The sequence below is a fragment of the Jaculus jaculus genome, chromosome 8 (genome assembly GCF_020740685.1).
Source record: "Jaculus jaculus isolate mJacJac1 chromosome 8, mJacJac1.mat.Y.cur, whole genome shotgun sequence".
Taxonomy (NCBI): domain Eukaryota; kingdom Metazoa; phylum Chordata; class Mammalia; order Rodentia; family Dipodidae; genus Jaculus; species Jaculus jaculus.
This window is the reverse complement of record NC_059109.1, coordinates 116,421,955-116,919,845: the sequence shown is the minus strand read 5'-3', so window position 1 is coordinate 116,919,845 and position 497,891 is coordinate 116,421,955. Positions and strand designations below refer to the sequence as shown.

At 46.0% G+C, this 497,891-nt stretch overlaps 9 protein-coding genes, 4 non-coding genes and 1 pseudogene across 33 annotated transcripts; 9 read left to right on the top strand and 5 right to left on the bottom strand.

Annotated features, from left to right (window-relative positions):
• Positions 1 to 14,754: 14,754 nt before the first annotated feature.
• Positions 14,755 to 77,125, top strand: Samhd1 (SAM and HD domain containing deoxynucleoside triphosphate triphosphohydrolase 1). 4 transcript variants are annotated; one of them, XM_045156508.1, is made up of 16 exons: positions 14,755 to 14,986; positions 28,224 to 28,290; positions 35,669 to 35,741; positions 41,200 to 41,360; positions 42,297 to 42,412; positions 44,993 to 45,063; positions 48,271 to 48,426; positions 50,096 to 50,196; positions 52,577 to 52,685; positions 54,808 to 54,899; positions 58,750 to 58,865; positions 65,178 to 65,317; positions 68,473 to 68,568; positions 71,644 to 71,748; positions 74,430 to 74,567; positions 76,910 to 77,125. In XM_045156508.1, the coding sequence occupies exons 1-16, from the start codon at positions 14,785 to 14,787 to the stop codon at positions 77,030 to 77,032; spliced, it is 1,866 nt and encodes a 621-aa protein (XP_045012443.1). In that variant the 5' UTR covers positions 14,755 to 14,784; the 3' UTR covers positions 77,033 to 77,125. The 4 variants fall into 4 exon arrangements, with proteins under 4 accessions (XP_045012443.1, XP_045012444.1, XP_045012445.1 ...); XM_045156509.1 differs by lacking the exon at positions 76,910 to 77,125 and adding an exon at positions 76,508 to 76,872; XM_045156511.1 differs by having other exon boundaries at positions 14,789 to 14,925.
• A 3,757-nt stretch (positions 77,126 to 80,882) lies between these two features.
• Tldc2 (TBC/LysM-associated domain containing 2) lies at positions 80,883 to 98,403 on the bottom strand. 9 transcript variants are annotated; one of them, XM_045157338.1, is made up of 7 exons: positions 98,298 to 98,395; positions 95,918 to 95,987; positions 93,991 to 94,149; positions 93,134 to 93,298; positions 89,437 to 89,532; positions 82,887 to 82,960; positions 80,883 to 81,480 (listed from the first exon to the last, which is right to left on the bottom strand). In XM_045157338.1, the coding sequence occupies exons 2-7, from the start codon at positions 95,948 to 95,950 to the stop codon at positions 81,345 to 81,347; spliced, it is 663 nt and encodes a 220-aa protein (XP_045013273.1). In that variant the 5' UTR covers positions 95,951 to 95,987; positions 98,298 to 98,395; the 3' UTR covers positions 80,883 to 81,344. The 9 variants fall into 9 exon arrangements, with proteins under 9 accessions (XP_045013273.1, XP_045013271.1, XP_045013275.1 ...); XM_045157336.1 differs by having other exon boundaries at positions 95,918 to 96,017; positions 98,294 to 98,390; XM_045157340.1 differs by having other exon boundaries at positions 93,134 to 93,286; positions 95,918 to 96,017; positions 98,294 to 98,390.
• LOC123463288 lies at positions 85,744 to 85,934 on the top strand. The gene has a single exon (XR_006638868.1). It is a non-coding gene; the product is annotated as a U2 spliceosomal RNA (small nuclear RNA).
• A 7,716-nt stretch (positions 98,404 to 106,119) lies between the features above and the next one.
• On the top strand, positions 106,120 to 195,183 carry Soga1 (suppressor of glucose, autophagy associated 1). Its single transcript, XM_045155966.1, has 15 exons — positions 106,120 to 106,782; positions 128,890 to 129,114; positions 138,701 to 138,859; positions 160,064 to 160,126; positions 160,911 to 162,104; positions 166,330 to 166,470; positions 170,725 to 170,850; positions 171,778 to 172,008; positions 174,581 to 174,685; positions 176,126 to 176,293; positions 177,912 to 178,163; positions 182,574 to 182,645; positions 184,530 to 184,600; positions 185,691 to 187,041; positions 192,477 to 195,183. Exons 1-15 carry the CDS (start codon positions 106,120 to 106,122, stop codon positions 192,621 to 192,623), a joined length of 4,968 nt encoding a protein of 1,655 aa, XP_045011901.1. The 3' UTR covers positions 192,624 to 195,183.
• On the bottom strand, positions 187,948 to 188,084 carry LOC123463220. Its single transcript, XR_006638811.1, has one exon. It is a non-coding gene; the product is annotated as a small nucleolar RNA SNORA2/SNORA34 family (small nucleolar RNA).
• Positions 195,184 to 207,363: 12,180 nt separating the features above from the next.
• Dsn1 (DSN1 component of MIS12 kinetochore complex) lies at positions 207,364 to 226,043 on the top strand. Of its 5 annotated transcripts, none has more exons than XM_004666668.2 (11): positions 207,364 to 207,481; positions 209,613 to 209,649; positions 210,017 to 210,340; positions 212,788 to 212,861; positions 213,666 to 213,738; positions 217,892 to 217,979; positions 221,853 to 221,912; positions 222,546 to 222,620; positions 223,304 to 223,451; positions 224,804 to 224,891; positions 225,414 to 226,041. In XM_004666668.2, the coding sequence occupies exons 2-11, from the start codon at positions 209,625 to 209,627 to the stop codon at positions 225,497 to 225,499; spliced, it is 1,041 nt and encodes a 346-aa protein (XP_004666725.1). In that variant the 5' UTR covers positions 207,364 to 207,481; positions 209,613 to 209,624; the 3' UTR covers positions 225,500 to 226,041. The 5 variants fall into 5 exon arrangements, with proteins under 5 accessions (XP_004666725.1, XP_045013780.1, XP_045013779.1 ...); XM_045157844.1 differs by lacking the exon at positions 207,364 to 207,481 and adding an exon at positions 207,528 to 207,546; XM_045157843.1 differs by lacking the exon at positions 207,364 to 207,481 and adding an exon at positions 208,273 to 208,332.
• A 1,995-nt stretch (positions 226,044 to 228,038) lies between these two features.
• On the top strand, positions 228,039 to 345,878 carry LOC101598719 (protein NDRG3). 2 transcript variants are annotated; one of them, XM_045156015.1, is made up of 17 exons: positions 228,039 to 228,111; positions 254,355 to 254,456; positions 281,087 to 281,122; positions 305,251 to 305,356; positions 307,037 to 307,157; positions 308,896 to 308,958; positions 312,271 to 312,331; positions 314,297 to 314,383; positions 319,252 to 319,308; positions 325,798 to 325,901; positions 328,192 to 328,257; positions 328,375 to 328,426; positions 332,463 to 332,510; positions 341,751 to 341,786; positions 341,905 to 341,956; positions 343,118 to 343,156; positions 344,268 to 345,878. In XM_045156015.1, the coding sequence occupies exons 2-17, from the start codon at positions 254,400 to 254,402 to the stop codon at positions 344,447 to 344,449; spliced, it is 1,167 nt and encodes a 388-aa protein (XP_045011950.1). In that variant the 5' UTR covers positions 228,039 to 228,111; positions 254,355 to 254,399; the 3' UTR covers positions 344,450 to 345,878. The 2 variants fall into 2 exon arrangements, with proteins under 2 accessions (XP_045011950.1, XP_045011951.1); XM_045156016.1 differs by lacking the exon at positions 343,118 to 343,156.
• On the top strand, positions 271,592 to 271,672 carry LOC123463207. The gene has a single exon (XR_006638798.1).
• Positions 345,879 to 357,775: 11,897 nt separating the features above from the next.
• On the top strand, positions 357,776 to 398,786 carry LOC101598416 (protein NDRG3). The gene is made up of 13 exons (XM_045156018.1): positions 357,776 to 357,875; positions 360,192 to 360,312; positions 363,279 to 363,341; positions 365,950 to 366,010; positions 367,592 to 367,678; positions 377,494 to 377,550; positions 385,593 to 385,696; positions 387,488 to 387,553; positions 387,670 to 387,721; positions 390,912 to 390,959; positions 396,952 to 396,987; positions 397,110 to 397,161; positions 398,182 to 398,786. Exons 1-13 carry the CDS (start codon positions 357,797 to 357,799, stop codon positions 398,361 to 398,363), a joined length of 1,008 nt encoding a protein of 335 aa, XP_045011953.1. The 5' UTR covers positions 357,776 to 357,796; the 3' UTR covers positions 398,364 to 398,786.
• Positions 381,756 to 381,859, bottom strand: LOC123463084. Its single transcript, XR_006638696.1, has one exon. It is a non-coding gene; the product is annotated as a U6 spliceosomal RNA (small nuclear RNA).
• Positions 398,787 to 424,473: 25,687 nt separating the features above from the next.
• Sla2 (Src like adaptor 2) lies at positions 424,474 to 440,862 on the top strand. Its single transcript, XM_045157614.1, has 6 exons — positions 424,474 to 424,564; positions 431,871 to 431,970; positions 432,263 to 432,349; positions 433,026 to 433,129; positions 440,048 to 440,197; positions 440,843 to 440,862. The coding sequence occupies exons 1-6, from the start codon at positions 424,474 to 424,476 to the stop codon at positions 440,860 to 440,862; spliced, it is 552 nt and encodes a 183-aa protein (XP_045013549.1).
• Positions 436,039 to 438,065, top strand: LOC105944635 (annotated as a pseudogene).
• Positions 440,863 to 442,909: 2,047 nt separating the features above from the next.
• On the bottom strand, positions 442,910 to 454,158 carry LOC101610076 (respirasome Complex Assembly Factor 1). The gene is made up of 4 exons (XM_004666667.3): positions 453,829 to 454,158; positions 452,036 to 452,139; positions 445,930 to 446,059; positions 442,910 to 443,111 (listed from the first exon to the last, which is right to left on the bottom strand). The coding sequence occupies exons 1-4, from the start codon at positions 453,940 to 453,942 to the stop codon at positions 443,070 to 443,072; spliced, it is 390 nt and encodes a 129-aa protein (XP_004666724.1). The 5' UTR covers positions 453,943 to 454,158; the 3' UTR covers positions 442,910 to 443,069.
• Positions 454,159 to 464,785: 10,627 nt separating this feature from the next.
• Positions 464,786 to 488,467, bottom strand: Tgif2 (TGFB induced factor homeobox 2). 5 transcript variants are annotated; one of them, XM_045156864.1, is made up of 3 exons: positions 488,396 to 488,467; positions 482,303 to 482,528; positions 464,786 to 467,381 (listed from the first exon to the last, which is right to left on the bottom strand). In XM_045156864.1, the coding sequence occupies exons 2-3, from the start codon at positions 482,492 to 482,494 to the stop codon at positions 466,857 to 466,859; spliced, it is 717 nt and encodes a 238-aa protein (XP_045012799.1). In that variant the 5' UTR covers positions 482,495 to 482,528; positions 488,396 to 488,467; the 3' UTR covers positions 464,786 to 466,856. The 5 variants fall into 5 exon arrangements, with proteins under 5 accessions (XP_045012799.1, XP_045012800.1, XP_045012802.1 ...); XM_045156865.1 differs by lacking the exon at positions 488,396 to 488,467 and adding an exon at positions 488,250 to 488,301; XM_045156867.1 differs by lacking the exon at positions 488,396 to 488,467 and adding an exon at positions 487,917 to 487,939.
• Between the last annotated feature and the right edge of the window lie 9,424 nt (positions 488,468 to 497,891).

Below are 497,891 nucleotides of genomic sequence, written 5' to 3'. Positions count from 1 at the left end.
TGCCCATTCCTTCATTTTCTATTTCTGTCCAATTGCGAACAAATAAATAGAAAATTTTAAATTCCTTAGTACAGATTAAAAGTTTCTTGTCCGGCTGAAGACCTCATTGTGTGGTTAAGGCACTTGCCTGCAAAACCTAAAGACCTGGTTCAGTTCCCCAGGACCCACATAAAGCCAGGTGCACAAAGTAGCACATACATCTGGAGTTCATTTGCACTGGCTGGAGGCCCTGGCACAACCATTCTACCTCCCTCCCGCCCCCGCTCCTCTTTCTCCTTCAAATAAATAAAAGTTTTTTAAAATATTTTATTTCTTTATTTTGCAAGCAGAGAGACTGAGAGAGAGAGAGAGAATGGGTGTGCCAGGGCCTCCAGCCATTGCAAACAAACTCCAGGTGTGTGCACCCCCTTGTGCAGCTGGCTAACAAGGGTCCTGGGTAAGCAAATCTGGGTCCTTTAGCTTTGTAGGAAAAACACCTTTACCACTAAACCATCCCTCCAGCCCAGAAATATATTTTTTTAAGTTGCCTGTAGTTTCCAGGGTCTAGGTGAGAATGTGAAATGACTGCTTAATGGGCACAGGGTTTTCTTTTGGGGTCATGACAGTATTTTAGGACATAAAAATGATAGCTGTGCTGTGTGTGATGGCACACACCTTTAAACCCAGAACTTGGGAGGTTGAGGAAGGGAGGGAAGAAAGACATCTTTAATACCCCCTCCAAGACTCAGGGAACATTGCAGAAGAAGAGGTAGAAAAAATGTAAGATCCAGAGGATAGGTAGGAAGGTAATGAGAAGGTATTATGATTAAAATACATTATATGTATACAAAAATTGCCAATAAAGGGGGCTGGAGAAATGGCTTAGTGGTTAAGGCACTTGCCTATGAAACCTAAGGACCCAGGTTCTGTTCCTTAGTACCCACATAAGCCAGATGCAGAAGGTGGCATGTGTGTCTGGACTTAGTTTGCAGTGGCTAGAGGCCTTGGCATGTTCATTCTCTACCCACCACTCTCTTAAATAAATAGATAAATAAAAATTTTTTTAAAGTTGCCAATAAAAAAAATTAGACCAAACCGGTGTGGTGGCACTTGATTTAATCCCAGGATTTAGGAGTCAAAGGCAGAGAGATTGCCATTTGAAGTCACCCTGAGTCTACAGAGTGGATTCCAGGTCAGTCTGGACTAGAGTGAGATCCTACGTCAAAAAAAAAAAAAATTAAGCCAGGCATGGTGGTGCATGCCTTTAATCCCAGCACTAGGGAGACAGAGGTAGGAGGATCACCACGAGTTGGAGGCCACCCTGAGACTCCATAGTGAATTCCAGGTCAGCCTGAGCTATAGTGAGACCCTATCTCAAAAAACTAAAAAAATAAATAAAAATACCACTAGTCCATAAAAGTTTTAAATAAAAATGAAATTCTCCAAATATGGTCTTTAGGCTCTAAAATAAATCTGGCCCTCAAGTTATCTTTGTCAATAAAGGATACAGGAAGCCTTTAGAACCCCAGCCAGACAAAACCTGGAAAGAACCTCTCCTTGCCATATTATAATCAAACTACCAAACACACAAACCAAAGAAAAAATAGTGAAAGCAGTTAGAGAGAAAAATCAAGTTACCTACAAAGGCAAGCCCATCAGGATTACAGCAGATTATTCAACACAAACTTTAAAAGCCAGAAGGGGGGCTGGAGAGATGGCTTAGCAGTTAAGCGCTTGCCTGTGAAGCCTAAGGACCCTGGTTCAAGGCTCGGTTCCCCAGGTCCCACGTTAGCCAGAAAATAAATTAAAAAAAAAAAAAATTTTAAAGTCAGAAGGGCTTGGAGTGATATATTCCAAGTTTTGAAAGATAACAACTGTTAACCAAGGTTACTTTATCCTGCAAAGCTATCCATTCAAATAGACAGAGAAATAAGGACATTCCATGACAAAAGCAGGTTAAAGGAGCATTTGAAGACAAAACCAGCTCTACAGAAAATACTTGATAGGATCCTCCATGCTGAAGAAAAGGGAACGCACACATATAAGGAACCTAGAAAAAACAAGCAATACTCAAGTACTAGTTAACACAAGAGAGCAAAGGTAGAACCAGAACCACAAAAAAAATGGCAAACATAAATACACACCTTTCAATAATATCTCTTAATATCAACGGCCTCAATGCCCCAACCAAAAGACATAGGTTTGGGTTAAAAAGCAGGATCCTACAATTTGTTGTCTCCAAGAAACTCACCTTTCTTCAAAGGATGGACATTATCTTAGGGTGAAAGGTTGGAAGACGGTGTTTCAAGCATATGGGCCTAGAAAACAAGCAGGGGTTGCTATCCTAATATCTGACAAGGTAGACTTCAGTCCAACGTTAGTCAAAAAAATAAGGAAGGTCACTTTATATTGATTAAGGGCACATTCCAACAGGAGGATATTACAATCTTAAACATATATGCACCTAACATGGGGCCTCCCAAATTCATCACACAAACACTATTAGAACTAAGGTCACAGATAACACCAAACACAGTGGTAGTGGGTGACTTTAACACCCCATTCTCATCAATTGACAGCTCATCCCAAGAAAAAACAAACAGAGAGGCATCTGGACTAAATGAAGTCATAGAAGGAATGGACCTAACAGATATATACAGGACATTTCATCCAAAGGCTGCAGAATATACATTCTTTTCGGCAGCACATGGAACATTCTCTAAAATAGACCATATATTAGGACACAAAGCAAATCTTAACAAATTCAGGAAAATTGAAATAATTCCTTGCATTCTATCTGACCACAATAGAATTAAACTACAAATCAGTAGCAAGAAAGGCTATATAGCATACACAAAATCATGGATACTAAACAATACACTACTAAATGATGAATGGGCCAATGAGGAAATCAAGAAGGAAATCAAAAAATTTATAGAGTCAAACGATAATGAGAACACAACATACCAAAATCTCTGGGACACAATGAAGGCAGTTCTAAGAGGTAAATGTATAGCCTTAAGTGCCTATATTAAGAAACTAGAAAGGTCGCAAGTAAATGACCTAATGCTTCACCTTAAAGCCTTGGAAAAAGAAGAACAAGGCAAACCAAAAATCAATAGACAGGAAGAAATAATAAAGATTAGAACAGCGTGGTACTGGCACAAAAACAGGCATGTAGATCAGTGGAACAGAATAGAGGATCCAGATGTAAGTCCAGGTAGCTATAGCCACCTGATATTCAATAAAAGTGCCAAAAATACTCATTGGAGAAAAGACAGCCTCTTCAGCAAATGGTGTTGGGAAAACTGGATATATTATCTGTAGAAGGATGAAAATAGATTCTTCTCTTTCTCCATGCACAAGAATTAAGTCCAAATGGATTAAAGACCTTAACATCAGACCTGAAACTCTGAAACTGCTAGAGGAAAAAATAGGAGAAACCCTTCAACATATTGGTCTTGGAAAAGACTTTCTGAATACAACCCCAATTGCTCAGGCAATAAAACCACAGATTAATCACTGGGACCTCATGAAATTACAAAGATTTTGCACTGCAAAGGACACAGTGAAAAAAGCAAAGAGGCAACCTACAGAAAGGGAAAAAATCTTCGCCAGCTATATATCTGATAGAGGATTAATATCTAGGATATACAAAGAACTCAAAAAGTTAAATAATAAGGAATCAAACAAGCCAATCAAAAAATGGGCTATGGAGCTAAATAGAGCATTGTCAAAGGAAGAAATACGAATGGCATATAAGCATCTAAAAAGATGTTCTACATCACTAGTCATCAGGGAAATTTAGATTAAAACTACATTGAGATTCCATCTCATTCCTGTCAGATTGGCCACCATCATGAAAACAAATGATCATAAATGCTGGCGGGGATGTGGAAAAAGAGGAACCCTTCTACACTGCTGGTGGGAATGCAATCTGGTCCAGCCATTGTGGAAATCAGTGTGGAGGTTCCTAAAACAGCTAAAGATTGATTTACCATATGACCCAGCTATAGCACTCCTAGGCATATATCCTAAGAACTCATCTCATTTCCTTAGAAGTACGTGCTCAACCATGTTTATTGCTGCTCAATTTATAATAGCTGGGAAATGGAACCAGCCTAGATATTCCTCAACTGATGAGTGGATAATGAAGATGTGGCACATTTATACAATGGAGTTCTACTCAGCGGTAAGGAAAATTGAAGTTATGAAATTTGCAGAAAAATGGATGGACCTGGAAAGGATTATACTAAGTGAGGTAACCCAGGCCCAGAAAGCCAAGCGCCACATGTTCTCCCTCATATGTGGATCCTAGCTACAGATGACTGGGCTTCTGTGTGAGAAGGAAAATACTTAGTAGCAGAGGCCAGTAAGTTAAAAAGGAGATATAAAGGGAAGAGAAAGGAAGGGAGAAGGGTACTTAATAGGTTGATATTGTATATATGTAAGTACAATGATTGAGATGGGGAGGTAATATGATGAAGAATGGAATTTCAAAGGGGAAAGTGCTGGAGGGGGAGGTATTACCATGGGATATTTTTTATAACTAATGAAAATGTTAATAAAAATTGTGAAAATAAAAAAAAAAAAGAGAGAGAAGCCAGGCATGGTGGCACACGCCTTTAATCCCAGCACTTGGGAGGCAAAGGTAGGAGGATCACTGAGAGTTCGAGGCCACGCTGAGACTATATAGCAAGTTCCAGGTCAGCCTGGACTAGTGTGAGACCCTACCTTGAAACACCAAAAATAAAAAAAGAGAAGAAGCTGGGTAACCCAAGGGCATCAGTGCTGTGGATGGGGCACAGGTGACAGGGGTTCTTCTGGGACTGGGCATTGTTGCGCTGGCCACTTCACCCCGTGATTCATGGCCTCTCCATGTATCTGTTGTGCCCTCAAGTCCTGGTGGGTCAATAAAGCACCATCCACAAGCTACAGGTTTCCATTTGTAGTCAGCTGCACAGAGTTCTGGGTTCGTTTTGCAAACATTATCATGGGATCAGTGATCAAGTCTACTTAGTGACCTTTCCTCCTCTTCCCCTCTTCTCCTTCCTTCTTCTCCCTCCTCCTCCTTCATGCCAAACTTTGGTAACCCTCTGGGTCCCGACTTTGAACTTGCCTGCAAGCATTTAGTGTTGGAAAGGGCCAAGTCCTGGGTGTGTTTCTGCAGTCCACGCTGTCTAGGGAGCCTTGGGTTGCTTGGGAGGAAGGAGCACTTCATTATCTAACCCTCCAGTGGATCCCAACAGGCTGCTTACCTGTCAGCCACACCAAGAGGCCAAGTCCATGTTCGTGGTAATAAAAGTGTTTTCACCGTTGGCACCATACATTGCTGACTGAGATTCTGTCCTGTGTTGATATAAACCACTGGGAGATACATAACAGAAACCCAGTGCAGGAAGGGAAGAATAGAAGTGCATGCCCGGAAGTTTGCACAAGAGCTACAAGCAGGCTGCTAATCTCGGGTCGGTATGTCCTTGGCTGTGCCAGTGTGCTATTTCCTGCCTTCCCACAGTGTTATGGCAAGACCATGACAGGCTTCTTGTGGACCTCAGCTTCAAGCAGGAGCAGCGGCTGTTGGTGGCGGCTGGCGGGGGTGTGTGGGGGGAACGGGACTGGTCTCTTCCCGGAAAAGAGTGACAGCGTGTGAAACAACATGGTCAAGTTTATGGTCTCTCCTTGGCAAATGTTACTTTTCTGGAGTGACCAACTCATCTCTGACAGTCAGTAGCTGTGCTCTGCAAGAAAGTGTTTGTTTTGTTTTTTTCTCAAGGTAGGGTCTCACTCTAGCCCAGGCTGACCTAGCATTCACTATGTAGTCTCGGCTGGCCTTGAACTCATGGCGATCCTCTGGAGTGCTGGAATTAAAGGCATGCAACATCACACCCTGCTTACAAAATATTTGTATTGAGGGCTGGAGAGATGGCTTAGCAACTAAGGCACTTGCCTGCAAAGCCAAAGCACCCAGGTTCAACTCCCCAGGACCCATGTTAAGCCAGATGCACAAGGGGGCGCATGTGTCTGGAGTTTGTTCGCTGTGGCTAGAGGCCCTGGCATGGCCACTCCCCCCCCCCCACGTATTTCTGTATCTCTCTCAAATAAATAAAAATAAAATATTTTTTTAAAGTACTATTGGGAATGTGTGTAGAGTGGGAGAAGCTCACAGCTTTCACCATAGACACCAGGGTTTTGACTCATACCCCAGCAGGCTTGGAGTTGGTCTTAGAAGTATACATAAAGGGCTGGAGAGATGGATGGCTTAGCAGTTAGGGCACATGCCTGTGAAGCCTAAGGACACAGGTTCAATTCTCCAGGTCCCATGTAAGCCAGATGCACAAGGTGGCACATGCATCTGGAGTTAATTTGCAGTGGCTAGATGCCCTAGAGTGTCCATTATCTCTCTCTCTCTCCCCCCTTCTCTCTATCTCAAATAAAAATAAATTTTAAAAAACATACAGGGCTGGAGAGATGGCTTAGTGGTTGGCATTTGCCTGCAAAGCCAAAGGATCCTGGTTCAGTTCTCCAGGACCCATGAAAGCCATATGCACAAGGGGGCACATGCATCTGGAGTTCGTTTGCAGTGGATGGAGGCCCTGGTTTACCCATTCTCTCTGTCAATCTCTCTCTTTCTCAAATACATAAAATATATTTTTAATAAATAAATAAATGTATTTTTAAGATACAGCAAGGGCTGAAGGGATAGCTTAATGGTGAAAGCATTTGAGAGAAAAGGACCCAGGTTCGATTCCTCAGGACCCACGTTAGCCAGATGCACAAGTAGGCGCATGCATCTGGAATTCATTTGCAACCGTTGGAGGCCCTGGTGCTCTCTCTCTCTCTCTCTCTCTCTCTCTCTCTCTCTCTCTCTTTCTTTCTCTCTCTCCCTCCCTCTTTCTCTGTCAAATAAATAGGTAAAAAATAAGATATTAAAGTATACGTCAAGAGTAAACCGTAAGCTGGGCGTGGTGGCACACACCTTTAATCCCAGCACTTGGGAGGCAGAGATAGAAGTATCACCATGAGTTTGAGGCCACCCTGAGATTCTGTAGTGAATTCCAGGTCAGCCTGGGCTAGAACGAAACTCTACCTCAAAAAAAAAAAAAAAAAAGAGTAAACCTTAGAGTTGGAGAGATGGTTCAGCAGTTAAGGCATTTGCCTGCAAAGCCAAAGGACCTTGGTTCGATTCCCCAGGACCCACATTAGCCAGATGCACAAGGTGACATATGTATCTGGAGTTCATTTTCAGTGGCTGAAGACCCTGGCACGCTCATTCTCCCTCTCTCTGACTCTTTCTCTCTCAAATAAATAAATTTAAAAAAAATAGGGCTTGAGAGATTGATTAATGGTTAAGGCACTTGCCTGCAAAGCCCAATGACCCAGGTTCAACTCCCCAGTACCCATGTAAAGCCAGATGCACAGTGGCACATGCATCTGGAGTTTGTTTGCAGTGGCTAGAGGTCCTGGTGCACCGTTTCTTCTTCCTACTCTCTCTCTCTCTATCTCCTTCCCACCCTCCCTTCTATCTCTCTCTACTTACAAATAAATTTTAATTTTTATTAACATTTTCCATGATTATAAAATATATCCCATGGTAATTCCCTCCCTCCCCACCCCCACACTTTCCCATTTATAAATTTTAAAAAAAAATTTTTTTTTTTTTTGGTTTTTCGAGGTATGGTCTTTCTCTAGCCCAGGCTGACCTGGAATTCACTATGGAATCTCAGGGTGGCCTTGAACTCACAGGGATCCTCCTACCAGTGCCTTCTGAGTGCTGAGATTAAAGGTGTATGCCACCACACCTGGCTAATAAAAATGGTCTTTTAAAAAGAGTACACATATAAAAATAAAATAAAAAGAGCTCAGAAAGATCCCTGATGCCTCTGAAACATTACAGACCATCGCCAAGGCTCTTGGTTTCCACCAGGAATAGATGGTAAGACCCTATTGCTGAAGACTCCACACACTTAGGCTACAAGGCCACTGTGAAATCCTGCTGGAGCTGAGTTGAAAACCTCCTCCATGTAGATCAGGTGACAGAAAGCTGGAAAAAGCCAAGCTGCATGCAGCTCCTTGGGAGAGAAAGAAATCACCAGTGGAGATAAAACAACAGTGGAAACTGCAAGCCTGAAATTTGGACAGCCAGACCAAATGAGCCAACAGGTGCAATAGTAGCATGTCTGTTATGGGGGAAGCCAACTGCTAATTGGACTGGAGGCCTGCTCCATGGGAGGCAATACATGCCTGACACTGAAAACCTATGATGGGGAAAGTCATGAGCCCTAGAGGTGTAATGTCTGCTAAATGTATATCCTGTGTTCACTCTGTTGGTTTGATTCAGGTGCCCCCATAAACTTAGGTGTTCTGGGCTGGAGAAATGGCTTAGTGGTAAAAGTGTTTACCTGCAAAGCCAAAGGACCCAGGTTTGATTCCTACGACCCATGTAAGCCAGATGCACAAGGGGATGCATGCATCCAGAGTTCACTTGCTATGGCTAGAGGCCTTGGCACGCCCATTCTTTCTGTCTCTCTCTCTCTCTCTCAAATAAATAAATAAAAAATTTTAAATTAAAAAAAAAAAACTTAGGTGTTCTGAATGCTAGGTTCCTGGCTGATGGAGATTTGGGAATTAATGCCTCCTGGAGGCGGTGTATTGTTGGGAGCAGACTTATGGGTGTTATAGCCAGTTTTCCTTTGCCAGTGTTTGGCACACTCTCCTGTTGCTGTTGTCTATCTGATGTTGGCAAGGAGGGGATGTCCACCCTCTGCTCACGCCATCATTTCCCCCTGCCATCATGGAGCTTCCTCTTGAGTCTGTAACCCAAAATGAACCTGTTTTCCCCACAAGCTGCTCTTGGTCAGGTGATTTCTGCCAGCAATGCGAACATGGGGGTGCACGCGTCTGGAGTTCGTTTGCAAAGGCTGGAAGCCCTGGCGCGCCCATTCTCTCTCTCTCCCTCTATCTGTCTTTCTCTCTGTGTCTGTCACTCTCAAATAAATAAATAAATAAATAATTGAAAAAATATATTAAAGAAAACCAAAAAAGAAAAAAAAAAGAAACTACATGAATAAATGGTATGGGTTGGGACTGGTACTAGGTAGTAGTAGAGCACTCTATGAATATTTGAGGTTATTGTGAAACAGACCTTAAAAGAGTTGCGCTTACTGCCTTTCTACTTCAAATGGTGGCAAGATCAACTTCAGAAGCAGAGAGCTTGAGCAATGTCTGCGAACGGCCAAGGCCCGGGTCTGATAGGTACTGGTTCCCGAGCTGTGGAATAGGTACCTGGACAGGATGATCTTAAGCTTGGAATCAGATCGACCTGTCAGCTGACACCTTTTCTCAGCTGAATCACAACTCTGTTACCACTCCTGTGAGAAATGAAAATACTTTGAAAGTTCAGGAGCTCCGAGAAAGGGCTGGAAAGATGACTCAGCGGTTAAGGCGCTAATGCCCCAGTACCCACGTAAAGCCAGGTGTGCAAAGTGGTGCATGCATTGAGTTCATTTGCAGTGGCTAGAAGCCTTGGTGCACCTATTCTCTCTCTCTCTCCTTGGAAATAGATAAATATTTTTTTGTTAAAAAAAAGGGGGAAGGGTCTCGTGAGGTAAAGCCTCACTCTAATCCAAGCTGATGTGGAATTCACTATATAGCCTCAGAGTGGCCTTGAACTCACAGCAGTCCTCCTACCTCTGCTGAGATTAAAGGTGTGCGCCACCACACCTGGCTATTTTTTGGTTTTGTGAGGTAGGGTAATCACCTTAGCAGAGGCTCACCTGGAATTCACTATGTACTCTCAGGGTGGCCTTGAACTCTCAACAATCACCCTACCTCTGCCTTCTGAATGCTGGGATTAAAGGCGTGTGTCACCATGACCTGCCTCCTCCTCCTCCTCCCTCCTCTTCCTTCTTCCTTTCTCCCTCCTTCTTTCCCCTCCTCCTCTTCCTTCCTCCTCCTCCCTCCTCTTCCTCCTTCCTTCTCCTCCTTCCTTCCTCCTTTCTCCCTCCTTCCTTCTCCTCCTCCTTTCCTCCCTCCTACTCCCCTCCCCCTCCTCCTCTTCCTCCTCCTCCTCCTTCCCCCTCTTCCTCCTTCTTCCTTCCTCTTTCTTCTTCCTTCTTCTTCCTCTTTCCTCTTCTTCTTCTTCCTCTTTCCTCTTCCTCTTTCTTCTTCCTTCTTCTCTTTCCTCCCTCTTCTTCCTCCTTCTTCCTTCTTCTTCTTCTTATATTTTATTTTTATTTATTTATTTGAGAGAGAGATACAGAAATAGGCAGAGAGAGAAAGAATGGATGTGCCGGGGCCTGCAGCCACTGCAAACAACCTCCAGATGCGTGCACCACCTTGTGTATATGGCTAACGTGGGTCCTGGGGAATTGAGCCTCGAACTGGGATCCTTAAAAAAAAAAAGAGAGAGAGAACCCACATGTAAATCTGGGTAGCTATAGCCACCTGGTCTTTGGGTCTTTGACAAAAATGTCAAAAATACTCATTGGAGAAAAGACAGCCTCTTCAGCAAATGGTGCTGGGAAAACTGGATATGTATCTGTAGAAGGATGAAAATAGATCCTTATCTCCCTCCATGCATAAGAATTAAGTCCAAATGGATCAAAGACTTTCATATTAGACCTGAAACTTCTAGAGGAAAAAGTAGGGGAAATCCTTTAACATATTGGTCTTGGCAAAGACTTTCTGAATATAACCCTAATTGCTCAGGAAATAAAACCACAGATCAACCGCTGGGACCGCATGAAATTACAAAGCTTCTGTACAGCAAAGGGCACTGTGAATAGAGCAAAGAGGCAAACTACAGAATGGGAGAAAATCTTTGCCAGCTATACATCGGACAGAGAATTAATATTTAGGATATACAAAGATCTCAAAACACTAAATAATAAGAAATCAAACAACCCAATTAAAAATTGGGCTATGGGGCTGGAGAGATGGCTTAGCGGTTAAGCGCTTGCCTGTGAAGCCTAAGGACCCCGGTTCGAGGCTCGGTTCCCCAGGTCCCACGTTAGTCAGATGCACAAGGGGGCGCACGCGTCTGGAGTTCGTTTGCAGTGGCTGGAGGCCCTGGCGCGCCCATTCTCTCTCTCTCCCTCTATCTGTCTTTCTCTCTATGTCTGTTGCTCTCAAATAAATAAAAAAAATGAACAAAAAAAAATTTTTTTTAAATAAAAATAAAAATAAAAAAAAAATTGGGCTATGGCTGGGTGTGGTGGGGCACACCTTTAATCCCATCACTGAGGAGGCAGAGGTTGGAGGATCACTGTGAGTTAAAGTTCAAGGCCACCCTGAGACTACATAGTGAATTTCAGGTCAGTCTGGGCTAGAGAGAAACCCAAAAAATGTTCCCTTTGTCTATGGATATTTGGCAAATCATTGATCAGACCTGAGTGGAAGCTATAGTAAAAACAGTAGACTCCCTTTTCTCAAAAGAAATAGAATGAGTGCTATCTCCATCTTTTTTTTTTAAATTGGTTTAATTTTATTTATTTATTTGAGAGCTACAGACAGAGAAAGAGGCAGAGAGAGAGAGAGAGAAAGAGAATGGGCGTGCCAGGGCTTCCAGCCACTGCAGACGAATTCCAGATGCGTGTGCCCCCTTGTGCATCTGGCTAACGTGGGTCCTGGGGAATCGAGCCTCGAACCAGGGTCCTTAGGCTTGACAGGCAAGCACTTAACCGCTAAGCCATCTCTCCAGTATCTCCATCTTTTTTTTAAAATTTATTTTTATTTATTTGAGAGAGACATACAGAAACAGGCAGGGAGAGAGCAAGAAAGAATAGGCGTGCTAGGGCCTCCAGCCACTGCAAACAAACTCCAGATGCTTCCACCCCCTTGTGCATCTGGTTTACATGGGTCCTGGAAAATCGAACCTGGGTCCTTTGACTTTGCAGGCAAGTGCCTTAATCACTAGGCCATTTCTTCAGCACCTCCCCCCATCCCCGCATCATCTTTATACCTCTCTTTCCTACATTCTTTAGTTATTGTGAGAATTAAATGAATGGATATTCACAAAGCCTTTAGAACAAGATTTGGCACATGACAGAACTGTTTGTCAAGTGTACTTTGGTTTGTATATTTATATTTTGCTTATTTTGGTGCAGGGAATTGAACCTTGGGCCTCATGCTGGTGCTGTCTATCCTAGACCTGCTCCTTCAGCAGTGTGGCTCACCTTGGCATCACCTTCTAGTTAGTGTCACTTAATGATAAACTGATCTCTTTTATTCATCCTTTGGCTCCTAGATGTATATTGAAATGTTAATAGCCTTCCCTCAAAACTAAAGGGAACCAAAGAGTTAACAACTGTCCCTAAAGTTTGCAGGCGATAAAAAAGCAACAGAGGTATTCAGCCTCATTAAGTTTGACATCTTCCCTGATTGATGTACTCCCCTTGCCTAGATGGCCTTGAAGCACCAGGCCCATCTGGGTGTCCCCTCTTATACATTCTTGGCTGAAGAAGACTATTCTGAATAAGGACACAAACAGCTACAAGTTCCTGCACCTGGTTCAGTCTTTCTTAGGATCCTCCTTATAAGTTTGAATCCCAGTCTTGTTCAGTGCTTCAGCCTTCATCCTGCGGCAGGGCTGCTGCCCCTTGCTCTTACTCTCAATAAACAGTCTGTCTGTAGAGATCAAGTCCCATGTTCTCTTTTGCTTTTCTTACAGATGTATGGCTTGCTTGGGTGGAAGGTGTGTTGGCTTTAGTAGGAACAGATTTTTTTTTTTCTGGGTTTTTGAGGCAGGGTTTCACTCTGGCCCAGGCTGACCTGGAATTCACTATGTAGTCTCACTCAAGGTGGCCTTGAACTCATGGGATCCACCTACCTCTGCCCCTGGAGTGCAAGGATCAAAGGCATGCACCACTATGCCTGGCTGTTTTATTTTTTAATTAGTAATGCATGGACTAGGATTTATGAGGAAGTTTGGGCCTTGACCCAAAGTGACTAAAGCAAACATGAAATGCCAGATTAAAAAAAAAATGTGTGTGTGTGTGGGAGGGGCGCTGGAGAGATGGGTTAACGGTTAAGGTGCTTGCCTGTAGAGCCTAAGGACCCAGGTTTGACTTTGCAGTATCCACATAAGCCAGATGCACAATGTGGCACAGGCATCTAGTTTGTTTGCAGTGGCTGGAGGTGCTGGCATGCCCATTCTATCTTTCTCTATTTGCCCCCCTCTCTCTCTGTCTGGCAAATAAATAATAATAAAAATATTAAAAAATTTGGGGCTGGAGAGTTGGCTTAGCTGTTAAGGCACTTGCCTGCGTAGCCTGCGGACCCATGTTGGACTTTCCAGATCCCAAGTAAGCCAGTCCCACAATGGTGACCCAAGCACAAGGTCACACATGTGCACAAGGGGGCTCACACGTCTGGAGTTTGTTTTCAGTGGCTGGAGGCCCTGGCTTGCCCTTGCCCCGGCCAGCGGGTAGTCAAACAAGGACCAGAGGGGAAATTAACCTGGATGAGAGACAAGAGACACAAAGGAGACCAAGTCTATGTTCTGATCAAGGTCTTCAGATTTTTATTTTTTACACAGTGGTTATATAGGGGAAGAAAGCGGGGAGTTAAGCTGGCTTGATTTAGGGCTGAGGTATTGTTAGGGAACCTAGAGGAGATGTAACCGAGTGTTTATCTAACTTTGCCTTAATGGCTTAACAGCCAGACCTTAATGGCTTAACCGCCTGACCGTAAACTGGCCTTTTGCAAAAGATAAGGTTCTGCAAGCAGTCTGCTGACCAACATTCATAATTGCAAGCTGGATGGACCAGCTTTCTAACAAATGCGTCACCTTAAGAACAGGCCCAGGGGAAAAAAAAAGTCAATCTGTTGGGCTTGCCTCAAAAAAAGAATTCTTGAGAGAGAATGGGCTGCAAGCCACTGAAAACAAACTCCAGAAGTATGCGCAACTGGTTTACATGAGTTCTGGGGAATCGAACCTGGGTCCTTTGGCTTCACGGCCAAAAGCCACTGCTAAGGCATCCCTCCAGCCCACAGTTGCTTTTCTGACAGGTTACTACCAGATACAGGGTAAATGGTACGGTCAGATTGGCCACTTTCTTTTCTCTGGGAAGGGGGTTGGGATGGGGAGAGAAGTGGATGGAACATTCTTCTTTCCAGGGATGTGTCCATTTGGAAAGATGTGTGACCTCTGTTCTTGTGTGGAAACCTAAAAATGGGTATTCCCAGGGCCCTCTATTGCTCAGCCATGCTGTGAACTTATGAATGCAAAAAGACAACCCGGTAGCAAGGCTCAGTCATTTCAGGGTTTTTCCGCTCCGGCAGTCTCTTGCTCGTTTTTTCTCCTCATTGTGAAGGAAGGTGCTGGCAGCTTCATTCATGGCTTTTTAGATTTCTTCTAATTTGCTATATCTGAGACTTGGTCCTTGCTTAAAGAACGGTAACTGCAGTCCACCAGAAGACCTCCCCATCTCCCAACAGGAAGCGTGGTGGGAGTTGATTGCTCCACGCCTATCCTGGCATCTCAGCCCGGGGATTTCTGCTTCAAACTCTGCCTTTTCGCGGAAGCGGGGGCGGGAGGGGAGGGAGGACCTGGGCACAGCGCATGCCCCTGCGCGGAGGGCCGACCGGACGAATTCCCCGGGCCCACGCTTAGTGCGCGTGCGCGGAAGGCGGCTTCTCCAGGGCGCTGTTAAAGGAACCCGGGGTGGGCGGGGGCGGGGGCGGGGGCGGGGGCGGGCTGTCAGTGCGCCTGCGCGGGAGCGGGAGCGCCGCGGTGCTTGACTGACTTGTGCGCGCGCGCGGCGGCGGCGGCGGCGGCTCGGTGTGTGTGTGTGTGGCCTCTTAGCTATGGAGAGAGGCGATTCGGAGCAGCCCTGCAAGCGGCCCCGCTGCGATGGCAGCCCCAGAACCCCACCCAGCACGTCTCCTGCGGGGACACCCAGCTCTCCGGATCTCCACTCGGACCACCGGACCTGGGGCCCTGAGCAGGTGTGCTACTTCTTGCGGCGCGGTGGCTTCGGAGACGCGGGACTGCTGGGGAGCTTCCGAGGTAGCGGGACGGAGGGGGACGGGGACTTTCGGGGCGGAGTGTGTGTGTGTGTGGGGGGGGATGCTCATCGCGCCCGAGAGAGGGAGGGAGACGGGGGAGGGACCGGGGCCTCCCGGAGGGGAGGGCCGGCGCGGGAGGCACCCGGCGGCGGGTGGACCCCGGGCGTGCGATGGGGGTAGGGGGCGCCGGGGGAAGGCGATCCTTAGCGGAGAGCCCGCGGGAGAAGGAGCCCCGGGACCGGGACCTGAAGTCCGGGGTGGACCTGGGGCGGGAGACATGCATTGTGCCAAGCCCGAGGCTGGAGGAAGGAGAAATGGGAGCCCCTAGGGTTGGAGATTCCTAGGAAGGTAGCAGGCTCTGGGAGGGACCGGGGACCTGCGAGGGGCAAGATGACTTAGGTGTCCCAGCCTCTGCGAGGGAATTTGTCAAATCTCCTGCACCGGACAGGCGAGCCCTGAGGGCCCCCCCTCTTTTTTGACCTTTCCCCAGAACTTTCTGGTCTATGGCTTTGCTGTCATTCAGACTCCGCGGACCCCCTCCGTGCTAACCGCAACTCCCTGAACACTTGCCACATGAGAGCTAACCCTGGCGCTTTGAAGTTTCCGTCCCCATTCCGTTCCCCCCTTCCCCCGGAATTTGGGGGTTTCCTATAAGGAAAGGGAACTTGCCTTGTTAATCTCCTGAATTCTCACTGGCCACCATCCACACTCAGTATGTGTGTGTGTGGACTGTGTTTGCAAAGCGTGGTGGGTGATGATCATGATGTCTTCTTCTGTTTTTTTTTTAATTAAAAATTTGTTGTTGTTGTTTTCGCGAGGTAGGGTCTCACTCTAGCGCAGGCCGACCTGGAATTCAGTGTGTAAAAGTGTAGTCTCAGGCTGGCCTCGAACTCGTACCTCTGCCTCCCAAGTGCTGGGATTAAAGGCGGGCGCCATCACGCCTGGCTTCCTCTTTCTAAGTAGTTTCTCTTCCTAAATCTGAACAAGGGGCTTGTTCAGTTGAACACTGAAACCGAGCATTCCACATCTTACCCACCCGAGGGGCGGTGTGTGGGTTGAGAGGATGAAGTGACTTTACCGGTTCATGCTCAAACATCCACCATACACTTGAAATCTGCTCAACCTTGAGTGGTGGCTGCGAGCCTTAACCCTTGCTTGATTGAAGTGTCCAGTTCAGGAAAGTGGTTCTGGGGGTTGTGAATATGCAAAGTTAGTGAACTTTAGTTCTTGTAGGGTGGGGCCACTGGACCTAGGTTGAAGGCTGGAGTGGGAGGAAGTAATATGACATATGAACTAAAGAGAGCTTAAATGTAGGAACTTATGCTTCTCTTTTAACCTTTCCCACCTTCCCCCACCCTAGGGATGTACTCCCATGCATAGCAACACATGGGATGAAGATTTTTTAAAAAATTGTTTTTTGTTATTTTTATTTATTTGAGAGTGACAAAGAGAGAAAGAGGCAGATAGAGGGAGAGAGAATGGGTGCGCCAGGGCCTCCAGCCACTGCAAACGAACTCCAGACACCTGTGTCCCCTTGTGCACCTGGCTAACATGGGTCCTGGGGAATCTGGCCTCGAACTGGGGTCCTTAGGCTTCACAGGCAAGTGCTTAACTGCTAAGCCATCTCTCCAGCCGAAGACTTTTTAAAAAATATATATTTCATATATTTATTTGAGAGAGAGAATGGGCGCACTAGGGCCTCCAGCCCCTGCAAACGAACTCCAGATGCTCGTACCTCCTTGTACATCTGGCTTACGTGGGTCCTGGAGAATCGAACCGGATCCTTTGGCTTTGTAGGCAAATGCCTTAACTACAAAGCCATATTGCCAGTCCTGGATGAATATGTTTTATATTGTCTATTTTCAAAATGCTGTTGGCATGCCGGGCATGGTGGCACATGCCTTTAATCCCAGCACTTAGGAGGCAGGGGTAGGAGGATTGCTGTGAGTTCAAGGCCACCCTGAGATGCTGGGGTCCAGCCCTGGCTTGAAGGAGGGTCCCCGAAGAGAGGTGTGAAAGGGAGCGGTGAAATAACGACTCGAAGTCAAGTTCTGGTGCAAGCTGACAGGCTAATGCTGAAGGCAGCTGAGTTTTCTTATCTTTTTCTCTCTGCCTCCTTTTCTGTTTGTATTTTTTTATTTTTCTCTTTCTATTTTTCTATTTTTTTCTTGTTTGTTCTTTTTCTGTTTTTTTTGTCTTTTTTTCTGTTTTCTGTTTTTCCCTGTTTCTATGCTTCCATGCTTCTATATTTCTCTGCTTCTCTGCTGCCACAGCTCTTAGCCTCAGTCTTTTATTTTCTGATCACTTCATGCAAGAACAAACTTCAAGAAAGGTACAATTTTACAGAATTCATAGAAACTTTTTGTTATTCCTTATCATCAGTCAATTCCATAATTATTCACCTCAAGTAAAGTCATCAGGCACCTGTAATGATTAACTGTTTGCACATTTTCCCCATGTATGTGCGGTCAAGCACTTGTGATTTCCTGGACTTCTACTTTCAATTACTCTATTAAAGGTGAGAGGCAAAACAACCACAAATGGGGCTTCCCATCATTAATCACTGATCCAGTAGATCCATTTATCCTTTAATTATTTATTTTGAATTTTCCTGTTCATGTCCCTCCAATACTTAGACTTTGGTCCCCCCCCCCCCCAATGAACTATTTCTGACTTCGGTTGTTTTTCTGTAAGGATTCCTGGTAAAGAGTCAATTGCAGTTGCCACCATTAGAAAAATTAGTCATATAACAATTTTTACATTGTTCCAGGAGGTTCATTGTTTCCTCCTAAGTGTACTGTACTCCATGCCTGACTTTCTTTAAGGCCTTTAAGGAAAACAATTATCTCTGACCCATTTTCTTGTTTTTCCAATTCTATGCCAGAGCCTCTTTCAGATACACTGACCAACACCTCACCAACACCAATTTTTACTGGAAAAGTAAACTTAGAGATTGGGACACCAAGTGAAAGACAGAGAAAGACAAACATTATACAGAAAACCACATATTTCTGTAGCGTAGAGAGCCAAAGATTTTTCTACAGAGGGGCCACATCGGACTTCAAGGAAGAGACAGCTGGGCTGGAACTGTGTCAAGCAGCTCTTCAGCACTCGATTCTTCATGATCCTGAAATGGCATGCTTGCCATCTCCAGCACTGAGACTAAATAGTTAATTCCAGGTCAGCCTGGGCCAGAGTGAGACCCTACCTCGAAAAACAAAAAAACAAAAAATGCTGTTGGCTATGTGATTGGCTGTTTCCCTGGTGTTCTGTAGATTTCAGTCTTCATTCTTCAGCCTCCAGATTCTTTTCAGTCCACAGTCTAGTGTTAACAGAAGATACTCCTTGCATTCAATTGATAAAAACTAGCCAAGTGCTCTCACCTGTTCATACCTTAACTGTTTTGTCTTGAACAAACACATTTTTGTTGTTTGTTAAAGGCTCCTGGATTTTTGTTCTAAGTTAGCACTGAAAAGGTAGAATATGCCATCTTGGTCAGCTACTCTTGGAATTTGTCCTGTCAGTGACCACTGATCATTGTTTTGCATGTCCAGCTTCCCCTCCAAAGGTTTTTCTTCTTCTTCTTCTTATTTATTTATTTATTTATTTTTTGTTTTTTTGAGGTAGAGTCTCACTCTAGCGCAGGAGGCAGACCTGGAATTCACTATGTAGTCTCAGGGTGACCTCAAACTCACAGAGATCCTGTTACCTCTGCCTCCTGAGTGCTGGGATTAAAGGGGTGTGCCACCACACCTGGCTCACTTCATTTTTTAAATATATTTTATTTATTTATTTATTTATTTATTTGAGAGGGAGAAAGAGGTAGAAAAAGAGAGAGAGAGAGAATAGGCGTGCCAGAGCCTCCAGCCACTGCAAAGGAACTCCAGATGCATGTTCCCCCTTGTGCATCTGGTTTACGTGGGTCCTGGAGAATTGAACTGGGATCCTTTGGCTTTACAGGCAAACGCCGTAACTGCTAAGCCATCTGTCCAGCCCCAAAGGTTTTTCTTAAACTTCTGTGCTTGCTTTTCGTTTGTCCTAAAAATGAAAGCATTTTTCAGCTTGGATTTTTTTTTTTTTTTTTTGAGGCAGGGCCTCAGTCTATCCCAGACTAACCAGGAACTCACTGTAAAACCCCAGGCTGGCCTCAAACTCACAGATATCCTACCTCAGCCTCTGTAGTGCTAGGATTAAAGGTATGCACCACTATGCCAGACTACTCCCCACCCATCCTCCCAGTCAGTTTGATTCTGAGACACTTACAGATTTCTGAAATTGTCTTTTTTGTGCATATTTGTGTGTGGGGTATAGGTATGTGGGTGCATGTGGAGGCCAGAGGACAACCTGGGTATCATTCCTTAGGTGTGGTCTAGCAAGCCCCAGGGATCTACTTTTCTCTGCTTCTCCAGTACTGATATTACAAGGGAGTATCCATGCCTGGCTTTTTTTTTTGAAGTGTGCATTCAGCTAATGTGGGTCCAGGGGGATTGAACCTGGGTCCTTCGGCTTTGCAAGCAAACACCTTAACTGCTAAGCTATCCCTCCAGCCCTGAAGTCTTTTTTAAATATATATTTTATTTATTTATTTGCAAGAGAGAGAAGAAAAGACACACAGAGAGACAGAGAGAAAGTATGGGTGTGGCACAGGCCTCCAGCCACTGCAGCTGAACTCCACACACATGTGATGCTCTGTGTATCTGGCTTACATGGGTACTAGGGATTTGAAATCGGGTCCTTAGGCTTGGCAGGCAAGGGCCTTAACTGCCAAGCCATCTCTCCAGCCACCTTCCCCCTCCTCTTTTTTTTTTTTTTAACATAGGCACTCAGGTCCTCATGTTTGCTAGGTAAGCTGTACCAACTGAGTTAATTCCATACCCCGTTTGTCATTATTTCTGATTAAAACTCTCTTGGGCCAGGCATGATGGTGCATGCCTTTAATCCTAATACTTGGGATGCAGAAGTAGGAGGATTACTATGAGATCACTATAGAGTGAGTTTCAGGTCAGGCTGGGCTACAGCAAGCCCCTATCTTGAAGAAAAAAAAAAATTAAAAACAACAACAACAAACCTCCTGGCTAGGGATATGGCCCGATTAATCTGTATCTGTACAGATAATGTTTGTGATGTCTAAAAATAAGTAACTTTCTAGAAGTCACAACACTAGAAAAAAAATAGGGGGCTGATTTTTTTTTTTTTCCCAAGGTAGGGTCTTGCTCCAGTCTAATCTGGCCTGGAATTCACTCTGCAGTCTCAGGCTGGCCTCAAATTGTAATTCTACCTCTGCCTGTGGAGTGCTGGGGTTAAAGGTGTGTACCACCATGCCCAGCTTGATTTTTTTTCAAGGTAGGGTCTCACTAGCCCAGGCTGACCTGGAATTCACTATGGAGTCTCAGGCTGACTTCCAGCTCACAGTGATCCTCCTATACCTCTGCCTCCCAGAGTACTGGGATTAAAGGTATATGCCACCACATCTGGCCTGATTTTTTTGATTTTTGAGTTAAGTATTTGAACTGTAGAACTCATTCCAGATATTCTTTGACAAGTACCCTTGTTAAAAACTACTGGGGAGGGCTGGAGGGATGTCTTAACAGTTGAGGCATTTGTAAAGCCAGAAGACCCAGGTTTGATTCCCCCAGACTCACGTTAGCCAGATGCACAAGGAGGCACACATGTCTGGAGTTCATTTGCAGTTGCTGGAGGTCCTGTAATGCCCATTCATTCTCTCCCCGCCCTTTTTCTGTCAAATAAATAAATAAATAAATAAATAAATAAAATAAAAACTACTGGGGAACCTGTACTTGTAATCCTATCACTTGGGAGTCTGAAGCAGGAGAATCAAACAAAAGTCAGGGCCAACCGGTGCTACTTTCATGAGTTGGAGACCAGCGTGGGTCTTATATCATCAAACCAAATGAAAAACAAAACACTTGTGTCAAGCATAATCAAAGTTAGAAGATGAACCAAGAGCAAGGAAAAAGTAACCAGTTAAAAAAAAAAAAAAGAGCTGGAATGATGGCTCTGTGGTTAAGACACTTGCTAGCAAAGCCAAAGGACCCAGGTTCCATTACCCAGTACCCATATAAAGCCAGATGCACAAGGTGTTGCATGTGTCTGGAGTTCATTTGCAGTGGCTGGAAACCTTGGAACACCCTTTCTTTCTCCCTCCCTCCCTCCCTCCCTCCCTCCCTCCCTCCCTTTCTTTCAAATTAAATAAAATATTGGCCAGGTGTGGTGGCGCATGCCTTTAATCCTAGCACTTGTGTAACAGACAGCTTCAGGTTTGCTGAGATGAACTTCCAGACCAGGCATAGTTATGGAGAAAGGGGTTTATTGAAGCTTACAGATCCAGGGGACGTTCCATAATGGCAGAAGCTGGCCTGCTGAAGGCCAAAAGCCACACAGCACTGCACACTTGAGGAACTCCAGCTAGGCACACTTTACATGTCTTTAGATTGAAATCTTAAACCCACCACCACACCTTAAGATCTGCACAGTGACACCATCTCCAGACAGGTGGCTACAGATGCAAACTACCAGCTAATCAAACACTGAGTATATTGGGGGCCATCTATTCAAACCACCACATTCTGCCCCTACCCCCCAGTAGATTGATAACCATCACATGTTGTAAATTGTACTCAGTTCAATTGCAAAGGTCCCACAGTCTTGACTAAGTTAAGATAGTAAGTCCTGTAAAATCAAACAAGTTAAATACCTCTAACATAAAGGCACAGAGTAAACATTTTCAGCTGGTATAAGGCATAGCAAGGGGAGACTAGAACAAAGCAAACTCAGCCACCACCAAACAAATATCAAACTTTTGCAGTTCAAGTTCAATATTAACCAGAGACTGGCAGTCTCCAGATTTTCCAATTTTGCCCCTCCAGCTTGGCAAAGTAGCCAGGGAAACTTCCATCGCAGGCCAACAGTGCACTCTATGGTAGCCCTTGTATAGTCCTGGTATATCCAAAACATCTTTAGGTCTTCATAGAAACCACGGTCCATCTTCCAAAGGCTCTTTCAGCCTATCAGGGCATCAGGCCCTGCATCATGTCACATCTCAGCAGCGGTTCCACCGTGTATAATTCACAACCATTCCATACATTTTTCATGCTTCTGAAACAAATACCAGCTGTGCAGGACACAGCCATAATCTTAATTCAGGGACCAAGTAAATTGTAACCTTGAGAAGCAGATTCCTTCTCCAGTCAACTCTTTCTGAAAGAGTTTGCATTTCTATGATAGTCTTTCCTCAGGCATCCTTTCCATTGTTTTAATATAAAGCAGTTGGGCCATCTTCCTTAGATTGCTAATACATTTGACAATAGCAGCTTTAGTAACCTAAAGCCAGTCCCTGTGCCAGTAAATTTTAAACTTTGAGTTTTAACAACTTAAAGTCTTAAATCTCTCAGTCACATATCTTTAGCCAAGCACATCAATCAGTCCATAACAAATTTAACCTTGATCAAACTCTCTGGGCCTGGGCCGCAGAACACAGCCAGCCCTTATGCCAGTAGCCCAGTTCCAACAAAGTCCTCTGTAGTCTTTCTTTCCCCTTAGAAAGCTCATAACAGCTGGGCGTGGTGGCGCACACCTTTAATCCCAGCACTCGGGAGGCAGAGGTAGGAGGATCGCCATGAGTTCAAGGCCACCCTGAGATGACAGAGTTAATTCCAGGTCAGCCTGGACCAGAGTGAGACCCTACCTCGAAAAACAAAAAAAAAAGAAAGCTCATAAGCCAAGCCCTGAAGTTCAATACTGTCTGCACTTAGCATTCTCAAATTCTTATCAAAATAGTCCATAAAACTTGGCTTACCACTCCGGAAGGCATCTTCAGTTGCAAGTGCCAAGTCCATGCCCATTCCTCCAAAACAAAGGTTCCAAAAGACCAACATCCACATGGTCAGGTTCATCTCACCCCACTCCTCAGTACCAACTTCTGTAGTAGACAGCTTCAGGTTTGCTGAGATCAACTTCCAGTCCAGGCACAGTTATGGAGGAAGAGATTTACTGAAGTTTACAGATCCAGGGAAAGTTTTAGAATGGCAGAAGAAGCTGACCTACCTTCACAGGTCCAAGGAGAGAGAGAGATTGAGAGAGAAAAGAAAGAGAGAGGCAGGTAGGCAGGCATAGCCAAAAGTCAAAAGCCACACAGCACAGCACACTTCAGGAACTGCAGCTAGGCACACTTCGCATATATTTCCATTGAAATCTCAAACCTACCTCCACACCTTAAGATCCACCCAGTGACACTGCCTCTAGCTAGGTGGCTGCAGATGCAAACTACAGACTAATAAAACATTGCCTATATTGGGGGCCATCTATTCAAACCACCACACAAAGGTAAGAGGATAGCCATGAATTCGAGGCCACCCTGAGACTACATAGTGAATTCCAGGTCAGCCTGAGCTAGAGTGTGACCCTACCTCGAAAAAACAAAAACACAAAAACAAAGCAAAATAAATAAATTAATTAATTAAAATTTTTTGGAGGTAGGGTCTCACTCTAGCCCAGGCTGATCTGAAATTTCCTATATAGTCTCAGGCTAGCCTCAAGCTCTCAGTGATCCTCCTACCTCTGCCTCCCCAGTGCTAGGATTAAAGGCGTGCACCTCCACACCCAGCTAGAAATAAAATATTTTTCAAAATGAGTAAAACAGAAGAATAGACTGTTGACAACCAACCAGGAAACATAAGTAAAGCTGTTCTATTCAAATAGGAATTTTGTTTTAATATTTTATTTATTTATTTCCAAGAAGAGAGAGAGAAAACATGCCAGGTCTTCTAGCCACCGTAAATGAACTCAAGATGCATGAATCACTTTGTGCTGCGGAATCAAGCCCAGGTGGTTAGGCTTGCAGGCAAGTGCCTTAACTGCTCAGCCATTTTGCCAGTCCTCAAATGGGAACTTTTAAAAGGCTGGTGTCTAATTTAGATCGGAAATGATGTCAAAAGATTTATGGCAGGTGAAGTGGAGACTCCATCAAGGTTTATAGAAGTATCTGTTAGCTCAACCATTGACTTTGGTAATGCTTTCTTTCCTCTTTTTAAAATTAAATTGATTTATTTATTCAAGGGGAGAAAACAATAGGTGCACTAGGGCTTCTAACCACTGCAGATGAACTCCAGATGCATGCATCACCATGTGCATCTGGCTTATGTGGGTACTGGGGAGTCGAACTTGAGTCCTTAGGCTTTGCGGGCAAGAACTGTAACCGTTAAGCCATCTCTCCATCCATGGCATTGCTTTTTGACCTCTAGGAATCTATTGGTATAGTTGGACCAGTGTCCAAAGAAATAAATCCAAGAAGATTCTTCTAACCATTGATTGTAAATAGCAAAAATAATAAATAAAGTAGATAAAGGTAACCCAAATATCCATCAATATGATGGCTAACATTGACTTGAGTATATATACTCTGTGTAAAGTACTGTTTTGTGTAAAGTACTTTACATGATTTTATGGGGAGGGTTAATTTTTTGTGTCAGTGCCTGAGGTATTGAGGACCAGACTCAGGTCTTTGTATACGCTAAGCATCATGTCCCCATGCATACATGTTTTATTTTTAAAGTCTTTTCAACAGCTCTGTCACATATATCCAATTGTACTCATTTTAGAAGAGAGTAAGGCCTTTTTTAAAAATAGCAGTTACATGTATTAATGAAACATTTATATTGTGAAATAAAAAATACACAATAAAATGATAAAGAGTTTATAATTAACAAGAAAGATGTTTAGAACATTGGGTGGAAAAATCGGTTACATGCTAGTCTCCTTTATGTGAAATTATATCATTATATAGATAAATGTATTTGCACAGTGGATATCAGGAGAAAATAAATTGGTATTTTATACCTTTTTTAAAAATATTGTTTGGACTTTTTACATTGAAATACTATTTTTCATGACAGAAAAATACAAAAGAGGCTGGGTATGGTGGGTCATGTCTTTAATCCCAGCATTTCAGAGACAGAGGTAGAAGGACACCATGAGTTCGAGGCCAGCCTGAGACTACATAGTGAATTCCAGGACAGCCTGGGCTAGAATGAGACCCTACCTCCAAAAACAATCTCTTTCTCTCTCTCTGTATGTATGTGTATGTGTGTGTGTGTGTGTGTTCATGTGTGTGTGTGTGTGTATATATATATATATAAAATATTTTTTTGTTTTTGTTTTTTATTTTCGAGGTAGGGTCTCACCCTAGCCCAGGCTGACCTGGAATTCACTATGGAGCCTCATGGTGGCCTCAAACTCACAGCAACTCTCCTACCTCTGCCTCCCGAGTGCTGGGATTAAAGGCGTGTGCCACCACACCCGGCTTTATATCTATCATTTTCATGTCAACATGTTTTCTCTTTAGAAAACCCCTTTCTCACTTCCTCTTACCACCTTCAGAAAAGTTTTTGTTTGTGTTCGAATAGTCTAAAGTTCTAGAATCTGAGATCTGGAAGAACTAGAATTAAGTATATGAAAAGGCAAGAAAAAAAAATATGTGTACTTGGCTCGGTGTGATGCCACACACCTTTAATGAGGTAGGAAAATCACTGTGAGTTCAGGCCAACCTGTGGCTACAGAGTTAATTCCAGGTTAGCCTGGGCTAGAGTGAGTTTCTACTTTAAAAAACAAATGCACCCCCCCCCGCAAAAAAAAAAAAAAAAACTTTTATAAGCTGGATATGGTAGTACTCTTTTTAAAAAAAAATTTTGTTTAATTATTTATTTATTTGAGAGTGACAGAGGGAGAAAGAGAGAGAGAATGGGCTCACTTTGCCCTCCAGCCATTGCAAACAAACTTCCAAATAACATGTGCTACCTTATGCATTTGGCTTACGTGGGTCCTGGGGAATCAAACCTCGAACTAGGGTCCTTAGGCTTCATAGGCAAGTGCTTAACTGCTAAACCATCTCTCCTGCCCCAATCCCAGCACTGTTAATCCCAGCACTCGGAAGGCAGAGATAGGAGGATAACCTTGAGTTTGTGGTCACCCTGAGAGTACAGGGTAAATCCCAGGTCAGCCTGGGGTAGAACAAGACCCTACCTTGAAAAGCCAAACAAGCAAAAACAAAAAGTGTATGTGTTGGGGGGAGGGGGCCATGGCCTAGGGATGTATATTCATTGGTAGAGTGCTTACCTAACATGCACACAGCCCTGGGTTTAATCATCAGTACCTCATAAACCAGGAGGCATAGTGGTTCACACCTGTCATCTCTGTACTTAGGCAGTGAAGAGGCTGGAAATCAGAAGTTCAAGGTCATCCTTAGCTACATACTGAGTTGGTAGTCAGCCAGGGAGATGAGATCCATATATATACATATGTTTCAAAAGAAAAAGTTGTGTGTTCTTTCCAAGGAATTTTAGAGATATATCATAACTTTAGATACTCCTCTGCAATGGCCTTAATAGACTAGTTTCCTTCCCTAACCCTCACCCCACGTCTTGTCTTTTAAAAAAAAAAAAAAAAAGGAAACTAAAGCCACCCTGAGACTTCATAGTGAATTTCAGATCAGCTTGAGCTAGAGTGAGACCCTACCTCCAAAAGCCTAAGGACCCAGATTTGATTCCCAGTACTCAAGTGAACCAGATGCACAATGTGGCAGATGCATCTGGAGTTCGTTTGCAGTGGCTAGAGGCCCTGGCTTGACTGCTTGCTCTCTCTCTCATAAGTAAGTAAATAAAAATAATTTTTTTGAAGTTATGGTACAGTTTCTTAGCATCTGAGCAGCATTGGTTTCAGGGCCCAAACAGATAACCAAAATCCCTCATATAAATTGGTGTAGTGTCTGCAGATAGCTTATTATTTATTTGCTTTTATTAGTATACAAAGAATTAGGATTCATTATGGCCCTTTTTCTTTCTTTCTTTCTTTCTTTTGGTTTTTCAAGGTTGGGTCTCGCTCTAGCTGAGGCTGACCTGGAATTCACTATATAGTCTCAGGGTGGCCTTGAACTACCTCTGCCTCCTGAATACTGGGATTAAAGGCATGCACCACAACGCCCAGCCATTATGGCCTTTTTCAAGCAAAATTTGTTTTTGTTCTCCCCTCTCCCTTTTCTTTGCATATAACCCATGCACATCCACATCTATATACTTTACTTTTTTTTAAAATTAATTTTGTTGTTTTTGAGGTAGGTTCTCACCCTAGCCTAGGCTGACCTGGAACTCTGCAGTCCTAGGCTGGCCTCAAACTCACAGTGATTCTTCCCACCTCTGCCTCCCAAGTGCTGGGATTAAAGGGTTTTCTGTTAATTTTATTTGTGCCTGGGTTTGCCAGGGCCTCTTGCCACTGCAAATGAATATCAGATACTTGTGCCATTTTTTTTTTTACATCTGTCTTAATGTGGGTTGCTTAGGAATTGAACCCTGGGCACCAAGCTTTGCTAGCAAGCACCTTTAGTTGCTGATCCATCTTCCCAGCCCCCACATCTATATATGTTAAATCATTATTATGTTACTTATGATAGCTATACATTGTGAATGCTATGTCCATAGTTGTTATGCTACCAGACTTGTTAGGGCCCTGGCATCCCTAACAAACTACGCTAGACCACAAAGCTCAATGGCACATTAAACATATAGAAGGCAAAAGCAGAAAAAGGAGATTTATTCAATATGGCCATGTTGGTAAGGGAAGCAAAGGGGCCCAGTGGCACCCCTAAGCCTATCTTCCTGGTCCCAACATGATGTTTAGGTTTAAACAGAGGTTGGAGGTAATGTGGAACTCAGCAGTGTTGTCAAGGTGGGGCCCTGCCCATCACTCCTTGTCTCACCGAGATCCCTTCTCTCCTGGAAGGTGGTCTGAGAAGTTGTCAGAACTGTGTGAAATATCTTTCCTGGAGACCCATTTTTTTCTCTGGCTAGTATCTGGGCCTCAGCCTTTTCCTTCTTTCAGCATGAGACTCATGTCTTTTTCTCAGTAGTCTCATAGCCTAAGGGAGAGGCACCTGTGTCTCTGTAGAATGCCTTCATTCCTGTCAGGATGGTTACAATGATATTTTTAGGGGATAATGACAAGAAAAAGAAGTCTACCTGTACAGTTATAGATGTAGTTTTTTTTTTCTGAATATTTTCCACTGATGCTATAGGTGTGTAATCCAGGCATACAAAGGGCGGCCTGTATGTTGCATGGCTTCTAGTGGTTTCTCAGTAGATAGTGATCTGAACAAATATGGTGGGTTCAAATGGAAAGAAATTGAAAAACACATGTTGTAAATACTGAGTTTGTTTTTTCCTCTTCTGTAGAAAATAAAATCACTGGTTCATTACTGCCCTTTCTTGATGAGTCTCTTCTTGAAAATCTTGGAGTAAGGTAAGAATGACAAAATTCACTCTGTCACCAGACACACTTGATTCACCTTCGAGGGACAGAGCTCAAGATCTGTGACATGTTTGAGAACATGTTACTATTTGTTTCCTCATGCTTTGTTGCTTTTATATGCTTTGTTCATTTCATTTTACAAATGGTTCCTATTTCAAAGAATTTGGCTGACAAACCTGAAGTTTGTAGTGACCAACTTTTCACTCCCAAATTCAAAACAGTTGAATTATACACACCAGAAAATGTATAGGAACCAATAGAAAGAAAGAAAAAAACCCATACTAAATCTACACCCTTATCTTGAATATGTTTCTGTGTCTTTTTAAAGCTGTCTTAAGACTGGAATGTATTATCTTTTTTTTTTTTTGTTTTACATTTATATTTGGTTCTGAAAATGTTTGACTTTTTACTATCCCTATGGCAAAATTCATTTTGCTAAACCCCATTTAAGCTTTGATTTTTAAAAATATCCAAGTCTTTGAAATTACTTAACTCTAAAACATCTGACACTTCTTGCCTTAACAATTTTTAAAACCACACACACAAAACTCCGTAATTATACAGTAGGCCAAGTGTTCACCTGCACTCTGCAGTTGACCCATCTGAGCTGTGTAACTATGTGCTTCTGTCACCTAAAATATATTACCAAGCCTAACTTTTACATTTCAAAAATCATCTTCAGTAGTAACTAAGTATATTTTCTGTGGTGTTACTTATGAGAATATTTTTCAGAATATGGGAATATATATGACATTTATAATCTTGTGAGCTTAAAATGTTTTCTGATATATCATGTATATGTGTATATATATATATATATATATATAATATATATATATATATAAATTTTGTATGATTTTGTGATAATGTAGTCCCCCCCAAAAAAATTATTTAAAAAGCATATATTAATAGTAAATGAAAGCATTTTAAGGACTTGCTCATACTTTTTGTATTTGTCTGGAATGTATTATCTTGTATGTGATATGTTAAAACACATGATTGGCTCTTTACAGATTTGTACACACACAAATGAAAATGTCTATATGTGTTGCTGGAGGTCCTATAGTCTAAGTTAGGGCTACTTTAAAGATAGTGGGTATCTAGTTGAATATCCTTAAAATAGAGCTTTTGTTCTTAGGGAGTTGGCAACCTTGATAAAATCTGTTTTTTTTTTTTTTCTTCTTCTTCAGGAATGTCACTTAGTGAAATGTTTGTGGCAACAGTAACCAAAGAATCAAAACAAAGGATTATACTGAATTACTTCATGCACTGTTGCTTAGAATTTGATAATAGAAATGGATTATCTATGGATGCTAGATGGGCAGGCTTCTTTCATTTGATAAAAGCCCACTGGGGCCTTGGATTGTCCAGCTCTGGAGTCCCCCCTTCCATGAAGAGTCTGTGTTCTCTGCTGTCTTTATTAGGATTAAAGGCATGTGCCACTATGCCCAGCACACTTTTTACTCTTTAAAAAAACAAAATAGGAGAGGGGCTGGAGAGATGGCTTGGCTTAGTTGTTAAGGCACTTGCCTGTAAAACCAAAGGACCCAGGTTCAGTTCTCCAGGACCCACGCAAGCCAGATGCACAAGGTGGCACATGTGTCTGGAGTTTGCTGTGGCCCCAACACTCCATTCTCTCTCTCTTTCTCTGTCTCTCTCTCTCTTAAATAAATAAATAAATACAAATAAAACAGTAAAAAGAAATTGTGAAAGAAGATTCCCATAGGACCTGTATCTGACTTTCAGGAGGTATCATTTGGCTCACAATCTTCACAGGGCTCTCTCTCCTTGGCGCTTTTATAAGCGCCTTGCAGCCACCCCAGTCCTCTCAAAGCCATTCTGATTACTTGTATCCTAATGGAATCTGTTCCAATCTTTCTTTTTCTTTTTCTTTCTTTTTATTTTTATTTATTTATTTGAGAGCAACAGACAGAGAGGCAAAGAGAGAGACAGAATGGGCACGGCAGGGCCTCCAGCCTCTGCAAATGAACTCCAGATATATGCGTACCACCTTATGCATTTGGCTTACATGGGTCCTGGAGAATCAAGCCTTGAACCGGGGTCCTTAGGCTTCACAGGCAAGCACTTAACCACTAAGCCATCTCTCCAGCCCCAATCTATCTATTTTTTTTTTTTTTTTTTTGAGGTAGGGTCTCACTCTGTCCAGGCTAACTTAGAATTAACTATGTAGTCTCAGCGTGGCCTCGAACTCACGGTGATCTTCTTACCTCTGCCTCCCGAGTGCTGAGATTAAAGGTGTGCACCACCATGCCCAGCTCAATCTTTCTTTTTAAAAATTTTTTTATTTATTTCTTTGAGAGCGAGAAAGGAAGACAGAGAGAATGGGTGTGCCAGGGCCTTCAGCCACTGCAAACAAACTGCAGACCTACACAGTACTTTGTGCAGCTTGGCTTTATGTGGGTATTGGGGAATTGAACTCAGGTCCTTAGGCTTTGCAGGCAAGTGCCTTAACCACTAAGCCATCTCTCCAGCCCTCCATTTATTTATTTATTTATTTATTGATTGATTGATTGATTGAAGCAAGCCCAGCAGACTGGCCTTTTTTTTTCTTTTTCCTATGCCAGAGAGTGAGAGTAAGAGAGAGAAAGACAGAATTAGCATGCCAGGGCCTCCAACCACTGTAATCAAACTCCAGATGTGTGTGCCACCTTGTTTGCAAGTGCAACTTGTGCACTTGCATCACCTTGTGTGTCTGGCTTACATGGAATCTAAAGAGTTAAACATGGGTCCTTAGGCTTCGCAGGCAAGCACCATAACCACTAAGTCATCTCTCTAGCACATGGATTCTCCATTTCATGAGGAATCTAAGTTACACAAGTGCTTCTTGTATTACCTCATATTTATGGTTGAACTACTGATTTGTGAAAATTTTTCTAGAAAAGGAACATTGTTACATTTAACAGATAGGTCAAGCTGGGTGTGGTGACTCATGTCCGTAATCCCAGGATTTTGGGAATGGAGGCAGGAGGACTGCCTGCCATGAATTCAGGGCTAGCCTGGGCTACATACTGAGTTCCAAGTCAGACTGGCTACAAAATGAGATGCTATCTCTAAGTAAAAAGAAATAAATGTTTGGGCTGGAAAGATGGTTCCGTACTTAAGGCACTTACTTGTCTGCAAAGCCTAATGACCTAGGTTTGATTCCCCAGTACACAAAGTAGAATATGTGTCTTGAGTTTGCAGCAGCTGGAGGCCCTGGCATACCCATTCTCTTTCTGCCTGTTTCTCTTCTCTCTGTCTCTCTCCGTTTGAAAGTAAATAAATAAAAATTCAAAAGACTAAATAAATGTACCTATTGTGTTGTAAGATACCTTGAATTTTAGAAATGTTAAAGAAATAGAATCCAGATTCTATTTCTAAGAAATAGAGCCCAGTGTGATGGCACACACCTTTAATCCCAGCATTCTGGGAGGCAGAGGTAGGAGGAGCGCCATGAGTTCAAGGCCACCTGTGAGTACATAGTGAATTCCAGGTCACCCTGGGCTAGAGCAAGACCCTATCTCAAACCCCTCCCCCCAAAAGAAAAAAGAAATATAATCCCTTTGGTGGGGCTATACAGATGGTTTAGTGGCTAAGGCACTTGCCTGCAAAGCCAAAACACCCAGGTTCAATTCCCCAAGACCCAAGTAAGCCAGGTGCACAAAGTCTGGAGTTTGTTTGCAGCAGCTGTAAGTCTGGTATGCCCCCCCCCCCACTTTTTCTTCCTCTTCTCTCTCTCAAATAAATAAATAAAATAATTTTTTAAACAAATCCCTTTTGTGGTCTACATATCTGGCTTGCTCATAACTGTTTAAAATTTCTATTTAATGTGATAGAGGGGAAAATGAAAAATAATCCCAGGATTTGGGTGGTTGTTTTAATATATTTTATATGTTTTTAATTTTTTAATATTTATTTTAAAAATAGTTTATTGATTTATTTGAGAGAGAGAGACCAGGAAGAGGCAGATAGATAGATAGATAGATAGATAGATAGATAGATAGATAGATAGATAGATAGATAGGTAGATAGATAGGAAGGAAGGAAGGAAGGAAGGAAGGAAGGAAGGAAGGAAAGAAGGAAGAAAAAAAGAATGGGCATGCCATGGCCTCTAGCTCCTGCAAATAAACTCCAGATGTCTGTTCCATCTTGTGCTTCTGGCTTACGTGAGTCCTGGGGAATTGAATCTGGGTTCTTGGGCTTTGCTGGCAAGCACCTTAACCACTAAACCATCTCTCCAACCTTGTTTTTTTTTTAATATTTAATATTTATTTATTTATTTATTTAAGAGAGTGAGAAAGGGGCAGATAGAAAGGGAATGGGCGTGCCAGTGCCTCCAGCCACTGCAAACGAACTTCAGACACATGTGCCACCTTGTGCGTCTGGCTTACATGAGCACTAGGGAATGGAACCTGTGTCCTTAGGCTTCATAGGCAGTGCCTTAACTACTAAGCCATCTATCCGTTTTTTTTTTTTTTTTTTACGATTTTATTTATTTTCTTATTTACATGAGAGAGAGAGATAAAGAGGCAGATAGAAAGATAATTGGCGCACCAGGGCCTCTAGCCACTGCAAACAAACTCCAGATACATGTGCCAGCTTGTGCATCTGGCTTACGTGGGTCCTGGGGAACCGAGCCTCAATTCAGGGTCCCTAGGCTTCACAAGCAAGTGTTTAAGTGCTAAGCCATCTCTCTCTCCAGCCTGGGTTTTTTGTCTTTTTGAGGTAGGACTTCGCTGTAGCTCAGACTGACCTGGAATTCACTATGTAGTCTCAGGGTGGCCTTGAGCTCATGATGATTCTCCTGCCTCTGCCTCCCTAGTGTTGGGATTAAAGGGGTGTGCCACCACGCCTGGCACCAGCCCTGTTATTTATTAATTTATTTACAAGCAGAAAGAGAATGGGCCTCCCACCACTGCAATGAACTCTGGATGCATGTGCTACTCCATGTATCTGGCTTTATTTGGGTACTGAGGAACTCAGACCTTGCAAGCAGATGCCTTTAACCCTTGAGCCATCTCTTCAGCCCTGTTCAGTGTTTGTGTGTGTGTGTGTTTTATTTTTTAATTTTTTTTTTTTTGTTTTTCGAGGTGGGGTCTCTCTAGCCTAGGCTGACCTGGAATTCACAATGTAGTCTTGGGTGGCCTTGAACTCAGGGCAGTCCTCCTACCTCTGCCTCACAAGTGCTGGGGTTAAAGGCATGCATCACCACGCCTTGTATTTTAATCAGTGACTTGTATATAAATAGCTTTGAGCTTCAAACCAAGTCACGAATATGGAGTATCCACCAGTTCTGGAAAAGATTGGGGTTATAGTGAGGTTAGGTCACATTTGGTACTCGGTGCTGTGACTTCTTGCTATGCTTAGCAATGTGACTGCGCTCAGCTTGATTCATTGAAAGCAGTATTTGAAGACTGGCTTTGTGCCATGTTTGTTATGGCAAAATGAGGAGGAGGAAGCTAGGCATAGCAGCCTGCACTCATGAGTCCTAGCAGGTTGAGATAGGCAGATCATGACTTCAAGGCTAGCCTAGCTTACTTCTTAATGAGATCCATCCTCCCTTAACAAAAATAAAACAAACAACCCAGCATGGTGTGTTGCTGTATATGTCACCTGTAGTAATGTCTCTAAATCCCAAGAAAATCACCTCAAGGTTCTGTCATGGCCGAATCTCAGTACAACAAGAGGTCAGTTGTAGTGCTTTTTGTTTGTTTGTTTGTTTGCTTGCTTGCTTGCTTTTTCAAGGCAGGGTCTCACTTTTGCCCAGGCTGACCTGGAATTCACTATGTAGTCTCAGGCTGGCCTCAAATTCTTGGCGATCCTCCTACCTCTGCCTCTTGAGTGGGGGGATTAAAGGTGTGTGCCACCTCGTCTGGCTAGTTGTGGTGCTTTTGAGCTCACCTCTATGAAGTCTTTTAGCAAAAGTTTGTATGTTGGGTTGGGGAGCTGGTTCAGCTGTTTTAAGGAGCTTTGCTTGCAAAGCCTGTCAGCCTGTGTTCTCCAGTACCCATATAAAGCCAGACTCAGAAAGTGACACATGTATCTGGAATTCATTTGCAGTGGCAAAAGACTCTTATCATGCCCATATACCCACCCACTCTCCCTTCTTTCCTTTCTCCCTCACTCCTCCTCTCTCTCTCTCTCTCAAATAAATAAAAATAAAATTTTAAAACGATGCTTTTTTAAAATCCCAATTAGCTAGTAGATCAGTAAAGGCCAGGTAGCCTGTACCTACTGTTCTTATTAATGTTCAACCAGGTATGGTTCATAGTCCTCAACCAATGAGCAATTGTAGATACAGCAGGATACTAAATTATAAATTAAATTTTTTTTTTTTTTTCCCCGAGGTAGGGTCTCACTCTGGCCCAGGCTGACCTGGAATTAACTATGTAGTCTCAGGGTGGCCTCAAAGTCATGGCAACCCTCCTACCTCTGCCTCCCAAGTGCTGGGATTAAAAGTGTGCGCCACCATGCCCGGCTAAACAATATTTTTACTTATTTATTTGGAAGCAGAGAGATTGAGAGAGAGAGAGAGAGAGAGGAAGAAGAAGAAGAAGACAGACAGAGTAAGAGGATGGGCACATCAGGGCCTCCAGCCACTGCAAAGGATCTCCAGGTGCATGTGCCACCTAATGCATCTGGCTTTACATGGGTGCTGGGGAATCAAACCTGCTCGTTAGGCTTTGCAGGCAAGTGCCTTAACTGCTGAGCCATCTCTCCAGCCCCAAAATTTTATGATTTTGAGCTGTTCAAATTCCTGTTCATTCCCAAGGGAATGAACGTTACGAGGGATTATAGATAATGGAAGGTGTGTATAAAGCTCCAGCCCTCACCCTGGATTCATACTGGGAGCTCATAAACTAGTCCAGGGTTGTGAAGGGCCCTGTTGACTGTGGTTTAGTTAAAGTAGATTGGAAGTATAGACAGAGCTTTTGGGAGTGAAGACGTTGGCGTTTGAGTTTGTCAAGGGAACAGAGGATCAAGGGCAGAAATCCAGAGCAGGCCTTCCATGACTCAGAAAAAACTCATGGGAACAAAGAAAGGAAGTTTCTATGAGTATGTTTAATTTTACAATTGTTCTTTTGAATCTGTTGTCTCTTTCCATTAGCATTGATAATCTAGAGCTTATCATATGCTATTTTACACTTCCGGGGTTATTCTTAAGAAGTCATGGTCGCTGGGCATGGTGGCGCATGCCTTTAATCCCAGCACTTGGGAGGCAGAGGTAGGAGGATTACCGTGAGTTCGAGGACACTCTAAGACTCTATAGTGAATTCCAGGTCAGCCTGGGCTAGAGTGAGAACCTACCTCGAAAAACCAAAAAAAAAAAGTAGTCATGGTCTATTTGCTTATATTATTTCAATTTTAGTTCCTTGGGAGAGAGAAAGAAGCTCATTAGCTACATCCAACGACTGAGTCAATCTCCAGCTGAGCTAATGAAGGTAAGAGGATCCTGCGTTTGTCACAGTTTTTGTTTTGGTGTATATGTGGTGCATGTGATTGTGATTTTTATTTACTTATTCATTTTTGTTTTGTTTTGTTTTTTGGTGTAGGGTCTCGCTCTAGCCCAGGCTAACCTGGAATTCACTATGTAGTCTCAGGGTGGCCTCGAACTCATGGCAATCCTCCTACCTCTGCCTCCAGAATGCTGGGTTTAAAGGTGTGCGCTCAATGTCTGGCCATGACTGTTTTCATATGTGTGTGAATGTATGTGTGTTCAGGAGTGCATAATTGTGGGGGCATGCATGTGGAGATAGAGGTCATTGTGAATTGTTTTCCTCAGTTCCTTTTTTAAAACTTACTTAACAGAGGGAGAGAGAGAATGGTGTGCCAGGGCCTACAGCTGCTGCAAACAAACTCCAAAAACATGCACTACCTTATGCATCTGGCTTACATGAATCCTGGGGAATCAAACCTGCATTCTTTGGCTTTGTAGGCAAGCACCTAAACCACAAAGCCATTCCTCCAGCCCTGTTTGCTTCAATTCTTGCACGCGCTCTCGCGCTCTCTCTCTCCATATATATATGTACGTACATACATACACACGGGCACGCCAAGGCCTCCAGCCACTGCAAGCAAACTCCAGACACGTGCGCCCCCTTGTGCATCTGGCTTATGTTTGTCATAGGGAATTGAACCAGGGTCCTTAGGCTTCACAGGCAAATGCCTTAACTGCCAAGTCATTTCCCTAGCCAATAATTTTTTTAATTAATTTAATTTAATTTATTTATTTTTATTGACAGCTTCCATAATTGTAAAAAATATCCCATGGTAAGTTCCTCCCTCCCTCTACTTTCCCCTTTGAAACTCCACTCTCCATCATATCCTCTGCCCCTCTCAGTCTCTCTTTTCTTTTGATGTTACGATCTTTTTTTCCTTTTTTTTTTTTTTTTTCCAAGGTAGGGTCTCACTCTGGCTCAGGCTGACCTGAAATTCACTCTGTAGTCTCAGGGTGGGCTCGAACTCTCAGCAATCCTCCTACCTCTGCCTCCCGAGTGCTGGGATTAAAGGCATGCGCCACCACGCCCGGCTTTTTTTTTTCCTATTATGATGGTTTTGTGTAGGTAGTGTCAGGCACTATGAGGTCATGGATATCCAGGCCATTTTGTGTCTTTACTCATTCTCTTTCCCGACCTCACTTAGATAATGTGTTTTTTTTTTCCCCCTAAGGTAGGGGCTTGCTGTATCCCAGGCTGACCTGGAATTCACTATGTAGTCTCAGGGTGGCCTTGAACTCATGGTGATCCTCCTACCTCTGCCTCTCCAGAGTGCTGGAATTAAAGGAGTGTACCATCACGACTGGCTCAAATAAATTTTTAAAAATGAAGAAAAAAATAGAATGAAAGTTGGGCATGGTGGAACACGCCTTTAATCCCAGCACTCAGGAAATAGAAGTAAGGAGGATCACTCATAAATTAGACCCTGCCTCAAAAAATAAAAAAATTAAAAAAAAAGAATGAAGTCTCCTTTTGCTATACTTTCTCAACTTAGTAGTTGTATGTCACACACTTCCTATATCTGGTTCTCTTTCAGATGTCTTCTCTTCCCCTTTCTTCTGGTAGAACTCACCATTTCTTTTCATTTTTTTCTACTCATTGCCTTTCCTCTTCTGGGCATAGATTCTCTTGCTTTCCCCAGAGGCCAGAAAAAATTTATTTCTCATCCGTCTGCGTGGCATATGCAGTGGACAGTAAGCAGTGCCATCCTGCTGAGTAGGATATCCTACAGCCTTTCCAGGTGATAAACGGACCATATGACTGGACAAGGAATAATTTACAATAAACAATACTTGAGAAACAGGTTTTTATAATGTATATATTTTTGCATCTTGGAATAATTTAATGGTTGGATTTTCTAGTTAGCTGCAGCATTATTAGATGTATCAATCAATCTGATGTTATATATCTTCAGGGTAGGATCTTAAGGTGCTAGGTGTGGCTCTCAAGACTCTCACAGTGTCTACAAAAGTGACCCTAGAAGTTGGGTTTCCCTGCTATGAGAGTATTCAAGAAGGCTGAGTGGAACAAAATTTAGGCAGATTGTAAAATTTAACCAAACAATGTACACATTCAATGAAAAACAGCACAGAGTATTTATGCAAGAGTAGATATTATGACAACCAGATCCTCTAACAAAGTCACTGTCCCTTAGGGTGTATGGTGCCCCACACCCTTAATCCTGTCAACCAGGAGGTTAAGATTTCTGGTCTGTTGAGGGTTCCAAGTCAGTTTGTGACCATGTGAGACCCTTCCCTAATGTACAACAGAAGAGGAAACAAAGCCACTGTAAATCAAGAAGCAACAAATAACAAGCCCAAAATATAGCTTATTTAAGAACGGCAAATCCAATTATCCATCAGATTTAACCTATAATTTATTCTGATATGGAAAGTGCAATTAGCACTTCCGGTTCAGGTCTATATACCAGGCTTATTTGGCAGGTACTGACCTGGTGTAATCCCAGTTACCTTTTGGGATGATTTTGGTCTCAGTTATGCTGTGCTCCCATTTGGGTCCCTCCTTGGTGCACTGTGGGTTCTAGTAGGCTGGCTGGGTCGTTGGATCGCTGCTGTCATCACTGGTGCTGTGTGCTATGATCTCCCTTCTCCTGTCTCTGGTGCTTGCTGGCGCTTGTGGTGGCGGTGGGGTGGGGGTGGTGAGGAGGCTGTGGATGGTGGCTGTAGTTCTCCTGCTGGTCCACGTGATCCTCTAACTCTTGATTTGCTCCTCCATTTTTCACTGTGGTTCTCCACGTTTCTTGAGTTTGCGAAGAGCTTTAGTGTGAGTGGAAAATCCCCTCACCTGGCTTTCCCTGCGGCTCTGGTCGAGCCTTGCAGCTGTGGCCCCGTGGACCTGGTGCTGCTGCTGCTGGAGCCACTACGCCTCACTTTTTAGTAGGAGAGGGTATTTTGTTAGTTTTTTGTTTTTTTGGTTTTTTTCCTCCCCTAGGCTGCTTTGGCATGGTTCCTACACTGCCATTTTAACCCAGGAAACAGGTTTAAAATTTTTATTTATTTATTTGAGAATTGGATTTTAATGGGTTCTGGGGAATTGAACCTGGGTGTGTAAAACATTTGTTAGAAAGGTATAAAAAAGCTGGGCATGGTGGCGCACGCCTTTAATCCCAGCCCTTGGGAGGCAGAAGTAGGATTGCCCTGAGTTTGGGGCTACCCTGAGACTACATACTGAATTCCAGGTCAGGCTGGGCTAGAAAGAGACCCTATCTTGAAAAACAAAAATAAATAAATAGATAAATACACACACACAGACACATATATACATACATGTGTGTGTGTGTGTGTGTGTGTATTGGGCTAGAGACATGGCTTACTGGTTAAGGCACTTGCGTGAGAAGCCAAAGGACCCATGTTTGACTCTTAAGATTCCACATAAGCCAGATGCATAAGGTGATGCATGCAAGGTCGCACATGAGCACAAGGTGGGGCATGCATCTGGAGTTCAATTATAGTGGCTGGTGGCCCTGGCCTGCCATTTCCTTCTTACTTTCACTCTCACTCTCTCACATAAATAAAAGGCCAGTATGTTGGGCTTGCCTCAAAAAAAAAAAAAAAAAAAAAAAATATATATATATATATATATATATATATATATATATATATATATATACGTACATAGAGGGTAGGGCCTGGAAAGATGGCTTCGTGGTTAAGGCATTTGCCTGCAAAGCAAAGGACTTCGTTTCAGGTTCCCAGGACCCACGTAAGCCAGATGCACAAGGTGGTGCATGTGTCTGGAGTTCGTTTGCAACAGCTGGAGGCCCTGGCATGCCCATTTGCCATTTTCTCTGTCTGTCTTTGTCCCTGTGTCTTTTTCTCAAATAATATGTTTTTTAAAAAAGAGGGTACATAAATAAAAATAAATAAGCAAATAAATTTCAGGCTGGAGAGATGGCTTGGTGGTAAAGCACTTGCCTGTGAAGCCTAGGGATCCCCATTCAAGATTTGATTGCTCGGTACCCACATAAGCCAGATGCACAAGGTGGTGCATGCTTCTGGAGTTCATTTGCTTGGCTGGAGGCCCTGATGTGCCCATTCTCTCTCTTTCTCTCTGCCTTTTTCTCTGTTGCTCTCAAATAATTAAAAATAAAAAATAAAAGAGGGATGGGGGGCTGAAGAGATGGTTCAGTGGTTAAGGTGCTTGCCTGCCTGCAAAGCCTAACAACCAAGGTTCAATTCCCTAGTACCCACGTAATGCTGGGTACCCAGTGACTCATGCATCTTTAGTTCATTTGTAGCAGCTGGAGGCATTGGCACATCCATTGTCTCTGTCTCTTTCTCTGTCTTCTATCTCTTTGCTTATAAATACTGAATGTTAAAAAAAAAAATGTGGTCTGGAAAAATGGCTTAGCACTTAAAGGCATTTGCTTACACTCATATAAAGCCAGATGCGCAAAGTAGAACATGCATCTGGAGTTCTGTCACAGTGGCAAAAGGCCCTTCCACATCTATACACGCTCTCTCTCTCTGCCTCATTGTCAAATAAAAGTATTTAAAGGGCTGAAATGATGGCTTGGCAGTCAAGACACTTGCCTGCAAAGCCTAAGGACCCAAGTTCAACTTCCCAGCACCCACATAAACCAGATGCACAAGATGGCGCATGCATCCGGAGTTGATATGCAATGGCTGGAAGCCCTGGTGCACCCATTCTCTCTCTCTCTCTCCGCCTCCTCCCCTCTGTAATAAATAAGTAAATAAAAATAATTTTAAAAGTTTAAAATATTTAAAGAGTACAAAAATATGCAAGCACTCTACCCACTGAGCTGTATACTTTGCTCAGTGAAATAAATACCAGATTTATTTATGTGTCTACATGTATGTGTATAGGTGTACTGTGGAGGTCAGCGGAATTGTCTGTGTTAAACCTTCTTTTGAAACAGGGTCTCTTGGCACTCAGCTGAGTCTGGCCCACAAGTAACTATCTGTGTGCTGGAGAAATGAACTTGAATTGTGTCTGGCCAGCAGGCTTTGGATATTTATTTTCTTAAGAGAACATTGAAGCTCTTGATCTGTCTCCCCATCCTCATGAAATCAACAGTTTTAAAAATACTTTATTTATTTGAGAGAAGCAGATAGAGAAAGAGAGAATGGGTGCGCCTAGGCCTCTAGCCGCTGGAAATGAACTCCAGATGCATATGCCACCTTGTGCATTTGGCTTTATGTGGGTACTGGGGAATCAAACCTGGGTCCTTTGGCTTTGCAGGCAAGTACTTTAAAGGCTTAAGCCACCTCCCCAGTCTCAAGACCTTGTCATTTTTCTTAGGCTTCTTCTTGAGCTGCCTTCATCAGCTCTGACTTTGTACTGTAGTTATGTTTAACTGCACGGAAATTAAGGTACAGTTTATGTACTACCTGCTGATACAAATTCAAACATAATTTTCCAGGTCATTAATGACCCCATCCACGGCCACATTGAGTTCCACCCTCTCCTTATCCGAATCATTGACACACCTCAGTTTCAGCGGCTTCGATACATAAAACAGCTGGGAGGCGGTTACTATGTTTTTCCAGGAGCTTCCCACAATCGATTTGAACATAGTCTAGGGTAAGAAGGGAAGGAGGGTGGGGCAATTGCAGCCTTGAATATTCTCTGTCTCATGAAGTAGTTGTCTCATTTTGCCTCTTAGAAAATGTTTTTATAAAATGGTTATAACATCCTTATTTTCTTAAGAGAACATTGAAGCTCTTGATTTACCCTACTACATTTGTTTATTTTATGTAGGTTTTAAAATACCTCACATCCTTTCTGGAAATGCAGTGACCATCTGTTGGCTGGTTAATTAGAGTAAATATTTGATTTGAAATATTTTAAAGCTAATACAATTAGTTATGACCTTTGTAATGTAAATAGTTAATTTTCCTCTCATATGTATATAGTCCTTTCATTTATTTTCTTTTGACATAGACACTCCCCATGTAGCTCAGGCTGGCCCCATAGTTGCTGTGGAAAGTACTGGGATAACAGCCATGTTCCACCACACCTGGCTCCTCATCTATAGATTCACTCTTTGAAATGAGATAATTATTTATCAGGAAACATGTAAGCTGGGAAAGCACTCGTCAACATAGAGAGGCTTAGCTTCTCTGTTATGTGCAATAAAGTTGAGACATTGGTGTATTTTTTCCATTATAAAATGTAGAGCCATGAGAATGTAGGCAAAATAGAACTGGAGGGTTTTCCAGCTTTTTTTTTTTGAAAGGAAATGACAATTCGCTTAGGAGTTACTTCCATTGGGAGTGCTGCAGGTACATTAACATTTGTTGGCACTATGTATTTATTTATTTTGTAGTGCTGGGTATCAGCCCCAGAGCCTTGCATGGGCTGGTCTGGGGCTATACCACTCAACCACATCCCTGCTCAGAACTCACCTTCAGTCTGTGTGGTAAATATAAAAGCAACTAAAAGAACTCTGTTTTCATGTCCCAGAGATGTCCCTCAGTTTTCAAGCCAAGTGTGACTTTGGGTCTTTTTGTTCCACAGGGTTGGGTACCTAGCAGGATGTCTAGTTCGAAGTCTATCTGAGAAGCAACCAGAGCTACAGATAAGTGAGCGAGACATGCTCTGTGTGCAGATTGCGGGGCTCTGCCACGACCTCGGTAAGCTGTACAAAATATGAAATCAGGGCTGGAGAAATGGCTTAGTGGTTAAGGCACTCGCCTGCGTACCCGAAGAATGCATGTTCCAATCTCCAGGTCCCACATGGACACAGTGACACAAGCATGTAATGTTGTACATGCACACAAGGGGCCACACTCGTCCTGAGTTCATTCACAGTGGCTGAAAGGCCCTGGAACACCCATTCTAACTTTCTCTCTCAAAAAAAAAAAAATCGTAATATATGTCACCTCTGCTTGAAATTTGAAAATAGGAATAACTACAAGAAATGTAGAAGTTGTACTTTAATTCTTCATTAATCACACAAATATAAAACGTGAAATTTCTTTATCCTAGTATGACTCACAAGCACAAAATGTTGCTATTGCTTGTAGTCTTTCTATGAATTTCCCATGTTAAACATTTTTGTTATAAACTGTATGAGAGACTTTCTTGGGCTGTAGGGATGGCTTAGCAGTTAAGGTGCACGTTTGCGAAGCCTAAGGAACCAGGTTGGATTCTCCAGGTCCCACGTAAGCCAGATGCACATGGTGGCGCATGTGTCTGGAGTTCAGTTGCAATGGCTGGAGGCCCTGTCTTGCCCATTCCACCTCCCCACCACATCTCTAATAAATAAATAGGAATAAATCTTAAAAAAAAAAAAAAAAAAAAAGGCTGGTTGTGGTGGTGCACGTGTTTAATCCCAGCACTCGGAGGCGAGGCGGAGGTAGGAGGATCACTGTGAGTTCAAGGTGTGTTTGTTTTGTTTTTTGAGGTAGGGTTTCACTGCAGCCCAGGCCAACCTGAAATTCACTATGTAGTCCTATGTAGTCGTAGTCTCAGGGCGGCCTCAAACTGTCAACAATCCTTCTGCCTCTGCCTCCTGAGTGCATTAAAGGTGTGCACCAGCATGCCCAGCTTCTCTTTCTGTTTTGTTTGTTTGTTTTGTTTTGTTTTGGTTTCAGTTTTTTGAGGTAGGGTCTCATTCTGGCCCAGGCTGACCTGGAATTCACTGTGTAGTCTTAGGGTGGCCTTGAACTCACAATGATACTCCTACCTCAGCCTCCCGAGTGCTGAGATTAAAGGTGTGCACCACCACAACCGGCTTACTTAGTTTGAGACAAGGTTTTATTGTGTGGCCCAGGTTGGCCCCAAGTTAATGGCAGTCCTCCTGCCTCAGTGCTCCTCGTGCTGGCATAGTAAGTGAGAGCCCATCCTGGCTGAAAGGGCTTTCTGATAGTGAGCTATCCTTACTCTCTTTAGGATGTGATAAATTTGATTTTGCTTTCATCCTTTTCATTGACTAAAATTGTTTTTTTTCCTTTAGTTCTTTTGTTAAATCCATTCTTATACCTAGAAGAGATTTGGAGAACACTTTCTCCATCAACTCACAGGAGGTCCGGGGTGAATTTATACCAAGTGTAAGAATGTAATCCCTTTCTTTTTGAGGAAAAGAAAAGAGGCTCATGCACTAGCTGGGCCACTGAGCTCCAACTCCAGCCTTAAGTAAATAAATATTGCTTCTATTTTTCTTTTAAAGTTTTTTGAGGTAGGGTCTTATTGTAGCCCAAGCTGACCTGGAATTCACTATGTAATCTCTGGGTGGCCTTGAACTCAGGGTGATCCTCCTACCTCTGCCTCCCGAATGCTGGGATTAAAGATGGGTGTGCCACCATACCTGGCTTTTTAAAATTTATTCTTTTAGAGAGGGAGGGAGAGAATGGGCACACCAGGGCCTCTAGCCACTGCAAATACTCCACACTCACATACCACCATTATGAGGGTTTTGGGGAATCAAACCTGGATCCTTAGCTTCATAGACAAGTGTCTTAATCGCTAAGCCATCTCTCCAGCCCCATTGCTTCTATTATCAAAAGAAAAAAGAAAAATGGTATGGCTCAGTAGTCAAGCCACTTGCTAGCAAAGCCAAAGGACTCAGGTTCAATTCTCCAGTACCCACGTAAGCTAGATGCACAAGGTGGTGCATGTATCTGGAGGATTTTTTTTAGAGGCTGAAACCTCTGATACGCTCATTTTTTCTGCTCCACCCCCTTTCTCTGCTTGCAAATAAAATAATAAAATAAAAACTTGGGCCTGGAGAGATGGCTTAGTGGTTAAGGTGCTGGGCTGTTAAGCCTAAGGACCCAGGTTCGATTCCCCAGAACCCACGTAAACCAGATGCACATGGTGGTGCATGTATCTGGAGTTTTTTTTTTTTTTTTTTTTTGCAATGGCTATAGGCCCTGGCATGCCCATTCTCTCTCTCATAAATAAAAATATATTTAAAAGAAAATACGCAACATTTCCTGGTAGTTAAATCATAGCTGTCTTGTCATCAAATTTGTGTCAGCTTTGGTGCCTGGAGATCTGTGTAAAGAGTATTTACTTTCCTGTATGGTTTTGCCCCATATTTTGTTGGTCTGAAAATTGGATAGGTAGATTTGTCTTGTTCTGTGATTTACCTACAGGTCATCAATCATTATTGATACTCAAATTAAACTGAAAAGATGTTTTTAAGAATTCAGTTTTTTTTAGCAATTTACAAATTTTTTTCTTCTTCTAAAGCTACTTTTGTTTTCAAGGTCATGGGCCATTTTCTCATATGTTTGATGGAAGATTTATCCCTCTTGCTCGCCCAGAGGTAAAATGGACGGTATGTATATATATATTCCACACTCAATAGAAAGAAAAGCATTTTAGATCAGCCTGGGCTAGAATGAGAGCCTACCTCAAAAAAAAAAAAAAGGCATTTTGGATGGTTAATGGTTTTTCAGTTAAGTTACCTATTTGTTCCCCTGCTCTGTTACTGTATTTTTCCCTGTTACAGTTTTCAGGGTGCATTCATATATTTTTGATCCTCACAACCTGTAAAGAAGGAAACCTGAGCCGGGCGTGGTGGCGCACGCCTTTAATCCCAGCACTCGGGAGGCAGAGGTAGGAGAATCACGGTGAGTTCAAGGCCACCCTGAGACTACAGAATTAATTCCAGGTCAGCCTGGACCAGAGTGAGACCCTACCTCGAAAAACCAAAAAAAGAAAACAAAAAAAAAAAAAAAAGAAGGAAACCTGGGGCTGGGATATGGCTCAGTGGTTAAAGGTTCTTTCTTGTCAAACCTGCTGACTGGGGGTTCAGTTCTCCAGAATATGCATAAAGCTAGAGGTACATGTATCTGGAGTTCATTTGTAGTGTTAAGATGCCCTGGCACACCCATGTACATGTTTTCTATCTTTGCTCACAAATAAACAAAATATTAAAAAGAATAGTAACATAGAAGGAAACTTAGCCTGGCGTGGTAGCACTGTCTCACTTTAGTTCAGGCTGACTTGGAACTCACTCTGTAGGTCCAGCCTCCTAATTGCAGTATAACCATGACGTAGTCAACTATAATAAGATTTCTTTTCAGTGTTTCGAGATAGGGTTTCACTGTAGTCCAGGCTGACCTGGAATTCACTATGTAGTCTCAGGGTGACCTCGAACTCACAGTGATCCTCCTACCTCTGCCTCCAGAGTGCTGGGATTAAAGGCATGTGCCACCATACCTGGCTCTCATAGCACTTTCTAGCACTATGAGGGCTAGCCAACAAGGAGCAGGCATTTTTCTTTTCCTTTTATTTTTATTTATTTATTTATTTTTGTTTCTTTTTATTTATTTGAGAGCGACAGACACACAGAGAGAAAGAGACAGAGAGAGAGAATGGGCGCACCAGGGCCTCCAGGTACTGCAAACAAACTCCAGACATGTGGGCCCCCTTGTGCATCTGGCTAACGTAGGTCTTGGGGAATAGAGCCTTAAATTGGGGTCCTTAGGCTACACAGGCAAACGCTTAACTGCTAAGCCATCTCTGCAGTCCTAGGCATTTTTCTAAGTTCTCCAACACAACTCTTGAGTACCTGAGTTTGCATTGCCAAACCCCTAGTAAGAGCCAAAAGCTATGGTGAGCTTCCATAATTCCAGGGTACCTAAGGCAGGAAGGGAGACAGAGACTAGAGAATTTCAACACTCACACCATCATGCAGACATCCTAAACAAACTGAAGTTGGCTTTTATTTTTCATCTTCAGCTAGTTTTTTTTTTTTTTTTTTGTTGTTGTTGTTGTTGTTTTGAGATAGGGTCTTGCTATAGCCCAGGCTGACTTGGAATTCACTGTGTAATTTCAGGCTGACCTCAAACTCATGATGATCCTCCTACTTCTGCCTTCCAAGTGCTGGGATTTTAAACACATGCACCACCACTCCCAGCTTTTGAGTTAGTTTTTATTTATTTACTTATTTTTTATTTTTGGTTTATCAAGGTAGGATTTCAGTCTAGCCCAGGCTAACCTAGAACTCACTATGTAGTCTCAGGGTGGCCTGGAGCTCATGGTGATCTACCAACCTCTGTCTCCAGAGGATTAAAGGCATGTACCACCACGCCCAGCTATTTTTTTTTTTAATTTTGTATCCTTTTAAAAATTTTAATTTGTTTTTACTTGAGAGAAAGAAAGAAACAGAGAGAGAATGGCTGTGCCAGGGTCTTCAGCCACTGCAAATGAACTCCAGAGCATGTGCCACTTTGTGTATGTGGTTTTTGTGGGTCCTGGGGAATCAAACCTAGGTCCGTTGGCTTTATAGGCAATCATCTTAATTGTTAAGCCAGCTCTCCAGCCCCATTTATTTATTTATTTATGAGAGTGAGAAAGAGAATGTGCACATCAGGACCTCCAGCTACTATAAAAGGACTCCATACACATGTGCATATGCATGTACATCTGGCTTACATGGGTTCTGGGGAGTCGAATCTAGGTCTTTAGGCTTTGCAGGCAAGCACCTTAACTGCTAAGCCATCTCTCCAGCTAGAACTAACAGACTTGTTTGTTTTGTTTTGTTTTTTCAAGGTAGGGTCTCACTCTAGTCCAGACTGACCTGGAATTCATTTTGTAGTCTCAGGGTGGTCTTGAACTCGTAGTGACCCACCTACCTCTGCCTTCCGAGTGCTCAGATTAAAGACATGTGCTGTCACACCTGGCTGACTAACAGACTTTTAAATTTCGTGTGTTCCTAGGCTGATGAAAGAAAGAAAGAAAGAAAGAAAGAAAGAAAGGAGGGAGGGAGGGAGGGAGGGAGGGAGGGAGGGAGGGAGGGAGGGAGGGAGGGAGGGAGGGACTAAATTTTAGAGTGGTGTTCATTAAAATAGAATTCTACATATATGACCTGGCAATACTTTTCTAGGTAATACAAATGATTATATAATAAAACATATTTGATGTATTTATGGAATAGTGGAGGAGACACTTTGTAAAAATGTGTAGACAGAGCTGGGCGTGGTGGCGCATGCCTTTAATCCCAGCACTCGGGAGGCAGAGGTAGGAGGACCACGTGAGTTGGAAGATACCCTGAGACAACAGTGAGTTCCAGGTCAGTCTGGGCCAGACTGAGACCCTACTTCCAAAAGCAAAAAACAAAGCAAAAAATTAAACCTCATTGCTTTGTACACTCATTTTTAAAAACCTGTGGGGGAAAAAAAAAACTTGTAGACATAAAAACTTGAAAGTGTTTAAAAGCTGTGAGAAAGCAGTTGGAAAGTAGGCAGTGGACCTAATCTCAGAATTGCATGAAATTGAGAATATTTTGTGGGCTGTGCGTGGTGGCTCACACCTTTAATCCCAGCACTTGGGAGGCAGAGGTAGGATTGCAGTGAGTTTGAGGCCACCCTGAGACTTCATAATGAATTCCAGGTTATCCTGAGCTAGAGCAAGACCCTACCTAGGAAAACCAAAAGAAAAAAGGAAAGAAAAAAAATTTAAAAAGGATACTTTGTGAAATCAGAGCCTCTGATAGGCTAGAGTCTGTAACAAGCCATGTTGTCTTGACTTTTCCTAGCATGAACAGGGCTCGGTGCAGATGTTTGAGCATCTTGTTAATTCTAATGGACTTAAAGCTGTCATGGAACAGTATGGCCTCATCCCTGAAGAAGACATTTGCTTTATCAAGGAACAAATTATAGGACCTCCAGAAACACCTATCAAAGATTGTATGGTAAGTTGTATTCAAGTTCATTGGCACTGACTAGTACTGTACATCTGGTCTATACTTGATTCCTTCAGAGCTGCATGTCTAACAATTTTACAGGGTCTAAATGGCAAAATATAAGCTGTTATATATTTGCCTTCTAATGCAAAAAAAAAATGGAAGGGTTATATTTTTACCACTTTTTGAGTTTGTCAGAAGTTACCTCCCCCTGCCAGGTATAGTGACACACACCTTTAATCCCAGCATTTGGGGGTGGGGTGGGGCAGAGATTGGAGGACCAGTGTTGGTTCAAGGCCAGCGTGGAAGTGCATAGTGAATCCTAGGTCAGTCTGGGCTAGAGTGAGACCTTATCTCAAAAAAAAAAAAAAAAAAAGCCAGGCATGGTGGCGCACGTCTTTAATCCCAGCACTCGGGAGGCAGAGGTAGGAGGATTGCTGTGACTTCGAGGCCACCCTGAGACTCCATAGTGAATTCCAGGTCAGCCTGGGCTGGAGTAAGACCCTACCTGGAAAAAAAAAAAAAAAATCTTATCTTTCCCCCCAAAAAATAGAAGTTGTCTTAGGAATATCAAAAAATAGGGGCTGGAGGGATGGCTTAGCGGTTAAGGCGTTTGCCTGCAAAGCTAAAGGACCCAGGTTGGATTTTCCAGAACCCATGTTAGCCAGATGTATAAGGGGCACACGCATCTGGAGTTCATTTGCAGTGGCTAGAGGCCCTGGTGCACCCATTCTCTTTCTCTCCCTCATTTTCTGTCAAATAAATTTTTAAAAAATATAAAAATATACATCTTGCTTATCCCTTATAATTTACATATTTTTTAAAGTTTTATTTATTAGAGAGTGATAAAAGAGAATGGGTGGCCATGGGCTCCTGTTGCTGCAAATGAACAGGATTCATGCACTACCTTTGTGAGTCTTGCTTTACATGGATACTGGGAAATTGAACCTGGAAAGTCAGACTTCTCAGACAAGCACCTTTAACCACTGAGCAATCTCCCCGGCCCAGTCTTTTGCATTTTTTTTTAAGTAAAATAGCTGAAGGGGCTGAGGATGTAGCTCAGTTAGAATGCTTGCCTAGCGTGCATGCCACCCTGGATTCTATCCCCAACTAGGTTTAGTGGTGCATGCCTATAATCCCAGCATTTGGGAAGTAGAGGCAGGAGGATCAGAGGTTCACAGTCATTCTCAGCTACTTAGTGAGTTGGAGGCCAGCTGAGGATATACAAGACCCTGTCTCAGAAAAGAAAAAAACAAATTTAGAAAATAATTTTCCCTTGAATTTTCCCCCTTTAAATACATCTAAATCGGGCTAGAGAGATGGCTTAGCGGTTAAGCACTTGCCTGTGAAGCCTAAGGACCCCGGTTCGAGGCTCGGTTCCCCAGGTCCCACATTAGCCAGATGCACAAGGGGGCGCACGCGTCTGGAGTTCGTTTGCAGAGGCTTGAAGCCCTGGTGCACCCATTCTCTTTCTCTCCCTCTATCTGTCTTTCTGTGTCTGTGGCTCTCAAATAATTAATTTAAAAAAAAAGAATCATTGAAGAAAGAACTTTCTAATTTACCTCTTCTATCCAGTTAAGTATCTTGTTTATAATTTTTAAATTAATATAGTTGCTTTTCTTATAAATGGATTTGGCACCTATCCAAAAACTTATGGTGAAGTTTTCTTTTTTTCCAGTGGCCATATAAAGGACGTCCTAAGGAGAAAAGCTTCCTTTATGAGATAGTAGCTAATAAAAGAAATGGCATCGATGTGGATAAATGGGATTACTTTGCCAGGTATGTACTGGTCACTTCAGAAAAGCTGGTCAAATCATTTATGTAAATCTAGCTGAAGGCCTGCCTTGCTTAATCAGAAGATAGGCATCAAAGCTCAGGCAGTGATTCTGGAACTAGGTTTGTGAGCATGGTAGAAATGCAACAACCTCCCTCTGGGGCCCTGAAGATGCTGGCTTTCTTTCCTGCCATCCTGCACATTTTTATTCTGTTTTTTTTTTTTTAATATTTTTTTTCACATTTTTATTCTAACCAGTCTCTCTCCTGCTTCTCGGCCCTCAAGCGGGCTCTAGGCACAAGATGATCTCATCTCCAAGGGGGAGAGCAGTTTATTTACCCCTTTTAACTTTTTTTTTTTCAAGGTAGGGTCTCACTGTAGCTCAAACTGACCTGGAATTCACTATGTAGTCTCAGACTGGCCTCGAACTCTCTGCGATCCTCCTCCCTCTGCCTCCCAAGCATTGGTATTAAAGGTGTATGCCACCATGCCCAGCTCCCTTTTCACTTCTTTTGTTCACAGTCAAGGCTTTGTTCTTAACTTATTACAGGATTTTTAATTAGAACAGTTTTAGATCTTCTAAGTACCTATGCCTCCAGTTTTAGTAATTGACAATACATGACCAGTTTTATTGTGTTTGTGACACATCTCACATAATTTTATTTTATTTTTTTAATTAATTAATTAATTTATTTGAGAGCAACAGACACAGAGAGAAAGACAGATAGAGGGAGAGAGAGAATGGGCGCGTCGGGGCTTCCAGCCTCTGCAAACAAACTCCAGACGCATGCGCCCCCTTGTGCATCTGGCTAACGTGGGACCTGGGGAACCGTGGTCCTTAGGCTTCACAGGGAAGTGCTTAACCGCTAAGCCATCTCTTCAGCCCTCACATAATTTTAAATGGCAAATCTCAGGCCATAACATTTCATCCAAAAATGTTTCTAGCCAGGTGTGGTGGTGCACGCCTTTAACCCCAGCCCTATGAAGGCTGAGGTAGGAGGATCGCTGTGAGTTTGAGGACAGCCTGAATGAATTCTAGGTCAGCCTGGGCAAGAGTGAGACCTTTTCTCAAAAAAAATTTTAAAAAGCCAGTTGTGGTGGTGCATGCCTTTAATCCCAACATGTGGGAGGCAGAGGTAGGAAGATCACAGAGAGTTTGAGGCTAGTCCAAGACTACATAGTGAATTCCAAGGTCAGCCTGGGCTAGAACAAAACCCTACCTTGAAAAACAAAACAAAAAAAAAAAACCACTAAAAATGACAAACAAAAAAGATAAGTTTTAATTATTGATTTCAGTGAGAGAAAGAGAGGCAGAGAGAGAATGGGCCCACCAGGGCTTCTAGTTGCTGCAAATTCCAGATGTACATGCCACCTTTGTGCATCTGGCTTACATGGATCCTAGAGAATCGAGCCTGGGTCCTTTGGTGTCACAGGCAAGAGGCTTAGCTGCTAAGCCATCTCTCCAGCCTCTCCCTGAACCCACCTCCCCCTTTTTATTGAGGTAGGGCCTCACTATAGCCCAAGCTGACCTGGAATTCACTGTGTAATCTCAGGGTGGCCTTGAATTTATGTAACTGTTTTTTATGTTAGCTTGTTCATGTCAGAATCCAGTATCCATCCACTCCCTGAGGGTGGTGTCTCTCTGAGTCTTTTATTCTCTGACGACTCCTTTCATTTTTCTACAGGATTTCCCCACAGACTTACTCAGTTAGTTGTGTTCTTATTGTCCTTTAATATTTTCTTTAGTCCCCTATTGGTCTACTCTATACTTATTGGTCAAAAGTTGGGTTAGGGGGGCTCTATACTTATTGGTCAAAAGTTGGGTTGGGGGGCTGGAGAGATGTTTCAGCGGTTAAGGTGTTTACCTACAAAACCTGATGACCTGGGTTCAGTTCCACAGGACCCACATAAAGCCAGATGCACAAGGTGGTGCATGGGACTGGAGTTCATTTGCTGTGGCTGGAGGCCCTGGTGTGCCCATTCGCTCTCTCAGATAAATAAATAAATAAAAATTTTTTTTTAAATGTTGGGTCAGGAAGGAAGGAAGAGAGAAAGGGGAGGTGAGGGAAGGAGAGTAAGAGCAAAAGAAAGGAAGGAGGAAAGAAAAGAAAGGGAGAAACACTGGGAATGTGGCTTAGCAGTTAAAGATGGTTGTTTGCAAAACCTGCTGGCCCAGGGATCAACTGCAAAGCTGCCATGTTAACCAGACAGAAAAAGTGGCAATATCTAGTGTTCATTTGCATAGAGGCAAGAGAGACTGGTGTCCCCCCACATACACATACTTACACACAAACAATTTTTAGAAAAAAAAAATGTTTATTTTTAATTTTAAGGAATAGTTTCTTTGCTGAAAACTTTAATTTTCTCTGCTTTTGAATTTCCTAGGGATTGCCACCATCTTGGAATCCAAAACAATTTTGATTACAAGCGCTTTATTAAGTTTGCCCGTGTCTGTGAAGTGGGTAATATGAAGCACATTTGTACTAGAGAAAAGGTAAGCTTGTGTCTAAGGAACCAAGAATGATGCTCTTGCTCTGAAACCTGGAAATAGCTATTCAGCAGTTTCGGAAAACTTGTAAATTAATTACCAAGCTTTTCTTCTTAAAAAAATATTTTTAGGGCTGGAGAGATGGCTTAGCAGTTAAGTGCTTGCCTGTGAAGCCTAAGTACCTCAGTTCGAGGCTCGATTACCCAGGACCCACGTTAGCCAGATCACAAGGGGGCACATGCGCCTGGAGTTTGTTTGCAGTGGCCACAGGCCCTGGCGTGCCCATTCCCTCTCTCTATCTGCTTCTTTCTGTCTGTAGCTCTCAAATAAATAAAAATGAACAAAAAAATTTTTTTAATAAAAAAAATTTTAGCTGGTTGTGGTGGCACGTGCTTTTTTTTACTCCTAGCACTTGGGAGGCAGAGGTAGGAGGATTGTCATGAGTTTGAGGCTACCGTCAGACTACAGAGTGCATTCAGGTCAGCCTGGGCTAGAGTGAAACCCTACCTTGGAAAACAACAACAACAAAAAAAAAACAACATTAAATTTATTTGAAGAGAGGAAACAAGGGCTCTTGCCCCATCAAATAAACTTCAGACACATGTGCCATTTTGTGTCTCTGACTTTATGTGACAACTGGGGAATCAAACCTGGTCCATCAGGCTTTGTAAGCAAGTGCCTTTAATAACTGGGCCATTAACCCAGTCCCTCAAACTTTTCTGTTTTTTTTGTTTTTGGTTTTTTTTTGAGTAGGGTTTCACTCTAGCCCTGGCTGACCTGGAATTCACTCTGTAGTCTCAGAGTAGTCTCGAACTCAGTGATCCTCCTACCTCTGCTCCCAAGTGCTAGGATTAAAGGCATGCACCACCATGCCCAGTTGACATTCTTTTTACTTTTATTGAGTTGTTTCATAATAATAACAAAACAGTTAAATCCAATATTTATTGAGTCTTATACTGGATGTGTTTTTTTAAATAATTTTTTTAAAGATTTGCTTATTTATTTATTTATTAGAGACAGAGAGAGAGAATGGGCATGCCAGGGCCTTCAGCTACTTCAAACAAACTCCAGACGCATGTGCCACCGTGTGCATCTGGTTTACATGGGACCTGGAGAATCGAGCCTGGGTCCTTAGGCTTCACAGGCATGCACTTTAACCTCTAAGCCACCTCTCCAGCCCTGGATATGTTTTAAATGCTTTCAGTAGATCAACTGAATCCTTATCACCCTGTAAGATAGACACTGCTATTCCATTTGTCTTAGTCTGGGTAATTTATGAAGAAAAGAGGTTTATTTGGTTCCTAATTCTGGAGGAAATCCAAGAGCAGGGCAGTGGCATCTGCTGTGCTTTCATAAGGTTCACGTGCAAGCCCACGCATGGGGGAAAGCCGGAGGTGTAAGCAGCAAGGTGGTAAAGAGGGAGAAGTACCAGGCTGGCTTTATATCAGCGTGCTGTCCCATAAAGCAGTCTATTTTCACAGGAACTGGATTATTCTGCTTATGAGGGTGAAGCCCCCATAACCTAATCACCTCTTAAAGATCTCACTGTATCTCAACACTCACTTTAGGGACTTAATTATGACATAAGTTTTTGTTTTTTTTTTTTTAATTTTTTTTCACCCTGTTGTGGGGCTTTTACTCACGGTGGTCCTCCTACCTCTGCCTCCTGAGTGCTGGGATTAAAGGTGTGCGCCACCACGTCTGGCTGTACTTCTAGTTTTTCTTTTTGTTTTTTAATTTTTATTTATTTATTTGAGAGTGAGAGAAAGGCAGAGAGAGAGAATGGGCACACCAGGGCCTCCAGCCACTGCAAACAAACTCCAGATCTGGCTTACGTGGGTCCTGGAGAATCGAACTAAGGTCCTTTGGCTTTGCAGGCAAACACTTTAACTGCTAAGCCATCTCTCCAGCCCACTTCTAGTTTTTTCATTTGTTTAAGTTTATTAAAATAGCATGTGGCCAGGCATGGTGCTACACGCCTTTAGTCCCAGCACTCAGGAGGCAGAGGATTGTTGTGAGTTACAGGCCACACAGCCTTCTTGTATGCCATCATCCCCTTTCCTTGTCTTGAGGACATGTTTACTAACACTAACATAATCTGACCATGTGATTCCATGTTTTTGTGCAGGAGGTTGGAAATCTTTATGACATGTTCCACACGCGCAACTGTTTACATCGCAGAGCTTATCAACACAAAGTTGGCAACATCATTGATACAATGTAAGAAATTTGATTGTTAATATCTAAAATGGCTTCCTTGAATAAACAAAGCATATATGACATTAAAGAAATTGTAGAAGGATGGGCTGGAGACATGACTTAGTGGTGAAGGCACTTGCCTGAGAAGCCTAAGGGTCCAGGTTTGAATCCCGAGGTCCCACGTAAGCCAGATGCACATGGTGTTGCACGCATCTGGAGTTCCTTTGCAGTGCCTGGAGGCCCTGGTGTGCCCATTCTCTCCCCGTCCTCTCTCTCTCTCAAATAAATAAAAATAAAATATTAAACATACAAGTTTGAGGATTTATACTCTGCTTTTGTGTGTGAGTTGTGCATTTATGTATGTACAAATGCACACGCCCTATGCATACGTGTGGAGGACACCATGTGCCCTCCTATTTTGCTTTTCTGTCTTGTTTTCCTGAGACAGTCTCTTGCTAAACTTGGAGCTCCCTGTTTTTCAGGTAGACTGGCTGACCAAGAAGCCCCAGTAACCCTCCTGTGCTTGTTCCCTCAGTGCTGGGGTGAGGGGCATGCCCAGCCACGCCTAGCTCTTTCTCGTGCGTGCTGGCGAGTGAACTCAGATCTTCATGCTTGTACAGCAAGCGCTTCTGCCAGCCAAGCAGATGGCTCCAGCCTTGATGGCTATCTTTATTCTGTCAAGTATTTATAATAATTAGTCCTCTAATTAGCCTGCACTTACATGTTCACCCATACATGTACACTGCTACATGCACATGCATACACACACACAACTGCATGTGAAACCAGACATGGTGGTACATGTTGTCTGCAATTCCAGCACTTGGGAGATAGAGACAGGAAAGTGTGGAGTTCAGGGTCATTCTTAGCTGTGGATTGTGTTAGAGGCTGCCTTTGCTACATGAGACCCTACCTCAAAGCAAGCACAGTGCCAGGAAGAGGACTCGTGGATTAAACACTTGGCTACTAGAGTCTGACCCCTCAGCATGCACGTAAAAGCCTGGTGGGCGTGGTGGCTCGCTTCCTGCACTTGGGGAAACAAATGGGATCCTCAGGGCAAGAGAGTTAGCAAGACTAGCTGAGTCCTTGGATTCCAGTGAAAGACTGTCTCAGTAAATAAGATGGAGAGTGATTGAGGAAGGCACTCAGCTTCAATCTCTGGCCTCTCCATGCATGTGTGCACACACACACATGAACAAGCACGCACACATATGAAAACTAAGTAAAGTTATTCAGATTATAGGTTATTGGTAGCATGCAGGAGACCTTTAGGCTCTATCTTCACTACTGTAAAAAAAAAAAAAAGATTGCATATGACCAAGTTAATTACATGCCTGTAACATGTCTTTAAGTTGATTTATTATAAATCTTTTTTTGTTTACTTGTTTTTTTGTTTTCCAAGGTAGGGTCTCACTCTCACTCAGGCTGACCTGGAATTCACTAGGTAGTCTCATGGTGGCCTGTAACTCAAAGCCTTCCTCCTACCTCTGTCTTGTGAGTGCCTGGATTAAAGACGTGTGCCACCATGCCAAGCTAATTATAAATCTTTTGTGTTTATTTTTCATACTATGGAAGAAGTTTCTCTTCAGTCTTTTTTTATCCTTTGGTTTTTTTGAGATAGGGTCTCACTGTAGCTCAGGCTGACCTGGAATTCACTATGTAGTCTCAGGGTGGCCTCGAACTCACAGCAATCCTCCTACCTCTGCCTCCTGAGTGCTGGGATTAAAGGCATGAGCCACCACACCAGGCTTCTTCATTATTATTTTTTGCTTTTATTATGAGAACATTAGAATCCATCCTCTTATAAGTGTGTTTGATACTTTGGTAAGAATTTTTTTTCTTTTTCTCAATTTTTATTAACATTTTCCATGATCATAAAAAATATCCCATGGTAATACCCTCCCCCCCCCCCACTTTCCCCTTTGAAATTCCATTCTCCATCATATCCCCTCCCCATCTCAATCAGTCTCTCTTATTTTGATGTCATGATCATTTCCTCCTCTTATGATGGTCTTATGTAGGTAGTGTCAGGCACTGTGAGGTCATGGATATCCAGGCCATTTTATGTCTGGAGGGAGCACGTTGTAAGGAGTCCTACCCTTCCTTTGACTCTTACGTTCTTTCTGCCACCTCTTCCTCAGTGGACCCTGAGCCTTGGAAGGTGTGATCGAGATGTTACTCAGTACTCTAGTTACTTCTTTCCAGCACAATGATACCTTCTGAGTCACCCCAAGGTCACTGCCATCTGAAACGGGAAGATTCTGTACCCAAAGTGATAGTAGCATTAATATAAGGGTATAAATATTAAGAGAAGTGCTTACTGGGCAGTTTGATAAGCGTAGTATATACATTTTTTCTAGACATCAGCAGATATTACACCCCTAGGGCTCATGACTACCCCTGTTTTAAGTTTTCAGTATCAGGGATGTATTCCCCCCCATGGAGCGGGCCTCCAGTCCAATTGGAGGGCAGTTGGTTTCCACCATGACAGACATGCCATTATTGTACCCATTGTCTCATTTGGCCTGGCTGGCCAATTATAAGGCTTGCAGTGTCCACTGTTGAGTATCTTCACTGGTGGTATCTCTCTCCCATTGAACTACATGTAGAATGGCTTCTTCCAGCTTTTTGTCAGCTGGTCTACATGGAAGAGGTTATCAGCTCAGTTCCAGCAGGATTTCTCAGTGGCCTTGCAGCCCAAGTATGTGAAGTCTTCAGCAATAGGGTCTTACCATCTATTCCTGGTGGGAAACCAAGGGCCTTGGCAATGGCCTGTAATATTTTGGGGCATCACAGATCACCCTGGCCAACGACTCACTGGAGGTATCCCATCCCTGGTGCTGAAAATTTTCTAACAACAATCTATGGCTCCTGAGTGTTCCATTGTCCGAAACCGGAGGATTCCATATGATTTATTTGCATCCTCTTAGCTTTTGATTAGCCCTCCCTCCACCTTTCCTTTACTTTGGTAGAATTTGTTCTCAGTTCAGAGTCAGGGAGGTCTAGGCTTAAAACTGTTTCTTCTGAACTTGGTTAAAGGAAAATTACATTATTTTGGTGACAGTAAGATTGGAGGTGATTATACTTATTATTGGAAACAATTACCTGAGATACCTAAAGCCTGCCATGGTGCCCAGAGCACAGTAAGCATAGCAGCCCCTGTCACTGTGCAGCCATTTCCTATCATTATGACAGTGTCAGAGCCCAAGATTTCACTTTTCTTTTTGGGGGGGTGGGGGTCATTGAGGGAGGGTCTTGTTCTAGCTCAGGCTGACCTGGAATTCACTATGTAGTCTTAGGCTGGCCTCAAACTCCTTGGCAATCCTCCTACTTCTGCCTCTCAAGTGCCAAGATTAAAGGCATGTGCCACCATGCCTGGTTAATTAATTTATTAATCATTTGAGAGAGGGAGGGAGAGAGGCAGATAGAGGAAGAATGGGCATGCCAGGGCCTCCTAGCCACTGCAAACGAACTGCAAACACATGCAACACCTTGTACATCTGGCCTTATGTGGGTTCTGGGGAATCAAACCAGGATCCTTAAGCTTTGCAGGCAAGTACCTTAACCACTTAGCCATCCCTCCAGCCCAGGATTTCATTTTCTTAAACTAAAGCAGACATTCAGAATTTCTTTAAACACTTTTTTTTTTTTTTAATTTATGAGAGAGAGAGAAAGAGAGAGGGAGGGAGGGAGGGAGAATTGGCACACCAGGGCCTTAGCAAATGAGTTCCAGATGCATGTGCAACTTTGTGCGTCTGGCTTACATGGGTTCTGGGGAGTCAAACCTGGGTCCTTTGGCTTTGCAGACAAGCACTTTAGCCACTAAGCCATCTCTCCAGCCCTAAGCCTATTTTTACAAACTGATTTTTAGGATTACAGATGCTTTCCTCAAAGCTGACCCCTACATAGAGATCATAGGAAGTGAAGGAAGAAAGTTTCATATTTCAACAGCGATCGATGACATGGAAGCCTTCACTAAGCTGACAGGTAAGAACGAGCACTAACACGCACAGTCCATGTCAGATGCCATGTAAAGCTGACCCTGGCGTGCTGATGGGTTATTTTCTATAGGTGCAAATGTATGTTAGGATGATGGTGTATGTTCATGTGCATATGGGCGTCAGGTGTTGACATTGGGCGTCTTCCTCAGTTGCTCTCCCCCTCTCTTACTGAGAAGGGAGGTTTCTGTTGTGATACTCAAATGAGGCACTGGACCTAATACAGACTTAAGTGCTCAGTATTTACTGCTAATAAAGCTAGACTATGAGTGTTTAACTCAGTACTTGGGAGGCAGAGGTAGGAGAATGAATGTGAGTTTGAGGCCACCCTGAGACCCTACCTCAAAAACAACAACAAAAAATGATCAAAGCTCTTGGGCTGGAGAGATGGTAGCTCAGCAGTTAAGGTACTTGCCTGCAAAGCCTAATCACCCAGGTCTGATTCCCCAGTACCCACATAAAGCCAGATGCACAAAGTGGTGTATGCATTTGAAGTTTGTTTGCTGTGGCATACTAATATTCTCTCTCTCTCTCTCTTTCTGTTGCTTCTATCTACTTGAAAATAAATATTTAAAAAAATAGATTAATATTAAAAAGAACTTTAAACACTATTTTCATTATAAAACCTAGCATGCTAGGAACATTTTTCAGTACTTCTGCAGAAGAAAGAAAAGTGAAGTTTTGGGCAGGTAGCCCCCCCCCCCCCAGGTAGGGTCTCACTGTGGCCAAGGCTGACCTGGAATTAACTATGTAGTCTCAGGGTGGCCTCGAACTCATGGCGATCCTCCTACCTCTGCCTCCCAAGTGCTGGGGTTAAAGGCGTGCACCACCATGTCTGGCCAGCAGCTAGTTTCTTAAACTAGGAAAGTTAAAATATATATATATTTTTTTTAGTTAGGAAAGTTACAGGTAGAAATGAGAAAAGTGAGATTCATGATAGGAAAATCCAGATCTGAGCTTTAAAATGTTAAGTTTGGCTTAAAGCTGCTCCCACACAGTTTAACTTTGGCTTAAGATTTCTCCAGATGTAGTAAACTGTAACTTAACATGAGGTAAACACTGTAACTTTTCTCTTAGGCAAGTAGTTGAGGCTCAGCCAATCACAAGCAGTCAACTGTTCAAATCTGTTCAAGCAAGTGTATTTATTTTTATTTATTTACTATTTTTTGCAAGGGGGGGGGAATTGGTGCTAGAGCCTCTGGTCTCTGCAAATGAATCCCAGATTCGCGCAGCGCTTCATTCATCTGGCTTTACATGAGTATGGAGGAAATGAACCTGGGGGGTCAGGCTTTGCAAGCAAGAGCCTTTTACCACTGAGCCATCTCCCTAGCATCCAAACTGTTTAAAGAAGATGAATGTAAGCTCTCCTCAGTCAGTCTGAGCCATATCTCCAGCCCAAGATCACTAATTTTATCCATACACGTGATCGGTTTCTCTAACAATGAAAATCCTTGGTATATGGGTATCTTTATGTAAGAACATGCCCCCCCTCTCTTTTTTGGCTTTTTGAGGTAGGGTCTCACTCTAGCTCAGGCTGACCTGGAATTCACTCTGTAGTCTCATGGTGGCCTTGAACTCATGGCGATCCTGCTACTTCTGCTCCCAGGTGCTGGGATTAAAAGGCATGCGCCACCATGCCCAACCCTAAATAAAATATTTTTTAAAGCAGATAACTTATAGATACATTGTTATTTACTCTTCTCATTGCTGCATTAAAATACTTGACAAAATCCTGATGTGGTGGCACACACCTTTAATCCCAGCACTCAGAAGGCTGAGGTAGGAGAATTACTATGAGTTCAAGGCCTGCCTGGGCCACAGTGTGAGTTCCAGGCCACCCTGATTTGGAATGAAACTCTGTCTCAAAAAAAGGGAGGATGCGAAGGAAAGAAAAAGAAAGGAAGTGAGGGAAGAAAGAAAGGGTTTCTTTGGGCTCGAGAGATGGCTTAGCGGTTAAGTGCTTGCCTGTGAAGCCTAAGGACCCCGGTTCGAGGCTCGGTTCCCCAGGTCCCACGTTAGCCAGATGCACAAGGGGGCACACGCGTCTGGAGTTCGTTTGCAGAGGCTGGAAACCCTGGCGCGCCCATTCTCTCTCTCTCCCTCTATCTGTCTTTCTCTCTGTGTCTGTCGCTCTCAAATAAATAAATAAATAAAAATTAAAAAAAAAAAAAAAAAGGGTTTCTTTTGGTCCACAGTTTGAGAGTACAGTCCAGCATGCCTGGGGCAGCGTGGAGCACGTGGCAGCAAATCACACTGCATCCACTGACTGGATGCAGAGGAAAATGAAAGCTGGTTCTTGCCTCACTTACTACTATTTTTTTTAAAGAAACCTTTATTTTTATTTTACTTTTGAGAAATATACAGAGAGAGGGAGACGGAGGCAGAGATGGAGAATGCGTAGCCAGGGCCTTTCAGTTGCTGTGAATGAACTCCAGACGCGTGCGCCACCTTGTGTGCATGTGCAATATTGCATGCTTGCTTCTGACTGCACGTGGGATGCGGAGATTGGAACAAGTGCTCTTAGGCTTCTTCTCAGGCAACCGCCTTACCTGCTAAGTCATCTCTCCAGCCCCTCAGTACTATTTTCTTTTCTTTTCTTTCTTTCTTTCTTTTCTTTTTTTTTTTTTGGTCAAAGCAGGGTCTCACTCTAGCTCAGGCTGACCTGGAATTCACTATGCATTCTCAGGGTGGCCTCAAACTCATGGTGATCCTCCCTCCTCTGCCTCCCGAGTGCTGGGATTAAAGGCGTGCGCCACCACGCCCGGCTTCACTTACTACTCTATTCATTCTGGGACCTCAGTTCATGCAGCGGTACAACTCACCATTAGGGTGGGTATTCCCACATCATTTAGCCTCATCTAGAATCTCCTTCACAGACATGCCCAGAGATTTGTGTTCTAGCTGATTCTAGATCCTGTCAAATTGATAATATTAACCATCACACATATATATACAGGTTTAGTATTAAAATGTTAACAGTTCCGGGCGTGGTGGCACGCGCCTTTAATCCCAGCACTCTGGAGACACAGGTGGGAGGATCATCATGAGTTCGAGGCCATCCTGAAACTACATAGTGAATTCCAGGTCGTCCTGGGTACAGTGAGACCCTACTTGAAAAAAAAATTCAGAGAGAGATGGCTCTGTGGTTAAAGATGCTTATTTGCAAAACCTGGTGGCTCCAGGTTTGAATTCTGAGTACCCATGTAAAGCCAGAATCAGAAAGTGGTACATGCATCTGGAGTTCATTTTCAGTGGCAGGATGTGCTCTGGTGCCCGTTCTCCCTCCCTCACCCTCTCTCTGTTTGAAAATAAATTTTATATATATATATATACACACACACACTTTTTTTGTTTGTTTTGTTTTTTCGAGGTAGGGTTTCATTCTAGTCCAGGCTGACCTGGAATTCACTATGTAGTCTCAGGGTGGCCTCGAACTCACAACCTCAGCCTCCCAAATATTAGGATTAAAGGCACGAACCACCATGCTCTGCAGTATTTTTTTTTAATTAATTAATTTATTTATTTTTTTTTATTAACATTTTCCATGATTATAAAATATATCCCATGGTAATTCCCTCCCTCCCCACCCCCACACTTTCCCGTTTGAAATTCCATTCTCGATCATATTACCTCCCCATTACAATCATTGTAATTACATATATACAATATCAACCTATTAAGTATCCTCCTCCCTTCCTTTCTCCACCCTTTATGTCTCCTTTTCAACTTACTGGCCTCTGCTACTAAGTATTTTCATTCTCACGCAAAAGCCCAGTCATCTGTAGCTAGGATCCACATATGAGAGAGAACATGTGGCGCTTGGCTTTCTGGGCCTGGGTTACCTGACTTAGTATAATACTTTCCAGGTCCATCCACTTTTCTGCAAATTTCATAACTTCATTTTTCTTTACCGCTGAGTAGAACTCCATTGTATAGATGTACCACATCTTCATTATCCACTCATCTGTTGAGGGACATCTTGGCTGGTTCCATTTCCCAGCTATTATAAATTGAGCAGCAATAAACATGGTTGAGCATGTACTTCTAAGGAAATGAGGTGAGTCCTTTGGATATATGCCTAGGAGCGCTATAGCTGGGTCATATGGTAGATCAATCTCTAGCTGCTTTAGGAACCTCCACACTGTTTTCCACAATGGCTGGACCAGATTGCATTCCCACCAGCAGTGCAGAAGGGTTCCTTTTTTTCCACATCCCCGCCAACATTTATGATCATTTGTTTTCATGATGGTGGCCAATCTGACAGGAGTGAGATGGAATCTCAATGTAGTTTTAATCTCTGCAGTATTTTTTAAAAAAAGAATTAAAGGCCATCTTCATCAATAGAGTAAATTCTAGCTACATCAAAAAACTAAAAAAAAAAAAAAAGCCCAACAAGAACATCTTCTGTGTACTTACCCCTTCCCCCAGCTCGAGTCATGAATTCTAATGGAGTTTTAGTGCAGCTCTGTCTTTCCTCACACACCTTGAAGGAAATGCAAGGTATAAATTAGAACTTTTTTTGTAAACAGCTGATTTATTTGAGAGAGAGAGAGAAAGAGGTAGATAGAAAAAATGGATGTGCCGGGGCCCCTAGCTACTGTAAGCCAATTCCAGACACATGCGCCATCGTGTGCATCTGACTTACTTGGGTACTAGGGAATGGAACCTGAGTCAAGCTTTGCAAGCAAGCACCTTAGCTGCTGAGCCATCTCTCCAGGCCAAGAATTTTTTTTTTTTAAGGTAGGGTTTCACTGTAGTCCAACTTGACCTGAAATTCACTATGTATTCTCAGGGTGGCCTTGAATTCAGTGATCCTCCTACCTCTGCCTCCTGCGTAGTGGGATTAAAGGTGTGCGCCATCACACCCTGATAGCCCAAGAAAAATGTTTGAGTGCCTATGTGTATACGTTGATGACACATGTGTATGCATGTGGGTGTGCATATTTGCACATGTGTGCAAGTCATTGTGGAGGTTAATGTGTGCTTCCTTCTTAGTTGCTCTTCATCTTAAATTTAAAAACAATTTTTTTGTTTGTTTATTTTTATTTATTTATTTGAGAGTGACAGACAGATAAAGGGGCAGAGAGAGAGAGAGAGAGGAGAGTGAGTGCACCAGGGCAGATGAACTCCAGGTGCGTGCATTTGACTAATGTGGGTCCTGGGGAATTGAGCCTTGAACCGGGGTCCTTAGACTTCACAGGCAAGCGCTTAACTGCTAAGCCATCTCTCCAGCCCTAAATTTTTTTTTGTAATTGTTACCTATTGGTTACTGAACTACATGTGTTTTGTGGCCCCTTTTATTATTGATTGATTGGCTAATTGATTGATGTGTGTGTGTGCGCACACTCTTGTGCATGTGCCGGGATCCTTTGCTGCTGCAGTTGAATGCCTTTCCAGCTTTATGTGAGTGGTGATGAATTGAACCTGGGTGGCAGGCAATGCAAGCCAGTGCCTTTGACTGGTAACTGCCTCCCCAGACTCCCTGCCATATTTTTTTAAGATGGGATCTCTCTGAACTTAGAGCTCACCATTTTAGCCCCCAGTCTGGTATTACAGATATGTACTACCATACCTAGCTTTTACGTGGCTTGTGATCTAAACTCAGGTCCTTGTGTTTGCTTGCCAACACTTGGCTGACTAAGCCATCTCCTCAGCCCCCTAAACTAGAACATTGTTCTTTGAAAGATTTAAAAAAAAAATTAGTTATGTATTTATTTATTTGAGAGAGAGAGAGAGAGAGAGGAATAGGTATGACAGCTGCTACAACCAAACTCCAGATGCATGCGCCACATTCTGCATCAGGCTTATGTGGGTCCTGGGGAATTGAACCTGGATCTTTTGGCTTTACAGGCAAATGCCTTAACTGCTAAGCCATCTCTGCAGCCCCCAATTGGAACAGCTTTATGAAGTGTTTTCCATTACTAACTTTTTTCATCCTGGAACTTCCATATGTTTTCTTTCTTAAGTTTATTTATTTATTTACATGTTGGGGAATGGGCAGGCACATAGGGCCTTTTGCCACTACAGATGAATGCCAGCTGCTTGTGCCATTTTTTGTGTCTGGCTTACATGGGTGGCTTAGGAATTGAACCTGGGCCAGAAGACTTTGAAAGCAAGCACGTTTGACCACTGAGTCATCTTCCCAGTCCCTCCATATTTTTCTTAAATTCATGTTGCTAAAATCCTAATGTGCTTCCTTAGGGAACTGCTTCTTGAAACCATTACAGAAGTACAACAGTGTATGTGTCTGTAAGTCCTGTGTTTTCATCTTAATATGACTGAAATTTCATCCCACTGACAGACAACATTTTTCTGGAGATTTTATATTCTACTGATCCCAACTTGTGTGGAGCACGAGAGATTTTAAGAAATATTGAATGCCGTAAACTATACAAGTATGTGGGTGAGACCCAGCCAAAGGGACAAGACAGAATTCAAAAGGTAAGTTGAATATCTGCAAAGCCTAAAGACCTGGGTTTGATTTCTAGTACCCACATAAGCCAGCTGCCCAAAGTGATACATGCATTTGGAGTTCGTTTGCATGGCTGTAATCCCTGGCATGCCCATACATATTAATTCATTCATTCATATTCTTTCTCTCTTTCTCTCTCTCTCTCTCTCCCTCTCTCTTTCTGCTTGCAAATAAATAAATAAAATATTTAAAAAAATTTTTTTCAAGTGAGCTTGAGTTAACAGGTATGTTGCTGTTAGTAAAAGGTTATTATAGTCTCTGCCCTCACAAAGGAACCATTGAGCTGGGAAGTTGGTTCTGTGGGTAAAATGCTTGCTATGCAAGCATGAAGACTTGAGTTCAGACCTCCAGTACCCACATAAAAGTCACTTGTAATCCTAACCTGAAGCATGGGATCCCTAGGACTTGCTAGCCACCTGGCTAGTTACCTGGTCTAGCCAAATCAGTGAGCTCTATGTTCCATGAGAGAAAATCTGCCTCAAAAAATAAAGTGGGAGCTGGGTGTGGTGGTGCATGCCTTTAATCCCAGCATTCAGAAGGCAGAGGTAGGAGGATTGACATGAGTTCAAGACCAGGTTGGGACTGCAGCGTGAGTTCCAGGTTAATCGGGGCTAGAGTGAAACCCTACCTTGAAAAAACAAACAAAAATTAGTAGGAGGGGCTGGAGAGATGGCTTAGTGGTTAAGCACTTGCCTGTGAAGCCTAAGGACCCCTGTTCGAGGCTCAATTCCCCAGGACCCACGTTAGCCAGATGCACAAGGAGGCACATGCATCTGAAGTTCGTTTGCAGTGGCTGGAAGTCCTGGCGTGCCCATTCTCTCTCTCCTCCTCCTCCTTTCTGTCTGTCACTCTCAAATAAATAAATAAAAATAAAAAAAATTAGGAGGAGGAGGAGGATGATAATAATGATCATAATATTGTGGAGAGTGACTGAAAAAGTCACCTGAGGGCTGGAGAAATGGCTTAGCAGTTGAGGCGCTTGCCTGGGAAGCCTGAGGACCCATATTCCACTCTCCAGATCCCACGTAAGTTCAAGGTCAGTGTCAGCTACATAGAAAGTTTGAGGCCAGTCTAGAATAGAGATCTAGTTTCAAGAAGCAAACCAAATAAATAAATGAAAATAAAAATACTTTTCTGGGCTGGAGAAATGGCTCAGTGGTTATAGAGCTTGCTTGCAAAGCTTAATAGCCCTGGTGTAGTGCCTTAGTACCCATGTAGAGCCAGATGCACAAAGTGGCACATGATCTGGAGTTCATTTGCAGCGGCTAGAGGCCCTGGTGTGCCCATTCCTCCCACCCTTCCTGCATTTTTTGTTTGTTTTTTGAGGTAAGGTCTCACTCTCTAGCTCAGGTAATTTTTTTTTTTTTTTTTTTTCGAGGTAGGGTCTCACTTTGGCCCAGGCTGACCTGGGATTCACTATGTAGTCGCAGGGTGGCCTCGAACTCATGGCAGTCCTCCTACCTCTGCCTCTCCCAAGTGCTGGGATTAAAGGCATGTACCACCATACCTGGCTCTGGCTTAAATTTTTAAAAATTAAAAAATAAGAGCTGGAGAGATGGCTTAGTGGTTTAAGGTGCATGCCTGCAGAGCCTGAGGACACAGGTTCATTCCATGTGCACATGGTGTTGCTTGCGGCTGGAGTTCGTTTGCAGTGGCTGAAGGCCCCGGCGTACCCATTCTGTCTCTCTTGTTTTCTCTCTCCTCCTGTCTGCCTCAAGTAAATAAAAATAAATCTTTAAAAAATTAAATTTCTGCCAGGCGTGATGGTGTATGCCTTTAATCCCAGCACTCGGGAGGCAGAGGTAGGAGGATTGCTGTGAGTTCACGGCCAGCCTGAGACTGTACAGTGAATTCCAGGTGAGCCTGGGCTAGAGTGAGACCCTACCTCAAGAAACCAAAAAAGTAAAAAATAAAAAATGAAAAAATAAAACTTCTGTGCTAAATAGCCTGCTGTTGCCCAGAAACCTTACCAATAACAAAAGTCAATTCACTATATTTTATATATTAAATATATGTAGAGAAAAATACGGGAGGACCATGGGGCTTGGGGATTGAATCTTGAGTATTCCAGCTCGAGCAGCCTATGCCATGGAGCCATTTACTGAGCTCTCTTTCTTTCCTCTCCAGTTGGTACCATATACAGTCTGTGTTTGTGCATGCACATTTTCATAAAATTTAACTTTTAGTTTGTATTACTACTGTGTATTTTATGATGGTAAGTAAAAAATAGACTTGTAGGGCTGGAAGGATGGCTTAGCAGTTAAGGTATTTGCCTGCAAAGCCAAAGGACCCAGGTTCGATTCCCCAGGACCCATGTTAGCCAGATGCACAAGGGGGCACACACATCTGGAGTTCGTCTACAGTGGCTGGAGGCCATGGTATATCCATTCTCTCTCTGTCAAATAAATAAATAAAAAAAATATTTTTAAAAATAGACTTATAGCCAGGTGTGGTGGCGCACGCCTTTAATCCCAGAACTCGGGAGGCAGAGGTAGGAGGATCGCCATGAGTTTGAGGCCACCCTGAGACTACACAGTGAATGCCAGGTCAGCCTGAGCTAGAGCAAAACCCTACCTCAAAAAACCACACCAAAAAAAAAATATGTGTGTGTGTGTGTGTGTATACTTGTAGGGTTGGAGAGATGGCTTAGCAGTTAAGGCGTTTGCCTTCAAAGCCAAAGGACCCAGTTTCAACTCCCCAAGACCCACATAAGCCAGATGCACAAGGTGGCCTTTGAACTCACGGCATTCCTCCTACCCCAGCCTCCCGAGTGCTGGGATTAAAGGCGTGCGCCAGCACACCCGGCTAGGGATAACTCCTAGCCATTTTCATACTGAAGAGGGAACCTGATCATGGCATAAGTACTTGAACATGTGTCTATGTGTATGTGTGCGTGTGGGTGTGCATGCAGGCATATGTGCCAGGATCTCTTGTCACTACAAAAAAAAAAAAAAAAAAAGCCTGGGTGGCTTTAGATGGGAGGCTGGTGGGGAATTGAACATGGGCTGGCAGGCTTTATAAGCAAGCACTTGCAACCACCGAGCCATCTCCTCAGCCCCATGGCACAAGTACTGAACAGTGAGTGCTGTGTTCTAACCTAACGTGGGAGCCTCATCTCTTTTAGGAAGAATATGAGCTCCTTCCACAAGAGGTTGCTGATGCCAAACCTAGTGAAGTTCCCCTGGAAGCTGATCTGAAGGCTAATGATTTCATAGTGGATGTAAGTAGCCCAACAATAGACTAAGTGAAGAATTGACTTAAAAAAATCTTCCCCTCAGCCGGGTGTGGTGGCGCATACCTTTAATCGGGAGGCAGAGATAGGAAGGTCGCCATGAGTTTGAGGCTGCTGTGAGACGACATAGTGAATTCCAGGTCAGCCTGAGCTAGAGTGAAACCCTACCTCAAAAAAACAAAACCAAAAAAAGGGGAGGGGGCTGGAGAGATGGCTTAGCAGTTAAGGCGCATGCCTATGAACCCTAAGGACCCAGGTTCAATTCTCTAAGTCTCATGTTGGCCAGGTGCACATGGTGGCACATGCATTTGGAGTCGTTCACAGTAGCTGGAGGCCCTGGCACACACACGTACTCTCTCTATGTCTTCCTCTCCCTCCCTCCCTCCCTCTCTCTCTGTCTCAAAAAAAAAAAAAAAAAAAAGTCTTGGGGCTGGAGAGATGCCTTCGTGGTTAAGGCACTTGCCTGCAAAGCCAAAGGACCTTGGTTCATTTTCCCAGAACCCATGTAAGCCAGATACACAAGGTGGCACATGCATCTGGAGTTCGTTTGCAGTGGCTGGAGGCCCTGGTGCGCCCATTCTCGACCTCTCTCTCTCACTGTCTGCCTCTTTCTCTCTCATAAATAAATAAATAAAATATATTTTGTAAAAAATCTTTCCTTCATTATAAAATTAGTACATGTTCATTATAAAACTTAAGAGTCAGAAGAGGCTATGTACTTCCTAAAGTCCTAGCACTCAGGGGGGTCATAAGTTCCAGGCCAGACCAGAGGTACATAGTAGAAAGACAAAAGAGAATCCTGGGTTCATCCATGGTCTCCTTGGGGCCCAAGGTGGAGCTGCTGACATTCAGGATGGCTCCTCCCTCCTTCGTTACACCTCTCCGGAAACACCACTATAGACATTCCCTCGCGTGTATCAACTCAGTGATACCCAGTCCAGCCCGGTTAAAAATGAAAATTACAAAAAAAAAAAAAGAAAAGAAAAAAGAAAGAAAGAAAGAAAGAAAGAAAGAAAGAAAGAAAATGAAGATTACTCATCACAATGACCTCACCCACTTCCCCTTAGCCAGTGCTTCAGTATATTATTCCCTGGACTTTTTCTGTGGGTCTTACTATGTAGCCTAGGCTGTCCTAAATTTCACAGTCTTCTTGCCGCAGTTTCCTCAAAGCTGGAATTACAGGCAGGTGCCATTGCACCTGGATAAATCTCATACTTACTAATATTTAAAACTATCCTGTCTTGGGCTGGAGGGACTGCTTAGCATGCGGTTAAGGTGCTTGCCTGCAAAGCCTAAGAACCTAGGTTCAACTCTCCAGTACCCATGTAAGCCGTATGCACATGGTGGTACATGCTTCTGCAACTGGTTTGCAATGGCAAGAGGCTCTGGTACGCCCAGTCTCTATCTGCCTCTTTCTCTCAAATAAATAAGTAAATAAATAAATATTTTAAAAATTTACAAAAAACTATCCTGTTTTTAAAATCAGTAATTTGGACATCCTATTTTCTGTCTACATACCCCTTTGCCCTTCATTTACTTGTTCCTGGCTCAGCCTACCAGTGTCTCCTCGCTGTCCTATATCCTGTCTTGTCTTTATTTTTATCTCAGTCACTCATAGAACTTAGATTTTGTAATTCGTTAATTTGGTTATTTTCTGCAGTCACCCTTAACTCCTTATCCTTTTTTTTTGTTTGCTTGTTTTGTTTTTTCAAAGTAGGGTCTCACTCTAGCCCAGGCTGACCTGGAATTCACCATGTAGTCTCAGGCTAGTCTCGAACTCAGAGTGATCCTCTTACCTCCGGCCCCCAAGTGCTGGGATTAAAGGCGTGCCACTGGGGGGCCAGAGGTAGGATCACCATGAGTTTGAGGCCACCTTGAGACCACAGAGTGAATTCCAGGTCAGCCTGAGCTAGAGTGAGACCCTACCTTCAAAAACCAAAATAAATAAATTAATTAAATAAAAGCCCTTGGTGGGTGGGGTGGCATGTCTGTGTATTTCCAGTTTCATAGAAGTCTGAGGCAAACAGGAGGGTCACCTGAGCTGAGCAACATAGTGAGACCCAACTCATAATAAACAGTAAACCATATGTGGCCAGTGGCTGTCATGCTGGGCGTTGAAGCTATGGATCCCATTCTGCACTCATCTCTCTTGCAGAACCTTACACTGTCAATCCTCTCCTTCCTTCTTCAGACTGTCCCAGCAGCAGTTAGTCTTGGATAGTAAGAAAAGAGACACCACACTCCTCTCTGGTCTCTGGGCCCATTTATTCTGCCTGCAAACTCCTTTCCTGGTTAATTCCTGCTCGCTTAGTCTAGTCACTTGCCCAGAAAAGCATTTCCAGTCATTCCTGGCACCTAAGGCTACTTGAAGTGTACTCTTTGAAATATTCAAAGCGTGTTCTACTTTGCCTTGACAGCTTTTAAAACAAATGCAGTGAGATAGTAACTTTCTAATTGTTTGACCTCAGACTAGGTCATATGGGCTGTGGAGGCTGGAATTGTATAAAGAACGTCATGTGGGCTGGGGAGATGTTCAGTAGATAAAGTGCTGCTGGAGTGTAAGGACCTGGGTTTGGCTTCCCAAGCCCATGTGAAGTAAATACCCATAATCGTAGCCTTCCCACAGCAAGATGGAGGCAGAGACAGGACTGCCCCAGAAGCTCAAAAGGCAGCCAGCCTGGCCTCTGCAATAGTGCCCAACAAAGAGACTGCCTCAAGCAAGGTGGAAGGCAAGGATCAGTACTATAGTCTCTTCCCTGACCTTCACATGCATCACGCATGCACACAAACATAATAATTATAAAATGTTGTATGTCTAGTGTTAGTGACCTGCTTACGTTGACCGCACGGCACACATATCCCTCCACCCAAGTCTCTAAACCAGATCACCATAGTGCGCACACAGTAGAGGTTCTTTTTATTCTGCCATGCGGAGTGCTAGGTAACTTCCTAGCATTTCGTACTTCTGAACCCGCAGAGGGCTCTCTTTTCATTTCTTGTGATGCCCTTACATCCTAAGTCAAATGTTCTTGGTTATGTGCTAACTTACTTGTTTTAATGAAGGTCATCAACATGAGTTATGGGATGAAAGACAAGAATCCGATCGATCACGTCCACTTCTACTGTAAGGCTGACCTCAGCACGGCAATCATGATTAGTAAAGATCAGGTGAGGAAACGGTGGCACTGTGGGGATGGACATGCGGCGAGCCTTAAAGGCAATTCACGTTCTCTGTACCAGTTAGGTTGTAATCATTGTACTCTAGACGGGGACATGCAGCAAGCCTTAAGGTAAATTTATATCCTCCTTACCAGTTAGGTTGTAAAGTTGGTATGTGCACTTAAAAAGGAGAAGGGAGGGGATTGAGAATTTCTGTGATTTTTGAAGCCAGCCTGGGCTACAGAGTGAAATACAGGTTAGTTTGGGCTAGAATGAGACCCTTCCTCCCCCTACCAAAAGCAAGTAACTAAATGAATAAATAGAAATATATAAAGAAAGAACAAAAGAAGGAAGGAAAAAGAAAGGAAGAGAGGGCTGGAGAGATGGCTTAGAAGTTAAGCACTTGTCTGTGAAGCCTAAGGACCCTGGTTCGAGGCTCGATTCTCCAGGACCCACATTTGCCAGATGCATAAGAGGGCACATGCATCTGGAGTTCGTTTGCAGTGGCTGGAAGCCCTGGTACGCCCATTCTCTCTCTCTCTCTCTCTCTCTCTCTGCCTCTTTCTCTCTCCATCATTCTCAAAGAAATAAATAAAAATGAACAAAAAAATAAAAAAAAAAAAAGAAGAGAAAGGGAAAACAGAAGCCAACCATGGTGATACATGCCTAATCTTAGCACTTGGGAAGTGGAGGTAGGAAGATCAAGAGTTCAAGGCCCAGCACTTGGGAGGGCAGAGGTAGGAGGATCACTGTGAGTTCGAGGCCACTCTGAGACTACATAGTGAATTCCAGGCAACCTGAGCTGGAGTGAGACCTAACCTCAAAAAACCAATGGCAGGCAGAGGTAGGAGGATTGTCATGAGTTTGAGACCACCCTAGTAAATTCCAGGTCAGCCGGGGATAGAGTGAAACCCTACCTCGAAAAACAAACAAACAAAAAAAGTTCAAGGCCAACCTGAGCTACATAGTGAGTTCAAGGCCAGCCTGAGTTATATGAAACCCTCTCTCTCTCCATATATATATATATATATATATATGAATGATAATGTTTTTTATTTTGAGACTGAGGCAGAAGGATTGCAAGTTCAAGTTATGTATGAGCTACAGAGTTGAATTCAGTGCCAGCCTGGGCATCTTAGTGATTTCTTATCTCAAAACAGGACAAAAGGGCTGGAGAGATGGCTTAGCAGTTAAAGTGCTTGCTGGCAAAGCCAATGGACCCAGGTTCTGTTCCCCAGTACCCACATAAAGCCAGATGCACAAGGTAGCACATGCGTTTGGAGTTTGTTTAGTTTGTTTATAGTGGCTAGAGACCCTGACATTCCCATTCTCTCTATCTGCCCCCCCATAAATACATAAGTAAGTAAATAAATAAATAAATGAACAAACAAACAAACAGGACAAAAAGCTGAGGAGGAGTTTGGAATGTAGCTCAGCTGTGGGGTGTTTACATAGTATCCACTGGTTTCCATTACTGGTCCACCAAAAAAAAAAAAAAAAAGACATAGTAACAGCCAGTTTCACCTGAGTGCTAAACATCATCAATGAAAGTCCAGCAGTAGTTTTAGAGGTTAGGTTACAAACTCTGGTAAGATGTGCATGCTTTATGATTGAAATCATGTAAATTAAATGTGTGTCTTTTGTGTGAGAGTCTGTGATCTATACATAACTATGTAACATAAACCTTTCAGCTTTTTGCTAATTGATACAAAGTTGTGAGGCATTTTATAATGTAACAATTCTCTCTCTCTCTCTCTCTCTCTCTCTTTTGGGTTTTTTTTTTTTTTTTTTTTTTTTTTTTTTTTTGAGGTAGGGTCTCACTCTGGTCCAGGCTGACCTGGAATTAACCCTGTAGTCTCAGAGTGGCCTTGAACTCATGGCGATCCTCCTACCTCTGCCTCCCAAGTGCTGGGATTAAAGGCGTGCGCCACCACGCCCGGCCTGTTTTTGTTTTTGTTTTTTTGAGGTAGGGTCTCAGTCTAGCCCAGGCTGACCTGGAATTCACTATGTAGTCTCAGGCTGGCCTCGAATTCACAGCAATCCTCCTACCTCTACCTTCTGAGTGCTGGGATTAAAGGTGTGCGCCACCACTCCCGGCCAATTCTCTTCTTTCTCTGGGTTATAATGTAACATAAAGAAAGGAGCTGGAGCGTGAGAATGAAAATACTTAGTAGCAGAGGCCAGTAAGTTAAAAAGGAGACATAAAGGGTAGAGAAAGGAAGAGGGGAGGATACTTAATAGGTTGATATTGTATATATGTAATTACAATGATTGTAATGGGGAGGTAATATGATGGAGAATGGAATTTCAAATGGGAAAGTGTGGGGGTGGGGAGGGAGGGAATTACCATGGGATATATTTTATAATCATGGAAAATGTTAATAAAAATTTAAAAAAAAAGAAAGGAGCTGGAGCTGGGTGTAGCGGTGCAGGCCTTTAATCCCAGCACTTGGGAGGCAGAGGTAGGAGGATCTCCCGAGTTCAAGGCCAGCCTGGGACTGACTACAGAGTGAGTTCCAGGTCTACCTGAGCTAGAGTGAGACACTACCTTGTGGGGGAGGAGAAAGGCATGTGATATTTGTAATTCAGTATCAGAAATGTTACCCAGGAGCCTGGGCAATAGCTGATTCTTCCCTGAGTTGTAAATTCAAGATGATAACATAGTTTCTTTTCTTGTTTTATTTTTAAAGGTTTCACAGCTTCTGCCAGAGAAATTTGCAGAGCAGCTGATTCGAGTATATTGTAAGAAGTCAGATGAAGAAAGTTTACATGCTGCTAGACAACATTTTGTTCATTGGTGTGTAATCAGAGACTTCACCAAACCACAGGTGGGTGGACTCTTACATACTTTGCACATTTAAGTTTTATTTATGAGAGAGAAAGGAGGCCCTAGAGAGAGAGAGTGGGCACACCAGGGCCTCCAGCCACTGCAAATGAAGTCCAGATGCATGCGCCCCTTTGTGCATCTGGCTTACGTGGGTCCTGGGGAATCGAACCCAGGTCTTTAGGCTTTGTAGGCAAATGCCTTAACCACTAAGCCATCTCTCCAGCTGTACTTTGCACATTTAAAAAATTTGAGTATGTGTGGGCACACGTGATGTATGCATGTGTGTACAGAGGATGTGTGGTGTGTGTGGGCACACGTGATGTATGCATGTATGAACAGAGGATATCAGTGTCCTCCTCTGTAACTTTCTCCCTTATTTTCTTGAGGCTGAGACTCACTGAACCAGGAGTGCACTGTTTTCAGTTTAACTGGTCACTGTGACTCCTGAGCCCCAGCAATGAATTCTGCTGCCTCTGCCCCTCAGTGCAAGGGTGGCATGCCCAGCCTTTTACATGGGTGTTGGGGAAAGAACTCAGGTTCTCTTGCTTGTGGACTAAGTGATGTTAACCACTGAGCCATCTCCCCAGCTCTGATAACAAGTTTGTTTTTTGTTTGCTTTTTATTAATTTTATTTATTTATTTGAGAGAGGGAGAGAGAATGGGTGCGCCAGGGCCTCCAGCCACCACAAATGAACTCTAAACACATACGTCACCTTGAACAGCTGGCCTACATAGGTTCTGGGGAATTGAACCTGTGTCTCCAGGCTTCACAGGCAAGCACCTTAACCACTAAGCCATCTCTCCAGCCCAAGTTTTATTTTGTTTTAATTGAGAGAAACAGAGAGAGAGAGAGAGAGAAAAAAAAAAAAAGGCACACCAGGGCCTCTAGCCACTGCGAACATACTCCAGATGCATGCACCACCTTGTGCATCTGGCTTACATGGGTCCTAGGACTCAAACCTGGGTCCTTTGGCTTTGTAGGTAAGTGCCTTAGCCACTAAGCCATCTCTCTAGCCCCAGCCTAAGTTTGTTTGTTTTGTTTTGTTTTGTTTTTTTGTTTGTTTGGTTGGTTTGGTTTGGTTTTCCAAGGTAGGGTCTCACACTAGCCCAGGCTAACCTGGAATTCACTATGGAGTCTCAGGGTGGCCTCAAACTCACAGCAATCCTCCAACCTCTGCCTCCCTTGTGCTGGGATTAAAGGCACGCACCACCACATCCAGCCCCAGCCCAAGTTTTTTACCTTACTGTTTTAAGCTAAGTAGTCCCAAATCTGCTTATTTTGATATGTTAATAAATTAAATTTTCTAGAATAAGAATAGAGGGTCAAAGGAGCCAAGGCAAAGTTACCCATCCTATAGAGAATATTTTTGCAATTGTCCCTATTAGCTGAAAGTTTGTTCAGTTGATGAATGACTGTCCTTGGCAGGTCAGTGTGCAGTAGCACTCCATTTCCTGGGCTCTCTGTCCCTCACAATGTCTGTGCACCAAACGCTAAAGGAAACAAAACAAAGGGTAACCCACATACACAGAAGGGTGGCGCAGCAAGGCAGGATGTTCTTAAGGGCTGGAGGATGAAGTAGGCTGGCTCTGACAGATTCAGAAGATTTGGTGGGTTATGGGGAAAGTGTGGAAGGAAGGAAGGAGCCACTCAACCCAGAAAGCCAGACTGTGGAGGAGGACAGACACACTTGGCAATGTAAGTGGCTTGAAGCAAGGGAGCAGAGAGGAAGGGGACCATGAGGAGACCTGGCTAACCAGCGGAGACAGTTCTTACTGCCGAGTGGTGAGGGGATAAGTGGGAAGAAAGGAACAGAGTGGAGAACCTTGGCTACTAGGTTAGATAGAGGGTCTTTTCCTCACGTACAGCGGGAGGGAGCTCCTTGAAAGCAGCTGGCCTCTATGCTGGAATGATTACTTGCTTGCTGTCTTGTGTGTTTGTAGAGTGAGACTCATGGGAATGAAGAGGTATGTCTGCCTTGAGTGCTGTAGCGTCTCAGGAAACTAAGCTGCTGGGAACTAGCTGCACAGGAACTGGAACTTGAAGAGGCTGGGGCAGAGAAAAGCTACTAAAGCAAGGGCTTGTGATAACTGCAGGGTGCTGTGTCCTGCCGCCTTGGAAAAGCAGTCTGCTGGCTCTTTCCATGAAGGCCCTTACCTGTCTAGGACTGTGGTTCTCTAAGTTGACCCAGGCACAGAGCGCATAACTTGGGAGTTTCCCAAAAGTATGTGTCTTTAGAAGCAGTTTTTCTGCAGAACACGGGTATATATGCCCAAGACTTACTCCAAAATAAAATAATGGAAACTGGCTTTTCTCTATTCCGTTTTTCTTTCTTGTCCTGATAGGATGGTGACATTGTAGCCCCACTTATAACCCCAATGAAAAAGGAGTGGCACTCCAGGAACTCAGCCTTCAGTCCAACTTCCCACCGAGAAGCTTCCAGAACCAGAACCCAGCTGAAGTTTTAAGTGAATGTCTATAGTAGGTTGCTCACATAATGTCCTTCCACTCTTAACAATGAAGTTGGGGGGTTTAATCATCAAGCTCCACAAATCTGTTAACTAGTGTTTTTTTATTTTATATTTCAAAGGAATACTGAAGGTCATTTTTATTCAAAATCAAAAAAAAAAAAAAGGTATTAGAGAAATCTTGCTACACATACTCTGAAAAGCATTAGCTTGTCTATTTTTAAACATGAGAGCCTTTCTCCTTTAGTAATCTATTTTCTTAGAATTAACAACTCTTTTTATCTACCCTGAACTGTGATGACAAATGATTGTCTTTTGTTTTTAATTTAGAAATTGAGACAAGGGTACACAGTGGTGTCCAAGGTTGGAATTGTCATGCACAGGCATGGTTAAAAACAAAGAGGTATCCACCCATCACCTGCTCCCTCTGGTGATCTAGACACCAGAAGCCACCTCCCTGTCCCCTTCTTGCTCTGGTGAGCTCCAGGTATGCGTAAGTGATGCGGGTCCACTCTCCGAGAAGATCTGAGGGCACACTGGGCACGTGCTCTGTCCCTGAGCAACAGCTCTGCTCCCCTCCTGCTTTAGGAGACTCCAGGGGCAGAGGGAACCTCAAGCCAGGCTGCTCCCTCGGTGGGTTGTAGAGCCAAACTTCAGCACATTCTTCCCCTTGTGGGCCCTTCCCGCCCAGACTCAAAGCCTTCATCACTGCCCAGCCTGCCAAGGAGGCCTTGCCTCCCCTGCTCTCTGGTCATCTGCTCAGAGGCCACCGTCGACACCACGCCCGGCTCCTCTCGCCACGGAGCCCCTTTTTGCTGCTTCACTGCATTTACGGGTTTCAGAGCATACTGGGCTGCCTTCTGTTTTTTTTCTTTCTTTTTTTTTTTTTCAAGGTAGGGTCTCGTAGCCCAGGCTGACCTGGAATTCACTATGTAGTCTCAGGGTACATAGGGCAGCGGGGACAGAGGTGGGAGCCCCCGAAATCTTAGCACTGATACTCCCCTTCAAGAGCCTGTGGTTGCAGGCTGGGGGTGAGGCAGCAGCCCTGATCATGGGCAGCTGCAGCCAGTGGGCGCAAGTTGCCCATGAGGCCACTCCCTGCCAAGTTACCAAGTTCTATTCCATTCACCCACGGGTGAGGTGTCTGCCGTCCTATATAGCCACCCCTCCACCCCAGGTAGAGAATCAGAGGTTCACTAGCATTCCCTCTCACCTTGATGTCTTGGCAGGTGGAGGTTCACCTGTGAGCTCATGGACGCACAGGGGGGACTGTGGCTCACCTCTGCCAGCCCCGGTGCCTAGGCAGCATTCAGGGCAGACAGCCAGAGCTCCCAACTCATGTGCCTAATCTCAAGGTCAAGAATGTCTTATTTTTCTGCTCAGATTGTTTTATTTTTGCCAATCTCATTTTCAGATCATTGTGGTTCACTCTGGAATGTTGTAGTACTAATTTTGTATCATTATTGGTGTCTGAATCAATTTTGTCACCATCTTTGTTGTATGTGTAAAGCCACTGCACTTTATGCTGTTTGCCACTGTTTTAATTGTGAGGGTCATGTATCATTTACAAGGCTAAACTGTTCTTCAGAAACATCTTGGCTGTATGCAATTAAAGTTTTTTGTTTTCCAAGGTAGGGTCTCACTCTAGCCCAGACTGACCTGGAACTCACTCTGTAGTCTCAAGGTGGCCTCAAACCCACAGCAATCCTCCTACCTCTGCCTCCTGAGTGCTGGGATTAAAGGCGTGGGCCACCACGCCCAGACGAATTGGAGATTTTTAACAGGTCAGTCTGTGAATATCATCACCTGAAGAACTGTAAATAGAACTGCGGGTTGAATGAATGGTGAGGGAAACAGCTACAATAAAGCTTCATGAATGTGACTCCATCTTCAAACCGGTGATATGCTCCTTAACGACTTCTGAGCAGTGCTGCGTGTGCGGGTTGACTCTTGGGGCAAACGGTGTGTCACGTGCGGGACCCACCCAGATGCTTCACCACAGTACTGTACTGGGTCTGCAGGAAAGAATGGCATTGACAAGGTGCCTGGTTGGGTTTCCTTATGAAATAAGAGCAGAATATGACATGCTCCCTCTGGCATGGACGAGAGGTGGAGCATTCCTGGTTCACAAGGCTCTTATGCCGGAACATTCACTCTTTCCTTTCTAACCCCCTCTTGGGTTCCCTCTGTGAAGGTTCAACTCCCTTGTCCGAACAGGTGCATTGTTCAGTTGCTGCTTTCATGTCTTCCTCATGAAACCAATAGATCTATCAAAACGTTGGCACACACATGTTCTAGAAAAGACCACAGGGCAAGAGAAGGAATGATACTACTAGAGTTTATTAGTGTCACTTGGCTGAGTCTTGCCATAGACTTTAAGTTGCATAATCTCTAAATCATACAAACTAGAATTGTGTGTGTGTCGAGCTCTCTAGAAAGCTTATCTGGAAGGAGATACATGAGACTGTTACTGCTGGCCAGGGGTCGGAGTAGTTTTAGTTTTGTGTGTGTGTGTGTGTGTGTGTGTGTGTGTGTCAAAGTTTTATTGGGGTAAAAAAAAAAAAAAAGAAAAGAAAAAGAAGAAAGTCTGGAGCATCAGGTCTGCACCCCAGAGGTCAGGTTCTCAGGATGCAGCCCCGAACTGGTAGGAGTGTCAACTTTTATTGGAAATAAGCACATGATGTTTATAAGTAAAAACAGGATGGGAGTTAAACCACAAAGTTACATCTATTAAACAAGGGGGGGGGGTCCTATTACAAGAAGTCACAAGGTTACATAGGTCACATAGGCAGAATTGGAGCAAGAAACATTCTATGCTATATAATCACAAAGATATTTAGAAACAAAGAGACACAGGGAGGTCATGGTACATTGCACAGAGGATCATCCCGTTCCTTACATAACAGTAAACACCTGCATTGCACAGAGGGATCATCTCATTCCTTTCATATTCCATTTTTCATTTCCCCATCTGATATGACACTATAAGTCCAGTCCTTGACTCATGAAGAACGGTGTCTAGGGTGTTTTCATCTAAGGGGGATGTATTACATCTGCAGTACCATAGGTATAACAGATTTTATTCTATTCTTTATATATCTAATCTATCAATAATGCAGGTCCTATGGTAAGGCCTAAGAGCAGTAGTATCAGGGGGCCAGCAACAGAAGAGACAAGGGAAGTTAGCCATGGAGACCAACTAGACATAAACTGAAACCAATTACTAGTGGCTTATCTCTAAAGTTCTCTTTGAGATTTTCTGAAACTAAAGCCAGTATATTTCAGGTTATTCCCGACTGATTGGCATAAAAGCAACAAGGTTTACCTAAAGCCATACATAGGCCCCCTTGTTTCATACAAACTAAGTCTAATCCTCTTCTATTTTGTCCCCTCCACTTTCATGGCCATTGGAGTAGTTAGGATAACCTGGTGGGGGCCTTTCCAATGTCCCAATTAGGTGTCTCTTGATCTGAACTCTGTCACCTGGCTGAAAGGGATGGGGGCAGACAGGGTGTGTCTGAAAGGCAACCTTGATTGTCAGAACAGTGGACTCTTGGACTCTTTGTAAGACCAATAAAGGAGGGGCTGGCAGTCCCAGGCAAAAGTTCCCCGTCAATGGCTTGCTACCAACTCCAAAACCAGAAACATGCAGACGATGGAGATCTGGCTCTCTGGCCGAGATTAGGGGTCTCTTCCTGGTTCGGTTGCCCCAGAGTCAGGGAGGGAAGTCTTGAAATGTGGATCCAGGGCGAGCTCCCAAGATGTTATGGGGTCTGGTGTTGCACAAGTAAAACCATCAACTCACAGAATGTGAGGTAAAGTCTTATTGGGTAAAAAAGAAAGAAAAAAGGGCTGGGGAGATGGCTTAGTGGTTAAGGCGTTTGCCTGCAAAGCCAAAGGAGCCAGGTTCGATTCCAGGACCCACGTAAGCCAGATGCACAAGGGGTACATGCATCTGGAGTTCATTGTCAGTGACTACAGGCCCGTGTACCGTGTCTGTACCCCAGAGGTCGGGAATCTCAGGATGCAGCCTGTTTGTTGTTGTTTTCAGCCTTCTGAGGTTTCTAGCTGTTGAAGTTCTATTAAGATAATTTTCATGCTTCTTGGGTAAGGGTGTCCTGCACACTTCACAGTCACCTCTGCAGAGAGCAGTGCCTGTCCCTGTCCCAGTTTGGGTCTGCAGGGTATGAGGAGACTGGCCAACTGCTGCCGTGCACATGGGGGTTCTTCGTCCTCCAAGGTCAGACAGAATGGCCGCCCTGTATGAGGAAGGCCTGGGCGGCCTCGGCGGAGCACCTGTGGCCAAGGGGCATCAGCTCAGAACCCAGGCCTCCAGCTCCTTGATACAGAACTGCTCCTGCCGGGCCAGGACCTCATTGTTGAAGGTGGCACAGGGGTGGCTCTCCCCGTGGTACAAGTCTCCATCAAACCACAGTCCAAAATGGCCACTAAAAGAGAAGAAGAAAGCCGGGCATGGAGACACACGCCTTTAATCCCAGCACTTGGGAGGCAGAGATAGGAGGATCGCAGTGAGTTCGAGGCCACCCTGAGACTATGTAGTGAATTTCAGGTCAGCCTAGAGTGAGACTAGAGCGAGAACCTACCTCGGAAAACAAATAAATAAAAGAGAAGAAGAAATCTTAATGTGGTTGCACTGGGTTGGGCTTCTGGAGCCTACCACCGTCATCACCCATCAGCCACACCACCAGGCAGCCTTGTTAGACTTGGTCACTTCCTTTACGTCCATTTACCCTGAAGCTGAGGGCTCTTCAATGGCACTCCCTCCAGCATTTAGAACATTTTTAAATGATACAGTAACTAATAATTACATTCAGTGGTGCAACCATCACCGTGCCACAACCCTGTCTTGGCACATCCTAACCCCCACATGTTGACAGAAAACCTAGGTCGGAGCCAGGAAGTGAATGAATGCAAGTCAGTAGTGGCTGGTATGTCCTGAACCAGGCTGCCTCTCAGTGGAGGCTTTCAGGGCAACTGGGATGACAGCATGCTAACCAAGCACAGCTTTTCTTCTTGGCTTGCAGGGCAAAGCCTCATGTGCTTGTGAAGGTCACACCAGGGGTGGGACCATCCCTCTTTTTTCTTCGCTCCCTAACTTGCTTTACCTCCTGTCTCCAAGCCAATTTTTATTTTTATTTTTATTTTTTTGGTTTTTCGAGGTAGAGTCTCACTCTAGCCCAGGCTGACCTGGAATTCACTATGTCATCTCAGGGTGGCCTCGAACTCACGGTGATCCTCCTACCTCTGCCTCCTGGGTGCTGGGATTAAAGGCGTGCACCACCACGCCCGGCTCCAAGCCAATTAAAAAAAATACTTTTATTCTATTTATTTGAGAGACAGAGTTAGTGGATGTGCCAGGGCCTCCAGCCACTGTAGATGAACTCCAGATGCATGTACCACCTTGTGCACCTGGCTTACCTGGGTCCTGGAGAATTGAACTGGGATCCTTAGGCTTTGCAGGCAGGCAGGCGCCTATAAGCCATCTCTCCAGCCCCCAAGCAAGTTCCTTGGCCTAAGCTTCCTCCTCTAGGGACTCACATCCCACCGCACTGCTGGGCTGACTAGGAATTCTGGGGCTTGCTCTCTAGATGGTAGCCTCATTCAACCACGTGGATGTTCCTAAAGTCATGTCAATTCAGACCAAGCTTCTCCTCACTCCTTGGAGTAGAGTGGGGACTGGACCCTGGGAATGATGTTCAAGTGAATAATGTTGGCCTAAAAGGGAACCACCAACCTCCCTTCCCCATTTCTCCTGGAGCAGCCACACCCAGCAGTTGAAACAGGGACCAGAACATAAGAGCACGCCAAGACCTCGGGGAACAGAGACACACACCTTCCACTGCCCATCATCAGTGAATCCAAGTCTCCTTTTACAAAGAAAGAGTTGCTTCCTGTCCACTTGAAGACCTGCAAAGGGAAGGACCTAGCATCACTTGGGTGTCTTGCGCTTGTAGTTCGGCTCTCAGCCACTTGGTGGCAGTATTGTGCAGAAAACAGCTGTCTGGGCCTAAGCGGGACTGGAAAGGACTGGCCCTTGAGATTTCCATCTCCTTGGAGTTCATCCCCCACCCCTGGTGCCCTCCAGCTTGAATTCCCACAGCCTAGTAACTCCTTCACTCTTAAAAATAGCACGCAAACCTCTAAGGCTTTCCCGAAGACGGAGAGAGAGCGGGCAAGGGGACAAGACTAGGCCAGGGGTTAGAATGACATTTCTGCTGGCCAGAGGCCACCCCCACCAAGCTGGTCTGCCCTTCAGAACTGCCTCCCAGCCCACTTACCCCATACCCTGTAGGCTCTAAAGACACACCACAACCTCCACCATCTTTGCCTGGCCCACATTGTCCCCTGGCCTCTTCCCAGCCCGTCTTGACTCCCGTCATCTACTGCCCCACAGTCCCCCACTCCTCACTGTGACCTGAATGTCTATTCCAGACCTCAACCATGCTAGCCTCTTCTGCCCAAAGCCCTCCAGCGGGGAGAAAATGGAGTTCCTCACTCCAGCCACAGCATGGCTGCCTGCTCTCTGCTTTTTCTCTGACCTCTCCTCCCCTTACCACGGGGACCTTTTTGCCCTGAACACGTGAAGCTCGCCTTAGGACCTTCACACTTTCAGATCCTGCTGTCTACACTGCTCCTCCTGCAGGTCTCCGAGGGTCACCGCATCTTCAGCCAGACTGTCATTCAATTGCAGAGAGATTACCGGCCCTCCCTGTCTAGCTCCTCCTCGCGGCCCTGTTTGATTTTCCTGACCCACTTTGAAACAGTGTCAAGCCTTGCCTAGATATATGCGCCCCACTGACATGTATGTTCTTGGAGAACTACCCTGATACCCAGCTAGATTTTTGGCGCGTGGTATGGTTCTGTGTGGAATGAGTAAATTATTTAAAAGTTGAATTGAGCAATAAAAGGACTTTTAAAGGGCCACAAAAGTAGGTCTTTAAAGGGCTACCAAAGTAGAGTATGTTACTGATTGACAATAGTGGCTGCTCTGCGGGCGCACGCCTTTAGTCCCAGCACCTGGGCAGCTGTGGTAGGAGGATTGCTGTGAGTTCGAGGCCTGCCTGAGCTAGAGTGAATTCCAGGTTAGCCTGAGCTAAAGTGAGACCCTACTTAGAAAAAATGAAAAAGGGCTATGAGCAACCAAAGGGCCTTTAGCAAGACAAGTCAAAAGATAAAATCTGGGTGTGGAGGCACATGCTTTGGGAGGACGAAGAGGTAAGCCTGAGACTACATAGTGAATTCCAGGTTAGCCCAGGCTAGAGCAAGACCTTCCCTCGAAAATTGAAAAACAAAACAAAATGATAATAAACCCCAGGCAGGGAAAGGATGAGATGACATTAATGTGACCAGAAGATAGAACTATTCTAACGTTTTCTCTACTTTCAAGGACATGTGCACAGTGCTGCTTGGAGAAGTGATTAAGTAACAGTGACTATCCGGGAACTCACGAAGAACACCGGTTGTGCCAAAAGACCAAACACAGGAAGGATTAACCAATTTTTAAAAGATTGGGATTCCCTAACGGATGGGCTGGGGGAATTGATCAGCTGAAGAGTAATTTACCTTAATAATCCTTTAGCAAGTATGCACCCGGCACAGTTAGGTACTGAGTGGGACAGTGGACACCATGGGCTGAACGTCTTCCTCAAAGAATGCATATTGTAGGAGGAGGAGGAGGCAGATAAAGAAGTAAGAGAGGGCCGGGGAAGATGGCTTAGTGGTTAAGGCACTTGCCTGCAAAGCCAAAGGACCCAGGTTCAATTCCCCAGTACCCATGTAAGCCAGATGCACAAGGTAGAGCATACATCTGGAGTCTATTCACAGCAGCTAGAGGCTCTGGCGTGCCCATTCTCTCTATCCCCGCCCCAAATAAATTTTTTAAAAATTTAATTTTTTTTCAAAGAAGTCAGTCTGGGGGCTGGAGAGAAGGCTTAGCGGTTAAGTGCTTGCCTGTGAAGCCTAAGAGTCCCTGTTTGAGGCTCAATTCCTCCAGGACCCACATAAGCCAGATGCACAAGGGGGCACATGCATCTGGAGTTCATTTTGCAATGGTTGGAGACCCTGATGTGCCTATTTTCTCCCTCTATCTCCTGTTGCTCTCAAATAAAAATAAATAAAATGTCAAAAAAAAAAATGAAGTCAGTCCGGAGAGATGGCTTAGTGGTTAAGGTACTTGCCTGAAAAACCTAACTACCCAAGTTCAATTCCCCCGTACCCATGTAAAGCCAGATGCATGTGCCACTTTGTGTTTGCAGCAACTGAAAGCCCTCGTTCATCCATTTTCTCTGTTTCTCATCTCTCCCTGCTTGCAAATAAGTAAAAATATTTATTCAGAAAGAAAGAAAGAAAGAAAGAAAGAAGGAAGGAAGGAAGGAAGGAAGGAAGGAAGGAAGGAAGGAAGGAAGGAAGGAAAGAAAGAAAGAAAGAAAGAAAGAAAGAAGGAAGGAAGGAAGGAAGGAAGGAAGGAAGGAAGGAAGGAAGGAAGGAAAGAAGGAAAGAAAGAAAGGAAAAGAAAAGAAAGTCAAGCTGGGCACTATGGCACACGACTTTAATCCCAGCACTCGGGAGGCAGAGGTAGGAGGATCGTTGTGAGTTTGAGGCCACCCTGAGACTGCATAGTGAATTCTGGGTCAGTCTGGGTTAGAGTGAGACCCTACCTCAAAAAACAAAAAGCAATAATAAAATAATAGATTGCTTCCCGGCCTTTTGGCTAAGATCAAGTGTAGTATCTGTTCTTATCGGTTTAATATCTGATACGTCCTCTTTCCAAGGACAATGTATTAAATGGGTTTTTGGAGCTAAGAGTTGGAACAGGAGCTTGCTCCGTCCACTCCACACATCGACCTGGTATTGCAGTACCTCCAGGAACGGTACAACCCCTCTGGGGAGCAATGATGGTTTAAAGTAAGAACTTAGGTGTAAGCTATATGAAAATTACTTGCTTGGTTTCATGCTTACTTAACACACTTAACGATTTTGCCCTTTTTTTTTTTTTTTTGAAACTGTACCTAGTAATTACTAACCTTTCCCATCTTCACATCCTTCAGAGGAGGGTGAAGATTACCGAGTTCATCTGTAACAGTGGTTCTGTGATGTACTGACCCTCCTTTATGCTGATTGAAAGTTATGGTACTTTTTAGGCTGTAGATGATGCAGTGGTTTAAAGTCATTTGCTTGCAAAGCCATATGCGTCTTGGGTTCGATGGCCAGTTCCCACGTAAAACCAGTCTGCATCTGGAGGCTGGGGCACACCCATACTCACTCCCTCTTTCTAGCACTCTCTCTTTCTGCCTGTCAAATAAATAAAAATAAAATAAAATAAAATATAAAGCCAGGCGTGGTGGTGCATGCCTTTAATCCCAGCATTCTGGAAGCAGAGGTAGGAGGATTGCCATGAGTTCGAGGCCACCTAGTGAATTCCAGGTCAGCCTGAGCTAGAGTGAAACCCTACCACGAAAAAACAAAATAAAATTTAAAAAACAAAACAAAACAGATAGTCAATAGAAGAGAATGAGGTCGTCAGGGTAGTCACGACAATGGCACCATTAAGACAGTCCTGAAGGAGGTGTGTGCAGACTTGGTAGAAGGGTATTTGAGCCAAAGAGCAGGAGCAAGCTTGCACATTTGACCTCCAACTCAAGCCGGTGTTGCTGGAGTGGAGTGAGGGGAGAAAGAAATAAGAACCAATATTAGAAAGAGGCCAGAAGGTATAGGGGCTTGGAGGTCATTATACACACAATGGCTTTTCTCTAAGTGAAACAGGAAGCCCAGGAGCGACATGCTGACTTCCCTTCTAGAAGCTACTGTGATGAAGCAGGGAGACGTGGGAGGAGGCCACAGCAGGAGCACGCACAGGTCATGACAAGGTGTGAGCCATGCCAGCAGAGACGTGGTTAGTGGTGGTGGCCCATCTGTGGGTTTGGAGGCCAGGGAAAGAAGCCATCCCTGTGTGGATGGCACAGGAACCCCCAAGGAAGTGGGGGCAACTACAAAAGACATGGGGGGCTGGGGAGATGGCTCGGAGGTTAAGGCACTTGCCTGCAAAGCCTCATGACCAGAGTTTGATTGCCCAGTACCCACATATAAAGCAAGATGCACAAAGTGGCACATGCATCTGGAGTTCGTTTGCAGTGGCTAGAGGCCCTGGTATGCCCATATTCATATTCTTTAATCCCAGCACTGGGAGGCAGAGATAGGAGGATCGCCATGTGTTCGAGGCCACCCTGAGACTCCATAGTGAATTCCAGGTCAGCCTGGGCTAGAGTGAAACCCTACCTCGAAAAACAAACAACAACAACAAAAAATAAATAAATTAATTAAAAAAAATATATATATCTTATTAAGAAAGAGAAAAAGGGCTGGAGAGATGGCTTAGCGATTAAGGCATTTGCCTGCAAAGCCAAAGAACCCCCGTTAGATTCCCCAGGACCCATGTATGCCAGATACACAAGGGGGTGCGTGTGTCTGTAGTTTGTGTACAGTGGCTGGAGGCCCTGGTGTGCCCATTCTTTCTCTCCTTCTCTCAAATAAATAAATATGCTAGCCGGGCATGGTGGCACACACTTTTAATTCCAGCACTTGAAAGGCAGAGGTAGGAGTATCACCGTGAGTTCAAGGTCATCCTGGACTACATACTGAACCAGGTCACCTTGGACCTTTGGCTAGAGTGAGACTGCCTAAAATAAAAGAAAAGAAAAAAAAAAAACGAAAGAAAGAAAGAAAAAAAGTACTACTGCCATGACTATTCATTGTATATAAGTTTTTGATGGAACTCTAATAAATCTTTAGGATATAGAAAAAAAGAAAGAAAAAGAGGAAGACAGAGACAGAATAGGTAAGCCAGAGCCTCTAGCCACTGCAAACGACCTCCAGACACTTGTACCAGTTTGTGCATTTGGTTCACATTGGGTACTGGGGAATCGAACCTGGCAAGCGCCTTAACTGCTATGCCATCTCACCAGCCCCTGTGCTCTCTCTCTTCTTCCTACACTATGCCACCTGATGGTCTTTGGTTGGTCCATGAAGACCCAGCTCTGTAGCAGTGCCCCCTCCAAGAAGCCTGCTTGTTCTGTGCTACCATGGAATATAAGCTGCCCTCTGTGCTTCCTCCCAGCCCTTGGTACTCTGGGTTGACACCCTCTACAGTCTATCCTGGGCCCGGGACCTTCTGTGGTCCAAGTTCAGACAGGTCACGGAGTGCCACGATTCCGGGGCCTATTTCTCTGACCCTCCTCACCACTGAGTAGCTGTGTGAGTCAGGCTTGTTTCTCAACCTCTCTGTCTCAGTGGGGACAACGGCATCAATCACCTGTGATGGGGACAATGACATCACCTGTGATGGCGGAATGTGCTGGTGTGTGAGGTGGGAAGCTAGGACCTGTGAACAGCTGCCATCTCTGTTCGTGGTAAAAGCGCAGCAGCGCTCCATGGCTTCAGTCAGTCACCAGGACAGAGCTTCTGGATGGAAGATGTCTGTGACTCTTGGTTTTCTTCCTCCTCAGTAAGACCCAACTCCTTGGCAGTTTGTGCTCTCTGAGGCCCCATCGCCTGCCCCTTGGGTCACTGATCCCTCCACCACTCATTCACTGGAGACCTGAGTGGGTCATCTTCATGGTCACATCAGAGCACGTGCCCTCACCAGCGATGGCAGAGAGCCCCTCTAATCTATTTAGATGGCTCTCCATCTTCCCACCGGGTCCTGCCCCCCACATTGTTCAGTTGCTGCCCCTGCTCCAAGTCTGACCTCAAGGAGACCCTCCTCACCAAGTCCACCCGTGTCTCATCCCTCGTCCTGTCTGGCTGCTCTGGACTCTTGTCTGGTCTAGGCCCTGTGGTCCATTTGGTATTTGTTTTTTTTCGAGGTAGGGTCTCGCTCTAGCCCAGGCTGACCTGGGATTCACTATGTAGTTTCAGGGTGGCCTCGAACTCACGACGGTCCTCCTACCTCTGCCCACCATGCGCCACCTTGCCCAGCCCATCTGGTATTTTGACTCCCCTCCCTTCCTTGTCTCTCTGTGAAAGTGTCTTGGCTTGCAAAAGCCGGGTCCTGCCGGAGGAAGGGACAGGGTGGGGTGGATGCCTTGAAACCCACCACCCCTCAACTCCCTGGGACTCCCCTTTCCATGCACAGGGACCATGGCTCCTCTCCCCTCCAGCCTCCAGGTCCCCTGAAGCCATGGGCATGTCCTGTTACCACACCTCAGGTCCCAGCCTGGCTCCCCCCCCCCATTCCCAGCCAACCCACGCTTGCTGGACAAGGTAGAGAGTGCCCGCCTGCCCATCACTGCCCCGTGCAAGCTCCCTGTGAAGAAGAGGCAGCCCAGCATAGGTGCTGGGACTAGGGACCACTGGGACCCCCAGAGCTGTGGCTTCCCGAGCCTCACCTTCAGCTGCGGGGAGAAGGAGAAGAGAAACGTCTCCCCCGTGCCATAGAACCCTTTGCTGAGCCGGAACGCCGAGGAGGAGAAGGCGCCGAACATCTGGCAAACAGGAGAGGTTCGGGAAGGGAGTCAGGCCGCCAACCGCCCCATTCACCAGGACTGGTGACGCAGGCTCAGCCTCAGGGACGCGGGGTGGGAGAAGGACTGGGGACAGAGCTGCTGGGCTGGGGTGTCCCCACAGCCAACCAGCTGGCATCCTTGACCAGTGGCCCCAGGGAAGGGCTCTTCCTGGCTGCCTCCTCTGGGTTGTCAACAAGTCTGTCCAGACAAGACTCTCCAACTCCTCCCCTCCCCTCCCCTCTCCTCCCTTCCCTTCCCTTTTCTGAGTGTTAGGGTCTCACTCTAGCTCAAGCTGACCTGGAATTTACTCAGGGTGGCCTTGAACTCTTGGTGATCTTCCTACCTCTGCCTCTTGAATGCTGGGATTAAAGGCGTGCACCACCACACCAGGGCCTCCTCCCTCCCTTTCTTTTTTCCTTAACTTTTTATTGACAACCCCCCCATATATAGACATGCTATGTCATGATCATAATCCCCCTTCATCTTTACTCTCCTAACCTCCACACCACTGGATCCTTTTTTCTTTTTATTTATTTATTTATTTATTTATTTATTTGAGAGCGACAGACACAGAGAGAAAGACAGAGGGAGAGAGAGAGAATGGGCGAGCCAGGGCTTCCAGCCTCTGCAAACGAACTCCAGATGCGTGCGCCCCCTTGTGCATCTGGCTAACGTGGGACCTGGGGAAGCGAGCCTCGAACCGGGGTCCTTAGGCTTCACAGGCAAGCGCTTAACCGCTAAGCCATCTCTCCAGCCCACATTTTTCTTTTTTTAATACTTTAATGCTTATGTATTTGAGAGAGCAAGATAGAAAGAAGCAGAGAGAGAATGGGCGTGCCAGGGCCTCTAGCTACTGCAAATGAACTCCAAATGCATGCGCCACCTTGTGCATCTGTCTTACGTGGATCCTGAGGAATAGAACCTGAGTCCTTTGGCTTCACAGGCAAATGCCTTAACCCCTGAGCCATCTCTTTTCTTTCTTTTAGTGAGACAGGATCCTACTTTGTAACCCAAGCTGGCCTGCACTCATCCAGTATCCTTTGTAGGCACGTGCCATCATGTTCCTTTCTTCTTTCCTTCCTTCCATCCTTTCTTTTTCTTTCTTTCTTTCTTTCTTTCTTTCTTTTTTTTTTTTCTTTAGACAGTGTCGTTCTGTAGCCCAAGATGTCTTGAATTCACTGTGTAGACTAGGCTGGCCTTGGACATGTGACAAGCTCCCTAGCTCCCTACCTTGACCTCTAGAATGCTGGGATCAGGTATGAACCCCCATTCTACTTTTTCTTAAATAAATCTATTTTTACATTTAGAAGGATTACAAGTAAGAACTGAAAAATATATACCAGCAGAAAGAAACAAACTAAAGCCATCCTCAAGTCCCCCTTCTTCTTCCCAAAATGACTTTCAGTTTACTACCAGTGCACAGGATTTTCTACAGAATGAGATCCCATGTAAGCTTCTGCTGTAAGTTGCTTCCCCTCACTTTTCTGTATTTTTGAATCTATAGGAAAATTCAGGGCTGGGGATATAGCTCAGTTGCTAGTGTTGCTTGGCATTGTGAGGCCCGGGTTCAATTCTGAGTACTGCAAGGAAGCAAGCAAGAAAGGAAGGAAGAAAAGACAAAGTTGGGAGCAATGGCCCGTGCTTACAATCCCAGCCCTCAGGAAGCTAAGGTGGGGGGATGGCCATGTGTTTGAAGCCAGCCTGCACTACAGAAGTAAGTTCGAGGTCATGCACGTGTATGTGGAGGCCGGGGTTGGAGCTGGGTGTCTTTCTTAATCATCCTCCACCTACTTAGTGAGACTGGCTTTCTCCTTTGAACTCAGAGCTCAGCAGTTCGACTAGACTAACTGGCCTCTTCCCTGTCTCTGCCCCCTGAGCACTGAGGGTAATTACAGACAGGCGTCCATGTCTGCCCAGCACTTTCATGGGCGCTGGGGATCGAAACTAGGGTCCTCACACTTGCGCGGCAAGCACTTTCCCCGCAGAGCCACCCCGCAGCCCACAACACATCTACTAGCTGTGGTTCTGCATCATGCTGCCTGATACCTGGCTGTTGACTGAGCCATCTTCCTTTTGCGGGGGTCCTTAGCTAGACTGTGGATCTTAAAACAGTGCTGTGAGGCAGGGGCAACATCACTTCAGGGCAGCTGAGGGGTGCAGAGTTTAGGTTTAATAACAAAAGTAATTATATCATAGTCAACAGTGCTTTGCCACAAAAGGGCTCCATCCAAAGGGAGGGAGCTTCCTGGCTCTCAAACAGGAAGTCCTTCCAATAGCATTTTGTTGTTGTTGTTGCTTTGCTTTTCTAGGTAGGGTCTCACTCTAGCACAGGCTGACCTGAAATTCACACTGCAGTCTAGTCTCAGGGTAGCCTCAAACTCACTGTGATCCTCCTACTTCTGCCTCCCAAGTGCTGGGATTAAAGGCATGTGCCGCCATGCCCGGCTCCAATAGCAATTTGAAACAGGCTCTCTCGTCTAGTGAGGGGTTCTCTGGAGCTCCAGTATATCCAAAGAAGAGCAGTTGAGACCAGCACTCAATCCACCCCTCTCCTGCATGGAGCCAGCCTCAAGTCCCACCATTTGGCATGACCACATAGACTTCTGTCTTAGCTTTGTCAAGGGTCCTCTTGTAAAACTCCAGGGCTGTGGTGGCTGCCTCCTCTGACTTTTTCTTCTTTTTTTTTTTTTTTTTTTTTAGTTTTTCAAGGTAGGGTCTCACTTAGGTTTGGGCTGACCTGGAATTCACTATGTCTCAGGCTGGCCTCAAACTCACGTTGATTCTCCTACCTCTGCCTCCCAAGTGCTGGGATTAAAGGCGTGCGCCACCACGCCTGGCTTACCTCTGACTGCTTCTGTCCGACCCTGCGATCCATTCTAACCACTAGCCAGGGGTGTTTTCAAAACATGCATGGATCATTAAGGTGAACATACATCACCTGCTTGAAATCCTTCCATGAGAGCCAGGTGTGGTGGCACCGGCCTGTAACCTCAACACACAGGAGGAGGCTAAGGCAGGCAGGCGGGGGTTCTACTTCAAGGTCAGCCTAGGCTGCATAGAGAGTTCCAAATCAGCTTAGGCTAGAGAGTGAGACCCTCTCTCAAAACGAAACAATTCTTCCATACTCTGCTTCAGAGCACAAGCTTGTGGGTTTTACACGAGCGATCAATAATCTGATTAATTCCCAACCCCTCCTCATGAAGCCATTAGCTCCAAGAGGGCTTGAGTCATTTTTGGCTTGACCCTGCTCTGCACCACATCGAACCTGGCACAAAGAAGTTACTGCAGATACGTGAGTGAGCAAATGAGGGACTTGCCAGGCATGGTGGCACACCCCTTTAATCCCAGCACTTGGGAGGCAGAGGTAGGAGAATCAACGTGGGTTTGAGGCCAGCCTGAGACTACAGAGTGAATTCCAGGTCAGCCTGGGCTAGAGTAAGACCTTACCTTGAAAAAAAAAAAAAAAAAAAAGAGGACCTGGCGCTCCACATGAGTCTGGCATCGGTGTCCATCACAGGTGATTTAGTCTGAAGGACCCACTGGTCTGGTTAAGAGCCCCTCAAGCCCCAGCCCAACTCACCTGCCCATCCTGGTCCCGCAGTACCAGCAACACAGGTCCACTGTGGCCCTCCATCTGCCGGTACAGGCTCCGCAGACTGAAGCCGTCCCTGGACGTGCAAAAGACCAGACTCCACGGGCAGCCAGTGACCCTCGGGGGGAGGTGGTCGCAGAGCTGGGGACAGTGCTGGAGGTGAGTGAAGGAATCACCTGCTGCTGCCCCCTTACCACTCACACAGGCATGGCACCTCCACTCACACCCACCAGCTACAGCCCTTGATGATAGGAGGGTTTTTAGTTTAATTTAATTAAAAATAATTTCTTTTTGAGGTAGGGTCTTACTCTAGCTCAGGCTGACCTGGAATTCACTATGTAGTCTCAGGCTGGCCTTGAGCTCACGGCCATCCTCCTACCTCTGCCTCGCAAGAGCTGGGATGAAAGGCCTGTGCCACCACATCTGACAATAGGAGTTTTGTTCCCATTTCACAGATGTGAAAACAGAGGCTCAGGGAGATGAAGAGTAGCTGGCAGATCCAGGAATTAAACCCACGGCAGGTCTGTCAGGACTCCCCTTGGTCACCTGATCCCTAGAGGCCGGACGTGGTGAACCTTTCCTCATGGCACCTCCCCTTGCCCAGCTCTGTCTTCTGTCCTTGGGACCCAGCTCTCCCTTTACTACATCCCCTGACCTTGCATGCAGGGAGGAGTGTGGTGCTAGGGTCACTGGCCATTCCACAAGAATGGAGAGAGAGGCCTGAAGAGAGGACAGGATTGGCCCAAGATGACACAGTGAGCTGGAGACATTCGGGCTGTGACTCCAAGTCCCCCGGAAGAGGCGCAAAACGGAAGTCCTAGCTCGTGCATGGGCTGTGCCCGAACCTGCCTAATCTCTGAGGTTCCCAGGACCTGGCTGGCTTCTGTTAGCTGGGGTGCCACGGGCTCTTCAGGGCCTGGGGCGGCTCCCTCCTCTTCCTGCTTCTCCTCCTCTTCTTCCTCTTCCCTTTCCCCCCCAGACAGGGTGTCCTCCATCTGGGTGGGCTGTAAAGACACAAAGGGCACTAGTGGGTCGAGGAGCACAGAAACACCGGCTGCCACCGTCTCCTGGGCCCAAAAGCCAGGGCTGCCTCCTGGCCCTTTCCCAGGGCCCTGCAAGCCCAGCCCAGCCTGGAACTGCAAAGCGCCCGCCAGACGCGACTCTGCCCTTGCCTCCAGCCCCCATCCCCCCTCAGCCAGCTGCCACCGGTGAAGGAAGGATGGAAGTATGGTCCTGGCACATTGGCACACAGTGTTGCTCAGATGGGCGCTGCAGTCTGCCAGCCTGCTCTGGCCTCAGGGTGGGTGTCAGGTTCCAAACTCTAAGTCCAAGAGCAGGACAGAGGGCAGGTGGTAGCCTAGTTCTGGGTGTGGCACAGCGTGTGTATCGAGATAGGAAATAGTGACAATATTATTCATGGTGATGGCTGATGTTGGCACAGCCCAAACTCTGTGACCAGCTCTATGTCCTAAGGCTGTACTGCTCTTTCTGTTGTTTATTTTTATTTATTTATTTGAGAGCGACAGACAGAGAAAGAGGGAGATTGAGAGAGAGAGAGAATGGGCGCACCAGGGCCTCCAACTACTGCAAACGAGCTCCAGACGCGTGCGCCCCCTTGTGCATCTGGCTAACGTGGGTCCTGGGGAATCGAGCCTCGAACCAGGATCCTTGGGCTGCACAGGCAAGTGCTTAACCACTAAGCCAGCTCTTCAGCCCCTGTGCTGCTCTTTCTCCATGGTCCAGGGAAATCCAGGGTCCCCCTTCAGCCAGTGAGGTGATGCTCACTGTTACACCTCAGGTAATTCATGAACTCAAGTGAGATGCGTGTGTATCGTGTGAGCTGTGTGCTGGCTTGAAATAGGGTTGTGTTGCCAGGTGTTTGTGCAGAATGCTGTGTTACTTGTCAGGGTGGTTTGTTTGTTTATTTTTTTTTCCAAGGTAGGGTCTCACTCTAGCCCAGGCTGACCTGGAATTCACTATGTAGTCTCAGGTGGCCTCGAACTCACTGTGATCCTCCTACCTCTGCCTCCTGAGTGCTGGGACTAAAGGCGTGCGCCACCATGCCTGGCTCGTCAGTGTGTTTTTGAGGGCGAGACAGAGTTGTACAAATGTATGTGTGTATCCGTGGGCATGTATGCTAGTAGCCATTTTCATTCATTCATCTGGGATTCCACACTTTTTCAGAGTGTGTTTGAGTATGTGCTCATGGGCTGTGTGTATTTGACAGGCAAGCATGCCCACAGTGACGTCTGAGGGTGAGAGATGCCAGGCATGTCCTGACTGGTCCCTGGGCTCAGGCCTAAGGAGAGCTCTTCACTGTGGGGCCTTGGAAGGGACAGTGACTGACAGTGACAGTGGACTGTCCCCCTGGATAGTATCAGGATCGTGAGGCTAAGAACTAGGGTCTCCGAGGCAGTCCTTGCTCCCAACCCCTAGCCAGCTGGGAAGGACTTAAGAGAGATAAACATGCATGCGCACACGTACACACACACACACACACACACACACACACACACCACGTCTCTAGCCCTTGCCCAAGCCTCTCTCTCCCCCACAGATTTCACCCTCTTCTCTTTTTATTTTTGTTTTTTAGGTAGGGTCTCACTCTAGCTCAGGCTGACCTGGAATTCACTATGGAGTCTCAGGGTGGCCTTGAACTCACGGTGATCCTCCTACCTCTGCCTCCCGAGTGCTGGGATTAAAGGCGTGCGCCACCACGCCCGGCTTTCATCCCCTTCTCAAGAGAACCCACAAGCGGGGCTGTCTCCTTACCAGCCGAGTGTAACGCCAGCGGAGACTTTTCATTCTCCTGTCATAGCCCAGCACAGAGGCACACTTCAGCCTTGGGAAAGAAAGTGCCACAAGGCAAGGCCTGGAGAGGAGAAGAAAGGACCCGGGCACGCCCTCTGGCTCCATGCCCACCCATTCGCCCTTTGCTCCTGCTCGCTTGTCACCCCTGGGCCAAGTGGCCACTGGGTGGGTCTGTGAGCAATTAGACAATTCAGAGACTCATGGGCAGTTAGTAGCTGATGCACATTAGCCATACCCGGGGTGAATCCCAGCTCGTAGTCCTGGTCACCTCTGTGCCCTTCTAACAGCCTGGCATGGGCGTGGTGGCTCTTTGGAGGACGCCTAGGACCCAAACTAGGGATCCAGGGCCTCTGGTTCCCTGAATGGCTGAGAATACATCCATTTGCATCCCTGGGCCCCAATTTCTCTGTATCTAACACATTGGACCAGATAATGTCAGAAGACCTTTGGGCCTGACAGTCCCCCTTAAAGCTGATGAATGCTCTACAACAGAAGCCTGAGGACTCGTGCCCAGACCACAACAAGCATGTTTTGCCTGAGGGCGCAGCTAAGTAGGGGGCACTTACCTAGGATGTATGAGGTCTTGGGTTCAACCTCTAATACAAGAAGAAAGGATGAAAAATGGGGTTGGAGAGACAGGTTAAGGTGCTTGCCTGCAAAGTCTAAGGACCCAGGTTTGATTCCCTAGTATCCACATAAGCCAGATGCACAAAGTGGCACATGCTGCTGGAGATTTTTTTTTTTTTTTTTTTTTGCAGTGTGTTTGCCTCTCTCTCGAATGAGTAAAATTGAGAAAAGAAAGGATAAAAAAGAAAAAAGAAAGGAAAAAAAAAAAGCAAGAAAGGGGCTGGAGAAGATGGCTTAGCAGTTAAAGCGTTTGCCTGCAAAGCACAAGGGGGCGCATGCATCTGGGGTTCATTTGCAATGGCTGGAAGCCCTGGCGCACCCATTCCCTCTCTCACTCTCTCAAGTAAATAAATTTAAAAAATATGTATTAAAAAAAAAAAAGCAGGAGGGCTGGAGGGATGGCTTAGCAGTTAAGGCATTTGCCTGTAAAGCCAAAGGACCCAGGTTTGATTCCCCAGGACCCACGTTAGCCAGATGCACAAGGGGACACATGCATTTGGAGTTCATTCGCAGTGGCTGGAGGCCCTGGTGCGCCCATTCTCTCTCTCTCATTCTCCCTCTTTCTCTGTCAAATAAATAAAAATAAAATATGTTGCTTTAAAAAGCAAGAAAGAAGGGAAGAACAGAAGGAAAGAGAGAGAGAAAGAGAGAGAGAGAAACAGGGAGAAAAAGGGAACGCACACAGGCTTGCTGGGCTGGGATCTAGCTCAGTAGTAGGGGCAAATCACCCCCCACACGCACACACATTTGTGCCTCCAGCACCAGCCCAGGCTCTCTTTGTCAGCCCAGCTTGCTCCTAATGTAGACAAGGCCCTGCTGTTGATTCCTAGAACAGTAAGAGTAAGAGAGATTTGCCACTTGGTTGCACGGCCTCAGGCAAGTCACTTCCCACCCTGTGCTTCCCGCTGTTCATCTGTAAAGTGCTATAAATGAAGATGACGCCTGGGGACCGGGATGCTAACCCTAGCCTCCATACTCTCTCTTCTTCTTCTTTTTTTTTTTTTTAATTAATTTATTTATTTGAGAGCGACAGACACAGAGAGAAAGACAGATAGAGGGAGAGAGAGAGAATGGGCGCGCCAGAGCTTCCAGCCTCTGCAAACGAACTCCAGACACGTGCGCCCCCTTGTGCATCTGGCTAACGTGGGACCTGGGGAACCGAGCCTCGAACCGGGGTCCTTAGGCTTCACAGGCAAGCGCTTAACCACTAAGCCATCTCTCCAGCCCTACTCTCTCTTCTTTATTTCAAACATTTTATTGACTTGAGGGGGAGAGAGGGAAGGAGAGAGAGAGAGGCTGGGTCCACCAGGGCTTCTAGTCACTGCAAATGAACTCTAGACACATGCATCACCTTGTACCGCTGGCTTTCCCTGGGTATTGGAGAATCGAACCTGGGTCCTTTGGCTTGGCAGGCAAGCGCCTTAACTGTTAAACCATCTCTCCAGCCCATCTATCCTCTCTCTTCTCGTCCTCAACTCCATGAGCTAACCTACTGCACCCGGCCTTTGATGTGGCTGGATAAAAGATAGTGCTTATTATCAGCCCCGCATCCCTTATCCGTGGGCTCTCAGAGAGATCCCTGAGGAAAGGCCACTCAGCCTCCACCGCGGTGCCTCTAGTCAGGCACCCCCTCAGTCACAGAGCCACACACAGGGCGAGGAGCTCAGTGGGTGAAGGGACAGGTGGAGGCATGGGGAGAAAAGTACTCACCCACCAGGCTCTGGGCCCCAGGTGATGGCCTGCAGCTCATTCAGTGCCGGTTTCCTCAGCTGTGTCCTGGATCTCCCAGAGAAGGCTACACCCAGAACCAACCTGCCCACCTGGCTATCTGTACATAGTGGCTTGGGCTCCCAACTCTTATCCCCAGTGGGTGGGTGGCACCTCTGCTCAGCCGTGGCTCCAGCCCTCCTCCCTGGCTCTTCTCCCTGCCCAAAGGCAGCTGACCCTGGCCCTGTGCCAGGCTGGTTCCAGCTGGGAAGGTCTGTCAGCGATTATCCTGTGTCAGAAACTCAAAGCCCGCAGATACACAAACAAGACCTTGGCCACCCCAAGCTCTGTCCCTATCAGCCCAAAGTGGTGGGAGACACCAGGCTTTCTGGCTCTAGCTCTGAGCTTCTTACCTTCCTACCTCTGCCCACCACGGAGGAACCCTCCCTTAAAGTTAGAATCTGTGCTGGATGTGTGGCACACACCTTTAATTCTAACACACTCGAGAGGCAGAGGTAGGAGGAATGCCGCGAGTTCAAGGCCACCCCGAGACTACATAGTGAATTCCAGGTCAGCCTGGACTAGAGTGAGACTCTACTTTGGGAAACAAAAGAAAAAGTTAGAATCTGTAATGTCCCAATAACAGAGGAAAGGGCTCCGCTCAGGGAGTCGTCACCCATTCTTCTATGGGTAGCTCTGCCCCTGCCGGCTCCCCTCCCAGCTGGGATGAACACTTTCCTTATTGGCCCACGGTGTACTCAGTAAAGCTGGGGTACAGGAAGCCCAGGGACTGGCATACAGGCACACTGCCAGTGGGGTTACTCCTCCGTCCCTGGCTCACAGAAGACCCAGAGCAAGAGGGTTCCACCCAGGGCGGGCAGCCATGTTGACCAGATGGGCTCTCTAATCTCCACTCAGCTGATGCTTAGGGAGGACTTGGACCCCATGGCCAAATGATCTGGGACATTGCTTCCAGGAAGGGTAGGATGCCAAAAATCTTGTATTATGGGAAAAACAGGTAAGATGAAGGACCCTGTTGCCACCTCAAACATGGCTGTTGCAATGTGTGTTTAAGCTGTAAACGGCTCAGGGGGGTCACGGGCCTGGCACTTCCTGTTCCCCTTCATTTCTCCCGCCTTCCTTTCTCCCACCTGACCACTGAGCATTCTGACAAGCAGTGAGATTTGCCTGGCTGTCCCAGTCTGCGTCCCTGTGTCCAGAAAACTCAATATATGATGTGACAGGAGCATCCCTTGTTTGGTAATGGCTCGTAAAGAACTGCCTTGCTAGGACTTCAGGTGCCAGGAGCCCGTCTCCCTCATAGTTCCCATCAACCTTTCTTCCCCACCAGACCTTATACTGCTTCTTTCAGAACATGACAGTCATCTCCAGGAATTGAGTGTGTGTGTGTGTGGGGGGGGGGGTGGCTAGGATTTGAATTTAGGGCCTCAACATGCTAAGCAAGGTCCTGGAAAGTCGAACCTGGGTCCTTTGACTTTGCAGGCAAGTGCCTTAACTGCTAAGCCATCTCTCCAGTACACCCCCACCTTGATATAAAAAAATTTTTTTTGAGTCACTCTGTGTAGCCCAGGCTGGCCTGGTATTAATACATTGTGTCACCTAGGCTGACCTCAAGCTCTCAATCCTCTGCCTCTGCCTCATGAGTGTTGAAATTACAGATGTGTGTCATCATGGATGATGTAAATGTCCAATAAACGGGAAAGGCGTGTGAGTGACTCATGGAGCGGCCATCCGAGATAATTTCTGAGTGTGGAAAGTGAGATTTGCAAAGAGTTTAGGAACGTGTGGGAAATGCTCCCAAGGTGAAAAACCATAGAGTCTAACATTCTCTTTTCAGCATGATTTCAACAGGGCAAAGGAAACTTGAAAACATCTCAGAGGAAAATGACTATAAAAGAACACTTCTCAGCTCACTGGACTGACTGGCTAGCTCGGCCTTGAACCTCAAATGAGTGTCCAATGGGCCTGTCCCACTCTCTGAGATCCCCAGAAGTAGGAAGTTGGATTTCCGTCTCTGAGGTCATTGTTCCACCTAGACATCTCCTTTCACGCCTCAGAAGCCCTGTCAGCTCATGTCCACACAACCCCACTGACTTGCCTCTTTACCATCCATCAGCCTTTCCCAGGGTCAGTGCAGGATGGCCAGCTCCTTTCCAAAGTCAGACTCTTCCTCCCTGCTGACCCCTTGGTTCCCTATGAGCCTCGATTTCTTTTTCTTTCTTTCTTTTTTAAATATTTTATTTATTTGAGAGAGAGAGCATGCAAGAGAGAATGGGCACGTCAGGGCCTCTAGCCACTGCAAATAAACTCCAGACGCATGCGCTACCTTGTGCATCTGACTTATTGAACCTCGGTCCTTAGGCTTTGCAGGCAAGCACCTTAACTGCTGTTTTTTTTTTTTTTGTTTGTTTGTTTGTTTTGTTTTTTTCCCAAGGATTGGTCTCACTCTAGCCCAGGCTGACCCGGAATTCACTCCGTAGTCTCAGGGTGGCCTTGAACTAACTCACAGTGATCCTCCTACCTCTGCCTCCTGAGTGCTGGGATTAAAGGCATGCACCACCACGCCCTGCTTGAACCTCCATTTCTCTTGTCCACACAGGACCCCTAGTTCCGGTTCACTCTGCAGACCTCCCGTGGCTCTGTCCCATCACCCCTACATTCCTCAAGGTCCTTACTCTGCTCCACCCTTTGGTGTCCATGTGGGCTACTCTCTCAGTTTTTGTGGCTGGTTTTTCTTCTTTTATACATTTTTTTAAAAAAATATTTTTGGAACTTACTATATAAACCAGGCTGGCCTTGAAATCATGGATGATCCTTTGGCCTCTGCCTCCTGCATGCTGGGATTATAGGTGTGGGCCACCAGGTCTGGGTTTACTCATTTTATTGAGCCAGAAATGGGATCTGGGCCAAGCTTTTTTTTTTTTTTTTTCATTTATTTCCCTTTTCCCTTCTTCCCTTTCCCTCCCTCCTTTCTTCTCCTTTTCCTCCTTATTCTTCTGCTTGTGTCAGTGTGTGTGTATGTGTGTGTATGCATGTTCATGAATGGGGGTGCATATGCATGGATGTGAGTATGTGAGCCAAAGGTCGACCTCCAGTGTTTGCTTCAATCACTCTCCACCTTGAATTTTTGTTTGTTTGTTTTGGTTTCTCGAGGTAGGGTCTCACTCTGGCCCAGGTTGACCTGGAATTCACTGTGTAGTTTCAGGGTGGTCTTGAACTCACTGCGATCCTCCTACCTTTGCCTCCCAAGTGCTGGGATTAAAGGCCTGCGCCACCTCTCCCGGCTTCTCAAAGCGAATATTTTCTAAATATTGATAACTCTTCACAGTGTCAGAGCCAGTTCTTGCTCTGGCCCACACCAACACACCACTTGAGTCTCTACATGGATGTCTCCACAGACCCTTCAAACAGGATATGTCCTCCCAAGCTTCTCTTGCCCTCTTGACGTCTCTCAGCTGCTCTTAACTTTCATAGAGCAAATGGTGCCATCTTTTATTTATTTATTTATTTTTGAGGCAGGGTCCCGCTCTAGCCCGGGCTGACCAGGATCTCACTCTGTAGCCCCAGGCTGGCCTTGAACTCACGGCGATCCTCCTACCTCTCGAGTGCTGGGGTTAAAGATGTGCACCACCATGCCTGGTAGGTCATCTTTTTTTTGCCCCCCATCCCTAAATCAGGAAATCAGGGAGCTCAACTTGACTTTATTTCTCTGATTCCTCGCTTCCAGCTCCAGGTATCTGACTCTTTGAAGCTCTAAGTACATCTCAAGGCTTCCCTCATCCTTTCCCCATTGCTTCCAGCCCCATCGGAGCCTCTGTGGCTCTCAGAGACAGGTTCCGCAGCCCCTAACGCATCTGTTCTTGTCAGCACAGTGATCCACCCCCAAAGGTGAATTAGATGGTCTCATTTTTCTGCTTAGTCTCTAGTTATTGCTGTGTCAAAATAAATACTCCCCTGCCCAGGGACAGGACTGTTGTGGCTCCTGCTTTCCACCACTCTTGTCCCCGCTCCATCTCCCGGTGTTCTAACCATGCTGAGCCCCCCTCCCTGGGCATCTGTCATGTTCGCCCTTCCTTCGGGACCTTTGTCCTTGCTCTTCTCTCTGCCTCAGATTCTCTTCACCCAACTCCTTCTATAACTCAGTTTAAAGGCTACCTCCTCAAAGAGGCTTCTCTGCTTATCCATGTTAAGCAGGTCTCTATGTCCCTCAGCCAATGGCTTGTTCCTTTCATAATTTGTATACAGAAAACAATCTCTTTTTTTTTTTGTTGTTTTTTTTTGTTTTTCGAGGTAGGGTCTCACTCTGACCCAGGCTGACCTGGAATTCACTAGGTATTTTCAGGGTGGCCTAGAACTCACGGCAATCCTCCTACCTCTGCCTCCCGAGTGCTGGGATTAAAGGCGTGTGCCACCACGCCCAACTCAATGCTGTCTTTTTTTTTTTTTAATATGTTATTTATTTATTTATCTGAGAGAGAAAGAGGGAGGGAGAAAGAGCAAGCAAGCACCAGGGCCTCTAGCCACTGCAAACAAACTCCAGATGCATGTACCACCTTGTGCAGCTGGCTCACGTGGGTACTGAGGAATTGAACCTGGGTCTTTAGGCTTCACAGGCAAGTGCATTAACTACTAAGCCATGTCTCCAGCCCCCAGTGTTGTTTTTAGTTAGAAAAAAGTCACCTAGCCAGGTGTGGTGGCGCATGCCTTTAATCCCAGCGCTAGGGAGGCAGAGGTAGGAGGATCGCTGTGAGTTTCGGGGCCACCCTGAGACTTCATAGTGAATTCCAGGTCATCCTGAGTTAGAGTGAAACCCTACCTCAAAAAAAAAAAAAAAAAAAAGTCCCCTCCTCCTGGAAGTCTTCCAGGAGTTAGTCTCCATTTGGTTTCCATCAGGTCAGTCAATTTAGCAGCTTGAATGGAGAACTGAAACTGTTTTTGCACTTGGGTAATCATCCCCGTTCACTTCCTCCAATCTGTCATGCCATTCTTAATGTCATGTCATGCTTCATCCTTTTTGACCAGTGATTTGTACAGCACACACTAATTGCCCGAAGTCAGGAGTGCAGCCTAACAGGCCCTAGAGTTGGGTGCAGTGGGTGACCCGGCATGCAAATCAACCTCCTTTGGGACACTTTCAAGCTGTATGACCTTGGTCATGCATTCCAGTTACCCATCGCTGTGTAACAATTAGCCCCAAAACTTGATGGCTTAAAACGACAATATTTGTTTTGCAGTTTGGCAGGGTCAGAGAGAAAATTCCCTTCTGCTCCACTTGTCATGGGGGTGGTCCAAAGGCTGTGACTGAATCATCCGCAGGCTCTCTCTCCTGTGTCTGGTGGTCAGGGGGAGAGCTGGACTTGTTCACTGGTACACCTTCACAGGGCCACTCCATGAGGCCTGGGCTTCTGCCCCATACGGCAGCTGGTCAGGCACGGGAGCATGTTACTTTTTTTTTTAAATGACTTAACCTTGTATGTCATGGTGTGATATTTTTGCCATACTCTGTTGGTTTAGGTAGTCACAGAGTTGAAGGTTGAAGGATAGGGAACATGGACCCAGCCCCTGATATTCAGCTGGAAGAGTGTCAGTGTCACATCATAAGAAGAACAATGGGGGGCTGGAGACATGGCTTAGCGGTCAAGGTATTTGCCTGCAAAGCCAAAGGATCTGGGTTCAATTCCCCAGGACCCACATAAGCCAGATGCACAAGGAGGCGCATGTGTCTGGAGTTCATTTGCAGTGGCTGTATGCCCTGGCACACCCATTCTCTCTCTCTCCCTGTTTCTTTCTCTCTCAAGTAAATAAATTATACACACACACACACACACACACACACACACACACACACATATATATATATATATATATATGAACAATGGGAACCAGGCATGCTGGTGCACCCTTTTTTTTAATCCCAACACTTGGGATTATTTTGACACAGCAATAAACACTGGAGACTAAGCAGAAAAATGAGACCATCTACTTTACCTTTGGGGGTGGACCACTGCATTGGCATGTGTCAGTTTGTGTGTGTGTGTGTATGCATGTTGATGAATGGGGGTGCATATGTATGGATGTGAGTGTGTGAGCTAAAGATCGACCTCTAGTGTTTGCCTCAATCACTCTCCACCTTGATTTTTTTGTTTGTTTGTTTGTTTTGGTTTCTCGAGGTAGGGTCTCACTCTAGCCCAGGCTGACCTGGAATTCACTATGTAGTCTCAGGGTGGCCTCGAATTCACCGCGATCCTTCTATCTCTGCCTCCCAAATGCTGGGATTAAAAGACTCACGTAAAGCCAGATGCACAAGGTGACGCATGCATCTGGAGTTCATTTGCAGTGGCTAGAGGTCCTGGCGCGCCCAACCTCTGTTTCTCTCTCCCCTTTTCTGAAATAAATAAATAAATTATTTTTATAAAGAAAGGAAGAAGAGGCCTCCGAGGGACACCTGGCCCTGTCCTTGCTAGTGCCAGGGGGAGCCACACTGAGGGTGTGCGCCTTTCCAAGGCCAGTCAAAGAATTTAGTATGTCTCTGCCTTGCTGTATGGCTCAAGCGGGGAGTTGCGTGCTGGGTCCCCTCTGAGAGCAGAGGCGAGGTTTATCAGGCCAATCAATGCGGTCTAGAGAAGTAGAGGCCGGCAAGGGTGGAAACCATTCCCACCAGTGCTGGACGTGTAGGAGAGGTCAGAGCAACCTCTCCCCCAAGCCCATGCCAGCCAGCTCCCCAAGCATCCACAGGTCTGACTCCCCTTTGATGGTCGCCTCCGTTTTCAGACGCGCAGAGCATCCAACTGGGATCGCAGGCGGTCCAGGTGTGCCCAGCCGGGCATGCACGCTCCCCTCCCCCCACCTCGGGGCTTCACAGTCCCTATGGCAGTGAGGACCCCGAGCCACATCCTGTTAGCTTGGGGCTTGGGTACCATGTCCGTGAGTCCGAGTCAGGCTTCATCAGTTTACACATCTGTACGATGGGACCGTTCGGGTCTCCGGGTTAGACTTAAAAGGGGGCGGAGCTCGCGCACGCTCAGCACCCGCGAGGGGCGAGCGGCGCGAGGCGAGGCGGCTGGGCGTGCATGGATGCCGGCTCCGGTGCGCTGAGGTCCGCCGGGCCTCCGCCGGGGAGTCCCCGCTCCCGCCACCCACGCGGCCCGGGCCGCGACGCCGGGCGTAGGGGCGGCTCGGCGGGCCGCGGTCCCCGCGTTCGTAGGGGAGGAGGATCGGACGACGGGGTCGATCGGGAGGAAGCCGAGGCCGCGGCTGCTCGGGCCCGCCTGACCCTCGAGGGGGTCGCTGTTGCCTCGCACATCCCTGCCTGCGTCCCTCCCCGCTGCTCCCGCCGCGTCCGCCTTTTGTTCGCGGAGCCGCGCGCCCCCGAGCCGAGGAGGAGGCGGCGGGGCGGGGAGCTGGCGGGGCTGCGCGGGGGGCGGGCCGCGCCGGGCGGAGCCGGAGCTGGAGCCGGGGCCCGGGCCGCAGCCGGACTCGGCACAGCCCGAGGCCACGATCGCCGTACCAGTGGCCGAGGCCCCGGCGCGCTCCGGGGGCGCGGCGAGGCCGAGGGGGCGGGCGCCGGGCGGAGCCGCAGCCGGAGCCGGGGTGCCTGGAGGCGATCCGGTCGCTCTCTCCGCGCTCAGAGCGGTGGAGAGGCCGTGCGGAGGGGCTCCGGGCCGAATCGCGGTCCTCGGGTCGAGGTGGGCCGGGAGGAGGAGTCTCAGCCGGAGAGGCCGGAGCCTCGCCGGGAGCCTCCCCAGAGACAACGCGGCCAGGCTGGCCCGGGCCATGCGCGCCGCTCGCTGAGGCCGAGGGAGGCCGTGATGGAGGCACCGGCTGGAGAGTCCCCGGCCCGGGGTTGCGGCCCTCCGCCCGCGCCCACCCCGGAGAGGAAGAAGAGCCACCGTGCGCCGTCGCCGGCCCGGCCCAAGGATGTGGCCGGCTGGTCACTAGCCAAAGGCCGCCGCGGCCCAGGCCCCGGTGCAGCCGCTGCCTGTAGCGCCGCGTCCTCGGCGCGTCCGGACAAGAAGGGGCGCGCAGTGGCTCCCGGGTCTCGGGGTGCAGGGGCGCGAGTGGCCGGGGTCCGCACGGGAGTCCGTGCCAAGGGTCGCCCGCGCCCAGGTGCCGGGCAGCGACCGCCACCCCCGCCACCCAGCCTTACGGACAGCAGCTCCGAGGTGTCCGACTGCGCGTCGGAAGAGGCGCGCCTGCTGGGCCTGGAGCTGGCCCTGAGCAGCGACGCCGAGTCGGCGGCCGGGGCCCGCACCGGGCAGCCACCCCAGCCCGTGCAGTCGGCTCAGCAGCCCCCGAGGCCGCCCGCCTCCCCCGATGAGCCGTCGGTGGCCGCGTCGTCGGTGGGCAGCAGCCGCCTGCCGCTCAGTGCCTCGCTCGCCTTCTCCGACCTCACCGAGGAGATGCTGGACTGCGGGCCCGGAGGCTTCGTGCGCGAGCTGGAGGAGCTGCGTTCGGAAAACGACTATCTCAAGGTGCGGGACCTGAGGGGGAGGGGGGAGGGGAAGGGAAGCTGCGGCCGAGTGGGGTGCACACCGGCTACTTTTTTTTTTTTTTTTTAACATTGAACAAGGGCCCAGGTCCGCTGAGGATCACCCAAGAGATTGGTCACACGCCCCCTTTCTCACTTTATTTATGAAGATCTCTCCCAAAGGGAAAATTTGGATAAGACAGCCAGCCAGGGGCCCCAATTTGGGAAGAGGGACCTGGCGAGAAAACAGCTTAGGAAGATGCTCATTTGGGTGGGGGGGGGGCTGGGTAGTCAGCCAGGGCTGACCTCTGCTTTGAGCTGCGCAGGACCCCGCCCCCAGGCCATCAGGCCGTCCCCATTTGCGCTCCTTTCTGGGACCAGCATGGGCGTGCTCAGCTGCCAGGGAAACCTGTAGCCATCTCCCCTGGCAAAGAGAGGCAGGAACACCATCCTGAATCCTTACCCAGGGCTTCCCCCGCCAGGCCTGTCCCCGCCTGCCTGTCTGGGCGGGTCCAGTTTGAAAGCATGACATCTGGGAACATCCCCTTGGCTCGAGTCCACTTCCGCCCAGTCTAACGGTCCCACAGCCTGGGAGGATGATGTCGTGGGAGAACCGGTTCAGAGGCCATTTCCTCAATCCCAGGATATTGTCTTCTGTCCTCTTTTCAACGGGATTGGACTCCTGGCTTCCGTGGCCATTGCCTCTGCCCTCCCTGTGCTCCCCGTAGGAGGCTGGACCCTATTCTTTTGACTAGGGGCATTCTTTCTGGATATGCCGGGCCCTGTGACCTGCCAGACGACAGCGGGCTATGCCTGAGCACCCTTAGGTGCAGGCCGGGCTCTGTCTGCCTGCTCCATTGGCACTGTGGCAGCTGTTAGGAATAGTGCCCAGCCCTGGCATGCTGATCTTGATCTGGGAGGCTAGAATCTTCGTGGGCTCTACTGCCACTGCTGGGCAGTTTTGAAAGAGGCTGCAATTTTGTCCGCACTTGTTAGTTGCTGTCCTGGCACAGCACCCAGAGTGCCCTGGCCAGCAGCCATGGAGTTCCAAGCATTTTGATGATACGCCTGCCTTGCAGCACTTAACCTGGCCTTGTGGCTCTTCTGGCTAATGGGTTTCTCCCTCCTTAGCCTGTTGGGGCCTTGTGCTCCCAACTTCCCATTTTCCTTCAAATCTGCTCAATTAAACGCCTGTGAATTAGAAGACACAGCCTGTCTGAAGCAGGATTACACTGCCACTTCAGCCTAAATCCTTCCATAGGCTAGACTTCAGTTTTCTTTCTTTCTTTTTTTGTTGTTGTTGTTGATTTTGGTTGGCAGTTGGGGCTCAGTCTGGAGAAGAGAACAAGCGGAGGGCGGAGGGTGGAAGAAGGGAATGATAGATGACACAGCCTGACTGCCTTCTGGACTCTGAGCTTCTGCTTATACTCCCTGCCTGGGCAGCTCCAAGGCCAGATCCGAGCCCCTTACTCCACTGCCCACTCTTGGCAAAAGGACTGGGCTTCGCAGCTCTTGCTTTTCATCTCCTCCTGCGTTCACCCCTGGGCTCTCAGGAAATCTTCAGGCTGAGCCCCAAAGTTCTTCTGAACCACCTGTGACTTCACAGATGGAAAAGTGGCCCCAGGAGGCCAAGGGTTGAGCTCAGGTTCTTGCCCAGCTGGAGACATGCTGGTGCCTGGGCCAGGGCTGAGCCTCTGTTTCTATCTACCATTCATCCAATGGTCCAGACTTCACAAGCACAAGCTTGTGGTGTCTGCCGGGCTGGGAGTTTGTAGCTTTCCTGACCCTGACCTTGGGAAAGTTACGTAGTATCTCTGGACCCCAGTTTTCTTATTTGTAAAATGAGACACACGTCCTTCCATCCTGAAGGGTTAAATGAGATACTGTGGGCAAACACAGCCAGAGGGCTTGGTGTGTCGTTGACCTCAGATGGCAGGGGCTTGAGGTCATTGTTGTCCTGGAGAGGTAGGGAGCACGTTTCCAAGTGCACCTGCCATGTTCTCGAGGATTCTGAGGGAGCTCTCTGTTCTCTAGAGAGCAGGCTGGGTCCTTCCTCCTGGCCTCACATCCATCCATTCGCTCATCAAGTATTTGCTTCGACTTTGCTGTGCAGCAAAGATCTGGGGGTACAGTTGTGTACCAATGTGAAAGGTCTATTCTCAGGGAGCCTTGGGGAGACCAGGATTAAACAATAGTTACACAATAAAGCACAGACAGATGGTAGGGGTGGGGAAGGCTGTCTGCCAAGAGCTCATGAAGGTGGAGGCCGGAGTTCAGAGAGGCCAAGAGCTGTCACCGAGGCAGCATGGAAGTCTGTGTGGAGACTGTGAACGTGGTTCCTTCGCTGTCCTGTTCATACCGCAGAGGGTCAACTGCGGCTTGAGCGGGGAAGGGACTTGCTCCAGGCAGTCCGCCAGGGCTTGGGAGTAAGACGGTGTCAAAGTCCTGATGTATTTCCTGCCTCTCTGGACCACTGTGCATTTGAGATCCAATAAGAAGAAAAGGAGACAGAGTATCTGCTGCAGGCTGGACCCTTGGGTTGAGGGGACTGCCCTTGACTCCAGTGGGTGGTCCCTCTTCATGCTGGTTCACCTTCCGCTTGGTGGTAGGGGTAGGATGTGGGGTCACTGTCCACCCGGAAGGACCCTTAGGTAATTTTATGTCTGTCATCCCATGAGTCGTGGCTCTGGGGGCCCAAGTGAGGAAAACATAAACAGAAAGTCTCTCCCGGTAAAAAAAGCAGGAGTGTCTCCAGGGCAGGTAGTAAGTGGGCCGTCCCTTGAATTATCCAGAATCTAGATGACCTCGCCTGCCTGAGTACGGGCATAGGGTGTGTGGCAAGCAGTTGGTAGACGCTCCGGAGTGCAGGTGGTTATGATGGTGAGATTTATGTGGTGGTGGCTTCAGTCGAGCTGGCTTTGGGTCCATTCCGGCCAAGGATGTGTAAAGGTTATTAAGGGCTGGAGAGATAGTTTAGCAGTTGAGGCACTTGCCTGTGAAGCCTAAGGACCCAGGTTCAGTTCCCCAGTACCCACGTAAGCCAGATGCACAAAGGTGGTGTATACGTCCAGAGTTCGTTTGCAATGGCTGGAGACCCTGGTGCACCCATTCTTTCTTTAGATATGCTTCTCTCTCTCTCTCTCTCTCTAAATAAGTAAATAAAATATATTTGAAAAATAGCCTGGCATGGTGGTACACACCTTTAATCCCAGCACTCAGGAGGCAGAAGTAGGAGGATTCCTATGAGTTCGAGGCCATCCTGAGACTACATAGTGAATTCCAGGTGAGTCTCTACCTTGGAAAACAAACAAATAATAAAATAAAATACAGGTTATTAATTACTGAGGTTCCAGGATCCAGAACCGACAGGCTAACTGTATTTGATCTTGAAAGCTCCAGTGGTCTGAGGTCACCCATGGTCACTAAGTTACCCATATACTGGTTAGTGAGGACAGACTGGGAACCTATAGGGCATGGGAAGAGTGTTGAAACCCTAAGATCTGGCTTTGAGATCTGACTCTGCCATTTACTGTGTGCTTATGGGCACACACTGGCCTCTGTGAACTGCTTTTTTGTTTGTTTGTTTGTTTGTTTCGTCTATATATTGGAGATGCCTTGACAACCTCCAAGGATTGTTTCCAGCAATCATGGAGATATGAATAGTCAGGAAAACATCCTGCAAGTAGAGAAACTCTGCTTACTCTTGGGGAATTGTTATGGTTCTTAGCCAATGACCAGACAGGATGTCTGTGTGTCCATTCTTAGAGGAACTGGGGGAAGCCAGGAGAGTGGGTTTCCTTAAGGCTAGAATGTTAATAAATCAGGAGCTGTGTTCCAGAGAGGACAGGAAGACATGTTCGAATTCCCTGCTGCACATGTGAGGAGGAGCCGGGTCTCCCCACCTGGGGGTTCCAGCTATAAGTGACAGATGTCTGCTAAGAGAAAACCCCTCACTGACCTCTGCTCACCATGATATCGACAGGCCAGTGGAGGCTTCAGGCGTCCAGATCCTCTGGGCTGAGCGTGGGGCCCTGTTGCTTCTGAAGTGTGGGCAGAGCAATGAGCTCTGGGTTGCCACCGGCTTGCCGCATTTGGGAGAGAGGTTGGTGAGAGGAAGCCTGCAGGGGGCCAGTGGTGGGCAAGAAGGCTCAGGGCTGAGGCTGCAGATGGGAGTGTGCCTCTGTGAGGACCGCTTCCGTAAAATGGGGTCTCAGGTGTCTGCAGGGTTGGGGTGCTCCTTAAGGACGAGGCTGCATTTTTGTTCATTACATGGTAAATGTGGGGCTGGAGAGATGGCTTAGAGGTTAAGCATTTGCCTGTGAAGCCTAAGGACCCCGGTTCGAGGCTCAATTCCCCAGGACCCACGTAAGCCAGATGCAAAAGGTGGCCCATGCATCTGGAGTTCGTTTGCAGTAGCTGGAGGCCCTGGCGTGCCCGTTCTCTCTTTCTGTGTCTGTCTCTCTGTCTGCCTCTTTCTCTGTCTGTTGCTTTCAAATAAATAAATAAAAGTAAAAGTAAATGTGTCCATCCCAGTCATCATCCTTCCTTCCTTTCCTACCTTTCTCTCTCCCCTTCTGCCCTCCCTCCCTCTGTTCACATATTTTCTGGGAGTTTCGTTAGTGCCACACTGCTTAGCAAAGCCATTTCAGACAGGTTTTCAAGGCTCCAGTCATCAGTGGATAAGGGAGGGGGCTCATCACCACATCAGCAAAACCCTTGGGTCCCCACCTTGAGTCCCAGCCTCTCCAAGGTGGCTGGGGGCTGGCCTGCAGGAGTCAGCCGCCTTTGACCAGTGTATGTGTGCGTGGGGGGCAGGAGCGGGGGTGAAACTTCAATGCGAGGGAAGATGAGGTGGAAAGTGTGAGGCAGCAGCTGGCGTGGCCTGGGGAGGCCCTGTTGCTGACACAACAGCCAGCCTGTCTCTGGTCACCCTGTTGAGAGCTCAGACCAGAGCCACTCACAGTTCATTCACATGGACATCCAGGGACACATTTATGGTGTATGTTTCTTTCCTTTTCAAAAACATTTTTATTTTTATTTGAGAGAGAGAATGGGCATACCAGGGTCTCCATCCACTGGAAACAAACTCCAGACACATGTGCCACCTTGTGCATCTGGCTTACGTGGGTCCTGAGGAATCAAACCACGGTCTTTTGGCTTTGCAGGCAAATGCCTTAACCCCTAAGCCATCTCTCCAGTCCCCTGTGGTGTATGTTTCCACAAGCTGACCCTCAGGCACCCTCATTGAGGACCTGAATAGAGAACAGCACACAGACCTGTGTAGACAGGCCACCTCTGCTCCATCGCATCACACACGATGCAAGCTCGTGCCGGCAGGAGACCCCAAGCTTGGAAGCATTCCCTCCTACCGCATCCCCCAGACACACTTGGACGGGTCTCAGAGATTGACATGCAGCTTGGAGACACCCCCAGAAGTCCACATCCACACACAGGGTGCATGCAAACCCATACAGATGTTACCCACGCGCGCCAGCATCCACGGGAACCCAGAGGTCCACCCTTATCAGGTAGAACAGACACTCACCCAGTGGTCAACAGATACCCCCAAAGGAGATACCCACAGAGACATTCACAACTATGACATGTGACCATGTATTACCATCTACGGCGATATAAGCAAAGACTATGCAAATGGCAGATAGGTTGCACTTTCCAAACCAACGTAGCCAGACACACACGCTCATGTAGACACACATGCACATGCATGGGCTGGGACACTTTACCCACATGGATAAACACAGGAAGTCTTGGTCAGTGTCCCCTGGAGCTTCTGTGTACACTCCTACTGATTCCAGCTGCTCACAAGGCTTCCTGCCACCAGGCTGGGAGCCATGAGGCCTGAGTGGAGATCAAGGCTGGGGTTTGTAACTATGTAGATCTTGGGGCACAAGGAGCCTAGCTGAGGCTGGTTGGCAGGACTTCAAGTCCAGAAAAGCTACACAAGTCCCCCAGTCCCCTGAGGCTAGGTCCAGTGGGACAGAGGGAAGTGGACACTTGTCAAGCTTGCCACCAAAGGAACACTGCCCTGGGGCAGCCTCTCCTAATCTCCTTGGAATTTCCTGCCTGCTGTGTGCCACTCTGCTGTGGGCTGTGGAGGGCCACACTGTCCCCATCTTAAGCCTAGACATGATGGAGGCCAGTGGAGGTGTGGGCACTCGGGAAGGGCCGGGGGAGCTTCCTGAGGGGCGAATTTGCCTGAGTGGCTGCCTTTGTGCTCAGCTCCTGGCACAGGGCCTGCCGCACTGGAGGCTCGGAACTGGGTGCGTAGGACTGAGAGGATGGTAGAGAACCTGGGCAGGAGGTTTCAAATGGAGAGCTGGAGCCAGAGAGCTGAGGCAGGAGGATTGAGTTCAAGGCCAGCCTGGGCTGCAGAGCGAGAATGTGTCTTAAAGAAACAAAAACAGAAGGAAAAGAGGAAGGAAGGAAAGAAGGGGAGAAAAATAAAGTGAGGGAGGGAGAAAGGAAGGAAGCAGGGAGAAAAAAGAGCAGGAAGGGGACTGAGTGAAGGGGAGTGGGCCTGCTTGGAAAGGGCTCTGAGTTCTGAGCTGAGGCACAGTTAACACCTGGCTGAAGGTGGTCCTGTCGACTTGGTGGCTGAACTTCCTGTTTGCATGAGTCCAGAGCTTGTCCTGTCCTCGGGGTCCAATGAAGGAGGGCAGTGAGGCTGGGGGGGTCTCGTTACACAAATAACATTTTTGGGATTAAGTCTGGGGCCAAGCTTCACCTTCTCAGCTCCTCCCCACACAGTCCCCTTTATCGAGGTTTGATCTTTCAGCTTGTAAAGTGGGAATTTAATTCTTGTTTTTATTTTGGAGGATGAGAGTTAAGGTACGTGGCAGCCCGGCCCTATCTAGGGTACAGAGAACCGGAGGGAGTCCCAGGTCTGGGTAAGCCTCTGGGGCAGAGGGACACCCCAGGAAAGGCCTTGGCTAAGATCAAGGGACATATAGGACCAGCAGCCAAGGTTCTTATTGTAATTATTCCTCTATTTTGTTTCGAGGTAGGATCTCACTCTAGCTCAGGCTGACCAGGAATTCACTGTGTAGTCTCAGGATGGTCTTGAACTCATGGCGATCCTCCTACCTCTGCCTCCTGAGTGCTGGGATTAAAGGCATGCGCCACCACGCCCAGCTGCTGTTCCTCTGTTTTCCAACACATGACTTCTGTCACGGTCACATCAAGCCCCTCCGGTGTCAGGAGGAGGCACACTGACTGGAGCCCCGGGGCCAGCACACATCTGCCTTTGCTGGCTGCCTCCAGGTCACGCTGAAAGGAACTGGGAGCTGCAGTCATCCCTTCCTTCTCCCAGCTTGGGGGCCTAAGAGCACATGGTCTGGAGCTTCCAAGCCTGGGCTGCAACCCTGACTGTCTTTCCATTCTGTCTTCTCTTCATGAGCCGCCGCCTTTGCCTTTGGAAACCACCCCGCAGGGCGGCTGTGAGGAGCAGGTATAAAACAGAGGAAGATGGTTCAGTGGCTAAAGTCATTTGCTTGCAAAGCCTGGAGGCCTGGGTTCAATTCCCCAGCCACCCACATAAGTCCGATGCGAGAAGGAAGCAGGTGTGGCATGAGTTGGCCCTCACCTTCGCCTCTCAGCTCAGCTCTGAGCCCTCACATTTGCTCATCACCAGGCTCTAGTCTGCCCTGGAAGCCCTGGGTCTTAGGTGGCAGGCCATCCCTGGCTGGGGGTGTGCCAGGGGTGTGCCTCTGTGGGGTCTGGCTAGGGCGGCAGTCTAGTAGGCTCGTGGAGCTCAGTTGTATTGTGGATACTCCTATACACTTCTCTGGCCGCAGTCCCTCCGTCCTCACCCCCAGACACTGCTTCCCCTAATGGCCAAATCTGTGCATCACTCCCCGCCTCCCCCCAGGCAGGCTAGCTGACTCACTCTAGCCCAGGCTGATGTGGAATTCACTATGTAGTCTCAGGGTGGCCTCGAACCCACGGCCATCCTCCTACCTCTGCCTCCCGAGTGCTGGGATTGAAGGCGTGCGCCACCATGCCCAGCTTGTGCATCACTTTTAACCTGGCGATTGTCCCCTGCTAATGGAGGACCCCCCACCTTGGGGCTCTCATTCCAAACTAGTGGGGAGTAGTCTCCCTTTCCTAGGTCACAGGCTGGGCTGGAGAGATGGCTAAGTGGTTAAGGCACTTGCCTGCGAACCCCTAGGTCACAGGCTGCAAGTGGGAGTCTAGGGTCCGTGGATCAGTGCTGACTAGCCTGGCCTTGCTTGGCTCTTCTGGGCCCTGCAGAGCACCACCAGTCTTTACCTGACCCCGCCTCTGTCCCGCTCCTTGGCTGAGCCAGGCTCCCTGTCTGTTCTCAGGGACACTGCTGGACCTCTGTCCCGGCTCTTTGCCTTGGTTTCAGCTCAGCAGCTCCTGGGACCACTCCCGGCCAGGCCCTGTGTCAGACACCAGCATTTCCCGGGAGGCTCCTGGGGTGGGGGTGGTGGGTATTCTCTCCACAGTGACTAGGTTAACCGGTAATTGTGGGTTTCTGTACAACACCAAGGACTCTCCAGTGTATTGCCCCTTCCTTCTACACAGACCTCAACTGAAGCCCAGACAGGTTCAAATGCTTACCGGTCTGTGAGCGACAAGAGGGGGGTCTTGTGTCTGGTGGGTGCTCTTCCCTGGACGACAGGCCTCAGTGTCCCAGACACAAGTCAGGCTGGGTGGGTCCCAGTCGCTGTCATTCTTCCCTGCTCTCTCCCCGTTAAAGATTTGGCTACAGCCCAGAGGCTGGGGGATGTTTTCAACACACCTAGATTCCAGGCTGCCTTCCTTCCTGTGCGCACACAGGGCAGGAGGGACACTGTCCCCTGCTTCCCTCTGAGCATGCCCCAGTGGCACAGTGCCTGCTTGGCTCCATGAGGCCTTGAATGTAGCAGTGACAAGCCAGGTATGGCCTTGGTGGACAATAGTCTCTGGGAATCTCCCCACCCCTAATGCATGCAAGCGCAGGTACACACACACACACACACACACACACACACACACACACACACACACAGCTCTCCAGCAGAGGAAGCACAGGCCACATATACAGAGCTATGCCAGACCTGGTGACCGCCTCTTGCTGAGCCTCAGTTTACCCCTTTGTGAAGTAGTGGTGGTGGGGGGAGCTAAGAATAGTATCTGCATGAAAGATCATTACTGATAGAGAGATCATGGTTATTGGTCTTTGCCTGGTGCCTGGCCCACGCTGAGACCTTATAAATGTTAGCTGTTACTGTTTTTGTTGTCCCATTCTAGAGCCTACTGTCTAGTTTATAGGACTCGGGATGACCTTGTGGACTCGCTGCGCACTTAGTGTATGTATGACCTTGGACAATGTACTTGATTCCTTTGACTTCAGGTTCCTCACCCATTGGGAACTGCTGGGAATACGGGGAGAGATGGTGTGCTGCACAGCGTGCGTCTGGCTTGGTTAGCCAATCTGATGTCTACCACGTTGGAGAGGCAGGTCAAAGGCCTTTGTCTTCACCCCCAATAATTTCCAGCCAAAGAAATGGGACCTCATACGTCTCCAGGACCAAGCAGTCTCGTGTTGTCTCATGGGCATTGAGATCTTGTGACACAGTGATGCCTGGCTAGGTGTGGCCCTCCCCCAGGACTTTTGACCCTGAATCTTCCAAAACTTCCATCCAAGGACGCGAAGTTAATTGAGCTGTGCGCTGGGCGGCAACAGGAGCTCTGCATCTCGCCCTGCCCAGCTCCAGGCCCTCCGGGGGCTGCGGGATCGCCTCTTCCCCTCTAGGCCTCAGTGCGCCTCCGTGAGGGGATGGAGTCCTTGCGTTCCCCTCGCTGTCTGGAGTGTTCGCATTTGAGCTGAGAGGGAAGTGGAGCTTTTTGTAGTTCCCTCCTCGGGGTGCAAGTGGATGATCTCATCTGGAGCCTTGACAGAGTCCTGGGGAGTCAGAGAAGGGACAGCAGATGGCTGTCCTGGCTTCTTGGGCGGGGCTGGCATGCTGCCTCTGTGGCCACTGCTGGTCATTTCTTCCAGGGCTAGGGTGGATAGCCAGGGCAGCGTGGGTGACAAGTGTCCCAGAGCCACAGTGGCAGATGGACATGCAACCTGGGCCTCAGCCCCAGAGAGGAACCATGGTGGCCAAGCGGTGTGGGAGAAGGTGGGCCAGGCGGGGCTCTCACTCCTCTGTGGAGTGCTTGGCTGCAGAGCTCAGCTTTGTCTCTCTTCTTCTTGGGTCTCCCTGTCCATTGGTCAGTGGGACCCCTGGGAGTGGGCTGGGCCTCGAAGCAGAGATCTGAAGCCTGTGTCTAAAATCAGTCTGCTGTGGGAACACAGCCTGGCTGTTCACTCAGCAACCAACCCTACCGAGCATGGTGCCGTGGTGGTAGATCTGGCCTTCCATGAGCAAGCAGGCCGAGAGGTAAAATGAATGTCACAGATAAGCCTGTGCTGTGAAAGAAAGAGGGTTAGGGATGGGCGTGTTAGTGCACGCCCCAGAGGCAGGAGGATTGCCATGAGTTCGAGGCCACCCTGAGACTACATAGTGAATTGCAGGTCAGCCTGGGCTAGAGCAAGACCCTACCTTGAAAAACAAAAGCAAAAAGAAGAAGAAAGAAACAGGGTTAAGGGGAGGTAAGATAAGGCTTCTCTGAGGAGGTGGCATTGCCAGAGGCCTTGAGCAGGAGGGGACACAGAGGAGCTAGCAGAGGGAATGGCAGATGCCAGGGCGGAGAGGTGCAGTAGACCAGGTGTCTTGCTGGGGGTAGACCCAGTGATGAGAGTGTAGCCAGCAAGAGGAGTTGGGGGTCCTGGAGGTGACGGCTGAACAGGGGTCAGGCCAGGTGGACTTTTATTTTGTGTGTGATGAAAGCCTACCACCATGGAGTTTTGCTTTTTTTTTTTTTTTTTGGTATTTGAGGTAGGGTCTCGCTCTAGCCCAGACTGACCTGCAATTTACTATGTAGTCTCAAGATGGCCTCAAACTCATGGAGATCCTCCTACCTCTGCCTCCTAAGTGCTGGGATTAAAGGTTTGGGCCACCACACCTAGCTTTTTTTTTTTTTTTTTTACATTTTTTAATATGTATTTATTCATTAGAGAGAGACAGAATGGGTGTGCCAGGGCCTCCAGCCACTGCAAACAAACTCCAGACACATGTGCCACCTTGTGCAACTGGCTTATGTGGGTCCTGGGAAATTGAACCTGGGTCCTTTGACTTTGCAGCAAACACCTTAACCACTAAGCCATCTCTCCAGCTCCCCCCCACACTTTTTTTGAGACAAGGTCTTTATGCCCAAGCTGTCATAGATCTCACTATATTGCCCACACTGGCCTAAAACTCTTGGTAATACTGCTGTTTGAGCCTCCTAATTGTTTGCTTTTTTGTTCTTGTTTTTTAAAGTATAATTTTATTTTATTTTTATATTTGAGAGATGGAAAGAGGCAGACTGAGAGAGAGAAAATGGGCGCACCAGGGCTTCCAGCCACTGCAAACGAACTCCAGATGCAGGCACTCCCTTGTGCATCTGGCTTATGTGGGTCCTAGGGAATCAAACCAACGTTCTTTGGCTTTGCAGGCAAGCACCTTAACCGCTGAGCCATCTCTCCAGCCCAATTGCTTGCTTCTTTAAATTTTGTTTTTTAAGTCAAGTATATTGAGGTATAATTTACTTTTTTTTCTTTCTTTCTTTTCATTGTCCTTCTAGTTCTGGTGATGGAACCCTTGAGCATACTAGGCAAGCCATCTACCACTGAGCTGTAAGCCCAGCCCTGTGGTACAATTTACATATAATAAAATGCCTTTTGATAACATATCAAGTTCTATAACCAGCACCTAAATAAAGATATAGAGCAAAATATAGATTGGGGTGATGGTTTGCAAAAAAGGACACATATTTTAAAACTCGTTTACTGGTCTGGAGAAATGGCTTAACGGTTAAGGCGTTTGTTTGCCTGCGAAGCCAAAGGACGCAGGTTCGATTCCCAAGGACCCACGTAAGCCAGATGTATAAGGGGCACATGCATCTGGAGTTCGTTCACAGTGGCTAGAGACCATGGCGTGCCCATTCTCCTCTCTCTCTTCTCTATTTCTGTCTGCTTGCAAATAAATAAGTAAAAATTAAAAAAAAAACTTGTTCACTGTATGTAAATTATACTTCAGGGCTGGGATGTAGCTCAGTGTCACAGCTTGTGTTGACTATATGCTTGGTGTTTGTAAAGCACTGGATTCAATCCCCGGCGCCCCTCCCCCCGCCAAAAAAAAAGACGGTGAAGAATCTATCACCTCCCCAAATCTCCCTTTACAGTCAGGCCCTCCCTGTGAACCACTGATCTGTTCTGTGTTACATTAGCCTCGTCTGTCCATGATGTCGTATATGTAGCACCCCACAGCATCTGCTGGGGCCAGCTTCTCCCGCGGAGCCCACACCCCAAGCACCCCACCTTGCTGCAGCTCCTTCCCTCTCCTCTGGATGGTTCCCTTACACAAAGGTGCAACGGTTTAGTCTTTTACCAGTCCAGGGGAATTTGGGTTTAGGGTTGTTTCCAGGTTCTGGTGGGTTGTGAACAGGAGAGACTTTCAGACAGTTTTTTTGTTGTTGTTGTTTTTTTTAAATTTTTATTTATTTATTTGAGAGCGACAGACACAGAGAGAAAGACAGAGAGAGGGAGAGAGAGAGAATGGGCGCGCCAGGGCTTCCAGCCTCTGCAAACGAACTCCAGACACCTGCGCCCCCTTGTGCATCTGGCTAACGTGGGACCTGGGGAACCGAGCCTCGAACCGGGGTCCTTAGGCTTCACAGGCAAGCGCTTAACCGCTAAGCCATCTCTCCAGCCCTTTCAGACAGTTTTATAACCACTTTCTGTTTTGAGACTGGGTCTCTTGTCGGTAGTCCAGGCTGGCCTCCTATTTACTGTGTGGTCTAGGATGATCTTGAACTCTAGATCCTCCTGCAGCCATCTTCCAGAGTGCTGGATTACAGGTGCTTGCCACCATGCCCTATTATTTAACCACGTTTTTTGTTTGTTTGAGGTAGGGTTTCACTGTAGCACAGGCTGACCTGGAATTCACCATGTAGTCTCAGGGTGGCCTTGAGCTCACTGCGATCCTCCTACCTCTATAATCTGCTGGGATTAAAGGCATGTGCCACCAGGCCCTGCTTTAAATTTTAATTTTATTTATTTGAAGGTGGGGGCGAGGCAGATAGAGAGAATGGGCGTACCAGGGCCTTCAGCAGCTGCAAATGAACTCCAGATGCATGTGCTACCTTGTGCATCTGGCTTATGTGGATCCTGGAGAATTGAACCTGGGTCCTTAACTACATCTTAAACATGTCTTTCCCCCCTTTAAATATATTTATTTATTTGCAGGGGGAGAGAGAGAAAAATGAGAATGAATGGGCACAACAGAGCCTCTAGCCACTACATATGAATTCCAGATGCATGTGCCACTTTGTGCATCTGGCTTTACATAGGTACTGGGGAATCAAACCCAGGTTGTTAGGCTTTGCAGGCAAGTGCCTTAACCTTTGGTCCATCTTTCCCTAAACATGGTTTTAAAAAAAGATCAGGGCTGGAGAGATGGCTTAGCGGTTAAGCGCTTGCCTGTGAAGCCTAAGGACCCCGGTTCGAGGCTCGGTTCCCCAGGTCCCACGTTAGCCAGATGCACAAGGGGGCGCACACGTCTGGAGTTCGTTTGCAGAGGCTGGAAGCCCTGGCGCGCCCATTCCCTCTCTCTCCCTCTATCTGTCTTTCTCTCTGTCTCTGTCGCTCTCAAATAAATAAATAAAAATTAAAAAATAAAATAAATAAAAAAAGATCACTCCTTGAGGACTGGAGTGTAGCTCAGAGCACTTGACTAACAAGTTTAAGACTGTAAATTCAATCCCCAGTATTTGTGAAGAAAGAAAGAGCTAGAGATATATTTATTCACTCCTTTGTCCTTTATCCTTTTTTTTTTTTTTTTTTTCTCAAGGTAGGGTCTCACTCTAGCCTAGGCTGACCTGGAATTCATTGTGTAAGTCTCAGGGTGGTCTTGAACTCATGGAGATCCTCCCACCTCTGCCTCCCGAGTGCTGGAATTAAAGGCATGTGCCACCACACCTGGTTCATGTTACATTTCTTTCAGAAAGGAATCCTCAGGGCTGGACCCAGGTTCAATTTCCCAGTTCACACGTGAAGCCAAATACAGAGGGTGGTGCATGCACCTGGAGTTCCTTTGCAGTGGCTAGATGCCGTGGTGCACCCATTCTCTCTCCCTGTCTGCCTCTCTCTCTCTCAAATGAATAAATAAGTAATTTTTTTTTTTAAAAGAATGCTCAAGCTGGGCATAGTGGCGCAAGCCTTTAATCCCACCACTTGGGAGGCAGAGGTAGGTGGATCTCTGAGTTTGAGGCCACCCTCAGACTACATAGTGAATTCCAGGTTAGCCTGGACTAGACTGAATCCCTACCTCGAAAAACCAAAAAAAGAATGCTCGCCAGAACATTCAAGACATGGCTTGCTTTTCCCTTTTTATTCTCCGATGGTAGAGAGAAGGGCCTGGGCTAGCAACCCAGACCCTGAAGTGAAGTGCTCCAGGCAGAACAGAGCCTCCTCCATCTTCCTTTATGCGAGGGAGCCCATTAAGTCTCTCCTAGGAATAATTCTCAGGATGATGTCTTTCAAGGAAGCTAGACACATTGAAACACAGTTAATAAAATACATCCTCCAATGATGATACAGTAATATGTGTGTTTATTAACTCATAAGTTCGGGTGACAGGTCTGTTAAGTACTGTAATTTCAAAACACTGATGAGCTTAAACAATATTTTGACATTTCTGCAACACTGCTAACGGGATATGAAAATATATGATTTCTTTTATCAGCAAAGTTCAAGAGTGCTTCTAAATACAGCCCCACTTCCATGGGGTGCCAATAGAAGATGTTGATTTTTAGTTAGAAGCTTAGGAAAATAAAATTTTTTTTTTTTTTTTTTTTTTTTTTTTTTGAGGTAAGGTCTTGCTCTAGCTCAGGCTGTAGCCTCACGGTGGCCTTGAACTCTCAGCAGTCCTCCTACCTCTGCCTCTGGAGTGGGGATTAAAGGCATGCACCACTACCGCCCAGCAATATGTGTATATATGTATATATATATATATATATATATATATATATATATATATTTTGTTGTTTTTGTTGTTGTTTTATTTTGTTTTTTTTTTTTTGAGGTAGGGTCTCACTCTAGTCCAGGCTTACCTGGAATTCACTATGTAGTCTCAGGGTGGCCTCAAACTCATGATGATCCTCCTACCTCTGCCTCCCAAGTGCTGGGATTAAAGGCGTGTGCCACCATGCCTGGCTTAGGTATGATTTTTTTCTTTTAAAAATTATTTATTTGTTTGCTTGAGAGAGACAGAGTAGGGGAGAGAGAGAGAGGCAGATATAGAGAAAGGGCTGCCAAGGCCTCTAGTCACTGCAAATGAACTCCAGATGCATGCGCCACCTTGTGAATCTGGTTTATGTGGGTACTGGGGAATCAAACCTGGGTACTTGGGCTTCACAGGCAAGTACCTTAACTGCTAAGCCATCTCTCCAGCCTCAAAGGTGTGATTTTTATGAATAGTGTCCCAAGAGGAATCCCGAGGACAGCAGTCTAAACTCGTTGGTTTCCTGACTCATGTGGGTGGGCCTGGCACAGCCCGCCCTTCCTCTCCTGTTCTGCAGCTCTCTCGTGTGTGGCACAGGGATTCCTGGCTTGCCTGACCTGGCACTTTCTGCAAAGATACATGAGATGATTCGCTAGGAATGTCTTTGTAAACTGTGGACCCCTGTGCCACTCTGCAAGCCTATTATTAGCAGCAGTGTGAGCTCATGTTGGGCCTGCTGACCCGGCTTGGACTCAGAGATTCTTCCGGGCCTGTTCCCCAGGACCCTGGGAACTGGCCATGTCTGAGAGCCTGCTTCCTGCTGGCTACCCTCTTGCGTCAGCGTAGACAGAGAGGCACTTGGTGTGTAGAGTAGATATGGGGAACAGGCTGTTCCTTGGGCAGTGGACTGGCTCATCTCCCCAGGGTGGCATCAGAGTGTGTTCAGGCTCTCTCTCTCAGCCCCCTTTGCAGCTGCCATGGAGCTGGGGTCAGGAGGGCAGACTCCAGGCTGTGGACAGAGACCGGGCAGGGCAGCAGCCATATCACTCTTTCATTCTCTCATCTGCCCATGGCCCCCAGTGGGTGCCCGCTCCATTCTGTGTACCAGGCCGTAGTGATGCTGGGCACCAGACATGGGCCAGAATTAGAATTAGCCTCTCTTCCTGCCCTTCCGCCAACTTATGGGGAAGACAAAGTAGAAAGCAGGCAAATACTGTCTTCAGTTGAGGGACCATGCAGTTCCAGTTCTGAATATGGGTTCTGAATCATGTGCGGAGGGAGGGGGTCTTCCTACAAGAATGAGGCCGTTGGGAGCTAGACTGGAGAAGGCAATCAGAGCCCAGGGAGCAGCCTGAGCAAAGTGGGACAGGCACACGGTCACAGTGTCATAGCCCAGGGTCCTCCCCCCCACACACCTTGTATGGGATTCAGCCCTGTCCCTCTCTAGCTTAAGCAGCACTGGGAAACTTCTGGGTCTCACATGCCTCCCCTGAAAAATGGGACATCTCTAGCACCTACCTCACAGGGTTGGGAAGAACTTGCAGTCAATGGCACATGGGTATGCCTGGGCCGGCCTGTGTTCGTGCGCTTCCCGGTGGGCACTGGCCAGTGTCTCTGCCCTAGTCTATTTGGGTGCTGGGGGCAGAGGAAAGGTAAGAGAAGGGAGAAGTCCAAGGGCTGGCGAGGGGTCCAGGGTGAGGGGATTGGACCCAAAGCAGAAGCCAGTGGGTCCAAGTGGGTGAGACAGAAAGCCACTTCTTTTTCTTTCTGAATTCCTCCTAAAAAGAGGCATTGCCTGCTGGAGCAAAGAGAACCTCTTTTAAATATCTGTATTTATTTTTTTGCAAGCAGAGAGAGATAGAAGAGGGACACACAGAGAGACAGAGAATGGGCGCACTAGGGCTTCTGCAAACGAACTCCAGGCGCATGTGCCCCCTTGTGCATCGGGCTTACGTGGGTCCTGGGGAATCGAAGTTGGGGCCTTAGGCTTTCCAGGCAAGCACCTTAACCACTAAACCATCTCTCCAGCCTGAGAACCTCTTCTAGAAAGAGAAGGGCTGCCTGCTGTGGCGGTAGAACGAACGGGTGCCTGTCCCTAGCCCCGTCCTCCATCTCCACTCCCCGTTCACAGTCTGGGATATTGATCGTCAGGATAAGCTTCCAGGGAGAGGAGACAGACAGTGTGAAATATCACAGTAGGGCTGATGGGATATCGACTCTGGGGCCTCTTTCCAAGCTTTAGGGAGCCTGTGATTGTGGGGTTCAGGATCCAGGTACCCTCAGACTCTGAGTTGTGCACGGCCAGGCTTCTGAGGTGGAGGATGAGATTGGAATATCCCCACATTAAGAGGAGGAAACTCCAACCATCTTGCTGTATAGCCATAGGGGCTCCTGCGTTGGAATTTGGACTCTCCCTTCCCATCTTCTTGTGTTCTTTTTTTTCTTTTCTTTCTTTCCTTCTTTTTTTTTTTTTTTTTTTTTGAGGTAGGGTCTCACTGTAGCCCAGGCTGACCTGGAATTCACTATGTAGCCTCAGGGTGACCTAGAACTTGTGGTGATCCTCCTACCTCTGCCTCCCGGGTGCTGGGATTAAAGTATGCCACCTCACCCCGGCTTCCCTCCCCACCTTCTATGCAGGGCAGGACATCTCTGGGCTGGCTGTGAAGGAGCAGGGATGCCCATGTTGGATCTGTCACCTGAACGCTTCCATGGCATAGAGCCTCAAATGCAGGACCGAGGAGGAGCACTGAAGGGTTCCTGGGCCCCATGTGGGCTCTGAACTCCAGCAGAGTCCTGCCTTCCTGAGGCCCCTCCATGCTCTGCAGCCTCTTCCCCTGCCCCCCCCCCCCCCCCCGCCTCAGGCCCCTGCGGCTCATGTCCCAGCAGGCAGCCCTGTGGGCCACAAGCCAGCCTTTGTCAACTTATGCCTCATGTGGGGGTGGGGCCGTGCCAGGAGGGGCTGGTGGGTATATTCTACTTGCAGCTGGGGCAAGCCCCCAGACGCCTGGCCCCCCAGGATCTTCTCACACACAGAGCTGGCATGACCATAACAGCCCTCCCTGTGGAAAGTGAGCAATGGCCCAGGCGGACGCGGGGGAGACAGCTGCTCACGGGAGAGAGTCATTGACCCTCTTCACTACAGGCTACTTTCAGGTCCAGGGCTCGGGATGTGCACAGAGAGGTGGTGTGCCTCATTGAGGAAACAAGGAGGGGAGGAAATGCCTGTCCCAAAAGACTGACTCAATAGATCTGGGTTTGGAATATGAGAATTTCTAACAAGTCCCCACTTTTTACAGGGTGTTGGGGGATAGAACCCAGGACCCAAAGTATGTAGGCAAGCACTCTATACCCCTCACCCCCCTGCAACCTCAGCTCCAGGACCAGGGTTTGAGACCCACTGTAATTCAGAACCAGGTGAGGAATCAAGTGTGATTTGTGTTTCCTGTAGTTTTCAAAACTATCCGTCTGATCACGGGTTATTTTCACAAATAGAAAAATCAGTCACTTAAAAGCTCAGTATGTGGTTCCCCGAGATGACTGCCAGGTGTGGGTGTGGTCCCACATGGAGGGATGTTTCCTTCCTTGTCTGGATGTCACCTGTCTTGTCAATGTAGCCCCGCAGCACGAGCTTGCGTGTGGCCCTGCGTTTTGCCCAGGTGCATTCTGAGCTTGAGGTCCACTCAGACGCCTTCACACACATCTTTGCCATCGCCAGGTCCTGGCAGTAGAACCGCAAGGGCGGTATGTGAGGTGCTACTCCATGGCGTGGCTGGATTTGAACGTGTCAGCCTGGGCTGCCTTGAGTCTGCTTGCTCTTCCTCCTCCTTCCTCCTGCTTCCTCACCCTGCCAGCTGAGCCAGCGTGCAGACTCCTCACTTCCTCATTTTCTCTCCCTGAGGGATTGTTTGCTGGCTCACTTCCTTCTTCTCCACTTCTGGACTGCCCTGTTTTGGCATGGTGTGGGGTGGTGACTGTGTGTGTGTGTGTGTGTGCGCGCGTGTGTGTGCGCGTGTGTGTTCTGGGATGGGGAGGGGTGTCCTGGTGAGGCGGCTGCCCCTCTGCAGCTAACTGGTGGGATCATCCACTTTGAAAGTACTGCCAAGCACCACCCCAGGAGAGAGGCTGGGGGTGGGTGGGAGGGATGGGAATCGGTGTTTAAACCCTTCCATTGGCAATGTGTTGTGACCATGTCTGGGGGAGGGCGGCCAGTCCATGCTCCCTCCCACAGGGAGCCTCCTTGCCTCCCTCATGAGTACTCCTTTGGCTCCTCGGGGTTGCTGTTGGCAAGGCCTCATGACTCAGTTTCCCTTCTCAGTGTTAATTAAGGGTAGGTTTTTTTTTTTTTTTTTTTTTTAAGGTAAAGTCTTCTCTAGGCCAGGCTGACCTGGAATTCACTATGTAGCCTCAGGCTGGCCTCCAACTCACGGGGATTCTCCTACCTCTCTGCCTCCTGAGAGCTGGGATGAAAGGTGCGCGCTGGCAGAGAGACAACGGGTGCACCAGAGCCTCTTAAGCTGCTGCAAGTGAACTCCGGAGGCATGCGCCACCTTGTGCATCTGGCTTATATGGATCCTGGGCACCGAACCTGGGTGTGCAGGCAAGCTCCTCAGCCGCTAAGCCGTCTCTCCAGCCCTAAATGTCCGTTCTTTGGAGATAGCCTCCTTGATCATGTTCCCTAACGTAGTAGCCCCCCCCCATCACACTGCCATAATACCCACACTGCCATGTTTTGTTTTGTTTTTGCTGTTATGGCACTTAAGGGTATCTGAATTTATTTATTTTTTGTCTACTGCTAGTTTTCTGAATATGTCTTGAAAGTGTTGGTCACCAGTGTCCCTCCCTGTTCTTGTACCTAGTTGGCATTCGTAAATGTTTGTTGAGTACTTTTCCTGTGTGTTAGTTTCCCACCGCTGCTGTAATAAGTCGGCACAAATCTAATGACTGTGTTGCCTTTACACTGCTGTGACAAAATACCTGAGGCGATCCACTTAAAAGGAGGAGGGTTATACTGGCCTATGATTCAGAGATTTCTGTCCATGGTCACCTGGTCCCCATTGCATTGTGCCTGTAATAAGGCAGAATATCATGGTAGGGAAGTTGTGGCAGAGAGACTGCTCAGCTCCATGGTGGCCAGGAAGCAAGGAGAGAAGGAAGGGATTCCAGTACCGCCTGCCGGGACATGCCCCCTCTCTCTCTCCCTCCCTCCGAGCAGTGCTGCAGGCTGGTGACCAAGCCTATAACACATGGCCTTTGAGGGACATTTAGGATCCAAACCATGGACTAGAGAGATGGCTCAGTTGTCAGTAAAGTGCCTGCCTTCAAACACAAGGACCTGAATTTCATCCCCAGTACCCACGTGAAAATGCCAGGTAGAGTGGCATGTGCTTGCAGTCCCAGTACTGTGGAGGCTGAGAGAGCAGATCCTTGGGGATCGCTGGCTGGCCAGTCTAGCCTAATCGGCCAAACCCAGATCACTGAGAGACGCTATCTCAAAAAAAAAAAAAAGGTAGATAGGGGCTGGAGAGATGGCTTAGCAGTTGCTAGATGCACGAGATGGCACAGGCACCTGGAGTTCGTTTGCATTGACTGGAGGCCCTGGCGCACCTGTTCTCTTGCTCATCTGCCTTTTTTTTTTTTCCAAACCCTTTCAAATAAAATAAATAAATAAATAGATAGATAAATAAATAAAACAGAATAAAAAGGTAGACAGACCCTGAGAAACGACATCCGAGATTCTCCTTTGGCCTCCCCACACACATGCACACATGGGCATGAGCACTTCACACACACACACACACACACACACGAAGATCTAAGCTGTAACCATGGCCTAGCTGTAGGATATGTTATAGTTCTGCTAGTCTGAAGTCTGAAACTGCCCACCACTCTAGGGGAGACCCCGCTCCTTGGCCTTTTGCCCCTTGTGGAGACTGCCTGCACTTCTTTGGCTCTTCTCCACCTGAAGACCTTACCTGTCTGGACTCAGCCCCCTCCTTACATTGCTCACTCCCACCTGCCTCCTTTACAGGGCCCTCAGGATTATACTGGGTCTACTCAGATAACCCGGGATAATGCCTGTTTCTCTGGAAATCTCTCTTTCCCTCCCTTCCTTCCTTCCTTCCTTCCTTCCTTCCTTCCTTCCTTCCTTCTTTCCTTCCTTCTTTCCTTCCTTCCTTCTTTCCTTCCTTCTTTCCTTCCTTCCTTCTTTCCTTCCTTCCTTCCTTCCTTCCTCATATATTGATTTATTTGTGAAGGGGGAGGGAACAAGGAAGTGGAGAGCTGGAGTATGAGCACACCAGAGCTTCTTGCCACCGCAAACAGCCTCCAGTCTCATATACTTTTCTCTGTGGGCACTGGGGAATCAAACCTGGGCTGGCAGACTTTGTAAGCAAATGCTTTAACCACTGAGCCATTTCTTCAGACGTCTGGTGAGCCTTCCTCCCTCTTTCTTTCTCTTTCTTTTTTTCTTCTTTCTTTTTGGTCTTTCAAGGTAGATAGTCTCACTCTAGCCCAGGCTGACCTGGAATTTACTATGTAGTCTCAGGGTGGCCTCGAACTCACAGTGATCCTCCTATCTCAGCCTCCCAAATGCTGGGATTAAAAGGCGTGCGCCATCACACCCAGCTTGGAGAGCCTTTCTTTTTTCTTTTCTTTTTTTTTTTGGTTTTTCAAGGTAAGGTCTTGCTCTGGCCCAGGCTGACCTGGAATTCACTCTGTAGTCTCAGGGTGGCCTCGAACTCACAGCAATCCTCCTCCCTCTGCCTCCCGAGTGCTGGGATTGAAGGCATGCACCACCGCGCCCAGCTTTGGAGAGCCTCTTTTCTTAGTCCCATCTGCAAGTCCCTTTGGCTGTATAAGGCATGTATTCACAGATCCCGGGAGTATGGATATGGACAGTTTTGGAAGTTGTTCAGCCCGGCAGCCTGTCGTACCAGGCCCTGATCCGCTTCCCCAGTGAGTGTGGCTGGGGTTCTGACCACTCCGCCCTCCCACAGGACGAGATCGAGGAGCTGCGGGCCGAGATGCTGGAGATGCGGGACGTGTACATGGAGGAGGACGTGTACCAGTTGCAGGAGCTGCGGCAGCAGTTAGACCAGGCCAGCAAGACCTGTCGCATCCTGCAGTACCGGCTCCGCAAAGCCGAGCGTCGGAGCCTGCGTGCCGCCCAGACTGGCCAGGTGGATGGAGAGCTCATTCGAGGCCTGGAGCAGGATGTCAAGGTCAGCCCTGGGTGGGGGGGGGGGGGCCTCACCGACCTTTATAAGTGCCCCTTGTTGGATGGTCCGGCCGTGAGCCCTAGTGTGGGCCCAGGTCTACCCTGTGACTCATGCCTGTGTGTCCTTGGGTACGTTATGCCACCTACTGGGCCTCAGTTTCCTCATCTGCAAAGTAGAGGTTGTGGTGAATCAACAGGTCCTCCATATGGGGTATCCCAAGGTGACATCATGGTATGAATTCTCCTCACAGCAGCTACTATGCTGTGCGTGTCCGCCTCTTAGCCGGTGTTGGCCTCGTTGTTAAACCCGCATAGTTTCATGGAGACCCTAAAACACTGATGAGAGGTGTAGAATTGGCCTGCGCTGCTTCATATCCAACATGCTTGCATTTTTTTTTTCCCCCGAGGTAGGGTTTCACTCTAGCTCAGGCTGACCTGGAATTTACTATGTAGTCTCAGGGTGACCTCGAATTCATGGCGATCTGGCTATTTCTGCCTCCCAAGTGGTTTTTTTTTTTTTTTTTTTTAACTTTTATTTATTTGTTAGAGAAAGAGAGAGAGAGAGAAAAAGAATGGATATGCCAGGGCCTTCAGCCAATGCAAACAATCTTCAGATGCATGCGCTTCCTTGTGCGTCTGGATTACTTGGGTCCTGGGGAATTGAAGCTGGATTGTTTAGCTTTGCAGGCAAGCGCCTTAACCACTAAGCCATCTCTCCAGCCTGGATTTATTTTTTTATAAGAGATTTTTTTTTGTTTGCTTTATTTTTTAAAATTTATTTATTAGAGAGAGAGAATGGATATGCCAGGGCCCACAGCCACTGCAAACGAACTCCAAACACTTGCACCACTTGGTGCATCAGGTTTTATGTGGGTACTGGGGAATCAAACCTGGGTTGTTCACCTTTGTAGGCCAGTGCCTTAACCACTGAGCCATTTCCCCAGCCCTGTGCTTGGATTTCATGATGTTTCTGTCTTCTCATCTGTAAAGTGGGTGTATGAACAGCTCTTATGTGGCAGGGTTCTAGGAGAGTGAAACAGAATAATGCAGACGTGATATCACGTAGGAACTAAAAACTGTCAGCTGCTGTAATTTCGGTTTCCTGAATGAGAGCTGTGAGGCTCAGAGGAGGGAAGCACGTGTCCAGGGTTGGGTGCTCCTGTGGAGGTGACAGAGGCCAGGCTGACCAGTCTCCCTAACCTCTCACTTTGGGCTCTGCTGGTGCTCTGCTGCAGGAGCAGGGTAGGGATGGTGTAAGCTGTAGTCTGCAGGCTTAAAATTTAGCGACCCGGGGCCAGCCCTGAGCTTAGCCCAGTAGGACATGGTGACTCACGCCTGTATTCTGAACATTTCAAGAGACAGAGGCAGGTTGATCTCTGTGAGTTCAAGGGCATCCTGGGCCATACAGAAAACTCTAGGCCAGGCTGGAGAGCATGCTTAGTGGTTAAGGAGCTTGTTCCCAAAGCCTAAGGACCCAGGTTTGATTCTCCAGATCCCACGTAAAGTCAGCCACACAGGGTGGTACATATATATCTGGAGTTCGTTTGCAGTGGCTAGAGGCCCTGGCATGTCCATTTTCTCTCTTTCCCTCTCTCTCTGTCTCTAGTAAATAAAAAAATTTTTTTTTAAAAGGCTCTAGGCCAGCTTGGGCTACACAGCCAGACCCTATCTCAAAAAACAGTAACAGAGGGGGCTGGAGAGATGGCTTAGCGGTTAAGACACTTGCCTGTGAAGCCTAAAGACCCAGATTCGATTCCCCAGAACCCAAGTAAGCTAGATGCACATGGTGGCGCATGCATATGGAGTTCATTTGCAATGGCTGGAGGCCCTGGCACACCCATTTTCTCTCTCTCTCTCTCTCTCTCAAATAAATAAATAAATAATATTTTAAAAAATAATGAGAACAATCCCAGTGTCAGTAGGAGCTGGGGGAATCCTCCTGCAGATGATCCTGGTGCCCAGGCCAGGGTTGAGAAGAGGGTTTGAACCAGGAGGAAGGAGGAAGGGTGCTCCAGGGAGAGGGCCCTAGGGGCCCAGGAGAATCAGCTGATGGGGAGCTGCCGGTGGGTGCTCAGTCCTGAGAGGACCATGCACCCCCCCCCCCCTCCGCTGCTGGAAGGCACCGCAATCCCAGCCCTGCAAGTAGAACATGCTGGAAAGCTGTTGGAGGACCAGGAGAGCTGATTCTGTGCCTCAGGGCCAGTGAAGTCCACCAGAGTAGCAGCAGCCTACAGGAATAGCAGCATTAAGTACTCCTTCTCCTCCTCCTCCTCACCATGACCTTGTCCATTGAGACCATGGAAGAAACTGCCAACTCTACCTGAGGGGGTATCTTGAGGAGGGAGGAGCTGTAAATGGCTGTATAAATCCTCAAATTCCACACTTGGAGGATGCCTTGACCCTCGCCCTGTTGCCAAATCTAACAACCAAATAAATAAATTCTGAAGCCGGGGGTGGTGGCACATGCCTGGGCTAGCAAAACCAAAAGAGTAAAATAAAAAATAATAAAAAAGAAAGAAACTGAGCCCCGAATCGGGAGGGGGTGAAGGAGGCTAGGAGAGAGAAGGAGATGCTTGTGCCCTGGTCTTTGAAGATTTCTGGATTGTTCTGTTTTTAAGGTAGGATCTCACTCAAGCCCAGGCTGACCTGGATTCACTATGTAGTCTCAGGCTGGCTTCGAACTGACAGCGAAACCTCTTCTCTCAGCATGCTGGGGTTACAGGCATGTGCCAGGGCCTGGGAGGTGCCCTAGAACAGCGGACTGGAGAGACTGGAGGAAGGGGTGTGTGGGATGGATGGGAGGCGGGAGAGCGGGGTGAGGGCAGCTGGGGTGGGGGGAGGGCTCTCAGGAGTCGGGCCGAGGGGAGGGGCCCTTTCTGTTGGGATTTGAACTAGCCAATCAGCTTCGCCCTGTCCCCGCTCTCCCTCCCACCTCTGCCCACCGCTGCAGCTGTGGCGCTGAGCTCATGTGCTGGCTTGGCCTGAGCTGGCCCCCCACCCTTTGCTCTAGAGTCCTGGGGGGCCTTTTTCACTTTTTTTTTTTTTTTTTTTTACTTTTGTTTCTTTTCCTTTGGCAGTCCTCAGAATGTTGACTTCCCCAGCATTTGCCTGCCAGAGCAGTTGGACCAGGCCGGGAGGGGACCCCGTAAGCTGCCTGGGAGGGTATCCCTCGGGATCCCGGACTTGCTCTTGCCAGCTCCTTGGCTCGCTTCCCGATGGACATTTAAGATTCGGGTTTCATTGTGTTATTGATGAGGAAGTCATGAAAGAAGCCTCAGGCCTTGGTCTCTCCTCTTTTCAGTGTGCCCTCCCCCAGACTGTCCCTTTTCTGCAGGTCCGCACAGCTGACAAGACCTCCAGAATCTCAATGGGGTCACTGTCCAGCATGAGGAAGGCAGGGCCAGTGGGCAGAGACCTTCTCTGCCCAATGCTAGCTGGATGGCTTTGGGTTAGTTTTTTCACATCTCTGAGTCTGTTTTCCCTGTGGAAAATGGAGACTATACCAGTTCCCTGTAGAGACGGGTGAATGTAGAATGAAATGCTTAGAGAGGAGTGCCTAGTGTGGCACTGGGTCATGTCCAGGGACTCAGAGATCCCAGTTCTCTTCTGAAGGGGCTCCTATAAGAGGCACCAGGAAGCATCAGTAAAAGGCCCCCTCCTTAGATACAGATAGATGCTCCTGGGAAAATGTTCTGGTATTGGCTTTATTTCCTCTGTGACCTGTACAGACTGTTCCCCCACCCCCCTCCGGTCCTGAGCCACATGTGTAAAATGGAGTGACAACTCCCACCCTCCTGGGATCTTTAGGAGGATTCAACCACACAGCCAGAGTGCTGCCTGGCCTGAGGTGCTCCTTAGAGTCACCATCTTTCTCCCCGAGGATACAAGTGACAGGGACATCTTGAGATCTAAGGCCCCAGGGGCCGCTGTGCCAGGGAGCTGAGGACCAGAGCCTGTTGACAGAATTTGGCAGGGGAAAGCCCCGGCACTCTTAAGTAGTGACCTCATGGCTGAGCACACTTGTTTGTGTTTTGGGTATTTGCCCTGGTTTCCGGAAGCCACAGCTGCCTTTCTTCGGTTTCTCAGTCTCCTCATTTGGGGGGAGTTGAGGGGATCAAATGAGACAGGGATTTGGGGCTCTACAGGTGCCTGGCATCGTAAACCATGCTTGGGACTAGTTAAAACTTGCGCTAGGAAGTGGGTGTGGTGACGCACGCCTTTAATCCCAGCACTAGGAAGGCAGAGGTAGGAGGATCGCCATGAGTTCAAGGCCACTCTGAGACTACATAGTGAATTCCACGTCAGCCTGAGCAGCCTAAGGACCTAGGTTCGATTTCCAAGTAACCAGGTAAGCCAAATGCACAAGGTGGTGCATGCATGTGGAGTTCATTTGCAGTTCCTAGAGGCCCTGGCATACCCATTCTCTCCCTCTCTCTCTATCTGCCACTCTCTCTTTCTCAAGTAAATAAACAAATGACACATATATTTTCTTTAAAAACCCAAAACTTGCATTGTTCGTGGTAGTATGTTTTCATGCTTACTCCCGGCAGCAAGGTCAGATAGAGAACTTGATAGTTGACTCACCTCTAGCAGCTGTGTAACCTTAAGCAAGTGACCTTTCTTTCTGACCCTCAGAATGATGATAATCAAAGCGCTTCTAGCAGGAAGGAAAGTAGCAGGTAAATGTTTAGGGAAGTGCTGATTCCTCTCCCCACCCCCATCCAGGTAGGGTCTCCCTGTAGCTCAGGCTAACCTGGAATTCCCTATGTAGTCTCAGGGTGGCCTCAAACTCACAGCGATCCACCTACCTCTGCCTCCTTCCCAAGCACCACCACATCTAGCTTGGAAGTGCTGCTTCTATAAAATACCTGTGAGGGCTCGGGGCCAGGGCCACTTAGGATCAGGGAATGGAATGTCAGGTCACTGGCCACTGTTGCCCAGTCTGGTAGATGTGGTATTCTTTGCTCTTATTGGCCTCCATGGAGACCATGAGACATTGCAGGGGTCTGGGCCTGTGGGCCTCTGTGTTCTCACTGGATTTAATTATTTGTTAGCAACAGACAGAGAGAGAAAAAGGCAGAGAGAGAGAATGGGCATGCCAGGGCCTGCAGCCACTGCACGAACTCCAGATGGTTGTGCCACCTTGTGTATCTGGCTTACGTGGGTCCTGGGGAATCAGTCCTCGAACTGGGATCCTTAGGCTTCATAGGCAAGCGCTTAACTGCTAAGCCGTCTCTCCAGCCCCCTGGATTTTATTTTTTAAATGGACTTGTGTATTCTTCCCCCCCCCCCATTTATTTGCGAGAGAGAGAGAGAGAGGGCCAGAGAGAGAAAGACAGGGATAATGGGCATGCCAGGGCCTCTAGCCACTGCAAACAAACTCCAGATGGATGTGCCACCTTGTGCATCCGGTTTACGTGGGACCCAGGAAATCAAACCTGGGTCCTTTGGCTTTGCAGGCAAGCACCTTAACTGCTAAACCATCCTTCCAGCCCCTCAGTAGATTTTTAGCCTACTTACCTAGAGTGGAAGTGGGGCACACCTGGGACAGGGCTTCCATGGAGAAGGAAGGGGGACTAGGAATTATCATGGTTTGTGACTTCTTGGTGGGGAGCAGCTGGTCTCACCAGGTGTGAGCCATGGTGGAGAAAGAGCACCTCCTCATGGGACATGTTTGGGAGAGTAGCGTTGGTCCCAGCAACCCTTTCTTGGACAGTAGGGGGGTTTACGTGGGCAGTGGAAGGGACTGTCCCCACCCCTTACCAGGGCAGATATAGCTCCACACATGTGTTTTGCTATTCACTCCTTCACTTGTTGGAGCCTGGTTGGCTTGTGTACCCAACAAGCATTTACTAGGCACTTAGTGGATGCAGATCCTGCTGTCATGTGAACACAGGTACAAGTGAGCCCAGGCATGACCTGGGGCCTTTGTCTCCCTCTGACCCCGGTGCCAAGAAAGTGAAGCAATGGTGCTAGGGAGAGATGACACAGTTGATAAAGTGAATGCTGCATAACTCTGAGTTCAGATCCTCAGATCTCACATAAAAGCTGAGATCTTCTATAGTCCTTGTGTGCTTATGGTGAAAAGGGAAGCAGAGACAGGAGAATTTCCCAGAAGCTCTTAGACAAGAGACCCTGGGGACAGACCCAACCAGTGGCTTCTAACCTCCACATGCATGCCTGAATTCACACACATGAACACACACACACACACACACACACACACACACACACACACAGAGCAAATTAAAAAGAAAACATGGAATGTGGATTAAAACAGGGCTTACTGCAAAAGCCAAGTAAAAATCTTTATATAGATACTACCTTGAACTTGTGGCCTTTGAGCAGCTCCACATGGTTCTTAAGTATTTTGTACAATCAAAAACAAGTCATGGCCAGGTGTGGTGGCACACACCTTTAATCTCAGCCCTTGGGAGGCAGAGGTAGGAGGATCACTGTGAGTTGAGACTATGTAGTGAATTCCAGATCAGCCTGGGCCAGAGTAAGACCTTGCTGCGAAGAAAACAAAAACAAAACAAACAACAAAAACAGGTCAAGTTCATGAAACTAGGAAATAAACACAACTTTTTTTCTTCTCAATTTTTATTAACATCTTCCATGATTATAAAAAATATCCCATGGTAATGCCCTTCCTCCCTCCACTTTCCCCTTTGAAATTCCATTCTTCATCATACCCCCTCCCCATCTCAATCAGTCTCTCTTTTATTTTGATGTCATGATCTTTTCCTTCTCTTATGATGGTCTTGTGTAGGTAGTGTCAGGCACTGTGAGGTCATGGATATCCAGGCCATTTTGTGTCTGGAGGGAGCATGTTGTAAGGAGTCCTACCTTTGGATACCTTCCTTTGGCTCTTACATTCTTTCCACCACCTCTTCCGCATTAGACCCTGAGCCTTGGAAGATGTGATCGAGATGTTACTCAGTACTCCAGTCACTTCTTTCCAGCACTATGATTCCTTCTGAGTCGTCCCAAGGTCACTGCCATCTGAAAAGAGAAGATTCTCTACCAAAAGTGAGAGTAGCATTAATATAAGGGTATGAATATTAAGAGAAATGCTTACTGGGAAGTTTGATAAGCGTAGTATATACATTTATCCAGACATCAGCAGACATTACCCCCCTAGGGCTCATGACTACCCCAGTTTTAAGATTTCAGTATCAGGGATGTATTGTCTCCAGTCCAATTAGAGGGCAGTTGGTTTCCCCCATGACAGATGTGCCACTAGTGCAGCCATTGGCTCATTTGGCCTGGCTGGCCAAATATAAGGCTTGTAGTGTCCACTGTTGAGTATCTTCATTGGTGATATCTCTTTCTCCCATTGAACTACATGTAGAATGGCTTCTTCCAGCTTTCTGTCAGCTGGTCTACATGGAGGAGGTTATCAGCTCAGTTCCATCAGGATTTCTCAGTGGCCTTGTAGCCCAACTATGTGCAGTCTTCAGCAATAGGGTCTTACCATCTATTCTTGGTGGGAAACCAAGGGCCTTGGCAATGGCCTATAATGTTTTGGAGGCATCAGGAACCTCTCTGGCTAACAACTCACTGGAAGGTATCCCATCCCTGGCACTGAAAATTTTCTAGCAACAATCTCCGGCTCCTGAGTGTTGCATTGTCCATAAACATAAACACAACTTTTATAATGCATTAAATAGGGTTAATTGTTGAAAAATACTAAAAAATATTCTCGTATATTTGAGCACCTTCTGTATGCTAGCACTGCCCAGGCATTATGTCATTTATTCCATGCCCAGCTTTTTTCTTTTTTTTTTTTCTAGGTAAGGTCCTGCTCTAGCTCAGGCTGTCCAGGAATTCACTATGTAGACTCAGGGTGTCCTTGAACTCACATTGATCATCTACCTCTGCCTCCTGAGTGCTGGGATTAAAGGCGTGTGCCCCCACACCCGGCCAAATTTTTTTTTTAAATGTTAAACAATTTGTCCAGAGGTCACATGACCAGTGAGTGCTGGAACCAGACTCCAATCTAGCTTTCCCCTCTGCAAAATCCTTTCTTGATATTGCTGGATTGCTTACCCACTTTATGGGTGAGGAAAATTTGGTGGCCCACAATGGTTGCAGAGGAAGCCGGTGCCTGTGGGCTGGCGTCTGGCTGTCGTTGGCAATCTCGGGCTGAGGGGCAGTGAGGAGAGGAGGGAAGGGAACTCTGCCCAGTTTCCTCCCAGGCTGTTGTTTTTCCTGGCCTGCCATGCACACTGCCAAGGGGTCTGTGCTGAGCTGGGCATGGGCCCAGGCAGAGGGTAGAGCCAGAGTCAGGGAGGGCCCTCTTCCCTTCCGGAGGGAGGAGGCATCATGTCACTTCCGATACTGGCAGGCCTGGGCACTGAGTTATCTACACCACATATAGGTCCTCTTGGAGAATCCTTTAGACCCCTGGCGGAGCCCTTACTGGGCTGGTGCTGGTTCCTCTAAACCACGGGATCGCCGCTCACCTCTGCCACACTCACTGTGTGTGATGCTGAGCAAATCTATTCTGCTCTGAGCCTCAGTAAAATGGGGGCGGGGCAGGATTATGATGTAGATGAATGAGCCTGGCACCTAGTAGGTGTTCAGCAAGCAGCAGGGCCCAGCCTTTCTGGGATGGAGCACAGTTGTAATATGCCAGCTCAGAAGGGTCTAATTCACCTCTACCCCAGATGCCCTTTCATGACTGCCCACACCCCACCAGCAGGGGAAAGGACAGAGAGGGTCTCCCAGGAAGTGGGGTGCTCTTGCTGCCATGCCTGGAGCTGAGATTCGAGACTACAGCTCTTTTAGTTGCATCCAAGGGATGACTTGGACCCCTGCCCGGCCTTTGTCATTTTAGCATGTTCTACATCCCAGACAACTAGAAATAGGCCTCAGGGTCACTGTGACCTCCAGCAAGTCATTCTATCCCTGGACATCAGTTCCTGGGAACAGGCACTGTTGGTCATCCGGCACTCAGCTGTGGTAGGCACTGGGCCGCGGCATTGTAGGCGACAGCCGATTTGATCATCCTGTCAGTCCTGAGGTTGTCCTGTTATTGCTGTGTCCGTTTTATAGCTGAGGAGACTGAGGCACAGAGCTAGGGGATGACTTGCTCAGGATCCTTAGCTGCCCGTCTTGTATTGGGCTTTCCCTCCAGATCACCGTTGCTTGAAGAAAAACTTGGTCTTGTGGATGGGACCATAGGGTGCCCCGATTTGGGGAGAAAGTAAAATACTCCAGATGGGGTTGGGAAAATAGATTAGTGGAGAGCCCTTGCCTCCTCCATGCAAGGGTGTATCCCATCACACCCTCTCAGCCCCAGGTAAGTAAGACGGCATTCCTGAGGACAGACAGAACCATCACAGCTTTTTGGGGGGTAGTTTGTTGCAAGCGGGGGTACCTGGGTTTATATCTTGGGTCTGTCACCTCCTGGATGCATGCTCCTTGGTAAGTTCCGAGGACTCCCTTGTGTGCCTCAGTTTCTTCATCTGCTAAGTAGGGATAATGAGGTGGCTCTGGCTAAGGTGGGAAGGCTAATGGAACTGGAGGTGCCGACCCCCCACCCCCCGCCTGCTCACGCCTGTCTCGCTCCCGCCCCGGCCCAGGTCTCCAAGGACATCTCCACCCGGCTGCACAAGGAGCTTGAGGTGGTGGAGAAGAAACGGCTGCGGCTGGAGGAGGAGAACGAGGAGCTCCGGCAGAGGCTCATCGAGACGGAGCTGGCCAAGCAGGTGCTGCAGACAGAGCTGGAGCGGCCGAGAGAGGTGAGCATGCGCAGCCTCTCTCACTCGGGGCTCTCTGGTTTGGAGACTGTTGCAGTCTGGTTGCTGGTAGAAATCACCCGACTAAGAGCAGCTTCTGGGAAAGAGAGATTTATTTTGGCTTACAGGCTCGAGGGGAAGCTCCACGATGGCAGGGAAAACGATGGCATGAGCAGAGGGTGGACATCACCCCCTGGCCAACGTAAGGTGGACCACAGCAACAGGAGGGTGTGCCAAACACTGGCATGGGGAAACTGGCATTCAGAACACCTAAGTTTATGGGGGACACCTGAATCAAACCACCACAGAGACTGAGATGGAGATCCTAGCTACCTCCCTGGCAGGGCCGTGCACTCATTTGTCCCTCCAGAGCCTGCTGTGTGCACTGCACTGGACACTGGACACATTGGAGAGTGAGCTTGAGAGACAGTTGCCTTCAAAGAACTGCAGGGTCTGGGAGGATCAACAGGATAGTAGTGCTCAGGGCCAGGGTCCTGGAACCCCAGCTCCTGTGCTTTAGGCACTGGTGGTGGTGCTGGGTGTGAGGGTGGTGCTAGATCATGGGACTGGATGCCTCCTGAACATGACCCCCTAAGGTCCTGTGTGCTCCCTGTATTTGCTCATATCAGCCCCTCCTCCTGGCACCTATCTTCTCCAGTTGTGTGTTAGGCAGCCCACCAGGACATTTTATCTTGGAATTTAAAGTCTCGCCCTAGCCCAGGCTGACCTATGGAGTCTCAGGGTGGCCTCGAACTCACGGCACTCCTCCTACCCCTGCCTCTCCAGTGCTGGGAATAAAGGTGTGCGCCACCATGCCCAGCTTATCTTGGAAATTTTTATAAAGGTCCATCAAGGCTATGATCCATTTTATGGATGAGCAAGTGACCCTTGCAAGGGTAAGGAATGTCTTCCAGATCGTGCAGGGGAGTCTGCAGAATGCTCATGGGAAACTGTTGGCCTGGTGACCCTTAAAGGCGAGGGCCCATGTTCCAAACGCTGGATGGCACCTAGTCCTAGAGGCACAGATGGTCCCTCAGCTGGTTGGCTGCTCATGAGGTACCCTAGGCTTGTACATTCTTCTGAGGCCTCTACCTACCTCCCCAGGGGCCTGCATACCAGCAGTCCAGGACTGAGACATTACAACTCTGGGGACAGAACCGTCCTTTCGCTGCCCTCCCCACTGGGCATGTTGGTGTGATATGCCCCACTGCTCCTTAGGGTGGAGTGGGGAGAACTTGTGCTCAGAGCTGCTCTGGAGCTCAGGCTGCTTGAGGTTCCCTCCTTTCATGCCACATAGTTCTGGGCACTGTCTTTACATCGCCTTGTTGCTGCTACTCCTGATGGGGAACAGGGAAGATGCTTCCGCAGAGTACCTTAGAACTCAGCCTATTTTGGTTGTGCAGGTGGGAAAAACTGAGGCCCACGAAGGAACAGCTTACTGAGTTTAGTCAGCCTTTCCTTGGCGGACATATGGCCGCAACCTTGAAGCCACTTGCCTGCTCCATGTCACAGTTTCTTCCTCGGTGATGTCGGGATAAAGACAGTATCCAATTGCCATGAGTTTAAGGCCACCCTGAGACTACATAGTGAATTCCAGGTCAGCCTGGGCTAGAGTGAGACCCTACCTCAAAAAAACCCAAAAAAAGAGAAACAAAAAAACAGTATCCGAGGCTGGAGAGATGGCTTAGCGGTTAAGCGCTTGCCTGTGAAGCCTAAGGACCCCGGTTCGAGGCTCGGTTCCCCAGGTCCCACGTTAGCCAGATGCACAAGGGGACGCACACGTCTGGAGTTCGTTTGCAGAGGCTGGAAGCCCTGGCGCGCCCATTCTCTCTCTCTCCTTCTGTCTTTCTCTCTGTGTCTGTCGCTCTCAAATAAATAAATAAAAAATTATTAAAAAAACAAACAAACAAAAAAACAGTATTCGGCATAAGAGACCACTTCAGGTCACTAATAAGTTTGTGTGACGAGAGGCGCTGGGGTGTAGCCCAGTGGTGAAGCACATACTTAACACATGTAAGGCCTGGGTTCAGTCCTATCATCGAGAAGACGTGAAAAGAAAAGAGGAGGGAAGGGGACAAGAGGAGAAATTTATAGCATAGTATGGAGAAGTTGGATTTTATTGTTTACATATATGTGTGTTTTTGTATGCGTGTGTGTGTGTGTGTGTGTGTGTTGGGGTGGTCGTGCCCCTGCCATGGCATGCATGTGACCATCAAAGAACAACCTCAAGGTGTCTGTGCTTCACTTACTGTGAGTCAGGGTCTCTCGCTGCAAATTAGTTTGGTCCACAAGCTTTAGAGTTCTCGCCCCACCTCCCATTGTTGTAAGGTACCCTGGAATCACAAATGCACTTCACATCTGTCTGGCTTTTACATGGGTGCTGGGGAAATTGAACCTGGGCCAGCAGGTTTCAGTAAGCAAGCCACTTAACCTCTGAGCCATCTGCCCAGTCCTCTATGGAAAAGTTAAAAAGAGATGATGTGACAACATCTCACAAAACAAGCACAAGACTGGGCATGGTGGTGCACGCCTTTAATCCCAGCACTCGGGAGGCTTTGAGATTGAGGCCAGTCTGAGACTATGTAGTGAATTCTAGGTCAGCATGGGCTAGAGTGAGACCCTACCTTGAAAAACCAAAACCAAACAAACAAACAAAAAAATGCAAACACAGATTTAGTGTAAGGACGTGGCAGTTCTAAATCCGGGTATATTCTCCAAAGAATTGAGAGCAGGGCCACAGAGATGCTTGTACATTCACATTTATAGCGGCCCTGTTCACAGTAATGAAAAGATAGAGGCACCCCAGCTGTCAGTGGACGGATAGATGAATGAAATGAGGAGTGTATGGTTAATGGAGAATATAGACGTGAAGGAGTGCGTGCTACAGCGTGGGTGGGCCTGGAAAGCATTATGGCAAGTGGAACAAGCCAGATGTGTTAAGGATAACTGTATTTCCCACTTACCATGAGATTCTAGAATAGTCCCCTTCATAGAGACAGTAGTAGGCTTCTGGGCTGGGGAGGAGGGAGTGAGGAGCTGGGGTTCAGGGTGGGCAAGGCTTCATTTGGGATGATGGGAGGATTGTGGAGGCAGAGGCTGTGTCTACCCATGATGCATGTTCTTAAACAGGAAGTGGTGGTGCACACCTGTGATCCCAGCCTTTGGCATGGAAGCAAGAGAAGCAGGAGGTGATGTCATTCTTGGCTACATAGCCAGTGTGGGGCCAACCTGAACCACATGAGACCCGGCCTCAAAAAAAAAAAAAAAAAAAAGAGCCAGGCATGGTGGTGCACGTCTTTAATCCTAGCACTGAAGCACTGAGACTACTTCCAGGTCAGCCTAGGCTAGAGTGAAACCCTACCTCAAAAACAACAACAAGGGTGGGGGAGATGGCTTAGCCATTAAGGCATTTGCTGGCAAAGCCAAAGGACCTAGGTTCGATTCCCTGGGACTCATATAAGCCAGATGCACAAGGTGGCACGTGTGTCTGGAGTTCATTTGCAGAAGCTGGAGGCCCTGGCACACCCATTCTCTCTCTATCTCTCTCCCTCTGCTTCTCTCTCTCTCGAATAAATAAAATAAAAATAAAATATTTAAAAATAAGCAAGAGCAACAATAAAAGAAGTGAAGGAAGGAAAAAAGGTAGGAAAAGAAAAAAGAAAAGCTGCTGAGCTATCTGTTAACAGTGGTTATTTGGTTATTTGTAGCTGGGGCTGTATCTTAGTGTTAGATTTTTGTTTGTTTGTTTTGTTTTGCTTTTTAGGTTGGGTCTTACCCTAGCCCAGCCTGACCTGGAATTCACTATGTAGTCTCAGAGTGGCCTTGAACTCACAGCGATCCTCCTACCTCTGCCTCCTCCTGAGTGCTGGGACTAAAGCTGTGTTCCACCACACCCAGCTAGAGTGAGTTTTTAACATGCACGAGGCCTAGGTTCAATCCCTAGCACCATAAGTATGAAAGCAAAATGTAAGAAAATTGCATATTGTACCACAATGAAAAGAAAAATGTTTAGAGCCAGGCGTGGTGGCACACACCTTTAATCCCAGCACTCGGGAGGCAGAGATAGGAGGATCGATCGCCTTGAGTTCAAGACCACCGTGAGACTACATAGTGACTTCCAGGTCAGCTTGAGCTAAAATGAGACCCTCCCTTGAAAAACCAAAAAAAAAAAAAAAAAAACCTAAAAATTTTTTATATATATGAAAAAAATCCATAGGTGTGGCAAGGGGAGTGGTTTTATTTTATTTTATTTTATTTTTTGAGGTAGGGCCTCACTCTAGCTCAGGCTGACCTGGAAATCACTCTGTAGTCTCAACATGGCCTTGAACTCACTGTGATTCTCCTACCTCTGCCTCCCAAGTGCTGACATTAAAGGCATGTGCCGCCACACCAGGCTTAAATTTCAGATCTTCACAATAAAATAAAATAAAATAAAAGAGAGAAAGAAAGAAAGAAAGAAAGAAAAAAGAAAAAGTAGATGTATATGTGTCCTGATATGAAAAGATTCAGGGGAGGAAAGTCATAGAGCGGACCAGGGAGCGGGGAGATGGCTCTTTGGATAAAGTACTTCTGCACAAGAACAAGGACCTAAATGTAGATCCCCAGGCCATACACAAGGCAGATGCAGAAGAGTGCATCTGTGATCCCAGGACTCCTGTGACAAGGCGGGAGTAGAGATGGGAAGATCCCCAAGAGCTCCAGGGCCAGCTAGTCTGGCGTATGCAGCAGTGAGCAACAGAGACCTTATATCAAATGAGGTGGAAGGTTAGGACTCACACCCAAGCCTGTCCTCTGAGCTCCATTTGTGTGCATATCCACACTCAGACACACACACACAACACACAATAAATAATGGGCTGGAGAGATGGCTCACTAGTTAAGGCACTTGCCTGCAAAGCCTAAGGACCCAGGTTCGAGTCCCCAGGACCCACGTAAGCCAGATGCACAAGGTGGTACGTGTGTCTGGAATTCGTTTGCAATGGCTAGAGGCCCCTGGCACACCCATTCTCTCTCTGTCTCCCTCTTTTTCTGCTTCTTTCTCTCCCTCTTAACTTAATAAATTTAAAAATAATAATAATAAATAAATAAATGAAAAAGCTGGATTTGGTGACTTAGGCTTGTGATCCCATCTTCTTGGTGGCTGATTACAAGTTTAAGGCCTGTCTGGGCTACAGAGTAAGTTCAAAATAAGCTTGGGCAACTTACCTAGACCCTGTCTCCAAATTATCACAATGGGCTTGGGATGTGGCTCACTGGTAGAGCATTGAGTAATGTGTGAGACTCTATGTTTGAATTCCAGTATGGCAGAAAGAAGGAAAAGAGGAAGGAAGGGACGGAGGAAAGAACTGTATATATTTTGTGATCTGACTTTTGAGAAGTCATACATACCAGAGTGGGGTTTTTTGATGCTGCTATTAGTTTTTGTTTTGTTTAAGTATTTCATTTACTTGAGAGAAAAAGAGGCAGACAGAAAAAAGAGTGAGTATGGGCACACCAGGGCCTCCTGTTACTGCAAACAAATTCCAGATGTATATGCCACTTTGTGCATCTGGCTTTATTTGGGTACTGAGGTATTGGACCAAGGCCATTAGGCTCTACAAGCAAGCACCTTTAACTGCTGAGCTATTTTCCAACTTTTTGTTGTTGCTGTTTTTGTTTTTTGAGGTAGGGTCTTGCTCTTGCCCAGGCTGACGTGGAATTCACTATGTAGCCTCAGGCTGGCCTTGAACTCATGGTGATCCTCCTACATATGCCTTTCAAGTCCTGGGATTAAAGGTGTGCACCACCATGCCCTGCTCAAGATTTTTATTTTTTTAATATTTATTTATTTATTTATTTATTTATTTATTTATTAGAGAGAGAGAGAAAATAGGCATACCAGGGCCTCCAGCCACTGCAAACAAACTCCAGATGCGTGCGCCCCCTTGTGCATATGGCTTATATGGGTTCTGGGGAGTTGAACCTGAGCCCTTAGGCTTCTCAGGCAAGAACCTTAACCACTAAGCCATTTCTCCAGCTCCCTATGGAAGAATTTATTTTCCCCCTTCCTGGTTTTTCGAGGTAGGGTTTCACTCTAGCTCAGGCTGATCTGGAATTTACTATGTAGTCTCAGGGTGGCCTCAAACTCATGGCAATCCTTCTACCTCTCCCTCTGGAGTGCTGGGATTAAAGAAAGGTATGTGCCACCACACCCAGCCTCCTGAAGTTTTTGTTTTTGTTTTTGTTTTTTTTTTGTTGTTGTTGTTTGTTTTTTGAGGCAGGGTCTCACTCCAGTCCAGGCTGACCTGGAATTCACTATGTAGTCTCAGGATGACCTCAAACTCATGGCGATCCTTCTACCTCTGCCTCCGGAGTACTAGGATTAAAGGCATGACCACCACACCCGGCTACTGAAGTTTTTTTTTTTTTTTTTTTTTTTAATATATGTTATTTAGTTATTTAAGAGAGAGTGATAGAAAGGGGTAGTGCAAATGAACCCTAGATGCATGTGCCACCTTGTGCATCTGACTTTACATGGGTACTGGGGAATCAAATCCAGGTCCTTAGGCATGGCAGGGAAATGCCTTAGCCACTGAGTCATCTCTCCAGCCCTTGTTTTATTTTTTTATACAGGGTCTCACTGTGTAGCTTATGATCCTCTTGCTTTAGCCACCCAAGTGCAGGATCACGTGTTTGGCACTGACAACACAGTGGCTTTGAAGCAACATATCTATGTGTGAGTGTACTGGAAACATCTGGAGAAAGGCTTGCCAAAATAACAAGTTAGAAATGGGGTGGAGGAGCTGGGCATGGTGGCACATGCCTTTAATGCCAGCGCTTGGAGGCAGAGGTAGGAGGACTACCATGAGTTCGAGGCCACCCTGAGACTACATAATGAGTTCCAGGTCAGTCTGAGCTAGAGTGAAACCCTACCTTGAAAAACCAAAAATAAATAAATAAATAAGAAATGGGATGGGGGAAGTAGGAGAGAATGATTTCACTTTTTATTCTGTTAATTCTGTTGTTAGGGATTTGATATATTTTAAGAAATATTTTATTAGAAAGAGACAGGGAGAGGGAGAGAGAGAGATAGAGCGAAAGAGAACGGATGTGCGAGGACCTCTAACCACTGCAAATGAACTCTAGATGTATACACCACCTTGTGCATCTGGCTTACCTGGGTACTGGGGAATTGACCCTGGATCCTTAGGCTTTGCAGGCAAGCACCTTAACCACTAAGTCTTCACTCCAGCCCAGCTATATTTTCTTTTGTTCGTGGTACTGTACATGAAACCTGATGTTTTGTGTGTGTGTTAGGCAAGTGTTCTGCATTGAGCTGCATTACCATCCTAAATTAGGGGTTTTTGAATAATGAGGTACTTAGTGCCAGAATTTTGGATGCTGAGCTAGGATTACTGCAAGTTCAGGATAGTCTGGACTATGTGGTGATTCCAGACCAACCTGGGGTATAGTGTATGACCCTGTGTAAAAAAAAAAAAAAAAAAAAAAAAAAAGAAAAGAAAAGAAAGAGGGCTGGAGAGATGGCTTAGTGGTTAAGGTGCTTGCCTGCGAGGCCTAAGGACCCCGGTTCAATTCCCCAGAACCCATGTAAGCGAGATGCACAAGGTGGCACATGTGTCTGGAGTTCGTTTGCAGTGGCTAGAGGCCCTGGCATGCCCATTCTCATTCTCTTCCTCCCTCCCTCTTTCTCTCTCCCTCTCTCCCCCTCTTAATCTTTCTCTCAAATAAATAAATCAAATATAAAAAAATAAATTACCTCTGCTAGAGCAAGACCCTACCTTGGAAAAGAAAAATTAAAAGAAAAAAAACAGAAGGAAGGAAGGAAAGAAAGGAAAAGAAAAAAGAAAAGAAATGTACTTAAGGTAGTCATGGAGGGACACTCCTATAGTCCCAGCTACTAGGGATGCTGGGGGCAGGGAGGATGGCTTTGAGTTCAGGAGTTCAAAACCAACCTGAGCAACATAGACGATGTCTAAAAAAGACCAATGTTCTTGGGGTATTATTCATGAAATTTTAAATATAAATTTTAAGTTTTTGGATGCAGAAGCCTTGGGTGGAGCCTGGCCCACAGCAGATACTAAAGAGACACTGTTTCATGTCCCTGGACGGCAGATGCCACAGGCGGATTCTCCTGACGCACTCCTGGTGTTTCAGCATCCTGTGTTTATTTGCTGTTTGCCCTCTCTTCCTCCCTCTCCTTCCTGACACGGTTTCTATGGAGACAAGGGTCCCTCAGCGATTCTTCTGCCAGAGCCGCAGCCCCATCAGCGGGATCTGCCTTGGCCATCCTGACAGGTTGCTGAGGCAATGCCGTCACCCGACTGGGAATGGGAGCCCCTGGCCTGAACTGATGCTGTTGCCATGGAGACAGCTCTTGGTGAGACAGAAGGGAGGTGACACACCCTTGCAGTGGCCCTGTGGCCCAGCTGGGCTGCTGCAGCCTCCTCCCTCTCCCCATGCACTCAGGCAGCAGGCCAGCGATAGTGTTGTCGTGACTTGTTAGGACACAGTGCTCGTCCCGGGCCAGGCATGGCCAGCCTTGTGCGGATGTCTAGATGTTCTTGAACCCTCCACAGCCTCCCCACACGCACCGTGATGTGGTCCTCACTTTTAGGTGCTACTTCTGTCTCAGCAATTTCTTTTAGATTATTTATTTATTTGCAAACAGACAGAGAAAGAGACAGACAGACAGACAGAATGGGCTCACCAGGGCCTCCACTTGCTGCAAAGGAACTCCTGGTGCACGCACCTCTTTGTGCATCTGGCTGTACGTGGGTCCTGGGGAACCAAACTCCAGTTGGTAGGCTTCGCACGCAAGTGCCTTAACCGCTGAGCCATCCCTCCAGCCCTCTCTCAGCATTTTTTTTTTTTTTTCCAGATAGGGTCTCGCTGTAGCCCAGGCTGACCTGGAATTCACTATGTAGTCTCAGGGTGGTCGTGAACCCATGACGATCCTCCTGCCTCTGCCTCCCGAGTGCATGTGCTACCATTCCCGGCTTTTCAGCAATTTTTATGTTGCACTTTAATTCACACACCACACATTTCACCATTTTATTGTTTTTTTTTTTTTGTTCAATTTTTATTTATTTATTTGAGAGCGACAGACACAGGGAGAAAGACAGATAGAGGGAGAGAGAGAGAATGGGCGCGCCAGGGCTTCCAGCCTCTGCAAACGAACTCCAGACGCGTGCGCCCCCTTGTGCATCTGGCTAATGTGGGACCTGGGGAACCGAGCCTCGAACCAGGGTCCTTAGGCTTCACAGGCAAGCGCTTAACCGCTAAGCCATCTCTGCAGCCCCATTTCACCATTTTAAAGTGTGCACTTTGGTTTAGTGAATTCATGTGTAGATCACCGCATCTCTTAGCAGTCGCCATCCCCCACGACACACAAACATTCCCTCTAGCCCCTGGCAATTGTTAGCCCACTTTCTGTCTATATGTTTATCCACTGTGTTCAAATGGAATCATACCGTGTGTGATTTCTGGGTGACTGGCATCTTCTACTTAGCAGAGGTTTTCAGACTTTAGCCATCCGTGTTAAACTTGTATTCCTTCTTGATGGCTGGGTGACAGTCCATGCTACGGGTAGAACACATTATATTTGTTCATCAGTTGATGGCATTTGGGTTTTGGCTTTCCAATTATTATGAATAATGCTGCTGTAACATTCACATGCAATTTCTGTTCTGTTTCCATTTCTTCTGGTTTATACCTAGGAGCAGGATTGTTCTAAATGGATGGGACTGGGCAAAAACAAAATTGGAATTCAAATCCAGGACCCTGGGTCTCACAAACTCACACTGAGTCCTACTGAGAGGGAGTCAGGTAGCTTTGTTAGGAAGTTAGGGTGATGGGGCCCTGACTTTGTAGTCTCTACTTTGCTAGAGATCAAAATATGATCTGGGGCTGGAGAAGATGGCTTAGCAGTTAAGGCATTTGCCTGCAAAGCCAAAAGACCCCGGTTTGATTCCCCAGGACCCACATTAGCCAGATGCACAAGGAGACCCAAGTATCTGGAGTTCATTTGCAGTGGCTGGAGGCCCTGGAGTACCCATTCTCTCTCAAATAAATAAATAAATAAAATATGGGTTTTTAAAAAATATATATATGATCTGATTTCTTATCTTTTCTCTAGATCTGCTTTTCCACAAATAACCTGAGCCCCTCCTGGGAGGGAGGTCCCCTTTCCTAGAATTTAAATCTAATCCTGATATTATGGTTGGTAAAGCTCAGCTCCCAGGATTTGGCATCATGCTGGTGTCTTCCTGAGCCAGCCCCTAACCTAGACCAATCCGCTGTCTCTCTGGCTCACCTGAGCCAGAAGGTAATGCACACTACAATAACATAAGGTTATAAATACATTTACAAGGGGAGGGCAAGCTCTTTGAGCTCTGGGCTGTCTGACCACTTCTGAACCTCCACAAGGGGAGATCCCCCTTAACCCTACTAACACGTGGGCTCTTTATCCCTTCCTGTCCTCCCCTTGCCAAGAACTCTCTGTACTTTCTTTTCTCTCCTCTCTAACTCTCTCTTTCTCTCTCTCTCTTTTTTTTTTTTTCTCTTTGAGGTAGGGTCTTACTCTAGCCTAGGCTGACCTGGAGTTCACTCAGTAGTCTCAGGGCAGCCTTGAACTGAATTCACGGCGATCCTCCTGCCTCTGCTTCCCAGGTACTGGAATTAAAGGCGTACACCACCATGCCTGGCTCTCTAACTCTTTTTATGGTTTTTCCAGGCCCACCACCTGGCCTCTCAGACCATGTGGGTGTATTCATTTTCCTTCCCTTGGTTCTGTACTTCCCTCAATAAATATAATAATTTAATAATTATCCGTCTGTTTGGTTTGCCCAATTCTTTCTTTAAAAAAAAAATATTTTTTATTTATTTATTTAAGAGAGAGAGAGAATGGGCATGCCAGGGCCTCTAGCTGCTGCAAACGAACTCCAGATACATGCACCCCCTTGTGTATCTGGCTTATGTGGGTCCTGAAGAGTAGAACCCGGATCCTTTGGCTTTGCAGGCAAATGCCTTAACCGCTAAGCCATCTCTCCAGTCCCCAATACTTTATTTAAAAAAAATTTTTTTAAATTTATTTGCAAGCAGAGAGATAGGAAACAGACAGAGAGAATGGGCAAGCCAAGGCCTCCAGTCGCTTCAAATGGACTTCAGAATCATGTGCCCCTCTGTGCACCTGGCTTTTCGTGGGTACTGAGGGATAAAACTTGGGCCCTCACGTTCAACTCTCCAGGTCCCCACGTAAGCCAGACGCACAAGGTGACGCAGGTGCAAGCACAAGGTGGTGCACACATCTGGAGTTTGACTGAAGTGGCGGAGGCCCTGGTGCACCAGTTCTCTCTCTCTTGCTCTGTCTCCCCTCCCTCTCTCACTCTCGCATAAAAAAATAAAGGCCAGGGCTGGAGAGATGGCTTAGTGGTTAAGGCACTTGCCCGCAAAGCCTAAGGATCCAGGTTCGATTCTCCAGGTCCCACATAAGCCAGATGCACATGGTGGCGTATGTGTCTGGAGTTCGTTTGCAGTGACTAGAGGCCCTGGCATGCACATTCTCACTCTCACTCTTTCTCTCTCTCTCTGTCCCTCCCTCTGCCTCATATAAAAAAATAAATAAATACAAATAAATCAGAAAAAAAAAGGTCAGTCTGTTGGGCTTGCCTCAAACTTGGGTCTTTATGCTTTACGGGCAAGCGCCTTAACCACTGACTCTTCTCTTCAGCTTCATGGTTTGCCCAGTTCATTAGCTAAATGCAAACATGAACCCAGGGTTTGGGGTCCAAGGACCTACCTCCCTTTTTCACTATGGTGATGATGCCCCTGCCCTCCTTTCCCCGCCCGGGCCTTTCCCAGGGCCCTCTTGTATTTGCAGAACCTTCAAGAATCTGTGTACCCCAATAAGACTATTCACATGGCATGCATTTCTCGTTTGGATTTCTTTCCTGGTGAGGGGGGCAAGAGTGCCGTGGCGTTAGACTGCTTGGAGTCAGGTCCCGGTCCTGCCACGGGCGGTGCAGTCTTCACCGTGGTCTGCGCGCCGCAGGTGAGCCTGGACTTGGCACTGCTCAGGCCTGGGCGTGATTCTTGGCTTTGCCACTTAACTTGAGAGGGATTGTAGCTGTGGGCAAATGGCATAACTGCTCCCGTACTCGCTTGGTCTATTTACAAAGTGGGAATATTGGGTTTTACTTCTCAGGAGTGTTTGTGAGAATTAAATGAGACAAGCTGGAAAAGGCTCAGCGGAGAATAAGGGCTGCTAAATACAGTATGTGCTATTATCGTCACTGTCCCAACCAGCCACTCCCTGGCTGTGGGCCTGGAGAAGCCTCTGCTGAATAAACATGCTTCTGCTGCTCTGGCAGGGGCACCCTCTGGGGAGCTGCCAGTTGCCTGTGGAAGGAGCAGCCGCGTTGAAAACCACCCCCCCCAACTCCCCCCAATCAGCCCTGTCTTCCCAGGAACACACGTCGAAACCCGTTTTCTCTCCCCAGGAGCCACGTGGCTTGCCTGCTTGGTGCTTTCGGCCACGCTAGAGAGAGCGCGCCCCAGTCTTGGAGGTGTACCCCAAACCCAAACCCCTGAGCAGTCAGTTCTGATGTCCCCAGAGTAAGCTTGGGATCTCAGTGAGATCTCTCTGAGCATCCTTCCATATATGGTGAGGCAGCAACAAGGAGACAGGGAGGTATTAGAGGGTTCAGGCAGCTCTCTGCTGGGCTGAGGGGGCTCCTGGGAAGGAGGGGACTTGGGCTCCTCCTGGGAACAGTTGAAACCATGATGGAAGGGCAACTTAGATGGCTCCCAGTGGCCTTGTGAGGGCCTGATGGGTGGGGAAAGCCCTGCTGTCTGGCAGCCAGAAAAATGTGCCCTTGGGCTGGGCACTACCTCTGTCTTGGCCCTGCCCTTTTCTCTGGTGTCCTGGTCTGCCCTCCAGAGGCCCAGGGCCAGAACATTTACCTCTTGGGCCAGGACTGGCCCCACCTTGGGATCGGCTCCACAAAGGGGCTCTGACAGACTCTGGCTCCCTCGAGGGGCCATGGTAGCCCCCCCAGGCGCCTGACCAGCTGCTGCTCCTCAGAGGGGAAGGAGGGCCTTGAGCTCTCTGAGCCTGCCTTGTTTTCCCTCTGGTGCCGCAGGGCAGTGTGGGAGCCCAAATGGCTTCCATGTGGTGGGGGCGAGTCCAGTCCAAGACAGAGTGACTGGAAGCGCCTCAGTCCCCAGAGAGCTGCTGCTGGGCCCCTCAGTGCTTGCCTGCCTCCTTTGTGCCAGGTGCCAGCCACTCGGCCTTCTCTGCCCGGAAGGTGTGTGACCTGTACCAGAAAGTTCCTGTTTGATTTTTTTTTTTTCCCCTGCCTCCTGACAAGTCCATGGTACATTCCTAGCAGAGAAAGGGTGGAGAACGCGCTAAGCTATGAGGAGAATTGCCATACAGGTCCTGCAATCCAGTACTTTGTGGAATTCCTGTTTGGGTGCGTGAACAAATAGCAAAGTGTTTCTGTGTCTACATACATCCATACTGTTTTAATGTGTATGTTACATGCTTTTTCTTAATGTAAAAAAAAAAAGCACTATAAACTTAATGAGGCAAGCACCTCATTGTAAAAGCGCATAAGCGCATGCCTGGCATACCTCTGGGGAAAGCTCCAGAAAGCTGTGGCTACACTGGCTGCCAGGGGGGGCAGGAGAACTGGGGACCGGGTCCCTCTCTTCCACTTGGTGCACTTTGAATGTTCGTGTGGCATCTATTCGACACGATAGAACTGCTATAAAAAGATACATAAAGTGAAAGAAAGCCTTCCCCGGCCAGTCCCACCCTCTACTCGGCAGTCCAACCTGGGACGCAGTCTGCTTTGTATTTTTCCAGGTCATTCTCTGTGCTTAACAATGCGCATTTCTATGCATTTAACAAATAAATAAATACAGGCTTGTGCTGTGCCCACTGTTTTCTGTGATGTTCAAGATTGTATCGCGTGGATAGACACTTGGAAAAATGCTGGGTTTTCTGCTGCCTACAAGTGCTTATTATAAAAATCAAAGATCACAGAACCAAATAAACATAGGAAGGAAAGAAAGGCCAAAATGGCCCTGTCTATTTCAGTCTCTTAAACACAGAGCCGGAGTTCTAAAAGGACCTCTAGAACGTTGACCAGGGTCCCCTAGGGATGGAGAAGGATGGGGGGGGTGCACAGAAAGGGGCCTTGGTGCTATCTACTTGATAAACATGCTTTAAAGCAAGAGTGGACTTTTCTGTGCTCCGGTTGGTTTTTCTTTATTTGAGACAGGCTTTTGCTAGGTAGCTTAGGTTGGTCTACAATACATCATGTAGCCCTGGTTCTTATTAAACTCTTAAATTTTTCTTTTTACATTTTATTATTAGAGAGAGAGAGAATTGGCGTGCCAGGGCCTCAGCCACTGCATTTGAACCCCAAACACTTGTGCCACCTAGTGGGCATGTGCAGCCTTGCGCTTACCTCACCTTTGTGAGTCTGGCTTATGTGGGACACGTAAAGTCGAACATGGGTCCTTAGGCTTGCAGGCAGGAACCTTAATCGCTAAGCCATCTCTCCAGCCCTAAACTCTGTTTTTTTAAAAATATTTTATTAGCTGGGTGTGGTGATACATGCCTTTAATCCCAGCACTCGGGAGGCAGGGGTAGGAGGATTGCTGTGAGTTCGAGGCCAGCCTGAGACTATATAGTGAATTCCAGGTCAGCCTGGACCCTACCTCAAAAAAAAAAAACCAAAAAAAAAATATGTAATTTATTAATTTGAGACAGAGGGAGGGAGGGAGAGAGAGAATGGGCACGGCAGGACCTGTAGCCACTGTAAACGAGCTACTACACATGCATGTGCTACTTTGTGCATCTGGCTTATGTAGGTACTAGAGAATTGAACCTGGGTCCTTAGGCTTCATAGTCAAGCACCTTAACCACTAAGCCATCTCTCCAGCCTCATCTTCAGCTCTCTTATTAAACTCTTGATTCTTCGCCCTGGTGGGACAAAACACTTGTCCAGAAGCAGCAGATGGAAGGAGAGGGTTTATTTCTGGCTTACAGTCTTAAGGGGAAGCCTCATGATGGCAGGGAAAGGATGGTAGAGCAGAGGCTGGACATCATCTCTTGCCACAGCAGCTGGCTGAAAGCAGCAAGAGGGAGCTGAGTTCTAATGGTGGGGGAGGGGAGCTGGCTATTAATACCCCTAGCAACACACCTCCTCTGGCAAGGCTCTCCACATTGCCATTATCTGGGAACCAAGCACACAGAACACATGAGTCTATGGATGACATGCGATTTACATCACCACAGCATTTTTTATTTTTTCGAGGTAGGGTCTCACTCTGGTCCAGGCTGACCTGGAATTAACTCTGTCATCTCAGGGTGCCCTTGAACTCATGGCAATCCTCCTACCTCTGCCTCCCGAGTGCTGGGATTAAAGGCGTGTGCCACCACGCCCAGCACCACAGCATTCCCTCTCCTCCCAAGGGTCTTGCTGTGTAGACCTGGCTAGTCTGGAAATTACTACGTAGACTAGGCAAGCTAGACTCAAACTTGCTATAATCCTTCTCCTTAGTCTCCTGGATGCTAGGATTCTAAGTATGTGCTACCACACCTGGCTATTTAGGTTTTTTTGTTTTTTTTTTTAATTTTTTTTTGTTCATTTTTTATTTATTTATTTGAGAGCGACAGACACAGAGAGAAAGACAGATAGAGGGAGAGAGAGAGAATGGGCGCGCCAGGGCTTCCAGCCTCTGCAAACGAACTCCAGACGCGTGCGCCCCCTTGTGCATCTGGCTAACGTGGGACCTGGGGAACCGAGCCTCGAACCGGGGTCCTTAAGCTTCACAGGCAAGCGCTTAACCGCTAAGCCATCTCTCCAGCCCTTGTTTGTTTGTTTTTAAGTAACTTTTATTAAGATGTAATTAACATACCATGTTTGCTCCCCACATCCCCACTCCTTTATTGGCAGTGCTGGGAATCACAAACCTATGTTAGGCAAATATCCAAGTTTGCCTTTTTGAAATTTTTTAAAATATTTTTTTATTTATTTGAAAGTGACAGAAAGAGGCAGACAGAGGGAGAGAGAGAGAATGGGCGCGCCAGGGCTTCCAGCCACTGCAAACGAACTCGACGTGTGTGCCCCCTTGTGCATCTGGTTACTGTGAGTCCTGGGGAATCGAGCCTCAAACCGGGGTCCTTAGGGTTCACAGCTAAGCCATGTCTCCAGCCCTAATTTTTTTTTTTTCGAGGTAGGGTCTCACTCTAGCCCAGGCTGACCTGGAATTCATGATGATCCTCCTACCTCTGCCTCCCGAGAGCTGGGATTAAAGGTGTGCGCCACCACGCCTGGCTTAAAAAAAAAAAATTATTGATTGATTTATTTGCAAGGAGATGAGAGAGAGACAGAGAATGAATGAATATGGGTATGCCAGGGTCTCTAGCCATTGCAAACGAACTCCAGATGGATGCACCGCTTTGTGCATTGGCTTTATGTCTGTCCTGGGGAATGCTGTTACACATGGCAGACAAGCACCTTAACTGTTGAGCCATCTCTCCAGTCCCCCCCCCCCAAGTTTGTCTTTCTAAGTGCACAGTTCAGTGGTTGTTAACATATCACAGTCATACGACCATCACTACCCTTCATTCCCAAGACCTTTTTGCCACCTTCCCCCGTACCCCTCACACCAACAACAGTTGCTCCCCATTCTCCTGCAGTGCTCTGGGAGGTCATTAATGTACTGTCTTTGTGGCTTTGCCTGGCCTGGACGTTTTGTGAAAACAGAACCTTACTTTGACATGGCTTGTCATGTCTGGCTGGCATGGTTCACTTCACATGATGTCCTCAGGGCACCTATGCTGTGGTGTGTCAGGACCTCTTTTCTTTCAGGGGTGAGAGGTTTTCTATTGGCTGGACGTAGTTCGTTTTTCCTCTCCTCTTTCGGTTGCCACATTTGGGTTGGAAGTTTGACTTGCGGGTTATGTCCTTTCACAAAGTGTCTCAGTACTGGGGAGATGTCTCAGTGGTTAAAGGCACTTGCTTTGCAAGCCTCCTGATTGTAATTCCGATCCCCAGCACCCAACAAAAAAGGTGGATAGAAATAGGTGCAAGGGTCTGTCATGCAGGCCTATGGCAATGGAGGTGGAGTCTGGTCTTCCCAGTGCTAAAACAATTAGACAGACACAGGCGCACAAAGCCAGGTGTGATGGCTCCTGCTTATCATCTCAGCACCCAGAAGGCTGACGTAAGAGGATCACCATGAGTTCAAGGCCAGCTCAGGCTACAGAGTGAGTTCCAGGTGAGCCTGGGCTACAGTGAGATGTGACCCTACTTCAAAACAAAACACAACCCAGGGTGTCTCAGAGACCTTAATTGTCACTGTCATGATGAGGTATCTGAGAAATCTCAGTGCCTTTGAAGACCATGTCACCTACTTGTTACTTCACTTCCTTCCTGGGGGCCAGAAAGCCTTGAAGGAGCTGTGGTCACCTAGCCCATGGCCCAGCTTCATGAATGGGGAAAAAAAATAGATGGATTTACAGGAAAAGGAAGGAGTTTCCCCAATGCCGGGTTCTTCGGAACCACTCCCAGCTGAGGCCGGGAATCTGACCCAGACCCTCTGCCTTGTCATTCCATGGGGGTCTTCCTCTGAGCACCCTCTTCAGGGCCCAGGTCCTGGTACCCCAGCTCTTCTGAAAGGTCTTGTTTTGTAACCCAGTCCTCACACCCCCTTCCGCGTTTTGAAAGATTTGGGGATCCCTGGTGGCATCTAATGCTTGTCTCCACTTTCCTGCCTCATTTGCATCTCAGAAGGTCTCTAGGATCTGAGTGGACTTCATTTTATATTTTAAAATATTTTTATTTGCTGGGTGTGGTGGCGCACGCCTTTAATCCCAGCACTTGGGAGGCAGAGGTAGAAGGATCGCCGTTAGTTCGAGGCCACCCTGAGACTACAAAGTGAATTCCAGGTCAGCCTAGGCTAGAGTGAGACCTAACCTCAAAAAACAAAACAAAACAAAACAATATATATATATATATATATATATATATATATGTTTTTAAATTTCTTTGTTTGCAAGCAGAGACAGAAAAAAGAGAGACAGAGACAATGGGTTTGCTAGAGTTTCCAGCTGCTGCAAAGTAACTCCAGATGCATGTGCCACTTGGTGCACCTGGCTTTATATGGGTACTGGGAACTCGGACCCCGGTCATTGGGCTTTTCAAAAAAACACCTTAACTATTGAGCCATCTCTTCAGCCCTTGATTAGACTTTTTTTTTTTTTCAAGGTAGGGTCTCCCTCTAGCCCAGACTGACCTAGAATTCATTCTAAATTCTCAGGGTGGCCTCAAATTTACGGTGATCCTTCTACTTTGGCCTCCCAAGTGCTGGGATTAAAGGTGTACGCCACCATACCCAGCCCCTAATTGGACTTTTTTTTTTTTTTTTTCCCCGAGGTAGGGTTTCGCTGTAGTCCAGGCTGACCTGGAACTCACTATGTAGTGTTAGGCTGGACTCAAACTCACAGCAATCCTCTTACCTCTGTCTCCCAAGTGCTGGGATTAAAGGCATGTGCCACCACGCCCGGCCTAATTGGACTTTTTTTTTTGTTGTTCATTTTTATTTATTTATTTGAGAGTGAGAGAGAGAGAGAGAGAGAGAGAGAGAGGCAAATAGACAGAGAGAGAGAGAATGGGCGCGCCAGGGCTTCCAGCCTCTGCAAACGAACTCCAGACGCGTGCGCCCCCTTGTGCATCTGGCTAACGTGGGTCCTGGGGAATCGAGCCTCGAACCGGGGTCCTTAGGCTTCACAGGCAAGTGCTTAACCGCTAAGCCATCTCTCCAGCCCCTAAATGGACTTTTTAAGATAGACTAGGAGCCCACATGGAGGTTCCTGTCTGACACAACCTGTGCTTTAAAAGCATCTGAGGAGCTACTTTCAATCTTTTATTTATTTATGAAGAGAGAGAGGAAGAATGGGCACACTAGGGTCTCTTGCTGCAAATAAACTCCAGATGCATGTGCCGGTTTGTACATTTGGCTTTATGTGGGTACTGTGGAATTGAACTCAGGCTGACAGTTATGCAAGCAAGTGACCTTAACCCTTTGAGCCAGGACCCCAGCTCCTACTTTAAATCTTGATGGTCAAGACATACCCCAGATCACTTATTCCAGAATCTTTGAAGTGGTACCTGTAGCATTGGTTTTTTTTTTTGTTTTTTTTTTTTCCTAATCCCCCCCCCCCCCCCAGGCTGAGGACTGTTGTGTTAGCTCCCTTCATCAGAGCCATACTTTCTCCTCTGAGTCTTTGGAATTTGATCAAGAGCTAAGTCAAGAACTAGTTTCTGAATTGGTTGGGGTACCTTGAACAAGTCCCTGCCCTTCTCTGTTTCAGTACTAGAGAGGGCTTGGCTTAGATCAGTGCCTCATCTACAAGGATGAGGAGTGAGAGGTGGGTAGGCATGTATCTAAGTCGTGGCAACATTTTCAGAAACACAGTACAGCAGCCCAGCTCGGAAAGTTGAGAACAACCTAAATGTTTCATAGTGGTTTCATATGCTGCCGGTGTGAGTCATCCCTCTCGGGAGGAAGTGTTCAAGGGACTCATGCGTCTAATTGAATGACTTTTTTAAACAGCAAGAGACTAAAGTACTGATTATTGTAGCATTTCCTCAAATCCCCCGTCTCGCCATGAGACTTGTGCCTTTTTGCATTCTTGCCAGTAATAAACGAAATCTTGTTTTGTCAGAGCCTCAACCAATGGAAATGTCAGATGGTTTGGATTTTCACCAGCCTGGTCAGTAAGAAATGACACTCAGTGTAGTTTCTGTTTGCATATGCCTCCATCCTGAGTGGGGCAGAATACTTTCCTGGGGTTAAGATCCACTTGCCTTTCTTTTCCTGTGAACTTTTTTCCCCCCTTGACTATTGATGGAGCCTGGGTCCTTTCATATGCTAGGCAAACATTCTACCACTGTTACATACCATCCCCAGCCCTTATTATTTTTTTTAAGGATATCTTATTTACTTTATTATTTGAGAGAGAGAAAGAGGGAAAGAAAGAGAGTGCTCCAGAGCCTTTAGCCACTGCAGACAAAGTCCAGATGCATGTACCACCTTGTGTTTTACCTGCGTCCTGGGAATCGAACCTGGGTCCTTTGGCTCTGCAGGCAAGTGCCTTAACTGCTAAGCCATCTCTCCAGTCCAGGTTCTGGATTTTGAGTCCTCCTTTGTTGGCAGTATCTTGTGATCATTTGAGTCCGCTGCATAATTGTTATTTTTGCACCCATATTCATTTTTTTTTCATTAGTATTCATTCTGAGCTCCAGTTCCCATGAAATGTCAGTTCCTCTGAGATGGAGATTTGCATGCAGAGTTTTAGGAGTGAGTCCCTAGGGCTGTGACACTATTTAGGAAGTGAGGCAGAGTGGAAGTTGAATCACACTGATGATCTCAATTGTGGAGCCAGGGTGGCCTATTTGAGCTAAGGCAAGGAGGCATGGCACAGTCCTTTATCCAGGGAGGTGGTGCTTTTCTCAGCTAGTGACCATCGCTGGGGAGAATCCTCAGCTTGGAGGTCTTTCCTGGGGAAATGAATCTCTATCCTGTGGAGGGAGCAGGCTCTAGGTAGGGCACCTCAGCATCCTTCTGACCCCTTGTCTGTGTAGTTCTCTTGGTTCTCCGCATCCTGAGGGGAACTCAGAAAGTCTCTGGTGAGTGACTGGTCGACAAGAACACAGACCAATATTTCCAGACTTGGCCTAGGCCAACTGGATCAGAGAGAGGGGGTGGCAGAGTGGGGAGGAACCCTGAGCAGGATCGTTCAAGAATCACCTCCTCCAGAGCTGGAGAGATGGCTTAGCGGTTAATGCACTTGACAACAAAGCAGGTTCAATTCCCCAGTACTCACGTAAAGTCGGTGCACAAGGTGGCACATGTGTTTGGAGTTCATTTGCAATGGCTAGAGGCCCCTGGAGTGCCCAATCTCTCTCTCTCTAATAAATAAAATAATTAATTTTTTTTTTTTTAAACTCACCTCCTCCAAAGCTTCTGACCTGTCCTCCTTTTGCAGCCCACTTGGTCACCTCTGGCTTAGCCTTGGCTGCCATTCAACATGGATGGGCCCCTCAATGGGACTCCAGGCTCTATGGCAGCCTGTTGGGTGTGGGTTATCTCTGTGAGCTTCCGGTTTGACTCCGTGTCTCCTTGCAGCACTCCTTGAAGAAAAGAGGAACCCGCTCACTGGGGAAGGTGGATAAGAAGCCTTCGGCACAGGTACCTCCAGCACCTCCTCACACCCAGGCGCGTTCCACTCTGAAGGCATTCCCTCATGCCAAGTGGCCTGGGGAGTTCCCAGAGGTGCCTGGTCTTCCTCATTGTCCACCCTACATTCCTCTGTGCCGCTTCTGGGCCTCGCTGCCAGCTGCATGTCCCCAGAGCACCCTCTGAGCCCAAGGTTCTTACACACTTAGACATCCCTGCAACAGCACACTGACTTGCCCAAAAGCGTAGTGACCAAACCCAAGGTCCAGAGTTGGAGACCTTGAACCTCTTGTTTGCTGCTTGATGGCTCCTGGGTGGGGAGAATCATTTCGATTTACTGGCCTCTGTGTCCTCACCTCTCCCTATTTTCTGGGTTTGTGGTAAGAGATAGTGTAAGCCGGGTGTGGTGGCGCACGCCTTTAATCCCAGCACTCGTGAGGCAGAGGTAGAAGGATCACCATGAGTTCGAGGCCACACTGAGACTACATAGTGAATTCCAGCTCCATGGTTGTGTGAGAGTCACATTATTGTCCCGACTTACAGATGGGGATACTGGAGTAGGAATGCTTGAAGTAGCAACAGTCACCTATCCCAGCACCCCCTTCTCCTGGACTCTCAGGCTCACAGTATCCATGGCTCTGCTTCCTGTGGCTCTCAGCTCCTTGAGGCTGGCCAGGCAGAGGCCGGATTCACTCCCGAGTACCCTAGATGTAGTTCAGTGGTTGGGAATGAGCAAGACACTAACACTAACCTTCCCTGGTCATGTCTATCCCGTGTCCATCCCACTGTCCTGCAGGAGGACAGCGCAGACCTGAAGTGCCAATTACACTTTGCCAAGGAGGAGTCGGCCCTCATGTGCAAGAAGCTCACCAAGCTGGCCAAGGAGAACGACAGCATGAAGGAGGAGCTGCTCAACTACCGCTCTCTCTACGGCGACCTGGACGCCGCCCTGTCCGCCGAGGAGCTGGCCGACGCCCCGCACTCGCGGGAGACCGAGCTCAAGGTGCACCTGAAGCTGGTCGAGGAGGAGGCCAACCTGCTGAGCCGCCGCATCGTGGAGCTGGAGGTGGAGAACCGGGGCCTGCGGGCCGAGATGGACGACATGAAGGACCACGGCGGGGGTCCCGAGGCTCGGCTGGCCTTCTCGGCGCCGGGCGGCGGCGAGTGCGGGGAGAGCCTGGCCGAGCTGCGGCGGCACCTGCAGTTCGTGGAGGAGGAGGCGGAGCTGCTGCGCCGCTCGTCGGCCGAGCTGGAGGATCAGAACAAGCTGCTGCTGGCCGAGCTGGCCAAGTACCGCTCGGAGCACGAGCTGGACGTGACGCTGTCGGAGGACAGCTGCTCGGTGCTCAGCGAGCCGTCGCAGGAGGAGCTGGCGGCCGCCAAGCTGCAGATCGGCGAGCTCAGCGGCAAGGTGAAGAAGCTGCAGTACGAGAACCGCGTGCTGCTCTCCAACCTGCAGCGCTGCGACCTCGCCTCGTGCCAGAGCACGCGCCCCGCGCTGGAGACGGACGCCGAGGCCGGGGACTCGGCGCAGTGCGTGCCCGCGCCGCCAGGGGACGCGCGCGAGCCGCACGCCGCGCGCCTCTGCCGGGCCCGCGACGCCGCCGCCGCCGCCGCCGCCGCCGCCGCCGCCGCCGCCGCCGAGGCGCTGCCCGGGCTGCGCGAGCACGCCGGCCTCGTGTGCAAGGCCATCGACGTCCTGGCGGCCGACGCCAACGGCTTCTCGGCGGGCCTCCGGCTGTGCGTGGACAACGAGTGCGCGGACTTCCGGCTGCACGAGGCCCCCGACAACAGCGAGGGCGCCCGGGACGCCAAGCTCACGCACGCCGTGCTCGTGCGCCTGGGCGTGCTGCAGCAGGAGCTGGCGGCCTTCGCGCGCAAGGCCGACGCCGCCCTGGGCGGCAGGGAGCAGCCCGAGCCCTTCCCCGCCCTGCCCCAGGGGCCTGCCAAGGAGATCTTGCTGGCCAAAGACCTTGGCTCTGACTTCCAGGTGAGATGCCCCCCCCCCCCCCCCCCCCCCGGGCCCCGGGGCTTCCTTGCGTTGCCTTTCAACGGACCAGACAGACAGAAAGAAAGCGGGGGGGGGGGGGGGGGGGGGAACCTACCCCATTGGGCACAGCCTTACATGCCACAGAATGGAATGACCAAGTCTCCTTGAAGCCTCCTTATGCCCTGGCTAGTGATCACCCCTGCTCCTGAGAACAAGCCCCCTCTGGTCTTAACCTTATTTATGTATTTGAGAAAGAGAGAATGGACACGCTATAGGGCCTCCAGACCCGTGCACCCCCTTGTGCATCTGGCTTGCGTGGGTCCTGGAGAGTCAAACCGGGATCCTTTGGCTTTGCAGGCAAGCACCTTAACCGCAAAGCCATCTCTCCAACACCTCCCTCCCCCTTTTTTCTTTCCCACGAGGTAGGGTCTCGCTCTAGCCCAGGCAGATGTGGAATTCGCTATGTAGTCTCGGGGTGGCCTCGAATTTGCGGTAATCCTCCTTCCTACTTCTGCCTCCTGAGTGCCAGGATTAAAGGCGTGTGCTGCCACGCCCAGCAGCCAATTTTTTTAAATGTATATATTTTATTTATTTCAGAGAGAGAAAGAGGGAGACAGAGAGAGAATGTGCACGCCAGTACCTCCAGTCACTGCACAAGAACTCCAGATGCATGTGTCCCCTGTGCATCTGGCTTACATGGGTCCTGGAGACTTGAACTAGCATCCTTTGGCTTTGCAGGCAAATGCGTTAACCACTAAGCCATCTCTCCATCCCCCAGCAGCCACTTTTGAGCTCTGTATATAAATGGCATCACACACAGTACAAACTCACTTTGGGCCTGGCTACACCCACTCAGCACAATATTTGCTGTTACAGGTAGCAAAAGTGTGTTTATTGTCATCACTAGATAGAAGCTCATTGATTGAATAAATCATAAATCACTTGCTATTTTGTCATGAATAGATACTGATTTTAAGACTGTACCTACCTTTTTGCTACGTAGCCCTTCCTTTCTTGTCTTTCCTTTTTCATTTTTTTTTTTTTTCTTGCTGTACTGGAGATGGATGGAACCCAGGGCATCACACATGCTAGGCTCCACCACTAAGCCAGTTGTCCCTAGCCCTTTGTTTTTATATCTCTTTTGTCATTTTGTAGTCTCAAACCAATATTTGCTTTTTTTAATAAATTTTATTTATTTATTTGTTTATTTGAAAGACAGAGAAAGATGGAAAGAAAGGGGCAGATAGAGAGAACGGGTGCACCAGGGCCTCTAGCCACTGCAAACGAATTCTAGTCACGTGAACCACTGTGTGCATGTTGTTTACCTGGGTACTAAGGGATCAAACCCGATCCGTAGGCTTTGCAAGCAAGTGCCTTAACCACTAAGCCATCTCTCCATCCTTGTGTTTTTTTTTTTTTTTAAGCAGAGTCACATTCTTGCCCAGGCTAACTTGGAGTTCCCTCTCTCTCTCTCTCTTTTTTTTTTTTTTTTTTTTTTTGTTTTTGAGGTAGGGTCTAGCTCTAGCCCAGGCTGACCTGGAATTCACTATGCAGTCTTAAGCTGCCCTCAAACACTCACAGCAACCTTCCTACATCAGCTTCCCAAGTGCTGGGATCAGAAATCTGCACCATCATGCTTGAATGTAATTCTTCTTGCCTTGGCCAGAGTGAAACCCTACCTGGAAAAAAAAAAACAAAAAACAAAAAACAAAAAAACAAGACTAAGACTAACAAAGGGCTGGAGAGATGGCTCAGCGGTCAGATGCTTCCTTGCTGGCCTGGGTTTGATTCCCCAGTGTCCAGCGGTTAGGGTGCTTGCTTGCAATGCCCAGTGACCCAGGTTCAAATCTCCAGAACCCAGCTGAAGCCAGAGCATGCATCTGGAGTTCATGTGCAGTAGTGGGAGGCCCTGGCACACCCTTTTCCTTTCTCTCTTACTTTCTTTCTCTCTGCTTGTAAATAAATAAAAAATACTTTATTTTTATATATTTATTTGACAGAGAAAGAGGGAGAGAGAAAGAGAAAGAATGGGTGTACCAGGCCCTGTAGCCACTGCAAATGAACGATAGACATGTGTGCCCCTTGTGCATCTGGCTAATGTGGGTCCTGAGGAATTGAACCTGGGTCCTTTGACTTTGCAGGCAAACGCCTTAACCATTAAGCCATTCCTCCAGCCCAAAAATATTTTTAAAATATATAAAAAAATAAGCCAGGCATGGTGGCACATGCCTTTAATCCCAGCAATCCCTTGGGAGGCAGAGGTAGGAGGACTGCTGTGAGTTCGAGGCCACCCTGAGATTACATAATAAACTCCAGGTCAGCCTGAACTACAGTGAAACCCTACCTCAAAAATAAATAAATAAATAATAATAATAAATAAAATGCAGACTCTCAGTTTCAGGACCCTAGCTGTCCCATGTGTCTAGTTTCATCCTTGCAGGGCCCTTCTAGACCTTTCTGCACATAGACTGTCCTGTGTTTTTGCTCCAGTTGCTTCATGTGGTAGCTACTGTTGCTGGACAGCTTCTCTGTCTCTTGCAGTGGGTTCCTGTGTCCATTTGCTGTGATACTTTGTATAGTGTCCTACCCTTTGTGCCCAGCACAGGAGGAACAGTGGTATGTAAAACCAGATAGGAGTAGGATTCCCACTCCCAAGGCCTATTGTCAGTGAGGCAGAATGAATCAAAGTGTCACTGCAGTGAATGTGAAAGCATAAACCAAGAGGAGGGATCTGACAAAAAGACACATGATTTTATTAACAAAGAACGTGATCTGGGGGCTGGGGAAAATGGCTTAGCAGTTAAGGCATTTGCCTACGAAGCCTAAGGACCCCGGTTTGATTCCCCAGGACCTACATAAGCCAGATGCACAAGGGGGTGCATGCATCTGGATTTCTAGTGGCTAGAGGCCCTAGCATGCCCATTCTCTCTGTCTATCTGCTTCTTCCTCTCTCTCTCAAATAAATGAATAAAATTTTAATATATATTATATATATTAAAAAAAAAAAAGAAGCCGAGCATGGTGGCACGCACCTTTAATCCTAGCACTTGGGAGGCAGAAGTAGGAGGATCACTGTGAGTTCAAGACCACCCTGAAACTCCATAGTAAATCCCGGGTCAGCCTGAGCTAGAGCGAGACCTTACCTTGAAAAAACAAACAAACAAACAAAAAAAAGGAACTTGACACCTCCTATTAAAGGTGGATGGAATGTGATGGGTCCAAAGTGCTGAGCAGAGATCAGAGGCTGGATGGCAGAGAATCAGAGGCCTCATCTTCATCCTGAGAGCAATGGCAAAGATCTTTCTGGGTCTGGGTGGAGAGATTTGGACTTACTTTTTCTTTTTTTAAAAAAAATTTTTTATTTACATCTTCCATGATTGTAAACAATATCCCATGGTAATGACCTCCCTCCCCCCACAGTTTTTTTGCACTCATGTGTGTGTGTGTGTGTGTGTGTGTATGTGCTTATATTTGTATGGTTGCACATGTGGAAGCCAGGAGATGTCAGGTGTCATCCTCAATTGCTTCCTGCCTTATTTATTTATTTATTTTTAATTTTTATTAACATTTTCCATGATTATAAAATATATCCCATGGTAATTCCCTCCCCTGCCTTATTTATTAAGACAGGGTCTCTCAGTGAACCCAGAACTCACCAGTTTAGCTGGACTGTCTAGCCAGTTAGTTCCAGGGATGTGCCCGTCTCTGTGTCCAGAGTGCTAGGTATACACTGCCACACCCAGCATTTGCACGGTTCTGGGGCCCCGAACGCAGGTCCTCATGCTTGTGTGGCAAGTGCTTTACAGACTGGGCCATCCCTACTGTGACTCACGCTGTGTAGCTGTGACTTGATCTGGCTTCTTTAAGCAAGCAGACAGCCCCATGTTGGTCCTTCTTGAAGTAGGAATGAGTTGGAACCACACAGGTGGTAAGATAGTCAAACTGTTTCAAAAGGTGTCGCATGAAGCAGACATTCACACAATTAGTGTTTTCACTCGCTGCTTACCTCCGAGCCCATCTTTGCCAGAAGAGATCACTGGGTGGCAGCAGCATTCCCTGATGAGGCTGGGTCTAGGCTGCAAGGTGTTATTTGCCTGGGCTCCCCCCTCAGCGGGGTGATCCGAGCCTCTTGCAGAGCCCAGAGGCCTTCCAGGGACATTTCTGAAGACCACTGGGTATCTCTGCATGCTTATCTTTGTTCTCTTCTGCCTGCGCCTCGCTGTAGCCGCCTGACTTCAGGGACCTGCTGGAATGGGAGCCCAGGATCCGAGAGGCCTTCCGTGCTGGTGACTTGGACTCCAAACCTGACCCCAGTCGGAACTTCAGACCTTACCGAGCTGAAGATAACGATTCCTATGTCTCTGAGGTGCGTCTAGGCCTAGGCAAGCAGGAGGCTGGGTGGGAAGAGATTGCCTGAAGTTTTCCAAAAGCAACGTGTTCTGTGGAGGATGATGTTTGGAGCATTTCATTTTATTCTAAGTTTCTAGAAGCGGGGGGGGGGGGGGGGCTGTTTGGACCATTTTTTCAGTTTTTTTTTAAAATGAAAGATAGAGAAGAGAGAATTGTCACTTCAATTGAACCTAGATGCATGCGTCACAACATGTGCATGCACGATATTGCACATGTGTCATCTTGTGCATCTGGCTTATGTGGGATCTGGGGAAGTTGAACATAGGTCCTTAGGCTTTGCAAGCAAGCGCCTTAACAGCTAAGCCATCTCTCCAGCCCTCTGTGGCTTTTTCAAGTGAAGGTTTTTTTTTTTTTTTAAATATGTTTTATTTATTTATTTGAGAGCGACAGACACAGAGAGAAAGACAGATAGAGGGAGAGAGAGAGAATGGGCGTGCCAGAGCTTCCAGCCTCTGCAAACGAACTCCAGACGCGTGCGCCCCCTTGTGCATCTGGCTAACGTGGGACCTGGGGAACCGAGCCTCGAACCGAGGTCCTTAGGCTTCACAGGCAAGCGCTTAACCACTAAGCCATGTCTCCAGCCCAAGTGAAGGGTTTTTTAAAGATTTTATTTTTATTTATTTATTAGAGAGAGAAGAGGGGGGAGAATGGGCATGCCAGGGCCTCTAGCCACTACAAACGAACTCCAGATGCATGTGCTACCATGTGCATCTGGCTTACATTGGACCTGGAGCACTGAACCTGAGTCCGTAGGCTTCACATACATGCACCTTAACTGCTCAGCCGTCTCTTCAGCCCTAAATCAAAGGTTTTATTTGTTTGTTATTTTGGTTTCTTTTTTTTTTTTTTTTTTTTCTTTTTCCAAGGTAGGATCTCACTCTAGCCAAGGCTGATCTGGAACTCACTCTCAAACTCACAGGGATCCTCCTACCTTTGCCTCCCCAGTGCTGGGATTAAAGGCATGTGCCACCATGCCCAGCTAAGATTTTATTTTATATTTTAAATATTTGTTTGAGAGAGAGAGATAGACCAGGGCCTCTTGCCACTGCAAACGAACTCCAGACACATGTGCCGTATTGTACATCTGGTTTTACAATGAGTACTGGGGAATCGAATCCAGGCTAGAAGATTTTACAAGCAAGTAGCTTCAACCATCTGAGCCATCTCTCTAGATCCATTCTTTTTTTTTTTTTTAATTTATTTATTTGCAAGCAGAAAGAGATAAGAGAGAGAGAAAGAATGAATGCACCAGAGCCTTCAGCCATTGCAGACATATTCTAGACAATTGTGCCACCTTGTGCATCTGGCTTACATGCATACTGGGGAATTGAGCCTGGGTGCTTAGGCTTTGCAGGCAAGTGCCTTAACTGCTGAGCAATCTCTCCAGCCTTCTAGACGCATTCTTGTGGTTTAATCAGAGGAAGCATAGCTAGACATGATCGTACACACCTGTAACCTCAGCATTCTGAAGTGGAGGCAGGAAGAGTGTGAGTTGTAGGTGTGCCTGATCTACATAATGAGGCCCTAGTTTAAAGAAAAAGAAAGCTTATATGCTCATTTGAAGAAGTGCGCTTAAGAAAATATCTTTTATTTATTTGAGAGAGAGAGACAGGGATAGAATGGGCATGCCACAACCTCCAGCCACTGCAAACGAACTCCAGATGCATGTGCCACCTTATGCATCTAGCTTATATGGGTCCTGGGGTATCGAACCTGGGTCCTTGGCTTTATAGGCAGGTGCCTTAACCACTAAGCCATCCCTCCAGCCCAAAGTTCACTTTTTCCCCATGCTAAATTTAAATTCCACAGGGAATGTAATAATTTGTCACTTCATGAAACTACTAATTTATATAGTAGGGAGGCAACAGTCTCCCAGTCAGGATCTTTTTTTTTTTTTTTTTTTTTTTTTTTTTGAGGTAGGGGTTCACTGTAGTCCAGGCTGACCTAAAATTCACTCTAGTCTCAGGGTGGCCTCGAACTCACAGCAATCCTCCTACCTCTGCCCTCTGCCTCCGTCCAGGCTGACCTGGAATTCACTCTGTATTCTCAGGGTGGCCTCGAACTCACTGCAATTCTCCTGCCTCTGCCTCCCGAGTGCTGGGATTAAAGGTGTGCTCCACCACACCCGGCTCCCAGTCAGGATCTTTGGGTTCAGACTGAGTCTCCTGTTTGGCTGTGAGAGCTTGAATAAGCCATACCCCTTCCCTGGTTCTCAGAACAGTCTCTCATGGGATTGGTGATGGTTATATATGTGAAGTCTCAGTGTAGCCTGGCCCGTGGATGAGGGTGAGCATGACGACATTTCCCTTGGACCCAGGAAACCTGAATGCAAGGGTCAGTTCTTCAGCCTGGACACATCTCCACCCTCTGGCCCCAGTTTTCCCATCTTAGAGTTGCTATAGAATTGTGAGAATTCTCTGATCCTTGAGAAGTTCCAGGCGGTCCCGAGCCCTTCCCAGGGAAGAAAAACTTCCTTGACACTGAACGATCAAGTTCTCTAAGCGAGGGGGCCAGGACTTCCTAGCAACCATGGCCAAGAAAAAGGAAAATGGTGGTTGGGGTTTAGCTCAGCTGTAGAGCAGGAACTTAGCATGAGCAAAGCTCTAGCTTTGATCCCTGATCGCTCTCTCTCACACACGCTGAAATATTTAGCATTTTCTGAGAAAACAAAATAAACATTTCTGCAGCTAACATGTATTTAATTACTCTTGAGTTTAGCTATTCCTTATTGACTAGTTAAAATGGTGAGACATTGAGCAAAACACTGACTTCAAGAGCATATGAAAGAAAGCAGACAGTATCTAGCTCTACTTTTATTTTATTTATTTACTTAAGAAAGAGGAAAAAAAAAAAAGCTGGGTGTGGTGGCGCATGCCTTTAATCCTAGAATTTGGGAGGCAGAGGTAGGAAGATCGATCGCCTTGAGTTCGAGGCCACCCAGAGACTACACAGTGAATTCCAGGTCGCCTGAGCTAGAGTGAGACCCTACCTCGAAAAACAAAAACAAAAAAAAAAGAAAAGAAACAAAGAAAAAAAAAGAAGAGCCAGGCATGGTGGCACACGCCTTTAATCCCAGCATTCAGGAGGCAGAGGTATGAGGATTGCTGTGAATTCAAGGCCACCCTGAGGCTACATAGTGAATTCCAGGTCAGCCTGGGCTAGAGTGAGATCCTACCTCAAAAAAAAGAAAAGGAAGAGGGAGAGGGCTGGAGAGATGGCTTAGCAGTTAAGGCGCTTGCCTGGGAAACCTAAGAATGCTTGTTTGAAGCTCCAGGTCCCACTTGGGAGGCAGAGGTAGGAGGATCACCATAAGGTCAAGGCCACCCTGAGTGAATTCCAGGCCAGCCTGGACTAGAGGAAACCCTACCTCGGGGGGGGGGAAAAAAAATCTGGACTTCTGCAAGAACAGAATAATTTTGTTTGTTCAATTATAAATACATTTAAATACCATTTCCCCAGAATGTAGATTTTTGGAAAAAGTAGCATTTTTGTCATTTTTTTTGTGTGATCTTACTACATAATCACTGGAAACAACAGATAACTACAAGATCTCTAAGTACTATAAAAAATATAAAGGAACCTGGGCTTGGTGGTGCATGCCTTTAATCCTGGCATTTGGGAGACAGAGGATTACTATAGGAGGATTACTGTGAGCGGGATGCCAGCCTCCCCCACAGATTGAATTCCAGGTCAGCCTGTGCTAGAGTTTGACCCTACCTTGAAACACCCCCCCCGGAAAAAAAATATATGTGTGTATGTATGTATGTATGTATGTGTGTGTGTGTATGTGAATCAGATATAATTTTCACAGCATATTATTTTCTTTAAATAAATTTCTACGAGATGAATCAAAATTGGAACAAGAGGGCTGGAGAGATGTCCTTAGCAGTTAAGGTGCTGCCTGTGAAGCCTAAGGATCCAGGTTCGATTCCCCAGTATCCACATAAAGCCAGATGCACAAGGTGGAACATGCATATGGAGTTCGTTTGCTGTGGCAAAGAAGCCCTGGCGTGCCCATATTCTCTCTCTGTCTAGCTAGATTTGACATGCACTATTTCATTTGATATGCATGACACAACCCACTGAGGTAGGGACAGTGTTGTCCCTGCTTTGTGTTTGAGGGTCCCTACCACTTCCATCCCTTGACCACAGCCTGTCTCCTCTCCTCTCCTCTCTCCTTCCTCTGAATCTGGCCCCCACCCCTCTGCAGATCAAGGAGCTTCAGCTGGTGCTGGCCGAAGCCCATGACAGCCTCCGGGGCTTGCAGGAGCAGCTGTCCCAGGAGCGGCAGCTCCGGAAGGAAGAGGCTGACAACTTCAACCAGAAAATGGTCCAGGTGGGCGACGCCAAGTGTTCTTGCGCCTGCTCTGACTTCTCCTCCCAGAACTGAAGGCAAAGGGGCTCCGGTGCAGCTCAGAGGCGGGATGCTTGCTCAGCACGCGGGAGTGAGCCCCTGGATTCTATCACCAGTATGGGCAGACGCCGAACCCTTTCAGCACGCAGGGTCCGTGGGGGTCTCAGGAAGCAAGACTATGTTGGGAAGCCCTTCTTCCCACTCCTGGGTGCTGCCAGGGTGTTGCTGTGCCTGTGATTGTGTGGCAACTAAGCTGGCCTGTAGGCCTAGACTTGGCTTTGGCAGCCTAGGTAACGTTGGGCCTGTTTCTTTTCTGGGAGTCAGTCGCCCCCATCAGGCCCGGCTGCTGACCAGCTCAGTGGTCCCATGACATTCACTCCACCTTACTGACTGCAGGCCTGCATATTATGTCCAGCAGTTCCCACACCCTCCCCACTGTGAGGTTTCCCCATCTTCTAGATAAGCAAACTGAGGCCAAGAGAGTGGAAGACCTTTGCTCAGAGCAGCACGACCCCGGCATCTGGCTCTCTCAGCCATTACGCACTGTTGTTCCCTAGGGCTTTGAGCATCCTCAGCCTTTCTGAACCCCTGCATGCCCTTGCTTTGCCTCTGGCCTCGTCCTCCGGTCATCCCCGCTCACCCTTACAGTCCCTGAACCTCTGTGCACGCACCGGAAAGAAACATCTGGTATCCAGTAGGTGCTCAGATTAGGGTGGTGGCTTTAGTTGGGCAGAGCGGGGTTTCAAACCCGAGCTCCTCCGCTGTCGTGGCCCTCCGTGGCTGCTGCCACTGGGTGGAATGGGCTAGTGGTGGCAGCCAAAGGCCCTGAGTAGTTTTCCTGTCAGCCCTTGACCTGGGCCTGGAGCCACTGGCCTTATTTACACTTGGGCGCCCCCCCTCCCCCCGTAGCTGAAGGAGGACCAGCAGAGGGCGCTGCTGAGGCGGGAGTTCGAGCTGCAGAGTCTGAGCCTCCAGCGAAGGCTGGAGCAGAAGTTCTGGAGCCAGGAGAAGAACATGCTGGTGCAGGAGTCCCAACAGTTCAAGCACAACTTCCTGCTGCTCTTCATGAAGCTCAGATGGTTCCTGAAGCGCTGGCGGCAGGGCAAGGTCCTTCCCAGCGAGGGGGATGACTTCCTGGAGGTACGGTTGGGCCCCTCCCGGGATGGGGCAGGGGGGAGAGGGGGGGTAGGGGGCATGTTCGCTGCATGTTGACTGATGTTTGTGTGACTGAGCGTGGATGGTCCTCCAGATCTGCTGGGCTCTGGGGCTTTGCTCAGTGGGGGCACCGTGCTGGCCTTTGAACTCCTGAAACCCTGAGTTCCGGGGGCACCTGGGAGTTGGGGGTGGGGTTCCGTGGTCGAGTTGTGTGTAGCTCTCCTTCCCTCCCGCCCATGCTTCCCAACCCCATCACCTTCCCAGACAGGAGACACCTGGAGCCCATCTCCATTTCTTTCCTGGGGCACCGTGCTCCCGGGCTTCCTTCTGCCTCCTCAGTTTCTTCTTATTTCTCCGACTCACCTCTTTCTGTTTTTCCTTTGATGGTGCTGTGGCTGGAACCCAGGGCCTCATGTGCGCTAAACAGGCGCTCTGCCAGTGAGCTGCATCCCTACTCTTCTGGCCTCACCTCCTGGGCTGGGCCTCTTTCTCCCACTCTGCCTTACTTGGGGAGCTTATCCAGGCTTTGGAGGCCTCGCTTGGACACGGAGTTCTAACTGTCCGCCTCCAGCCCACGGGGCTTCTGGATTTGTATGATCCACTGGACAGACCCCCTGGGGTGTTGAGTAGGCTCTGCAGTTGACACGTATAAAACCAAACTGCTGCTCTTCCCTGAAAGCCCATTCGCCTGCATGCTGGGACTGTCGGACCCAACGCTGGAGCCAGTGCCCCCTTGTTCCCCTGATTCCTCATTGAACCTGTCCCAGATCCTTCCACCTCTCACTCTACATACTAACCAGACTCTGAGCCACCCTCACTGTCCCCAACTCAGCCATTGCCTCCTCTTGTCTAGATCATGGCTGTCACTTCCTAAACGGCCTCCTTCCTCCTTTACAACCATCCACAGGCATCTTGAACTGTAACGGGCACAAGCGTGTCCTGTGTGACTCATCTTCCCTGTGAACACGGCCCTGGACTTGTCCAAATAGGCACTGTGTTGCAACCTGCAAATGTGAGGATGCCCAGAAGCCCAACCTTTTGACCTTGCAACAAGACATTATCTACAAGTGTTTTAGGCCATATTCCCAGTCACCCTGGGATACATGTGGCCTGTGGGCTGCAGGTTGGCCATGCCTGCCCTAATGTGTGTCAGCACAGCAGCCAGGGCAACCTTGTGAAACGGAAAGGTCAGTGTCACTCCTTGGTACACTGTCTTTCCAGGCTCCCATTTTATTCACAGTAAAGGCCAAAGTCCCTACAATGACCTGGTCTTGTCCCCTCTATCTCTTATTTACTCTCTGGCTTTTGTGCTATTCCTTCAACAGGCAGGTTCCTACCTCAGGGACTTTGCACTTACCGTGCTTCTTGTCTAGGTATCCCCATGGCCCACTCACCTCCTTGTGGATATACCTTTCTCTGCGTGGCCCCACTTGACCATCCCCTCATAACACATCCTTGCTCCTTATCTTTTTCTCCATAGCACCTGTCACTTGGCAACATTCTATGTATTCAATAACATTTTCACACATTTCGCTCATTCTTTGCTTATTTTCCTGCTCCTGGAATATAAGTGAAGGGGCTGGCTTTTGTCTGTCTTGCTCACTGATATATCCCCAGCTGTTGGAATGGGGCTGGGTACATGGTATGCATTATAAATGATGTAATGAATGAGTTATGAGTGAAGAAATAATGCTGAGGGAACCCCCCCTTCCCCCAAGCACAAGACAGCTCTGTGTGCTCCATTCCCATCCTGCACCAATCCCTTGGTTCCCTGGGTGGGCCTGGACTCCTGTCCACAATTGGAATCCACCAGCAATGTGTCCTCCCTCTCAAGAGGGGCTTTTCTGTCCACCTAAACCCTGGGTCACTCTTATCCTTCATCATAGGGGGTCCTGTGGTCCTTTCATCCCAACCTCAGGCTCTCATCAAAGTGACTCTCAGGGGTAGTCATGTTCTCATTGCTGGGACAGCGCACCCAACCAAAAGCGGCTTATGGGAGAAAGAATAATTTCAGGCTTACAGTTTCATCATGGTGGAGGAAGCTGGCTCACTTCGTCACACACCCACAGCAGGGAGCGAGCAGCAAGGGTGCAGTGCTGACCGTCTTGTGGTCAGTCAATCTCACACGCTGCCCCCAGCAACACACCTCCTCCAGCAAGCTCCACCTTCCCAAGGCTTCACTGGCTGGGCACTAAGTAGGAGGCTTAATCACAAGCACCTGAGGCTGAGGGACATCTACATTCAAACCATTGCAGAAATCTCAAGTCCTTGGGGGCAGAAAAGCTGTCACAGGAAGCCAGGCAGGACTGTGAAGTTGTGCTTCTCCTCTTGGACAGTGCCTGGAGGTGAAAGTTTTAAGAATCAGGAAGTCAGTGATGGGCTTTGTTCCATCCTGAGTCACAGACCATGCCCCCCACCCCAAACTTATCCTTCTGCCTGGCTGTGCAGTCCCAGTTCTGTCTGGACGGCTTGCCAGTGTCCCGTGCCCCTGAAAGCAGAGCCTCACGTGATGTCCTCTGAGCCTCCCCCACCCATGGAGTGTGGTTTCTCAAACCAGGTAAATAGCATGAAGGAGTTGTACCTGCTGATGGAGGAAGAGGAGATGAGCGCCCAGCATTCAGATAACAAAGCTTGCACGGGAGACAGCTGGCCACAGAACACGGTGCGTCCCAGCCCTGCAGTCCTGCACTGCGCGCGTGCTCCTCCTCCCCTCAGTGACCACTTCCCGTTGTCTTCTCACGCCAGGCCCGCACTGGGAGCAGGAGCTGCCCAAAGTTCTTGCCTGGTAACTGGCCCACCAGTTGCTTAGTTCTTATGGGGGGAGGGGGCCTTTAGTCTTATCAGGGCAGTAACAGAAGGCCAGATGATGGACAGTGAGGTCACAAGCGGGAGAGCTCCTAATATTTATTTATTTATTGGGCTTTTGAGATAGAGTCTCACTCTAGCCCAGGCTGACCTGGAATTCTCTATGTAGTCTCAGGGTGGCCTCAAACTCACAGTGATCCACCTACCTCTGCCTGCTGAGTGCTGGGATTTAAGGTATGCACCATCACGCCTGGCTTATTATTATTATTATTTTCATTCATTTATTTATTTTGAGGTAGGGTTTCATTCTAGCCCAAGCTGACCTAGAAATCAGTCTTTAGACCAAGGCTGGCCTTGAACTCACAACAGTCCTCTTACTTCTGCCTCCTGAGTTCTGGGATTAAAGGCATTTGCTGCCATGCCCGACAAGAGCCATTAATTTTATCTGAGGTATAGAAAAGTATTACACAGGGCTGGAGGGGTGGCTTAGCAGCTAAGGCGTTTGCCTGCAAAGCCAAAGGACCCTGGTTCAATTCCCCAGGACCTATGTAAGCCAGATGCACAAGGTGGTGCATGCGTCAAGTTCATTTGTAGTGGCTGGAGGCCCTGGTGCACCCATTTTCTCTCTCTCTCTCTCTCTCTCTCTCTCTCTCTCTCTCAAATTAAAAAAAAAAAAAAACTTAAAAAAATAGAAAAGTGTTACATAGAAGGAATCTTGAAAGACCTTATTGAATTAGGAGGACTGTGTATACAGAATTATGGCAAAGTGTGCTAGGACTGGCTATGGCTTGTACATAGTGGGGGTCTGGACATCAGGCTAGGGTCATATGAAGAGAGGTCTGTGTGGTCTGGGATTCTCAAAGTGATCCACGGGTCATAGGAAGCCTTGGAATCAGGCTTCCAGGTTCTGCTGTGAGCTGGAGTATGGATTGAAATATGTCAGAGAGAAGTGCTGGAATCAAGTCTGGTCCCCCACCCCACCACAAGGGAGGCTCTGGGTGGCTCAGAGGGGCAGATGCTGAGAGAGGAGAGGTCATGGCCTGAGTGCCTCAGCGCCTAGAGGAGCCAGGTTATTCAGCTGAAGAACAGCCGCTCTCGTTTGTGGAATTCATTTATGCGGGGCTGGTCCCCAGGCCAGCCTTGTTGGTGGTCAGCCCCAGTTTACTGATGAGAGGCTCTAAAGAGGACGAACCTGAGGCCACTGGGGCCCCAGATGGACTTGGGTGAATTCCCTGAGCCCAGGCTGTCCTCCCTACCCACCTAAAGCTCCCTGACCCAGGCCTTGCCCCACCTGCAGCCCAACGAATACATCAAGACTCTGGCTGACATGAAGGTGACGCTGAAGGAGCTGTGCTGGCTGCTCCGGGACGAGCGCCGTGGTCTGACCGAGCTTCAGCAACAATTTGCCAAGGCCAAGGCCACCTGGGAGACAGAGCGCGCAGAGCTCAAGGGCCATGCCGCTCAGGTGAGCCCCCACCTTGCAGAGACGCTTTCCTCCCTGCTCCCAGCCCAGGCCTGACAGTCAGATGTGGTGGCGGGATGCTAAGCTCTGCTCATGGAGGGCAGGAATCCTCTCGTTTCTCCTTGTGGCCTAGAGGGAGAGACTTGTCTGGAGTCTCATAGCAGGGGCTCCAGAGACCCTTGGGACCAGGAGTCCCAGGGCCAGGAGGAAGATGGAGGGTGACTGGGCTGCCCCGTGAGCTCACAGAGGCCAGCAGAATGCTCGCCCACCCATGTACGTGGTCATGTCCTGCCCGGACTCCTGTTGCCTGCTTGCTGTCTTCCTCTCATAGACACCCCAGTCCACTGCTAACTGGCCCTGGTTTTCTCCTCACATTCACTCGGGGGGCCTCCCCTCCAATGACCAACCTGACCAGAGGAGCTTTCACCAGGATCCCCAGAGTCTGATGGCTGCTGTGTGCCTGGGGTCAAGTGGCTGCCTCACTCTGGTCTGACAGATAGAAGGCAGGCTTCTTGGTCAGAAGATGCTCTAGGGCTCTGGTCCACGAGGGTCCCTGGCCTCCCTCCAGCCTGCCTCTACCTCAAGCTGCCTTCCTGGGTGTCCATGACCCTGGGAAGTGGGCGCCCCCTGGAGATTCTGCTGGCCAGATGGCAAAGCAGACCCGGCGGCGTTAGGTTTCCTGGTTAGTAAGGAGCCGAGCTGGCCTGGCTCTCGAGCCTCGGGCTGCCTGGCTTCCACAGGCACAATCCCGCCTTCTGTCAGTAGGTAGACTCACACTCCAGGCTTCTTTGTGAGCCCCAAGCCCCTCCTCCCCCGTGTCCTGCAACAGTCACTGCTCCTGCCCAGCTTCGCATTGCAACGGTCCCCTGCTCTCACTGCCCCTGAGCCCAGCCAGCCCGAGGGGGTTAGCATCCCAGATCCATAGGGCTGTTGAGTTGCACACGGCCTGACGCCACCCCAAGGCAAAGTTTGGACCAAGAAAACCATCATGTTGTGATCCCTGCACGTACAGATTATGTGACTGCACGTACTGTCCCCATCCAGGGACTGTGGGGACAAAATGGGGCTCAGCTTTCCAGGAGGGGAGCTCAAACAAACATGTTTCCCATTCACGGGAACAGGTACTGCAGATACAAGTTGATTTGATAAATGTCTCAAGCATTGGTAGCTGGAGCCAGGTGTGGTGGCGCATGCCTTTGATCCCAGTGCTCGGGAGGCAGAGGTAGGAGGATCACTGTGAGTTCAAGGCCACCCTGAGACTGCATAATGAATTCCAGGCCAGCGTGGGCTAGAGCAAGACCCTACCTCAAAAAAACAAAAGAAAAAATAAAAAAAGAATTGGTAACTGGGACCTTGCCCGCCGTAGCTAGGTGCTGTGGGACCTAGGCCCCTGGATGCTCTGGCTGTGGCTCTGAGAAATTGGAAGTCACCATTGGCTTGCAGGGTTCGGAGAGGTTAATAAGAGAACACCTGAAGCACCCTCGGCACAGGGCTCAGCTTGTAGGAAGGGCTCCGCGGTTCTGTTGAGGAGGATCATCGTGGGGAAGGCCTCCCCGGTGAGGACCCAGGGGTACCCCCCCCCACCGCCTGCTGGTGCCTAGCTGGGTGCTTCTTCCCACAGATGGAGCTGAAGGCCGGGAAGGGTGCCGGGGAGCGGCCGGGCCCGGACTGGAAGGCGGCCCTGCAGAGGGAGCGCGAGGAGCAGCAGCACCTCTTGGCCGAGTCGTACAGCGCCGTCATGGAGCTGACGCGGCAGCTGCAGCTGAGCGAGCGCCACTGGAGCCAGGAGAAGCTGCAGCTGCTGGAGCGGCTGCAGGGCGAGAAGCAGCAGGTGGAGCAGCAGGTGAAGGAGCTGCAGAACCGCCTGAGTCAGGTGAGTCCATGCCTGGCTGGATACGGGGGGGGGGGGGGGGGGGGGGGGGGGCTCAGTGAAGGCCACAGGAGGATCGTTTTCCCTGGTAGCTAGATCCTGGCGCCCAGATGACAGTAAGAACTGTGTTTTCCTCTGTCTTGGTCTCAAGCCTGCCTTCCTGAGCATCAGCGTTACTCTTAAGCAAGCTATTCCCAAATAAGGTCACCGTGAGTTTCGTGTTCCTATCTTAGAGCTCAGCCACTGCAGTAGGGAGAGTCCATTTCCACAGGTTCTCGTTGCCACGTGTAGGTCATGTGCCCCACCACTAGGGCCCTCCAAAGCCCAGGACCTAAGTGAGGAGCGAGAAATGATGCCCGGGGGGGGGGGTATTAGAACCCTCTCTCCAAAAGAAATGAAAAGCAAGGGGGCTGGAGAGATGGTTTAGCAGTTGAGGTGCTTGCCCATGAAGCCTAGGGACCCGGGTTTGATTTCTAGTACCCAAGTAAGTCAGATACACAGGGTGGTGCATGCGTCTAGAGTTCATTCGCAGTGACTAAAGGACCTGGTGTGCCCATTCATTCTCTCTTTTTCTCTTTCTTTCTTTCTTCCTTTCTTTCTTTCTTTCCCTCTCTCTCTCTTTTTTTCTGAGATAGGGTCTCACTCTGGTCCATGCTAACCTGGAATTAACTATGTAGTCTTAGTGTGGCCTTGAACTCTTGGTGCTCCTCCTCCCTCTGCCTCCCCAGTGCTGGGATAAAAGGCGTGCATCACCATGCCCAGCTTTTCCTTTCCCTCCTTAAAAAAAAAAAAAAAAAAAAAAAAAAAATTTCAAAAAAGAAATGAAAAGTAGGCATTGACCTTTTGGCCCACATCATATGGCCAGCCACCACCTTCTACCTGCTCTGCTCTATACTTGATTTGGTTTTTATTTCTTACTTTACAGCAATGAGGGTGTTTCATCTTATCTAAGACCTAAATATTACAGAAAGAATAATCCTTTCTTAGCGTATCAATTTTTATCGTGGAGTTTTGTTTGTTTTTTATCACTAACTGAATCATAATGTGCCCGTTATGTACACTGGCCTCTCTTGTGGGGAGCCTCATTCAGTTTAACTGCTGCTTGATGTTCCTAGTACGAGAACTCCACAGTTTGTTATTTCACACTGACAAAACCCAGACTGTGGCCAGAGTTTCACTACTGAGAATCGTGAAAAAGAAGAAAAGAGTTCCCTGGTGTGACCCCAACATGTGTGTGTTTTCTGTACACTTTCCAGTGTCCCCTTGCTGAATTCAAGGTCACACACGTGCAGCAGAGCCTGCGAGCCCACCTCGGGAGGGGCTGTGCCCTGCTTCGCTCCCCTGGCAGCACAGTGCACAGGCCTACTCTCTGAATCTTTGCCGGTTCATGCCATTCCCCAGCCCTCTTGTAGCCCAGGCTGACCCCAAACTTGCTGTATAGCAGAGGATGACCTTGAACTTCTGAAACTCTTGCCTTCACCTCGCAGGTGCTGGAATTACAGGCGTGTGCCACTGTGCCCAGTTCTATACTGTGCTGGGGATCAAACCCAGGTTTCGTGAGTGCTAGATAATCTTCTACCAACTGAGCTACATGCCCAGTCTCTTTTATTTTTTTAATTTTTTTTGTTCATTTATTTATTTGAGAGCAACAGACAGAGAGAAAGAGGCAGATAGAGAGAGAGAGAAAGAATGGGCGTGCTAGGACCTCCAGCCACTGCAAACAAACTCTAGACGCGTGCGCCCCCTTGTGCATCTGGCTAATGTGGGTCCTGGGAACTGAGCCTTGAACCGGGGTCCCTAGGCTTCACAGGCAAGTGCTTAACTGCTAAGCCATCTCTCCAGCCCCTAATCTCCTTTCTTTCATCTTCCTTTTTTTTTTTTTTTCCAAAATAAGGTCTTGCTCTAGCCCAAGCTGACCTGAAATTCACTATGTAGTCTAAGGTTGGCCTCAAACTCTCCATGATCCTCCTACCTTTGCTTCCCGAGTGCGGGGATTAAAGGCGCGCACCACCACGCCCGGATTTCTTTTTCTTTCTTTCTTTTTTAAAAATATTTTATTTATTTATTTATTCAAGAGAGAGAGAGAAGTACAGAAAGAGGTAAAGAGTGTGTCTGGGTGCACCAGGGCTTTTTGCCACTGCATAAGAACTCCAGACACATGTACCACTTTGTGCAGTTGGCTTTATGTGTGTACTGAGGAATCAAGCCCAGGCCATCAGGCTTTGCAAGCAAGCACCTTCAACTACTAAGCCATGTCTCCAGCACCTCATTTTCTTTCTTCTTCTTCTTTTTTTTTTTTTTTTAGATAGGGTTTTACTGTGTAGCTAAGCCCAGGCCAGCCTGGAACTCTTAAGTGTCCTGCCTCAGCCTCCCAAGAGCTGGGATTGAAGGTATGTACCATTACCTGGTGCTACAACCCTTTTTAAAGTAAGGTCTTACTCTAGCCCAGACTGACTTGAAACCTACAGCTCTGTCCCCAGGCTGGCTTTGAACTCGTGGTGATCCTCCTACCTCAGTCTCCTCAGTACTGAGATTAAAGGCATGCCCCCCACTTTCTTTAAGCTGGTAGAGCAGCCAGCAGAGCAGAGCAGAGGGAAGGAAACAGCTTCTGAGCAGGACCCCTCAGCCTCACTGGGCTTTGCTAAGTGTAGCCCTGATCAGGTCACCCCTGATTTTTCTAGGCCTCATCTGTACAGTGACGATGACTACACTTGACTTTCTCATGTCACAGGGCAGCCCTGAGAAGGAAAGCACTAGCCACAAGAACACCTGGGATGGCGCAGTCAGCACCCCTCAGTCCCCTGACCAGGCGTTGTCTTCATCCCGCCATCTTCCGCTGTCGGTGCTGTCCACCCACATCCGTGCAGCCTTTGTCACTGCCACCAGTGCTACTTGTCCTTAAGCTGGATTCCTAAGAAGCAAAGCCTGAGACATGGATTCGAGTGAAACCCAGCCCATCTTGCCTGGGGTTTCCACTTTTATCACTGGAGTAGTCTTAGGCAATGCGTCCTTGATTTTTCAAAACTGGGAGATTTTTTGGGGGTGGGACACAAGACTTCTAGTGCTGACACTGGAAAAGCTCTGAGCACACCAAGGCGACCTGTGTGCAAGTCAGCTATAAAGAGATGAGGAATTCAAGCTAAGAGTGGAGGGGTGGTGCATGACTTTAGTCCTAGGACTTGGGAGAATTGAGTTCAGAAAACAGCCTGGAGCTGGGTGTAGTGGCTCATACCTCAGGAAGCAGAGGTAGGAGGATCACTTTGAGTTTGAGGCCACCCTGAGACTACATAGTGAACTCCAGGTCAGCCTGGGCTAGAATGAGACCCTATCTTGAAAAAGCGTGCGCATGCGCGCACACACACACACATACACACACAGCCTGGGCTACAAAGCAAGACCTTGTCTAAGAGAGGAGAGGGGAGGGGAGGAGAGAAGTTGAGGGCTAGGAAATGATTCAGTAGTGAAGCACTTGCTGTGCAAACATAAGTACCTGAGTACCTGACCCTAGACTCTAGACCCCATTAGAAGAAAGCCAGTGTGTGTGTGTGGGGGGGGGTGCTTTAGAGACAGCTTAGCAGTTAAGGCATTTGCCTGCAAAGCCAAAGGACCCAGGTTCGATTCCCCAGAACCCACATAAGCCAGCTGCACAAAGGTGGCGCATGCATCTGGAGTTGGTTTGCAGTGGCTGGAGACCCTGGCATGCCCATTCTCTTTATCTCTATCTGCCTTTCTCTCTCTCTCTCTCTCTCAAGCAAATAAAATATAATAAAGTATTTTTTTTAAGTTAAAAGCCAGCCGGGTATGGTGGTGCACACCTTTAATGCCAGCACTCAAGAGGCAGAGGTAGGAGGATCACCATGAGTTCGAGGCCACCCTGAAAATATAGTAAATCCCACCATTGCCTCCCATCAGCAGTGAGGGGATCGCAGTTGCCTGAAGTAATCCTGGAGCGGGGAGCGCCTGACATTGCTCCTTGTTCAGCTGCTCAACCTTGGGTCAGTTCCTTCCTCTGGCCTCTTGATTCTCTCACCTGCTACATGGAAACCACCACAGTCACACCTATGCCTGTGGCTGCTGTCAGGATTAAATGCACTAAGGTGCGCAGAGAGGTGATGGAGCTCCAAGGAGGGGTGTGAGTCCAAGGGCACCTCAGGACTCCATAGAAGGAGTGCTGCTGGCTCCATTAGTGATGACACCAGGGTCTCTGGTGGGACTTGGCTGTCCTCGGGCTGCCCTACTTGTATTCCAGATCTACTGTTCAGTGGCTCAGAGCTGATACCCACTAAGAAGTGGTTCCTGTACTATGAGATGGGTCCCCTGGGCTGCAGAGTGGATCCTGGGGAGTAGCCCTGCTCTGAGGGATGCCACCCACCATCTGTGCCCTCACTGACACACCCCCTTTACCTCATTTAGCTCCAGAAGGCTGCTGAGCCATGGGTCCTGAAGCACTCAGACCTGGAAAAGCAGGACACCAGCTGGAAAGAGGTGAGGTCGCCCATGCCACTCATGTCCTCTTGGCTCCTAGCTATGCTAGAAAGTTCCTTGCTTATGAGGAACAGGACAGGAGAATGCAAATCCTGTCCCACAGGCCACACAGTCCTCCCATCTTGATCTTCTCAGCCTCGGGGTCTCAGCTCTGGGGTTCTGCCCACACTTTGGAGTTTAGAAAGGGTCCTCTGCCAGGGGTATTCTTCCTTGCCTGGGAGAAACCCAGGCCTGTTGGTTTCAACTGTTCCTTTAAAAATTCTTTTCTCTCTTTCTTTCATGACAGAGAGAGAGGGAGACAGAATTGGCACACTAGGGCCTTAGCCACTGCAATTGAACTCCAGATGCTTGCACCACCTAGTGGGCACATGTGACCTTACACTTACCTTTGTGCGTCTGGCTTATGTAGGATCTGGAGAGTCAAACATGGGTCCTTAGGCTTCACAGGCAAGCACATTAGCTGCTAAGCCCTCTCTCCAGCTCCTATTCTTTTTTTTTTTTTTAATGTTTGTGAGGCAAGCCCAACAGACTGCTTTTTTTAAAAAAAATGGGGGAGTGGAAGAAAGAAAGAGAGAAAATTGGCATGCGCCAGGGCCTACGGCCACTGCAGTTGAACTCCAGACATGTGCACCCCCTTATGCACATGTGCGACCTTGCATGCTTGCGTCCCTGTGTCTGGCTTACATGGGACCTGGAGAATCAAACTTGAGTTTTTAGGCTTCACAGGCAATCATCTTAACCGGTAAGCCATCTCTCAAGTCCTGTCTCAGCTGTTCTTTTGTGGCAGGCAGGCTCTAAATAGCTGTGTGATCTTGGGTCAATCACTGTGCATGTCTAGGCCCAGCTGCCTCACTGGTGAATGGGAGGCAAATTTCCTGTTCCGTCCCAGCCCTGAGTGTGAGGACAGTAAGGTCACACTAAAGAAGCCCGCACATGTCGTTCGTAGAGCACAGTGCTGAGTAACCAGGTGGTGTGTGCAGGCCCTTTGCGTCAACCCCGAGGAAGTGGCATGTCACTCAGGAGATGGAATTGCAAACAGAAAATTCCCATTCTGGGGAACTGAGGCCACAGTAGGTGGGGGAGCAGGGACTCAGAGGGTGGGTCTGATAACCCATGGGTCTTGGGTTATCTGTGCCCTAGAGCCAGTGTGGGAAAGCCTGGTGCAGGAGCTGCCCAGTCACTGCTCTCACTACCAACTGAACAGCTAGTCATGGGGTGCTCAGTGCTGCCCCCATATTTGGAATAAGTTCTCAGCGGTTCCTCTTTCCCCGGCCCCTCTTGGTATTCCAAGTGACCCAGCCTGGGTCATACCCCTGTGGTGGGGGAGTTAAAAGTATGGGCTGGAGAGGTGGCTTAGCCATGAAGGTACTTGCCTACGAAGCCTAAGGACCCAGGTTTGGTTCCCCAGGACCCATGTAAGCCAGATGCACAAGGTGGCACATGCATCTGGAATTCGTTTGCAGGGGCTGGAAGCCCTGGTGAGCCCATTCTGTGTGTGTGTCTTTGTGTGTCTGTCTGTCTACCTGCCTCTGTCTCTCAAATAAATAAATAAAATATATTTTTTTAAAAAGAAGTATGGCTGGGCACAGTGGTTCATACCTTTAATCCCAGCACTTGGGAGGCAGAGGTAGGAGGATCACTGTGAGTTCGAGGCCACCCTGAGACTACATAGTGAGTTCCAGGTCAGCCTGGGCTAGCGTGAAACCCTACCTTGAAAAGCCAAAAAAAAAAAAAAAAAAAAAAGTATGGTCTAAAAACTGACAAACAGGCTTTCTAGACGGATGCTGACATCATCCATACCTCTTGCCCCTGTACTGGTTTGCTGTCACATTCCCTTAGTGCTGTGGTGGCCAGAACTGACCCTTCCTGTCTCTTCCCCGGCAGACACGAAGCGAGAAGCTCCACAACAAGGAAGCTGTTTCTGAAGCTGAGCTTGGGGGAACTGGCTTAAAGAGGTGCTTGAGCCCCGCCCCTGGCCCCGGCGCGCCCCCTTTGCCTCTCCTCTCTCCCCTGCCCCATGTGTCCATCCCAGCACCTCATCAGAGTTGGGAGAGTGTCCAGATAGCTTTTCTGTGGAACGCTAGTCACGGAGGAACTGGAAAGCATGGTGTCCTGGGGATTGCAGCCTATACCCTAATGAGCACTTGCTTGATTTGGGGCATGGAAAATGGGGTGTTCAGTGGGATTATGAAGCTGGTCAGCTCCTTTGAGTGATTCTCTTCCCCTGTCTATGGAGTCAGTTCATGATGGACATCTATCCATTCTTGAGCAGTGTCCACTGAGCCCAGCCCCAGGGACCCTCAAGACTGTAAGGACCATGTGTCCACCGTTAGGACCTCCACGAAAAGAGTGAAAGACAGTGCAGAGCACCCTGGAAACCAGGGGGTCAGTGATAGAGGGGTCACTAGGGCCACAGCCAGGCTTCAGATCCAGCTCTGACATCTCTAATATAGAGGCTTTGGACAGTCCCTCTCCCCCTTTAATGGGATAATCTGAATTGCTCCCTGGAGCTATCGAGTGGCCAGTTACATGCAGTGGCTTCCACATGCCTTCAAGCCACAAGGACTTAGTACACACGGTTTCTTTGGGAGAGGACAGTAAGAAGTACCCTGGAGGGAGACAGAGAAGGGAAGGTAGCAGGCCAGAGAAGTTTCAGTGCCTGTGTGTATGTGTGTGTGTGTGGGGGGGGAGGGCTCCAGAGTAGCATTGGGTCACTTGGTGAACAGTTGGCACTTGCTGAGGAATCTGTGAAGCTAAGCCCATCCGAGCTACCCCACCCAAAGGAAGAGGAGTCTGAGTGCTTACCAGATTCCACTCATTGGATGTATCAACCCTCCATATGGGGACCAAGTGTGGTTCCAGAGCCTCCTGCAGGCGTTCAGAGCCTGCCGCTTGAGTGTGTATGGGGTGCAGAGACTGGGTGCAGTGGCTCCAACAAGGTTGTCTACAGGAGATGGGCAAGGCATGCACCAGGGCGGTGGAGCAGAGCGTGCTCAGGGTGTGTCACTTCCTACTCATCCCACTTTCCTCTTCTGCTCTGCGCAGGACCAAATCTGTTTCCTCCATGTCTGAGTTTGAAAGTTTGCTTGACTGTTCCCCCTACCTTGCCGGTGGAGATGCCCGGGGCAAGAAGCTGCCCAGCGGCCCTGCCTTTACCTTTGTGACCACCGAGGCAGTGGAGCCTGAGAAAGACAGCAAGGAAAAGCCTGGGCTTTCACCCCAGGACTGCAACCGCCTGGGCGCCCTGGCCTGCCAGGAACCCGCAGGGAGGCAGATGCAGCGCAGCTACACGGCCCCCGACAAGACAGGCATCCGAGTCTACTACAGCCCGCCAGTGGCCCGGCGCCTGGGCGTCCCTGTGGTTCATGACAAGGAGGGCAAGATCCTCATCGAGCCTGGCTTCCTCTTCACCACGGCCAAGCCCAAAGAGTCGGCCGAGGCCGACGGGCTGGCCGAGAGCTCCTACGGCCGGTGGCTCTGCAACTTCTCCCGGCAGCGCCTGGATGCGGGGTCCGGGGGGAGCGCCTCGGCAGCCGGTGCTGCCTTCCCCGCGGCCCTGCACGGCTTCGAGATGTCAGGCAACATGAGTGACGACATGAAGGAGATCACCAACTGCGTGCGGCAAGCCATGCGCTCGGGCTCACTGGAGAGGAAGGTGAAAAGTACGTCTAGCCAGACGGTGGGTCTGGCCAGTGTGGGCACACAGACCACCCGCATGGTCAGCGTGGGCCTGCAGACCGACCTGCCCCGCAGCAGCCTCCACAGCAAGAGCTGGTCACCCCGCAGCTCATCGCTCATGTCCGTGCGCAGCAAGCAGATCTCCTCCTCCCTCGACAAGGTCCATTCCCGCATTGAGCGGCCGTGCTGCTCGCCCAAGTACGGCTCGCCCAAGCTCCAGAGGCGATCGGTGTCCAAGCTTGACAGCACCAAGGACCGCAGCCTGTGGAACCTGCACCAGGGCAAGCAGAACGGCTCGGCCTGGGCCCGCTCCACTACCACGCGGGACAGCCCCGTGCTGAGGAACATCAATGATGGGCTCTCTAGCCTCTTCAGTGTGGTGGAGCACTCAGGGAGCACAGAGTCTGTCTGGAAACTGGGTATGTCCGAAGCCCGGGCCAAGCCGGAGCCTCCCAAGTACGGCATCGTACAGGAGTTCTTCCGAAACGTGTGCGGTCGGGCCCCGAGCCCCACCGCCACGGCAGGAGAGGAGAGCTCCAAGAAGCCAGAGCCTCTCTCCCCTGCCAGCTACCATCAGCCTGAAAGCGTAGCCCGGATCCTGAACAAGAAGGCAGCCAAGCCGAGCAGCAGTGAGGAGGCCAGGCCCACTATGCTGTCCCAGGTGGGAAAGGACGGTGTCCTCCGGGATGGAGATGGAGCCTTTGTTCTTCCCAGTGAGGTATGGATGGACTTTGCTCTTCTGGGAGGGAGGGATTGACTCAGAGGTCAAACTCTTCTGGTTTTGGGTGGTTTTTGTTGGTTTATTTTGTTTTGTTTTTATTTTTATTTATTTGAGAGCAACAGACAGAAGGAGGCAGAGAGAGAGAGAGAATGGGTGCTCCAGGGCCTCCAGCCACTACAAACAAACTGCAGACGCGTGCGCCCCTTGTGCATCTGGCTAACATGGGACCTGGGGAACTGAGCCTCGAACTGGGGTCCTTAGGCTTCACAGGCAAGCGCTTAACCACTAAGCCATCTCTCCAGCTCCGTTCATTTTTTTTTTTTTAAGATGACCTTGAACTTCTGATCCTCTTGCCTCCACTTCCCAAGTACCGAGATCACAGGTCTACACACCACACTTGGTTTATCTGGTGCTTGATACAAGCACTGTACATACTGAGCTGCATCGCAGCCACTCTTCTGGTTTTTTGTTTTGTTTTGTTTTTGTTTTTTATGAGGTAGGGTCTCACTCTAGCCCAGGCTGACCTGGAATTCACTCTGTAGTCTTAGGATGGGCTCAAAGCAGCAGTCCTCCTACCTCTACCTTCCAAGGGCTAGGATTAAAGGCATGCATCACCATGGCTGGCTTTGGTTTTTAAACTCTAGGAATATGTTCGTGTGTTTCAGAAGCTCTTGTGCTGATCCAGGATGGGGTGTGCCTACTCTTATCTCACCCCCAGTCAGTGTGCCGAGCAGCTTGTCGGGCTTGTGTGAGCTGGTTGTGAGATTCTGTGTTTAATAATGTGGTGTGGGTAACTTAAGATCACTGTCGTGAGAACAGCTCCAGAAGAGTTGGCAAAAGCTGCAAATCAGAGCTCCACTGACAATTCCCAGAAAGGTGGTTATTTCCACCACCCCCCCCGTCCAGTGTTTCTTTCTAATGAATTGACCATCACATTTCCAAATTTCTGAAATGGCTAACAGACCATAGAGAGACATTTCTTTAGGCTCCTGTTTGAAACCAGCAGCTTCAGCAAACTGCTGGCCTTGATTCAGGGCCAAGAAAGCTGGTTATTTTAATTTTTTTTGTTTTGTTTTGCTTTTTGTTGTTTATTTATTTATTTATTTATTTATTTTCTTGCCTTTTGGTTTCTTGAGGTGGGGGTCTTGTTCTAGCTCAGGCTGACCTGGAATTCAATATGTAATCTCAGGCTGGAGTGATGGCTTAGCGGTTAAGGCGTTTGCCTACAAAGCCAAAGAACTCAGGTTAAATTCCCCAGGACCCACATTAGCCAGATGCACAAGGGGGTACACATGCCTGGAGTTCGTTTGCAGTGGCTGAAGGCCCTGGTGTACCCATTCTCTCTCTCTCTCTCTCTCTTTCTCTCTCTCTCTCCCTCTTTCTCTGTCAAATAAATAAATAATAAAATACTTAATATGCAATCTCAGGGCTAGCCTCAAACTCATAGTAATCCTCCTACCTCTGCCTCCCTAGTGCTGGGATTAAAGGCATGAGCCACCATGCCTGGCCAGTTTTTCTATTTTTCATTGTTTCTTTCTTCTTTTTTTTTTTTTTTTTTTTTCTCCAGGTAGTCTTGCTCTAGCTCAGGCTGACCTGGAATTTACTATTTAGTCTTAGGGTAGCCTCCAATCATGGTGATCCTCCTACCTCTGCCCTCTGCCTCCTGAGTTCTGGGATTAAAAGTGTGCACTACCACACCCAGCACAATTTCTCTATTTTTTTGTTTGTTTGTTTTTGGTTTTTCAAGGTAGGGTCTCACTCTAGCCCAGGCTGACCTGGAATTCACTATGTAGTCTCAAGGTGGCCTCGAACTCATGGTTATCCTCCTACCTCTCCTCCCAAGTGCTGGGATTAAAGGCATGCACCACCACGCCCGGCCCAATTTCTCTATTTTTTAAAGGGAAGACAAGCAGAGTGTTATTGAGGAGTCAATGTAAAAGCTCCCTGTGGTGGGAGGGACCAAAGGGGCCTTTATGTACCTGCCTCTTCTCTCAGCTTGTCAAGACTTCACACCTGAGCACTCACCAAATATCTCTGAAAATCTCCGAAAATGCCACATACCCCAATCCTGCCATTAATTCTGATATGATAGGGAGTATTTGAATGTTAGTAAAGGAGTACTGCAGAAGGGGAAGGAAAGGTCTCTGCAGGATGGTGGAAGGTCTTACAGAACCCAAGAACAGGGCTTGAAGGCCTCTGCAATGTCTCCTCCTCCTCTCTCTTGAGCTTCCTTTTCTCCTATAGTCACTCCTTTTTTTTTTTTTTTTCCAGTTTTTCAAGGATGACCTGGAATTCACTATGTAGTCTTACTATGTAGCCTCGAACTCATAGCAATCCTCCTACCTCTGCCTCCCAAGTTCTGGGATTAAAGGCGTGCGCCACCACGCCCGATTCCTATAGTCACTCCTTTTCTTTTTCTCCCTCTGCCTTTCTCCCTCCTGCTCTTTCTTTCTTTTACATGTGCACAAGGACCAGGTAAGCTGCTCTAGCTGTGGTTTTATAACATCTGACATTTAAGTACCTAACAAAACTGACTCAAATCCCGCTGTCCCAATTCCACATTTTCAGGAGAAAGAAATTCTGATTGGTTCAAGTTTTGTTGTTCCACCTCATTGTAGTTAGCTGGGGCCATGGGTGGTCCCGTGTGGTCTGCTGTGGACTCAGTGTGTGGGAGCACAGAGAATGCAGGATGAGCTATGATTGACCCAAAAGTTCCGCTGCCCTATTATAGGTTTGGGTAATATCTAGGTGTTTATTTTTTCTATTATAAAAAATGTGTGGTGAACTTTTTATTTTATTTTATTTATTAGAGAGAGAGGGGGAAAGGGAGAATGGGTGCACCAGGGCCTCTATCCATTGCAAACAAACTCTAGACGCATGTGCCCCCCCCCTTGTGCATCTGGCTTACACAGGACTTAGAGAATCATACCTGGGTCCTTAGGCTTTGCAGGCATGCCCTTTACTAAGCCATCTCTCCAGCCCAACAATGTGTGGTGAACTTTATGGTGCAAAAACAGTTTTGTACTTTTTAGATTATTTCCTTAAATTTGAATTGCAGACCTGGGATTATAGAGTAAAAGAATATAAACTTTTAGGCCAGGTAAGGCAGCAAGCACTCATCCCAGCACTCAGGAGGCAGAGGGAGGAGGATCACTGTGAGTTCAAGGCCAGCCTAGGACTACAGTGAGACCATACCTCAAAAATCAAAACAAAGGCTGGAGAAATTGCTTAGTGGTTAATGCGCTTGCCTACAAAGCTAAATGACCTCGGTTCGATTTCCCAGTACCCACATAAGCTAGATGCACAAGGTGGCGCATGCATCTGGAGTTTGTTTGCAGTGACTGGAAGCCCTGGCGTCCCCATTCTCTCTCTCTCTGCCTCTTTCCCTCTCTCAAATAAATAAATAAATATTTTTAAAAATGAAACAAAAGAACGTAAATTTTTTAAAAGTTGTTTGATAAGTATTATTAGATAGTTTTGCTTGTTCATTTGAGAGGGGCTGGGAATGGGTGTATCAGGGCCTCTTGCTACTGCAACTGAACTCCAGACATATGTACCACTTTGAGCATCTGGCTTTATGTGGGTACCGGGGAATTGAACCTGGGCTGTCAGACTTGACAGGCAAGTGCCTTAAATGCTGAGCCATTTCCCTAGGCCCCTGTCAAATCTTTCAAAAGAGGTTGTCCAGGTTGGGGTATAGCTTAGTAGTAGAGTATTAGCCTATAATGGACAAGGCTCCAGGTTCAGGCCTAGCACTGAGGGATCCAGAGATAGAGATAGAAGGAGAGAAAAGCTGACCAATCAAGTTGACAACAGTACTTTTAACCACTTCTATGTTTTAGTAATAGTAAAAACTAAAAATAGAAACTACGTCAATACACAAAAAGTGAATGAGGAATCCTAGCATTACATAAGGGGATGTGGTCACCCATGCCTGTGATCCTGGCACTTTGGAAGCTGAGGCAGAAAGATCAAGAGTCAAGGCCAGCCTGGGTTGCTGACTTCAAGGGCAGCTTGGGGTTACATAGTGAGACCCCATCTCAGATAAAAAAGCAGAAAGTAAATTGGGTTTGCCAGATGTAGTACAAGGAGGAACCCCTGCTTAGTTTGTTCAAGGTGCTGGTTCCCATCCCCAGCACTGCAAATTTGCTTTAAGAAAGTGAATTGGTGAGCAGGAGGAACTGAAGAGATAGTTTAGCAGTTAAGGCACTTGTCTCTGAAGCCTAATGACTCAGGTTCAACTCCCCAGAACCCACGTAAGCCAGATACACATGGTGGCGCATGCATCTGGAGTTTGTTTGTAGTGGCTAGAAGCCCGGCCGTGCCCATTTTCTCTCTAATAAATAAATAAAAATAAAATATTTAAAAAATAAATTTAAGCCAGGTGTGGTGGCACATACCTTTACTTCCAGCCCTTGGGAGGCCAAGGTAGGAGGAAGATCACTGTGAGTTTGAGGCCACCCTGAAACTACATAGTGAATTCTAGGTCAGCCTGGGATAGAGTTAAGACTCTACATGAAAAAGAAAATAAAAATAAATTTAAAGCTGGGTATGGTGATGCACACCTTTAATCTCAGCACTCTAGAGGCAAAGATAGGATTGCTGTAAATTCAAGGCCATCCTGAGACTACATAGTGAATTCCAGGTCAAACTGGGCTAGAGTAAGATGCTACCTTAAAATAATAATAACAACAACAACAATCATCCATTAGAATATTATAGGACCATTGAAAAAGATGGACAATATTTATAGTGGAAGAAAAAGGTTCTTATTTTGCATCTGTAAGAGATGAGGTCATAAGCCAGGCGTGGTGGCGCACGCCTTTAATCCCAGCACTTGGGAGGCAGAGGTAGGAGGATTGCTGTGAGTTTGAAGCCGCCCTGACACTCCACAGTGAATTTCAGGTCAGCCTGAGCTAGAGGGAGACCCTACCTCACAAAAAAAAAAAAAAAAAAAAAAAAGAGGTCATGTTAAATGTCTGTACGTATGTGATGTTGAGAGAGGGTTTTTTTTTTTTTTGTTGTTGTTGTTGTTGTTTTTGGTTTTTCAAGGTAGGGTATCTCTCTAGCCTAGGCTGACCTGGAATTTACTATGTAGTCTCAGGCTAGCCTTGAACTCACAGTGATCTTCCTCCTACCTCTGTCTCCCGAGTGCTGGGTAAAGGCATGTGCCACCCAGCTGAGAGATTATCTTTGATGTGTGGTATCACTATCTTCTCTGTATCTTTCAGTCCATATTAAATGAACATCCATTACTGCCCTAATGGGAGGAAAAAAATGATAAAAATAAAAATTGGTCTATAGAAGGTCTACGGACCTTGGGAAAGTGGTGTGAAGCATGGCTCAGTCCCAGTGCCCTGCTTGTTTGGCCACCAGCGTGGGGGCAGCCAGTGCCTCCGACTGCTCCTGACCTCTTTCCTCCCTCTTCCCAGGATGCTGTTTGTGACTGTAGCGCCCAGTCTCTCGCCTCCTGTTTTGCCCGGCCACCACGCAGTGCCATCCGCCACTCTCCTTCCAAGTGCAGGCTGCACCCTTCCGAGTCCGGCTGGGGCGCGGAGGAGAGGGCCGCCCCACAGTGAGTCACAGAGCAACCGAGCCCCTGCCTCAGCCCAGCCTCTAGAGATGAAGTGAGGGGCTGCGTCCTCTGCCTTGCTGCACCCAGAGGGACAGCAGCTATTATTGCCAGAGAGGAGCTTTTGCATCAAGGTAAAGCAGGGTCTCCCACCGACTGCTAGGTGGTGACCCCTGACTTCCGAGTAAAGGCAATGAGCAGGAGAAAGACCAAGACTGGGTGACCAGGACTGGGCCTCGGAGGCACCCTGTGAGCTCCATCAGGAGCTGGCTCTGGGTCCCCAGGGAGACCTGGCTTTACCTACATCCACTTCTTGGAAGTGCCCAGGAGAAGAGGCTCCGGCCAGGCCCTGGGACCTGGGCTTACATAGATGCGTCCTACTGAGCACGCATCCCTTCTCCAGGGAGGAGATGTCACCGAGAAGACGGGGTTTTGCTCAGGGCCCAGCTTGGAGCTCTTGGCAGAGCTGGGCTGGGCGGCCTCACCAGCGCCTCTTTCCCTACCTCCTCCCCGCAGCCCTGCCACTCTGGTTGCTGGGCCTCTAGGGGATATGATAGGGCAGCAGCCAGGCTCTGCTTAGAGTCCTGGAGCTCTGGATCCCCCTGCTCGTGCCCAGACGCAGCAAGAGCTGGGGAACAGGAACAGGCAGGAGTGTGTAGGACCTGGGGTTGGGAGCTGTAGGAACTGCCTCCCTTGCCAGGAGACTCTATGAAAACAAAAATCGGTAACTGAGTCCATTTCAAGACCTGATGCACAGAAAAATGCCAACATGCCATGCCTTGATCCCTGGGGCCTCTTTTCCTGGCACCGGGGAGGGGCACTATAGCCCCCCTGTGTTTACATCCTGCAGCTGGTGGAGCCCAAAAGTGCTCCCTTTGAGGCCAGGGAGAATGCCAACAGGCCAATGTCCCAGGACACAGCCCAAGACGAGGGCCGGGAAACACATTTCTTGCCTAGATTGTTTATTTGAATTTTTCATATTATAAGTATTTAAGGTAGTTTATTTTAATAATTTAATTTACCCCAAAGGTCCTAAGATAATTTATTAGAGGATGAGACATGTATTTTTACCACTGGGACAGTGTGGGGCTCCTAACATCATAGAAAGGCATGGGGTCCCCCATGTGAATGCGGCAGTTCAACACCGGGCTTGGGTCTCCTGGTCACTTGGAAGGGCCCCTCAGCAGAGCTGGGGTCCTTAAGGTTGCTCCCCAATACCACTGACCATTCAGCCTCAGAGCACTATGTTTTACTCAGCATCCGGTACTTGGCCCGACCTCCAGAGGTCAGACTGTGAATGCTTCGGACAGGGTGACAGGCCAGACTGATGTCACCGCTCCCCAAACATCCTCCATGACCCTTCTCATCTTAACTCCTCCTCTCTTGAGTCCAAACATGGATGACTGCTGCTCTGTTAGGAGCGCAGCAACCACCCCCCCTCCGAGTTACCCAAATGAGAATTCACAGGAAAACAGGATGGACTTTGAGAATGTTGTCTATTGCAGCTTTGCACACGGACCTGAGAGAGTCTACCAGTCTGCCAGCCCGTTCACCAGCCTGTCTCTTAGCCTTACGGCCGCTCCTGGCTTTTCCCCTCCCCCAGCTCCACTGCCTGCCCTTCCCACGCTCCCGGGACCTGGAGCCTCCAGAGCCGCGCCGTGATTGCAGTGTGGCTCGCCACAGTGCTGGGAGGGGGCTTGCAGGCCTCTCCCGTTGGTGCCAATGAACCCGTTTCAGTTGTACACACAGCGTACAGCCCTCTCGTCACTGGCTGGGAACTGGACTTACATCCAGGAAGGACTGGCGTATGTGCAGATGCCCCATCAGAAAGGCCAAGAGCCAAAGGCATTGCTCGTTTGCCCATGTCTTGGGAGGCACCTCCGTTCTTCCACCTGCGGGTTCCCTGCCCACCCTTTCTTTCAAGGATGCTGGACCAGTTACCCAAAGCCCTTCATTCAGCCCCATACTACTGTGGGTCATGTCCATCCCACCAGCCACTTCCTCGTGCCCCGGTGACTTAACATGAGCAGAGCCTTCAAGCCAGTCGACCGCGCGCCCATTGCATCCATGATGTCGCGGCTCCCACCCAAGAGGTCAGGGGCCCCTCTATGGTTATCTCCAGCTGAGGGGATTCACACCAGGCCACAAGCCACCAGAGGCCTTCTGCCACCTCCCAGGGCCACCGTGGGCCAGGGAGGCTGTGCTCTTGGCTTTGGGGAGAAGTCCCCGTAGACCTGAACCCCAGGGCCTGCAAAGCCTTACCATCATATCTCCATCTGGGGTTGTCGTGTGCGTTTTCCTCGTTTTGACACCTGGCTCCCACACCTCGCCAGGTCTTAGTTTTCAGTGAGGTCTCAGGTTCCACTTCTTGCGTGCCACTGTGCGAGGTCACCTGTCAACCGTTCTACAGAAGCCTCTGGACCTGGGGCTCGATGGGGTTGAAAATGTTAAGTGTAAATATTGCTTTGGTTTGATTTTTAGCGTTTTACTTGGTAACTGGTTGTGTTTTCTTTTTTGGGGGGTGGGAGGGTTAGTTTGTAAAAACTCCCTACTCTTTTGGAATGTAATTTCTTAAGTTTGTTTCTTCAAATGCCTTTTACGTCTTGGTAACATTCCCAAAGCAGAGAACTGCCTGGCTCCCAGAGGGGTGCGCCCCCTGTTGGCCTGGAGTCCCAGGAAGGAACACGACCCTCCTTCTTATTCATCCCCTTCCTACTCCCCTCCACTTTTTTCTCCTAGCCCCCCTCTCCTCCTCCCCCAGCCTTTCCCCTCCTATTCTCCATCTCCTTTCTCTCTTCAACCAAGGAGCCCTGGGATCCCAATCCTCTATAGACTGTCTCACTTGGGTCTGTGGGATTGGCACCATTTGGTTGGGGACATGAGGGACCAGTTCCATGACTGAACCTGAACCAGGTGACTTCCCATTTTCTGTGTCTGACCTCTTCCCAAACGAGACTGTCTTCGAAGCCATGGTGACTAGTTTTGAAATGAAAACCAGCACTTTCATGCTCCTGTGGCTCCAAGGACTAGATTAAAGACAGTCCAGTTCCCAGTGCCCTGCCAGCCCTCTCCCTGCCAAAGGCTGCCCTTCAAGAGATCTTGCTACTCAGGAGCTTTAAGTAGGCTCAGCTTGGCATAGTGGCCCATGCCTATAATCCCAGCACTTGGGAAACTGAGCTAGGAGGATCTCATGAATTTGAGGCCAGCCTTGTCTACAGAGTGAGTGCCCAGGCCAAGCTGGGCTAGAGTGATACCCTGCCGCAAAACAAAACAAAGGAAAACACAAAAGTAGTGGGCTCTATCCCTTGGCCTCCCTAGGCACATTCTTCTGCCAACTGGCCCCCAGGTGACAAAGCTGACCACTCAGAAGCTTGACTCTTTGTGCCCTGATGCTGGTCTTGCTCCACTTTGCCCCTCCCATGCACCTTTCGTGAATTTATCGCCCCGCCTCTTCATTGTCTCCCCATCTTTCCAGCATAAACGCCTTCCATATTTACCAACCTAGCTCCCAGTACCTCCTCGCTAGAAATAATAATGATCTCCTGTATGTTCTACCCAGAGCCCTGGACAATTCAGAGGTCACTTCCCTGCCCCATCTCCTTTAGGTCTCACCTCTGGGCAGTAGCTTGGGCGGAACAGGCCTTGATGCTCGCATGATGCAGTTGAGAAAACTGAGGTGCAGATCTCAACAGAAAGTCGCCACATTTGGATGAGGACGCATGCCTACTGGATCCCCCAGCTTCACTCTGCCCCGCTGTCCACTGGAGCACTGACTAGGTGCAGGACACCCTGAGCATGCCACTGCCAAACCTAGACAGACACCACACAGATCTCTGCACCTGCATGTTCCCACAGGGTGCTCTGGGCATGCTTTGATTCTGAACCTCTAAGAGAATGTTCACATTCAAAATGCAGATTCCTAGGCCCCAGTGCAGCCTTCTGGATCAAGAATGCATGTTTAATCAGCTCCTTGGGAGAGTCCAAGACTCATTAGCCATAACATTCATGTCCGCAGCCCTGACCATAAGGCCATCTGAGAATGTGGCCCTCAGTCAAGCTCTGCCTTGTGAAAATTACCCTGAGGATTTCCAAAGAGCATCCCAGATAATCAATTTGGGTCATTTTGTGTTTAATCAAATTACATTTGAAAATCACTTGGAGCTTCTGAGGAGCTTGAAGCCAGAAGGTCACAAGTTCAAGGCCTGCTTGGGCTATAGAGTGAGTTCAAGATCAGTCTGGGCAATTTGATAAGATTCTGTCTTTTAAAAGTTAAAAAAGGGGGGGGGGGGCTTGAGGGGATGGCTTAGCACTTAAGGCATTTATCTGCAAAGCCAAAGGACCCAGGTTCAATTTCCTAGGACCCATGTTAACGAAATGCACAAGGGGGTGTGCATGTCTGGAATTCATTTGCAGTGGCTGGAGCCCTGGCGTGCCCATTCTCTCTCTCTCCCTCTTTTTCTCCCTCTTTCTCTCTGTCAAATAAATAAAAATAAAATATTTTTTAAAAAGCCAGCTATGGTGGCTCACGCCTTTAATCCCAGCACTCAGAAGACAAAGAGGTAAGAGGATTGCCCTGAATTTGAGGCCACCCTTGCAACACTACATAGTGGATTCCAGGTCAGCCTGAGCTAGGGTGGGACACTACCTTAGAAAACCAAAACCAAAACTAAAACAGAAAAAAGCAAAAAACTAGGAAGTCAAAAAGCTAGATGAGAGCTGGGGATATTACTCAGTAGCAGAGAACTTGGGGAGCATGTGTGAGCCCCTCGGTTACACACCCAGCACTGAAAGAAAAAGCAAGATGATTTGCTTTCCAAATTTATCTGCTGTATTTCTCATAATTGTTCAATTTAAATTTTACCCATTTCTTTTTTGTTTTTTCAAGGTAGGCTCTCACTCTAGCTGAAGCTGACCTGGAATTCACTATGTAGTCTCAAGGTCGCATCAAACTCATGGTGATCTTCCTACCTCTGCCTCCAGAGTGCTGGGATTAAAGGTGTGCTTTTTTATTTTTTTATTTTAATTTTTTTAAATGGGATATTTATGTATTTATTTATTTTTTCTCAGTTTTTATTAACATTTTCCATAATTATAAAAAATATCCCATGATAATACCCTCTCTCCCTCCCCCCCCTTTTCCCTTTGAAACTCCATTCTCCATTATATCCCCTCCCCATCTCAATCAGTCTCTCTTTTATCTTGATATCATGATCTTTTCCTCCTCTTATGATGGTCTTGTGTAGGTAGTGTCAGGCACTGTGAGGTCATGGATATCCAGGCTATTTTGTGTCTGGATGAGCACTTTGTAAGGAGTCCTACCCTTCCTTTGGCTCTTACATTCTTTCTGCCACCTCTTCCACATTAGACCCTGAGCCTTGGAAGGTGTGATTGAGATGTTACTCAGTACTCCAGTCACTTCTTTCCAGCACTATGATACCTTCTGAGTCATCCCAAGGTCACTGCCATCTGAAAAGAGAAGATTCTCTACCCAAAGTGAGAGTAGCATTAATATAGGGGTATGAATATTAAGAGAAGTGCTTACTGGGCAGTTTGATAAGCATAGTATGTACATTTTTTCCAGACATCAGCAGATATTACATCCCCAGGACTCATGACTACCCCTGTTTTAAGTTTTCAGTATCAGGGATGTGTTCCCCTCCAGAGTGCTGGGATTAGAGGTATGCTCCACCACACCCGGTTCCTTTTTTATTTTTTTAAAAACCCAGATTTTCTGTGTTGTCCTGAGTGGCTTGGCACTTGCTGTGCAGGCTGGGTTAGTCTCAAACATGTGACAGTCTTCCTGCTTCTGCCTTCTTCTTCTGTGTTTTTTTGGTGGGGTTTAACATTTTTTATTTATCTTTTGATGAGAGAGAATTGGCATGCCAGGGCCTCCAGCCACTGCAGTTGAACTCCATAAGCATGTGCCACCTTGTGCGCATGCGTGACCTTGAGCATGTGTCACTTTGTACGTCCGACTTACATGGGATCTGAGGAGTCAAACATAGGTCCTTAGGTTTCGCAGGCAAGCACCCTAACCACTAAGTCATCTCTCCAGCCCTGCTTCTGCCTTCTTATATCATAACCAGCCTCTTCCTATTTGCCATTGTAGGAAGAGAAGCACATCAGAACTGTTTACCTTCATCAGTCAATCATGTGGAGCAAGTATGTCTCTCCTAAGAAGTAAACTTTTCTTTTTAATTTTTATTTATGTGAGAGCGACAGACACAGAGAGAAAGACAGATAGAGGGAGAGAGAGAGAATGGGCGCGCCAGGACTTCCAGCCTCTGCAAGCAAACTCCAGACACGTGCGCCCCCTTGTGCATCTGGCTAACATGGGACCTGGGGAACCGAGCCTCGAACCGGGGTCCTTTGGCTTCACAGGCCATCTCTCCAGCCTTTTTTTTTTTTTTTTTTTTTTTTTTGAGGTAGAGTCTTACTCTAGCTCAGGCTGAACTTGAACTCATGGCGATCCTCCTACCTCTGCCTCCCAAGTGCTGGGATTAAAGGTGTGCACCACCATGCCTGGCTTAGAAGTGAACTTCTTTGTAGCTTGTATCCTTCCTTCAAAGACCATCGAGCTGGTTGGTGTCTTAACAGGTCAACCTGTTGACCTGCAGGGTTGCTTCCCAGGTGACTATTTATAAAGTAATTTATTTATAAAGTGATTAATTGCCACCAGCTTAAATGGCCCTGGCCGTATCATATCCCTAGTCTATACCTCAGTTTCTCCAGCCAAACTGGGCATCAAATCCTCTCTGACAATGGCTGTGGTGAGGACCAAATACAGTACCGTGCCTGTGAGTCTCCTTGGAAACGCTGAGGTTCCATACAACTGTTGAGTAGTCAGACCATACTCACTGTGCTCTAGACCTGGGGGTCACACTCACCCATTGGTCTTCAAAGGACCACCACCAACTGGCTCACATTTAAAAAAAATATTTTATTTATTTATTTATTTATTTGAGAGAGAGGGCAGATAGAAAGGTTGTGTGCTAGGGCCTCTAGTCACTGCAGACAAACTCCAGACACATGCACCACCCTGTGCATCTGGCTTACATGGGTACTGGGTCTTTAGGCTTTGTAGGCAAGTACCTTAACTGCTAAGCCATCTCTTCAGCCCACGTTGTTGTTGTTATTATTATTATTATTGGATTTTTGAGTTAGGTTTTCACTCTAGCTCAGGCTGATCTAGAATTCACTGTGTAGTCTGAGGGTGGCCTTGAACGCACGGCGATCCTCGTTTTTTTTAAATTGTGATAAAATTTGCTGTAGTAACCATTTTAATTATCTCCTTTACTTTCTTTTGCAGTTCTGGGGATCAGATAGCCCAGTACATGCTGGCCAAGAACTCTACTACTAAACTACATTCCCAGCCCCTAAATGGCTTTTAAAATTTATTATTGTTGTTTGAGACAGAATTGCATGTAGCCCAGCTTGCCTCAAATTCACTACATAGCCAAGGATAACCTTGAATTGTTGGTCCTCCTGCCTCTACCTCCTGAGTGCTAGATTTCAGGTTTGTATGTCATGCCTAATAAGTGGCTTTTAAGTGCATCCACAATGTTGTGTAACCACTACTATCTATCTAGCTCCAGAACATTTTTATCCCAAACTGAAACCCTGCACCCCCTAAATAGGAACTCCCATCCATCCACCTCAAGCCTTGGTAACCTCTGTTCTACTTTGTTCCCCTGTGAACTGGCCTGTTGTAGGAAATAGTTTCGAGTTCCCAGTCCCTGTTCCACCTCCTGTGGGTGGAATCCTGCTTTGTCCTTTGTGTTCGCCTCCTCGTGTGTTACGTGAGGGATCAGGCCCAGTGACGCAAGCAGCTTGCCCAAGGCCTCCAGCAAACCAGACTATAGCTGAGACCAAGTCCCAGGCCTCCCAGCTGTCAGCAGGTTCTGTGCTCCATGGTGAATGAGACATGCCCTTGCCTTTCTGGGGTCTTGGTTGAGCCCCTTCCTGACTGTGGGCTCTGTTTGCTTCCCCGCACCCCACCACCACCACCATCCTCTCCTTTATCATCCTCTGCAGCTGACCTTCCTCTTGTCTCCACTTCTCCTTAGCAGGTTCCTGCCAGCAGATGGAATGGCCCTGGCCTAGGGCCAGGTTTTTTCCTCTGGGCCCTGGGCTTACCTCTCATATCATCCTCCCCAGCACTCCTCCCTCCTGTGAATTTTTCTATAACTTCCACAACCTCCTCCCAACCCACCAGGCTCACATTACCATGCAGTCAGGGAAGTGCCATGTCTGACTCTCAACTCCGGGCTTTGCTTTGCGATCTGATGGTGTCCTGGCTTGTCTTTTGTTTTGTTTTGTGTTTCACACCAGTGTGTCCCCTTTCCCCAGCACGTCATGGACCACCAGGCCTGCCAGTCATTCCTACGCTCATCTGGCTCTAGCAACCCTGGGTTCATCCAGAAGAACAATCTCTCACCACACCCTTGTGTCCACAGCCTCCACGGGGATTGTGTAGTGGCCATGGACTTGGTTTTCACCTTTGAGGCTTCCTCTGCTCCACCCACCCCTGGCTCTTCTCTTCCCTTCTCTGGTCTTGTGTCATCTGTCTGACCATCTCTTCTGTTTTCCCCTGGGCCTCACCCCCTCCAGAACAGAACAGCAGGTCCTGGTGGAACCTATACCCCACCCTCCTGATCCAACAGGGTTTGCAATTGCCAGAACCCACAGGCCCAAGATCCAAAGGTGACTGAGGACATGGTGTTGAGCCACAGTCCCTGCTCAGAGCTCTAGTTTAACTGCTTAGCCTGCATGTGCTCCCCTCCGTACACTTCTGGAGACCTCCTCTTCCCTTTGTCTCTGCCATTGGTCCTGCTTCCCCCTTCTGCCCTTCACCAGCTTGTGCTCTCAACCCCCAGGAAAGGAGTTTTGGTTTCCTCTGAACCTCCAAAGGGTCAGGGCAGTCAGGGTCTGGCTGCCTTGTCACATTCCATCTGAGGCCACCCACATTACTCTGAAGGGGGACCTCTGCTGACAGTCTGGAAGACCACCCCAAGACTAGGCCTCTTAACATCTCTGGCCCTCCAGTTTTATAGTCCCCTCATGAGCAATAGGATGACCATACGGGCTCCAATCATCCTTCATGGTTTGGGTCTTACAGCCCCACTGGAAAACATAGTCCTGGCATGCTGGCTCCTCTCTTGGCTCTGCCATTGATCTCTGTGCCTTAGTTTACTTCTTCACACAGCAGGGCCGCTCACCCACCACACCACCATTCCCTTCAGCTTTCCTGCTCCCTTGGTGCCTCTATGTAGGTCTGGGCCTTGCCAGCATGGCCTGCCTAGCAGTACCAGGTTGCCAAGGTGACTGGGGACATCCACCTGTCCCAGCAGCAGGAGTACATCACAGAAGCTGGTCGAAGTGCAGATTGTTGGCTCCACCTGAGACCGTGTTAAGGCTTCTGCCCAGCAGGTTAGGGCTTGAAAGAGCTTTCAGGTCAATCTGATGTATGCAAGTGTGCTACCTGCTGGTCTGGGCTAGTGGTGAGTGCAGCTTAACACCACCTTACCTGAACCAAGATTGGAGGCCCCTCTTCCTAAAAATAAATCAGAAACCCTCTGATGTCTCCTCTTCCTAGAAGCTTCAGGGCCCAGAGGATCTGTCGCTTGCCTCTTTCACCCCTGGCTCTATCCTAACCCATCTCACCGCTCCCACGGGTCTGGGTTTTAGAAAAGGCTGCACAGGTGGTCACGTTAGGTAAGGGAGGGTGAGAGTCCTGGGAGGCAAAGGACCCTATTCATTTGTCCCTGTGGGATCCTCACATAGCCAGATGGCCTCTCTCTCTTCAAACGGGAAGTAACTCAATGCCACAAATCCACATCCCCCAGCTCCCCTCCCCCGCCTCCTTGTCGTCCTCCCAACCCCAGGGAGACCTTGTACACAGTGCCAAAAAAGTAAACAAGATACAGCTCCAAACCCAGCGCCTGGGGAAGAGAGCCGGAAACTGCCCTTCCTCATCACCCCGGCTCCCTTCCTTACCCGGCCAATACTGTGACATCCCTTCCTGCTCAGCTTGGTTTCCTGGTGAGGGTCCTGCAGTCGTGGGCCCTGGAGGACCCCTCAGGAGGGAAGGGACTAAGGGCATCCTTGGGCCAACTGTCCGCTCTTCTCCCTTCCACTAGTCTCTCCTCCTCCTCACTTCTGTCTTCAAAGGCTCCTTCCCAGGACAGATTGGGTGCTAGGACCGTCGTGCAGTCCACCAGCTCTCCCTGCCTTGTGTCTTATTTCAGACACGAGAAGAACTGTACAGTGTACACTTACAAAGCGTTTTTAATGGTTGTAGATTGGAAATAAAGTATGTCCTATGAACTGTTGCCTTGGACTCTGCCTGCTCTGATTTCCCTGGTGGGGTGGGTGGAGCCTCAGCAGATTTGAAGCCTGACTCCACCCCACCTGTGGTTGCCTGGGGACAAGGGAAAGCCAAGAGGCCCTGGCTGGTTGGGTGTCACCTAGGAGGGACCACCAGGTGTTCTAGCTACTGATTGCTGGGACCTCCAAGGAAGTGTGAAGGGCATCTAGGGAATGCACAGCACTCTAGGAGAAAAATAGGTGCGGGAAATGCTCGCTGGGTAAAAGCACTTGCAATGCAAGCGTGGCAACCTGAGTTTGGATCCCCAGAACCCAGTGCTGATGCAATCATGCATGTCTGTAATCCCAGGGACTGTGCCTGTGGCCTGATGGGAGGCAGAGACCGGGGAACCCCAGGAAGGTCATGGGCCTACCTACTCAGCAATGAAAGACACCCTAACTCAGACAGGTAGAGGGTCAGGGCCAATACCCCAAGTAGTCCTCTGATCTTCAAACAGGCATCATGGCATGTACACACCCTCATTCACACACATAACATTAAGAAAAAAAAAAAAAACATTTTATTTACTTGAGAAAGAGTCAGATAGAATGGGCACGTCAGGGCCTCCAGCCACTGCAAATGATCTCCAGACGCATGTGCCACCCTGTGCATCTGGCTTACATGGGTACTCTAGACTCAAACCTGGGTCCTTAGGCTTCACAGGCAAGTGCCTTAACTATTAAGCCATTCCTCCAGCCCTAATTTTTATTTATTTATTTGAGAGAGAAAGAGGCAGCTAGATATATAGCAAGAGCGATCGGGTGCTCCAGGGCCTCTAGCCAATGCAAACAAACTCCAGTTGCATGCACCACTCTGTGCATATGTGAGTCCTGGGGAATCGAACCTAGGTCCTTTGGTTTTGTAGGCAAGCGCCTCAACCACTCTTAGCCTCCCCCCGCAATTTTTTTTTTTTTTTGAGCTGAAAAATAAAGCCAAGATATACTATAACAGACTCTAAACAACCTGCTGTGGGGAGAGGGAAGAACCCCAAACATCTGTGATATCCCACTGACACTGTGGGTCAGACATTTGGGAACTGAGCAGTTCTCATCCAGGGTCTCTGCAGACTGCAGTCAGATGTTAATTAAGCTGCAGGTATTTGCACGTTTGCATGTGTGCGCATGCATGTTTGCTGAGGATCAAATCCATGGCCCTATGTTTGGTAGGCAAGCTCTACCACTGGGCTATAGCCTCAGCCAGGGTACAGGTTTTTGAATGCCCTGCTAGGGCCGCAAGGTCCATTTGCAAATTGACAAATTCACATGACAAATCATGGCTGGCTGTTAGCAAGAGGCTGTTTCTCAATGTATGGAGAACCATGTGTCCTCACAATGTGGAGGCTGGCATCTCTCAGAGCAAGTAGATCTATGGGTGAGCAGGGCCGAAATCATAATGTCTTTTATGACTAAGCTTTAAAAGGTACTCATTGTGATTTCTTTTTAATTAAGTAACTTATTTGCAAGGAGAGAGGAGAGAGAGAGCACACCAGGCCTCTAGCCACTGCAAACAAACTCCATGTGCTGACCCTTGCCACTTTGGGCATTTGGCTTTATATAGGTACTGGGGAATCAAACCTTGGTCCTTAGGCTTTGCAGGCAAGCACTTTAATCACTGAGCCATTTCTCCAGTCCTAGTCACTGAAATTTTTACAATATCTTGTTTATTATATAAACCATCCTTTTTCTATGTAGGAGGGGACTATTCAGGCACATGAACACCAGGAAACAGGGGTCATTGGAGACCATTTTGGAAGCTGTGTATCTTATACTTTTTTTTAAAATATATTTTACTTATTTATTAGAGAGGGAGAGAGAGAAGAATGGGCACACCAGGATCTCCAGCCACTGCAAACGTACTCCAGATGCATAGGCCCCCTTGTGCATCTGGCTTACAAGAGTGTTGGGGAATTGAACTGGGGTCCTTTGGCTTTGCAGGCAAATGCCTTAACCGCTAAGCCATCTTCTCCAGCCCATCACCTTATACTTTTATAGACTTCCTCTTCTGAGGGCTGACAACATCCCATCCAGGTGTGTAGCAGGCATCAAGGATATAATAAATGGGTTTGGAAAATGGGATCTGAAACATCAATGGATTGAGGAAGCCCAGGAGAAGCTGGAAAGCTTCACAGGGGAAGGGACATTTGAATTGACACCCAAGGTTGGCATGTTGTCCAGACAAAGGAGCTGGCAGTGGATTGTAGGCAGAAGATGAGATGGTAAGAAGAGTGAAAGCTGGATGTTGTAGTGCACACTTAGATCCCAGCATCTGGGAGGTGGAGGTCAGAGGAAGCCATCCTTGGCTACATAGTGAATTTGAGGCTGAAGGTTAATGACTCTCCAGGAATCCTCTAAGCCTTCAGTGCCAGATTGGGACTGCTGAGACTTCCTGCCTCGTGGACTGAGTAGCTACTGGGTTCTCTGACTCTCTAGCCTGCAGATAGCCATTGTTGGATCGCCCAGCCCATAGCCTATAAACTAATCTGATGAATCTCCTTTATATAAAATACATAATTCTATTGATTCTGTTCCTCTGGAGAACCCCCACTAATACAGAGGTGTTGAGGGATAGAAGGAACTGGAAAGTGATATTTAGAAAACTAATAGCAAATCTCTACTGGCAGATGGCTGTTGAGCAGGCAGGCCAGAATGGCAGGGTGGAGAAAAGGCTGATTTCTGCCTTTCTAAGGGCTGCAACTACTGTGGAAGGATGACCACAGTCATGTTTCTGCCACCCACCTCCTGTTCTGGGCTGGCCTCAGGGTGGCCTTGAACTCATGGCAATCCTTCTACCTCTGCCTTCCCAGTGCTGGGATTAAAGGCATGTGCCACCACACCCAGCCTGTTCTTCTTTTGAATCTTTTGTTGCCAACCTCAAAGGGTACATTTTTTTCCATTTATTTATTTATTTGCAAGGACAGAGAAAATGGGTGCACTGCAGATCCATGAGCCATTTTATGCATCTGGTTTTATGTGGGCACTGGGGAATCCAACCCAGGTCGTTGGGCTATGCAGACAAGCACCTTAACTGCTGAGCCATCTCTCAAGCCTCTATTTGTTTATTTTTTGTGATTTTTTTTTTTTTTGAGTAAGGGTCTTGCTGTAGTCCAGGCTTGCCTGGAATTCCCTATGTAGTTCTCCTACCTCTGCCTCCTGCTTGGCTATTTGTTTCTTTTTTTTTTTTTAAATATTTATCTGGCATACATGGGTACTGGGCAATTAAACCAGGGTCCTTAGGCTTTACAAGTCAAGTGCTGTAACAGCTGAGTCATCTATTTGGAGGGAGAGAGAGGGAGAGAGAGTGAGTGAGAATGGGCAAATTGCCTCTGCAAAAGAGATACAGATGCATGCACCTAGCAAGCAAGCTCTTTAACGGCTAATCTTTATTTATTTGGGAGAGAGAGAGAAAGGCAGATAAGAGACACGCAGATAGAAACACACAGCAGATAGCGACACACACACAGAGACACAAAGAGAATGAGCCTTCAGGGGTTGCAAATGAACTCCAGATGCATGTGCTGCCTTTTGCGTCTGGCTTACGTGGGTCCTGAGGAACCGAACCTGGGTCCTTTGGCTTTGCAGGCATGCGCCTTGACCACTAAGCTATCTCTCCAGCTCCGTGCAATGGAACATTTTAATGGTTGAGAAAGCAGCCTGCTTTGTGAATCCTCCCAGGCCAGCAAGGGAGAAGCATAGGTGGCATCCTCAGAGACTGAAGAAACCTCTACCTGATTTCCAGCATGGGGCCATCCAGAAGCCTCTGAGACAGGGCTCCTCGTATGAGGCTATAAACTGTGGAATTTTGCTAGACGGAGCAAGGAAGAGCTTTCCAGGCAAAGGGCAGGGCTTGAAAAAAGGAGCAGAAGCAGGAATCAGCACAGAGTGGGTAGAGGAACTGGGAGTGGTTTGGAGAGGGGGGGCTTGGGATGGGGCCGGACCTTTACCACGGACTCAAGGGCCATGGAAGGTGCTCGCAGACTTGGAGAAGGTGGGCAGAGGCAAACCGAGCTGAGATCCAATCCACTCTGCAGAAACACTTTTGGAGTTAAGGAGATAGAAGAGGGTCCATGGCCTAGGAGAGACGCTAAGACTGGAGATGCCTCCTAAAGCATTTCTCTTTGCCTGCTCCCCCATCCGAGGAAGGCTCTGAGGTCCGCCCAGAGCAGAAGCTGCCGGAGTGGCTCGTGGGTGAGGGATTCCCCGGGGCAGCTGTTGCCCGGGCGGCCGTGACGCAGCCGTCAGGATCTGGAAGGGGAAGACTTGGGCCAGGAGGGGCGGGGCAGGCCCGAGCGTTGAGTACCGGACTGCGCATGCGTACTTCCGAAGGCAAGCGTTCCGCGCGCGCGCGTGGTTTTTGACCCCACCCCCCCCCCGGCCGCGGGTTGCGCATGCGCGGCTGGTTGGCGGGAGTTTCCGAAGCCGCGGCGGTGATCCCGAAGGGCGGATTGGGCGTCGGAGTAAAAGCCAGAGTGCCCGCGGCGGAGAGACTGCGAGTGTCCAGAGGTGACCTGGGGCCTTGTGTTTCAGGAACGGAGGCTCCCTCCGTGCTTTTCGGACGTAGCTGTGAGGTTCGGAAGTCAGAGTTCCCCGGATGTGCCCCCCCCCTCAACTTTACCACCCTCTCTCGGGAGCACTGGGGTGGGGGGCGTCCCCGGGCTCAAAGACTCCTGAGCGCGGGCCACGCCTTCCTCTCGGGCTAAGCCGGCGGCCTAGGCTCCAGAATAGTGTCTGGGGACCTGGCCCAGAGAGAAGGCTTGGGGTTCACTACTTGGGGTACATTTCGTCTGTGTTGCCAGGCTGGCTGGCTGAGGAGCCTGGGGCAGGGGTTTTGCCCCTTCTGATGGAGTGTGGAAAGGATTAAATGGGGTAATGATGTTGGACCGCGCGTACATGGCCCAGGCCCATCGGCACTGAAATGACGGTTTGTGGTGGTGGAACCCAGGCTTGAGCCGGTGTGATACAGTCCTAAGGATTCTGGTTTTGTTTTTTTTTAAATCTGTGTAGGACCCTGGGTTCTGTTACCTTTTCAGTATTGTTCCTCGACATCAGTTCATTTCTTCTTATTAAGCACCCCTGCATACAGATGTCTACAGAGAGAGAGAGAGAGAGAGAATGCAAGATGAGATGCCTCACTTTTATCTCTGCTCTGTGTCACAGTTGTCTGTGACAGATGATGGGACTGCCAAGGCAGACATATAAACAGATTTTAAGTCAGTACTAGGCTGTGCTTAAAAAAATGTTTTTCTTTTTGTTTTTCTAGTCCACGCTGACCAGGAATTCACTTTGTAGTCTCAGGCTGGCCTTGAAGTCCTGGTGATCCTTCTTTCTCAGTCTCCTGAGTGCTGGGATTAAAGGTATGCACCACCAAGCCCGGCAAGAAAAATATTTTTATTGATTATTTGTTTGCAAGCTGAGAGAGGAAGAGCATGGTTGTACCACGGCCTCCTGCCACTGCAAACAAACTCCAGACACATGCACCATTTTGTGTGTCTAGCTTTACATGGGTACTGTGGAATCGAACTCCCAGGCTGTCAGCAAGGAAGCACCTTTAACCGCCAAGCCATCCCTTCAGCCAAAGCCTGTACTTTTTTTTTGTGGTCATTAAATCTGACCAAATAAGTGACTTCATCTTTAAGCTAGTTGGGGAGATGAATATATATGCTTTATGGACAGAAGGATGATTGTGTTCAAAGATTGAAGAGTAGCAAGGAACAGGAATGGCAGAACTAGCTTATTAAAGACGTCCAGTGCACTGGACATTTCCATGCAGCCCTCTGAAGAGTAGATAGAATTCGAGCATTGTTGGATATAGAAAAAGCCAGTGCTGGGACTGATAGATGAGGTAGAAATTGAGACCTGAACTAGAACTAGACCTGAACTAGACTAACAGTGGGGATGGAGGAAAGGACTTTAGAACAGATTTTTAGATCTGATGTGTTTTTTTCTAGTTTGGAAGACAGTAGGTTTTAATGCCATCAACTGAATTAGAGAGTCGTCAAGTACAAACTAATTGGGAGATAGGGTATGCATAGCAGTAAATTCTGTAGAAATTCAGAATAGTGTACTATGACCTCTTTTTTTTTTTTTTTTTTTCTGGAGATGCCAATTCAAAGAGGCTATAAAACACTATGCTGGCTTAGTGATATCCCAGTGAGACTGGAGCTGAGTTGTGAACCTCATTTTTCTTTTCTTTTTTTTAATGCATTTTTGAAATATTATTTATTTATTAGAGTGAGAGTGAGCGTGCCAGGGCCTCCAGCCACTGCAAACTAGCTCCAGACGCATGCACCACCATGCACATGTGGCTTATGTTGGACCTGGAGAATTGAGTCTGGGTCCTTAGGCTTTGCTGGCATGTGCCTTAACCACTAAGCCATCTCTCCAGCCCCCTCATTTTTCTTTATTTTCTTTTTTTTAAAAATTTTTATTAACATTTTCCATGATTTCTTTATTTTCTTTTTCTTTTTGTTTTTTCGACATAGAGTCTCACTCTAGCCCACGCTGACCTGGAATTCACTATGTAGTTGTAGGGTGGCCTTGAGCTCATGGTGATCCTTCTACCTCTACCTCCCAAGTGTTAGGATTAAAGACGTGTGCCCACCACACTTGGTTCACCTCGTTTTTCTGTTTTCAGAGTTCACTCAGAATGACCTCAGTGACCACATCAGGAGGTGAGTATTACAGTGCTTTTGATTCAGGCTTCTGTACTATAACAAAATCTTTCTCTGGCTCCTGTTGGATTTGGAATCACATGTTCATCTATTTGTAAGAAATGCTTCCTCAGTATTTCCATGGCTTGAGGTATACATTTCCTTCTCTCTTCCCTTCTTTCTCACTATCCCTTCCTTCCTCCCTGTGTCCCAGGCTACCCCAAACTCCAGGGGCTGAAGTGATCCTTTTTCCTTAGGTTCCTGAGTAGCTGGTAGTACAGGTGCATGACACCTCACGGGACATACATTTTCTGTTTTCACCTTTTGTTCTCAAATACTTAGTTGTGGGTTTGATTTTGTATTTTGACTTTTCTATAACAAATGCTAGAAGAGGAACCAATGATGTCCAAGACTCATGATCACCACTTGCAGTCCAGTCTCCACCTTGTGGAAGTGTGTACTACTAACCCCTCTGCCTGCCTGGAGATGACTCAAGGCAATTCAAAGGAAAGAAGTCACTTTGGCTGTAGTCCCGAAAAAGAGGAAAGTTGTGCTGTCAGCCACCAAGAAGGACTTGACTTGAGGGCTCTTCATTTGTCCCCTGAAGAACATTCTGTCCATCACCAAGACAGGAGACAGTCCTGGCGGCGAGCAAGTATGAAAGAAATGAACCGGCGGAAGTCGCTACCTCCCTTTCACCAGGGCATCACAGGTGGGGTGCTATGTACTTAAGACAGTGAGGTCCCAGCTGGAATTGAGAGGCAGTGAGGAATGGATGACAGGAAGTATAGCACAACAGACGTGACTTTGCTACCTGTTAGCTATGCACCTTTGAACCAGCCACTTGTTTGAGCCTCAGTTTCCTTACCTACAAGATGGAGATGACACTACTTCCCATATGGGGATGTTTGGTATTTATAAGTTCTAATGTCACACACCTAGTAAGTATATGGTCTTACTGCTGTTTATGTCATATATGCTGCTATGAGCAGAAATTCTGATCACTGATTGTTAAAGCCCCATCCCAGCTAGAGTCACAGGAATTAAAGCCTTTCCTGTGAGGTTTTGTCTTCTACTCTAAAGGAGAACAGAGGGTGAGTTGATACCCGATTCTAGCTTTTATAACTGGAAATGACTCAGAGCCATAGAAATAATCTGAAGTGGGGATGGGAGTGTATACAGTTCAGTGGAGAGTGCATGAAGCCCTAGGTTCAATCCCCAACACCAAAACAAAACAAACAAACAAACAAACAAAAGCCTGGAATAAAAATAGTTTTTAGGGATACCATAGTTGTTTAAATTTTTTATTTTTTTTGAGGCAGGATCTCACTGTAGCCCAGGCAGACATAGAACTCACTCTGTAGTCCCAGGCTGGCCTCAAGCTCACTGTAATCTTCCTACCTTAGCCTCCCAAGTGCTAGGATTAAAGTTGTGCACCACCATGCCTGGCTGTGGGATGCCGTATTTGAATGTGATTGTATGAGTTTATAATTGCTACTCTTATCAGCATTAAAGGATACAGGTTATAATGTAGAGTGTTCTTGAACTTAATCTCTTTTGCTTAAGGTCCTTCCTTCTCAGTAAACTGAGGTGAAATAACACCTATCTTGGAGGGTCTTTTGGGAATTCAGAGTGGTTGTACAACACGGTATGAGCGTACTGACATATAGCAGACCCTCAACTTGTGAAGCATTACTGCACGTCAGGTGGTCTGATTTGTCAAGGGAAAGCTGAGTAAGAGCAGCTGCTTGGAAAATTGCTGCTAAAGTGTTCATGCACTTGACTCCTTAGAGAACACTCGTTAGTTCCCCATGATTAGCCCTTCATTGCTGTTCCAGAGCATTTAGACGTAACATTCTGTATAACAGGAAATCACCAATATGATGATTGGTTATTTTCTGGTTATTCCTGGTTACCTGCCAGGTTTCCCTGGTGATAGGCAGAAAGAATCCTGTTTTTCTGACTACAGCAGTATCAAGAGACAAGAGTTCTTTTAAAATGGCTGCAGTTGAAGGGCAGGAATTCTCAAAGCAAGCTTCCTTTTCTATAAAATAATTGTTTTAAAATGGACTTAATTAAAAAATACAATATTTACATCTTGCATTAAGTGGTATGATTATATAAAACACCTGTCTAATTTCATCTTATAATTCACCGTATGACCTTGAGCAAGTTATCTGTAAACCAGCTTGTGTGCTGTAGGGTTATTTGTCATCGAAATGGAATCGATAGCCAGGCATGGTAATTCATGCTTATAATCTCACACTTGGGAGGCTGTGGTAGAAAGATTCCAATGAGTTTGAGGCCAGCCTTGACCATGTAGAAAGACTATCACAAAAGAACAACAACAAAAAAAGATATTTGCCTTAATATCATACAAACACAAATTACAAAAAGAAATTCTAAGCAAGGTGTAGTGGCACATGCCTTTAATCCCAGGTGGCAATCAAAAAGAAATTCTATCATATTGCAGTATAAATATTCCAGGATCAATATAGGTTGGAGTTTTCAGGCTGAGTGGTGTGACCTAAGCCATTCCAAACAAGCGAAAATGGGAGATGCTTTCTGATGATGCCCTACACACTCATAAACGTTTCCTCTGGCTGAATACTTCTTGAGCTCTTACTATATGCAGCATGGCTAAACATGGCCAGTATCAAGAATTTTTTTAGAAAAAGGTACTTGCCTTAAAAGTTCAGTGAGGTGTGTATAGCATTAAAGGAAAATGCCTTTTATATAGGAGATGTTGGCTATTGATATTAATGAGGTCTCATGCAAGTAGTGGGAAAAACAAGATTTTAATGTAGTAGTTGTAAAAGCTTCAGCAACAGTCTTTTTTTTTTTTTGGCTTTCCAAAGTAGGGTCTTGCTGCAGCCCCAGCTCACCTGGAATTCACTATGTAGTCTCGGGGTGGCCTCCCAAGTTCTGGAATTAAAGGCATGTGCCACCACACCCTACTCCAGCAATAGTCTTTAAGGTTCGAATGTATGAGAAGGTAAATTTTATTCCTTGGTGAACCTGGAAAGAGGAGAATTCTCTATTCAGAGAAAACTGCTTCTTGCCGTAAGTTGGGTTGCATGAGCAGTGAGGACAGTTTCTCAGTGTTATTTTGCTAGCTGTAAGTGTGGCCTTCCTCAATGTGCTGCTACTTTTTGTCAGAGCTCAGCAAGTCCATCGGCATGAACTTAGCAGCAAGCAAACGGCTTGGCGCTCTCCTGCTTTCCAGCTTCCAGGTGAGCCTGGGGTTGGGCAGTGCTTCTGTGTGTGTATGTTAACTGCAATGACATCAAAGAGATGTTAATATTATGTCATGAACTGAGAGGAAGACATGGCTTTTGGGGTGACATAAATGGAAACGCGTTTAAAAGGTTTTATCCTAGCAGCTGAGTTCTCTTTGGACTGAGCTCCATTATTGCTGCTGTTGCTGACGGAGCAGCTGATGGATCTACCCAGTGTCTCTTGCCCATTGACAGCAAGTGACGGGCATTTAAAGTAGGTAGAGGGAAAAATGTGTTATCACGTACTTTTGAGGTCTGACTACGTGCTAAACCCATATATGAAACATCACACATTTGTGTTTTTATTTTTAAGTTGTATTTACTATGTGGCTGCTTGTGCTTATGGCAGTTAAGATATGCAAGTAATTTGTGTGAGTTAAATGACCTTCATGTATTTATTTATTTGCAAGGTGAGAGAGAGTAAGCAAGTGCCAGGGCCTCTAACCACTGCAAATTAACTCCAAATGCATGGCACCACTTAGTGCACCTGGCTTTACATGAGTGCTGGGGAATTGAACTCAGGTAGTTAGCTTTTGCAGGCAAGTGCCCTAACCATTGTGCCGTCTCTGCAGCCTGCCCTCTACGTTTTCCCTGAGTTAAAGGTCAAAATGTGTAATGTGAGCAATAAAGATATTTTTCTTTATCTGTTTATATATGAAAAACAAATTAAATCTTATTTAGTGTATAACGTTCCATGTACTTAGGGATTGTCTGATCAGTTTTGTTGTTGGTTGTACTGAAATGCTTTTCTTTATTTAGTTCTCTGTTGACAAACTTGAACCTTTCCTAAAGGACACTAAGGGCTTCAACCTTGAATGTTTTAGAGTGAAAGGTAAGCTGCTAAGAGACAGGCTTTGACCCTGGCCTGTGCCCTGTTTTGCGATCAGTCAGGGTACTTGCAGTATCCTCATTTACAGCACATGCTGCTGCCTAATAAAACGAGGCCTTCACACCCTCTGTTGGTTGCACTAATTACATGTATATGTGTAGTTGACAACATTTAGATGGCATGAAAGTGAAAAGCAGTGCTTCCATTCCAGCCCCCCCATTTCAGTTCCTTTCCTCAGAGACAACTGTGACCACTAGTTTCTTGTTTTGTTTTTTTTTTTGTTGTTTTTATTTTTTGTTTTTTTGAAGTAGGGTCTCACTGTAGCCCAGGCTGACCTGGAATTCACTATATAGTCTGAGGGTGGCCTTGAAGTCACAGCAGTCCTCCTACCTCTGCCTCTTGAGTGCACCACCACGCCTGGCTTCTTGTGTATTCTTACAAAATACTGCTTTTCCAATATTAATTAGAACTATGAGTGCACACTGTGTACTGTTCTACAACTTGACTTTTACAAAACAAAACAGTTCATCTTGCAGATTGTACTACATCATCCAGATAGAGCTGCCTTGACATTTTGGTAGCTGTAGCCCAGAGTAGCCTTGAATGTAATTTTCCTGTGTTAGCCTCCCAATTCCTGGGATTATAGGTGTGTGTCACCATGTGTGGCAACATTCCTTCCTTTTTAAAAAAATATTTTAAAACATTTACTCATGTTATTTATTTAATTTTTTGTTTATTTTTATTTATTTATTTGAGAGTGAAAGACATAGAGAGAAAGAGGCAAATAGAGAGAATGGGCTCACCCTCTTCATGTTATTTATTAGAGAGAGAGAGAGTGAGAGAGAGAGAGAATGAGCATGCCAGGGCCTTCAGTTGCTGTAAACAAACTCCAGACACTTGTGCCACTTTATGCATTTGGCTTATGTGGATCCTGGGGAATCAAACCTGGGTCCTTTGGCTTTGCAGGCAAGCACCTTAACCTCTAAGCTATCTCTCCAGCCCAACATTCCCTGTTATAAGTAAATGAACCACATATATATATTTTTTAATGGTTTTTTTCAAGGTAGGGTCTCACTGTAGTCCAGACTGACCTGGAATTCACTATGGAGTCTCAGGGTGGCCTCGAACTCATGGCAATCTGCCTACCTCTGCATCCCAAGTGCTGGGATTAAAGGCGTGTGCCACCACGCCTGGCTTAAATAAACCATATTTGAGTTAGCCACTTCTTGTGCACTTTTAGATGCTTTTGTAATTGTTATTTACTTATTTATCTGAGAGACATACAGAGTTGGGCATGCTTTGACTACTAAGCTGTCTCTCCAGCTCCTGGTGTTTTTTTTCTCCCTATGAGTTTTGCTATAACAATGGTTAGTATAATGAGTACCCTTTAAAACTACAAGCCTTTTGGTACATTAGCAAATAAAAAGATAAAGTCCTCAATTTCGAATTAAATATGTCATAACAATGATACCTTCTAGAAAGATTGTCTTCGCTTATTCTCTGCCTGTGGTATGTGTAGATCGTTTTCTCACTTTCATCAGTAGCTTTGATAAACTTTAATGTTTTTAATATTTAATAGGTGACAGGAGATATTTTTTGGCAGAGGATAGAAAAAGATAGTACAGCCAGATGTAGTGGCTCACATCTCTAATCCCAGCATTTTGGAAACTGATGCAAGAGGATTGCTTTGAATTCCAGGCCCGTCTGGGTTACAGATATGAGACCTTGTATCAAAAGAATAGGAGGGAGCCGGATGTGGTGGCACACACCTTTAATCCTAGCACTGGAGAGGCAGAGGTAGGACTGCTATGAGTTCTAGGCCACCCTGAGACTCCATAGTGAATTCCAGGTCAGCCTGGGCTAGAGTGAGACCCTACCTCGAAAAAAACAAAAAAAGCTGGGATTGGTGGCTCATGGTTTTAATCCCAGCACTGGGAGGCAGAGGTAGGAGGATCACTGAGTTCGAGGCCACCCTGAGACTACTTAGTGAATTCCAGGTCAGCCTGGGCTAGAGTGAGACCCTACCTCGATAAACACCAAAAAAAAAAAAAAAAAGGGAGGGAAGGGTGGAAAGAAGGAAAAAGAGAGGAGGAAAGAGGAAAAGACAAGGAGAAAGGAAGAAGGAAAGAAGAGGGGAGAGAGAAGTCAGAAAAGAGACAGGGGAGGAAAAGGAAAACTATACTATCCCGGAAACCAAGTAAAATGGTTTTAAAAGTTCTTTTTTAAATAAAACTCTGAACTAGTTTTATAAAACTGGGAACTCCTGTTTGAATCCTCCAGATCCCTTGTATAGCCAGAAGCAACAGTGACACAAGCGGTTAATGCCACGCATGCCCACAAGGTGGCGCACGCCTCGAGTTTCTTCACAGCGGCTAAAAGGCTCTGGTGTACCCATTGTCTGTCTGCCTCAAAATAAATAAATTAGCTGGGCACGGTGGCACATGCCTTTAATCCCAGAGCTCAGGAGGCAGAGGTAGGAAGATCACCATTAGTTCAAGGCCACCCTGAGACTACCAAGTGAATTCTAGGTCAGCCTGGGCTAGAGTGAGACCTTACCTCGAAAAACCAAAAATAAAAAAATTAAATAAATATTTTTAAAAAATGTATCATGCAGCCGGGTGTGGAGGTGTACGCCTTTAATCCCAGCCCTTAGAGGTAAGAGGATCACTGTGAATTTGAGGCCAGCTTTGGACTACAGAGTGAGTTCCAGGTCAGCCTGAGTTAGAGTGAGACCCTACCTCAAAAAAAAAAAAATTATATATATATATATATATCTTAAAAGAGAAAGGAACAAAGTTTAAGACAAGTAAAACTTTAAAGGATTTTTAAAAAATTTTTATTTATTTATTTGAGAGCAACAGACACAGAGAAAGACAGATAGAGGGAGAGGAGAATGGGCGCGCCAGGGCTTCCAGCCTCTGCAAACAAACTCCAGACGCGTGCACCCCCTTGTGCATCTGGCTAACGTAGGACCTGGGGAACTGAGCCTTGAACCGTGGTCCTTAGGCTTCACAGGCAAGTGCTTAACCACTAAGCCATCTCTCCAGCCCAAGGATTGTTTTTAATAAAACAACTGGAATATTTGCTCAGAGAAGGAACTGGAATAATAAAGAATTTTAGGCCTGGAGGGATGGCTTAGCGGTTAAGGTGCTTGCCTGCAAAGCCAAAGGACCCAGGTTCAATTCCCCAGGACCCACGTTAGCCAGATGCACAGGGGCCCACGTATCTGAAGTTCGTTTGTAGTGGCTGGAGGCCCTGGCGTGCCCATTCTTTCTCTCAGTCTTTCTCTGTCAAATAAGCAAATTTAAAAAAATAAAATAAAATACTTAAAGAATTTTATAGTTTGTATTACTAGGAACTCTGTATCATAAGGAATTGGCTATTTGTCTGGAATATGTTATAAAGTTGCTATTCTCCCAGTAGTGTAACTATATAATCATCTGGGGGTCAGATAAAATTGCTTAATTTGGAATTTCAGTACCATTAGAGTAGATACGCCAGATTATCTTTATAACTAATTAACAAAAATCTCCCATATTTTATTTATTTATTTGGGGGGGGGGATTTTGAAGTAGGGTCTCGCTCTAACCCAGGTTGTCCTGGAATTCACTGTGATCCTCCTACTTCTTCCTCCCCAGTGCTGGGATTAAAGGTATGAGCCACCATGCCCAGCCATTACTGCATTCTTTGCCTGAATGTAAGAGTGGGCTCTCAGTCTAGAGGAGTATTCTTTTTCCTGATCCTTCTAATTTTTATTTTTTGTAATCCCTATAATTTTTATTTGCCTTCAGTGTCTTCCTGCATTCCTGCCTACTGCCTGACGGACTTCTGCAATGCCGTCCCTCCAGTGACAGCAGGCCATAGCTCCTGAAAACAATGCAATTGTGTGGATGACACTGGTGTAACTGCTTTTCTCTAGTCAAGTATAAAAGCACTATCATAAATGTTACAAGACAGAGATGTCTGGTTTTGTCTATACTCACCAGAAAAAGAGGATAAAATCTTTCTGCATATTTATTCCCCTTTTGAATGAATGAGAGGGCTAGTAAGTAATAGGGGACCCTAAACCTAGGAATACCTTTAAGTGTTTTTGTCACCTTATTAATATGAAAACTTACATTCTTTTTATTTTATAATATAAATGTATTCTTTTTAGCATCTTCTCTAGCTGAAGAATTGAAACATTTTACAGACAGACTAGAAAGTGATGGAACTCTACAAAAATGTTTTGAAGATTCAAAAGAGTAAGAGCCATTCTCCTTCTATCTAAATTATAACTGAATTAAAACTTCATTCTGATTCTAGTTATTTGTTTGCTTAGCTAGCATTTTATGTACCATCAAGCTCAGTTATTTAGTTTTTGAGATGTCTTTTATTTGAGAGAGAGAGTGGAAGACAGAGAGAGAATGGTTGCACCAGGGCTTGTAGCCACTGCAAAGGAATTCCGGATGCATGTGCCACCTTGTACTTCTGGCTTTCTGTAGGTACTGGGGAATCAAACCTGGGTCCGTTGGCTTTGCAGGCAAGTACCTTAACTACTAAGCCATCTCTCCAGCCCAAGTCTCTCTCTCTCTCTCTTTTTTCTTTTTCTTAAGGTAGGGTCTCACCCTAGCCTAACCTGACTGAAACTCACTTTGTAGTCTAGATTTGAACTCACAGGGATCCTTCTACCTCAGCTTCTCAAGTACTGGAGTACTGGGGTTAAAGCACCACCATATCCAGTTAAGTGAGAAAAAAAAATTTTTTTTACCTTTTTTTTTTTTCTCAAGGTAGGGTCATATTTTAGCCTAGGCTGACCTGGAATTTACTATGTAGTCTCTGTGTGGCCTCAAACTCACAGTGATTCTCCCACCTCTGCCTCCCAAGTGTTGGGATTAAAAGAGTGGACTACCACACCTTGTTTTTACTTTTTATTTATTTATTAGAGGGGGAGGAGGGAGAGAATGGGTGTTCCTGGGCCTCTAGCCACTACAACATACTCCATATGCATGGGCCACCATGTACATCTGGCTTATATGGATTCTGGTGAGTCAAACCTGGATCCTTAGGCTTTGTAGGCAAGCGCCTTAACTGCTAAGCCATCTCTCCAGCTCCTCCCCAAATTTGTTTATTTATTTATTTAAGAGCGACAGTCAGAGAGAGAGAGAATGAGGGCGCCAGGGCCTCCAGCCACTGCAAATGAACTCCAGACACGTGCGCCCCCTTGTGCATCTGGCTAACATGGGTCCTGAGGAATTGAGCCTTGAACTGGGGTCCTTAGGCTTCACAGGCAAGCCCTTAACTGCTAAGCCATCTCTCTAGCCCCCCCCCAATTTTTTAAAATAGATTTATTTGAGAGAGAAAGTATGGGTGTGCCAAGGCCTACTGCCACTGTAGATTAAGTCTAGCCTCGTGACATTTGGTGTGCCTGGCTTTATTTGGGTACTGGGGAATGGATCCCAGGCAACCGGGCTTCACAAGCAAGCACCTTTAACAACAGAGCCATCTCTCCAGCCCAAGAAGTCTTCCTGTGTATCCTAGGCTGACCTCAAACTCATGTCAGTTCTTCTGCCTTCACTTGCCAGGTGATGTGATCACAGATGTGAACCACTAATGTCAGCTTGTACTAGGCTTTTTAGGTGCTGCATTATTGTTATACCTTTTACAAGAGGAGATGAGCACAGAGAAAATGTAATTTCAGATAATGATCATCTCAGAACCAACACGTAGAATACTGACATGAGGGTGGGCAACTTGAGTGCACAGAGAAGGCCCCTAATGATTTAGGCTTTGGACTGGCATAGGTAAATGTGAATGGAGAGGAGTAACAGCCACGGAAAAATGAGAGGAAAAACATTATTTAGGTCTGTGAAGGAAGCTCATGTTCTTTGGCACTTGGCGAACAAGAGTATTAGCAGGGAACTAGGAAGATAGCACAGAGGTTAAAGAGGTTTGCAAAGCCTGCCGGTCTGAGTTTAATTCCCCAGTACCCATGTCAACCGGATGCAAAAGGTGTTGCAAGCATCTAGTATTCCTTTGTAGCTGGAAGGAGTCCTGGCATGTCCATACACATGCATGCATACAAACACACACACACACAGTAGCAGAAACTTAAAAATCCCACCCCATAAATTGGAAGTTGTTCATGAGACTATCATCCCAACCTCCTAAGTCAGTCCTGCAACAAATCATGCACTTGGTCAAAGTTTGAACTTCATGACAGTTTACCCTTCCTTAGGTGTTTAGGATTTCTAATTAGGAAATGAAGTATTTAATTTCATCTAATAATTTCATTTAATAGCATCTCTTAAGTTGCTGCATCTCTACCAGAGTTGTTAGAAGTGGTGGCTTGGGCCTGCAGGCCTTGGTAGAACAGCAGTAGTTGTGGCACTTTGAAGTTGTCTTTGCAACTTTGCAACTGCAGCACAACTGCCGTCGTTTGGCATTTTCAGTGCTTTTTCTTTTTCAGTAGATTTCATCATCCAGCTTAGCTGAACCAAGCCGTGTGATGAGGAGTTGGTGAGCTTGGTGGGGCCAGAACAAAAAAAACTTAAGTGCAGTCTAAGGAGCTTTAGTCTGTCTTCTCTGTGTAGTGGTGCCACACAGATTTAAGCAAAGGAGGACAAAAAAAGACTATTTTTAAAAGGGTTAATCTGATCATAATGTGAATTGGAGTTGGTAAGAGAAATAGAGGTAGAGAAACCATTTAGTCATTACTATTCCAAAGTTGAGATGACATCTAAGAATATAACTTTGTTGAACAATACCCTGATTAAGTGACTTGTCATCTTCCCTGCCCAATAATCAGAGTTCAGGTCCCTTCCACTAATAAAATATCAGGCATGGTTGCATGTGCCTGTAATCCCAGGTGGAGCTTTGGGCCCTGCTGACTGTCTAGTTTAACCCAGTCAGCATGCTTTGGGTTCAATGAGAGATCCTGTTTCAAAGAAATAAGAGGGGCTGGAGAGATGGCTCAGAGGTTAGGTGCTTGTCTGCAAAGCCTAATGATCTGGGTTTGATTTCCCAAGTATCCATACAAAGCCAGATGCACAAGGTGGCACATGTATCTGGAGTTTGTTTGCAGTGGCTAGAGGCCCTGGTGCACCCATTCTCTCTCTATGCCTCTTTCTGTGTCTCTCAAATAAATAAATATTAAAAAGAAAGAAAGAAGGCTGGGCGTGGTGATGCACCCCTTTATTCCCAGCATTTGGGAAGCAGAGGTTAAGAGGATCGCTGTGAGTTCAAAGCCAGCATAGAATGACAGAGTGACTTCCAGGTCAGCCTGGGCTAGAGTGACAGCCTACTTCGGGGGAAAAAGAAAAGGCAGAGAGCAGAAGAAAACACCCAGTGTGTTGACAGCCTTGTATATGCACATACCCCCAAATTATTATTTTTAAAAAGTTTTCATGTGTGTGTATGGTATGTGTAAGGGTCATTTCTCACCACTGCTAACAAGCACCAGTTGCGTACACTATTTCATGTGCCTGGGTTTACATGGGTATAGGGGAATGGAACCTGCATCAACAAGCTTTCTAAGCAAGTGCGTTTAACCACTGAGCCATCTCCCTAATCCCTGTGACTATATTTTTGTTGTTGCTATTGTTTTTTGAGGTAAAGTCTCACTCGAGCTCAGGCTGACTTGGAATTCACTATGTAGTCTCAGGCTGGCCTCGAACTCACAGCAATCCTCCTACCTCTGCCTCCCAAGTGCTGGGATTAAAGGAGTGGACCACCACACCTTGTTTTTACTTTTTATTTATTTATTAGAGAGAGAGAGAGGGAGGAAGGGAGAGAATGGGTGTTCCTGGGCCTCTAGCCACTGCAACATTAAAGTTGTGCGCCGCCATGCTTGGTCTGTGAGTATGTTTTATTGTTGTCACTAAAACTATTTTACTGTATTAAAAGCAAATGTCTCTTTATTTATTTGTCTACATGGGGGGTTATGGGAGGAACGACATGCCAGGGTTTCATGTTGTGTAAATGAATGCCCATCTGGCCTTATGTGGGTTGTTGGGGAATTGAACCCCAGCTAGTAGGCTTTGCAAGTAAGCTCCTTTTACCCCCGAGCCATTTTCCTAGTCCTTGTAAATGCTTCTTGAAGGATTGATATTAATCTCCTAATCCTGTCTATATTCCAGAAAAGCCTCAGAGTTTTCGCTGGAAACATCAGTGGCTGAAATGAAAGAATATATAACCAAGTAAGTGAAAATGAGGGATCTTCTGTTAGAAAATGAAATTTGTTTTTCCTATGGGGAACATAACCATAAACTTGGGAGAAATCATTGGTAACATGGTGTGAAATACTAGTGAACAAACACTAGGACTGAGGAGGCTCTGTATTGAGATGCTTATGGCCAGAACTGATGGCCAGTTTTGTAGAATGCAATCTAGGGAATAAAGCTAATTTGATTTTAATGGCTCATGTGTTATTTGATTAAATTAATATCCTTTGAATCAGCTGAGCTTTCTAATCCTTTAATGACCTTTGATTCACATTTTATAACCAGATTATATGCCTAATGTACTTATCGTTGCCCTGAGTGATTATGAATAAGAAGGTCAGACTGGTGAGATGGTTTAGTGGTTAAGGCACTTGCCTGCAAAACTTAAGGACCCATGTTTGACTCAAGATCCCACATAAGCCATAGGCACAAAGGTCAGGCAGGAGCAAGGTCGCACATGCCCACTAGGTGGTGCAAGCGTCTGGAGTTTGAGTGCAGTGGCTGAGGCCCTTACATACCAATTCTCTCTCTCCCCCTCCTCTCTCTCTCATTTTTTTTTTTTAATGGGGTGGTCAAAAGTAAACTGAATTTCTCACTCAATTCCTGTAGGTTTTCTTTAGAACGTCAGGCTTGGGATCAGCTCTTGCTGCGCTACCAGGAGGAGGCTCCACCAGAGATGTCCAGGTTGAGGAATTTTATTTGAGTTTATTTCTCATTTGTTAACACAAGCTGGATGATAAATCCTTTTTCACAGTTTGATCACCTCATCAAGCTTCTGTAAAGTATCATATATGAGTACTCTCTGACTAGAAATGTAGAGTGAGGGACAAGAAAGGGAGATTCGAACCACTGTTATCAGAACAGAACCCCCTTCACAATCCTCAGGGAGATGGGCATATAGCTTCCATGTACCTGCCCACCTGGCACTGGGCCAAAACCAGTAGTCAAGAGACCTTAGTGACTGCATGGCCTTTGAGCTAGAAATGTGGGAGAGACCCACAGCCAGGGCTGTGGTTGGCTCGCAGAGACATGCAGGGAATGGTAGAGGAGGCTGTAAGGCAGGGGAATCTTCTGGATCTGGAAGGTGGGAGGAAGCTGGGAAGTACTAGATTTTAATTTAGTTGAGCATGTAAGCCATTTTTGTCTTTACTTTTATTTATTTATTTTTTTTGGAGGTAGGGTCTTGCTCTAGCCCTGGAGATCTCCTCTGCAGTTCTAGGCTGGCATTAAACTCACAGTGATCTTCTTGCTTTAGCCTCCCTAGTGCTGGGATTAAAGGCGTGCACTACCATGCCCAGCTTATATATACTTTTTTTTTGGTCCTGAAATTTTCTCAAAGTTTTTTTTTTTTTTAATCTTGTTTTTAGAGAATCAACAGAAACTAAAATTACTGAAGACAAAGTGGATCCTGTAACATACCTTGGGTCTTCCCAGAGTGAGGTTCTTAACAGCAAACCTGACTACCAGAAAATACTCCAGAACCAGAACAGCGTCTTTGAGTGTATGGAGCTAGTGGTAAGTTGCTTGAGGCTTGTTGGCGTGAACTATCCAGCTCAAGACCTTGGAATCTTCCCTAGCTTTCTGACGCTCTGACAGATTACCTGAAATAACTTAAAATGGTTTATGGTGACTCAGTTTCACGTTTCAGTCCATGGTTACTTGCCTCTGTTGATTCATGTCTCTGATCCACAATACATCATGAGGCAGGGGAAGGCAGCTCACTTCATGATACTGGGTGGCAAGTACAGAGAGAACAGGCCAAGATTCTAATGTGACCTAAATTACTTCCACTTGTCCCTACCTGCTATAGCTTCTCCCCTTCCCAAGTAGGGACATTGGCTAGTAGCCAAGAAATTGCAAGGAACACTCAAGATCCAAATTGTAGCATCATCTTTGGAAATGAAAAGATCCGGAGAAGCAGGGCATGATGGCACACACCTTTAATCCAGCAGTCAGTAAGTAGAGGTAGGAGGATCACTATGAGTTCAAGGCCACCCCAAGAGTACATAGTGAGTTGATTCAGGTCAGCCTGAGCTAGTGAGATCCTACTTAGAAAAAAAAAAAGAAGAAGAAGACTGGAGAATATATGTAATAAAGATACGACACTACCATGGCCAAACATGGAGAGACAGATGAGAACAAAATAAAAAAATACATGGTGTTAAGTACAAATAAAGCAAGATGAAAAGGATAGAGAATACAGGGAACACCATGGCTTGCTACTTTATATTGAGTGATTATTGAAGGCCATCCAAGGCATGAGTTTAGCAGCAACTTGAAGAAATGGAGAAGTCAGTCATGAGGATAGTAGTGTATAAATCCTTGTGTCAATTGGAAACAGATGGTATTTGAAAGAGGGTAATTCAAGGGAATTGCCTCATCTTTATTTTCAGAAGTATGAAGGCTTGGGTATCCAGGAATCAGAAAGGTTAATGAAGTAACTTGGACCTTACAGGCAGCTGAGCTTTTAAAACTACTGGGCCCAGAGGGGGAGATGCCACTGTGGCACCTGGGGAGAGAGCCATGGCCTCCTGGAGAGGAGTGCAGCCAATTCTGGAAACAAATCTGGATAATAAACAACTTGGCTTCAGTCAGCTCCCTCCCACTACAGCTTCCTTGTCACATCCAACGAGAAGTTAGAGGTCATAGCATTTTGTTGGTAGAAGTCATAGGGGTTGGCCTCCCGGGACATAGAGCAAGGTGAAGAAAGAGGGTGTGGCTCCCCGTGTACCCACAGGGATTCGAGCAGTCCTGGCTGAAAGAACAGCAGGCCTTAAGCTCCTGAGCAGGAGCCAGCTTGCCTGGCAGTCTGGGGAACACAGAGAAACCCTGGAGCTCTGCAGCTCATGCTGCCTTTCTGTCTGCAGATGGATGAGCTGCAAGGGTCAGGGAAGCAGCTGCAGGCCTTTATGGATGAAAGTACTGCGTGCCTCCAGAAGGTGTCAGCACAGCTTGGTAAGTGTCACTGAAGGGAGCACAGCTTGAGCTGTTCGGTATTTGATAACTCTTGGGTATGGGGTATAGACTGCCTTGCCAGAGTTCTGGGGGACTTGTTTCTCTCCCCAAAGCAAGTGGTATGTGGATGGGAATTGTCTTGATAAAATCTCCACAGAAGTGCCCTATGAACTGTGGTCTTGTAATAAAGCAAAGTCAACAAGTACCCACTACCACTAACCTGGAGTTTTCATTCAAGAAAACTCAAAGTAAAACAGTCATTACTGTCCCATAGTTTCTCCTGACCTCCTTTAGCTTTGATTTAATTGCTATACACACCTTCCTTTTTGTTGTTTATCACACTGCAATGTGGCTGTAGTGGTGTCTGGCTTTCCTATCAGACTGCCATCTCCTCGAGGACAGAGGTTTCCTTATTTGCCATTGCAATACCCTTCACTGTCTGGCACAGCGTCCACACATTGTTTCCAGTAAGTTGTATGTGAATCCAATTGAAATTTATTTTCTGGCTTCTTTCCTCTGCAGAGAAGAGAAGCATGGAACAGTCAGATTCCTCACCTGCTCGAAAACTACTCAGACTTCACTTACAGAACTCATCTACCACTCAGTGATCAGAGTATTGTCAGTAAATTTGCCTACCCACTCTCTCTGCTTTGAAGTGCCCAGAGGAGAGCTGTAGGAAGAGTGCCTACCAGGGGGCAACTTCATAGCCATCTGGACTGGAAAGTTCTGTCTTGTTGTCCTTGATGCTGACTGACTCACTGCAGAGCACTTTGGTTTTTTTTTTTTTTTGAGTGATAGCATTTATGTGCCCAAAAGACTTGTAAGATTGGAAATGGGTCTTAGGTGCTCAGGAGATGGCTCAGTAGTTAAAGATGTTTGTCAGCCCAGGTTCATTTCCACAGCACCCACATGAAGCCAGACGGAAAACGTGGCACATGCATCTGGCGTTTGTGTCGCATAGGCTGTGGTGCCTGATAAACACACACATACACACAAATAAATAAAAAATTAAAAGGGTATTTAGAACCATTGGCCTATTTTTTTAAATATCGTTTATGGTCAGAAATCTTTATGTTCTGAAGATTTTTTTTTCAAGTTTTTTTTTTGTTGTTTGTTTTGTTACTGTGTTTTGTTTTTTCGAGATAGGGTCTCACTCTAGTCCAGGCTACCTTGAACTCACTATGTAGTCTCAGGGTGACCTTGAACCCATGATGATCCTCCTACTTCAGGAGGTTAAAGCTGTGTGCCACCACACTTTTTTTTTTTCCAAGGTAGGATTCCATTCTAGCCCAGGCCGACCTGGCACTCACTATGTATTCTCAGGTTGGCCTCGAATTTATGGCAATCCTCCTACTTCTGCCTTTGGTGCTGGGATTAGAGGTGTGCGTCACCACTCCTGGCTTTTTTTTTTCTTTTAATCACTTATTACTTTTATTTGGACAACATATGTACGTATGTTCAAAATACCAACTGTCAGAATCCTCTTATAATTTCATTTGATTTACAAAACGGGACAGTAAAATAACTTAGGTCACTAATACTGTACAAAAATAAAACTGATTAAACAGTTGTAAAGATCAGTATCTTACAGTGTTACAGACCATTCATCCGTAGTGAAAGAACACCTCGATCTACCCAGAGTGATAGGTACTGTGCTAAGTCTATCTGCAAACTGACAAACTAATTGGTTTCTGTAACTATAACTACCAAATGTAATTCTCAAAAGAAGCATGATGTGGAGCTTAAAGCCAGGGCATCATTCCACAGTGGCGAAGGGCTTTCTTCTTCCCTAACCAAGGAGAGGAGATATCTTTACTCTAAAACGATTACATTTTCCATGAGTGACAACTACTTACAGTATTAGATAAAACAGCTTTGCTTTCTTTTTAATGCGAGATTATGAGAGAGAATTGGTGTTCCAGGGCCTCTAGCCACTGCAATTGAACTCCAGACACATGCGCCATCGTGTGTACATGTGCAACCTGGAGTCAAACATGGGTCCTTAGGCTTTACAGTCAAGACCCTTAATGGCTAAACTATCTCTCTAGCCCATGGCTTCTTTGTTTTTTGAGGCAGGGTCTCACTCTAGCCCACGCTTGCCTGGAATTCATTATGTAGTCTCATGGTGGCCTTGAACTCACAGTGATCCTCCTACCTCTGCCTCCTGAGTGCTGGTATTAAAGGCATTCACCACCAAGCCCAGCAACAAGGCTAACTTTAAAATAAATTTTTTAAAAAGCCAGGCATGGTGGGGCACGCCTTTAATTCCAGCACTTGGGAGGCAGTGGTAGGAGGATTGCCGTGAGTTCAAGGCCACCCTGAGAGTACATTGTTAATTCCAGGTCAGCTTGGGCCAGAGTGAGACCCTACCTCGAAAAACCAAAAAATAAAAAAAGTTAGCCTTGTTCTATGGGTTATAGAATAAAAAAAGGCAAGGTGTGACGTGAAAGACCAGTTAGACTACTACAGTAGTCAAGGTAAGAATGATAGCTGGTGCTAGGTGCTAATAGTGGATGCGTGGAGTGTTGCTTATGATGTCTGCATCATAGGCATATAACCTATGTATTAAAACCCAACTCTGAGCCGGTTGTGGTGGTGCACACCTTTAATCTCATTACTGGGAAGGCTAAAGTAGGAGGATCGCTTATCGCAGTGAGTTCGAGGCCAGCCTGAGACTATATTGTGAATTCCAGGTCAGCCTTGGCTATAGAGTGAGACTCTGCCTGAAAAAGAAAGAAAGAAAGCCTATGTCTGCCAGTTGTTAAAATGATGTATGGAGGACCAGGATCCCTTAGACTCATTCCTATTTCTGGAGTTCGTGTTCTTAAAACATTTACTGAGCCAAGCACGAGTTTATCTTGCATGTGGCTCTGAGCATCGTTAAAAGCATTTAACCATGAGGAAGAGATAGGTGGCTGGGCAGACTGAAGACTCCATATCCCTTCCAGGTCGCTGTGGATCTGAGTCTTCTCTGTAAAGACTCATTCGCGGGGGGGGGGGGGAAACGGGACGGGACTCCAAAAACTACACCCAAGATGGCGCTATTGGCCTCTTCCCACTCAGCCACCATCTTGTTTTGTAGTTCCCGAGGCAAGCGGGCGCTTGACGCACGCGCAGCCCTTCCGCCCGCGGCGCGCACGCGCGGCCCGGCGCCTCCCCCGCCCCTCGTAGCTTCCAGCGCCGCCACCGCCGCCGCTGGCTGACCGCGCTCGCGCCTCAGGTGAGTGAGGGAGCGCCTCGGCTCCGCGGGGCGGAGGGCGCGCGGCGCGGCTTGCCGTGCGGGGCTGTCGCTTCTCGCCGGGCGCTCCGGGCCCGGGGCCTGCGCTGTCAGCCTGCTCCGAGCCCCCGGGCACCTCGCGGCCACAGCCCCGGCCTCCCTCGGCCCCTCCCCGCGGTCGGCCGGAGGGGGGTTGGTGTGTGTGGGGGGCACAGCGTGCGCGCCGCCGGGGTCGAGCCCCCCTGTCCGACGTCTCCACCCGCTGTCGCAGGTCCCCGAGCGGCGTCCACCCCGTCTTCCTAACTCCGCCCGCGGGCGGCCGTCCGCCCGCCGCGCCGCCCCACATCCCGGAGCAGTGTAGGCAGAGGGGCCTGGGGCTCGCCTTTCACTTCGCGGCCGTGGAAACTGAGCCACCGGGCGGTGAAGTGCCGCGTTCCCCAAGGTCACGGACGGGGCTGACAAGTGGCACGGCGGGCTCTCCAGTCTGCCAGGGGCTCAGGGCTAGTGCTGCTGGGATTTGATCTCGTATCTTTAAAAACGACAAAAAAAAATTATTTAAAAAAATACACTTGTCATCCCTAGAGTTGCTCTTAGGCGTCGTGAAAGTGTGCTGCAAAAAAAAAACTGTCTTCTTGTCGGAGTACAGTTAAGATGCTGCTGTGGTCACAATAGCGGTATTAATACGAGCTGAGTTCTCATCCGGCTTTTGCTAGGTGCCAGGGATCTTGTCAAACCTGTGAAGATGTCACTTTGTACCTGGGTGCGTCCCAGTCCGGTCGCCCTTCCTTTACTTCCAGCCTTCTCCTCCCCCCCCCACCAGCTCCCTTCCCTGTCACAGGTAGACTTGGGGGGTATGGATTAAGCAGGCAAGCGCCCCCCCTGGCAGTTTACTGGCGGAACAGAGTAATCCTTGCCTGCTTGAATTCACTCCCCCCCAACACCCCAAGGTATAATTAGCCTTCCTTTCCTACTGCTAGGAAAGCTGGGCTGGCTGGACTTGGACTTGGAGGTGACAGAGCAGATTGAATTTAGCACTCAACTCATTTGGGTACTTTCTAGCTCTGGTCCAGTGCTGATCTTGAACACCTCCATGCTTAAGATAAAAAGAGAAAGCATTGACACAGTGGCACTGAGTCGAACATGCCTTCTTTGTGTCCCAAATGAACAGCTATAAAGATAAGTGAATTTTTGCCCCCAAATAACTTGCTCAGACTGTCTTTTTCTCCTTAGCAAATCTTCCTCCACACTTTAAAGGCTCTCCTAAATAACCACTTTTCCTGTGGAAGTCTTCCTTGCATCATTTTCCCAATTACAACAGGCTAGAGGCCTACTTACCCCTAGGGCTATTATCCCCAGGTTAAGGACCATCTTTACAGCCCCAAATGCCTGGCTTTTAGTATGCAGTGAATTTCCACTCTTTCTTTTCAGTCCTCAAAGGATGATGTTCTCTTTCTGCCCTTCTTTTTGTCCTCTTGCTCTTCACTTTCTTTTTGCTGCCCCTCCCTTTAGATTTACCTTCTGATTATCATCCACTGTTCAGATGCCTCAGTCCACCCTGTTGTTTCTGAAAATTTGCAGATAATGATCTTACATCTAGAAGCCTCCCAACAGCAGAGTTGGTATATGCTGCTTTAACCTACATGGAGGATATTTAAAATTCTGTATCAGCCGGGCGTGGTGGCGCACGCCTTTAATCCCAGCACTTGGGAGGCAGAGGTAGGAGGATCGCTGTGAGTTCGAGGCCACCCTGAGACTCCATAGTGAATTCCAGGTCAGCCTGGGCTAGAGTGAAACCTTACCTCGAAAAACAAAAAATAAAAAAAAAATTCTGTATCAGAATGAGTTGACTTGAGCTCAGGGTATATAGCTTAGTGGTAGAATCTGTGCTTAGCTTATGTCAAGCTCTGGGTTTGATCTCCAGCCTTCCCCCCAGAGTGATATATCTTTTTTTTTTAAAAAAAAATTTAGAGAATACTTAGTTTTTCTAATCAAGCCCGTGTAGATAAGACCTTATGTATTTACTACAGTGTGTTAACCCTGTACAAATGGGAAAAAAATAAATATTTCTAGAATATATTTTATTATTATTATCATTTGTTTTTCGAGGTAGGGTATTATTCTAGCTCAGGCTGACCTGGAATTCACTATGTAGTCTTTGGGTGGCCTTGAACTCGTGGTGATCCTCCTACCTCTACCTCCTGAGTGTTGAGATTAAAGGCGTGCACCACCTCACCTGGCTGTTTTTTGTTATCATTGTTTTTTAATGTGTGTGGGCACGTTTGTGTAGGTATGCCTGTCAAGGGCAAAGGTTGACATCAAGGGTCTTCCTTAGTTACTCTCTACCTTATTTACTGAGGTATAGTCTTATTTGATCTTGCCAATTCAGCTAGTCTCAGTAGCCAGCTTGCCTTGGAGATTCCCTGACTGTGCCTCCTGAATGTTGGGGTTATGCAGGTCTCTGTGCCCACTTGGAACTCAGATCTTCCTGCTTGCGCAGCAAGTGCTTTACCCACTGAGCCATCTCCCTGGCCCTAGTAATATATTTTTTTGAATTTACCTGTAGTGAGAGGAATGGTATAGTTGACTCAAAATTCAGTGATGGAAAAAAAAACATTCCATGGTGTTTCTGATAATGCTTGACATATTATCAGTCCTAAGTAAATATTTATTGTTGATGGCTGAAGGGGGGAGGTGCACTTTGAAGGCAAAATAGCTTCCTTGCATGCTCAGTTAAATTCCATATAAACATTAATTATAGCACCAAGCACACTATGCTATTAAACCTAATTCAGAACCATATAATATGGAGCCATTGTTATCCCTGACTCTGTGTGGAAGTGCTTTCAGCCTTTATCCTAGAGACTTTATAGTCAATACAGCCGATTAAATTTAATTTTGTAAGTAAGGTGGTGGCTTCCCTCCGGCTTTGGCTACATAATTTGAGCAATCCCTTTATCACCTAATGCCCATGGTCTACAGTCTGGGTTTTTGAATTATCAAGAATAAATTCTGATATAGACATCTTTATACTTGATTTTGTTATTTAAAGTTTTTTGTTATGTATTTTTGTGGTGTCTGTAAGGAAGATGATGTTGTAGGTTTTAGTGTAATAGCTCTCATTTTGGGGGGGAGCTATTAGTATGATGGCTTGCAATTTTATAAATCCAGTGAAGTAGGGTAAGGAAAACTGTGTCTAAGCCATAAATATACTATGAAATTGCTTCCTAATTCTAATAATAATTTAAGATTTGAAATCATGTCAACTTTCCTTTAATTCATAATTGTCATGTGGTAGTCTCTCCAGAAATATTTGCTTTCAAATTGTTTATTAGAAATGATATATTTTTAATTTTTAAAAAATTTATTAGAGATGAGAGAGAGAATGGTTGTGCCAGGGCCTCTAGCCACTGAAAACGAACTCAATTCACATGTGCCACCTTGTGCATCAGGCTTACATGGGTACTGGGGAATGGGACCTGGGTCCTTAGACTTACTTTGCAGGCAAAAAATGCCTTAACCACTAAGCCATCTCTCCAGCCCTTGGATGGTTTTCAAAATAGTGAGAACTTAGCTCCAGAGCCATTATACATTAATCTGTAATACATGGTAGAGCAGAGAGAAAAGAGAGATCAGGTTATTGTCAAACAACTCTTGAGAGCAGAACTGTTCCTACCATTCTTTCCCAAACCCCAGGCAAGGTCTCACTCTAACAAGGCTGACTCAAACTCACAGCAATCCTCCCACCTCTGCCTTTTGAATGAGTTTGAGGCCAGCTTGGAAGTACAGAGTGAATTCCATGTCAGCTTGGGCTACAGTGAGACCCTGCCTTGAAAACACACACACATACTTCATTTATTTTTTATTTTTTTTATTTTTTGGTACTTTTATTTATTTGAGAGCGACAGAGTGAGAAAGAGGCAGATAGAAAGAGAGAATGGGCACGCCAGGGCCTCTATCCACTGCAAATGAGCTCCAGAAGCGTGCGCCCCCTTGTACATCTGGTTAACGTGGGTCCTGGGGAATTGAGCCTTGAACCGGGGTCCTTAGGCTTCACAGGCAAGCAATTAACCGCTAAGCCATCTCTCCAGCCCATACTTCATTTATTTTTGACAGTGTCATACATGTACATAATATATTTTGATCTTATTCATCCCCATTACTCTCTTGTTCCTTCAACTTGTTTTTATGCTTTTTGTGTGTGAGCAGTGTGTTTGTGTATGTGTGTATGTTCATGTGTTTGAGTGCGGGTGTATGTGTGTCATGGCACACATGTGGGAGTCATTGGGCAACCTTGGGTGTTAGTCCTTGCTTTCCACCTTGTTTGAAGCAGGGTCTCTTGTTCACTGCTGCATATGCTAGACTGCCTGGTCTCCCAGGGTTCTGGGGATTCTCCTGTCTCTGTCTCTCGGCTTGTCACAGGTATGCTGGACCTGTGCTACCACTGCTGCCTTTATGGAATAATAGGTCCTGGGGATCTGAACCCAGGTCCTCACACTTGCGTGGCAATCATTTTCCATCTCCCCAGCCCTTCTTCAGCTTTTGAAGATGCTGCTGCTTTTAAGTCATAGTGTTGAGATGGTTTTAGCAAGAGTGTTGACTAAAATGTTACATGGGTGATTAGACATTCCACAAGGTATAGATTGCTTTTTCAGTACCTCCACATCGGTCTGGTCTTTCCTATTAAAGTAATAATAGTATCCAAACTTTATTCTTTTTATATATATATATATACTTTATTCTTTTAATATATATTATATATTTATTATATAATGTATATATTATATAATTTTATTTTTTATTTTATTTTTTTGGTTTTTTGAGGTAGGGTCTCACTCTAGCCCAGGCTGACCTGGAATTCACTATGGAGTCTCAGGGTGGCGTGGAACTAATGGCAATCCTCCTACCTCTGCCTCCCAAATGCTGGGATTAAAGGCGTGCACCACCACACCTGGCTGTATATATATATTATTGATAACTTCTATACTTATAGACAACAAACCATGGCAAACTTTATTTTTTATATTTATTTTATTTATTTGTTTGAGAGAGAGGTAGATAAAGAGAATGGGTGCTCCAGGGCTTCTAGCCACTGCAAACAAATTCTAGACATGCGCCACCTTGTATATCTGGCTTACGTGGGTACTGGGGAATCAAACCTAGGTCCTTAGGTTTCACAGGCAAGTACCTTAACCATTAAGCCATCTCTCCAGCCCAGTACCCAAACTTTATATGGTACTTTTCAGTTTTTAAATTTCTTTTATCATTAAGTTCTTCAGAAGTCAAACCTGAAAAAAATATGTAAAAGAATTGTTCAGTGGCATCAAGCAGGAAAGTTAATAGATGTAGATCAAATTGCTCTGCTGCTTGCTACTTAGGGGCCTTTGGCAAATTGCAAATTTAGTTCAGTTTCTTATCTGTTAGAGGGGGAGGATTCCAGAGAGCCGCTTATAAATGTGCCGGGAAGTACCATAAATAATGAATGGATAAATTGTTCATCATGGTACCTGGCATAGTGTAAGCTAGTGTGGAGTACTGCGTTTTAGGGCTCTTGTTTGTCCCTTACCTCATTCAGACTATAGTAAGGAACAAACTGTTTCCAGGGATTCTGCTTTACAGCTGGTAGGAACTCAGAGCTCGTCCAAGAGCTTGTACCATCATCTTGCCAGCAGTAGCTTTCCTAGTGTCCTGAGCTGCATCCTTCAGGAGTGGAAGGTGGCTGGTTGTGCTTCTGCTGATAGTTACCTTAGTGTGACCCTTGTGTGTGAGAACTTTGGTTGGTTGGGTGTCTGGAATTAACAAGGAGACCCCACTATGGGAATTGCTTTGTTCTGCCAGTTATCTGTACCCGATCCCTAGAATGAACAGAATGAACTCAGACTCCCATTTGGTGCTCTCTGCAAATCTCTTTCCCACCTGCTGCCAGAACCCAGGCAGGGTGGGAGGTGGGGGATGGAGCTCAGTTGAAGAGCAAGTGCTGCCTAGCATGCAAGAAGCCAAAGGCCAGGTTCAGTCACCAGCCCCTTGGGAAGTGGAGGTAGGAGGATCCAGAAGTTCAAGGTCATCCTCAGCCATACAATGAGACTGTCTCAAAAAACAAACAAAAGAAAAGAAAAAAACCAGGGGGCCTATTGTAAGTGGTGTGGTTGGCTCTTGCCCAGGGTCAGGAGGAGCTGAGGTATTTCCTGTCAGAATAATTATCAGTGAGTATGCCTCATCAGCTGCCTTTGCCATCTTCCTTGTTTATTATGTAGGTAGGGGATCATATCTGAGACTATTCTTGTAAAAAGAAACCCAGATTTTCTGTTATGCAGGGAAAAATCTGAACCAGCTGGTTTTTAAAAAAAAGACTTCCTTTCTCCTGTGGAGCTAGGTAGTTTGTTTTGTTTATCTTGATTCCTGGGCAGTCTCTTGAGGGCCTTTGCTTTCTTAAAGCCCCCAGGAGACTGCACTGGAAACCAACATCCATTGCCCTAGACACTTGAGGGGAGGCTTAAGTCAATAGTTTTATGATTAGATTAATTCAGGCTTTAACTCTGACAAATTTAAGAGCCAAGTCATCAGGTAATTGTGCTTCTTACAGATGAAAGTATGGAATCTAGCCCAGTCTTCTGGAATGTCTTTCAGAGTCTGGGCTAGGAATCCACATGCTCATCTTTGCTCCATATTCAGCCAGCTGTGTGAATTTAGACAAATCATTTAAAATTTTCTGTTTCTTTCCTTGATGGAACTTGAGGACATTTCTCTAGAACAGTGGTTCTTAGCCCATGCTGCGTTAAAGATGCAAAGCTGGATTTACCTGTGAAGCTGTGAAAATACCTGTGCTCTGCTACAACCACTAGAATTGGATCTTGGTGGGGGCTGGGTACCAATGCTTTTTAAAATACATTTTATTTATTTATTTCAGAGAGAGAAAGAGGCAGAGAGAGAGAGGGAGAGATTGGGTACGCCAGGGCCTCCAGCCATTGCAAATGAACTCCAGATGCGTGCACCCCTTGTGCATCTGGCTTACATGGGTCTTGGAGAATTGAACCGGGATTCTTTGGCTTTGCAGGTAAATACCTTAACCACTAAGCCATCTCTCCAGCCCATATTTTTTTATATATTAAAAAAAAATACAGCTGGGCGTGGTGGCGCACGCCTTTAATCCCAGCACTCGGGAGGCAGAGGTGGGAGGATTGTGAGTTCGAAGCCACCCTGAGACTCCATAGTGAATTCCAGGTCAGCCTGGGCTACAGTGAGACCCTACCTCAAAAAAAAAAAAAAAAAAAATACAGTGCCGGGCCTGGTAGCACACACCTTTAATCCCAGCAGTCGGGAGGCAGAGGTAGGAGGATTTCCATGAGTTCGAGATCACCCTGAGACTACATAGTGAATACCAGGTTAGCCTGGGCTAGAGCGAGACCCTACCTTGAAAAACCAAAAAAAAAAAAAAAAAAACAAGCCTGGGATGGTGGTACCTGCCTTTTATCCCAGCACCTGGGAAGCAGAGGTAGGAGGATTGCTGTAAGTTTGAGGTCACCCTGAGACTACATAGTGAACTCCCAGTCAGCCTGGGCTAGAGTGAGACCCTACCTTGAAAAATTAAAAAAAGAAAAAAATATTTTTTTTAATTGGGCTGGAAAGATGAATTAGTGATTAAGGCACTTGCTTATGAAGGCTAAGGACCCAAGTTCAATTCCCCAGTACCCATGTAAGACAGATGCACAAAGTGACGCATGAATCTGGAGTCCATTTGCAGTAGCTAGAGGCCCTAGCATGCCAATTCTCTTTCTCTCCCCTTCTTTCTGTCTTTCTTAACACTGTTCTTTCTGTCTCTTTTTAAAAAATATTTTACTTATTTTTAAGAGAGGAGAGAGAGAATGGGTGTGCCAGGTCATCTAGCCACTGCAAACAACTCCAGATGCATGCACCCCCTTGTGCATCTGGCTTACATGGGTCCTGGGTAATCGAACCTGGGTTCTTTGGCTTTGCAGGCAAGAGCCTTAACTGCTAAGCCATCTCTCCAGCCCCAACTCTTGTCTCTTGCATTTAAAATAAAAAAGAAGGTCACGAGCTAGAGAGAGATGGCTTAGCTGTTAAGATAGTTGCCTGCAAAGCCAAAGGACCCAGGTTTGATTCCCCAGGACCCACATTTGCCAGATGCACAAGGTGGCACATGCATCTGGAATTTGTTTGCAGCGGCTGGAGGCCCTGGTATACCCATTCATTCTCTCTCTCTCTGTTCTTCTCTCTCTCTCAAATAAAGCATAAAGAAAGAAAAAAGACTAGCCTATTGGGCTTGCCTCAAAAGAAAATTAAAAATATTTATATTTACTTACAAGAGAAGAGCAGGAAGAAGGGATGGAGTGAGAGAGAGAGAGAGAGAATGAGAGTGTGTGTGTGTGTATGCATGCCAGGGATTCTTGCCACTGCAAACTCCAGACACATGCACCACTTTGTGTGTCTGGCTTTAGTTGGGTACTGGGGAATTGAACCAAGGCCAGCAGGCTTTGTAGATAATTGCCTTTAATTGCTGAGCCATGTCCTCAGCCACACTGATTCCCCCCCCCCCCCCCGAGGTAGGGTCTCATTCTCTCTCCGGCTCACCTGGAATTCACTATGTAGTCTCAGGGTGGCCTCGAACTCATAGTGATCCTCCTAGTGCTGGGATTAAAGGCGTGCACCACCATGCCTGCTCTGGTTTTGTTTTTTAAAGCTCTCACATCTTCAGTGTAGCTAGGATAATTTTTAGACAAGATGAGCACGTTTTAAACAATTGAAAAACTTAAGCTCTGAGTCATTCTTCTCAGAAACCATCAGTGGTTGTCCCATAGTAAAATTTGGTTAGGTGCCCTGTGCTCTGACCCAGCCTCCTTTACAACTTGTCTCCTCTCCCACCCATGTTACTTACTTGCTTGCTTTCTTCGTTCTTTTTTAATGTTTTATTATTTAGTTTAGAGAGAGAGAATGGGCACATCAGGGCCAACAGCCACTGTAAATGGAACTCCAGATGAATATGCCACCTTGTGCACCTGGCTTATAAGGGTACTGGGGAATCAAATGTGGGTTCACAGGCAAGCTCCTTAACTGCTGAGCCGTCTCTCCCATCCAGTTTTTTTGTTCTTAAAAAAATTGTTTATTTATTTGCAAGCAGAGAGAGAAAGTGAGAGAGTGGGTGTGCTAGGGCCTTCAGCCATTGCAAATGAACTGCAGACGCATGTGTCACCTTGTGCATCTGGCTTATGTGGGTCCTGGGGAATTGAACTGAGGTCCTTTGGTTTTGCAGGCAAGCGCCTTAACCACTGAGCAATCTCTCCAGCCCCATTGGTGTGTGTGTGTTCTGGATGTATTATGTACATTTATTTTTTTCCCCACCCTGGCATCCTCACTTGGGATATCACTTGTCTCTTCCAACTATTCCAAACATATCCCTTCAGGGTCCATCATTCTATCTCCTTTGGGAATCTTCTAAACGTTATAGTCCTTAGTTATCTTACTTCTGCTCTGGAGAAGCTTGCTATATTTATTTACTTATATATTTATGAGAGAGAGAAATTAAACCCCAGACCCATGTGCCAGCTTGTGCATCTGGTTTACATGGGTACTGGGGAGTCAACCTGGATCTTTTGGCTTTGTAGACAAGCACCTTATCCACCGAGCTATCTCTTCATCCCATGGGGAAGCTTCTTTTATCACTGCTACTATGTTACAAAAATTAGATGTGTTAGTGTAAGAACTCAGGCAACCTTTTTTGTTCTTGGTAAGTTGGGACACATGGAACTACCACTAGTGTGATTTGACTACTCATATAACATCATGTGTCATATTTTGCCTTATCTTCTATTGACAACAGGAACCCTTTGCTCTTACAAAGTGGAACATTATCCAGCAGACTGTGGCCTTTCTCATTTGACCTTCAAGTTATCCTCTCTTACTCAAATTCTTTTTTTTTCTCTTTTAAATATTTATGTATTATTTTTTCTCAATTTTTATTAACCTTTTCCATGATTATAAAAAATATCCCATGGTAATACCCTTCCCCCCACTTTTCCGTTTGAAATTCCATTCTCCATCATATCCCCTCCCCATCAATCAGTCTGTCTTTTATTTTGATGTCATGATCTTTTCCTCTTCTTTTTTAAAATTATTTATTTATTTGAGAGAGAGAGATATATACAGAAATAGGCAGGTAGAGAGAGAGAGAGAATGGGCACACCAGGGCCTCCAGCCACTGCAAAGAACTCCAGACGCTTGCGCCCCCTTGTGCATCTGTCTTCTGCATGGGTCCTGGGAAGTTGAACTTGGGTCTATTGGCTTTGCAGGCAAGCGCCTTAACCGCTAAGCCATCTCTCCAGCCCCTTTTTCCTCTTCTTATGATGGTCTTGTGTAGGTAGTGTCAGGCACCATGAGGTCATGGGTATCCAGGCCATTTTATGTCTGGAGGGAGCATGTTGTAAGGAGTCCTGCCATTCCTTTGGCTCTTACATTCTTTCCACCACCTCTTCCGCATTGGACCCTGAGCCTTGGAAGGTGTGATCGAAACGTTACTCAGTACTCCAGTCACTTCTTTCCAGCACTATGATACCTTCTGAGTCATCCCAAGGTCACTGCCATCTGAAAAGAGAAGATTCTCTACCCAAAGTAAGAGTAGCATTAATATAAGGGTATAAATATTAAGAGAAGTGCTTACTGGGCAGTTTGATAAACATAGTATATACATTTTTTCAGACATCAGCAGATGTTATACCCCTATGGCTCATGACTAACCCTGTTTTAAGTTTTCAGTATCAGGGATGTGGTCCCCCCCTCCATGGAGCGATCCTCTAGTCCAATTGGAGGGCAGTTGGTTTCCACCATGACAGACCTGCCACTATTGTACCCGTTGGCTTGTTAGGCCTGGCTGGCCAATTATAAGGCATGCAGTGTCCACTGTTGAGTATCTTCACTGGTGGTATCTCTTTCTCCCATTGAACTACATGTAGAATGGCTTCTTCCAGCTTTCTGTCAGCTGGTCTACATGGAGGAAGTTATCAGCTCAGTTCCAGTGGGATTTCTCAGTGGCCTTGCAGCCCAAATATGTGGAGTCTTCAGCAATAGGGTCTTACCATCTATTGGTGGTGGGAAACCAAGGGCCTTGGCAATGGCCTAAAATGTTTTGGGGGCATCAGGGACCACCCTGGCCAACAACTCACTGGAGGTATCCCATCCCTGGTACTGAAAATTTTCTAACAATGATCTATGGCTCCTGAATTTTCCATTGTCCAAAACTGGAGGATTCCATATGATTTATTTGCATCCTATTAGATTTTGATTAGCCCTCCCTCCACTTTTGCTTTACTCAAATCTCTTTCCTCTGACCTCACTTTGGGCCTTTTCACCCCCGTTAATCTAGTCTTCTACTTATATACAATACCAATCTATTAAGTACCTTCCTCCTTTCCTTTCTCTTCCCTTTATATCTCCTTTTTAACTTACTGGCCTCTGCTACTGAGTTTTTTCCTTCTCACAGAGAAGCCCAATCATCTGTAGCTAGGATCCACATATGAGGGAGAACATGTGGCTCTTGGTTTTCTGGGCCTGAGTTACCTTATTTAGTGTAATCATTTCTAGATACATCCATATTTCTGCAACTTTCATGACTTCATTTTTCTTTTTTTTTCTGTTGTTTAAAGAAACTTTGTTGACAGTTTTCATACATACAGATAATATAACATGATCATAATCCCCTCCTACCACCCTCCCTTTCCACCCTTCCAAATCCCTTCTCCACTGAATCTCTTCTTTCCAATTAGTCCCTCTTCTATTTTGATGTCATAATTTTTTCCTCCTATTATGCAGGTCTTGTGTAGGTAGAATCAGCCACTAAGAGGTCATGAATACCCATAGCCCCTTTGTGTCTGGGAGATAATGTTGCAGAGCACTCCTCTCCTTCTTTTGGCTCATACATTCTTTTCACCATCTCTTCCTCAATGTTTCCTGAGCTTTACAAGCTGTGATAGAGGTGTTTCATTTAGTACTGAACACTCCACTGTCATTGAGTCTCACCAGTGGTCACCCCCATCTGAAATAGAAGCTTCTCTAATCAAAAGTGAGAGTAGCATTAATATATGGGCATAAACTTAAGTATTTAAAGGGCAGTTTGCATGAATGATGTGAAAACAACTGATAATGTCCTACTAACACTGACATTTGAAAGTTTGAATCTCTAGTAAAACTGATATTTTTCCAAAATTTGAAAATTGCAAAGGAATGTCTTTGACCATTTTGGGATATTAAAAAGAACATAATCTGTTTATAAAGAAAGGAAAAATAATTCAACACAATACATTAAAGTCTTTTCTAAGTTTTTTCTAAGCAAAAATAGCTCAATGGCAGGTACACGTTAAGAATGTTTAGAAGCAAAAGACCTGTCATGCCCCTGAGTATATGGAGTTTTAGACATATGAATGCACACTTCATTTTCTTTCATGATGGGATCATTTTCTAAATGGCTCTTTTTTTTTAATTTTTTAAAATTTTTACTAGCATTTTCCATGATTATAAAAAAAAAGTCCCATGGTAATTCCCTCCCTCCCCACCCCCCCCACACTTTCCCCTTTGAAATTCCATTCTCCATCATATTACCTCCCCATCACAATCATTGTACTTACATATATACCATATCAACCTATTAAGTACCCTCCTCCCTTCCTTTCTCTTCCCTTTATGTCTCCTTTTTAACTCACTGGCCTCTGCTACTAATGACTTCATTTTTCTTTACTGCTGTTACTCAAATTCTTTATTCTCCCATCTTTACCTATAGAAATTTTATCTGTCCTTGCAGGTACAGTTCAAATATTACCTCCTCCATGAAACTGTCTCTCAACATCTTCATTGACTGACCTTTGTCCTAAACCTCTGTTAGCCTTAGGGCAGTAGTTCTCACATATGGTGATTTGGCCCCACAGAGGACATTTGGTATTGTCCTGGAGACATTTTTGGTGGTCACAGCTTTTTGGAGAGGGTACTGTGTTGTAGAGGTTAGGTGTGCTCTTAAACCCTGCGCTGCACTGGAAAGCCTTGCCCTCAACAAAGACATTCCCGTCCTCGCATGACTGCTGCTACGGCACTTAGAAACTGCCTGTGAGTTTGTCCACACACAGCCCTGAGCTGCGCTGCAGATTTGTGTACAGACTTTGTCTTCCCCGCCTCATTAAACCCCTAAGTGAAGAACTCCAACCCCAAATTTGTGCTTTCTGATTCCTTGCTACGTAACAAGATTTCATCCTTGCGTCTGTGACTTGATGCCAACTGAGTGAATTTATAATCAGATATAGGGAGGTCTCATTGTGGGGTAGACATTGTGTGATAGTCTGCTGAACAGTTCTTCTCTTCACCCCCAGTGGGATATAAAGTGAGCATTTATGAAAAGAAGATGTGGGTTTCAGTTCTAGTTGTGCCATTTATTAGTGGAAGTATTTTGGCCAATTTGACTTCTTAAGCCTCATTTTTTTCATCTCTTAATAGCAATGATGCTGCTGTCCCAGTGTTTTTCATAGTACCATTGTGCTAATTGAGTGATCTGTTCAATGATTGCTTATTCAGGCAGTGGGAAGGGAAGATGTGAGTCTGCTGTGCTGTAGAAGCTCTGCTGATTACCTTCCCAGCCAGTCCTCTGGCGGGCAGTGTACCACCCTTTTAGCCTTAACTGCCTCAGTACTGGCTGCAGCTAACCCTTTCTGCTCCTCAACACGCCCCCCCCACCCTCGCCTCTTTTGTCTGCTGCATTGTTTTGGTAGCCTGTCTGCAATCTTCCTAAACCAAATGCGGTTGGCTCTGTCCCTAGAATACAAACTAGTGGCCTGGTGTCAGTGCAACTGAACAAAGCTTAGGGTAACAAATTACCTTGGACACAGACACTATACTTTCTTACTGTTCTAGTGCCCCTCGCCAAATATTTTTAAAGCACTAGGAATCTCAGTGAGCTTTCTCTGACTAAATGGCAGTGCAGAGTGGGGTCTGACCAAGTGCACCTGTCTGCTAATTTACTGAGCGACCTTCAAGTCTTTGAACCTTACTAGGTTGCTAACTGGGGACTTCTTACAATTGCAATGAAGATTGTATGAGATGCAAGGGAGAGGAGCTCAATTTAGGGAGAAAATATGTAGTGCAACATTTATAGGGAGATTTTGGGATGCATAATATCAGCCCTATCAGGCACTCTTGCTCAACATCTTCCCTTTACAGATGGAGAAACTGAAGCCAAGAAAGGGAAAATGCTTTGCACAGTTCTAATCAGTTGGTTAGGGGCCTGCTTAGTCTAGAGTCCACTTCTGATGTTCTTATGGGCTCTTTCCATGACTGGAAGGATCCATGCATCTCTGGACAACTACTTCCTAGGTGGACAAAAGCTTGCACTCGTCATCATTGGATTTATTTATTATTTTTATTTATTTATCTGTTGGTTTTTTGAGGTAGGGTCTCCCTCTAGCTCAGGCTGACCTGGAATTTACTATGTAGTCTCAAGGTGGCATTAACTCATGGCGATCCTCCTACCTCTGCCCCCCAAGTTCTGGAATTAAAGGCATGCCCACCATACTTGGCTATTTTTAATTTTTTTGAGACATGGTCTCACTGTAACCCTGGCTGACCTGGAACTCACTCTGTAGCCCAGGCTGCCCTCTAATTTAAGGCAGTCCTCCTACCTCAAGTCTCCTAAGTGCTAGGATTAAAGGCTTGTACCAAGTCTTTGTTTTGGCTTTGTTTGCTTGTTTAGTGTTGCTGGGAATGAATCCCCAGAGCCTCATGAATGCTATACAAACACACTACCACTGAGATATCCTCCCATTTTTATTTTTATTTTTTAAAACTTGTGCCAGCCATGGTGGTTCACACCTTTAATCCCAGCACTCGGGAGGCAGAGGTAGGATTGCTATGTGTTCAAGGCCAGCGTGAGACTACATAGTGAATTCCAGGTTAGCCTGGGTTAGAGTGAGACCCTACCTCAAAAAACAAAAAACGGACTGGAGAGATAGCTTAGTGGTTAAGGCACGTGCCTGATAAGTCTAAGGACCCAGGTTCAGTTCCCCAGTACCCACATGAGCCAGATGCACAAGGTGGCACATATATGTCTGGAGTTTGTTTGCAGTGCCTGGAGGTCCTGGCATGCCCATCTTGCCTCTTTCTCATTCACTCCCCCTATCTCTCAAATAAGTAAGTAAGTAAATATTTAAAAAACAAAAAACTTGTTTTTGTTAGCTTCCGTAAGTATAGATAATAAACCATGATCATTTCTACACCCACCCTCATTCTCCCCCTCTCAAATCTACCCTCCATCAAATCCCTTCCCCCTTCCATTTAGTCTCTCTTTTATTTTGATTTTGTTATCTTTTCCTTTTATCATGAAGGTCTTGTATTGGTAGTGTCAGGCATTGTGAATGAATATCAAGGCCATTTATGTCTGGAAGATTACATGGTAAGCAGTCCTACTCTTTCTTTGGCTCTTGAAATCTTTCTGCCACCTCTTTTGCCATGGTCTCTGAGCCCAGGAGAGTGTGATAGAGATGTCTCACTTAGTACTGAACACTCCACTGTCACTTTTCAGCACTATGGTAACTTTTTTTGAAGGTTTAGAGAGACTTTATTAGTTAAGAGAAGGAAGTACAGATAGTTTCTGCCATGTGGAAGGTGGGAGGAGGGAAAGTCCCAGCTTAAAAAAAAATTTTATTTATTTATTTTCAAACAGAGAGAAAGAGACAGAGAGAGAGAATGAGCATGCCAGGGCCTCCTGCCACTGCAAACAAACTCCAGATGCATGTGCCAGTTTGTGCATCTGGCTTTACATGGGAACTAGGAAACGGAACCTGGGTCATTAGACTTTGTAGGCAAGTACCTTAACTGCTGAGCAATCTCTAGCCCAAATTATTTATTTATTTGGTTTTTTCGGGGTAGGGTCTCACTGTAGCCCACGCTGACCTAGAATTCACTATATAGTCTCAGGGTGGCCTTAAACCCACAGTGATCCTCCTAACTCTGCCTCCCAATATTTATTTTGTATTTTTCAAGGTAAGGTCTCAATCTAGCCCAGGCTGTCCTGGAATTCACTCACTGCACACTCAGGCTGGCCTTGAACTCAGTGATTCTTCTGCCTCAGCCTCTTGAGTGCTGGGATTAAAGGCATGCACCACCATGGCCAGCTATAGTGACTTTTGGTCATCCCAGTGGTTGCTGCCATCTGAAAAGAGAATCTTCCTTTAACCAAAAATGGTAATGACATTAATATATGGATATAAACATTAAGCAAGTGCTTATAGGACAGTTTGGTGGGCATAATGTATATTTTTAACCAGACAGCAGCAGGCATTACTCCACTAGGACTCATGACCTCTTCAGCCATGGGCTTTTGACTAGTATTCCCTCCTGTGGAGTGGGCCTCCAGTCTAATTAGAGAATGGTTGGTTTTACCCATAACAGACATGCCACTTTTGCACCAGTTGCCACATTTGGCCTATCTGGCCAGCCTTAAGGCTTGCAAGGTCCACTGCTATTAACCACCTTTGACTTCTCTCTCCTATAGGACTGCATGCAGCATAGCTTTTTCCAGCTTTCTGTCAGCTGGTCCACAAGGAGGAAGTTTCCAGCTCAGCTCCAGCTTGATTTTTCAGTGAACCTGCAGCCCAAGTATGTGGAGTCTTTAGGAATAGGGTCTTACCATCTAGTTATGGTGGCAGCCAAGAGCCTTAGCAATGGCCTAGAATGTTTAGGGAGCATCAGGGACCTCCCTGGCCAACAACTCACTGGAAGGTATTCTGCCCTTAGTGCTGAAATATTTGATGATCAGTGTGTTTTGGACTACCACTTCAACAGAGCTCCTAGACATTTTTCCTGTTTAGTATTTCAGAGGTTTGTTTGGGGCAAATTTAAATATTACAAATCTTAATGTCTTAAAAGGCCCTTCTCATGCTGACCCTGTGTGCCAGAGAACACTGGTGTCTTTTTTTTGCTTCCTAGTAAAACATTTCTTGCACTTAAGTTGAAAAGTGTCAGTTTCTAAATTTCTAAATGATCTACATAGCTATAGGCTATTCAGCATTGGGCCTGAACCTCATTTTCCTAGATTGATTGATTGACTTCTTTTTATAAAATATTTATTTACATATTTCCAAACAGAAAGACAGAGAAGGAAAGAGAGAATGGGTGCACTAGGGCATTTTGCCACCCTAGGGCCACTTGCCACTGCAAACGGATTCCAGATGCGTATGCCACTTTGTACATCTGGCTTTATGTGGGTAAAAGGGAATCAAACCTGGGCCATCAGGCATTGTATGCAAGTGACCTATCCGCTGAGTCATCTTTCCAGCCCTGTTTGTTTTGAGACAGGGTCTCACTGTGTAGTTCAGGCTAGCCTTGAACTCCTGGCTATCCTCCTGCCTTAGCCCTCCTAGTGCTGGGATTGTGTGAGCCCACCATGCCTGGCTTTTCCTAGTTTTTTGTTGTTGTTTTGTTGTTTTGTTTTGTTTTGTTTTTTTTCAAGGTAGGGTCTCCCTCTAGCCCAGGCTGACCTGAAATTCACTATGTAGTCTCAGGATGGCCTCGAACCCTAGGTGCACACCTTTAATCTCAGCAGTTCCATGTCAGCCTGGGCTAGAGGGAGACCCTACCTCAAAAACCTAAAACAAAAAATAAGTAAATACAATATTTATAAAATAAAATAAATAAAGATGTGCACCATCATGCCCTGCTCTAGTTTTTTTTTTTTTTTTTTAAGAAATATCTTATTTTTAGGGAGGGGAGAGAGGCAGGCAGAATTGGGGGAGTGGCAGGCACTGGACATACCAGTGCCTCTTGCCACTGCAAACATACCGCGATGCATGTGGCACTTTGTACATCTGACTCTTCCCAGCCTGCATCTGTTTTGACCAACATTTAATTTTTTTTTCTTTTTTAAAATATTTTATTTTTATTTATTTGACAGAGAGAGAGAGGTGGGGGTGGGGAGACAGAGGGAGAAAATGGGTACGCCAGGGCCTCCAGCCACTGTAGACAAACTCCAGATTTGTGTGCCCCCTTGTACATCTGGCTAACGTGGGTCCTGGGGAATCAAACCTGAGTCCTTTGGCTTTGCAGGTATATACTTTAACTGCTAAGCCATCCCTCCAGCCCTAATTTTCTTTTTACTTATTTGAGAGAGGGAGAGAAAGATGCAGGGAGAGAGAGGGAGAGAATAGGTGCGCCAGGATCTCCAATCACTGCAAACAAACTGCAGACACATGTGCCACCTTGTGCATCTGTCTTATGTGGGTCCTGGGGAATTGAACTGAGGTCCTTTGGTTTTGCAGGCAAATGCCATTGACCAACTTCTAATTCCCTTTTATTTTATTTATTTATTTTTAACAGTGCTGAGAATTGAACCCAGGATCTTTTGTCTGCTAGGCTGGTGCTCCACTACTGATCTTTATCCCCCTAGCCCCTCCCTTTTCCCTTACATTTGTAATTTCAGTAGCCTGGCAGATTCTTACCTTTCAGCTAGGCTTCTCATATATTCCCCTTCTAGTTGATCTGGCCTCTTGAATCTTTTAAAAATCCCATGTAGGTGGGGGTTGGAGAACAGCTAAGCAGTTAAGACACTTGCCTGTAAAGCCTAAGGACCTAGGTTTGATTTCCCAGTACCCACATAAGCCAGATGCACAAGGTGGTGCATGCATCTGGAATTCATTTGCTGTAGCTAGAGGACCTGGCTTGCTCATTCTCTGTATATATCTGCTTCTCTTTCTCTCTCAAATGAATAAATATTGAAAAAGTAAATAAGTATAAATCCCATATAGAGACTGGAGAGATGATTCAGTGGTTAAGGCACTGACCTGAAAAGCCTAACTAAGGACCTGGGCTTGATTCCCCAGTACCCATGTAAAGCCAGATGCGCAAGGTGGCGTGTGCATCTGGAGTTCATTCATTGCAGTGGCTAGAGGTCCTGGCATGCCTGTTTTTTGTATATGTCTTTCTCCCCCCCCCCAAATAAATAAAAACTTTTTAAAAATCCCATATAGTTTACTGAAATTCCTTTTGAAAGAAGTCAAGGTGAAAATAATGAGTGTCATCTTCAGTATCCCAAGTTGTGGCTAATGTCTTTTAGTTCATGTCTTCATCTCAGATGATCCCCACTGGACTTCAGTAATAGTTTACATCTCAGACTCATTACTCAAAATTGAGAAAAACCCCAGGAAATTGTGTATTAAAATTGAAGGTATGCTGTTCAAACAACAAGTGAAGACTAGACCTTGTTTCTGAAATTGGCTACCAAGAAATAGCTGGAATTTTATTTCCTGTTTCTCTACTAATTTCATGTTCTCCTAGCCCTTAACTACCTATTAACAGAGTGAGTGTTCTTATGCTGGTGTGATGACTCAGACCCAGACCAAGGGTTCTGAGTCATTATTGGCATGTATAGGATTGCTTTAGGCTTTTACCTCAGTGGGTATCACCATATGAGTATAGAGAAAGGAACTTGTCCAGGTTCCCCATAACCTGCAGGCAAGATGCAACATAGACTTTATGGTATAGGGGAGAAAGCAAGAGTTTGGTTGGTTTTTGAGGCAGGGTCTCACTCTAGTCCAGGCTGACCTGGAACTAACTCTGTAGCCTCAGACTGGCCTTGAACTCATAGCTATCTTTCTAATTAAACCTCTAGGTGTTCTGAGACTATAGTCATGAGCCACCATGTCCAGCTAACAAAAGTTTTTAAATAGCCCAACCTTCATGTTTATGAAGTAAGAAATGAAGATATTTTCCTGAGAGGATTGTTACAAGGATTAAACATAGATACTTAGGGAATTTCTGGCACATAATTGGTGCCCACTTTTGCCCCTTTGCTGTTTCATTCAATTTATAAGGATGACTGGGCTTTTTTGTCACTCATTCCATTTCCTCATAAGACTAGGAAGAAGGAACCTCATAAGACTAGAAAAATTTCATTGTCTATTGCATCAACAACCTTTGAAAATAGTGATAGCTCTTTGTGCCAGGATGGGACCTGGCAGCAATGCTATTTGTACAAATGCCAGAACTGCAGGCCACAGATCCCCAAGAGGGAGCCAATCTGTGCAGCAGAGGAATCTGGAGATGGAGTTTTCCACCATGTGATCTTAGATTTCGTATATATGTTATAAAATTGCTCATTGGCAAGGGCTCAGGATAGCAAGCACTGCGCATACTTTGTGTCTTCAGCAGAATGCATGGTTTCCTTCATGTGTAGAAGGTGAATGTTGCCATCTTGTTGCTAGTTTGTAAGTAATCCTGGAGTAGTTTACTGTCCTCCTAACCAGCATTTCTTAAATTTTTATTTAGCTGGGTGTGGTGGTGCACCACCACACCTAGCGCTTGGGAGGCAGAGGTAGGAGGATCACTGTGAGTCCTAGGCCATCCTGAGACTACATAGTGAATTCCAGGTCAGCTTGGACTACAGTGAAACCTTACCTTGAAAAAAAAAAAATTGCAAGCAGAGAGGAGAGACAGATAGAAAGAATGGCATGCCAGGGCTTATAACCACTGCATACGAACTCCAGATGCATGTGTTCCTTGTGCATCTGGCTTATGTGGGTCCTGGGGAATCTAACATGAGTCCTTGGGCTTCACAGGCAAACACCTTAACCGATAAGCCATCTCTCCAGTCCACTAACCAGCATGTTTGCCTTACGCTGCATTGAGCCCAGCTGACAGGCTCTGCCCATTTGCATTGTTTGATGACACAGCATCTCTTTTTTTGTTCATATTATTTTTATTTTATTTATTTATTTATTTGTATTTCAGGGTAGGGTCTTACTCTGGTCCAGGCTGACCTAGAATTCACTATGTAGTTTTAGAGTGTTCTTGAACTCACAGTAATCCTTGTACCTTGGCCTTTCAAGTGCTGGGATTAAAGGCATACGCCATCATTGCCTGGCTTTTCTTCATTTTTAAAAAATATTTTATTTATTGTTTATTTGATAGATACAGATAGTACACCATTCTAGCCACTGCAAATGAAGTCTCAGACACATGCAGCACTATGTGCATCTGGCTTATGTGGGACCTGGAGAATCGAACCTGGGTCCTTAGGCTTCACAGGCATGTGCCTTAACTGCTAAGCCATCTCCCCAGCCCCCTTTTTCATCTTTTAAAAGTAGGGGATTGCCAGGCATGGTGGCACATACCTGTAATCCTAGTACTTGGTAGGTGGAGGCAGGATGTCAGGAGTTCAAGGGTAGCTTTTGCTACATATGAGTTAGAGGCTAACCTGGGCTACATGAGACCTGACTCAAAAATAGTAACAACAATGTTTAAAAGAAAGAGCAGGGCTGGAGAGATGGCTTAGCAGTAAAGGCGCTTGCCTGCAAAGCCTAAGGACCCAGGTTTGATTCTCCAGGACCCACGTAAGCCAGATGCACATGGTAGCACATGCATCTGGGGTTCATTTGCAGTGGCTAGAGGCCCTGGTGTACCCATTCTCTCTCTTCCTCTCTCTGTCTCTAATAAATAAATAAAAATAAGTCCTTAAAAATGTTAAAAAATATAAAAAATAAAAGCAAATCAGGGAGCACTAAGCAGACCTTGCCTCCATGTTAGGCTTTTCTCTGCCCCCCATAGTGAAGTTTTTCCTGAAGGCTTGAGAGTAAATTAAACTAGAAAACAAAGCAGGTGAATTGAAAGACAGGTTCAGGAAATCCCATTTTATTTGGAAAAAAAGAATAAATGGAAAGACCAGAATTCTTGTTTGTTTTGAGACATGGTCTTCCTGTGTATGCCAGACTGGCCTAAAACTCAGTCCTAGTATAGTGGTTGTCTTTTGGATAGAAGAACTGTAAGAAAGATATCTTTCTGTGGGCTGAGGAAATGGCAGTGGGTAAAGCATGAGGACCTGAATTCAAATCCCCAGCACCGACGTAAAAGCTGGGTATGGCCACTCTTGCGTGTAATCCTAGTACTAAGGGGGTAGAGACAGGAGGATCCCTATGGCTTGGTGGCTCTTTAGCCAAATTGTTGAGTTCTAGGTTCAATAAGAGACCTTGTCTCAAAAAATAAGGTGAAATTCTCTTTGTGTCGATCTCTTTCTGTTTTTTCCCCTCTCCTGTGAATAAATAAATCAAGGGCTGGAGGTATGGCATAGTGGTTAAAGTATTTGCCTGCTATAAGGCAAAGGACCCAGGTTTGATTCCCCAGGACCCACATGAGCCAGATGCACAAGTGGGTGCATGCTTCTGGAGTTTGTTTGCAGTCATGCCCATTCTGTCTGTCTCTCTCTCAAATCAATCAATCAATCAATTTTAAAACCTTAATAAAAACAATCAATAAATAGTGGGAGGGGACTGGAGAGGTGGCTCAGCTGTTGAAATCGCTTGCTTGTAAAGTCAGATGTTCCAGTTTTCACATAAAGCCAGGTGCATAAAGTAGTGTGTTTCTGGAGTTCATTTGCAATGTCAGGAGGCCCTGGGTGTGGCCATTCTCTCTCCCTGCCTCTTTCTCTCTGTCTCTCTTTCTCAAATAAATAAAATAAAGGTGGTGAACAACTGAGGAAGACAGTGTCAACCTCTGGCATGCATGCATACAAAATATCAAAAGGATACCTTTTTATTTTCAGATTTTTTAATACTTTTTTAAAGTGAGCATATAAGGTCCAATTGTGTGATAAACAGAATGAGTCATTTTCAGTCTACTTTCTTTCAGGTGCTGGGGATTGAACCTAGGACCTTATGCATGCTAGGCATATACACTACCACTGAGCTATACCTTCTGAGTTTTCAATGTTTATCTTTTTCTGATCTACTGATCTGTAATACAGTATGCTTTTTACATCCAGGGCAGACTACAAACTACAGCTACCAGTCAGCTGTGGGATCATGAGGAAAGCAATTGAAAGATGAGTGTAGTGCATTACTAAACTGATGTTCAGTAGGTTTAGTTCTTTTATTTTTATTTTTTTAAATACTTTTTGCTTATTTTATTTATTTATTTGAGAGCAATGGCGGGGGGGGGGGGGAGAATGGGTGCGCCAGGGCTTCCAGCCACTGCAAACGAACTCCAGATGCGCGCACCCCCTTGTGCATCTGGCTAACGTGGTTCCTGGGGAACTGAGTCTTGAACCGGGGTCCTTAGACTTCACAGGCAAGTGCTTACCCGCTAAACCATCTCTCCAGCCCTTATTTTTATTTTTGAGATAGGGTTCTTACTCTGGTTCAGACTGACCTGGAACTCACTTTGTAGTCCAAGCTGACTTTCAATTCACAGTGGTCTACCTCAGCCTCCCAAGTGCTGGGATTAAAGGCATGAGCTAATAGGCCTGTCCTGAGTTCAATTTTTTATTTTATTTTTTTAAGGTTTAGGAGATTTTTTTTTTTTTTTTGATCTAATAGATAGAGCTTAAAGCATGTAAGTGAAGGAAAGAGGACTGCCCATGAGAAGGCAGGAGCATGGCAAAACCTTCCTAGAGACCCACAAGGGGATCTTTTGTCCATTCTGAATGGGAGCTAAACTAACCAGCTGGGTTCAGGTTTAATCCTTTCAGGAATCTAGGAGAGGGTACTATTCGTTTTTGGTTTTTCATGGTAGTGTCTCTCTCTAGCTCAGGCTGACCTGGAAATCACTATGTAGTCTCAGGGTCTCAGGGTAGCCTCTCATAGTGATCCTCCTACTTCTACTTCAGCCTCCCAAGTGCCAGGATTAAAGGCATGTGCCACCATGCACCTGGCGAGAGGGAACTATTCTATGAAAGGGAATTTCTCTTTAGGGAGGGAATCAGGTTGAGTTTAAGGAAAAACATTTAGGGAACCCCTTTAGGCAGATCCTTCTCTGGCCTCTAGCAAAGTGAAGATTGCAAGGATAGGTTTCTTCCATGCTTTTATTTAAGGGGCCCTGATATCCTGAAACTGCCTCAGTCCTCACTGTCAAGAAGTAAACCTAACTGCTGTTAGGGAATTATGGCAACTACTGGACGGATTGCATCAAGCTGAGTGGAGCCACTGGATATGGAAGTTGGGGTACCTCTCCAATGACTATATCTAATGGACTCCAAAAGTACAATGGTATAGTATGATAAGACAGTTCTTGATAAAGATGTTGAGGAGAAAGAATAAAATATATAGGGGTCAGGCACTGAGAAGATTGGAACTCTTTTATTTTTATTTTTATTCTTTTGGATTTTCAAAGTAGGGTCTCACTGATGACCTGGAATTCACTATGTACTCTCAGAGAGTGACCTTGAACTCACAGCAATCCTCCTACCTCTGCCTCCAGAGTGCTGGGATTAAAGGTATGAGCCACCATGCCCAGCCCAGATTGGAATTCGTTAGTGTTCTCATTCTTTTCAGGACTTGGAGGGTGGTCGAGGGTACCTAAGTAGTTAGTGTGTCATAGGATCATCTGAATACAGACTGACTTTAAACAAGAGAAGACAAAGTCAGGTGTGGTGGTGCACGCCTTTAACCGAGCACTTGGGAGGCAGAGGTAGGAGGATCACTGTGAATTCAAGAGCACCCTCAGACTACATGGTGAATTCCAGGTCCGCCTGGGCTTGAGTGAGGTGAGACCCTACCTCAAAAAACAAAAACAAGAGAAGACAAAGTTTAAAACTTAGCAGAAGGCTGGAGGGATGGTTTTGCTGTTAAGGTGTTTGCCTATGAAGCCAAAGGACCCAAGTTCGATTTTATTATTTATTTATTTGAGTGTGGGGGTAAGAGGCAGATAGAGAATGTGTGCTCCAACCACTTCAACAAACCCAGATGCATGTGCCACCATGTGCATCTGGCTTATATGGGCTTTTATATGGGGAATTGAACCTGGGTCCTTAGAATTCGCAGGCAGACACCTTAACTATGCTAAGCCATCCCTCTGGCACTAAAAGTGTTCTTATCTTTCATAGCGTCTATGGATTAAGAATTCAGACACAGATGTGGCAGGGAGGATAGTTCTGGCCCTTTCCTCATGAGGTTTAGTCAGATATCTCTAGGGCTGTCACCTGAACTCTAGACTGGGGCTGGAGGGTTGATTTGCAAGGTGGCTCATTTTCATGGTTGGCAGGTTGGTTCTGGTATGTTGATTCCTGTCCACATGGACCTCCAGAGCACTGCTGAGTGTTGTCACAATTCTTATTTTCCTTCAAAGATGGTGGCTCAAGACAAAGCAGAAACATGCCTTTGTAATGTAACTTGGGAGAATCACAAATTCTATTAGTAACGTAGGTCATTCCTAATTAATTTTGATGGTAGGTTCTAAATGAGTGTGAATATGTGGAATAAATGAGTATGGGACTCATAGGCCACACATAATCTTCATCCACTGCTGAGACTCCCCTCTGAAGGTTAGTTGGTTCATTTCCTCTTCATTGCCATTACTAAAACAGGGCCTTATTCTACATTAACCTTCAATTTTTGCCTCCCTTAATTCACCCTCCAAATAATTGCTTCCAGAAGCATTGTTCTTACCCATCAAAGTACTTACCCATCATCATCATCAGTAACAAAGATGTATATTCCATGAGTGTAAGCACTATTGTATTTGTTACTTGCTTCTTCATAAAAATATCACCACAAGCTTAATGACTTAAAGCAATACACATTATTTATCTCAAAGTTTCTGTGACTCCTCTGCAAGGCTGTGCATCAAGGTGTCAACAGTGCTTGCTTCTCATCTAGGGCTAGACTGGGGAAAAATTTGCTTCCGACTCATGTGGTTGTTGGCAGTACTCAAATCCTGACAGACTGTTGAACCAAGTCTTGTTTTCTCACTATCTTTCAAGGAGAGGCTGCCCTCAATTCCCTGCAGTGTCTTCTCAGCAAGACAGATATCAAAATAATTTGTAATGTAACCATATACAAGTGCTTACATGTTTCCCTTACTCTTTTTTAAAAAAATATTTTTTATTCTTTGCAAGGGAAGAGAGATTGAGTACACTAGGGCATTTTGCCACTGTAAATGAACTCCAGACATGTGCCACTTTGTACATCTGGCTTTATGTGGTACTGGGAGGATCAAACCTGGGCCATCAGGCTTTCTAGGCAAGCACCTTTAACTACTTCCTGAGCCATCTCTCCAGCCTACATTTCCCTTACTCTCTTGGTCAAACCTCACATTCAGTAGAGATGGAGTAGGGAGCTGAGCAAGGGTTTGAATACCAGGAAGGAAGAATAAACAACAGCTGCCTTCACTGTGTATCTTCAGTACCCCAAGCAGTACATGATACACTCTGACATATGAATGAATGAGTGCAATGTGACTGTCACGTTTCCAACTTCTAGCTTAAAGCTTTTCTTCTATTTCAGAGTTACTAGTTTATTCTTTGGCCTTCTCTACTCTGAACTGTCCTCATGGATGAACTTCAGGATGTTCAACTCACAGAGATCAAGCCACTTCTAAATGATAAGGTAAAGACTCTTCTATTTTTAACTAAAATTGTGCAGATATTTTTGTCTGCTATTAGTTCTTTTTTTATATGATCACAATAGTTTGTTACTATTTAGTTTGACTTTCAATGATAGGAGTACATTTTAAGTACATTTCTTACTCTTTTATGTCTTCCCCCACTTTCTTTCACTTCCATAGGCCATCTTTGAGATTTCCCTATTTTTCAGATGGAAATCTTAAGGGGAAAAAATTAATATGACCAACTTAAAAATAGAAAGTGTGAGGGTGGTGTTTGATTTAAAATGTCTAGAGCTGGGTATGGTGGCACACACCTTTCATCCCAGCAGTTGGGAGGCAGAGGTAGGAGGATCACCATGAATTCGAGGCCACCCTGAGACTACATAGTGAATTCCAGGTCAGCCTGAGTTAGAGTGAGACCCTATTTCAAAAACAAAGCAAAACAAAGCGAAACAAAAAAAAAAAAAATCCAAATGTCTTTACTTTTAGTTTCTATAAGAAAAGCTTAATATGACAGCTGATAGGGTATGCAGGCTGCAGTGCTCTCCCAAAAGTTTATTGAATCTATAACCTGACCTTTCTACCCACATCACTGCTTTCATCAGGTATTGGATGTCAGTAATATACCTCGTGAACACAGAGTGTGCAAGAACTTCATAATGAGCAGCATAGCTGTCAGTTACCAGGACTCAGCAAGTAGTGGGTATGCTGTGACGTACCAAAAATTTAAGATAGGCTGATCTTTCAGATCCCTCTCTGGTTAGTAAATGTGTCAAATTTTTGTTTACATTCTGTCTGTGGTTTACTGTCCTTGTTCTATATTAAAATGTTTTTATATCTCTGTGAGGGAAGTACTGATGGAGAATAAGGATGGGTGGGTGGGAAGGGGTGAAGGTATCAGAAGATGTTACTGCTTATTTTCCTCTACCAAAGTGAGGCATTTACAACATCTAGCTCTGTGTTTTCTAAATTGATATTGCATTCTACTAGCCATTTTCATCCTTGTGACTTCTCTCTGTCTCTATTTCCATCACTGCTTCGTTTGTATTTTACTAGACTTCTTGTTCTTTCTCCTTTGGCAGTCTGTGCACTTACAGTCCCACTTAGGTTCTCCTGCTGATTCTAATGTTTCTAATGTAAATAAGAAAACTCTTATTTAAGTACTGTCTTTCTGAGTACACGAAGAGTTGTCCTCAAAATGATTAGTCATGAAGAGGAGGGTAGTTGTAAAACTCATGTCAGGCTACAGAAATGAATACTTACTAAGAAAGTATAGGAAGGCAGTTTAGCTTTAGCAAGGGAGTCGTTGGTCCTAAGCCTGGTTAATCATCAGAGTCAGCTAAGGGATTGTTTAAAAATGCAGGTCCCAGGGCTGGAGAGATGGCTTAGTGGTTAAGGCGTTTGCCTACAAAGCCCAAGGACCTCAGTTCGATTCCCCAAGACCCACGTAAGGCAGATGCACAAAGTGGCGCATGCATCTGGAGTTCGTTTTCAGTGGCTAGAGGCCCTGGTGCATCCATTCTCTCTCTCTCTTCCACTGTCTTTGTCTGCCTCTTTCCCTCTATCAAATTAATTAATTAATTAAAATTTTTTTAAATGCAGGTCCTAGTTGTCAATAAACTATTTAAAAAATCAATAAAATGTTTAAAAATATAGATCCTAGGTTCCTATTCCAGGTTCACTAAATCACAGTGTAAGGAGTAGGGGCTAGGGCACACCCTCTGGAGTCAGTGGTTCTCAGGTTTGGTTTCTTGTTGAAATTGCCTGTGAAGCTATAAAAATTACTGATACCTAAAATCTCCTCCTTCTTTTTCTTATTTTGTTTTGGAGAAGACGAAGCTAATTTTATTGTCCATCATTATGTTATATAAAAATCTAGAAATAATAAATATGTACAGGAAAAAAATTCTAAATGAAAATTTCCTTCTTTACTGATACCTTACTGGATTGGTTTGGAATGTGATTGAGCTTTTTTCTTTTTTTGTACTGAGGATTAAACCAAGGTTCTGATGAATGTTTGTGTAGTGCTTAGCCACTGAACCACATGCCCTACCACCTTTGTTTTGTTTGTTTATTTTTTAAATTTTATTTATTTATTTATTTTTTGAGGTAGAATCTTACTCTAGCCCAGGCTGACCTGGAATTCACTATGTAGTCTCATCAGGGTGGCCTCAAACTCACAGTAATCACCTACTTCTGCCTCCCAGGTGCTAGGATTAAAGGCATCCACGCCTTGCTTTAGTTTCTGTTGTTTTAAGTCATCTCTTGTATTTTCTTGTGAGTCTAAATAGAAGGACACCAAGCCAAGTCTTTCATCTCAATATCAGTTGGCTCTTCTTTGATATGTTTGTTCTCTTCCCACCTACTTTCCACATTCCATCTTGCTCCTTTTTCTTCCTGAGGCATGTGCCCATCCCATTACTGTTCACAAGAAATTCCTATGCTCATTCTGAGCAGATAGATAGGCAAGAGACCTCTTTAAATGATTGCATTCTTTAAAAAAAAGTTCCATTAGCTTCCTGCCCTTCTTAATATGTGAAAACTGTTGCTTTGCCCAGCAAAGAGATGCTTTTGTGTATGTTGTGAGGTAATGATGAAGAACATGCCTCTCATCGCTGGTTTCATTTGATTTTCTTAGTAGCTTGGTGACAGGGAGCTCAGATAAATTTATTCCTTTATTTATAAGAGGAAACCAAGGCTAAGAAAAGCAAATAACTTTCCAGATTGAGAGAATGAGCCTGCTATAATGGCAGGATTTCTCAGTCTTGGCACTGTGGATGTTTTAGGTTAGGTCAGGTTTGAGACACTGTTCTGTTGTTGTAGGATGTTTAACAGCATCTCTGACTTGTATTGAGAAGCACTTCCTTAGTAGTGAAAACCAAGAATATTTTCATATATTGCTAAATGTCTTCTGGAGAAAAGCTACCCTGGTTGAGAACTACTGGTGTAAGAGAAAAGCCTCCAGATTTGAATGAGTAGTTGTCTTAAGAAGTTGACATTGCTTTGGCCTTCCATCTCTCCCTTCCTTACTTTTGTCCTCAGTTTTGGTGGCTTTAAAAAATAAAATATTGCTTGTTTGTTTTGCCCATATTGCTATTACTTATTTAATTAGCATCTTAAAATTTGTTTATTTATTTATTTACAAGAGAGGGAGAGAGAAGAATAGGCATGCTGGGGCCTCCAGCCACTGCAAATGAAGTGGAGACACATGTGCCACTTGTGCATCTAACTTAACATGGATACTGGGGAATTGAACCTGGGCCCTTAGGCTTTGCAGGCATGAGCCTTAACTGCTAAACCATCTCTACAGCCCCATAATTAGTATCTTTTATGCGCTAGGTGCTTTGTGTACATTTTCCCTCTTATTTTAAATTGAGATTTTTAGTATATGCACATACTGTAATTTGGTCATATTTCCCTCCTATTGCTTACCCCCCTCTCTGCCTTCTCTCTCCCGCATGGTAAGGTCTTGCTCTAACCCAGGCTGACCTGGAATTCACTCTGTAGTCCCAGGGTGCCCTGAGCTCATGACAATCCTCTTACCTCTGTCTTCCAAGTATTGGGGTTAAAGGTTTGCACCACCATACCTGGCTCCTATTATTCTTTTTTTGTCCCTTACCCCCTTATTCTACTGATTCTCTTCTCTTTCCAAGTAGTTTTTCTGTTTTGATGTCTTATTCTTTTAAAAAATTATTTATTTGTTTAATTGTACAAAGAGAGAGAATGGGCACACAGGGGTATCTAGCCACTGCAAATGAACAGATACATGCACCATTTTGTTCATCTGGCTTTATGTGGGTACTGGGGAATCAAACCCAGGTCATTAGGCTTGGCAGGTTAATGCCTTAACCTCTGGACCATCTCTCCATCCCAATTGATGTCTCATTCTTTTTGTCCTCCTCCATCCTTTATGTCAAAATGTTGATGGGCTCAATATTGTACAGGTCTTGTGGGGTAATCACATGCACTGTGAGGTCATGAATGCACCAGTCAATTCATGTCCAGAAGACAATGTCCTGTAGTACTCCTTACCCTTTGGCTCTTACAGTCTTTCTACATCCTCTTCTAGTACATTCTCTGTTAATTCCTTTTGAAGTGGATAGTCTTATTCCTCATTTAGCTGATGAAAATCTGAAAGGCCAATGTGCCCATTCAATAAGTGATAGAGCTTGGACTGAAGCCCAAGTCTTTCCCACTTGAAAAGCTGAACTCCTCCCATGATGCTGACTCTAGATGTTTTGGTGTCACCACTGTGACTTTTCTTGTCTCTTTAAAGAAGAAGCCTGGAGATATATATTATTTTACTCCATCTTTCTGTCCATTCTTTTCACAAATGTGCTTTTAGCCAGAAACATTTCCAAACCCTTTCAGAGCCCAGGGAGCTTAAGGAAATGTACATCCAATCTATTACAGAGAAATTTGTCCTCAGACCATGGAAATGAAATGGTCTCAGTATAGTTTTAAGTGAAACTTATGTTAACTTGTCTCTTGTCATTTGTTGGTAGTTTTCCCATTTTATTTTAGTATGCCTGTAATTTTGTCTGTAGTAAGAATTGTCAAGAGGTACATGATTTTGCCATACTTATTTTTACTCCAGTGAGGAATAGAAGTAATCACTAGTACTTATCTTGTTTGGGAGGTAGAATTACATAGATGTATGAATTTTTTTTTTCAAATAGTATTTTCTGGATATGGTGGGAGCAGGTCTATAGTCTCAGAGATAGGAAGATCTCAAGTTCAAAGTCAGAGATGGAAAGATGGCTCAGCAGTTAAAGGCACTTGCTTGCTTGCAAAGCCTGATGAATGGGGTTTGATTTCCCAGTACTCAGGTAAATCTAGATGCACACAGTGGTGCTTGCATCAGAAGTTCATTTGCAATGGCAAGAAGCCCTTGCATGCCCATATTTACTGTTTGTCTGCTTCTTTCCCTGTCTCTTTCCTTCTCTGTCTCACACACACATAAATAAATAAAAATATATTAAGTTCAAAGCCAGCATAGAGTTACATAGCAAGGCCCTGTTTCGGTGGGGGGAAAAAAAAATAATGGCACACATCTGAAATCCTGGCACTTGAGGCAGAAGCACGAAAATAGCTACAAGTTGAAGACCAGTCTGAGTTATATAGTGAGTTATAGGCCAGCCAAGGCTACATGATGACCCTGCTTCAAAAAAAAAAAAAATTAGCTGGGTGTGGTGGTACATGCATTTAATCCCAGCATTTAGGAAGTAGAAGGATCACTGTGAGTTCAAGGCGAACATGAGACTACATACTGAATATTAGGTCAGCCTAGGATAGAGTGAGACCTTACTGCAAAACACCACCTAAAAAATAAAAGAAAGAAAAAGGAAAAGAAAAAAATAGCCATTTTCAGTATTTTTACAAATATGTTAATGATAAAGTATGTTTTCTTATATAGTAATTATCATTAGCTCCATACAGACACAGGCTCATAGAGGTCATATAACTTCTTCAGAGTCAGTGCCTTTTAAAATTTTTTTTTTGTTCATTTTTTATTTATTTATTTGAGAGCGACAAACACAGAGAGAAAGACAGAAAGAGGGAGAGAGAGAGAATGGGTGCGCCAGGGCTTCCAGCCACTGCAAACGAACTCCAGACGCGTGCGCCCCCTTGTGCATCTAGCTAACGTGGGACCTGGGGAACCGAGCCTCGAACCGGGGTCCTTAGGCTTCACAGGCAAGCGCTTAACCGCTAAGCCATCTCTCCAGCCCCAGAGTCAGTGCCTTTTAATGTGGTAAAGCCAAGACTAGAATACTATTACTTTCTGAGTTTCACCTTGACCTGGGAGACTGGTGCTCTTCCCAGTATCTATTGCTACCTTCTTTTCCACCCAATTTTTATAAACATTTTCCATGATTATAAAAAATAACCCTTGGTAATACCCCCCCCACTTTCCCCTTTGAAATTCCATTATCCATCATATCGCCTCCCCATCTCAATCAGTCTCTCTTTTATTTTGATGTCATGATCTTTTCCTTCTCTTATGATGGTCTTGTGTAGGTAGTGTCAGGCACTGTGAGATCATGTATATCCATGCCATTTTATGTCTGGAGGGAGCATGTTGTAAGGAGTCCTACCTTTGGATACCTTCCACCACCTCTTCCGCATTAGACCCTGAGCCTTGGAAGGTGTGATCGAGATGTTACTCAGTACTCCAGTCACTTCTTTCCAGCACTATAATACCTTCTGAGTCACCCAAGATCACTGCCATCTGAAAAGAGAAGATTCTCTACCCAAAGTGACAGTAGCATTAATATAAGGGTATAAATATTAAGAAAAGTGCTTACTGGGCAGTTTGATAAGCATAGTATATATGTTTTTCCAGACATCAGCAGATGTTAACCCCCTAGGGCTCATGACTACCCCTGTTTTTAAGTTTTCAGTATCAGGGATGTGTTCCCCCCCATGGAGTGGTCCTCTAGTCCAGTTGGAGGGCAGTTGGTTTCCACCATGACAGACCTGCCACTATGGCACCTGTTGGCTTATTTGGCCTGGCTGGCCAATTATAAGGCATGCAGTGTCCACTGTTGAGTATCTTCACTGGTGGTATCTCTTTCTCCCATTGAACTACATGTAGAATGGCTTCTTCCAGCTTTCTGTCAACTGGTCTACATGTAGGAGGTTATCAGCTCAGTTCCAGCAGGATTTCTCAGTGGCCTTGCAGCCCAAATATGTGGAGTCTTCAGCAATAGGGTCTTACCATCTATTCCTGGTGGGAAGCCAAGGGCCTTGGCAATGGCCTAAAATGTTTTGGGGGCATCAGGGACCACCCTGGCCAACAACTCACTGGAGGTATCCCATCCCTGGTACTGAAAATTTTCTAACAATGATCTATGGCTCCTGAATTTTCCATTGTCCAAAACTGGAGGATTCCATATGATTTATTTGCATCCTATTAGATTTTGATTAGCCCTCCCTCCACTTTTGCTTTACTCAAATCTCTTCCCCTGACCTCACTTTGGGCCTTTTCACCCCCGTTAATCTAATCTTCTACTTACATATATATACAATACCCACCTATTAAGTACCCTCCTCCCTTCCTTTCCCTTCCCTTTATATCTCCTTTTTTTATTTTTATTTTTTTAAATTTTTAAAATTTTTATTAGCATTTTCCATGATTATTAAAAAAAAAAAAATCCCATGGTAATTCCTTCCCTCCCTAACCCCACACTTTCCCCTTTGAAATTCCATTCTCCATCATATTACCTCCCCATCACAATCATTGTACTTACATATATACAATATCAACCTATTAAGTACCCTCCTCCCTTCCTTTCTCTTCCCTTTATGTCTCCTTTTTAACTTACTGGCCTCTGCTACTAAGTATTTTCATTCTCACGCAGAAGCCCAGTCATCTGTAACTAGTATCCACATATGAGAGAGAACATGTGGCGCTTGGCTTTCTGGGCCTGGGTTACCTGACTTAGTATAATCCTTTCCAGGTCCATCCATTTTTCTGCAAATTTCATAACTTCATTTTTCTTTACTGCTGAGTAGAACTCCATTGTATAAATGTGCCACATCTTCATTATCCACTCATCAGTTGAGGGACATTTAGGCTGGTTCCATTTCCCAGCTATTATAAATTGAGCAGAAATAAACATGGTTGAGCACATATTTCTAAGGAAATGAGATGAGTCCTTTGGATATATGCCTAGGAGTGCTATAGCTGGGTCATATGGTAGATCAATTTTTAGCTGTTTTAGGAACCTCCACACTGATTTCCACAATGGCTGGATCAGATGGCATTCCCACCAGCAGTGTAGAAGCGTTCCTCTTTTTCCACATCCCCGCCAACATTTATGATCATTTGTTTTCATGATGGTGGCCAATCTGACAGGAGTGAGATGGAATCTCAATGTAGTTTTAATCTGCATTTCCCTGATGGCTAGTGTCGTGGAACATTTTTTTAGATGCTTATATGCCATTCGTATTTCTTCCTTTGAGAATGCTCTATTTAGCTCCATAGCCCATTTTTTGATTGGCTTGTTTGATTCCTTATTATTTAACTTTTTGAGTTCTTTGTATATCCTAGATATTAATCCTCTATCAGATATATAGCTGGCGAAGACTTTTTCCCATTCTGTAGGTTGCCTCTTTGCTTTTTTCACTGTGTCCTTTGCAGAGCAAAATCTTTGTAATTGCATGAGGTCCCAGTGGTTAATCTGTGGTTTTATTGCCTGAGCAATTGGGGTTGTATTCAGAAAGTCTTTGCCAAGACTAACATGTTGAAGGGTTTCCCCTACTTTTTTTCCTCTAGCAGTTTCAGAGTTTCAGGTCTGATGTTAAGGTCTTTAATCCATTTGGACTTAATTCTTGTGCATGGAGAGAGAGAAGACTCTATTTTCATCCTTCTACAGATATATATCCAGTTTTCCCAACACCATTTGCTGAAGAGGCTGTCTTTTCTCCAATGAGTATTTGGGGCATTTTTTATCGAATATCAGGTGGCTATAGCTACTTGGGCTTACATATGGGTCCTCTATTCTGTTCTACTGATCTACATGTCTGTTTTGGTGCCAGTACCACTCTGTTTTTGTTACTATGGCTCTGTAGTATAGGTTAAAATCAGGTATGGTGATACCACCAGCCTTATTTTTGTTGCTCAGTATTATTTTAGATATTCGAGTTTTTTTGTGATTCCAAATGAATTTTTGGATTGTTTTTTCTATTTCCATGAAGAATGCTTTTGGAATTTTGATAGGGATTACATTAAATGTATAGATTGCTTTTGGTAAGATTGCCATTTTCACAATATTGATTCTTCCAATCCAGGAACAGGGGATGTTTTTCCACTTTCTAGTGTCTACTGCAATTTCTTGTTTGAGTGTTTTAAAGTTCTCATTGTAGAGCTCCTTTACTTCCTTGGTTAGGTTTATTCCAAGGTACTTTATTTTTTTGATGCAATTGTGAATGGGAGTGATTCTCTGATTTCATCCTCTGTGTTAGTATATGTTTATTTTATATATTTATTGTTAGCATATATGAAGGCTACTGATTTCTGTGTATTTATTTTGTATCCTGCTACATGGCTGTAGGTTTTTATCAGCTCTAACAGTTACCTCACTTAGTATAACCTTTCCAGATCCATCCATTTTTCTGAAAATTTCATAACTTCATTTTTCTTTACTGCTAAGTAGAACTCCATTGTATAAATGTGCCACATCTTCATTATCCACTCATCAGTTGAGGGACATCTAGGCTGGTTCCATTTCCCAGCTATTGTGAATTGAGCGGCAATAAACATGGTTGAGCATGTACTTCTAAGGAAATGGGATGAGTGCTTAGGATATATGCCTAGGAGTGCTATAGCTGGGTCATATGGTAGATCAATTTTTAGCTAAGTGTCTTAGGAACCTCCACACTGACTTCCATAATGGCTGGACCAGATTACATTCCAACCAGCAGTGTAGAAGGGTTCCTCTTTTTCCACATCCCCGCCAACATAAGATCATTTGTTTTCATGATGGTAGCCAATCTGACAGGAGTGAGATGGAATCTCAATATAATTTTAATCTGCATTTCCCTGATGACTAGGGATGTAGAACATTTTTTAGATGCTTATACGCCATCCGTATTCTTTTGAGAACTCTCTATTTAGCTCCATAGCCCATTTTTTAATTGGCATGTTTGATTTCTTAATTATTTAATTCTCTATCAGATATATAGCTGGCAAAGATTTTTTTCCCATTCTGCAGCTTTGCTTTATTCACAGTGTCCTTTGTTGTACAGAAATCTTTGTAATTTCATGAGGTCCCAGTGGTTAATCCATGGCTTTATTGTCTGAGCAATTGGGGTTATATTCAGAAAGTCTTTACCGAGACCAATATGTTGAAGAGTTTCTCCTACTTTTTCCTCTAGCAATTTCAGAGTTTCAGGTCTGATGTTAAGGTCTTTAGTCTATTTGGATTTAATTCTTGTGCATTTTCCTAGCACCATTTGCTGAATAGGCTGTCTTTTCTCCAATGAGAATTTTTGGCATTTTTATCGAATATCAGGTGGCTATAGCTACCTGGACTTATATCTGGGTCCTCTATTCTGTTCCATTGATCTACATAACTGCTTTTGTGCCAGTACCATGCTGTTTTTGTTGCTATGGTTCTGTAGTATAGGTTAAAATCAGGTATGGTGATACCTCCCAACTTATTTTTGTTGCTCAGTATTATTTAGATATTCGAGGTTTTTTGTGATTCCAAATGAATTTTTGAATTGCTTTTTCTATTTCTGTGAAGAATGCCTTTGAAATTTTGATAGGGATTGCATTAAATGTGTAGATTGCTTTTGGTAAGATTGCCATTTTCACAATATGGATTCTTCCAATCCAGGAACAAGGGATGGTTTCCCATTTCCTAGTGTCTTCTGCAATTTCCCTCTTGATTGTTTTGTAGTTTTCATTGTAGAGATCCTTTACTTCCTTGGTTAGGTTTATTCCAATGTACTTTATTTTCTTGGATGCAATTGTGAATGGGAGTGATTCTTTGATTTCATCGTCTGTGTGTTTGTTGTTAGCATAAAGGAATGCTACTGATTTTTGTGTATTTATTTTGTATCCTGCTACATGGTTATAGGTGTTTATGAGCTCTAACAGTTTGCTGGTAGAGTCTTTAGGGTCCTTTATATATAGAATCATGTCATCAGCAAATAATAACTTGATTTCTTCCTTTCCAATTTGTATCCCTTTTATGTGCATCTCTTGCCTTATTGTTATGGCTAAGACTTCCAGTACTATATTAAATAAAAGTGGGGACAGTGGACACCCTTGTCTTGTTCCTGATTTTAGTGGAAAAGCTTCCAGTTTTTCCCCATTTAATAATATGTTGTCTGTAGGCTTGTCATAAATAGCCTTTATTATATTGAGATATATTCCTTCTATTCCCAGTCACTGTTGGACTTTTATCATGAAGAGATGTTGGATTTTGTCAAGCGCTGCATCTAATGAGATGATCATATGATTTTTGTCCTTCAGTCCATTTATATAATGTATTACATTTACCGATTTGCATATGTTGAACCATCCTTGCATCTCTGGGATAAAGCCTACTTGGTCAGGGTGAATGATTTTTCTGATATATTCTTGAATTCTGTTTGACAATATTTTGTTGAGAATTTTTGCATCTATGTTCATGGGGGAGATTGGTCCATAATTTTCTTTTTTTGTTCTATCTTTGCCAGGTTTTGGTATCAGGGTGATGCTGGCTTCATAGAAGGAATTTGGTAGGATTCCTTCTTTTTCTATTTTATGGAAAAGCTTAAGAAGCACTGGTGTTAGTTCTTCCCTAAAGGTCTGGTAAAATTCAGCATTCATTCCATTTGGGCCTGGGCCTTTTTTAGTTGTTTTTTTGTTTTTTTTTTTTTCAAGGTAGGGTCTCACTCTAGCCCAGGCTAACCTGGAATTCACTCTGTATTCTCAGGGTGGCCTTGAACTCACGGTGATCCTCCTACCTCTACTTCCCGAGTGCTGTGATTAAAGGTGTGCGCCACCACGCCTGTCTAGTTGGAGATTTTTGATAACTGTTCGAATCTCCATGCTTGTTATAGGTCTATTTAAGTGATTAATCTCATCTTGATTTAATTTAGATAGGTCATACAAATACAGGAAATCATCCATTTCTTTCAGATTTTCATATTTTGTGGAGTATATGCTTTTATAGTAAGTCCATATGATTTTTTGAATTTCTCTGGCATCTGTTGTGATGTTACCTTTTTCATCTCTAATTTTATTAATTTGTGTCTCTTCTCTCTTTCTTTTGGTCAGATTTGCTAAGTGTTTATCAATCTTGTTTATCCTTTCAAAGAACCAACTCTGTTTTGTTGATTCTTTGGATTTTTTGTTTGTTTGTTTGTTTCTATTTCACTAATTCCTACCCTAATCTTTATTATTTCTTCCCATCTACTGATTTTTGGTTTGCCTTGTTCTTCTTCTTCCAAGGCTTTAAGGTGAAGCATTAGGTCATTTACTTGTGACCTTTCTAATTTCTTTTTCTAATTTCTTAATATAGGCACTTAAAGCGATAAATTTACCTCTTAGGACTGCCTTCATTGTGTCCCAGAGATTTTAGTATGTTGTGTTCTCATTATTGTTTGATTCTATAAATTTTTTTATTTCCTTCTTGATTTCTTCATTGACCCATTCATCATTTAGTAGTGTGTTGTTTAGTTTCCATGCTTTTGTGTATGCTCTATGGCCTTTTTTGCTATTGATTTGTAGTTTTATTCCATTGTGATTAGATAGAATGCAACGAATTATTTCAATTTTCCTGTATTTTTAAGATTTGCTCTGTGTCCTAATATATGGTCTATTTTAGAGAATGTTCCATGTGCTGCTGAAAAGAATGTATATTCTGCAGCCTTTGGGTGAAATGTCCTGTAGATATCTGTTAGGTCCATTCCTCCTATGACCTCATTTAGTCCAGATGCCTCCCTATTTATTTTTTCCCGGGATAACCTGTCAATTGATGAGAGTGGATTGTTGAAGTCACCCACTACCACTGTGTTTGGTGTTATCTGTGACCTTAGTTCTAATAGCATATGTTTGATGAATCTGGGGGCCCCCATGTTAGGTGCATATATGTTTAGGATTGTAATGTCCTCCTGTTGGAGGGTTCCTTTAATCAATATAATGTAACCTTCCTTATGTTTCTTAACTAATGTTGGACTGAAGTCTACCTTGTCAGATATTAGGATAGCAACCCCTGCTTGTTTTCTAGGTCCATTTTCTTGGAATACTGTTTTCCAACCTCTCACCCTAAGGTAGTGTCCATCCTTTGTAGAAAGATGGATTTCTTGGAGGCAACAAATTGAAGGATCCTGCTTTTTTACCCAGTCTGTGAACCTGTGCCTTTTGGTTGGGGCATTGAGGCCGTTGATATTAAGAGATAATATTGAAAGGTGTGTATTCATTTTTGCCATTTTTTTGTAGTTCTTCCAGTTTTACCTTTGCTCTCTTATGTTAGCTAGTATTTGAGTATTGTTTGTTTTTTCCCTGGTTCCTTATAATGTGTGCTTTTCTTTTTCTTCAGCATGGAGGATTCTTTCAAGTATTTTCTGTAGAGCTGTTTTTTTTCTTCAAATACTCCTTTAGCTTGCTTTTGTCATGGAATGTCCTTATTTCTCTGTCTATTTAAATGGATAGTTTTGCAGGATAAAGTAACCTTGGTTGATAGTTGTTATCTTTCAGGACTTGGGGTACCTCACTCCACGCCCTTCTGGGTTTTAAAGTTTGTGTTGAGTAATCTGTTGTAATCCTGATAGGCTTGCCTTTGTAGGTAACTTGATTTTTCTCTCTGACTGCTTTTAATATTTTTTCTTTGGTTTGTGTGTTTGTTAGTTTGATTATAATATGGTGAGGCAAGGTTATTTCTAGGTTTTGTCTGGCTGGTGTTCTAAAGGATTCCTGTATCTGTGTTGGCACCTCTTTCCCAATTTGGGGGAAGTTTTCTTCTGTGGTTTTGTTGAAGATGCCTACTATGCCTTTGGAGTGAAATTTTTCTCCTTCTGAATTCTTATGTTTGATCTTTTCATAGTGTCCCAAATATCTTGATATTCCTACTCATACTTTTCTATAACTTTGTTGGACTGTATTAGATCTGTCGTCTGGTCTTCTAGCTTAGATATTCTGTTCTCTCCTTTATCCATTCTACTGGTGAGATTTTCTACAGAGTTTTTAATTTCATTAACTGTGTTCTTCATTGCTAGTAATTCTGACAGGTTTTTCTTTATTTCTATTTCCTTATTTATGTCTAGTATTGACCTCTTTATTTCATTAAATTGGTGTCCTGTGTTTTCTTTGATTCCTTTGATTTCCTCTTTGATTCCTTTGATTTCTTTGACCTCTTTGAACATACTTATAATCATTCTTTTGAAATCTTTCTCAGGTATTTACTCTAACTCATTCTCACTGGAGGTCATTTCTGATGCATTAATACTTTTTGGTGGACTTATATTGTCTTGATTTTTGGTGTTTCTTGTGTTATAATGTATATATTTTTGCATCCTGGATAATTTAATGATTGGATTTTCTAGTTAATTGGGTATTATTAGATGTATCAGACAATCTGATGTTATATAACTTCAGGGTAGGAGCTTAAGGAGTTAGGTGTGGCTCTCAAGACTCTCAGAATCTCTACAAAAGTGACCCTAGGTGATGGGTGTGCCTGCTGTGAAAGTATTCAAGTAGGCTGAGTGGAACAAAATACAGGCAGATTCTCAACTTTAACTAAACAATGTACACTTTCAATGAAAAAACAGCTCAGAGTATTTATCCAAGAATAGGTATTATGACAACCAGATCCTCTAATTGTCCCTTAGGGTGTGTGGTGTCCCATCCACACCCTTAATCCTGACAACAAGGAGATTAAGATTTCTGATGTTGCGGGTTCCAAATTAGCTTGTGACCAGGTGAGACCCTTCCCTGGTGTAATTCCAATTACCTCTGTTCCTGCTTGGGTCCTGCTGTCAGTTCAAGTTGGTGTGGCTGGGTCCCTGGACCACTGCTCTGTTGGCTGGAGCTGGGCACTGGCGGTGGGGGAGGGGAGGCTGCTAATGCTCTAGTTCTCTTGCTGTTCCACATGTTCCTCTACCTTGTGATCTGCTCCTCTTTTGTTCACTGCTCTCTCTTCATGTTTCTTGAGTTTGCAGAGAGCTCTGGTGTGAATGGAAAATCCCCTCACCTGGCTTTTCCTAAGGCTCAAGCCGAGCCTGGCGGCGTTCTGGCACACTGTGGCCGCCACCATGGTTGGTGGACCTGCCAGAGCTGCTTCTGCCGGTCTGTGTGTGCTCTGGATGCTCTGGATCTCTCCTACTTCTCCACTGCCATTTCAATTTCCTATATACCTCACTTTTTAGTAAAAGTGTGTATTTTGCTGAGATTTATTTTTTTTGTCCTTTTCCCCCCTAGGCTGCTTTGGTGTGGTACCTATACTGCCATCTTAACCAGAACTCCTTGGTGGTACCTACCGTTTTTTTTTTTTAAGGATTTAAAATATATTTTTATTTATTTTCAAGCTGAGAGAGAGAAGAGAGACAGAGAGAATGGGTATACCAGGACCTCTAGACACTGCAAACGAATTTCAGAAGCATGCGTCATTTTGTGCATCTGGCTTACATGGGTACTGAGGAATTGAACCTGGGCCCTTAGGCTTTGTGGGCAAGTGCTTTAATCACTAAGCAATCCCTCCATCCCCAGATGTTTTTATTTGAGAGAGATACAGGCAGACACACACACAGTGATTATGAGTGCACCAGGGCCTATCACTGCAAACAAACTACCATTTTGTGCATCTAGCTTTATGTGGGTACTGGGGAGTCAAACTCAGACTGGCAAGCTTTGCAAGTAAGTACCTTTCACCCCTCATCCATCTCTGCAGCCCCATTGCTGCATTTTTTCATTGTTCAGCCACTTCACCCAATAGATCTAATAGCAAGCAGAATTGTTGATCATGTGTCATTTTCCCTATCTTCTTCTACCTACTGCTGGGCTAGATACTGCATAATCAACCTAATAAAGCCAAGCATGAAGAACCACGTAGGAAGTCAAAATTATCTTTTTTTGTTGTTTATTTTTATTTATTTATTTGAGAAAGTGAGAGAGGCAGGCAGGCAGAGAGCGAGAGAGAGAATGGGCGTGCCAGGGCTTCCAGCCACTGCAAACGAACTCCAGACGCGTGTGCCCCCTTGTACATCTGGCTAATGTGTGTCCTGGGGAATTGAGCCTCGAACTGGAGTCCTTTGGCTTCACAGGCAAGCACTTAACCTCTAAGCCATCTCTCCAGCACAAAATTATCTTTTTTTAAAATTATTTTTATTTTGAGAGTGAGAGAGAATGCATGCTTCAGGACCTCCAGCCTGTTGTGAACAGATTCCAGACTTGTGCACACGCCTGTGCACATGTGTAACATTGTATGCTTACATCATTTTGCATCTGGCTACATGGGACCTGGAGATTTGAACATGAATTTTTAGGCTTTGCAGGCAAGCGCCTTAACCACTAAGCCATCTCTCCAGCCCCACAATTGTCTTTTGGACTGCTGAGCATCTATCAGGGAAGGAAATAAATACCTAAAGAATCTGGGCATGGTGGAGCACACCTTTAATCCTAGCACTCAGGAGACAGAGGTAGGAAGATTCCTGTTGAGTTCAAGGCTAGCCTGAGACTACATAGTGAACAGCCTGAGCTAGAGCAAGGCCCTACCTTAGAACAAAACAAAATAAACAAACAAACAAAAAACCAACAAAGGGGATGAATAGAAACAAGTTATTTGCTTTAGTTTGGTTATTACAGTAAATAGTGAAGTAACCCTTCTCATACTAATGACTGGACATGTAAGCAAGGGGAAAGGGGAGAGTGTTAGGATTGGAAGAAGGAGATCACTGGGATCAGCACTTCTATAATCAAGAGAAGAAAGACAGAAGAGTTTCTGTCAGGATCACTTAAAAAAGGAGGGGCCAGAGAGATGGGTAAGTAGTTAAGGCGTTTGCTATGAAGCCCAAGGACCCAAGTTCTATTCCCCAGAACCCACGTAAGCCAGCTGCACATGGTGGCACATGTGTCTGGAGTGTGTTTGCAATAGCTGGAGGTCATAGTGTGCCCACCAATTTATTCTCTCTTTCTCTCTCTCTCCCCCCTCCCCACCAGGGCATCCAGCCATTGCACATGCACTCCAGATGCATATGCCACCTTGTGCATCTGGCTTACATGGGTCCTGGGGAATCTAACCTGATTCTTTTTATTTTTTAGATAAGTGCCTTAATCACTAAGCCATCTCTCCAGCCATATATATATTTAAAGGTTGCCAAAGGCCTAGGCCACTTGGTAGGACACAGTGAAAAGGCTGGGGGAGTTGGAGTGGCAGAATGTGGTTGAAAAGGGGAGTGCAGTGATTGTGATAAGGCAGGCCATCTCTGGCCCCCCTGCACTCACAGGTAAGCCTGCAGTATTTTGCTTGTATGATCAGGCCTTATTGTGGGTGGTGCTTCTTGCCTAGTCTAAGACAATTATGAAATGTGGCAGGAAAAGTGGAGCCAGGGGACCTTTCATGGGAAAATGAAAGTTAAGGGACAGAGGGTGAGGTTAGTTTGAAGGAAGGTTCAAGTAGGCCCTTGCCACTGTTACTGTCAGCCCTGGCTAATGATGATGTGACCAGTGTACAGTGTGCAATCTGGAAACTAGGTGATGGAATGTGTTCTGAAAACAGACAGGCCAAAAGAAAGAAAAGAGCTGTGGCTGTAGCTTGGTGGCAGAACACATGTCTATCTTGCATGAGGTCCTGGGTTTGATCTGTAGCACCCCTCCCCAGTCTACAATTAAAGTTATATTTAGTAGTATTTTCATCAGAGAATATTCATGGAGTACAATATCTGGTATAGATTAGAGAGTGAGTGTCTCTTAATATCCCAAGAGGCAGTTATTAAGTCTGTTGTCACAAATGACCTAGATGGGAGCTGGAGAGATGGCTTAGTGTTTAAGTGAGTAAGCCTGAGGGTTTGAGGGGACCTGAGACCACCAGTGTTCCAAGTGCCAGACACCATTTAAATGGATGCTCATGACGACACATGCCTGTAACCCCCGGCTCACAGGGGAGCCTCAGAGACCTGAAAATCAGTAAAGTGATTGACTGGAAACAAGACCAGGTGGAAGAGCAGTGGAGCGGGACATCTGGCCTGCTGTGGACACTGTAGGCGAGCACCCTCATCCCCGACAGCAGGTGCAAGTATGGGGTGCTGTCAGGGGACAAGCATCACATGCACCACGCCACATCTCTCTCTCTCTCTCTCTCTCTCTCTCTCTCTCTCTCTCTCTCTCTCTCTCTCTCACAAACACACACACACACACGCGCACCACATTACTTCTAAAAATTAACCTAAATGACACTGGAGTAGGGAGTGAATACCCAAGTATGTATTGATGCTACCACTACAGACCAGGTGACTCAACCAGTTACAAAAGACAGGAGGAGACAGTGAGAAGACCCTAAGCCTCAGTCACAGCCCATCAGGGTGACCAGGAGTTTTCAGTTCAGGTGTCAGTGACCTATTGCTTTATCCTGATAGTGTGTTAGTGTGGTTATCTATTTCAAAGTTGAAATTGGTTTTTGTTTTCTTGAGGTAGGGTCTCACTGTAGCTCAGGCTGACTGAATTCACTATGTAGTCTTAGGGTAGCCTCAAACGCACAGTGATCCTCCTGTCTGCCTCTCAAGTACTCAGATTTTTTTAAAAACAGTCTACAGGTGATTACTTGATTGTAGGTAGGTTTTTTTTTTTTTTTTTTTTTTTTTTTTTTTTTTTTTTTTTACGAGGTAGGGTCTCACTCTGGTCCAGGCTGACCTGGAATTAACTCTGTCATCTCAGGGTGGCCTCGAACTCATGGTGATCCTCCTACCTCTGCCTCCCGAGTGCTGGGATTAAAGGTGTGCGCCACCACGCCCGGCTGTAGGTAGTTTTAACTTACTATGTAGACTATATCAATTTCTTTAGGGCCAGTTCTGGTGGCATACACCTTTAATCCCAGCACTTAGGCTGAGGTAGGAGGATTGCTGTGAGTTCAAGGCCAGCCTGGAGCTATAGAGTTCCAGGTCAGCCTGGGATAGAGTGAGACCCTATCTTGAAAAAAAAAAATTCTTTAGGAAGTTTGTCTCTTAATGTTTTTGAAAATAATGATTAATGTAGATGCTTAAAATATATACCCATAGTATACTTTTGCCTCTGGATTATCAGCTTGAACGGATAATTTCTTAAAAATGATATCCTTTGGTAGCTAGAGCAGAAGACTTGGAAGTTTGAAGCCAATCTTAGCTACGTAGCAACTGTCTCGAAATATTCCCAGAAGAAAGTTTACTGATACTTTATTAATTTATATTAATTGGTTATATTAACTTGTTAAAGTCAAATTGGGTATTTTCTGTGCTTATTATTTGCTTGTACAGTCACTCATTGTTAATTCTACTTTCTGTTTAGTTTAACAGGATTAAATTAGGTATTTCTTTGGTTATCTGCCCCTTTGCTTGTATAGTTTCCTGCAGCCCAGGTTCAATTCCCCAGTATCCACATAAAGCCAAATGCACAGTGTGGAAGATGTATCTGGAGTTCATTTGCAATGGCAAGAGGCCCTGGCATGGCCATACTCACTATCTTCCTCTCTCTCTCTCAAATAAATAAATAAAATATTTTTAAAAATATTGAGAGTCTTGCTTCATTGTCTAGGCTGGTCTGGAACTTACAATCCTCCTGCCTCAAGATCATATTTGGAAAACCTTTACTATTGTAGCCACTTAACTTCCTTACTTTACTTCCCTCCTATTTGGCATTCATTTCTTCCTCTAGTTTGATATCTCTTTTGAGAGGTTTATATTCTCTACAAAATGACATTTATACTCACTGAGTGTCAGGACTAGGAATAGAATGGTAAATCAGACATAGACCCCCTGCTGCAAGTTCAGAACACACAGATTCCCAGGTTTCTTCCTGTGGGTATGCTTCTCAGGGTTTATTAGCTCATCTGTCTTTACCTTATGCCTGCTGCCTTCTGTCTTTCAAAACATGTGCCTCCAAGGGGGCCGCACATGTCTGGAGTTCGTTTGCAGTGGCTGGAGGCCCTGGCATGCCCATTCTCTCTCTCTCTCTCTCTATCTGCCTCTTTCTCTCTGTTGCTCTCAAGTAAATAAATAAATGAAAAAAATAAAAACAGAACGTGCCTCTTGACTTACCTACTACTGAAAGTGTCTCTCTGTTTTCTAGCATTGCTGTTTCTCCTTCCTACCTTTGTAATTTGTATTACATATCTTTCTTTCATCTTTTCCTTAATTTCTAAGCGTGAAATTGGAGGAATTATATGCTTTGAAATTAACACCTTATTTATTTACTTGTTTGCTTGTTGATTTTGTTGTTTTTGTGGTGCTGGGGTTAGGCATTTCATGTGCAATATAAACACCCGAACAGTGACCCACTTATAAAGCTCAAAGCCATTCACCAGAAGGGCCAGCCCTTCCTTCTTTTCTTTCTTTCCTTCTTTTTTCTTCTTTCTTTGTGAGAAAATAAGTGTTAACACGGTCCCCATTATCTGGTAGTCTAGCTGTGTTCATTGGATTAAGATCATATATACATACATACATATAGTTTTTTTGCTGAGTAATTACTCAACCAACAAGAGTGCTTACATTTCTGCACCAAGATAGTTTATATTTCTGGAAGGAATTGCTTATTTCTACATTTGACATTTGCCCTTAAGCTCATCTCAGAGACTCACACCTCACAGAATGCCTGGTAGCTGTTGTCACATGATTGCAACAAAGTGGAATTCATAAACAGTGACCACTGCTACTGAGGAATACATCCGAGTTTGTGGCTCTAGATTCTGCCAGCGAGATTTAGTTCAGGTTAGAGTGTTTTTCTTTAATCTTTCTAAATAAGCTCTCAAAGAATCTCTGGGAGCACTATAAGAATGAAGTACTAATATAAACTGTCTTTTGATCTTATATGAGAATATACTAAGTTGCAAACATTTTTTTTCCAGTAGATTACAGAAGGGGAAAGCACATACTCATTGTGGAAATTTTTTGGTTTTTCAAGGTAGGGTCTGACTCTAGCCCAGGCTGACCTGGAATTCACTATGTAGTCTCAGGGTGGCCTCAAACTCACAGTAATCCTCCTAACTCTGCCTCCCAAGTGCTGGGATTAAAGGTGTGCACCACCACGCCCGGCCTCATTGTGGAAAAATGTTAAGAAAATTATGATCACATATAATGCAGAAATAACTGATGGTGTTAATTTAATTTTTTTCACTTGAGAGAGAGAGAGGGAGGGAGAGAAGCAGATATATATAAAGAGAATGGGGGCTGGAGAGGTGGCTTAGCAGTTAAGCGCTTGCCTGTGAAGCCTAAGGACCCCGGTTCAAGGCTCAATTCCCCAGGACTCACATTAGCCAGATGCACAAGGGGGCACATGCATCTGGAGTTCGTTTGCAGTGGCTGGAGGCCCTGGCGTGCCCAATTCTCTCTCTTTCCCTCCCTCTCTCTCTCTCTCTCTCTCTCTCTCTCTCTCTCTCTCTCCCTCTCTTTCTCTCTCTGTCTGTCACTCTCAAATAAATAAATAAAAATAAACAAACAAACAAAAAGAATGGGTCTGCCAGGGCCTCCAGCTACTACAAACCAATTCTGGACGCATACATGTGCCACCTTGTGCATCTGGCTTACGTGTGTCCTGCGGAATCATGGTTCTTAGGCTTCACAGGCAAGTGTCTTAATTGCTAAGCCATCTCTCCAGCCCAGTGTTTAAATTTTACTTCTAGTTTTTGTTTTGTTTTTGAGACAAGGTCTCATAGCTCAGCCTGGTCTCAAAGTCACTAGACCCAGGCTGACCTGTAATTATAATCCTGTGCTTGAATGTCCTGATTGCTTAGATCACAGGCATGTGCCACCATGCCTGGCTTCCCATCTTTTGTTGTTTTATTACAATATAATTTATTTATTTTGAGAAAGAGAGGGAGTAAGAGAAAGAGGCAGAGAGAGAATGGGCATGCCATTGCCTCCAGCCACTGTAAATGAACTCCAGACACATGAGCATCTGGCTTACATGGGCTCTAGGGAATTGAACCTGAGTCCTTAGGCTTTGTAGGCAGGTGCCTTAACTGCCAAACCATTTCTCCAGCCCATCTTTTTGTTTTTTGGAGGTAAAGTCTTGCTCTAACCCAGGCTGACCTGGAGAGCATTCACTATGTAGTTTCAAGCTTGCCTTGAATTCACAGCAATCCTCTTAACCTCAGTCTTCCCATTGTGGGGATTGAAGGCTTAAGCCTAGGGGGAGAGGTAGAGAGCATGAGTACGAGAGCATATTCAAGAGAAGAGGGGTATATAAACGAAAATAAACAGGCAAACCAGGGTCTGTAGCCACTGCAGACAAACTCCACACACATGCCACTTTGTGCATTTGGCTTTATCTCAGTACTGGTAAATCAAATGTGGTTAGGCTTTGAAGGCAATCACCTTAGCTGCTGAGCCATCTCTCCAGCCCTTTTTTTTTTTTAAAAAAATATTTATTTATTTGAGAGTGACACAGAGAGAAAGAGAGATGAATGGGCGTATCAGGGCCTCCAGCCACTGCAGAGGAACTCCAGATGCATGCGCCACCTTGTGCATCTGGCTTAGGTGGGTCCTGGAGAATCGAGCCTTGAACCAGGGTCCTTAGGCTTCACAGGCAAGCGCTTAACCAATTAGCCATCTCTCCAGCCACAGCCCTTTTGTTTTGTTTTAATTATTATTATTATTATTATTGACAACTACCTTAATTTTAGACAATAAACCATGATAGTTCCCTCCCTCTCCCACTTTCCCCTTCACAACTCCGCTGTCTTTGTTGTTTTGAGAGAGGGTCTCACAGTGTAGTCCAAGCTGTCCCAGAGTTCACTGTACAGCCCAAGCTAGCCTTTAACTCTCAGCAATCCTGCCTCATCCTCCCAGTTTGGGATTGCAGGCTTGAGCAACCACACCTGGCTTAATTTTTGTTGTTGTTTCTAATATTTTGCTTTGTTCTTTTGAGGTGGGGTTTTGCTCTAGCCCAGGCTGACCTGGAATTGACTATGTATTCTCAAGGTGGTCTCGAACTCACAGCAATCCTCCTATCTCTGCTTCCCAAGTGCTGGGATTAAAGGCGTGTGCCACCATGTCTGGCTCTGCAGTGGCTTCTCTGAAGCCACAGAACTCTATGGCCCTTACAAATAGTAACTTTCCTTGGCATGTGATGTCCTGCCTTCTCTGTTTATAGCTGTCTTTCCATGCTGTAGCTTATCAGATGTTTTAGTCTCATGAGGTATAATGCTGCACTAGTGATTTCTGTCACTGTCCTGCCTGTTAGCAGTAGCTTCTCTGTAATTTTTGTTCCGTTGTGATTTCACTGCCATCTTTAGACAGCGCAGGACTGCTCAGCTGTTCCCTCATTCCTTCAGAAGCTTTTGGTTACTAGATCAGTGCTGTCCAGTAGAGATCGGTGCAATGGTGCAAGTGTTCTTTGTGTGCTGCCCAGCAACATGAGCATTCCAGGTGGGCTGCTACACAAGACACTGAATTTTTAAGTCCATTTTCCTTTTTGGTGTATGTGTAGTGTGGGGAGTATATGCATGCATGGGTACAGATGTGCTTGCCCATGTACATGCGGACATTGCTGGGGTTACAGGCATATGCAGCCACATATGACTTTCTACATGGGTCCTGGGGATTGAACTCAGGTCCTCGTGCTTACACGGCAAGTGCTTTTACTCACTGAGCCATCTCTCCAGACTAAAGCTGATTTTTTTTGTTTTATTTTTATTTACTTATTTTGTTTGTTTATTTATTTATTTAAGAGCAACAGACCAGTGGAGAAAGAGGCAAATAGATAAAGAATGGGTGCACCAGGACCTCCAGCGACTGCAAACAAATTCCAGAAGCATGCACCACCTCGTGCATCTGGCTTACGTGGGTCCTAGGTAATCAAGCCTTGAACTGGGGTCCTTAGGCTTCACAGATAAGCGCTTAACCACTAAGCCATCTCTAGACTTTTTTTTTTTATTGATAACTTCCATAATTGTAACAATATCCCACTGGATTTTTTATTTTAAGCCTAATGGCCAGGTATGGGTAAAACAGAAGCCTGAAGCAAGTTTGGAGTTCAAGACCAACCTGAGCTTCTAGTGAGACTCTGTTTCAGAAAAGAAAAAAAAAAATTAGAGAGAAGAGAAAATACCCATAACCAAAATTGGAACTATACACATGACTGATGACTACCATATTAGATAGCGTAGCCCTAGATCATCCTAGCTGGTTCTCCTAGCTTCTGTCCTGGAAAAGAGTTTGTTTGGGGGTATTGGTACCTACTGGGCTCTACTTCAACCTCTGTTTGACTTTCCAGCAGTGTAGATGGTGGGGTTAGGAAGAACTACTTTTTCCCCTTTGTTTTGTGGTACTAAAAATCAAGCCCAGGGCTTTGCCCATACTAAGGCAAGTGCTCTCCAACTGAACTACATCTCTGGCCCAGGGAAGAGCTGTTCCTTAGAGGATGGCAGCTTTGGGGAAGGTGCTGATAAGCAGTTCTATACCTCTGGAAGCTGTTGGGCAGGCAGAATAAATAAATATGTTGTTATAAAATAGTTTCTAAGTAATGAAAGGGAGGGACTTATACTTTCTTGAAATATAAAAGCAGTTTTTTTCCTTCTTTTCAAATACACCACTGGTTACCGTTTTTGTACTCCCATGCCATCCTTTTGCACCTCTGACATCTGAATTGCTGCAGAAATGCCTCAGAATCATTGTCATTAATCTTCCTTCTCAACCATTAATATCATATCCCCTTTTCGAAGCTTGGTGAGTTTCATTAGGATCTTTTGGCTGTTTATACTTTTTAAAGGATTCAGTGATTTGTTCTTCTTTCTTTTTTTCTTTCACTCTTGGTGTGTAGTATGTGTGATGTGTTGTTTGTGTGTGTGTGCATTTTAATGTGATATCCCATGCACTTGCCTGCAGAGACCAGAGGAGAACATTAGGTGTCCCCTCCATCACTCTCCCACCTGTTTTTTTTTCTTGTGATGGAGTCTTTTACTGATTCTGAAGCTTGCTGACCAGAAGCCTGTGATTTTCCAGTCTGCTTCCCATAGGACTAAGATTACAGTCATGTGTGACCATGCCTCTTTGTTTACTTGGGTCCTGGAGATTTGAGCTAACAGGCTCCCTCAGGCCCTCATATTGGTACAGGAAGTGCACTTAACCACTGAGTCATCTCTCCAGCCCTATCCTTTTTTCTTCTTGGCAGTTTCATAATCAGTCTGTTAGAAGCCCTACGAAGACCTGGAATTCACTATGTAGTCTCAGGGTGGCTTCAAACTCACGGTGATCCTCCTACCTCTGCCTCCTAAGTACTGGGGTAAAGGCGTGTGCCACCACACCTAGCTTTCTTTTCTTTTTTTAATTTTATTTGTTTAGAGAGAGAAGGGAGGAAGAGGCAAAGAAAGAGAGAGAATGAACATGCCAGGGCCTTTGGCCACCACAAACAAACTCTAGACACGTGCTACCTCATGCATCTGGCTTATGTGGGTCCTGGGGAATTGTAGCTGGGTCCTTAGGATTTGCAGATGAGCACCTTAACCACTAAGCCGTCTCTCCAGCTCCCTCTTAAATTTTAATTAATCCTTCCCCACCCTTCCTTTACTCAGTCTCTTCCCCTGACCTCACTTAGGCCATTCGACCCCCAGTAATCTGTTCATCTACTTACATATATACAATACTATCCCCTTAAGTCCTCCTTTCTCCTCTATCCTTTATAGTCCCTTTCTAGCTTACTGGCCTCTGCTACCAATTTTTACTCCAACTCACAAACAAGTCTAAACATTTGTAGGTAGGATCCACATATGAGAGAGAACATGCAGCATTTGGCTTTCTGAACCTGGGTTACCTACCTCATTTGGTATAATCCTTTCTAGATCCATCCATTTCCCAGCAAATTTCATTTTTCTTTACTGCTGAATAGAACTCCATTTTATTTTAGTTTTCTGTTATTTGTCTTGTTTTGTTTTTCAAAAATAGTTATTTAGAGCCAGAAGGGTTGGTGCACGCCTTTAATTCCAGCACTCTGGAAGCAGAGATAGGAGGATTGCCTTGAGTAGAACTCCATTTTAAACTTTTTTTTTAAGTTTTGTTTTTTGTTTTTTGAGTATGGTCTTGCTCTAGCCCAGGCTGACCTGGAATTCACTCTGTAATCTCAGGTTGGCCTCAAACTCATGTTACTTCTCCTTGTCTCTGTCTCCCAAGTGCTGGGAGAAAAGGTGTGTGCCGCCACGCCAGGCTAAACATTTTTTTGTTTGTTGTTGTTTGTTTTTTTGAGGTAGGGTCTCACTGTAGCTCAGACTAACCTGGAATTCACATGTAGTCTCAGGGTGGCCTGGAACTCACAGCGATCCTCCTACCTCTGCCTCCCAAGTGCTGGGATTAAAGGCATGCACCACCACGCCCGCCCTGAACATTTTTCTTTTTTTATATTTTAGAGAGAGTGAGACAGAGAGAAAGAGAATTGGTGTGCCAGGACCTCAGCCATTGAAGTCAAACCCTAGATACTTGCACCACCTAGTGGGCATTGTGACCTTGCGCTTACCTGACCTTTTGTGTATCTGGCTTACATGGGGACAAACATGGGTCCTTAGGCTTAACAGGCATGCACCTTAACCACTAAGCCATCTCTCCAGCCCTAGAACTCCATTTTATAAATGTACCACATGACATTACTTTTCTTCTTAAAGAAGAAATCTAATAAAGGTTAGATGTGAAGTCTTCTATTTATCACCCATCCATGGCTTTGTCCTTGAGGATGCACTCTGACCCATACTTCACTCTCTTTCTACAAATTCTCACTGCTTTCCTTCTCTAGGAAGGCATGAAGTTACATAGTTTTCTAGGAAACTGGGTAGTATCTTTGCATTAATTCCCTCTAACATATAGCATCTTCTAGGAAGTCAAAGACCACCCGAGACTCTCAGAGACTCTCCATGAGCATCATTTAGCTTTCCATCAACTAAGAGGCTGCTTATAACTGCTTTCTCAGTGAGCTAAGTGTGCTGCACATTTGTGAAAACTGACTGTGTTTTCTGCCTTCTGTTGACAGAATGGTACACGAAACTTCCAGGACTTTGACTGTCAGGTAAGGACTATGTAAGCCCTGTATAGGATCTCTGGAGGGATCTCTATTGTACTTCCCTTCCTGTGATGCTGGTGTTGATAGAAGTGGACCTTTTTTTAAATTTAATTTATTTATTTTTATTTTAAAATATTTTTATTTGTTTATTTTATTAGCAGCTTCCATGATTATAAAAAAATATCCCATGGTAATACCCTCTCCCCCCACCCCAACTTTCCCCTTTGAAACTCCATTCCCCTCCCTATCTCAAATCAGTCTCTCTCTTATTTTGGTGTCATGATCTTTTCTCCTATTAAGAAGTGGACCTTTTTTGTTGTTTGTTTTTATTTTGAAGCAAGGTCTCACTTTGTAGCCTCTATAGTCCAGGCTGACTTTGAACTTGTGGCAGTCCTCCTGCCTCAGCCTCTCAAGTGCTGGGATTACAGATGTGAGCCATCAGACCTGGCTAGAAGCAATTCTTTCATCATAGCTAATCATGAGTCCCTAATTTTTCTTTTTATTTGAGAGAGAGAGAGAAAAAAAAAGTCAGAATAGGTGTGCCGGGGCCTTAATCTACTGCAAACGAACTCTCAATGTGTGTGCCCCCTTGTGCACATATGTAACATGGCATGCTTATGTCACTGTGCGTCTGAGAGGGAGAGAGAATGAGAATGGGTGTGCCAGGGCCTTTAGCTATTGTAAACAAATTCCAGATGCATGTGCCACCATGTGCTTATGTGGGATCTGGAGAATCGAACCTGAGTCCTTAGGCTTTGTAGGCAAGTGCCTTAACCACTAAGCCATCTCTCCAGCCCTTTTTTTAAAGTTGAATTTATTTGAGACAGAGAGTACCTGTTGTTACGTTAGTCATTGGATCAAGTTGATTTGGCATGATTTGCTGTCATGTTAAAGAAGTACCTGCCAGGTTCCTGTCTTATGAACATAGGCTACCAGGCTGAGCTATCTCTGTGACGAAGATCTCCTTCCCTGATGATATCGGAGGGCTTACTTGTCATAGGTGACAACTAGAGGATTGTCACCAGGCTACAGGTAATATAGGCATTGGGTAGCTTAGATCTCAATAGCAAAATCTTTTCCAAAAAGAAAAAGCCAAATTGTTATTGATAAAAATGAAAATTTTGCTGGGCATGCTGGTGCACACCTTTAATCCCAGCACTCGGGAGGCAGAGATAGATGGCTCATCGTGAGTTTGAGGCCACCCTCAGACTACATAGGGAATTCCAGGTCAGCCTGGGCTAGAATGAGACCCTACTTCAAAAAACAAAAAGAAAAGAAAAGAAATTTCTCTTGTCTTTTTTGTTTGTAAACACAAAATTCATCCTGACTTGTTTGCATTTCCTAAGTGACACTTTTATTCCTAGTCTGCTTTTGTTTGTAGCTTTGTTGACAATTTGAAAATCAATAAAAGGAAACAGAAGTTCTTTATCTACCTAGTCTATCTATTCACTAGCTTTAAAAGAAATAGAAGGAAGGTAAGTAAGCTTATGCAGCATGACTCTCCTACTTGGGGATAGATCCCATGTGTTATATGTGTGGGTAACATGAAGTAGACTCCAAAGGTACTGGCAGGAAATAACAGTGCTTGTACTCTTTGCTTCTAATATATAGCTGTCCTGCATATCCATAGGCAATTAGTAATTTTCAATAAGCACTTTGTTAAGTTTCTACAAAACTTAACCTTACTGGGTGTGGTGGTACACACCTTTAATCCCAGTACTTGGGAGGTAGAGGTGGGAGGATTGCTATGAGTTCAAGGCTACCCTGAGAGTACATAGGGAATTCCAGGTCAGCCTGGACTAGAGTGAGACCCTACTTCAAGGAAAAAAATAAAGATTTAACATCAAACGGAAGAACTAACATTATTATTATTTTTTTATTTTTTTGGTTTTTCGAGGAAGGGTCTCACTCTAGCTCAGGCTGGCCTGGAATTCACTATGTATTCTCAGGGTGGCCTCAAACTCATGGTGATCCTCCTACCTCTGCTTCCCGAGTGCTGGGATTAAAGGCATGTACCACCACGCCCGGCAGAATTTACATTATTTAATCCCCAGTAAATCCAAAAAAGAAAGAGAAAGACAAAAAGAACTAATACTTATTGTATGGGTCCACCAGTTATATCACAATTATTTGCTACTTACCATAGAATATCTACCTAATGTACATAATCTCCAAAATGCATGTTTTAAGGCTAGAGAGATGGTTCAGTGGTTAAGGTGTTTTCTTGCAAAGCCTAAGGACCCAGATTTGATTTCCCAGTATCCGTGTAAGCCAAATACTTAATGTGGCACCTGCATCAGGAGTTCATTTGTAGTGGCTAGAGGCCCTGATGTACCCATTCTTCCCACTCCCCCCATCATAAATAAATAAATGAAAAAAAATTAATCTGTGTTTTAGAAAACATGGTAATATTCTAAGATGATTTTTTAAAATTTTTATTTATTTATTGGAGAGCAACAGACAGAGAGAGAAAGAGGGAGAAAGAGAATGGGCGTGCCAGGGCTTCCAGCCACTGCAAACAAACTCCAGACACATGCGCCCCCTTGTACATCTGGCTGACGTGGGTCCTGGGGAATCTAGCCTCGAACCGGGGTCCTTAGGCTTCACAGGCAAGCGCTTAACCACTAAGCCATCTCTCCAGCTCTCTAAGATGATTTTATTGCCTTTGTTTTCCATGTGAGAGTTTTAAAATTCATCAAGTGGTTTAGGAAGAAATACCTATTTTTCCTGAATTTAGTGCTCATTCTTTCTACAGGCAGGTCCAGAGCTAAGATGGTGGTGATTTTTTGATTCTTTATATATATGACAGAGTCAGACCAGCTCATTTGCTATCAGGGATAGCTCTTTTGCTCAAAAGTGAAATGTCATATTACTTTTGACAAACAGCAATAGGAGCAGTCAAGATTGGGTTCAGCCATTGTTAATTAATCTTACTTTAGTTGTAGTTTGTATGCGAGGATGAATCAGTGCAGGTTGATTGCTTTTGATATAATTTACCTAGAAGGAGAGCATTTGAGATGGGGAGACTGTAAAAGGAAAGACTGTCCAGAATAATATGTGTGCATTTATCTGAAACTGTGGAAGCACTTATTCCACCAAAAACCAAAACATAAGCACATTAAAATCACCTGTTTCTTCAGTGTTGATATTTTATATTTGTATATATGTATTATTTACTCTCTTTAGTGCTAAGAATTAAACCCAAGTCTTTCCTCAGGCTAGGCAATCACTCTACCACTGAACCCAGTTCCCTCCCCCCCCCCCCCCCCCCCCCGTTTATGTGTGAGCACTTATGAGGAGGCCAGAGGAAAATCTTAGTCTGTTTCTCATCTTCACGTTTCTGTGAGTCTGGCTGACCATAGAGCCCTAGTGATTCTCTGATCTTTGCTTTCTATAGGACTGGGGCATTCATGGCCATGCCCTGCCGTTATGTAGGTACTGGGGTGAATCAGGCTTTCTCAAGCCTACATGTTTGTATGGCAAGTGCTTTTACCCACTGCATCATCTTCCCAGCCTGATGCTTTTTCACACATAGATATAATTACAGCTGGGTGTGGTGGCACACACCTTTAATATCAGTACTCGGAGGCCGAGGTAGGAGGATCACTGTGAGTTCAAGGCCAGCCTGAGACTACATAGTGCATTTGAGGTCAGTCTGGGCTAGAGTGAGACCCTACCTTAAAAAACATAAACAAATAACAATAATCCACTATGTAGTCTCAGGGTGACCTTGAACTCATGGTGATCCTCCTACCTGGGCCTCCCAAGTGCTGGGATTAAAGGCATATGGTACCACGCCCGGCCATTTTTACAGATTTAAGTGAAATTGAGTTTATTTTAACTTTATTTATTTATTTGCATATCTCACACACAAGTGGCGGTGGGGGGGGGGAGGACACTAGGGCCTACTGTTACTTTAAACACATGCCAGACACAAGCACCACTTTTTTGAGTCTGGTTTTACATGGGTACTGAGAAAATGAACCAGGGCTGGCACACTTTACAAACAAGTGCCTTTAAATCACTGAGTCATCTCCCCAGCCCCAAATTGAATTTAGTAATAAAGCTTAAAAATACAGCTTGGGGGCTGGAGAAATGGTTTAGCAGTTAAGGCACTTGCCTACGAAGCCTAAGGACCAAGGTTCGAATCTCCAGGTCCTACATAAGCTAGATGCACATGGTGCATGTGTCTGGAGTTCATTTGCAGTGGCTAGAGGTCCTGGTGCACCCATTCTCACTCTTTCTCTCCCTCCCACCCCTCTCTTTGTCTCAAATAAATAAAAATAAATTTTAAAAATACATCATATATATACATATAGTTTGGTAGGCCGGGTGTGATGGTGCATGCCTCTAATCCCAGCACTTGAGAGGCAGAGGTAGGTGGATCACTGAGACTACATAGTGAATTCTAGGTCAGCCTGGGCCAGAGTGAGACCCTACCTCAAAAAACCAATATGGGGCTGGAGAGATGGCTTAGCGGTTAAGCGCTTGCCTGTGAAGCCTATGGACCCCGGTTCGAGGCTCGGTTCCCCAGGTCCCACGTTAGCCAGATGCACAGGGGGGCGCACGCGTCTGGAGTTCGTTTGCAGAGGCTGGAAGCCCTGGCGCGCCCATTCTCTGTCTCTCTCTCTCCCTCTCTCTCTGTCACTCTCAAATAAATAAATAAAAATGAACAAAAAAAAAAAAAAAAATTAAAAAAACCAATATGTATATACATACATACATGCATACATATTATAGTTTGGTAAAATTTGTGATACTTTGGTGAAGAAGCATTAATATCTGGCCTTGTAAAATGTAACTTGCAATTTAGATCTGATTATAAGTAGAATGATGACAAATGTCTGTTCTGTCACATGTGGGTCCTAGTTGTTTTTGTTTTTGTTTTTTTCCTTCGAGGTAGAGTCTCGCTCTAGCCCAGGCTGACCAGGAATTCACTATGTAGCCTCAGGGTGGTCTCGAACTCATGGTGATCCTCCTACCTCTGCCTCCCAAGTGCAGGGATTAAAGGTGTGCACCACCATGTTCTGCTTGGGTCACTAGTTTTGATTGTAGAGATTCTCTAGGTTAAAAAGAAAAACCAGCTAGGAATGGAGCTGAGTGGTAGAGTGCTTACCTAGCATGTGCAAAACCTTGAGTACAATCCCTAGTATTAGAAAATGAACAAAACAAAACAAATGAAGAGGAGTGGTGGCACACGCTTTCAATCCCCACACGTGGGAGGCAGAGATGTAGGAGTGTTGCTGAGTTCAAGGCCACCCTGAGACGACATAGTGAATTCCAGGTCAGCCTGGGCTAGAGTGAGACCCTGCCTTGAAGAAAAAAACAAAAAACAGAAACAGGCTGGAGAGAGATGGCTTAGTGGTTAAGACATTTGCCTGCAAAGCCAAAGGATCCTGGTTCGACTCTCCAGATGCACAAGAGGGCACATGCATCTGGAGTTCATTTGCAGTGGCCAGACGTCCTGGATGTGCCCATTCTCTCCCTTTCTCTCTCCTTTCCCCCTTCTCTCTCCTGCCTCCCTTCTCTCTCTCAAATAAATATATAAAATAATTTAAACATACATACAACAAAGAAGCCTTATACCTTAAAAAAAAAAACACCAACCAGAAACAACAACAACAAAAAAAACAAATGAAGAGCAAATTATAGCACGTTCTTTGTTCCTTCTTCTAGCACTCGCACTGTCTTCTCCCTCCATTCTGGTCTGCCTCCTCATTATAAGTTTATGTGATAATCTGAGACAAGGGACAACTAGGTCAGAGTTGTAAGAACAGGCTGATAGGAGACCTTCACAGTAGGAACTGGGATGTGAGAAGTCTAGAATGGTTCATTTTTTTTGTTCTTGTTTGTTTTTGGTTTTTCAAGGTAGGGTCTCACTCCAGCCCTGGCTGACCTGGAACTCACTATGGTAGTGTCAGGGTGGCCTCGAACTCACAGTGATCCTCCTACCTCTGCCTCCTGAGTGGTGGGATTAAAGGCATACACCACCACGCCCTGCTGGTTCATGGTTTTTCAGGCTTCCAAGTATCCTTGGGCATTGTTAGGAGAGACAAAGCTGAATAAATGTCAGGCATGGTTAACTAAAGGGAAAGACAATCCCTTAGTGGCCTCTGGAACCGCTGTGTCATGGGTTAAACTGCAGCCCTCTAGCCAGGGCTTCCTTTGGATCTTGGCCTTGTCTGAGAAAAAAATCTTGTAGAGTCCATGATGATAGGCTTCGGAAATTATCTCAGGATTACCATCTAGGCTCACAATTAGAGTCTAAACTATAATTTTTCATTTTTCATATTTTTTTTTTGTTTTTGCTCTGTGTGTGTTTTGTTGCTTTACTAATTAAACTATTTGAGGTGTTTTTTTTTTTTTTCCCAGTAATGCAACTGGTTAAATGCATATCATTTATCTTGGCTCTTGTCCCAAGTGGTGTCATTTCTGTTTAGTGCCTCTGAAGCAAATGGAAATTACCATATGGATATAAGAGTAGCAAGGGAAAGGACATGATTGAAATCACATGCTTAGAATTGATGAAAAAGGGAAAGGATATAATACATACTGAAGCAGTAAGAATAACAGGCTTCTTACTGTCCATTTATGTACTTGAGTGCTTCTTAGTTCTTGTTTTCTTGTGTGACTGCTTAAAAATTTGGATCTAATGCTGAGACAGATGCTGTAGTTTCTCTGAACATGTAATGCTAGAAGAAAAATAACATTTATTTTATAAAAATCAAAAGCAAGCTTAGAGAATTTAGAAAAGCAGGTTGGGGAGATGGCTTAGTGGATAAGAGCACTTGCTGTGCAAGCATGAAGACCTGAGTTCAGTCCTCAGTACACAAATAAAAAGCCAGGAGTGGCCATGCACACCTTTGGCCTAGCACTGTGTTTGGGGTGGAGGATGGTAGAGACAGGAGGATCACTGGGGCTCTTTGGTCAGCTTGTCTAACCATAAAACGGTGAGCGCTAATGTTAGTGACCAAGAAATAAGGCAGAAGAGTGATAGAGATGTCCTCCCTGGTCTCCATACATACGTACACTACGCATGTGCATCTGTATACACATATATGTATACATCTACACAGACTACACACTCAAACAAAGAAAAAATGCAGGGCTGGAGAGATGGCTTAGCGGTTAAGACACATGCCTGCAGAGCCTAAGGATTCAGGTTCAACTCTCCAGGTCCCATGTAAGCCAGGTGCACATAGTGGTGCAAGCGTCTGGAATTTGTTTGCAGTGGCTAGAGGCCCTAGCCAGCCCATTCTCTCTCTCTCTCTTTCTTTGTGTCTCTCCCTCTCCCTCTCCCTCTTTCTCTCTCTCTCTCTCTAACCCCCCCAAAAAAATATATTATAATAATTAAAAAAGAAAAATGCAAGAAAGCATATAAAGTATCCTATAACCCTCCTTCCTAGAGATAACTGTATATCACATTTCTTCTTTGTATTTATTTTTATATTCTGGTTATGAGAAAGTATGCTTATAGCAGAAGATTCAATAGCATAGAGAATTATGAAGTATCTAGAGACTTCAGACTCATATAACCTAAGGTGAACCATTTTAATGTTTAGTGTTGATACAGGCATATTGACTTGCATACAACTGCATTATTTATGTGTCTGTCATATTGTACACTTTTTTCTTTTGTTTGTTTTTATTCTTTTCAAAAATTTTTTAAATTTTTATTTTTATTTATTTGAAAACGACAGAGAGAGAGAGAGAAAGAGGCAGATAGAGAGAGAGACAGAATGGGCACGCCAGGGCCTCCGGCCACTGCAAACGAACTCCAGATGCATGCACCCCCTTGTGCATCTGGCTAATGTGAGTCCTGGAGAATCGAGCCTCGAATCGGGATCTTTAGGCTTCACAGGCAAGTGCTTAACCACTAAGCCATCTCTCCAGCCCTCAAAAATTTTTTTATTAACAACTTCCATGATTATAAAAATTATTCCATTGTGATACCCTCCCTCACCCCCATTTCTTTTGTTTTTTTGAGGTAGGGTCTCGCTCTGGCCCAGGCTGACCTGGAATTCACTATGTAGTTTCAGGATGGCCTTGAACTCACAGCAATCCTCCTACCTCTGCCTCCCAAGTGTTGGGATTAAAGGTGTGTGCCGCCGTGACTAGCTAACATTTTACGCTTTTGTATTCTCTTTTAGTTTTTTTTTTAAGATTAAAAAAATTATTATTATTATTGTTTTGGTTTTTTTCCGGGTAGGGTCTTGCTCTAGCTTGTGCTGACCTGGAATTCACTATGTAGTCTCAGAATGGCCTCAAACTCACAACAATCCTACCTCTGCCTCCCGAGTGCTGGGATTACAGGCGGGCACCAATGCTCCCCAGCCAGACTTATTATTATTTTTTTAAATATTTATTTATTTATTTATTTGACAGAGAGAAAGAGAGAGAGAGAGAATGGACATACTGGGGCCTGTAGCCACTGCAAGTGCACTCCAGACACATGGGCCACCTTATGCATCTGGCTAACGTAGGTCCTGGGTAATCAAACCTGGGTCCTTTGGCTTTGCAGGCAAATGCCTTAACTGCTAAGCCATCCCTCCAGCCCCAGGTTTATTATTTTTATTTATTTGTTTAAGAGAGAAAAAGGGAAGGAGGTCCTCTAGCCACTACAAATGAACTCCAGACGCATGTGCTGCTGTGTGCATCTGGCTGACATTGGACTTGGAGAATCGAACCTGGGTTTGCAGGCATGCACCTTAATCTCTAAGACAACTCTCTAGTTCCTCTTTCCTTTTTCATGTCCTTAAAAAAATATTTATTTATTTGACAGAAAAAGGGGAGAGAGACAATGGGTGCGCTAGGCCCTCCAGCCACTGAAAACAGACTCCAGATGCATGCGCCCCCTTGTGCATCTGGCTGACGTGGGTCCTTTGTCTTTTCAGGCAAACACCTTAACTTCTAAGCCATCCCTCTAGCCCTTTAAAATTTTTTAAAAATATTTTATTATTTTATTTATTTGACAGAGAAAGAGGGAGAGAACTTTTTTCTAGTCTATTATTTTATTTTACTTTATTTTTATAATTAACTTTCATGATTGTAAACAATATCCCATGTTAATTCACCCCCCCTTTCCCCTTTGAAACTCTATTCTCTATCATATCCCCTCCCCCTTTCAATCAGTCTCTTTTATTTTGATGTCATGATCTTTTCCTCCTCTTATGATGGTCTTGCGTAGGTAGTGTCAGGCACTGTGAGGTCATGGATATCCAGACCATTTTGTGTCTGGAGGAGCATGTTGTAAGGAGTTCTACCCTTCCTTCGGCTCTTACATTCTTTTCTACCACCTCTTCCACAATGGACCCTGAGCCATGGAAGGTGTGATAGAGATACTGCAGTGCTGAGCACTCCTCTGTCACTTCTTACCAGCACCATGATGCGCTCTGAGTCATCCCAAGGTCACTGACATCTGAAAAGAGAAAGTTCTCTAACCAAAAGTGAGAGTAGCATTATATATGGGTTTGAACGTTAAGAGAAGTGCTTACTGGAGTTTGATGAGCATAATATATACATTTAGTCAGACAGCAGCAGTCGTTACACCCCTAGAGCTCATGACTACCCCTATTGTAGGTTTTCAGTGTCAGGGATGTATTCCCTCCCATGGAGTGGGCCTCTAGTCCAATTAGAGGACAGTTGTTTTTCCCTATAACAGATGTGCCACTATTGCACCCATTGGTTCATTGGTCTGATTGGCCAAATATAAGGCATTCAGTGTCCATTGTGGAGTATCTTTACTGGTGATTTCTCTCTCTCCCATTGAGTTGCATTCATTGTGTCTTTTTCCAGCTTTCTGTAAGCTGGTCTACATGGAGGAGGTTTTCAGCTCAGTTCCAGCAGGATTTCTCAGTGACCTTGCAGCCCAAGTATGTGAAGTCTTCAGCAATAGGGTCTTACCATCTATCTATTCAATTTTTTGTGCCTCCTCTTCTGCAATGGACCCTGAGCCTTGGAAGGTGTGATAAGAGATATTGCAGTGCTGAGCACTCCTTTTACTTCTTCCCAGCACCATGATGCCTTCTGAGTCACCCCAAGGTCACTGCCATCTGAAAAGAGAAGGATCTGGTAGTCCAGGAGCAGTTCCAAGCCCGAAAATCAAGGACCTGGTAGCTGCTCAGTCCACATGGCCAGATGCCTCAGAAGCCCCAATCTGGCACTGCATATGGCACCAGAAGGCCTGGGGGCTTCCTGAGGAGCCACTGGGTTTTGATCCATGTGGGTATTCAGTTGGTGCTGGCCTTCAGTCCACTCTGGAAGGAGGCAAGAGCTCCAGCAGCCAAGTGGGAAGAATGAAGGGCGAGAGAGAACTTTTTCATGTCATTTTAAAATAGAGTAAGGCCCTACCTTTGAGAGAAAAAAAAAAACATGAAAATAATTTCTAGGGACTGGAGGCTGAGGTCAGTGATAGCATGTGTAAAGACTTAGATTTAATCTTTAATGTTTAAAAATTAAAATAAAGATAAAAAGACAGGTGGGTTGAGGAGATGGCTCATTGGGTAAAGTGCTTGTTACATAAACATGATAATCTGAGTTTGGATTCCCATCCACATAAAATGCTGGGTTTGGTAGTTCCAGCACTAAGAAGGTGGAAACAGGTAGTCCTTGAGACTTAATGCCATCTAGTCTAGCCATATTGGTGAGTTCTAGGTACAGTGAGAGAACCTGTCTCAAAGAATAAGGTAGAGAGCAATTGAGAAGAACATTACATCAACCTCCGTCCTCTGCATACACATGTGTACCCTTGAACACTCATGTCCCCACACATGTGTACCACACACATACACATACAAACAAAAGGAAGAAAGATAGAAAAAGTCATGTCTGCCTGTCATTGTACCATATTGCCATACTGTACCTTGATTTAACTTATGCTATTATTTTTGGAAGTCAGGTTTCTTATAATATGTTCAGTTCATTTTATCTACCCTTTCTATTATTTCCTTAGAAAAATCCTTGAAATAATTATATTTAAGACTCTTGGCGTAGCTTTTCAAATTGCCCTCCAATTTCACCCAGGGGCTGCTCAAAAATTCTTACTGAAGAGTTAAAAGCTGTTGTCTGACAGGAAATGTCATTCAAATAAAAAGTTGATAATGAGTGTTCCAAGATAATCCAGGCCTGCCAAGGGCTGAGTCAATTCATGTTGCCTGTTTCGTTGCAGGACTTTTTTGTTTTTTGTCTTTGTTTTTTTGTTTTTCAAGGTAAGGTCTCACTCTGGTCCAGGCTGACCTGGAATTAACTATGTAGTCTCAGGGTGGCCTTGAACTCACTGCGATCCTCCTACCTCTGCCTCCCAAGTGCTGGGATTAAAGGCGTGCGCCACTACCCCCAGCTAGTGGACTCTTTTGTAGTCCCATGTGAGGACTGCAGCACAAATCAGGGCATGTGACTGCTTCTTCAGAACTGTCTAAATAGCTTGAAACCTTGCAGATCATTTGGTAAATGGCTTGTTATCAAGTAGGAATCAAGTGAAATAAATGTCCTGATTATTCCACCAACAAGGAAATGGCATTTGAGGGACTGGAGAAATGGCTTAGTGGTTAAGGCACTTGCTTGCGAAGCCTAAGGACTCGGGTTCACCCAAGGGCCCAGGTTTGATTCCCCCTTACCCATGTGAGACACCTGCACAGGGTGGTGCATGCATCAGATTTTGTTGCAGTGGATGGAGTCCCTGGCATACCCATTCTCTCTTTGCCTCTTTCTCCCTCTCTGTCAAATAAATAAAATATTAAAAATTTTAAAAAGAGCCAGGCATGGTGGTGCATGCCTTTCGTCCCAGCACTCAGGAGGCAGAGGTAGGAGGATCATGGTAAGTTTGAGGCCACCCTGGGACTACATAGTGAATTCCAGGTCAGCCTGGGCTAAAGCAAGACCTTACCTCGAAAAACAAAAACAAAATTAAAAAAGAAATGGTGTTTGAGGACAGCTACAGTCCAGGTGCCTGTAGTAGTTTGCATTCATGAGCCTTAGTCCACTTTATGCTCCTGTCTATGGCCTCCTTTATATGCCCCCACCCAGGAGTACGGGAATTATTGCTGACCTCCCCCTACTTCTTTGTGATTTTTTTGTTTTTGTCTTCTCATTGATGCCCCTTCTTAACAATTCCTTGAGGCCCTTCCCCACTTTTGTTTTGCTTTTGTTCTTTTGGTGTGTGTTGGGGGAGGAGGGTGTAATTTTATTAAGCTCCAAGGATATAGATAACTTTACTACCTCTGTGAGGGGAAAACCCTTAGAGACAAGGTGGAGGTCCTTTTTATCACTACCCTTTTCCACAGTAAATAGAGGGCTTATTCCTCCATTAAGCCATATCACATCCCCTGCATGATACCTATCAACTTTCCAACACTCACCAGCTGCGTGTCACAGCTAAAAGATCTTTCCCGTAACATTCAACTCTGAGGTGTTTTGTGGTATCAAATAGTCATTTGTGGAGCTAGGGAGATGGTTTGGTGGGGTAAGTCACTTGCTTGCAAAGCCTGTTACCCCAAGTTTGATTCCCTAACACCCATGTGAAAATGGATGCAAAGTGGCACATGTGACAGCAATGGGACACAGAGCTAGGAAAATCTGAAGCTCATGGAAGATAGACTGATAATAGAAGACCAAAGATTCTTAAAGGTTTTTCTTTGACTTCCACATGTGTTCCATGGCCCATGTGTGTGCCTGGACACACACACATACACATACACACACACACACACACAAAGTCAATTGCTTTTTATCTCCTTACTGTCAGCTAAGACTTGGTAGAAAAGATAGTAGAGCTGGCTTTGAAGGATGAAAAGACACAATTTTTAGGCTAACATATTGCAAAAGAAATGTTCAGATAAAAAGTGTAACTTGTAAGAAGACTGAGTGGTGGGTGGTTGAAAGTAAAAGTGAAAGTGTTGCTTGAATTAGGCTGAAAGGTGTGAAAAGTTAGAGAGTGTGAGAGTTAAGGCCAGTCAGAAAATGTGTCACAAAACTTTCAGCAGGAAAATGTGATCTACTATTAGGTCAGAGGTTGCATAATTGGCAGATTATTTTACTGTGATATTAAACATGAGATACATCAAAACTTCCTGGGGGTGGTGAGTTGGGATGAAGGAGGGAAAGTAGGAAGTGTGGGAGGAGGGACAGGGTCAGACAGGGAAAAAAAACTTCCTATTTGTTGGGTTGGGGGTGTGGCTCAGTGGTGGAGTACCTGCTCAGTATGGCGAGGCCCTGATTTCCATACTCAGTACCACCAATCCACACACAAAAATACAAGTAAAATTCCTATATGATAATAAAAGGTTCATACTGTAGTGTAATTATTGGAAACAGAATAAAATTTCATGCTAACAAAAAGTTAACACATCCTAGAATATGTTATCTCAAATGTACCTAAATTATTTCAGATGGTCCAGGAAGGGGAAGAAATCGTGACAGATATGAAGTGATGAGCTGAGATTTGAGAGAAATGACAAGTGAGACTGTAAGAGCACACTTAGCTAAAGGGAGAGAGGTAGGAGTTGGTTGTCACCAGATTATGGTCCTATCCTAACTTAAACACTTAGAAGGGTCTCTGACTAAGGCAGCATCTTTCATTGAGGGAGAGGCAGTCCTGGAGAGAAGGATGTCAGGGACCTGCATGAGATTAGATGGTTTCTGTTACAGTCAGGTTCGTATTGCTGGCAGAATACACCCAACCAAGAGCAGCTTGTGGGAAAGAAGGGTTTATTTTGTCTTACAAACTTGAGGCACTCCATGATGGCAGGGGAAAATGATGGCATGAGACATGAGATGGACAGCAGTAACAGAAGAGTGTGCCAAACATTGACACGAGGAAACTGGCTACAACACTCATAAGCCTGCCCCCAACAATGTACTGCCTCCAGGAGGTGATAATTCCCAAATTGCTATCAGCTGGGGACCTGGCATTCAGAATACCTAAACTTATGGGGGTCATCTGAATCAAATTGCCACATTCCGCCCCTGCCCCCCATAAACTGATAACCATACATGCTGTAAAATGCAACATTTTTTACAGTCAGGTTTGCATTGCTGGCAGAAATCACCTGACCAAGAGCAGCTTTTTTGGGGTGGGGGTGGAAGGATTTATTTGGCTTATAGACTCATGCTCCATGATGGCAGGGGAAAACAGTGGCATGAACAGAGAGTGGACATCACCCCCTGGGCAACATAAGGTGGACAATAGCATCAGGAGAGTATGCCAAACACTAGCAAGAGGAAGCTGGCTATAATACCCATAAGCTGACCCCAACAATACACTGCTCCAAGAGGCGTTAATTCCCAAATCTCCATCAGCTGGGAACCTAGCATTCATAACACTTAAGTTTATGGGAGACACCTGAATCAAACCACCACAGCATTCATCCAACTTTAAAAGTCCCCATGGTTTTTATCAATCCCAATGCTGTTCAAACATCTCCATAGTCCAAGTTCTTTTAACTAACCCATAATACCAACCCCCCATAATGGCACAGAATATACATTTACACTGAAAAAGATGGCATTGGGCATAACAAAGAAATATTCAACCAATACAAGATTTAAACATGGCAAACTTCTAATTCTGTGGCTCCAAGTCCAACAACTCTAGTCAGTGACAGATCTCCAAGTCCGATAATTCTAATCAATGGCAAGTCTCCAGAGTTCCAGTTCTGCCCCTCCAGCTAGGCTACTCACAGTTCCAGAAAACTTCAGTGTCAGCAGCTCTCCTTGGTAGCCATCCCATAGTCCTGGCATCTCCATTGGGTCCCTGCTGCAACCCACAGTTCATCCTCATGGCTCCATCGGGTCTCCACACAGGTAATCCAACAAACCTGCTTCATACTGCCCATGACCATTTCCAAAATACAAAACTATGTTGCAAATTCAATAACACTCTCTTTCCTGAATTTTTTATACTCCATAATAGCAGGTGGGCTACCAACTTGTTAATCCAGGGGGGAATAAAGCTGACTTTGAAGAACAGGATATTCCTTCAGCATCTAGACCACTTCTAAAGAGTCTGTATTCTTCTAGTTGTCCCAACACAGGTCATCTGACCAATATCAATGGTTGTAATCTGTTATACAGTTGCACTTGAATGGGCAGTAGTTTTGGCGCAAAGATTTCATTTCTTTCTGTGCCATATCCCTCTGCTCACACCAGTCCATTTCTATGCAATGCAGCCCTGCACAAGTTCTCAGGACACAGGCATAACAGCAAGTTTCTCACACAAAATGCTGCTAGCCCAGTCCAAGCAAAGCTCTTTCTCAACATCATAAGCCAAACCTCACAGTCCATAGTTCTTACTGCATTCAGGTCTTTCAGCCCCAATGAGAATAGTCCATTATGCTGTACTTAAAGCACTGCAAGGCGTCTCATAGGCCAAGATTTCAGATTCTTCCACATTCCTTCCTCAACAATCAGCTCCAAAAGGCCAAAAGCCACACACTTAGGTATGTAGCATTGACAATCCTGTTCCTCTGGTACCAACTTTACTGTTGCTGTCAGGTCCGCAGTACTGGCAGAAAACACCCAACCAGGAGCACCTTGTAGGTAAAAAGGATTATTTTGGCTTACAAATTTGTGAGACTCTGTCTTGGCAGGGAAAATAATGGCATGAGCAGAGGGTAAATATCACCTCCTGGCCAACATCAGATGGACAACAGCAACAGGAGAGCATGCCAAACACTGGCAAGAGGAAATCAGCTATAACAACCATAAGCCCGCCCCCAACAATACACTGCCTCCAGGAGGTGTTAATTACCAAATCACCATCAGTTGAGAACCTAGCATTCACAACACTTAAGTTTATGGAGGTCACCTGAATCGAACCACCACAGTTTCATAAGCCCAAAATGTAAAGGAATCATGTCCACAAAGCTCACAACCTTGGAAATGGTCACTCGAGCCTGTGAGATGCCACCTTGGGTCATGAATTGAGCATTGAGTGCCATTGTGGTGTCACACTCTAGAATGCTAGGGTAGGAGCCAGTAGCTCCCCCCCTGCAGTGGTCTGACCATTGAATCAGCTCCATTGCCAGGGTCTCTGCATTTCTTCAAGCCCTCAAGGAGCCTTGTTCTAGCTGGTTTACTAGGGATGAATACACAAATCCCTGTGGAGGTGAGTGCCTTCTTTCTCTTTGCTTTGTATTATTCTCAGGCTATTCATATTCATATTCTTTTTTTTTTTTTATTTGTTTGTTTTTCAAGGTAGGGTCTCACTCTGGTCCAGGCTGACCTGGACTTCACTGTGTAGTGTCAGGGTGGCCTTGAACTCATGGTGATCCTCCTACCTCTGTCTCTTGAGTGCTGGGATTAAAGGCGTGCGCCACCACGCCCAACTATATTCATATTCTTTGAAAAGGAAAATAGATTTGTAAACATTGACAACGCATGATGATAGACTGAAGTAAGGAAACAGATAAAGCCAGTATGTTTGGCTGTGACAAGACTTAAAGGTATATTAGGGGCTAAGATATTAAAAGATTAAAAGGAACCTATTTGACTCTGAGTTTCTTACACATTGTGATTATCCACTTTTAAAGTATTTTCTTTTATTCCATTTGTTATGTCTGTGTTATATAATATTTCATTCTTATTTGTTTATTTGAGAGAGAGTATGAGAGAGAAGAGCAAATGGGCACACCAGGGCCTCTAACCACTGCAAATGAATTATAGATGCATGTACTACCTTGGGCATCTGGCTTTACATGGGTACTGGGAAATTGAACTCAGATCCTTAGGCTTTTTAGGCAAGTGCCTTAACCACTGAACCATCTCCCCATTCCTGTTATATCCATTTTCATCACTGTTCTATACTTCCCTTGTAAACTTACTATCTTCCCCCCCGCCCTCCCCCCCACACACACACAACGCACACACACATTGCTGAAACTACCTGGGCTATAAGACAACTCCTGTGCTTAAGGCCACATTATAATCTGGCATTTCCTTGGGCATCAGTAGCTCATCAGGAGTATGGAGGTGCATGGCTTTAATCCCAGCACTCAGGAGGCAGAGGTAAGAGAATTGCCATGAGTTCAAGCCCACCCTGAGACTAAATAGTTAATTCCAGGTCAGCCTGAGCTAGAGCAAGACCCTACCTAAAAATATAAAAAAAAGCTTGGGTAAGACAGAAGGAAGGTTCTAGCCAGTAGAATTTCAAGGACCTTTCTTGAGTTATATAGTGTTGGTACAAATGACAAAGATAGATCTCTCCCTCTACCTCTCTTTATTCTTATTCTCCACCTTTATTTGTCTCAATAACAACATAAATACTGAAGCCTCCTTGGGTTCTCTTTCAGAATCTGCTCCCTTTCAATAGTAAACAAAGCACTAAAGTTAGTATATATTCTTTCTCTGGTATTTCACACATTAAATGTGTATCTAAACAGTTAATGATTTATTAAAGATTCTATTTATTAGAGAGAGAGAGAGAGAGAGAGAGGCAGGTAGAGAGAGATTGGCACACCATGGCATTCAGCTGCTGTAAACGAACTCTAGATGCATATGCCACCTTGTGCATCTAGCTTGCATGGGTCCTGGGGAATCAAACCTGGGTTCTTAGGCTTCTCAGGCAAATGCCTTAACTGCTACACCATCTGTCCAGTCCAGTCTATGATTTGTTTTTGTTGTTGTTGTTGTTAATTTTTTTTTTTTGAGGTACAGTTTTATTCTGTCTATCCCAAGCTGACTTGAAATTAACGAAGTAGTTTTAGGGTGGCCTCAAATTCAGAATGATTCTCCTACCTCTGCCTCGAGAATGCTGAGATTAAAAGCATGTTCCACCATGCCCAGCCCAGTTTATGAGGTTTTGTGAAATATCTTTGTCTGCATCTTGCTTTTTCCAAGCATTTTACTTTCAAGAATTTTTTGGTGTTAACGTTTATACTGATGGTTTACTTAATTTTTTGTCCTTTTTAAAGCTTTATTTATTTATTTGCAAGCAGAGAGAGAAGAGAGACAGAGAATGGGCACACCAGAGCCTCTAACTGTTGCAAATGAACTCCAGATGCATGTGCCACTTCGTGCATCTGGATTTAGGTGGGTACTGGGAAATCAAACCTGGTTGTTAGGCTTTTGCAGGCAAGTGCCTTAACCACAAAGCCATCTCTCCAGCCCCCTGGCTTACTCATTTTATTTTACTGTGTAAATAAATCATAATTCAAGCCGGGCGTGGTGGCGCATGCCTTTAATCCCAGCACTCGGGAGGCAGAGGTAGGAGGATCGCTGAGAGTTCGAGCCCACCCTGAGACTACAGAGTGAATTTCAGGTCAGCCTGAGCCAGAGTGAGACCCTACCTTGAAAAACAAAAAAAACAACAACAACAACAAAAAAAAAATCATAATTCATTTATCAGTTTCCCTCTATTAATGCAATTGTGGCCTATTTTCCAAATTTTTTAATTAAAAAATTTTATTTATTTCTTTGAGGGAGAGAGAGAAAGAGAGAATGGGCATGCCAGGTCCTCCAGCCACTGCAAACGAATTCCAGATGCATGCACCTCCTGCGTATCTGGCTTACATGGGTTCTGGAGAATCAAACCGGGATCCTTTGGCTTTGCAGGCAAATACCTTAACCGCTAAGCAATCTCTACAGCCCCTCCAATTTTTTTGAGGCAAGCCCAATGGACTGCCTTTTTGTTCAATGCTAGAGAGAGAGAATGAGAATTGGCACAGCAGGGCCTCTAGCCACGGCAGTAGAACTTCAGATGCATGTGCCCCCTTGTCAGCATGTGCGACTTCACATGCTTGCATCACTGCATCTGGCTTATGTGGGACCTGGAGAGTCATACATGAGTCCTTAGGCTTCACAGGCAAACACCTTAACCACTAAGCCATCTCTCCAGCCCATATTTTCCAATCTGTTTTTTTCTTTTTTTTAATGGTTTTTTGAGGGAGGATTTTTCTCTAGCCCAGGCTGACCTGGAATTCACTGTAGAGTCTCAGGATGGCCTCAAACTCACAGCAGTCCTCCTACCTCTCTTCCTCCCAAGTGCTGGGATTAAAGGCATGGGCCACCACTCCCGCCTCCTCCAATCTTTTATATAAACATAATGGTTACCTCTATCTGTAGCATATTGTGTGCATAACCATGTTTGAAAATTATTTTTTGATTTTTCAAGGTAGGATCTCTCTCGAGCCCAAGATGGCATGGAATTCACTGTGTATTCTCAGGCTGGCCTTGAATTCACGTCAGTCCTCCTACTTCTGCCTCCTGAGTGCCAGATGCTTGGATTAAAAGCATGCCCCACCACATCCAGAGAGAATTACTTTAACTTTTATTATTATTATTATTATTTGACAGAGAAAGAGGGAGATTGAGAGAGAGAGCGGATGGGCATGCCAGGGCCTCCAGCCACTGCAGAACAACTCCAGACGCATGTGCCCCCTTGTGCATCTGGCTAACGTGGGTGCTGGAGAATTGAACCTGAATCCTTTGGCTTTGCAGGCAAATGCCTTAACCACTAAGCTATCCCTTCAGCCTGAGAATTACTTTTTGACAAAAAAAAAAAACAAAAAAAAACACCAAACTATTTATTTGCAAGCAGAGAGAGAGAGAGGAGAGACAGACAGACAGAGAGAATAGGCACACCAGATCCTCCAACTGCTGCAAATGAGCTCCAGATGCATGTGCCACTTTGGGCATCTGGCTTGACATGGGTACTGGGGAATCAAACCTGTGTCATCAGGCTTTAAAGCAAGTATTTTTAACTGCTAAGCCATCTCTCCAGCCTATGAGTTCTATTTCTCTACACTAGTCAGTAGCACTTCATGAAATTCAATTTGAACTTTCCTGATCACTTAGTGAACTTAATGTCTTTCTTGGTTTTCTGTCACAGCACAGTGTCGTCTTTTTCATACCATTTATTACATGCTGCTGTTGTGGATTTCGCATTCATTTGACTACCAATCTAGAACCAGAATCAGAGCTCAGACCAGAGTGTGACATACATTAAGGGTTCAATAAATAGATTTTGTTTTGTTTTGTTTTGCATTTTTCAAGGTAGGGTTTCACTCTAGCCCAGGCTGACTTGGAATTCCCTATGTAGTCTATGGGTGGCCTTGAACTCATGGTGATCCTTCTACCTCTACCTCCCAATGCTGGGATTAAAGGCATGTGCCACTACACCCAGCTCAAAAATAGATTTTTAATGAATTAATATCCCGTTGGTATACTGTCCTGCAGTAAATCTGTCATTGCTATAACAAAAATGCCATTGTAAGCCAGATGTGGTGGCACATGCCTTTAATCCCAGCACTCAGGATGCAGAGGTAGGAGGATTGCTGTGAGTTCAAGGCCACCCTGAGACTACATAGTGAGTTCCAGGTCAGCCTGAGCTATAGTGAGACTCTACTTCCAAAAACCAAAGGAAAAAAATGCCATTGCAATAACAAGGATGTATTTCTTTATATTTCCCTCATCCATACTCTATGCTTTATTTCATGGCCGATTCACAGTACCTGATTCTCGTCTTCATTTCTTCCTTCCCTGGTTTAGCCCTACTGTGGGCTTTCATAGGTGAAATGGGTAACCAGGAATAACTGAATCATGAATATTGAGGCATGGATAAGTAGTCTCTGCTCCAGCCTGGAGCTGAGGACTTGAGATACACTGATATCCTGTTACCCTGTTAGGCAGAAATTTTCTTTTCCACATCAGAGAAAGCATAGCTTTGATGAAGTTTGTTAGTAAATAGAAAATTATTTTGGAAGCTCTTTGCATTTGTTGGGGTTCTTTTTTTTTGAGATAAGATCTTGCTCTAGCTCAGGCTGACCTGGAATTCACTATGTAGCCTCAGGGTGGCCTTGAACTCATGAACTCATGATGATCCACCTCTGCCTCCTGAGTGCTGGGATTAAAGGTGTGTGCCACCACACCTGGCTATTGGAATTCTTTTTGGCCGAATTAATCTCATCTAAGGTAAGACTTTCTGGCATTGATACAGACTTTATCACAGAAATTCATGAAGCTAGGCATGACAATTTTTATTTATTTTTGGTTTTCCTGGGGTAGGGTCTTGCTCTAGCCAAGGATAAACTGGAATTCACTATGTAATGTCAGGGTGGCCTCGAATTTACGGTAATCCACCTACCTCTGCCTCCTGAGTGCTGGGATTAAAGGTGTGTGCCACCATGCCCGGCTAACCATTTTTATTTTTAAAAACTGTAGTGCTGTAGAGTTGGCTTTAACAATTGTGGCACTTGCCTGAGAAGCCCACAGACCCTGGTTCAATTCCCCACTTCCCACAAAGCTAGATGCACAATCTGGCACATGTATCTGGAGTTTTTTTGAAATGGCTACAGGCCCTGGCATGTCCATTCGCTTTCTCTGTCTGCCACCTTCCTCCCTCTTTCTCTCTATGTCAAGTAAATAAATAAAATATATGTATTTCAAATGTAGGGGCTGGCTGGGCATAGTGGCACATGCCTTTAATCCCAGTACTTGGGAAACAGAGGTAAGAGTATCACTGTTATTTCAAGGTCACTCTGAGACCACATAGTGAATTATTCCAGGTCAGCCTGTTCTAGAGTGAGACCCTACCTCAGGAAACAAAAATTAAAAAAAAAAAAAGTAGAGATGGCTTAGTGATTAAGACCCTTGCCTGTGAAGCCTAAGGAGCAAGGTTCATTTCCCCAGCACTCACATAAGTCAGAGGCACAAGGTGGTACATACATCTAGAATTCGTTTGCAGTGGCTGGAATCCCTGGTGTGCTCTTGCGCTTGCTCTCTTGCTCACTTTCCCTAAAATAAATAGAATTTTTTTTTAAATGTAGAAGTTGAGCTGGAGAGATGGCTTAGTGGTTAAGGTGCTTGCCTGTGAAGCCTAAGGATCCAGGTTCAATTCCCCCCATATAAGCCAGATGTCCAATGTGGTACATGTGTCTGGAGTTTGTTTGCAGTGCCTAAATGCCCTGTCATGCCCATTCTCTTTGCCCACCCCCCTTCTCTCACATAAATAAAGTATTAAAAAATTCAATATAAAAATTGGAAAGGGGGCTGGAGAGATGGCTTAGTAGTTAAGCGCTTGCCTGTGAAGCCTAAGGATCCCGGTTCGAGACTCAATTCCCCAGGACCCATGTTAGCCAGATGCACAAGGGGGCACACACATCTGGAGTTTATTTGCAGTGGCTGGAAGCCCTGGTGAGCCCATTCTCTCTCTTCCTATCTGCCACTTTCTCTCTCTGTCTCACTTTCAAATAAATAAATAAAAATGAACAAAAAAAATTGGAAAGGACTGGAATAAATCCCAGAGTCCTTATTTCCCATGCCATCCGTGTTGGTGTTGCTGGTATTCCCAGCAGCACATATTGCATCCTTTTCTGGCTTTCTCCAGTTCTCTGAGCTCTTAAGTTTACCTGTTGCCTTGGTTAGGATCTTGTATGGAACAAACTACTCAGTACAGCTCAAACTAGAGGCAGTCTAAGATGTCTCAGAGCTTAAGAGCATATGCAGCTAGAACTGGGAGTTAGACTAGTGCACAAGCCTGATAAAAGCTTCCAGGGTTACTTCTCTTTCAAGAGAAGCACTAAAGCCGGGCGTGGTGGTGCACACCTTTAATTCCAGCCCTTGGGAAGCAGAGGTAGGAGGCTCGCCAAGAGTTCAAGGCCACCCTGAGACTACATAGTGAATTCCAGGTCAGCCCGGAAAACCAAAAAAGTGAGAGACAGAGAGAAGTGCCAAGCCAAGGATAGAGTCTCTCAGTCCCCAAACCAAATTCCTAAGGAGGATTCCTTCTCATCTCATGGCCACCGCCTTCCTGCCTCCCAAAAGCCACAGCCAAAAGGTTGTGTTCTACAAACATGGCAGCCAGGAGCCATTTCTGTAAGGGGCAGGTGATGTTGAAGGGCACTGCTGAGAACAGATCAAGATCCTAGGTATACACATACATTGTGATTATGGAAATTATGCAGAGCTGAACCTGTGTTCAGAAGCTTGGAAGCCTCCAAATTCCTATCCAGGAACAACTTCCTCCCTTGTTTCCTTAACCTTTCTTTCCCTAAGACTTACCTGGCTTTTGTAATTGCTTATCATCCCATAGCCAAATACAATTTTATTCTCAACAAATTCCTGATTCCCTGGACTCCTAAGAGCAATTTGAGAATTTTATATGACTTCTTATATGAATTTGTTTGTTCTCTATGTAAAAGGATTATAAAGTATGCACGCCCTTTATCTTAGTGAGTCTGGGGGTTTATGACTCTTAGTGTTTGCTGCCCTGATAGGGAATTTGTGTAAAGCAGCAAATGTTGATGCTGAATTAGAGTCCTGGGAGGGATTAGATCTCCATAAAGATGTAGGGGTGGTGGCGCACACCTTTAATCCCAGCACTCAAGAGACAGAGGTAGGAGGATCCCCATGAGTTGGAGGCCATCCTTAGACGGATTCCAGGTCAGCCTCGGCTAGAGTGAGACCCTACCTTGAAAAAAAAAAAAAAAGATGTAGGAGACCCCCAGGTCTGTGAATCCCAGCTTTGGATCCTTGTCCCAGTTATTAAAGAATTAAAAATACAGACTCAGAAGAGTGTAGATAATGAATCAAGAGACTTATTTTCAGATGAATTAAAATTAAGAACATGAAGCAGAAGAACTGAAGCCAAAAGAAACTGAGCAGATCTCCCTCACATAGAGAAGGGGGAAAGAAGGGTAAAGGGTTCACACATGTGGAAAGCAAGCAAGAAAGCCCCCAGACAAAAATAAATCTTTTCCTCTCCCAGTCAGACTAGGAAGGGGTAGGGGAGACCAACAAGTTCCCCCTCACATAGGGGCTAACAGAGCAGGAGCAGACGGGTCAGGGGGCCTCATTATCTGACCCAGGTGTGTAAAGGAGAGACCTGATTGGTTGGTGGGCCCAAGAGGTTGAATCAGGAAGGGCCAGTCCATAGGAAGCCTAGGAAAAGTTGAGGGAGAAGCAGGAAGCTTGCTGAGGTCAGGTTAGGAAGTTGTTGCTTTCAGCCATCTTGGATGAGACTGAATCAAATGTGAGTTTGAGTTTCCAGGTGAGGCAAGGTGGCGTCTGTGCTTCTGTGGGCCTGTCCCTAGCTAACTACATCTCAGGAAAGGGCTCCTTGCCCCTAATCCATATCATTTTGAAACTTTGGCAGTCTGGAAACTTCATTCTGTCTTCGCTAAAAACTTATATTGTCATTACAGGAACATGACATAGAAACAACACATGGTGTGGTTCATGTCACCATACGAGGCTTACCAAAGGGAAACAGACCAGTTATCCTGACATATCATGATATTGGCCTCAACCGTATGTATTTCATTTACTCCACTTTTTATCATGATACATAATCTTTGTATATTAAAGAAAACAACAATAATATTCTAATAAAGCAGAATGTTCTTCCTTTGTCTTTATAGTTCAGAAATGTGTAAATGTGTTTTTTAAGAGTTTATTTTTATTTATTTATTTATTAGAGGGAGGGAGGGAGAATGGGCACACCAGGGCCTCCAGCCACTGCAAACGAACTCCAGGTGCATGCACCACCATGTGCATCTGGTTTATTGGGACCTGGAGAGTTGAACCAGGATCCTTTGGCTTTGCAGGCAAGCACCTTACCTGCTGAGCCATCTCTCCAGCCCATGTGTAAATGTTTTTAAAGACTTTTGTTTATTTATTTTTGTGTGAGAAAGAGAGAGAGAATAGGCACACCAGAGCCTCCTACCACTGCATAGGAAATCTAGACAACATGGGTCCTACTTCATGTGTCTGGCCTTACATGGGTGCTGAGAAATTCAACCCAGGCCTGTAGCCTTTTCAAGAAACTGTCTAACCATTGTCCCATCTTTTCAGCCTTTCTTATGTTTTTGTTGCTACATTTGTCAATGACAGGTTTTACTTTCATGGGAAGTGTGCAGAACAATGTGTTTTGAAGGATACTGAGATTTATTTAGCCTATCATGTTTGCTAACAGATTGAAAATTCTACAGTGAATTGATGAAATAGAATTGAAGTCTGTTTACGCATGTTGTGGTACTGACGATTGAAGCCACTAATATATATACACAACCTTTTTTTAATGTTAAGACTAGAAAATTCAGTTGTTATGAACAACTCACCAAATTAGGAAAAATATTATTTCTACCTTCTGTCATGGTGGCTTTAAGAAAACTTGTGCACATGGTACAGATTGAGTATCTCTAGTCCAAAAACTTAAACTTCAGATTGCTACAGAACTTGAAAATTATTTTATTGCTGGCATGATGCCACCAGTCGAAATTTCTATGGCTGCCCCCAAATGATAGTTCATAGTCAGCACATAGGTATACTAAAAATATTGCATAAAACGACCATTAGACAACTTACATTAGGTAATAAAAAAAAAAGGGTCTCATATTTGAACATAGGTTCCAACCAGAAAGTACCTTATCATGTATAGGCAAATATGCTCAAATACAAAATCTATACTGCTTCTAGTAAGAAGTATTGCAGGAAAGGGATAATGAACATGTGGTATGAAATTAAAAACTAAGGTGGGATAGTGACTCACTTCTATAATCCCAGCACTGGAGCTCTTCAGTTAGGATTAGCTTCATGAGTTTGAGGCCACCCCAGGCTACAGAGCATCCATGTGGGGAAAGTCAGCAGTAGACGATTCCCCTCTGGCCAGGGCCATAAGGAATGGTCAGTTTCTCTGCTAGCTAGAGCAACAAGGCCACACAAAAAAACAGTGTTATGAATAGAAGATTATTAAGCATACACAAAGTGGCTTCTACTCTGTACACATCACATAGAGTTGAGGATGAGTTGTTCTCAAGTCCCTGAGATGCCTCCCACTGAGCCTTTCATTCACCTTGAGTCACATGAGTTGGCCAGCCACTTCACATAGAGGATGGTAAGGAAAAGGAACTAAAAGAATAATGCACACCATTGAGCAGAGGGAAAGTAGAAATAGAAAATCGGTCATTTATGGGTATTTTTATCTTGTAGATAAATCCTGTTTCAACACCTTCTTCAACTTTGAGGATATGCAAGAAATCACTCAACATTTTGCTGTCTGTCATGTGGATGCCCCAGGCCAACAGGAAGGGGCAGCCTCCTTTCCCACAGGGTAAGGCCACAGGGTGGCTCTGTGGGAGCCATGCAGTCCAAAGAGCCAACGGCTGAGCTGTGGGGGAGCCAGAGTGTGCACTGCTTCCCTCCCCCTTGAAGGGATCAGCCCAGAGGTGATGCTCATCTCCCCGCTGTCTTCCCGCTTCTGCCCTTGGCCTCAGATGCCTGGGAATAAATCCCCTGGGGAAAACGGTATGTTTCCGTTGCCAGAAATGATCTCCATGGCAGGGACCTGTGTCCCTGGGATCCCAAGGCATGATGTGTCTGGAGCACCCACTTCTCACTGTCCTTAATCGATCCCCTTCCCACCTGGTTGTCATCTGTCATTTTGAGTCCCTTCCAGAACTGCACAGGCCGGAACTCCTATCCCTCTGAGCTTCCCTGGGGGTACCACACCATGCAAACTCCCACTTGGGGTGGATTTGGAGTAACCATTTATTCTGAGGGCCTTCCTGACAGACAGCGGTACCATTTGACTGACCTTGGCACTCTTGAGTGTCCATCTAAACCTGCTTTGTGAGGCAGAGTGACAGGTTCCCAAGTGTTCCTTGGACAGGGGCCTGGGAGGGGGAGGGGGGATGCTGTCCTTCCCCCCCCCCCTGCTCATCTCCAGTCCTGCCTTTGACCAGTGACTGCTGTGGAATACACATTTAAGGCAAGACCATCAACTTCATTAAACCAAACTGTTTTAGAAACTACTTAGAATGTAGTAGGTTTTTGACCTCATTGGATCCTCACAACCCTATGGGGATATGCTTATCAATATGCTTGTCAACAAGGACATAGCAGAGTTGGGATTTCAACCCAAGTAGACTGGCTTCAAAAGCTCTGTTGTCTCTTCTGCTCTCAAGAGCAAGTTGTCCAGTGACCAGTGATGAGGTATTTTCAGAGTTCTGCACAAAGGTTAGAGGATACTCTATCCCTTCTAGATTCACTAGAGGCATGCTGGCTTCCCTGTTAGTTGTGAGCCAATCCTGCCTCATAGAGAACACCATGTTAAAAGATCATTAAAAATGTCATTTCTGGATTTCTTCTTAATTTTCCTGCTCTGGGTCAATTCCTAAGCTTGCTTGAGCATTTTAGGGTTAATATCTTAAATAAGCAATTGATAAAATATTCAACCATATTATCTGTGCCTACCTGAAATGAATGAGTAATTTCTGTTGAAGAGTCCACGTTTTCTAACGTGGTAGAATCAGGAAAGCTTTGTTTCTTGTTATCTTTAACTGCCTAAATATCCCAATAGAATCAGCAGACTTAGTTGACTTACTCCTGGAAGTTTACTGAACTTGGAGCCAGCTGAAGTGGTTGTGGTGGCTTAGGGAGTAGCAGGAGAGTTGGCCAGTTAACCAGGTCTTTTCGTGTTTCTGCCTCTGGCATGAGAAGCATATCTTCTTTTCACCCCTTCTTACCATGACAGGTATTAAAACTTTTACAACATGCCACAGTTATTTCTAGAGACTATATCACATCTCTTAAGCTTTTGGTAAAAGAATATATGTTTCCCTAAGACTCCTAGGTTGGTCTAGGTCTCTCTATTTTTTCCCCTCCTTCATCCATGACAAAATGTTGATGGACCCAATGTCCAGGTCATGAATACAGTGGTTTCTTAATGTCTAGAAAACAATGCTCCCAAACACCCCTCTCATCCTCTGGCCATTACAGTGATCTTACTCTTAGAGTGACTGGGAACTGTGGGTTCTTCCTAATTCAGGAGCTGTCCTTCTGGGTTGCAGGTATCAGTACCCCGCTATGGATGAGCTGGCTGAAATGCTGCCTTCTGTTCTTACACACCTAAGGTGGGTTCCTTCTACAATCTCCCCCTCCATTTATTTATTTATTATTTGAGAGGCAGAGAGAGAGAATGGGTGTGCCAGGGACTTCAGCTGCTGCAAATGAACTCCAGATGCATGTGCCCCCTGGTGGCAAATGTGCAGCATTGCATGCTTGCCTCACTGCCACGGGCTACGTGGGACCTGGAGATTCGAACATGAATTCTTGAGCTTTGCAGGCAATCACCTTAACTGCTAAGCCATCTCTTCAGCTCTGCCCTTCCTTTTCCCTCCCTGTGTCAATGCTCAGCAAAATATTTTTTAAAAAAGAAGGAAAGAGAGAAAGAAATTAAGCAAGAAAGAAATAATAAATGTTGGTGAGCATTCAGACAAAAGTAAAGACTACTTATTACTGGTGAAAATGTATACTGGTCCAGGAACTATAGAAATGACCAGTATGGGTGTTTCCCAAAAAATTAAAAGTGGGTCTATGGCCAGGTGTATTGGTACACATGCTTTTAATCCCAGCACTTGGGAGGCAGAGGTAGGAGGATTGCTGTGACTTCAAGGCCAGCCTGAATTCCAGGCCAGCCAGGGTTAGAAAGAGACCCTACCTTGATAAACAACAACAACAAAAATTGGTCCATATAATGTGACCCAGCTATACCAGCCTGGATATTTTTGCAGATGATTCATATATACAGTAACTTAGGGAAATAGCTTAAGTGTCTATTAACAGAGGAAAAACTTAGTAAAATACATAGTTTGTATGCAAAATTGACATTTTTTTCAGCCAGAAAAAACAAAGTTATGAAATTTTCAGGACAATGGATATAAGTGGATTTAATTATATTAAATAAAATAAATTGGGTGTGGTAGTGCATGCTTTTAATCCTAGCATTCGGGAGGCTGAGGTAGGAGGATTGCTGTGCATTTAAGGCCACCCTGATCCCAGGTCAGCCTGCGCTAGAGTGAGACCCTACCTTGAAAAATCCCCCCCAAAAGGAAATAACTTACACAAATAACACATATTTTCTCAATTTATAAATTCTAGATTTTTTTTTATTGATGCACAAAATAATGCATGGCATGAAAGTCATAAAGCCTAGGGTAACCAAAAAGACTAATGTAATAGGAGACAGAGGAGAAAGGAGAGGAGAGGTTGTATTCACAAAATAAATTGTATACTTACATGGAAATGTATTTATGAAACCTAATATCATGTACAATGAATATCTGCAAATTAAGAATATTAATTAATTAAGAGGCTACAGTGATGGCTTAGCCTGCAGGTGCTTGTCTGCAAAGCCAAAGGACCCAAGTTCAATTTCCCAGGACCCATGTAAGCCAGATGCACAAGGTGGTGCATGCATCTGGAGTTGTTTTCAGTGGCTGGAGTCCCTGGTACACCCATTGTATCTCCCTCCCTCTCTCCCTCTATCTCTCTCTGCCTCTTTCTCTCAAATAAATAAAAATAATTTTAAAAATATTACTGAAGGATTAACTGGGTGTAGTGGCATGCACTTTTAATCCCAGCACTTGGGGGGGGGCAGAGATAGAAGGATCTCAAAGCCTCAGGACACCCAAGTTTGATTCCCCAGAACCCACATAAGCCAGATGTACAAGGTGGCACATGCACTTGCAATAGCTAGAGGCCTTGGCGTGCAGTGTATGTTTGTGTGTGTGTGTGTGTGTGTGTGTAGCAAATAAATATATATTTTTAAAATTTATTTATTTGAGAGAGAGAGAGAGAGGGAGAATAGCACACCAGGGCATCCAGCCACTGCATACAAATTCCACTTGCATGTGCCACCATGTGCATCTGGCTTATGTAGGTCCTGGGGAGTCAAACCTGGGTCCTTTGGTTTTACAGGCAAGCACCTTAACTGCTGAGCCATCTCTCTAGTCCCAATAAATAGTTTTTAAATTACCAAAAATGAGGCTGGGGGTGTCTCTCAGTGAAAGAGCACATAGTTAACATGCAGTTTGCAGTATGACTGATCCCCAACAATGGAACAACATCAACAAAAAGAAAACATGGGGTTATTTTAATAGATAATGGAACATGACCCTCATAAATGAGGCTAGCTAGTCCACATCCATCTAGAAGTGTCTTACAGGCTGAGACCTGCTTAGACAGAAAGCCATGGCAAGAGGAAAGATGATCATGAGAGCAAGGGAAAATACACCCAGCAAAATAGGAGAGGCACACGCTCGATCTTATAAACCCAAGTGATCAGGTGAAAGTTGGCAGTGTTACTCTTTAGTGTAAAGGATTTTAACCCTGGAGCCATGCATAGTTTACTTTATTTTTTTTAATGAGAGAGAGAAAATTGGCTTGCCAGGGCCTCTAGACACTGTAGTTGAACTCCAGACATGTGTGTCACCTTATGTGTATGTGAAACCTTGCACATTTGTGTCACCTTGTGCATCTTCTGGCCTCCATGGAATCTGGATAGTCAAACGTGATTCCTTAGATGCCACCATGTTTGGATACATTTTTAGCCCTTTGAAATGATCACTGTAGGACTGGGTATGGTGGCACACACCTTTCATACTAGCACTTGGGAAGCAGAGATAGAAGGATCACGTTGAGTTCGAGGCCACCCTGAGACTACATAGTGAATTCCAGGTCATCCTGGGCTAGAGTGAGACCCTGCCTTGAAAAACAAACAAAAAAGCAGAAAAGAAAAGAAATGATCACTATAAGTTATATAACAATAAAGTGATTTGAAATGTTTTTACAAGGATTATTCTTAGCCTGGTGTGAATGCTCATTCCTTTAATCCCAGCACTGTGGAGGCTGAGATAGGATCACCATGAATTCAAGGCCAGCCTGGGATACAGTGAGTTTCAGATCAACCTGGGCTAGAATGAGACCTTACTTCATAAAACAAAACTATATTCTTCCTATACTAGCTTGTGGAAAGGTAAGTGAACTGCAGGGAGCGTAAACCACCACAAAGACCGACTTAGAGAAAGAGGAGAGCTTGGTGTTGACTGCTGCCGGGGATGCCCTGAAGCCGGCGGTAGTAAGTGGAAAGGGTCAGGATACACTCCGCGGGATCCGCAGAGTTTGATGGTGGGACCGTGCAGATGAATTCCAGGTTTCAGGCGTATTTCATTTAAGCACAGAGGCAAATTTGAAGGTAGGTGGTGACGTCCTTGTCACACACACAGGGCTCTGAAGCTTAGAAAGGGAGACAAGCTTTAGAAACGCCCAGAGCTAGTAAGTAGGGGGCAGAGCCAGTATCCGCACCCAGGCTGTGCTCTGTCCACTGTGTGAAGTCACCTGCAGAAGTAGTTGACTCTGTCGGTTGTCATCTGTCCTATCCACAGTGTGAAAAGCATCATTGGTATTGGAGTTGGAGCGGGAGCCTACATCCTCAGCAGATTTGCGGTGAGTACTCCGAGGACTGGCCTCGGCTCCCCTGAGGCACTGTCTGGGCTCAGCTACGTGAATGCTGTGTTGAGTGACCAGGCCCTGCTCTGCTTTTGTGTTGCGTTGGTTCTTCTGTGAATTCTCTCAGCTCTAGACCCAGGTTTGTATAAAGCCGTGTTTTGCATGTAGCGTTTATGTAAAATCACAAGTGAAGGCAGAACATTGTCTGTAAAGAGACCTGGATGCAGCTTCTGATGGAATTTTCTAGAGCCAGTAAAAATAAGCTTATGGGGCTGGAGAGAGAGCCTACTGGTCAAGGTGCTTGCCTTCAAAGCCTAAGGATCCAGGTTCAATTCCCCAGGACCAACGTAAGCCAGATGCACAAAATGCATCTAGAATTCGTTTGAAGTGGTTAGAGGCCCTGCTGCACCCATCCCTGCCCCCAATAATAAAATAAAAGTAAGCTTAACAGCTGGGCATGTTGGTGCACGCCTTTAAACCCAGCACTCAGGAGGCAGAAGTAGGAGGATTGCCCTGAGTTCAAAGGTACTCTATGATACATAGTGAATCCAGGTAGAGAATCAGCTAGAGAAAGGCCCTATCTTGAAGAAAAAAATAAAATAAGCTTATAAGCCACTTAAAATAACAGAAAATTTCTAAGTACTATACTGGAACAAAATAGAACACTGTTAGATTTGGGGATTGGGATAGAGGCACTGAGATAAACTATTTTGGAGTTCATGACTTTATTTTAATGCTAAGATAAACCAGAAGGATTCAAAGTCATAGGGAGAGATAGAGATAGACATTAGACTGAATAAAGAGAAAGAAAGAAAGAAAGAAAGAAAGAAAGAAAGAAAGAAAGAAAGAAAGAAAGAAAGAAAGAAGAAAAGAAGGAGCACATATCAGGAAAAGAACTAGAGGGTCCAAGAGAGGAAGAGGGGGCCAGAAAGAGGGTTTTTATGAGAAGAGTAGAGAAATTTCCCTGTGAAGGAAGAGCTTTGGAGGATGTATTTAGGTGAGGGGCTTTAAGTGGTAGTATTACACTTTTATCAGCTCTAGAGGCATCCTCAATTCTCATAACATGAAGTGCTTCTAGAATTGCAGGCATAGCTTAGGCGTGGTCAGGTGGGGAGGGGGAGAAAGCTCTGGCACTCACACAACTTAATTTAAAGTTTGCCTTGGGCATAGAAAGGACTGGATGGAGTTTACCAAAATAGCAGCAGTTGATGTATGATAAAATAGGAGATTTTAGCTGTAAACTTTCTGTTTACCTGACTTTCTACTGTGACCTAACGTGTATAATTAAAGGCAACAAGTTGGCCAGAGTTTTTTTTTTTTTTAATTTACTTTTACTTATTTAAGAGAGAAAGAGAATAGACACACCAGGGCCTCTAGACACTGCAAACGAACACCAGATGCATGCACTACTTTGTGGGTCTGGCTTATATGAGTACTGGGGAATCAGACCTGGGTCGTTAGGCTTCGCAGACAAAGTGTCTTAACTGCCAACCTATCTCTCCAGCCCAGAGTTTTGATTTGACATCATAGTGTTCCTATTGAAGGATCTCTTTGAAATTCCTCCTGGGAGATAAGAAAGTCTTAAGAGATGGCATCAGATGGTTTCAGGGGGCAAGAGACAGCTTCGGAAGTGTCTGAGCAATCCCTGGCGCCACGTGGTCCCAAAGGCAGAGCCTCTGTGTGGAGAAGCACTGCAGCGTGCTCTCCTCCACTGTGGCGCTGGCGTCTGCTGTTCCCTGTGGGTTCAGGCAGGGAAGGTCATTTCCTAGCACCATAGGAATTGGCTCCCAGATGCGCAGGCAGAGCTCAAGAGCTGTTTTCTGTGCATTCTCCCTCACACCCGTCGGTAGTCTTCTTGCAAAGGTGAGGCATTGAGGCACAGTCCAAACCAGCTACCCAGCCAGCAGTTTTAGAAGAACTGAGGAGTAGCGCTCTCCCACTGTTGTCTTTATCTCCCTCCAGCTCAATCATCCGGAGCTAGTGGAAGGTCTTGTGCTAATTAACATTGACCCGTGTGCAAAAGGCTGGATTGACTGGGCAGCTTCCAAAGTAAGTACCAAGTGATGGTGGCCATTGGCTCATATCCTGGTCCCTTAGATAGAATCTTTTTCTTTTCTTTTTATTTATTTATTTTTAGTGTTTCAAGTAGGGTTCGATGTTGGGCCCTGAAAGGCCCAGGCATGAGGCCTAGTAGAACTTCCTGAGCCTAGCTCAAGTTTGGCGACCTGTCTCTGGCCAGCTATGACTCAGCAAGAGGCCTAATGGCTTCTGGCCTGCTACCTCCACTGGCAATTGTAATTACCATTTCAATAGTTAAAGTTTACTATTGGCCCTTACCACTTCCCCCATCCTAAAATCCCCGCCTTAGTCCCCAACATGATATAGGCAACTGCTCAGAGTAATAAAGCGAGTTGTTTCTGCGAGTTCCTGCATCCAAAAGACTCCCGACTCAGTGTGGTTTTTCTCCAGTGGCCAGGAGGGGTTTCTGAGTCTTCCAACGTTCATCATCCCCTCAACCCCTAGGGAGGAACCAGCAGGCCTGGTTCTTCCTTCAGCACTACCTACCTGACTGGGAAGGAGCCCTGCAGTTCTCACTCTAGCCCACCCTGGCCTGGAATTCACTCTGTAGTATCAGGCTGGCCTCAAACTCACAGCTGTCCTCCTCTGCCCTGTTGCTTTGTTTTTTGAGGAAGGGTCTCACTTTACCCCAGGCTGACCTGGAACTCACTCTGTAGTCTCAGGCTGACCTTGAACTCATGGTTATCATCCTATCTCCACCTGCTGAGTGCTGGGATTAAAGGCATGCACTGTCACACTTGGTTATTGTAGAATTCTTTCACATAGCCTAATTTATATAAAATTTATTCCTGTTCTTTTTTTGTTTGTTTGTTTTGTTTTTGTTTTTCAAGGTAGGGTCTTGCTGTAGCCCAGGCTGACCTGGAATTCACTATGGAGTCTCAGGGTGACCTCAAATTCACAGCAATCCTCTTACCTCTGCCTCCTGAGTGCTGGGATTAAAGGCATGTGCCACCGTGCCCAGCCCATTCTTTTTTTTTAATTGACAACTCCATAATTCCCTCCCTTCCCCCGCTTTCCCCTTTGAAACTCCACTCTCCATCATATACCCTCCCCCCTCAATTGGTCTCTCTTATTTTGATGTCATGATCTTTTCCTCCTATTATGATGGTCTTGTGTAGGTAGTGTCAGGCACTGTGAGGTCTTGAATATCCAGGCCATTTTGTGTCTGGAGGAGCACGTTGTAAAGAGTCTTACCCTTCGTTTGGCTCTTACATTCTTTCTGCCACTTCTTCTACAATGGACCCTGAACCTTGGGAGGTGTGATAGATATATTTCAGTGCTGAGCACTCCTCTGTCACTTCTTCCCAGCACCATGGTGCCTTCTTGAGTCATCCCAAGGTCACTGCCATCTGAAAAGAGAAGCTTCTCTAACCAAAAGTGAGAGTAGCATTAATATATAGGTATGACTATTAAGTGAAGTGCTTAACTGGGCAGTTTCGTGAGCATAGTATATATATTTAGCCAGACAACAGCAGATGTTACAACTCTAGGGCTCATGACTACCCCTGTTGTAGGTTTTCAGTGTCAGGGATGCATTCTTGCCCATGTAGTGAGCCTCCAGTCCAATTAGAGTACAGTTGGTTTCCACCATGACAGATGTACCACTATTGTGCCTGTTGGCTCCTTTGGCCTGGCAGGCCAAATATAAGGCTTGCTGTGTACCCTTTTGAGTATTTTCACTGGTGATTGCTCTCTCTCTCCCACTGAACTGCATGCAACGTTGTTTTTTCCAGCTTTCTGTCAGCTGGTCTACATGGAGGAGGTTTTCAGCTCAGCTCCAGCAGGGTTTCTCAGTGACCTTGCAGCCCAAGTTTGTGGAGTCTTTAGCAATAGAGTCTTACCATGTTATTTCTGGTGGGAAACCAAGGGCCTTGGCAATGGCCCATAATGTTTTGGGGGCATCAGGGACCTCCCTGTTCAACAACTCATAGGAAGGTGTCCTATCCCTAGCACTGAAAATTTTCTAGTAACAATCTATGGCTTCTGGCTGTTCCATTGTCCAAAATAGTAGGTTTCCATATGACTTATTTATATCCTCTTAGATTTTGATTAGCCCCTCCCCCCACCTTTCTTTTACTCAGATCTCTTCCCCTGACCTCACTTGGGCCTTTTCATCCCCATTATTCTATTCTACTTATATATATACAATACCATCCTATTAAGTCCCCCCTCCCTCCTTCCCTTTCTCTTCCCCTTATAACCCCTTTCTAGCTTACTGGCCTGTGCTACTGAGTTTTATTCCTGCTCAAATAGAAGTCCAGTCATCTATAGCTAAGATCAATGTATGAGAGAGAACATATGACTTTTGGCTTTCTGGGCCTGGTTTACCTCCCTAAGTGTAATACTTTCCAGATCCATCCACTATGTTCTCATTCTTATCTACTTATTAATATGTAAGTACACACTTGAATGTGATAAAATTCATGCAACACTTTGGATTTAAGAATACTTGTGAGTATTAAACACATGAAGTGAGATGAGTATTGATCCTGCTTGTCTTTAACCTCTGACATGTGGAGGTCTCGTAGTTCATGGGGGAGAGTTCATTGCATCTCCTTCACTATGGGATTTTTCTCCAGCTATGTCCATGTCTGTCCTTTATACCCTCTCATCTTCCCCACCGCCAATTCAGTACCTCACCTCTGATCCAAGTCCTCAGTAGGAATTCAGTCCAAAACCAAGGAAGAAAGCTTAAGGGAAATCAGACACATCATTTGACTTGGAAATTTTTCTGAAAATAAATTAAGTCTCCAGATTTACACAGATTGCTGCATATTTTAGACTGTGAGATTTTTTTTTTTTATTTTGAAATGGGAAAGCTTAGGAGAAAAAAAAAATGTTCAAAATGTAAGAACAGTGTGTAAATATAGCCATTCCTCCCACCCCCTGAAATAAAGATAGCAAAAACTGGAAGGAAAAAAAATAGTTTTATCTTTGGATGGTTTGGGCATGGCTTTCGTTCTCTCTGCCATCATTCCAGTATAAATGCAGCAGGAATGAAGTAGTAGTCAGCCAGCTTCCATGTTTTCAAAGAATAGCTAATATTTATTCCAGCACCTCCTTCCTCCCTCTTTCTCTTTCTAAAAATATTTTATTTATTTATTAGAGAGAAAGGGTGAGAGAGAGAGAGAGAGAATGGGAGCGCCAGAACCTCCAGCCACAGCAAAAGAACTCCACATGTGTGCGCCCACTTGTGCATCTAGCTTACATGGGCCCTGGAGAATCGAACCGGGATCCTTTGGCTTTGCAGGCAAATGCCTTAACCACTGAGCCATCTCTCCGTCCCCTCCCTCTCTTTTCCTGTCCTCTTCTTTTCTTTGTTTGAGATAGGTGGCCCAGGCTGGTCTCCCAACTCTGGAGCTCAAGTGATCCTTCCACCTCAGTTTCTGAAGTAGATGAGATTGTAGGCACACATGTGATCATGCCCCTCTACAGGCTCCTATTTTGAAACGTGCATGCTTGTACCCTGGAGAAGAGACTAGGTTTTTTTCTCACTTCTTTTTCTCATGTTTCTCAAAAAGTATTATGTCATGAAAATATATAACACTGTACTATATGGGTTGATTTGGTTATGTTTGTTGTCTTTTAATTGTGTGTATATGTACGTATGTGTAGAGCATGTGACACGTCATTCAGGTGGAGATGTGGTGACATTCTCAGGGTTTTTGTCTTTTCCCTCAACCCTGCTTGAGACAGAGTCTCCTTTATTATTTTATTTTTGTCACATTGCTTTCTGGGTACCAGTCTAGCTGGGCCGTTAGTGTCTGGACTCTACTGGCTCCATTTCCCATTGTGGTGCATGTAGGGATGACAAACGCCACTTTGATTCCAACTTTTATGTGGTAGCTGAGGAGTAGAACTTTCAGGCAGGTTTGTAAGGAAGTGCCTTTAACCACTGAGCAATCTCCACAACTTCCTTGTTGTTTATTGGTTTTTTGAGGTAGGGTCTCACTCTAGCCCAGGCTGACCTGGGAATCACTATGTAGTCGCAGAATTGCCTTGGACTCATGGCGATCTTCCTACCTCTGCCTCCTCAGGTGTGCACCATCATGCCTGGCCCCTTTTTTTTTTTTAAATTTAACTTAATTGTATTTATCTGAAAGAGAGAAAGAGGCAGATGAGAGAAAGAGAATGGGTTGGGTGTTGGTAGTGCATGCCTTTAATCCTAGCACTTGGGAGGCAGAGATAGGAGGATCGCCATGAGTTTGAGGTCACCCTGGGCTAGAGCAAGACCCTACCTCCAAAAACCAAAGAAAATAGAGAGGAAAGAGAATGGGCGTGCCATGGCTTTTAGCTCTGCAAACAAACTCTAGACACATACCTCACCTTATGCATCTGGCTTATGTGGGTACTGGGGAATGGAACTGGGTCCTTTGGGTTTGCAGGCAAGCCCCTTCACTGCTAAGCCATCTCTCCAGCCCCTTGTTAGTTTTTTTGTTTTGTTTTGATTTTTTGTTTTTCAAGGTACAGTCTCACTCTAGCTCAGGCTGACCTGGAATTCATTCTATAGTCTCAGGGTAGCTTTGAGCTCATGGTGATCCTCCTAACTCTGCCTCCGAGTGCTGGGATTAAAGGCTGTACCACTATGCCCAGCTTTTTTGTTTTTAGAAAGGATCTCTTTGTGTAGCCCAGGACAGCCTATAACTTGCTGTGTGTTCCAATTTAACCTCAAACTCATGATCCTGCTGCCTTGGGCCTCCCTCATGCTGGAATTACAGATATTTGTCACCATGCTTTGTAGTTTGTTTTTTGTCTAGTAAAGTACACTTAGTTTTAGTGGGAAGCTTGAAAATGTTTATATATGCTTTCTTTCTTAACCCAGAATTTTATCTTTTTAGCTCTCAGGCTTGACGACCAATATTGTGGACATAATTTTGGCTCATCACTTTGGGCAGGTAAGTATGCAACCAGAAAATTGGGTTAACTTACATGCAAGACCATATTGTACTTGAGTAAAATGATGGAGTACCTTACAGTTTACCTGACCTTAGCAGTAAGAAATGCACGTGGCTGGGTGTGGTGATACACCTTTAATCCCAACACTAGGGAGGCAGAGGTAGGAGGATCACTGTGAGTTCAAGGCCACCCTGAGACTACATAGTGAGTCCTAGGTCAGCCTGGGCCAGAGCAACACCCTACCTCAAAAAAATCAAAAACTAAAAATAAAAAAATAAAGAAAAAGAAATGTAAGTGGCCTTAAAATGACCAGGCTTGTGGGAGAGATCTTGGCATTTAGAGAATGACAAAAAGTGTCTCCCCCACCTGTCCTTATAAGCATATTGCCATCTATTAGTGTTCAGCAACATCACACGCTTCTCCACACATCTTCAAAGCCATTAGGAACTTTAGGAAGGCTTCACAGCAATAGAATTTCAGGAGGAAAAACAACAGAAAGCAATGTAACTGCTAGGTTGGAGGGATGCCTTAGTGGTTAAGGTGCTTGCCTGCAAAGCCAAAGAACCCAGGTTTGATTACCCAAAGCCCACATAAGCCAGATGCACAAGGTGCATACATCTGGAGTTCATTTTCAGTGGCTGGAGGCCCTGGTGTGCCCATTCTCTCTCCTTTTCTCTCTGTCAAATTAATAAAAATAGCTGGTCGTGGTACCACACACCTTTAATCCCAGTACTTGGGAGGCAGAGGTAGGAGGACCGCCATGAGTTCAAGGTCACCCTGAGACTCCATAGTGAATTCCAGGTCAGTCTGGTCTAGGGTGAGAACCTACCTCAAAAAATCAAAATAAATAAATAAATATAAAGCTGGGCATGGTGGTGCTTGCCTTTAGTCCCAGCTTTTGGGAGGCAGAGGTAGGAGGATCACTGTGAGTTTGAGGCCACCCTTAGACTACATAGTGAATCCCAGGTCAGCCCAAGCTAGAGTGAAATCTTACCTCTAAAAAAACAAAAAACAAACAAAAAAAAAAAAAAGAAGAAGAAGAAGAAGAAGAAAAAAACAGGGCTAGAGAGATGGCTTAACGGTTAAAGCACTTGCTGGCAAAGTCAAAGAACCCAGGTTTGACTCCCCAGGTCCCATGTAAGCCAGATACAGAAGGTGTTACAAGCATGTTCATATGCAGTGGCTGGAAGCTCTGGCACACCCATATTCTCCCTATCTCTTTGTCTGTCTTTACCTCTTGCTCTCTCTCTCTCTCTCTCAAATAAATAAATAAATAAAATTTTAAAAACTTTTTTGTGGCTTTTAACTCTTTTTAAATTCTTATTTATTTGACAGAGAAAGAGGGAGAGAGGGAAAGAAAGAGAATGGGCATGCCAGGGCCTCCAGCCACGGCAAATGAACTCCAGACGCATGCACCCCCTTGTGCATCTGGCTAACATGGGTCCTGGGGAATTGAACCTGGGTCCTTCGGCTTTGCAGGCAAACACCTTAACTGCCAAGCCACTCCTCCAGCCCAATAAATAAATTTTTTTTAAATTAAAAAATTGGGCTGGAGAGATGGCTTAGTGGTTAAGTGCTTGCCTGTAAAGCCTGAGGACCCCAGTTTGAGGCTCAATTCCCCAGTACCCATGTAAGCCAGATACACAAGGTGGCACACGCATCTGGAGTTCGTTTGCAATGCTGGAACCCTTGCTGTGCCTATTTTCTCTCTCTCTTTCTCTCTCTCTCTCCTCCCCCTTTCTCAGTCTGTTGCTCTCGAATAAATAAATAAAATAGAAAATAAAAAAATTACCTTAACACATTAAAATACAACAGGTATTCTACCATTTTCATGTTACTGAAGTCCCGCCAATAATAAAATTAATTTTTTTTACTTATTTATGGGGGGGGGGTGCACCAGTGCCTCCAGCCACTGTAAACCAACTCCAGATGCATGTGCCACCCTGTGCATCTATCTTATGTGGGTCCTGAGGAAACATACCTAAGTCCTTTGGTTTTCCAGGCAAGTGCCTCAACCGCTAAGCCATGTCTCCAATCCAAAATTAAATTTTTTGTTTGTTTGTTTCTTTTTTTTTCCAATGTTGTTTTGCTTCTTGTTTTTGTTTTTTTGAGGTAGGTTCTCATTCTAGCCAAGGCTGACCTGGAATTCACTATGTAAGGCAGGCCTTGAATTTACAGCAATCCTTCTCCCTTGGCCTCTCAAGTGCTGGAATTAAAGGCATGCGTTACTGCACCTAGCTAAAATTAACTTTTCACACATTCAATTATTGGTTTAAAGTTGCCCAAAAAAGCATATTCCAGCCCTTAAAGCCTTTCTGCTTTGCATGTCTTGAGAAGCTTTACTGTATGTCTGCTGGCTGTGGATTAAACAGAGCCTTGCAGGCGAAAAGCTTCAAGCCACTCTGGCTCTTCAGGTCTCTGAGCCAGAAACTCCCCACCACACTACTGAGCTACAAATCCTAGCCTCGGGCTGGAGAGATGGCTTAGCAGTTAAGCGCTTGCCTGTGAAGCCTAAGGACCCCAGTTTGAGGCTCAGTTCCCCAGGACCCACGTCAGCCAGATGCACAAGGGGGTACACGTGTCTGGAGTTCGTTTGCAATGGCTGGAGGCCCTGGCGTACCCACTCTCTCTCTCTCTCTATGCTTCTTTCTCTCTTTGTCTGTCGTTCTCAAATAAATAAATAAAAATAAACAAAAAATTAAAAAAAAAATCCTATCCTCTTCTGTGGCTCTCTGCCTGGCAGAAATCCCTCTGTCTTCCCCTGTTCCCTTGCTGTAAGCCTCTGATGGAGTGTAGGATTTCTCTTCTCATTCCACCCTGCCTCAGTGCCACCCAGGAAAATTTGTCAGCTGCTACTACCTGTGTTTGTATCTGCTTTTCCCTGATCAGCTCCAAAGCCCTCAACTCCTCAGCAGTTTCAGGAAATACCACGCTAAAGAAGAAACTTGATGGGGCCTATCCCCTGTTTACCAGGTTGGGGAGACAGTGGCCTCTGAAAGTCCAGTGCAGCCTCACAAAGTGCAGTTGGGTGGGAGCACATGGGCCACAACGCAGCTGGAGCTGCTGTGGGACACTGACACACAGAATCACTGGTTTCTGTGCTTAGTGTTTGAAAGGACTGGCAAAGAGGAAGTGTTTTCTCATTGGATCATAGGTGGAGATAATTAGAGTAATCAAGGTCTGGTTCATGATATACCTCTCTTAACTGGTTCATACAAAAACCTCTCGTATTTGGTTAACTTAAAAAAATTTATTGCTGACAACTTCCATGATTATAGATAATAAACTATGATAATTCTGTCCCCCCTCACTTTTCCCTTCACAACTGTACTCTCCATTCTCCATCATATCCCTTCCCCCTCTCAATCAGTCTCTCTTATTTGTGATGTCATCTTTTCTTCCTATTATACTAGTCTTGTGTAGGTAGTGCCAGGCACTGTGAGGTCATGGATATCCAAGCCATTTTGTGTCTGGAAGAGCACATTGTAAGGAGTCCTACCCTTCCTTTGGCCACAATTAACATTCCTTCCGCCACCTCTTCCACAGTGGACCCTGAGCCTTGAAAGGCATAATAGAGGTGTTTCAGTGCTGAGCACTCCTCTGTCAAGCTATTTTTAATACTGTAATATGCAACCTAAGAAATTGCTTGGGCTGGAGGGATGGCTTAGTGGTTAAGGTGCCTGCCTGCAAAGCCAGAGGGCCCAGGTTTGATTCCCCAGGACCCACATGAGCCAGATGCACAAAGTGGCACATGCATCTGGAGTTTGTTTACAGCAGTTGAAGGCCCCAGCACCCCTTTCCCTCTTTCTCTCTCACTTCTCAAATAAATAAAATAAGTTAAAAAATTATTACCCCAGCACTCAGGAGGCAGAGGTGGGAAGATCACTGTGAGTTTGATGCCACCCTGACACTAATTCCAGGTCAGCCTGGGCAAGAGTGAGACCCTACCTAGGAAAAAAGAAAGAAAGAAAGATAGATATTACTACCCAAAGCAAGCCTAAGGTCTGTGAGTGGCTTACTTTTAACTACATAGTACTATGAATTAAATCCTCCCCCTATAAATTTCACCCTGAGGCTTGTCATTGGCTTACTGGCCATGTGTTTGTTTTATTTAACAGCCTCAGGAATTTATATGTACATTCTTTTTTCTCTTTGTTTTTGTGGTACTGGATCTCATACCCAGGGCCTCACACCCATTAGGAAAATGCTGTACTACTGGGTTGTATCCCCGGTCCTGTAGTCTTCTAAATTAGGTATATATTTCTAACTATAACGAATATGCTAATATAGCTTGGCAGTCATTTTTCACTTAAAATTTCTAGGACTCTTATTATTGCATGTTACACGGATTCATTTAGTTTCAGTGTTGGATGATTATCAACAGTCTCATACATTCCTTCTCTCGTAGTTGGGCATGAAGCTTTCTTGGCTGTATGCTTAGGTGTGGAACTTCTGGATTTTAACTTTCTTCTAAAAATAAGCCTTGGTGATACATAACCCACATAACAAAACATTTTCTTTCTTAAAGTTTATAAAGCCCACTGGTTTTAGTGTATCTACAGCATTGTGCAGCCATCACTATTGTCCAGTTCCACAGCATTTTTATCAGCCCTGAAGAAAATTGCCCTATTCATTATAAGTAACTCTCCTACACCCCTGTTTTTCCTGCCCCTAGCAACCACTAATTTATTTTTTCCCCTTGTGGGTTATTTTTTGTTAGTTTTTCAAGGTAGGGTCTCACTTTAGCACAGGCTGACCTGGAATTCACTATGTAGTCTCAGGGTGGCCTTGAATTCATGGTGATCCTCCTACCTCTGCCTCCTGAGTGCTGGGATTAAAGGTGTGTGCCACCATGCCTGGCTAAAAATAAAATATCTTAAGAAAAAAAAAAGAAAGAAAGAAAAGATAGGGCTGGAGGGATGTCTTAGCTATTAAGGCATTTGCCTGCAAAGCCAAGGGACCCAACTTCAGTTCCTTGGGACCCATATTAGCCAGATGCACAAGGTGGCTCATGCATCTGGAGTTCATTTGCAATGAATAGAGGCCCTGGTGCACCCATTATCTCTCTGTCTCCCTCCCTACCTCTTTCTCTTTGTCAGATTTTTAAAGAAAAGATGAAGCTAGGTGTGGTGGCACACACCTTTAATCCCAACACTCAAGAGGCAGACATAGGAGGATCACAAGTTTGAGACCAGCTGGAGACTAAATAATGAATTCCAGATCAGCCTGAGCTAGAGCAAAACCCTATCTTGAAAAAACAAACAAAAAAATAGTATTACTTTTATTTATTTGAGAGAGAGAGAGAACAGGAAAAAGAAGGAGACACATGTGCCACCTTGTGCATCTAGCTTTACTTGAGTGCTGGAGAATCAAAGCTGGGTCCTTAGGCTTTGCAGGCAAGCACCTTAACCACTAAGCAATCTCTCCAGCCTCATGTACTCATTAATTATTTAAAATAACCCTTTGGAGCTGGACAGATGGCATACAAGGCACTTGCCTGCAAAGCCTAAGGACTTATGTTTAACTCTCTAGGTCCCACATAAACCAGCCACACAGAGACGTAAGGTCACACATGCAAACATCTGTAGTTCGAGTGCAGTGGCTGGAGGCCCTGGTATGCCGGTTCTCTTTGTCTTACTTTCTTATTCTTGCATTAAAAAAAAAAAAAGGTAAAATAAGCCTCTGGGGTAGTGAGTTATGGTGTTCATATTACGGACAGTGGCAAAACAAATAAATATACATACAAGCCAGGTATGGTGGCACATGCCTTTAAATCCCAGCACTCAGAAGGCAGAAGTAGGAGGATCGCCATGAGTTCGAGGCCACCCTGTGACTACATAGTGACATCCAGGTCAGCCTGGGCTAGAGTGAAACCCTACCTGGGGGAGGTGACATACAAATAAGGAAACTTGGGTTTGGAATGATTAGATGACCTAAGTTCCCTGAAATGCTATTTAAATTTATAAGAAGATCTTTGTTGTCCTTATCTGACATAGACTAGAGAAGTGATCCAGAGTGAAGAAAATCAAAAAGCCTTTTACCATTCAGCCTGTGCTCCCAGGCTCCACCTCAGTTCCCCAAAAAGTTGTAGTAGCTAGGCCCCCATTGCTACAATGAACTTCCAAACCAGGCCCAGTTATGGGGGAAGGGAATTTATTTCAAGCTTACAGATCCAGGGGAAGTTCTATAATGGTAATAGGGAAAAAACCCACCACCAAAAGCAAGAACAAAAACATGGCAGCCGAGCCTCAGGGACTCAGGTAGAACTCAGGCACTTTGCATATCTTAGGTTGGAATTCAGATCCCCTCCAGTAACACCTCCTCCTGCCAAGTTACAAACTTAAAACCCCTGAATCACCTGGGGGACATCCGTTCAAACCACCACAGAACAAAAAGAGTTGGATTTTGGAATTGAAAATATAAATCATAGAAAATGGATTTGTTTTGGAACTCAAAAATTTACTGATGTTTTCTTTCACTTGTTCTAGGAAGAGTTGCAGGCCAACCTGGACCTGATTCAAACCTACAGATTGCATATTGCCCAAGATATCAACCAAGAAAACCTGCAGCTCTTCCTGAGCTCCTATAATGGGTAGAGTTGTTTGCCATTCCTCCAGTTGACTGTGTGGACTAGCTCTAGAAAGGTGGTTGGCACCTAAAGGAGGGGGAAGTAGACATAGATTGCTTCTACCATTCCTCTGTGATGGGATTGCATATCCTGTTTGATCATACTGGGAGTGAAAGGGCTGTAAAATAAATATGAAATGGCTTTTAGGAATATTGAGTAAGCTTATTTCTAGGACTTTAGGGGGTGGGGGAAGAAACCTATGTAACATACACATACCAAAGTATGGGACGACTAGAGGAAAATGTGTATGTGTCGTAAGTAAAGAAGATGTGGCCTTGATTTTGAGATTGTTTGCTGAAATCTCTCATGAGGCAGACACAAGCAACACATGGATGCAAATCAGTTCTTTCTTGTTTGAGTATATGTTGACTTACATCTTTCTGGAAAGACAGGAAGAGGCTGCATGGGCCAGCTGTGTATTTCTCAGTTACACAGTCAGTGAGGCGCAAAATCAGTTTGAACCTGATCTCCAAAGGTCCCTATTTTTTGTTGAAATAAAAAAAAAAAAAAAAGAGGAGCTGGAGAGATGGCTTAGTGGTTAAGCACTTGTCTATAAAGCCTAAGGACCCTGGTCCATGGCTTGATTCCCCAGAACCCACGTTAGCCAGATGCACAAGGGGACACACACATCTGGAGTTTGTGTGCAGTGGCTGGAGGCCCTGGTGCACCCATTCTCTCTCTATATATATATATCTGCCTCTTTTTGTCCGTTGCTCTCAAGTAAAGAAATAAAAATGAGCAAAAAAAATTAAAAAAAAAAAGAGGGCTGGAAGAATGGCTTAGCAGTTAAGGTGTTTGCCTGCAAAGTCAAAGGACCCAGGTTCAATTCCCAAGACCCACACAGGCCAGATGCATAAGGTGGTACATGCATCTGGAGTTCGTTTGCGGTGGCTGAAGGCCCGGGCATGCACGTTCTATCTGCCTCTCTCCAATAAATAAAATAAGAGGAGCTGGAGAGATGGCTTAGCAGTTAAGGCACTTGCCTGCAAAGCCAAAGGACCCACATAAGCCTGGTGCACAAAGTGGTACATGCCTCTGGAGTCTGGAATTCGTTTGCAGCCCTGGAACGCCCATTCTCTCTCCCCCTCTTCCTCTCTCTCTCAAATGAATAAATTAAAATAAAAATATTTTTTTAGAAAAAGATAAAGTCCTGTGCAAAACCATTATGAGGAAAATCTTCCTTCTAAGTAAAAGTTTGTCCTCCACTTAAGAAACTTTTCCCTATCAACTATTTGGATAATTCAACAGACAAGGATGTTAGTAGTGTTGTTACTTAAGTTTTAAAATTGTCTCTCCTGTAAGGTTCAGGAGTTAACAAGGACCATGGAGACCACTCTGAGGCAAAGATGGAAGGTTGTTTTTCTTTTTTTTTTTTTTTCTTTTTTCGAGGTAGGGTCTCACTCTAGGCCAGGCTGACCTGGAATTCACTAGATAGTCTCTGGGTGGCCTCAAGCTCATGGCAATCCTACCTCTGCCTCCTGACTAGTGCTGGGATTAAAGGAGTGCGCCACCATGCCCAACTAAAGATGGAAATTTTTATTGGTGGGGGGGGGGGGTAACATGAGCTGCCTGGACTGACTATCAAGAGCAGAACAGTCAGCTTGAGGTTACAGATAGTGGGCTTTATAGGCTCTTCAATTGGGGGAAGATGAGAAAGGGAAGGAATTTTCTTGTTAGGGCAGTAAATCTCGGTTCTTTACATTAGCCATATGGTGAGACCAGAAGTGACCCAGTGAGAGAGAAGGGGGCAGTAAATCTAGACCTGGAGCCTTGTTAGGCAAGGGATGGATAATGGCTGGGCAGTTTCTTAAGAAATGTGGATGATTCACTTCGCCCTCCTGCTGTAACTCCATTTTGTCCTGACCTAATAGTCTTCCTTTTTAGCATCCCATAGAATTCCTGTTCTTGCTGGATACCACATAGGCTACCACTGAGACAGCTACCAGAGAACACAGATCAGGGGCCCCTTCCTTCAGCTGTGAAGGAAAGATGGTGTTCATGGGCCTTAATACCTTTGGTTATCATTACCAGAAAATAATCTAAGGTGCATGCAAAAGTTATTTTAGTTTGTTTATGTCTTTTTAATTTTTATTTTTTTGGTTTTTGAGGTAGGGTCTTGCTCTAGCCCAGGCTGACCTGGAATTCACAATGTAGTCTTAAGGTGGCTTCAAACTCAGAGCAACCCTCCTACCTCTGCCTCCCAAGTGCTAGGATAAACACAACACCTGGCTTTATTTTGCTTTTGTTTTTGTAGACGCAGAGACCTGGAGATTGAAAGACCTATACTGGGCCAAAATGATAACAGATTAAAAACATTAAAGTAAGTACCTCAGTTTCCCCACTGAATTGCTAACTGTCTGCCTGTCGTGATGAATCAGTGTTCAGTGGAGCACATGTTGTTACGTGTTGACCGACACCTCTTCCTCCGCCTCACTAGGTGCTCTACTTTACTGGTGGTGGGGGACAATTCACCTGCCGTGGAGGCTGTGGTAAGTGTGTCCGATGTCGCGAGGAGGATGAGATGGAAGGGTGGGGAAATATGGCACACTGCTGACACAGTGGGAGCTGTGGGAAACACACCATATCTTCTTGTACTATCGGGGTTTGCTCTGTCCCCATTTAGACAATGAATTAATTACCCCCGATCACTAGGCTTTCTCGGGTGGATCCCTGTTGCCCTCAATGTCTTGGTGGGGGCCAGTTCCTTCTGTGGCAAGCAGTGCGGTGAAAAGCTCTTCACTTAGGTCAGATTTCTGGTATCTTCGGCCTCCCACCTGGACTTGATCACCACCTTAAATTGATCTGATGAGCACCAGTGAGCCTTTCCCTCCCCCTTCGCAAGTCCATAGCACATTGATAAAGGCTGTAGAAGCTCACACTAGAAAACGTGAGAACAGGCTGGGGAGATGGCTCAGCAGTTAAGGCGCTTGCCTGCAAAGCCTAACAACCCAGGTTCGATTCCCCAGGCCCCACGTAAAGCCAGATGCACAAAGTGGTGCATACGTCCGGAGTATGTTTGCAGTGGCAGGAGGCCCTGGTGCGCTCATTCTCTCTGTCTGCTTTTCTCTCTCTCTCAAATAAGTGAATAAAAAAATTTTTTTAAGAGGCCAGGTGTGGTGGTGCATATCTTTAATCACAGCACTTGAGAGGCAGAGGTAGGAGGATCACCATGAGTTTGAGACCACCCTGAGACTGCATAGTGAATTCCAGGTCAGCCTGGGCCCTACCTCAGAAGAAAAGAAAAGAAAAGAAAAGAAAAGAAAAGAAAAGAAAAGAAAAGAAAAGAAAAGAAAAGAAAAGAAAAAAGGTGAAACCATTACAAAAATAGAAGGGTGGGGCCAGGGGTGGTAATCATGATACTTTCACACAAAGACAAACTAATTTATTTTTCTTCTTAAAAATATTTTATTTACTTGAGAGAGAGGGAGAAAAGGAGGCAGATAGAAAGACAAAGAATGGGCATTCCAGAGCCTTAGCCACTGCAAAATGCATGTGTGACCCTGTGCATCTGGCTTATGTCAGTACTGAGGAATCAAATTTGGATCATTAGGCTTCACAGGCAAGTGCCTTAAACACTAAGCCATCTCTCCAGCCCAACACCTGGCTTCCCCCCCCCCCCAGTTCTCTCTCTCTTTCTGTCTGTCTGTTTCTCTCATTCTCTCATAAAGAAAAGGCATTCTGGGGCTGGAGAGATGGCTTAGCAGTTAAAGCGTTTGCCTGCAAAGCCAAAGGACCTCGGTTCAATTCCCCAGGACCCACATAAGCCAGATATACAAGGTAGTACATGCATCTGGAGTTCGTTTGCAGTGGCTGGAAACCCTAGCACGTCATTCTCTCTCTCTCTCTCTCTCTCTCTCTCTCTCTCTCTCTCTCTCTCTCTCTCTCTCTCTCTGTCTCTCTCTCTCTCTCTCTCTCTTGTTCTCCCTCTTTCTCTCTGCCTCTTTCCCTCTCTCACACTCTCAAATAACTAGATCAATAATAATAAAAAAAGAAAAAAAAGGCATTCTGTTGGGCTTGCCCCCCCCCCCAAATTCTGTAGTGACTATGCACATCTGTAAGGGAAGGGAAGGGAAGGGAAGAGGGCTGGAGATGGGAGCATCTCTGGTTAGCCAGTCTAGCCAGAAAATGGCCACAAGCTCCAGGTTTAGCAAGAGACACTGTCTCAAAGAAGTAAGACAGAAGAACAACAGAGGATGCTCACATCTTCCTCTGTCCTCTGCATGTATGCACACTGGCACACCACATCCATACGTACACCAAACACACAAACAAAAGTTTCCAGGAATTGTGGTTAGTCTGCCAGATGTGGAGACATCTTAAAATGCATGAGGGCTGGAGAGATGCCTCAGCAGTTAAGGCGCTTGTCTGCAAAGCCTAACAACCTGGGTTCAGTACCCTAGTACCCATGTAAAGCCAGATGCACAAAGTGGCACATGCATCTGGAGTTCATTTGCAGCTGCTGGAGTGCCCATTCTCTCTCTCTCTCTCTCTCTCTCTCTCTCTCTCTCTCTCTCTTCTCTGTCTCTCTCTGCTTGCAAATAAATAAAAATTTACCCAAAAAAATGCAAGAATTTCACTGGGCATGGTGGTGCACGCCTTTAATTCCAGCACTTGGGAGGCAGAGGTAGAAGGATTGCCATGAGTTGGAGGCCACCCTGAGACTGCATAGTGAATTCTAGGTCAGCCTGACCTACAGAAAGACCCTACCTCCAAAACCAAAACAAAACAAAATTTCAAAAGTAATAGACAAGAAAACTTGGTTTATTATAGTAATATAGACATTGGGGGTGGGGTTTCATTCTTTACAAAAATATTTTGAGCATTGCACCTGGCCATTAGGGATGCTCTTTCACAATTCTACCTTTAGAATGATGCATATTCTCTTTTTAAAATTGTTATGAATTTATTTGTAAGAAGACAGTGTGGGTATGCCAGAATGAGCTCCAGACACATGTGTCATTTTGTGCATCTGACTTTACATGGTTACTAGGGAATCGAATCCAGACTGTCAGGCATTGCAGGCAAGCACCTTTAACTGCTAACACATCTCTCTAGTCTGAACTAATGCGTATTCTATAGTGAACTGATGCTTTTATCACAACCTGCCTTGTCATTTGCATAGAGCAGCTCAAACCTCTGACTTGATGATCCTGGCTTTTAGGTCATCTCCTGATTTCAGAACTTTTGTGTACCTGCCCACCAGCAGCTGGTTCTTTGCTCGGTGACTTTAATCACTCCCTAACTGGCTTGCTGCCTCTACAGCCTGTCAGTGTACCACTACTCTCCTAAATCAACTCAAATCCTGTCACCTCAGGGCCTGTGGTTTCTTGACTTCCACAGTCATCTCCAGTCTTCTTTTAGCTTATTTCTGTTTCCTTCCTCTCTTGACACTTCCTGCTGTACCCACTCATGTGCACCATATGCTTTTTCCACCCCTGACTCTGGAACCCTTCAAAGCCCCACCTTTTCTTCTTACCTAGGTCTGAAAATTCTACTAACCTTCTATATTCACTCCTGGTTTATACACTCTTAACACGGATTTTATTTTATATGCATATTAGAAAATGTGAAAGGAGCCAGAGATGGTGGCACACACCTGTAGTCCCAGAACTTGGGAGGCTGAGGTAATAGGATTGCTGTGAGTTCAAAGCCAACCTGAGACTACATAGTAAATTACAGATCAGCCTGGGCTAGAGCAAGAACCTTGAGAATGAGATAAAAGAAAGGAAAGCCATCTCTCCAGCCTTTTTCTAACAAATATTTTTTTCTTTTTTTTGTTTGGCTTTTTGAGGTAGCATCTCACTCTAGCTCAGGCTGACCTGGAATTCATTATGTAGTCTCAGGGTGGCCTCGAACTCACAGTGATCCTCCTACCTCTACCTCCCAAGTGCTGGGATTAAAGGCGTGAGCCACTATGCCCAGCTGTCTTTTCTAACAATTTTTTTTTAAATGTTTTTAAAAATGTGTTACTTTTTTATATTTTATTTTTATGTATTTATTTGGGAGAGAGATACAGAAATAGGCAGGTAGAGACAGAGAGAGAGAATGGGCGAGCCGGGACCTCTAGCTGCTGCAAATGAACTCCAGATGTGTGCGCCCCATTGTGCATCTGGTTTATGTGGGTCCTGGGGAGTTGAACCTGGGTCCTTTGGCTTTGCATGCAAGCGCCTTAACTGCTAAGCCATCTCTCCAGCCCTTTTCTAACAATTTTTAAAGTTGTTTTTTTCTGGGCTGGAGAGATGACTTAGTGGTTAAGGTCCTTGCCTATGAGCCTAAGAACTCATGTTCAAATCTCCATATCCCACATAAGCTAGATGCACAGTGACACAAGCATGCAGTGTTGCACGTGCTCATAAGGGGTGCATGTGTCTGAAGTTTGATTGATTGCAGTGTCTAGAGGCCTTGGTGTGCCAGTTCCATACCCCACCTCCCACCACATCTCTCTCACATTGAAAAAAAAAAAAAAGAAATTTACATGGGAAAATAAAAGAACCACAATAAGAAAAAGTGTCTTTTCTTTTTCAGGTTGAATGTAATTCTCGCCTCAACCCTATAAATACAACTTTACTAAAGGTAATGTGTCTTCTGTCAATGCTGACTGTTTGTAAGTTATAGTGCTGTTAATCAGTGTTTTCTAGGCTAGTTACACAGAAGGAAAGCTTCATTCTGCACGACTCATTTCCTCACTCTCCCCCTTGCTCTCAAGAATAGTTTATAGGGGGCTAGAGGGATGGCTTAGTGGCTAAGCTGTTGCCTCGGAAGGCTAAGGACCCAGGTTTGATTCTCTGGGTCCCACGTAAGCCAGATGCAGTGGTAACTCATGTGTCTGGAGTTCGTTTGCAGTGGCTAAAGACTCTGGAGTGCCTATTTTCATATTCTCCCATAAATAGCCTTTTTTTAAAAATTTTTTTATTTGAGAGCGACAGACACAGAGAGAAAGACAGATAGAGGGAGAGAGAGAGAATGGGTGCGCCAGGGCTTCCAGCCTCTGCAAACGAACTCCAGACACGTGCGCCCCCTTGTGCATCTGGCTAACGTGGGACCTGGGGAACCGAGCCTCGAACCGGGGTCCTTAGGCTTCACAGGCAGGCACTTAACTGCTAAGCCATCTCTCCAGCCCCATAAATAGCCTTTTTAAAAAAAGAAAGAAAGAATACTTTATAGGGCTGGAGAGATGCCTCAGTGTTAAGGCACTTGCCTATGAAGCATAATGACCCAAATTCCATTCCCTAGTGCCCACATGAAGCCAGATGCACAAGGTGGTGCATACATCTGGAGTTAATTTGCAGCAGCTAGAGGCCCTGGTGTACCCTTTCTCCCCCACCTTCTCTCTTATCTCTCCTTGAAATAAAATTTTAAAATATATATTTTAAAAAAAGAATACTTTATTGAAGTCACTACAAGGAAGCCACGAGCCAAGGAGTACCTGGAGTATTACCTGTCTCTCTCTTGATAATATTTTTCTTCCTGAATATATTCTTCTTGTAAAAAAAAATAGAAAATATAAGTCATGAAGAATGTATTTTTTAAGGGCTGGAGAGATGGTTTAGCGGTTAAGCACTTCCCTGTGAAGCCTAAGGACCCCAGTTCGAGGCTCGATTCCCCAGGACCCACATTAGCCAGATGCACAAGAGGGCGCATGCGTCTTGAGTTCATTTGCAGTGGCTGGAAGCCCTGGCGGTCCTATTCTCTCTCTCTCTCTCTCCCTCTTTCTTTCTCTGTCTGTTGCTCTCAAATAAATAAAAAATATTTTTAAAAGAATGTATTTTTTTAATTTATTTATTTGACAGAGGAGGAGGGGGAGAGAGAGAGAATGGGTGCGCCAGGGCCTCCAGCCACTGCAACTGAACTCCAGACGCATGCACCCCCTTGTGCATCTTGCTAATGTGGGTCCTGGGGAATCAAACCTGGGTCCTTTGGGTTTGCAGGCAAACACCTTAATGGTTAAGCCATCCCTCCAGCCCCAAGAATGTATTTTTAATTATTTATATTTCTTCTCACCCAAAGGTAACATGGCAAAATATTGATGTCTTTTTCTTGCACATTTGTTTTTGAAAATTTTATTATTTTTTATTTTTTTTTAATTAAAATTTTTTATTAACATTTTCCTTCTTGCACATTTTAAAATTGTTAATAGCGCCGGGCGTGGTGGCGCACGCCTTTAATCCCAGCACTCAGGAGGCAGAGGTGGGAGGATTGTGAGTTCGAGGCCACCCTGAGACTCCATAGTGAATTCCAGGTCAGCCTACCTCGAAAACCAAAAAAAAAAAAAAATTGTTAATAGCAAAGGAACTGGGTTAGTAGCACATCTGGCACTCAGGAAGCTCAGGTAGGAGAATGACTGAGTTCAAGGCAGAGAATGTTGACAAACTATTATCAGTTTTCCTCCATTTTTGTCATGAACACGTTCCCATTCCATTAAAACTTTAGTAAGCAGGCTGGGCATGGAGGCACATGCCTTTAATCCCATTACTTGGGAGGCAGAGGAAGGAGGATCACTGTAAGTTCAACAAGGTGAATTCCAGGTCAGTCTGGGATAGAGTGAGACCTTACCTCATAAAACCAAAAAAAAAAAAAAAAGGAAGGCTGGAGAGATGGCACCCAGATGTACAAGGTGACGATGCATCTGGAGTTTGTTTGCAGTAGAGGCCCTGGCAAGCCCATTCTCTTGTCTGCCCCCTACTTCAAAAAAAAAAAAAGTAAATGTAGTAAACAGTCAGTGTTCTAAGAATCAAAGTAACACTTAGAAATTCTTCAAATGCTTATACCTGCTGAATTGTTAAGGAAACTACCAAGAATATCTTAGAGATAAGGGTGGTGGGTACATATTTTTCCTCTCAGAGCTAATGGATGTCAACTCTTGCTCTCAATTTCTACATTATCAAGAGTCATCCTTCTAGGTCTGCCCTAGGCAAGAGTTCCAATTTAGCATTGTCTTGACCTAGCTTTTCCCAGAGCGTCTGCCAACACGGAAAATTGAGCTCTCCCTCCTGCCTGGACTGCTGCAGAGTCATGTGCTAACCCGCTGCTGCTCACTGCTCTGACTTCCATCTACAAGGCTTCTCTCTGCCTTTCTCCCCGGAGTGTGCTTGAAGGGGAAGAAAGCACTGTCCTTAGGACCCCATAGTTCTTGAAGTCTACATCTACCACAGGCTTAGTGCTCTGAAGTGGCCAGACTCAGTGTTAGGAGCTCCAGGATGAGCTTGTCTACAATATGGATTCAAAATCTGTGATTTCAAAGTTGTGCCCCCCCCCCCCCCGACCAGGCATGGTGGTACACACCTATGATCTCAGCACTCAGGAGGTAGAGAAAGAGGAGCAGGAGTTCTAAGATTGCCAGCGGCAAAGCAAATCCAAGGCCACCCTGGGCTACATGAAACCCTATCAGAAAAGTAAAAATGGTGTGAGGGAGGTAGCTCAGCATATAAGGATGCTTGCCACATAATCATGAGAGCCTGATTTAACCTAAGTTCAATTTCCTGGCACCCATGTAAACATGCCAAACATGCCTGTAACCCTAGTCCTATGGGGAGCAGAGACCACTAGGACTCACTAAGCAGCCAGTCTGACTGAAAACAGCGGCTCTAGGTTCAGTGAGACTCTGTCTCAAGGCAACATGCAGATGAGCAGTAGAGGTAGATACCCAGTGTTCTTCCCTGTCCTCAGCATGTGCACATATGGGTGCATACATCTGTGCACGCACACACACATATGCACACATACACAACACCACACATGCTGCACACACATGCAAGGAAAAGTAAATCTGATTAGTTTTTGCTACAGGTTTATATAATCAGTGTTCAGCAGCACAAAACAGAACTCTAGCATAGCCGTAGAGGAGAGTCTTCTAAGCACATGTGCCCCACTAAAGTGGCATGGAACAGATTCTCAGGATTATTTGAGGGGTATCAAGGTGTGAAATAGTATCTCCTGGTTGAGGAGGGCAGTCAATGGCTGAGTACTTACTTAGCATGCATAGGGTCCTCAGTTTGATCCCCAGCTTTCCAAGGACAGACATGCATAGCTCCTTCCAGTTTTCTCTCTTTGCATATAGGACTAGTTTTATTGTTCATGAGGTTTTGAAGCAATGTCACCCTATGTAGTTCAGGTTTTATCTCAAACTTGTTATGTAGCCTAGACTGGCTTTGGCCTGAAAATGGTCCTGCCCCTGATGTTTGAGTGATCCAGTTACAGACATATGCCACCATGTCCAGCTTCTAATCAGTTTTACCTCCTAAACTTTATTAAAACCCAGCCTAGGGAGGGGTGGGGAAGTTGGAGCAACTGCTGTATTGCCAGGGCTCTGAGGACACAGGCTAGGTAAAAAGAAAAATAAAAAAGCCCAGCCCATGCTAGTTGGATCTGTTTTATATTTGTCATGTTGTTGCAGTCAGGTTCACATTGCTGGCAGAAATTACCCGACCAAGAGCAGCTTGTGGGAAAAAGGCTTTATTTCATTTTACGGACTCTAGGGGAAGCTCCACGATGGTAGGGAGAAACCATGGCATGAGGAAAGGGTGGATATCACCCCTTGGCCAACATAAGGTGGACAATAATAGCAACAGAAGAGTATGCCAGACACTGGGGAAACTGGCTATAATGCCCATAAGCCCACCCCAAGAATACACTGCCTCCAGGAGGTGTTAATTCCCAAATCTCCATCAGCTGGGAGCCTAAGTTTATGGGGAACACCTCAGTCAAACCACCACATTCCACCCCTGACCCCCATAAACTGATAAACGTCCATGATGTAAAATGCAATGCATTCAGTCCAGCTTTAAAAGTCCCATAATTTTAATGATGTTCCAACATCCCCATAATCCAAGGTGGGGTTTTTGTTTGTTTTTTTCTTTTTGGTTTTTCAAGGTAGGGTTTCATTCTAGCCCAGGCTGACTTGGAATTCACTATGGAGTCTCGGGGTGTCCTCAAACTCACGTCGATCCTCCTACCTCTGCCTCCCGAGTGCTGGGATTAAAGGCGTGCGCCACCACGCCCGGCCCAAGGTGTTTTAACTAAACCATAATACCAAAAAGAAAAAAAAAAACATAATGGCACAGAATAAACATTCTTACTGCAAAAGATGGCATTGGGCATAACAAAGAAATATTTAACCAATACAAGATTTAAACAGGGCAAACATCAAACTCAGTAGCTCCAAGTCTAACAACTCTGGTCAGTGACAAATCTCCAAGTCTAATAATTCTAACCAGCAACAAGACTCTTAGAGTTCCAATTCTGCCTTTCCAACTAGGCTACTCACAGTCCTGGAAAACTTCATTTGGGGCTGGCAGCTTTCTGTAGCAGCCACCTCGTGGTCCCGACATCTCCACTGGGTCTCCATTGTAACCCATGGTCCATCCTCATGGCTTCAATGGGGGTCTCCATGCAGGCATCCAGCAAACCTGCTTTACACTGCCCATGGCCATTTCCAAAACACAAGACCATGTTACAAATTCAATGATCCTCTATTTCCTACATTTCCTATACTCCATAATACCAGGTGGGGTGCCAATTTGTTAATCCAGGGGGAATAAAGCAGACTTTGAAGAACAGGACACTCCTTGAGCATTTAGGCCCCTTCAAATTCTTCCTGTTGCCCCAGTGTACATCAGCTGACCCAACTTCAATGGTTATAATCTTTCATACAATTACAGCTGGATGGGCAGAAGTTTCAGCCCAAAGATTTCATTTTTTTCTGTGCCATATCCCTCTGCTCTCACCAGTCCATTTCTCTTTATTTCTTAATTTTTTTATTGACAACTTCCATAGTTGTAAACAATATCCCGTAGTAATTTCCTCTCTCCCCCCACTTTCCCATTTGCAACTCCACTCCATCATATCCCCAACCCCTCTCAATCAGTCTCTCTTTTATTTTGATTTCCTAATCTTTTCTTCCTATTATGATGACCTTACTACTATATTTTTTAAAAAGATTTTTATTTATTTGTAAACAGAGACAGACAGGGAGAGATAATGAGAGAGAAAAATGGGAGCACCAGGGCATCTTGTTGATGCAGATGAACTCCAGATACATGCACCATTATGTGCATCTGGTCCATTTCTATGCAGTGCAACCCTACACAAATTTTCAGGACACAGGCATAACAACAAGCCTCCCAAACAAACTGCTTCTAGCCCAGTACAAGCAAGCTCTTTCTCACCCTCATAAACTAAACCTCACAGTCCATAGTTCTTAACTGTATTCAGGTCTTTCAACTGACCAGAATAGTCTATCAAGCTGTACTTACAGCACTGCAAGGTATCTGTATCTCTTAGGCAAAGATTTTAAATCCTCCCACATTCTTGAAAATCAGCTCCAAAAGGCCAAAGCCATAGTCAGGTTTCAAGCAGAAAATAACACCACTCTTCGATACCAACTTTACTGTTGCATCAGGTTTGCATTGCTGGCAGAAATCACCAACCAAGAGCAGCTGGTGGGAAAAAGGCTTTATTTTGGCTTACAGACTCAAGAGGAAGGTCTGTAATGGCAGGGGAAAACAATGGCATGAGCAGAGGGTGGACATTGCCCCCTGGTCACATAAGGTTGGACAACAGGAAAAGGAGAGTGTGTCGAACACTGGGATGGAGAAACTGGCTATAACACCTATAAGCCCACCCCCAACAATACACTCCCTCCAGGAGGTATTAATTCCTAAATCTCTACCAACTGGAAACCTAGCATTCAGAATATCTAAGTTTATGGGGGACACCTGAATCAAATCACCACACGTGTTAAATGTTTGTTTCTCAGGGCTAGGAAGATGATTTAGTGGTTAAAGATGCTTGTTTGCAAAGCCTGTCAGCCCAGGTTCAATTCCCAAGCATCTAGTGTTCATTTGTAGCAGCAAGAGGCCCTGACACACCCATGCAAATACATACATGCAAATAAAATTTTGGCCAGGTATGATGAGACATGCCTATAATTCTAGCTATTGGGAGGCTGGGAGGCCAAGGTAGGAAAATCATCATGAGTTCAAGGCTACTGTGGAGCTACAGAGTAAGTTTCTGGTCAGCCTGAGACCCTACCTTATAAAAACAAAACAAGGGCTGGAGAGCTGGCTTAGTGGTTAAGGCACTTGCCTACAAAGTCTAAGGACCTAGGTTCAATTCCTCAGGACCTACGTAAGCCATATGTACAAGTTGTCACATGGATCTGGAGTTTGTTTGCAGAGGCTAGAGGCCCTGGTGGACCCATTTCATTCATTTTCTCTCTTTCTCAAATAAATAAAAATTAAAAACAAGCCAGGCATGGTGGTGCACACCTTTAATCCCAGCACTCAGGAGGCAGAGGTAGGAGGATCACTGTGAGTTCAAGGCCACCCTGATACTACATAGTGAATTCCATGTCAGTCTGAGCTAGAGTGAGACCCTGCCTCCAAAAACAAAAACTGCCAGGCGTGGTGGTGCACACCTTTAATCCCAGCACTTGGTAGGCAGAGGTAGGAGGATCGTCGTGAGTTCGAGGCCACCCTGAGACTCCATACTGAATTTCAGGTCAGCCTTGGCTAGAGTGAGACCCTACCTCAAAAAACCAAAAAACATGGGCTGGAGAGAGAGCTTAGTGGTTAAGCGCTTGCCTGTGAAGCTTAAGGACCCTGGTTTGAGGCTCGGTTCCCCAGGTCCCACATTAGCCAGATGCACAAGGGGGCGCACGCGTCTGGAGTTCGTTTGCAGAGGCTGGAAGCCCTGGCGCGCCCATTCTCTCTCCCTCTATCTATCTTTCTCTCTGTGTCTGTCGCTCTCAAATAAAAAACAAAAAACAAAACAAAAACAATTCTTTAATATTTGTTTCATTATACACCTATAAGTTTCTTTTAAATTTTTTATTCATTTGAGAGAAAAAGAACATGGGCATGCTAGGGCTTCTTGCCATGCAAACATGAACTTCAAATGCACATGTCCACCACTTTATGTATCTGGCTTTACATGGGTACTGGGAAATTGAACCTAGACTGGTAGTATTTGCAAGTATACACACACAATAAAGAGGAGGGAGGGAGGAGAAGAGGAAAGAGAAGAAAAGAAGAAATGTAAGGGAAAAAAGAAGGCCTATAGAGATGCCTCAGTGGTTAAAGGCACTTGCCTGACAGCCTGGGTTTGATTCCTCAGTACCCACGTAAAGCCAGATGCACAAAGTGGCACGTGCATCTGGAGTTCATGTGCACTGGTAGGAAGCCCTGATTGTGCATGTGCATACTCTCACTCTCTCTTTTCCTTTCTCTTTCTGTCTCTCAAATAATTTTTTTTTTTGAGGGGGGGTTCGAGGTAAGGTCTCACTCTAGCCCAGGCTGACCTGGGATTCACTCTGTATTCTCAGTGTGGCCTCAAACTCACTGCAGTTCTCCTACATCTGCCTCCTGAGTGCTGGGATTAAAGGCCTGTGCCACCACGCCCAGCTAATTTTTTTTTTTTTTTTTTAAAGAGAAAAGTGCAAGTCTTCAGTCTCACCACAGACATTCAATCAGAATCCTTGGGTCAGTAACTGAGTACTCAGGGTTTTTAAAAATATTTATTTATTTATTTGGGAGACAGAAGTAGATAGACATAGTGGGCATGCTAGGGCCTCTAGCCACTGCAAATGAACTCCACATGCATGTGCCACCTCGTGCATATGCTTACGTGGGTACTGGGGAATCAGACCTGGGTAGTTGGGCTTCATAAGCAAGTGCCTTAACCGCTAACTCATCTCTCCAACCCCAATACTCAGTTTTACTTTAGCACATTGGTGAATCATTAACAAAGCCCAGTGAAGGGCTGGAGAGATGGCTTAGCGGTTAGGCGCTTGCCTGTGAAGCCTAAGGACCCCGGTTCGAGGCTCGGTTCCCCAGGTCCCACGTTAGCCAGATGCACAAGGGGGCGCATGCGTCTGGAGTTCGTTTGCAGAGGCTGGAAGCCCTGGCGCGCCTATTCTCTCTCTCTCCCTCTATCTGTCTTTCTCTCTGTGTCTGTCGCTCTCAAATAAATAAATAAAATAAAAATTTAAAAAAAAAAAAAAAGCCCAGTGAAAAGTCTTCTGAAGTAGAAAGCTACCCCCACAGCTGACCAAGAAAGCTGGCGTAATTCAGTCTTGACTCCACTTTGTTATGGAGTAAGGACAGTGTAGAGATAAGAGGATTTAGAGGGCTGGAGAAATGGCTTAGTGGTTAAGGCGCTTGCCTGAAAAGCCTAAAGGACCCAGGTTCAATTCTCCAGGACCCACATAAGCCAGGTGGTGGTGCATATGTCTGGAGTTCATTTGCAGTGGCTGGAGGTCCTGGCATACCCATTCTCACTCTCTCTCCCCCCCTTTCTCTCTCTCAAATAATTTTTTTTTAAAAAAGGATTTAAAAATTAAGGCCTGACGACCCATGCCTATATCCCAGCTACTCAGGAGGCTGAAGCTGGAGGATCATATTTCCAGCACAGTCTGAGCAGCATAGGGAAACCCTCTTCCCCACCTCCTGAGAACACAGAAAGGTGTTGAAAAGCCTGGAGCATTGAAAAGTGAGGATCACGCTGCTTGAGGTCTCCAAAAGTAACCTCGGATACAGACCGAGCCAGGGCCGACTTCACTGTCAGCCCAACCAGAAGCCCCTGCCCAGGCCCGCAAGGCAGGGCCGGCAGCATCTTGTGAACCAATAAGCACCAAGTAGCAGTCTCAGGGCTCTAGCCAAGGTTTTTGCTGCGGACTGGGGGATGGAAACTTGGATGCAGTTAAGCACTAAGTTAAGAGACCTAAACTCGATCCTGACTCCTTTGAAAGGACTTGGGATGCTGAGCGCAGTTCTCTCCGAGGAAGTGCTGGTGGACTTACACGTTTTCCTCTTACAGATGGCAGATTGTGGAGGACTCCCTCAAGTAGTTCAGGTAAGAGGGTTTTAATAAAAGTTCTTGAAGAAAAAAAGAAAGCAAGGTGCAAACAACCCACTCAGTGCTACCTCTCTACCTGTGCAAAGATTAATGTCTTCTTGTTTTGTCCCTCCAGCCGGGGAAGCTTACGGAGGCCTTCAAGTACTTTTTGCAGGGAATGGGCTACAGTGAGTAGTATATAACTTTCTGTCTAGCAAAGATTTCTATATCATGGGGTGGCTATAGTTCTCAGGGCATGATTTGTCTGCTAGTCAGCCTTAAAGTAGAAGCAAAAGGATGTGGCACATTTGTTGTGTACATGTATGAGGTAGACGAACATGCCCTGAGTACTTACCTATGTCGCTTACATAATACAGGTTCTTAACCTAAGAAGTCACTTCTCTTAATTAATTTTATACAAGAGGAAATTGAGTCTCAAAAATGTTCAGCAAGTGTCCCAGCGCAGTAATTCAGCAGCAGCACCACAATTCAAACCTTGATAGTCTGACTCCAAACTTGCATTTTATCCAGCAAAGCTTTGGGTGGTTGACTTCCCCATGAATCAGAGGGTGTGATTTCCATGTCATTTCAGCCAGTTAAGAACTAGCAGCTTACAGGAGCAAAGTGAACACTCCGGGCAGAAAGGACCGTGTTCTCGGCAAAGTCTGTTTTACCCCAGGAGATGAACTAGCAGAGTATTTGAGAGCATATACAAATATGTCTATAGCATGTGTTACTGTACTGGCCTCTGACATGTAAGACCCCTGAAATTCCTCACTGGTCACAGAAAATCTACACTTGGTCCTTTCTTGACAACAAAACAAAACCTTTACCCAGATACAGAGCTCTTTACCCAGCAGGCAAGTTTTCCATCTTTGGTTTCAATTGGATGATGGCCTTTGTTGAACTGCTTAGGCAGCTAGACCCTGGGCGTAGACCTGTACCTGCCAGGCAGAACATGTGTGTCTTGTCTAGAGTGGCTGTGTCATTCCTGTCTGTGATCTGCTACTAACTGGGCCCAAACCCCCCACCCTCTGGCTCATTGGGTGAAGTCCCCCCCTAGCTTGTTCTCATCCCTTTCCTAGGAAACAGCTGATCTTGAAGCCTGCTTCTGATCCAGGGCAGGGTAGCTGTATAGAATGGAGGAGGGCAAAGCAGCTGCCTTTGTCTATTGAGAGAAATTACATTCAAGATGATAGTAAAAGCATCAGTTGTCTTCTCTGGGACCTTGAAAGAGACTTTCATCCCTGGCTGAGAGTATCCTGTCAGCCTCTACTAGGCAGTCAGGGTCACCACTTGGCCCTCTTGGGTCACTAACCTCACTTTTCCTGTGTCCATCCTGCTTCCAGTCCCGTATGTGCAGCTCAGTCACCTCAGCACCGAGTCAGGTACCTTCCTCTGTGCTGGCCCTGCCCACCTCCCAGCCATGCTCTTCCTACTGCATTGGCTGCCTGCAGCATGTCCGCGGTTTCCCTGTGCAGTGAGAGCCCGATAGAACAGGGCTCAGTGTGCTCCAAGCTCCTAATAGCCTACAGATCCTGCCTTATCCCCAGGAGGAGAGGCTTCCTTTGGGCTGTACTGGCCCCCCTCCCATCCTTTAGGCAAGGGTCACGGCAGCAGTTGAAACTACAGGCAAGGTCCCTCTTCCACCACCAACTACCAATCCTTGAGGTGAGCGCCAGACATAGAAATCAAAAGGACTCTGTATCCTTGATTCTAGATAGAAATTTTAGTGACTGTGCCCATAGACCTCCACAGATGATGACACCTTTTGACCCCAACATTGAAATGGCAGCTGGGATGATGACTGGTGTTTTAGCATTATAGGCAGAGAGTTAGGTCAGGTAGAACCTTACCTAGGCCAATCTGAAAGGGTCTTAATAATCATAACAGTGACAGTGGCAAAAAGGAATCTGAACTAAATACTCCACAGTCACACACTCCTTTCCCCCATGCCGGGCATCCTGTGCCTCCTCGCTGTAGAGATCAGCTCTGGAGCACTTGCCTTCTCCTCCACCCAGGACTTCTCCACGTCTCCCGTCCAGAGGGCTACAGTAGCCTGTAGACACGGATGGTAGTCTCTCGTTGTATCGGGCTTGCACTGTGTTTGTGAGATATTTTCTACTGGTGTGGTTTGTCTTTCTTTTCTGTTGGTTTACTCGTGCATGCTCTGCAGGTTTTGGTGACCGCCACGGGTTCCCAAAGCCTCCTTCCTCATCACTGTCTGAATGGCGTGGGCACAGCTAAGAGGCTTTACACTGACCCTAGGGCTTCCCTCCTGCTCTGGAGCAGAATCTGCTGAGAATCCGACCAGACACAGTGGATCAAAGCAGCCTTGCATATAGTCACTCACCTAGAGCAAATACCATGAAGTAGGAACAGCCCCGTCTTGTCCTGGGTGTCATCTTCAGTGGGCTTAGGTCAAGTCTTTGGTGAACCCTGTAGATGAGCCAAGTTCCACCAGGCTCCTCCTTCTAGTCCTCTTTGTTCTTGTTGCAGTTCCGTCTGCCAGCATGACCCGGCTCGCCCGGTCACGAACCCACTCGACCTCGAGTAGCATCGGTTCTGGAGAAAGTCCTTTCAGCAGGTCTGTGACCAGCAACCAGTCAGATGGAACTCAGGAGTCCTGTGAGTCCCCCGATATCCTGGATGGACACCAGACCATGGAGGTGTCCTGCTAAGCAGACGTTCCTCCCTTGGACCATGCAAATCCCTCTTCCTTCAGATGACCACTCCATAAACAGAACATTTCATCCCCTCAACCTACTTCCACTATCTTTCACTCATGCATGGCCACTGAACCTCTCTAGTAACCTGGTTTTATCATCCTTTGCCCACTCACCCCTTTTTGTAAGAACCATACCCACACCATTACTGTAACATTCCAACATCGTGAGCTGATTCAATCTCCATCTCCTCTTACCAGCTTTTCTCTATGCTTCCCTAACTATGTACCTGATGATTCTTTGATTCCCAACTCCATGTGTGTGTAAGCACGCGTGTCTATTTGTGCATAGTTCTGTGAGTTTAGACATGCTTTCTTGTATTGCTTCTGCAAAAAACAACAAAGGGACTTTTCTTTGCATTTTCAACAGTGTTTCTAAGGGAAATGTGCAGAGCAGATATCTAGGTGGCTTAGGACTTGACATTGGCTTTCTGTTGCAATTTGGGCAACAAAATACTGAGAATGATCTCAGTGAGCAGCTCTGAGGAATGTGGGAGACTATAATTTCTTTGTGGACCATTGACTGTGGCCAGTAGGAGGGTCACGTAGTACACAGATAGGCAGGCAGGGTCATAACCACATCCTCTGTCCAAATGGGCCCATATATGCTATGTTGCAAATAAATGGAGGAATATCACCTGTTGGAAGCCTGTGAATGATGACTTCCAGTACACCGTGGAGTGCTCTTCGTAGGAGTAGCTTAACTGCTAGGTTCTCTTAGCCCAAGAAGATAGGAAACAAAAGGCCCAGGCTCTACTCTGCAGACCAGAAGTGCTGTTCCTATAGCAACTGTGATACCACTTAGATGTGTACACATCTGCAGGAAGAGCCTCAGAGGTCTGAGTTGGAGAGTGGTTCTCCATCCCTCAATCCCCCAGAAGGGAGCAGTGTGAGCAATATGGCGTAAACACCACGACAGTGGTAAAGATCTGAGTGAGGAAAGAGGAAGAACCGTTAATAACGCAGTGCCATGTTCAATAAGTGTATCCTAAGTTTCAGCAAATTTACTGGAAGCTAAGTTACATTGAATGGAACCCAATTTCTGGCAAAGTCTTAACCTGTGATGTCCCTTTTATAGGAGGAAAGGGCCAATCTCAGGGCAGCCCCATCTAAGCAGAATTGCTTTCAGAGCCCTGTCTGATGTAGATGAGGGTCATACAAGCCTCCTCTGGGAGGAGGGCAAAGGTACCTGGACACCAGCGGCCTCGCAGCAAGAGCCCTCCTCTCGGAGACATTGAGATGTGAGCTCAGGGTCACTTGGTTTCAGATCTTGGAAAGAGACTTTTCACACACTATTTGCTTCCTGCTAAGATAAGGAATGTGTCACTCTGTCAGAGTGTGACTTTTTACAAATTATTAATAAAGCTGTATATGTCTCATTGTTACCTGGCTGCTGGTGTTATTTTTCTGAATCTACTCTGACTCCTTGAGGCTTGGGGAGGGAGGGAGTTAGTATCTGCGGTCATGTATCCCACTTAGTGACACTGATCACTTACAAGAGGTAGGAAATGACACTTCAGGACAACTAACCTGCCCAAGGGCTCAGCCAGTAAAGCCAAGCCAGACTGAATCCTATCCATCTGATATATCTGTGTTCCCTCAAATCAGAACTCAGGAGAACCCTAAGCATGCTGCTATTGATGAAAGGGAACTGAGATCTGGGGAAGCAGTCCCATGTCTCAGGCTCCATTTGTTTGGAATTCCTGGTCTCACCTATCATGTCATAATTTGTAACCCTTACCTGGGTTCCTCTAAGACACCAGGCTGCATTTCTCCACAAGCAGCTGTATTTATACCCACCAAGAATAATCTTAGGAGGCCACCACCTAGTAACCAGGTACTGGGGCTCGTAGCTGCCTGTCACCACAGAACACCAAAGAGCACAGACAGGACTGGGTACTTAAGTTGTACTTCATTCAGACATTTGGCAGTCTGAGAAGGTGGCAGGCTAACTCCCTGGGGATGGGACAGTAAGTCTCATCGGAGCTCAGTCTTACCCTTGGCTCAGGTGGCCAGCCACGTTTCTGAGAATAATGTCTGTGTCTTATCATTCCTTGCACTTTTCCTTCATTCTCTAGATACTGGGCTCAGGCACTGCTAGAAATGCTGTCTAGCTAATGTCTGCCAGCTTCTCCAGGTGCCACCTAGGCTGGAAATTTCATCTGAAGAAATCAGCTAATAAGACCTAAATGCCAGGCTGCTGATAGCATGTCTGTGTGGATTCCTCTCTACAATACAGGACACAATCCTTTCCATATGCATTCCCACGTCCCCTTTCAGTCTCATACAAGTTTGTGTGATACCAAGGCTACTGCTGCCATGAGTCCCTGCGTCTCGGGAGAGGTCCTCGGGAAAGAGCTTGCTCTGCTGGCCCGGGTAGAGGTGAAATAAATGCACATGAACACAGGATTATCACGCTGAGGGCCAAAGCTAAAGTTGACATAATGGCGAAGGTGAGGCTTTTTGCTGCCTTCCTGGCTGAGCCTGCATGGGTGTGCCTGTCCTCCTACCTTAGCTTTGTGCCTAAGACAGGTCCCAGCTGACCCACAGCAGATATAGACCGAACTCAACTCTTTTTTTTTTTTTACCTGTTCTTTTGTTCAGTACAGAAAAGAATTAATTTTCATCACTAGAAGTCCAATGAGACCAATGTGCGATCCATTGTACCACCCTGAGAACTAATTTTATTCATTTATTTTGAGAGAGATGCACCAGGGCCTTTTGCTACTGCAAATGAATGCCAGACATATGCACCTTTTGTGCATCTGGATTTACATGGGCACTAGGAAATTGAACCCAAACCATCAGGCTTTGCAAACAACCACCTTTAATGATTGAGCCATCTCTCCAGCTTGAGAATTAATTGTGTGTACCTGCTCTGTAAAAGGCAAGGAAACTCGTGTACACAAGATGAGCTCACTAAAGGTGAGTGTATAGCTCTTCCGTCACCTTGTCTTGAGTCAGGTGGGGAACTCAGTGGTGGGGTGCTTGCCTAGCACACTCGAGGCTTTGAGTTTGAATCTGGCTTTGTAGGAGAGAATGAAAAAAAACAGACATGGAAGCCGGTTTTGTCATGGTGGCTCCCTCCTGCTCTGAGGTACTATCAAGGGAACTTGACAGTCTGCTGATGAAATGTGGAGCTTGGAGGACACACACCTGTGTCTATAGGAAGCTCAGGTTTCTGGCCTGTCTCCCTACCCTAGCTATGCTGGAAAAAGCTGTGTAGCCTGGCAGCTCAAAAGAGCTAAAGCCGGCCGGGCATGGTGGTGCACGCTTTTAATCCCAGCACTCGGGAGGCAGAGGTAGGAGGATCGCCGTAAGTTCGAGGCCAGCCTGAGACTACATAGTGAATTCCAGGTCAGCCTGAGCTAGAGTGAGACCCTACCTCAAAAATCAAAAAAAAAAGAGCTAAGCCGGGTGTGCTCTTGCACACCTTTAATCCTAGCGTTCCGGAGGCAAAGGTAGGAGGATCCCCTTGAGTTTGAGCCCCCCACCCCAGACTACATTGTGAATTCCAGGTCAGCCTGGGCTAGAGCGAGACGCTACCTCAAAAAACAACAAAACAAAAAGCAAAGGTCTTTTGTTCCACTCGCTGCATAGAAACTGTTCTCCACTAACAGAGGTTAAGCTACCCATTGAGTACCATTGATTCATCCCAGGCCAAGAGATTTCTGGATTTCCTAAAACCAAGGACATTGCCTAACTTTGAGAAGGGCCCTCAAAGCTCTAATCTAATTACCTTGGTGCCCTTCCCAAACCATGACAAGAATCCAGTAAGTATGCTTGCTTTGTTTTCTGAGGGGTGTGAGTCAGGTGAGGAAGAACAGTCCCCTTGAGACTGGAGGTGGCTTTATCAATAGATAGTTGGGAAGGAGGAAGGCTAGTGGCCTGAGAGGCTTTCTTCACGGACACAGTCTGCTCTGCCGTGCGCTGCCTCCTGGAGACTTGCATCCCCCATCCAACGTGTCTTCATGCCCCTGCCAGTCTCTCCTGAGCTACCCACTTGCCGTGTGACTACTGGCCCCTCTCCAGGTCCCTGAAGAAGGAGTGCACTGGGGATTCCCCTCCAGGACCCTGTCAGCTGTAGCGCCTGCTTTCCTCTCACAGAAGAGATTCTCAGCTTGAAAACGGGGGGGTGGCTCAGGGTGGAGATGAGTGGGACCCTGAGCTCCATCCCCAGCTCCAAAAGAGCCCACAAAGGCCCAGAAGGAGTTCCCAGCTCTGCACTGTCCACCTGCTGACTGAACACTGGGCCATTGTCCTCTTGGACTTGGCATTGGAAATGGATCTTGGGACTCGAGGGATGGCTCCACCATTAAAGAAGCTTGTAAAACCTAATGGCCCAGTATTCCAGTGCCCACATAAAACCAGATGCACAAAGTGATGCATGTGTCTGGAGTCCAGTTGCAGGGGCAGGATGCCCTGGCACACCCATTCTCTCACCCTCCCTGCCCCCCACTTCTCTCTGTCTCAAGTAAATTTTAAAAAACATTTTTTGTTGCTCTTTTGAGGTAGGGTTTCACTCTAGCCTAGGCTGACCTGGAATTCACTGTGTAGTCTGAGTGGCCTCGGACTCATGGTGATCCTCCTACCTCTGCCTCCCAAGTGCTGGGATTAAAGGAGTGCACCTCGGTGATAAAAAAAAAAAAAGAAAGAAAGAAAAAAGAAAATGGGACTCAGCTTTAGAAGTGTGTTTATGTTATCTGGCTCTTACTCTCCTTCCATCCACGTGCCTGGATGCCTGGATGGCATAGAAAGTGACCTACCACATACTAATTGCTCAGATGTGTTCTTAATGATTTGGTTGTCTTCGTTTTTTAATTTTTATTTATTTATTTGGAAGAGACAAAGAGGGCTGGAGAGATGGCCTAGCGGTTAAGCGCTTGCCTGTGAAGCCTAAGGACCCCGGTTCAAGGCTCGGTTCCCCAGGTCCCACGTTAGCCAGATGCACAAGGGGGCGCACGCGTCTGGAGTTCGTTTGCAGAGGCTGGAAGCCCTGGCACGCCCATTCTTTCTCTCTCCCTCTATCTGTCTTTCTCTGTGTGTCTGTCGCTCTCAAATAAATAAATAAATAAAATTTTTAAAAAATATGAAAGAGACAAAGAATGAGTAGGGACACATCAAGACTTCCTGCAAATGAATTCCAGACACATGAGCCACTTTGTGCATGGGCACTATGGGTTCAAACTTGGGTAGTCAGGCTTTCCAAACAAGTACCTTTAACCTCTGAGTCATTTCGCCAGCCCTGGTTTGATTCTGTTCTGCAAATATGGCCAACACCTCCTTTGCCTAGGCCTCTGAGCCACACTGCCTGAAGGTTGGAGTCCTGGAGAGGAGTCAAGTACAGAGCAGGTCTCCTGCGATCTTTTAAGGAAGTTAAGCCTTACAGCCCCAGTGCCAAGCTCCTTTAGTTCTCCCCTCGAGCCTGTGGAGTCAGTACGATGACCTTTCACTCACAGGTGACACTCGGCTATATATGCGTTGACTGAGGACACAGCAGGGAGCCGGTAGGTAGGTCTGAGTTAATCGCCCGTGCTAAGGTGGCATAAAGGCAAGCACTTAGCCTGGACTTCATACCCAAGAGCAAGGTGAGGCAGCCGAACTGGAAGCTGCCCGGGCGGTGAGCGAATCCTCACTCAGGGCGCAGCAGCCCCGCCCGGCGCCCCAAGATCTCTAAAGTCCTGAGAGGACCCGCTTGTCCTTGCTGAGCTCTTACCTGTGAATCCTGAGCCCCTGTGCGCAGGCCACAGCCAACAGCGTGTGACTCCTGCCGAGGACGCGGGGCTGCAGAGCAGTGAGGACGGGCCTGGCCCAGGGGAGAGGGCCAACCTGCAAGGCTGCATCTCCACTCAAAGGATTGACTGCTTGGGACAAGACTCCAGGACAAGAAAGGGTCCCTCTGTGTTTCCCTGCCTTTCTTTGAGTTGCGCCTTCCCACCCTCTGCCCTGGGCAGTGCCTGGCACAGAGTCAGTGACTCGGTGGATGCTAGCCAAACCGAACCAAACGGGTGAAATTACACCTCATGCTGCTGAAAACAATGAGACCATCTGAAAAGCAGTAGAAAACTCAGCCCCTTCCATCCTGGTGCTTTTTCATGTAGTGTTAGAAAAATGAGCAGGACTCTAGAAATGTGAGAATTCATTTAGTCTAAGGACAGGACCCATGCAAAGAGCTCCAACTCACTTTGGCTCACTCTCTTCATGTGAGCTGAGGGCTTTCCACTGAATGCGGAGGACAAGGGCCTAGAATTATAGGATAATGGTAGATGAAAGGAGTTTGAGGACAACCTAGAGAATGTAGTTTGATCCATAGTCTCATTAAAAAAAAAAAAGGCCCACCAAATTGCCCTGTAAGCACTTTATTAACATTTACACCCATATATTAATGCTGCTGTCACTTTTGATTAAAGATGCTCTTTTCAGATGGAGGTGACCTCTGAGATGTCCCAAAAGGCACCATGGTGCTGAGAAGATGTGACGGAGGAGTGTTCAGCACTGAAATATTTCTATCAAACCTTCCAGGGCTCAGGGTCCATGGTGAAAGAGAAGGCGGAAAGAATGTAGGAGCCAAAAGAAGGGTAGGATTGCTTATAGTGCAAGCGCCCAGACAGAAATTGGCCTCAATATCCATGACCTCGCCGTGCCTAGCACTATCTTCACAAGACCCTCATAATAGGAGGAAAAGATGATGACATCAAAATAAAAGAGAGGGCTTAGCGGTTAAGGTTGCCTGCAAAGCCAAAGGACCTAAGTTCGATTCCTCAGTACCCACATAAGCCAAATGCAGAAGGTGGTACATACATCTGGAGTTCTTTTGCAGTGGCTAAACACTCTGGTGTGCCCATTCTCTCTCCCTCTCTTTGCCTCTTTGTCTCTCTCAAATAAATATATAAAAATAATTTAAGGGCTGGAGAGATGGCTTAGTGGTTAAGCGCTTGCCTGTGAAGCCTAAGGACCCCGGTTCAAGGCTCAGTTCCCCAGGTCCCACGTTAGCCAGATGCATAAGGGGGCGCACGCGTCTGGAGTTCATTTGCAGAGGCTAGAAGCCCTGGCGCGCCCATTCTCTCTCTCTCCCTCTATCTGTCTTTCTCTCTATGTCTGTCACTCTCAAATAAATAAAATAAAAAATGAACAAAAAAAAATTTAAAAAAAAAATAATAATTTAAAATATTTTAAAAAATAAAAGAGACTTATGGAGAGAGGGAGGGGATATGATGGAGTATGGATTTGTGAAGGGGAAAGTGGGGAAGGGAATTATGGTTTATTGTTCATAAGTATGAAGCTGTCAACTAAAAAATAGGTAAAAATAATCATAAAAAGAAAAAAAATGAAGCCAGGTATGGTGGTGCAGACCTTTAATCCCAGCACTTGGGAGGCAGGAGAGGTAGGAGAATTGCCATGATTTCAAGGCCACCCTGAGACTACATAGTGAGTTCCAGGTCAGCTTGGGCTAGAGTGAAACCCTACCTCAAAAAACCAAAAAAAGAAAAAAAGGGGGGGGGTTTTGCTGGAGAGATGACTTATGGGTAAAGGCACTTGCCTGCAGATTCACGTTTGAATCTCCAGGTCCCATGTAGCTAGATACACTGTGACACAAGCACACGATATTGCACACGTGCACAAGGATGCACATGCGTCTAGAGTTAGTTTGCAGTGACTGAAGGCTGTGGAGCACCCATTCTCTCGCTCTCTCAAAATTAATAAAAAAAATTTAAATAATGAAGCTGGGCATGGTGGCACACACCTTTAATCCCAGCACTTGGGAGGCAGATGTAGAAGGATCACCATGAGTGTGAAGCCACCCTGAGACTACATAGTGCATTCTAGGTCAGCCTGTGCTAGAGTGAGACCCTTCCTCAAAAAATAAACAAATATATAATGGGAAAGAAGAAAACAGTAAAAGAAAAAGGGAACGCCTAGGAGAGCGTGTGTGGAGACATTCAAGACAAGAGGACAGAAACCTGGTCCCGGGGCAGGTTTTTCAGGGCACTGTCAGACCCAAATATTGGGTGTGGTTGTCCCCATTTCCACATGAGGAAAAGAGGCACTAAGAAGGGAAGTGGTGGGCTGGAGAAATGGCTTAACAGTTATGTGCTTGCTTGTGAAGCCTAAGGACCCCAGTTCGAGGCTCGATTCCCCAAGATGCACGTAAGCCAAATGCACAAGATGGTGCATGTGTCTGGAGTTCATTTTGCAGTGGCTGTAGGCCCTGGCATGCCCATTCTCTCTCTGTCTGCCTCTTTCTCTGTCTGTCTGTTGCTCAATAAATCAATAAATAAAAATAAGCAGAAAATTAAAAAATAAAATAAAGCTGGGCGTGGTGGCGCACGCCTTTAATCCCAGCACTCGGGAGGCAGAGGTAGGAGGAGCGCCGTGAGTTCAAGGCCACCCTGAGACTACAGAGTTAATTCCAGGTCAGCCTGGACCAGAGTGAGACCCTACCTCGAAAAACCAAAAAAAAAATAATAATAATAATAAATAAATAAATAAAATAAAAAGAAGGGAAGTGGCCCCTCAGCCAGTCCCTCAGAATCTTGCAAGTCACGGCTATGTCAGACTCCCAGCAACAATAGTGTGTGTCATGTCACCTCCGCCTGTGATGCCAGTCTCATTCCCTTCTGCTCCCCTTTGCCCCCTTCTGATCCTAGCCATGATTCCTGACACACCTGAAGACAGCTCACTGCCTTGCTGTAATAGGGTGCTATGGGTCCTGGAAAGTTCTTGAACCCCAAACCCTAGGTTTGTTTCTAATGTTACTCAAAGAATTGAATAAAAAGAATAGTGGTAAGGATAATCATTAAATTATTATATTTATTGAGGTTAGTACAGAGCCAAGGAAAGGCACCCACGTGGCTAGAGATGCCATGTGGAGGACCTGGGGAAAAAATGTGAAAAGAAATAAGAGTTCAAGGAGCTCCTGCCATTTGGAGAGTAAGGGCTAGGGGTCCTTCCTGGCTGGGGCTGGATGAGCCAGCCCAGGCCCAGCCAAGGGAAAAACCCACCCATAGCTGGAAGGTCCCAAGTAGTCAGAGAGCCTGCCCTCCCCTTGCAAAGGTATTTATAACCTTTTAGTGATGGGCTGTCTTCCAGCTCAGGTGAACCAGAGGGACAGCTGGTTGGTTAGGGCTAGGGGCTGTCTTAGGAAGCTAGCCCTGGCACCAAGTCTCAGGGGCTGAATGTGACCAACCACAATGTCTAAATCATATGAGAGGCCTCCCTCCCAGGAGGGACCCTGTTTTTTTGTGGAAAAACAGGTCTAGGGAACGAGGCAAGAGATAAGAAGTCAGATCAGGGCTGGAGAGATGGCTTAGCGGTTAAGCGCTTGCCTGTGAAGCCTATGGACCCCGGTTAGAAGCTCGGTTCCCCAGGTCCCACGTTAGCCAGATGCACAAGGGGGCGCACGCGTCTGGAGTTCGTTTGCAGAGGCTGGAAGCCCTGGCGCGCCCATTCTCTCTCTCTCCCTCTGTCTTTCTCTCTGTGTCTGTCGCTCTCAAATAAATAAATAAATAACTTTTTTAAAAAAAGAAGTCAGATCATCTTTGATTTCTAGCCTTTTTTTTTTTTTGTGCCTTTTTTACCCTAACTGTAGCCCCCTCTCATTGCCACTGTCCCTGCCACCAAGTGGCAGACTATAACCCCAGGCCATAGCAACAGTTCCAGGTGGGCCACAGGAACCCAAGGGAGGGTCAGCACGACTGAGGTTCAAGGAAAGCTTCTTGAGGGAATGTGGGCTGCATGCTTAGTGGTTAAGGCACTTTCCTGTGAAGCCTAAGAACCCAAGTTCAATTCTCCAGGTCCCACGTAAGCCAGATGCACATGGTAGTGCATGTATCTGGAGTTCATTTACAGTGACTAGAGGCTCTGGCATGCCCATTCTCTCCCTCCCTCCCTCCCTCCCTCTCTCTCGACTTCTCTCTGTTTCTAATAAATAAATAAAAGATAAATCAGAAAAAAAATTTAAAAAAAGAAAGAGCTGGGCACAGTGGTGCACACCTTTAGTCCTAGCACACGGAAAGCAGAGGTAGGAATATTGCTAAGTTAGAGGCCAGCCTAAGACTACAGAGTGAATTCTAGGTCAGCCTGGGTTAGAGCAAATCCCTACCTCAAAAAAAAAGAAAAAAAAAAGAAAAAAAAAAGAAAAGAAAAAGTTAATACTTCCCAGAACATCTTATCTCAAATTTCTAAATTATTTCAGACTGTCCAGGAAGGGGAAGAAATCGTGACAGACATGAAGTGATTAGCTGAGATTTGAGAGAAATGACAAGTGAGACTGTAAGAGCACACTTAGCTAAAGGGAGAGAGGTAGAAGTTGGTTGTCACCAGATTATGGTCCTATCCTAACTTATTAGAAGAGTCTCTGACTAAGGCAGCGTCTTTCATTGAGAGGGAAAGGCAGTCCTGGAGAGAAGGATGTCAGGGACCTGCATGTGGTTAGATGGTTTCATAAGCCCAAAGTATAAAGGAAACATGTCCACAAAGTTCACAACCTTGGAAATGGTCACCCGAGTCTGTGAGATGCCACCTTGGGTGATGAATTGAGCATAGGGTGCCATTGTGGTGTCACACTCTAGAATGCTAGGGTAGGAGCCAGTAGCTCCCCCCCTGCAGTGGTCTGACCATTGAATCAGCTCCATTGCCAGGGTCTCTGCATTTCTTCAAGCCCTCATGGAGCCTCGTTCTAGCTGTCCGCAAGCTGCTTTACCACGGATGAATACACAAATCCCTGTGGAGGTGAGTGCCTTCTTTCTCTTTGCTTTGTCTTATTCTCAGGCCATTTTAGTTTTTTTCTTTTCTTTATTTATTTGAGAGACAGAAAGAGAATGGACACACCAGGGTCTTCAGCCACTGTAAATGAACTCCAGATACATGTGCCACCTTGTGCATCTGGCTTAACCACTAAGACATCTCGCCAGCACCTCCCCCCCTTTTTCTTTAAATATTTTTTGTTCATATTTATTTATTTATTTATTTGAGAGTGACAGACACAGGGAGAAAGACAGATAGAGGGAGAGAGAGAGAATGGGCGCGCCAGGGCTTCCAGCCTCTGCAGACGAACTCCAGACGCGTGCACCCCCTTGTGCATCTGGCTAACGTGGGACCTGGGGAACTGAGCCTCGAACCGGGGTCCTTAGGCTTCACAGGCAAGCGCTTAACTGCTAAGCCATCTCTCCAGCCCCCTCCCCCCTTTTTTGATGCCAGATCTCATTCTAGCTCAGGCTGACCTAGAATTCACTATGTAATTTCATGGTGGCCTCAAACTCACAGGATTAAAGGTGTGTGCCACCACACATGCCTCATTTTCAGTTTTCTATTACCACCAACTAGAAATGACAAGATTTAATACACATTATACAGTTCAAAATGCTCATAGTAGTGGAGTGGAAGATTGTTCCAACTTTGACAGAATGTTCATGTTATAACTACTCAGTAGTATTTATTCTTTCTGTCAGGCACGAATCCCTTAGCAAATATTCCTTTTCCACAATTCTGTGGGCAAGTTCCTCCTCCATTGTGCCAAATCAGAGAGACTTGACTCAAGTAATTGGTCCACAGTTGCAGAGCTACTGGTGCAATCAAGATTAAATGTTTTGCCACACTAGCCTTAAATACTAAGCGATGCTGCCTCTCAAGTGAGGTATGCACCAGTCCCTAGCACCTGACAGGTTGTATGAGTCCTTTTGCGCTTCTCCCTCCAAGGGGAAACTTCTGACCTAAACTCTAAATCTTTTTTGTTTGTTTGTTTGTTTGTTTAGAGTTAGGGTCTCACTGTAGCTCAGGCTGACCTGGAATTCACTATGTAGCCTCAGGGTGGCCTCGAACTCGTGGTGATTCTCCTACCTCTGCCTCCCGAGTGCTGGGATTAAAGGCATGCGCCACCACGCCCGGCATAAATTCTAAATCTTATTTCCTCTGTACTGGTACCTGTCTGCAAAATGTGCTTTTTAAGCAAAGCACTTGGGGATAGTGAGATGGCTCAGTGGTTAAAGGCTCTTGCAAAGCCCATTGGCCCAGATTCAACTCCCCAGCACTCACATAAATCCAGATGCACAAGGTGGCGCATGCACCTGGAGTTTGTTTGCAGTGGCTGGAGGCCCTGGTGGGCCTATACTACTCTCTTTCTGTTGTGTTCTACAAACATGGCAGCCAGGAGCCACCGCTGTAAGGGGCAGGTGATGTTGAAGGGCACTGCTGAGAACGGGTCAAGATCCTAGGTAGACACATACATTGTGATTATGGAAATTATCCAGAGCTGAACCTGTGCTCAGAAGCTTGAAAGCCTCCAAAATCCTATCCAGAAACAACTTCCTCCCTTCAGTTTCCTTAACCTTTCTTTCCCTAAGAAAAGTAACCTGGCTTCTTATCCAACTTTCTGATCTTCCCATAGCCAAGTGTAAATTTATTCTCAACAAATCCCTGATTTCCTGGACTCCTAACTGAGCTCTGAGGAAGACTAAGTGTATTTGTTTGTTTGTTTGAGGTGGGGTCTCACTTTCGCCCAGGCTGACCTGGAATTCACTATGGAATCTCAGGGTGGCCTTGAATTCATGACAATCATTCTATCTCTGCCTCCAGAGTGCCTCCCAGCTAACACCTGGCTTTTTATTATTTTTTATTTTATTTATTTATTAGATATAGAGAGAAATAGTGGACATGCCGGGGCTTCTAGCCACTGCAAATGAACTCCAGATTGCATGTGCCACCTTGTGTATCTGGTTTACATGGGGCATCAAACCTGGGTCTTTAGGCTTTGCAAGCAAGTGCCTTAACTACTAAGCCAGCTCTCTAGCCCAAAGGGTATTTGTTTGTTCATCTAGGTATCTATCTATCATCTATCTAAAAAAATTAGAAAGTATAAATTTAAAGAGAAATGAAGGGAGGAGGGTACTTAATAGGTTGATATTGTATATATGTAAGTACAATGATTGAGATGGGGAGGTAATATGATGGAGAATGGAATTTCAAAGGGGAAAGTGTCAGGGGGGAGGGAGGGAATTAACATGCGATTTTTTTTATAATCATGGAAAATGTTAATAAAAATTTAAAAATTAAAATAAAAAATAAAAAAAAAGAAAGACCTCGTCTCAAAGGAGGTAAACAGCAAAAGAAAAAAAAAAGAAAGAAAGTATAAATTTATAACAGCATCTCTCTGGTAAGTTTAAGGTTCATTAATATTTCTTGCCCCAGGTAGTGGGAAATGGGGCGAAACAAACTGTGAAACTTTGGCAACCCAAACACTTCATTCTGTCTTTGCTGAGTTTCCATTGTCTCGTTATAGGAACATGACATTGAAACCAAATATGGTATGGTCCACATCACTGTCAGAGGCTCACCGAAGGGAAACAGACCTGTTATCCTGACATACCATGACATTGGACTCAACCGTATGTATTTGATTTTATCCTTTTTTCATGCATGATCTTTGTATATTAAAGAAAACGATAGTAGTACTCTAATAAAGGAGAAATGTCCTTCCTCTCTATCTTAACCTTCTCTCTTTATTGCTACATTTACTAATGTCAGGCTCAGCTGGGCATATATGGTGGCACATGCCTTAAATCCCAGCACCAGGGAGGCCGAGGTAGGGGGATCGCCATGAGTTTGAGGCTGCATAGTGAATTCCAGGTCAGGCTGGGCTAGAGCAAGACCCTACAACAGCAGCAGCAACAAGAAAGTGAATGTCAACGTAAGCGTTCCTGGGAAGTGTGCAGGTCAATATTATTTTGACGTTACTAGAATTATATTACCTTTGTGTCATGTCTGCTAAAGGACTGAAGATTATTTGATAAAATGAATTAGAAGTGGACCACTTTTTCATGGTAGAGATTAGAAAATCCAGTTTTAACTATTTCTTTGTGAGCACTTCAGTGAATTATTAAAATTAGCCTTCTTGTAGATTTTTCTGCATGGTGCACGCTAAGTATACCTAATCAAACATGCAAAATCTTAGGTGGGAGTGGTAGCACATTCCTTTAATCCCAGCAGTTGGGAGGCAGAGGCAGGAGAATTGCTGTGAGTTTGAGGCCAGCCTGAGACTACATTGTGAATTCCAGGTCAGCGTGGGCTAGAATGAGATCCTACCTTGAATAAAACAAAATCAAAATGCAAAATCTGAAATGCTACAAATTTGAATCCAGTGCTGACACGATGCCACAAAAAACACAGGCACCAGAAATATTGTATAAAATTATAAAATATTGTATAAAATTACTTTCAGGGCTGAGAGGAAAGCCAGTGGTGGGACATGTTTTATCATGCGCAAGATGTAGGTCCAAGTCCCCATAGTACAAAATAATGATGATGATAACTTTAAAAAATTATTTCGAAGCCAGGCATGGTGGCACATGTCTTTAATCCCAGCACTTGGGATGCAGAGGTAAGAGGATCACTGTGAGTTCGAGGTCAGCCTGAGACTACATAGTGAATTCCAGGTCAGCCTGGGCTAGAGTGAGACCTTACCTTGAATAAATAAATAAATAAATAAAATTACTTCAAGGCTGTGCTCAGTGAGTGAAGTGATTGCCTTGTAAACATGAGGAGCTGAGTTTGATCCCCACAACCCATGAAAAAATGCCGGGGGTGGAACAGGTTTGTAAACCTACTGCTGAAGAGGTAGACACAGGAGAACCCCTGGGGCTTATGAGTGTAGGTAGCTGCGGTGGTTTGAATCAGATGACCCCTATACACTCATGTATCTTGTATTCTTGGCCCTCAGCTGATGGTAATTTGAGAGGTGAAGCTCTGCTGCAGGAGCCGTGTTGTTGGGGGTGGGCTCAGCCCGCTGTCTTCTTGCTATTATTTTCCACTTGCTATGAACAGAGGTGTTTTCCAGCCTCTGCTCTTGCTATACTGTCCCATGCCATCATAAAGTTTCTCCTCCTTGAGACTGTAAACCAGAATAAAACCTTTTCTTCCATCATCCACTTTATCACAGCAGCGAGGTAACTGCAACACTAATGTATCCTCATTGGGTGACCTTCCAGTCAGTGGGAGACTTTGTCTCAAAAAAAAAAAAAAAAAAGCCGGGCCTGGTGGTGCATGCCAAGAGTTCAAGGCCAGCCTGAGACTACATAGTGAATTCCTGGTCATCCTGAGCTATAGTGAGATCTTACCTCAAAAAAAAAGGTAGGGTGGGGTGATAGCTTAGCAGTTAAGGTGCTTGCCAGCAAAGCCAAAGGACCCAGGATGGATTTCCCATGATGCATGTAAACCAAATGCACAAGGTGGCACATGCATCTAAAGGCCCTAGTGCACCAATTCACCAATTCTCACTCCTTCTCTTTCTGCCCCTCTCTCTCTCAAATAAATAAAAGGTAGATAATTCATGAGGAATAAAACTAGAGGTTGTTCTGTGGCCTCCATATGTACACACATATGCCCCACACATGAATATGCATAAATATAGATGAACACACATATAAAAATTACTTCAAAATATATATGTATTAGTCAGGCTTGGTGGCGCATACCTTTAATCCCAGCACTCAGGAGGCAGAGGTAGGAGGAGCATCATGAGTTTGATGCCACCTTGAGACTGCAGAGTGAATTCCAGGTCAGCCTGGGCTAGCGGGAGACCCAACCTTGAAAAAACAAAACAAACAAACAAACAAACAAAAAAGAACAATAATGCACATCACTGAGCAGAAGGAAAGTAGAGAGAAATAGAGAATCGGTCATTTATGGGTATTTTTATCTTGTAGATAAATCCTGTTTCAACACCTTCTTCAACTTTGAGGATATGCAAGAAATCACTCAACATTTTGCTGTCTGTCATGTGGATGCCCCAGGCCAACAGGAAGGGGCAGCCTCCTTCCCCACAGGGTAAGGCCACAGGGTGGCTCTGTGGGAGGCATGCAGCCCAAAGAGCCAACCGCTGAGCTGTGGGGGAGCCAGAGTGCGCGCTGCTTCCCTCCCCCTTGAAGGGATCAGCCCAGAGGTGATGCTCATCTCCTCGCTGTCTTCCTGCTTCTGCCCTTGGCCTCAGATGCCTGGGAATAAATCTCCTGGGGAAAACGGTATGTTTCCGTTGCCAGAAATGATCTCCATGGCAGGGACCTGTGTCCCTGGGATCCCAAGGCATGATGTGTCTGGAGCACCCACTTCTCACTGTCCTTAATCGATCCCCTTCCCACCTGGTTGTCATCTGTCATTTTGAGTCCCTTCCAGAACTGCACAGGCCGGAACTCCTATCCCTCTGAGCTTCCCTGGGGGTACCACACCATGCAAACTCCCACCTGGGGTGGATTTGGAGTAACCATTTATTCTGAGGGCCTTCCTGACAGACAGCGGTACCATTTGACTGACCTTGGCACTCTGAGTGTCCATCTAAACCTGCTTTGTGTGGCAGAGTGACAGGTTCCCAAGTATTCCTTGGACAGGGGTCTGGGAGGGGGAGTGGGGATGCTGTCCTTCCCTCCTCCCCAGCTCATCTCCAGTCCTGCCTTTGACCAGTGACTGCTGTGGAATACACATCTCAGCTGTTTCCAGTACCTTCTCGTTACTGGACAAACACCTGACCGGAAGCAGCTTATGGGAGGAGAGAGTTTATTTTAGGCTTACAGATGCCTGGAGCTGCGTCATCCTTGCGGAAGAAGCTGGAGAGGGAAAATTGAACAGGCAGAGTTCACGCTGGCTCAGGATCCACCTTAGAGCCGGACTCCACCCCAATGTCAGCCCCTGATGCCAAACACCATACACCATAAGCCATACTTCCTCCTCCAGCACACTCCTTTTTTTGGGGGGGGTTCAAGGTAGGATCTTGCTCTAACCCAGGCTGACCTGGAATTCACTCTGTAGTCTCAGGGTGGCCTTGAACTCACTGTGATCCTCCTACCTCTGCCTCCCGAATGCTGGGATTAAAGGCGTGCGCCACCATGCTTGGTGAGAAAGGACTTTCTTGTGATACACTAGAACAAAATTTCAGCAGCCGGTCATGGTGGCGCACACCTTTAATCCCACTAATCAGAAGGCAAAGGTAGGATGGTCACTGTGAGTTTGAGTTTGAGGCTACCCTGAGACTACATAGTGGGTTCCAGGTCAGCCTGGGTTAGAATGAGACCCTACCTTGGAAAACAACACAAAACAAAAGAACGGAACTTGGGAGAAATGGAGACTGTTCTACAGTGTCCAGTGCTGCCCAGTCTAGTGTGCTCCCTAGACAGACAGCCTCGGATGGGCTGGCCCAGGGATCCACCCTTAGCCTACCAACAAATCTTCCCCTTGCCTGTAAAGGCTCCTGTCTTCTTCCTAACGGGGAGTCCCTCAGTTCTGCCCTGCTCAGCTCAGCTCAGCTCTGCTTCTCTGCTTGACCTGCCCATACCTAATTCACTAAGGCCGCAAGGATACATGAGTCAAGCTTTCCCACCATCTGGCTGGGTGGTGGTGGACACGGCAAGCATGAAACTATTTGTTGGTTTGGATGGCTTTTCTGCTTGTGTCTCCTTCATAGTTTGGGGCAACATCTCTCTTTGATGACACACGTGATTTTCCTGTGGTTTCCGATTCTATCATGTGTGGGTTCTTCCCAAGTTTCCCTACACAAGCTCCTAGATTCTACTTCCCATCAGCTTTCCCCTAATTTCTCTTTAAAAGCCCAAGTCCACATGCTTGTGGCTCTGTTTCAATTCCTTCCCCCAAGAAAACTCAGTTTCTCTTAAGTTAACTTTATAAACAATGCAGTGTAGTGTTTCCACATGAGAGTGTGTTTCCTACTTTCTGATTTCTCCCTTAAGTAAATCCCCCAAACTTTATGATTCCCCCTTCAATAAACTAAATCACTTTTTTTTTTTTTTGAGGTAGAGTCTCACTCTAGCCCAGGTTGACCTGGGATTCACTATGTAGTCTCAGAGTAGCCTCGAAGTCACAGTGATCCTCCTACCTGTGCCTCCTGAATGCTGGGATTAAAGGTGTGTGCACTATGCCGGGCAGTAATTCATAATTTTTCCTTCTTCAGTCCATCTTTATCAATTCTTTGTAAAAGAGGACAGAGCCCAAAACTTGGGGTTTGTAAATTATAGGAGACCCCTCCTGAACACCAAAATCCTGTACCACTCTGGTTTACTTCCTAGGCTTGCTTGAGCATTTTAGGATCCTATGTTTCATATCATATACAAGCAATTAATAAAATACCCAGCCATATTATCCTGTGCCTATGTGAAATGAATGAGCAATTCTTGTTGCAGAGTCCAAGTTTTCTAACGGGGTAGACCCAGGAAAGCTTTGTTTCTGGTTACCTTTAACTGCCTAAATATTCCAATAGGATCAGCAGACTGAGTTGACTCACTGCTGGAAGTTTACTGAGCTTGGAGCCAGCTGAGGTGGTTGTGGTGGCTTGGGGAGGAGCGGGAGAGCCAGCCGGTTAACCTGGCCTTTTCATGTTTCTGCCTCTGGTATGAGAACCATCGTCCCTCTGTTCTTTCTTCTTACCATGACAGTAGCGTAGAATTATGCAACATGCCACAGTTGTATTTAGGGACAACTTCACATCTCTTGAGCCTTTAGTAAAAGATCATGTGTTTCTTTAAGACTCCTAGGCTAATCTAGATTTTGGGGAGGGGGGTTGTGTGTGTGGGCCCTCCACCATCTTCCATGATGAAATGCTGATGTGCCCAATATTGTGCAGGTCTTGTGCAGGTAATGACAACTACTGTCAGGTCATGAATGCAATGACCACCTGGTGTCCAGATTCACCCCTCTCATCCTCTGGCCATTACAGTGGTCTTACTCTTGTAGAAAGACTGGGAACTGTGGGTTCTTCCTAATTCAGGAGCTGTCCTTCTGGGTTGCAGGTATCAATACCCCGCAATGGATGAGCTGGCCGAAATGCTGCCCTCTGTTCTTACATACCTAAGGTGGGTTCCTTCTATAGTCTCCCATGTTTTCCCTTGTGTTGCTGGGAATCAAACTCAGGCTTTCACCCTTACTAGTCAGACATTCTTCCTCTGAGCTCTAGGCTCAGGACCATGGCTTAGTTGGTGTATTAGTTATTTTCTCATTGATGTAAACATATTTCATTTATTTATTTGAGAGAAAGAGGGAGAGAGAGAATGGGCATGCCAAGGCCTCCAGCCACTGCAAATGAACTCCAGACGCATGCGCCACCTTGGGCATCTGGCTTATATGGGTCCTGGGGGATTGAACCTGGGTCCTTTGGCTTTGCAGAAAGAACCTTAACCACAGTGCCATCTCTCTAGCCCTTAAATTTTTTTATTTTGTTTTTTATTCACTTATCATTGTTGTAAACATACACCTGACCTGAAACTACTTTAGAAAAGAAGGGTTTATTTCAGCTTATAGTTTGAAATTACATTCCATCACGGCAGGAAAGGAATGGTGCTGGGAGCCTGAAGGAGCTGGTTATTTTGCATCCGCGTTAAGAAGCCAAAAGCCATGAATGCTCAATGCAGTCCAGGACATCCAGCGCATGTAATGGCACCCCTACCCCCACACACATTTAGAGTGTGTCTTCCATTCTCAAATAACCCCATCTAGAAAATCCCTCACAGACAAGCCCAGAGATTTGTTTCCATGGTGATGCCATTTGTTTCCATGGTGATGCCTGTCAGTGGACAGTTCGGATTAAGTACCAGTTGGTTGTTTTGTTTCCCTGTGCATTCCTGCAAAGATGATGATGAGAAAAGCAGACTAGTCACTACCTCCATTGAGCTTAGTTGGGAAAGTCATAGTTAGCAAGTAGGCCAACAAATAATGACAATAAAGTACCCTGAGATGGGTGTGGGGGTGCACACCTTTAATCCCAGCACTCAGGAGGCAGAGGTAGGAGATCACCATGAGTTGAAAGCCAGCCTGAAATTACATAGTGAATTCCAGGTCAGTCTGCGCTAGAGTAAGACCCTACCTGGAAAAAAAAAAAAAGGCTAGAGAGATGGCTTAGCAGTTAAGGCACGCTTGCCTGTGAAGCCAAAGGATCCCGGTTTGACTCTCCAGACCCATGTAAGCCAGATGCACAAGGTGGCACATGCTTCTGGAGTTCTTTTGCAGTGACTGAAGGCTTTGGTGTGCCCATTCTCTCTCTCTCTCTCTGCTTCTTTCTCTCTCTCAAATAGATAAATATGTTTAAAAAAGATAACTGTCAGAGCTGGGTGTGGTGGTGCACACCTTCAATCCCAGCACTAGGGAGGCAGAGGTAGGAGGTTTGCTGTGAGTTCAAGGCCACCCTGAGACTCCATAGTGAATTCCAGGTCAGCCTGAGCTACAGTGAGACCCTACCTCAAAAAATTGAAAAAAAAAAACACAGATCATTGTCAGTATATAATTTGCACATCAATAAAGCTATCTAAGGCTTCAATTATTACTTATTTCTACACGTGTGCATATTTGTGTGTGTGTTCGTGTGTATGTATGGGTGTGCCAGGTTCTCTTGTCACTGCAAACAAATGCTGGACACATTTTTTTTTTTTTGCATCTAGCTTAATGTGGGTAACTAAGGAATTGAACCCAGGCCAGCAGGCTTTGCTTTTAACTGCTGAGCCATTTTCCTAGCTCCCATTAAAAAAAAAAATCTTTCTTTTTTTTTTGAGGTAGGATCTCACTCTAGCTAAGGCTGACCTGGAATTCACTATGTAGTCTCAGGGTGGCAGTGAACTCATGGCGATTCTCCTACCTCTGCCTCCCGAGTTCTGGGAGTTCTTTTTTTACAAAAATTATTCTTGGGATGGAAAGATGGCTCGGTGATAAGCACTCGCCATCCAAGAATGAAGAGCATAGTGCAGGTCACCATCTCCCATGTAGAGGGCCAGGTGGGGCCTCCTGTAATCCCAGCACCTGGAGACAACCTCATAGTAAACCGGCAAGCACCACCAGCCAATTTGGTGAGCCCTGGGTTCGAGTGAGAGACCATCCATCACTAAATAGCATGGACAGTGATTGAGGAAGATGTTGAAAGTCAGTCTCTGGCCTACCTGTGCACGTGCGCGCACACACACACACACACACACACGCACACACGTACAATGGCCCACACTTAGACTAAGACACACATACATGTGGAAAACAAAAAGATTATAGTTGCTGAAATCCTTTGTGGAAAGGTAAGTGAACTGCAGGGAGCGTAAACCACCACAAAGACCGACTTAGAGAAAGAGGAGAGCTTGGTGTTGACTGCTGCCGGGGATGCCCTCAAGCCGGCGGTAGTAAGTGGAAAGGGTCAGGATACACTCCGCGGGATCCGCAGATTTTGATGGTGGGACCGTGCAGATGAATTCCAGGTTTCAGGCATATTTCATTTAAGCACAGAGGCAAATTTGAAGGTAGGTGGTGACGTCCTTGTCACACACACAGGGCTCTGAAGCTTAGAAAGGGAGACAAGCTTTAGAAACGCCCAGAGCTAGTAAGTAGGGGGCAGAGCCAGTATCCGCACCCAGGCTGTGCTCTGTCCACTGTGTGAAGTCACCTGCAGAAGTAGTTGACTCTGTCGGTTGTCATCTGTCCTATCCACAGTGTGAAAAGCATCATTGGTATTGGAGTTGGAGCGGGAGCCTACATCCTCAGCAGATTTGCGGTGAGTACTCCGAGGACTGGCCTCGGCTCCCCTGAGGCACTGTCTGGGCTCAGCTACGTGAATGCTGTGTTGAGTGACCAGGCCCTGCTCTGCTTTTGTGTTGCGTTGGTTCTTCTGTGAATTCTCTCAGCTCTAGACCCAGGTTTGTATAAAGCCGTGTTTTGCATGTAGCATTTATGTAAAATCACAAGTGAGGGCAGAACATTGTCTGTAAAGAGACCTGGATGCAGCTTCTGATGGAATTTTCTAGAGCCAGTAAAAATAAGCTTATGGGGCTGGAGAGATAGCCTACTGGTCAAGGTGCTTGCCTTCAAAGCCTAAGGATCCAGGTTCAATTCCCCAGGACCCACATAAGCCAGATGCACAAAATGGCACATGCATCTGGAGGTTCCCCCCCCCATCCCCGCAGTGGCTAGAGGCCCTGGTGTGGCCATTCTCCCAACCCCCTCTGCTTACAAAGAAATAAACTAAAATAAAAGCAAGCTTGGGCTGGAAAGATGGCTTAGCAGTTAAGCGCTTGCCTGTGAAGCCTAAGGACCCTGGTTCGAGGCTCCATTCCCCAGGACCCTTGTGAGCCAGATACACAAGGGGTATATGTGTCTGGAATTCATTTGCAGTGGCTGGAAGCCCTGGCACGCCCATTCTCTCTCTCTCTCTGCCTCCTTCTTTCTGTCTGTCTCTCTCAAATAAATAAATCAAGATAAACAACAAAAAAAATTTAAAAGGCAAGCTTAATGGCCAGGCATGGTGGCGCACGCCTTTAAACCCAGCACTTGGGAGGCAGAGGTAGGTGGATCACCATGAGTTCCAGGCCATTCTGAGACTACATAAAGAATTCCAGGTCAGCCTGGGCTAGAGCAAGACCCTACCTCAAAACAACAACAAAGAGAGAGAGAGCTGAAGAAAAACTTGAAATAACAGATGATTTGCAAATACTGTAACGCAACAAAAAGGTTTGTATGAAAAGGTTTGTATGAAGTTTGTCATATGCATTGTAAAGGATTGGAAAGAACTTATCAAAATATTAAGTGAAGTTGATGCATGGTAAACTATGAAAGTTTTTCCTGCCTTCATAATTTCTCTGTCAGACTTTCTGCTGTGACCTATGTTGTATAGTTAAACAAAACAAGTTGCCCAGAGTTTTGATTTGACATCATAGTGTTCCTATTGAAGGATCTCTTTGAAATTCCTCCTGGGAGATAAGAAAGTCTTAAGAGATGGTTTCAGGGGGCAAGAGACAGCTTCGGAAGTGTCTGAGCAATCCCTGGCGCCACGTGGTCCCGAAGGCAGAGCCTCTGTGTGGAGAAGCACTGCAGCGTGCTCTCCTCCACTGTGGCGCCGGCGTCTGCTGTTCCCTGTGGGTTCAGGCAGGGAAGGTCATTTCCTAGCACCATAGGAATTGGCTCCCAGATGCGCAGGCAGAGCTCAAGAGCTGTTTTCTGTGCATTCTCCCTCACACCCGTCGGTAGTCTTCTTGCAAAGGTGAGGCGTTGAGGCACAGTCCAAACCAGCTACCCAGCCAGCAGTTTTAGAAGAACTGAGGAGTAGCGCTCTCCCACTGTTGTCTTTATCTCCCTCCAGCTCAATCATCCGGAGCTAGTGGAAGGTCTTGTGCTAATTAACATTGACCCGTGTGCGAAAGGCTGGATTGACTGGGCAGCTTCCAAAGTAAGTACCAAGTGATGGTGGCCATTGGCTCATCTCTCATTCCTGTCTTTTTTCACTTCTTTCATGATTTTTGGCGGTGGTGGTGGTAATGAGGACTAATCCTAGTCTCACGCATACTAGGGTAACACTCTCCACTGAACTACATCCTCAACTCTCCTTGCCCAAGCTGGCCTTGAACTTGTGATCCTCCAAATTCTGCCTCCTGGGGTGCTTTGATTTCACTCCTGCACCACCAGACCATGTGAAAACATTTTCACCTTTTAGGTTTCATCAAGATGTTTAAAAGTTTAGCAGGGCACGGTGACACACACTTTTTATCTATTTATTTATTTTTATTTTTTAAGGTAGGGTCTCACTCTGGTCCAGGCTGACCTGGAATTCATTATGGAGTGTCAGGGTGGCCTCAAAGTCATGGTGATCCTCCTGCCTCTGCCTTCTGAGTGCTGGGATTAAAGGTGTGTACCACTACACCCAGCGACACACACCTTTAATTCCAGCACTCAGGAGGCTGAGGTAGGAGGATCACTGTGAGTTCACGGCCACCCTGAGACTCCATAGTGAATTCCAGGTCAGCCTGGGCTAGAGCAAGACCCTACCTCAAAAAAAAAAAAAAAAAAAAAAAGTTTAAGGATAAATATTTTAGGTATACAACTCAATAGATTTTTATTTATTTATTTATTTATTTATTTTTGGTTTTTCGAGGTAGGGTCTCACTGTAGCTCAGGCTGACCTGGAATTCATTATGGAGTCTCAGGGTGGCATTGAACTCCTACCTCTGACTCCTGCGTGCTGGGATTAAAGGTGTGAGCCACCACGCCCAGCTAGATTTTTTTTTTTTTTTAATGAGAAAGAAAGAGAGAAAGGGAGGGAAGGAGGAAGAGAATTGGCACACCAGGGCCTCTACCCACTGCACTTGGATTTCAGATGCATGAGCCACCTTACACATCACCTAGTGCATATGTGTCATCTTATGTGCATGCATCACCTTGTGCATCTGGCTTATGTGGGTTCTGGGGAGTCGAACCTGTGTCCCTGGGCTTCACAAGCAAAAGCCTTAGCTACTAAGCCATCTCTCCAGCCCACAACTTCATCGACTTTTTAAAATATTTTATATTTATTTATTTATTTGAGTGAGGGAAAGAGGCACAGAGAGAGAGAATGGGCACGCCAGGGCTTCCAGCCACTGCAAATGAATTCCATACACATGCACCGCCTTGTGCATCTGGTTTATGTGGGTCCTGGGAAATCAAACCTGGGTCCTTTGCCTTTGCAGGCACATGCCTTAACTGCTAAGCCATCTCTCCAGCCCCAACTTCATAGGTTTTATGTGGCGGATTTTATGTTACTAGCCAGATAGACTATGTCCATCTCTCTGTGGGATTTCCTTGGGCCTTTTCCTGTTTGACATTTTCTTCTTCCCAGCAACACCCTTTTTCTGACATCTGTCACCATAGATAGTTTTTTTTTTTTTTGTTTGTTTTTTTTTTGAAAGAGTGAGAAAGAGAGAGAGAGAGAATGGGCATGCTAGGCCCACCAGCAACTGCAAATGAACCCTAGATGCATGCACCACCTTATGCATCTGGCTGACATGTGTCCTGAAGAATCGAACCAAGGTCTGTTGGCTTTTACAGTCAAGTGCCTTAACTGCTAAGCCATCTCTTCAGCCCTTGTTTTTTTTTTTTTTTTTTTTTTTTTTTTTACGAGAGAGCACGCAGGAGAGAAAGAGGAGAGAGAGAATTGGTGTGCTAGGGCCTCAGCCACTGCACTCGAACCCCAGATGCTTGCGCCACCTAGTGGGCAGGTGCAACCTTGCACTTGCCTCGCCTTTGTGCGTCTAGCTAATGTGGGATCTGGAGAGAACATGGGTAGTTAGGCTTCACAGGCAAATGCCTTAAGGGCTAAGCCATCTCTCCAGCCTGTTTTTGTTGGGTTTGGTTTTTCAAGATAGGGTCTCACTGTAGACCAGACTGACCTGGAACTCACTATGTAGTTTCAGGGTGGCCTTGAACTCATGGTGATACTCCTACCTCTGCCTCCCAACTGCTGGGATTAAAAGTGTGCACCACCATGCCTGGGTTTTTTGTTGTTTTAAAAAATTATTTATTTATTCATTTATTTGAGAGAAAGAGAGAGAACGAGCATGGCATCCAGCCACTGCAAACAAACTCGATACATGCACCATGTGCATCTGGCTTATGTGGGTCCTGGAGAATTGAACCTGGATCCTTTAGCTTTGCAGGTAAGCACATTAACCACTAAGCCATCTCTCCAACCCATAGATAGGTTTTATCCATCCTGAAACTTTATGTAACTGTGGTCATCCTTTGTGACTAGCTTCTTCCTTCCATCCATCATTGTGTCTGTGAGACATTCCTGTTGTATGGAGCAGTTCCTCTCTTGCTTCTTTTCCATTTCTGCACATAGTACATGCAGAGAATACACTTGGGGAATACATAAAATGAGCTGTTATTTAATTGTTATGAAAATGGTGCTATAAGCATCTTTATGACTCTCAGGAGACATGCATGTTCCTTTTTCTAGACTTATGGCTAAGAGTGAACTTACTGGGTCACACATGTTGTGGAATTCTTTGACACACCCTGACTTGTGTAAAGTTTGCTCTTGTTCATGTCTAGTATGTAAGTGTACTAGTTACCTTTTGTTTTTTTCATGGTACGGCCTCACTCTAGCCCAGGCTGACCCTAAATCCACTATAGAGTCTCAGGGTGGACTTGAAATCATAGCGATCCTCCCACCTCTGCCTCCCAAGTGCTGGGATTAAAGGTGTGCACCACCACACCCAGCTAACCTTCTTGTCCCTGGGATAAAACATCCAACCAGAAGCAGCTGATGAGAGGAAAGGGTTTATTTTAGGCTGACATTTTCTAGGGGAAGTCTCATCATGGCAAGGAAAGCATGGTGTGAGCAGTGTGGTGGATTGAGTCAGATGTCCCTCATAAACTTATGTGTTCTGAATGCTAGGTCCCCAGCTGGTGGCAATTTGAGAATTGAAGCCTCCTAGAGGTAAAGTATTATAGAGGGTTTGGGCTTTTGGGTTTTATAGCTAGCTTCCCCTTGCCAGTGTTTGGCACACTCTCCTGCTGCTGTTGTCTACCTGATGTTGGACAGAAGGTGATAGGTGATGTCCACCCTCTACTCATGCCATCATTTTCTCCTGCCATCATGGAGCTTCCCCTTGAGTCTTTTTGCTTGTTTGTTTTTCAAGGTAGGGTCTCACTCTGGCCCAGGCTGACCTAGAATTTACTATTTATTCTCAGGGTGGCCTTGAGCTCATGGCAACCCTCCTCTGCTTCCTGAGTGCTGGGATTAAAGGTGTGTACCACCATGGCTGGCTCCCCTTGAGTCTTTAAGCCAAAATAAACCCTTTCCTCCCATAAGCTGCTCTTGGTCGGGTGTTTTCTGCCAGCAATGGGAAACTGACTGCAACGGTAAAATTGTTACCAAGAGTGAAGTTGTTGTGGCTAGAAACTTGACTGTGTGGCTTTTGATCTTTTGGAACTGATTTGTGGGAGGAATGTGGACAAATTTGAAACCTTGCCCTAAGAAATGCCTTGCAGTGCTGTAAGTACAGCTTGATGCTATTCTGGTCAGAGTTGAAAGACCTGAATGCAGTAAGAACTATGGACTGTGAGGTTTGGCTTATGAGGGTGAGAAAGAGCTTTGCCTGGACTGAGCTAGATATAGTTTGTGTGAGAGGCTTACTGGTATGCCCCTGTCCTGAGAACTTGTGCAAGGTTGTATTGTGTAGAAATAGACTGGGGTGAGCAGAGGGATATGGCACAAGGGGAAAAAAGGAAATCTTTGGGCCAAAACTGCTGCCTATTTAGCTGCAATTGTATGAGAGACTACAACCATTGAGATTGGATCAGCTGACCTGCATTGGGACAACAGGAAGAATTCAGACTCTTTTGAAGGGGCTCAAATGGTAAAGGAACATCCTGTTCTTCAAAGTCTGCTGTATTTCCCCCTGGCTTAATAAATTGGCCACCCTCCTAGTACTATGCAGTATAACAAATGCAGGAAAGAGAGGGTCATTGAATTTGCAACATGATTTTGTATTTTGGAAATGGCCATGGGCAGTGTGAAGTAGGCTTGTTGGATTACCTGCATGGAGGCTGGATGGAGCCATGTGGATGGAGTGTGGGTTGCAGTGGAGACCTAATGGAGATGCCAGGACTATAGGATGGCTGCCAAGGAGAACTTCCAGCACTGGATGAAGTTTTCTGGGACTGTGAGTAGCCTCACTGGAGGGGTGGAATTGGAACTCCAGAGACTTCTCATTGGTTAGAATTATCAGACTTGGAGACTTCTCATGGCTAGAGTTATCAGACTTGGAACTACAGAGTTTGATGGTTGCCCTGTTTGTTTTATTTTTCCTCATTCTTATTATTTTACTTTATTTGAGAGAGAGAGAAAGAGGGGGAGAGAGAGCACATGTCAGGGCCTTCACCCACTGCAAACAAACTTCAGAAGCATGCACTACCTTGTGCATCTGGCTTATGCGGTTCATGGGGAATCAAACCTGGGTCCTTTGGCTTTGCCAGCTAGCGCCTTAACTGCTAAGCCATCCCTCAAGCCCTTTCATTTGTTTTTAAATCTTGTATTGGTTGAATATTTCTTTTGCTATGCCCAGTCCCATCTTTTGCAGTGTGAATGTTTATTCTGTGGCATTATTTTGTGCGTGCGTGCGTGTGTGTGTGTGTGTGTGTGTGTGTGTGTGTGTGTTATGGCTCAGTTAAAAGACCTTGGATTAGGGCTGGAGAGATGGCTTAGCGGTTAAGCGCTTGCCTATGAAGCCTAAGGACCCCGGTTTGAGGTTCGGTTCCCCAGGTCCCACGTTAGCCAGATGCACAAGGGGGCGCACGCATCTGGAATTCTTTTGCAGAGGCTGGAAGCCCTGGCGTGCCCATTCTCTCTCTCCCTCTATCTGTCTTTCTCTCTGTGTCTGTTGCTCTCAAATAAATAAATAAATAAATCTTAAATATGAAAAAAAAAGACCTTGGATTATAGGGATGTTTGAACATCATTGGGAGTGGTAAAAACTATAGAGACTTTTTAAATTGACTGAATGCATTTCATTTTGCATCATGGATGGTTATCAGTTTATAGGGCCAGGGACAGAATGTGGTGGTTTGATTTAGGTGTCCCTCATAAACTTATGTGTTCTGAATGCTAGGATCCCAGCTGGTGGCAATTTGGAATTGGATCCTCCTAGAGGCAGTGTATTGTTGGGAACAAGTTTTGGGTGTCATAGCCAGCTTCCCCTTGCCAGTGTTTGACATACTCTCCTGCTGCTGTTGTCCACCTGACGTTGGTCAGGAAGTTATGTCCACCCTCTGCTCATGCCATTGTTTTCTCCTGCCAGCATGGAGCTTCCCCTCGAGTCTGTAAGCCAAAATAAACCTTTTCCTCCCACAAGCTGCTCTTGGTCTAGTGTTTTCTCCCAGTAGTGCAAAGCTGACTGCAACAAGCAGGAAGCTGGCTCACATCTTGTCACATATCTGGGTGGAAGTAGTCTAAGTACTGAGCTTGGAGCTAGGCTAATAAACTTGAAGACCTGTCCTCAGTGACACACCTCCTCCAGCAAGGCTGTACCTCCTAAAGGCTCTGCCAGCTGGGGATTGAATATGAGACTTAATCACAAACACATGAGTTCATGGGGAGACAATTTATATTCATACCACCACAGTAAATATAGAAATACTAACCTGAATGCTTTAGCAATGTGTAACAATCTGAAAAAATCCATACAGCCAGGCGTGGTGGTGCACACCTTTAATCCAGCACTTCGGAAGCTGACTGTGGTGGTTTGATTCAGGTATCCCCCATAAACTAGATATTCTGAATGATGATGGCAATTGGAAATTAAATCTTCCTGGAGGCAGTCTATTGCAGGCTTATGGGTATTATAGCCAGTATACCCATGTCAGTGTTTGGCACACTCTCTTGTTGCTATTGTCCACCTCATGTTGGCCAAGGGATGATGTCCACCCTCTTCTCATGCCATTGTTTTTCCCCTGCCATCACGGAACATCTCCTCAAGTCTGTAAGTCAAAATAAATCTTTTTTTTTTTTTTTTTCCCCAAAAGCTGCTCTTGGTCGGGTGATTTCTGCCAGCAATGCAAACCTGACTGCAGCAGTAGTGTTGGTACCAGAGGAGTGGGATTACTGCTAGATACCTGACTGTGTGGCTTTGGCCTTTGGGAGCTGATTTTCAAGAGGAATGTGGAAGGACTTGAAACCTTGGCCTAAGAGATGCCTTGTAGTGCTTTAAGTACAGCTTGATGGACTATTCTGGTCAGAGTTGAAAGACCTGAATGCGTAAGAACTATAGACTGTGAGGCTTGGTTTATGAGGGTGAGAAAGAGCTTTGCTTGGATTGGGCTAAGAAGCAGTTTGTGTGAGAGACTCGCTGTTATGCCTGTGTCCTGAGAAGTTGTGCAGGGTTGCATTGCATAGGAATGGGCTGGTGTGAGCAGAGGGATATGGCACAGAAAAAAAAGAAATCTTTGGGCCTAAACTGCTGCCCATTCACCTGCAGTTGTTTGAGAGATTACAGCCATTGAGATTGGGCCAGCTGACCTGCATTGGGAAAACAGAAGAATACAGTTTTTTGAAGGGGCCTGAATGCTCAAAGGAGTGTCCTGTTCTTCAAAGTCTGCTTTATTCCTCCCTAGATTAATGAATTGGCACCCCACCTGGTAATATGGGTTGTAGAAATGCAGGAAAGAGAGGGTCATTGAATTTGCAATGTGGTCTTGTTTTGTAAATAGCCATTGGCAATGTGAAGCAGGATTGCTTGCATGGAGACCCAAAGGAGCCATGAGGATGAACCATGGATTGTAGTGGAGACCCAGTGGAGATGTCAGGGCCATGAGAAAGCTGTTAAGGAGAGCTTCTGTTCCCTGATGAAGTTTTCCAGGACTGTGTGTAGCCTAGCTGGAGGGATGGAATTAGAACTCCAGAGACTTGTTGCTGGTTAGGATTATCAGACTTGGAGATTTGTCACTGGCTAGAGTTGTTGGTCTTGGAGCTACAGAGTTTGGTATTTACCCTGGTTGTTTTAAATCTTGTATTGGTTGAATATTTCTTTGCTATGTCCAATGCCATCTTTTGCAGTGTGAATTTTTTTTGCGGATTTTTTTTTTTTTTTGTATTACAGCTCAGTTAAAAAACCTTGGAATGGGCTGGAGGGATGGCTTAGTGGTTAAGGCATTTGCCTGCAAAGCCAAAGGACCCACGTTCGATTCCCCAGGACCCACATTAGCCAGATGCACCAGGGGGCACACACGTCTGGAGTTTGTTTGCAGTGGCTGGAGGCCCTGGCATGCCTATTCTCTCTATCTCTCTCTCACACTTCTCTTTCTCTGTCAAATAAGTAAATAAATAAAAATAAAATATTTTAAAAACCTTGGATTATGGGGATGTTTGAACATCATTAGGACTGATAAAAAATGTGAGGAGTTTGAAAGTTGGGCTGAATGCACTGCATTTTACATCATGCATGGTTAACAGTTTATGGGGTCCAGGGGCAGAAAGTGGTGGTTTGATTCAGGTGTGCCCCCATAAACTTAGCTATTCTGAGTGCTAGTCTCCCCAACTGATGGCAATTGGAAATTAAGTCCTCCTAGAGGCAGTGTATTGTTGGGGCTGGCTTATGGGTATTATAGCCAGCTTCCCTGTGCCAGTGTTTGGCACACTCTCCTGTTGCTGTGGTCTACCTTATGTTGGCCAGGGGGTGATATCCACCCTCTGCTCATGCCATCATTTCTCCTGCCATCATGGAGCTTCCCTCAAGTCTGTAAGCCAAATTAAATCCCCTTTTTTTCCAAAAGCTGCTCTTGGTCAGGTGATTTCTGCCAGCAATATGAACTTGACTGCAACATTGACATAAAGGATCACTGTGAGTTCAAGGCCATCCTGAGACTACATAGTGAATTCCACATCAGGCTGGGCTAGAGTAAGACCCTACCTCAAAAAAAAAAAAAAAAAAAAGGTGCTGGAGAGATGGCTCAGCAGTTAAGATGTTTGCCTACAGAGCCAAAGGACCTCAGTTCAATTCCCTAGGACTCATGTAAACCAGATGCACAAGCTGGAGCATGTGTCTGGAATTCATTTCCAGTGGCTGGAGGCCCTGGTGCGCTCATTCTCTCTGTCTGTCTGCCTCTTTCTCTCTCGTTCTCTCAAATAAATAAATAAAATTTAAAAATTTTAAATTATTTAAAAAAACAAAAAAGTTCATACAACATTTTGGATATAAGAGCATTTGTGAATACTTGTATTATACACATTAAGTGATGGGCTACTCATCCTATTAATTAATTATACAGATAATTAATCCTGCTTATTCTATTAATGTCTGTCCTGTGTATCTCCAACAAACAAGTGAAGATTTCAGGGCACCTTTCTTCCTTAACCTTTCTTCCACTACAGGATTCTTTTTTGCCCAAGTCCATGTCTGTCTGTCTCACCCCCTCATCTCCTGCCTCACCGCCAATTCAATACCTCACCTCTGATCCAAGTCCTCTGTAGGAATTCAGCTCAAAACCAAGGAAAAAGCTCAAGAATCAGCCACATCATTTGACTTGGAAATTTTTCTGAAAATAGATTAAGTCTCCAGATTTACACAGATTGCTGCATTTATTAGACTGTGAGATTTATCATTTTGAAATGGGAAGGCTTAGGAGAAAAAAAATGTTCAAAATGTAAGAACATTGTGTAAATATAGCCATTCCTCCCACCCCCTGAAATAAAGATAGCAAAAACTGGAAAGAAAAAGATGATTTTGTCTTTGGATGGTTTGGGCATGACTTTTGCTCTCTCTGCCATCATTCCAAAAATGCAGCAGGAATGAAGTAGTAGTCAGCCAGGTTGCATGTTTTCAAAGAATAGCTAATATTTATTCCAGCACCTCCTTTTCTTCCTCCCTCCCTTCTTTCCTCTTCTTCCTCTCCTTACTTTCCTTTCTTTTCCCTTCCTTTTTTTTCATTCTTTCTTTTGTTTGTTTGATATAGGTAGTCTAGATTTTTTCCCAACTCCTGGGCCCAAGTGATCCCTTCTACAACAGCCTCCCAAGTAGATGAGCTTGTAGGCACATGTAGGATCATGGCCATCTTTAGACAGACTCCTATTTCAAATGTGCCATGCCATATTCTTTTTTTTTTTTTGCTTGTTTGTTTTTTGAGGTAGGGTCTCACTCTAGCCCAGGCTGACCTGGAATTCACTTTGGAGTCTCAGCGTGGCCTTGAACTCATGGCGATCCTCCTACCTCTGCCTCCTAAGTGCTGGGATTAAAGGCGTGCGCCACCATGCTTGGCTTCAAACGTGCCATATTCTTACACTGACTGGAGACTTGTTTTTCCTCACTACTTTTTATTTAAATTAATGGGGATTCTTTGAATATATGACACTAGATTGATGGGACTTTGTTTTGTTTTTTGAGGGAGGGTCTTGGTGTAGCCTGGGCTGGCCTGTAGCTTGCTTTGTGGTCCAGGGTAACCTCAAATCTGTGACCCTCCTATTGCAGTCTCCCTCATGCTAGGATTGCAGGCGTTTGTCTCCATGCCTTGTGTGGAGGGGAGGGGATTGTTTGTTTTATTTGTGTTTTTGTTTTTGTTTTTCAAGGTAGGGTCTTGCTCTAGCACAGGTTGGCCTGGGATTCACTATGTAATCTCAGGGTGGCCTCAAACTCACGGTGATCCTCCTATCTCTTTCTCCCATGTGCTTGGATTAAAGTGTGCACCACCACATCTGGTTTATGCTTTCTTTCTTAACCCAGACTTTTATCTTTTCAGCTCTCAGGCTTGACAACCAACATTGTGGACATAATTTTGGCTCATCACTTTGGGCAGGTAAGTGTCTATGCAACCAGAAAAGCTGGGCTAACTTATATGCAAAACCTTATTGTGTTTGAGGAAAATGGGGTCCCTTACAGTTTACGTGATCCTAGTAGTAGGAAATGCATGTGGCCTTGCAAAGCCCAGGCCTATGGGAGAAGAGCTAACTCAGAGAGCCTCGTGGATCCTGGCATCCAGAGAATGACAGAAAGAGTGTCTCCCCCACCTGTCCCTGTAAGCAGCTTGCCATCTGTTAGTGTTTGGCAACATCACAGGCCTCTCCACACATCTTCAGAGCCATCAGGAACCTTAGGAAGGCTTCACAGAAATAGAATTTCAGAAGAAAAAAAAACAAAGGAAAGAAATGGCAAAATGTTATTGCTGAAAAGACCTTGGAGATGGTCAGGAACTGAAATCTGTAGAGGAAGGAATAGCGGGTGGGACTCCACTCCTCGTCAAGGGAAAAGTGAGTTCAGTTAGCTGTGAAGGACTGATGCGCAGTGAGGAGGACAGTGTGGTGAGGTGCCCAGAGTGAGGAGATCATGAAGGTAACTTGTGGTCGGTGAGTCTGCATGTCAGGTTCTTGTTTTGTTTCGAGGTAGGGTCTCGCTCTAGCCGGGGCTGACCTGCAATTCACTCTGTAGTCTCAGGGTGGCCTCAAACTCAGTGCAATCCTCCTACCTCTGCGTCCCAAATGCTGGGATTAAAGGTGTGCGCCACCACACCTGGCTCTTGTCATGTTTTTTATTTTAAATTCTTATTTATTTATTTATTTATTTATTATTCATTTGACAGAGAAAAAGTGGGGAGAGAAAGAGAGAGGGGAAAAAAAACCACCAGGGCTTCTAGCCACTGCAAATGAACTCCAGATACATCTGCCACTCTGTGCATCTGGCTTACGTGGATACTGAGGGATCAAACCTGGATCATTAGGCTCTGGAGGCAAGTGCCTTAACTGCTGAACCATCTCTCCAGCCCCTTATTATAATTTTGTTGTCCTAATTTTAAGACTGGGAAACCGAGGGCCAGGCAGATATTATCCATCTTGTAAGTGGTATTGATATTTGGATCCAAATCTGACTCCATCGTCCATAGTCTTCCTTGCCCTTTTCCTTTCTTTTTCCTTCCCTTTCCTTTTCATTTCATTACTTTCTTCTTCCTTCTTTCCTTTTTTAAAATTTTGTGGTGCTAGGTATCAAACCCTGGACCTTATGCATGCTGGGTAAGAGTTCAACCACTGAGCTATATCCCTAACTATATCCCTCAGCACCAGCCCCATCATACCTGTTCCCCTTTATTGCATTGTGTTTTATCAATGTTCCAAATTCATCATTATAGAGGGAAGAAGTTTGACAAGGTTTATTGCAAGGAATCCGCAGCCTTCCTGTTGTCAACTTCTTAGAGGCAGCCCATGTATCTGTTGCTTTCATGACTGGCCTCCATCTGGGGTCCTCTCTTTAACTGAGGTGGAGCTCCCGTGTAGTATTTATAACGCACAAGTCATCAGCACTTGTCACTGTTCCTTGACCTATGTGTCCTTTCATGTCACTGCCACCAAATCAAAATCTAGAACCGTATCCATCAGCCCAAAGTGATTCTCTTGTGTTCATTCCTAGTCATACGTCCCTCTCTGTAAACAGGTGTTCCCTGTTCTCTTACTGCTGTTCAGTACTTTTGTCTCGTTCTCAGACATCATAGAAATGGGATTCCACAGTCTCTGGCTTCCTTCTTTCTTTTTTCTTCATTTACTTATTTGAGACAGAGAGACAGAGAGAGAGAGAATGAATGGGCATGCCAGGGCCTCCAGCCACTGCAAACAAACTCCAGATGCATGCACCACCACCTTGTGCATGTGGCTTACATGTGTCCTGGAGAGTCGAACCGGGATCCTCTGGCTTTGCAGGCAAATGCCTTAACTGCTAAGCCATCTCTCCAACCCCCCCCCCATTTTTTTTTTTTTTTTTTTTTTTTTTTTTTTTTGGCTTTTCCAGGTAGAGTCTTGCCCTAGCTCAGGCTGACAGCTGACCCGGAATTCACTATGTAGTCTCAGGATGGCTTCAAACTCACGGCGATCCTCCTACCTCTGCCTCCTGAGTGCTGGGATTAAAGGTGTGGGCCACCACACCTGGCTACTTTTTAAAAATATTTTATTTGTTTATTTATTTATTTATGAGAGGAAAAAAGAGACAGAGAGACTGATATGTAATTGCCCCACCTAGTGGCAGGACAGGCGAGAGGCATAAGGACCGCTCCAGTTGTAGCAACCCATTTCAGTAGGGTATTCTGAGCTTCCTATCCCTCACCCCTTGTCTCTGGACAAATGTTTTCTTTGAAATCACCAATGATTAATCATTCTGTGTTTTGACTTATAGTAGGAAGATGGGTTTGCTCATTATCAATCAGATCCTATATAGGAGGGAAAGAATGTAAAGAAAAAACAAATATTTTTGGCCAAATTTGAGCAACAAAGCAGTTTTAGGAAGCCAGGTATGGTAGCGCATGCCTTTAATCCCAGAATTTGGGAGGCCGAGGTGGAAGGATTGCCATGAGTTCAAGGCCACCCTGAGACTACATAGTGAATTCCAGGCCAGCCTGGGCTAGGGTCGGCCCTACCCTGAAGAAAAAAAAAAAAAAAAACAGTTTTAGGAAGAGCAGCCTAAGCTAAGTGTATTGGAATCCACTATTAAAATGATGGTTTAATGTGTTATAACAAATTGTACACACAGAATTTTAATAGGCCATAGTTACAAGTTAAAACAAAAAAATCTACAAGGGCTGGAAAGATGGCTTAGCGGTTAAGGTGCTTGCTTGCAAAGCATAAGGACCCAGGTTTGATTCCCCAGAACCCACATAAAGCCAGATACACAAGGTGGCACATGTGTCTGGAGTTCACTTGCAGTGGCTAGAGGCCCAGGTGCACCAATTCTCTCTATCTGCCTCTTTTTTCTCTCAAATAAATTTTTAAAAATATTTTTTAAAAATTACCTACAATACAAGCCAGTTTATAAAACAAGCTTAGGGAGCTGCAGTGATGACTTAGAGGTTAAGGTGCTTGCCTGTGAAGCCTAAAGACCCATGTTCGATTCCCCAGAACCCAGGTAAGCCAGGTGTACAAGGTAGCACATGTGTCTGGAGTTCGTTTGCAGTGGCTAGAAGCCCTAGAACACCCGTTCTGTCCTTCCCCCTCTCTCTCTCTCTCTCCCTTTCTCATAAATAAATAAAATATTTGGGCTGGCGAGATGGCTTAGCAGTTAATGTGCTTGCCAGCAAAGCCAAAGGACCATGGTTCAATTCCCTAGAACCCACATAAGCCAGATGCACAAAGTGGTGCATGTGTCTAGAGTTTTCAGTGTCTAGAGGCCCTGGAACCCATTCTCTCTCTCTCTCTCTCTCTCTCTCTCTCCCTCTCATATAAATAAATAAACAAACAAAACAACCTTATTCTGTCAAAAGATTACATTTAGTGCTGGAGGGATTGCTCAGAGGTTAAGGCCTGTCTACAAAACCTAACAACCTGTGTTCTATTCCCCAGTACCCATGTACAGCCAGATGCACAAGGTGGTACATGCATCTGAAGTTTGTTTGCAGTGGGGAGGCCCTGGTGCACCCATTCTGTCTGTCTGTCTCTTCTCTCTATCTCTCTCTGCTTGCAAATAAAAAAATATTTTAAGAAGATTATATTTAAGAATACTGTGGGACTGAAGAGATGTGTCAGCAGTTAAAGCACTTGCCTACAAAGCCTAATGACCCAGGTTTGATTGCCCAGTATCCAAGTAAAGCCAAATGCACAAAGTGGTGAATGCATCTGGAGTTCATTTGCAGCGGCTAGAGGCCCTGGCATACTCATTCTCTCTCTGTCTCCCTATCCTTGTAAATAGATAATTTGAAAATACTCTTACATTATAATTGAGGAGAAAGCATACCATTTTACATTTAACAAAAACAGCAGGCACATATGCTAGGGATCATCCCTAAGGTTCCAAGTTAATTCTTCCCTAGAATTTAACTTCTCTGAGGGCTTTTTTTTTTTTTAATGTCTCAAAACCATTTATTTCTCCAGACCAGAAGGAAGGCGTAGCAGGAGAGGAAGAGCAGGACAGTAAATCTGGCCAGTGCCGCCCTCAGGCGAAGGTGGAGCTGCTCCAGCCCATGTCTGCGTTCGGGTCGGGTCGTAGTAGTTGATGTAGATCCTGTCCTGGCTGATGTGCAGGCAGTCTTCCAAAAATATGGAACGCTTCACGAATTTGCGTGTCATCCTTGCGCAAGGGCCATGCTGATCTTCTCTGTATCATTCCAATTTTATATGCGCTGTTGAAGCAAGCACCTTCTCTGAGATTATAATCCTATCCATTTTAAGGGCTGGGGCTTGGGAGGCAGAAGTAGGAGAATCGCTGTGAGCTCAAGGTCACCCTGAAACTACATAGTGGATTCCAGGTCAGCCTGGGCTAGAGTGAGACCCTACCTCGAAAAAAATTAATAATAATAATCATCATGAAAGGGCACACTCTCTGTACTGCCTGACCACTTGGGAACTTCCAACTGTTGGTAAGTTTCCCTTCTGCTGGGCCTGGGGAGAGCCCCCCAAACCCTTACTCTTTTTTTTTAATTTTTTTTGTTCATTTTTTTAATTTATTTACTTGAGAGTGACAGAGAGAGAAAGAAGCAGATAGAGAGAGAATGGGCACACCAGGGCTTCGAGCCACTGCAAACGAACTCCAGACGCGTGCGCCCCCTTGTGCATCTGGCTAATGTGGGTCCTGGGGAATCGAGCCTTGAACCTGGGTCCTTAGACTTCACAGGCAAGCACTTAACCGCTAAGCCATCTCTCCAGCCCCCAAACCCTTACTCTTCACATGGGCTCTTTATTCCTTCCAGCTCTCCACAAGGCAGGAGCTCTTTGAATTTTCTTTTCTCTTTTCTTTCCATGGTTTTCCCAGGCCCTCCATATGGGATCTCTAGCCTCTTGGATGTCTTTCCTTGGCTCTGTATTTCCCACAATAAATAAAATATTAATTTTTTAAATTTTTCTTTATTTGAGAGAGAGAGAGAGAAATAAGCAGGGAGAGAGAGAGAGAGTGGGCATGCAAACAAACTCCAGATGCGTGTGCCCTCTTGTGCATGTGGCTTATGTGGGTCCTGGGGAATTGAACCTGGGTCTTTTGGCTTTGTAGGCAAGTGCCTTAACCACTAAGTCATTTGTCCAGCCCAAATAAAATAATTTAATAATTTTTAAAACAGAATAAAGCTGGACATTGTGTTGCATGCCTTTAATCCCAGCACTCAGGAGGCAGAGGTAGGAGGATCACCATGAGTTCGAGGCCACCCTGAGACTCCATAGTGAATCCCAGGCCAGCCTGGGCTAGACTGAGACCCTACCTCAAAAAAACAAAACAAAACAAAACAAAAGAATAATCCTGAAGCTGAAGATATTGCTCAGCAGTTAAAGATGCTTGCAAAGCCTGACAGCCCAGGTTTGATTCCCCACTACTCACATAAAGCCAGATACACAACATGACCATGCATCTGAAGTTCATTTACAGTGGCAAGAGCCCGCATGTACCATTCTCTCTCTCCCTTCTTTCTGCTTGCAAATAATAAAAATTTGAAAAAAAAATTGAGGGCTGGAGAGATGGCTTAGTGGTTAAGCGCTTGCCTGTGAAGCCTAAGGACCCTGGTTCGAGGCTCGGTTCCCCAGGTCCCACGTTAGCCAGATGCACAAGGGGGCGCACGTGTCTGGAGTTCGTTTGCAGAGGCTGGAAGCCCTGGCGCGCCCATTCTCTCTCTCCCTCTATCTGTCTTTCTCTCTGTGTCTGTCACTCTCAAATAAATAAATAAAAATTTAAAAAAATTGAAAAACAGGTCGCTCAGTGGTTAAGGCACTTACCTGCAAAACCTAAAGACCCAGGTTCAATTCCCCAGTACCCAGGTAAAGCCAGATGTACAAGATGTGGTGTATGTATTGGAGCTCATTTATAGTGGCTAGATGTTCTAGCATGCCTGTTTTCTCTCTCTTTCTCTCTCTTTTTCTCTATCTGCCTCTTTCTTTCATAAATAAATTGATTAAATTTTTAAAATATTTAGCTAGTTATGGTGGTGCACGCCTTTAATCCCAGCACTCTGGAGGCTGAGGTAAGAGGATGGCTGTGAGTTTGAGGCCAGCCTGAGACTAATTCCAGGTCAGCCTGGGCTAGAGTAAGACCTTACCTTTAAAAACAAAACAAGCAAAAAAAAAAAAAAAGTAATAATAATTTCTCTACAATTTAAGTAGACAAGCAGGTGTATAAATAGCATGTTGGAAAGTGTTTGTTGTTGTGTTTTGAGGCAGGGCCTGACCTGGCACTTACTCTTTAATCCCAGGATGGCATCGAACTTAAAGCAATCCTGCTACTTCAGACTCCCTAGTATTTGTACTAAAGGTATATATGCCACCATGCCTGGCTTGTCTTTCTTTCTTTCTTTAATTGACAACTTCCATAATTGTAAACGATATCCCATGGTGATTCCCTCCCTCCCCCGACTTTCCCCTTTGAAACTCCACTCTCCATCGTATCCCCTCCCCCTCTCAGTCAGTCACTCTTTTATTTTCATGCCATCATCTTTTCCTCCTATTATGATGGTCTTGTGTAGGCAGCATCAGGCACTGTGAGGTCATGGATATCCAGGTCATTTTGTGTCTGGAGGATCACGTTGTGAGGAATCCTACCCTTCCTTTGGCTCTTACATTTTTCCACCACCTCTTCTGCAATGGACCTTGAACCTTGGAAGGTGTGATAGAGATATTTCAGTGCCAAGCACTCTTCTGTCACTTCTTCTCAGAGAGGAAGAGAGAGAATGGACATGCCGGGGCCTCCAGTCACTACAAATGAACTCCAGATGCATGTGCCACCTTGTACATCTGGCTTACGTGGGACCTGGGGAATCAAACCAAGGTCCTTTGGCTCTGCAGGCAAGCACCTTAAACACTAAGCCATCTCTCCTCCAGCCCTTTTTTTTTTTTTTTTTTTTGATTTTTGAATCAGGGTCTCACTTTAGCTCAGGCTGACTTGGAATTCACTATGTAGCCTCAGGGTGGCCTCAGACTCTCAGTGATCTTCTTACCTCTGCTTCCTGAGTGCTGAGATTAAAGGCATGTGCCATCATGCCTGGCACTGTTTAAAATTTTTATTCTCCAGACCTTCAAGAAGGAGAAGGCTAGTCTATTTCACTCTAATTACTGTTATTTATACTGCTGGCTGTCATATTATTAATTTTTCTCTTATAGTATTTTTTTTAAATATTTATTGATTGTTTTGGGAGAGAGTGAGTGTGCTAGGGCCTCTTGCTATTGCAACAAACTCCAGACGTATGTGCCACTTTGTGCATCTGGCTTTATGTGGGTACTGGGGAATCAAATTTGGGTTGTCAGACTTTGCAAGTAATTGCCTTTAACCACTAAGTCATCTCTCCAGTACTTATTATATAATATCTTTAGATTGGCATGGGGCTCCATCTCGGTCTGGGAGTGATTTGTTTCAGTGCCCTTCAGTTTCAGGTAGATTCTCCTCAATTTCCATGTTCTTGGATCACTTCACCCACATATGTGGTGGCGAAAATGCAAATACCTGTTTTCCTTATCCCTGATTCTCTATAAGGATTGGTGGCCACCTCTAAATTTGCTCTGGGTTCATTAAATTTTCAACTATCTTTAATACAATTTTTCCCCAGGGCAAAACAAATGTCCTCTTTTACTTAAAACTACTTACTGCTGGGCTGGAGAGATGGCTTAGCGGTTAAGCCCTTGCCTGTGAAGCCTAAGGACCCTGGTTTGAGGCTTGATTCTCCAGGACCCACGTTAGCCAGATGCACAAGGGGGTGCACGCATCTGGAGTTTGTTTGCAGTGGCTGGAGGCCCTGGCGCGCCCATTCTCTCTTTCTCTGTCTGTTGCTCTCAAATAAATAAACAAAAATTTTTTTAAAAAATTTAAAAAAATTAAAAAATAAAAATTACAAAAACTACTTACTGCTGCTGGGGGGAGGCTAACGCTATGCTATCTCACACCATGTGTTGCTCATTCTAGGAAGAGTTACGGACCAACCTGGACCTGATTCAAAGTTACAGACTACGCATTGCCCAAGATATCAACCAAGAAAACCTCCAACTGTTCCTGCATTCCTATAACAGGTACCTTTGTTTCCATTTTTCTGTCTTTAATTATATACCAGTTCAAAAAAGATGACTGACCTGGAAGACAGCAAGGAAGGAGACTTCCCCATTGTTGCATCACGTAGATTATCTGTGCTGTTTGACCACAGGGAAAGTACAAAAAGCCTTAAGGCAGTTAAAGTTTTCTGAAAGATGAGTGAACTGAAGTCCACTTTGAGTGTGCTCAGCTGCCAGTTGTTATTTTAAGATGCTTTGAGACAAAAGGAACCTAGATTCCTTGCTACAGCACCCAAGAGCTGTGAAGTGGCACAGGAAGACATGTGCAGAAAGATAAAGGCAAGGGCTGGAGGGATGACCTAGCGCTTAAGGCTTTGCCTGCAAAGCCTGTGGACCTCCATTCGGTTCCCCAGGACCCATTTAAGTCAGATGCGCAAGGTGGCGCATGCGCCTGGAGTTCGGTCCAGAGTTCGTTTGTAGTGTCTGAAGGTCCTGCCATGCCCATTCTCTCTCTCCCTCTCCCTCTTTCTCTCAAATAAATAAGAAAAAAGAAAGCATAATAAAGGCAAGAAGAATGACTGGGTAGATACTAGTCCATCCTCTTCTTTTCTTCTTCTTCTTCTTCTTTTTTTGGTTTTTCAAGGTAGGGTCTTGCTTTAGCTCAGGCTGACCTGGAATTCACTGTGTAGTCTCAAGGTAGCCTTGAACTCTCAGCGACCCTCCTACCTCTGCCTCCCAAGTGCTGGGATTAAAGGTGTGCGCCACCATGCCCGGCTTCCATCCTCTTCTGTTTCCGTATCTATCCCACATCCCTCCACATCACTGATCCTTATCCTGGGAACAGCTTCTCCACACTGAAAAACCTTAGCTCTCATGGGAAAAGGGCTGCTGAAATGGGTGAGCTCTAACATTCATGGAGGTACACGGCTAGTAAGGAGCAAAATGAGGTTTGATCCTGGTGTCCAGAGAGCCCATATTTTTAGTTGAAATCAAAAAAAAGTCCTCGCTCAAGGCTGGGGATGTGGCTCATTAGCTACACACTTGCTTTGCATTTAGAAGGCTCCAAGTCTGGTCCCCAGCACTGGGAGAAAAAAGTCCTGTATTGTTGTTGTTTTGCTTTCTCAAGGTAGGGTCTCCCTCTAGCTCAGGCTTACCTGGAATTCACTATGTAGTCTCAGGGTAGACTCGAACTCAAAACTCACAGTGATCATCCTATCTCTGCCTCCCAATTAGTGAGACTAAAGGTGTGCGCCACCATGCTAGCTGCTAAAGTCTTGTTCTAAAGTGTTACAAGAAAGTCCTTTCTCTTCCTTATCTCCCATATAATAAAGCCATTCCCCTCCCTTGAAGAATTTGTTTCTGTAAAGTAGCTGGAAGATCCAGCAGTTAGACTTAAGGATTTCAGTGGTGTGGCTATCCGAGGTTTAAAGTTGTCTGCTTTTTTAGCATTTCATTTCTGCTCTATACTGCATAGGCTTCCACAGTACCAGCTACTAGACAGCACAGCTCAGGACCCTTCCCTCAGGTGTGACGGGAAGATGGTGTTCATGGGCCTTAATAATTTGGTTATCATGACCAGGAAATTACCTGAGGTATTATTATCTTACCTTCAAAGGGCATTGATTAGCTGGGCATGGTGGTGCATGCCTTTAATCCCAGCACTCAGGTGGCAGAAGTAGGAGGTGAGTTCGAGGCCACCCTGTGACTACATAGTGAATTCCAGGTCAACCTGAGCTAGAGTGAGACCATACCTTGGGGGGGGGGGAGAGGGGAAAGGGAGGGAAAGGCATTGATTCTGCTTTGTTTATGTAGACGCAGAGACCTGAAGATCAAAAGACCCAAACCAGGCCAAAATGATGACACTTTAAAAACATTAAAGTAAGTACCTCAGTTTCCCTACTGAATTGCTAACTGTCTGCCTGTCGTGATGAATCAGTGTTCAGTGGAGCACATGTTGTTACGGTTGACCGACACCTCTTCCTCCGCCTCACTAGGTGCTCTACCTTACTGGTGGTGGGGGACAATTCACCTGCCGTGGAGGCTGTGGTAAGTGTGTCCGATGTCGCGAGGAGGATGAGATGGAAGGGTGGGGAAATATGGCACACTGCTGACACAGTGGGAGCTGTGGGAAACACACCATATCTTCTTGTACTATCGGGGTTTGCTCTGTCCCCATTTAGACAATGAATTAATTACCCCCGATCACTAGGCTTTCTCGGGTGGATCCCTGTTGCCCTCAATGTCTTGGTGGGAACCAGTTCCCTCTGTGGCAAGCAGTGCGGTGAAAAGCTCTTCACTTAGGTCAGATTTCTGGTATCTTCGGCCTCCCACCTGGACTTGATCACCACCTTAAATCGATCTGATGAGCACCAGTGAGCCTTTCCCTCCCCCTTCGCAAGTCCATGGCACATTGATAAAGGCTGTAGAAGCTCACACTAGAAAACGTGAGAACAGGCTGGGGAGATGGCTCAGCAGTTAAGGCGCTTGCCTGCAAAGCCTAACAACCCAGGTTCGATTCCCCAGGCCCCATGTAAAGCCAGATGCACAAAGTGGTGCATACGTCTGGAGTATGTTTGCAGGGGCAGGAGGCCCTGGTGCGCTCATTCTCCTGTCTGCTTTTCTCTCTCTCTCAAATAAATAAGTGAATAAAAAAAAATTTTTAGGAGGCCAGGTGTGGTGGTGCATATCTTTAATCACAGCACTTGAGAGGCAGAGGTAGGAGGATCACCATGAGTTTGAGACCACCCTGAGACTGCATAGTGAATTCCAGGTCAGCCTGGGCCCTACCTCAGAGAGAAAGAAAAGAAAAGAAAAGAAAAGAAAAGAAAAGAAAAGAAAAGAAAAGAAAAGAAAAGAAAAGAAAAGAAAAGAAAAGAAAAGAAAAGAAAAGGTGAAAACATTACAAAAATAGAAGGGTGGGGCCAGGGGTGGTAATCATGATCCTTTCACACAAACTAACTTATTTTTCTTTTAAAAAATATTTTATTTATTTATTTACTTGAGACAGAGGGAGAGAAAGAGGCAGATAGAAAGACAGAGAATGGGCATGCCAGAAACTCAGCCACTGCAGATGAATTCCAGATGCATGTGCCACCTTGCGCATCTGGCTTTATGTGGGTACTGGAGAATCGAACCTGGGTTCTTTGGATTTGCTGATAAGCATCTTAACTGCCAAGCCATCTCTCCAGCCCTCTTTTTTTTTTTTTTTCCCTGAGGTAGGGTCTTGAGGTGGTGGCACATGCCTTTAATCCCAGCATTTGGGAAGCAGATATAGCAGGATCACCATGTATTTGTGAATATTTATATACTCACAAATAAATAAATCAATTTTAAAAAAGAATCTGGGGCTAGAGAGATGGCTTAGCAGATAAAGCGTAAGAACCCATATTTGATTCTCCAGATCCCACATAAGCCAGACGCACAGGGCGACACAAGCATGCAAGGTTGTCAAGGTTGCACATGTGCACAAGATGGCACACACATCTGGACTTCCATTACAGTGGCTAGAGGTCCTAGTGTGCCAATTCTCTCCCTCTCTCATTAAAAAAAAATATGGCTGGAGGGATGGCTCAGCAGTTAAGGCATTTGCCTGCAAAGCCAAAGGACCCAGGTTCAATTCCCCAGGACCCACATTAGCCAGATGCACAAGGGGGCACATGCAGTGGCTAGAGGCCCTGGTTTGCCCATTCTCTCTTTCTCTCCCCCTCTTTCTCTGTCAAATAGTAATAATAATAATAAAATACCAAGCCAGGCATGGTGGCGCACACCTTTTAATCCCAGCACTTAGGAGCCAGAGGCAGGAGGATAGCTGTTGAGTTCAAGGCCAGCCTGAAATGACATAGTGAATTCCAGGGCTACAGGCAGCCATGGCAACTCCTGATTTTTTTGCTTTTTTATTGTTTTATTTATTTATTTATCTACTAGTTACAGAGGGAGAGAGAATGAGCCAGGGCCTCTAGGAAAGGAACTCCAGATGCATGTGCCATGATATGCATCTGGCTTATGTGGGAACTGGAGAATTGAATAGGCAAGCAACTTAACTGCTAAGCCATCTCTCGAGCCCTGCTTTTTTTTTTTTTTTTTTTTTTTTTTTTTTGGTTTTTCGAGGTAGGGTTTCACTCTAGCTCAGGTTGACCTGGAATTTACTATGAAATTTCAGAATGGCCTCGAACTCACAGCGATCCTCTGCCTTCTGAGTGGGATTAAAGACATGTGCCACCATGCCTGGCACAGCCCTGCTTTTTAAATATATTTATTTATTTAAAAGAGAGAGAGGATGGGAGTGGGTATGCCAAGGCCTCTAGTCAGTGCAAATGAACTCCAGATGCATATGCCACCATGTGAGTCTGGTTTATGTGGGTACTGGGGGATCAAACTAGGGTTCTTAGTCTTCACAGGCAAGTATCTTAACCACTAAGCCATCTCTCCAGCCTCACACCTGGATTAAAAAAAATTTTTTTTTTAATTTTTCAAGGTAAGATCTCACTATAGCTCAGGCTGACCTGGAATTCACTATGTGGACTCAGGGTGGCCTCAAACTCATGGTGATCCTCCTACCTGTGCCTCCTGAGTGCTGTGATTAAAGGCATGCACCACCATGTCCGGCTCTTAAAATTTATTTTAAATTAATTAAAAGAGAGAGAGAGAAAGAGATGTTATTGGTACACCAGGACCTTCTGCCACTGCAAACAAACTATGGACACGTGTGCTACTTTGTGCATCTGGCTTTACATGGGTACTGGGGAATTGAACCCAGGCCATGAGTCTTTGCAAGAAATCAGCTTGAATTGCTGAACCATGTCTCCAGTTCCTACACCTGACTTTTCAATCCTTTTTCTTCAAGATAAGGTCTTTCTGTAGCCCAAGCTGACCTGGAATTCACTATATAGTCTCAGGGTGGCTTTGAACTCATGGCAATCCACCTTTCTCTGCTTTCTGAGTGTGGGGATTAAAAGCGTGTGCCACCATGCCCGGCTACACCTGGCTTTTTATTTATTTATTTATTTCACCTGGCTTTTTATATGGGTGCTGTGGATCAAACTCAGGTCCTCATGTTTGTGCAGAAACCTCTTAGTCATGTCCCCAGTCCTTGACAGTGCCAGATTTGCAGCTGAGCCCAGATGATACGCTTCCTCAGCCAGCTCAGCCCTTGGCAAACTGAGCTGCTGCATTGTACGGCCGCGATGTAGAACTGATTCTTATTTTTCTCTCACTTGGTTCTTCCTCCTCTTTTTAGGTGGAATGCAATGCTCGCCTCAACCCTGTAAACACGAGTTTTCTAAAGGTAACATGTCTTCTGCTTCATTCCAACCACTTGTGAGTGAATTATACATACATGCTTTAATTAGACTTTTCTGGAATAGCTGCATAGTAAGAAACAAAGCTTCTCTGTGTGGCTATATCATTCTGTCTTATCTTTTCAATTTTCTCAAGTATTTCTTCTTGGAAAATAAGCTGGGCGTAGTGGCACATACCTCTAATCCCAGCACTCAGGGGGCAGAGGTAGAAGGATTGCTGTGATTTCAAGGCCACCCTGAGAATTCAGATTGAATTCCAGATCAGCCTGGGCTACAGTGAGACCCTACCTTGAAAAACCAACCCCCCCCAAAAAAATTGGAAAATAGAGCCTGGAGTGGTGGCTCACGCCTTTAGTCCCAGCACTCAGAAGGCAGAGGTAGGAGGATCGCCGTGAGTTCGAGGCCACTCTGAGACTTCATAGTGAATTCCAGATCAGCCTGGGCTGGAGTGAGACTCTATCTCAAAAAAACAAAAACAAGGCTGGAGAGATGGTTTAGCAGTTAAGCGCTTGCCTGTGAAGCCTAAGGACCCTGGTTCGAGGCTCGGTTCCCCAGGACCCACGTTAGCCAGCTGCACAAGGGGCGCACACGTCTGGAGTTCATTTGCAGTGGCTGGAGGTCCTGGCGTGCCCATTCTCTCTCTCTCTGCCTCTTTCTCTCTCTGTCAGTCGCTCTCAAATAAATACATTAATTAATTAAGAAAAAAATTGGAAAATAGCCCGGCATGGTGACACACGCCTTTAATCCTAGCACTCAGGTGGCAGAGGTAGGAGGATTGCCATGACTTCAAGGCCACCTTGAGAATGCATAGTCAATTCCAGGTTATCCTGGGCTAGAGTGAGACCCTACCTCAAAAAAAAAATTGGAAAATGGAAAATAAAGCTGATTGTGGAGATGCACACCTTTATTCCTAGCACTGGGGAGGCTGAGGTAGGGGGATCACTGAGTTTAAGGCCAGCCTGGGCTACAAAGAATTCCAGATCAGCCTGAGCTAGCATGAGACCCTGACTTGAAAAGAAATATTGGAAAATAGAGAAAAACATAAATTAAAATTCTCAATATTGCTTATATCACTAATACCCAAAGATAATGTATAGTAAAAATTTTGGTGTTTTTTTTTTCCTGGATATTTTTGTGTCATTAAGATCAGAGGTTATTTATAGTCCCATATCTAGTTTCATCACACTTATAACATGAACATTTCTCCTAATCCCAGCACTTGGGAGGCAGAGGTAGGAGGACCACCATGAGTTCTAGGCCACCCTAAGACTACATAGTGAATTACAGGTCAGCCTGGGCTTAGGGTGAGATGGCCAAAAAACTAAAAACAAAACCTTGCACAGGTCAGGCATGTGGGTATACACCTGCAACCCTAGCACTTGGGAGGGAGAAGCAGGGGCATCTTTTTTTAGAGAGAGAGAGACAGAGGGAGAAAGTGAGAGAATTGGCACGCCAGGGCCTCAGCCACTGCAATCAAACTCCAGATGCTTGTACCACTTACCGCTCATGTGCGACCTTGAACTTGCCTCATCTTTGTGCATCTGGCTTACATGGGATCTGGAGAGTCAAACATGGGTCCTTAGGCTTTGCAGGCAAGTGTCTTAACTGCAAATCCATCTCTCCAGTCCAGCAGTACCTTGAGATGGAGCCATCTTTGTCTACAGAGAGAGGAACACTGTCTAAAAAAGAAAACAGGAGCTGGGCGTGGTGGCACATGCCTTTAATCCCAGTACTCGGGAGACAGAGGTACGAGGATCACCATGAGTTCAAGGCCACCCTGAGACCACATAGTGAATTCCAGGTCAGCCTGAGCTAAAGTGAAACCCTACCTCAAAAAACCAATAAATAAGTAAATAAACAAAAATAATAAAATGTTCACAAGCATTATCCAATGTTAGTTATTGAGAGAATGAAAATGTACAGATGGAAAACTTTTTTATAAGCTCAATGTCATTATATTGGTAAGGAAGCTTCCAAAAGCATTCTAGTAATGAAGACAAGTGAATTTTCTTTTTCTCTCTTTTTGGTTTGAGATTTTTTTCAAATTTTTATTAATAACTTCCATGATTATAAAAAAGTATCCCATGGTAATACCCTCCTTCACAGTTTTTTTTTTTTTTTTTAAGTAGAGTCTCACTCTAGCCCAGGCTGGGCATGGTGGTACATGCCTTTAATTCCAGCACTTAGGACAGAAGTAGAAGGATCACTGTGAGTTCGAGACCAGCCTGAGACTACATAGTGAATTCCAGGTCAGCCTGGGCTATCCCAAGACCCTACCTTGAGAAAACCAAAAAAAAAAAAAAAAAAAAAAAAAAGGTCATAAAGTCCAACATAAAAAATAATAATAATAAGTTAGGTATCATAGCTCATGCCTTTAATCCCAGCACTAGAGAGGTAGAGTGAATTCCAGGTCAGCCTGATCTAGAGAGTGAGATCCTATCTCAAAAAAATTGAAAAATGAAGAAATAAAAATTAACAAGAAAAAATAATAAAGTCAGGTAGCAACTAAACTCTTGTTTTTCTGTTTTCTTTTAATTAAAAAAATTATTTATTTATTTTAAGAAAGAAAGAGGCAGAGAGAGAGAGAGAAAGTCTGGGTACACCAGGGCTTCCCACTATTGTAAACAAACTCCAGATGCATGCACCACTTAGTGCTGTACTTGTATACTGGGGAATTGAACTCAGGTCCTTAGGCTTTGCAGTCAAATGCCTTAACTGCTGATCCATCTCTCCAGCCCTGTTCTCATGTTTTTCAGATTGAGTCTCATGTAGCCCAAGCTGCTGTTTAGCTGAGGATGGCCCTGAACTGATCCTCCTGCCTCCACCACCTGAGTGTCAAGATTGTGAGCCACGTAACACCATACTCAGTTTTATTTGGTGACTGGGGTTGAACCGTAGATTTTGTGCATACTAGGAAAACATTCTACCAATTAAGCTACTTCCCCAGCCCTAGCTGGCTACTCTTTACCTGAGTATATATAATATATATTTAAGACAGAGAAAGGCAGAGGGAGAGAGAGAATGGGCACCCGAGGGCCGCCAGCCACTGCAAACAAACACAAGGTGCATGCGCCCCCTTGTGCAGCTGGCTTTACGTGGGTCCTGAAAATCGAACTGGGAGCCTTTGGCTTTGTCAGCAAACGTCTTAATGGCTAAGCCATCTCTTCAGCCCTTTCACCTGAATTTCTAGCCTTGAGGTCCCCAGGCAGGAGTTTCAACCTAGTATTATCTCCACCTAGGGTTTTTTTTTGTTGTTGTTGTTCGTTTGTTTGTGGTTTGTTCTTTGTTTTTTTGAGGTAGGGTCTCATTCTAGCCCAGGCTGACCTGGAATTCACTCTGTACTCGAACTCACGGCGATCCTCCTACCTCTGCCTCCTGAGTGCTGGGATTAAAGGCGTGCGTCACCTCACCCGGCTCCACCTAGCTTTCTCCAGAGCTTCTGCTAACTGGCCTCCTACCTCCTGCCTGGACTGCTGCGGAGGCAAGTGCTAACCTACTGCTGCTGACTGCTCTGGTTTCCATCCACAAGGCTTCTCTCTGCCTTCTTCCCTTTCTCTCTAGAGTGTTCTTGAAGGCGGGAGAAGCACTGTCACCAGGACCCCATAGTTCTTGAAGCCTACCCCAGGCTTAGTGTTCTGAGGTGGCCAGACTCAATGCTCTGGGGTTGACGGATTTGCCTAAAATATGAATTAAAAGTCTGTGGTTTCAAATTGGTCTTTCAACTGTCAGTGTGAATCAATATTCAAAACCACAAACAGAGCCCTCAATCGTGACAGATGAAGTTCTTTGTGGCCACACATACCCATGCGGGGCAGCAGGGAGCACATAGCGCCTGTGGCCGACTGAACATTCCGCCAGTTATTTGATGGGCATCCGTGTATGAAGTAGTTTCTCCCAGGCTGGTAATAAAGTTTACTGGCAAATTGCTTAAGTAGCATGAGTGAACTCTTGAGTTTAATTCCTGGGAATGGAGAAGAAAAGAGGCATATAGTTCCTCCCATTGTGTACTTGGAACTGTTTATGGATCTAATCAGGCATTGGGTTCTACACATGAAAATAAAGCCCATGCCAAGTAGGTCTACTATGTATTTGCTAGATTATATGTTTCTTGTCTTGTGCCTTGGAGTTTGAGGAGCCTGTTCCTTGTTAACCTCAAACTCTTCTGTCTTCTATGGTGTTCCCCTCTTTTAAATAACAGTCCTTTAATGAAAGGTTTGGGTGTTTTTTTTTTTTGTTTTGTTTTGTTTTGTTTTTTTGTTTTTTGTTTTTCAAGGTAAGGTCTCACTCTAGCTGAGGCTGACCTGGAATTCACTCTGTAGTCTCAGGGTGGCTTTGAATTCACAGCGATCCTCCTACCTCTGCCTCCCCAGCATTGGGATTAAAGGTATGTGTCACCATGCCTGGCTTCTGGCCTTTTTTTTTTTTTTTTAACTTTTAATTTATTTATTTGAGAGAGAGAGAAAGAGGAAAGAGGCAGAGAGAGAGACAGAATGGGTGCACCAACGCCTCCAGCCACTGCAAACGAACTCCAGATTCATGTGCCACCTTGTGCATCTGGCTAATGTGGGTTCTGGGGAGTCAAATCAGGATCCTTTGGCTTTGCAGGCAAACGCCTTAACCACTAAGCCATCTGTCCAGCCCCTGGCCTTTTTTTTTAATTATGTGCACAAGACAGAATTGCAGTACAGGGCCACCAGCCACTGCTGTTGAACTCCAGATGTGTGCACTTCCTTTTGCACATACGTGGGACCTGGAGAGTCGAACATAAGTCCTTAGGCTTTATAGGCAAGCACCTTAACAGCTAAGCCAGCTCTAGTTTTAACTTTTTCTTATTGACAACTTTTATAATTATAGACATAATTATACCATAATTCCCTTCCCTCTTCCACTTCCCCCTCCTAGTGAAAATTTTAATGCCAACAAATGGAACCATGGGATTCATTTTCCTTAAAGAAAAAAAAATGTCCAGTCATTGGATAGGACCCCCTCTGAGGTCAGGTCAAAACAGCTGGAATGAAGAGGCTGGCTTCCATTTGGCCGCCTGCCCTGCGAGCAGTCCTGTGTGCAGACGACAGAATCAACATCTCTGGCACACAGTATTAGAAATGCAACTTCTTGAGTTTCATCAGAGTATTTCTTTTTTTTTGGTGGGGGGGTGGTTGAGGTAGGGTCTCACCTTAACCCAGGCTGACCTGGAATTCACTATGTAGTCTCAGTGTGGCCTCAAACTATCGATGATCCTCCTACCACTACCTCCCCAGTGCCAGGATAGGCGTGCGCCCCCACGCCCGGCTTCATCATAGTACTTCTTGGTCAGAATACCGGGACAATAACCGAATGCTCAGGGTTTTGACTGGTAATTGCAGTGACATTGGCCCAGTGGAAAGTCTTCTGAAGTGGATGCTATCCCCATAGCTGACCAAGAAAGCTGGTGTAATTCAGTGTTGACTCCCCTTTGCTATGGAGTGAGGACAATGTAGAGATAAGAGGATTTAGAAATTAAGGCCTGACGACCCATGCCTGTATCCCAGCTACTCAGGAGGCTGAAGCTGGAGGATCATATTTCCAGCACAGTCTGAGCAGCATAGAGAAACCCTCTTCCCCAACTCCTGAGAACACAGAAAGGTGTTGAAAAGCCTGGAGCATTGAAAAGTGAGGATCACACTTCTTGAGGTCTCTAAAAGTAACCTCGGATGCAGACCGAGCCAGGGCCGACTTCACTGTCAGCCCAACCAGAAGCCCCTGCCCAGGCCCACGAGGCAGGGCCGGCAGCATCTTGTGAACGAATAAGCACCAAGTAGCAGTCTCGGGGCTCTAGCCAAGGTTTTTGCTGTGCACTGGGGGGTGGAAACTTGGATGCAGTTAAGCACTAAGTTAAGAGACCTAAACTCAATCCTGACTCCTTTGAAAGGACTTGGGATGCTGAGCGCAGTTCTCTCCGAGGAAGTGCTGGTGGACTTACACGTTTTCCTCTTACAGATGGCAGATTGTGGAGGACTCCCTCAAGTAGTTCAGGTAAGAGGGTTTTAATAAAAGTTCTTGAGGAAAAAAAGAAAGCAAGGTGCAAACAACCCACTCAGTGCTTGCTACCTCTCTACCTGTGCAAAGATTAATGTCTTCTTGTTTTGTCCCTCCAGCCGGGGAAGCTTACGGAGGCCTTCAAGTACTTTTTGCAGGGAATGGGCTACAGTGAGTAGTATATAACTTTCTTTTAGTTATTTATTTTTAATAATTTTATTTATTTATTATTTGAGAGAGTGCGAAAGAGGCAAACAGAGAGAGTGAATGGGTGTGCCAGGGCCTCCAGCCACTGCAAATGAACTCCAGACGTATGTGCCACCTTGTGGAACCTGGCTTATGTGGGTCCTGGGGAATCAAACAGAGGTCCTTTGACTTTGCAGGCAAATGCCTTAACCGCTAAGCCATCTCTCCAGCTCTATAACTTTCTTTTTTTTATTAAAAAATATTTTATTTATAAAAAATATTTTACTTATAGCCAGACATGGTGGTATATGCCTTAGTCCCAGCAGGTCCAGGCTGACCTGGAATTCCCTATGTAGTCTCAGGGTAGCCTCGAACTCTCAGCAATCCTCCTACCTCTGACTCCCAAGTGCCGTGATTAAAGGCATGCACCACCACGCCCGGCTGATTTTTATGTCATTGGGTCTTTTTATATCTGCTAGTCAGCTTACAGCAGAAGCAGAAGGCTGTGGAGTTTTCCCCTGCCCACATGCATGAGGAGGGTGGACGTGCACTGGGCACTTACCCTTGTCAGCAGCACAGTTCCTCATCTCCCCGTGTCGGGCTTGCACTGTGTTTGTGAGATATTTTCTACTGGTGTGGTTTGTCTTTCTTTTCTGTTGGTTTACTCGTGCATGCTCTGCAGGTTTTGGTGACCGCCACGGGTTCCCAAAGCCTCCTTCCTCATCACTGTCTGAATGGCGTGGGCACAGCTAAGAGGCTTTACACTGACCCTAGGGCTTCCCTCCTGCTCTGGAGCAGAATCTGCTGAGAATCCGACCAGACACAGTGGATCAAAGCAGCCTTGCATATAGTCACTCACCTAGAGCAAATACCGCGAAGTAGGAACAGCCCCGTCTTGTCCTGGGTGTCATCTTCAGTGGGCTTAGGTCAAGTCTTTGGTGAACCCTGTAGATGAGCCAAGTTCCACCAGGCTCCTCCTTCTAGTCCTCTTTGTTCTTGTTGCAGTTCCGTCTGCCAGCATGACCCGGCTCGCCCGGTCACGAACCCACTCGACCTCGAGTAGCCTTGACTCTGGACAAATTTACTTCAGCCAGTCTGTGACCAGCAACCAGTCGGATGGAACCCAAGAGTCCCGTGAGTCTTCAGATACCCCGGATGGACACCAGACCATGGAGGTGTCCTGCTAAGCAGATTTTCCTCCCTTGGACCATGCAAGTCCCTCCTCCTTCAGATGACCACTCCATAAACAGAACATTTCATCCCCTAAACGGGCTTCCACTATCTTTCACTCATGCATGGCCATTGAATCTCTCTCTAGCAGCCTGGATGTATCATTTGTTTTGGGGTATGTCAAGAATCACACCCATGCCATTGCTGTAACGTGAAACAAATGCCTGTGAACATGGAGGCGTGCCAAGCTGAGCCCTACATGCAGAGTCTCAAGGCTGGAGGGGACAGGGTGGCTAAGGAGGGTCTCATGGCGTCATGGCCCCGTGGTTGGTGTCGCACGCCCCCTCGGTTCCTCGGTGTTTGAGACAGGCCCCCTCTTAACTCTCATGGCGTGCACTCTTCTTTCTTTCTCCTCCCATTCAGTATAAACAACCACAAACCTGAACCTGGTGACGCACAGCTGTAATCCCAGCACCGAGAAGGCTGAACTCAGAGAATCTCAAGTTCCCAAAAACCCTGGGCTACATAGTAAGACTCTGTCTTAAAAAGAAAAAAAAAAGTGAGTTCAAGGCCACCCTGAGACTACGTAGTGAATTTCAGGTCAGCCTGGGCTAGAGTGAGACCCTACCTCGAAAAACAAAAACAAACAAACAAACAACAACAACAACAAAGCTTTTTTTTTTTTTTTTTTTAAGGTGGCACACACCTTTAATCCCAGCACTCAGGAGATAGAGGTAGGAAGATTACTGTGAGTTTGAAGCTAGAGTGAGACACTACCTCAAAAAAAAAAAAAAAAAAAGGAGGAGGAAGAAGAAAAAGAGAATTATTATTTGAGTGCCTGTTTTTGTTTATCTGTGTGTGTGTGTGTGTGTTTTAAGGGTCTCACTCTAGCTCAGGTTAACCTAGAATTCACTATGTAGTCTCAAGGTGGCCTTGAACCCATGGTGATCCTCCTACCCCTGCTTCCAAGTGTTGGGATGAAAGACGTGTGCCGCCACACCCAGCTTGAGTGCTTGGTTTTTATTGAGAGGCAAGTGTGTGGCCAGGTATATTCTATATACAGGGATTACATAAAGCTCCTCTAAAGCCCTCATTTTAGGCTGAAGGGGTAACTCAGCATAGAGTACTTGCTGGGTAGTATGCACAATACCAGGGTTTTAAAAATATTTATTTGTTTGTTTGTTTTCAAGTAGAGTGAGAATATGAGAGAGAGGGATTGGGCACACCAGGGCCTCTAGCCACTGCAAACAAATTCCAGGTGCATGTGCCATTTTGTGCATCTGAGTTTACATGGGTACTGGGGAATTGAACCTGGGCCATCAGGCCTTGCCAAGTAAGCACCTTTAACCACTGAGCAATCTGTCCAGCCCAAGACTCTGGGTTTGATCCCCAGGAACACCAAGAAAAATCATCTCATTTTTTCTGCTATTTCATGGAGTCCTTCAAAGTGGGAATGTCTGTCTTTTCCTGACAATGAACAGCTCTGAAAAGTAGAATGATTTAGTTAAAAGTCAAAGCATGAAAAAGTAGTTATTCCAAATTTTGTATGGTTTTGATTTTGTTTGTTTGTTTTGTTTTGTTTTTTTCGAGGTAGGCTCTCACTGTAGCTCAGGCTGACCTGGAATTCACTATGTAGTCTCAGGGTTACCTCTAATTCACAGCAATCCTCCTACCTCTGCCTCCCAAGTGCTGGGATTAAAGGCATAGGCCACCACACCCGGCCTGGTTTTGTATTTTTTTTAATCTTTTTTGTGTGTTTTTTCGTATTTTATTTATTTATTTAAGGGAGAGAGAGAATGAGCATAAGGGCCTCTAGCCATTGCAAACAAACTCCTGACGCATGCACCACCTTGTGCAAATAGTTTACGTGGGTACTGGGGAATCAAACCTGGGTTCTTAGGCTTTGGAGGCAAGCGCCTTAACAGCTAAGCCATTTCTCCAGCCTGTTTTTGTATTTTATGGAACAATTTTTTTTAATTTTTAAAAATTTATTTGTTTGAGAGCGACAGACACAGAGAGAAAGATAGATAGAGGGAGAGAGAGAGAATGGGCACGCCAGGGCTTCCAGCCTCTGCAAACGAACTCCAGACGTGTGCGCCCCCTTGTGCATCTGGCTAACGTGGGACCTGGGGGACCGAGCCTCGAACCGGGGTCCTTAAGGCTTCACAGGCAAGCGCTTAACCTCTAAGCCATCTCTCCAGCCCTTTTTTTTTTTTTAATTTATTTTATTTATTTGGAAGTGACACAGAGATTAAGAGGCATATAGAGACAGAGAGAGAATGGACGTGCCAGGGCTAATATTTTTTAATTTTAATGTTTTTTGGAGGCAAGCCCAACAGACTGGTCTTCTTTATGAGAGAGAGAATTGGCACACCAGGGCCTCCAGCCACTGCAATTGAACTCCAAATACATGCGCCACCTTATGCACATGTGCGACTTTGTGCAAGCATTACCTTGGGCATATGGCTTATGTGGGATCTGGGGAGTTGAACATGTGTCCTTAGACTTCGCAGGCAAGCGAAGCCATCTCTCTAGCCCTATACAACAATTGTTTGAGCACATAGGCAAAGTAAGACCTTTAGTGTCTTCATGTAAGTTTTCTTCTGTTGAACCAATGAGACACATGTTATCCCCATTTTGTGAATACAAGATAAGCCCTAGGTTTACATATGGTCTCAAAAGTGATTATTGTTACATATGGAACAGTTTCCTTTAGTAACACTCAATGCTTATTAAAAATATTTTGTTTGGGAGGGAGGGTATTACCATGGGATATTTTTTATAATCATGGAAAATGTTAATAAAAATTGTGAAAAGATTTTAAAAAATCACCCATTTCATAGAATAATTGTTGTATCCAGGGGCCTGCTATACAAAAGGAATCTTTAAAAATCACTGTCGAGTTCATTGTTTTAGGTTTACTATGCTTAGAATGGTAATACAAATAAATAATGCCTTTTGCAAACTGATGCAGTATTACAAAGATGAAGTTTAAGTTCCTTGTGTTTTTGAAGAAGGGATCTGAAGTTAGGCACTGGAAGTACTGAGTTTTATTGCTAATGTGCTTTCCATTGTGTTCATTCATTCATGGGGCTCTCTATTTGGACATGATGGTAGACATGATAGTATATCCCTGTAAAAAAAAAAAATGGAATAAAAACTGAAGCTTGATATGAAAAAATATATTTTGTTTGTTTATTTATTTATTTATATTTGAGAGAGAGGGAGAGAGAGAGGAAGAGGCAGATAGAGAAAGAGAGAATGGACGTACCAGGGCCTCCAAGCCACTGCAAAGGAACTCCAAATGCATGTGCCATTTTGTTTACCTGGCTTGTGTGGGTACTGGGGAATCAAACCTGCATCCAGCCCAGATCTAGGATTTTAAACTACCAAGTGGAAAAAAAGAGGAACATTGTTGGTGCTGGGTATTGAATCCAGGGTCTCGAGCATGCTAAGCAGACACTGTACCACTGAGATACACAACCAGCCCCTACAGTGGGGATTTTTCAAGAAGAAACCAAAGATGGTTACTTCCTACTTCCTGTCTTGATATTATCCTTCACATGGAAGCCAGCCTCAGGAGGCAAAACAGAGAGACAGGGAAAATTAAAAGGACACAGAAAAGGAAAATGAGCTCCTCATCCTGAAGGCTGACTGAAGTCTCTCAGTTGATGAGGGTCAGGAATTGAGGCACAATTAATATTTGCTGTGAAGGTTGCCTACAGAGGCAGTACTCTTTTGTATAGATACATAGAGGTATTTCAAGTAATGTTAAAATAGCAATGAATCATCTTTCTCCTTTGCAAGCTATAATCCTACAATTTTCATTTGTTGTTTTGTTTCAAGGTAAGGTCTCACTCTAGCCCAGGCTGGCCTCAAACTCACATGCCTGGCTAAACCTACAAGTTTCTAGGAATCTCACGGGAACCCTATTTATAGTAAAATATATGTCTTAAACCCCTTGTGCAACTCTATGACCATATTCTCTGCAGATTACAATCTTATTCCAGGCACCCCATAATCTCATTTCTGAAAAAGAGGGGGACTCACTGGAGAGATGGCTTAACAGCTAAGAGCACTTCCTGTAAAGACACGAGGGCCTAAGGAGGTCTGAACGACATAGGACCCACATTAACAGCTGGTCCTGACCATGCGCACCTGCAACCCCTGCCCCATAGAGAAGCAGAGATCTGAAAATCAGGTTTGTAGGGAGAGGAGGGAGAAAAAGAGGCAAGCTCCAGGATCTGTAAGAGATTCTGGCTCAAATAAGAATGGACAGAAGAGGCCGGGCATGGTGGCGCATGCCTTCAATCCCAGCACTCGGGAGGCAGAGGTAGGAGGATCACTGTGAGTTCAAGGCCTCCCTAAGACTACATACTGAATTCCAGGTCAGCCTGGGCTAGAATGAAACACTACCTCGAAAAAAAAAAAGAAAAGAAAAGAAAACAACAACAACAAAAAGAATGGGTAGAAGAATGAGCTCCAGATCAGCCTGAAAACAAACAAACAAAAAACAATAACAACAAAAAAGAATGGGTAGAAGAACCATGAAATAGAACACCTGACTTTCCACTCTACCATTGCAGGTGAGCACACCTTGCCGTATGCAAGACTGTGAAGCACTTTAGACACATGCATGTGCATACACCACACATACAAGCAAAAAAAAGAAAAAAGAAAAAAAGAAAAGGAAAGGAAGAAAGAAAGAAGAAAGAAAAAAGGAGGGGAGGGAGTAACCCCTTTGAGATGTAACTTGAGATCTACCAAAATTATAGATATGGCTACTGCTGAGACACTTAAAATGACTCTTCCTTAAGAAGTCCTCATTAAAAAAAATAATAAAATAAAAAGCCAGCGTGGTGGTGCACGCCTTTAATTCCAGCACTTGGAGGCAGAGGTAGGAGGATCACCATAAGTTCGAGGCCACCCTGAGACTCCATAATGAATTCCAATTCAGCCTGGGCCAGAGTGAGACCCTACCTTGAAAAAAATTTTAAAAAGAAGGCCTCATTTATATCTGGGTGTGTCTTATCCTTCCAGTGACACTTGTCTCTAACTCATTCTGGACTCCAGATCTTTTTTTAAAATTTATTTATTTTTATTAACAACTTCCATGATTATAAAAAATATCCCATGATAATACCCTCCTCCTCCCCCCACTTTCCCCTTTGAAACTCCATTCTCCATCATATCCCCTCCCCATCTCAATCAGTCTCTCTCTTATTTTGATGTCATGATCTTTTCCTCCTATTATGCTGGTCTGATGTAGGTAGTGTCAGGCACTGTGAGGTCATGGATATCCCGACCATTTTGTGTCTGGGGGGAGCATGCTGTAAGGAGTCCTAACCTTCCTTTGGCTCTTACATTCTTTCCGTCACCTCTTCTGCAATAGACCCTGAGCTTTGGAAGGTGTGATAGAGATATTGCAGTACTGAGCACTCCGGTCACTTCTTTCCAACACCATGATGCCTTCTGAGTCATCCCAAGGTCACTGCCATCTGAAAAGAGAAGATTCTCTGCCAAAAGTGAGAGTAGCATTAATATAAGGGTATGAACATTAAGAGAAGTGCTTACTGGGCAGTTTGATAAGCATAGTATATACATTTAGCCAGACAGCAGCAGACGTTATACCCTGGGGCTCATAACTGCCCTGTTTTAAGTTTCCAGTATCAGAGATGTATTCCCTCCCATGGAGTGGGCCTCCAGTCCAATTAGGCCAGTTGGTCAGACTCCAGATCTTTAAAGGCAGCCTCCCAGTGGAGGGAAGAGACTCTACTTCAGTGTCCTAAGCCTCCAATTTTTTGGTAGACACCCTTCCTCCAGGTGCCCATGTTGAAATCAGGCTGTGCCCTGCCCTAAATCACTCCATATTGTATGAAATAGACTCCATTTTATAAGTAGACCATGACTCCATTTTGCACTTTAGCGGAAGACATGTGAACAGGCCAAGCAATAAATAGCTTATTCCTTAAAATCAACAGGGCAGTACCCTGTAAACATAACAAATTGGGGCCTGAAAAGATGGCTTAGTGGTTAAGGCGCTTGCCTGCAAAGCCTAAGGATCCATGTTTGCCTCTCCAGATACCATGTGAGCCAGATGCATAAAGGGGAGGGGAGTGCAAGCTCACACATGCCCAGTAGGTGGCGCAAGCGTCTGGAGCTCAGTTGCAGTGGCTGAAACCCTGGTGTGTCAATTCTCTCTTCCTCTCTCTCTCTAAAATTAAAATAAAAGAAAAAATAGGGCTGGATAGATGGCTTAGCGATTAAGGCGTTTGCCTGCAAAGTCAAAAGACCCAGGTTCGATTCCCGTTAGCCAGATGTACAAGGAGACGCACGCATCTGGAGTTTGTTTGCAGTGGCTGGAAGCCCAGGTGCGCCCATTCTCTCTATCTCTCTCCCTCTTTGTCTGTCATATAAATAAATCTACTTTTTAAAAAAGAGGGGCTGGAAAAAGCCACATGTTCTCTCTCATATGTGGATCCTAGCTACAGATGATTGGGCTCCTGCGTGAGAATGAAAATACTTAGTAGCAGAGGCCAGTAAGTTAAAAAGGAGACATAGCCTGGACCAGAGTGAGACCCTACCTCAAAAAACAAAACAAACAAAAAAAAAAAAAAAAAGGAGACATAAAGGGAAGAGAAAGGAAGGGAGGAGGGTACTTAATAGGTTGATATTGTATATATGTAAGTACAATGATTGTGATGGGGAGGTAATATGATGGAGAATGGAAGTTCAAAGGGGAAAGTGGGGGGGGGGGAATTACCATGGGATATTCTTTTATAATCATGGAAAATGCTAATAAAAATTAAAAAAAAAAAAGAGGGGCTGGAGAGATTGCTTAGTGGTTAAGTACTTGCCTGTGAAGCCTAAGGACCCCAGTTTGAGGCTTGATTCCCCAGGACCCGCTTTAGCCAGATGCACAAGGGGGTGCATGCATCTGGAGTTCATTTACAGTGGCTGGAGGCCCTGGCACACCCATTCTTTCTCTCTCTCTCTCTCTCTGCCTCTTTGTCTCTCTGTTGCTCTCAAATAAATAAACAAAGGAAAAAAAAAAAAAAAAGAAAGTAACTTGGGACTAGCCTGCTATGGTGATTATATCTGTAGTCCCAGATGCTGAGGTGTGTGTGTCAAGGAATCAGAAAACTCCTGACTGCCCCAGAGGCTTCAGCTCAGCTCTCTCAGCCTGATCCAGTTGTCTGCCCATCTGGACCTACCGTCTGTCCATCTGCCTGGACCTTTGTCTCGACATTATTCATAGTCCAATGCCTCCCTTCCACACCTGGGCTTGGCTTTGCAGTTCTGCTTGTGACCTTGGACAGCAATTGCAGCGGCCTTGCAGTGGCCTGGGCCTGACTCCACAGCTTCCGCACACCGCCAGCTGGCTTCTTATCTGGGGTTCCTTGTCTAACCACGGCAGATAACTAACTCTTTTTGCTTCCCTATTAGCCTAGCTTCTGCCCCTGCTCAGGCCTCTTTGAGACTCTTTGAACCCTTTGTAGTCATTTAGTAACTCACATATATGCCTAGATGTATAGATACATTTACTGTGTGACATGTATTGTGTGATCTGAGAATTGATATTAGTAATGAAGATTGAAATAAAAGATCCTGTGTTTGTCTTAGCCTGACTAGCGGGGTCAGTAGGGCTATCGGCAAGTTACTGCCAAAAAATCACCTTACCTCGCCAGATGCTGGTGGTACACACCTTTAGTTCCAGAACTCAAAAGGCTGAGGATTGCTGGACATGGAGGCTTGAACAGAAGATTACATAGTGAATTCCATGTCAGCCTGGGCTAGAGTGAGACCCTACCTTTAAAAAAAAAAAAAAAAAAAAAGGATGAGGTAGGAAGATTGTCCTGAGTTTAAGGTTTAAGTGCTATAGAGTGAGTTCCATATCAGCCTGGGGAGAATGAGACCCTACCTTTAAAAAAATTGGGAAAAGAGGGCTGGAGATATGGCTTAGTGGTTAAGGCATTTGCCTACAAAGCCAAAGGACCCTGGTTCAATTCTCCAGGACCCACGTAAGCCAGATGCACAAGAGGGCACATGCATCTGCAGTTTGTTTGCAGTGGCTGGCAGCCCTGGCGTGCCAGTTCTCTCCCTCCCTCTCTCTCTTTCCCTCTTTCACTCTCATAAATAAATAAATGTTTAGGGCTAGAGAGATGGCTTAGCGGTTAAGCGATTGCCTGTGAAGCCTAAGGACCCCAGTTTGAGGTTTGATTCCTCAGGACCCACATTAGCCAGATGCACAAGGGGGCACAAGTGTCTGGAGTTCGTTTGCAGTGGCTGGTTTGAGTGGCGTTCCCATTTTTTCTCTCTCTCCCTCCCTCCCTCTCAAATAAGTAAATACAAATATTTAAAAGATAGAAGGTTTAACCAGGCGTGGTGGCACACGCCTTTAATCCCAGCACTCGGAAGGCAGAGGTAGGAGGATCGCCATGAGTTCAAGGCCACCCTGAGACTCCATAGTGAATTCCAGGTCAGCCTGGGCTAGAGTGAGACCCTACCTCGAAAAACCAAAAAAAAAAAAAAAAAAAGATAGAAGGTTTATCTGAGCTGTGTCTAAGAAAAACTAAATTGCAGAATTGAAACCAGAACATAATGCATTCACAGAGCTTACGTGTGCATGTGTGGTATGTGAGATGTGTATACGGGCTTGGCTGAGTGTTGGCAGTGTGTACCATGCACTCCTATTGAGGTCAGGACATAACTTAGAGGAAGGTATTTGTTTATTCTTTCTGCTCCCTCTTCCTCAATGTTTGCTAAGCCTTGGAGGTTGTGATAGAGATGTGGCATGTAGCGCTGAGCTCTCAAGATCCTTTTATTTTTTTTTCCTGGTTTTTAGAAGTAGGGTCTGTGCTAGACCAAGCTGACCTGGAATTCACTACGTAGTCTCAAGGTGGCCTCGAACTCACAGCGACCCTCCTGCCTCAGCCTCCCGAGTGCTGGGATTAAAGGCGTGCGCCACCGCGCCCGGCTACTTTCAGGGTTTTGAGGAGCTGCTGCGCTGACTTCCATACCGGCCGCCCATGCTCACCGCCCCCCACTGTGCAGCAGTTCCTCTTTCCCCACAGCCTCACAGCATTGGTTGCCAGTTGTTTTCTTTCTTTTACAATTTTTTAGTCAAGCTTTTTAAAAATTACTTATTTATTTGAGAGAGAGAGAGAGAGGCAGATAGAAAGAGAATAGGCCCACCAGGGCCTTCAGCTGCTGTAAATGAACTCCAGACTTGTGCACTACCTTTTGCATCTGGCTTACATGGGTCTTGGGGAATTGAACATGAGTCCTTTGGCTTCGCAGGCAAGTGCCTCAACCACTAAGCCATCTCTCCAGTCTTGATTGAATTTTTTTTAAGGTTAATTTGTTTCTTTCTTTGTTCTTTTCTTTTCTTTTTTGAGAGAGACAAAGAGGCAAAGAGAGAGAGAATGAATGCACCAGGGCCTTTCAGCCACTGTGAACGAAGTCTAGATGCGTGTGCCCCCTTGTGGCTCGGAACAACATTGCATGATTGCATCACTTGCGTTTGGCTATGTGAGAGCTGGAGGATTTGAACAGGAGTCTTTAGGCTTCACAGGCGAGCACCTTAACTGCTAAGCCATCTCTCTAGCCCTTGTTTTCTTTTTATTTAATTAATTAATTAATTAATTTTGTTTGTTTTGTTTTGTTTTGTTTTTCGAGGTAGAGTCTCACTCTAGCCCAGGCTGACCTGGAATTCACTATGTAGTCTCAGGGTGGCCTCCAGCTCCTGGCAATCATACCTCTGCCTCCAAGTGCTAGGATTAGAGGCACACACCACAACACCTAGCTGTTTTCTCACTGTTGGGGAAGAGTATTGGTGACTTCTCTCTCTCACACTTTTTTTTTTTTTTTCAAGATAGGGCCTCACTCTAGCTCAGGCTGACCTGAAATTCACTATGAAGTCGCAGGGTGGCCTTGAACTCATGGTGATCCTCCTACCTCTCTGCCTCCCAAGTGCTGGGATCAAAGGCATGCGCCACCACGCCTGGCTGTTGGTGACTTTTCTCATCCTAGCAGCCTGTGTACCACTATGACAGCGACTTTCAGGGAGAAGGCTTCTATCTCAGTACCAGCTGGAGTTCTCTTTGCCCTGTAATGGAAGCATGCAGTGTCCTAAGCAATCAAGTCTCCTCGTCTAGCTCTGGTGGGCAAGTCAAGAGCACTGGCAATGGCCTGCATGCTTTGGGGGATCTCAGGGGCCCCCTTCTTGTGCTACTCTTTACAACTGGCTTTACGTGGGTGCTGGGGAATCACACCTGGGCCAACAGGCTTTGCAGGCAAGCACTTTTAACTGCTGAGCCATCTCCCCAGTTCCCTTGCTTTTTTTTTTTGAGTTTGTGGTATGGTTGGTGTGTGTGTGTGTGTGTGTGTGTGTGTGTGTGTGTGTGTGTTCATGTATGTGAGCACAGGTGGGTGCACTCATGTCACAGTGGAGTGCGAAGTGTGGAGGTCAGAGGACAACTTTTGGGTGTCAGTCCTTGCCATTTACCTACTTTGAGGCAGGGTCTCACCTTGAGGTGCTCATTGCTCCTTTTTATTTTATTTATTTATTTATTTATTTATTTGAGAGAGAGAGAGATACAGAAGTAGGGAGGTAGAAAGAGAGAGAGAGAAGGGGCACACCAGGGCCTCCAGCCACTGCAAACAAACTCCAGGTGTGTGCACCCCCTTGTGCTTACGTGGGTCTTGGGGAGTCGAACCTGGGTCCTTTGGCTTTGCAGGCAAACATCTTAACAATAAGCCATCTCTCCAGCCCTCTGCCCCTTTTTAGCAAGACCATCTGACCCTCAAGCCTACCTTCCTGCCAGAAGGTAGGGCTGGGATTATAAACACGTACCGTGGTGGTGCTGGGCCTCCAACCTAGGCTACTTAGTGCTCACAAGGCTATAGTGCTTTATCACGGAACCCCAAAGTGTTTGTGATTTGTTGTTGTTGTTGTTTCAAAGTAGGGTTTCACTCTAGCTCAGGCTCATGTGGAATTCACTATGTAGTCTCAGGGTGGCCTTGAACTCATGGCGATCCTCCTACCTCTGCTTCCCAAGTGCTGGGATTAAAGGTGTACACCACCACACCCGGCTGGTTTTTCTGTTTTAAAATATTTTATTTGAGAGAGAGAAAGAGGCAGATAGAGATGGGGCCGGGGGAAGTCACTTGCTCACAAAGCCAAAGGACCCAGGTTCAATTCCCCAGTACCCACGTACAGCCAGTAGCACATGCATCAGGAGTTCATTTGCAATGGCCGGAGGCCTTGGCATGTCCAGTCTCTATCCGCCTCTTTCTCTCTCTAATAAATAAATATTAAATGGACTGAAGAGATGGCTCAGAGGTTAAGGTTCTTGCCTGCAAAGCCTAATGATCCAAGTTTGATTTCCTAGTACCCATGTAAAAAGCCAGATGCACAAGGTGGCGCATGCATCTAGAGTTTATTTGCAGTGGCTAAAGGCCCTGGGGTGCCCACATTCTCTCTAAGAATAAATTAGAAATAAATATTTAAGGGAGAAAAACAAAAACACTTTACAGCCAGGCATGGTGGCACACACCTTTTATGCCAGCCATCTGGAGACAGAGGAGGTGGATTGCTGTGAGTTGGGGCTACCCTGAAACTACATAGTGAATTACAGATCAGCCAGGACTACAGAGTGAGACCCTGTCTTAAAGAAAAGAAAAAAAAAAAAAAAGAAAAGAAAAAAAAAGAAATAGAGATGGTTTATTAGGATACAAAAAAGCATTCTCAAGAATGGGAGTGGGCTATATACCCAAAAGCCTACTCTACTACTTATATTTTTTTTAAAAAATTTTTAATTTTTATTTATTTGAGAGTGACCAACAGAGAAAGAAAGAGGCAGAGAGAGAGAGAGAATGGGCGTGCCAGGGCTTCCAGCCTCTGCAAATGAACTCCAGACGCATGCGCCCCCTTGTGCATCTGGCTAACGTGGGACCTGGGGAACCGATCCTCGAACCGGGGTCCTTAGGATTCACAGGCAAGCGCTTAACCGCCAAGCCATCTCTCCAGCCCCTACTTATATTTTTGAAACAGGGTCTCACACTGAACCTAGAGCTCACTCACTAATTCATCTAGGCAAGTTAACCAACCAGCAAACCCCAAGGATTCTCCTGCCTCATCCTCCCCAGATTTGGGATGACAGGTGGGCATCTCCTTGTACACTCCAGTGAGGGAATTCAGCCCATGGATAAGCGACCCCTGAGCAAGGTTCAGGACCATACTCTTGCCACTTCTTGGGAGTCCCAACACAGTGTGGATCACAGAACCTGCTCAGGCTACCGTGCACGTCCCTGCAGAAGTGGGGCAGACCAATGGCACCTAAGGTTCCCATTGGCCCTTCTGGAAAGGCCAACAGAGTCCAGAGTTCATGCACAAGGTCTGCCTTTCTAGCCTGTGGGCAACTCAGAGCCCAGTCCATTTAGCTGTGACAACCCACTGCTGAAGTGGTGCCTGCCTGGCCTGGTTCTGTGCCAGGAGGATGTAAACAGAACTGACCCATGGTCATTTTTCATGAGTATCAATTTTATTATGCAATAATCAGGAGAGATTGTCTGGGGAACTGCCCACGGTTGGGGGAGGAGGGTTAGAAGGGCTTCTGTCTCCTTGAGCTTTTGGCATGTGGTTGGGTCCCACCGCTAACAGGGACTCCCTGTTCACTGGAGTCCCCTCTGAGTGGAGACCCCGCTGAGCAGAAACCCAGTGGAGACCCCTCAACCGTTTGCCACCTCCCTCTCGGCTGGAGCCAGGCCCCTGTGGCGGGCGTGGTAGGATCCACGGCTCCATCCCCCTGCTGATTTTTGTGTCCACATCAGGGTGGTTCTGAGCATCATGACCTCACATCAATGCGGCTCTTCATCCTCTGTGTGGCCACTGAACTGCAAGGAGACATGTGAAAGGGACACGTAGTGACATGACTACACGCAATAGCTCTCCAAGAATGGTCCTCCTCTCTGAAAGTTTCTCTGGCACCTCCTCTTCCCCTGTCTTCCCCTGCTCCCAGCCCAAGTCCTCCAGCACCTCTTGCCCTCCACAGCCTCTGGTAAATTAAACATCCAGCCGGGTGTGGTGGCGCGTGCCTTTAATCCCAGCCCTTGAGAGGCAGAGGTAGGAGGATCGCCGTGAGTTCGAAGCCACCCTGAGACTCCATAGTGAATTCCAGGTCAGCCTGGGCTAGAGTGAGACCCTACCTCAAAAAACCAACAAAAAAAAAAAAGAAAGAAAAAGAAAAAACAAAATTAAACATCCGCCTGCTGTCTACTTCTATTCCACTTTTCTAGATTCGCTATAAGCGGTAAGATTTGTCTTCGGAAGTTCTGACCCACTTGTGACTGAACCATCCTGCAGTGTCAACATAGCCACATGTCCCACCGAACCCCACAAACGCACCTGATTACGAGCTGTCATTGGAAAATGACATTAGTAAAAGCATGCGGAAATGTACCTGGACTGCCCCTTCTACTGGCGTTCGACTCTTGCCACTGCCCTCATTTTGTTGACATAGCTCTGTTTTGAAGAGGGAGGGTGTCTTACGCTTCCTGCACGGCACACAACGGTTCAGAACACTGTCCATTATTCTCCTAGGCGATTTCTGCCTGGGGGGCTGTACCCGCCCTGGTCCTGGGGAAAGGTGGTAGTTGGATTTGGGGGTGGGTTCTCTTCTGAAGTGTTCCTCCATGACTCTTTCCCACTGTCTTGCAGAAAATATGCCTGGATCAGGCCTACGGCATCATGAGTGTAACGGCAGGCATGGTGACAATATGGCTGTCCCTCTGCCCTACCTGATAGCTTTCCTCTGGCCGTTGATCCTGGGAAAATGAGGAGGTAGAGGTCCAGAGGGCAAGTTCACTCTTGGCTGATCTGAGCAGTACAGGGACATGGCATGGTCTGTGAGGGAAGGGCATGGTGCCACCCCCGGAATCATGGGGTTGGTTAGGGTCTTCAGGCCATCCTCATGTTGTGAAATAGCCTATACATGGCCATGGTTTTGTTATATCTATGGTGACTTAAGAAGTCCTGGATGTTGGGCTGGAGAGATGGCTTAGTGGTTAAGGTGCTTGCCTGCAAACCCTAAGGACCCAGGTCCAATTCTCCAGGTCCCACGTAAGCCACATGCACAACGTGGTGCTTGCGTCTGGAGTTTGTTTGCAGTGGCTACAGGCTCTGGCATGCCTATTCTCTTGCTTCTCTCTCTCTCTCTCTCTCTGACTCTAATAAATAAATAAAATATTTTTTAAAAAAGAAGAAGAAGTCCAGGATGTTGTGTGGGTCAAACCTAATGGCTGCCACAGTTGTCTTGATTTCTGGGTCTGGCCAGGAGGGGGTGAAGCCAAGGCTGCCTGTGATCTCCTTCACTGTGGGCTTTCCCATAGGTTGACAGTAAGAAGCTGATCGTGCTTTGTAATTATTGTGAAATGTGATCAAGGATGTCATACCTGCATTTTATAATTTGATCTTCAAAGGTCCTGTAAGCTGACTGAATCAAGTGTGCTGTGCCTATAAAATACAGTAACATGTCCATGCTCCACTTGCCTGCCCTGTAGAGGCGACAGGGCTGGCTGAGAAAGTTTGGGGGACACTGAGCTTTCGCCCGGGACTGACTTTGACATTCATGCCGAAGTCAATGACGATGACTTTGCCAGTGTTATCATCCACCATAATGGCGTCTGATTTCAGGTCCCCGTGGACCATGCCTGGGTCACGGCAGTAAGTGACAGCGCAGAGGACTTTGTGGAATACTAGGCTTGTCAAGACTCTACGATAGGTTTGGCTGGTCGGCCATTTCCATTGCAGATGCCGAGACTGTTGCAATAACCTGAATCAAAGAGACAGTGTTGGAGTGCTATGTCCGCCTCCCGGGTAGACCCTGGGGACCTTTCCTGCCTCTTCACCACCACTAGGCGCCTGTGAGGTGGTGGCGAGGCAGCTTGATCCCAGCATAGCCACACAGGTCTCTGGACTTTCGGGCCTTGTATTGAGCCATGAAGGTCTCGTGAAGAACTGGAGAAGCTGGGCACAAGGCTACAGGTGATACCTAAAAAAGAAAAGAAATGGAAACTGAAAATAGGAGAATCAAAAAAGAAAGAAATTAGGGCTGGAGGGATGGCTTAGCGATTAAGGCGTTTGCCTGCAAAGCCAAAGGACCCTGGTTTGATTTCCCAGGACCCACATTAGCCAGATGCACAAGAGGGCGCACGCATCTGGAGGTCGTCTCCAGTGGCTAGAGGCTCTGGAGTGCCCATTCCCTCTCTCTCTCTCCCTCTTTCTCTCTGTCAAATAAATAAATAAAAAATAAAATAAGATTTAAAAAAAAGAAAGAAAGAAATTAGCTGGGCACACTAATGGTGTGCACACTCCTTTAATCCCAGCATTCGGGAGGCAGAGGTAGGAGAATTGCCATGAGTTCAAGGCCACCCTGAGACTACATAGTGAATTCCAGCCTGGGCTAGAGTGAAACCCTATCTCTAAAGAAGAAGGAGAAGAAGAAGGGGAAGAAATGAAAGCACTATGTCCTTCCAAGTGGCCTAGGCCACTGGCAACCAACCTCCTTTGTTAATTTATTTTTTGTTAATAAAAAAAAAAAGGGCTGGAGAGATGGCTTAGCCGTTTAGCGCTTGCCTGTGAAGCCTAAGGACCCCGGTTCGAGGCTCGGTTCCCCAGGTCCCACGTTAGCCAGATGCACAAGGGGGCACACGCATCTGGAGTTCGTTTGCAGAGGCTGGAAGCCCTGGCACCCCCATTCTCTCTCTCCCTCTATCTGTCTTTCTCTCTGTGTCTGTCGCTCTCAAATAAATAAATAAATAAAAATTTTTTAAAAAAAGTGACCCTGTTGGGTGTGGTGACATACACTTTTAATCCTAGCACTCAAGAGACAGAGGTAGGACGATCACCATGAGTTCAAGGCCACCCTGAGACTCCATAGTGAATTCCAGGTCAGCCTGGGCTAGAGTGAGACCCTACCTCAAAAACCCAAAACAAACAAACAACTTTTTGTTAGCATAGTTGAAACTCAAATTCCCGAGCTTGGCACGTACCAGGCAAGCCCGTTCCTGCTGAGCCGCACGCCAGCTTACCTCCTCTTTCTCCCTTCAGCCCCAGATCAGATCTGTGAGGGAGCAGAGCAGGTGACTGTCCTACTGTTGCAGTCCCCCACACGATGCCCAGGGGCACATAACTGCTGACCTCTGAGCCTGCTGTGGGCCCCTAGAGCCACGGGGCTTCAGAATGGGCAGGGAGGAAGCCGTCAACTGAAAAGAACTCGGTTCGTTAACAGAAAACCCCCAGCGACACGGTTGGATGGGCTCTGCTGTCCAGAGGCAGGCGCTGGCTCAGCGACAGACCCTGGGAAATGGGGCTGGGATGGGGATATGGCTCTTCCTGCCAGGTCCCCGCTATCTAGTTTTCTGCCACTGTCATGAAGGGGCTTCTGATTTTTTTTTTTTTTAATGTTTTGGCTTTTCAAGGTAGGGTTTCCCTCTAGCCCAGGCTGACCTGAACTTCACTATGTAGTCTCAGGATGGTCTTAAACTCACAGTGATCCTCCTACCCCTGCCTCCTGAGTGCTGGGATTAAAGGCGTACACCACCATTTTTTTTTGTTTTGTTTTTTGAGGTAGAGTTTTACTCTAGCTCAGGCTGACCTGGAATTCAGTATGTAGACTCAGGGTGGCCTCGAACTCACGGTGATCCTCCTACCTCTGCCTCCTGAGTGCTCAGATTAAAGGCGTGCACCACCACACCACCTTCAAATAAATAAATTAAATTAAAAATAAACTGGGAGTGGTAGCGCACGCCTTTAATCCCAGCACTCGGGAGACAGAGGTAGGAGGATCAACGTGAGTTCAAAGTCACCCTGAGACTACATACTGAATTCCAAGCCAGCCTGGACTAGAGCAAGACCCTACCTCAAAAAAAAAAAATATATATATATATACATATATATATATATAAATAATAAATTAGATTTTTAAAAAAATTATGCTGGAGAGATGACTTAGCGGTTAAGGCATTTGCCTGCAAAGCCAAAGGACTCAGGTTTGATTCCCCAGGACCCATATAAGCCAGATGTACAGGTAACACACGGGTCTGGAGTTTGTTTGCAATGGCTCAAGGCTCTGGCATGCCCAGTCTCTCTATCTCTCTTAAATAAATAAATAAATAAATAAAGGCTGGGGAAATGGCTTAGCAGTTAAGGTGTTTGCCTGCAAAGCCTAAGGACCCTGGTTTAATTCCCCAGGACCCAAGTAAGCCAGATGCACAAAGGGGTGCATGTATCTAGAGTTTGTTTGTGATGGCTAGAGGCCCTGGCGTGTTCATTCTCTCTATCTATCTGCCTCTTTTTCTCTCTCTTTCTCAAATAAATAAAACAAAATTTAAAGTATTAAAATATAAAAATAAGTAAATAAAATTATGTTTTTAAAAAGAATTGGTTATCAATGAAAAAATGTTAAAGTAAACATAAAGATAGGAAACATGATCAACATACAATTTGGTTATTTTTTTCTTTTTCTTTTTTTAAATTTTTATTTATTTATTTATTTATTTATTGGAGAGCAACAGACAGAGAGAAAAAGAGGCAGAGAGAGAGAGAGAGAATGGGCACGCCAGGGTCTCCAGCCACTGCAAACGAACTCCAGACGCGTGCGCCCCCTTGTGCATCTGCTAACATGGGTCCTGGGGAACTGAGCCTCGAACTGGGGTCCTTAGGCTTCATAGGCAAGTGCTTAACTGCTAAGCCATTTTCCCAGCCCTCCTTTTCTTTTTTTTAATATTTTATTTTTTATTTTTATTTTTTTTTAATTTTTATTTATTTATTTGAGAGTGACAGACACAGAGAGAAAGACAGATGGAGGGAGAGAGAGAGAATGGGCGCGCTAGGGCTTCCAGCCACTGCAAACGAACTCCAGACGCGTGCGTCCCCTTGTGCATCTGGCTAACGTGGGACCTGGGGAACCGAGCCTCGAACCGGGGTCCTTAGGCTTCACAGGCAAGCGCTTAACCGCTAAGCCATCTCTCCAGTCCTAATATTTTATTTTTATTTATTTATTTGACAGAGGAAGAGAAAATGGGCCCTCCAGGGCCTCCAGGCACTGAAAACAAACTCCAAGATGCATGCACCTCCTTATACATCTGGCTAACATGGGTCCTGGGGAATTGAACCTGGGTCTTTTGGCTTTGCGGGCAAATGCCTTAACCACTAAGCAATCCCTCCAGCCCTTTTTAAAATATTTTATTTATTTGATTTGATTTTTTCTTTTTTTCAAGTAGGGTCTCACTCTAGCTCAGGCTGACTTGTAATTCACTATGTAGTCTCAGGGTGGCCTTGAACTCACAGCGATCTTCCTACCTTTGCCTCCCGAGTGCTGAGATTAAAGGTGTGTGCCACCATGCCCAGCATATTATATATTTTTATTTTCCTTATATATTTTTTATATATTTACATATTTTATTGTTATTTTATATATTTTATTTTTATTTATTTGATGGAGAAATAGGGAGAGAGAGAGAGAGAGAGAGAATGAATGGGCACACCAGGGCCTCCAGCTACCACAAATGAACTTCAGATGGGTACCCCCTTGTGCATCTGGCTAATGTGGGTTCTGGGGAATTGAACCTGGGTCCTTTGGCTTTACAGGCAAACTCCTTAACTGTTAAGCCATCCCTCCAGCCCCATATTATGCTTTTTTTGTTTATTTTTTTGAGGTAGAGTCTTGCTCTATCTTAGGCTGACCTGGAATTCACTGTGTAATCTGAGGTTGGCTCTGATCTCACAGAGATCCTACTACCTCTGCCTCCCAAGTGCTGGGATTAAAGGCATGAGCCACCACACCTGACCCATATTATGCTTTTTAAATATTTTTATTTATTTGAGAGAGAAAGAGTTAAAAAGTGGCAGGTAGAGAGAGAGAATGGGTGCACCAGGGACTCCAGCCACTGCAATAGATCTCCAGATGCATGTGCCACCTTGTGCATCTGGTTTATGGGGGTACTGGAGAATCGAACCTGGGTCCTTGAGCTTCACAGGCAAGCCTTAATTGATTGCTAAGCCATCTCTCCAGCCCCATATTATGTTTTGATTCTAGTCACATCTCCTTTTTGGTAATTTTATTTAGTTGTTTGCAAGCGGAAAGAAACAGAAGAGAGATAGTCAGAGAAAATGGGTGCGACAGGGCCTCCAGCAGCTGCTAACAGACACCAGCTGCATGCCCTACTTAGTGCATCTGTCTTTACATGGGTACTGAGGAATCAGACTCTGGTTGTTAGGTTCTGCGGGCAAGAGCCTTAGCTGTTGAGCCATCTCTCCCCCCAACCTCTAGTCACATCTCTTTAGTCTTTTTGGTCCCCATCCCACTCTAGCTAATCCCCTTCCCAACCAGTCCCCCTTTTACTTCCTTTTTTTTTTTTTTTTTTTTTTGCTACAGGTTTCCATCCTGTATACTTTTGTTTTTGGTGTCTCATTCCTAGAGTATTTCTGTCACCTTGTTTCAGCTGACATAGTGAATAATCACCGGATCCCTTAAGTGCTTTCTGTTGTCTTGCCCGCCAGTGCTCTGGGTGAGTGGTGTGATAGTCGGAAAGGGTATAAAACATCTGACATGTTCCACGGTAACAGGGATAGTGTTTGTATCCTTATTTGTGGTTTACACACACAATACTATCATCATTGCCAAAGGCAGTGAGCAGGGTATTTGCAGATCTGGCTTCTTACAAGTCCATGCATCCTTCTGTCACAATGGCCTGTGTTCAGAAGGGAGACCTGCTTCCTGTTGCAGGGTGACCTGACTTCATGCAGAACTGATAATAGACTTCCTTTCTTTCTCTGAAGGGAACCAATTTTGAGAACCCTTCCTAATTCTAGGTTGACAATGTACATTTTCTTAACTTGACTGTTTTGATCAAAAAAAAGGAAAGATTTATATTCATTCATTTAAGTCTTCTTTTTGATTCCCTCCCCCTTTTTTTTCAGAAGAGCCCTAATCTCAGCTAACTCATTCATTGAGAAAAATATTCTCTAGCAGAGGTGTGGTGGCGCATGCCTTTAATCCCAACACTCAGGAGGCAGAGGTAGGAGGATCGCCGTGACTTCGAGGCCACCCTGAGACTACATAGTGAATTCCAGGTCAGCCTGGGCTAGAGTGAAACCCTACCTCGAAAAATCAAACCAAAACAAACAAACCTCTGAAGCACTCACTGTGATAGATGAGAGTGGAGAAATATGAAGATAAGATGTGAATGAAATGGCTCGAGGGAATATCAGCCTGCAACCTGAGATGTGTGCCACAGCGGAGAAGGCAAGTGATGCACTGAAGGACTATGAGAGGAGACCTTGACCTATGGGAAGATCAGAGAAGCTCTACCCGAAGGAGGAATAATTTAGCGAAGGTCTGAAGAGCAACTCCCTGGTTAAGTAGACTCCTGAATAGGGTAAGAGCAGGTGCAGTAGCCCCGGAGCAGAGAAAGCACAGCAGGTTTACAGAACGTGAGGGAGCCCTATATGAGGCGTAGAGCAGGAGGGGAGGCTGGGTGGGCGAGCGGGCGAGGCCAGACTGCACAGAGCCTGGCAAGCCCCAACAGAGAATTTGTCATTATTCTAGAAATCTATAGACAGCCTTGAAGAGTTTTAAGCAATCTGGTCAGGGCTGGAGACATGGCTCAGTAGTCTTTTTTTTTTTTTTTTTTTGTATTTTGTTCTTTTTGTTTTCCCAGGCAGGATCTCACTCTAGCTCAGGCTGCCCTGGAATGCACTTTGTAGTCTCAGGGTAGCCGTGGATTCATGGTGATCCTCCTACCTCTGCCTCCCGGGTGCTGGGATTAAAGGTGTGTACCAGACTGCCTGGCTGGTCTTAATTTTCATTGCAGGTTTTTTCTGCTCCCAGCTCAACAAAACACTTTTTTTTTTTCTTAAGTCACCAAAAGACCAATACTGAGAGGAAAGGCAAAAACTGTTTTGTATGCCTTGATTTTGGAACTTCCTCAGCATGGCCAATTATTCGGGTCACTCCATTGCTGAGGGGTAGGGGCATAGACAGGAGGATCACGAGGGCTCCTCGGTCAGCCAGTCTAACTCAAAAATTGGAGAGCTCCAGGCTGGAGAGATGGCTAAGTGGTTAAGGTGCTTGCCTTTGAAGACTAAGGACCCAGGTTTGATTCCCCAGTACCAACATAAGCCAGATGCACAAGGTGGTGCATGTATCTGGAATTCGTTTGCAGAGTCTAGAGGCCCTGGAACATGCATTCTCTCTCTTTATCTCTCTCTCTCTCTCTCTCTCTCTATATATATATATATATATATATATATGTTCTTAAATAAATAAAATACTTTTAAAAGTGGAGAGCTCCCAAATCAGTGAGAGATTATTTCATTGAAATAAGGCAAAAGAGCAAAGAGAGTGCCTGACATCTTCCTGTAGCTTCCACACACGTGCAAATAGGGTAAGTGCATCTGCACACACATGTGAATATACTGTGCACACCACACACACCCCTCCACACACTACAGTGCAGGCTTGGCCGGGCATGGTGGTGCACGCCTTTAATCCCAGCACTCAAGAGGCAGGGTAGGAGAATCGCTGTGAGTTCAAGGCCACCCTGACACTACAGAGTGAGTGCCACGTCAGTCTGGACTGGAGTGAAACCCTACTTTGAAAAACGAATTTACAGAGCCAGGCGGGGAGGCAGAGGTAGAAGGATCATCATGAGTTCAAGGCCACCCTGAGACTGCATAGGGAATTCCAGGTCAGCCTAGGCTAGAGTGAAACTCTACCACACACACACACAAAAAAAATCAAAGAAGCTAGGCATCGTGGTGCACACCTTTAATCCCAGCACTAGGGAGGCAGAGGTAGGAGGAGTGCCATGAGTTCGAGACCACCCTGAGACTGCATAGTGAATTCCGGGTCAGCCTGAGCTAGAGTGAGACCCTACCTTGAAAAACAAACAACAACAACAACAACAATAATAAATAAATAAATAAATTGCAGACTCTTGGCCCTCCCTAAAAGTCACAATCCAGTTGAACAAGATTCCCAGGTGTCTCCTATCCCCAGGCCTTCTCTCTGGGAGCCTAGATTCAGAAGATGTGAGAAGATCCAGTGTGCCCATGATCACTGTGCCCAGGCTCACATGGGAGACTACTGCTCCCTTCCCTCTCTGCTGCTCAGACCCGATCCCACCACAAAACCAAGAACCTCCTGCCTCAGGTACTAGACAGCAGCAGATGCTCCCCAGAAACAGGAACTCGGGCAGTGGGGCACCTCCATGGTGCGCGATGCCGTCAGAGGAAACAGAGGCGGAGAGACTGGGGACGGGTGAGAACCGCAGAGGCTGCAGATGGGACTGGAGCTCGGGGACCTGCGCGCGTGTCTGTATCTCACCCAACCTGCCCCCCTCGCGGGCCCTGCCCTGCCGGGGGAGGGCTGCCCGTTCTGGCTTCCCTGAGAAGCAAAGGACTCCTGTCCCAGCCCGTGTGTAGAGGCTGTTGACCGTTGCCAGAGGCTGAAACCCAAGCCTGCACTCAGAGCCTCAGAGGATCATCCAGGTTGAGTTCTGGGTGTCCTAGGCCTTAGGATACTCCAACTTGCAGAAGGGCCCTAAAGTCCTAATTTGTCAGGCAGCATGTGAATCAGCTGGGGACACCGGCCCTAAACGTCTCATGACAAGAATCCAGTAAGTATGCTTGCTTTGTTTTCTGAGGGGCGTGGGGCAGGTGAGGAAGAACAGTCCCCTTGAGACTGGAGGTGGCTTTATCGATAGATAGTTGGGAAGGAGGAAGGCTAGTGGCCTGAGAGGCTTTCTTCACGGACACAGTCTGCTCTGCCGTGCGCTGCCTCCTGGAGACTTGCATCCCCCATCCAACGTGTCTTCATGCCCCTGCCAGTCTCTCCTGAGCTACCCACTTGCCGTGTGACTACTGGCCCCTCTCCAGGTCCCTGAAGAAGGAGTGCACTGGGGATTCCCCTCCAGGACCCTGTCAGCTGTAGCGCCTGCTTTCCTCTCACAGAAGAGATTCTCAGCTTGAAAACGGGGGGTGGCTTAGGGTAGAGATGAGTGGGACCCTGAGCTCCATCCCCAGCTCCAAAAGAGCCCACAAAGGCCCAGAAGGAGTTCCCAGCTCTGCACTGTCTACCTGCTGACTGAACACTGGGCCATTGTCCTCTTGGACTTGGCATTGGAAATGGAGCCTCAGAAGTGTGTTGATATCGGCTGCCTCTTACCAACTCTCCTGCCTACTTGCCTAGATGCCACAGAGAGTGCCTCACACATAGATGCTGCTCGGGTGTGTGTGAGTGAGTGTGTGTATGTGTGTTTAATGGTTTAATTCTCTTCTGTAACCATGGCCAGCATCTACTTTTCCTAGGCCTCTGTGCCACTGTCTGGTCAACATTTTACCCCATGGGCTTCCTGCCCTTGACCAGACCAGGGGAAGAGAGTCCTAGAAAGGTGCCCAATGAGAGCAGGTTTCCTGTAGCCCTACGCCTTGAAGCTTGTGGTCTTCTGGGAGGAGGGGCCAAGAAGTTAAGCCTTCCTGACACCTGCTCAGGGCCAAGCTCCTTTAGTTCTCCCCTCGAGCCTGTGGAGTCAGTACGGTGACCTTTTCACTCACAGGTGACACTCGGCTATATATGCGTTGACTGAGGACACAGCAGGGAGCCGGTAGGTAGGTCTGAGTTAATCGCCCGTGCTAAGGTGGCATAAAGGCAAGCACTTAGCCTGGACTTCATACCCAAGAGCAAGGCGAGGCAGCCGAACTGGAAGCTGGCGGTGAGTGAATCCTCACTCAGGGCGCAGCAGCCCCGCCCGGCGCCCCAAGATCTCCAAAGTCCTGAGAGGAAGTGGCCGTGCGAGCCACTCCTGGAAGGACCCGCTTGTCCTTGCTGAGCTCTTCCCTGTGAATCCTGAGCCCCTGCGCGCAGGCCGCAGCCGACAGCGTGTGACTCCCTCCGAGGACGCGGGGCTGCAGAGCAGTGAGGACGGGCGTGGCGCAGGGGAGAGGGCCAACCTGCTAGGCTGCATCTCCACTCATACAGACTGTGGAGCTCAAGGGCAATGATGAGCGCACTGTATCCCAAAGGCATGGCACGAGCTCCTTCCTCCTGCCCACTTATAATCCTGAGCAGTGCTTGGCACAGAACCAGTAACTCAGTAAATGCCAAACATAAAGTTAGACCTCATCCTACTGAAAACAATGAAACCATGTGGAAAGAGTGAGAGGACTCACCAATGCTTTAATAATATAGTGTTTAGAAAAACCAACATTGCTCTAGAAACACAAGAATTTAGACTAAAGACAAGACACTTGTACAAAGAGCTTGACCTCACTTTGGTTCACTCTGTCGATATGAGCTGGGGGCCTTCTGTGGGACCTAACTGAATGCTGATGACAAGGGCCTGCAACGGTAGGATAATGGCAGATGGAAAAGACCACTAGAGCCTAGAAGTTTGGGGACAGCCTAAAAACATAATTCCCAGATCATTATTTCAATTAAACAAAAAAGAGCCAGGCATGGTGGCACACGCCTTTAATCCTAGCACTCAGGAGGCAGAGGTAGGACCATTAAACACACACACACACACACAAAAGGCATGGTGTCACATGTCTTTAATCCTAGCACTGAGAAGGCTGAGGTAAAAAGATAGCTGTGAGTTCGTGGCCAGCCTGAGACTATATAGTGAATTCCAGGTCAGCCTGGCCTAGAGCAAGACCCTACCACACACACAGACACACACACACACACACACACACACACACACACAGAAAAAAAAAAAAAAACACCCTAAAGACATGAATAAGGCTGGAGAGATGGCTTAATGACTAAGATACTTGGCTGCAAAGCCAAAGGACCCAGGTTCAATTCCCCAGTACCCACATAAGACAGATGCACAAGTTGGTGCTTGTGTCTGGAGTTCATTTGCAATGGCTAGAGGCCCTGGTATGCCTGTTCTCTCTGTCTGTCTCTATCTGCCTACCCCCTCTCAAATAAAATACTTTTTTAAAATTTTTTTAAAAATATTTTTTGTTCATTTTTTATTTATTTATTTGAGAGTGACAGACACAGAGAGAAAGACAGATAGAGGGAGAGAGAGAGAATGGGTGCGCCAGGGTCTTCAGCCACTGCAAACGAACTCCAGACTCGTGCGCCCCCTTGTGCATCTGGCTAACGTGTGTCCTGGGGAATCCAGCCTCGAACCGGGGTCCTTAGGCTTCACAGGCAAGCGCTTAACCACTAAGCCATCTCTCTAGCCCTCAAATAAAATATTTTTTATAAAATAAATGAATACATAATTAAAACTTGGGAAAGAACCGAATAGACCTAGTGAAAAGGGGGACTCTGGGAGAATGCATTGCCAGAAACATTCAGGACAAGAGGTCAGAAATGTGGTTTCAGGGCACTATGTATCAGATCCAAGTGTTGTGTGTGGTTGTCCCCACTTTTCAGATGAGGAAAAGAGATACCTAGAAGGGAAGTGGCCCCTCACTCAGTCCCTCAGAATCTTGCAAGGCAGGGCTATGTCAGACTCCCAGCAACATTACTCTGCCCTGGGACAACAACAGCGAGTGTTGTGTCACCTCCGCCTGAGATGCTAGTCTCATTCCTCTCTTCCCCCCCCCCTTGCTCTCCGTCTGACCCTACCCATGGTTCCGTACACACCTGAAGACAGCTCACTGCCTTACCACTGTCCCTGCCACCAAGTGGCCAACTGTATCCCCAGGCCATAGCGACAGTTCCAGGTGGGCCGCAGGAACCCAAGGGAGGGTCAGCAAGACTGAGGTTCAAGGAAAGCTTCTTGAGAGAATGTGGGCTGCATGCTGGCCCAGGGCTGGGGGAAGGGCCAGACAGCCCATGGGGTGGGTCAGAGGCAGAGACCCCAGAGCCAACACGGAGCAAGGCCACTGCCTAAGGAGGACGGGATGCGGAGAAAACCGCCTCCAGCTGGCTGGCATTCTCGGCTCCCAGGGGAAGGGCTGGGGCCTGGTCCTGCCGGGAGGGGTCACTCCCCTGCGAGGGACAGATGTCCGTGTCCAGGACCAAGCCGCAGGCTCTGTCCTCAGAGCAGGACTTCTTCCAGGCTTCTCTGGGCAGTGTGCTTCTGAGAGTCTGCAGAGGAGCCATGGGAGGTCTGCCCAGCCGAAGAAAACACCTGTCCTGCCCCAGCTCCAGCGCCTCTGCTCCCGACCAGGGACCCGTGTCCACACAAGCAGGTAGGTTGTGTCCCCAAGGCCACCGGGCCCTTCCTAGGCCAGGCTACACCTGATCTCACCACCTCTAAGTCTTCCTGGCCAGCAAGCCCAACAGCACCAGGCTGCAATGACGCCTACTGAGTATCTTTCCCGGTGAGCCAGAGCTGGCCCCCTGCTCCCCAGAGCTTGCAGTAGAGGTAAGAACTTGGAGAACGCAGGTGAATGAGGAACTATGCCGCACCTCGGTGTAACTCAATGGGAGAACACCTGGTTAGCATGGTGGGGGGGGGGGGTCAGCTGGGGGATGCTGGATTCTAGCCCTAGCACATCTACCAAAATTTATTATTTTTCAGCTGACCGTGGTGGTGCACACCTTTAATCTCAGCACTTTGGAGGCAGAGGTAGGAAGATGGCTCTGAGTTCGAGGCCAGCCTGAAACTACATAGTGAATTCCAGGTCAGCCTAGGCTAGAGTGACACCCTACCTGGAAAAACAAACAAACAAAAAAATCTTCATAGCAATAGTCATACTGGTATTTGACTAAATACTGTCTGGGTGCTGTGCAAAGCCATGGTATATAGTTAATTAACCATCACAGACAAGATCACCCCAAAATCAGCAGCACTTTTAGGAGACCTGGGCATTGACCTATGAGGCTGCAGAGCCAAGATGTCTGGACATCTGTGCTTTGGCAAGGGTTGTCCCCGGCCCGTAGACCCCCCCACTAAGTGGCAGGGTTTCCCTTTTTCTCTCCTCCACATAAGCTCCTTACCTCCCTAATGCCAGCCTCCCCCGGCCCCACACACCGTGACACCCGGGGCCCCACACGTGGAGTGAACAGCTTGCAGGAGGAGACCTGGAAACCACACCAACCTCCCCCGTCTTCGACAGTACCTACAGACAGGCCCAAGCTGCTCTGAGTCACTTTGGCACTGTCAGGGGTGGCAGGGGTACTGTGGCTCAGGGGAGCTGTCTTCTTCCTGGTCTTCTGGGAAGGGACATTGCTCCTTGGAGTTGTGCTATCCCAGTAGGAATGTGACTGTTGGCCATTTTGACAATCAGCCTTGCCTCCATCTTTTTCTTCTTCTTTTTTTTTTTTTCCTTTTGATTTTTCGAGGTAGGGTCTCACCCTAGCCCAGTCTGACCTAGAATTCACTATGTAATCTCAGGGTGGCCTTGAACTCACAGCGATCCTCCTACCTCTGCCTCCCGAGTGCTGGGATTAAAGGTGTGCACCACTATACCAGCTTTTTTGTTTGTTTGTTCTTATTTATTTGAGAATGACAGACAGAGAAAGAGGCAGATATATAGAGCACACTAGGGCCTCCAGCCACTGCAAACGAACTCCAGATGCATGCATCACCTTGTACATCTGGCTTACATGGGTACTGGGGAATGGAGCCTTGAACCGGGTTCCTTAGGCTTCATAGGCGAGAGCTTAACAGTTAAGCAATCTCTCCAGCCTTTCTAAAAGTTTTATTATTTTTTATTAACAACTTCCATGATTGTAAACAATATCCCATGCGAATGCCCTCTCTCCCCCAACTTTCCCCTTTGAAACTCCATTCTCCATCATATCCCATCCCTCTCTCAATCAGTCTCTCTTTGATTTTGATGTCATGATCTTTCCCTCCTATTATGATGGTCTTGTGTAGGTAGTGTCAGGCACTTTGAGGTCATGGATATCCAGGCCATTTTGTGTTTGAAGGAGCACGTTGTAAGGAGTCCTACCCTTCCTTTGGCTCTTACATTCTTTCTGCCACCTCTTCCACAATGAGCCATGGAAGGTGTGATAGAGATATTGCAGTGCTGAGCACTCCTGTCACTTCTTCCCAACACCATGGTGCCTTCTGAGTCATCCCAAGGTCACTGCCATCTGAAAAGAGAAGGTTCTCTACCAAAAGTGAGAGTAGCATTAATATAAGGGTATGAACATTAAGAGAAGTGCTTACTGGGCAGTTTGATGAGCATAGTATATACATTTACCCAGACAACAGCAGACATTACACCCTTAGGGCTCATGACTAACCCTATTTTAGATTTTCAATATCAGGAATATATTCCCTCCCATGGAGCAGGCCTCCAGTCCAATTAGAGGGCAGTTGGTTTCCACCATGACAGACGTGTCACTATTGCACCCATTGGCTCATTTGGCCTGGCTGACAAAATATAAGGCTTACAGTGTCCACTGTTGAGTATCTTCACTAGTGGTATCTCTTTCTCCCATTGAACTCTGTGCAGAATGGCTTCTTCCAGCTTTCTGTCAGCTGGTCTACATGGAGGAGGTTATCAGCTCAGTTCCAGCAGGATTTCTCAGTGACCTTGCAGCCCAAGTATGTGGAGTCTTCAGCAACAGGGTCTTATCATCTATTCCTGGTGGGAAACCTAGGGCCTCGGCAATGGCCTGTAAGGTTTTGGGGGCATCAGGGACCTACCTCCCTGGCCAGCAATTCACTGGAAAATATCCCATCCCTGGCACTGAAAAATTTCTAGTAATAATTTACAGCTCTTGAGTGTGTTCCATTGAAGAACATTGTTTTTAAGATTACATGGTAGCTGGAGAGATGGCTCAGCAGTTAAGGCACTTGCCTGCAAAGCCTAAGGACCCATGTTTGATTCCCTAGATCCCAGACACACAAGGTGATGCATGTGCAAGGTTGCACATGTGAACAAGGTGGCACATGTGTCTGGAGTTTGATTGCAGTAGCTGGAAGCCCTGGCACACCAATGCTGACTGTCCCTCTCTCTCTTGCAATTCCTGTCATTAAAAAAAGCCAGTCTGGGCTAGAGAAATGGCTTAACAGTTAAGGCACTGTCCTGCAAAGCCAAAAGACCCAAGTTCTATTCCCCAGGACTCACATAAATCAGATGCACAAAGTGGAAGGTACATAAGGCTAGAAGCACACACTCACTCTCTGCCTCTTTCTCTCTCTTTCAAATAAATAAATAAATAAGGGCTAGAGAGATGGCTTAGCAGTTAAAGCATTTGTCTGCAAAGCCAAAGGACCTAGGTTCAACTCCCCAGGACCCATGTAAGCCAGATGCACAAGGGGGTGCACAGATCTGGAGTTCGTTTTCAGGTGCAGGAGGCCCTGGCAAGCCCATTCTCTCTCTACCTGCCTATTTCTGTATCTCTCTCTTTCTCAAATAAATAAATGAAAATAAAATATTTAAAATAAATAAACATAAAATTAAAAAAAGAAGGCCAGTCTGTTGGGCTTGCCAAAAATAAATAAACAAATAAATAAACTGGCCAGGCATGGAGGTGCACACTAATCCTAGCACTCAGGAGGCAGAGGTAGGAGGTCACCATGAGTTTGAGGCCAGCCTGAGACTGCAGAGTGAATTCCAGGTCAGCCTGGGACTACAGTAAGACCCTACCTAAAAAAAAAAAAAAAAAAAGATTACAGGGAAATTGTTTTACAGACAGTCCTTCCATTTGGGCTAGGCCACTTTCCTCCTAATTGAACTACTGTTAGGCATTTTAGGCTGAAACATGCCCAAAATGTTCTGCTAGTATCAAATGTGCATTTGAACAATAACTGGTAGATGACTCGCTTAACCAGTATCGGGGGGAGTGGAGGGCAGGAAATGTTTTGAGACTAGGAAATGTGCTCTTTTTTTTTTTTTTTTTTTTTTTTTTGAGGCAGGGTCACCCTCTAGCCCAGGCTGGCCTGGAACTCATTCTGTAGCCATGGCTGACTTTGAAGTCACTGTGGTCACTACCTCAGCCTCCTGAGTACTGAGAGTCCACTGTGTCCAACTTTTTGCCTCTGTCTTTTTTATATATTTTTAAAATTTTATTTCTTGTTGTTGTTGTTTATTTTTATTTATTTATTTGAGAGTGACAGAGAGAGAAAGAGGCAGATAGAGAGAGAAAGAGAGAATGGGCACACCAGGGCCTCCAGCCACTGCAAACAAACTCCAGATGTGTGTGCCCCCTTGTGCATCTGGCTAACGTGGGTCCTGGGGAATCGAGCCTTGAACCAGGGTCCTTAGGCTTTGCAGGCAAGCACTTAACTGCTAAGCCATCTCTCCAGCCCTTTATTTCTTTTCTTTTTTTCTTTTTTCGAGGTAGGGTCTCACTGTAGCTCAGGCTGACCTGAGATTCATTCTGTAGTCTCAGGGTGACCTCAAACTCACAGCTGTTCTCCTACCTTTACCTCCCAAGTGCTGGGATTAAAGGCATGTGCCACCATGCCTGGCTTTATTTTATTTATTTATTTGAGAGTGACAGAGAGAGAAAGAGGCAGATAAGTAGAGAATGGGCACGCCAGGGCCTCTAGCCACTGCAAATGAACCCCAGACTCATGTGCCACTTTGTGCATCTGGCTAACGTGGGTCCTGGGGAATCAAGCCTCAAACGGGGTCCTTAGGCTTCATAAGCAAGCTCTTAACCACTAAGCCATCTCTCCAGCCCTAATAATATTTTATTTTTGTTTATTCACTTGAGAGAGAGAGACAGATAGAGAATGGGTGTGCCAGGGCCTTCAGCTGCTGCAAATGAACAGATGCATGTGCCCCCTGTGCATCTATCTAGCTTATGTGGGTCCTGGGGAATTGAACCTAGGTCCTTTGGCTTTTCAGGCAAGCACCTTAACCACTAAGCCACCTCTCCAGCCCATCTTGGCTCTATCTTAAGCCTACTGGGGCTGTGCTATGTGTCAGTACTTGTGACAGGACCCGGGGACACAGCAGGGGACAAGACAGGCACAGTCTCTGCCTTCAGGGACAAGTGAAGCTCACAACAACAGGAGCTAAATCACTATCAGTGACAGTTGTGTTAGCCTGGATGACAGTGTTAAGGGGCTCTGAGTGTGTGTGGGGAGAGGCAAGTCAAAGCAGACTTCCTAAGGAAGTGAACAGTGAAGGTATGGGCCATCCAGGTGTGGGAGCCAGCCATCCAGGCGACATGCCTTCTAGGGATGCTTTTGGAATCCACCAGGCCTGTTTGGTTCCCTTTTTCTTGATTGGGCAATCTCCTCTAGGAAGGTGATGGTTTCCGGGAGCCTCAGGTATTTCCTGCTCCGGAATGCCGGGCCTGTGCTGTGGAGGGCTCAGGGCCGTCCAGACCCTGCATGTCGGGGAAGATGTGTGGGAGCAGGTCTGTTTCCACCCACAGCAGAGGCCTTTCAGCCCCCACCAGCCCTCCATCCCTGTTTGTCCCACTGGTCCTTCTTCCCCACCCCTGGGCTTGTAGCTCCCTCTTGAGGCCATCCCAGAATCCTCTAGGACCTTGGATCTTTCGGACACTTCTCTGGTACCTAGGCGACTTTCTTGCTGACTTTGATTGCTTCTCCTACATAGTCCATCCATACTTGTGCTAACAAGTTTCTCTTCTTCTTCTTCTTCTTCTTCTTTTTTTTTTTGTTTGCTTTTTCAAGGTAGGGTCTCACTCTAGCTCAGGCTGACCTGAAATTCACTCTGCATTCTCAGGGTGGCCTCGAACTCACGGCGATCCTCCTACCTCTGCCTCCCGAGGGCTGGGATTAAAGGCGCGCGCCACCATGCCCGGCTCAAGTTTCTCCTTCTTGACAAGGAGGAAGGAAAATGAGGCTAGGGGCTTTCAACAGCCACCAGAGGTGAGCCAGGGTAGGTTTTGAGGACCTGTGGAGGGGAGGACTTCTCACATGAAGCAGGCTCGTCTGTGAGGTGCACGGAGGGCTGCTAGTCCTGTGCTTGCTACCTGGTGCTCAGCCTCCGGATTTGACCTCATGCCCATCAAGTCCTTGGGGCCATTTCAGGCATGGTGGGGGCTTCGTCTCCCTCTGGCTCTGAGATCCAGGTCAATCACCTCTATATGGGAACCTCAGTCTCTCAGGGAGTTTGAGGCCCTTTCCTGAGAGGCGCTGCCATCACCAGCCCTCAGCTAACCCTTCCTCCCGGCCTGGACCCATGAGGATGGTGTGCGGTGGGATTTGTGTCTTTCTTGAGTGATGGACCTATCGGGGCCTTGTGCACAGAGGGGATTACTAGAGCCGGCCAGGGCTGAGTAAGATTGATGCATGAAGGTACAGGCAGGACCTGGCATGGAGTGGCTTAGTCAGGGCTGTCAGGACCCTTGACAGTGTGGCACTCACCAGCAGTGCGCCTACTCTGTGCTGTGCTGTGCTGGGCTGGGCCATGGATGGCAGCCTGTGGTGGCAAGTCCTCTCTGTGGGCGGGAGGACACGTCCTCACCCACTGTCCTGGACAAGGGCCACTGGAAAGCTAGACTGCCGACCTCTGTACGGTGCTCTGTTAATTCCCAAGTTGGCTCACATCTGGGATCTCAGAGTCTCCCAGGAGCCTGGAGTTGGGACAACAAGGAAACCAGGACCAGTGTTGGGGGTTGGGGCAGAGGCAGCAGGGAGGTGGAACTGTTGTTCCCAGTCTCTGGGACTCTGCTCCCCTGTCTGGGCATGCTGAGTGCTGGAACTTCTCCAATGCCCAGCCTGGTACCCTCATCGCTGGGGAGCCAGGTCAGCTGTGAGCCTTCCTGAGTTTATTCCCCAGTCTTCAGAGGACCAGCAGCACCTTCCAGAACCTGACTCAGGTCCACATCGATAGCAACTTACAGCTCAGGTTATTTTTGTTTTGTTTTGTTTTGCCATGGTTCTAGGGAAGGAACCTAGAGCCTTGCCCTGCATATTGTAGATGTTTGACATGCCATCTAGCCCTATTCCCAGCTCCAGAGCCACAGACTTAAGTCCCTCGGCAGCAGAACCCCTCCATGAAAGTCTGTGAGGACCACACATAGAACAGGGCCAGAGCCGGAACCACCCCCACTTCCTCTTGCCAAGTGAGCTTGAGGCTCCTGTCTCAGCTCCCCTAAGCTCCACAGAGTCTGCTGGAAGAACTTCAAGTCCCAGGGTGGTCTTTTTAAAGGGCACCTGTGGGAGGTGAGTGAGGGAAGCCAGACTCCTTAGCCCTCACACCTAGAAGGAAGACTGGCTTGGCTGTGGTAGTGTGAATGTAAAAAAAAAAAAAAAAAAAAAACAAAAAAAACAACTCCAGAGCCTCAGGTGCTTATGATTAAGGCTGGTGGAGCCTTGGTGCCTTGGTGAGGAAAGGGGGTGCAGATCTTGCTTGCCACCCACAAAGCTCACTCCCTCTACTTCTTCCATGCTGCTGAGGAGATGTGACACCCCTCTTCCCCCAGCTGTCTGCTCTTACCATACTTTCCCCACCCTCATGAAATTTCTCCTCACATCTGTAAGCCACAAATAAACCTTTTCCTTCCACAAACGGTGTCTGATCGGGTGTTTCATCTCGGTGACAAGAAGGTCACTACTACACTGGCCCAGAGGGTCACTGTCACTGTTCTCCTCCTGCCCCCACCCCCCAGAGAGGAACAAGGTCACGGCTGTGGCCCTGGGCAGTTTCCCAGCAGGTGAGCAGGCCAAGCTGTCTCTGAGACTGGGAGAGCCACTGACCATCATCTCTGAGTAAGTCCACGCATGCTACTGGGCCCTGCAAGTGCACTAAGGGAGAAGTGCCACCCTTATGACCATGACCTTGTGGTGGGTTTTAGGCAGCTTGACACGCCTATGGGGAGAGGCAGTTAACTGGAAGGCTTGGACCATTTTCTACCTGCTAGACCCCAGCCCAGGAGGAGCCTGGACTATCTAGTATAAGGAAGTCTAGGAAACCGGTGGGATGGGGTACTGTCAGCTCTAGCCTGACAGGGTCCTTGCAGATCTTCCATGAAAGAGGTACCCAGCTGCAATCTCTCCTCAGGGATGGAGATTGGTGGACAGTGATGTCTGAAGTGTCCGGCAGAGAGTACCACATCCCCAGCGTGCATGTGGCCAAAGTCTCCCACGGGTGAGTGCCCAGCCCAAGGCTTGCTCACCGTTAGGACCTATCTACATGCTCTTCCCACAAACACCCTCCTTGATGCCTGGCCTCATGTTGAACGGAATGGGGAATGAGAGGCAAGCCCAGGCCCTGCTCCCCAGAGGCTCAGACAATGGCCATGTGGCCAAGGTGTTGCGCAGTTTGGGAGCCCAGGAGAGGGACCTGAGGGAGGCTCCGCAGAGAGGTGTCGTGGTGTGGGATGCGGAGGGTGTCAGAAGTCAGTGTGGAGGATACTGAAGGGATCACATGGGAGTATGGTACAGTCTGTGGGAACATCCTGATTAGGAAAACTAGGAGCAATTCTTGGGAAGAAGACCTGGAAAGGGGAATGGGTAGATGGGGAATGTCGGAGGTGGGGTGAGAGAATTTGACAGTGATAGGAGAGGTTGGAAGCTGTCTATTGGCCCTCAAAGGGCCCTTGGAAATGAAGTCTCCAGGCAAAGAGAAGTTCAGGCTAACCCTGAGGTTGTCCTAAGACCAGGAGGGCAAAGCTGAGGGTGGGGGTACTCTTCATGGGAAAACTGAGGCTCAGATGTTAAACTGTGGAGAGCCAGGGAGGAAGGTGTGTCACAGCCATGCAGAAGGGTGCAGGGTTCCAGTGAAGCCCCAGGCTGACCCCTGTCCCTCTCCTTTGCTCCCCCAGGTGGCTGTATGAGGGCCTGTGCCGGGAGAAGGCCGAGGAACTGCTGCTGCTGCCTGGGAACTCTGGAGGGTCCTTCCTCATACGAAAAAGCCAGACCAGGAGAGGTGGGTAACATGCCCACACTGCTCCCAGTAAAGGCTAATCGCCACTCTGTCATTCAGTCAGCCAGGGTTTCTGGAGCCCAGCAAGAGCCAGCTTGCAACCTGTGGGGCCTAAGCTGGGGGTTGATAGAACCAGGATGTGAAGGCAGAGTAGAGGCAGCTTACATAGAGCAATCAAGGTAGGCTTCATGGAGGTGGTACCTAGGCACGAGATCCCTTCAATAGCATACAAAAGATTGTATTTCTCCAAGTAGGTGTAAATGGCCCAGAGCAGGGATCCAGGCTTAACCAAGACTTTAGCAACTAGGATTTACCCTAACCAGCAATGATTCCTTCCTTCACAAGACTGGCATTATCTGACCTTTTGGCAAAATGTTAATCTCACTTTGGGCACCCAAGAAAGGTCAGTGGTGGAGCTACTGGTGACCAGCGCCTAGAGAAGAGGTCTCAGGGCTGAGGTCTTCCCTTGTGCCTGCCTGCTGCTATAGGGCAGACTTCTTAGTTTTCTCCCTCAGTGTGCATGTCTTTCGTCCCTTCTCCCATAACTTCCAGGTATTTTCCCTCCCCCGGCCCCCGCCCCGCATTCCCATGAGCTGGCTGGGGTTGAGGGGCTGGCCCCGTGCAGTGTGGCAGCTGCAGACAGGAAACCACAGCGGTGGTGCTGCCTGGGACAGGAGCCGTGCAGAGCCTCGGTGAGCTGGAGAAGCCACAGGAAGTGCTCTGTGCTCAGCCTCCTTACCCCACCCTGCTGCAGCCCCAGGGACATAGTGACCACCTCTTGTGGTCGCCCTGACCCCTTTCCCAAGAAGACACTCATTGAGTGATAAGGGTACAGCTGACAGAGCTATAAAGGTCTCTAGGGGGCCAGGTGGGACGGATCCCAGCACTCCCAGAGGTAGGAGGATTGCTGAGTTCCAGGCCAGCCTGGGATATAGGGAGACACTACCTCAGAGGGAAAACAGCAACAACAAAAAGATCTTCAGGGACCTGTAAGGTTCAGTTCCCCAGTACCCAAGTAAAGCCAGATGCACAAAGTGGCACATGCATCTGGAGTTCATTTGTAGCAGCTGGAGGCCCTGGTGTGCCCATTTAAAGCAACAACAAAAAAGGATGACATACCAGCAGGCAGCTCTCATCCATAGGGGAAGACCTTTGTTATACTTATTTCTGGATTCAAGTTGCTAACTTTGTTATGACTTGTTTGGTCCAGATGCATGTGAGGGACATTAAACTGTTTTTTGTTTTTCCTGAGGTATAGTCTCACTCTAGCCCAGGCTGACCTGGAATTCACTATGTAGTCTCAGGGTGGCCTCGAATTCACAGTGATCCTCCTTCCTCGGCCTCCCAAGTGCTGAAATTAAAGCTATGTGCCACCACACCTGGCCTATTTGTTGTTGTTGTTGTTGTTTAATTTATTTGCAAGCAGAGAGAGAGAGAGGAGATATAGAGAGAATGGGCGCACCAGGGCTTCTAGTCACTGCAAACAAACTCCAGATGTATTGCCCCCTTGTGCATCTGGCTTACGTGGGTACTGCGGAATTGAACCTGGGTCCTTTGACTTTGTAGGCAAGTGCCGTAACTGCTAAGCCAACTCTCCAGCTCCCCCCACCCTATTTTTGAGGTAGGGTCTCACTCTAACCCAGGCTAACCTGGAACTTATTCTGGAGCTCCAGGTTGGTCTTGAACTCACAGTGATTCTCCCATCTCAGCTCCCAACCCTCAACCCCAGTGCTAGGATTAAGTGTATGCCACCATGTCTGACTTTAGCCTATTTATTTATTTATTTATTTATTTATTTTTGAGGTAGGGTCTCACTCTAGCCCAGGCTGACCTTGAATTCACTCTGTAGTCACAGGGTGGCCTTGAATTCAGTTATCCTCCTATGTCTGCCTCCAGAGTGCTGAAATTAAAGGTGTGTGCCACCACTCCCAGAATTTTCTTTCTTTAAAATTTTTTTTTTGTTTATTTTTGATTTATTTGAGACCTAGAGAGAGAGAGATAGGCAGAGAGAGCGAGAGAGAGAGGGAAAGAGAATGGGCTTGCCAGGGCTTCCAGCCACTGCAAATGAACTCCAGACACGTGCGCCCCCTCGTGCATCTGGCTAACATGGGTCCTGGAGAATCGAGCCTCGAACCAGGGTACTTAGGCTTCACAGGAAAGTGCTTAACTGCTATGCCATCTCTCCAGCCCTTCTTTCTTTCTTTTTAAAAATATTTATTTGACAGAGAAAGAGGGAAAGAAAAAAATGGGTGCACCAAGGCCTCCAGCCACTGCAAATGAAGTCCAGATGTGTGCATTCCCTTGTGCATCTCGCTAATGGGTCCTTTGGCTTTGCAGGCAAACACCTTAACTGCTAAGCCATCCCTCCAGCCCACATTTTCTTTTTAAAAATAGTTTATTTTTATGTATTTGAGAGCAAGAGAGAGAGAGAGAATAGATGCATCAGAGCCTGTAGCCAATGCAAACAAATTCTAAGTGCATGGCCCACCATGTGCATCTATCTGGCTTATGTAGGTTCTGGGGAATCAAATCTGGGTCCTTAGGCTTCACAGGCAAGCACCTTAACCACCAAGCCATCGCTCCTGTCCCTCCATTTTCTTTCTTTTTTAAAAAAATATTTTATTTATTCCTTTGAGAGAGAAAGAAGCAGATAAAGAGTGAGAGAGGGCTGGAGAGATGTCTGAGTTTAGCTTTTTTTTTTTTTTTTTTTTCCCTGAAGTAGGGTCTCACTCTAGTCCAGGCTGACCTGGAATTCACTATGGAATCTCGGGGTAGCCTCGAACTCACGGCGATCCTCCTACCTCTGCCTCCCAAGTGCTAGGATTAAAGGTGTGCACCACTACACGTGGCTATTTCATATCTTTTGACTCTCTGTAACTGACATACACATTTAAGATTTTTCTCTTTTTGACATGTCCCTCTTCATCGCTGATAATATTCTGAGTCGTGAACTTTACTTTGTCAGATGGTAATATAGCCACTCTTAATGTTTCTAGCTGAGATCATGGTGTATCTTTACTTGTGTGGCTTAGCTGTGGTTCAATATTTGAAATATGTTTATCACATCATTAGGGTTTTTTTTTGTTTTGTTTTGAGGTAGGGTCTTGCTCTGGCCCAGGCTGACCTGGAATTCACTATGTAGTTTCAGGGTGGCCTCGAACTCATGGCGATCTTCCTACCTCTGCCTCCCAAATGCTAGGATTAAAGCTGTGCGCCACTATCCCCAGCATCATTAGGTTTTGCTTTGTAAAATCCAGCTTGATTTTTTGTTCTTTTGCCATCATCCCAGGGTCTCCCACATGCTAGGCAAAGGCTCAATCACTGGCCTACAACCCCAGCCACCAATTTCTGCCTTTAAAAATTTTTAAGTTTGAGCCAGGCATGGTGGCACATGCCTTTAATTCTAGCACATTGGAGGAGGATCACTGTAAATTCGAGGCCACCCTGAGACTAGTGAATTCCAGGTTGGCCTGGGCTAGAATGAAACCATTCCTCAAAAACAAAACAAAAGGGCTGGAGAGATGGCTTAGTGGTTAAGGCATTTGACAATGAAGCAAAGGACCCAGGTTTGATTCCCCAGGACATAAGCCAGATGCACAAGGGACACATCCATCTGGAGATCGTTTGCAGTGGCTAGAGGCCCTGGTGCACCCATTCTCTCTGTCTCTTCTCTCTCTCTGCTTGAAAATAAATAAATACAATTTAAAAATTAAAATAAATAAGCTTTTAAAAAATTAAGTTTGGGGTAGGGAAGATTGCTCAGTGTTTAAAGTCACTTGCTTTGCAGCCGGGAGTGGTGGTACATGCCTTTAATCCCAGGAGGCAGGTAAGAGAATCACCATAAATTCAAGGCCACCCTGAGACTCCATAGTGAATTCCAGATCAACTTGGACTAGAGTGAAACTCTACTTCAAAAAAAAAAAAAAAAAAAAAAAAAGAGCCAGGCGTGGTGGTGCATGCCTTTAATTCCAACATTTGGGAGGCAGAGGTAGGAGGATCACTGTGAGTTTGAGAGACTACATAGTGAATTCCAGGTTAGCCTGGATTAGAATGAGACCCTACCATGAAAAAACAAAGTCACTTGCTTGCAAAACCTGATGGCCTGAGTTCAATTCCCCAGTACTCTATGTAATTCCAGATGCACAAAACGGAGTATGCATCTTGAGTTAGTCTGTAGTGGTCCAAGAGGCTCCCTGGCATGTCCAATTCCTCTCTATGTCTCATTCTCTCTCTGTTTGCAAGTAGAGAAATATTTTTTGGCTGGGTGTAGTCAATGGTGCACGCCTTTACTCCCAGCCTTGGGATGCAGAGGAAGGAGGATCACCACTGAGTTCAAGGCCACTTTGAGACTACAGAAAGAATTCTAGGTCAGCCTGGACTAAAGCAAGACCCGACCCCCAAAAACCCTTGGCAGCATATACTAAATTGGAGCAATACACAAAACAGGGATGACATGCAAATCTGTGAAACATTCTATTTTTTTGTTTGTTTGTTTTTGTTTTTCAAGGTAGGGTCTAACTCTAGTCCAGGCTGACCTGGAATTCACTATGTAGTCTCAGGGTGGCCTTGAACTCTCGGCAATCCTACTTCTGCCTCCCGAGTGCTGGGATTAAAGGCGTGTGCCTTTTGCGCAGGTACTGCCAGTATAGTGATATGACTCCTCTGACATTGAGTTAGAAGGGATCAAGGATCAAGTTCTTTATGTCTTGAAACTCTATGATAAATTGACTCTGAAAAGCTGCCGGTCAATTCCCATTTTATGAAAGACCTGGGCTTAGACAGTTTGGACCAAGTAGAGATTATTATGGCCATGGAAAATGAGTTTGGGTTTGAAATTCCTGACACAGATGTGGAAAAATTAATGTGTCCACAAGAAATTGTAGATTACATTGCAGACAAGAAGGATGTATATGAAGTATTAGAGCCCCTTCCTCACTGAGAGGACTCAGGTAACACTGGCAAGTATCTGGAAGTGAGAACACATCGTGGCATTATCACTGACTTCAGGTACTCTGGCGACTGAAATAGGAGGATCAGAAATTCAAGAGTATCCTTGGCTACAAAGAGTTCAAGGCCTAGCCTACATGTGACCCTGTCTCAAAAGTAAAACAAACAAAAGACCCACCAAATACTTAAAAAAAAAAAGTCACAGCTGGGGAGTTGGCTCAGCAGTTAAAAGCATTTGCTTGCAAAGCCTGTTGGCCCAGGCTCAATTCCCCAGTACCCATATACAGGCATATACACCAGGTAGCATATGGGTCTGGAGTTCGTAGTGGATAGGGGCCCTTATTTGCCCATACTCACCCACTGTCTCTCTCACACACACACAAATTTAAAAAATGCTTTTTCTTTTTTCTAGATAGGGTCTCACTCTAGCCCAAGCTGACCTGGAATTCACTACGTAGTCTTAATGGTCTCGAACTCCACCTACCTCTGCCTACTGAATGCTGGGATTAAAGGCATGTGTACTATACCCAGCTAAAATTTTTATTTACTTTTTGGTTTTATGAGGTAAGGTTTCACTCTAGCTCAGGCTGACCTGGAATTCACTATGAATTCTCAGGGTGTCCTCAAACTTGCAGTGATATTCCTACCTCTGCCTTCCAAGTGCTGGGTTTAAAGGTGTGTGCCACCACAGCCGGCTAAAATATTTTTAATTTTAAAAACTTTTGTCAGTGAGGAGTGGGAGTATGGGTACACCAGGATCTCTTACCACTATAAACCCAAGACATGAGCCACTTTGTGCTAGTAACTTCATTTGGTATTGGGGAATAAAACCTGAGCTGACAGGTTTTTCAAGCAAGCAACTGCTGAGCCATCTTCTTAGTCCCCCCAAAATTTATTTGACATAGAAAGAGGGAGAGAGCCGGGCGTGGTGGCGCACGCCTTTAATCCCAGCACTTGGGAGGCAGAGGTAGGAGGATTGCCGTGAGTTCAAGGCCACCCTGAGACTACAGAGTTAATTCCAGGTCAGCCTGGACCAGAGTGAGACCCTACCTCGAAAAACCAAAAAAAAAAAAAAAAAAAAAAAAGGGAGAGAATAGGCACTCCAGGGCCTCCAGCCACTGCAAACAAACTCCAGACACATGTGCCCTGTTGTGCATATGGGAAACGTGAGTCCTGGGGAATCGAACCTGGGTCCTTTGGCCTTGTAGGCAAACACCTTAAAAACTAAGCCATCCCTCCAACCCTCCAAAAATGTTTTTTAACTCATGTTCAAAGCTCCAGGTTCCACATAAGCCACGTGCAGTGATGCAAGTGCACAATGTCACACATGTGCTCAAGGGGGGTGCACATGTCTGGAGTGTGTTTGCAGCAGCTGAAGGCACTGGTGTACCCATTCTCTCCCTCTTTCTCTCAAAAAGAAAAAAATGTTCAAGGTCACCGTAAACTACAAAGCTTGAGTTCAAGGCAAGCGGGGATACATGAGGAATAAAGAAAATTATATCTCAAGTCCATTTAGGAAACTGAATGAAAGCAAAAACAAAAGAAAGAAAAAGAACTGCTACATGCTATCAGTTATATAATGTATATGATGAGAGGAATGAATAATAAAGCTGAGCTGGAGAAATGACTAAGTGGTTAAAGGCGCTTGCTTGCAAAGCCTGATGGCCTGGGTTCAATTTCCCAGTACCCATGTAAAGCCAGGCACACAAGGAGGGACATGCACCTGGAGTTCATCTGCGGTGGCAAGAGGCCCTGGTGTGCCCATTCTCTCTCTGCTGTGGCCCCCGCCCTGAAGCCACACAGGACCCCATCTAGTACAAAGTACCAATTTTGATAAAGACCAAGTTTTTGTTCTGCCTCTGTCCTTCACACCCTGCAGCCCGGGGCTGTGGCCACTGCTCCTTCTTCCTCCAACCTCAGCAAAGCTAGGGCTGCAGCAGGGCCTCAGAACGGACCTCATGCCTTCCTCCTCAGGCTGTTATTCCCTGTCCATCCGACTCAGCCGTCCAGCGTCTTGGGACCGAATCAGACACTATAGGATCCAATACCTTGACAACGGCTGGCTGTACATCTCACCTCGCCTCACCTTCCCCTCACTCCAAGCCCTGGTGGACCATTACTCTGGTATGGCTTTTCTCCTTCACTCCTTAACAGAATGAGTAAGGGGAGGTAGCCTGTTGTGCACTTGACCTGCTGGGGAATATAACAGATCAGTCTTCAAGCAATCCCTAAGCCAGGAGGTGGTCAGGAGCCATCTTCATCCCACACTGACAGAGAAACTAAAGACCTCACCCATGTGGTGGTCTCAAATCAAAGGCCCTAGTGGTTAGGAAGAGCTCTTCCCAGGAACAGACTGAGCTGTTGCTGGGAGCAATGCAATCCTGACTGCTTAGCAGTTCCTGGTGCTTGTTCTGCAACCAGAGCATTGTCAAGGAAACGGGGGGGGGGGGGGGGGGGGGGGGATTTCTTCAGGGCTATTCCAGAGATCTTGGAAGAGCCACGGGCTGACCATTCCTCAGCTTTTTCTTCTCAAATGCAGTAAGTATCCCAAAACTTAACTTCTCTCTGTGACACCAACCTTGGAACCTACTTCCTGTTACTCTGGTGACCCACTCCCACTCTATACTACATATATAAAGCGGCCAGGTGGAGGGTGCATGATGTTGGGAAACAGCAGGGCTGGTGTCAGCAATGTTAAGGGTTTGGGTCTCATCCTTAGAGCTGGCGGATGGAATCTGCTGCCTCCTCAAGGAGCCCTGTGTCCTGCAGAGATCTACCCCACTCCCTAACAAGAATCTACTGCCACCTGTGACTGTGCAGAAGCCCTCACTCAACTGGAAAGAGCTGGACAGGTAAGGGGACTACTGACAACATGAAGGCGGGACAAAGCCTGTAGGAAGACCTGCCCCAGGGAACATTACCCAGAACACATCTTTCACACCCAGGGACCCAAGAGCCAGAAAAGCAAGCTGACAACTCCTAGAGCCCAGACCAGTCTGAAAGCTGTGTTGTAGGCAGGGCACCAGGAGGGGAAAGGAGGTCTAGACCCCAGAGCGGCCAGGGTGGGAGGTAGGTCAGAGGGTGGAGGAAGAGTCCTGTACGGAGAGGTCAAGATGGGGTTTGACCGGACAGGAAATGCAGTGTGTGTCAGCAGAGGTAACCTGATACTGTTCAGCAAGCAATGAAATGGGGCTAGGGAGATCGCTGGGCTTGCTTTACCAATACTCATGTAAATACCAGGTATGGTGGGGCAGGACTGTAACCCAGTGCAGAGGAGGCAGAGACAGGCAGATTCTTGGAGCTTGCTGACCAGCCATATAGCCTACTCGGTAAACTCCTGGCCAAAACAATGCTCTATCTCAAAAATAGATAGATGGTGCTCCTGAGGGTGACACCTAAGACTGTGCTCTGATCTTCACATGCACCCATGTATATTAGGGTGTACCCATACATATGTATCCACACATATACCTACGAGAGAAAAAAGTAATGAACTGTGGTGAGCATGGGTGGGGGCAAGGGCTCTCACTCAGCTTTCCCTTATCCAAAGCAGCCTCCTGCTTCTGGAAACACCTGCCACTGGGGAGGCGTCTCTTCTCAGCGAGGGGCTCCTGGAGTCCCTCAGCTCCTACATCAATCTAACCGAGGATCACTCCTTGAATGAAGCCAAGTCCAAAAGCAGAAACAGAAAAGGGAACCAAGGCTGCAGCACCTAGAAACTCACTCAGCTCAACCTGACCAAGCACCCCAGAAGTGAGGCTGTGAATATGGTGAGGGGAGAACGGGGACACAAATACTTCCAGGGTACAAGTGAATCTTCTGCTCTTTCTTTTTTGGCTCTAAGAAGTCATTCACCACCACCACTACCCTCCATCCCCAAGGCCTCTACTATGCCTACAACCTCTAGTCCAAGTTGAGAGCAGGACCAGGACTGCATGGAGAATAAGCCCCCTCTGGGGTGTGACTAGTCAGTTGCTGAGTGGGATTTGCAACACAAAACTCTATCCCTACTTCTATCCAGTCCCACCACAAGGCAGAAACTATCACTTTAGGAAAATCTACAAGGCTCATACTCAGAACACCAACACATCTCAGAGGGTTAAACCATGGCTCAAAAGGAAAAGCAGAGTGGCTAGTGACTTACCACAACAGATCCTGTGTTGGCCAGACTCCAGCCACCCAAGACCAATGACAATCCATCTTCAAATGTCTCAATCCTTCTCTTGATAGCCTGGTCTCTTAGATCTCTAGCCTTACCTCAAAAACTAACAAGCAAAAGACTTTTGAGCCTAACACAGGACAGAAGCATTAGTAGGTAATAAGTCATTTCTCCACAATGCCAAGACCAAGGCCACAGCCTACACCAACTCCAGCCCCTGGTTTCCCTGATGCCAATAAAGAGGAGGCCTAGCTGAAGCTAAGAGAGCAGGCAGAGGAGAGAGTCTGGGATGGGAGGCACCATTCCTGATGCTCCTGCTGAGTTCCAAGGTTACAGTGGGTGGGTAAGACTACCAGGTATTGCCAACAGGTTTTCCGTTAAAGATTTATTTATTCAACTATCTGAAAACATCTTACAGTGGAAACTCTGCTTGTATGTGCTATGGATCACGCACGTAATACCATGCTGTTTTCAGATGACTTGAAATGCCACTGATAGTTTACAAACTGTACACCTGATGGAGAACCAAGGAAGACAATTTAATGTTTCATCCGGATCCAGAGGTGCATCAAATTAAACAACAGCTCCACTTGGCAAACAGTTGTTACATGATGGTATCCAAGAAAAAACGGTTGGTGATGGACAAATTCAGAAATGCTTCCCCAAAGGTGGATGGTTCTTTGAAAAGTTTTGGATCACAACCCTTGCAGAAAACACTGATGTCCAACACACTGATTCTCGGTCCAGGAAACGAGGGTCTTCTAGGTTCCACATGGCAGGGGTGCCCCAAGCATGTTTCTGTGCTGTAATTACAAGGTTCCTTTGGACTGTGCAGCATCAGTCATAGTGGATGGCAGTGTAAAAGATGATCCAAATGACCTAGAGGGGAGACAAGCAGTGTTCATAGGTCACCTGTATCAAGAGGCCCCCAATTTCATCAAGCAGCAATGTGAATGTATACACAGGGCACTCCCTAGTGCTAATCCAATACATATCTGCTAGGAAGCCAAAGTTAGTTCTCAGAAATAAAGCTGTATGAACAGAACCCGGCATTGCCCACCAATGTTTCCAGGGTGAGCCCCCAATTAGTCCATCTCTGCATCAAATAGCAACCAAAGTCCCAGGGAAGGGAGCTTCAGAAGTGGGAGTGATACAAGCTGTACTGCTAGCAGGTGTCTGGTTTAGTGTCAAATCTGATAGAACCACCACCATACCAAGCCAGCTCCCTATCAAACCAGAGGTTCTCAAACCTGGCTACCACAGCAAACTCCTAGTATCTACAAAATAAAACAAAAGCCAGGGTGGTGGTGGTTCACACCTTGAATCCCAGCACTTGGGAAGCTGAGGCAGCAGGATCTTAATGAACTGGAAACCAGCCTGGGCTACACAGTGAGTTTCAGGTCAGCCTGAGCTAGAGTAAGGCCCTTCTTCAAAGCAAAACAAAAAATGACAGAAATGCCCTAGTGCCATGTCTCTTTAGAGTTGACTGGTGGTTTTCACTAGGCTGAGCTTGTTTTTGGAGTCAGGGTCTCACTTTGTAGCCCAGACTGTCCTTGAACTGATGTCAATCTGCCTGCATCAGCCTCCCAAGTCCTGGGATTACAAGCACAAACACCACACCGAGCCTATGTGTTTAATTTCTTTAAAACTAAGTCTGGAGGGAGGGAATTACCATGGGATATATTTTATAATCATGGAAAATGTTAATAAAAATTAAAAAAAAAACAACAAAAAAAACTAAGTCTGAATTATAATTTACATTAAATTTTACACATTTTAAAAGTATATGAATCTGATTCAAAAGTTTACAAATGTTACTGATCCCCAAATATCACTCCAAAAAGAAAGTCTGTTCTGGGGCTGGAGAGGTGGCTTAACAGTTAAGGCGCCTTGTCTGCAAAGCCAAAGAACACAGGTTTGACTCCCCAGGATCCACATAAGCCAGATAAACAAGGGGGCACACGTGTCAGGAGTTCGTTGGCAGTGGCTGGAGACCCTGGCACACCCATTCTCTCTCTCTCTACCTGCCTATTTCTGTATCTCTCTCCCAGATAAATGAATAAAGTCTGTTCCCATGATCAATTATTACTTCCCATTTCTCCTTCCCTTCAGCCACTGCCTACCACTAACCTACTTTCTGTCTATGAACTGATGATTTTAGACATTTCATATAAGTGGAATCATATGGTCTTTTAGGTCTGGATTCTATTACTAAGTGTAATATTTTCAAGATTCACCCATATATGATCAGAACTTAACTTCCTCTTTATGGCCAAATAACATGCTACTGTACAAATATGTAACCCCCCCTTTTGGGGGGGGTTTCAAGGTAGGGTCTTGCACTTGCCCAGGCTAACCTGGAATTCACTTTGCCTCAGACTGCTGGGATTAGCTGGGCATGGTGGTGCACGCCTTTTATCCCACCACTTGAGAGGCAGAGGTAGGAGGATCACTATGAGTTCAAGGCCACCCTGGGACTACAGAGTGAATTCCAGGTCAGCCTGAGCTAGAGTGAGACCCTACCGTGAAAACCAAAACCAACCAACCAAACAAAAAAACCAGAATGCTGGGATTAAAGGCATAACCCCCCCCACACTCAAATATATAACATTGTATCCATTATTAGGTGATAGCTATTTGGGTGGTTTGTACTTTTTGGATATTAAAAATAATGTCTCTGTGTTATATAAGCATGCATATATACATATATATGTGTGTGTGTGTGTGTACACACACACACACAATTTTTTTTTCCTTTTTCTAGGCAGGGTCTCTCTCTAGCCCAGGCTGACCTGGAATCCACTATGTAATTAATCTCAGGGATTCCCCTACCTCTGCATCCCGAGTGCTGAGATTAAAGGTGTGCGCTACCACGCCCAGCTTTTTCTTTCTCTTTGACAGGCTGACATGTAGCTCAGCCTGACCTCAAATTTGCAATCTTGCTGCTGGAATTACGGTTATGAACCACCACACTTGGTTCCCTAAGTACATTTAAAAATGTTTCCCAGTTATGGCCTAGAGAGATGGCTCAGCAATTAAGGCACTCATCTCCAAAGCCAAAGGACCCAGGTTCAATTCCCCAGGACCCACATAAGCCAGATGCACAGGGTAGCACATGCATGTGGAGTTCATTTGCAGCAGCTGAAGGCCCTGCCACACCCGTTCTCTCTATCTGCCTTTCTCAAATAAAAAGTTTTCCAGTTTTTTTTTTCAAATGTGTTTTCAACTTTTATTCATTTTTTGGCATTTTTTAAAATTTTTTTTTAATTTATTTATTTGAGAGCGACAGACACAGAGAGAAAGACAGATAGGAGAGAGAGAGAATGGGTGCGCCAGGGCTTCCAGCCTCTGCAAACGAACTCCAGACGCGTGCGCCCCCTTGTGCATCTGGTTAACGTGGGACCTGGGGAACCGAGCCTCGAACCGGGGTCCTTAGGCTTCACAGGCAAGCGCTTAATCGCTAAGCCATCTCTCCAGCCCAAGTTTTCCAGTTTTTAACATATAACTAGGGTTACAAATCAGATATTGTTGAGAATCTAGATCTGCACATTACAGGAAAATTGTACAGTATCTCATATCACATCTCTCAAAAGAACCTGGCTCAAGAGAGGCTGCTGAGAGAACAGCATCTCAGCTGCATGGTGCAAGTAGGCTCCTCATGAAAAGAACCTGTTATAAAACTATCAGCTATACATACCATGAACAAGGCAAAAGATGTCATAAATCCTTCTTTTGTGAGCTCCCATGTGCCACCATATTCTTCCTCATCGATCTGTAGGTAGTTGCTGAAGTAGAGGTACAGGACTCCTGCATTGATCAGGCAGAATCTGAGTGAGGGAGGACAGGCACCAAACACAAACTGTAAGCATCGAAGCTTCAGCTCCTACCACCACTGCTCACTCTGTCATAGCACTTGCTGTGTTAAAGTTTGGGCTTTACCTACTTATCTTCCAGGCAGAGATGACCTGTATGTAACTCAAGACTATCTTATGTCTCTTGACAGGGCTGTTCCCTCATCTGTAAAATGAGGAAGCTAAGAGTACGATGGTAGGAGGGTAAATGAAATACTACACAAAAATGTAGGCCTTCAATGGAGCTACACACACATGCCACCTTGTGTACCTGGCTTACGTGGGCTCTGGGAAAATGAACCTGGGTCCTTAGGCTTCACAGGCAAGCACCTTAACTGCTAAGCCATCTCTCCAGCCCAATTTTTTTTCAAACTTTTTAAATTTATTTTTTGAGGTAGAATCTCACTCTAGGCCCAGGTTGACCTGGAATTCAATATGTAGTCTCAGGGTACCCTCAAACTCACAGCAATGCTCCTAGAGTACTGAGATTAAAGGGGCATGCTGCCACACTCAGCCCTTAATTTTTTTGTAACTTTTTTTTAATTTATTTAATTTTTTCTTTTCACAATTTTTATTAACATTTTCCATGATTATAAAAAATATCCCATGGTAATACCTTCCCCCCCACCAGCACTTTCCCCTTTGAAATTCCATTCTCCATCATATTACCTCCCCATCTCAATCACTGTACTTACATATATACAATACCAACCTAGTAAGTACCCTCCTCCCTTCATTTCTCTTCCCTTTATATCTCCTTTTTAACTTACTGGCCTCTGCCACTAAGTATTTTCCTTCTCACGCAGAAGCCCGATCATCTGTAGCTAGGATCCACGTATGAGGGAGAACATGTGGCACTTGGCTTTCTGACAGCCCTTAATTTTTTAAAAATATTTTTATTTGAGAGGTGAGGGGAAGAGCCAGATAGAATGGGTACCCCAGGGCCTCTCACCACTGCAAAGAACTCCAGACACATGTGCCACTCTGTGCATCTGGCTTTATGTGGGTACTTGGAAGTCAAACCTGGGTCCTCACACTTCCCAGACACACACCTTACCCACCAAGGCATCACTCCAGCCCTAATTTTTTTTTTAAATCAAAATTTTAGTGTACACCTTTAATCCCAGCACTCAGGAGGCAGAGGTAGGAGGATCTCTGTGAGTTCAAGGCAACCTGAGACTACATAGTAAATTCCAGGTCAGCCTGAGGTAGAGTGAGACCTTACCTCAAAAAACAAACAACAGACAAAAAAAAAAAAAAGAGCTGGGCATGGTGGCACATGCCTTTAATCCCAGCACTCGAGAGGCAGAGGTAGGAGGACCACTGTGAGTTGAAGACCACTCTGAAACTACGTAGTGAATTCCAGGTCAGCCTGGACCAGAGCGAGACCCTACCTCAAAAAAGAAAAAACAAAAATAAAAACAGAAATATCAAAACTTTAATGCAGGGGTTGAGGATATAATTCACTGATAAAGCACCTCCCTAGCATGCACAAGACTCTAGGTTACATCCCTAGCATAGCCCTTCACCAAAAACTTTCAAGTACATAGAAATTTTCCAAGTTTCCTTCAAGAAAGTCACAATGGTTGTTGAGCAGCTCAGAGAGGACGTATACCAGCCATGGACTTCCACAAAGCTTCAACTGAGGGTAGCCTTGGGACAAACACATGGTACACTGGTTCCTTTCTGGGTTGAGTAAACAACAGTTTATGTCATTTGCCTAATCCCCAATGACAGACCATTTCTTAATGTTGAACGCCTGCTACTGACAACTCAGAGGTGAACAAGGCATCCTTGCCCTCAGCATCTACTTAGGGAGACAAAGCAGCAACGAGAGTGGTGTTGGAACTACTGGTTTGCGGATACTCCCAAGAGTCTCTAACCCTCATGATGTATTTTGCTGATGTAGAAATTGGAATGCAGTACAGAGCCACTCTGCTCTTACCTTATTTCTATAAAGTTATTGACACTTTAATGACCGTATAGGTCTTAAGACTGTATAGGACTGGTACAGGGAAGTGCAGTGGTGACAGATGGGCACATATACCAGCCAATCACTGCAGCTAATGTAATAGGAAACAATGTGTCATAGGATTCCCATGAGTTGGGAGGTCAGCCAGGACTACAGTGAAACATCTCAAAATAACAAAAAAAGACCCATATTCATTTCTCATGATGTAAGGCAAATACAGCCTATGAATGGGGACTGGGCAAGTGGTTGATATGTAAAGGTAGTAAGTATCAAAAGCTTTAAGATCAACAGTTCCAGCCCGGCATGGTGTACTTGGAAGGCAGAAGGATTGCTGTGAGTTTGAGGGCGGCTTGGGACTACAGAGGAATTGCCAGCCCAGGAGACCGACCCTACCTTGAAAAAACAAAAACAAAAACAAAACACAAGAAAAAGATCAACAGTTCCAGTAACAGAGAAACAATCATGAAGAACATATAGATTGTCTTGGATTTCACAATGAAATACAGTTCTTGGCTTGACCACACTGTGGCCACATCCTTATCTCCTGCCAGAAATATTGGGACGCAGCCAAATCTGGCCGGTCACTCCTTGATAAGAGCTGCATTTTGGACACACTGACTTACTGGATATATCTAGAGACCACTGATGGGAACTGAGAATGATCATACATGCACTTGGAAGGCTGAGGCAGGAAGACTACTATGAGTTTGAGCCACGGTTAGAGCGAAACCATGTCTGGAAAAATTAAAACATGGTTTGTGCCTGAAATCTGAGTGCTAGGGAAGTGTAGCCAGGCTGGATGTGGTGGTTCACACCTATAATCAAAGCACTCAGAAGGCTGAGGCAGGAGAATCCCAATTCACTGAGTATGTGCTAATGATGTGCCAGGCTTTGAGAGATATCCAGAAACCTCAGCAAACATAGTAAACTATCGACTAGTCATCAGTCCTCAGGCAAGCTATCAAGAGACCAGAGAAAATGGTTTTACTTAACAGTGGCTACAAAAGAATAAAACAGCTGGGTGTGATGGTGCACATCTTTAGTCCCAGCACTGGGAGGCCAAGGTAGGAGGATCTCCTTGAGTTTGAGGCCAGCTTGAGACTACATAGTGAATTCCAGGTCAGCCTGGGCTACAATGAGACACTACCTGGAAAAATAAAAATAAAAAAAATAAAATAAAATAAATAAAGAGAATCAGCTGAAATTTGGTCAGAGGGCAGTTAAGCAGGAAGTAGTAGAGAAAGAAAAGTCACCAGAAATGAGCACCATGCAGTCCTAACCCCAAAGCACAGAAGTTGGGTCAAAGAGATGGAGAGGGGAGATGTTAAAAAAAGAGGAGGGGCTTAAAGAGATGTCTTAGCAGTTAAAAGCACAGGCCTGTGAAGCCTAAGGACCCGGTTTGATTCTCCAGGTCCCACGTAAGCCAGATGCACATGGTGGCACATGTGCCTGGAGTGGCTAGAGTCCCAGGTGCAGTGTGCCCATTCTCACTCTTTCTCCCTCTCTGTCTCTAATAAATAAATAAATAAACAAACAAAACTTAATATTAAAAAAAAAAGACTGGGAAGTTAGCTTAGTGATTAAGGCATTTGACTGCAAAGCCTAAGGACCCAGATTCAATTCCCAGAACCCACATAAGCCAGATGCACATGTTGGCACATGCATCTGGAGTTCCTTTGCAGTGGCTAGAGGTCCTGGGTGTGCCCATTTTCTCTCTCTCAAACAAATAAATAAAAAATAAAAAGAAGGCTGGAGAGATGGCTGAGCAGTTAAGGCACTTGTCCGTAAAGCATAACGATTGGGATTTGATTCCCCAGTACCCACGTAAAGGCAGATGCACAAGGTGGAACATGCATCTAGAGTTTGTTTGTGGTGGCTGGAGGCCCTGGCACATCCATATTCTCTGTTTGCAAATAAATAAATGAATGCCTATGATGTACCCAACTCTACATTTAACAATTTACGTTCATCATCCCAGTAAATACACCCAGCAGTCACTCTGATTGCATCCATTCTACTGATGAGGAAACTGTAGCCCAGGTAAGCCTACAATAACATAGTTTGAAAGTGGGTTGGAGAGATGGCTTAGCGGTTAAGGGACTTGTATGGAAAGCCTAAGGACCCAGATTCCCCTCCCCCCCAAGGTAGGGCCTCACCCTAGCTCAGGCTGACCTGAAATTCACTCTGTATTCTCAGTGTGGCCTATAACTCCCAGCAATACTCCTACCTCTGCTTTCCAAGTGCAGGATTAAGGGCATGTACCACCATGCCTGGCAGGACCCAGATTTGATTCTCCATTCCTCACATAAACCAGATGCACAATGTGGCACTTGCAACTGGAGTTCACGCACCCATTTTACTCTACCTGCCTCTTTCTCAAGTAAGTAAATAAGAAAAGAGGCCAGGCGTGGTGGTGCATACCTTTAATCCCAGCACTTGTGAGGCAGAGGTAGGATTGCTATGAGATCGAAGCCAGTGTAAGAATACAGAGAGAAGCCGGGCGTGGTGGCGCATGCCTTTAATCCCAGCACTCGGGAGGCAGAGGTAGGAGGATCGCCGTGAGTTCAAGGCCACCCTGAGACTACAGAGTTAATTCCAGGTCAGCCTGGACCAGAGTGAGACCCTACCTCGAAAAACCAAAAAAAAAAAAAACAAGAATACAGAGAGAATTCCAGGTCAGCCTGGGCAAGAGTGAGACTGCCTAAAAAAAAAATAAAATCAAATATAGGACCTTCTATCAAAGCCAAGATTAAGCAGATCCAGCAGATTGCAAGGCACAAGGGAATGGTTGTCAAATACAGTGACGTCTATATTTCCCAAACCTCCATAGATATCAAAGTCACACCCAAATCAGAGAACATGTTAACTATAAGTAATGTGGTAAACCTTCAGAAGTTACTTTAGAACCTTTGAATGAATTAAACAGTTCCTGTCTTCAGGCAGGCAACTGGGTTGACTCAGATGCTCCTGGCTGTGATGAACTGAAGAGCACTGCACCAGATCCAGGAATGTCATTGTGGAAGCTATTTATGTTTGTTTGCTTGTTGAGGTAGGGTCTTACTCTAGCCCAGGCTGACCTGAAATTCACTAGGTAGTCTCAGAGTAGCCTTTAACTCTTGGAGATCCTTCTACTTCTGCCTCCCAAGTGCTGGGATTAAAGGCATGCACCATGCCTGGCCTTCTTTTAATTATTTGCCAGCAAAAAGAATGGGTGCTCCAAGGCTTCTAGCCACTGCAAACAAAAATCTAGATGCATGTGCCACCACATGGGTACTGGATAGTCAAACACGGTCACTAGGCTTTAATGACAAGCCTTAAACAGCTGAGCCATCTCTCCAGCCCCTGAAAGCTACTTCTTTCATTTACTCCTTACACAGCTCCAAACTGGCAAGCCATAAAAATACTCTCCATAAAAAGGAAAACAAAACGTCTATTTGAAAAGAAATGAAGAATTAGATGTAGTAGTACCAGGATGTTAATCTCGGCACTTGGGATATAAAGGCAGCAGCATCAAGATTCAAGGACAGCCTAAGCTACATAAGACCCTATCTCAATAAAATAAAACAGCTGGTGCATAAAATAAAACAGTGGTGCATGTCTTTAATCCCAGCACTCAGGAGGTTGGCAGGGGTAGGAGGATCCACCTGAGTTCAAGGCCAACCTGGGACTACAGAATTAGCTGCAGATCAGCCTAGGCTAAAGTGAGACCCTACCTCAAAAATTAATTAATTAATTAATTAAGAAATAAAAAGTTGGGCATGGTGACTCACACTTGTCACTTGATTGGCTGAGGCAGAAGAACTGCCACAATTCTAAAGTCAGCCTGTCTCAAAAATTATACATACATATATATATGTACATATACTTATTTTTATATTTGTTATATATGCATATATATAGAAATACATATGCATAGGTGTATATACATATATGTATATAAACAAATGTAATCAAGAGAATGAGAAATGCCCGAGACTTACCCAGCTATTCCCAAAAACCCTTTCAAGGGCAAAACTCCCCAAATGACACCCAGGACCACAGCAATGATCTGTCGGAACCAGTAGATCACATCTAAAAATTCATCCTGTAGAAAAAACACAATACATTCATTATCTGGAGTGGGTCCCAAGAACAACTGCAGGTGGGGAAACAAAAGCTATCTAGGAAATTCTCCCCCAAAGCAATAATGCCCGGTTGTTGCACCACCTATTTCTTATATTACAATGTGGTGGCACACACTCGGGAAGCAGAGCTAGGAGTGCTGTGAGTTCAAGGACACCCTGAAGACTACATAGTCAGTTCCAGATCAGCCTGGGCTAGAGCAAGACCCTACCTTGAAAAAAAATAGTAATATTAATTTAAAAATGTGGTGAGGCCCCGGTTTGGTGGCACACGCCTTTAAGTCCCAGCACTCAGGAGGCAGAGGTAGGAGGACTGCCTTGAGTTTGAGGCCACCCTGAGACTATGTGGTGAATTCCAGATGAGACCCCACCTAAAAAAACATAAACAAATAAAAATGTGATAAGGAGACTGGAGAGCCAGATTAGCAGTTAAGGCACGTGTCTGTGAAGCCTAAGGACCCAGGTTCAATTCTCCAGGTTCCACATGAGCCAGAGGCACAAGGAGACACATGCGTGTCTGGAGTTTGCAGTGGCTAGACAGAGGCAGGCCTTGGTGCATCCATTCTTTCTCTTCTCTCCCTCCCTCTCTCAAATAAACATATATATTTTCTTAAATGTGAGAAGCAATGTATTTAGATGTTGACTACCTCCAGATTTGTAAAAGTTATTAGAGAATGAGTCAGACGATTAGAGAAACTACTTTATAAAAAGGAGCTGTATTAATAGAATGGCTGAAGGATTGTGCTACTTGCCATAGGTAACGCTCAGCTGAACAGAGACCTAGATAATTCCCAGGGGGGAAAAAAAAAAGCTATCAACTGCAAAACCCCCTTTTTGTACAGTGAATTTTGGGTAAGCCACAGAGGAAAGAAAGGAATAGGGGAAAAGAGGCAGGGGCCAGCACACGGGCATTTCATAGGAGACGGAACACAGGTTTGTGACTTGCCCTGGATCCCAGATACTAGTCTTTACCCCGGAGAAGAAATGACACAGCAGATCACAAAGAGAGTGCAAATTTTGCAAGAGGTGGGCAGGGCTGGGGTCAGGACAAGGGCACCTTCACAAGTGCTTCCCATCCCCCTCCCCAGCGCCGAAACCAGAAAGAGGAAAGCCCAGCTTCACGCACTCCAGAGAACCAGGGGAAAAACAGCAAAAGACACCAACTCCTTGCCAGCCTCCGGGAACCCAGCAGCTTGCCTAGGGTTCCCTTCCTGATCATGGAGCCGAGGTGAGACGCGTCCAACTCAGATCCTCTCAATGGGAGCAGCAAGAACATCCCTTAGTGCCAACCACTTCTTACCCACGTCTAGCGGCGTTCCTCGTGTCTCCTACACCCCCAGACGCTCACCCCCAAAGGGGGGGGTCTTGGGCTCCGCTCCCACAGCCTCGCCGTGCGCCAAACGCTTTACCGCGGCACGGCAGCTTCGGCGGGTGTGGGTACAGAGGGCGGCCGGCACGCCCTGCTCCCTCTCCGCTCCCTCTCGCCCTGCCCGCTCCTCGCCGCTGCCGCGTGACCCGGTAGCTGTCGGGCCGTGGCCGCCCCACCGTCCCGCTCTAGGCGGTCGGCGGCGGGGGACAGGCCCGGGGACCCGGGCGTCTCTCTCGTGCCCCGAGTCGCAGCCCGCTCCTCCTCGGCAGGCCCTCCTGCGCACCTTGTCCTCCCAGGCCGCGTCGCTCCGTAGCACCTTGCTCCACACCGACACTCTGAGGGCCCCGTTGGCCAGCTGCGGCTGCGACGGCTCCTCCTTCCGCCGCCCGCCGCTCATCCTCCCGTCGCGCCGCCCGAGCCGGGCCTGAGGCGCGCGGGCCGAGCCGGAGGGAGTCGGGGTCTGGGGTCGCGAGTCAACGGTCCGGGCGCGCGGGGCGACACCAGCGGAGAACAAGTATCCAGAGCGCGGGTCCTCCCGCAGGCACGGCGCTGCACGCACGCCGACTGCCCCGGCGTCGCCCGGCCGCCCGGCTCTGCTCAACTCCACACAGCGGGCGCCGCGGAGGGCGGGGCCACGCCGCAGCGCGCGTCCTCGGCCGACGAGCCCAGCAGCCAATCAGCGGCCACGGCGAAAGCCCGGCGTTCGCTTCGGCGCAAGCGCCCCGTGAGTGACGGAAATGACGAATAACGGCCAACTTCCGCCTGGCGCACGGTGGGGTGAGAGGGAAGGGACAAGTGCGACGGAGGGGGCGGGGCGGGGCGGGCGTGACGCGGAGCTGTGCGCACCGAGGAGCAGCTGCTTGCCCTTGGCGCAGTCAGCTACTTGCGGGTCCCGCCCGCGGGCGGCAGGCCCCAGCGACCCTGAGATGACACGGCCGCAGATGACTTGCCCGCAGAGCCCAGACCTCGCTGACCTGCACGAGTTAGCCTTTGCTAAATTCCCAAGTTCTGTATGCCCTTGTCCAAGATGTTAACTCGTTCTTGGCCATGACTATGAAAAAAAAAAGGTAACTCAGCCGAGCGACGCCCTATCACCAGCCCTCAAGAAGGTCGTGAGTTCCAGGCCAGCTCGAGCCTAAATAGGAACCCCCCCCTTCCCCCCCGGTCCCCGCCAACAAACAAAAAAGCTGGACATGATGCCTCAAGTCATATGTGTGTGTGTATACATATATATGTATGTATGTGTGTGTATATATATATTTTTTTTTTGAGAGACAAGAGAGGTCCTGGGCACCACATGCATATACACACAGTTTTTTTTTGTTTGTTTGTTTTGTTTTGTTTTGTTTTTTTAGGCAGGGTCTCCCTCTAGCCCAGGCTGACCTGGATTACTATGTAGTCTCAGGGTGACCTCGAATTCACAATGATCCTCCTGCCTCTGCCTCCTGAGTGATGAGATGAAAGGCATGTGCCACTATGCCTGGCCTATTTTTTTGGATGATATAAAACAATGTCAATCCAGGGTGGTGGCTCATGCCAGTAATCCTAGCACTTGAGAGATAAGGCCAGAGCTGAAGGATGGCTCAGTGGTTAAGGCACTTGCCTGCAAAACCTAATGACCTAGGTTTGATTCTCCAGTACCCAGGGAAAGCCAGAAGTACAAAGTGGCACATGCATCTAGAGAGTTGACTGCAGTGTCTAGAGGCCCCTGGCATGCCCATTCTGTCTCTCTCTGCTTGCCAGCTAAATAGCTACTATATATAAACTATACATGGAGTTCAAAGCCAGCCTGAGCTATAGTGGGAGACTTGTCTCAGAAAACATAAACAGGGGGAGAGGGAAGGTATTACCATGGGATATTTTTTTATAATCATGGAAAATGTTAATAAAAATAAAAATTAATTAATTAAAAAACATAAGCCAGGCAAGGTGGCACATGCCTTTAATCTCAGCACTTGGGAGGCAGAGACTGTCAACCAGCTTGGGACTACAGAGCGAGTTCCAAGTCAGCCAGGGTTAGAGTGAGATCCTACCTCGAGGAAAAAAAAACAAAACAAAACCTCAAAGTACTGGAGAGGGCTCAGTGGCTAAAGTGCTTGCTTTCAAAAGCCTGCAGGCTCAGGTTCAATTCCCCAGTGCCCATGTAAAGTCAAACGCACAAAGTAGTGAATGTGTCTGGAGTTCGTCTTCAATAGCAAGAAGCCCTAGTATGCTCATTCTCTCTAACAAATAAAAATATTTTTATTGTATTTAATTTACTTGAGAGAGAGAGAGAATGGGCACACCAGGTCATCTAGCTATGAAACAAACTCCAGATGCATGTGCCCCCTTGTGCATCTGGCTTACGTGGGTCTTGGAGAATCGAACCAGGATCCTTTGGCTTTGCAGGCAAATGCCTTAACCACTAAGCCATCTCTCCAGCTCAATAAAAATATTTTTAAAAGACAAAAAGCATAAAAAAAAAAACAACAGATGGGGAGATGGCTCAGCAGTTAAAGGCACTGTTTACAAAGCCTGTCAGCCCAGGTTCAAATTCCCAACACGCATGTGAAGTGGAGCTTGCACCTGGAATTTGTTTGCAATGGCAAAAGACCCTAGTGTACCCATACACACACACAAATAAAAAAACAAGGCGTGGTGGTGCACACATTTAATCCCAGCACTTGGGATGCAGAGTTAAGAGGATCACTGAGAGTTTAAGGCCCCCTGGGACTTATGAATTCAGGTCAGCCTGGGCCAGAGTGAGATCCTACCTCGGAAGAAAATAAAACAAGTCCAGATTTTTGCATATCTGTTCCTCAGCCTTTGCCATGCTACAAGTGTGCCACCATGCCAGCTTATTGTAGTTCTTATTTATCTGAGAAAGAGAGAATAGGTGCACTAGGGTCTTGTGCTGCTGCAAATGAACTCCAGATGCATACACACACGTTGTGCAACTGGCTTTATTTTTGGTATTAGGGAATTGAACCCAGGTCTGCAGGCTTTGCAATCAAAAACCTTTAACCACTGAGGCATGTCTCCAACCCCAACAATGTTCTTTAGTGAGTAAAAGGATTTTTTTTTAAGAAAAGATAATTATTTATAAGCAAAGATGCATAGAAGAGAGACAGGTGGATAGGGCTTGCCAGGCCTCTAGCCACTGCAAATGAACTCCGGATGCATGCACTAACTACTTTGTGAATCTGACTTTATGTGGGTACTGGGGATTTGAACCTGGGCTGTCAGGCTTGCAAGCAAGCACCTTAACCACCGAACCATCTCTCCAGCCCCCAAATTTTAAATTATTTTCTTTCAAGGTAGGGTCTCATTTTAGCCCAGCCTGACCTGGAACTCACTCTTTATTCCCTAGAAATTACACTTTAGTCCTAGGCTGGCCTTGAACTCACAGTAGTCTTCCTACCTCTGCCTCCTGAGTACTGGGATTAAAGACGTGCACCACCACACCCAGCCATTTTGAGTTTTGTATATGATGTTAAAGATCCAATTTCAGCCAGACATGGTGCACGCCATTAATCCCAGCACTTAGATTGCTGTGAGTTTGAATCTTCATATATGACAGAACTTATCCTACTTGACTGGAGTTTCTATGTCAGTACCATATTTTGATTATTGTACTTTGTTTATTTATTTTTTGCATGTGCCTGGGTAGTATGTGTGGTGTGGTATATGCTTATGTGTGCCTCCTCCATCACTCACCAGCTTGTTTCCTTCGTGAGCCTCATCAGTTCTCTGCTTTCTACTCCCCACAGGACCAGGGTTCCAGGTATGCATTGCCATGTCTGGCTGTTTATGTAGATGCTGGGGAGATCAAATTCAGGCAGGCTCAGCCCCTCCACACCGCCCTTGCTCTTGTTTTTGCATGGAAAGCACTCAGCTGTTGAGCCAGCTCTCCAGCCCCTGATTATGGTAGATTTGTAGTGAATTGGTAAAAAAAAAAAAAAAAAATTATTTTATATTTGAGAGAGTGGGATGGGTGCTCCAGGGCATTTTGGCACTGCAAATGAAGTCCAGATGCATGTGCCACTTTTGGGGGGGTATGTTTGGCTTTATGTGGGTACTAGGGAATCAAACCCCTTCCCATCTCTCCATCAGTCATTCCTGAGGTACTGTCTACCCCCACAAAGGCTTCTCTCTAGCTCAAAGTGACTTTGCACTCACTCTTTGGGTCTCTAAACTCACAGCACTCCTCCCACCTCCAGAGTACTGGGACTATAGGAACAAGCTACCACACTTGGGAACACCATCTACCTTTTTTTCTTCTTGATTCTTTGAGATAGGGTCTCGCTCTAGCCCAGGCTGACCTGGAATTCACTATATAGTCTCAGGGTGGCCTTGAATTCATGGCAATTCTTCTACCTTTGCCTCCTAAGTACTGGGATAAAAGGCATGAGTCACCATGTCCAACCTCCATCTACCTTTTTTTTTTTAAATTTTTTATTCATATATCTGAGAGAGACAGAGAGGGAGAGAGAGAGGGAGAATGGGTGTGCCAGGGCCTTTAACCACTGCAAACTAACTACAGACGCATGTGCCACTATGTGCATCTGGCTTATGTGGAACCTAGAGAGTCGAACTTGGCTCCTTAGGCTTTGCGGTACTAAACTCAGGTCTTTATCCTTAAAAGGTAAATGCTTTTTTTTTTTTTTTTTTTAGTTTTTCAAGGTAGGGTCTCACTCTAGCCCAGGCTGACCTGGAATTCACTACTGAGTCTCAGGGTGGCCTCGAACTCACGGTGATCCTCCTACCTCTGCCTCCCAAGTGCTGGGATTAAAGGCATGCGCCACCACACCCAGCTTGCTTTTCTTTTTTAAAAAATATTTAATTTAATTTTTTTATTTATTTGACATAGAGAAAGAGGTGGGGGGAGAGAGAGAGAGAGAGAGAGAGAGAGAGAGAGAGAGAGAGAGAGAGAGAGAAAGAGAAAGAGAGAAAGAGACTGGGCATGCCAGGGCCTCCAGCAACTAGCTGCAAATGAACTCCAGACACATGTGCCCCCTTGTGCATCTGGCTTACGTGAGTCCTGAGGAATCGAACCTAGGTCCTTTGGCTTTGTAGGCAAGTGCCTTAAATGCTTAGCCATTCCTCCAGCCCAGGTAAATGCTTTCTGAATGATCTGAATGAAGTATCTCCCCACCCCAAGACGACTTTTGCAAGAGAACCCCCTCTACACACACACATACTAATTCTTTGTGTATCATGTTTGCATTATCTTGTAAAGCTCAACTGTAACTTAGATGCATGAGACTGTGTTTACATGGAAGTGGAGAAAGTTACTAAAAGCCCAAGGTAACACAGCAGGGCAGAGGTTAAACAGATACCAGAAACCCAATCTGTGTATCTTCTAGTTTCTTATGAGCCCACAGAGCCAAGCTGGCAGCCAGGGTACTTACTTAGAATGGATGTAATGTATGAGACAGACTTGCTCCTGTCTGCATTCATTCAGGCTTTCTTATCTTAGAAAGTGGAGAAACTGGCTCAATCTCAAGGCATCCATCTGGTTAAAATAAACATCTTGGGTGGTCTAAGATGGAAAAGAACTTGATGGAGTCAGATTTGGAAGTAGGACAATTTGTCTTTATGAGGTGTGGGCTTTTTAGCACCAGTTGAACTCATGGTCTCGGCCATGGGATTGAGCATTTCTTCCCTGCTAACACCTCTGTCATGGCTAGCTGCTGGTGGAAGGGGAGGGTAGGGGAGGAAGGTGTGCTCTAGAGAGCATGACTTTGGCCCCACACACTGATGATCATAGAAATCAGATGGAAACATGCTCCTCAAGACACAAAATGGCCTGGATATCTGTGACCTCACAGTGCCTGACACTACTTACACAAGACCATCATAATAAGAAGAAAAGATCATGACATCAAAATAAAAGAGAGACTAATTGAGAGGGGGAGGGGATATGATGGGAGTGGAGTTTCAAAGGGGAAAGGTGGGGGGAGGGAGGGAATTACCATGGGATATTGTTTACAATTATGAAGGTTGTCAATAAAAATAATATATAATAAATAAAATAAAGAAATCAGATGGAAAATTCCGAGTCATGGAGGGAACACGTGTTGTGAATCAGGGGTCTGCTTTTGTAGCCTGGTCATTTTCTTTTTCTCCCTTACAGTGTGTGCCTTTAATCCAAGCACTCATGAGGCTGAGGCAAGAGGATGGGCAGGAGCCCAAGACAAGCTTGGAGCCAGAGTGAGTTCTAGGTCAGCCTGGGCTGGAATGACACCCTGCCTTGAAAACAACAACAACAAAAAAGAAGAAATGTTATGTTATCATGTAATGAACATATTGGCGAGTCACTTTGCTAAGTATATTACATAATATACCAAATTCCTCATTGACCTTTTTCATTTAAAAATTTTTTAATTATTTGAGAGAGAGACAGGCATATATAATGGGCACACCAGAGCCTCTAGCTACTACTGCACGCTAACCCCAGATGCATGCACTACTTTGTGCATCTGGCTTACGTGGGTTCTGAGAAACCAAACTTGGGTTGTTGGGCTTTGCAGGCAAGCACCCTACCTGCTAAGCCATCTCCCCAGCCCACCTTTTTCATTATTTATATTTTTTGATTCTCTGAATGCTGGGATTAAAAGCATACACAACCAGCCTGGCATGAGTGATTTTTTTTTTTTTCAAGGTAGGGTTTCACTCTAGCTCAGGCTGACCTGGAATTCAGTATGTAGTCTCAGGGTGGCCTCGAACTCACAGTGATCCTCCTACCTTTGCCTCCCACGTGCTGGGATTCAAGGCATGCGCCACCACGCCTGGCGTGAGTGAATTTTTATGGCACTTTTTTCATTGCTGTGGCAAACACTAAGGACAGGTCTGTTTCAGTTCAGTCATCAGTCATGGTGGGGAAGGCATGGCTGCCCAGTGTGAGGCAGCTGTTCACCTTCTGTCCACAGTGAGGAAGCCAACAGCAATGAATGCTAGTGCTCAGCACTCTCCCTTTTATATAGCCAGGACCCATCCTCTGATGCTGCAGCCCAGTTAGGGTAGGGCCCTTCTATTTCAACCAATCTCCTATCCCTCATGGCCATTCCTATTTATTTCCATGGTGATTCTAAATCTCATCAAGCTGACAACCAGGGATTAACCGCCACAACTGCTATTACCTTTTTTTGTTTTCTCTGAAACAGGGTCTCATGTAGCTCAGGCAGCTCTTGGACATATTCTGTGGTCAAGGGTGGACTTCGAATCCTTCTGCCACTACGTCCAGAGTGCTGGTGAGAGGCATGGGCCACCACATCTGCTTTATGCCGAGCTGAGGATGGAACCTAAGGCGCTTCCTGCATGCTAGGCAAGCATTCCACCAAGTGAGCCTCGTCACCAGCCCTGGAAGTTTTGGTTTCCGTCCTTTGCAGAGTTATGTACAAAAGCTAGTTCTCCTTAGGCTGAACAATCCCAAACACTTCTTCCCAGGGGGTTATCAGTCACATTTCCATCACTGTGACAAAACAGGCTGATTTTAGGTCAGGGTCTGAGGCGTCAGCAAAGTGGTAAAGCAATGCTGCTTATCCTTATGGCAGCCAGGAACAGAGGAAGGGTTAGGCAGGAAGAGGCTGGGGTCAAGACACACCTTTCTAGGGCATCCAGTAACCTACCGGGCCTCACCTCCCCAAATCATGAATCCATTAATGCATTTCTTTACTGATTTGGCTATAGCCTTCGAGATTCAATCCCTTCCCAAAAGCCCAACCAAGCCCAAGTAACACAAGGACTTTAGATCCAAACCACAGCATAAAGGAATGTTACCTTTCTTTTTAAAAAAAAAATATTTTATTTTTCTTTATTTGAGAGAGAAATAAGCAGGGGGAGAGAGAATACGTGTGCCAGGGCCTCCAGCCACTGCTAACGAACTTCAGATATGTGCATTCCCTTGTGTATCTGGGTACTGGAGAGTTGAACCTGGGTCCTTTGGCTTTGTAGGCAAGTGCCTTAACCACTAAGCCACCTCTCCAGCCCAGGAATGTTAACTTTCAGTTGCAAAGTCTTGCTATATGTAGTTGCCCCTTCCTCCAGGCTGCACAGAGTAGATGTGCGTGCCAACATGTGCAGCAAAACTCAACTGATTTTGAGGAGTTTCTCCAGCACGAAACTATTCTTCCAAGTCATAGACCCAAGGATCCAAGTTTGGGGAACACTGACAGACCCTGGAAGAATGAGTAAACGAACTAAGGCTCCTCACCTTGAGAAACCTGAATGTGAACATACTCTCCAAATTCCTAAAGGAAAGACCTGTAAGAGAGGTTACACATCCACCAGTCAAGTGTACTGGGATCATGAAAAAGATCATTTGAGGGGCTGGGGAGATGGCTCGGCCTTTACGGTGCCTGCCTGAAAAGCCTGATAACCTAGGTTTGATTCCCCAGTACCCATATGCATCTTAAGTTTGTAGTGGCTAGAGGCTCTGGGCGCCCATTCTCTCTGCTTGCAATTTTTTTTTTTTTTTTTTGACGTGGGTCTCATTCTAGTCCAGGTTGACCTGGAATTCACTACGTAGTCTCAGGTTGGCCTTGAACTCATGGTGATCCTACTACCTCTGCCTCCCAAGTACTGGGATTAAAGATGTGTGCCACCACACCCAGCAAAAAAAGAATTTCTTCAAAAAAAAAAAGCTGGGCTGGAGGGATTGGCTTAGCAGTTAAGGCATTTGCCTGCAAAGCCAAAGGATCTCGGTTCAGTTCCCCAGGACCCATGTAAACCAGATGCACAAGGTGATGTGTCTGAAGTCCAGTTCCAGTGGCTAGAGGTCCTGGCACACCCATTCTCTCTCTGCCTTTTTTCCTCTCAAATTTTTAAAAAAGTATTTATTTTTCCAATTTTATTTATTTATTTATTTTTGAGGTAGGGTCTCACTCTGGCCCAGGCTGACCTGGAATTCACTCTGTATTCTCAGGGAGGCCTCGAACTCAGGACGATCCTCCTACCTCTGCCTCCTGAGTGCTGGGATTAAAGGTGTGCACCACCATGCCCAGCGTTTTTCCAAATTTTTATTAACAACTTCCATGATTATAAAAAATATCCCATGGTAATACCCTCCATCCCCCCACTTTCCCCTTTGAAACTCCATTCTCCATCATATCCCCTCCCTATCAAATAAATAAAATTTTTAAAAAGTTTAAAAGAAAAAAGCTAACTTGAACTGGGCATGATGGCAACACTCCTGTGACTGTAGCACTGAGGGTGGAGGCAAGAGGCCAGTCTTGGCTCCATAGTGAGTTTGAAGCAGCCTCAGGATTGAAAGCCTGTCTTTAAAAATTAAAATAAACAGCCCAGTGAACTCCTTCGCATAGTGTTGTGTCCAAGATACTGGTGAGCGTTGAGTCTGGTGCTTGAAAAGAACAGATGTAGCATTCATAAAGACAAAGTGCACATAAGCAAGCATACAGTCAAGGTGTGCGGCTTATCCCTTCTTGGTGGAAGAGGCGTGAATTGAGGCAAAGCAAATCACATGTATGAATATGTCTGCGAATTCTGTGCCTCTGCCCTCTGGCTGAGTTGGCACCACAGAGAAGCTCCATTAGAATTCAGTTCTTAGTTTTCTGTCGGACAGCACTAGCCTGCCACTTGCCATAGTATTAACTATCAAAGTTCATCTCTATTTAAATTTTTTTTCCTTCTTTTTTTAGATTTTTATTTTTGTTTTTCAAGGTAGGGTCTTACTCTAGCCCAGGAATTCACTATGTAGTCTCAAGACTAGCCTTAAACTCACTGTGATTATCCTACCTCTGCCTCCTGAGTGCCGGGATTAAAGGCGAGTGCCACCACGCTCAGCTAAGACTTAGTTCTTTAAGGTCAGTTTTTGAGCAACTCCAATTAGACTGGGTACTTTGCATCCACCTTAAGTCATCTTTAACCTACAAAAGTCATGCAAAATTGCACTGTTTATATGCTAAAAAGAGCATTTAAAAGTATCTTTGTGTGTGTACACACACACACACACACACACACACACACACACACACACACACACACACGTATATAACTTGAGACACAGAATGGGCATGCCAGGGCCTCCAGCCACTGCTAACGATCTCCAGATGTGTGTGCCCCCTTGTGCATCTGGCTTATGTTGTTCTGGGTAGTTGAACCTGGGTTCTTTGGCTTTGAAGGCAAGATCCTTAACCGCTAAGCCATCTCTCCAGCCCAGTATCTCATTTTTTAAAAAGGTAGTCTTGGATATTTTGTAGGTATGCACATTTTCTATAATAGATCATTTAGTGGTTAAATTTGATTAGGAAGCAGGTCACTGATTCCAAAAGATCACAGAAGGGTTGATTGCAAAGGACCGTCAGGGACTTTGGTGTTATATCTTGGTTATAGTGGCAGTTGCATAACCATGCATTTACCAAATCTTACATTTCAGTGTCCATTTTACTGCATGTGAACTCATACTTCAATAAATGTGACATTAAAGCAAAAAAAAAAAAAAACCCTAGAGAAAAAAAAGCCAATTTGATTGTAGGAGTTTAGCCCATACCAATGTAGGTAATGAGATATCCATCAGTGGTAAAGTGCCTACCATCAGCTCAGCTACGTTTTGGGCAGATCACATAGTGACATTTAAACCAAAACTTCAAATCCTAGTTCCGTCACTGTACTGGCCAAGTTCAGGCAAGTCCCCACTCAGCTTCTTGGACACTAGTGTCTCTTGCACATGCACCCAAAATATAATGAGCCACACAGACCCAGGCACACACAGTAACACAACTGTTTGCTATTACGGTTGGGTTTTGTACATTAGCCCAATTAGCGTGTCTTTTGTTTTGGCCAAAATGCATCCACAGCTAGGCGGAGAAATGTGAATTTGCTGGCTGACGTGACAGGAAGTGGAGGTAGTCCTGGCTTCTTGTTGGCAGTTGTGGCTGAAGCAGGGGTGGTCAGATACGGTCTCACATCTGCTTTTCGTGGTTTCATGCTGCAGCGAACTTTTCGTCTCTGAGAGGGTTAGGTGACTGCCAGTGCCCCAAATCCATCGCATCATTCAGCAAAGCCCAAGCTTACCTGTTGGTCCCAGAGAGACTGGCTTGCATGCACATGTCCCTGTGTGCTACAGAACGGGCTATGGAAGAGGACTTGGGAAAGGAAATGGGTGCAGTGCACAAAATTCACAAAAGGTCAGAAACTCAGTGTCTTCTGTGTTCTCAAGCAGTAATCAACCAAGAACTCAATTTTACTTTGAAATCGAACATTTTCTATCTCCTCTCTCCCCTTTCAAAAAGATAAAATAATTTTAAAAATAAAAACAGCTTTATTCGACAAAAGACAAAAACCAAAGTTATTTACAGTAGATTTTTGCTCAAATAGTTCCCCAGGTTTATCTCACAAGCAACCTAAACAGAGGCTTTCCCCACCCCCAGACACCCCGTTTTACACCAGGGGGAATGCCAAACAGAAACAGCAGCACGGCTCCCTCCCTTATCCCTCTCTCCGGCTTAGTGATGGTGGGGTGGAAAATCCCGGCCAGCCAAGCTCCCTGCTCTGGGACTGGGTTCCAGGCATGGCTGGGGTCCAGGTGGGCAAGCAGCAGCCTCAAGCAACCCTGAAGCTGACATGTTCAGCCTTCCCCGGCTGGGCTCAGGAGTGATGAAGATTCCTGATCCCCTGGGGTACATGAAGTAGCCAAGAAGAGGCAGGGGACAGCCTAGGAAACATGTCCCTCCACCACCACAGAGGAAACCTCTCCCATTCTAGCATGGGGTGGGCCAACCACTTAGGAGAGGTGGGAGAACCTGTGAAGGTGGGGGGAGGGGAGAGGGAAGCTTCCTAGAAATGCCAGAGTGGTGTTCTGCCCTGCTCCCAGCCAGACCCACCCAAGTGCATCAACACCCAGGATGCTCTTGCCTGTCCCAACAACCTGGCAACTTCAGGAAACCACAGGTCAGGGCTCTTCACATCTACTGGCCCAGTAATATCGTTATTCAAAACAAAAATATTTTCAGAACAAAAACATTTTGGCTAATAAAAACCTAGAATTAGTGTTTCTTAGGATATATAAAGGTAGGGTATACTGCTGTTGAACTCTACCAGCAACAAAACAGCAAAGTAAAAAAAGGAAGCTGTTGGGAGATCGAGACCTATTGTGTTCTGTTTCTCTTGGAAATCAAGCAGACTCTTGCAACTCCAACTTGAAATGAGGTAAAACAGACAGACTCTCAGCTCCCGGGCTTTTACCTCACTTTCAGCCAGGCCTCTTCTGTAGGCACTAAGCCCTGGTTTACTCCAGGAACAAGCTTCCTAACACCTTTGTGGGATAAGCTGCCAGTTTGATTAGACAGAAAGACTTCCTGGCCAGCAGATGGCTCACTTCTCCCCAAGTAGAAGACACTGGGAGCTTCTGACATTCTAGCACCAAGTTCCTAAAGGAATCTAAAACTTAGGTAGCAGGGCAAAGCCTTCAAGAACAAGGGAAAACACTAAAAAAAGAAAAAAAAATCCAATGCTTCAGTCTAGCTCCCCCCTCCCCACCCAATATAATAAAAAGAAAAAATAAAATAAAATAAAAACACACACCTCTCGGGTAACTCCCTCTCTGCTCTGGATCTAGGTTTAGTTAGACTCTGTTGGACTCTTCCTTGGTTTTATTCCCTCTTGTGCCTGACGCAAAAAAGCCAGTGCCCAAACATCTTTTTTCCTGCATTTTTAATAGGATAAATCAAACCAAGAATAAAATGACCGCTTGGAATTTTGCACTACTGCAGAGTCAGCTGGTGCCTTGTAAAACAACCCCCAGTAGCAGGAGTGGGCCCCCCTTGACCAAATCACCATGGAATGCACTCTTGCCTCACACCTGGGCTACCTACTACCATCAATGCAAAAGGGGAAAAAAAAGTTTAGCAAAACCTAAACATTCAACTGGAGTCGGTTTTGTGACATCTGCTGGGTTCTTTTGACCCCACTTAGGAACTTGGAATGTGCACACCTGGCTTGACCAAAAAGAGGCACAGCGCAGGGGCAGCTTGGAGCCAGCCTCAGTCTGAACTTGGCAGGTTTCCTGAGCCAGCCCAGGAAAGCAGGCTGGACACAGGTGTCCGGGGCTCTCTGGAGAGGCAGCAGCAGCAACATGCCTATCTCCGGTCCCTTGGACTCATTGCTGAGAGGAGGCCTGGAGAAATGGCAGTCAGCAGAGAAGAGGCCCGTCACAGTGAGTGACGCCAGCTGGTGTCTTTGGGCTGAGGACCTCCAGACAGAGATGACCTGGATGCTTGGCAGTGATCCGTAGAAAACCCTCTGTATGGAAGGGAAGCAAACCAGGAACCCAGGACAGCTGGCCTGAGCCTCGAGCCACCTGGCAGCAGGTGTCTACTTGGGGTTTTGGGAGACTAGAGGGATGGGAGTGTGCAGCAATGGGGGTGCCGGGTCCTGCTGCTTCTGAAGCTCCATCTCAGCCGCCCTCTGCAACGCCACCTCCACCAGCAGCTGGAAGCCACTGAAGTCCTCTTTGTCCTGCTCCGGCGGCGTGGGGGGCGGCGTGTTGAAGAGTCCACTGGTGGGGCTTCCGGCCTCGGCCCTGGTCAGCAGGGTGAGTGTGCTACCAGGGGTCACGAGGGCCTTGGGGGGTTCCAGTTCCCCTTGTGGGAAGGCGGCGGCTGCTGGCTTTTCCCCCTGACCTGAGTGGAGTGGCATGGAGCACATGGATAAGGACAGCATGTTGGTGGGGGTGGGCACAGACACAGCCAGCACTGAGGAGCTACCGCCCCTTGGGAGGGCCACATCTGAGGCCTTACCCCCACGGCGGGAAATGGTGAACTGATTAGGGTCTTTGCCATCTTTCCGGAGCATGTCTGGGAGGAGGCGTCGCCGTGCGTTGATGAACCAGTTACATATCTAGAACGAGTGTTAAGAGACTGATCAGTTCATTCCACCTAAAACAGCCTCAAATCCACCTAAAACAGCCTCAAAGTACTCATTATTCCAGAGCCCAAGAACCAACATCACAGTAAAGATCAGCCCTCAGAGGGTCACAGTGGGAGGTTACCTAAGACCCCCCCACCTCAACTGTCCCAGTGCCAGTTGAGGGAAGGATAATGCTGTTGCCTGAGGGAGATGATGGTGGAGAGATGCAGCCCTTCAAGAGATCTGAAGGACAAACAGTGAGGTAGGAGGGAGAACACCAATGAGAAATGCCAAAGGTAGCCCACGTGGCTGGCCTCAGAGTGGTAACTAAAAGCCATTTTTTCAGGGTGAGGATTCAATTCTTTATGGGTAAAGGAAGCTGAAGCCAAGTTTTAAACAAGGGAATGACCTGCTCTGTGGGGAACTGGCTGGAAGCAGGGAGATAGGTTAGAAATTCGGACTGTGTTAAGGGAGGTAGCAAGAAGACGACAAATGTTTGATCTATTTAGGAAACTGGAAATGGTCAGACTTGCTGGCAGGCTGCATGTGGGTAGGAAGGAGAAGCAAGGATGATGCTAAGAGGGGATTCACTCCCAGGCCTGCACAGCAATCTTGCTGCAGACCTGCAAGACACAGAGGCACCAACAGACTATCAGGTGAAGGAAACATTACTGTTTCCAAGCAACACCATGACTACGAGGCTTCACATGTCCCGTAGTACACTGGTGTGCTGCAAAGCTCAAGGTGCCTGTGATCTGGGGGACATGTCTAATGAATGCCCTGTCCTCTTAAGTGTCTCCCCCCCCCCGCCCTGCAATACTGTGGATAATGGAACCCAGGCCCTCACCACTGTGCGGCATTCCTAGCCGCCAGGACTCCCCTCACACCCCAGTTTTATAGTTAGTTCTCCTTTTGCTTCTTTACTGGTTTTAGTCTCTTTCTAAAATGCAATGGCTGTTTTTCTTGGCCTAGAAAGCTGCTGTTTTGTCTCCTACTCCCTGCCAGTTCAAGTCCACACTCCAGAGGCTAGGCATTAAAATCCTCCCCTGCCCACCATTCCTTCCTGCCCTTGTACTGTCAGCACATAAAACTGTTCATCTGTCACTCAGGCTCAACTCTTGTTGAAAAACATTCCATGCCTTTTGCATCACGCATTCCTTTATTCTGGAATGCCCTCTTTCCAGGCTGAGAAAAAAGGAATTCTTGAGCCTGTAGATTTTGTCAATAGCTGCCACTCACCATTTTCTTTTTAACAGTCAGATAAGTTGGGCCAACTCTCATTTTCCTGGTAAATAGACTCGAAGCTCATCCTGGCAGACAGCCAAGATCTCACCCCTAGAGGGCCAGGACGAGGAGTCACACCTGTCTGTCTCGCTGTCGCAAGACCCTACAGTCTAGCTTCACGTATTCTCCAAGCAATGAAGAGAGGAACCCTCCCCTTTCTCTGCTCTCCCTTTTCAGAGGTTCCTGCTCACTCAACGTGTGCCTTCTATGTGCTAGTCCAGTTATTGGTGTGTACTAGGGCTGCCTTTGTTTTAGTTTTGCTCGAACCCATTCTAACCTTGATAACCCAGGCTGGCCTCAACCTCCCCAATGTTCCTACTGCAGCCTCCTGAGGAGTTGCCTTTTAATAGACAGGCACTCTGAAGCAATATGACCATCAGTATGTTGCTAAGAAAGAAACAGGAAGTGGGGGGGGGGCGTTGATAGACCTCAGAGATGTTCCTTTTCATTATTGCCATGGGTCATGAAGAAGCTCTTCCTCCCTACACTGGGGCCACCATGACATTAGGCTTCATCACTGGCCCAAGGGGGGAAAAAAAAAGCCAAGCGACCATGGGCTGAGCCCTCTGACACTATGAAAAAAAATGAATTCATCTTCCAGGTCAGCCTGGGCCAGAGAGAGACACCACCTCAAAAAATCCAAACAAAGGAATTCATCTTCCCTTAATTAAAACAAAACAAAACAGGAGGTAGAGATGGCTCAGCAGTTAAATGAGCTTTCTTACCTAGCCTAAAAGCCTGACCACCAAGGTTCAACTCCCCACCACCAACTTAAAGCCAGATGCATAAAGTGGCAGGTGTGTCTGGAATCTGTGTGCAGTGGCCAGAGACTCTGGCTCACCCATAAGCACTCTCTATCTGCCTCTTTCTATAAATAAATAGGGCTGGAGCTTGCCTGTGAAGCCTAAGGACGCAGGTTCAACTCCCCAGGACCCATGTAAGCCAGATGCAGCACACGGTGGCTCATGCATCTGGAGTTCATTTGCAATGGCTAGAGTCCCTGGCACACCCATTCTCTCCCCCCCTTCCTCCTCCCTCTCTCCCCCCTCCGTCTCAAATAAATAAAAAGAAATATTTGAAATAAATAAAATAGGGGGCTGGAGAGTTGGCTTAGCGGTTAAGCGCTTGCCTGTGAAGCCTAAGGACCCCAGTTTGAGGCTTGACTCCCCAGGACCCACGTTAGCCAGATGCACAAGGGGGCGCACGCGTCTGGATTCGTTTGCAGTGGCTGGAGGCCCTGGTGCGCCAATTCTCTCTCCCTCTATCTGCTTCTTTCTCTGTCACTCTCAAATAAATAAATAAATAAAATAAAAATTGTTGCATGCAGTTCCATGGGAGGGAGAGAAATCACCAGTAGAGATAAATAACAGTGAACACACTACAACCTTTAAACTTGGCCAGCCAGGACAAATGAGCCAACAGGTGCAATAGTGGCATGTCTGATATGGGGAAACCAACCACTCAAATTTGACTGGAGGCCGTTCCACGAAGCAAATACATCTGGGACACTGAAAGCCTATGACGGGAAGTCATAAGCCCTAGGGATGTAACATCTGCTGGTGTCTAGCTAAATGTATATACTATGCTCACCAATCTGCCTGGTAAGCACTTCTCTTAATGTTCATTCCCATGTATTAAAGCTACTCTCTTCAGATGGTGGTGACCTTGGGATGACTCAGAAGGCACCATGGTACTGAGAAGTGACAGAGGAGTGCTCAGCACCGAAACATCTCTATTACACCTTCTAAGGCTCAGGGTCCACTGCAGAAGAGGTGGCAGAAAGAATGTAAGAGCCAAGGAAGGGCAGGACTTCTTACAACGTACTCCTCCAGTCACAAAATGGCCTGGATATCATGACCTCACAGTGCCTTACACTACCTGCACAAGACCATCATAAGAGGAGGAAAAGATCATGACATCAAATTAAAAAACAGCCTAATGGAGAGAGGGAGGGGATATGAGAGAGAGAAGGGTTATGAAGGGGAAAGTGGAGGAGGGGAGGGAAATACCATGGCTTATTGTCTGTAAGTATAGAAACTGTCAATAAAAATATATATTAAAAAAAATAGGGCTGGAGAGATGGCTTAGTGGTTAAGCACTTGCTTGTGAAGCCTGAGGACCCCGGTTTGAAATTTGATTCCCCAGGACCCACAATAGCCAGATGCACAAGGGGGGCGCATGCATCTGGAGTTTGTTTGCAGTGACTGGAGGCCCTGGTACACCCATTCTCTCTATCTGCCTCTTTCTCTCTGTCACTCTCAAATAAATAAATAAAAATAAACTAAAAAAATAAAGCATAAAGGGCACTGAAAAATCCTGCTGGAACTGAGCTGATAACTTCCTCCATGTAGACCAGCTGACAGAAAGCTGGAAGAAGCCATTTTGCATGCAGTTCAATGGGAGAGAGAGAAATCATCAGTGAAGATACTCAACTGTGGACTGCAAGTCTTAACCTTTGCCAGCCAGCCCAAAGAAGCCAATGGGTGCATTAATGACACATCTGTCATGGTGGAAACCAACTGCCCTCTAATTGACTGGAGGCCCACTGAAAACCTAAAACAGGGGTAGTCATGGGCCCCAGGGGTGTAATGTCCACAGCTGTCTGGCTAAATGTATATACTATGCTCAAGCTGTCCAGTAAGCACTTCTCTTAATGTTCATACCTATATATTAATGCTACTCTCACTTTTGGCAGAGAACCTTCTCAGTTGGAAGTGACCTTGGGATGACTCAGAAGGCATCGTGGTGGTGGGAAGAAGTGACAGAGGAGTGCTTAGTTCTGTAATATCTCTTATCACTGGTTCCAGGGCTCAGGGTCTCTTGTGGAAGAGGTGGCAGAAAGAATGTAATAGCCAAAGGAAAGGTAGGACTCCTTACAATGTGCTCCCCCCAGACACAAAACGGCCTGGATATCCATGACCTCACAGTGCCCGGCACTACCTACACAAGACCATCATAATAGGAGGAAAAGATCATGACATCAAAATAAAAGAGAGACTGATCGAAGGGAGAGGAGTTTGATGGGAATGGAGTTTGAAGGGGAAAAGTGGAGGGAGGGACAGCATTACCATGGGATATTGTTTACAATCATGGATGTTGCTAATAAAAAAATTAAATTAAAAATAAAACAAGCATAGCAGGGCTAGTAAGATGGCTTAGCAGTTAAGGCACTTACTTGCCTGTGAAGTCTAAGGACCAAGGTTCAATTCCCTAGCAAACATGTAAACCAGATGTAAAAGGTGGTACATGTAGCTGGAGTTCATTTGCAGTGGCTAGAGCTCCTGGCTCACCCATTCTCTCTATCTGCCCCAATCCCCCTCCCCCACCAAATAAATAAAGTATTTTTTATAAATAAGAGCAAGAAAGCGAGAGAGAAGTGGCACACCAGGGACTCTATAGCCACTGCAACTGACCTCCAGATGTACACATCACCTGTGTGTCTGTGTTTTGTGGGTGCTGGGGAGTTGAACCTGGGCTCTTAGGCTTTACAGGCAAGCACCTTAAGCCCTAAGCTATCTCTCTAGCCCTATTTTTTTTAAATTTTTTTAATCTTTTTATGAGAGACAGAGAGAGAAGGACAGGGAAAGAATTGGTACACCAGGGTCTCCAGCCACTGCAATAGAACTCCAGATGCATGCGCCACCTTGTACACATGTGTGACCTTGCATGTTTGTATCACTTTGTGCGTCTGGCTTGTGTGGGACTGGGAGAGTTGAACATGAGTCTTTAGGCTTTGCAGGCAAGCACCTTAACCACTAAGCCATCTCTCCAGCCCCAGCCCTAATTTTAAAACAATAATAATAGCTGGGCATGGTAGTGCATGCCTTTAATCCTAGCACTTGGGAGACAGAGGTAGGAAGATCGCCATGAGTTCAAGGCCACCCTGAGACTAAATAGTGGATTCCAGGTCAGCCTGGGCTAGAACAAAACCCCACCTTGAAAAACCAAATAATAACAATAAACGTAAGAGACTTACATGGGTCTGTCTGGAACACTGAGGCTAATGGGTAAAAAGAGCCAACCCAAACAATGTTCCAGCATGTCTAATACACTGTTCACTATGACTGCAGACCAACACAGAACAGTGAACTTACTTAAAAATGGAGGACTTTCTTGTGTTTTGGGGAAGACAATGTCTTTTATAGCCCAGACTGGCCTCAAACTCACCATGTAGTAGAGGCTGGTCTTGAACTTATCATCATCTTGCCTCTGCCTCTCAAGTGCTTGGATTATAGATGTGAACCACTACTACTTTTATATGGTGGTAGGAATCAAACCCAGAGCCTCATGAAGGGTAGGCAAACCCACTACCAACTGAACTACATTTCAGCTGCCCCCTTCTCTGCCTACCTTTGTAATTCTATTGCATGGTTCTCCATAACTCTGCAGATGACACCATAGTATCACAATGTCAAAGGCTGGACATACCAGACGAGGAAAAGAGCCACTGAAGAGCTAATGTGTGGTAGCACACACATGCCATCTTGGGAGGCCGAGGCAGGAGTATTTCCTCAAGTTGGAGTTCAACTGGGGCTACTTAGTGAGACCCTATCTCAAAAAAACAAGGGACAGAGAGAGGTTCCTCAGTGGTTAAAGCCCTTGCCTGCAAAGTGCAATGACCTGGGTTCAACTGCCCGGTATCCATGTGTAAAACCAGATGCACAGTGGACATGTATCTGGAGCTCATTTACAACAGTTGGAGGCCCTGCCCATTCTCTCCCTCCCTCCTTCTCTGTCTCTTTCTCTTGCTGCTTGCCAATTAAATTTTCAAAAAAAAAAGAAAGGAAGGAAGGAAGGAAGGAAGGAAGGAAGGAAGGAAGAAGAAACCAAGCAAAAAACGAATGGACCAGGGTGGTAGTAAGCGTTTTCTGTGTTCTCAACTGCTCAGAAGCCTGAGACCAGTCTGAACAGAAGTCAAAACACTGCAGGAGACTGGGGAGATGGCTCAGAGATAAAGGTGCTTGCTTGCAAAGCCTGTCAAGCAAGGATTCAATTCCCCAGCCACCCATATAAGGCCAGATGGGCATTCCTCTGCAGTGGCAAGAAACCCTGGTATATATAATGCAGTACGTACACATGTTCACACACACACACATGTAAATTAAAAAAGCAGCCAGGTGTGGTGGCGCACGCCTTTAATCCCAGCACACGGGAGGCAGAGGTAGGAGGATCGCCATGAGTATGAGGCCAGACTGGGATTATGTAGTAAATTCCAGGTCAGCCAGAGCTACAATGAGACCGTACCTTGGAAAACCAAAAAATTATTTGCAAGCAGAGACAAGCAGAGTCAGAGAATGAGTGCACCAAGGCCTATGACCACTGCAAATGATGTATGCACCACTGTGCATCTGGCTTTACATGGAACTGGGGAATCAAACCCAGGCTGTCAGGCTTTGCTAACAAGTGCCTTTAACTGCTGAGCCAACTCTCCAACCCAATAAATAAAAAATATTTCAGGGCATGGTGGCACATGCCTTTAATCCCAGCATTTGAGAGGCAGAGGTAGCAGGATTGTTGTGAGTTCGAGACCACCCTGAGACGACTGAATGAATTCCAGGTCAGCCGGAGCTAGAGACCCTATCTCAAACAAACAAACAAACCACTGAAGGATGGGGTATAAACTTGTCAGCGGGCAAGGCCAATCTCACTACTTGGATACATTATGCTAACCACTAAGGGGTTTAAACAGAAGTTTAACTGAAATTTCACATGCTAGGGCCTTCTCTTATCCCAGGTTTTCTCTTACTTCCCCAGGGGACACTAACAGAGCTTGTGTTAAGTACCAGCAGCTTGAAAAAACAGACGGCCCAGCACTCGGGAGGCAGAGGTAGGAGGATCGCCATGAGTTTGGGGCCATAAGACTACATAGTGAATTCCAGGTCAGCCTGGACCAGAGTGAGACCCTACCTAGAAACACCAAAAACAAAAATGCCCAGACAAGACAAGAAGAACCCTCCCTCATCTCCTCCGTGGGTCACAGCAATTCCTAGCATTCCTCTACTGTCTGCTGAGTGATCACATGCCAAAGTCCTGTGCACCAGTTTCTTTACTTCACTATCGCCAGGTTTCTTTCTTCATCTCTATCTTGAACAAGCTCTTGAGGACCATTTCCCAGTGTGAAGACAGCTGGTATAGCTCCTTACCTAGGGGCTGCAGCTGTACCCATGCCACATGTGATGGCTGTTGGGCTGGGCAGAGCAGAGCCAGAAGCACCTATTGGTTATCTTCCCCTTTCTGCTCCAGCCTGAATAGAAAGACCCTGGGCAAGACTCTGCCCAAGGGGTCTTTTACCCTTCTCTTCAACTCTGTGGTCCTACCAGAACCCAGGCACAAATACAACAGCAGGACTGTCACATATTGGCTGCAATGAGTCCTGGCTGGAGTTCCCGCTGGGTCCCAAAGATAGGTAGGGCTGAAGGGCTGGGTGGAAGGAAATAAAACCTCTCTAAAGCATCTTTACCATTAGGTATCCTTCCAGCTGCCCCATGAGTACGTTTAAACTGCATACAAGCCTGAGAGGTAGTAAGCAGTGGCCCAGGGCATGACAGAGGGAAGGCGGAGATGCACAGACCTGCCCTCGGTCACACAACGTGAAGACGGCAAAGCTAGTGTCATAGCCTCATCTTCACAAAGACTGCAGGACTTCCTTAACTCTAAGCACCAAACACAGAAACTCAGGTTCTGATCTGACCACTCATTTAATCATCACCAGCCTGGGTGATGGGTTTTGCAATGACCTCCATTGGTAAAAACAGAAGCCCTGAACAGGAGGTTCAGTAACTTTCCCAAGGGCTCAGGTGCAAAGGCTGACAATTAGACCAGCCCTCTCTCCAGGTACCCACCAATGCCAGTAGGAGTCCACTCCCTTTTTCCCAGGTGGAGAAAACACCTTCCACCTACCTCCATAGCTCCATAGGTGTGGTAGAAGGCGCACACCTCTGCACCTCACTTCATCACTGAACACAGGCACTAACGGACAGGCCACAGTGACCTGGGTCAAGCAAAGTTGGGAGGAATGTGGTGTACGACAAAGTAGGGAGCCTGGATGCCAACCAGTAGCTGTGTAGGCACACAGAGCCTAGATGGCTGCCTTCTGCACACTCCCGACGTCCCCCGATCCCCAGAAGCTTGATGGCCTGGCACCTGTGTCTTCTCAGCTCAGCACAGCTGAGTGAGGTTAGGCACTACTGCAGCCCCTTTAGTGACTTTTCCCTGCCCAAGTCAGGAAGTGTGTGTGACTTGCCAGACCCGGGTCCTGGGGAAGGAATGGAAGGATACCAAAAATTATGTGATTTGTGTGGTAATTTGTAGGACAGTGCCTGAAACCCTGTCTATGCCACCAAACAGCTCCACATGAAAAGCTCAGCAGTGGCTGTGGTGTCAGGCAGGCCTAGGCTTTATAAGCAAGCACCTTTTAACTACTGAGCCATCCCTCCAGTCCCTCATTTAAAAAAAATTTCTATTAGAGAGAAAGAGGCATGTGTGTGTGTACATACATACATTACACACATACATATATATGGGGGGGAGACAGCGCGCGAGAGTGCGCGTGCGCAAGCGCCAGGGCCTTCAGCCACTGCAATGAACTCCAGAAGCTCCACCTTGTGCATCTGGGTTATGTGGGTCCTGAGGAATTGAACCTAGGTCCTTTGGCTTCCACTAAGCCATCCCTCCAGCTCCAGTCCCTCATTTTAAAAAGTATATTTTATTTATTTGCATAGAGAGGAGACACAGAAATAATAGGTTCTCCAGGGCCTCTTAGACACTGCAAACTCCAGGTGCATGGACCACTTTCTGCGTCTGGTTTTACGTAGTTACTGAGGAATCAAACCTTAACCACTGAACCATCTCTCCAGCACCCCACCACCTTTTAAAAAGCATTTTATCTATCTACCTATTTACTGGGGGGGAGGGGCTTGAACTCTTGATCATCTTTGCCTCTGCATCCTAAGTACTGGGGTTATAGGCATGTACCACCTGCCCTGTTTGATAGCTATTTCCTATCTGCTTCATGGGTTCCCTGACGGGTGTTGGGAGGTGAAGTTGGCAATGTTTTTATTTGTGTTGAGACAAAATCAGCCAGTTAGGCTTTGCAGGCAAGGGCCTTAGCTACAAGCCATCTCTCCAGCCCCCAAACCTTTTAAAAGCAAAAGCAGTAATCCACAAGCTCAAAAACTACACAAAAGGCCTGGGGGCTGGGGGACAGGTTGGTGCTTGTGGGAGGCAGTTAGCTCTAGAGCCAGACCTAGGATAGGACAAGACATAAAGACAGTCACAGGCTGCCCTGGGGGCCAGGCCACCTCTTCCACACAGATTCCTTTCTCACCCCAGGGCCTTACCAGACAGGGACTGCTGCTCACCTGGTGGTTAGGAAATGCTTGTCAGGTAAGGACCTAGAGGTGCCAGTTCTACTGGCTTCATGATGGACAGTACCAAGCCTGCCTCATTCACGGCACAACCCAGATGGTAATGGAACTAGGGACTGGGGACCCAGAATCCAACCAGGCATTTCCTTACTTGCAACACTTTATCTCATTTTTCTGTCATTGCAACAAGTACTGAACCCCTTCCTGCCAGATACCAAGCAGAGTAGATGCCAACATGGGAGCTACCGCAACAAACTAGTCTCTCCTCCTCACATCCCCAGAATTTGGTGGTGTCTCCATCAGTAATACATTGAGCTTAGAGGGTGTCAAGACTGAAAATCCTTAAGTGCTTTTGCTTTTGGTGGGAGGGGCGGGTCTTATCCTCCCAACTGCCTAGCCCAGGGCAAGTACCAACAAACCATTTACTTCAATGACTCATTGACTTGCTAATAACAAGAGCTCCTGGGCCAGTTAAAGAGATAATCAAAAGAGATGCCCCCAGGAGATGAAACAAGCTTGGCAAAATATGGATACCTGTTGAAGCCAGAGGTTCTGGGAGTTTATGTTAATATTCTCTTACCCTAGGACTAGGGGTGCAGTTCAATGGCAGAGCACTTGCCTGCCAGAAAAGCTCCTTAATAACAAAGAAAACTGTGAAATATAAATATAGACCAAAAAGATGCCTCCAGACTGAAGAGCCTCTCTTGTCATGTCCGTTCTTTTGAGATTGCCAATTCCTTTCATTTCTTGTCATTGCAACAATTAGTGAGTCCCTTCCTGCCAGACACCAAGCACAGAGCACAACAAAGAAAGCCCCTAACCAAGAAGGGTCTAACGGGCAGTCAGCAAGGGCCCCAGAGTCCGTCCCAGTGCAGGTGCCCTGCGAACACACAGCTCCTCCAAGGGTGGGGAATTCTCTGGTCAGACTAGGAAGGGGGCAATCAGGGTGTGCAACAGGAAGAACATGGGGGGGTCAGGGAAGTGTCACAGGCAGATGTTATCAGATCTCGGGTGTTATTCAGAGATTGTGTGTCAGTGACATCAAGGAGCTTGGGAAAGAAGTTTCCCAACCAAAACAACAACAAAGCTGGGTGTGGTAACTTTAGTCCTAGTGAGGTAGGAGGAGCACCTGGAGTCTCAGGCCACCAAGAGACTACATAGTGAATTTCTGATCAGCCAGGGCTAGAGGAAGACTACCTCAAAAACAAACACGACCTTTAGGGAAGGAGCTAGCCAGAGTTGCCAGTTTCCACATGGGCACTTTAGGGGAAAGGCATGCTGCTGGAGCCAATGTGGGGTTTAGGTAGTGCTCCTAAGTCTCCGCATGCCCTAGAGCTCTGATGGCTGATCTCTGCCAGGGGAGGGTACTAGGGGCTCCCTTAGGGTATCATAACCCTCTACAGGCCAGACTCTCCTAGAGCTGGCACCTTCGTCCTAAACTACATACATCCAGAGCAGTTGGCAAAGTACACTCGGCATTTAAGGAAGGTAGGAAGAATTGCACTTCTTTTACATTTATCTACTTTAAAAATTGGTTTTATGCTGGGCGTGGTGGCACACGCCTTTAATCCCAGCACTTGGAAGGCAGAGGCAAAAGAATAGCCATGAGTTTGAGGCCACCTGAGATGGCATAGTGAATTCTATCTAGGTCAGTCTGAGCTAGAGTGAGACCCTACCTCAAAAAACAAAAATAAATAAATAAATAAGAATTGGTTTTATAGCTACACATAAAATAGAAAGGCCAGGTGGTGGCACATGCCTGTAATCCTAGCACGAGGGAAGCAGAAGTAGGAGGATTGCCGTGAATTCAAAGCCAGCCTGAGACTTCATAGTGAATTCCAGGACAGCCTAGGCTAGAGTGAAAAACAAACAAAAAAAGAGCAAAAGTTTTTCACTCAGTTTTATGTTTGCATATGCTTATGACATATTAAGAATGATTCAGAGCCGGGCGTGGTGGCGCATGCCTTTAATCCCAGCACTTGAGAGGCAGAGGTAGGAGGATCGCCATCAGTTCAAGGCCACCTTGAGACTACATAGTGAATTTAGGTTAGCTTGAGCTAGAGTGAGACCCTACCTTGAAAAACAAAAAGAGTGATTTAGCCCGGCGTGGTGGAACTCACCTTTAATCCCAGCACTCAGGAGGCAGAGGTAGGAGAATCGCCATGAGTTCAAGGCCACCCTGATTTCCAGGTCAGCCTGAGCTACAGTGAGATCCTACCATGAAAAACCAAAAAGAATGATTCAAGTTAACATTCTGGGAGGAGAGACAGGTCCATGAAAATCTTTTCAATTTTTTTTCTTTTGCTGTGCTAAGTCTTGAATCCAGGGCCTCTTACATGTTAATGTTCGGCAAGTTTTCTACCATGGGCAAGTGAATCCCATCCCAGCTCCCAAAGATTTTTTTAAAATATTTATTTATTTATGAGAGAGAGGGGAGGGCAAACAGAGAAAGAATGGACACACAAGGACCTGTAGCCACTGCAAACAAACTTTAAACGCATGCATCATTTTGTGTATCTGGCTTTACAAGGGTACTGGGGAATCAAACCTAGGACCTTAGGCTTTGCATGCAAGCATCTTAACCACTGAGCCATCATCTCTCCAGCCCCAGTTTTTTGGTTTTTTTTTTAAGTGGAGTTGGTACAATTCTCAGATTTGACTAGCAGTGTCCCTGAAGAGAAGTAACTAATGGTTTGACAGGACAGGTATGAGGTACTCTAGGAATACACAGCCATGGCTCAAAATTTAGGCTAAAGGTCAGAGTGCTGACAAGGGCCAGGTGCTTAGAAGGAGTGAAGCAGACAAGGAAGAACAAGGCTGAGTAGGGATGTTCACAGTGCAGAGCCAACTGCAGGGGAATGAGGCTGTTAACTGTTACTTGTGGTCAAGGAATGGAGTTAGGCTGAATATATATGTATATGTGTGTGTGTATACATATACATATATGAGACATGTGTCTACATGTGCATGTACTAAGGAACATGTGTGGAAGTCAGAGGACAACTCTGGGTGTTGGTCCATCTTTAGTTTTGTTGCGTTTTTTTTTTTAAGTCAGGGTCTCACTCTAGCAACCAGGCTGGCCTCAAACTCAGGAGCTTCCCCCTACCTCAGTCTTCCAAGTGCTGAGACTAAAGGTGTGCACCACTGTGTCCTGCTACACCATGTTTTGAGGCAGGGTCTCTGCTCTGTAACACCAGCCTAGCTGGCCTGACAGCTTCCAGGTGATTCCCCTGTCTCTGACTCCCTTCTCACTGGTATTACAACCATGGCATTCAACTTTTTATGTGGGTTCTGGAGATCAGAACTCAGTTACTCCCTTCAGCTATCAGACTGTTCAAACAATGGACCCCAAGAAATTGGAATTTCTCCAGGAGCCTAATGATGGGAGAAAGAAAAGGCTGAACCCTGGTGCCAGCCAGATAAACTTGTCTGAGGAGAAAATTTCTACACAGTTCTAACAACTTGTCAGACCACTGTGCCGGAGACTGGAGACTAGACAATACAGGGTGGGACCACATCTAGACCTGAACTGCTTAGATATGCACATTCAGGCCCAGTATTTAAACCTAAACTCCAGTGAGGACCCTGCAAGATGGGGTTTTCTGCCTTTATGATTACAATACATTTCAACAATACTTACTTGAGAAAGAAAGAGGCAGGTAGAGAAATGGGTGCACCAGGGCCTCTAGCCACTGCAAACAATTCCAGATGCATGTGCCACTCTGTGCATCTGGCTTTATGTGGGTACTGGGAAATCAAAGCTAAGTCCTTAGGCTTTGCAGACAGGTGCCTGAACTGTAGAGCCTTTTCTCCAGACCCTACTTTGTTTCTTTAATTGGACTACTGAGGATGTGTGACCAAGCCCAAGTTATTAGCTCAGGCTCTGACTCTGATAACGAGGCTGGGGTGTTCCTAGTGAGGACAGTGGGGGTCCATGGAGTGTGTGGCATGGCCGAATAAAGGCTGGAGGCAAGGAGAACAAAAAAAGGACGTCTAAGTAACTTCCCAGGTGTAGGCTTTGGCCAGTGGACTGGACTTCCAGACCCTGTAAATTCAAAACCACCATTCCAAGCTTAGCGTGGTAGTACATGCCTTTAATCCCAGAATTTGGGAGGCAGAGGTAAGAGGATTGCTGGGAGTTCAAGACCAGCCTGAGACTACATAGTCCAGTCCAGGTCTAGCACAAGACCCAACTTCGAAACAAAACAAAAAACCACTTTTCCATGGAGGCCTATTTGAGGCTCCAAGCCCTCTTTTTATTGTTGTTTATAAAAGAGGGAGAGAAGAGGGGGTGGTGGTGGGGAATGAATGAGCACGCCAGGGCCTCAAAGCCACTGCAAACAAACTCCCTTGTGCATCTGGCTTATGTGGGTCCTGGAGAATCGTACAGGAATCCTTTGGCTTTGCAGGCAAAAGCCTTAACTGCTAAGCCATCTCTCCAACTTTTTCTTTTCTTTTTTGAAGGAGAGGGAGAGAGAGAGAGAATATGCCTTTGTTTGGTTTTTCAAGGTAGGGTCTTGCTCCAGCTCAGGATGACCTGGAATTCACTATGGAGTCTCAGGGTGGCCTTGAACTAACTCATGGCAATCCTCCTACCTCTCCTCCCGAGTGCTGGAACCAAGCCCAGCCTAGTTACAAGCCCTCTTCTATCCCAGGTTTTGAACCAAGAAGTTATGACTTCTACCCTTCACCATGGCTTTTTGTATTAAAAACCTTTATTTATTAGACAGAGAGAGAGAAAGAGAATGGATACACCAGGGTCTCTGCAGCGGAACTCCAGACATGTGCACCCTCCCTTGTGCGTTGCTAATGTGGGTCCTGGGGAATCGAACCTGGGTTCCATTAGCCATCCCTCCAGCCTTTTTCACCTTTTTCAGATGGTCTCACTATGTGGCCCCTGGCTAGCCTTGAGCTTTTGGTGATCCTCTTGCTTTGGTGCCCTGAATGCTGGGATTACACACTTGGCTCCAACTTATTCTTTAACCACACCACAGAAGCCCAGCTGCCCTGAAACCAAATATGGCCCCAACATGTTGCAGAGCATGGGGTATATCCCCGAATCCCAGCCACTAGTGCCTGCTCACCTTCCAAAGTCAACAGTGACACTCAGACTCTTAACGACAACTCCCCCGTCAGAAGTACCAAAGCCGGAAAGTTGGATGCAGTGTTCTCACCTGACCTCCAGCAGGGGAGGTGATGGCCAAGGCCAGTGTCCCTATCAGGCACAGGGCTGGAGAGGACTAGTTCCTGGTCCCCTCTTACCTGCAGCACCGAGAGGTTGGTTTGTCCAGAAAGGCTCAGTTTCTCCTGCTCTGAGGGGTAGGCGTTGTAGCGGTGCAGGTACAGCCAGTCCCGGAGGATCTTCACGGACTCCTTGGGCAGGTTCCCTCTGCGCTTTCTCTTGCCTGCTAGTGACAGGAGACCTTCGTCCTCACCTAGATCGCTGTCCGACATGGTGCCTAGGGGCTAGGCTGGACCCTGAGATAACCTGTGGCAAATGCCAAAGAGGATGAGAATAGCATTACCACCTTGCCTTGTTCCTAGTCTCTCAACAACTCACCATTAATATAGTCTGAACAAGCTAGAAGGACAATTGTCCTAACTGTTACCATTTCACGTAGGAGGAAAGGAACTACTAAAACATGGCAAGTAGCTCATAAGCAGGGACAGGATTAGAAATAATTGTAACATTCACCGAAGCCTGCTGTCTTCTATTTCTAATTTTATTTAATTTGAGGGAGAGTATGGGCACATCAGGGCCTCTTGCCACTGCAAAAAACTTCAGACACATGCACCACATTGTGCATCTGGCTTTACATGGGTACGTGGGAATTAAACCCAGGCCAGCAAGCTTTACAAGCCATCTCCTTAGTACACTTTTTCTTTTAATATTTTATTAAATACAGATAAAGAGGCAGAGAGAGAGAGAGAAAGAGAAAGGGAGAGGGAGAGAATGGGCACTCCAGGGCCTTCAGCCACTGTAAACGAACTCTAGATGCATGTGCTCCCTTGTGCATCTGGCTTACGTGGGTCCTGAAGAATCAAACAGGGATCCTTTGGCTTTGCAGGAAAATGCCTTAATTACTAAGCCATCTCTCCAGCTCCCATTCTTTCTTTAAAAAAAAAAAAAATTTTAAGCCGGGTATGGTGGCACACGCCTTTAATCCCAGCACTCGGGAGGCAGAGGTAGGAGGATCGCCGTGAGTTCAAGGCCACCCTGAAACTCCATAGTGAATTCCAGGTCAGCCTGGGGTAAAGTGAGACCCTACCTTGAAAAAAAAATATATATATTATATATTTATTTATTTATTTGCCAGGCATGGTGGTGCACACCTTAGAGATAAGTAGATTGCCACCCTGAGTTCAAGATCATCATGAGAATACACAGTGAATTCCAGGTCAGTCTGGATTAGAGCGAGACCCTATGTCAAAAAACAAATAACAAAAAAAAAAGTATGTGTGTGTTTATTATTTATTTACTTGAGGGGCTGCAAATGAACTCCAGACACATGCCCCACTTTGTGCATCTGGCTTTATGTCCATACTGGGGAACTTAACCTGGCCTGGCAGCTTTGAAAACAAGTATCTTTAACTGTTGAGCCATCTCCCCAACCCCCCCCCTTTTTTTAAGGGGCGGCTGGAAAGATGGCCTAGCGGTTAAGGCATTTGCCTACAAAGTCAAAGGACCTAGGTTCGCTTCCCCAGGACCCATGCTAGCCATATGCACAAGGGGGCACACATGACTTTAGTTTGTTTACAGTGGCTGGAGGCTGATGCACCCATTCTCTCCCTACCTCTGTCAAATGAATAAAAATAAAAATAGGGCTGGAGAGATGGCTTAGCGGTTAAGCGCTTGCCTGTGAAGCCTAAGGACCCCGGTTCGAGGCTCGCTTCCCCAGGTCCCACGTTAGCCAGATGCACAAGGGGGCGCACGCGTCTGGAGTTCGTTTGCAGAGGCTGGAAGCCCTGGCGCGCCCATTCTCTCTCTCTCTCTATCTGTCTTTCTCTGTGTCTGTCGCTCTCAAATAAATAAATTAAAAAATAATAATTTTTGCCACTGCAAACAAATGGCAACTTTATATGGGTAGCTGGGGTATTGAATCCAGGGCCTGCAGGCTTTGCAAGCAAATGCCTTTAACCACTGAGCCATCTCCTCAGATCCTGTTTTCTTTCAAGACAGGATCTGTGTAGCCCAAGCAGGTCTTGAATTTGGAATTCTCTTGCCCTTGTCTACAGTTTTCCAGGCTGTGTCCTGAGGACATCTATTACCTTATTTAATTATTGTGAAAACAGGTTAAGTAAGTCGTCAAAGGTCAGTGACCACTGGGGTGGGGGACTCAAAATTCATCAACGTGAAGCCAGGTGTGGTGGTGCACGACTTCCCAGCACTCAGGAAAGAGAGGTAGGAGAATCTCCATGAGTTTGAGGTCACCTTGAGACTACATAATGAATTCCAGGTCAGCCTGGGCTAGAGTGACACCCTGCCTTGAAAAACAAACAACAAAAAAATTCATCAAAGTGCTGAGAAGAGACAGTGGAAGGCTGTAAAGATGGCTCAGTGTTCAAGTCCCCAGTGCCTATATAAAGCCAGGTATACAAAGTGGCACATGCACCTGGAGTATTTGCAATGGCAAGAGGCCCATTCTCTCACTCCTTGCAAATAAATAAATAACTTTCTTGAAGTTGAAAAAAAAAAAAGCTGGGTGTGGCAGCACACATCTTTAATCCCAGCACTCAGGAGGCAGAGGTAAGAGGACTTTCATGAGTTCCAGGCCACCAGAGACTACACAGTGAATTCCAGGTCAGCATGGGCTAGAGGGAGGCCCTACCTTGAAAAAATAGAAAAAGAAACAAAATATAAAAGTTTTTTTTTTTTTTTTTAAAGCTGCCAAAGGTACCATGGAATTACCAAATGACCCAAGGAATTTCACTTCTAACCATTCACCCAAGAGATGCTAACGTGGGTCCACACAAAACCTCATGCACATGTTCATGGCAATATTATTAACAGCCAAAAGGTGGAAAAATTCTTGGTTAAGAGCCCATTAACAAATGGCAAAACAAATGTGAATACTGTTTGGCCATAAAAAGTTAAGCCCCAATGCCCATTGCAACATGGATGGACCTTGAAAACATGATGCTAAGGGAAAAGAGGCTGGCTAGTCACAAAAGACCACTGTTATGTGTTTCCACTTATAATGGAATGCCCACAACAGGGCTCTTTGCAGAGGGCATTATAACCAGTTAATTAGGGCTGAAGTTGGAAGGGTGATAGCTATTGAGAAATTTCTTTCTGAAATAAAAAAAAGTCTTAAAGTTGACTAGCTACAGTTGCACATAGTTGAAAATATGCTAATAATATCTATATATGATCCTCCCCTTGATGTGCATATTTGAAATGGGTAAATTGTGTGAACTTTTTTTGAGACAAAACTTGACTTTGTAGCCCAGGCTGGCCTCAAACTAGCCATCCTGCCTTGGCCTCCTGAAGGCTAGGATTACATACAGGTGTGGTGAGCTTCCTCGCTGGCTCTTAGAACTGTTATTCAAAGAGAATTCCTTTCCTTGGGCTATGCTATATAAAATAGGATTTGTAATCCTGGAGTTTGCCTTCCAGGCCAATGAGGAGTGTGGAAACCATTACCGCCATATTCCTGCAGGGAGAGCAGCTTACTGGGTACCCTGCAGAAGAGTAGCCACTCATGCCTATTGGTTGTTTCTTGGGACCTTCTCCTTGGTCAGGCCCCTGACTTAAGTCTCTCAAACTCCAGATGAAAGAGCAAGGTGGTTGTTGGGGTAGGGGGCTCTGGTCCCTATCAGATACCCTCCACTTGGCGTCCTGATCCCGGTTAAGCCCCCTCCCGGTTAAGCCCCCTCCTCGTTCGCTGTCAAACCAAGAAAGATTTCGGTCTAGATAACCCAACTCAGCTGCTCATCCAAAGTTCTGGTTCCCACAAGCAAATGAAATTTACATTTTAAAAGAAAAAGTTCTAGACCAAGGCCTGCCAGAATCTCAAGACTCCTCCCTTCACAAGCCTTTTAACAGCTCTGCCGCGGGCGCAGCCAACAGACTCTGGCATCTCCCAGGTTTTGTTTCCTCGACTTGGGCCTGAGCCCAGATCTCTGGGCCGGCTAGGCCTGGCTTTCGAGGGAAGGGTCTACCGGCAGCCAGGCCACCTGGAGGTGAAACGAAACGGACACTGCTTAGAGGTGCCATTCCTCAGAAAGCACCACCGGCAGGGCTGCTTTCTGAGGTCAGACATTTCTAGCCGCCAGGGCATCTGGGACCCAGCCTCAGGGATGCAGCCCTGGCAGGCTGTGAAAAGTTTACTCAAGTTTATCTGTACAAATTCCACCCTGGCTGCCAGCCAGAAACCCGACCGTGGGCCCAGGGGATGACCCCTCAGCCTACACAAGACTTTGCCAACCTCTACCACTGCGTCCTGCACCCCAAGGCTTTTCCTACAGGCTTCTCATACACACACCCTAGTCCTACTTCAACGCCCCCACGAAAAGCTTAAAGGCGCCCAGATAATCACCGCGGCCCGCTGGCACACTCCCCGCGAGCAACACCCCCCCCCCCCCACGATTTGCAGCGACACATACATCACCCCCACACAGCTTTGCGCTCCACGCCTGGAACCGACGATTGTGACCCGCAAGGCTACCCCCAAACCCTCCAAACCCTGCACCCGCCCACCCGCAAACTCCAAACGACCTGCCCACCCACGATCTCTCTCGGACGTCATCGCACTGGCCATCAGTTTTCACTTTTAACGGGCCCGTGGGAGGCAACCCCTCAGACACACTGCACCCAGCGCACCCTCCTCCCACACGAGCCCACCAGGCCGCCACCTGCAGCCACTCCCACAGGAACTTTCTGACAACTCCCCCCGCCCCGCCGCCCTCCCCGGGGGCCCGCACGCCGGGGAGCTGGAGTTCCCAGCACGGCACACACAAAGCGCGCAAGCTCCCCGCGGCCCCGAGCACATGGCTAAACCCGGGACTGCGAGCCCTTGGCCAGTGCTCGGGGCGGAGAAGTTGGGGTGGTGGTGGGGGAACAACCCACAACTCCCCCTTCCCCTGGTCCCCAAGCCAGGGTCACAAATGAGCGCAACAGCTCCTCCCCGGCTCCCCCCCACCCGCGCTAACCACCACCTCCCGGAGGAGGACCGGCGAGGGCCGTAAGAGAAAGAAAACTCACGTGTCCCGGCCCAGGGCAAGAAAAAGTTTGGTTCCCACCCGCCCCCCACGGCCCGGTGCTCCGAACAGGCCGACTCTCGGGGGGCGCAGGGCCGGCGGAGCGTGCGCGCTCGGCTTTGTGCTCCGAACTCGGCCCGGAGGGGGAGGGGAGGAGAGGAAAAGGAGGGGAAGGGGCTGGGCTCCCACCTCCGCACCGCCCCCCCTCCACAGCCCGGAGCCCCAGACTCCATGTTGATCGCCCCCTACCCCGGGAATGCACGTCTCCCACCACCACCACCACCACATACACACACCCCCGCCCCCGCAGAAGGCTCGGCCCGGCCGGCTCCCAGGGGTCCCGGGGCGCACACAAACTTTCTCCGCGTCGCCAACCCCACGCGCCCCGCTGCCCCGGCCCGCCCGGGAGTGACAGATGCCTCGGGAGACAGACTTTCCTTTGTTCCAAGGGAAAGGGGAACTCGCGCGGGCTCCCCAGCCCTCCCTCCCCCGCCCGGGCCCGCGGCTCTCGGCCCTCACACACCCCCCCCCCCAGCTGTCACTCGGCAGTCCACCACCAGCCCCCCCATCACCCCGTCTCCAACTCCGCCGCGGCGCCGGGGGGGTGGGGGGGGACCGCCGGCGGTTAGCAACGTGCACTTTTGAAACCAAACAAACCCGCCCCCCGCGCGCTCACCTCGCTGCGGCCCTCTCCCGGGGTGGGAATCCTCCGAGAGCCGGGGGATCCCCTACCCCCCAAAAAATATGTCCCCCCCCAACAGGCGAGCAAGTTTCCCACGCGCGGCCCCCCCTTCCCCACCAGCGCTCGGCAGTCGGGGCTCACAGACACACACACACACACACACACACACACACACAATCGCACTCCGTCGGGACGACGCCCCCTCCCCCCCAGCCCGGCCGCCGAAAGAAACTTTCCAAGTTGTCCGCGCGCCCCCCCGCCCTCCCCGCACCGTCCCCCCTCCCCGCCACCCCAGCTCTCCGCCCCTCCAGCGCCCCCCGCACTGACCTTTCCGCGGCCGCTTTCCGGCCCGCGTGGGCCTCGGGCTGGAGGGGGGGAGGGAGGGAGGGAGGGAGGGAGGTGCGGGGCGTCCCGGACTGCGAGGAAGGGGGTGGGGGGGCCGCTGGGGGTGGGGGGGTGAGCGAGCCGCGTACCTGCCCGTCCTGACACCCGCCTGACAGCTCGCGGCTGGAAAGCACCTCGCGGCGGCCTGACGTCAGATCCCCTCTCCGCCCCCCCCCCACCCACCCAAGCCCCGGCGCCCGGCGCGCCCTCCCCCACCGCCCCGAGGCAGAAACAAACTTTGCGCGAGCGGAGCGCGGCCCAGCTACGCCCACCCTCCTCCTCACCCTCCTTCCGCCCCGCCCACCGAGCCGGAGGGGGCGGACCCCAAGCAAGCACCTTCTTCCTGCGCCCACCCTCCCCCGCTCAGGAATGCCACATGGCCTGGGGGGGGGCGGAAAGCGGCGGCTTGAGGGGGGGGGAGCGGCGGGACCCGCGACGCCCGCCGTCGGCTCGCTCGGGGGCAGGAAGTGCTCGGCTCCGGTCTTCCGAGAGCGTTTCCGGAGGGCCCTACTGTGTGCGCCGCGGTGGGGTGGGGTCGGGCGTTGGGTTTGGGGCGGTAGGGTGGGGGGGGGGACGGCGCGGGGAGAAACCTCGGTGTGTGTTGGCTCCCGCGAGGGGATGGGGAAACTGAGGCCGGCCGGATCCCGACCCGCTGTGATGTTTCCGTCGGCCGGTAGGGGACGAGGAGAAGGACCGCCTCGGGGGGTTGCCCGAGGGGCGGCCGGGGTGGACGCGAGCGTGGACGAGGCGCCGCGCCGCTCGCAGGTGTCACCCCCCGCCCCCGTCCCGTCCCGTCCTCCGTTACCGCCGGCTGGCCCGGCTGCGCTTGCTGTCGTCACAGTCCAGCCCCGCGGGGGTCCCCTCCCCACCCCCCCCACCCCGCCCGGGCCCAGGTGGGACTGATGGCGGTGGCTTCTAGCGGTTCCCGCTGGTGTCTTTTTTTTGTTTTTTTGTTGTTCGTCGGGTTTTTCTTTTTTTTAATATATATATTTTATGTATTCATTTACTTATGTTTTATATAAAAATAGAAAAATTATTTATATTACTTATATGCTTGTTTATTTAGAGAAAGGGGAAGGTAGAAAGAGTATGGGCACACAGAGCTTCCAGCCGCTGAGGGGAACTCCAGACGCATGCACCACCTTGTGCATCTGGCTTAAGTCGGTCCCGGGGAGTTGAACCTGGGTCCTTTGCCTTTGCAAGGAAGTGCCTTATCTACCAAGTCATCTCTCCAATGCCTTCGTTGGGTTTTTCTTGGCTTCTAGCATCCTGACCCTAGTGGGAAATGCCTGGTGACCCAACTCCTTACTGGAGCCTGAGCCTTTTTGGGGGATTTCTCTGGGGGTATGTAGGGCCCACATACCTGGAGTCTTTTGGGTTTCATCCAACAACCTTAATCACAGCTTTTGGCCTTTTTCCTTTTTAAAAACGCTTTCATTATTTTCTTTATTGTTGCTGACATCTTGCTGTGTTGCTCAGGCTCTCTTTCTCAAACTTTGGGGTTCAAGTGGTGTAAGTACCCCAGCTGCCCTGTAGCAGGGCCACAGGTGTGTCATCACTACATCTGCGTCAGCTTTTGGGGTGGTTTTGTGTGTGTGCGCGCGTGTGTGTGAGTGAGTGGGTTTTTTGAGGTAGGGTCTCACTCTAGCCCAGGCCAACCTTCAGTATGTAGTCTCAGGGTGGCCTTGAACTCACAGCCATCCTACCTCTGCCTGGGTAGTGCTGGGATTAAAGGTATGCGCTACCACACCTGCTTGATATTTTGGTTTTGTTTCTTTTTTCTTTCTTTTTTTTTTTGTTGTTTTGTTTTTTGAGATTCGAGGTAGGGTCTCACTCTAACTCTGGCTGACCTGGAATTCATTATGTAGTCTCAAGGTGGGCAATCATCCTTCCTCTCCCTCCCAAATGCAGGGATTAAAGGCCACCACACCCGGCCCTGGTTTTGTTTCTTTTTCCGAGGTAGAGTCTCTAGCCCAGGCTGACCTGGAACTCACTCTGTAGTCTCAGGGTGGCCTCGAACTCTCAAGGCGATCCTCCTACCTCTGCCACTTGAGTGCTGGGATTAAAGGCATGTGCCACCACGCCTCATGACAACTATGATTTTGAAGTCAGCTTGGACTAGAGGAGTGAGACACTGCTCAAAAAAAGACAAAAAAAAAATGAAAAAAAGGTTGTATCATTTTTTTATTGTTGTTTTGAGGTAGGATCTCACTCTAGCTCAGGAAGGTGGGCGATCAGCCTTCCTCTCCCTCCCAAATGCAGGGATTAAAGGCCACCACACCCGGCCCTGGTTTTGTTTCTTTTTCCGAGGTAGGGTCTCCAGCCCAGGCTGACCTGGAACTCACTCTGTAGTCTCAGGCTGGGACACCTATGCTTTTTTTTTTTAATTTGTTTTTGTTTTTTGAGGTAGTGTTTCACTCTGGCCCAGGCTCACCTGGAATTAACTATGTAGTCTCAGGGTGGCCTCGAACTCTCAAGGCGATCCTCCTACCTCTGCCACCTGAGTGCTGGGATTAAAGGCATGCGCCACCATGCCTCACGACAACTATGATTTTGAAGTCAGCCTGGACTAGAGGAGTGAGACCCTGTCTCAAAAAAAGTATGAAAAGGGGATATATCCTTTTGTTGTTGTTTTGAGGTAGGGTCTCACTCTAGCTCAGGCTGACCTGGAATTCACTATGTAGTCTCAGGGTGGCCTCGAACACATGGTGATTCTCCTACCTCTGCCTCCCAACTTCTGGGATTAAAGGTGTGCACCGCCACACCCAGCGGTATGCATCCTTTATGCCAGATAGTCACTTCTAAGTCTATATTTTGATTAGAAGATTGTTGTTCACTGCACTGTTGATTCTGGAAAAATTGTGAATTAGAAGTCCTACCAAGAACTGGCTAGTTATATCAATGGTAGGAATGTTGTAATGGGTAAATCTGTATACATTAAATTGGGCTTGCTCCTGTGGATGTATTGATAGTTTACAGTGTTCTAGTTAGAAGGGCTTCTGGCCTGGTGTGGTGCACGCCTTTAATCCCAGCATTCAAGAGGCAGAGGTAGGTGGATCACCGTGAGTTTGAGACTACATAGTGATTTCCAGGTCAGCCTGGGCTGGAGGGAGACCATACCTAGGGGAAAAAAGGGGGGGCAGGGACTCTGCACCTACTTGATAAGAACTTCTTTAGGGCTGGAGAGATGGCTCAGCTGTTAAAGGTGCTTGCTTGCCAAGTCTGATGGTCTGGGTTTGATTCCCCAGTACCCAAATAAAGCCAGATGCACAAAGTGGTGCATGCATCTGGAGTTGATATACTATCAGGAGGCCCTGACACACCCATTCTCTTTCTCTCTTCTCCCTCTCAAATAAATATATTTTAAAAATAACTTGTGTACGTACGTGATAGTGCGTTCATATGTATAGGCACATGCACCATGTATTAGGAGGTGAGGACAACCTCAGGATGTTGGTCCCCACCTTCTACCTTGTTTGAAAGGGGCTCTATTGTTCACAGCTGCTGCAATTAATCAACAAACTAACTGGCCTCAAGATTTGGGGTTCACCCGTGTCTGTCTCCTATTGCCTTGGGCTTGACGACATTAGGGATGCATACACCAATGGGTCCAGCTTACATCTAGCTGTACCGGGCTTCTGGGAATCCAAAGCACTTTTAACCATTGAGCCATCTCTCCAGCCCAGTTGATGAGAACTTTTACCAGCTTAGGTTTTTTGTTTTAATAACCTGGACTTGACCTTTTTAAATATATATTTTTTTGTTAATTAATTTGAGAGCGACAGAGAGAAAGAGGCAAATAGAGGGAGAGAGGATGAGTGCACCAGGGCCTCCATCCACTGCAAACGAATTCCAGATGCGTACACCCCTTGTGCATCTGGCTAGCGTGGGTTCTGGGGAGTCGAGCCTCAAACCGGGCAGGCTTCACAGGCAAGCACTTAACTGCTAAGCCATCTCTCCAACCCCAGACTTAACCTTTTTTACTTTTGTTTTTTCAATAGTTTTTTGAGGTAGGGTCTCACTCTAGAAGTGGCCTCGAACTCACAGCAGTCCACCTACCTCTACCTCTACCTCCCCAAGGCTGGGATTACAGTTGTGCGTCACCATGCCTGGTTTAGGCTTTTGTTTTGTGACAAGGTCTTTCTGCACTGCTCAGGCTGGCCTCAACTTCTGAGCTCAAATGACATTTCCTGCTTCATCCTCCCAAGCAGTGAGGACCACATGTGAATCTCTGTGACTGGCGCTAAATTATTTTATTGTCATTTTTCTCTCCTTTAAAAATATTTGTCACTACCTACACAGACCATCATAATAGGAGGAAAAGATCATGACATCAAAATAAGAGACTGACTATGAGGGACAGGGGATATGATGGAAAATGGAGTTTCAAAGGGGAGAGTGGGGGTGGGGAGAGAGGGTTGTTGTTTACAATCATGGAAGTTGTTAATAAAAAGGAAGAAAAAATATTTGTGTGGGTGCGTGTGTGAATGTGGGCGTGTACCACGCACATGTGGAGGTGAGAGGACAACTTTCCCAGGATTTTCAGGTTGTTGTTCCTTACCCTCTGTCTCCTTTGAGATATCAGTGTGCTGGGATTACAGAAACCCACTATGGATTTCAACTTTTTATGTGGGATCTGGGGATCAAACTCAGGTAGGTACTCATTATTGATTGGCAAATGCTTTGTCCTATAAACCATTTCTCCAATCCCTTTTTTTTTCTTTTTTTTTGAGGTGGATGTCTTGGTATGTTGTCTAGACATGTCTGGAATTCTTAGGATCAAGTAATTCTCCTACCTCAGCCTTCTGAATGCTGGGATTCCACCTGGCTGTCATAAATACACACACACATCATTGTGGCAAGAAACTTTTTTTTTTTTTTTTTTGAAACAGAGTCTCATTCTAGCCTGGGCTGACCTAGAACCTAGAACTCTGTAGGCCAGGCTGGCTATCCTCAGACTTCTATGTGCTGAGATTAACGGTGTGAGCCACCATGCCCAGCCAACCACCTCCCCTTCCCTCCCCCTATGTATTAAGACACTGCATCCTGGCCTGGGGAGATTGCTCGGTGGTTAAAGATGTTTGCAAAAGCCTGCCTGCCTGGGTTCAACTTCCTAGCACCTATGTAAAGCTAGATGCAAAGTGGTGCATGCATCTGTGATCTTAACATGCCTATGGACAATGGGAGGCATAGCCAGGAAGCTTGGCAACCAGCTAGTACAACATTCATTTGCAGTGTGACAGTTTGTTGGTAGCACTGCACATGTGTGCCCTGTCACACGTGCCCATGTACACACAAATAAAACTTTTTTTTTTTTTTTTAAAGAGACAATGGGCTGGAGAGATGGTTTAGTAGTTAGGATGCTTGCCTGCAAAGCCAGAGAACCCAAGTTCAATTCCCCAGGACCCACCTCATCCAGATGCACAAGGTGGCCCATGTGTCTGGAGTTCATATGCAGCTGCTGAAGGCCCTGACATGCCCATTCTCTCTCTCTCTCAAATAAATAAATAAAAATAACATTAAAAGGTTTTTTAAAACTGCAGAGTTGGGTTTGTGGTTAAGGTGCATGCCTATGAAGCCTAAAGAGCCAGGTTTGATTCTCCAGGTCCCACATAAACCAGATCACATAGTGGCTCATGCGTCTGGAGGTCATATGCAGTGGCTAGAGGCCCTGGCGTGTGTCCATTTTTTATCTCTCCCTCTTTGTGTCTTTAATAAATAAAGATTAAAATAAAAGGTAATGTTCCATAATAAAATATAGATATGAAAGATGAGATTAAAAAAAAATTTAGGAAGCCAGGCGTGGTGGCGCATGCCTTTAATCCCAGCACTCAGGAGACAGAGGTAGGAGGATTGCCATGAGTTCAAGGCCACTCTGAGACTCCATAGTGAATTCCAGGTCAGCCTGGGCTAGAGTGAGACCCTACCTTGAAAAACCAAAAAAAAATTAGGGCCTGAGAGATGGCTTAGTAGTTAGGGTGCTTGCCTGTGAGGCCTAAAGACCCAGGTTTGATTTCCCACTACCAACATAAGCCAGATGCACAAGGTGGCACATGTATCTGGAGTTCATTTGTAGCTGCTGAAGGCCCTGGCACACCCATTCTCTCTCTTTCTTTCTCCGTCTCTCTCTCTCTCTCTCTCTCTCTCTCTCAAATAATTAAATAGATAAATATATTTTTTTAATTTTTTAAGGAAAAGAGGGCTGGAGAGATGGCTTCACAGTTAAGGCACTTACCTGCGAAGCCAAAGGACCCAGGTTTGTTTCCCCAGCACCCACGTAAACCATATACACAAAGGGGTATATGTGTGTGGAGTAAATTTGCAATGGCTGAAGACCTTAGTGTGCCCCCATTCTCTTTCCCTCTCTCTCTCTCAAATAAACAAAAGTAAAACCATATATATTTAAAAGAAATAAAGATCCGGGCGTGGTGGCGCATGCTTTTATTCCCAGCACTCAGGAGGCAGAGGTAGGAGGATCACCGTGAGTTCAAGGCCACTCTGAGAGTACATAGTGAATTCCAGGTCAGCCTGGGCTAGAGTGAGACCCTACATCAAAAAACCAATAAAATAAAATAAAGGATGAAGAGATTAGTTAAGCAGTTAAGCGCTTGCCTGTGAAGCCTAAGGACCTGGTTCGAGGCTCTATTCCCCAGGACCCATATAAACCAAATGCACAAAAGGGGCGTACGTGTCTGGAGTTCGTTTGCAGTGGCTGGAGGCCCTGGCGCGCCCATTCTCTCTATCTCCCTCTTTCTCTCTCTGTCACTCTCAAATAAATAAATAAACAATAATTTTAAAAAAATAAATAAAAGAAATAAAGAAAAAGAGCCAAGCGTTGTAGCTTGTACTTTTTAATCTCAGTACTTGGGAGGCTGAGTTAGGAGGATGGTTGTGAGTTTGAGGCCAGCAGGGGCTACCAAGTGAGTTCTAGATCATCCTGAGCTAGAGTGAGACTCTACCTCATAAAAGAAAATTTGGGGGCTGGAGAGATGGCTTAGCAGTTAAGGTGCTTGCTTAAAAACCCAGGTTTGTTTACCCAGGACCCATGTAAATCAGATGCACAAGGTGGCACATGCTTCTGGAATTCATTTGCAGTGGCTAGATGACCTGACATGCCCATTTTCTAGCTGCCTCTCTCTCTGTGTCAAATAAATAATTTTTTTAAAAGAAAGAAATGATGTGCAAGAATTAAGTCCAAATGGATTAAAGACCTTAACATCAGATCTGAAACTTTGAAACTGCTAGAGGAAAAAGTAGGGGAAACCCTTCAACCTATTGGTCTTGGCAAAGACTTTCTGAATATAACCCCTATTGCTCAGGCAATAAAACCACAGATTAACCACTGGGACCTCATGAAATTACAGATTTTTGTATGGCAGAGGACACTATGAATAAGCAAAGAGGCAACATACAGAATGGGAAAAATTCTTTGCCAGCTATACATCTGATAGAGGATTACTATCTAGGATACGTAAAGCACTCAACAAATTAAAACAATAAGAAATCAAGTCAATTATAAAATGGGCTATGGAACTAAATAAAGAGTTCTTAAAGAAATGCGGATGGCATATAAGCATCTAAAAAATATTCTACATCCCTAATCATCATGGAAATGCAGATTAAAACTATATTGAAATTCCATCTCACTCCTGTCAGATTGGCTAACATCATGAAAATAAATGACCATAAATACTGGTGAGAATGTAGAAAAGAGGAACCCTTCTACACTGTTGGTGGGAATGCAATCTGGTCCAACCATTGTGGAAATCAGTTAGACAACTAAAAATAGATCTACCATATGACCCAGCTATAGCACTCCTAGGCATATATCCTGAGGACTCATCTCATTACCTTAGAGATACTTACTCAACCATGTTTATTGCTGCTCCATTTACAATAGATGGGAGATGGAACCAGCCTAGATGTCCCTCGACTGATGAGTGGATAATGAAGATATGGCACATTTAAACAATGGAGTTCTACTCAGCGGTAAAGAAAAATGCAGTTGTGAAATTTGCAGGAAAATAGATGGCTCTGAAAAGGATTATACTAAGTGAAGTAACCCAGGCCCAGAACGCCAAATGTCGCATGTTCTCTCTTACATGTTGATCCTAGCTACAGATGACGGGACTTCTGTGTGAGTAGGAAGAAAACTCAGTAGCAAAGGCCAGTAAGCAAGAAAAGGAATATAAAGGAAAGAGAAAGGAAGGGAGAGGGGTACTTAATAGAATGATATTGCATATATGTAAGTAGAAGAATAGATTAACGGGGGTGAAAAGGCCCAAGTGAGGTCAGGGAAAGAGATTGCTAATCAAAATCTAACAGGATATAAATAAGTCATATGAAAAACTACTCTTTTTTGTTAGACTCTCATTTGTCAGAGTTTACTCACATTGAAACAAGGCCAAACAATTTGCCTTATGATTAACTCAGAATTATTCCAACAGTCTGGACACAGTTTTGTGAAAGCATTCTGGGTTCCCGCAAAGTGTATTGGCATTCTGAACACACCCGCTGCCTTGATTGCTGCTGGGTTTTCTCTAGATATTAACATTTTCTGCTAAATGCTAATTGCGAGACTCTCAGCCATCACACTGTGATGAGCCCGCTGGATGACGAGCTACTGTGGACGAGAAGAATCTATCTGCACCTGGCTGACCAAAAGCACACTTGCTTTTGTGATTTTTGGCTGCCTGTAAACCTACTTTTTTGGACAATGAAACACTCAGGAGCCATACATTGTTGCTAGAGAATTTTCAATGCCAGGGATGGGATACCTTCCAGTGAGTTGTTGGCCAGGGAGGTCCCTGATGCCCCCAAAACATAGGCCATTGCCAAGGCCCTTGGTTCCCCACCAGGAATAGATGGTAAGACCCTATTGCTAAAGACTCCACATACTTGGGCTACAAGGCCACTAAGAAATCCTGCTGGAACTGAGCAGATAACCTCCTTATAGATCAGCTGACAGAAAGCTGGAAAAAGCTATTCTTCATGCAGTTCGATGGGAGAGAGAGAAATCACTAGTGAAGATACTCAACAGTGGACACTGAAAGCCTTATATTTGGCCAGCCAGGCCAAATGAGCCAACAGGTGCAATAGTGGCACGTCTGCCATGGTGGAAACCAGTTGCCCTCTAATTGGATTGGAGGCCCACTCCATGGGAGGGAATACATCCCTGATACTGAAAACTTGAAACGGGTAGTCATGAGCCCTAGGGGTGTAATGTCTGTTGCTGTCTGGCTAAATGTATATCCTATGTTTATCAAACTGCCCAGGAAGCACTTCTCTTAATGTTCATACCCATATATCAATGTTACTGTCACTTTTGGTAGAGAACCTTCTCTTTTCAGATGGCAGTGCCCTTGGGATGACTCAGAAGGCATCATGGTGCTGGGAAGAAGTGACAGAGGACTGCTCAGCACTGCCATATCTCTATCACACCTTCCAAGGTTCAGGGTCTATTGCAGAAGAGGTGGCGGAAAGAATGTAAGAGCCAAAGGAAGGGTAGGACTCCTTACAACGTGCTTCCCCCAGACACAAAATGGCCTGGATATCCATGACCTCACAGTGCCTGACACTACCTAC

Coding starts and splice junctions, on each gene's coding strand:
- Samhd1 (XM_045156508.1), top strand. CDS start 14,785: ATGGAGAGAGGCGATTCGGAGCAGCCCTGCAAGCGGCCCCGCTGCGAT. Junction 35,742..41,199: donor CTCCAGCTGAGCTAATGAAG/GTAAGAGGATCC, acceptor ATAATTTTCCAG/GTCATTAATGACCCCATCCA. Junction 54,900..58,749: donor GGCAACATCATTGATACAAT/GTAAGAAATTTG, acceptor ACTGATTTTTAG/GATTACAGATGCTTTCCTCA.
- LOC101610076 (XM_004666667.3), bottom strand. CDS start 453,942: ATGAGCGGCGGGCGGCGGAAGGAGGAGCCGTCGCAGCCGCAGCTGGCC. Junction 452,140..453,828: donor ACGCGGCCTGGGAGGACAAG/GTGCGCAGGAGG, acceptor TTTTTTCTACAG/GATGAATTTTTAGATGTGAT. Junction 446,060..452,035: donor GGGTTTTTGGGAATAGCTGG/GTAAGTCTCGGG, acceptor TCCCTCACTCAG/ATTCTGCCTGATCAATGCAG.
- Tgif2 (XM_045156864.1), bottom strand. CDS start 482,494: ATGTCGGACAGCGATCTAGGTGAGGACGAAGGTCTCCTGTCACTAGCA. Junction 467,382..482,302: donor CCAACCTCTCGGTGCTGCAG/GTAAGAGGGGAC, acceptor CACTCGTTCTAG/ATATGTAACTGGTTCATCAA.
- Dsn1 (XM_004666668.2), top strand. CDS start 209,625: ATGACCTCAGTGACCACATCAGGAG. Junction 212,862..213,665: donor TCCTGCTTTCCAGCTTCCAG/GTGAGCCTGGGG, acceptor TTCTTTATTTAG/TTCTCTGTTGACAAACTTGA. Junction 222,621..223,303: donor GCTCCACCAGAGATGTCCAG/GTTGAGGAATTT, acceptor TCTTGTTTTTAG/AGAATCAACAGAAACTAAAA.
- Soga1 (XM_045155966.1), top strand. CDS start 106,120: ATGGAGGCACCGGCTGGAGAGTCCCCGGCCCGGGGTTGCGGCCCTCCG. Junction 106,783..128,889: donor CGGAAAACGACTATCTCAAG/GTGCGGGACCTG, acceptor GCCCTCCCACAG/GACGAGATCGAGGAGCTGCG. Junction 129,115..138,700: donor GCCTGGAGCAGGATGTCAAG/GTCAGCCCTGGG, acceptor GCCCCGGCCCAG/GTCTCCAAGGACATCTCCAC.
- LOC101598416 (XM_045156018.1), top strand. CDS start 357,797: ATGGTCCACATCACTGTCAGAGGCTCACCGAAGGGAAACAGACCTGTT. Junction 366,011..367,591: donor ACATCCTCAGCAGATTTGCG/GTGAGTACTCCG, acceptor ATCTCCCTCCAG/CTCAATCATCCGGAGCTAGT. Junction 377,551..385,592: donor TGGCTCATCACTTTGGGCAG/GTAAGTGTCTAT, acceptor TGCTCATTCTAG/GAAGAGTTACGGACCAACCT.
- Tldc2 (XM_045157335.1), bottom strand. CDS start 98,333: ATGAGCTGCAGGCCATCACCTGGGGCCCAGAGCCTG. Junction 82,961..89,436: donor CCTTCTCCCCGCAGCTGAAG/GTGAGGCTCGGG, acceptor TTCCCTTTGCAG/GTCTTCAAGTGGACAGGAAG. Junction 81,481..82,886: donor CTGATGATGGGCAGTGGAAG/GTGTGTGTCTCT, acceptor CTTCTCTTTTAG/TGGCCATTTTGGACTGTGGT.
- Sla2 (XM_045157614.1), top strand. CDS start 424,474: ATGGGAGGTCTGCCCAGCCGAAGAAAACACCTGTCCTGCCCCAGCTCC. Junction 433,130..440,047: donor AAAAAGCCAGACCAGGAGAG/GTGGGTAACATG, acceptor CTTCCTCCTCAG/GCTGTTATTCCCTGTCCATC. Junction 440,198..440,842: donor CCTGGTGGACCATTACTCTG/GTATGGCTTTTC, acceptor TGTGTCCTGCAG/AGATCTACCCCACTCCCTAA.
- LOC101598719 (XM_045156015.1), top strand. CDS start 254,400: ATGGATGAACTTCAGGATGTTCAACTCACAGAGATCAAGCCACTTCTA. Junction 325,902..328,191: donor TTCCTGAGCTCCTATAATGG/GTAGAGTTGTTT, acceptor TTGTTTTTGTAG/ACGCAGAGACCTGGAGATTG. Junction 343,157..344,267: donor TCACCTCAGCACCGAGTCAG/GTACCTTCCTCT, acceptor TTCTTGTTGCAG/TTCCGTCTGCCAGCATGACC.